At 41.1% G+C, this 576716-nt stretch overlaps 9 protein-coding genes across 32 annotated transcripts in view; 4 read left to right on the plus strand and 5 right to left on the minus strand.

Annotated features, from left to right (window-relative positions):
• Positions 1 to 51012: 51012 nt before the first annotated feature.
• rapgef1a (Rap guanine nucleotide exchange factor (GEF) 1a) lies at positions 51013 to 235154 on the plus strand. 3 transcript variants are annotated; one of them, XM_067969799.1, is made up of 27 exons: positions 51013 to 51299; positions 102184 to 102326; positions 105473 to 105651; positions 123128 to 123275; positions 125815 to 125903; positions 127804 to 127956; positions 131049 to 131181; positions 136768 to 136954; positions 139089 to 139607; positions 160093 to 160295; positions 166189 to 166368; positions 175315 to 175569; positions 181363 to 181455; positions 183653 to 183676; positions 183971 to 184065; positions 186947 to 187055; positions 201411 to 201486; positions 202120 to 202204; positions 203052 to 203144; positions 207426 to 207611; positions 208039 to 208123; positions 208749 to 208843; positions 211489 to 211567; positions 213118 to 213219; positions 222640 to 222737; positions 227434 to 227562; positions 228142 to 235154. In XM_067969799.1, the coding sequence occupies exons 1-27, from the start codon at positions 51275 to 51277 to the stop codon at positions 228290 to 228292; spliced, it is 3714 nt and encodes a 1237-aa protein (XP_067825900.1). In that variant the 5' UTR covers positions 51013 to 51274; the 3' UTR covers positions 228293 to 235154. The 3 variants fall into 3 exon arrangements, with proteins under 3 accessions (XP_067825900.1, XP_067825898.1, XP_067825899.1); XM_067969797.1 differs by lacking the exons at positions 166189 to 166368; positions 175315 to 175569; XM_067969798.1 differs by lacking the exons at positions 166189 to 166368; positions 175315 to 175569; positions 181363 to 181455; positions 183653 to 183676 and having other exon boundaries at positions 51014 to 51299.
• A 2562-nt stretch (positions 235155 to 237716) lies between these two features.
• Positions 237717 to 305739, minus strand: nup188 (nucleoporin 188). Of its 4 annotated transcripts, none has more exons than XM_067969794.1 (46): positions 305672 to 305739; positions 301444 to 301498; positions 300721 to 300794; positions 300046 to 300130; positions 299465 to 299545; positions 299312 to 299356; positions 298064 to 298156; positions 297521 to 297640; positions 296737 to 296948; positions 295293 to 295407; positions 294146 to 294346; positions 291574 to 291663; positions 290122 to 290187; positions 288181 to 288300; positions 287754 to 287880; positions 286681 to 286836; positions 285428 to 285554; positions 284925 to 285012; positions 283474 to 283550; positions 281959 to 282073; positions 279758 to 279878; positions 274855 to 274921; positions 274615 to 274740; positions 270916 to 271049; positions 269601 to 269707; positions 267848 to 267937; positions 267536 to 267652; positions 267245 to 267414; positions 265001 to 265070; positions 264466 to 264533; positions 263681 to 263740; positions 263107 to 263302; positions 260195 to 260272; positions 259901 to 259986; positions 259303 to 259448; positions 254759 to 254946; positions 254451 to 254651; positions 252981 to 253073; positions 251636 to 251794; positions 250780 to 250917; positions 250097 to 250171; positions 247724 to 247933; positions 246560 to 246691; positions 245195 to 245268; positions 241457 to 241586; positions 237717 to 239891 (listed from the first exon to the last, which is right to left on the minus strand). In XM_067969794.1, the coding sequence occupies exons 1-46, from the start codon at positions 305698 to 305700 to the stop codon at positions 239712 to 239714; spliced, it is 5292 nt and encodes a 1763-aa protein (XP_067825895.1). In that variant the 5' UTR covers positions 305701 to 305739; the 3' UTR covers positions 237717 to 239711. The 4 variants fall into 4 exon arrangements, with proteins under 4 accessions (XP_067825895.1, XP_067825894.1, XP_067825897.1 ...); XM_067969793.1 differs by having other exon boundaries at positions 288181 to 288303; XM_067969796.1 differs by lacking the exon at positions 263681 to 263740.
• Positions 305740 to 305802: 63 nt separating this feature from the next.
• Positions 305803 to 325829, plus strand: dolk (dolichol kinase). The gene is made up of 2 exons (XM_067969800.1): positions 305803 to 305831; positions 319290 to 325829. The coding sequence occupies exon 2, from the start codon at positions 319458 to 319460 to the stop codon at positions 321027 to 321029; it is 1572 nt and encodes a 523-aa protein (XP_067825901.1). The 5' UTR covers positions 305803 to 305831; positions 319290 to 319457; the 3' UTR covers positions 321030 to 325829.
• An 842-nt stretch (positions 325830 to 326671) lies between these two features.
• phyhd1 (phytanoyl-CoA dioxygenase domain containing 1) lies at positions 326672 to 340595 on the minus strand. Of its 2 annotated transcripts, none has more exons than XM_067969801.1 (11): positions 340333 to 340590; positions 338754 to 338912; positions 337736 to 337811; positions 336335 to 336382; positions 335505 to 335560; positions 333137 to 333199; positions 330936 to 330957; positions 330298 to 330426; positions 329691 to 329807; positions 328458 to 328584; positions 326672 to 326891 (listed from the first exon to the last, which is right to left on the minus strand). In XM_067969801.1, the coding sequence occupies exons 1-11, from the start codon at positions 340357 to 340359 to the stop codon at positions 326846 to 326848; spliced, it is 870 nt and encodes a 289-aa protein (XP_067825902.1). In that variant the 5' UTR covers positions 340360 to 340590; the 3' UTR covers positions 326672 to 326845. The 2 variants fall into 2 exon arrangements, 1 of the variants encoding a protein (XP_067825902.1); XR_010958141.1 differs by lacking the exon at positions 326672 to 326891 and adding an exon at positions 329001 to 329195 and having other exon boundaries at positions 328496 to 328584; positions 340333 to 340595.
• A 4702-nt stretch (positions 340596 to 345297) lies between these two features.
• Positions 345298 to 347782, minus strand: LOC137300429 (volume-regulated anion channel subunit LRRC8D-like). The gene has a single exon (XM_067969496.1). It carries the CDS (start codon positions 347780 to 347782, stop codon positions 345368 to 345370), a length of 2415 nt encoding a protein of 804 aa, XP_067825597.1. The 3' UTR covers positions 345298 to 345367.
• Positions 347783 to 354328: 6546 nt separating this feature from the next.
• LOC137300343 (volume-regulated anion channel subunit LRRC8D-like) lies at positions 354329 to 356934 on the minus strand. The gene has a single exon (XM_067969427.1). It carries the CDS (start codon positions 356932 to 356934, stop codon positions 354526 to 354528), a length of 2409 nt encoding a protein of 802 aa, XP_067825528.1. The 3' UTR covers positions 354329 to 354525.
• An 11766-nt stretch (positions 356935 to 368700) lies between these two features.
• Positions 368701 to 471906, minus strand: LOC137300622 (volume-regulated anion channel subunit LRRC8A). 9 transcript variants are annotated; one of them, XM_067969805.1, is made up of 8 exons: positions 471770 to 471906; positions 458283 to 458705; positions 447779 to 448042; positions 447077 to 447297; positions 440702 to 440767; positions 399162 to 399285; positions 374794 to 376972; positions 368701 to 373343 (listed from the first exon to the last, which is right to left on the minus strand). In XM_067969805.1, exons 7-8 carry the CDS (start codon positions 376963 to 376965, stop codon positions 373068 to 373070), a joined length of 2448 nt encoding a protein of 815 aa, XP_067825906.1. In that variant the 5' UTR covers positions 376966 to 376972; positions 399162 to 399285; positions 440702 to 440767; positions 447077 to 447297; positions 447779 to 448042; positions 458283 to 458705; positions 471770 to 471906; the 3' UTR covers positions 368701 to 373067. The 9 variants fall into 9 exon arrangements, with proteins under 9 accessions (XP_067825906.1, XP_067825907.1, XP_067825905.1 ...); XM_067969806.1 differs by lacking the exon at positions 471770 to 471906 and adding an exon at positions 471448 to 471521; XM_067969804.1 differs by lacking the exons at positions 440702 to 440767; positions 447077 to 447297; positions 447779 to 448042; positions 458283 to 458705; positions 471770 to 471906 and adding exons at positions 392725 to 392869; positions 405362 to 405403; positions 407685 to 407774.
• On the plus strand, positions 407884 to 438898 carry LOC137300626 (kynurenine--oxoglutarate transaminase 1-like). 8 transcript variants are annotated; one of them, XM_067969817.1, is made up of 14 exons: positions 407884 to 408284; positions 415380 to 415530; positions 421134 to 421192; positions 421779 to 421920; positions 423257 to 423406; positions 424628 to 424714; positions 425975 to 426100; positions 428784 to 428904; positions 430817 to 430893; positions 431603 to 431692; positions 434567 to 434753; positions 435258 to 435334; positions 435965 to 436051; positions 437417 to 438898. In XM_067969817.1, the coding sequence occupies exons 2-14, from the start codon at positions 415423 to 415425 to the stop codon at positions 437495 to 437497; spliced, it is 1392 nt and encodes a 463-aa protein (XP_067825918.1). In that variant the 5' UTR covers positions 407884 to 408284; positions 415380 to 415422; the 3' UTR covers positions 437498 to 438898. The 8 variants fall into 8 exon arrangements, with proteins under 8 accessions (XP_067825918.1, XP_067825917.1, XP_067825919.1 ...); XM_067969816.1 differs by having other exon boundaries at positions 415383 to 415530; XM_067969818.1 differs by having other exon boundaries at positions 415431 to 415530.
• LOC137300625 (transforming growth factor beta receptor type 3-like) overlaps positions 471325 to 576716 on the plus strand; it is a 109023-nt gene continuing 3631 nt past the window's right edge. The window contains exons 1-13 of one of the 3 annotated variants that reach the window (XM_067969812.1): positions 471325 to 471597; positions 471897 to 472258; positions 474374 to 474603; positions 504875 to 505047; positions 517916 to 518029; positions 534451 to 534598; positions 538220 to 538338; positions 539528 to 539665; positions 540706 to 540747; positions 545137 to 545280; positions 555240 to 555509; positions 559216 to 559282; positions 573802 to 573843. In XM_067969812.1, the coding sequence (XP_067825913.1) occupies positions 474546 to 474603; positions 504875 to 505047; positions 517916 to 518029; positions 534451 to 534598; positions 538220 to 538338; positions 539528 to 539665; positions 540706 to 540747; positions 545137 to 545280; positions 555240 to 555509; positions 559216 to 559282; positions 573802 to 573843 (1315 nt within the window). In that variant the 5' untranslated portion in view covers positions 471325 to 471597; positions 471897 to 472258; positions 474374 to 474545. The remainder of the gene's footprint in view (positions 471598 to 471896; positions 472259 to 474373; positions 474604 to 504874; positions 505048 to 517915; positions 518030 to 534450; positions 534599 to 538219; positions 538339 to 539527; positions 539666 to 540705; positions 540748 to 545136; positions 545281 to 555239; positions 555510 to 559215; positions 559283 to 573801; positions 573844 to 576716) is intronic. The other 2 variants (XM_067969813.1, XM_067969814.1) reach the window with 2 other exon arrangements.

The following is a 576716-nucleotide window of genomic DNA, read 5'->3' on the forward strand; positions in this document are numbered from 1 at the left end:
CCCCCAAGCTCACTCTAGCCCAGGACCTCAACTGCCGTCCCATTGCCTAACTTGGCAGAGACCAGAGTGGGGGCGGGTGGGAAGGTAAAAATTGTAAAAATGTAAAACCCAACTCCAACCCACCATCTCTGGTTTTAATGGAGGTGGGTCGAGGGGCGGGCGACCATTCCACTCTAAGGAGGCAGGTCAGTCTGTAAAATCTTTTATGGAGGCTGCGTGCCTCCATTTTAACAGCATTTTTATTTTTAACTCCTGGTGGCCAGGATTCCCGGGCCATCTGATTCACACCATGTAAGAGGAGGCAAGAAATCCCAGATCAACAGGTAAGTGCCTTTATTGCACTGCTTGTGGGTCTGAAGGAGTAGGAGTGCTTCCGCACCTGGCCCAACAAGGTTACCAAGCTGACCCCCACCCTTGTGTCTAACCCCCCCCCTCCCAATCTCTGACCTCCCCCCCCCCCCGCCCCCCTCCACGAGCTCCGACCCCCTCCACGAGCTCCGACCCCCCTCCACGATCGGCTGACCCCTCCGATGATCGACACCCCCCCCCCCCCCCCACCAAGACAGCCGACCCCAATGACTGACCTTCCTCCCCCCCGATGACTGGTCCCAAGACTCTGTGTCAGACTCAACCGCTGGCAACCACTCTCCAGCTGCTCTCCCATCTGACTGACAGCCAGCCCGTCAATCTGGCTGGCTGTCGCGCGGGAAACCTACAGAAAAAACTTGAAAGATGTCCTTACGTTAAAATTGTAAGGACGTCCGGGAAAGCCATACTTCCGGGTTCCCCGTCCTGAAACCGCCCCCGCACCCACTCTCTTCATGGCCCGAGTAAATATCAGGGCCCGGGTATCAAACCTGAACATTATGGTATGGCTTGGTGCTATACCAGGCAGTACCTTTAATCATTGGGCTATATGGGTAATTCTCAACCAGTACTTATAAATGAAGATTACTGGTGGTGCAGTAGACATATAGCACTGGTGATGCAGGCTTATTCCTCAATGTTGTTCTTGTGTTTCTTGTCTCAGCTGTCCAGAGCTAACAAGCAGGGTCCAGGTGAACTCCACCTCCAGCTCCCACAGGTGAAGGAGAGGTTCATCCCCAAGCCCCCTCTCTCTCTCCTAGCACCTGGCTCAAGAGCTATGATTGATAGAGCCTAAGAGCAGGTCATCACATCCGGCAGCTAGTGATGTGTGATCTTTGACAGACTAGCGAAATCTGATTTAAACAATGACAGTAGGACAATGGGGCGAAAGGTGAATTTAGTACTAATGTCAGAAAGTTTTTCTTTGCACAGAGTGATCAACATTTTGAAAGGATTTCCAGGTAGATTGGTGGAGACAAAAAACATGGAATCATTTAAGAAACAATTGTGATGAAGGCATTTGCCTCCCTTTTCCTACTCAGGTGCCCCAGCTGCTCTGTAAAGCACCTTGGGATATTGCATTGCGTGAATGATGTTAAAGTGTAAGTTGTTGTTGCTTTGTTGGGGATGGATGAGCTGAATGGCCAGACACACAAAATTACATAGAATTTACTGCACAGAAACAGGCCATTTGGCCCAATTGGTCTATGCTGGTGTTTATGCTCCACAGGAGCCTCCTCCCACCCTGATCATCTAACCCTATCAACATATCCTTCTATTTTTTCCTGCCTTGTGTACTTATCTAGCTTCCCCAACACATTTGTATCTATCTTTTGATAACCAAAAAATTACAATAATAATAATAGAAATGTGAGGAAATGCAGGTTTCTTTATCTGCAGCATTAAATGACTAAATCTGGAAAATCTTATTCAGTAGGTGCTTTTCATAAACTATTTTACAGGTTTCTTTATTGGACTCTTGATCGGGACGCTGATGGACACACCACGGGGAGATTGTTCCACAGGACGTGAGTTTACAGGATTCTTTCATTTGTTGGAAAAAGAAAATTCAAAAATGTGCAACTAGTGTACCCTCTCTACTTTTTGACGGATCTCTTTTATTTCATGTCATGAAGGTAACTAACCATCATGACCAAAGGTAAAAGACAAATGGCTATTCAGTCAGCTCTTGCTATATCCCACTATTTGAGGGGCAGTCTGGTCATCTGCGTAAAGAATTTTCTCCCAACCTCTTCTCACTCTCTCAGAAATAATTTTAAATTGATGAGCCGTTGTCACTGACCACCGCCCCCCCCCCCCCACCAAAACAGGACTGTGACTTGGTGTGTGACTTGCACTTATATAGCACCTTTAACATAGAAAAACATCCCAAGGCGCTTCACAAAGGTGTAAGAAAAGAAAATGGACCCCAAGCCAAAAAAGGGAATTTTAAGAGGGATGCTCAAAAGTTTGGTCAAAGAGGTGGGTTTAAGTTTTTCACATCTCTTCCCCGTCCATTATACATAAACATTCGACAGTAAACACACCACTTATCCTCCATCCTAATTACATTTCTTTTGGAGTACTCTCTTAATTTTACTTCTTTCTGGGATCCCCTTTTATTTTTACTTTTCTCAGTTGCTCCCCCCCCACTCCACTCTTAGCTTTACTTCTCTCAGGTGCTTCCCTGTTAATTTCACTTGTCAGGTACCTCCTTTTAAATTTCTCTCCCCCCCCCCCCCCTCCCCTGTTTAATTTTTCCACTCCCTTTTTAAGTTGCCCGGTCTCCATTGATACCTCGCATCATTCTGAGGATTCTGGAGAGTGGAGCCCTCCTCTGACAAACTTCTGCACTTTTTTTTTAACTTTAAAAAAAAACTTTAGATATGGACTGCTCCCAATTGCGTCTGTCACCCACCTTTAATCTTTTGCTGCTTTCTCGTTCTGTAAGGTCTGTGTGCCTCAATGCGGTTGGATTAAAGATCACTTCTCTAGAGACGCAGCCGTGCTAGTTGACTGGAAGTAAGCTGATCTGTCCAAAATGAAGTAATTCATTCCAGTCTATTAGAGATTGCTAGGATTCATCTTCATTAATGTGTATTTTTTTTCAGATATAGAGGTATATTTTCCAATTGGCAACAGTCAGGTGTGCATACCTCACCTGCTCTTACTACACTCCTCCATGTTCTATTTTTATTTTAAACAGATTAGCACCTGCCTAAAAATAACACACGGAGGAATATACTGCATGCAAGTTAAGCATTTGTACTGAACTTTGCCAATTGGAAATATACCCAATAGTATCAACTTTACTCTGCTGGTGCTTTTTAGCATGTACCATAATACACAGTATATGGAAATGCACACCATTATTACACCATTTGTTTTCCATTAAGGTACAGTGTGAATGGAAGTCTACATTGTGTTTGGGAGTGAGTAAAAGATTAACGGGGTGCAATTTCATCAAAGTTCATCTTCAGAGGGTTCTGTCTCCCACTGAAACAGTTAATTGTCAACAGGGATTTCAAACTCCCAGGATGTGTCCCTACATTGAAATGCACTTCTCGCAAGAATCTTTTCTCTTCAAGTGCAAACGAACAGTCCTTGACCAATGCAGTGACCTGCTAAACCATTTTTAACATCAATCTATAACTTAAGATGAGAGCTGTGCTAAAATTGGAATGATTGGTCAATCGAAGGAAAAGCTTTTATGCGAGGTAGGGGCCTGGAGTGCTGCATGCTCCATTGGGAAGATCAGAAAGTGTTCATTCACATGAATTGAAGAAAAGGAACTAGTGCAAAAGCAGGTAACAGTCAGCCTAATGCAATGTGGATTTCTGAGGCACAGCAAGTAATTGGTTGCCCAAAAATATGAAGCAATACATTTTGGAAGTAAGAGTAGAGAAAAGAAATACACCTTAAATGGTAACATTTTATATTGAGTAGAGGGATCTTGGGGTACAGATACACAGATCATTAAAGGTGGTAGCACAAGTAAATAAGGCCATAAAAATGGCAAATGGAATCCTTCTGGGGGCATAGAATACAATAGGAAAGAGGTAATGTTGAATTTGTACGATATTATTTGAGTTGCAGTTGGAGTATTCTGTACAGTTTTGGTCATGCCATTATAGGAATGTTATAAAAGCAATGGAAAAGGTGTAGCATTGATTCACTGAGGTATTGTCAGGGATGAGGGATTATGGTTATGAACAGACTTAAGAAGTTAAGGCTTTTTTCCATGAGACTGAGAAGGTTAAGAGGTGACCTGATAGAGGTCATCAAGGTTTGAAGGGTTATGATAAGGTGAATAGCGATAGGTTGTTTCCACTGGTCAATGAGATGTTAACAAGGGGACAGAAATTTAAGATAATCACAAAAAAACATTAGGGGGGAAGTTAGGAAAAAAGTCTTTACACAGAGGATGGTTAGAACGTGGAATTCTTGGAAACAAAATATTATTGAAGCAGGCCCTATTTCAAAAGGGAATTAAATAGTTGCTTATATAGAGGAATATTAAAGGGTATGGGGACTGAGCAGAATAGTAGGGTGATATTAGATAGCTCATGGAGAAAACCACTGGTGCAGACTTGATTGGCCGCATGGCCTGTTTCTGTGCTATAAGATTTTATGATTCAATGAAAATGAATGTCTTCATTGGTTGAGAACCATTGTAAATATCACCAGCAATGCACAATGTCAGTGCACTTTAGATCTTTTCACCTGCTGCTGGGATCTCAGGAGAACTACAGACAGCAATAAAAAAACCTTGGAAATTTTAATAAGAATAAATATGCATACCTTAAGACTGAGCGGTACAGTGGGTTCAGATCTCAATCCTTTCAGTTTTGGAGCATGTGTTCTGATCCAGCTCATGCAAAAAAAATGGAGGTGTGTCACTATGTGACAGCAGTAAATGGTCAAGTCAAATTCTTTGGTCAGACTCCAGAATTTTTCAATTAGATGTTAAGTCCATCAAACAAAGTTGATGCTAATTCAACAATTCACTCAGGGACTATTCAGATGAATAATGGGAAAATTGTAGCACACAGTGAGGGTGAGGGAAGAGTGTTATCAAAGGTCAGATAACCTTTAGACTGAACTATGGCCTCCCAACTTCAGTTCATCTAAATATTTGTTGCCTGTATCCTTTCCCGCACCAATTCTTGTTCACCCAACACCCCTGACCTTGCTGACCTGGATCTTGGTCTCTCAATGCCTTAAATTTAAAATTCTTATCCTCATGTTTAAACCCCTTCATCGCCATCGCCCTCCTTATCTCTATAACCTTCTCCAACCCTACAATCCCCACCTCCCACCAAACACACTGGGGTAGAAATTGGTATACGATGCATGTGTTTTCTGGATGTAAAGCAGGTGCAAAAAATACAAATTTAGCAGTGGGACTGCCTGCGCCCAATCTGCACAGGTGTTGGTTCCACTGCTAAATACGTGGGCCCCTTTTTTTTTTAAAACAGGGGTTAGGCCCCTTAAACATGTAAATTTATGGCCCAACGCCAAGGAACCTATCCAGAAATTAGTTGGTGATGAGCAGGGCTGGCATTGGGTCTGACCAGCGCAGGATTCTTCAGCCCCTCGAGGCTGTTCTGCCATTCAATTCGATCGTGACTGATCTGTACCTCAACGCTTTTTACCCGCCTTTGCTCTATATCCTTTGATACCCTTACCTAGCAAAAGGCGACCAGCTCGCACTGCGTATGCTGATGAAGCCTGACGACCAATTTCCTTTGATCCTCGGGCCTCACGGTTTGGGTGCACGCTTGTCACACAGTGCCAAGTCTGGCCCAGATCAAAATATACAGCTCTGTTTCTCTAACTGGCATCTGTGCATCCCCCCTTCCTTCGCCACACTATTGGCAGCCATGCCTTCGGCCATCCAGTCCCCTCTATCTGCCTCTGCTCCTTTAGACCCTCTTTTAAACCTACCTCCTTGACCGAGCCCCTCCTAATACTTCCTTGGTTGGCTCAGCATTCATTTTTTTTGATTGTACCTCCATGAAACGCCCAGGGACATTTTCCTAAGTTAAAGACGCTATATAAATGCAATTTGTTAATTGCACTGTATTACCCAGACTAATGCACGGAAAGTGTAATATCGCCCTCAATCCCTAAAGGATAGAAACAAAGAGCGAAAATGTTCCATTCGCCTGTCTTTGGTAAGTAATTGCACACAATAAGTTAATAAATAAATCGTTGGAAAATAAGAGTCTAAATGGGGTAGAGAAGCAAAGGGATCTAAGAGTACAGATCCACAAATCATTAAAATAGCAACACAGGTTGACAAAGTCATAAAAAGTGCAAACAAGACACTGGGGTTCATTTCTAGAGGAATAGAATTCAAAAGCAGAGAAGTTATGTTAAACTTATATAGAACCTTGGTTAGATGAGCACTGTTCACAGTTCTGGTCTTCATATTACAAAAAGGATATAGGAGCACTGGAGATGGTGCAAAAAAGATTTACAAGGATGATACCTGAACTAAGAGGGTACAACGATCAGGAAAGATAGAACAGGCTGGGGCTCGTTTCTTGAGAAAAGAGAAGGCTGAGAGGTGATCTGATAGAGGTCTTTTAAAATTATGAAGGGGTTCAATGGGGTAGACTTAGAGAAAATGTTTCCACTTATGGGGGATATAAGATAGTCACTTATGAATCTAATAAGGAGAGTGATGAGAATGGAGTAGTTGAGGCCAATAGCATAGATGCATTTAAGGGGAAGTTAGATAAGTACATGAGGGAGAAAGGAATAGAAGGATATGTTGATAGGATGAGGTGAAGTAAGGTGGGAAGAAGCTCCTGTGGAGCCTAAACACCTGTTGGGCCGAATGGTCTGTTTCTGTGCTGTAAAATTCTAAGTAATTCTATATAAAAATCCAGATTAATTGTAACTCTGTCAAGTGATCAACTTTCAAATGAGATATTAAACCCAGGCCCTGTATAACTGTTCAGGTCGACGTAAAAGACCCCATGGCACTTTTTTGGTTGTTCTCCCAGAGTCCTGGCAAACATTCATCCTTCAAACATCAAACTCATTACAAATTAAGTGATCCTTCATCTCAGCTGTTTGTGGGATCTTGCTATGCGCACATTGGCTGCCATGTTTGCCTGCAAAACGACAGTGACGACACCTCAAAAGTAATTTATTAACCGTGAAACGATTTGGGACATAACAAGGACGTGAAAAGCCCCAGATAATTACAATTTCTTTTTCCTTTCTTTGAGTGGCCCCTACTTCAGTTGTAATTAAATACTTGATTCCAACGTGATCTGTCTTCTATTAAACTTACCAGCTTCTGAATTAATTCAACCAAATAACCATGAAATCTACTTATTACTTTCTATTTGTCCACGTCCAATGTCAATGACATTTGAAATCCAAGCATAAAACCAGCACGTAGCTTCGCAATACAATCAGAACTTTATTTATACCACTAGGACAGCATGACTGGAATCAAACGACACTCGGCGCAATATCGGGAGAACGGCTGCTATTTGGGAAAAGTAATTTAGTTTTCTTATTAAAAGGAGCAGCAGATCTTTGCCATTCATTATAAATTAAGAGCCGTTCGTGCTTGAGGTTGTGCCCCAGTGCTGACTCGGAACGTCAGCGCTGTGGTGAAACATCACAGCACAGCAAAATCACAATATTAAAATCGTGATCAAAAGAAGGTTGTAAAATATCACTAAAAAAGTGCACTGTTCAAATGTTAAAATCCAGAACCTGTTGCATACTGCCTGACATCAGAATTCAGACACCTTGTTAGCTGAAATGTTTTTAGAAATCTGACTTCTTTTAATGTTTATTTAACCCATTTGCACCACTCCTGTACTTTGTGTATTTGGCTTGTTGCATAGCATGGATTTAAAAATCATGCTTGAAGGTAGTGTAGGGGGACAATGCACTGCTGCTTCGAAGGGATGGCCCACTGAGGATGAGGATACAGCTTCATGCCTGCCATTTCGCAAATGGGGGAAGAATTGATCTGGTCTCTGTGTGTAGCAACATTAGAAGCAGGTTCTTTTTGAATGCATTTATAATGTCACTGCACATGGTGACCAGGGCAGTTCTTCCCCTGCAGTGTGTTCCCAGTCTCAATTGTCCCATTAGTAGAAGAGGCATGTGGAGGTGAGGCACTTACACAGGGAGAGAGTGTGGACTCCTCCATGCAGCTGGATCAAAAGCGGCACAGGCAAAGCATGCCCGCCCTCTGACATGGGGGAATAAAAGTTAGAAGGAAATCTCTTTAGCTTTAACATCCTTGTCTGTCCAATCCTTTGTTTCTTTTCATGGTGTGGAATATGTCTGTTTAATTGATGATCACTGATAGCATTGGAGAGAGAAGTTTACTGGTGGGAGTTACTGAGTATGACAGTGTCAGCACATCTTCTTCAAATGACAAAATCCCCAAAGCACCTTCGATTAATGACTGTCTACTGATTTTAATTCAGCTCCCTCACAGTATCAGGTAGAGCAATGACTCTAGATCATTGATACCATTGACAGTCACTGCCTAAACAAAATATTGCAAAAGATGAATAGTTAAGCATACAAGCAATTATAATTTTTGTTTTTTGAAACTGATTTTAAAATGATGGGGAAACTCCCTCTTTAGGTATCCATAGGTATCATTCTCGTAAGCTAGGAATTTCCGTAAATGCGAGCATTTGGACCACCTTCAGAAGTCTGGGGGTACCCTACAGTTTAAGAAATTGGCTGAGTGAATTGAGTTCATGTTTATTGAAGAGGCTGAAGATCCTGTCACAGTTGTCCAGTGTACAGATAAACTCTCAAAGCACAAACAGCATCATCGGAATTGGAACTTATGGTGTTCTGTTTTCTCCCATTTGCTTTGTTTTGTTTTATGACAGATGCACCACATGTGATCAACGTGTGGAATGTAATGCTGTGTTGGAGGAGGGAGAATACCTTCCAAATAGAAGACAAAATCAAAGAAAGACTTGCATTTAAATAATGCCTTGTCATTCCTCTCAAGCTACTTTTACTTTGCCAGTTCCTAGCGCATGGGTCTCTTGAAGCTGGCAACGACCCCAATGTAAGTCTGGCTTTGCTAAGACCAACCGCCAGGAAGACCTATTTTTTTTTTACAAGCACTCCTCTAAGGCCAAAGTAAAAGCAGCTTTAGAATCATCTCGAAGTGCTCGACCTGCAATGAATCACGTTGAAATGTAGTGATAGTTGTCAAGTAGGAGAATCCGAAGAAAGACCATCTTCTTAAATTATTTTATGGTCTCCTCCTCCCTAGTGTGCAGGTTCTTTTATTTAAAGAAATGCAAATCTCTTCAATTCAAGGTCTGTTTTCCCCTTCACCTAACTAAATTTATCCCGCAACATCCACACTATTGTCAAGGGCTACTCTTTTATGATGACTGAATTCTGTTTTTCTTTCATGGGATTAGCGTATCTTGATTGTATTCTGCAATTCCATCCATTTTTCTGATGAGAACAGCAAATCAGTGGCTTGCCTATCCTCGGTCTGAAGAGTGGGAGAGATTGAAGCCACAACATCTCCTGAGGTACCATCAGTGAACAACCTGTCCACTGGCGCCACTTATAAATAATGCAGATCACCCCTCCCTGACTCTTTTCTCTATTATTTCCCCTCCTTGCATCCTCCCTTTGCTGCCATGTCTTGTGGGTGTGTGGATAATACCACTATTTGCTCAGGCACTGGGCTTACCCACTCTTCTTCACAATGGACACTGTTTATCAACCACCCAGAAGGCAGGTTGAATTTCTCATCTGAAAGTTGATGTCATGCCAGGAGGAGAGGAAACAGACCAGGGTTGTGTACAAGTGATCTTAGTGGTGATCAAATGTACAACCTCTCAATCTGGAGGCAAGAACACTGCCAACTGTGACAGCAAGGCAGGGAGGGAGCATAGCTCCTACTGTATAGATTTAAGAACAAAAAAGGTTGAGAATACAGAAGGAAAAAGATATATATTAAGAAGTTATTTTCTGTACAAATCTTAAATGCTTGCCTTGCTGTATTTATGGATGCAGCTCAGATGTGTTGTCTTTCTCTGAGGGTTAATAATGTAAATCACATTGATCTGCCCTCCTGTCAGCTCTGCACTGATTTCCCATCGTCTCACAAATATTGCACCTGTTAATCCATGGAGTCCCTTTCTGGAGCCAGAAAAGCAGAGGTCATTTCTAACAATATGGTAATCAGCGGCTAATCGATTGCTGCTTAATCAGCTGATCGATACGACCTGCTGGCATGTGTGGCACTGAGCCCAGACACCACCAGGGAGAAACATGTTGAGAAATGCTCAGCAAATTGATACCGAGCACGCTGCTGACATCCATCTACTTCTGACATATTTACTGTATAAATGAATAGTTAAATATCGGGTGCTGAGTAAAAGCAAAGTCTCACAAGGGTGATTTACTTCCCTTACTTCTAAGGCTATGTGCTTGGAATGACTAAAAATGCATGTTCTGTGCTAAGAAACTGGTTTCAAGCACATCTCCATGACAAGATCAAACTGAATCCTGATAAACCATTTTGCCGTTTGATTTTCTGCCTGGTTTAGGATTTCTATAAACTGCTGTTAATAAAATGACCCTTTTACAACACACTTGATCCCTACAGAAACTTGTTCTGGTAGAGGTCCCCCAGTGGAGAAATCATTCCTTTCATTACACTTTTATTTCCATTTCATTACTGTGACTGTTTCTCATTACTCTGATCAAGAGATCTATGGTCATTTACTTGCACCACCTGCATTGCCATATTTTTCTTGTTAAAATTGTGGGTAAATTGTCACCACTAAATCCAGTTCCTTTCTAAAGTCTACACCCTATGACGCTGGGGGGGGAGCGGGGTGGGCTTTACCACTATCCGCCCGGCAGAAACCAGGTGGGTAGGCAATGAAAATGCCCAGGTTACTTAGCCGCCTGAAAGCTGCCCCGATTCCGATTTTAACGGACATTTGAGGACAAGTGGTGAAGCCACCAGCCCAAAGCTAGCAAGGTCTTAATTCACATATACTAATCGGGGATCTGATGACATCACCGGTCCTGACAGCGATTCTAATGCTGCAGCAATCTTCTGGGCTATCACAGTCTCCGGGGTGATCTGCATTTCATGAGAAACCTGCAGTGTGTTGCAGATTGGGGAACTGGACTCCTCCCACCCATCCATCATCTCAACCATAAGTGTGGAAATCACTTCCACTGTCTGCACATGCAATCGATGCTCCCGAATCATTGTTCTTCCAAAGACTGCGCCCCCCTGAGATCTGGGTCCCTAGGCTCCTCAGCTGAGAGTGGACGCTTCTCCCTCTATTCCACTCCATGCCCTCATTCTCACGTGCTCAGTGACTCACCTGGTGACGAGCCTTCTGACTGTCTATTTCCTCCCGAGCGAGTGCCTCTTTGCTGATGGGTGTGCAGCTAAGATGCCAGAGTGGAGTTGATGAGGACATGGCAACAACAATGGATCTGGAAGTACCCACATCGGAGTGGCTGGCCTCTTTCTCTAAGGTATCCCCATATGATGTGAAAGACAAAAGAGCTGTGCACAGAGACATTTGTCCTTGAAGAAATAGTAGATGAATGTAAGATCATTCCAATATTTTGAGAAAGCAAATAAAGCTGAACCTGCATACGATGAACCTTGTCTTGCCAGCTTGCCTCCAACCTTGCCCTCTCCTACAGGTTCTCCTGTACATTTGCCTGTTAAGTCTAGTGCCTCCTCTTCTTGCAGGCTCAGGCTTCTCAGTGATAGTGGTCCTCCCCGGTTGTCCTTCTGTGGTTCTGATCATATGTCATTTTTTTTTCTCCTTTGGATGGAGAGAATGAAAATGTCACAGGCCTGAGAGTTTGATGGTGATGCCTCATATGAGGTCATGCATACTAACATCATAAAAGGTGAAGGTGCCTTGTCCCTTTAAATGAAGTGTCCTTGACGACTAGCAGAAGCCCTCATGGCGGGCAAAGTCAGTTGAGAGAGTGTTTTTGAGTAAAGAAGGTGCCTAAGTGTTTGAAGAGTTGACCTTTGCAGTACTGAGTTTCCCTGATTCCCAGGTGCTGAGGGCATTACAATATGATAGATACGGAGATGAGTGACTTCTGTAAAATCAGATGGGGTGTAATACGGGCGTCCAACTCTAAGCTACCCCATTCCAGCCAGGTGGGTTAGGTTAAAATGACCCCTTTAGTCTTCTTTCATACTTCCTTTTAGCCTTCCTAATCTTTTATTTTGCTTCCATTCTATAAACCTTTTTATATTTCATATAGTTTTCTTCTGTATTATGCAGGCTATATTTATCATATGTCTCTTTTTTTAAATCTCACTTTTGCTCTCACCTCTTTATTTATCCATTGCCCCCTTCTCCCCCCCCCCCCCCTTATTGATGCACTCCCCTTACTCCTACTCAGAATATATTTAACCTGTACCTTCTCAATCATATTTAGACTCCCACTGCTGGTCCCTCATTTCTTAACTTAATCCAATTTAACAAAAACAAAATAAAATCAATTTCCATTGTGTCAATAGAGTTCCAATAACTATCTGGAACACTTCACAGGGTGAGGACTTCATGATGAAATTATTAGGCCATAGAATTACTTCATTAAAAAAAAGTGGGGTGCAGACAGGATTTAAAAGAGACTTTACCAGAATTACAGTTCAATCAATAAGAAGCAAGAGACAACTTCAAAGAGAATACCATATCTGTCGGAGTTTAATATCACATTGAGACCACCTGAGAAATCACAGTGCACTCCTGAATTGATTCATCAATCAGATTTCACGCAGACTGAAACCATGGTTTTCAGCCCCTGCTATAAATTCTGCTCAATTACTGATTCCATTCCCCCTACTCAACCACTTACTCAGGCTGAACCAGACCATTCAAAACTTTAGAATCCTGTCTGACCCTAAGCTGCGCTTCAAACCTCACATCCTATCTATCACCAAGACTACCTATCTCAACCTGTGCAAAGTTGCCCATCTCCAGCACCACCACATCCCTCCCCATCTGTTGCTGAAACCCTTACCCATCATTTTGTCACTTCTAGACTCGATTACTCCAATGTCCTTCCTGCTGGCCTCCCATCCTCTACCCTTCACAAAGTCCAACTTGCCCACAACGCGGCCACCATAACCTGTCCAGCAATAAGTCCTGCTCACCTATCACTCCCATCTTTGTTGACCTACATTGGCTCCCTGCCCCCACAACATATTAAACTTCTCACCGTCATTTTCAAATCCCTCCACAGTCTTGCCCCATCCTATCTCTGCACCCTCCCCCTGCCTGAACTCCATTCCTGCACCCTTCGGTCCTCTGACTCTGGTCTTTTTGCATTCCACTGCCTTCACTATTGGTAGTGAAGCCTTCAGCTACTTTGGCCCCACTCTTTGGAATTCCTTGCCTAAATCCATTTACCTCTACATTTCTCTTGCCACAATTTAGATTGACAATTGAACCTGGTCTGTTTGGGCCATCTGCTCAATGAATCAATACATTCAAGAGGCAGAGAGCCTAGTTAGCACCCTTGACTGAAGAGCTGCTAAGTCTCAGCTGAGGACAAAAGGGAGATTTGCTAAGAGTGATCAATTCCTCTTGTCTGTTCATTTGGCTTCACAATACACATCACACCATGTTGACCTATCCCCAGTTAAGTTGTGAAGCAAGGATAAGTGACAAATCCCAGCTGAACACATAGGATATTGACCGACTAATATGGAATCTGTATCGTCACAGCCCATCCACCCCAGTAACAGCTCCCAGTGCAAGGCACAAGAGCAACTGTTGCCTCCATTGTAAAATAATTCTGGGAAACTTTCAATTTTCATCAATGACATTGAAATATTCAGTGCACAAATTGACAATGGCAACCTAAGCATTAAAAAAACAAATGGCTTTTATATATAGGAGCATTAAATAGAAAAGCAAGGAGGCGGTGATGAATTTGTACAAGACATTGGTTAGCATGCAGTTGGAGCTTCATGTGCAGATTTGGGCATCCGATTATAGAAAGGATATTCGAGCCATTGAATCGATGCAACATAAAATCATAGAAAGTCCAGCACGGAAGGAGACAATGGTGCAAAGTGTCTGTGCTAGCTCTTCAACTTGTCTAACCCTGTTTTCTTGCTTTTTCTGAATATCCTTTTCTATTCCATTTGAAATAGTCAGCATGAGTGTGGAAGTGCCTGAGACCATGATTGTGTGAGTGGGAGACTTATCGATGAAGCTGTGTTTACATAATATGACAGGATGTTTAAAAGGGTGCAACATGGGCAGATTAAGTGCTTAGAGTTAAGAGATTTTATTGAGGAGTAATTTGCTATATTTAAGTGAGAGTTATAATTAGATGGAAGTTCTTCTGATGCAATTACATGTCTGGATCTTCTAGAATCATAGAAATCACAGAATGGTTACAGCATGGAAGGAGGCCATTCGGCCCACCGAGTCCGTGCCAGCTCTCTGCAAGAGCAATCCAGCTAGTCCCACTGCCCCCCCCCCACCGACCATCCCCGTACCCCTACAAATTTTTTCCCTTCAAGCACTTATCCAATTCCCTTTTGAAAGCCACGATTGAATCTGCCACCACCACCCTCTCAGGCAGGGCATTCCAGATCCTGTGTAAAAAAGTTTTTCCTCACGTCACCTTTGGTTCTTTTGCCAATTATCTAAATCTATGTCCTCTGGTTATTGACCCATCCGCCAATGGGAACAGTTTCTCTCTATCCATTCTGTCTAGACGCTTCATGATTTTGAATACCTCTATCAAATTTCCCCTCAACCTTCTCTGCTCTAAGGAGAACAACCCCAGCTTCTCCAATCTATCCATGTAAGTGAAGTCCCTCATCCCTGGAATCATTCTAGTAAATCTTTTCTGCACCCTCTCTAAGGCCTTCACATCTTTTCTGAAGTGCGGTGCTCAGAACCAGACACAATACTCCAGTTGTGGCCGAACCAGTGTTTTATAAAAGTTCATCATAACCTTCTTGCTTTTGTACTCTATGCCTCTATTTATAAAGCCCAGGATCCGGTTCTTTCTCAACCTGCCCTGCCACCTTCAACAATTAGTGCACAGATCTCTCTGTTCCTGCACCCCTTTTAGAATTGCACCCTTTAGTTTATATTGTCTCTCCTCGTTCTTCTTACCAAAATGTATCACTTCACACTTTTCTGCATTAAATTTCATCTGCCACGTGTCTGCCCATTCCACTGGTCTGTCTATGTCCTTTTGAAGTCTATCACTATCCTCCTCACTGTTCATTACCCTTCCAAGTTTCGTGTCATCTGCAAATTTTGAAATTGTGCCCTGTACACCCAAGTCCAAGACATTAATATATATCAAGAAAAGCAATGGTCCCAGTACCGACCCCTGGGGAACACCACTGTACACCTCCCTCCAGTCCGAAAAACAACCGTTCACTACAACTCTCTGTTTCCTGTTACTTAGCCAGTTTCGTATCCACGCTGCCACTGCCCCTTTTATTCCATGGGCTTCAACTTTGATGACAAGCCTATTATGCGGCACTTTATCGAACGCCTTTTGGAAGTCCATATACACCACATCAACCGCATTGCCCTCAACAAAAAACTCAACCAAGTCAGTTAAACACTATTTACCTTTAACAAATCCGTACTGGCTTTCCTTAATTAATCCACACTTGTCCAAGTGACTGTTAATCTTGTCCCGGATGATCGTTTCTAAATGTTTCCCCACTACTGAGGTTAAACTGACTGGCCTATAGTTGCTGGGTTTATCCTTACACCCTTTTTTGAACAAGGATGTAACATTTGCAATTCTCCAATCCTCTGGCACCACCCCCGTATCTAAGGACGATTGGAAGATTATGGCCAGTACCTCTGCAATTTCCACCCTTACTTCCCTCAGCAACCTAGGAAGCATCCTATCTGGACCAGGTGACTTATCTACTTCAAGCACAGCTAGCCTTTCTAGTACCTCCTCTTTATCAATTTTTAGCCCATCCAGTATCTCAACTATTTCCTCTTTTACTGTGACTTTGGCAGCATCTTCTTCCTTGTTAAAGACTGATGCAAAGTATTCATTTAGCCATGCCCTCTGCCTCCTAGTGTAGATCTCCTTTTTGGTCCCTAATTGGTCCCACCCTTCCTCTTACTATCAGTTTACTATTTATATGCCTAGAGAAGACTTTTGGATTCCCTTTTATGTTAGCCGCCAGTCTTTTCTCATATTCTCCCTTTGCCCCTCTTATTTCCTTTTTCGCTTCCCCTCTTAATTTTCTATATTCAGCCTGGTTCTCACTTGTATTATCAACCTGACATCTGTCATACGCCCCTTTTTTCTGCTTCATCTTACTCTCTATCTCTTTTGTCATCCAGGGAGCACCGGCTTTAGTTGTCCTACCTTTCTCCCTCATGGGAATGTACCTAGACTGTATCCGAACCATCTCCTCTTTAAATTGTTAAATTACAGTTTTGCCTGCCAATCTTTGATTCCAATTTACCCGGGCCAGATCCGTTCTCATCCCACTGAAATTGGCCCTCCTCCAATTGAATATTTTTACTTCAGAGTGGTCCTTGTCCTTTTCCATAGCTAATCTAAATCATATGATACTATGATCGCTCTTCCCTAAATGTTCTCCCACTGACACTTGCTCCACTTGGCCCACCTCATTCCCCAGAACCAGATCCAGCAATGCCTCCTTCCTCGTTGGTCTAGAAATGTACTTTAGATAATGGGAGTGGTTTCGTATGGGTGCAGGTAACTTACAGCACTTCACCCAACCGTTTATCATTTGTGAGCCTTCATGAGTGTTGGCAGAGAGAACATGAGAGCTGTGTCTGGTCCTGTCCTCACCTGCATCCACATACACACACTTCCAATAGGGGTCATTGTAGCAGTCAGAAGTGGGTAACCCTGGCCGATTTCCCCCTTCACTAACCCAGGGGCACTGTGACCAATTGTAGCATACTACCGCTGAGCTGCCTAAGGCCTGCCAACTCAACATAGACTGGGGATTTGGCACCTTCCTGGCTTCCGTTTGGCTCAGGGATGGAGACTTTAGCTTTGAGTCATTTAGTGAACTCTTCACTTACATGTTCATCAGTTATTTAGTGGAATATTAAATAAGGAGTGCTTATCTGCCTGCTACACAGAAATAAGTGCAGAGCTCTGCCTGCCATTCTGTTATTGGCTGGAGTGTGATCCATTCTGATGTTGGGGGAGGGTTGACGGTGAGAGAAGAATGGATGAGTTGAGGAGAAAGGAGGGGTGAGGTGTGACACACTGCCCCTTGTCTGTTCATGGAGTGGTACTGACTGTGGTTGTGAAAAAATCCTCACGACAGAAGTCTCTAATTTGTTATAACCCACAAGGGACTGCAAACGCATTTTTAAAAAGTAGCAGTGGGAAAGGATTATGTTAATAGGAGCACTTGCAGCAGTCTGAAGATTCGCCTTAACAACTAGAAGTAGAATCAGCATTATTCACTTTAGATATTTTCAATTCTTTAAACCTTGACAGCCAATGACTTCACAGCGCACCAGGAGAAAACAGATGAGTTTGTTACTTGAATGAGTACTATGTTAATCCATTCTGTAGCTGAATATTACTGAATGTAACTAAACAGCAAGTAGGAAATTTCATTTCCAAACTGGGAACAGGCACTATGTTTTAGTCAGTCTAGTTTCAACTTCATCTATTTCACAAAGATTACATTAAAATCATGCGTGGCTTCCACTGTTTGCTTGGTTGTCAAATCCAACATGTTAGTAATCTTTATTCCTTTACTACAATGCAGTCTCTCATGGGTCCGGCTGAAAATTATTAAGTAATATTGTTCTACTGTGTGAATCTGGAGTAAGACTATTAGTCATTTATTTCCAGGATTGGCTCTTGTCCAGCATTCGATAATGGCAGGAGCAGTACATATTGCAAACAAACGTTTAGACACCTCAGCTACTGTACTGAGGTGTACCAGTATTTGTTTGTGGAATAACAACTTGCATATATATAGCACCCTTAACATAGAAAAATGTCCCAAGCGTTTCACAGAGACATGAAGAAAATGGACATTGAGCCAAAGGAGAGATAAGGAGGAGTGACCAAAAGCTTGGTTAAAGGAGTGAGTTTTAAGGAGGGTCTTAAAGGAGGACAGAAAGGTGGAGAGGTGGAAGTGTTTAAGGAGAGAATTCCAAAAAATGGGGTATATGTGCTGCCCTCAATGGTGGGACAAAGGGAGGGGGTGCACAGGAGGCTGAAGTCAGAGGAACAGAGGGCTCCTTGCTGCAGTTCGATGGGCACAGCTCATCATCTGGTACCTCACTTAAGTGATCATTATTCATGCAGAAGTCTTGATAGTGAATGGTGGAGGCTAAACAACAGTGGGAAGCATTGTAGTTAAGTTCGATCCTAACCTCACCTGATGTCCGTACACACACGCACACTCCTAGCAGAGATTGCGGGATGGTCGTCAGTACAGGAATGCTGATTGTTTATCTTCCTCTCCCTAACTTGAGGGAGCTGAGGCCAACTGCAGCATCCCTACTGCCACCTGCGTTGAGATCAGCTAACCAAACCCAGAAATTTCACAGCCTGTATGGCTCACTGAGCCATCGAGGGAACTCTTAATACAGGTTTTCTAAATTGTGTCTATTAAGATGAAAGGGCAGACACAACGCTTGAGTGTTTGACTCTGAAATAGGGAAACAGTGTTCAAATCCCAATCTGGAGTAACGATTACTTTGAGGTTAGCCCAGGAGATACCCTTTACCAGTGTTTGCTTGGTGGTCTGGGGGAGGGACAGTAATCCAGGCTGGAAAAGGGAAAGTGTATCACATTACTGTTTGAGCACAGCTTCAGGCAAGGTCAGCCAAGTAGTAGCCATGACTGTGTCTATAGAGACATTTGTGGGCTCGATCATCCCACCTCGCAGCAACGGTGAAGAATGGAATGGATTGATGGAGCAGTGGATAAAAATAGGAGTATAACCAGTTTACAGTGTAACCTAGTCATTGCCATGCTGTAATATAGAAGAACAATATGTTTTCTGTCACTTGAATATAACGTTCTATACTTATGGTCTGGAGATAATTTTTTCTCTCTGATTTTCTCCCTTTCCTCTCCTGAAACTGCTGACTCATGCTGGCACAGACAACCATTCAGTAAATTCTCCAAGTAACTATACTTTGTGTATGAGCCTAAACAGTAAGATGCAGGCTACTAACCATCATACACAGGTCCCATCCTGTCCTCACCCAACATCGTTGTGTATATTTTAGCGAGGGTCACTGAATAATGGTCAGGAGCAGAAATCCTGATGAATGTCCGCACTCCCTAGCTTGCGGATATTTAGGCCAATTGTACTACTCCAGCTGAAATCAGCCCAGACCCGGGAATGAACCTGGGATCTTCCCTCAAGGTTTGTGATAGCCATAGACAACAACATGGGCTCAAATTAACATGGGATATCAGCTTAGTCAGTATGGTTTGATGCCACATCACATGATATATTTACCCCCAAGCTATTGAAGAGTTCCATGGGGGTTCCCCAATCTCCTGCTGTGACTTTGGTATAAGATTGGCAGAAACCCTGAAGGAATGATGTAAAATAGTAATTTATGCTGTTCTCCGGGATGTTACAGCAGGTGATCAGGAGAACCCCCACGGAAATTCCAAGTGCATGCAGACGCGCTCAGGTATGTGTTCTGCCATGTGAGCACCATGTCCATACTTTGACAATTGTATTGGTCTGAGTTTTACAAGCTCCATTTATACTTTCAGTCCATCAAGGTCAAACTCTGTTCGGCTCAGCATGACCCAAATTGAATGCAATTGTCCCCAGCGGTTTATACCAAGGGCTTCTTGTACAAAGTTTGTTTGTGTTCCGGAAGGTATTAAGTTACCTGTCTGTTCCATGTGCCAAGTTTGATTCACAGCTGAAAACAGCAAGAGGTTCATTCGAGACACACTGGACGTGACCAATCTGATTCTCCTGCTTTGCAGCCCAAGGCAAATTCAAGGGGTGGAAATGCAATTGCTTACTCCTAACCCCAATTAAGACCATTTACTGCCATCCTAATGCAAATTAATAGCATTTGACTTTATATTATGTGTACTCAGTAAATGTGTGTGTGGACCCAAGGTAAGAATCCATAGTGGACTAGTGGTATGTTTTTGCTCGGGTGGTCTCACAGATTTAAGATTGTTCTCAATGAAAATATCCCAAATTTCAAAAGATTTTTTTCAAGCTGGAAAATTGAGCAACAAGTGTTATGCCTAAATCTGCATATCTGCAAATATGTGTTGTAGCTCACAATTTTTAGTACTAAGTTTAAAAAAAATGTTAGATTGAACATAATTTCATTGACAAAGGAAAGCTCATAATCAGCAATTTTAATATCCCTAACTTTTTGGTGAAGTGGTAGAGAATGACTGGGGAGGAGGATGAGTGATTCACAGCTCCAAGAATCATAATCGGAGCCACCGATTGAGGACAGCTGATTGTCAAATTGCAATCTTATTGCAAGAGATGCTGGGATTTTTAACCAGTGTTTTGGGGCCATAACTCTGACTGTTTTTAATGAAAACGGTAAATCAGTGTTTACACCAGCACCCCCACCCAACAGAGATCAGATGCTCCCCTTCAACCACTAGGGATCAGATGACCTCCTGCTGGCTGTCACCAAGTAGGTAATGCACAGACAGCAGATATTTGCTTGCTGGGCTATGAAAATTGATGTTGCACCTTCACACCCATCCTGTTATTTAAATGAACAGTCCAACCAAACCCAAAAGTATCCAAATTGGGCAAAGCTGGGTTCCTCGTGAATTAACCCAAAATGGCTCGGTTTGGGTTGCTCCCGATTGAATTCAGCTGGGCTCACATCACTGGCTTCAAGGCAGTTTCCAGTGCACCTTTGGTTTGTTATAATGCAGATGGTATTTGGTTCCCTCTAGTGACTTTGACAATTTAGCGCACCCAGCAGTATTGCTGTATTATACTTATTATGTGTTTTTTGGCCTGACTCTTGTGAATCAGTGAAGAATTATTCAGAATTTGAAATTATGCGTCCCCATAGACTGCCATAGAAAACAATTCCTGCTAAAATTAGATTAACGTAAATCTATTCTTGTTGATAGCATCATTTAGCCTGTGGAGGGGAGATTGTCCACTAATAATACGGCACTGGTGCTCTAAAGGCACAACTCAAGTGTCTGCAGGTTCTTTTTATAAAAACTCATCAGATCACCATGGTATCTCCTTCATTATCCCACTTCCCAATCTAATTTAACCACAAATTGAAGTGAACTACAATACACTGTGAATGCACAAAAGAAAAAGTTTTACCTTGGTCAGTTCCCAGCAGAAAATGCTCTGTGCCTGGATAGAAATGTACCTCCAACATGCACTTATGTGGATTATCAGATAACAGTAAGGCATTATCTGGCAGTGTATACCTGAAATGGAGTTTTGAAATTGGGAAGTGTGACTCTCACTAATGTTCATGTTTGTATTAGTTGATGAAATGATTTCTCAAACTGTCAGTGAATTCTGTCTGTGTAGATGGTCAGGTACTTCTCTATCCTGAGGTCGAGATTCAATGACAGATGTATGCGGACAGAAATGCAGCAATATTTAGTGTGGTATTGGCTCCCTTAATTCTGTCATCGTACATAACTGGTTTAAAAACTCAACTTCACTCAGAAATTATGTCCCAGCTGAAGTTGATACATTGTTGCAACTTGTTTGGTTGGTTGAGGGAGGAGCCAAGCCACTCAATTCAAATACTAGCATGCTGTATTGTTTGTTCAGATATGTTTCTGATTGCCAGTTTCTTTTTCAATGTAATCATTATTTAAATTCGCAAAACTCCCGTTGCTATTTCAAAGGGGTCAGCCTACCTGCTTTCATATCCTTCAATTTGATCTGAAGCTTTTAAAGACAGCATGTCTGCAAAGTGAGTTATTTAAGGCAGATAACTCCCAAAGTTGATGATAAACAGTAAAAATAATCACCACATAAGAAAATTGATCACAGTATAGTTTTAGTACAAGAGTTCCAAACTATTTGTTGTTTTCTACTAATTGAGGAGCTAGCTAAGTTTAAATATGTTTTGTTTTTGCTACTGTTCACTTATCCTATTACTGCTTAATAAATTTGTCTGGCAGTTAAAGTCCAAAGCAATGTCCAGTTGGTGTTACTTTGCTGCCGAATCCCATGAAGGCATAGGAATCCAAAAAGGGGGTTTCCTGCTTGTTATCACAGACACACCACTATATTTTGCCTAGATATCAGGGCAAGTGATCTCGATGATGTAAGGAGTGAGGGCTCACTTGCAAGAGTAGTCTGAAACACAGAAACCAAAAATAACTAAGTGGGGATTTTATCTTCCTCCACCTGGTGGAAATGGGGCAGTAGAGAGGGTCGATTCCCGCTGCTCCACCATTTTAACTCAAGCCTTCCGCTGAATCAGGCGGAAGCCTCATTAATCTGTGCCAATTGAAGTTTTATAAGACCCTGTTGCAATTTTGAGGGCCTACTGGGTGGAGCTTGTGGGTTCGCTCAGTAAAACCTGGCAATCAAGAGGAAGACGCCCCAAAAAGGTAAGTCTAAAATTATTTTTGTAGAGCCAGGAGGAGCAGTAGTACTCGGGGTTCCACAAGAATAATTTGGGCCGCTGATGCCCCGGGTTCCCTCCCCTCCGGATCTACCTTCCTGACGGCCAAGTCGGCTTCTGAACCACCTGATGTTGTACCGGCCCAGAGGGGTAAATTGCAGCAGGATACCCAATCAGGGCAGGCAGGGAGGGAATTTCTTTTGATGGACGATTCTGCCGGAGCCCACAAACTGCCTGTTAAATGATAAGGTGAGCACCTTTCAGATTGATCTTCCAGCCCTCTGGGGGCATGTTAATGAGGCTGCGCCCTCAAAATGGACCAGGCTGATGCAGCAACATTAATATCTTACTCCATATTTTAATTTTGTTATGGTTAAGGTACCAATACTGTAAACATGAAAAATGACCAGCAAGCATTCTACACAAGTATTTCAGCTGCATTAGTATTTATTATTCTTTTTATGATGAATCTTTGTGCTTAACAAAGTGAGATATGCCAGTACTGGAAGTGCACTTTTAGCACCCGGTGGCAAAGTCAAAGATCAAAGCTGTGCCTGAACTTCAATCTCCGAGACCCTTAATGAATTGAGGTGAATTTTTCCATTTCCTAAACCAGCCATTCTTTGTTCTCTCTGATTGAGATTAATTTGTGGATTTTTTTTTTTGCTGTGGATCCACACAGACTGCCCAGGCTTAATTCACATAGGACCCTTACACCAGGAGAGAAAAGAGACTATGGCCAGGCTTTTGACTAGGAGCCAGGAAGGGGGCGGCGGGGGTCAAATCACAGACGGGAAACCCTGAAGTAGGGGTTCCCGGACATCCTTACGATTTTGACGTAAGGAGTCTTTTTTAGTCGGTTTGCTGTCCGACAGGCCGGCTTGATTGACGGGTTGGCCTCAGTCGGACGGGAACGGAGCAAGGAAGAGGATGTGAAAAGGTAAGTCTTCAGGTAAGTCTTAGATTGTATGGATGAGGGGAGGGCATGGGGGGGCATGGGGGCACCGATGGGCATGGGGGCACCTGGGGGCATCGATGGGCATGGGGGTCACGGTGGGGGGGGGAGTTAGCCATCGGTGGGGGGGAGGTTAGTCATCGGAGGTCAGTCATTGAGGGGGGCAAAATAAGGGGTCAGTCACCAAGGGGGGGGTTGGAATCGGGAGTCATCGCGGTGGTCCACGATTGTTGGTGGGGGTCCACGATCGTTGGGGTGGGGGGTTTGTGATCGCTGGGGGGTCAGCGATCGCTTGGGGGGGATCGGAGACCGTTGTGGGGGGTCGCGATCGTTGTGGGGTCGCTGCAGGTAGGCCTATTGGTCCTGGGGGAAGCACGCCTGCTCCTATGGGCCCACAAGCTGTCCTATAAACTTGCAGTTTCGGGCCTTCTCATCTTCTCTCGTGGCGTGAAGGAGAAGGCCCGGGAATCTTGACCCTCAGGGGTTGCAATCGCAAACCCTGATCAAGTGGAGGCCTGCAGCCTCCTTGAAAGATTTTAGTGACCAACCCGCCTCCTGGGAGCAGGTTGGTCGCCCACCCCTTGTCCTGCCCCGGTGAAAACTGGAGAGGGGCAGCTTGGGGGTGGGTCTGAAATTGTTACACCTTTCATTGCTCCCCTGCCCCCAACCCACCTGCTTTTCACTGTTAAAATCCTGCCCTATCTGTCTGGTCTAGGTTTGAATCCAAGTCCCATAGGTGAAAGGACCTTCTTCTGACCTAGGAACCATTGTCCCATACTGCTGTTTTTATATTCCATTAATCTCATCAAACTGTTTTTCTTTAGAGATCTCGCGCACACAGTGACATTGGCAAAGCTCTCAAAGGGCATTGCCTTCTGGCCCCGTTTGGTGTGAAATGGTGCCTGGCATTAGGAGAATCTGAAGATTGATGAGAGTGAGGTCTCCTGATTACTTATCACATTCCCTTCGAGACCTAATGAAGAAAGGCAGACCGCAGTGAGGTGGAAAAGCCTCAGATGAAAAATTTATCAGAACTGTAATTACAACCAAAAGAGATTTTAAAACATTCCCTTCTATTTTTTAATCAGCGACAATTAGTTTTGCTCTTCGGTCAGTAATTGCTGAAGCACTGTCCTCTCGGAGCAGATTTTACTGGAGTGCAAACACTGGTAAGCTTTTTTGGTAGTTATTGCTAGACCATGTTGCAGTATTTGGCTGCATCACAAGTATAACACTATAGCACTGTGCAATGCATTGGAAATTATACAGTACCTTGTAAGCTAGAGTTATGTATCCTAACTCAAAGGTTTTTGATTCATATACTTGCTGTTAGTGAAGAAAATATATATAAATTCAGCTGCCGGGATGGTTGAAGTTAGTGGCAGCTGAAAAGGTTAGGTAGTAAATCTCTCTTATTGCACAAAAGCAAGCAGTAGAATGTGGCTCAGAGTGGTAGATCCTGTTATATTTTTATCATTCAAATACAGTACACACCTCTAAAGCATACAGTGGATTTACCGCAACAGTGATTATACAGAATATGCACAATTGTCTATTCCATTCTCTTCCATTGACTCTCCTTTGTGGTCTACCTCAGTTGGATTGTTGTTACCTAATTATTCTTATAAATATCCCAATGCAGCCAAAATTGCTTCAGAAACAGATTGTCTTACCCTGGCACAGTCTCCTTTTGAGTACTGAGGTTCCATGTTTAACCACCCTCCCTTTCCTAATTTACATATTGCACCTTGGAGATCATGGCCTAGAAATTCGGCCATGCAGACAGCATGACGGGCAGAAAGTGCACGCGCATTACGAGCCGGAAGTGAGCTACCCACCATATTGGTATAGGCACTTCTTGCAGGACCTGATTTCAATTTTGGTACGTCCCAGCGCATTCCTTGCCACGTGCTGAACTCGTCCAGCAACACGTTGCGCTAACCGGCAGGGAGGACCACTACGGTTCTGATCACAGTGGAGAATATCTGGAGGGTAAATGCACTCCTTATCTGCAGGCAAAAACCCAAGACAGAAAAATGGATAGGGTGGGGGCAGGGAGGAACTCAATTAAAAAAAAAGGAGTCAGAACTGAAAGTGTTGAGAGCACTTTGCCATTAAATAAAGAATGCTAAGCTTGTCATATTTAGCAGCTGGGTCGAGCAGAGCTATCTAATTGCTTTGGTAGTATTCTGTCAATAAAATGGAGATGCTGACCTTGTCATACATCCTGTGACTGGGTACAGAAACACTACCCTAGACTTATCCTTTCAAGTAAATCTCATTACACGGCATTACATCTTTAATTATATCCCAATTTAAATAATCACCACAGAGCTGTACTTCTCAGCATATAAACTTGACAAGCAAAGTTAAAAATTCAGCAAAAACAAATCCTGAGATGCAGGAGGAATGTCAATGTTATGCTTGTGATTAAACAGAAAGATTCAACAGAGTATCTTAACATAAAGCTTACATGTGAATTTTTTTTTTCTCCAGTGCTAGTCAAGGTCTGTATAAATAATACATATATGTGTCTCGGACTGGCTTGTGCCTCAGGCTGTTTTACATTTCCAGATAATTTGTCTGCAATCTCTGGGAAGGAAGAAATGGAGCTCATTAATTTTTACTAATCTGCATTCTTCCTCTTTAATAATGTATTGATTACTCTGGTTTTTAAATTCCCTTGTTAGCAGTGTGGGGAGAGAGGGAATTGCATTTGATGGACGATTCTGCCAGAGCCCACAAACTGCCTATTAAATGATGAGGTGAGCACCTTTCAGATTGACCTTCCAGCAGCTGGGTTGCATGTTGGGTTAGGTCATAAGAATCAACACTTCCTCCCTCACCCCCATAATCATACACATATGCATCATTGGTGAGTACCCCCATTCATCAGTCAATCATTGTTGAATCACCTCAGTTCATGGTAGCTTAATGCTATGCCTGCCCCGGCCATGTATTAATAATTTCTGGGTGCCCCTGCATCTGTATGTGCAAGTTGATTACTACTGAATATCCCCATGCGTTAGGTGATCATTAGCTAAGTGCATCCCTGGGTTAGTTCATTATTGCCGTGAGCAACTATGCATTAATTTATCTGTACTATGGGCAGCCCTGTATTAATTTGTCCATGCAATGGATTACCATGCTTTAATTTCTCCATGCTGTAGGCAGCCATGCATTAGTTCATCACCATCCATTGACTGCTCCAGTACATTACCTAATCACACTGAACTGCTACCTTCCCCCACCTTGCATCAGCTTATAATTCATCACTGACGACATTATCACCAGCAGGCACAGTTCTTCTTAAATGTCCGATTCCACTGAATTTGAACTAGATTGTTAAAGCAGTGCAACAGGAGATCTTCAATGAATCTGGCCCACACCATATATAACTTCTTGAAGTTTTAAGTCGGTGCACAAATGGAAGCATGTCTTCTTCCCCAACACTGTCATTACTCACTTTGGTGATTTTGAATCTTTATCCATATATAGAATAAGGTCTTTAAATTAGAATCAGTCACTAAGAAGTACATTCTTATCAGATACAAAGTAAAAGAATTTTTAAAATCTAATCTCACAAACCATTCCCACTGACCTTGTTCAACTTGGAATCTTCACATAAACACACTTGAAGGAATCGACTCCAGCACATGGTAAATATGGCTGGTACCAACACTTAGCCCATTAGCCATTACTGCTGACATCACAAACATCAGCTCTTTATGTCCACTTCACAACTTTATGCGCCTAAATTCCAGCAGGAGCCGGACCCATGAACCTAGCCCCTGTGGTTCAGCTTTTAATGTGGCATGGACACTAGGTGCAACAGCTGCTGGAAGAGGAAAACTTGTTGCACTTCCAAGGAGAGAGAAATTCTTGCAGCTGCCTTTCTGTAGGGAGACCTCCAGTTTGTTACATCACAGAATGGTACGACCTGGGGTCAGGGAGAATTCCTTAGCGTCCGAACCTCTTATAAAGAGGAAAAAAGCATTTAGTGGGGGATGGTGAGATGGTAAGAAACAGTTTTTTAAATTCCATATTCTTTCTTCCACTCCCACTCACAGCCACTCCCACTAAGATCCATGACTGCTGACCCCTCCAGTTGTAGTCTTGGATGCAGACTGTATGTGACTGCTGTCAATATTGCTCCACAGTTGAATAAGAATCAAGTACCTGTTAGCTATTCCTGCTGCTGAGTTGCTCCACCAGGCAGGCTTTTCAGAATGGAAAGTCCACATGTTCTTCTTTTGCTGCCGGGAGATATCTTCATTAAAATCAGTCCAATTTCAAAGGCTAATATTTCGAAGATGTGTCAGTGACATCCAGTCGAAATTTTGGTTTTGGTCTGTTTATCACAGATTTTCTTGATTAAGATTTTTTTCCACTCTAGTAATTAGAATGGAACTTCTTGGTATACGTAGGAGTTTTCAGGCAGTTTAAGCTCCTGGATCAGTCCGCTATGAAAATTCAGCTGAAATGCCACTATGCCACCACAAAGGTGAGTTTGCGCTGGAGCAGACAACATGTATGTACAACTTATAAAACTGCTGAAATGTCATATAGGAACTTTTCAAGGGAACAGTGCCCCTTTAAGTGGCAGATATTTTTAAAGTGGCTTTTAAGTGCATTGCCTGGCATATACAAGTCGTAATTGTAACTTTCAGAATGTTGAGAATACTTTTGATAGAACTCAAAATCCTACACTGACATTTCACCAAACATCAGCAAAGCTTTCTGAACCCTCTAAAAGCTTTACTGCCGTGCAGTGAAATTCTTGTAATAAAGTTCTATAGCCCAGCTGGAGAGTGCATTATTGTATAAGGTTTGGAGTTCAGCTTGTACTTGGTAAAGTAGCAGTTGGAAGCATTATGTGGTGCTTTATACAAGTTAGTCTTTATTCACATTGTCACAAAAGCTGGGCTTCCCCATTGTGCCATCTCATGCTGACATTAAAAGCTCCTTCAGACATTCAGCTCTCTCCCTCTCCTGAACCAAAGTCAAAAATATTAATAAATAATCAAATTGATCCAATGGTTTGTTATTTATTGGACCTATAAATAGATTCATATCCAGAGGAGCAATTCAGCTGAAACAGCTGGTACTGAATCCTGTTTAGTACAGTAATAGTCTACAACCTTGAGGAACAAAGACTCCAAGTGCCTGCACATCAGCTTCTCTCACCTTTATACAACCTTTTTGACCTGCTCTACGCTTTGTATGTCATCCTGTAATTTTTTTTTCTTTAACCCTTACTATGTTGATGTGCCCCCTCTGATTTTACAATCCTTGACGTCCACTTCACCTGACTAATTTACTCTCCAACTGATCCTACCTGCATCCTAAGTCAGATTCCTAATTGTCAAATATTCTCTCCTTTCCTTATTTTGTATTCATTGGAAATTTTGGTCAGGTTATGACAGTTAGTGTGTAGATTTCATCAGGTTGAAAGAAAAACAGGAGATGGATTTGGCAAAGTTAACACTCAGAGAAGAGATGGATTCCCAAAGGTTTGGATTATGAGAACACAAAAGCTAGAGCCCTATTGTCCTCGCTTCTCAAGATTTTCTTATAACACACTCCCAGTGGCGCACACTCTCTGTTGTCTTTGTTCTCTAATCTGAAGGTACTGGGTGGCACAGACACTACAACACTGTTGACCCCTGGGTGAAAATACAGTCTAGAGAAACTTTCTCCTCGGTGATGGCTATTAAAGTTTCTTCAAAGTTTTTCTTTGAGGTGACACAAGCTTTAGCAGTAGCAATCAATTGCACAATAGACACGAGCCAGCAGCATAATGCAGCCCTAAAAGTTGGGCAGAAATTCTGCTCTCATTCAATTACACCCTGGAGCGTCTGCTGGCACATAAACAATATTAATGTACATATTCATGTGGTTCATTCCTGCTGATTACAAGGGAAGGAAAGAGAGAATGACTGAGAATCTAATTTTGCAAGCTTCATTTTCTACAGGGGAAAAGTTGTGCAGCTTTCTAACTTTGCTGTTGCGTCTGTGACTCTAGTAATCTGCTTTGATCTCTCTGCCCTGCCTCCTCCCTCCCTGCTTTCAGATTCCTCCCAAAAAACATTCCTTCCAATCCAGCTGTCAGACCACCTGTATGAACTTGGTGTTTCCTGTTTTCCCTTTCTTCACATGCTCGGTGTCCACTGTTTCCCACCACACTACAAAGATGTCTTTTTTCACACGAGGAGCGCTATAGGAATAAATGGCTGCTGATGTTGAGGATTTAAGTGTCACAAGTGTGCCTCACAAGACAGCACAAAATTGTCTATAATTTGATACAAAGTTGGCAAACTCACTCAGAAAGGGCATAAAAGATGGCATGTGTGGGAAATGGAAAAATCCATCTTGCAGCGGGTGCTTTCAAGTTAGGATTAAGGCGCATATTAGAAAAAGAAAAAGGTCCTTTATTCTTTGTCTGACCATGCTTCATCTGACGTGAGTGTACTTGATGTTGGCAATGAGTGCAAAAAGTAAAGGGTTCAATCCCCCAGTACTGATATGTCTCAGCTAATTGAGAACAATATTCATCAAAAATTTGAATTTTATGAAAGTACCAAAACTATCTGTCCTCGGGGGAATAAAGACATGCAGCCCCAACTATGAAAAATTTATCACAAGTACCAATTCTCCGTGGCAACTACCAGTATTTGCAAAACAAACGATTTCTACAATTTGTCCTTTGGAAGGGAAAATCTTGCTAAAAATTAATTTCCATCTCGTTTGTATATTACTTTCTAGTTTCTATTTCTATACTTCAGTGTCAACTTTCTTTTCACTGCAGTGCCTCTCCTGCCTTCCCCCCCAATATTCTCCCCTCTACAGCTGTATGAGCTGTGGCTCAGAGTTAGCTCTCTCGCCTCTGAGTCAAAAGGTTGTGGGTTCAAACCTCACTCCGAGACATAAGCACATAATTTAGGCTGACATTTCAGTGCAGTACTGAGGGAGTGCTGCACTGTTAGAGGTGCCATCTTTCGGATGAGATATTAAACTGAGGTTCTGTCTGCCCCCTCAGATGGACGTAAAAGATCCCATGGCACTGTTCAAAGAAGAGCAGGGGAGTTCTCCCAGTATCCTGGCCAATATTTATCCCTCAACCCACATCACTAAAACAGATTATCTGGTCATTATCACACTGCTGTTTGTGGGATCTTGCTGTGTGCAAATTGGCTACTGCGTTTCCTACATTACAACAATGACTACATTTCAAAAGTACTTCATTGGCTGTAAAGTGCTTTGGGACATCCTGAGGTCATGAAAGGCGCTATGTAAATGCAAGTTCTTTAATTTCCTCTCCTAAACGATGTAACTTATACTGGAACATAAGGTTCTACATGCACTGGCAGTCATCTGATACATTACCCAAGTAGCCCGTCTTCATTTATGAGTAGCAGTAGGTTATATTCGACAGAGCTCATTCATTACCTGATGTCAACTATGAGCATTCTCGAGCAGGAGTCACTGGATAGCATCTAGGTGTAAGACCTCTGGGTGATTTTTTTCCCCCCCTTCCCTAATTCAGAAACATTGTACCTGCCGCTGTCTTGGTTGAGATCAGCAAATTCAATTCAAATCAAACCTGGGAACTACCTGATCTGTGTGCCTCAGGACAGCTCCAGATGGGACACTTACCCTTTAAACAAGGAGGCAAACAATGTCAATTTCTAAAGGAAGATACGAGTAGGAACTACCTCCAAATGCCAGTACCACGTTTTCCTCAGTTTTGGAAGAAGTCAGAGAAAGTGAGAAAGGTCATTTCAATTAAAAGAATTGTATATACTGAACAAATTGATGTATGGTAGCGCTACTTAAGAATGTATTTTGAATTAAAATGTAAATGCCAAGGCAAACATTGCACCATGGTAAATGTCAAAACACAGCCAGCATTAACCACATCAGGCTTCTGAACTCTGCAGTCAACTGTTCTCCTGCACCCAGTTTCTTTGAATCGGTACCTTTGCTTAATGGAAACAACCTGGTGAATAATATAATTCCACAGGGCGTCCTTATTAACAGATTTAAGCTACCAAAAGCTTGCTTAATCTGCAATGTGAGACTTTTTAGCAACAGCACTTCTTGCAAAAGCTAGTTTAATGAATGCATAATTCAGCTCACTGGCAGAGAAGTGTTAGCTGTAATCTGCTGGACTGGACTTCATCAATTCTCATTTTTTTTATTGTGAAGCCCAGGTGAAGGGCCAAGGTTCACTGTGTCGGAGATCACGAGGTTGAAAAGAGGAGGGAAGACACTGTAAGTCACGAAGGATTGATTAGATTACACCAAGTTTCAATTTAAATTCCTGCAGAAAGATTGTAAGAGGACTGGAGAGGTGAGGTTTGAGAATGTGTGTGTGACCAGAAGTGGTTTTAAAAAGATATTAAAGAAAAAAATAAGAAAAAAATTAAAATATCCCAGAGGAATGTTTTTCTTTTATTCGTTCATGGGATGTGGGCGCCGCTGGTGAGGCCGGCATTTATTGCCCATCCCTAATTGCCCTTGAGAAGGTGGTGGTGAGCCACCGCCTTGAACCGCTGCAGTGCATGTGGTGAAGGTTCTCCCACAGTGCTGTTAGGAAGGGAGTTCCAGGATTTTGACCCAGTGATGATGAAGGAACGGAGATATATTTCCAAGTCGGGATGGTGTGTGACTTGGAGGGGAACATGCAGGTGGTGTTGTTCCCATGTGCCTGCTGCTCTTGTCCTTCTAGGTGGTAGAGGTCGCGGGTTTGGAAGGTGCTGTCGAAGAAGCCTTGGCGAGTTGCTGCAATGCATCCTGTGGGTGGTACACACTGCAGCCACAGTGCGCCAGTGATGGATGGGGTGCCAATCAAGCAGGCTGCTTTGTCCTGGATGGTGTCGAGCGTCTTGAGTGTTGTTGGAGCTGCACTCATCCAGGCAAGTGGAGAGTATTCCATCACACTCCTGACTTGTGCCTTGTAGATGGTGGAAAGGCTTTGCGGAGTCAGGAGGTGAGTCACTCGCCGCAGAGTACCCAGCCTCTGACCTGCTCTTGTAGCCACAGTATTTATATGGCTGGTCCAGTTAAGTTTCTGGTCAATGGTGACCCCCAGGATGTTGATGGTGGGGGATTTGGCGATGGTAATGCTGTTGAATGTCAAGGGGAGGTGGTTAGACTCTCTCTTGTTGGAGATGGTCATTACCTGGCACTTGTCTGGCGCGAATGTTACTTGCCACTTGTCTCTATGATGGATGAAATTTACTGGAAGAGATTGCTGCTTCTAATACCTGGAGTGAACTTAATTCCTTGCCCTTTTTGAAATATTATCACCGGTGATGCAAACATTGAGTTCAGCCCAGATATTCTATGTAAATCACTGGCATTGCTAAAGATCCCTGGAATCACCCTGACACTGAAGTCTGGGTCCTACATTTCTCTTTTTACGTGTCTTCCCTCAGGTCAGGAGTGACTTTACTGCAAAACCTGGACAATTTGTTCCCTCCAACTATTGTCCAGGAACAGCTTTGTGAAAAATAGTGTCAGATGTGGCACTGAAGGAGCAATAAGATGATGCACTTTTACCTGAAACTCAGAAAAGTATCTGTTACTGCACCAATCATATTTCCATTACCTACATGCAGTGTCTATCCCTTCTCTGTAACTGAGGTCACCAAACTAGTACCAGTCTGTGTCAAATCGAAGAGCATCTTCACTTGTGGGCTCACTGCATGAAGACTCTCTGTACTGTTATCAGTCATCAAGAAATGAAATCTGACTTTTAATGGTATGAATTCCAACCCAGAACCTATCAATAATCTTAGGAATAACATGACTCAAGTTTTGCCCTTGAGTTTACGACGGCTCCTGGATTGGTTAGATGAGAGTCTTGCAATCACTTCTGGCTATCAATTAGTCTATAGAGGTGAGTTTATGGGGTTCCACAACCTGACACAGATCCTGCCTAGATGGAAGCGTGGATTAGAGATACAGCTATAAGACTCTAGGGCCTATTCTGTCACCTGTGCTCTCATCCAGCAAGGCTCCACACTGGGAAGTAAGCCATACAGAATTGCCCCTTCTATGTAATGCCAAATATTTCAAAACATAGTTGGGGCAGGGGAGTGGCCTGTAAGGGTATAACATTGGGATAAATAAATCATATTAGTTGGATTTGCAAAATTTGTAAAAGATGGATTTGGTTACATTTTTCTGAGGTGCAGAAATGTAATTACACTTCTCATGAAGCTATATGAGTCAGAACAAGCAGAGAGGGGACTTTATTATGATTGAAAATGGAACAGTGTTAATGCTGGTATTTTGACTCAATTTTGCTGGTAAGTTTCACTAGCTTCACTGTCATGTCTCCTGGGGATTTCCCGACAGCACTTCTACAGCAGTGTAACTCCAGAATGTTGAGTAATGTCAGTGACTGGAGGATTTCTTGAGTCAGTTCACTGGTGTGTCACCAAGGTTCACACCTAGGATACACGCTGTGGCTTCAGGGTGAATCGGTTTGTGACCTTCTGCATAATCATACTTCAGTCCAACCTGTTACTACAAAGTTAATCATCTGTTTAAATTTGTTCGGCTTGTACTTAATACATATTCAATCTTCATTATTATAGCCTTGTAGAAAACAGTGAAATACTATGACCTATCAATTGTTTTTCCTTTTGAAGTTTGACCTCTGATACAAGATCTAATGAAGCATCTCACAGGATCAGAGGAAAAACCTTTCCCTGCCCCCCCCCCCCCTTCAATTTTCTCTCCTCCCCACAATGTGTTGACTTCATGCTAGGATATGGCTCCTGAGGCACCGGTCAGCCTCTGGCACTTTATCCAGATAGCCATGTTTTATGTGTGGATCTAGACAGGGATTGTTGGTGAGCAATCTGAACACACGGGTAGGTGGGAGGGGTGCAGCACACCCAGGCCCGATCTAGTTAAGAGCTGCTGCATTCCTCAGTCCCCACCCACTTATTCCCATAGGGCTCCCTGTGCACTTGGGAAATGCACAGGAGTATGTTGAAATTACTTAAACTAGATGACCCCGGCAAATTTGTCAGGTTCAGGGAGTTGCTCCAGTTGTTCTGGAGTGCACAGATGTGCTGCGATCACTGCCACATTTTCCCCCGCAATTGCCAAAGCACCCCGATAATGTCATGGGTACATTTGTTGATAGACGACTGTGATGTGTCTGTAGGCACTGTTCTAGGAACAGGTGTAGGCCATTTAGCCCCTCTAGCCTGTTCCGCCATTCAATGAGATCATGGCTGATCTGTGACCTAACTCCATATACTAAACTGAATCCTGGAGATCTGATAGCCAGGACTGAGCAGTATGCTTGATCGGTACCTATGCCACTGGTCTCAATATCCACCCCCTCAACCACCGTCGCACTGTGACTGCAGTGTGTACTATCTGCAGAATGCAGTGACGAATTTCCCCAAGCTCTGTTGTTATCACCAAGAAGGAGATGAGCAGTAATAGAACGGAAACACCATCACCTCCATGATCTTTTCCAAGCCATAGTGGACATATATCGCCGTTCCTGCGTCATCGCTGGCTCAGTATCCTAGATTTCCCCACCCAACAGCATTGCAGAAGCATCATCACCACAAGGAATGCAATGGTTCAAGGAGAAGACCCCTCTACTTTTTCAGGGCAACTAGGGACAGGCAATAAATGTGGCCTTGAAAGTGTCACCCACAGCCCTAGACAAATTGAAAAAAAAAATTTGTGGCCTGATGGTGGACAAGCTCTAATCTTTCCACCAACATAATTCAATGTCGTGTCATCACATGGAAGGCATACACCAACAGTGAGGAAATAGGCATTGTCTGGATTTTAGTCCAGGCAGCCCTTCTTATAAAGCTCCTATGTAGAAGTGATGTAGCACCAAGTTATACCTTCTAAAAGGACAGGAGTGTCACTTTGCCCCTCCTCAGTGCAGGCTGGGAATGTTTTAAAGAACTGGTAATGATTCAGTGGCTGTAAAATAGGGGATACTGGAGATGTCATGAAGACTGTGATTAATTGTACATAAATCATTTTTGTGTGGTAGGGCAGCAGTATGTGACAGGTGCCAGGATTCAGTTTAGAACAGTGCCGACAGACACACACAATTGTCTATCAACAAATGCAGCAATATGGAGAGCAAGGGCATTGACTGAGCAGCCCCGGGTCGAGATGCAGTCTTCACATCTGGACTCCTACAATGGTGATGGGAGATCAGACTATGGTCAAGCCACCTCAAGGTAACGTGACACATCTGGTGCTGAAAGGCAGTCTCCCAGAGCAGTTAACAACTGCCATCAGATAAGTGGAAACATCCATTTGCTTTTACTTTGTAGAGGAAGTTATAAAAATGGATTTGTTGCTAAGAACTAAATATAGCTGGAATATTCTGTGCATTAAACAGAAGCTGTTTGCAGCTCAGAGTTTTCCTTTGAGCGTAAACAATACTCCTGAGACTTGGTGTCAGCCATTTCCTTCCAAGAGCTGACCTTCGCTGGCCTTAAAAGCATTCCTGTGACAGGCCTCACAGCGCTCTACACATCTGAGTATTATATACTGAATAATTGATTGTTGGAGGTGCATGTGGACACAAGCTGCCTTTGTGCACATATTATAAATGAAATATCAGTGAAGGGCATATACTCCTAGTAACATGCAATGTGTTATAATATACATAATGGGGGTTGTTATTCCCTCGTAACATCCAATGTGTTATAAAATAGAGGTCGCCATTCTTTTGATTAACTTAAATGGACAGAAAATTGACCATGCACACCTCCCTGCCCGATTTCCTTCTATGTGATCCACCCAAGTCATGTACATCTCAGTGCAAAACATGAAATTCTGCCCTGGCATCTGCTATTCTCCTGTAATATACAGTGTGTTATAATATATACAGTGTCTGCTATTCTCCTGTAATACACAGTGTGATATAATATACATAGTGTCTGCTATTCCCCTGTAACATACAGTGTGCTTTAATATTTACAATGTCTGCTATTCCCCTGTAATACACGGGGTGTTATAATATACAGTGTCTGCTATTCCCCTGTAATATACAGTGTACAGTGTGTTATAATATGGGTTGTAATATACATGGGGCAAAATTTGACCTCTGCGCCCATTTTTTAAGTGGAAAACAGGAGTGCAGAAGTCCAATTTAGGGGACCAATCTCCTGCGCTTGAGAAATCCAACTTGTGCCCAAAACGGGCAGAAAGCCAGTGCAGTGATTGCTCCGCGCGTCGGTCATTGCAGGTCTAATGCTCAAGCCGAATTTGGCATCAAGCCTCATTTGAATGGAAGTCGCAAGCTACAGGCACCAAACGAGCATCCTGATGCAGCTTGCCAGTCGGGTGCTGACGAATTCCAGCGGGCAGTGCTGGCGTGGCGCAAGCTCCACCCATTTGACTCTGAACTTTGCATCAGGGTCAACCCCGATTTTCATAGTAAAACAGCCTTACACCTGTTTCAGGCGGGCGAGCTGCTTGTACATTTGTAGGACTGCTTGAATATGATATCAGATGGGCCTTGGGCATCAATGTGGGGGGAGCCTGAGGTGTTGTGTCCCCTCCCCCCCAATATCCAACTCCTGGCCGTCCATTTTTCAGGTGCAAAAACGGACAGCCGTGAGTTGAATTTCTCCTCCATAGAATCTGCTATACTCATACAAACTACAGTGTATTATAATGTACACAGGGACAAGACTCCTCCCAGTGGCTGCCTGGTGGTACTGGAACTTAACTCCTTCAACTTAACTACAGTGCCCCCACTTCCTCTTAGGGATGATACACCTGTGAATTCGATTTACCATATTCTCAGCTCACCTTCTCTTATGAATGGAAACATTGCCATGCCAGCTGCATATTGATTCTGGGGAAAATGTCATCCTAAAACTAATATTTAAAAAGAAGTAACAAAATTCAGCCACTATATATATCCTAAATATACAGAATGCAGCAAAAAAGATAGAATTGGATGTAGATTGCAGCTTCTCACACAACAAGTTACTTTATCACACATAATGGATATGCTGGGGAGGCACCACAGGGCATTCTTTTTACACACAACAGTCTCTCACTGTCACAAACAAGATAAAAGAACACTTAATCTGTTTTTCTTTACACTGTTGGTTGAAGAGAGAAGTTGGCTGTGATACCAGGAGAACTCCCTGCTCTTTCTTAAACATTACTGGAACATGATGTGGAGATGCCGGTGATGGACTGGGGTTGACAATTGTAACCAATTTTACAACACCAAGTTATAGTCCAGCAATTTTATTTTAAATTCACAAGCTTTCGGAGGCTACCTCCTTCCTCAGGTGAACGATGTGTCCACATCGTTCACCTGAGGAAGGAGGTAGCCTCCGAAAGCTTGTGAATTTAAAATAAAATTGCTGGACTATAACTTGGTGTTGTAAAATTGGTTACAATTACTGGAACAGGCAGACAGAGTCCCTGTGTAATGCCTCAACAACAACAACAACTTGCATTTATATAGCACCTTTAACGTAGTAAAATGTTCCAAGGTGCTTCACAGGAGCGTTATCAAACAAAATTTGACACAGAGCCACATAGGAAATATTAGGACAGGTGACCGAAAGCTTGGTCAAAGAGGTGGGTTTTAAGGAGTGTCTTAAAGGAGGGGCGAGGTAGAGAGGAGGAGGGATTTAGGGAGTGGATTCCAGAGCTAAGGGCCTAGGCAGCTGAAGACTTGGCCACCAATGATGGAGCAATTAAAATTGGGGATGTGCAAGAGGCCAGAATTGGAGGAGCATAGAGATCTTGGAGGGTTGCAGGGCTGGAGGAGGTTACAGAGGTAGGGAGGGGTGAGGCCATGGAGGGATTTGAAAACAAGGGATTTTAAAATTGAGGCGTGGTCGGACTGGGATCCAACGTAGGTCAGCGGGCACAGGGGTGATGGGTGAACGGGACTTGGTGCGAATTAGGATACAGGCAGCAGAGTTTTGAATGATCTCAGGTTTATGGAGCCTCAGCTGAAGGAAGGTACTTCTGACAATACCGCACTCTCGAGCACTGCACTGCAGTGTTAGCCTAGATTACATGCTCGAACTCCTGGTATGGGGCTCCAACCGGCAATCTTCTGATTCAAAGGCGAGAGAGTTACCAACCCAATCAAACACTTAATCAGCTGTTAAAATTTTAGTACCATCCGAATGTTTCAATCTTAGAATTTTAAGTAAAGAATAATTCTTGATGCTGTGTTCAATTAAACATTCCTACTGAAACTGTGGTACAGTTCTTCTCTCACCCCCATTTGTCCCTTGATGATGCTGGCTCTTTCTAGTGTATGGTTATTGGCACCAGCCACAGTCTGGTACCTCATCGAAATAGCATTGTATGTGTGAATCTAGACTGTGAGTGCTGGCAGGCTATTTGACTGTGCAGGCATCTCTGCTAATCCTGATCACCTCATCACCTGCTGTCTATACAGGCGGAACTTTCAACATTGGTGGGGTGTAAAACGGCCGCTAGGGGATCTGCTGCCAGTTATATACCCCGTCCAATTTTCCTTTTCATTTGGTTGTACAACAGGTGACCAATCCGCTACCACCCATTTTACACCCCCACTAAAGTTGAAAGTTCCACACTACATGTGCACTTTCCAGCAAGGGGTCACTGATTAGCGATCAGGATTGGGAACCCTGGCCGATTTCCATCTTCCTAGACTAGAGATCCTGAGGCCAACTATAGTGCCCTTAATGCCTCTTGAGCTGAAATTAGCTAACTCTGTACAGATTGGGGATCAAACCTCGGACCACCCTAGTCAGTATAATGAAGTCCTGCACCATGTAGTGTGTTTACCCACTGAGTCAATGGAATGTAATTTTGTTCATAAATTTGTTACTGAGTTTGCAAAAGATAATCTGACCTAAATAATTCAAAAGTGTGGGGCATAACAAATAAGAGTACATATATGTAATTATTTATTCATTGATTTCCTGTGACATTGAAAATGGAGGGGTGGGAGTGGAGTGGGGGTGGGGGCGGTGGGGATGTCAAGACCAAGTTTAATATTCAAGTGAATAGTTGGGCTGCGGCATTTAGATGATATTCAGCCTCTAATTTCCAGTCATACATTTTATCCTCATGTTTATAATTCCATTATAAATTCCTATGTCCACATTTATAATGGAAACTGCCTATGTAAACTTGTCATGCTATAATTACACCCTCCTACCAGCAAGTTATAATGGAAAAGCTGATAGGAAGTGTGTGCAGCTGTAATATTTTTAATGTATTTTAGATATAAACTAAAAAAAATCTTTGAATTAACCACATGGGCCACCAAAGAAGGAAATTGTGCTGTCTCATGTTTTTGCAAAATTTAAAGAAAAACAATTTGGAGTAAACTGCATCTAAAGATCCTCACTATTACACTCACTAACATACACTAAAAACCTACAATCTCTACCACTGACCCTGAGGCAGCAGATCAAAGCATCAATATTATACTGCAGCCTGGCAACCATCTGACAATTTACATCAATCAGCAAAATGAGCCAACCTCCTGCTTTACACACAGCCACTTGATGATGGATTTTTTGTATGATTCTCCAGTGAGGATTTCCAAGTCCAGACTTTTTCAGATGAGGGAGTTTCCCCACTAGGATTTCTCAATAAATGCTGCAGATTGTCCCAGTAGATATCCAAGGCTTCTTTTGATAGACCTCTAAGATTCTCAAGCTGGCTTGCTCGGATATTTGATATTGCAGGATATGGACCTAACATATGTGGAAGCTTCCTATCTACTCTGTCTAAAGTAATTCACCATTAGAAAGATCACACCAGTGATTCAGTATGCAATTATCCTTTACCTCACAAAATTACAATGAAAGGTTGTGTAATTTTGTGAGCTGAAGGAAAGTTTCATGAGAGTTTACTATTTGGGGGTAAAAGTAAAATATTGCAACATTTCTTTTTGCATGTTTCTTTCGGGTGAATTTTTGTGGTCGCTAATGGGAAGGAAGGGAAGGAATAAGTTCCCATTTTTGCCAGTTGGTGTCAGCAACGAACTGTCCTTTCTCATTAATATCATGAGCCAGTTACAGATTATAAAGTTTCTACTGTGCTGCAACAATGTGCTCTCAAGAGGTGGGAAGGGAAACAGCACAAGCTACCACTGAACCAGTACTGATAATGCAAGGGATCCCAGCTTTCTGCCAGTGAAGCTGAGCAACCAGCAGCTACATGGTGCGTGAGAGTGGCCCAGGATGACCCACCCATCAGTTTTCACTTACATCTGTGGAGAAGTACTATATCTCTACTCTGCACCTCCCATAATAATATCACCAATTTTGGGTCATGCCATGTTAGCTACAACTCATATCTTAGTACTGAATGGCAACAAACATCGTCATATCAATAGGCTGCCTTACTGGACCACTTTAAACTACTGTGATTTCTAAAACAAAAGTTTTTCAAACTTGCTTTTATATCCTTTAACTCCATAGTTGAGTGAATCGTGAGTTAGAATTTATAACCTAAAATACATTTGGTGATAAATAGTCTATAAACAGCAAAACATTCAAATATTTATGACTTAATATTTGCACAATTTTGGCAGAGGTAATGATGTAAAATTCAGAAAGCAAATGTAATATTTATCTATTGAGAAACTGTTTCCAGTAGCAGAAGGGTCAGTAATCAAAGGACACAGATTTAAAGTGATTGGCAAAAGAACCAGAGGCCACATGAGGAAACTTTTTTTTAATGCAGAGAGTTATGATGATCTGGAATGCACTGCCTGGAAGGGTGGGTGAAGCAGATTCAATAATAACTTTCAAAAGGGAATTGGATAAATACTTGAAGGGAAAAAATTTACAGGGCAATCAGGAAAGAGCAGGGGATTGGGACTAATTGGATAGTTCTTTCAAAGAGCCAGCACAGGCACAATGGGCCGAATGGCCTCCTTCAGTGCAGTAACATACTATGATTTAAAAGCTTGCCTGTTGAGAGTGCTTATCCAAAATTCGGGTATGTACTGCCCATGATTTTCCTTCCACGTTGCAGTCATTCAGGAGTGAGGAATAGTAAGAGCAACAAAACTTAAATATTCCAGAAAATAAAATATTTGAATGTTCTGAAAGTACAACTAAAAAAACTGTTTAATTAAAAAAAAATCTTTTTTCTAAAAATAGAATTAACTTCTTGTTACAATTCAGATTACTTCCCAAGACTTTTTTCCACATGTTAAATGCAAAAGTCAAGCTCTTGCTCTAAAATGAACCGAAATGTAATCTTATGTGTGTGGCAATTGAAATAATAGGCCGCAGAGGAACACAAGCTTTCCCAGAAACAGTCACAGAAAACACTTTGAAACTTGTTACAATACCGACAAGCTATAAATTCCTAATAATACATAAACGTATCCGTGATACCTCGAGTTTAATGGTCTGAAATAGGATGGATGGGTCTATCAGACTTGTATTTTCAATTTAAAAAAATTATACTTTTCATCACAATCTTTGATATTGCAGAACATTTGAAGACTCGCAGCTCAGAGCATAGGCATTGATATCAAGTACTCACTCACTCCTAATGTCACAACCCTTTTGAATTGAAATAGTCTGTGTTTTATCTGTAGAATTATTCCTGTATCTATGCCTCTGCTGACTTTTCAAACATTCCTCTAAGGGAAAATAGCCTTGAGTCAGCTCCAGGCATTCAAGGTGGATCAATATACATTTCTTTTGTAAAATCTGCTCTAACTTGATCTCAGGACAATACAGATGGAGCCCCATCAGGTAGAATGATGGAGAGCATGCAGGAAATTAAGAGCAGGTTTGACCAATTCTTTCCCATTCATTTCTCTGGCAGAAGTTCCTTATAACTTTTTTCTTCCTGTTTTTCTCCCTCCCTCAAAGCTCTGACTCATAGCGGGGTGCAGTCCTTGGGCACTGCCAGGGACTGATAGCTCACCCAAGTCGCCATTCTTTATGTGTAAGCGAGTGCGGGGTGCTCACAGACAAGCCCAATCCTGTCTTCCTCACACGCCTGTGCTTTCCAACTGGATAGGAAACAAAGAATGTGAACCCTGGGGTATTGATTCCAGTTGTAGCATCCCTACTACTACCCCAGCTAACAGCACAAACTAGTGATAAGTTTTTCTTAAGCTGCCCATACACACCAATGACTTTTTATGCCCCTTGAGAAACATTATCCCTCTGAGTTCTCAGTCATTATTGAATGTCGACTGCAGATCTCGTTTGTTTGCTGTATTTCCTTGATGCCTTTCTTGTACTTTTTCTCATTTGCCCAAAAGAATGAAAATACATCAACAAAAGTATGAAAGAAGGAAATTATGATATATTGCCTGCTTCCCTCCCTGATTTCCTGTTTCGGGGGAAGGGGGAGGGCCTCCATGTAGTTGAACACCCATGTTACCTTCATTAGCAACAGGAGCAGGAGTCGGCCAGCCGGCCCCTCGAGCCTGCTCCGCCATTCAATAAGATCATGGCTGATCTTCGACCTCAACTCCACTTTACCGCCCAATCCCCATATCCCTTGATTCCCTTAGAGTCCAAAAATCTATCAATCTCAGCCTTGAATATACTCAATGACTGAGCATCCACAGCCCTTTGGGGTAGAGAATTCCAAAGATTCACAACCCTCTTGAGTGAAGAAATTTCTCCTCATCTCAGTCCTAAATGGCTTACCCCTTATCCTGAGACTATGCCCCTAGTTCTAGACTCTCCAGCTAGGGGAAACAGCCTCTCAGTATCTACCCTGTCAAACCCTCTCAGAATCTTATATATTTCAACAAGATCACCTCTCATTCTTTTAAACTCCAGAGAGTATAGGCCCATTCTACTCAATCTCTCCTCATAGGACAACCCTCTCATCCCAGGAATCAATCTGGTGAACCTTTGTTGCACCACCTCTAAGGCAACTATATCCTTCCTTAGGTAAGGAGACCATAACTGTATACAGTGCTCCAGGTGTGGTCTCTCCAAAGCCCTGTACAGTTGCAGCAAGACTTCTTTACTCTTGTACTCCAACCCCCTTGTAATAAAGGCCAACATACTATTTGCCTTCCTAATTGCTTGCTATATCTGCATGTTAACTTCCTGTGTTTTGTGGACAAGGACACCCAAATCCCTCTGAACACCAACATTTAATAGTTTCTCACACCGTTTAAAAATATTCTGTTTTTCTATTCTTCCCACCAAAGTGAATAACCTCACATTTCTCCACATTATACTCCATCTAATAACTTCTCGCCCACTCACTTAACCTGTCTATATCACTTTGCAGACTCTTTGGGCTCGATTTTCGCACCCCTGAGCGGGTGCGTTCGTGATGAGGGGCTGCAAAAATCGGGGATTCCCGGGGCGGGTCCGGAGCCCGACTCTAACCTGCCCACTTCCGGGTTCCCCAGTGACGTGCTGACATGCGAGCGCAGCCCCCGCATGTGGGACTGGATGCCACTTAAGGTAATTATTTAGGTACTCCAGGTCGTTTACAGACCTGATTAACATGATATTTTGGAAGGGGTGGGATTTTCCAAACAACTGAGACTGTTTCAGATACTGGGGGAAACACTCCCAGTTGAAATGGACGTGTTGCAGCCATCAGCCTGTAGCAGCTGCAAAGGTCCATTTGTCAGGTTGGGGGGGAGACCCTCACTCATTGCAGGAGGCCAGTCTGTCACTTTGGACAAAGTTTGGCCTCCACCACCCTCCTCCTAACAATAAAATTCAACTTGCACACTTACCTCGGTGTCCAGACACATTTACCTACCTTGCGGACCCCCTCAAATGTACATCTTCCGGATGGGGGCCGCCGTAGCTGCAGTCATGACCTCCTCGGAGGACGAACAGCATCACCAGCCACGCCGTCCACCTCTGACATGTGGAGCCCCACAACACAGTGCTGTGACACATCCACTTGCACAGCAGGAGGGAGGGCAACGGCAGAGAGAGATGCGTGGCAGAAGGCACTACTCTCGCCACAGGGCCTACAGACCGAGGCTCAGCTTCCTGGACCTCTCTGAGCAGCAGTGCACACGGAGGCTCAGAGTCACTCGATATGTAGTCGTGGACATCTGCAGCCTCCTTCGTGCCGAGCTGCTCCTGGCTGGCCCGAGCACCATCTTCTTACCTGTCGCTGTGAAAGTCACCACTGCCCTCAACAACTTCTCCTCCGCATCCTTCCAGGGTGCGACCGGGGACATTGCGACGTCTCTCAGTCGTCTGCACAAAAGAGTCCTGCAAATACACCTACACCCACTCTGCAATGATATAATGGGTGGCATCAGTTGTTGGTCTTCATAGTGATCCTCAGGAAAGGGCATTATTGCACAAACCAGACAAGATTCACAAAGACGTGGCAGTAGTGGTGACAATATGATATGTTATGTGAGTTGATCATAAATTAAATATAAGTAAAAAAAAAACATGACAAACCCTCAAACACCCTTGTGCATCCCCTTCATGCTCATGAAACGTTTGCCTTATGCTTCCTACTGCACATATGTGATGCATGCTCTGTGGCTGCAGCACAGGTAGTGGCAGGTTGAGTGAGGCTGACCGTGAAAGAGATGCATGAGAGGGTGAGTATGAGATAGAGCCATGAGATTGTATGAGGATTGGGTTGAGTGGTAGTGGTGGGATGAGTACTGGCGAGGTGAGTAAGTGCAGGTAAGATGAGGATGAGCTTTGAGTGGGTGTGAGGAGTGATGTGATAGAGTAGTGTTGACAGTGCAGAAGGAGATGTGGGGTGGGGGCGGTGATGTGGCAGACGGAGTGTAGGGGAATGAGTAAGTGTACTCACTTCGGCTGACCTACTTAGGTCATTAAAGCGCCTCCTGCACTGTATGCAGGTGTGTGATACGTTGGTGGTGCAGGTGACCTCCTCTGCCACCTTGAGCCAGGCCTTCTTGGTGGCAGAGGCAGGCCACTTCTTCCTGCCCGCTGGGGGGAAGATCTCTGACCTCCCCCTCCTCCTCACTCCATCCAATAAGACCTGGAGTTAAACCTGGGAGCAGCCTTCCCACTGGGCTGCTCCATGCTGTAATTTTGCCTATTTTCTGCAGCATCAGTCAGTGGAGGACTGCTCCTTTAAATAGGGCTCCTCCAGCTGACAGCCTATGCTGCGTATGCGCAGTCCGCCCGCTGCGCAGCTTTCCAGCGCGGAAGCAAAGGTAAGTAGCTTCAATCAGCCTGCGTTTGCGGGCGGAGCACCCCGATTTCACTGGGCGCGTTACCCACGCACCCAGTCGACCCCCCGCTGCCCTCCTAATATCGGGCCCTTTGTGTCCTCCTCACAGCTTACTTTCCCACCTAGCTTTGTATCATCGGCAAACTTGGATATATTACACTCAATCCCTTCATCTAAGTCATTAATATAGATTGTAAATAGCTAAAGCCTCAGTACTGATCCTTGTGGCACCCCACTAGTTACAAACTGCCAACCTGAAAATGACCCATTTATCCCTACTCTCTGTTTTCTGTCCATTAACCAATCCTCTGTCCGTGCTAATAAATTGCCCCCAACCCCATGAGCCCTTGTGTAACAAACCTTTGTATGGCACCTTATCGAATGCCTTTTGAAAATTGAAATATACTGCATCCACTGGTTCCCCTTTATCTACCCTGCTAGTTACATCCTCAAAAAAACAGATTTGTCAAACACGATTTCCCTTTCATAAAACCATGTTGACTCTATCTAATCATATTATGATTTTCTAAGTGCCCTGTTACCACGTCCTTAATAATGGATTCCAGCATTTTCCCGCCAACTGTTGTCAGGCTAACTGGCCTGTAGTTCCTTGTTTTCTCTCTTCCTCCTTTCTTGAATAGCGGTGTTACATTTGCTACCTTCCAATCCACTAGGACCGTTCTAGAATCTAGGGAATTTTGGAAGATCACAACCAATGCATCCACTATCTCTACAGCCACCTCATTTAGAACCTAGGTTGTAGGCCATCAGATCCAAGGGATTTGTCTGCTTTTAGTCCCATTAATTTCTCTAGTACTTTTTCTTTACTAATATTAATTACTTTAGGTTCCTCACTCTCATTAGACCCTTGGTTCCCCATTAATTCTGGTATGTTTTTTGTGTCTTCTACTGTGAAGATAGATAAACAAATATTTTGTAACGTCTCTGCCATGTCCTGATTCCCCATTATAATTTCTCCTGTCTCAGCCTGTAAGGGACCCACATTTACTTTCGCTACTCTCTTCCTTTTTACATACTTGTAGGAGCTCTTACAATCTGTTTTTATATTTCTTGCTAGGTTACTCTTATATTCTATCTTCTCCCTCTATATCAATTTTTTGGTCATCCTTTGCTGGTTTCTAAAACTCTCCCAACCTCAGGCTTACTACTCTTCTCGGCAACATAATAAGCCTCTGCTTTTAAACTAATACTATCCTTAACTTCTTTAGTTAACCACGGATGGATCACTTTCCCGTTGAGTTTTTATTTATCGATGGAATGTATATGTTTGCCATTGCTTATCTACTGTCATATCTTTTAATCTAATTTCCCAATCTACTTTAGCCAACTCACCCCTCATACCTATGTAGTTGGCTTTGTTTAAGTTTAAGACTAATTTCGGACTTAAGTACGTCACTCTCGAACTCACTGTGAAATTCTATCATATTATGATCACTCTTCCCCAGAAGATCTCTTACTATGAGATTACACAAGACAAGATTAGCCTGTTCCCTGGTTGGTTCCACGATGTAGGAAACTGTCTCAAATGCATTCCATGAACCCATCCTCCAAGCTACTTTTGCCAATTTGATTTGCCCAGTCTATATGAAGATTAAAGTTCCCCCCCCCCCAATTATTGCATTACCTTTCTTACAAGTTCCTCTTATTTCTTGATTAATACTCTGTATTACTACTACTGTAACTACTGTTAGGCGGTCTATAAACTACTCCCACCAATGTTTTTTGTCCCTTGTCATTTCTTATCTCCACCCATACTGATTTTGCTTCATCCTTTATTATCAGAGCCACCCCACCCCACCGCCCCACCCCCACCGCCCTTTTCTATTTTGTCTGTCTTTTCAAAATGTTAAGTACCCTGGTATATTTAGTTCCCAACCTTGGTCACCTTGCAACCACATTTCAGTAATGGTTGCTAGATCAAACCCATTTATCTCTATTTGTGCCATTAATTCGTCCATGTTGTTACAAATGCTTCATGCATTCAGATAAAGCACCTTTAGTTTTAACTTATTACTATTTTTCCCTGATTTGACCTTATTCACTGATGCGCTATTACTGTTAAACTCTCTGTCCCTTCCTGTCACACTCTGCTTATCTTTACCCAAATTGTTACACTGCTCTTTGGCCTTGACTTTTCTCTTTAGATTTATAAATTTCCCCTCACCTGATCTGGCTGGTCTCCACCAACTCCCACATGCTGCAGTTATGACACAATACCTCCACTGCCATCTCTGTCTCACCTTGTTTTATATATTTAATTAATTAAAGTTTTTATTCGCTCAATGTTTTTACTTTTATTAACGAATTAGTTTATCTAGTTTAAGTTATTGATTTAATAAAATAATAGTTATAGTTTCCCAACTCTTAGTTTAACCCACTGTCCTAACTTAGAGAGCAAAAATGGTAATACTCACCAACCAATCACCTACCTGCTGTCCTGTGTCATGATTCCTTGATTATTTTCCTTGTCTCTCCGCTTTCCTTTATATCCCGGCCACTGGGGATTCCCGGCTGCTGGGGGGTATTCCCATGCTTTCTCTCCACTCTCCTTTATATCCCGGCCATTGAGAGGGATTTCCTTTATCAGAACCTCAATTAAAGGATTCTTTATGGAACTGCTAAGTTTCTGGACTCTCATTATTTCATTTTAGAGCAATTTAAATATTGTGTAAATCAGTTATTTATTGCTGGTTACTCTTTTTTTTTTCTTTTGCATAATTATATTGCTTGTAAATAAAATCAACTATTGGTTTAGCCTGAACATAGTTTGACAGAATTGTCTTTTCTGGCTTTCAGGGAAGACAGGAGACCATGATAGGCAGCCATCGTCACTTAGGTGTGCGATACGATGGAAAAGGGTCATTGTCTGTCCTGTGGCATTCTACTCCCTCACATCAGTCACAAAGTTGTTAGTTTCAGTTCATAGGAAATTCCTGTTTGCTGTGAACATGAAGTAAATGAGTTGGGAGAAAACCCAAATTATAGCGAGTTGTAATGACCTGGACTGCACTGCCGGAAAGGTGGTGGAAGCAGGTTCAATAGTAACTTTCAAAAAGGAATTGGATAAATCCTTGAAGGGAAAAATTTACAGGTCTATGGGGAAAGAGCAGGGGAATGGGACTAATCTTTCAAAGAGCTGGCACAGGCATGATGGGCCAAATGGCCTCATCCTGCGCTGTACCTACTATGATACTATTATAGCATTGGGGATCCTGGATTCTTTGTTGCAATGTGAAAAAAGCAAGTTTTAGTGCATCTACAATCCTTTCATTGAAAATGATGGAACAGCAAAACTGGGCATTGCTCCAGGCAGTACATGTTCCCCGTCTCTTATCCTAAAATAAACCTTCTTTACAAAGTAAATGATCAGGATCTGATCATGGTGTCCTTTTGATGACCTCCCACTCATGCTGTCTTACTAGAAGCTGCAATGTGTACTATCTGAAGAAGCCACTGAACCAAGTTAATCCCCATCTGCTCTGCAATAGCAGCAACACAGTGGTCTGTGGTCTGTGTTTGGTCTCCCACTCGTACAGTTATGCGAGCGTGGGCTGGTTTAACAATGAGATGATTACCAGCAATGAGGATTTTTTAGTCATGTGAAGTATTGGTATCAATAAACAAGTAAAAAATAAAATTTCACTCTTTCCTCCATTTTGGTCTTCCAGTGTCATGTCCCATCGACAGGTGAAAGGAGAGGCAGAGTTCTCCTTCAAAAACCTCGTCTAATGGCTGATGAGCATGATGTATAAGATGCACCTCTACTCCTTTGGCCCTTGAACAGTTGATCAGTATAAGTTGCTGTTCTGCTTCCCAGATATCTGAATAGCTATTAGTGCATATTTAGCAACTAAGTAGAATTTGAAAAATAAATCAGAGCTGCTTAAGATTTGCGCTCAAGTTGGGACCTCTTACGATTGCAGGAATCATAGATGCCTTTAGCCAGCACTGATCCTCACTATTGAAACCAAAATTCATCATACAATCTCCTACACTAACTCATTCTTTCCTAAGACCTCAAAATGTGGAATTCTGACCAAATCTGATTTACCCTGTCTTTTCTTTTATTCTTTTAAAAGGTAGTGGTACCTGAACTATGGACTTTGGCCATTCACTTTGGTTTCTCAATTATAAAACTACTCTAAAAATTTTCCACCAGTCCAGTTCCTACCTAGAAACTTTTTAACTTTTATTTTTTTAAATGATAATGTAAGCCAAGAGCTGTCTGTCCTGTCAACATTTTTACATTCAGATTAAAATTTAACCAGAATCTGGATGCCAAATCTATGTATCTGTACTTGAATGCATGTACTGAAAATGATGTGGAGATGCCGGTGATGGACTGGGGTTGACAATTGTAAACAATTTTACAACACCAAGTTATAGTCCAACAAATTTATTTTAAATTCCACAAGCTTTCGGAGGCTTCCTCCTTCGTCAGGTGAGCACTTTGCATCCAAAGTGCTTTATTAGTTTTCCACACCGTTCACCTGACGAAGGAGGAAGCCTCCGAAAGCTTGTGGAATTTAAAATAAATTTGTTGGACTATAACTTGGTGTTGTAAAATTGTTTACAATTGTACTGAAAATGGTATGGAGCCAGCAGTACAACTTGGGTGCCTTGCCCCGATGCTACTGAGCAGATACCAAACTCTAACCTGTGGTATACCTGCACTGGATTTGGGAATGGAGACAACAGGTGCAACTGTCTGTAAGTCCTGGTGATTTTTTTTTGTGTGAGTTTCATTTACTGTGTTGTAATTCTCAATTATAATACTTTATTTCTTGTGTTGGTGTATTTGTTAAGATTGATTTGAGAATATCTAGTTGTCGTTTTTTTGGAGAAGCTGCTTGCATCCAAAGTGCTTTATTAGTTTTACTCTACTCGTGTTTTTCTCTACCTCTTTCACCAAGACTTTGTCACCTGTCCTCGTATCTCCTTCTCCACCTTCCAATTCTGACGAAAGGTCTTTGACGTGAAATGTTAACTCTGTTTCTTTCTCCACAGATGCTGCCTGACTTGCTGAGCTTCTCCAGCATTTTCTGTTTTTATTTCTAATATCTCCTTATGTGGCTGGGTGTCAGATTTTCCTTGATAATGCTCCAGCGAAGCGCCTTGGGACGTTTTACTACGTTAAAGATGCTACATAAATGCAAATTGCTGTTGCTGTGCATTCTCATTATTGCTCGTTTTACATCAGATTTCCCATATTTCATGTTTTTAAAAAAGCTATTGTAATAAAGACTGCGCCCCGAGGTTAATTTAGTCAAAAAAAAATTCGGCCTTGAGAGGGCGCATTGAGGGTGTGGGGGACCCGCGGTAATTCTACCCTCCTACAGCAAGGTGGCGGTTTTTTCAGTTGAAACGCGCGCTTTGGCAGGGACGGGCTCATCCTTCGGTCGGGGTTTTTTTTTAAAAGTCCTTCTCTGTCGGTCCCCTCCTCCGGCTGGTAGAGAGACGGGCGAAGGATTTGTTGAGAGAGAGAGACAGACACACACATACAGATAGCCTGACACAGATAGACAGGCACTCACCTCAGAGAGGCGCAGCGAGCGTAACGGCCGAATCGGGGCATCATGGGGACCGAGTGACCAGGATTTCTGTACACCAGAGGACCGCGGGCTGGAGTCGGGAAATGTCCGGGAAGCTGGAGAAACAAGGTGGGTGAATTAATGCCGCGGAAGGAGAGTTGATTGGGAGGGGTGTGAAGGTCATGAAGCCACGAGTCAAAGGCTGGGCTACCCCCCTCCCCGCAGGAAAGTCCGAGGCTTTTGAAGATGAGTAGGCCACGGCGAGGCGTGTTTCTTTTCTCTCCAGTGCAGTTCTTTTCTCCTCTGGTTCATTCGAGTTATTTATTTTTGGAATTATTTATAAGTGGAAAATGCAATGAACTATATTTCTACTCGTTTATTTTGTAGTGTTTCCCTTTTTCAATCTTTAAAGAGCAAGCCAACAAAAAAAATTCACATGGAAAAGTCGGGTGGTAACTAACGGGAACGTGCTGTTCATTTTGAAAGAAACTGTGAGGGAGTAGTTCGAGTCATTCAGCTTACATTTATTTCATTTGGGCTGCGTTCAGTATTTTTTTCACGCCCCCTGCCTGACAGTGTGGTCCGGTGAACCCGAGCTATCACCAGGAGGCGCTGGAGAGCAGATGGTTGGGGTTTGTGACTCCCCCTGGCTCTTCACCTTTATGTTCCCTGTGGGTAAATAGTTGGTCTTGCCACCCTGCAGACAGCACTGCTGAGATTAGGATTCTGCTGTATGGGGAACTGGATCCAAACTTTCATCCCGAGACTTTGTGGCACTGTACTTGTGTATTGATACATTGGGGTCCTGTGCTATTTGTACACTACCATATACACATTTGAACTACTGCCATGCTACTTTCTGTGTGGGAAGAGTGAAGAGCCAGTGACCTTTGATTCAGTGTGAGGTCAGTGACCCTTGTTTCAGTTGAATTCTTCACCTGATTGAATAATAGAATGATACTGCACAGAAGGAGGCCATTTGGCCCATCATGATTGTGTCATTTGTTTTGCATCTTATTCCTTCATAAATCAATATGTCAACTGAAAAGATACTTAAAGCAAGCTGTATTTACTTGGGTGGGGGAGGAAAGAGAAGGGAATACAGCTGCTTTGGGGAAAAACATTCTCAATAGAGTGGACTTTAAGTATCTACTGTCACAAACCAAATTAGGAGTTTGGATGCTACATATTTGAGCATATGCTGTAAACCAGTATTGCATCAAAGTTGCTGCTGCTCTAAGTGGTTACAGGATAGGTACGCCAGTATCAGGATGTGCATCAGTATAATATTTCTCCCTTGTTTCAGTGGATGAGTGGAAGATTTAAGAATTGCATGTTCCATGTCTTGTGCAGTTAAGCTATGTTTCAAATAATGGTTTGAGTACTGAGCAATGTTATGATTATATTGATCTTCTACAGTGCAGTCTATTTGTAATGTTCCAGAAATAGATAGCTAAGGTCAGGTAGTTCAGATTTTACATAAGGTTTTGCATCATTATTTGAGTTAAATTGAGGGCTTCTATAATCAAGTGGTTTGGAAAATGTGGTATCTGAGACTACTGAAGATCAGATAGCTGGAACTGTAGTGTGACCAACCCATTTTCATACTGTCAAAACGTTCCATTAAAGTGAATGTAACAACTTAAAAAAAAATAAGACCATGTCCCAGAACTGATTTATATTGGAATGTAGAACTGATTTCAATCCATGACCATGTTGTGTTATATTGGTGGGGGGGGGTCGTTTAAAATACATACAGATTTCATCTTCTGACTTCCTAAAAATGAAAGCAGTATTTCTATTGTTTTGATGGACCGATTCTCTAAATTGGCTGTGTAATTGAGATTTTTTTATTGTGTATGAGAATGTTTCAGATTCTTCACTTCCAGTGAGAGTTGGTGTATTTTGCTTTCCTGGGTTTTAAATGGCCTGTGTTGAAATCCAGTAAGTGAACAAAAGCTGCAGCCTTCTGTCTGTTTGAATTTGTTTACTGTAATGCATTGATTTATTTTCATTCTTGTTGTCTTGTCGTAAAATTGTGCATTGCAGTCTTAAATAGAAGACACACCCCATCTAAACATGGAAATAAAATTTACCCAAGCATAAAGGGAGCATTTAAAATGGAGCTCCTTTTTATTTTTGTTTTCTTGTATTTTTTGGTTGGGGGGGGGGGGTGGTGGGAAGAGAAGTATTGAATTTGGCTTCAAAATTTGATAATTAGTACACTTTTTTATAAAAAGAGAAAATTTAAATGTCTGCAGCCTGGTGTAGAATAGTCATGTATTATTTTGGCTGCTGATTTTTTAAAGAAAGTCAGGTTTTTGGTATGAAAGGAAATGTAGCAGCATAGTTAAAGTTGTCTGGCAAACAGATAGCAAAGGGTTAGGGTAAATGTGTTTTTCAGAATGGAGAAGGCTTGAAAGTTGTGTACCCCAGGGGTCAGTGCTGGCTGGCTTTTGTTCTTAGTACTTGTAGATTATTTGGATTTGGGCATAGTGAGCGCAATCTTAAAATTTGCTGATGATCTACAAGTGGGGAAGGGGTTGGCAAACAGTATTGAGCATCGTAAAAGATTTCAAGAAGACAGACGGTTAACAGAATGGGCATTAATGCATTTTAATTTGGATAAATGGGAGGTAAAACAAGGAATGGAAGTATACACTCGATGAAATGATGCTAAAGGATGTGGATGAACAGAGACATAGTGGTCCAAATACATTATTTCCTAAAAGTGTGTGTGCGGGTAGATAAAACCATTAATTAAAAATGTCAACACCCTATTGGGTTTATAAATAAGGGCTTAGAGTATATTTGTAAAGAATTAATGATCAATGTGTACAGTTAAAGTACTGTGAGCATTTTTGGGTAGCTCATTATAGAAAGGACATTAAAGCTGTGAAGAACGTACAGCATAGATTCACCATGATTATGCTAGGGATGGGAAAGTTATGAGAAGAGATTTGAGATCCTGGATCTATTTCCACTGGCGCAGAGAAGGCAAAGAGGAGATTTAATAGAAGTTTTGATAGTGAATAGTGAAAGACTATTTCCACTGGTTGGGGAGTTAGTGGTGAGGGTTCATTAATTTAAAATTGTCATTAGAGTGTGAGGAGAGAGGACAAATTTATTATAGTAGAGCATTGTTTCAGCAGAGAATGCTTTGCCAACGGGAGTGGTTGAAGCAGAGACCATTGTTCTTTTAAGGGAAAATTGGATACATTTTTGGAGCAGAGGACGATACAGGGCTATGGGAAGAAGGTGGGGCAGTGGGATTAGTTTTGGTTTGCTCTAGTAAAGAGCTGGCACAGATGTAATGGGCTGAATGACCACCTTCTGTGCTGTAAGGTTCTATATAGGCAACCAACAAGGTGGCATTATGCTCTGACTGTTCCCTGAATTTATTTCCTCTTAACACAGAATGCCCAACTGTGCCATAATCTTGAAATGCATAATTTACTTCTGATTCAAGTGTAACATTTCATTGCAAACTAGGTTTGTTTGGGGATTCAAGTGAACTTTGCTGAAGAGCTCCTTGCTATCAGGGTGAGTGTGCAGACATTAATAGTTGGTTGATTACTGAATTTGTGAAAAATTACTCAAACTGGCGAGCAGTCTGAGAACTTGTGTTGAAGGTTTCTTCTGGAAATGAACTACCCAACCCATAAAATGCACCACCTTTTAGAATCTGACAGCCAGGACCTCAGGGTAGATGGAAAGTGGCTTGAACATTGACTGAAAAATTTCAAACTGCAGTAATTTTGTTCCTTGGTGTATTTTGAAATTTACAGTGATGTAGCTCAAAACCTGTCTGTCCCTTTTGATTGTTGTCCATTGTGTATATCCATTCTCAACCCCTGGTTCTGCACTTTGAGATTTGATCACAAGTCATATAGCTGTAAATACACTAACAGAAACATTTTGATATTTTTGGTTTTATACTGCAGATGTTTCTGCAATGCAGCACAGCTCCTTAGCCTCTGAATTTTTATAATGTATTCATAATTTGTTCCAAGTTACCTGAGTGATCTGTTTTAATTGGACTTAGATTGATAGAATTGTAATATTGGCATATTTAAAGAAAATTTAAATTCCCACTAATCTGCCAGCAGCCTGCAGCTGTGCATTCCTATTCGCATGGAACCTGATAGAGTTTCCCCAGGCAGTGGGCTGAACAGAGGTTGTTATAGGCTCGCTGTCGTGTCTGTCACGCCAGCTGCCCTCTTAAGAAGTGGAACCAGATGAACTAAACCTATACCCTCTGGAGGGTGTGTTATACACCATATATAAATATGGTATATAGTTCCTTTAAACCTTTGGATATGAAATGGCTCCAATAATGAGACTGCTGCAGATTTATGCTGAGCAAGAAGCCGGCAGTATGGGAATAGAACCATAGATGTTTACAGCTCAGAAGAAAGATGTTTGGCTCATCGTGTCTTTGTTAGAGCAACCCAAAACTATCCTGTTGCCCTGATTTTTCTCCATAGCCCTGCATCTTTTTGCTTCAAATGTACGGTCTGAGACTGTTGTGCATTTTCAAGGATATTTTTTTCTGACTTGGTTGTAACACTTTAAACAGTTGTATCCTTAGTAGTTGATATGTTTTTAACTGAGTAATTTTTAAGATACAGTGGTGAAATGGTATTGTACCATAATAGACAACTTCGAAGGAATAAATGTCTGGTTAATCTGAGCCATGAATTTCAGCTCTTAAAATAGTAGTTGCATCTTTTTGACTGACTGTTTTCTTGTTCTTCAGGTTAGGGGCTAATCTAAGGTGGGAATGCCTTCTTTGACTTTAGATTTGTCTTGTGCTTCAGTTTTACTGCAGAAATGGGTGCCTGGTTGTAAAAAAGTGTGAGGGGACACTAAGCTATACTGCTGCACTCACACAACTGCCAAATTGGGAGAAAAATAGAATTCTGGCAAGTGGTTGTGAAATTTTTAATGTGACAATAGAGCTAGCCAAAAAGGCATGCCAGCAGACTGTCGAAGAACCAACCTACTTTGTAAGTAGATTATCCATTGTTTGAGTGGTAGATGTGTGTGCATAAATTTGACCCAGATGCTATCATGTTCTTCTGCAAACATCCGACTGTTACATTTCAGTGCCTGCTTTCTTGATTCACGTGAAACTTTTAGGTTGTGGTGGGCTAGGCAGGTGGATCTCACTGGGTAATGTGTCTGTCACTCAGGGGTCCTGTGACTCACAATGCTGTCTGACCTGTGTAAGTTGCTCACTGAGTAGACAAGAGAATTCAGATTAGAATCATAGAATCATAGAAGTTTACAACATGGAAACAGGCCCTTCGGCCCAACATGTCCATGTCGCCCAGTTTATACCACTAAGCTAGTCCCAGTTGCCTGCACTTGGCCCATATCCCTCTATACCCATCTTACCCATGTAACTGTCCAAATGCTTTTTAAAAGACAAAATTGTACCCGCCTCTACTACTGCCTCTGGCAGCTCGTTCCAGACACTCACCACCCTTTGAGTGAAAAAATTGCCCCTCTGGACCCTTTTGTATCTCTCCCCTCTCACCTTAAATCTATGCCCCCTCGTTATAGACTCCCCTACCTTTGGGAAAAGATTTTGACTATCTACCTTATCTATGCCCCTCATTATTTTATAGACTTCTAAAAGATCACCCCTAAACCTCCTACTCTCCAGGGAAAAAAGTCTGTCTATCCAACCTCTCCCTATAAGTCAAACCATCAAGTCCCGGGAGCACCCTAGTAAATCTTTTCTGCACTCTTTCTAGTTTAATAATATCCTTTCTATAATAGGGTGACCAGAACTGTACGCAGTATTCCAAGTGTGGCCTTACTAATGTCTTGTACAACTTCAACAAGACATCCCAACTCCTGTGTTCAATGTTCTGACCAATGAAACCAAGCATGCCGAATGCCTTCTTCACCACCCTATCCACCTGTGACTCCACTTTCAAGGAGCTATGAACCTGTACTCCTGGATATCTTTGTTCTATAACTCTCCCCAATGCCCTACCATTAACGGAGTAGGTCCTGGCCCGATTCGATCTACCAAAATGCATCACCTCACATTTATCTAAATTAAACTCCATCTGCCATTCATCGGCCCACTGGCCCAATTTATCAAGATCCCGTTGCAATCCTGGATAGCCACCTTCACTGTCCACAATGCCACCAATCTTGGTGTCATCTGCAAACTTACTAACCATGCCTCCTAAATTCTCATCCAAATCATTAATATAAATAACAAATAACAGCGGACCCAGCACCGATCCCTGAGGCACACCGCTGGTCACAGGCCTCCAATTTGAAAAACAACCCTCTACAACCACCCTCTGTCTTCTGTCGTCAATCCAATTTTGTATCCAATTGGCTACCTCACCTTGGATCCCGTGAGATTTAACCTTATGTAACAACCTACCATGCGGTACCTTGTCAAAGGCTTTGCTAAAGTCCATGTAGACCACGTCTACTGCACAGCCCTCATCTATCTTCTTGGTTACCCCTTCAAAAAACTCAATCAAATTTGTGAGACATGATTTTCCTCTCACAAAACCGTGCTGACTGTTCCTAATCAGTCCCTGCCTCTCCAAATGCCTGTAGATCCTGTCTCTCAGAATAGTCAGAAAGTTCTGTGATGGTACATTAATTTACTGTGGAGACCCAGTTTGCATCTAGAACTCAGTTTAGAAATTGTGCGGTATATGTGCAACGTCTTGGGAAATCATGCTGAACTCATTTAAAACTTCATTTCATGTCACCATTGATCATTTACATTTAGCAGTTAATTGCCAAAAGTTTCCCCCATCCGCATTCAAAGTCAGCAAGTTACTTTGAATCTCTTCCAGTGTTCCTTTATAATAGAGATTGACTAGTACTTAACTTTACTTCTCTGGTCTAATGTACTCTTTTTATGTAACCACCAGTGCAGTTGATCCAAAACTGGTATCTTTGAAGTCTGTTCAAAATTAGCAATCTGTGGAGGGCATAGAATTGCTGAATTGATTTTGCAATTGACCTAATGACATTCCTTCCCAGCAGTGGTCCAAGTCCCATTACTACTTCACAATTTAAATGTTAATTCTCCTATTCTCTCCTGTTTGTTTGGTATATGATGCTCTTCAGTTAGTCGTCAGAATCAGCTGAAAAATTTAAGTTAACAAGGCCACAATTGTTTCTGTTCCTGTCACTTTTCTGCAGTCATTTTCCAGCTAAATTTTGCCCCATAGTTGCCAAAATCTTCATGAGTTTACTCGTTTCCTTTTAGCGTTGTCAGAATTTCCACATCTTTATATAACTCAGAATTTCCACTTTATTAAACTCTCTGAACTTCCCAATTTGTACCTTGTGTTTCAGAATGTCATCTGCATCCTAATTTCCCACCACCTTGCTGTTTAATTGCTCTTCTCTTCAGCACAGGATTGCCATACTGGTCCAGATCCAAATGTCAGTTTTAATGCTGGCAAGGACTGATGGGGAATGCCTCTAAATGTCTCACTGTTTAGTAAAATATAGGAGTTTTCAACAGAAGAACTTGTTTCTTGGTAAAATTATTGTTGTTTCTTTCGGCTGTTCTTGCCTGATTGGGGGGTGGGGGGGGGGGAATTGGTTGTTGATTGAGATTGCTGTTGACTGATGTGTTTGAGGTGTAGCTACAATGCTGTAATCCAGACTGTTACCTTCTGACAATCATTACTTCAGCATCTTGTGTCACAGCTCTTTACCTCACACAATCTAGATATGGGGATACTGTTTATGAATTATACAACTCCAAAATACAGTATAAAAATGAAGTTGCTCAGATGTTTTGACGGTTCCAACATCTTCCTTACATCTTTCCCATTTTATTTCACTTTTGCATCTCTTTAGGTTCTTGTCTCTTTTCTGGCCTCCCCTCAATCTGCCTGGGCCCAATATAACTTTTTTTAAAAAAAAGTCCCACCTGCATGCCTCAGTGTATAAAGCTGCCATGTTGTGTGACACTGAACTATGTAGATCAGTTGCTTTCATTATCTATTGTCAAAGCAAGGAAATACAAACTAGGGTTTTTGCTTCAGGTAACTATCCTGTGACCCCCTACTTGGAAGTACAGTATATGAACGTGTGGATGTCAGGTGAAGACTGGATCAGGGTTGGCTGTAATAGCCTCCAAGGTCAATTCTTTCCTGTTGACACATACTTCCCTGCCCACTTGTGAGGGTAGCCTGCCATGATGAGGTGCTGGGAGGCTACTTCTGCCCATGGAACCAAACTCCAGCACGAATAAGACCACTTGTAACTAGATTCATTGACTATATAATTGAAGTTGTGTGATGCATAGTGCAGGAGGTGTCGAGCTTGCTGAGCAAAAGATTGTGGTTTTGTCTTTAGGCTGCCTGTCGCTGGAATCTGCCTACAGTCAGAAGCATGAGTTCAGTTGATTTAGGAGAAGGATATAGTGCAGCACAGAACATGCTTCCTCAGGGGATTGATGGTGACATACCTAGCTTGCTACACTTTAATTGTTGATCCTTTTCAGCTAAAATCTGAAGCAGTTTTGAGCGTCCTACCCCCCCCTGGTTAGAGGAGCTTGTGAAGATCAGTCTTCAAGAAGGGAAAACATTTTTCAAACATTAAAATTAAGTTCACTGTATCTTAGGGTATAAGCAAATGGGAGGCAAAAATGGTCAATATTAGTGTACTGCTTATATGTTTTTCCATTCCCCTCTGAAGGCAATGATTTTTGCTGGGGTATGGTTCAGTGGTTCAAGATAGTTTTTTGGTACCTCACCCAAGTAACCATTTATCATGTATGAGCCTGGACAGCGAGTACCAACAAGCTGTTGAACTGTGTGGTTGTTCTGGCTCAAGTTCGATCCTTCCTTGGCCTATGTTTGCATGTGTACTTCCAGCAAAAGTCACAGTATAATGATCAGGAAAAGGATTGCTGCCCAGTTTTCCTCATTCTTATCCCAGGGACACCTAGACCAATTTTAGTTCTGTTCTTTGAAACCTTTCTAGTGCCTCTTTTTTCAAAAATGCACGGATCAAAACTCAACACGGTTCTCTAAATATGGTCTTGCCAGTGCTTTTTGTAGTGTTGACGTTACTCTCTTGGACCTATAAACGGGACTATTGATGTACATGCTGTCCTTGGCAGTTACTTTGAAAATTCCCTTAGCAGAGTTGAAGAGTTAAATTCGTGGGTATTTCTTGGCCAAAAATAGATTCTGTTGCAATGCCGACTTGCTGAGCTGGAATGAGGGTTAGTCCTCTAACTGTAAAGACAGAAACATGTAAAATACTTCTGCAAATTGGAGATTGGTGGCTAAGTGCAATGGGAATTTTTTTCTAAATTGGGAAACCTGGGTGAAGGGCTAAGGCCCATAGTGCAGGACACAATCAAATGAAAAGAGTAGGAGACAAGACTGTGTAAATCAGAAGTATTGATTAGGTAGTGCCAGGAATGGATTTCTAAAGCCTGTAGATAGTATGAGGAAAACTGACAGAGGTAAGGAATTGCATAATTTTGAGATCCCGGCAGAGAATCAGTTTGAATTAGAAACAGTACGATGAGACTTGATTTTAACATGGCAGGGAGGAGGTGTATGTAGGATAGTTTATTTGGGGTTTAGGCGGTGTAAAAGGGGAAAGTTCAGAGGAGCATGGAAGCTTTGATGAGAGACTGTTCAGAAGTGAGAGAGTGATCACCTGTCAGATGACCAGCTATTTCTTGTATCCTGTCCAAGAGTGTGAGAGAAATGTCAGCTACAAGTGCCTTTGCCTGCCCAATTCCTAGCGAGAGCCAGGGGTTGAACAGAGACTCTGTTAATTTACACTGGCTCACAGGAACATAGCCTGTGCTGTCACATGATCATCTCGTCTTCAGGAGGTAGAAGAATATATATCACTGCAGTTTTAGCTATAAACGAGACCGATTTATTCAATGTTAAAACAAGTAAATGAACAGTACTCTTTATATAAAGGTATTGTGAGATTCTGCTATTTCTACCAATCAACTGGTCAACTTAAAAAAAATTTGATTGCAATTGCCGTATTTAAGTTTCCTAACTTTTTATCGTCTGTTATGATGATTAGCATGTTAAGTGTAAAGATATCAATGGTTTTATATATCATGGTATCCTTTTATCCTCTTATTGACATTCCTGTTGGTGTTTGAGACCAGTGTTATTAGATTGTTCCTTAATTCCATTTATAAACACAAATTTGGAAAATATCTTTTGTGATTGACTAGTTGTATGTGAGCCTGAATGTCCTATCTACGGCAGCATGAATTATTTGTTCAATGTTCCAACCATCTAGTTGGAACATTGAACAAATTCCTGTTTGTTTTTTTGTTGAATGTGTATTCGGGGGTTCTGCAGGTGACACCTCTCTGTCTGAACACGGTGATTGCCTTGGCAACGGGCAGTTGCAGGGGCATTCTGTAAACACCATGTATTGTTCTATATGTATAAATGCGTAGGCTTCGAGGAGCTCCTGAACATTTACCTGAGGAAGGAGGAAGCCTCCGAAAGCTTGTGAATTTAAAATAAAATTGCTGGACTATAACTTGGTGTTGTAAAATTGTTTACAATTGTCAACCCCAGTCCATCACCGGCATCTCCACATCATGCCAACCATCTAGGAAAGAGGGGAGTGTTTAATAGCTGCATTGTGTGAAATTTTTCCTTTCTTTAACAGTAAAAATATGCTATTAATGTTTTGCTTTGAACTTTAATTCCTGCTGTATTGCTTGCAAGTAGCGTGAAAGTATTGTACTGACATGCATGGTACAGTGAACAAGTAGCCTGAAGACATAAAACTAGCTTAACTGGGTGGTGCATTGAATGAAGTGTTGCTTTGTAGAACAATCTAGAAAAAGTGCATCAAGTTACTCTCTCTTTTTGTGAAGATAACATATTGTCATGATTTTCTGATGCATTAAGCCATGCATTTGGAGGTTTTTTTTTCAGGTGCAATTTGCTACAAAAGTTACTGGTCTTAAAAGTGCTCTAATGTTGTGATTAAAAATGGGTCTTCCCAGCCACTAGCCTTAGTGAATGCTGCAAGTTTACTTTAGGGATGCTGTTCGCTGAGAACCCCCCACCCCCATTGTGTTGGAAGCCAGTAATTCCATCTTAATTTGAAATATTTTGGATATAAATTAAATGGATATCATCCTTTGGTTCTTCGGCTGTAGCTCACATGTGACTGTTAGTTGTGAATTATGGGGCTGTCCGTAGGCTTCCCACATTTCATTGTGTATCCTTTATCCACTTGCCTTAGGAACTGTATTGTGTGCTAGTTCGTCTTTATCAATGACTTTTAAGATTGCCTGTGAAGTGCCTTGGGATGTTTTACTACTTCCACCTCCGTAATGTAGCATGTCTCCGCCTCTACCTCAGCTCATTTGCTGAAACCCTCATCCATGCCTTTGTTACCTCTAAACCTGACTATTCCAATGCTCTCTTGGCCGGCCTCCCATCTTCCACCCTCCATAAACTTGAGCTCATCCAAAACTCTGCTGCCCGTATCCTAACTCGTACCAAGTCCCATTCACCCATCACCCCTGTGCTCGCTGACCTACATTGGCTCCCGATACAGGAACGTCTCAATTTTAAAATTCTCAACGTTTTCAAATTTATCCAGGGCCTCACCCCTTCCTATCTCTGTAACCTCCAGCCCTACAATCCTCTGAGATCTCTGCACTCCTCCAATTCTTGCCTCTTGTGCATCTCCAATTTTAATCGTTCCAACATTGGTGGCCGTGCCTTCAGCTGCCTAGGCCCTAAGCTCTAGAATTCCCTCCCTAAACCTCTCCGCCTCTCTACCTCTTTCTCCTCCTTTAAGATAGTCCTTAAAACCTACCTCCTTTGACCAAGCTTTTGTGTCACCTGTCCTAATACCTCCTGTCAAATTTTGTTTGAAAAGTGTGTGGGGGGGGGGGGGTAGCCCTGATAAAAGCGGTAGTGAGAAAGGATCTTAGCTTAGAAAATCAGGACGTAGAATCCTGATGGGTGGAGCTAAGAAATAACAAGGGGCAGAAAATACTGGTGGGAGTAGTTTACAGGCCCCCTAACAGTAGTTACAATGTTGGACAGAGTATAATTCAGGAAATTAGAGGAGCATGTACCAGGGGTAATGCAATAATCGTAGGGGACTTCAATCTTCATATAGACTCGGCAAACCAAATTGGCAAAAGTAGTTTGGAGGGTGAGTTCATGGAATGCATTCAAGTCAGTTTCCTAGAACAATATGTCAATGAACCAACTAGGGAACAGGCTATTTTAGATTTTAGAATTGTGTAATGAGACAGGGTTAATTAGTAATCTTATAGTTAAAGATTGTCTTGGGCAGAGTGATCATAATATGATAGAATTTCATATTGAGTTTGAGAGTGATGTAGTTAAGGCCAAAAACTAGGGTCTTAAATTTAAACAAAGCTAATTATGTAGGTATGAGGGATGAGTTAGCTAAGGTAGATTGGGAAATTAGATTAAAAGATATGATGGTAGATAAGCAATGGTGAACATTTAAAGACATAATTCATAATTCTCAACGAATATACATTCCCTTGAGGAATAAAAGCTCCATGGGAAAAGTGATCCAACCGTGGCTAACTAGAGAAGTTAGGATAGTATTAGATTAGAAGAGGCGGCGTACAATGTTACCAAAGAGAGTAGTAAGCCTGAGGATTGGGAGCGTTTTAGAAATCAACAAAGGATGACCAGTGAATTGATAAAGTGGGAGAAAATTGAATGAGAGTAAACTAGCACGAAATATAAAAACAGATTGTTAGAGCTTTTACAAGTATGTAAAAAGGAAGAGATTCGTGAAAGTAAACGTGGGTCCCTTAGAGGCAGAGACAGGAAAAGTTATAATGGGGAATAAGGAAATGGCAGAGATGTTAAACAAATATTTTGTATCTGTCGTCACAGTAGAAGGCACAAAAAACATACTGGATGTAGTGGGTAACCAAGGGTCTAATAAGAGGGATGAACTTAAAATAATTTAAAATTAGTAAAGAAAAAGTACTGGAGAAATTGATGGGACTAAAAACTGACAAATCCCCTGGACTTGATGGCCTGCATACTAGGGTTTTAAAAGAGGTGGCTGCAGAGATAGTGGATGCATTGGTTTTGATCTTCCAGCATTCCCTAGATTCTAGAACGGTCCCCGTGGATTGGAAAGTAGCAAATGTAACCCCGCTAATAAAGAAAGAAAGGAGAGAGAAAACAGGGAACAATAGCCAGTTAGCCTGACATTAGTAGGGAAAATGCTAGAACCTATTATGAAGGACGTAGTAACAGGGCACTTAGAACATCATCATATGATTAGGCCAGGTCAACATGGTTTTATGAAAGAGAAATTGTGCTTGACAAATCATTTAGTTTTTTGAGGGTGTAGCTAGCAGAGTAGATAAGGGGGAACCAGTGGATGTAGCATATTTGGATTTTCAAAAGACATTTGATAAGGTGTTACACACGTTTAGGGATCACGGGATTGGGGGTAATATATTAGCATGGATTGGTTAGTGGACAGAAAACAGAGAGTAGGGATGAATGGGTCATTTTTGGGTTGGCAGTTTGTAACTAGTGGGGTGCCATAAGGGTCAGTGCTTGGGCCTCAGCTGTTTACAATATATTATATCAATGACTTAAATGAAGGGACCGAGTGTAATGTATCCAAGTTTGCCGACAATACAAAGCTAGGTGGGAAAGTAAGTGAGAGGAGGACGCAAAGAGTCTGCAAAGGGATGTAGACAGGTTAAGTGAGTGAGCGAGAAGGTGGCAGATGGAGTATAATGTGGGGAAATGTGAAATTATCCACTTCGGAAGGAAGAATAGAAAAGCAGAATATTTTTTTAAAAGGTGAGACACTAAGAAATGGTTGGTATTCAGACGGATTTGGGTGTCCTCGTACACAAATTACAGAAAGCTAACAGGCAGGTAGAGCAAGCAGTTAAGGCAAATGGTATGTTGCCCTTTATTGCAAGGAGATTGAAGTATAAGAGTAAGGAAGCCGTGCTGCAATTATATAGGGCTCTGGTGAGACCACACTTGGAGTACTGTGTATAGTTTTGGTCTCCTTACCTAAGGAAGGACATACTTGCCTTAGAGACGGTGCAACGAAGGTTCACTAGATTGATTCCTGGGATGAGAGGGTTGTCCTATGAGGAGAGATTGAGCAGAATGGGCCTATATTCTCTGGAGTTTAGAAGAATGAGAGGTAATCTCATTGAAACGTATAAAATTCTCAGAGGGCTTGACCGGGTAGATGCTGAGAGGCTGTTTCCCCTGGTCGGAGAGTCTAGAACTATGGGTCATAGTTTCAAGATAAGGGGTTGGCCATTTAGGAACGAGATGAGGAAAAAATTCTTCACTGAGGGTTGTGAATCTTTAGAATTCTCTAGCCCAGGGGGCTGTGGATGCTCAGTTGTTGAGTATATTCAAGACTGAGATTGATAGATTTTTGGACACTAAGGGAATCAAGGGATATGGGGATAGGGCGGGAAAGTGGATTTGAGGTAGAAGTTCAGCCATTATCTTATTGAATGGCGGAGCAGGCTCGAGGGGCTCTATGGCTTACTCCTGCTTCTATTTCTTTTTATATTCTAAAAGCGCTATATAAACGCTGGTTGTTATGGACTGCAAGACAAAAGAACCCGCACAATGTTTTGATTGAGTTCTGACACTACATTAATCAAAGTACTAACATTAACGGATTAAAGATCGCACTTTGTAGAAATATATTTCTTTACAAATTGAAGCAGACTACTTGGAGCTGTTGTAATCACACGGGGAGTAATGTAAAGCTCACCCGACTGGAAAGTGCAAATACCAGATCCCTGGTTCTGTTGATGAATCTCCAACAAGCAAAGCAACACTGAATAATAACACTTCCTTTAGGATTATTGCACTCTGAATTCATGCTATTTTAATAGCTTCAGTGTATTTACTTCATTGTCAAATTGTTCTTCTCAACTGTTAGCTGAAGTAGGTGGAATTTAATTGCCTTTTACTGGTTGTTGCATGGTTGCCATCATTTATATGTTGTGATATGCAAATATTTTCTAAAGTTCAATTTCTAAAATTGGATATTGTAGAATTAAAAGTGTGGCAGCACACATTTCACTAAATACACTGGATACGGCTACAGCAAAACAATGAAGAGTTATGCATTCCAGTTGTGCTAGATAATAAAACCCTCACATTTGAACTTTAATCATCTCGGGTCTCATTTTTCTGGATCCAATTATGCCATATGTTGGGCTGGAATAGAATGGCCAAATTATTGAAGATGTTGTATATCATTGTAACTAATTCATTTTTCCAGCATATACACTTAAAATCTTCTATACTGTTGATCATAAAATTCTTTTCGAACTGTTATAAAAAAATATCACCAATAAAGTAACAATTTTTAAATTCTGATATGTTCATAACATACGGTTTAGGCTTTCCTGCCAGAATTCTGTTTATTTTTCTAGATTTGCCTCTTCTATACCATTTTTATGCACACAATTTTAAAATTAAAAACCTGGAGTATTCCTTTAAGAAATGTTGTATCAATGTCTGCTGGATAACAACTAAATTAATTTTGTTTTGAACTGCTTGAAGAGCTTTGAGTGTAATCTTTACACAGTCAGACTCTCGCAGATAAACAGATAAGCATTTGCAGTGCTCAGAATAGGAACATTGACTTGGGTGGGAGGATCCGCTTCGATTCTGTCTTGTATATAAAATGCAGAAATTGCATTGCACTGCGGTACTCCAGGTTTTTCAATAATATTTTTCATTCCATACAATTTGTATGTATTAATTACTAGCTACTTCATGAAATGTTTGCCATACAGTTGGTTGAGAGTTGCAAGATAGCAATATAGTAAATGACTTTGAATAGTATACTGAAACATGAGTGGTGCTATTGTAGTTTACGGACATAACCTGAACCAGAGATGTTGGTGTCTTTACTTCCCTCTTGTCTTTTCACATTGTAGCATTCTGTTTTTACTTGTGGAAGCTGTACATCGGGAGATGTTTCACTATGATGTGAATACATAGTGAAGCTTTGTGTTCTTTTAGGCGATTGAGTGAATTTTTCTCAATTCAATTCCTCAGAACTTAGTCTTTAGATGGGAAGTGGGTGGTGCTGAATTAAACTGTTTCCTCATTTACATCCTGTGACATTGCTGAGCAGCCCAAGGTCAGACCACTAGGATTGCCTGGTTTTCACTCCATTAGCTAAATAAGAAAGTAAGACTTATAATTATATAGAGCCTTTCATGACCTCAGGACATCCCTAAGCACTTTACAGCCAATGGAGTACTTTTGAAGTCTTGTAGAAAATGTGGCAACCAATATGCGCACAGTAAGCTCCCACAAACAGCAATGGGTTAATGAAAAGCTCCCCTGTTTTTCGAATAGCGCCATTGGGATCTTTTACGTCCACCTTAGAGGGCAGACGGGGCCTCAGTTTCACGGCTCATCTGAAAGATAGCAATTCCTCAGTACTATATGTAAGTGTCAGCCTGGATTATGCGCACAAGTGTCTCGAGTGGGACAAACCCATAACCCATTCTGACTCCGTGGCGATAAGTAATTCCCTGCACAGCCATTCTTAATGGAGACCCTTCTCCCTCTTGTATGCTGATTTTAGATCTTGCAGGAGGATGATACAGCATCTACTGCTACTACCTATTACTTAGTAGCTTTGGAATGACTGGAGGTGGATGAAGCAACATGATTACGTAGGAATAGTATACACTGAGGCCAGACAATTTGCTTTGTAAAAATGATCTTCGTCATTGAGCTTTGCAAGCAAAGGAGAAGTATTCAGACTGTCTGAGCGCAAATCAGTAATGCATATTGTGTATAAAATGTAAGGTTTGAAGGGTTAATTGCAGAAGTGATTGTGTTTAGCAGTGAACTAGGATATTCTTGACACTTGGATCTAAACACATTCCCCGTGCTCTTGATTACAGGTGGAAGACCAGTTGGTCACAGCTCTTGGTGTTTAGTGTCACTTGCTAACTCTTTGTTGTGCCACACTCCCAATCAATGTTGCACTTGAGGGTCACCCTTGAATACTGCAACATGGTTTGATTGGATAGGAATCTCTGTTTTCCCCTCCTGATTTCAATAGCAGGATCCCTAACTGATTTATTGTAAACAATTTTACAACACCAAGTTATAGTCCAACAATTTTATTTTTAATCCCACAAGCTTTCGGAGGCTTCCTCCTTCGTCAGGTGAACGGTGTGGAATTCACCTGACGAAGGAGGAAACCTCCGAAAGCTTGTGGGATTAAAAATAAAATTGTTGGACTATAACTTGGTGTTGTAAAATTGTTTACAATTGTCAACCCCAGTCCATCACCGGCATCTCCACATCATGATTTATTTTACTCTAGGTTAGATACATTAAGACCAAATGCAAGTCTCTAGCTGCTGTCTCGGCTAAGATCAGCTGAATTGACACATGCCTGGGTTTTAAAATCCCGAAGATTGTAGGAGATGGAAAGATTGAGAGACCTTGTGGCAAAGAATAAATTAGAGTAGGAGACAATATGATGTCTTGATTTGGCATTTGGAGTTAGGCATATTGGTAATACTGGATATTAACATTCATACTTGGCAAAAATATAAAAAATACTTGCCCCCTTTCATCTTCTGTATTTATTTGAAGAGGACGAGTTGGCCGTCTCCTCTGTAGAATCCAGAATTACCTTTCCATCCTGTTTGCTGTGTTGTCAATTTAAAGGCAAATTAGTTTCTAGAACTGTTCTTCTGTTTGAGACACATACCATCAAAATTTGAATACAGGTATGGTTTCTACCTACAACATGTATCGGTAGTTGTGAAGTTGGTTCTTCAGGTTAACATGGGTGCTCTGGAGCCTCCATTCAGAAAGGAACATGGTGGATTTTGCTCCTGAAAGGAATGTGTAAGACAGGTTATGGCTTAGGAGAAAGCTATTTACATTGATTTTTATAAGGTTTTTGTCCTGTCTTCAATGAAAAGTTAAGTTTGTGATGTATAAAATCTGGCCAAACAGTTCTCCTTCACTGTTCAGAACTGCTAGGCATTCAATGAGAGGACTTCTTCAGACTCGTGTGCAAGATTCAGGGCCAAGTTGTGAGGTGGATTTGTAACAAAAAGGTAACAGCTTCAGGCAGGGAGTGCTCCAGCCTACACTTGACCTGTTGCTGAGTATCCTGGAGGGAGAGTCTTTTGGTGGGCGTGTTCCTATGTCTCTTTTCCAAAGCTCCTCACAAGAATCTGGATTAAGCAGTTGGCAATGAGCATGTATGGTACACTGCACTGCCTCTAAAACAGGAAGGTAACTGGCACGACGTAGGCCTCACAGAAGGCAGATGTCTGTTGTATAATGCTAATAAGGGAACTCCGAGACTGGACAACAGCCAGAGGAAGGTGTTACCTGGAAGCCACGTATGAGAATACATGCTCATCTATCCAGAACTTGGTGCTGACCATGTTTGGGTTGCAAAGAGGGATGTGCTGCTGAAGTTCCACGCCTCCACCATTTGATGGGATATAGTGTTGTGGCAATGCTCTCACATTTTATGATGAGTTGTGCTACACATGCCACTAGAGAGGAACTCCAGGTACCTATCATCCAATTAGCAAGGACTTAAATCTATGCTGTCAATTGTTTAATGAGCAACTAAGAATTCCTCTGGGGTGGGGAGGTAAATCGATTCTTCTTGCATTTGAAGTAGCAGGGCCGCAGTACTCCAGGATATTGTTGATGAGTGATCAGCCAACCTCCCTCACTATGGAGCCTGGAAGGGTAGATTTGTGAAGGGGGGCTGAGATTCTTCCCAAAAGGCTCCAGATAAAGCTGGTATCCAATCCCAAATAGGTAGAGTGGTCCTAGTTTGGCAGTCCTCTGGAAGCTTACCTGTACTCTATACTAGTAATTTGTGTGGTTTTAGATGCTTAGCAGTATCCTGTGCACTTGTGGGATTCCATAATCTTTTTCTGTCTGGATTTAGGTAAGTGAGGTGTCCCAGTGTGGAGAGTGTGAAATCTATCACGCAAACAAAATTCTGCAGGTGTAGATTTCTCAGTAGTTTGGTACGGAGACTATTAACCAAGGTGATAGCTTTCCACTCCTGTCAGAGGTGTGTGCTCAGTTTTGAATCTGGTAAATCAGTAGTGATGAGGTGATGCTAAGCTTTGGTTTTAAAAGCTTGAAGGTTATAGAAGGAAAAGACAACTGAGGGAAGTAACTTGTCTCACAGTTTTGAGGTTGTGGAAAGCAAGTTGGAGATTGGAATGATTTCAACACAGTGGGGATGTAGTGAAGAAGAATAGCATGTCAGATGGCATTTTAGAGCTGGGAAGGAATGAGAGAGGAAAACTCATAGAAGCATTCATTGTGGGCTTGATAAAATGGAGAACTGATTTCTGCATTTTTACCCCCAAATTACTAGCAGGTGCGAAAGAGCTTGCATCTATAATTTAATGGTAAAAGGCAGATGTGCAAGTATGAAATGGCCTCATGACATTGCAGTTTTTTGTTTGATAGATATAATTTTGTAATCTTTTCTATAAACAAATTGATCAGTGAAAGGGTCACCAGCTGCCTGATGGATTTGAAGCAGTGTCTTCAGGGGTCAGGAACAGTAATTAAGACTCGTGTCCCGGCTACCCTGCGCACCTAGACCTAATGAGTCTTAAATTGAATATCGTTTTCCCTATAGAGATCATCATTGATCACCGGTTGAAACTGACGGTTGTTTGCCCAAATGTGTTGACAATTTGTAGTTGAAGCACTTGCTTACTTTGAGAAACAGAACAATGAATCAGAGTTTTGCATTTTTTTAACACAACAGATTTTGTATTTATAAAAGTACAAAAATTGATTTTAGAATTTGCTCTATTTCCTTGCTTACACAAGCTGTAATGTTAGAACCTATTTTTCTTAATATCTGTACTAGTGTTTACTAGGACTCTGCTATTCAGTTTGAGTAGAAACATTTCTGTGGTCCATAAACCTGTGATTTTCTTTTCATTAAAAGCTTGGTGGTGTTGGAATGTTTTGGAAATGATTGCCATGCTTGAGTATTAGATTCTAGGATAGTGCCAAAATACATTTGATCTGGAGGATATGATGAAATATATGCAGGGTTTTTATTGATATCGTCATCAGCTTTTAATAAAATGAGCATTCAAGGTTTTTAAACCAAGTACTGTATTATTTCTGTAATTCTATTTAGCATAGTTTTCTCTTTTTTTAACAATTTACTGAACTGGTGGGGTTGTCTTTCTTCCCCCCCCCCCCCCCCCTCCCTCCCCCTTATACTTCCATGGCAGGCAGGCTTATTTTTTTGTTCCTGGTTAAATGCTCATGATATACAAAAAATATAATTTTGATTTTTTTTTTATTTGCTTAAGAACAGTAAAGGCCATTTATTTTAATTTTATTCCACTCGTGTGGTCTGAGAAATGAAGCTTTGTTGCAGATGGTTCCTCTCCATCTCGGCACTCTCCCTAGATCTTAAACATCAGTGGGGTCAAATCCCTCTGTCCCATTAGTGCACTTATGATTGCAGACTTTAACCTGTTTTAAAATAAAAATGCATTGGATTAGTTAATGTCTGTTTTAAAATAGCAGAGTCAGGAATTTATATGAATTCATTAGTGAGTGCGCCAGAAATAGCGCACAGAGGGAATTAACTGCTCTTGTTTTTAATACTATTTCCCCTCTTAATGCAAAAATAAAACTCAAGCTTGATGTTGAGTGTGGAGTTCCACTTTTGGGTTTGCCTGTTATCAGGACTGCACTAATTGTGCAAATGTTCAATTCAAGTCATTGGAATTACTAAGTTATCTCTAGAATAAATTTCAAAGATTAATTCAGCATTAGTAATATCTGGCGCGTGTAGTTGAAGTTACCTAGATAATGGCTTAGGGTTCTTGTTAACTTGTAATTCATTACGCTTGTTGCTGTTGTAGCCACCCTTCATTTGCTGCTATTTAGCAGCTAACCTCTTTTGTCACTTTTGAAGATGCCGCCTGCAAGAATGCAGAGACGTTGTTTTATTTCTGTCTTTACTTATTTGTCTTTCTATTTCCTCTTCAAAATAATTCTGTAACCAGTGGTGTATCATGGTCCGTCTCTGTCTGTCTCTCGTGCGCTCTCTCTTTCTATGAGCCTTGTCAAGACACCTATGGGATTAAATATATTACATTTTATTATAACAGCACAGCATGTAGTGTATACTGAACAACTCCATTCATGTTCCTAGAGCATATTTTTTCTGTAAACTACCACTCCCTGTTGCTCACATAGAGGAAGTACAGACTAAATAATGTAGAAGTGTGAAATTGGACTTGTAAAGTTCCATTAGATTGAAAATATTAAAAAAAACACTTGTATCCAATAGACTGTCATGAAAGAAATACTGTTTTAATAATTATCCCAGTCCTTAGAAACCTTGCTAACAGCTGGGTGTGCTGCCAATAGTGTGTTTTCCTGGTTCTGGGGTGTGGGTTACTCCTTTTTTGGCTCCCAGGACAATGTTGCAATTCTTATTAATTTGAAAGGTGTTGCTTCTGGATCGAGCTGAATCAGTCTGGACAGAAACAGACTTGAAATGGTGGGTATACTGTACAAAATTATACATTTTTAATGGATATTAACTGATCTTCCATGCCATTAGACTGGGGTCTGGAGCATTGTTGTGATGTTGGACTGTCAATCTGAGTCGATCAAGAGGATGAATTTAGATGTAAGTAGCCTTTATCACCCGATTATCATCTGTTGCATTTAGAAAATATAAACATTCTAATTATGAACAAAGACAGACTCCTCATCTTAATTTGAGTTGAATTTTGGGAACTCTAATTATTATCTGTGCTTACAAAATATAATTTTTAGGCAGTTTCCATTATAAATCTTGACATTTATAATGGAAATATAAAAATAAGAACAGAATGTATGACTTTAAAATGGGTACTGAATTACATCTGCATTCCCTGGTCCCATTATACCTCAGCTTCTAACTGTTCCTCACCTGAAAACTACACTTGGTTTTGACTCTGTCTGCAATGCCACGGGAGATTGGCTAGTATATAAAATAAAGCCCATTAATTTGTAGTTTCCACAGAATAATGGTCAGAATGTGGAATTCAATTACCAAAGCACCCACAATCCCAGAACAGCATTTAAGAAAAGTGTTATTTGACTTAATCAGTCACTGTAAACAGTGGTCCTAATGCTCTGTAATAATGCCTGTCTCCACCCCTGCCTCAGCCCATCAGCAGCTGAAACCCTCATCCATGCCTTTGTTACTTCTAGACTCGAATATTCCAATGCTTTCTTGGCTGGCCTCCCACCTCCCACCCTCCATAAGTTTCAGCTCAACCAAAACTCTGCCTGTATCCTAACGCGCACCAAGTTCCGTTCACCTATCACCCCTGTGCTCGCTGACCTATATTGGCTCCCGGTCCAGCAATGCCTCAGATTTAAATTTCTGATCCTTGTGTTCAAATCCCCCCATGGACTCACCCCTCCTTATCTCTGTGACCTCCTCCAGCCCTACAACCCTCTGTGATCTCTGCGCTCCTCCAATTCAGGTCTCTTGTGCATCCCTGTGCTTTCAGCTACCTAAGCCCTATATTCTGGAATTCCCGCCTTAAAACTCCCTGCGTCTCTACCTCTCTCTCCTCCTTTAAGACACTCTTTAAAATCTACCTCTTTGACCAAGCTTTTGGTCACCTGTCCTGATATCTCTGTGGCTAAATATCAATGATGTGGAGATGCCGTTTTGGTTATGCTCCTTTGAAGTGCCTTGGGATGTTTATTACGTTAAAGGCACTATATAAATGTAAGTTGTTATACCCTATATGGTATGAATACCCCTATTATTATAAAGCAGCGAATCTTCCGCCTCACTGTGAACAATGCCATAGGACTTTTAGTAGTTATCTGGGCTCTACCGTATTTACACTAGCCAGATTCCTAAATTCATGTTCAACATTTTAGCTGCTGATGTGACCTAGTTTTTCTCTTTCTATGATTGAAAATGTTTGTCTCGGCCCACAATAGTCGATAAACCTGAAACTTCAATTTTCTGTCGGTTGAACAGTGACAAAGTTAACCTGGGAATACAACATATACTTCCCAAAGTAATATTTTTTCAAATCCTACCTCATGTAGTATCTAAGAACATATTACTGTGGTTTTCAGTTGGTCCCCATAGACTTATTGATCAGTAAAACTGGACTACAAAGTGTAGAATATCTGCTGGTTCACATTTGTGAACTCAGTTTTGGGATCTTGTTTACTGTTTGCACTAGATGTTATGCAATGTTGTTATTAGAGTTTCACTAAACTTAAAATTGTGTGTGTGAAATTTTCATGCTATGTCCGTTTGGGTGTGAAAAACGCCCAGCTTACAGTTACAGATTTTCTTTTTCCAAACTACGGTTTTGAGATGTAACACTACAATTTTGTATTGTACTTACAGCTCTGCTACCATTAGAAATTGGAGAAATTTGAGTTGATGAATTAATAGTATGACACTGAAGAACTAGCTTAAATGCAGTTTTTCATTTGGTGTATTGGGAGCAATACGCTAAATAAGCCTAGCGACAGCATTGAGTACACTGGTAACCTTTTGGATTAAAATCTGCCAGAGATGGATCACTTGCCAGTTTGTTGCCAACACTACTTTAATCTGAAACATGTTTGATTTAATCTAGTAGGAAAGCATTTCCACAGAATTCAATGAGTTCCAAATCTAACAATAGCCAAATCTACATCTTTCCCCACTCTGTATTGGGGTCACTTTCTCAACACATTTACAATCTGATTCGGGTTCTTAAGGGGAACTCTGAAGGGACCCTGTGACAGAGTTGCTTGGTTATTTTTAGTGGACACTTGCATACTGAGAAACTCATAATTGCTTCATGAAGTGATGTCTTGGTTTGGAAGGATTTTGTGCTTGATTCGGGAAGTGAATTGAAATGCTGCATTGAAATTTTGTAGTTTGTGGTATGTATGATTTTAGTATTATGTAGACCCTATAGCTTATCAGCCCAGCCATTAGAATTTTTTATTTTGATCAGATCTAAAAACAAACTACAAAAGACACTATAGCAAATGGTTCAGTAATCATGCAGATTAATGTTGACTCTGTCATCTGTGCCTTTTTGCATTTGCAGTAATTACTGCTCTCCAGGCTGTTAGGACTGCTTCTGCTGTCAGTGCACTTGCCTTGGGCGTCACCAACTGTTTATTCTTTGTAGTGACTTATAATTTAGTCTTTAAAACTATGGTACAAGATCTTGCAGCGATGAAGGTTGGCATTAAAAGCCTTTTCTTAATATTAGCTTTGGATTTTCCCAGTCATAATTGGAATGTAGGAATGCTAGTTATGAATCTATTTAGGGCACCGTTAACATTTCTTTTAGTTCTTTGTTTTGTACCTTAGCGGCTATTCCCACTTCCTCCATTGCGGAGTACTTACAGTATTAGTGACAACTGTAAGTAGTAAGAAGTGCTTATTTCAGCCTTGTGGTGACAAGTATCTGATTTCTTTGTTCTGCTTTATTTCACTTTTTGAATTATCTATCCCTAAAAGCAGCTAAGCACCATGATTTATGAACTAGTAACTCATTGGTTTTAATTGGACCAGCTCCAGCTCCTAGTGAGGCTTGTTAAGCTGATGCCATGTGAAAGTCCCTATTGGACTAATGATGTTAGTGTCTCTGCTTTTTGAAGGCAGAAAGAGTTGCCACATCTGGACGACTTCTGCTTCCTTATTTCTGCTCCTGAAAGATGGTGTATTGATGCAGTGAACCATCTGAAGAGCTCTTTCAATGCCATGTTTTTAAAATGTTTGAGTTGTTAAAGAAAAGGATTTATGTTGTATTTATATAACATCTTTTATGCCCTCAGGGCATCCTAAAGCACTTCAGAGCCAATGAAGTACTTTTGAAGTGTGGTCACTGATGTAATTTAGGCAAAAGCAGCAGCAATTTGTGCTCAGCCAGGTCCTACAAACAACAGTGAGAATAAATTACCAGATAACTTGTTTTAGTGTTGTTTGAGAGATAAATGTTGGCCAGGATGCTGGGAGAACTTTCTCGTTCTTTGATTAGTGCCATGGGATCGTTTACATCTACCAGAGAGGGCAGATAGGACCTCTGTTTTAACATATCTGAAAAACAGCAGTGCAGCTATCCCTCAATATTACAATGAAGTGTCAGGCTAGAAGATCTGCTCAAGTCTCTGGAGTGCGACTTGAACGCGTGACCCTCTGACACAGAGACGACACTACTACCACCGAGCCAAGGCTAGCGAGAATTTTGGTGAATTTTGTGCATATTATTGAAATGAGTAAATGAGAACATGGGCATTTACTTAATTGAAAAGGTTATTGAATCTAGCAGTGCAGGGAAGCTGAGTTAACATGCACAGATAATGCAGAAGCATCCATGGGTTAATGACTATTTCTGTTGCTGTTTCAGCTCCATTCCACTGTTGATTTGGTGACTCCTACACACATTTAACCCAGTGATGTCATCAGCACTCAATATTTAAACAAATTGATAAACATTTTGTTGTGGCCTGTCTGTCTTAATTCTTTAAGTATTATTTTTAAAATGGGTCCTGATGGTGCCATTCTCTCTAAATTTGTGGTTCAGATCTATAATTGCACTGGATAATGTATATATTTTTCAAAAAAAATTTATAATTCTCAATTTTTGTTTATATTTTAGTTTATTGAATCCCATAAGTCTGAATAAGGTGCTAAATTAGTTATAATTTGAGAGTCCGAATATGCACACCATTGAATCCATCAGGCCTTACTAAAAGGGGAGAAAGAAGGATGTGAAATCAGACTTTTAAAAATTTGTTCATGGGATGTGGGCGTCGCTGTCAAGGCCAGCATTTATTGCCCATCCCTAATTGCCCTTGAGAAGGTGGTGGTGAGCTGCCTTCATGAACCGCTGCAGTCCGTGTGGTGAAGGTATTCCCACAGTGCTGTTAGGTAGGGAGTTCCAGGATTTTGACCCAGCGACGATGAAGGAACGGCGATATATTTCCAAGTCGGGTTGTTGTGAAACTTGGAGGGGAACGTGCAGGTGGTGTTGTTCCCATGTGCCTGCTGCTCTTGTCCTAGGTGGTAGAGGTCGTGGGTTTGGGAGGTGCTGTCGAAGAACCCTTGGCTGCAGTGCATCTTGAAGATGGTACACACTAGCCACGGTGCGCCGGTGGTGAAGGGAGTGAATGTTTAGGGTGGTGGATGGGGTACCAGTTAAGCAGGCTGCTTTGTCCTGGATGATGTCGAGCTTCTTGAGTGTTGTTGGAGCTGCACTCATCCAGGCAAGTGGAGAGTATTCCATCTCACTCCTGACTTGTGCCTTGTGGATGTTGGAAAGGCTTTGGGGAGTCAGGAGGTGAGTCACTCATCGCAGAATACCCAGCCTCTGACCTGCTCTTATAGCCACAGTATTTATGTGGCTGGTCCATTTTAAGTTTCTGGACAAGCCATTAACTTGGCATTAAGTTAACAGCTTGTGGAAAATTACATGCTACTACGCACTTGTGTAATCAGCATTGAGTCATTTATATTCCTCAATAAGCCAGTGTCCATATATTGCATTTGTAGAGAATTGAAGCATCTACAGGTCTAATGCAAGGGCAAACGTTTGAATACCTGTAAATGTCGATCAATATTGCAGTTGTTAAAATTGTACTGAATAAATGCTACACCTTAATGGTAAGCATGACATTAGTTGTGTTGATTTTTCAACATATTGTAGTCATGGCTGTTAGTTTAATTAATAATTTAATTTTTTTTTGATCTGCAGCTTTTTGTTTAATGAAAATTTTACACGTGCTTTAGATTGAACTACAAAAAGAAACAACGCGCAGATGTAGTTCTTTTGGTCTCTGCTATGAGGGGTTCACTTGTTAAAACTATATCAGAATTAAATTGATCCTCATTGGTGAGGTATCTGAGTGTGTATACTGCTTTCCATGTGTAATTGTAATGAAACAAAGTGCAACACCTCTAAATAAATTGTAGCCAAACTATAAAAGGCAAATTATGGGAGGGGATAAGAATGAACATTTCAGGACTACAATCATCACTGTTTTTGTTTCTAAGGAGTGACAGTACTGTTCACCCATAGTGATTTCAGGTGCTTGCATTCAGTAGTAGAGCTTCATTGAACATGATCTGTTACCCAGGCAATACTGGCTCTTCTAATTTGGTATTAAATTGGCCGTCTCACTCAGGCTATAAGAATGGTTGTAGAAAGTGGGAAAACTGGCATTGTAGGGGGTTGTACTTTTTTAAATTAACGAACATTGGGACAGTAGGCAAAGATTTATGCTGTACCCACCTAAGCTACGGCTGAACTGCTGGTGTTTGATTTTGATGTGCCAGAAAGTGTTTTATTTCCACTAGCATATCTAACACCAGAATTTCCCCTCATTTGTTTTAAAGTTATCAACTTGAGGCAGTTTAGCCAATTCAGGTTCAGCCAAAGCCACATTGTACTATAATTTGATGAGTGTTGGTGGGGGGGTGGGGGGGAGCAGGAGAATGGGGTGAGGCAGCCTTTTTAAAAGTAGATTTTATTATTATAACTTATTTTTCTCATTTTATATGGTGCTCCCTTTCCTGATCCATACTATTACTCATTGCAAAAATCTATGATTTGTATAAAGCTCAAACACATACAAGGTTTTATAAAGACTGAATTTGAGCATTGAGTTTTCTTGTGGTTTTTCAGCATTGCTTTTGCTGGTCTGGGGAGGTTAAACCTGCCATCACATTGCAATATGTAACATCTTTTCACTCAAAACTGAGTCCTAGTTTTAAGATTACGCACTTTCAGCCCAACCCAGGCTTTGTGATCTCCTCCAAATTTTCAGGACTAGCTTATTGACTAGTTAATTGAAGTGTAATGAGTAGGGTGTCCAGAATTATGAAAGGCATGGGTGGGAGAGCACATCAGTGTCCATCTATCAGCTTAAACTTGGCTGCTCTTGTTGGATGTATGTTGGCCCTTTACAGGATTTAAAGAGAGAACAAATTTGCATTTATATAGTGGCTTTCACAACCTCAGGACGTCCCAAAACATTTCACAGCCAATGAAGTATTTTTGAAGTATAGTCACTGTTGTAGGGAAAAGCAGCAGCCTGTTTACGCACAGCAAGATCACACAAACAGCAGTGAGGTAAGTGAACGAATAATCTGTTTGTGATGTTGGTTGAGGGATAAATACTGGACAGGACAAAGGAGAACTCCCCTGTTCTGCTTGGAATGGAATCCTTACCTGTGAGAGCAGACGAGGACTTGGTTTAATGTTTCATCTGAAAGACGGTACCTCCAACGGTGCAGCCCTCTCTGAATACTGCACTAAACTGTCAACCTAGATTATGTGCTCAAGTCTCTGGAGTGGGGTTTGAACTGGAACCATCTGACAGAATTGAGAGTGCTACCACTGAGCCAAGAATGATACTTAAACATATATGATGAGCTAATGGGTACTTCAATTTTAGCTCATGATCTAAAGTTCCTAATCTTCCAATACTGGCATTTTGGTGGAATGACGTTGGTTTTTGGAAGGATCCATGAATTGCATCCTAATGGGATGCAGCATTTGCCCTTAGTGGATATTCCAGTAGGTAAAGGATATTATGGATTGCTTCCTTCTGCCCTCTTACCTGGAAATCTGAAACAAAGCATGAGCTGTGTGTGTTGTCCATATAAACATCTGCAAGCAGTGATTGCTTTCAGGATAGTAAAATACACTGAAATTTTCAAGTAAATGGGTGAGGCTTTCCTGAAAATGTTTAAAAATCATTCCACTAGGTTAGTAGCCACAGTGTTGAGCAGTGCTGTGTATTTTTTTTCTTCCTTCATCCCTCTTCCAGTGAAAGCGGTGACTCATGCTGGGGCGAAGTTGCCATACTCTGAGCCTAGACAGTAAATGCTATTGGAATATTTGCCTGGGCGGAGAACCATCACAACCAAGTTTGGGCCTGCCATTACTTCAAGTCTGTAGGAACTTTCAGCAAGACGCCTTGGATTGTATTTTTTTTGTATGCTGCTTAGCCTGGGGGCACTGAGGCTACAGCCATCTAAATGAGATTGGCTAATCCAGCAATGATGAAACCTGCAAGCTTTATCACCTGTAAGGCTTAGTTCCATTTTGTTACATTTTGCCCACTTGAGCCAACAGGCGCTACTTTGTCTGGTTTTAAATGTAACCTTGTTAGCAGGATAGCAGTAAATATACTTTTAAACAAAGAGCAAAAAAATGTAGATGCTCGATCAAATGAAAGCAGAAAATACTGGAAATGTTTAGGTCAGTCAGCAACTGTAGAGAGATGAGTTTATGTTTTAGATTAGACCCTTCGTCAGAGCTAGAAGACATTACAGATGAACAGCATTTAAAAAGGAACAGAATATGCACTCGTATGAGTAGAAATAGAATTACCTGTGAAGTGCTTAAGTGGAAAACAGGAGATGAATACATGGCCAAAATGATAAGACAATAGGAAGCATAATGAAAGAAATTGAAGATATTTACAAGACAGAGAATGTGTGTCTAGCTGAGATGCTGGCTGGTAAGATGGTAGCAATGTAGAATAGGCTATAGTGGCGCAAAAGCCTGGGAGAAGAAAAAAGCAGGTCATTGCCGAGGATGCCAGCTCGGTGTCCCCACTCAAGTTCCTTCCCACAACAACCAGCGCTTCCTGCTGAACATTAGAACAGAAGGAGGCCTTTCAGCCCCTTGAGCCTGTTCCGCCATTCAACAAGGCTGATCTGCACCTCAACTTCATTTACCCTCCCCCACTCCATATCCTTTGATACCAATACCCCAACAAAAATCCATCGATCTTGGTCTTCAAAATTTCAATTGACCCAGCAGCTGCAGCCCTTTAGGGGAGCGAGTTCCAGATTTCCACTAGTCTTTGTACAGTAGTGAGACTCAGCAGTCTCCATGCCGTGCACCTTTGTCCGCTGAGAGGAGGTCTTCAGTGCGTCTTCGTAAATCCCCACGTTGAGGTGCACAAAATTGACTGGAGTGACTTGCCATGCAGTTTAATTTTCTTCCCTATGGTGAGGCACCAGGCTTTAGCTCAGTGTTTTCTTCCAAGGACCTAGTGAGGATTGAAAAAATAATCTCGTCAAGAGTTGTGGTGTAAGCTTGCAAACTGTTGCTCCATGATACAATGAAGGTTATTTTCAACCTTGCCACCTGGGCGGTAACCTGGTGGAGCGAATAGTGTTCCCCTTTTAGAACCTGCCCTTTCGATGGAACAAAAACCAGAAAGGTAATATAAGGGGTGGACCATCCGCTCCTCCAGGTTACAGCCCAGGCAGCAAAGTTTAAAAATTACCCCCAATGTGCCATGGAATAACAGTTAGCAATGATTCTTGACGAGACTATTTTTCCACCCCTCACATGGTCAGTGTAGGAAAACAACGAGCTAAAGCCTGGTGTTGGAGCTCCGTTGTGCTATGCGGCATTGTGCTGTCCATGGAAGGAGAATGGAGACTTGTGCTCATGGTGAGTCATTCTATTTTTATTATTACCAATGTCTTTTGAGATCAGTAAAGTGAAAGTATTTGTTACTCCTAAATTGGTACTGTAATCAGAATCATTGCAAAAGTGCAGTCACAAAGTGACCAATTTATTCCACAACGATTGTATTGCAGAATGAATCATTGTCCAGAATATTTCTCTTAGGAAAACACTACAAGCAATGAAAAACCTGTTATAAATGCCACTTTATGCTTACTACATTCCTGTTGCCAGCCAAAAATATAATAGCAGTGGGGACCTACTGTATTTTGGTTAACCCTTCTAAAAGTGATTTTTCTTGATGGCTTTTTAAATTAACATGCTTAGTCTTGTGGGAAAACTTCCAAAGCTCAATGTTGTGAATTGAATTGAGTTCTGCAAGTAACCACATTTGTTTCTTTTCATTTTCTAGATAAACTTCACATATATTTACAGTGCAGAAATGCCACTGTAGTGCTTAGTTAAAACTGTGTAGTAAATGCGTCAGCCTAGACAGATTAAACTTGAATATCTGGTTTTGTTTTGTTAAATGTAGTAAAATATTAATGCATGGCCTCTGTACATTTTGTGTTTACAACCAAAACATGCCACTGCCGGAAGATGTGTGATGAGAACATAAGAAATAGGAGCAGGATAAGGCCATACGGCCCCTCGAGCCTGCTCTGCCATTCAATAAGATCATGGCTGATTTTCGACCTCAACTCCACTTTCCCGCCCAATCCCCATCTCCCTTGATTCCCCTAGAGTATTGTAATGTGACCGTATAGACTCTTGAAATGAAAATCAAACCGTTATGGTGTCTGTTTAAATTTGTGATGGGGGGGAAAGGGAAAACTTTGCAGTGTGCATTTGCTTTAAAAATAAGAACATAAGAAATAGGAGCAGGAGCAGGCTTATATGGTCCCTCGAGCCTGCTCCGCCATTCAATAAGATCATGGCTGATCTCCAACCTCATCTCCACTTTCCTGCCCGATCCCCATATTCCTTGATTCCCTTCGGGTCCAAAAATCTATCTATCCCAGCCTTAAACATATTCAGCGACTCAGCAAACACAGCCCTCTAGGTTAGAGAATTCCTTAGATTCACAACCCTCTGAGTGAAGAAATTCCTCCTCATCTCATTGTTAAACAGCCAACCCCTTATCCTGAGATTATGCCCTCAAGTTCTAGACTCTCCAGCCAAGGGAAACAACCTCTAAGCGTCTACCCTGTCAAGCCCCCTAATATAATATGCATTTCTCTGCTAGTTACGGGTGTTTTGGTCTTGCAGTAATTTTTTCCTTGCTCTGACTATTGATATTTTTCTGGTGTGATTATTGGTTTCAGGATTTCTTGTGTGTTATGATCTGGTTCTGAGCCCAGCACAGACCCCTACGGAACACTACTCACCCTTTTTTTTTAGGCCAGAGAACTTCTTTTTACCCCTTTCCATTAAAAGCCAGTCTGACTTAGAATCTTAGAATGTTACAACATAGAAACAGGCCACTTAGCCCATCAGGTATGTGGAAGTGTTTTTCTCCCCATATGAGCCATGTTGTCTAATCCCTCTCCTTCCTGTTTCAAGTAACTATCTAATTCCCTTTTAAAATAATTTATCTATTCTGGTTCAACAACAATTTATTGCAAAGAATTCAAAATTCTAATCACCCTCTGCAGAGGAATTGTTTTTCTATATTTACTGGTTCTTTTATTTACCCTTTATTATCATGTATAATGTTTTAAAACTGCTGGTTAGAGGTGGCCCCCTGCCCTGTTCCAATGGCACAATGAATGAGGACATTCGGTTATGGACAGCAGTTCTTACTCACTATGTCAATGGAAGAAAACTTCATTATGCACCATTCTGTGTCCGAGAAAATAGATAGATGACTTGCCATGCTAATGCACCCTGTTCAGAGGTGTGTGAGCTAGGGTTGCCAATTCTTGTTGGACATATTCCTGGAGGTTTCATCACATGACCACTTGCCTTCAACCACCCGGCAGTCGAACAGCTTTTATTCCCCATCTCCAATATTTTTTATAACAGAGGTGTTCAAAGAAAGGGGGGGGGGGGGGGGCGAACACACAATTGTTCTCCCGAGTTGCTCGCAGCAATGTCCAGGAGATTTATCTTTAATTCCCGGTGACTCGAGGACAATCCTGAAGGGTTGGCAACCCGACATGAGGGTGACGGTCCCAGCTCTATTCAGGTTGATAAAGTTCACTGCCAGAACTGGTCCAATGTCTCATGAATCTGAGATCTTCCCTCCTACACATACCTCTAGCTACATGTTTCTGGCTGTTCCTTTACTCTCTGATCTGCGCACTGGTAGCAATCCTGAGATTACTATTTTTTGAGATCCTCCTTTTTAATTTGTCTTGTAGCTCCTGGAAGTCTCTTCTGCAGAACATGAATTATATTCTTTATTGGTGCTGACATGAACCATCATTTTTGGCTGATTTGATTGATTTCCCCCCCCACACCACCATCCCTTTTTAAGAACTTCTGCACCTGCTTTGTTATGTCTCTTACTCTGGCACCTAGAAGCAACGCACTGTTTACAATTAACGAAGCACCTGCCTATTCCCCTCACTGTCAGATCTCTCAGTATTACTGTGTACATGCACCAACTCTTCCACCCCCTTGGGTAACCTCTTGCTCCATGATGTGGTGGCATTTGCCTACGTAACAACAGTGACTACACTTCAGAAATAAATCATTATGAAACACTTTGGGATGTTGTGAGGTCATATAAATGCAAGTTCTCTTTTATTTCTTTCGTGAATTCCCTTTTCCTTCCCTGGGAATGCTAAAGTTGCAGTTGTATTTCGGACTCTGAAACTAGAAGTTTGTTTAAATTTGACTGTCAAAACATTTGAAAAGTCAGTTGGTTCAAGGTAATCAAAGATAAGTTTTTAACCCTTGTAACATAACGTATGCTAAATTCCTGCATGGCAAAATATCTACTAGTACAAAACTATTAAAATTGCCAAATTTGGGATTTCTTGGATTTTTTTTGTGTCTAATTGGAATGTCGGCTGTCCATCAGATGACTATCTGAATTATTTCAATTTCCGTCCAGTTTCTGGTAAGCAGGTAGGGTGCTCTAATTGCATTTTGTAACTGTTGGGTATTGCAGTGTGGTTATGCTATGCAATACTTGGAGCTGGTGGAAATCTACTTAAATGTGCTGTATATTCAAGTTACTTGACAGTTCATAACATTCTAAAATAATTGCCTAGTTCGTCCGATTAGTATGCGATCGTAAAATGCAGTATGACTGTTTTTGCATCGATTTTCAGAAACTGATCATCTGATGTAGTCAGCAGTTCCTGACTGCTAGGGCCATTTGAAGGCAGCAAAGAAGTTTGATTTTGTCAATAAGGTTCACTGGTTGCAAACCAGTAGAAGTGCAAAGAAGCACAAATGATTCAGTTTTGCCGTTTATTGTTTATTTATTGCACTTGCTGGAGGGGGAGGTTTATCCATTTTATTGGTACAGTTCACTGACTTACAGGGTGTTTGGAGGAAGGAGCGTCTCAGTTCTACCAACAAGGTGTAAAATTTACTTCAATAAATTGGAATATATATGCTGATGTGTGAAACTCCCAAACACTTTCTTGTTTACTCATTCTTGAGTTGCACTTCATGTTTAACACTGCAGCAATGCAACAGAGTAAAATATGTCCCAAACTTCCATCCGTACTTCCTCAAGAAGAAAATTAAGTAAATTTATTCAAAATAGAAAAGAGTCATTATGAAAAATCCCATGGATGATGGTCAAGGAAACTCTTGAGTTGATAGTAAGTCCTCGATCTATTGCCCATAGACTAAAACCTGAGTCTTCCTTAAAGCACCCTTTTAAACCGCAGACTGTTACTGACAGTCGGGCTCAATGCCTCCGTCACAATACTGCATCAGAAATGAGCTACTTTCTATGGATTGTTTCATAATGTTCACAGTTTTGGTTTCAGTTAGTTATTCTTTAGTCAGCAAGTGAGCACTAAATAGTAATACTGTAAATTTGTGCTAATTTATCTAAATCTACTTCATATTAATGCCCCATAATGTGTTGAGTAGGTGTCTTGTTGAGTTTTAGCATTACAAACAGAAAGTTGGCATTGTCAGGGCCAGCTGTTTACTCCTAGTTCCTCTCATTGGGCAAGCTTTGCCTATTCCTGGATGAATTATTAAAGCAAATACTTTGCAATGAGGGAAAGACCAGAAAAGGTGTCTTTATATTGGTGGTGTGTCATTAGCAGACATGCGGTATTCTTGCCTCCAGCGCACTAATCAGTATAAGGGAAGTGAATTCTGCACCGTGTTTGGAGAGCGGCTGTCAGAAGTGCCTGAAAACACGATGGCACTTTGTAAGTATAAAAAGGGGAAATGGAGCTTAAAGTTTCTACTTTGCAGTTTCCCCTGCATCCCTGTATCAATCTATAAAAGCCTAAATGCTACCCAGACTGACAGAGGTAGTGCTCTTGTCAGTTAGTTTGGTCAGGCTGCTGTGTTGGTAGTGAAGAATGTTATTGGGTAATGTCCTCTGCTTAGTTCTTCCTGGATGTGGGGTATTTATTACGCACTATTACAATAAAGATTCAGAGCTCCAATGTGCTGAATGGTGCCAAAACATAAATATAGTTATGCTGAACAATTAATTTGCAAAGTGTTAGTCATTTATTTGCTTGTATTCAATTCACTGTTGCATTTCACAAATGGTGCAAATCTTCAAACTTATGGCATTTAAAGCAGCCTATACAGTAGAAGTGTAAATTCTTTTACCATTTATTGAAAGTAAGGTATGCTGTTAGAAGTATGGTATGTTGCTAAACTTTCTTTATCAATTAACTTCCTTTGCCTGTGGTTTTGGTACATTTGGTGTTGGGGCCTGATGTACACCTTTCAGATGAAAGACTGAACCACAAGGAAAGATTGCTGTCACTTCCCTCGTTGCTTCTTAAATTTCTTACACGAAGAGTCATACGAGTTTGCATCAGAAACTGTGGCCTAAGCACTTCCTTTGCCCACCCCCACACGATTTTCCCCTCACCCCTCCAAAGTAAAATGCTTGCTATTTCTGTTGTCAGTGCTCTAAATGCTGTCCTTCTGAGATAAAAGGTAGTTGTCTGACTATAGGTTTTATGTTTTTCTGATGGTTTTTTTTGCAACTTTTAACTCTTTGAAGGCCACAATTGAACTAATTAGACTATAACATGACTACAATTTTTGATTTATTACAGGATTTCTGTGAATTTTCTCTTCTGTTATATAGATCTCAGTAGGGCAGTTTTGAAAAACTAAAAGGTTATCATTGTAGCTTGCTTTTGCCTGAGCCTCGCTGTCCAAGAAATGTCTGGGTTTAAAAAAAATCATTCATTCAAACTGAAGACTGGGATCCAGATCTGCATCTGCTTCAGAATGAGGAATTGAGATTGAGTAAATTGTATGACAGCAAGAAAGCTCTACCACAGAAGTAATTACAGCCATTGCAAAGCACAGCAAGAGAGTGCCAGTATCAATGGTTAAATGGTGACCTAATTTCTTTTGCTGCTACTCTTTGCAGTGGGGATACAAATCTTGGGATTACTAGCTGAAGTGAAACTAGATTGTTCTGCTTCAGTAGCCCTGTAAAGGCTGGCAGACTGCATTGTGACCATCTCAGAAAACTGCTTATAAGGGGCAGTGTAAACACAACCCCATTTAAAAATTCAAAATGACCTTCCTCTGTGGATCTTTTATGTTACTGTTTCAGTTTAATTGCTAACCTTGGTTTGATTTGTTTCTTGAGATGTATTTTTAAATTACCTCAGTGATGCAGTCTGCTTCATTTAAGCATTGGTGTTTAAAGAGGATATGTCATCATACGGGAAAATCTTGCAAGACTGTAACTTGCATGCTTGGGGGTGAATATAGAGACAGCAAATTTTCAGGGTGTATTAGAATTTAGTATAATTTGATGAAATTCAAGACGGCTACCAATGACCCTTTATTCTTTGAAATTGACTATCAGCAATCTTAAAAATGCTATGCCTTTTCCTGCTATCATCATCATCTAACCTGGATGCTTGCAGTGCAGTGAAGCTACCATCACTTTTTCCTTCACCACAGGTGCAATGCTTTTGTTCCAAGAGATATTCTGCTTAGTGGCCTGCTTGAGAGAAGTCAATTACCCCAACCACAGCAGACTTAATTACATATTTGATTGTCCTTGGTCTTGTATAAGAACATGGCAACGGGGCCATCCAGCCCCTCGAGCCCGTTCCACTATTCAATTAGGTCACGGCTTTTTTTTATTCGTTCATGGGACATGGACGTCGCTGGCAAGCCCAGCATTTATTGCCCATCCCTAATTGACCTTGAGAAGGTGGTGGTGAGCCACCTTCTTGAACCACTGCAGTCCGTGTGGTAAAGGTTCTCCCACAATGCTGGTAGGGAGTTCCAGGATTTTGACCCAGCGACGATGAAGGAACGGCGATATATTTTCAAGTCGGGATGGTGCGTGACTTGGAGGGGAACGTGCAGGTGGTGTTGTTCCCATGTGCCTGCTGCTCTTGACTTTCTAGGTGGTAGAGGTCGCGGGTTTGGGAGTTGCTGTCGAAGAAGCCTGGGCAAGTTGCTGCAGTGCATCCTGAAGATGGTACACACTGTAGCCACGGTGCGCCGGTGGTGAAGGGAGTGAATTTAAGGTGGCGGATGGGGTACCAATCAAGCGGGCTGCTTTGTCCTGACCTGTACCTCAACTCTACTTTTATCCATATCCTACTCTTCCACCCAGCGGAGGGCTAATTTTGCCAACCTTCTTCCCGTCTCACTCATCCCTCCCACTGCTTAACCCGTTGGACTTTGTCAGCGGATCAACAATCTCTCTTTTCCCCCCCACCCCCCCCCATCCCCTTATCTCTCTCCAGAATATCTGTTCACTTGTGAACAAGGCCCTTGCCATCCGTGGCCTTCTTGTGGATGAGTGCGTCGACATCATGGCTTTGATGGAAACTTGGGATAACACCTTCCCTCTTACTGAAGTCTCCCCACCTAGCAGTACCTTCCACCACCCAGCCCAAACCGTGGCGGTGTGACCCTGATCACTGAATCTCACCTTGGTCTGTCCCCCTATTCCTCTGGCACCTTCTTTTCCTTTGTGCACCTCATTTTGTTCCAAGCCTCTTGCCTTGCCCTTAAAATGCACTTTCTCTACAGCACACCCAAGTCTCATGCCAAGTTTCTCACCGAGATATCCTAACTCCTTTCCTACCTCAACCCCTGCACAGAGCAACTTCTCATTCTTAATGATTTCAACTTCCATCTCAACTCACCTTGCCTTCTCTCCTGAGGTCACTGCCCTCCTGTTCTCCCTTTAACCTCTCCCTCCATGTAAAGTCTCCTACCCATATTCACAACCACTCCCTCGACTGTGTCATCTCACATGGCCTCTCTATTCCCACCATCCCAATCATAGACAAGGCCATCTCTGATCATTCCCTTGTATCCCTCACCATTCACATCCCCACTGTCTAGTCTTTGGCCCTCCATTCTCCACAATACTTCTGCAGCTATTGATCTGCTCAATCATACCCTCGCCTCCACCTTTTGATGCCAGTATCCCCAGTAAAACCCTTATTCTCTCCCCACCCTAGTCGTTCCCCTTGGCACGGCCCCCATCTTTTCTCCCTTAAGTCCAAGGAACGCAGATTTGACTGTTTATTTGAACGTTCGCTCGTCACCCTGTGCTGGCCGATCTACTGTTGGTTAGGTAATTTAAAATTCTCATCCTTGTGTTCAAATCCCTCCATGGCCTCACCCCTCCCTAACATCCTCCAGCTCTACAACCCTCTGGGAACTCTGCACTCCTCCAACTCTGACTTCTTCTGCATCGTTGGCTGTGCCTTCAGCCATCAAGACCCTAAGCTCTGGAAGTCCCTCTCTAAACCACTAGGCACCTCCACATCTCTCTCTTCCTTTAAGACACTCCTTAAAACCTACCTCTTTGACCAAGCTTTTGGTCACCTGTCCTAATGTATCTTTCTTTGACGCGGTGTCAATTTTTGTCTTAAAACTTCCCAAGGTGCTTCAATGGAAAGTAATACTACATTAAAGGTGTTATATAAATCCAAGTTATTATCCCTCGATACTCTTACCTAACAAAAATTTATTGAATTCTGTCATGAAAATTTTAATTGCCCCAACATCCACAGCCTTTTGGGGAAGAATTCCAGCTTTCCACAACCCTTTATGCTTCCTGATTTCACTCTTAAATGGCCTAACTCTAATTTGAAGATTATGCCCCCTTGTTCTGGATTCCCCCACCTGGAGCTGGTGCAACTAATTACTGGGCCACCCACTAATATGGGTTTTGTTATTTGTTATCTTGCTTAACAGAGAATGAGGTTTGGTTTCTATGTACATCTGCAGTCAGACACAAATGAATGCCTATTGGCTCTGGTATATTAGTGTGGATTACTCATGATGTTGGCTGTGTGCCACAGTCCCTGAGGGCACAGAAATGAGCTCCACTGATTAGATCCGAGTCAAGTTAGTATGGTTGCAGGCTGGCTGATCAACTGATTGTATCAGGTTGCTTCCTTCCCTTCAGATTGTTAGCGCAATAGAATGAATAACAGTGATGACTGGTCTGTTTTTTGATGGAACTGCTGCTTGATACATGGAGCATTCATTTTATTTTTTATCTTGCCCTTTTCAAGTCTCCTCTTAATAGGAACCATCACATGCTGAGTGCGCAAGCAGGTATCTTGCCCCTTGGTGACTTGCTGTCTAATTTTGTTTTTATCACCTATTTTCATGGCCCAGCTGAGATGGACAACCTGCAGGTGTAACTCTGGATCCAGCCTCTTCCTGGTACGGCAACGCAGAGCACTAATGTGCCTTGCACCTGATAATGCAACTATTAAATAGGCAAGATGTTGGTTCTAAATTTTAGTTCTTCCTTGTTTGTGTTCTTCAACTCTTCTGTTTTGGGTTCTTCATTCTATTTTGCCACTTTTTTGTTTGTTTCGTTGCTTCTGCATGGTATTTATTTAATGTTGCATATAATTTGCAGCTTTAAAATGTATAATTGTAAACAATTTTACAACACCAAGTTATAGTCCAGCAATTTTATTTTAAATTCACAAGCTTTCGGAGGCTTCCTCCTTCGTCAGGTGAACGATGTGACGATGTGACATTTTCACATCGTTCACCTGACGAAGGAGGAAGCCTCCGAAAGCTTGTGAATTTAAAATAAAATTGCTGGACTATAACTTGGTGTTGTAAAATTGTTTACAATTGTCAACCCCAGTCCATCACCGGCATCTCCACATTAAAATGTATAGACAGTAAAACTATGACGATGTTCAAAATTAAGAAGGGTTTTGATAAGAGTAAATAAGGAGAGAAACTGTTTCAACTGGCAGGAGTGTTGTAACGAAAGGGCACAGATTTAAGATAATTGGCAAAAGAATCAGAGGGGAGATGAGAATTTTTTTTCCCACAGCCAATCATGATCTGGAATGCAATGCCTGAAAGGGTGGTGGAAGCAGATTCAATAGTAACTTTCAAAAGTGAATTGTATATATCCTTGAAAAGTGAAAAATTGCAGGGCTATGAGGAAAGTGCAGGGGAGTGGGATTAATTGGATAACTCTTTCAAAGAGCTGGCACATGGACAGTGGGCTGATTGGCCTCTTTCTGTGCTGTATGGTTCTATGATTCTAAGACTTGAGGTCTGTTGTATTTTTGGTTAAATAATATTTAATGGGCTCAGTGATTGCCTTTGAGTCAATTACGTCAATGAAGTTTGACCTGACTCAGTGGCAGAAATTACCGAACTACTATATAATTAAAATAATGTATGCTGTAGCCCCAGTGTCAGGAAATTGACTTTTTGCTACTACAGTCTGAAAGCACAGTGTTATTATATTTGGTAATGCATATCAATTTAATGCAATAGTCATTTCTATTCATGTAACTATTTTCTACTCTACTGGATGTAGTAATGTTATCCAGCTGGAGTGACTTCAGGAATTTTCATACTGACTGTTCACCAAAAATGTTGATTTCCCCATCTCAACCTTGAGGCTGCAGGTAAGCACAAGCAGCTTCTTTACCAGGTGAGAGACTAGTGGAGTTTTGGGAGCAGGTTACTTTTGTCCTCCCTCTTGTTTTTGGGGTGTGAGGGAGACCTAATTGGGAAAGGGAGAAAACTTCGGGGGAACACTAAGATTTTGAACCCCACCCCATTAATGCAACTTGCTACCTATCCCCACCTTTATACATGTTCAGTTTGGAAAGAGGAATTGAAAGTGGGTAAAGTCTTACTTAGCTGAAACTGATGCCCTATTTTTGCTGCCGCTCATACAGAAATTGGTCACTTCACATCTTAATGGCGAGACCTAAATTGATGAGGTCTTAGTCGCTTCATAAATGGTTGCTTCTGCTCAAGGGTTTGGGTACTAAATTACCTGCCTGACTTAAGCTTTCGATTTTCTGGTAGAAAAGTTGCATTGAGCATTCTTATTAGCTTAATACAAATCGCCTTTTTGGATTAAATAACTCCATGCTATTCTTTACCACGTACTGTGCTTCAGATACAATTTCTTGATGCATGTGAATTGCTGCTAAAGGACTGGAGGTCAAGGGATGTGCAGTCAGTCCACAGAGACAGAGATCCTGCACATTAATTCCAATAATAAATTACTTTTGAAAGTCACGAACTGAAGTTTGGAAGTATTGTACATCCAGACTTTGGAAGTAATGTACTTCCAGACTTCAGTTGTCTTAAGTTCTGGAAGGATTGATATTGAGTCCTGGCTAATCTGCAAGTTGGTTCTGTTCTCACGGTAAATTAAAAAAGCATTTTTCTCATGTAGGTGCAGGAATGAATCTTAATACTTCAGAGGCAATGTGTTGTAAATTTGAAAGAAAAACTGTAAATTGTTCCACAGCCAGGTGTAGAATTTCTAAGACTTGAAAGGGTTACATTTCATTAACGTATTTGCCATTATTGACTGAAAGAAACTTGAATTTACAATAACATTTTTAAAAAAAATTTGTGGGGTGACTACTGAATATTAATCAACTGAATTTTGAAGATTAAAATTGATATCTGGAGCTTCAAAAAGCTGTTGCAACAGGTGAATGAACTACCACTGCTTCCTTTTTTATAAAGCTTTGAGTAGCAAAAATGGCAATCTATTCCCAAATTAACTGTGACATTTTACAATGATTTTAAAGTTTTAGTATTCCAACAGCAAACCGTTTTTGTTACTTATATACAGAAGTAACAATTTCACGCTGATCTTTACTGGCTGTATATGTTTGCAATCGTTAGCAACACAGTCCTATAGATAGCGGACAAGATCTGCTTACAAATGAATGTAACAAATTTTACAACACCAAGTTATAGTCCAGCAATTTTATTTTAAATTCACAAGCTTTCGGAGATTTTCTCCTTCCTCAGGTAAATGTTTCAAGATCTCCTTGAAGCCTACGCATTTATACATAATTGAATAATACATGGTGTTTACAGACTGCCCCTGCAACTGCCCGTTGCCAAGGCAATCACCGTGTTCAGACAGAGAGGTGTCAGCTGCAGAACCCCCGAATACACATTCAACAAAAAAACAAACAGGGAAAAAAAACAGAGAAAAAAAAACACAGAGAGAGGCAGAAACATCCGGAAGGCAGAGAGAGCCAGCAAATGACCCATTATATTAAAAACAGATAACATTTGTTCGCTGGTGGGGTAACGTGTAGCGTGACATGAACCCAAGATCCCGGTTGAGGCCGTCCTCATGGGTGCGGAACTTGGCTATCAATTTCTGCTCGACGATTTTGCGTTGTCGTGTGTCTCGAAGGCCGCCTTGGAGTACGCTTACCCGAAGGTCGGTGGATGAATGTCCATGACTGCTGAAGTGTTCCCCGACTGGGAGGGAACCCTCCTGTTTGGCGATTGTTGCGCGGTGTCCGTTCATCCGTTGTCGCAGCGTCTGCATGGTCTCGCCAATGTACCATGCTCTGGGGCATCCTTTCCTGCAACGTATGAGGTAGACAACGTTGGCCGAGTCACAGGAGTATGAACCATGCACCTGGTGGGTGGTGTCATCTCGTGTGATGGTGGTATCTGTGTCGATGATCTGGCATGTCTTGCAGAGGTTACCGTGGCAGGGTTGTGTGGCGTCGTGGACGCTGTTCTCTTGAAAGCTGGGTAGTTTGCTGCGAACGATGGTCTGTTTGAGGTTGGGTGGCTGTTTAAAGGCGAGTAGTGGAGGTGTGGGGATGGCCATAGCGAGGTGTTTGTCCTCATTGATGACATGTTGAAGGCTGCGGAGAACATGGCGTAGTTTCTCCGCTCCGGGGAAGTACTGGACGACAAAGGGTACTCTGTTGGTTGCGTCCCGTGTTAGTCTCCTGAGGAGGTCTATGCGATTTTTTGCTGTGGCCCGTCGGAACTGTCGATCGATGAGTCGAGCGTCATATCCCGTTCTTACTAGGGCGTCTTTCAGCGTCTGTAGGTGTCCATCGCGTTCCTCCTCGTCTGAGCAGACCCTGTGTATTCGCAGGGCCTGTCCATAGGGGATGGCCTCTTTGACGTGGTTAGGGTGGAAGCTGGAAAAGTGGAGCATCGTGAGGTTGTCCGTGGGCTTGCGGTAGAGTGAGGTGCTGAGGTGCCCGTCTTTGATGGAGATTCGTGTGTCCAAGAAAGAAACTGATTCTGAGGAGTAGTCCATGGTGAGCTTGATGGTGGGATGGAACTTGTTGATGTTATCGTGTAGTCTCTTTAGTGATTCCTTGCCGTGGGTCCATAGAAAGAAAATGTCGTCGATGTATCTGGTGTATAGTGTTGGTTGGAGGTCTTGTGCAGTGAAGAAGTCCTGCTCGAACTTGTGCATGAAAATGTTGGCGTATTGGGGTGCGAATTTGGTCCCCATGGCTGTTCCGTGTGTTTGGGTAAAGAACTGGTTATCGAAGGTGAAGACATTGTGATCCAGGATGAAGCGGATGAGTTGTAGGATGGCTTCCGGAGAATGAATGCTTTCAGATCTCATTAAAAATGTAATTATGTTGGTGCAAAATGTTACCTTAGTTCTTAAATCTAATATGCAGAGTGTCCCTCTTTAAGCATTACCTACTGTAACCATAGTGGTAATTTAATCTCTAGTGAAATGATGCTACCGTGGTAAATAAAGATTATATCCTATTTGAAGCAATGGAGGATATAAAAGAAAGTAAAGCATTTATGATGTGCGATACAAAATATGTTGTGACTTTTGAAATCCCTGCCAAGCATTCAGAAGTTAATGCAAAAAAACTATTTCACATTTTTTCCACCAAATAAACAGTAATGATCTGCTAGAGACAATTAAAAAAAAAAAATCTGTTCACGGGGGAAAAAATAGCTCCCTTGGGCGCATGGGCAGGTAAAAACTTGTTGAAAAATAACTTGCAGCCTACCTAAAGGAGGAATGTACCACAGTCGTGTGCAGTCTTAAGGAAGTCCATTGCGTATTGTATGCTGTGGTTCTTTCAAAATATTCACATTTTCCCATGATAGCTGTGAAACTGATACTTTTACTGTGATTTTATTAGACTGGAGTATTCCAGAAGTTAATTATGGCCAAAACAATTTTTTAAAGCTTGGAAATAGCAATAAGGTGGCTCGTTTGAGCACCTACCCACAGTTATGAGAAGTAGGTGATTTTCTCTCCTGTTGCTGAATTGCTGTCTGCACTAAGTTAAGATCGGCTTTTAGCTATGTGGGGACCTATCAGCAGTGGAACAGCACAGTGATAAAAGGTCAAGGATTGCTTTTATTTAATGAGGAAGGTAAATTTTGAGGGATAATGAATCCTGGGGTCTTTCTGTGCCTGTAGGCAGTTGATTTAAAGTTGCTTTGGTAGAGACCTGGGAACAGGTTACCCCTCTGCCAAAGTGTAAGTGAAGCAGGGGATATTAGGGAACCCAGAAGAAAACACGGTTTTGTACTTCGAAATAATTTTGGAAACAAAATTTCAGTACTCCCTAAACTACTTAGACCAGATAACCCTTTGTGAAGCTGTTGGTGTTTATTTTTAAAATCTACAGAACAATAAACTTTATAATGTCATACATTTCTGAATTTTGTTCCTGTTTTTTCTTCTACCAAGTTCTAGTTTTGAAACCTACATCGTTTAAGGTGATATCTCTCTTTATCCAACTTGCATCCCGTTTGTAGAAAAGTAATAAAACTGGGCTGGCCCACTTGTAATCAAGCTTCCATGAGACAAGGAGAAAGCAGCAGTCATCCAGATTTCCTGGTTCTCTCTTTCCCACACTCCCAGCCTGCTCTTCTGTTCCTGTTTATCCGAAGCAGGGTGGCCTCCTACCCTTTGACAGAGCCACTACTTTGGCAGAATTATCCAATTTTTGTGAAAGATCTTCCTTTTAGGCATAGTATTATTTTAAATACCACATTGCTTACCCCTTTCCCTATAGACTTGTATTTTGACCTCTCTCTGGATTTCTTGCAATTTTGGTGTGTGGCATTGTATTTGGGTTAACCATATTGACTCTTCATATGGTCAGTTGGGTGAACAATTCATATGGGGGAGGAAAGCAGATTTCTGAACTGTGTTTTGGCTGCCATATTGGAGGTTACTTTGTGGCTGTTAATCTGAATTGAAGGGAAGTTGCATTATACACTATGCACGCAATTAAGTCACCAGCTGTGTCAGTGCTCTTCATGCAACCCGGGCTCCATTATCTTCTGTACCATTACATTCAATTCAGGCTTATTTGCCAAATGTGGGAGTCAAACTGTCTGAGAGTAAAGATTAGCTGGAGCTAAATCCAGGAATGTTTGGATACATTTGCAATGTGCTGCATTAGGTGAAAATACTGCATTATTGTAAAATAATTTTTCTTAAAGCCAACTTGCTTCTTACCATTAAGTGTCATCTATGCTCTTTACTTGTTGATCTTTTGTAATGCTCAGTAAAAGAAATGATGCATAAAGTTCCTAACAATTGTGTTTCAGTACACTGTGACATTTTGGACAGTCTTTGAGAATACATGGCCTAATACAGAATTGAGTCTCAATAGATAGCTTTCTTGAATGTTTGGTCACTGTAGATGGAAGGGAGACAGGTTTCATTTTCATGTACAAGGATCTCAATGTCCTGCAGTACTTGTGTCAGCTATGATGGTGACAAATGGCTACTACTGTAGTTTACTATAGGAAGGATGGTTTTGCATCTTGTGATCTTTTTGATAGAAGTGCTGTAGTTAGTTTTTGTGGCATGCTAGCTAGGTTGTTTGTGTTAACCAGACCACAGACAGACTATTTGTGTTGCAATTGTTGATTCACTGCAGCTGTCGTGTGATACTCTGAGTATGACATGACTAGCTAGCCATGCAGTTCCTGTTAACTGTGATAGTGCAGAAAGATAATCGAGAAGGGGATCTGTGTTGCATTTTTCTGTTCAGTTAGATGGCCTTACCAAACAAGCTATCTGTGCCCTTGATAACTGGCAGTTTAGGTAAGGATATAGACTGACAATGGTGCAGTGCTAGTTTGACCACTCCTGTGGAATATGCGAAGGGTGATGAAACTGCTTCACAGTGCTCCAGTTAAATGTGATGCTGCTGATCTGTTGCTGAGATTTGACTGCAGATGGAAGAAGACCAGGCACTGTTCATTTTTGTGGTTTCTGTGATATGCAGTAGAGCTGCTTGAGTGCCTTTTATAGCTGATGTGTAACTTTGACTCAGCAACAGGATTTGTATTTTGCATGCTTCACCCTCAAGTTGTGTTACTTGGGACAGACTCTGCCACGAATCTAAATGACAGCTGCCTCTGTGTTGGTGATAATTCATGTGTGTCAATAACTTGATACAAAGATTGAATTACGCTATTATGATTTTTGGTAGGCTAACATCAGTGGAAACATTGTATCATCCTGTTAGTTATTATCTATCCCGTTAGATATAAAATAAAAACAGAATTCATCAGGTACAGGCGGCATTTGTGGAGAGAAAGAGTTAACATTTCAGGCCGATGACCTTTCATCAGAAAGAAAATTTAAAATATATTTTTGTTTTGTCAGTTTTGCATTTGCTTTCAGAAAGCTAATTTGGGTCAGCAGACTTGAAAACAAAATTGTAAGAAAAAGCAGCTAATGTTTCTTTGGAGTCAGAAGCCAAACATGACTCTGTTGCAGCAGAAAGTGACATGAATTTTAGTGTCTTCATTATTGATGCTGGCCAACGCTTCAGAGCCACTAGGAAATTTTGTCACTGCCCTGTTTGTATGTGATGTGGAGATGCCGGTGATGGACTGGGGTTGACAAATGCAAGGAATCTTACAACACCAGGTTATAGTCCAACTGTTTTATTTGAAAATCACAAGCTTTCTGAGGCTTTCTCCTTCGTCAGGTGAGTGTGGGATTCGGATTCCATGGAAGGTTACCGCATTTATAGTCCGAGAACAATACCTGGTGATTACAGATAATCTTTCCAACTGCCCGTTGTCAAGGCAATCAAAGTGTTCAGACAGAGAGATGTTACCTACAGGACCACCGAATACACAAATGGCCAGAACAAAAAGACAGACGAGAGAGAGAGAGAGAGAGAGAGAGAGAGAAACATCCGAAAGGAAGAGAAAGAGAGAGAATGATCAGTTGTATTAAAAACAGATAACTTTTTTTTGCTGGTGGGGTTACGTGTAGCGTGACACGAACCCAAGATCCCGGTTGAGGCCGTCCTCATGGGTGCGGAACTTGGCTATCAATTTCTGCTCGACGATTTTGTGTCGTTGTGTGTCTCGAAGGCCGCCTTGGAGAATGCTTACCCGAAGATCGGTGGCTGAATGTCCTTGACTGCTGAAGTGTCCCTCGACTGGGAGGGAACCCTCCTGTCTGGCGATTGTTGCGCGGTGTCCGTTCATCCGTTGTCGCAGTGTCTGCATGGTCTCGCCAATGTACCATGCTCCGGGGCATCCTTTCCTGCAACGTATGAGGTAGACAACGTTGGCCGAGTCACAGGAGTATGAACCATGTACCTGGTGGGTGGTGTCCTCTCGTGTGATGGTGGTATCTGTGTGATGATCTGGCATGTCTTGCAGAGGTTGCCGTGGCAGGGTTGTGTGGTGTCATGGACGCTGTTCTCCTGAAAGCTGGGTAATTTGCTGCGAACGATGGTCTGTTTGAGGTTGGGTGGCTGTTTGAAGGAGAGTAGTGGAGGAGTGGGGATGGCCTTAGCGAGGTGTTAGTCGTCATCGATGACATGTTGAAGGCTGCGGAGAACATGGCGTAGTTTCTCCGCTCCGGGGAAGTACTGGACGACGAAGGGTACTCTGTTGGTTGCGTCCCGTGTTAGTCTTCTAAGGAGGTCTATGCGATTTTTCGCTGTGGCCCGTTGGAACTGTCGATCGACGAGTCGAGCGTCATATCCCGTTCTTACGAGGGCGTCTTTCAGCATCTGTAGGTGTCCATTGCGTTCCTCCTTGTCTGAGCAGATCCTGTGTATTCGCAGGGCCTGTCCATATGGGGATGGCCTCTTTGACGTGGTTAGGGTGGGAGCTGGAAAAGTGGAGCATCGTGAGGTTGTCCGTGGGCTTGCGGTAGAGTGAGGTGCTGAGGTGCCCGTCTTTGATGGAGATTCGTGTGTCCAAGAAAGAAACTGATTCTGAGGAGTAGTCCATGGTGAGCTTGATGGTGGGATGGAACTTGTTGATGTTATCGTGTAGTCTCTTCAGTGATTCTTCGCCATGGGTCCATAGGAAGAAAATGTCGTCGATGTATCTGGTGTATAGCGTTGGTTGGAGGTCCTGTGCAGTGAAGAAGTCCTGCTCGAACTTGTGCATGAAAATGTTGGCATATTGGGGTGCGAATTTGGTCCCCATGGCTGTTCCGTGTGTTTGGGTAAAGAACTGGTTATCGAAGGTGAAGACATTGTGATCCAGGATGAAGCGGATGAGTTGTAGGATGGCGTCTGGGGATTGGCTGTTGTTGGTGTTGAGTACTGATGCTGTTGCAGCGATGCCGTCATCGTGGGGGATACTGGTGTAGAGTGCCGAGACGTCCATCGTGGTGAGAAGTGTTCCTGGTTCAACTGGTCTGTGGGTGCTAAGTTTTTGTAGGAAGTCTGTAGTGTCGCGACAGAAGCTGGGGGTTCCCTGTACAATGGGTTTCAGGATGCCCTCGAAGTATCCAGAGAGGGTCTCTCACAGGGTTCCGTTGCCTGATACGATAGGACGTCCGGGTGTGTTGGCTTTGTGTATCTTTGGGAGGCAGTAGAAGTCTCCCACGCGGGGAGTACGTGGGATGAGAGCGCGTAGGATGCTTTGAAGGTCTGGATCGAAGGTCTTGATCAGTTTGTTGAGCTGGTGGGTGTGTTCCTTGGTCGGATCTGCGGGTAACCGTCTGTAGTGTTCCTGGTTGTCCAGTTGTCGGCATGCTTCTTTGCAATAGTCCGTTCTGTTCTGTATGACGATGGCTCCTCCTTTGTCCGCTGGTTTGATGACGATGTTGCGGTTGGTCTTGAGAGCGTCGATGGCGTTGCGTTGTGCTCGGGTGACATTCTGGACTGTCTTGAGTGCGGCTGATGAATCTGGCATTGACTTATCTCCTGACAGCTTGAGCATACATGTCAAGCTTAGGGCAGCGACCCTCCGGAGTCCAGTTTGACTCTTTCTTCTTCGGTTGCTGTACCGCGGATCCCTCTGTCTGCTGTTCCGGATCGTTGATTGTCTCATTGGGTTCATTGCCGAGGTGCCCAAACCCAGCTTCACAAGTTGCCTTGCTTGTGTAATAGTGCAATATTCTATCCCTGAACAAACATCAACCCTTAAGTTAAAACTTTGCTGATGACCGTAGAGCAAACTTTAAAACAAACCTAACACTGCTACCAGAATTTTTGAGTCATTTAGTATTAATTCTGTGCTTTGTTATTTAGAATTGAATGCTGTTTAATGTCCAACCAGGTCCCTCTTTGAATAACTCCTTATCTAGCTGCATCCTTTAGACTTTGAGAAGCTTCAGCATAGTTATAAAATTATTCAATATGTATAATCTGTTTCGCTGCATAACCTTTGTGTATCCCTGATACAGCTTAAATGACTTCAAGGTAACTGGTGCAGACACCAAGTAATTTTGCAGCATAAAATGCGATCCACATATTTAGATTAGTTTCAAGCCCAGTTTTATGTTCTTACCTCACAAGACTTTGTTATTAAAATAAAACATTCTTGTAACAGAAGGCCAATAAATATCCTGTTTATTCATCTGTGTTTTGTTGTATTTGGCTTGACCATTAAAAGTAATCTGAATCTTACCCTGGTAGCTTGGGCAGTTGCATTCACTACTTTTGATGTTTTGAGACTGCTTGGTAGAAGAAAACATCATGTACTAAAGTGCTGACAACACTTGGAGAAAAAAGTAACGTCCAGCTTATATTGTTAAAGTATTGTCTCTATCTAACTAATTGTGTAGTGACGTTGATGGTGTTGGATAGTTCAGCACAGACATTCAATGTACTGATGTCCAAAACAAAATTTTCCGTTTTTATTCTCACTAAAGCTTTGGCCCTCATGCTTTACTTATTCTCTCCTGCAGCCTTCATATCACTTGCAGGCACAAGATGTACTTAAATTTATATATTATATTGAAACCTCCTGCACTGTTTTGCCCCATGAATTGTTTTTGGTTTGTAGGTAATTATGGCAGCCATTCTGCCACAAATGGGTATGGGATAAATGACCGTCAAAGGATTTTTGGTTAGTATTGGTTGAGGGAGAAATTTTGGCTATAACACTAAAAGAACTCCTTCTCCTCTTCAAATAATGCTGAGTTTTTCAACATCCATCAAAACAAACAGGAGGGACCTCAGTTTAATGCCCCATCTGAAAGACTGCACCTCTAATATTCTAGCACACCTGCAGTTCTGTACTGGAATATCAGTCTAGGTTATAAATTGGAGAACTGGCCTAGAAGCAAAAGGGTTACCAACTGAGTCTAGATGTCCTCTTTGTGTTATACTAAACTCTCCCAGTCACGTTTGTTGCACCTGAAACTTATTGTTGAAAATTACCTTCTTCATAACTGTTCATGGGTTACTGCACCAATGCAGTCTCTACTTTTGAGAATTGTTTGGAACACTGAACTGAATTGGACATCAAATTGTGCTTGCCAGTTGAATCTATAACATGTATTAAGTAGACTAGAGCTTTCTTGGCTTCCTCCTGAATGACCTGATAGCTTAACTTGGCAAAGCAAAATTGTCAGCTTCCCCTTACTGTGATGATCTAGCCCCATGGCATTGAACCATAGAACCTGGAAGTATATGCTTAATTTTACTGTTATCATAGAGCTGTAGTTATAAGATGTGTTTTCTTCCGTTTAATCATGTTTTAAACTTGGGTAGAAGTCACCTTAAAAATGAATTGTATTTTATGTTTTGTCAGTATGGTGGTACTTGTTTACCATTTGCTCCTTCACTCTTCTAGATTCCCAACGTTCCCACCTGACTTCGTTCACCATGAAGTTGATGGACAAATTTCATTCGCCAAAAATAAAACGAACTCCATCAAAAAAGGGAAAACCAGTGGAAATAGTTATTAAGGCGAGCACAGAAAAACCTCCAAACAAGGTTGGTTCCTCATTCTATGCCTTGTGCACAGAAAGTGTAATGTCAAAAACTTTTTGTTTACGTCTTAAATTTTGACTTCTTTCCAGTTGCAAGATATACAAATTAAAGATAAGAAAACATTTTCATTTTTCTTCACATTCTGTGATACAGTTCAAAGTCATCAAATTGTGTATATTTTTCAGAAATAATTGTGCTTTTAAGTGTGTTCTAAGTTGGTCTAGTAACTTTCCTCTACTGTGGCTCCATGTTTAATAATAGTCTTGTTACTAATTTTCTCCTTCTCTAATTCAAACTTTGCCATTTTATTTAGTCAGCAGCCAGGCATTTCCTGTTTCTGATGGACTTGACTGCAACAACATTCAGTGTCTTTGGCAAGATTGCTTTTCATTATGCAAGAGCGTTTGATTATCATAGCAGAACTGATATGAAGTAAAGGCTAGCCAAGACTACAAGTCAGCTAATTGAAGTCCAAAGATAAGGATCTTTTGCCATTCTATTAATCAAGGAATTTGATTCCCAATATTGGCAGCTCTTATCTTGATGAGCACAGAAGCATGACCAAAAGTGTTATTTTTTGTAAAAAAAATGCTGAGGGGAGGAAAAACTGCATCAGAAAAAATTAAAATGTTATTTGAAAAAAGGAGAAATTACTAATTTTTGGGGTCAAAAAGTCTGTCAGTGACCTGTCATGTTATCCAACTAGAAAAGATCCACTTTGCTCATGCATCAGTGGGTCTTTTTCGTAAGCAGCTGATTATCTTCTAGCAGCAGTTATTCTGGATACCAGTCCTGATAGTCCCCCCCATTTAAAAAGTTCAATACTGGTCAGGTCTTGTGGTTTCCTTTAATTAGTGTCCCCACCAATGCAATGTCAAAATTTTCACTTTGAAGCAATTTACGATGGCAGACCACTTTTTATATTGCCAGTTGTTTTGGCTGTGTAGCGTTTTCCACTTGGGACTTTGCAGCAGTGTCAAATTTTGATCTGGATCTAGTCTTCTCCTTAAATACTATTTTATTGAAGGTATGTGGATCCAGATACTGTTTTCCCGATGCACATCAGTTGAGGAATTTAGATTATCTGAAGACAGTATTGGGGGTTTTGAGGAAGGTAAGCTACAGTACTGTCATGAAGATGGCTGCTGGATAACTTAATTGTGGCTGCAGCAGAGAAGGTGTCCAGGTACCAGGAGTCAGCTTGGATATGTTATTTCCGAGGTTCCTGCAATCAGAAGTGCAAATTAATCATCTTCAAGCTGTGTGATCAGAAGACCACATCCGAGCGCTGTTCCTGATGTCTTTATTAGTTGCTGTTCTCTGCTGTCTCGTGCAGATGGACAGAACTTATGCATATTTCTTCATGCAGATAGGTGAAGCTCTCCAGGATCTGCCTGCAGCTGGCACAACCCTGTCTGGTTGGTTTCAGCAATGGCTTAGGCAAACTATGTAGCTTTAGCACTGCCTTCTGCAGTTCATTTGACTGCTTTATGGGGCTTAACATCAGCCTTGACTGCATCACTGATCTGTGCAACCCAGTCTAGGTGTGGTATTGGAACTGCTCCAAAAAAACAGTGCTCACTGGCAAACTCTTCTATATGGACTAGATTACCAGAAATAGTTGCATAAATATCTGAGGTCACTCTTGTACTTTTCCTGTTTTTAATCTTATGCCCGATGACTTACTCTCCTGTGAATCCCCATGGTGGTATCTTCTACTTTGTCTTATGACATTTACATAGTGGTTCTTTAGGAAGGCATTCGTGGCCAACTAAATTTCTTAATCTTCATCAGAGACTTAGTGAATGGCATCAAAAGTTTCATTCTTCATTGATTTTGTTTCTTTCTAACTAATGTACAAAATAAATCTGTTGAAGCATCCTGCGTGTCAATGCAGTCTCACTCTTTTTGTATCCTGCTTTCACTGGTTTATTGTACCAGTTCCACTCCTTCTGGTCTATTAAATCTATTGATATTGGTTTACTCTATAAATGTTAATTGTAAGCCCAAACATGTATTACATAAAATTAATTCAGTTCTACAGGCAACCTGAGGTGTACTTGAAGATGCATGGGCTTTTAATTAAGGCATACAGGGGCCAGGCTAAGTTGTAAATTAAGTGAATAAATGCAGCCAAGATAAATCTGTGCATAAGTGATTATTGCACAATCAAAATAACACAGTAATTGTCTACTTGTGTAGAAGACCTCAGTACAGTCGTCCTGTCGCCACCTCCAGAGGTTTCAAAATGCTCACTTAAACCTCGCAAAAATATTTATTTAATTTATCTTCCTCTCGTCAACTTTACAACTAGATGTTGGGTTTTAACAAACTGCCAAAACCCCACTTTTAACGTGCTTTGGTAAATTCATTTCTATTCCTGCCAGTTCTAACTCATTGCAGTGCTGCTGCAACTGTATTGTAACTTGTATTCATAAGGTGGCATTAACATTTTATACAAATAATTCATTATGCTCTGTTTTTATAGCTTCAGCAAGCAATTTGATAGGTTTCTTAATTCAGAAGTTAATTTTATATTACAGCATTACATATAACAATTTGAAAATTGTAAATATAGGATTTCTTTTTACATTTTTTGATCCCTTTGAGTTTTTAAATTTCAGAGATTAGGTTATTGTGGCATTTAATAATAGGGGATTCAACTTTAATGTGCTAGTGATAATTGTAGTGGATCTTTTATTCCAGATTACTTGTTGACCGTTTGTCTTTGAAAACAAACCTTGGATTCACGATCAGTAAAATTGTCAGTCATTTAATGTCAGAATAACCTAATTTCTGAAATATAAAAAAACTTAAAGGGACCAAAAATGTAAAGAAAATCCTACAGATTGTTTTTAGGTTTTTTGGCAGCACATTGCATTTGTTTCAAATTCTAGTATTTGATTGCTTTGATGTAGTAATGCCAGCAGAGGTGAGCTCTGTGAAAAGACAACTCTTTTATGCAAAAACAATTGAATTTTTCACTCCTTACTTTGTCATTTTTTGTATTGCGCTTTATATTAAAATCTTATGTGAGTTAAATACTCACACATGGATTGCTCGTGACTATTTTGTGCCCGTTACTTTCATAAGTGCTAGCTGTTTCTGGATTACGCACAACTGCCTTTCTTTTAATTTGTTTTTTGTAGACTTTAAACCGGCTGGAGGAGCAGGAAAAGGAAGTGGTGAGTGCGCTGCGGTATTTTAAAACCATTGTGGATAAAATGGTGATTGACAAAAAGGTCCTCGAGATGTTGCCAGGATCAGCCAGTAAAGTCCTGGAGGCCATCTTGCCGTTAGTACAAGTGGACCCACGCATTCAACAGAGGTGAGTGAGTAACATTCTGTGGCTCCAAGAATTCCGATGGGTGCTCAGAAGTTAATCAGTGGTGAAACGCAAGCTTAGCTGATGTGACTTTTTGCACGTTTCATTCTAAAAGATAAATACATAACTGATCAAGTGTGGAATTCAATTCTATTGTGCAGAGCTGATGCAGACAACATCATGTCAATGATGCAAGTTTGTTTGTTTGTTTGTGCATTGATTGTTGAGCGTTTGCGTGATTCCACTCCTACCTGTCTCAATGCAGCCACTGTATTTCCAGCAGTGGCTTTTCCTCCCACCCTGCGCAGTCACCTCTTGTGTACCCCAATGTTCTATCCTTGCGCCCCCCCCCCCCCCCCCCCACTTCCTCATTTATATTTTGCCTCTTCAATTATGTCCTCCAAAAAGATAAGTCCTTTCAGCCAATTTAGCTTATCCTTCCAGAAATACCTGCAATCCCCTCCACTATAGGAATCCTAGAAGTTTAACTTAGAAACCAGCCGTTTAGTCCAACAGTCCAGTCAGTGTTCACTCTCCACACGAGCACAGTCCTAATTACATTTAGCTGCCTTGCTCCCATGTCCCTTTATCCCCTTTTCTTTCTTTCACCTTCCAATCTAATCTTGAATGTTGACATAGTTTCTGCCTGGACCACTAACCCTGAAGTGAATTCCACAGCCTCACAACTCTGTGTGAAGAGGTTTCTTTTGCTCTGTTCTAAATCTCTTGCATTTAATCTTGTACCTGTAATATTGCTCATTTTGCTCTCAACCACTTCAGGATCCACATTCTTTCTGATAGGCTTATCTTTAGTAAAGACCAATGCAAAGTACTTATTAAATACCTCTTTTTGATCGGCATCTACAAATTGACAATCTTTCCGTCTCCGGGGTTCCACTTATTTTTCAAATTCTCTGTTTACTGGTATACTTGTCATGGTGATTTATCATATCACCGTTACTGCATCCAATTGCTTCTTGGGAAAGACTCCAGTTTTTACATCCACTACCAGAAAGGCATGGTGTTAGTTTCTACATGTATTCTGACAACATCCAGCTGTGTATCTCCGCCACTTCCCTTGATTTCACAATGACTGTGTGCTGTTAGACTGCCTACCTGATATCAAGTTGTGGATGAGCTGGCTTTACTCCAACTGCACATTGAGAAGATTGAAGCCATTGATTATGGCCCCCACCAAAAGCTGTGTCCATGCCACTGATTCCATTTCCATCCCTGACTGCCCATTCAGACTGTACTAGACTATGCATATCCTGAGTGTCCTGCTTAACCTACAGCTGAGCTTAAAATCTAATTGTGATTTTGTTAATGGAGGGTGTGAGTGTGCGCTTTAAATACCACATATGATCCTCGCACTTGATTGCCAAACTCAATGGTTCTTACTTGGCTCAAATCCGATTGTGTGCGTCATTGCTTCCATTCTTAGAAAAAAGCTTACCTAGTGTAGAAAGTTGGTTTAAGTGGCCGTTGAATGCTTCATCCCATTTCTGCCAAGTAATGGGCACATTTTAAGCGCATGCAATGCTTTACCAGATATCGGCAAGAAGGACTAGATTCACATGTTCTACACCTATCTAAGCAACTTTCTTTGGGAAAGTCTTGTGTGCGTAGTCTGCATCTTTTCCCAGATCTCACTGTTTAACATTTAAAAATATTGAGTCTGCACGCACATGCTGTCAACTTTTTTTCCCCATTCTAAATTCTGTACCCACATTTGAAATGGAAACTACCTATGTAAACTTGTCATGGTTTAATTGCACCTCCCAGGTGAAGGTGCTGCAGTGTCACCACTGGCAGGAGAGTGTAATTACAGTGAGACAATTTTACACAGTCAGTTTCAATTGTAAGTGTGGATACAGGAATTTATAATGGAAATATAAAAATAAGGACAGAATATTTGACTTTAAAATGGGGATTGAATTACGTCTGCGTGGCCTGCACATCTTAGTGGCCTGCTTGACCCAGAACTGAGCTTCGAATTCCATATCCTAGCCCATGACCAAGACTGTTTGCTTCCACCACTGCCCCAACCTCACTCCCTCCTGAGCCAAAACCTTTATCACTGACCTCCAACCCCCTTCATCTACAGACAATGCTTGGTCTTGGCTCTGTGAAATGCTACAGGAGATCCCTTTTAATGTAATAAAAACTATGTCTGTGTGCATTTCCTGTCAGCGTTTCCATTATAAATTCCTGTGTTCTCATTTATAATGGCACCTGCGTCTGTAAACTTGTCATGTATAATTACACCCTCCCACGCTGTAGCACCACTACTTTGTATCTCCTAGTTCTTTCGCTTGTACTGTAGAGAAACTCTTGTATAGCAACCAGCTTTAAGATTTGCTATTTAAAGATAATATAAAATTAAAGTATTATGTAATAAGGACAGAATGTATGTTTTTAAAATGGGAACCAAATTATGTTTACATGCCCTGGTCCACTTATTACTTGCCCTCTAACCTTGCTTCACTTAAAGACTATAATTGGTCTTGACTCCCCATGTACAACACCACAGGAAATTAACTAGTTATTAAAGATATGTGTAGCCTGAATTTTTCTGAAGGCATTTTTTATTACTTTTTCCCACTGTGGTCACTTTGTGCCATTGCAGCTTCAAGGATGGTAACTGACCCGTTCCCAGCCTCCTGCTAGTGCTACAGTAATTATTGGCTGTTTTGGGGAAGAGAAAAGCCTTGTGGAAACTTTCCCCCAATTCTCATTTAATTTTCTTTATGTTCCTCCCTGTGGGGAAGTGTTGTTTGTCACTCCTCAGCACCTCCCTGCAAAGGCGCCATTGAGATTGGGAAACTTGATTTGTGGTTAAATTTATAACATTTAGTGCCAACTCTCCATTGCATTGAACCATTAAGTTTCCCTGTACTCTGCCTTTTTTAGGAAGAGGACATAGTATAAAATTGTACTTTTGCACTGATATTCTAATCATATCTGTTGTAGATATTTATTTTTAAAAAAAAAGCTTAGGAAGGATTACTGCCAATTTCAATGTAGCTGCAGAGAGTTGCCCCTTATTACATTGTAGGTGCTCAGTGTTTGCTGTACTAACTTGGTTTTAGCATCTTTCTCCACTTTATCCTCACACTTGTCCTTAGTTGGTCAGAAACTATTTTTATAGGATCTAACTCCATTCCTGCAAAGTAGTTCATCTCACTTTTAACCTAGCAGTTTTCAAGCTTTTCTATGAGGGAGCCCCTGTGAATAGTAACACATCCCTGAGAACCCCATATCTTAACTTATGAAAGACTATGTTTACCACCTAAAGGAAAAACATGCTTTCACTGCAGACTTTTTTTTTATTAGTACACAGCAGCTGAAATAGTAAGACAACAGATACAGAAATGTAGAGAAATCTGATGACCTTGCGGAGCTTCGGGGATCCCCAATGGAACCACTGATTTAGGGAGCCTAATTTGAAAAGCTGTGTTTTAGTCCAGGCTTATGCATAAGGTGATTTTTGCATTGTACATTCTTTGCAGCCTTGCTACCTAATGCCAATTTTTTGTTGACAGGCAGAGATTAATTTTGTGTCGTTCCAGTGTTGTGTAAAAGTTTGATTAGCACTTAAGCAGAACAGTATTTGGCACATAAATGAGGGCAGCCTGCTTTCCACAGCACAAACTATTAATCATGGTATCATGCCCAACCAACGAGTTGTATATTTCACATGTGAGAGCACATCTTGTTCTGTTAAGAATAGACTTGACAACAACCTTGTATGCCTGGCAACATCGGATGTAACAAAAAAAGAAACTAATTGGCATTTATTGTAACTTGAGTTGGATAAATAAAATCCAGATGGCAGAAAGCACTCTTGGATTGATTTAGATATCAGGATATTTTGAGGTGCGGAATATAATCAACAGGGATGTCATATTGTGGTGTGGTAATTGTTTAAGGATGTTGCCTTTCAAGGTCAGTAAGACCATTGTGACTTTTCCTAATTACTTTTGAGAGCAGCAAAGAAATTTCAAAATAAAAAGCACTTTCAGGGTTAGAAATACAGTTCGCTTTCAGTTAGACTTTTCATGGTTTATAATGACCACGTGTAGCTTCTGATATCCTACAGTCTTTCCACTTTGTAGACTAAGCATTTTATATTAAAGCCTTTATACTTTAGATCTCTGCATGGTTTCCACTAAAAGTGGTACAGCAATGGACCTGTGCCATTTGTTCAGCGAGTCGAGCCAAAGCTTACTCGAACATAGGATGTTGATGTATAAGGTGCACTCCTTACTAAAACTTGTTTTAGAGCAAAATTTTACGGCAGGGATGGTGCCACTGTTTGAACACACTTTCATTTCTAGGAACAGGGCTCCCATCCAGTGTAGACTGTTGGAATGATAGTCTCCTTAATCGGCTGCCTGTAAGGATCATGAGTGTAACAAGTTTACGCAGTTTCAGCCTTTTGAGGTGAAATCAAACTGTATGATGTTAATGTGTTAAAATGTTTGTATAAAATTCCTCTGGCTGCTATTTTAACAAGATGCCAACCTGTATTTTGAGTTGAAATGGCATGATGCGATAGAAACATTATAAATGTTATTGTCTTTTTACACTAATATCACACAGTTTGGTTTCACCTCACCAGTCCCTTGTGGACACGAATGTAAATCTACCCATAATTGGGCACTAATGTGCATTTTTTTTATTCGTTCATGGGATGTGGGCATCGCTGGTGAGGCTGGCATTTATTGCCCATCCCTAATTACCCTTGAGAAGGTGGTGGTGAACCGCCTTCTTGAACCGCTGCAGTCCGTGTGGTGACTGTTCTCCCACAGTGCTGTTAGAAAGGGAGTTCCAGGAATTTGACCCAGCGACGATGAAGGAACGGCTATATATTTCCAAGTCGAGGTGGTGTGTGACTTGGAGGGGAACGTGCAGGTGGTGTTCCCATGTGCCTGCTGCTCTTGTCCTTCTAGGTGGTAGAGGTCGTGGGTTTGGGAGGAGCTGTCGAAGAAGCCTTGGCGAGTTGCTGCAGTGCATCCTGTGGATGATACACACTGCAGCCACTGTGCGCCAGTGGTGAAGGGAGTGAATGTTTAGGGTGATGGATGGGGTGCCAATCAAGCGGGCTGCTTTGTCCTGGATGGTGTCGAGCTTCTTGAGTGTTGTTGGAGCTGCACTCATCCAAGCAAGTGGAGAGTATTCCATCACACTCCTGACTTGTGCCATGTAGATGGTGGAAAGGCTTTGGGGAGTCAGGAGGTGAGTCACTCGCCGCAGAATACCCAGCCTCTGACCTGCTCTCGTAGCCACAGTATTTATATTGCTGGTCCAGTTAAGTTTCTGGTCAATGGTGACCCCCAGGATGTTGATGGTGGGGGATTTGGCAATGGTAATACCGTTGAATGTCAAGGGGAGGTGGTTAGACTCTCTCTTGTTGGAGATGGTCATTGCCTGGCACTTATCTGGCATGAATGTTACTTGCCACTTATGAGCCGAAGCCTGGACGTTGTCCAGGTCTTGCTGCATGCGGGCTCGGACTGCTTCATTATTTGAGGGGTTGCGAATGGAACTGAATACTGTGCAATCATCAGCGAACATTCCCATTTCTGACCTAATGATGGAGGGAAGGTCATTGATGAAGCAGCTGAAGATGGTTGGGCCTAGGACACTGCCCTGAGGAGCTCCTGCAGCAATGCCCTGGGTCTGAGATGATTGGCTTCCAACAACCACTACCATCTTCCTTTGTGCTAGGTATGACTCCAGCCACGAGAAAGTTTTCCCCCTGATTCCCATTGACTTCAATTTTACGAGGTCTCCTTGGTGCCACACTCAGTCAAATGCTGCCTTAATGTCAAGGGCAGTCACTCTCACCTCACCCCTGGAATTCAGCTCTTTTGTCCATGTTTGGACCAAGGCTGTCATGAGGTCTGGAGCCGAGTGGTCCTGGCAGAACCCAAACCCAGCATCGGTGAGCAGGTTATTGGTGAGTAAGTGCTGCTTGATAACACTGTCGATGACACCTTCCATCACTTTGCTGATGATTGAGAGTAGACTGGTGGGGCGGTCATTGGCCGGATTGGATTTGTCCTGCTTTTTGTGGACAGGACATACCTGGGCAATTTTCCACATTGTCGGGTAGATGCCAGTGTTGTAGCTGTACTGGAACAGCTTGGCTAGAGATGCAGCTAGTTCTGGAGCACAAGTCTTCAGCACTACAGCTGGGATGTTGTCGGGGCCCATAGCCTTTGCTGTATCCCGTGCACTCAGCCGTTTCTTGATATCACGTGGAGTGAATCGAATTGGCTGAAGACTGGCTTCTGTGATGGTGGGGATATCGGGAGGAGGCAGAGATGGATCATCCACTTGGCACTTCTGGCTGAAGATGGTTGCAAACACTTCAGCCTTGTCTTTTGCACTCACGTGCTGGACTCCGCCATTATTGAGGATGGGGATGTTTGCAGAGCCTCCTCCTCCCGTTAGTTGTTTAATTGTCCACCACCATTCACGAGTGGATGTGGCAGGACTGCAGAGCTTTGATCTGATCCGTTGGTTGTGGAATCGCTTAGCTCTGTCTATAGCATGTTGCTTCCGCTGTTTAGCATGCATGTAGTCCTGAGTTGTAGCTTCACCAGGTTGGCACCTCATTTTTAGGTATGCCTGGTGCTGCTCCTGGCATGCTCTTCTACACTCCTCATTGAACCAGGGTTGATCCCCTGGCTTATTGGTAATGGTAGTGAGGAATATGCCAGGCCATGAGGTTACAGATTGTGCTGGAATACAATTCTGCTGCTGCTGATGGCCCACAGTGCCTCATGGATGCCCGGTTTTGAGCTGCTAGATCTGTTCTGAATCTATCCCATTTAGCATGGTGGTATTGCCACACAGCACGTTGGATGGTGTCCTCAGTGCGACGACGGGACTTTATCTCCACGAGGACTGTGCGGTGGTCACTCCGACCAATACTGTCATGGACGGATGCATTTGCGACAGGTAGATTGTTGAGGACGAGGTCAAGTAAGTTTTTCCCACGTGTTGGTCCACTTACCACCTGCCGCAGACCCAGTCTGGCAGCTATGTCCTTCAGGACTCGGCCAGCTCGGTCAGTAGTGGTGCTACCGAGCCACTCTTGGTGATGGACATTGAAGTTCCCCACCCAGAGTACATTTTGTGCCCTTGCTACCCCCAGTGCTTCCTCCAAGTGGTGCTCAACATGGAGGAGGACTGATTCATCAGCTGAGGGAGGACGGTACGTGGTAATCAGCAGGAGGTTTCCTTGCCCATGTTTGACCTGATGCCATGAGATTTCATGGGGTCCAGAGTCAATGTTGAGGACTCCCAGGGCCACTCCCTCCTGACTGTATATCACTGTACCGCCACCTCTGGTTGGTCTGTCCTGCAGGTGGGACAGGACATACCCAGGGATGGTGATGGAAGAATCTGGGACATTGGCTGAAAGGTATGATTCTGTGAGTATTGCTTGACTGGTCTGTGGGACAGCTGTCCCAATTTTGGCATAAGTCCCCAGATGTTAGTGAGGAGGACTTTGCAGGGTCGACTGGGCTTGGTTTGCCGTTGTCGTGTCCGGTGCCTTGTGGTCCGTCCGGTTTTATTCTTATGATTTCTTTTAGCGAGATTTTACAACTGAGTGGCTTGCTAGGCCATTTCAGAGGGCAATTAAGAATCAACCACATTGCTGTGGGTCTGGAGTCACATATAGGCCAGACCGGGTAAGGACGGCAGGTTTCCTTCCCTAAAGGGCATTAGTGAACCAGATGGGTTTTTTACGACAATCCGGTAGTTTCATGGCCACCATTACTGATACTGGTATTTTAATTGCAGATTTAAAAAATTTAATTAAATTAATTAATTGAATTTAAATTCCCCAGCTGCCGTGGTGGGATTTGAATTCAATTAATTAATTTAATTAATTAAATTTTAAAAATCTGCAATTAAAATACCAGTACACAAGAGGTGACTGCGCAGGGTGGGAGGAAAAGCCACTGCTGGAAATACAGTGGCTGCATTGAGACAGGTAGGAGTGGAATCATGCAAACGCTCAACAATCAGCCACATTGCTGTGGGTCTGGAGTCACATATAGGCCAGACCGGGTAAGGACAGCAGGTTTCCTTCCCTAAAGGGCATTAGTGAACCAGATGGGTTTTTTACAACAATCCGGTAGTTTCATGGCCACCATTACTGATGCTGGTATTTTAATTGCAGATTTTTAAAATTAAATTAAATTAATTAATTGAATTTAAATTCCCCAGCTGCCGTGGCGGGATTTGAATTCATGACTCCAGATTTTTAGTCCAGGCCTCTGGATTACTAGTCCAGTAACATAACCACTATGCTACCGTACCCTATTAATATAATACCTTCACTTGGTACAGCTGTTGTGGGAAATTGGTCTGTCCAATATATAACCGTGTTCTGAGATTTGAATGAAGGTTCATTGTTGTGAGTTAGAGAGGTTACTGTGTCCCTGATCCATGTATTTAGACAGTGTTTAATGCTGGAATTGGGTTCAAAGTATTTTTCCCAGCACAAGTGTGCCTTGAGCACAGAAAATCCTCTTGCATAGGATCCATGCACCTTTATGCCCCTGACATGCTCCTGTGTATCAATAATCATTAATTTTCCTATCTAATGTGCTGGGTAATAGTAAGAATGCAGCTCTGGCCAAGATTACTATTCTATTATTGAATAATGTAAATTGGTGACGTGGCACATGCAGTCTCTCACACCTGGCTGGAGGAACTTATTCAGCAAGTTTTGGATTGATCCTGTGAGTAAGATGATTCGTCTAGTTTTCTCAAATTGTCAGAAGCTGGTACTATCTGAATCGCCAACTGGTCAGTTTTCAAACCTGCATTTGTTTGGGCATCAGGTGAGGACAGGCTTGGGGTTTGTAATCATTCTTTAAAGAGTCAATATCTTCAGAAGAGTGGAGAAAATTGACAAATTGGGATGGGTAGAAAGAGGGAAGACTGAGAACAAAAGTCATTTTAAAAAAAATGAAAATGATCCTGTGTTGTGTAGGATTAATGAGACTGTTGCCTGACTCCTGAGTAGGCAAGTTACTATAATATCAGTGTTTGTTTCAGCATGTGAACTGAAAACTTAAAAATGGTGGGACAGAGCTTATGGCAGTATAAGGTTTACAATTTACAAAGCAATCAAGGCAGTATCTTGAACAAAAAGTAAAATACTGCAAATGCTGGAAATCAGAAACAGAGCCAACATTCAGTAGGTCAGGCAGTCTCTTTGGAGAGAGCAGTCAAGTTAACATTTCAGGTATGGACCCTTTGTCCGAACCTTTGTTTTTGTAAATGAATTAGATGGGAGGTTCTTGGACCTCCCTTTTTCCTTTGAATGATTGTGGTCTTGTAGTTGAAGTGGAATAAGCACACTTTGAAAGTATGATAGTTTTAGTCAGTGCACAGATTGAAGATTAAATGATTATCGTAGTGATGTCTTTTCATTTGACAGTTACATTTCAGTGTCCTTTATAAGATGAGCATTGGAAGATTAGCTCTCAGGTGTTCACTATAACGGTGTTGCTCTATTCAGTTACATAAGTAAATAAGGTTATCGGGATATTTTTCACTATACCTGTTTATTTTTATGATCTAAGGACAGGTTGCACAAACTTGGATTGTATTCCCTTGAGTTTAGAAGGTTGAGGGGTGATCAAATTGAGGACTTCAAAATGGTAAAGGGATTTGATGCGGTAGATAGAGAGAAACTATTTCCTCTGGTGAGGCAATCCAGAACCGGGGAGCATAATCTTAACATTAGAACTAGGCCGTTTAGGAGTGAAATTAGGAAGCACTTTTTCCATACAAAGGGTAGTGGAAATATGGAACACTCTTTCCTGAAAAAAGCGGTGGCTGCTGGGTCAATTGAAATTTTCAAGACTGAGTGATATATTTTTGTTGGGTAAGCATATCAAGGAATATGGAGCAAAGGCAGGTAAATGAAGCTGAGGTACAGATCAGCCATGATTTAACAGCATGGCGGAACTGGCTCGAGGGCTGAATGACATACTCATCATGTTCCTATGATCAAGATTGCTGTAAACCAGTTCCACTGAGGAAGACAGAAATTATTATAATTTCTGACCTTTGGTATAACATTAAAAGTGGAAGTTTTTTTATTCATTCATAGGGTGTGGGCATTGCTGGCAAGGCCAGCATTTATTGCCCTTGAGAAGGTGGTGGTGAGCCACCTTGTTGAACCACTGCCGTCCATGTGGTGAAGGTACTCCCACAGTGCTGTTAGGCAGGGAGTTCCAGGATTTTAACCCAGCGACAACGAAGGAAGGGCGATACATTTCCAAGTCAGGATGGTGTGTGACTTGGAGGAGAACGTGCAGGTGGTGGCGCTTCCATGCGCCTGCTGCTCTTGTCCTTCTAGGTGGTAGAGGTGGCGGGGTTGGGAGGTGCTGAAGAAGCCTTGGTGTGTTGCTGCAGTGCATCTTGTAGATGGTACGCACTGCAGCCACGGTGTGCCGGTGGTGGAAGGAGTGAATGTTTAAGATGGTAGATGGGTTGCCAATCAAGCGGGCTGCTTTGCCCAGGATGGTGTCGAGCTTCTTGAGTGTTGTTGGTGTTGCACTCATTCAGGCAAGTGGAGAGTATTCCATCACGCTCCTGACTTGTGCCTTGTAGATGGTGGAAAGGCTTTGGGGAGTCAGAAGGTGAGTCATTCGCCGCAGAATACCCAGCCTCTGCTCTGCTCTTGTCGCCACAGTATTTATGTGGCTGGTCCAGTTAAGTTTCTGGTCAATGGTGAACCCCAGGATGTTGATGAAACATAGAAACTCGGAGCAGGAGTAGGCCATTCGACCCTTCGAGCCTGCTCCGCCATTCAATATGATCATGGCTGATCCTCTATCTCAATACCATATTCACGCTCTCCCCATACCCCTGGATGCCTTTTGTGTCTAGAAATCTATCTAGCTCCTTCTTAAATATATTCAATGACTTGGCCACCACAGCCTTCTTTGGTAGAGAATTCCACAGGTTCACCACCCTCTGAGTGAAGAAATTTCTCCTCATCTCAGTCCTAAATGTCCTACCCTGTATCCTGAGACTGTGACCCCTCGTTTTGGACCCCCCCAGCCAGGGGAAACCTCCTCCCTGCATCCAGTCTGTCTAGCCCTGTCAGAGTTTTATGTTTCAATCAAATGGCGGGGGATTCGGCGATGGTAATGCCGTTGAATGTCAAGGGGAGGTGGTTAGACTCTCTCTTGTTGGAGATGGTCATTGCCTGGCACTTGTCTGGCGCGAATGTTACTTGCCACTTATCAGCCCAAGCCTGGATGTCCAGGTCTTGCTGCATGCGGGCAAGGACTGCTTCATTATCTGAGGGGTTGCAAATGGAACTGAACACTGCAATCGTCAGCGACCATCCCCATTTCTGACCTTATGATGGAGGGAAGGTCGTTGATGAAGCAGCTGAAGGTGGTTGGACCTAGGACACTGCCCTGAGGAACTCCTGCAGTGATGTCCTGGGGCTGAGTTGATTGGCCTCCAACAACCACTGCCATCTTCCCTTTTTTGTGCTAGATATGACTCCAGCCAGTGGAGAGTTTTCCCCCTGATTCCCATTGACTTCAATTTTACTACGGCTCCTTGGTGCCACACTTGATGTCAAGGGCAGTCACTCTCACCTCACCTCTGGAATTCAGCTCTTTTGTCCATGTTTGGACCAAGGCTGAAATGAGGTCTGGAGCCAAGTGGTCCTGATGGAACCCAAACTGAGCATCGGTGAGCAGATTATTGGTGAGTAAGTGTCGCTTGATGGCACTGTCGACGACACCTTCCATCACTTTGCTGATGATTGAGAGTAGACCGATGGGGCGGTAATTGGCCGGATTGGATTTGTCCTTTTTGTGGACAGGACATACCTGGGCAATTTTCCACTTTGTCGAGTAGATGCCAGTGTTGCAGCTGTACTGGAACAGCTTGGCTACAGGCGCAGCTAGTTCTGGAGCACAAGTCTTCAGCAGTACAGCCGGGATGTTGTTGGCGCCCGTAGCCTTAGCTGTATCCATTGCACTCAGCCGTTTCTTGATATCACGTGGAGTGAATCGAATTGGTTGAAGACTGGCTTCTGTGATGGTGGGGATCTTGGGAGGAGGCCGAGATGGATTATTGACTCGGCACTTCTGGCTGAAGATGGTTGCAAAAGCTTTAATCTTGTCTTTTGCATTCACGTGCTGGACTCTACTATCATTGACGATGGGGATGTTCACGGAGCCTCCTCCTTCCGTTAGTTGTTTAATTGTCTACCATCATTCACAACTGGATGTGGCAGGACTGCAGAGCTTTGATCTGATCCGTTGGTTGCGGGATCGCTTAGCTCTGTCTATAGCATGTTGCTTCCGCTGTTTAGCATGCATGTAATCCTATGTTGTAGCTTCACCAGGTTGGCACCTCATTTTTAGGTACGCCTGGTGCTGCTCCTGGCATGCTCTTCTACACTCATTGAACCAGGGTTGATCCCCTGGCTTGTTGGTAATTGTAGAGTGAGGGATATGCCGGGCCATGAGGTTACAGATTATGGTGGAATTCAATTCTGCTGCTGCTGATGGCCCACAGCGCCTCATGGATGCCCAGTTTTGAGCTGCTAGATCTGTTCTGAATCTATCCCATTCAGCACGGTGGTAGTGCCACACAACACGATGGACAGTGTCCTCAGTGTGAATATGGGACTTCGTCTCCACAAGGACTGTGCGGTTTTCACTCCTACCAATACTGTCATGGACAGATGCATCTATGACAAGTAGGTTGGTGAGGACGAGATCAAGTAGCTTTTTCCCTCGTGTTGGTTCTCACACTGCTTGCCGCATGCCCAGTCTGGCATCTGTGTCCTTCAGGACGCGGCCAGCTCGGACAGTAATGGTGCTATAAATGACCCCGCTTCCCAGATTCTTAAACAGAACCAGCACCTTTCACTTTACAATCTAAACCATGGGGCACACGTAGTTGCTTATTGAATGAGTTGATACAAGTAGAGTAAACCAGCCTCACTTTTGAGCACTCCGCTGTTGTATTAGTAACGTAACATGTACCGACGGGTGGTTCAGAAGTGCTGCAGGTATGGCTTTTCGCTGTGGCCAATTTGCAAAGAAAGAGGATGACCTAGTATAAAGTTGTTTCAGATCCCAGTAGATTACAAGTGAGTACATCTTTGGGAATTGGGGATTGGACCATGGCTCATTTCAACCAATATTTGTATCTATACGTTTCTACGAAAAGACTTTTATGAATAGATGCTCTTGAAATTTGATTATTTACAATTTTTCACCTTACCTGAATTGTCACTTGTCCAATAATGTGACATCACAAACATAGAACCTGTAAGAATATAAAGTAAGTTTTTAAAAAAAAAAGTTGGCTTGAGCTCGTTATATAATTTTTCAGTTTTCCAGTTTCAAGATCAAGCTTGACTGTCATATACCAGAACATAGGTATATAAAGGAAAATATTTTAATATATAGTTGAAGTATGCTGTCATCAGTATAGAATCACGTTCAAGAGGTTAATGCGTCAAGATTCAAGAGACTAGGGAAATCAGATCCTAATCCCAGGGAAGAGCCATAGGAGATTGTGGAACTCCATTCAACTCGAGGTGCGATATGACTGAGTTGTGGGGAGCTCTCGTACTCCCACAGAAAGGCATATGGATTTTGGTAGCCATTCCTTCTTTATGCTACAGGTGCATTAGAATTTGTTTGGCAACTTCTTAAACCTGCACCCACCTTTTTTTATTTTGAATTTTTATAAACAACGGCTACAATTTTCTATTTCTATTTAAGTTGGTGAGCTTTTTTATTAATGAATTTTTGCATGTTGTTTTGGTGTCTTTGGGACATGCTAAGAAAGTGATGAGCTCTTGGATTCAGGAGGAGACAAAATCAGAGGGTTGTACAACATCATTAATTGGTGATCTTGGTTTTGGGTTACTATCTGGAAGTGTTATGGAGATTTTAAAAAAGGGGAAAAATAATTTTGATTTTTTTTTTGATTATGCCGTGTCTTTAAACAACCTGTGCTGTTCTCTGTGCATAGCTTTTTATACAGGTTCCAAATACTTTATTTAATATCCTGTTTTATACTTATCTGTCTTAATGGAGTCATTACACCTCGAACAGTTTCTCCTTTTTATTTCCACAGTCATTTTCTCTGTGCCACTTGGTGCCAGCCTTGACTGGTACCCTGATATCATCAGCACAGGATGCACGGGGTTACCTTCCATATGTCTGCTGACAATGTCCAACTTTACCTTTTCACCACTACCGTCGACTCCAAGTCCATCGCTATACTTTCCAATTGCTTGACTGATACTGAGTTCTGAAAGAGTATTTTCTTCACCTCCAATGAAGGCCATCCTTTTCTGCTCCTACTACAACCTTGTGCCTCTGGCTATAAATTCATCAAGCTTCCTGGCAGCCCGACAAAGCGTGGTGCAAATCTGGAAAAAACTCCCCCAAAAGTCTAGGTCAATTGAAAATTTCAAAACTGAGATGATAGATTTTTGTTAGGCAAGGGTATTATAGATTACGGAACCAAGGCAGATAGATGGAGTTGAGATACAAATCAACCATGATCTAATTGAATAGTGGAACAGGCTCGAAGGGCTGAATGGCCTACTTCTGTTCCTACGTTCTTATTGGGCTGAACTTGGAGTGCACAACCACAACGTTCTTTTTGAGCCTGAATTGAGCTCTTTTAGCCCAGACCCAGTTCATTGCAAGACCACGTTCTTCCACATATGCATTATTGCTCACATGCCATTACCTCTTCCCTCTCTGCTGTCAAAACCCTAATCCATGCCTTTATCACCTTGAGGATGAATATTTTTTCTTGCGGACCCCACCACTTCTACTGTTTTCAAAATTCAGAAAATCTTATGTCCTCTCCGACAGTAAATCCTAAACCTGCATTAGCCTGTTGTTCCCAAGCTGCACTTTTTCTCCGTGCTTCAGTGATTTGGCTTCAAGATTCTCTTGCTGCTACTTGCTCTGTCTTCATCGGTCATCTTTTTGGTGCCTTTCGTCTCTTCCTCCCCTACCTTTTTTTTCCCCCCAGTTTCTTCCTTTCTTGCCTGGCCAATGGCAGCTGTGCCTTCAGCCATATTGACCCTAAGCTCTGGAATTCCCTCCCCAAACCTTTCTGCATCTCCACCTCTCCTCCTTCCTTAAAATCTACATCTTTGACCAAGTTTTTAGTCACCTCTTCTAATATCTACTCCTTTAGCTCGGTGTCAATTTTTGTCTGATTAAGCTCCTGTGAAGCACCCTGGGATGTTTTACTATGTTAAAGGTGCTACATAAATGCTGTTGTTCACCTAGCTGCCTGTAAAGTGTATTGAAAAGTTAATTCTACTTGAACATTGTATTAATGCAAGTTGGTGCCTGCCTACGTTACTATACCTCAACTCAAACTGTTTTCTGGACTTTATATTGAATAACATTTGTGATTGCTGTTTGTCCATATTTGATATTTATACAAAAGTGACTGAAACAAATCTTCAATTTTTATACTGGGCTAATGTTATATATGTTTACACTGTTAACTTCTTTATAAAATTGCAAGCATAAATGGGTAATTATCAAAGGTAACAGCGCTACAAATAAGGCATCTGGTTATTCACTTTTGGTTTATGGAGAGTTGATTTTGTAAACATACTGCATAGTACTGTTTTTCAAAGCAGAGAAAAGGCTCTTGGAGCTTGGCTTTGTCCATTTTTCAATGGACAGGTGCAAACTACAAATGAAAACAGAGCAATGCTGATGATCAGTAACTCTAGCTTTAACCCTCATTGCTGGAAAATGAAATTCATATGCAACTTTTAAACAACAAAAATGTGCATTCCTGTTAAGTTTTGAGCTATGAACCCACACACTTGAAAGTTCTTTGTTCTATTTGTGATGAGATCATGTTTAAAGTATGCAGAGGGGACTGGATTGTGGAGTCTTTGAACACTGTCCTTTCACTAATGGAATCAGTGTTCAAAGAACACATTATTAGGTCAGTATAGGGAGTTTTATTCTCCACATAATCCATGGTATACTTGATTTGGTTGTACTTGATACTGACAGTGGGCATAGTGATAAATGTACCATTCTCCACCATCTTCAACCTTCATTTAAATAAACCAAATAACAGTTAATAAATGCACTGAAGTATGCTCTGTTATACTAATTACAGGACAATAATCAACAGGAACAAAGTGGTGGTGCATTTGTGGTAGGCTGTTACATTTGACTTTTTTTGGTGGAAAGCTATCCCATTCAGGATTTTCTAATTAACATTGGTTCTTGTAAGGCTGGAGATGTCTGAGACTGTTGCTGTGTTTGAATAGGTAATTGTTAGCTATATTTGAAGCATAAAAGTTTAGCTGTACTTAAATTAGCTAGTAGTGTAGATCTACATAGTGTATCATTAATAAGCGATATTGAATAGGAAATACAGCTGTACAGAAAATATACTTTTTAAAATTAATTAGCAGTTATATGCATTCATGTAACTTTCATCATGTAAAAGAGTAAGCTTTTTACACGGGGAAGAGGTGGGCATCGAGGAAGAGATAAAGGAATTTCGAAGGTGGAAGAGATGTTTTTGCATGCTTTTTAAGGCAAAAAGATGGCAAGCTAAATCATTTTGGGAGAGAGCAGGGGCATAATAGCTAAATGATCGGCATGGGAGAAGCTATAAGAAATGGAGGCTATGAGCTGGGACATATGGGTGAAGAGGATTTCCCAGTTAGGGTGGGGTGAGGCCATAGAGGAATTTTAAAATAAAGATACAAGATCTTGAAATTGATTAAATGGGGCACATGGAGTCAGTTTAGCTGGTTGAGGATAGAGTTGTGTGCAGGGTTTTGTGGAGCAGAGGACGTGGGCTGTACTGGATTAGCTGAAGGGTGGAGGAAGGAAAGCATTCGATAAATGAATCCACCCAGGTGATGAATGGGTAGAATTAACGCAAAGTGTATCCAATGTACAGCTGTTTTCTCCAATTTAATGTCCATATTTTTAGGGTAGCTTAAATGCAAACCTGCTATTTCATGCTTTTGTATTAAAAGGGAAAATATCTTAACACTTTCCTGAAGGTGTTCGGTTTAAATTTCTCTACAGGTGGCTATCGGTGAAGGGCTTACAGACTGGTAATCTGCTAGTTGGAAATGCACATCAGGCCAGTCAGCATCTGTGGAGAGAACAGATGAGTTCATGTTTCTGGTGTACAGCCCTTTACCAGAACCACTTCTGATGAAGGATGACATGACTGAAACATTAACTTATCTATTCTCTCCACAGATGCTGACTGACCTGATATGTATTTCCAGCATTTTCTGGTTTTGTTTGATTTCCAGCACTTGCAGGTTTTTTGCTTTTTATTCTGCCAGCTGGGTTCTGTTGGATCACCTGGGATTGGAACTTCACTGTAAAATAGATGCAGCATTACTCTTTTTTTTCTTTTTCAGCTCAGCCATCACATCCTGCTTAAATCAGGTATATCAGAGCCTGGCCAATCTGATTCGCTGGTCTGATCGGGTGATGCTAGAAGGTGTGAATCTAGATGACAAGGAAATGGTCATGGCGATGATTAAGGCAGTGCTTGATGGAGTGAAGGTATGTAAAAAATCTGAGCAGCTAAACTTGTGTGTTTACAACATCACCTTTCACTGAGGCGGATAGAAGAAAGAGTCATCACTTTTATTTTTGTCTGCCATTTTTTGAATTTCCATGCCACAAAACATTTCTACCAGAATATTCCCAGGCTTCCAAATGTACACATGGTTACTTTCATTCCCCACTTTCCTATTTCCCTGTGGAGAAGCACCTGATCTTAGATTGGCAGCTCCCACAACACCAGAACTGAGATTGAGTTCACTGCATGAATTGTTGGTGGGAACCCTTTCATTTTCATTTCTTTCGTAGGAAAGGTTTGTGATCTCTATTTTGTTCTTTTCATGAACATTAAGCAATAAGATTTCACTCTACCCAATTTATGCTGTTTCATTCCGAGTTGTTGGATGTGCTCTCTTTTTGAAAATTGAATGGAATGTAATCAACAAAGTGAACTGACTAAACCTTGAAGACAACAATGGAAAGGTGAGCTTCAGCGTGAATTTCATCCCACTGGAGACTCTTTTAGTATTAGCAAATGCTATGGTACTTTAAAATCTGTGTATGTTAATTTGCGTTCCAGTTTGAGTACATACTGACTGATTTGAGTTCTAATAATGTTTTAACAAAATGCTACTGGTAGCAAGAAGTTTTAAAAATGGTGTTTGTTGGTAGGAACCAGAATTTGCTGCTTCTATGACAACTGGCAACAATTTGTTCCCTGTGGAGAAATTTGTAATTGCACATCCTGGTAAACCTGTATGATAAATTCTTCTGTTGGATAAAACCAAGACCACGGTTCACCTCAACAGTTAGAAGTTTTGGAAGATGACAATTTAAAGCTTTAGCAACGGATATTGTGCACTTTAGGAATTGGTTTTATTTTAAAAGTACAGTCCATCTTTGCTATTGCAGATAGATTGAAATAGAACTCAAAACAAATGATCCCCAGACCTGCATGGAGGGAGGTACCATTTTCTTCCCAGATGTGCCTGGCTCCGATACCACAAGATGAAAGATAACTGGTCCCTAACCAGTAGTCATCTTATAAGCAAGACATCACAATACCTATGAGCGCCATAGCAATGTTGAACCTCAGTTTGCTTTTGTAGTTATTAACCGTTGATGTAACATTCCATTCAGTGCGTTCAACTGGGTGGAACATTTCTATAAAATTTCTATTTTTATAATGTCACCACAGCTGAGCTAACTTACGATACATTTAAAGGAAGTGGTGTCATTCGGTAACTGTTACTGGTGGAACTTTGATTTGTCATGCGTGCTTTTTGGAAAATTCTGATCAGTTAAATATTTTCTTAGCTCCTGAAGTGATAGTTGCTGCTGAAGATAACCTGCAACAAAAGGGCATGAGGACCAGGTTAAAGGCCAGCTCCTCACTCATCTTTCACATTTTGACTGTTTTACAGATTCCTGATTTTCTGTTACCTGCTGCAGTTTTATTTTACACTTGTCCCATCAGCTTTCATATCCAGTCTGTTTAATTCAACTTTAATTGTCTATGCGCTAAACATTTTATCATCCTGATTTTAGAGTTGAATTCAATAAATTCCCATCTTTGGAATTCTCTACCCCAGAAGGCTGTGGAGGCTCAGTCATTGAGTACATTCAAAACAGAGATCGATAGATTTCTAGTTATTAAAGGCATCAAGGGATATGGGGATAGTGCGGGAAAATGGCATTGAGGTAGAAGATCAGCCATAATCTTGTTGAATGGCGGAACAGGTTCGAGGGGCCGGATGGCCGACTCCTCGTGTTTCTTATGTTCTTAAATTCCCCCTCTACCCCCAATGAATTTGAAAATTAGACTTAAATCTGATTAAAACCTGGAAATGTCCATTTGCAAACTGTAGTTCTGGTGTGGATGATTTCCTATTTGGAGCAGGGAGCACTTTGTGTCTCCATACTGACATAGTGCCCCTTCAGTCATCTGTGCCACACACATGTGGCTGAATAAAGTTCTATGGGGGAGGAGGCACTAAAAATGCAGCAAATGATGGCCATCAGTTTCTTTTAGCATTCTACTTTGTGAAGACTGTTGTAAGTATTTATGATGATTAAGGTATTGCTGTAAATGGTGCTGGGGAATTTTGATTTGTTTGATCAAAATTTTGTAGAGTATAATTTGGAATTACACTAGGTAGAATAATGTGGCAAGATGCAAAGGAAGAAAACCCATTGGTCAAGTTTGGGGTTGACATGGTCCCTACACTTGGTGTGCTCATTCCTTCCAGTGTTAGAATTGTGGCACTTTGTCTTCAGCAGAAAAGCTATATTAGAGTACTGACTCTAGCATGTTGTGCAAGTCTTGATTTTGTGTGTTGAGTTTCATGTGCAAGTTTCCACCAAGTGTAACAGCCAAATGAACCTTTTGGTCTTTGAGTTCAGTACATTAGCCAGCCTTCTACTGATGTGGATCCTCTGAGTATCTTGATTTTTATGTACCTTGAAGATGTATAATGTTCTAAAAGTTACTATATTAGGTAATCAATTGTACTATGGTCTGCTTGCTGCTTCTGTGTAGGAGCTTGTGAAACTGACAATAGAGAAACAGGAACAGCCATCCCCTACCTCTCCTGTGAAACCCAGCCAGCCAGCATCTAAAACTGACAGGTAAGAATTATTTCCCTGTATAAACAATACAAACCAGATAAGTAACAGACCAAATCCTCACTTGACCTGTAGTTTAAATCAGAAAATTAGTGTCAGTGCTGAGAAGTGCAAGAAGCTTGAATTAAATGCTCTTTTTTTTTCCTTACACCTCAGTGAAGCACTATGGGATATTTTTCTATAAAGATGCTACATAAATGCAAGTTGCTATTCTTACAATAGAAATGTTTTTCAAAAATACTTTGCAATGTCACTCTGCTTTAGAAGTATGCTAAAGATAATGGAACATGCCGAGAATGCTGATCTTCCTTGTTACAAATGTAAAATCAAAGGTATTTTTGATCTTTTCAAGATGCATTTTTTTCCTTGAATTCTGCAGAAATATTTTCTGTAGATTTCTAATTTTATTTTATTCTCCTTCCCCACGCATGCTACACAGCCTACAAACCTGCCATCTGTTATCTGCCTTTCGTTTAAGCAAGAACAGATTAGGGTGGTTCACCAGTAATTTTCCATCCCTGTACTGAAAGGCTTGGCCTCTAGCCAGGACTTTGCAAGATTGGAATAGGGAATTGGTCAGATGAGGAGTTATGGGTGAAAGCACTGTCCTACCAATTTGTGCTTTGGCACACTGCAAGGGTAATAATGTGGGTCATTCCATTATCTCTATAATCGTCTAGCTGTAGGGAAATGCACAAATTCCAAGAAACCACCTTCACATTATTGTGAGTATAAACCAATCAATTGAGGCAAGTTTGATCTTGGTGCAGAAATGCTTGCCCCTTGATCAAATTAATGTATATGTACATTTCTGTGGTCTTGCAAAATTTGCTATCTGTATTCTATAGCAGTGCATCAAATTATTTTCCAGATTGTTTTTTACTGTTTGGCTCAAAAGCTCCTCCCCCTGTTCATTCTTTCTTGCTTTCTTCTCTTCTGCCCCTTTCTCTTTATGCCTTCCTGTCTTCCTCCTCTTTTTCCCTTCCTACTTTCTCTTTCCTTAATGTGTAGAAATTTGTCTCTTTACCTATTGTCTGCCATGACTCCAATAATTATACAGCCCCACAATCATGTAAAACTGATAGTTATTGATTTACATTTTTTTTAAAAATTATTCTTGGCACATGGGCTACACTGGCAAGACAGTACAGTCCCCACCATTTATAGCAGGTGCGTTCATGCAAACGTGATTTGCCCGCTATATGCGATGGCTGGTAATGGAAAAAAAGTATTTGAAACAAACTTTTATAAAGAGGGACTGTGTGAGTGCTGGAATCACCCAGCTTTGGGACAACTCATCTAAATTGTTCCTGATTGTCAGGTCAAGAGAGAGCCACAAATTTAGACCAGCAAAAAAACCCCAGCATTTCTGTTTCTGCCCAGGACACTTAAGATGCTATAACCGGCAACTTTGAAATTGACAATGCAAATGGATAATGGCTATTACTTTTTGGCCAATGCAAGTGACTGCCCATTTTAAATGTGGATGTTTTAAGTGGTGGGGACTGTATTGGCAATCTAGTTGTCCTGAGTTGTCACATTTAGGCAACACCAGGTATGGGTGGCAAGTTTTCTGCCCTGAAGGACATTATTGGGTTTTACAGTCATTTTCTGGTGCTAGCCTGCAAATTATCAGATTTATTGAATTCAGTTTTAAAATGCCATGGGATTTGAACTCTTAAACTCATCGTAGTGCTGATCATATTAACTTGTGAGATCGTGCTCCAGGTAGCACTAGATTAGGTTATGTTCTAAAACCTTTACTGGCCTCAAATTGCCTTGAGATGCATTGTTTTTTTAAAAAAAAAGTTTGCTTTGTCTGTTATCAGTCTTATAGTCACTGCCAACAAAGTTTGCACAGACCTCTATCTAATTATTTTGATCTGGGGCTCTACTCTTGCAGTGCAACAGAGCTTCCACTGACTGACCGGGAGAAGGAGATTCTGACTAAAACTACTCCAATGACAAGATCACTGGAGATACTTCCAGACTCTGTGGAGGGGGAATGCGCGCCACCAAAACCACCACTCCCTGGTATTCGTATTATGGAACACAGGTAATGGATTAAATGGGTAATCCCACCTAATAGGGGGCTTGGGGGGGGGAGGAGCTAAATACGATTAAAATCACTAAGGAATTGGTACTCAGTAAAATAATGGGACTCAAGGCGGATAAATCCCCTGGACCTGATGGCTTACATCCGAGGGTCTTGAGGAAAGTGGCAGTAAGAATTGTGGATGCTTTGGTAATAATTTTCCAAAATTCTCTGGACTCGGCAAAGGTCCCGGCAGATTGGAAAACTGCTAACGTAACACCCTTATTTAAAAAGGGTATTAGGCAGAAGGCTGGAAATTATAGACCAATTAGCCTAACATCTGTGGTGGGTAAAATTTTGGAATCTATTATTAAGGAGACAGTAGCGGAACATTTGGATAAACATAATTTAATAGGACAAAGTCAGCATGGCTTTACGAAGGGGAAGTCATGTCTGACAAATTTGCTTGAGTTCTTTGAGGACATAACGTGCAGGGTGGATAAAGGGGAACCAGTGGACGTAGTGTATTTAGACTTCCAGAAGGCATTCGACAAGGTGCCGCATAAAAGATTATTGCTCAAGATAAAGAATCACTGGATTGGGGGTAATATTCTGGCATGGGTGGAGGATTGGTTATCTAACAGGAAGCAGAGAGTTGGGATAAACGGTTCATTCTCGGACTGGTAACGAGTAGCCAGTGGTGTTCCGCAGGGGTCGGTGCTGGGTCCCCAACTATTTACAATCTATATTAACGATTTGGAGGAGGGGACCAAGTGTAACGTATCAAAGTTTGCAGATGATACAAAGATGGGAGGGAAAATGGAGAGTGAGGAGGACATAAAAAACCTACAGGGGGATATAGACAGGCTGGGTGAGTGGGCGGAGATTTGGCAGATGCAATACAATATTGGAAAATGTGAGGTTATGCACTTTGGCAGGAAAAATCAGAGAGCAAGTTATTATCTTAAAGGCAAGAAACTGGAAAGTACTGCAGTACAAAGGGATCTGGGGGTCCTAGTGCAAGAAGATCAAAAAGTTAGTATGCAGGTGCAGCAGGTGATCAAGAAGGCCAACGGAATGTTGGCTTTTATTGCTCGGGGAACAGAATATAAAAACAGGGAGGTATTGCTGCAGTTATATAAGGTATTGGTGAGACCGCACCTGGAATACTGCATACAGTTTTGGTCTCCATACTTAAGAAAAGACATACTTGCTCTCGAGGCAGTACAAAGAAGGTTCACTCGGTTAATCCCGGGGATGAGGGGGCGGACATATGAGGAGAGGTTGAGTAGATTGGGACTTTACTCATTGGAGTTCAGAAGAATGAGAGGCGATCTTATTGAAACATATAAGCTTGTGAAGGGGCTTGATCGGGTGGATGCGGTAAGGATGTTCCCAAGGATGGGTGAAACTCGAACTAGGGGGCATAATCTTAGAATAAGGGGCTGCTCTTTCAAAACTGAGATGAGGAGAAACTTCTTCACTCAGAGGGTAGTAGATCTGTGGAATTTGCTGCCCCAGGAAGCTGTGGAAGCGACATCATTAAATAAATTTAAAACAGAAATAGACAGTTTCCTCGAAGTAAAGGGAATTAGGGGTTACGGGGAGCGGGCAGGAAATTGGACGTGAATTTAGATTTGAGGTTAGGATCAGATCAGCCATGATCTTATTGAATGGCGGAGCAGGCTTGAGGGGCCGATTGGCCTACTCCTGCTCCTATTTCTTATGTTCTAATACTTTGTATGATTATTCCCTCAATGAAAAGCTAATCCTTAAAGGTGAAGGGTGTCTAAGTGAGCAGTGTCTTAAATGGATGAAGAATATCCTCATACTGTTCATCAGAAATGGCTGCTTCTGTACCAGATTGTATTAGTATTGTACTAATATATCTCTTTTGGCATTGCCCACGGTAAATTGGAGGATATGTTGTTTTAGAACAAAGGGACCATTATACAATGTAACACGCAAGGTATTGTATAGAGGTGAGAGGAGTGTTTATGTCTTGATGATCCTTTCCTAATAAATGTAAAGTGGCTACCTTGGGCAAATCTATCTGCAGCTTAGGTGTTTAACCTCCCTGTCTCTTTAGGGTCACAAAGTATATTCCCTGTGGGGAAGTGCTTTAATTAGACCTATACTAGGGTCAGTTAGAAACTAATTTCCATTGCTCAGGAAAGTTGGTCTCTAGCTAGACAACTGCTTGGAGGTGCTAGATTATCAAAGTAATCAGGAATGACCTAGCTTTCTCTTTTTCTATTTACTTTTAAGATTGTTCAGTTGTGATATGTTTTATGAATATATTTTGAGCCAGGCACCCATCAGATGCTGGACTTTTAATATTTGGCTCACTAAATTGCAAACAGTGGTACGTCCTGAGGAAACTAATATTGAAAATAATTCACCATTATTTTGAACATGCGCTAGGTTGACTAGCCTTGAACTAATCTTGCTGAAATTATTATTATTAAAAAAAATTGTGTGTAATTACTGGTAGCATGGTGTAGGTCACTGAATCAGATAACAGCCTTGTTGCTGTTAAAGAAAATATGTTTGGTTCACATTAAGAAACTTGGATTTTGATAGAAACGTGGAACTCAGGGTAGGCTGATGGATTGAAGCTGTGTCCCATCTTTATTATGTCTTTATTATTATGTATATACGTACTGTCCATTGTTGTATGTTTCAGCTTGCATCTCATGCCGCAGGTTGGGAAGTGATACTAGTAGCTGGTAATTGTGCATGCCTGTTTGTGGAAGTGGTCAGTACATCATCTGCAGGGATCCAATTTCTCACGCCACTTTCAAGGCTCCTTTCTGTATACTGTATTCTGTCTGTCAGCTGCTCAGTCCTGATGGCTTTTTTTTGGTATGTTGATCAGTGGTATTCAAAGAAGGCTAACAGACTCCTATTTGCACTTTGTTTTTTTTTAAAAAGCTGATACTTTGTAGTTCATACATTGGGGTTAAAATTTTGTTACCAAGAGAGAGGTGTCGTACTAGGATGTTTCTATTTTCAGTTGAACATTTTATTTACTGCCCTATTGTTAAATCTGCAAGAATTTGCTTGAAATACAGACTATTACAGTTTTAATCTCTACATTCTTTGCCCTACAGCAGTGGTATTCCTCCAATCTTGCCACCTCTACCACCCAAGAAGAGGCAGTCTGCACCCTCCCCAACCAGAGTGGCAGTGGTACCTCCCATGAGTCGAGCTGCTAGTGGTTCTAGTTTACCTAATACCAAACAGGTATGGAAAGTCTTTATGGTTTGGGTGGGGGGAATAAACCAAATGGGATAAATACATTGACTAAATTGCACAGTTGCTGAACAAGCCTCAGTGCATTACCAGTTGATGGATATATCTAACCCATAGCAAATGTGTGTTGGATATGGGCAGAGTCACAAGTGCATTATGATATCTGATTGTCCTGTTGAACCAATATCATGTCCAATGGGTTCCCAACCTGTGCTATTTATAGGATGGGTAGAAATAGAAGTAGAAATTAGAATCATAGAACGGTTACAGCATAGAAGGAGGCTATTCGGCCCAGCAAGCCTGTGCCAGCTTTTTGTAAGAGCAATCCAGTTAGTCTCATTCCCCTGCTCTTTCTCTCTTTCTTTCCCCCCCGCCCCCGTAGCCCTACAAATTTTTTCCCTTCAGGTATTTATCCAATTCCTTTTTGAAAGCCACAATTGAATCTGCTTCCACCACCCTTTTCAGGCAGCGCATTCCAGATCATAATTACTCACTGCATTAAAAGTTTTACCTCATGTCGCCTTTGTTTCTTTTGCCAATCACCTTTAAATCTGTGTCCTCTGGCTTTCGATCCTTCTGCCCATGGGAACAGTTTCTCTTCATTTACTTTATCTAATCCCATCATCATTTTGAACACGTCTGTCAAATCTCCTCTTAACCTTCTCTGCTCTAAGGAAAACAACCCCCGCTTCTCCAGTCTATCCCTCATCCCTGAAACCATTCTAGTAAATCTTTTCTGCACCCTCTCTAAGGCCTTCACGCCCTTCTTAAAGTGTGGTGCCCAGAATTGGACACAGCAGTCCAGCTGTGGCTGAACCAGTGCTTTATAAAGGTTCAACTTAACCTCCGAGCTTTTGTACTCTATGCCTCTCTTTATAAAGTCTAGGATCCCTTTTGCTTTTTTAACTGCTTTCTCAATCTGTCCTGACACCTTCGAAGATTTGTGCACATATACCCCCAGGTCTCTCTGTTCCTACACCCCCTTTGAATTGTACCATTTAGTTTATATTGCCCCTCCTCATTCTTCCTGCCAAAATGTATCACTTCACACTTCTTTGCGTTAAATTTCATATGCCATGTGTCCGCCCATTCTGCCAGCCTGTCTATGTCCTCTTGAAGTCTATTACTATCCTCCTTACTGTTTACTACACTTCCAAGTTTTGTCATCTGCAAACTTTGAAATTATGCCCTGTACACCCAAGTCCAGGTCGTTAATATATATCAAAAAAAGGCAGTGGTCCCGGTACTGACCCGTGGGGAACACCACTGTATACCTTCCTCCAGTCTGAAAAACAACCGTTCACCACTACACTCTGTTTCCTGTCACTTAGCCAATTCCGTATCCATGCTGCCACTACTGCCCCCTTTATTCCATGGGCTTCAATTTTGCAGACAAGTCGACTATGTGGCACTTTATCAAACGCTTTTTGGAAGTCCATACACACAACACCAAACGCATTGCCCTCATCAAAAAAACTCAGTCAAGTTAGTTAAACACTATTTGCCTTTAACAAATCTCTGCTGGCTTTCCTTTATTAATCCACACTTGTCCAACTGACTATTAATTTTGTCCTGGATCGTTTTATCGTTTCTAAAAGCTTCCCCACTATCGAGGTTGAACTGACTGACCTGTAGTTGCCGGGTTTTTTCTTGCACCCTTTTTTGAACAAGGGTGTAACATTTGCAATTCTCCAGTTCTCTGGCACCACCTCCATAATCTAAGGATGATTGGAAGATTATGGCTGGCACCTCTGCAATTTCCACCCTTACTTCCCTCAGCAACCTAGGATGCATTCTTTCTAGACTGGGTGACTTATCTAGTTTATCAGTTTTTAGCCCATCCAGTATCTCAACTACCTCTTCACTTACTGTGACTTCGGGAGCATCTTCTTCCTGGGTAAAGACAGATGCAAAATACTCATTTAGTACCTCAGCCATGCCCTCTGCCTCCATGTGTAGATCTCCTTTTTGATCCCTAATCAGCCCCACCCCTCCTCTTACTACCTGTTTACTATGCCAATAGAAGAGTTTTGGATTCCCTTTTATGTTAGCTGCCAGTGTATTCTCACACTCTCTTTGCCCCTGTTATTTTCTTTTTCACTTCTCTTCTGTACTTTCTATATTCATCCTAGTTCTCAATTGTATTATCAACCTGACATCTGTCATATGCTCCCTTTTTCTGTTTCATCTTACTCTTTCGTCATCCAGGGAGCTCTGGCTTTGGTTGCCCTACCTTTCCCCCTTGTGGGAATATACCTAGATGGTACCTAAACCATCTCCTCTTCAAAGGCCGCCCCTTGTTCGATTACAGTTTTGCCTGCCGATCTTTGATTCCAGTTTACCCGGGCCAGATCCATTCTCATCCCACTGAAATTGGCCCTCTTCCAATTAAATATTTTTATTCTAGATTGCTCCTTGTGCTTTTCCATAACTAATCTAAACCTTATGATACTTTGATCACTGTTCCCTAAATGTTCCCCCACTGACACTTGCTCCACTTGGCCCACTTCATTCCACAGAACTAGACCCAGCAATGCCTCCTTCCTTGTTGGGCTGCAAACATACTGATCAAGAAAGTTCCCCTGAACACACTTAAGAAATTCCTCCCCCTCTTTGCCCTTTACACTATTATTATCCCAGTCTATATTAGGATAGTTCAAGTCTCCCATTATCACTACTCTATACTTCTTGCACCTCTCTGTAATTTTCCTGCAAATTTGCTCCTGTATATCCTTCCCATTAGTTGGTGGCCTATAGAATACACTCAGTAGTGTAATGGCACCTCTATTGTTTCTTAACTCTAACCAAATAGATTCTGTCTTTGACCCCTCAAGGACATTCTCTCTCTCCAGCACGGCAATATTCTCCTTAATTAATACTGCCACCCTCCTCTCTTTTTCCTCTCTATCTTTCCTGAACACCTTATATCCAGGAATATTTTGTATCCAATCCTGCCCTTTTTTGAGCCAGGTCTCTGTTATTGCCACCGCATCATATTCCCATGTGGCTGTTTGTGCCTGCAGCTCACTAACCTTATTTACCACACTTCGTGTGTTTACACACATGCACTCTAAACCTATATTAGACTTTCTCGTATTCCCGCTCAGTCTGATCCCACCTAATACTGTACTATTTGTTACTCTAGTGCTATCTGTCTCTCCCAATCCTTTGTGCACCTTGTTTCTCCTTTCTATTGCTACATCCTGGTACCCATTACCCTGCCAAATTAGATTAAACCCTCCTCCACAGCACTAGTGAACCTCCCCGCAAGGACATTGGTCCCAGGTCTGTTGAGGTGCAACCTGTCCGTCTTGAACAGGTCCCTCCTGCCCCAGAACTGATCCCAAGAATCTGAAGCCCTCCCTCTTACACCATGCCTCTAGCCGCTCATTACCCTGCCTTATCTTCCTACTTCTGGAGTGGCACTGGGAGTAATCCAGAGATTGCTACCTTTCGATGTCCTGCATTTTCATTTCCTCCCTAGCTCCTGAAACTCTGACTGCAGGACCTCATCCCTTTCCTTTCCGATGTCGTTGGTATCCACATGGACCATGCCTTCCGGCTGTTCCCTTTCCCCCCGCAGAATGTTTTGCACCCTTTTATTTCGGATCTCTCGGAGCTCCTCCTTTCTGTTCACTGTCTTTCCCCCTCTATACCTAATTCCCGCTCTCACCAAATTCTCAAGTTCCCACTCGGTTCACGATCCATTGCATTCGCAATGCGCTCTGTGCTTCAGCAGATAACAACCTACTTTATATACCTTTTGAGAATAGAATTTGTAAGGAACTGTTGACAAGATGAGCTTCTCCTTTTGATGTTGGTGAAGCCATGTATAGCGATAAAGGACACTAAGTGCATTTGCCATGGCCAAGATTATGATGAGTGTTTCAATCATTTAAACTTCCTATCTCTAATATATCCATTATGCCACTCTATTTCTGAAGGAATTTTTATTTTAAACACTGGGTGGAGGAAATCTTCAGTTTTAAAAATTACTTTTGTGGACATTCAAGAAAATTATAATTCATTAAAATATTTCATGAGTTTTTCTGGTGCTGAGCAAAGCATCTGGTAGTGTAAAATATTCTTCGTTTACTGGATATTTTACTTTGATCACTAACTTGTAATTGATATTGTTTCCTACCATGATATCCTATCTAGCCCACGTTAGAGCTCATAGAGCAGGTTAGTAGGCTGAAGTACTGTGGCATAGAGCAGCAAGACTCTAGTCTGAAACAGCAATGCTACATGTCGTGGAGACATCGCACATTGAAATAATGCTTTATCTTAAAAGGATAAACTTTTGGGAGAGCATGCTTTCAATCATCTTGTGATGAATCCATATAGGTTTCTTTCAACAAAAGCATAAAATTCTGGAATTATACAGCAGATCACACAGCATCTGAGAGAGGAAAGGTAGGTTAACTCTTTGTTAGGTTGTAAACATATTTGAGGGGTTTGGGTGATGTCCTAAACCATAAGAGAAACATTTCAGCAGTTTACTTGAGTCTTCTATATTTTTAAATTATGTTGTACCAAGCATTTGTTTTTTGTAACGTGGTACAACTGAGGGGAATAGACCACTTTACTGAAAATACTGGCCAGTTAATATATAGCACAACTGGGTCCATCATAATCTTTGATTAGGCCATAGTTTGAGTCTGTGAAATTTTGGGTCCTCATTCTAGAAAAGATATTAAACCCATGGAGGGGATACAGCATAGGTTCACCAGGACGATGCCCTGAATGGGAAGCTATAATCAGGTGGAGAGGCTTGAGATATAGAATTATTTTCCACTGAAGCAGAGAAGGCTGAGAGAAGATTTAAATTATGAAAAGTTTTGATAGGGAACTAATATTTCCTCTGGTTGGGGAGTCAGTGATGTGGGGCCATTGATTTAAAATTATTACCGAATGGGGGCGAGAGATTAGAAGAAATCTCTTCACAATGGAGAGTTATTGGAGCATGAAATGCTTTGTCACAGACAGTGGTTGAGTCAAGAGACAATTACAGCTTTTAAGGGAGCCAGGATAGACAAGTTGGGCTGAATGGTGGCCCTCTGTGCTGCAAATTTTTATTGTTTTAACTTGATAATAGGAAACCGATCCCAATAAGGGTCTGTCCTTATAACAGTATGGGAAAGCTGAAAAATTAGATGAACAGCTGTAATCACTGAACAATTATAGCGTTGCTGTAAAAGCTTGCCTCTGGTTCTGTCATAAAGACTTGTTAATAAACTTTTGTTAATATCATTTGGCACAGTAGGTGCACCACGTTCTCAGTCATGTCAAGCTATGAGGAGTACATCTTTTCTAATTAATAAAAATAAGGCATTATAGGATAAAGAAAATTTTAATTCATTCACTGGGGTCACATTTTAAGCTGTTCTCTTGTAATGTAATAATATCGGAATTCTTTAACTGCATTACAGGTTTGTTAATTTTTCCCTTATAGCCTATGTGAATTTTTGCAGATTCATTTGAGAGCAAATTGTTTCTCTTGCATCGCAGTATCTCTGTACAACATCAAAGTGATCATGATATTAAAAAAAAAATTACTTTTTCATGTATATTTAGGACCTTGACGGTTTGGATTGCTATCTGCAAAGGCGGCTGTCTGGTGGCAGTCACTCCTATGGTGGGGAATCACCAAGGGTATCTCCCTGTAACAGTATGGGAAAGCTGAGCAAATCAGATGAACAGCTGTCCTCACTGGACAATGATAGTGGGCAGTGCTCGCAGAACACGAGCTGTGAAACACTTGGTAAGAAAATATTTTTTTGAAAAATCACTACTAAATTGAAAATTTTTTTGTTGCAGCATTGCTCATTTTCTCATCCGTTTACCTTTTTAATATATATTTTCTCCTATTTAAAAGGCATGATTCTTGCTCTTTTGGTCCCCTACACCATGCACCGGTCCCCTACACCATGCACCAATCCCCAGTCACCTGACTTGTTTATGGGTCGCTGGCATAGTTGCTTTTGAGCTGACTGCTTAGAGGTATGTTGAAAGGAGTTCAGGACAGGTCTCATTTCTCTTCCCCCACCACCCCCTCTTGGAGAAATGCTTAAGTGGTGGGTGTCACACAAATTCAAAGTTGGCTATGTTAATCAGAGGCATGTATCGACATGGTACCACTCCATTGTCAGAGCATGTGGAGTCAGGGGGTGAGTAGCAGAACGGATAGCAAGCTGGCTACAAAACAGAGTAGGGGTTAAAGGTATTTACTCAGATTGGCGGATGGTGGGAAGTGGTGTTCCACAGGGATCAGTGCTCGGATCACTGTTCACCATTTACAAACGATTTGGACTTGCGGGAAACAGGAATACAATTTCAAAATTTGCGGATGACACCAAATTGGGGGGTATATTTAATAATGAGGAAGACTACGACAAAATACGAGAAGACATTGATAAACTTGCAGAATGAGTGCATAAATGGCAAATGAATTTCAACGTAGATGAGTGTGAGGTGGTGCATTTTGGTGGGAGAAATAAGGAGTTCACATACTCCTTGGAAAAAAAGAATCTAAGTGGGATAGAGGAGCAAAGGGATTTAGGGGTACAGATTCACAAATCATTAAAAGTAGCAACGCAGGTTAACAAAGCCATAAAAAATGCAAAGTACTGGGGTTCATTTCTACAGGAATAGAATTCAAAAGCAGAGAAGTTGCATTAAACCTGTACAGAACCGTGGTTAGACCACAGTTGGCATACTGTGCACAGTTCTGGGCTCCATATTACAAAAAGGATATAGAGGCACTGGGGAAAATGCAAAAATGATTTACAGGAATTAGACACAACTGAGAGATTATAACTATCAGGAAAGACTGAACAGACTGGGGCTCTTTTCGCTAGAAAAGAGAAGGCTGAGAGTTGACCTGATAGAGGCCTTTAAAATTATGAAGGGGTTTAATAGGGTAGACGTAAAGATGTTTCCACTTGTGGGGGAGTCCAAAACTAGGGGTCATAAATATAAGATTATTCACTAATACATCCAATAAGGAATTCAGGAGAAACTTCTTTACCCAAAGAGTGGTTAGAATGTGGAACTTGCTACCACATGGAATCGTTGAGGCGAATAGCATAGATGCATTTACGGAGAAGCAAGATAAGTACCATGAGGGAGAAAGGAATAGAAGGCTATGTTGATGGGGTTAGATGAAGTAGGGTGGGAGGAGTCTCATGTGGAGCGTAAAAACTGGCATAGACCAGTTGGGCCGATTGGCCTATTGTTGTGCTGTAAATTCTACATAAAATACATTGGTGTCACTCACTGGTGTGTCAACTAGTACCTTGCAAAATAAGCATAGAGGTGCTACAAAAGATGATGGGAATACTATAAAAATTAACACATTCACCTCTGAATAGCAATTGAGACTTTCAAATACTTGTTTGAAAATAGTCTGTTGATTGGGACTTGTTGGTGGGTGTTGATCCATTTTTGGTCAACAAGTAGGCACTGTTGAAGTGTGATTAGCAATGTCTGCATTTTCCCCATCTTGAGTTAAGATGCCTATTTTCTTCCAAGAACAACCAAACCATTTCCAAGCCTCCGAAAGCTTGTGAATTTAAAATAAAATTGCTGGACTATAACTTGGTGTTGTAAAATTGTTTACAATTGTCAACCCCACTCCATCACCGGCATCTCCACATCATTTCCAAATGAGACAAACAAGTTAAAATGAGAGGAACTTTGGGATTTGAGGGAGTAACCAATGCTGGAAATCAGGGATTCTCCTGCTTAAATTACCAAAAAACTTTCTGTTTTTAATTAAAGTTGCTGCTGAATCAGTTATTTACTCCCAAGTAATTACTGCTACCAAGTTAAAGATACCCGTGTGGTTGGCCGCATCTCACTCCTGTCGATTGATTTTTGGCTTTTCTCCCTCGCAGATATTCCAGAAAGCTATGATCCCGACTATGACTTCCTGCATCAGGACCTTTCAACTGTCGACCAGATTCCTCAGCACCTTTCAGGCATGTTAAGCCCACTGCCAGAGTCAGCAGTAGAGTCCAGTTCACCTCTTCCTGGACAGACATTTACTTCACAGTTTTGTACTTCACAAGCAGTGCCCGACTGGCGGCAGGTGTCACAGACTGGTGTTCCACCTATGCAAATGCCACCAGCATTACCAGAGAAGAAACGTCGGAGTGCTGTGTCAACTGTTTCATCAGATAGTTCAGGATGCAGGGTCTCGTACGAGAGATTTCCATCGCAATACGATAATATCTCAGAGGAGGAAATGCAGAATTCTGCTGTACCAGCGGTTCCGTTCCCTCCATTTGCTGTAGTGTCACCAAGGCAGCAAGGAATTCCATCGATACCAGTTGGATTCCAGGACATTGATGTTTCAGAATTGGCAGGAGTACCAGAGAAACCACCTCCACTCCCAGAGAAAAAGAGCAGGCACAGTGAGTATTCACCTTAGCAACCATATAAAAGATGTGTGTGATATTATTTGTTTTTTTGTTAAATTATAAAATTCTATAAAGATACTCTATTATTACCACCACCATTGACTTATGTGTAAACTAGTGTTAAAAAGCTCAAAATGCTATTTCCAAATACGAGCCACATTTGGAATGATAGTCTATAATTGTATTGCTGGGTGTTTTTCACAGTCAAAGTGCATAGGGTATGAAAAGTTCAACCTAGCATTATGCTTTACTGAAATCTTGGTGATAAAACTGAATGTAAATACTTTATCACTGAATAGGAGTATTGTAATGCAGTAAAATTCTTCCCGTCAGCTTGAATTATTACAGCCTGCCTTGGCAAAGCAGCAGCATCCTGTATTTAAAGATCCCAGTCACATGACTGCTAGTAAATTGCCACAATAACTACAGTTGGCTGCAGCAGTGAAAATGTTGATGCAATTGAAGATGACATTCAACAGGGAAACTGAAGATCAAAATAAAAATCTCGAAGTTTGTATATATAAAATACGCCTTGGGAGTGTATTCAAAGGTATAACCACTCCAAGCCTGATTTTATAAACCACTGATGCTTAGTTGTCACAGATTGTTATCTGGATCTCAAATATCAGAGTGCATTACAACGTTACAACGTTGCAACGTATCTATTTTCTGCACAATTTATTCATTGTTTTCCTTTGTAAAAGGAGTCTGTATGTTTAACAAAAGCAGCTCGACTATCTGGTCGTCTTCCCTTTTCTTGCAGCGGAACAGAAAAGTCGCTGATTCCCAAAATAAATCTGTAGAGCTTGTTCTGTTGGATTTTTAAAAAAATATGAGGCCATGTAATGAGCCAAATGATCAGTGTTTTTCTTTTGGATTGGTGGAGTATCTTTTATAATTCCTACATGAGTTAGGGAGGGAATTAGAGAGGCAGGGGTTTGGTCGCTGCTTTGCCTTTCTAACCCAATTCACTTAAGTCCAAGAAATATACAGTATGAAAGATTACTTCCATTGTGGTCATTTTTAAATACAAGCACGCTTCAATTTAATTACAATAATGTGCAGAGCAGTACAGGTTTGTCTTTGGAGGCCGAGAATCGGAACATAAATAGGGATTATAGGGCAAAGAGAATGTGTTTAAAATGTTGCATTTTTAAAATTATGTTTTAATTGTTTTAGTTCTCGAGTTAATACTATAATAGATACTGCTGACATTGGAGTTGCCTTATTAGTGTAATACTAGTCCTTCAGCAATACGATGTGAGAACTGAAAGCTGCAAACTCATCCAATCCTGGAAAATAGGCATTTATCTGGCAGACTAGAGTTTTTAGAAAGACTAGAATAATTTGCAACAGTTTGATTTTAATAGAACTGTTATGATTATGAAACCCAAGATTTCAAACCATGTGCAGTGCTGAGGCAGATCTGTTGTCAAGGATGAAATTAGTGCTAAATCGTAGTACGAGGTACATAACGTGCTCTTAAAATGTTGAGTAACCTCTGCTGTTCTGTGGCAAAATGCTCAAATGTAGTTTTTGCTGCTTATTACTGCAGTTACAGTTTTTTTTTAAATTGCATAATGGTACACAACAGGCCACTTTACAAAGCAGTTACAAATCCATTGTACATATCAAAATGTTGCTTGGTCGCATTGTTACCTCTAACGGTCACGGACTTGAGCACTTTATCTATGCATGGTCAGCGTTGCTGCCTTTTGGATGAGTTGTTAATATGTAGCCCGATCTGTTCTGGTGGTTCCCATAGCACTGTTTGAAAAAGAGCAGTGAGTTCTCCTCCTGGTGTCCTGGCCAATTTTGCTCCCTCAGCCAGCACCACCAAATATTGATTGGTCATTCATCTCATTTCTTATTTGTGGGACCTTGTATGCAGATTGGCTGCTGTTTTTGGCTACGTAACTGACTGCACTTCAAAAGTAATCATTGGTTGTGAAGCACTTGAGACATCAATGTGATTAAGTGCATTGTAAATACAATTGCTTTCCAGTCAAACTTGAACTTACTGTATGAAATTCTGATGCAAGAAACTTAGGGCAACCTTTTGTCCCTTTCATTCCTCTACTTTTTATGACTTGGGTCACCCTGTGCCACACACCAATGGTAGTAAATTGGATAGCCAGGTGGTGAAGGATAGAACACTAGAGCCTGGTCTTCACTTGCTTCCAAGCCTTATTCGCAGAGATCCACATTACCCACTCGACACCCGAGATAAGCTCTCATAAATGAATACAAGAGAGTCCCCAATTGATATGCACCACCTGAATACAATTAATGCTAATTGATATAAATCATATGGATACAATTAACACCAATCACCAGCCAAAAAGGGCTTCTCCCAGGCCTCTTGGTGGTCTGAAATCACCGCTGGGGGTTTGAGAGAAATGACTTGGAGTAAAGTCTACCTTTTGTGCAGACATGTCCAGCCTTTTGTGACTTAGTGCATGAAAAATCATTGGCATATATAAATGTCCTATTGCTGGAGGTCCTGGGGTTTGAGGTGCTCCAATCCTGCTGTCTCAATTGCTACCTTTTAAAAATGCAATTTTCATACACTGGCACCTCATTTTCTTGTAACATTGTTCAGCACATCAGGAGCTGATGCCACTGGAATGGGTTTTATGCAGATAGCTATAACCCAGAAGGTATCAAGATTTGCTAAAGCTTGCAACCTTTAAAACATGATCATCTTGGGTGCCATCCTTTGCGATTCCTGGCAAGTTTACTTATGAACTGCAGCCAACGGCATAGCATCCATGTATTGGGACCAGTTGTCACTTGCATGGATCCTAATGCAATGTAAAAGCAACTTCAGCTTGCAACTGGGAATTCAGGTGGATTCCTCACACTATCATAGTAAGGAAGGCCAAGATTGATCTAATTTGATGGTGGTTCATGAATGTTTCTCTGAGAAGACCACATCCTAATAATGTGATACTGTGCTAGTTACACTTTATCCTATTGCCTTTTATTCATGTGGTAAACTGAAAATGACCATAACCATTCCTGTGTAGACAGATTATTTCTGGTGCTAATTTATTCTTGAGTTAATCCTATTATGTGCAAAACTAGTGATGAACACAATTTACCCTTCCGACTCTATATGTATACATAACACAATTCTCCTTACTGTTTGTTTCATGACTTGCATGTAGTTACAAATGTATTGTAAGTTAGCTATAATCTTCCCATGGCATCGGACAAGGAACTGTGCTGTACAACCATCTAGTCTTTTGTCAATTTCTTGACAGCAAATGACAAATCAATTTGTCCAGTTCAATATAAATAATAATGGCAGAATAAATGTAACTAGTCTACTGTTATACCTAAATTAAGGCTAATTTGTGAAAAAATAATTAAATGACTTTGATTTGACATTAACTTTTCACGGCATGATATTTTGATCCCTTGATAACGTCTTAGTTGCCACTTGGCCATTATGAATTTTAGTAAATGATTTCAGGATAATTCCTTTTTTTTTCCCATTTAAACCAATACTTATGAAAGCAGAGTGAAGTATTTATGTTGAAAGCAGTGAATGTGACACTTTTGCTCCAAAGATTTCAGTAATTTACATTTGTGCACTAACTCTTCCAGTAAATAGGGAAATAGGTGATCATAAATCAAGTTTGTATGAAGGTGAAACATGAGTAGTTCCATGATGGTGCTTAGTGGTGTAGCATTAAGCTACTGACAAGGAGGCCCCAGATTCGATTCCTAGCCTCTGCTGAATTGATACCAGTTGTGGTCTCGCAATTTGCCTCTGTGGCCATTGGTTGGGGAGAGGAAAACTCAGCCATGGTTCTCATTCCTGGTTGCTTTCCAGTGACCCCTGTTGGAGAAGGCACATATGCAGATGTCTAGTGAGATTAGCAACTAACCCAAGCTTGGGTAATATATTTCAAGTTAGGAGAGTAAGAGTAATACTTTATTTATTTATGTAAGAGAAGTAATAGCTCCTTTGTATTTGAAAGCTGATTACGAAGCAGCAATGAAAAAGTGTGAGAAGCTGTATAAGCTGGAAAAATGGGGGAAGAACCATTAAGAGGAAAATGGTTGATTAATATCAGTCACTGGAAAATTGCTTACTTCATTGAGTGAATTCCATTTTGGGGCTGAGGGAGAAGAGAAAAGTAACACCAGCTGGAGTTGAATCCCTGCCAGCCAGCAATGAAGTAGTAATAATCAAGGATGTGGAGAATTTATTGGTCCAGTTTGTGTCGAGCTCGTAACTGGAGGATGGCAATGTGATGGTTAGTGACTCGGAAATGCGATTCAGTGAAATAAACTCCATATCGATACATTCTGTTGTGTGAAAAAACAGAACATGATGGTGATCCTTTTCCTTCTGTGTTCCATGCTAAAATTACCTCAGCAAAGCAATTTAAGAATGGCTTCACAGATTATTGCCAGATTCTATGGATGAGCTTAATTGAGACTCAAATCTTTTGCTTTGTGTTTTACCTGATGAACCAGTTTTTACATGATGTTTTCAAGGATCACCAGTAAATTGAGTATGTGAGGAAATGAATCCACAATTGGGAAGATGCTGTTTCAAGGTAGTTTAGGTGAGCATAGTGTGCTCTGACCAGAGAAATTAAGTAGGGAAACTAATGGATGTGTTTACTTACAAAGCATTGTTTTGTCATTCAGATTACTTTGATGAAGTACATTGCATTTATTAGACAGTGTTTCTTCAATTAAATTTTATAATCTTTGGGTAAATCCAAAGTTATCTTCATTTTGATACAGAAATCCTGCAGTCCTAAATGGACTAAATACCAAATGAAAGATCTGCTCGTATATATATCGCCTTTAATGTAGTAAAATGACTCAAGGCGCTTCACAGGAGCAAAATCAGTCAAAAATTGATACCGAGCCAAAGAAGGAGACATTAGAACAGGTGATCAAACACTTGGTCCAGGCGGTAGGTTTTAAGCAACATCTTAAGGAGGAGAGAGAGATATATCTATAATCCACATTTCAGTTTTTAGCACTAGTTACAGGTTTATACTAATGAGTTAACTGGCATTACTGACCAGAGGTGGAGAGCATAATATAAAGAGGTGTCTGAAGATAGACTTGACCACACAGCAGAGGATGTGAACTCTGGCATGAAGTCTGTTTCTGAGTAATGATGTCACCTCTCGATGGTTTACCCAGTAAAGCAGAATAAAACCACAACTGCAGCACATTTCATTCCCCACCAAAGCCGGAACTTTTCAGTTCTCAGGAGCTTAGCTGGTGGGTTATGGAATATAATATGCTTTGGATTCTGCAAATTATACTAGAAAAGGATTACATGTGGTAGTTGGATTTGCTTTAGAAAGTCGACATTTACGTGATGTGGTGTTTTCCATTATTGATCTTGCCGTTCTCACGGTTGTAAGGTTAATTAACTGGACAGTCACTTAAATTTAAAAGATAAATTACTGATCAATTTAGACTATTTAATAGAGGATACATTATATAGGATATAATTTATATTTCACAGATGACCTAGTAAACTCCTGACTAATGAAGCCATGAGCGAGCTTTGATCAGCATCACAAATGGGATTTAAAATCCTATCTCAAAGCCTACGCACTGTGTTCGATTCATCTTGTACGTTAAAATTTGCATGAAAAAAAAGGATTTTTTTTTTAATGGTTTAACAGTGCACTATATGTCTTTGTGGATTGGCTTTAATGCAGCTGAAAGCAATGCAACTACTAATCTGTTGTGGGAGGTGGGTATAAAATGTTTATACTGTAAACGATCTCTTTAAAAACAAAAAAATTCAATAACTGGGATATCATTCAGTCTCCAGTAAATATGAAGAATGTGTAGTCTGACAATTATTTTCACAAGATAGACAAACAACAACTTTCATTTATATACCACCTTTAACATAGAAGAAGTGTACCAAATGCTTCACAAAAGTATAATCAGACTAAAATGGATGCTGAGGCAAAGGAGAAGATATCAGGAGGAGTGACTAAGAGCTTAGTCAAAGAAGCAGGTTTTAAGGAGAGTCAAAAGAGATGGAGGTGGAGAGGCAGATTACTTAGAGGGGGAATTTCAGAATGTAGGGTCCAGATGGCTGAAAGCATGGCCGCCAGTGGTAGAGCAAAGGGAGAGACCGGAGTTAAAGGATTGCTGAGTTCTCGGAGGATTATAGCGCTGGACATAGTTACAGATAGGATGGGACCAAGCCAACAAGAGATTAAGCACTAAGGTGAGTGTTTTAAATTTGAGGTGTTGGCGGACCAGTCCCTCATGTAGGTCAGCAAGCACAGAAGTGAGCAGGACTTGGTGCAGGATAGGATACGGGCAGCACAGTTTTGGACGAGGTGATGTTTAGAGAGTGTGGAGGATGGGATGCTGGCCAGGAGAGCATTGGAGTAGTCATCTGGAGGTGATTAAAGGCATGGATGAGGTTTCAGCAGCATATGAACTAAGGCAAGGGCAGAGGCGGGTGATGATATGGGGGTGAATGTAGGTGGTCTTCGTGATAGGAACATAGGAACAGGAGTAGGCCATTCAGCCCCTCGTGCCTGCTCCGCCATTTGATAAGATCATGGCTGATCTGTGATCTAGCTCCATATACCTGCCTTTGGCCCATATCCCTTAATCGCTTTGGTTGCCAAAAAGCTATCTATCTCAGATTTAAATTTAGCAGTTGAGCTAGTATCAATTGCCGTTTGCGGAAGAGAGTTTCAAACTTCTACCACCCTTTATGTGTAGAAATGTTTTCTAGTCTGGCTCTAATTTTTAGACTGTGCCTCCTGCTTCTAGAATCCCCAACCAGTGGAAATAGTTTCTCTCTATCCACCCTATCTGTTCCCCTTAATATTTTATAAACTTTGATCAGATCACCCCTTAATCTTCTAAACTCCAGAGAATACAACCCCAATTTGTGTAATCTGTCCTCGTAACTTAATCCTTGAAGTCACGGAGCGGCTGCAAGCCATTCTGGAGGGGGAGGGTGAACAGCCAGTGGTTGTGCTCCATATTGGTACCAACGACATAGGTAAAAAAAGGGATGAGGTCCTGCAAGGCGAATTTAAGGAGTTAGGAGATAAATTAAAAAGCAGGACTTCGAAGGTAGTGATCTCAGGATTACTACCGGTGCCACGTGCTCGTGAGTATAGGAACAGGAGAATAGACAGGATGAATGCGTGGCTGCAGGGATGGTGTAGGAGGGAGGGATTTAGATTCCTGGGACATTGAGACCGGTTCTGGGGAAGGTGGGACCTATACAAGTGTGACTGGTTACACCCGAGCAGGACCGGGACCAATGTCCTTGCGGGGGTGTTTGCTAGTGCTGTTGGGGAAGGTTTAAACTAGAGTGGCAGGGGGATGGGAACCTGAGCGGGGAGTCAGAAGGGAATAAAATTGAGAGCAGCAAGAGAGGGGAAGACCCAGGGGAAATCTACAATACAAATAGTACAAACAGTTGTTCAAGAACAAGTGAAAGGGAAAAGCGTAGAGCAGCGGAAAGAAAGTGTACTTTAGGCACGACAGAAAAAATAAAAACTAGAAGGCGTAAGGCGATTAACCCAGCATCAAAGCTGTGGCAGGGGGTTGGGAACCTGAGCAGGGAGACAGAGGAAAGCGTGTCAGGAAGGGACAGAAGGTATGGAGTAAAAGGTAAAGTGTTAAAAAAGGAAAAAGCAGGAACTAAGTGTCACAAAACATATTTGAAAGTTCTTTATCTGAATGCACGTAGCATTCGTAACAAAATGGACGAGTTAACGGCACAAATAACTACGTATGGGTATTATCTTGTGGCCATTACAGAAACAAGGCTGCAGGGTGACAACGACTGGGAATTAAATATGCCAGGGTATTTAACAATCAGGAAGGAAGGGGAGGTGGGGTGGCTATGTTAATAAAGGAAGGAATCACTGTAATACAGAGAAATTATATTGGGACAAAAGATCAGGATAATGAAACAGTTTGGGTAGAGATGAGGAATAATAAGGGGAAAAAAACACTAGTGGGCGTAGTATACAGGCCTCCTAATAGTTGCAACTCTGCTGGAAGAAGTATTAATCAGGAAATAGTCGGGGCATGTAATAAGTCACACACCATCCCGACTTGGAAATATATCGCCGTTCCTTCATTGTCGCTGGGTCAAAATCCTGGAACTCCCTTCCTAACAGCACTGTGGGAGAACAGTCACCACACGGACTGCAGCGGTTCAAGAAGGCGGCTCACCACCACCTTCTCGAGGGCAATTAGGGATGGGCAGTAAATGCTGGCCTCGCCAGCGACGCCCACATCCTGTGAACAAATAAAAAAAAAATAAGGGAACAGCTATAATTATGGGGGATTTTAACTATCATATTAACTGGACAAATCAAATTGGGCAGGGCAGCCTTGAGGAAGAGTTATTGACTATTGGGGATGGATTTCTTGAGCAGTATGTAACTGATCCTACAAGGGGGCAAGCAACCTTGGACCTGGTCCTGTGCAATGAGCCAGGATTAATTAATTAATGTCCTAGTTAAGGATCCCCTTGGAATGAGTGACCATAACATGGTTACATTCCATATCCAATTAGAGGGTGAGAAGGTTGGTTCTCAAACAAGCGTACTGAGCTTGAATAAAGGAGACTATGATGGTATGAGAGCGGAATTGATCAAAGTGGACTGGGAAAATAGATTAAAGGGTAAGACGGTACATGAGCAGTGGTGTTCATTGAAGGAGTTATTTTACAACTTTCAAAAAAAAATATTCCACTGAGGAAAAAAGGGTGTAAAAGAAATGACAGCCATCCGTGGCTAAGTAAAGAAATTAAGGATAGTATCCGACTAAAAACAAGGACATATAAGGTAGCCAAACTTAGTGGGAGGATAGAAGATTGGGAAGTCTTCAAAAGACAGCAAAAAGTAACGAAAGGATTGATTAAGAAAGGGAAGATAGATAATGAAAATAAATTAGCAAAAAATATAAAAACAGATAGCAAGAGTTTCTATAGTTATATAAAAAGAAAAAGGGTGGCTAAGGCAAACGTAGGTCCCTTAGAGGATGAGACCGGGAAATTAATGGTGAGAAACATGGAGATGGCAAAAATGCTGAACAAATATTTTGTTTCAGTCTTTACGGTAGAGGACACTAAGAATATCCCAACACTGGACAAACAGGGGGCTTTAGGGGGGGTGGAGCTAAATACGATTAAAATCACTAAGGAATTGGTACTCAGTAAAATAATGGGACTCAAGGCGGATAAATCCCCTGGACCTGATTACTTACATCCGAGGGTCTTGAGGGAAGTGGCAGTAGGAATTGTGGATGCTTTGGTAATAATTTTCCAAAATTCTCTGGACTCGGCAAAGGTCCCGGCAGATTGGAAAACTGCTAACGTAACACCCTTATTTAAAAAGGGTATTAAGCAGAAGGCTGGAAATTATAGACCAATTAGCCTAACATCTGTGGTGGGTAAAATTTTGGAATCTATTATTAAGGAGACAGTAGCGGAACATTTGGATAAACATAATTTAATAGGACAAAGTCAGCATGGCTTTACGAAGGGGAAGTCATGTCTGACAAATTTGCTTGAGTTCTTTGAGGACATAACGTGCAGGGTGGATAAAGGGGAACCAGTGGACGTAGTGTATTTAGACTTCCAGAAGGCATTCGACAAGGTGCCACATAAAAGATTATTGCTCAAGATAAAGAATCACTGGATTGGGGGTAATATTCTGGCATGGGTGGAGGATTGGTTATCTAACAGGAAGCAGAGAGTTGGGATAAACGGTTCATTCTCGGACTGGCAACGAGTAGCCAGTGGTGTTCCGCAGGGGTCGGTGCTGGGTCCCCAACTCTTTACAATCTATATTAACGATTTGGAGGAGGGGACCAAGTGTAACGTATCAAAGTTTGCAGATGATACAAAGATGGGAGGGAAAGTGGAGAGTGAGGAGGACATAAAAAACCTACAGGGGGATATAGACAGGCTGGGTGAGTGGGTGGAGATTTGGCAGATGCAATACAATATTGGAAAATGTGAGGTTATGCACTTTGGCAGGAAAAATCAGAGAGCAAGTTATTATCTTAATGGCGAGAAACTGGAAAGTACTGCAGTACAAAGGGATCTGGGGGTCCTCGTGCAAGAAGATCAAAAAGTTAGTATGCAGGTGCAGCAGGTGATCAAGAAGGCCAACGGAATGTTGGCTTTTATTGCTCGGGGAACAGAATATAAAAACAGGGAGGTATTGCTGCAGTTATATAAGGTATTGGTGAGACCGCACCTGGAATACTGCATACAGTTTTGGTCTCCATACTTAAGAAAAGACATACTTGCTCTCGAGGCAGTACAAAGAAGGTTCACTCGGTTAATCCCGGGGATGAGGGGGCGGACATATGAGGAGAGGTTGAGTAGATTGGGACTTTACTCATTGGAGTTCAGAAGAATGAGAGGCGATCTTATTGAAACATATAAGCTTGTGAAGGGGCTTGATCGGGTGGATGCGGTAAGGATGTTCCCAAGGATGGGTGAAACTCGAACTAGGGGGCATAATCTTAGAATAAGGGGCTGCTCTTTCAAAACTGAGATGAGGAGAAACTTCTTCACTCAGAGGGTAGTAGATCTGTGGAATTTGCTGCCCCAGGAAGCTGTGGAAGCGACATCATTAAATAAATTTAAAACAGAAATAGACAGTTTCCTCGAAGTAAAGGGAATTAGGGGTTACAGGGAGCGGGCAGGAAATTGGACATGAATTTAGATTTGAGGTTAGGATCAGATCAGCCATGATCTTATTGAATGGCGGAGCAGGCTCGAGGGGCCGATTGGCCTACTCCTGCTCCTATTTCTTATGTTCTTATGTAAGTCCGGGTATCATTCTAGTAAACCTACGCTGCACTCCCTCCAAGGCCAATATGCCCTTCCGATGGTGCGGTGCCCAGAACTGCTCACAGTGCTCCAGGTGCGGTCTAACCAGGGTTTTGTATAGCTGCAGCATAACTTCTGCCCCCTTGTACTCCAGTCCTCCAGATATAAAGGCCAGCATTCCATTGGCCTTATTGATTATTTTCTGCATCTGTTCATGATCTATGTACCTGAACCCCTAAGTCCCTTTGGACATCCATTGTTTTTAACTTTTTACCATTTAGAAAGTACCCTGTTCTATCCTTTTTTGATCCAAAGTGGATGACCTCACATTTGTCTACATTGAATTCCATCTGCCACAGTTTTGCCCATTCACCTAATCTATCAATATCCCTTTGTAATTTTATGTTTTCATCTACACTGCTTACAATGCCACTAATCTTTGTGTCATCGGCAAACTTAGATATGAGACTTTCCATGCCTTCATCTAAGTCGTTAATAAATATTGTGAATAATTGAGGCCCCAAGACAGATCCCTGCGGGACTCCACGAGTCACATTCTGCCAATGTGAATACTCACCCATTATCCCTACTCTCTGTCGCTTTTCGCTCAACCAATTTCCTAACCAAGTCCGTACTTTTCCCTCGATTCCATGGGCTTCTAACTTAGCTAACAGTCTCTTATGTGGGACATTATCAAATGCCTTCTGGAAGTCCAAATAAATAACATCCATTGACATTCCCCTATCCACTACTTTAGTCACCCCTTCAAAAAATTCAATCAGTTTTGTCGGGCACGACCTACCTTTCACAAATCCATGCTGGCTCTCCCTGATTAACTGAAAATTCTCGAGGTGTTCAGTCACCCTATCCTTAATTATAGACTCCAGCAATTTCCCCACAACAGATGTTAGGCTAACTGGTCTATAATTCCCCAGTTTCCCTCTCTCTCCTTTCTTAAAAAGCGGAGTGACATGTGCAATTTTCCAATCTAGAGGGACAGTTCCTAAATCTAGAGAACTTTGAAAGATTATAGTTAGGGCATCTGCAAATGTGCTCACCTACTTCCTTTAAAACCCTGGGACGGAAACCATCTGGTCCTGGGGATTTGTCACTCTTTAGTGCTATTATTTTCTTCATTACTGTTGCTTTACTTATGTTAATTTTATCGTGTCCCTGTCCCCGATTCAATATTAGTTTTCTTGGGATTTCCAGCATGCTAGCCCCTTTTTCTACTGTAAATACTGATGCAAAGTAATTATTCAACATGTCCACCATTTCCCCATTGTCAATGACAATATCCCCACTTTCAGTTTTTAAAGGGGCCAACACTGCTCCTGACCACCCCCTTTTTCCTAATATAACTTTAAAAGTTCTTCGTATTGGTTTTGATAGCCCTTGCAAGTTTCTTTTCATACTCTTTTTGTAGCTCTTACTATCTGTTTTGTGACCCTTTGTTGATCTTTGTATCTTTCCCATTCGCCAGGATCTGTGCCATTTTTTGCCTTTTCATATGCCCTTTCCTTTTGTCTTGTACTGTCCCTTACCTCTTTAGTTGTCCATGGCTGGTTTTTTTTGGCAAGTAGAGTTCTTGCCCCTCGGGTATAAACCGGTTCTGTATCTCGTTAAATGTTTCTTTAAACATTTCCCACTGATCATCAGTCGTTTTACCCATGAACAGATTTGCCCAGTTTACTGTGGACAGTCTCTGTCTCATCCCATTGAAGTCGGCCGTACCCAAGTCTGGAATCTTAGCAGCTGATTCACTTTTTTCCCTTTCAAACACTACATTGAACTCGATCGTGTTATGATCGCTATTGGATACATGTTCACGCACAGTTAAGCTGTTAACTAAATCTGGTTCATTACTAAATCTAGTATGGCTTGCCCCTTGTTGCCTCTAGGACATACTGCTGTAGAAAACTATCCCGGAAACACTCAAGAAATTTACTACCTTTCTGACAGTTGCTAGTCTGCTTTCCCCAATCTATGTGAAGGTTAAAGTCCCCCATTAAGACCACTATGCCTTTGTCATATGCTGGTCAAATCTCTGCATTTATACAATCTAGCACTTCAGAGCTGCTGCCAGGAGTCCTATACACAACTCCCACTATAGTCTTAGATCCTTTCCTATTTCTCAATTCAACCCATAAGGTCTCTGTTGGCTGCTTACCTCTCGTTATATCCTCCTTTATCATTGAATTGATTTCATCTCCAATCACTGAGGCTACTCCTCCCCCTCTTCAATTTTCCCTATCTCTCCTGTAGTCCTTATAACCCGGTATATTTAGTTCCCAATCCTGACCATCCTGCAGCCATGTCTCAGTAATAGCTATCATGTCATACCCTCCAATTTAAATTTGAACCTGTAGTTTATTTAATTTATTCCTTATACTCTGTGCATTTGTATATAGAACTCTTAGTTGGGCCACACACCCTAGCCTGACCTTCAGCTTTGATGCTGGGTTAATCGCCTTACGCCTTCTAGTTTTCACTTTATCTGTAGTGTCTAAAGTACACTTTCTTTCCGCTGCTCTACACTTTTCCCTTTCGCTTGTTCGTGAACAACTGTTTGTACTATTTGTATTGTAAATTTCCCCTGGGTCTTCCCCTCTCTTGCTGCTCTCAACTTTACTCCCTTCTGACTCCCCGCTAAGGTTCCCATCCCCCTACCACTCTAGTTTAAACCTTCCCCAACAGCACTAGCAAACACCCCCGCGAGGACATTGGTCCCGGTCCTGCTCGGGTGTAACCCGTCTCGCTTGTACAGGTCCCACCTTCCCCAGAACCAGTCCTAATGTCCCAGGAACCTAAATCCCTCCCTCCTACACCATCCCTGCAGCCACGCATTCATCCTGTCTATTCTCCTGTTCCTATACTCACTAGCAAGTGGCACTGGTAGTAATCCTGAGATCACTACCTTTGAGGTCCTGCTTTTTAATTTATCTCCTAACTCCTTAAATTCACCTTGCAGGACCTCATCCCTTTTTTTACCTATGTCGTTGGTACCAATATGGACCACGACTACTGGCTGTTCACCCTCCCCCTCCAGAATGCCCTGCAGCCGTTCCGTGACATCCTTGACCCTAGCACCAGGGAGGTAACATATAAACGCCTATCTGTTCCCCTTACAATTGAATCCCCTATCACTATCGCCCTGCCACTCTTCCTCCCCTCCTGTGCAGCAGAGCCACCCGTGGTGCCACGAACTTGGCTCTTGCTGCTTTCCCCTGATAAGCCATCTCCCCCAATAGTATCCAAAGCAGAATATCTGTTTGAGAGGGAGATGGCCCCAGGGGACTCCTGTTCTACCTGCCTAGTCCTTTACTCTGCCTGGCGGTCACCCATTTCCTTTCTGCCTGCGTAATCTTTACCTGCGGTGTGACCACCTCGGTGAACGTGCTATCCACGATAGTCTCAGCATCACGGATGCTCCACAGTGAATCCACCCGCAGCTCCAGCTCCGAAATGCGGTTTGCCAGTAGCTGCAGCTGGATACACTTCCTGCGCACGTGGTCACCAGGGACACTGTTAGTGTCCATGACTTCCCTCATAATGCAGGAGGAGCGTATCACGGGTACGAGCTCTGCTGCCATGACTTGCCTTAGATTTACCTTGCGTTCACCTCTCAGACTCTCCTCCCGCTCTCGGTGTCTCCTTTTATACTGTGCTCACCTCTTGGACTCACCTGTGACGTCGCGCTGTAGTTGTCTCTTGTTGCAGGTCTGCTGCTGCTTCTATCCCCACTTTCAGTCTTCTGCTGCTCAGGTCCGCCGCCGCTCTGCGGGAAAAAGTTAGGAAGAGCAAGGCAAAGCAGCACCTCCTTCCCCCACTTCACTGAACTCCCACACTCACCAAACTCTGAGGTGATCACTCTGTGCTCCGCTGCACTCCGTGATGGCGAGGATATGGGGTCAGAAGCTCAGCTTGGTCAAACAGGACACAGAAGTTGCACCACTTTTTAGTAGTAGTACTCGCTGATCTGTTAGCCATAAATGATTGTTCTAACCATTATGAGGAGGATGAGTACTCATTTCTGGTGGAATTCTGCTCCCACCCCAAACTCGTTGATTGTCCCCTTAGCATTGTAAGTTGAATGCATGCTCAGTGCCTCGCTTCCTGCCCTCTAGAGGAATTGCTGATGCATGTCAAGGTTGCCAACAGACTTGTCAATTGCTGGCCCAGTATCCTTGCAGCGCTCAGCTGTGTTTGTGAATAATATCCGTTTTACCCTTGCATCCATTAATTTTCCAACATACAAAAGTAACAATGATTCTAGTCACAGTCGTAGAATGGGTAGCTTAATCAAACCTTTAGTGTGGATGTGAGGGGCTTTTGGGGGTAGTGTGGGAAATTTGTACTGTAACATATATACTGTATTTTAGATACAAGAACTTGCATTTCCATTGTACTCATGTGCAAAAAAAAATCTTAATCACTGCTCTGTAAAGTGCCCCATCAAGTGGGTGCTGTTGGAGGGGGATGAGCAAAAGCATGGCTGAAGAGGAGGAGGGGGTTTTAAAGAGTTCGTAACCATCTTCAGTCAGTGCTGGGTAGAAGGTCCTTCTCGGCCTCCTCCTGCTGTGGCTACTAGAGCAGGTCTGGGTATTCTGTGGTGAACGACTCATCTCCTGACTCTCCAAAACCCCTCCATCACTTACAAGGCGCAAGTCTGGAGTGTGATGGAATCCTGTCCATGCCTGGATGGGTGCAGCTGCATCAACACTCAAGAAGCTCGACACCATCCAGGACAAAGCAGTCCGCTTGATCGGCAGCCCGTCCACCACCTTAGACATCCTTTTCCTCCACCACCGGTGCATCATGGCAGTAGTGTGTACTATCTAAAGGATGCATTGCAGCAACTCACCAAGGATTCTTCAATAGCACCTCCCAAACCTGCGACCTAGAAGGACAAGGGCAGCAGGTGCATGGAACACCATCACTTCCAAGTTCCCCTCCAAGTCACATGCCATCTCGACTTGGCCATGTGCATTCCTTCATCGTTGCTGGGTCAAAGCCCTGGAACTCCTTTCTAACAGCACTGTGGGAATCCCAACAGCACTGTGGGAATCCCTTCACCACATGGACTGCAGCAGTTCAAGAAGAAGGCTCACCACCACCTTCTCGAGGGCAACTAGGGATGAGCAAAAAAGATTTTGTAATCCAAGTTTTAAATTGTAGTCTGGGTTAAAGTTCTCCTGGATTATACAGTTTTGATTTAAAATGAGTGTTAAAATTGATATAAAATGAATGCATGGTGTTCTTTCATACTCAACATTAGTCTAAATCTCATTGCATATCAGTAACAGGAAGATACAACCACTGATAAAAGATCAAAAATGTATACTGGATATTTTAGGCTGAGAGAGTAGAAGTCATTGGCAGTACAATAATTCGAACCCTTATTAATATGCTTTATTTCATAATTAGTTTTCCTATACCGCAAGTGGACAAGTATTAAAGTGCAAACATGCTGTAAGTGTGGCAGCTTTTATATGAAAAAAGGTTTAGGATTCATATCTAGGATCTATTTACCGTACTGGTATACTAGGAATTTTAATTAGTTTTACTTTTCCCCCTCTTCAAAAAAAATAAATTCAAAACGCAACACGTTCCTTGCTTTTAAGGTACTACTGGTAACATTCACTACTTAGGGCTATAAAGGCCAATGTTCACCAGTTGATGGATGTGAAACAAGTTACAAGTGCTGTCATCGTCTTTACTGGTTTCCCCCCAGGCTACTGGAGAATGCCATGCAGTTGTTGGATAAAGATTCAATCGTTATGAAATTGGTGTGCCAGTCATCTCTTTGCCCACCTGCTAATATACTGAAAAGCATTTTTACCCTAGTGTGTAATTGCAAAACCAAAAAAGTAAGCATATATGCAGTATATACATGTACGTGTGTCTTGATAATTTCATTTTTTTAAAAAAAAGGTTCTTTCTCCCCATATCTCTACTTGTAATATAATAGACAGCAGTATTGCAGATGGAATGTTGATCTGCGTTTGGAATTCGGAAACAGCTGCTCTCATTTTTCCAGTCATCACCGAAGGCACTTTGTCAATGAACATCTGTTCTAAATAAGATTATACGGAGAATTTGATTATCTTCACTTAATGGTATATGCAACAGCTTGAAGCTTTGTCTTTATTTACAATGAAACATTGCTGTCGTTTTACACAGGAACTGAATAGGATGTGATGTAGACACCATCTGTACAGAACTAAAATGATATAAATGTGGTTAATTGCAAAATCATGTATACATTCCTATTGAATGAATACTTGTCCCAGAACACCGCCTCTTCCTGTATAATAGCTGGAGAGGAAGAAAGACTATTTGTGAGAAATTTATTGCTGTGTTGTGCAGCCACAGTGTGCTTCAAAAATGTTCAGTAAAGCTACAGTATGACATATAAGCAGGATGTTAGTCCTTTTATGATCTAGTAGACTCTCTCTGTAATCCTGTCTTTGGGAGGCATACAAAAAGCCATAGTGAGTTTTATCTGGTTCCTGTATTAATGAGGAAGCCAGACTAGGTCCAGTCTTTAAATTTGTGGCTGGGGAGTGTCATGTAGGTCAGAAATGTGAAAGCCACATTTTGGTGTGGACAGGTGAACTGATCACTTATCCCGCTCATGGCTAGAAAGATGATGGCAGGGCAAATGAGGGAAACCAATCTCATGAGGTGATACTCCGTGCCTCGACAGCAGCAAAACCACATAATTTACAATGCTACTGCCACCAACGGCAGTTACGTAAGACATCTGTCATTTATTGGTTTGGAAAGCTATGAGAAGAGAGAACCCTAAAGGTCAAAGCCAGATAACATCATCTCTGCACTATTTAAAATTTATTGAATGTTTTTCTCTATCAGGGATGCTCAGTAATTCTTTGGGGTGCAATATATTACAGCATACACTGGTTGGAATTGTGATCCTCAACAGGTAATGGGACAGGACTGAACCTGCAATTTCCCCATGCTATACGTTCATGAGTTAAATCATTCCACTATGCGGAGCTGCTTAGTGCACATACCCACAAGAGGGGAAAATAGTTATTGGACTGGTCCAGTACTAATAAATAGTTCTGTTTTAATCGAGCACTTTTACTTGCTGTTTTGAAGCTCGGATAACACTGCTTCCTAATAACATTCCCTAGCCTTTCTTTGTTGCAGAGCAAGAAAAAGGAAAGGGACTTTATGTAATATCAGTTCAGTCGAAACATGGTAACTAAGAAGATTGCAAATGGAGACCCAAAAAGCATAGAGCAACAAGTTTGCTAAGGCCCACAGATGAAAGGAAACAGGCTGCAAATGGCCCCAACTGCAAAGTGAAGCACAAGTCATTGGAAGTAAATAATAAGTTCTAAAATATTATATAAAATTAATTGCATATTGCACGTATTATGATAAACTACAGTGACCTTAATTATTAGACTGATGCATAGTAGCCTCTGGTATAAACTTTGCTTATAATTCCCTCAGTTATAGGGAATCCATGTGAGCCACCATCTATGCAATGCAACTCTCCTATAATGCATAAAGCAGAATACTGCCGATGCTGGGAATCTGAAAAAAAAATGAAAAAGCTGTAAATACTCAGCAGGTCACGCAGCATTTGTAGAGAAAAAGAACTTCAGGATTAAGGAAGGGTCTTAGACCTGAAATGTCGACTGACTGCTGTTTCTTCAAAGTTGCTGCCTGACCTTCTGAGTATTTCCTCCTATTATGCACTTTTTCAAATAGTTTCCTAAAGTTCCAGTAAGGCATCTAGTACAGTTCTTGCTTATTGGTTTCTGGGTAATTAGAAAGACTTGCATGGTTGCTGAACAGCTGTGCAACCTTAAGATAAATAAATTTCAAGGGCTGGATAATCCAACGATCCTTAAAGAAATAACGGTGGAAATTACAGAATTGGTGCCACAAATCTTCAAGAAATCACTGAATATTGGAGAGGTGCCTGGGGACTGAAGAGAGACTGATGTTACTCCGATTTTTAAAAAAGGTAGCAAAAGTGACCCAGGAAGCTACAGACTTCAGTTTGCTGTCCATTGTGGATAAAGTTATGGAAACCCTTATTAAAGATAAGATCATGCGTATCTGGATGGAAATGATCATAAAAGATAGACAATATGGGTTCATGAAGGGGCGGTCTTGTCAATAGAGTGTGACAAAGGAGCTTGATCAGGGTAAGGCAGTGAATGTGGTGCACTTGGGTTTCAGTAAGGCCCTTAATACCTTTCCTCTGGAAAGGCTGGTATTGAAAATAAAGAAAGCGGGGATCAGTGGAAATATTTTACAATGGTTATGTAATTGGCTGACCAATAAAATCCAGAGGATGTTGATATAGCGATTTGTCATCAGCCTGTGGGGATGTTACCAGTGGGTCCCCCAGTGGTCTGTTTTGGGATCTCTTTTGTTTAATATCTTCATAAATAATCTGCTGATAAGAGTCACAAGCACAATGGCTAAATTTGCAGATGATACAAAGCTAATGCAGGTGGTAGACTCCAAAGCTGAACAGGATACGCTACAGGAGGATTTGAATATACTTGGGAATTGGGCAGACAGGTGTCAGATGAAATTCAATGTAGAGAAATGCAAAGTACATGGGAACAAAAAAAATCAAGGAAGGGACTACTATTACTTAAATGGAAAGAAAATAATGTGCGTGGAAAATGAGAGATCTGGAGTGGTTGACGATAAATTGAAGCTATCGCAACAATGCTCGGTGGCTGTGAGTAAAGCAAATCAGATGGGATGTATTAAAAGGTCATTATTGAGCCGAAATAGTTGGCAGTCCTGCCATTTTATAAATCGCTGTTGCGTCCATACTTGGAATACTGTACCACTCTGTCTGCCTCAATATAGAAGGAAATTGCAGGTATTGGAAGGATACAGGAGAGCAACAAGAATGGGGAGGGGAGGGAGGGATTGGATTAGATTATGAAGAGTGATTATGTAAATTGGGTATGTCCTGACTGGAATAGAGAAGGTTGAGATTGCTGTTTTTAGGATTCTAAAGGGACTAGATAATGTAGATCATGACTAGCTGTTTCACCTTCTGACTCAGTTGAGAGCCCTACATTGCAACAGTGACTACACTTTAGAAGTACTTTATTGGCTGTAAAGCGCTTTGGGTAAAAGTTGCTAAGTTCAGTAATCAACTATTTATGCTTTCTTCAGATGCTGACAGTCTTGCTGTGTATTACAAGGACTTTCTATTATTTATCGTTCCTATCCAACCTCCCAAAAATTAGCAGGTGTTCTTTCCCATACTTAGTTTTAAAAGCAAAAGAAAATTGAAGGGAGGGTACTTTATGTTCAGTCAAGAAGGTGCATACACAATTTATTCCCCGGTCTTTGATTTAATAGCAGTTGGGATTTCTCCACCTACCCCTCCCTTTCTTTCCTGCTCTCTCTACCTCCCCACTTCCTCCACTATCTTGTAGCTGTAGGATGTTTTCTCAATGTGGAAACCCTTACCTAGGAGCCTAAGCAATTAATCTCAATGATCTCCACCTTTACACTGTCTAACTGCTATGCTGTGGAGTTCCCATTACCACTGGTGATTAGGATATATCCATCTTAATACAACTTGCTGATTGTTTCTTTTCTTCTTTTCCTCCCTCCCCAAATTTTTAGTTCTTGCGTACATGCAGTTTGTGGAGGATTACTCTGAGCCACAGCCTCACGTTTTTTACCAGACACCACAGAATGAGCATATTTATGAGCAGCGAAACAAACGGCTTCAGGAAGTCTATGGATTCAATGACTCCTTCAGCAGCACTGATTCATCTCTCGAGATTCTGCCTCCTCCAGCTCTCCCACCCAAACAAAGGCAGCTGGTGAGTTTGGCTTTATTATCTTTGCCAGGGATGCATAAAAGTCTGGATGTATCAGGGTTCAGTTACAAGGTTTATAAACCTGAGATTCAGGGGTGGGGGGGGACGAAGGAGTGTAACTGATGGGAAGGAATCACTTCAGCGGATTACAGCTAATATACGTTTTTGCATTTTAAGAAGCTTGGCATTGCTTTTGTCCTCCACCCTAGAGTGTCTCAAATTTCTTGATGGTAATTCTATGATTATTGGATAGAAAGGATTTAAATGTACACCTTACTAAATGTACTTTTTAATTGCTAATGGATTTTGTTTTGCACAGTCATTTTTTGTACCAGTTTAATTTCTCTTAAAATGGATTGTATATTCAATGAATTATTTGGTTAATCCCATGTTCAGACATGTTAAAATAGAAAAAGCAGTTGACCACTAGAGTTGTAACTTTTTTTCATTTAAATGTACAATTGGTGTTTCACTTTTTAAAAATAGCATAACTTTATTACTTTTGACAAGCTGTGCTATGTGTAATTTAAAATACTGTGATCAGTTCTAGACTTTGTCTCTCATTCAGTTCCAAGCTAGGTCCTTCCAGGCCTTTCTGTGGTATCTATGTGGTATCTCTTGCTTTTCATTAAGGCTTGAGGTTGTGTTTGATATGCATTGCTTATATTTTTCTGATCACTATATTTATATTTTTTTGGGGTGGAGGACGAGTGGCTGGGCAAAAGGAAATTATTTCCAGGCAAGAAGAGAAATCAATCTATTTTTTGAGCTTATTTTGGTCAGTTAGGTGCAGAACCTGGAATTTCTGGGTAAACGGTTGATTGCAGTACATTGCAGCCTTTGGTGAATGAGATCGTTGTTTAATAGTTTGGCTCTCTTTCTCCACATACTGGGCCCTGTTCATAATGGGGCAAATTTTGTTTAAACAAGTGAGCCAGTGGTTCGAAGCCTCAAATTCTAAAGACTCTTATCATTTTTGATCTATTCAGCTTTCATAGTTCATTAATGTCATACTCCTTCTAATTTTCATTGCTCATTTTGTAGCTGTGAGATTGCAGGATGCTACGGATGGTGGGCAAGATGATGCTCAGTACTGTTGAATTTAATTTTGCTGCATGGACCACAATGATGTAATATCTGTTATATACTTGTTGAAGATAAAACAAATCAGTTTAGGGTTTGGGAAAGAAGGTGCAAAGGAAAGCTTGAATTCATTTAAGCCACCATATGCTTACACCTAAATAAATGTATTCCTTTTGCATTACTTGTTAAATTTTAGATTGTTTGTTTATGAAGGGTCTTCCTTGTAATTTTTATTTCCTACTTAGAGAGACATAAGACTGCATTTCTTGTGATTTATAATACAACTCCCAGCTAGTCAGAATCATATCTGAGCACTTGAATTTTTAAAAAATTAAGTAATAAGCAGTAGGTAAATCTGTGACCACCTTCCATTTGAGAAGAAACAACTGATACAGACATCAGCTATCCAAGAGTTTTGAAAATATGCTGTTGGGTATGAAGTATTTATGCCCTGCTTATATTTTTATTTTCAATATCTATGGATATAAAATACTTTTAGCAATCTACTTTGATACATTTTTTTTCCTTCCCTGGTTTTGTATACACAGTGGAGTCATTTTTTTGCACTGTTTGCTAGACTTTTTCAATGTATTCATTGGTCTCAATCTCCATAACAGTCAAGAGAAATGATGCCCATTGGGCCACATTATGTGCAGTTACTTATGATGATGTGCATATGTATATCGTGGTAAAACATTGGATTCAAACCATCGGAGGATAATCCCAAAATTGTGATTTTTGATGCTATCAAAGCAATACTGCAAGTTTATACCAGTATTGCAGCTCTTGTAATTTTGTGCTGTTGTTGTTAATAAGACACTAGACATGGTCCAGACTTAAGAGTTGAGTTGATGGTTGAGGTTTGCAAGATCAAGTATTTCACATCTGAAGTACTTGAGGATGGAGAAGACGACTTAGGATGGAGAAAACTAATTCTGGGATGAGTTCTGCCTTACGTAAAAGCATTTGTTAATCAATCATTGAGTGGTATTGGTAGCTGTCCTCCTTTGTTGGTTAATGAAGCCACTAAAAGGCATGGAATATAAGAGCAAGGAGGTTATGCTAGAACTGTATAAAACACTAGTTAGGCCACAGCTAGAGTACTGTGTACAGTTCTGGTCTCCACATTACAGGAAAGATATGATTGTACGAGAGGGTACAGAGGAGATTTACAAGGATGTTGCCAGGACTGGAGAATTTTAGCGATGAGGAAAGGTTGGATAGGCTGGGTTTTGGAACAGAAGAGGCTATGGGAGATTTAATTGAGGTGTATAAAATTGTGAGGGACCTAGATAGAGTAGCTAGGAAGGACCCATTTCCCTTAAGAGGTTAATAACCAGGGGGCATAGATTTAAAGTAATTGGTAGAAGGATTAGAGGGTAGTTGAGATTTTTTCACCCATAGGGTGGTAATGATGTGGAACTCACTGCCTGAAAGGGTAGTAGAGGCAGAAACCCTCTTCGCATTTAAAAAGTACTTGGATGTGCACTTGACGTGTCATAACCTACAAGGCTACGGACCAAGAGCTGGAAAGTGGGGTTAGGCTGGATAGCTCTTTTTCGGCTGTCGCTGTCACAGACACGATGGGCCGAATGACCACCTTCTGTGCCGTAAATTTCTATGATTCTATGAAAAGGATTAAATTTAGATTGTGAATGGTACTTCATTACAGTAACGTACAATGTTTCTCATTACCTGATTATATGCCACAAGGGAGCATTTGAATCCAACAGCATAGTTTGAAGTGAGAATGTAAATGGGTAGGGAACAGATTATTTTTGGGATGGTTAGTCCGATCAGTTTCCTTTGCACCTTCAGGGACAAACATTGTTGATTTTGTGGTGGGATTTTTGACTTTCTTGAAAAGTTGCCATTTTTTGTAATTTGCAAACTTAGAATTGATTTTTAATTGCTGCTTAGAGTAGAAGTGGCTAGTGGTAATTCTTTTGGCAGGTCTAACATTTTCTCATGTATTTTGCAATGCATTCTTATCTTCCATCTTTTAATCACTTTCCATTTAGAAGCTGCCTGTTGTATTTACTGTACCAAGGGTTAAGCTACTGGCTGTAAATTTGGATTTTTAAAAATCCTTTGAATAGAAGGTTTTACAGAGAAACTTAAAATTATGATCCTGTATTCAACTATAATGCTGTGGTTCACCTTTGAGCCAAACAGTGCATTTTTTTGCACTGTCTGTCCAGCAATTTAGATTCTTCAGAAAACCGGACAATCAAGTCTAGATTTGACAGTTTGGAAAAACAGCACTGTACATGTATTGACAGAGCAGTCCACACTTGTGCTGAGCACAGATATTTAAATGCATTGAATCTGCTGTAGTAAATGGACCATATTTTTGAAATAGTGTAGTTATTGAAATCATATATGGGGAAGCGACCAGACTCTCTGTCGACCCAAGCATGTTTGCATGATATTAACTGACAAGCTCCACCAAATGCCAATGTTGGAGACTGTCCAGTGAGTTTGGAGCGCAGAGCAATTCTGGCCAAGCACTTGAGTTTAAAGTTTTTTTTAACCATGAAAGTAAATACTTTTTTTAAAAAAAACTTCTCATTTTCTGTTTTTTTTTGTTTAAAATTTCACCTGTAAAACATTCTTTAGAGAGAATTTTTGATCATGTACTTGTTTAGTTTCACCCAGATTTCTTTTTTTCTGTCAAGCCAGGTGTCTTGACATGCATAGAAACCTGTGCACCATCCAAACCAAAGTACTGAAAAATCCAGAGTTTCTGATATGGAGTTCACACTCTTAGGAAGACGTTAGCAAGTGCCAAGGCCTAGGGACCTCCAAGAGACACATAGTACTGCTTGAGTTTAACCAGCTTACCTGCACAGATCATTGGTAAGCTTCCAGCTGTATGTCCAGCCAGGATTATCCTATTCATTAGGATATTGGTTTAGTTATTTCTAGTTAAGTGGGAAGACTCCTAGCCCTAGTGGTAGGTCTATCCCTCTAGCTCCCATAAAAGAAACATGCATTGGCTAGTCAGTCATTAACAGTGCTCTTGAGTGCTGCAGACCTTCCTGGCACAGGGATGAGGGAGTTCAGTTATGTGAAGAGACTAGAGAATCTGTGATTGTTCTCAGAGCAGAGAATGTTATGGAGAGATTTAATAGAAGTCTTCAAAATTCTATGGGGTTTTGATACAGTAAATAAAGATAAACTGTGTCTAGTGGCAGGTGGGTCGGTACCCAGAGGACTCTGATTTAAGATAATTCACAAAAGAACCAGAGGAGAATTTTTTTTAATGCAGTGAGTTATGATGATCTGGAATTCACTGTCTGAAAGGGTGGCAGAAACAGATTCAATAGTAACTCAAAAGGGAATTGGAATAGAAAAGGAAAAATTCACGGATATGGGGAAAGAGCAGGGGAGCAGGACTAATTGGGTAGCTCTTTCAAAGAGTGGGCACAGGCACAATGGGCTGAATGGCCGCCTTCTGTGCTGTAAGATTCTGTGATTCTTATCAGATTACTGAGTCTGCTAAGTAAGGTTGACTAAGTTCAAATTTGTCGTCATCAGGCGTTTCATCTGGGAACCAATTCAACACAAGGAAAGAGCTCACTAACCCCTCCCTCCCTTCTGCAGTACCACCATTTATGCTCCGCCAAGGTTGATTAGATAGATTTCACTGTGCACTGTGAAATACCACACAGCTGTAGCTGATCATCATTGCAGCTTATCACTCAAAAATGAAACCGTTGAAATTGGCAGCTCTATCAGGGATCCAGCATAGACACAGTAAGTCCAGTGACCATTGTAGGATTGCAGAAAATTATCAGTAATGCAGATATTATTTTACAGTTTACACAACTTATTTTCAAAGCAAGATACCATATGTTTTTGTTTTGAGTGTCTGGGCACTGAAAAATATTCTGAATTGATGTGGCGGTTTTTGATCTATTTCATGTTTGGTTTTGAGCCCATTGCAGTCTCTCCAAATGTGATCTTGCATTCAGATGAATAAACAATGAATTCCTGATCTCTGTGGAACAACCTGGAGGAGGTGCTAAGAGGAGGCACTTCTCTAAAGAAACTGACTGTCTAGTGCAGCGAATAGTATCAACAGAAATTTGGGAGCAGTTATTTTTTTAAATTTGGGAATGACGTGTGCTGGTGGGGGTGACTGAAAGAAATTAAACAAATGTGCTTGCTATCAAAATCCATGCTTTTGGGTTTCTTCACAAAACGTTGCACCACCTACCTTCCTTGGTTGAAAAAAAAACAAATGTTTAAGTGTTATATAAAGGAAAGAAAGACTGCATGATACAGGATTGCAGGGACCTCCACCAGTAGTGTTTCTACCCCAGTTAGGTTGCCCATGGTCTGTGGAGGATAATTTGAAGAATCCAGCACTTAAAAGTGAGTAATTTGCCTTTTCTGATTAGCATTATTTGTGTGAACAGTTATACTCCTAGAATGAAATGTTCAACATGGTAAAGTATGCTGTGTAGATGAAGCCATTTATAAAAACTGTTATTTCAACTGAAGCTCTGTCCTTGAAAAGATGTCAAAGATGACTCAGTAAAATTTAGCTTGGAATAAATTCCACATGAAATACTGCAGCCAAACATCTACTGAGCACTACCTGTGGCATTCGGTAGAACCACTGCAATTATAATCCTTTTAATTAATCTGTATAGTTGTGTAAACATTTCAACCTTGACAATTGACTTTTTGTAACACAAAATATCTTATCCTCCAAGTTGTAGTTTGTTCCCTTTGCTATTGACCGTTTCTGTTTCTATCTTTGTATGTGTGTATGTCTCTCTCTCTCCACTGATGTTCCAAGCAGGCATCCTATGCAGCTGCTGCCTCATCTTCCTACTCCTCCTCCTTCTCTTCCTCCTCTTCTTTCTATCTTCAGCAGTCGAAGGTGTTTGTCCTGCCTGAGGACGCCAATACTGCTGCCAGTATCAGCATGTCCGTCTCCAATTCCTTCCTGAGTCGTCACAACTCCTTATCCTCATCTTCGGTGAGTGTGTTGACTGTAGCTTGTGTCTTGTGATCTTCTGTGTGAGCATTCTTCCATGTACCTCAACTAATCATAAAGGAGAGGTCAGACTGGACTGTAATAGTTGGGGTTCAAAAAAAACACTGCATTATCGTTAGTTTGAGAATCGCATGTTGTCTGTTCATTTGGGGTGATGTAACTTGTGATCAAGAATTTTCATTTGCACTCACTGAATTAGAGTTGGCAGCCAGAACTGTAGGAGGAGTTTGCACCAGCTTACTAACCAAAGTTATCGTTACATTGGATGGTCATACAGATAACTCTAGTTCTTCGTTGAGGTTGAGTGCCTTTTTAAAAAAAAAATGCTGGATTTTTTGTGTGCTAGCAACTGAAAGTTCAAGTTACCAAAGGGACTGAACAGAGGCTCATATAAAATTACAGATGCACAGACTCCCAATTTTATAACGTTACATCTGTTAAGCAAAATCCAGCGCACTGATTTTAAATATGGTTTTTATAAGACAGTCATTGAGAAGAGCCATGTTGGGTCAAAAACAGTCTACTTTTCTTACAATGTTTAAAAAATGAAATAGGCCATTGAGTGTATGTACGAATCAAGATTCAGATTAGACTCTTCACCAACTCAGCATGAACCAGCGATTGAATTTGGGACATCAGTTTATTTAAATAATTCTGTATTACGCCACCACCATTTATGCACTGGGTCATTAGGGGAGCAGATCTGAATTCTAAGAAATATTTCCTAGTAACTGGTATATTTCAGATGTCTTCAGTAAAACCAGTGGAATAAGTAATTACAATAAAAAATTCTTCAGTAACTTTTTCTAAAAGGTTTTAGCAAGGGAGGAAATTCTAATGTCAAAAATTCCAAATACCAGTGTTACTGAAGCAACAGGCATCAGGAGGATTCTTGCACAGTTCATGGTGTCATGGCTCATGGGAATGGGTAACATATGTGGAGTTGGAGAGATAATTGACGACATGCTTTATTTGTGTGATTCATGCTCTGCTTTCGCCCCAGCAAGTGACTGCATTCAAAACATTCCAGTGCCGTTCCAGGCATGTCAGGCAGGCGGCTGAAGACTGGTCATTTTGTTTTTTGGATTGGGATCAGCATGATGTCATGCTGTAGTGGGGATAGGCATTAGATCACAGCAAATTAATTTCTAGTTTCTTGATTTGATCTGGAATATTAATGAAGTGGTAGGTTTTTAAAAACTTTTTTCTTTAAAATATTTATTTACCTCTCCTAACTAAAAGACCATTGATTTGTTTGTATTTTTTTAGTAATTGTGATACCTGTACTTGTTTATCCTAATATTTTGCAAAGTTGGAAGTGGTTACAAATGAATGCACTTTCCAAAAAAAATGCAGTGAACCTAGAAATTACACTTCCTATAATTTGTTACATATGTGAACTTGTTTACATATCCATTTTAAGACTTTCATTTTTAAAAGTGGAATTGTGCACTAGTATTAAATGATGATGTCTGGCATCACTGTAGAGAAATGGCCAATTGAGGAGCTGCTTGACATGACCATATTTAGCGTACAGTTGTAAATTTTACTATCTTTTTCATGTCCTGTTCTAGTATTTTTAAAGGTAGTATTTTTGGACTGTTATATCTTGAAGTCCTGCTCCTGCCCCAACAATCTAATACGTGTGTTCTCCTTCTTCTGCCACCCTCCCTGAAAAAAACAGTTCCCCTTCACTACTGTGCAATACTGTGATACTTCAAACCACAAGTGATGAATTGCTAACAGCTCTCGTTCAGCGCTGTTTATGAACTAAAATGCTAAGTATTTGAAGATGTTGCAGATTAACTCCTCCAATAGTTTCTCCCAGCTCAAATTAGAAACTTGCATGTGGGGAGTTGCAGGGGAAACTCTGTGTCCTATTTCCTTCACAAAAGAAAATATTAGTGCACCATGGAGCTGTGCCAATTGGGAATCTTCAAATAGTCACGGGGAGTCAGAGCTGCCTTGGTTAAACGGCGATGATTTATTCTGATATGTAGAGTTGCTTTATTTTTTGGATTATTGCAGTAATATTTTAACCAGTAATATTAATGTGCTGACTGGGCTATAAAACGTATCTTGTTTAGGTAGGATAAGTAGTACATGAGAAACCAAAAATTAATTTGTCTCGCTATTAGTCACAGACCACACTTGCCAAGAACAGATAGTAGTACAGCCTGTTGTATTTAAGTTGTTACCTGATGCTGACTGATTATTTTAAGATAACTAGTTTAAGAGCCTAGATTTTCTGCCATTTTGTGTTCATTTCTGTTAAGTGAGCACCCTTAGTTCTAAATCCCTAGTATTCTGTCATAATTGTGCATTCAATAATCAGTCTAGATCATACATAAATAAATTCATATATTATAAAATGCCTCTTTCTGAACATTTGTAAATTGGAGCATGCATTCAATTCTTTCTGCACAACTATATTGGGAGAATAGTTTAACCTAAAGTTACGATTTTACTTATTTTCACAATATTTGTAAAAAGATTTATTGTCATGCAGCTTTCTTTTTAGAAGTGCACAAATACAAAAGCTTAATTTCTTAAACAATTATTGCAGAATACTTTGAGGGGAGAAGTATACAGAAGGAGGAAGGCTGCATAGTGAAGGAGATGGAGCTGTCAAACAGCTAAATTACAAGGAGACTTTTTTGAAGATAGTGAGAGCAAATGAAGTGATTTCGGGAGAGAATTTCAGAGGGGAGAGGCAAAGTGACTTACCGCAGAGGGCGTGGTGAACTAGTAGTAACCCAGAATCGGGGGAATGGGTGGTCCACTTAGGGACATATAAATGGAGAAGATCTCACAGGGTGGGGCAAGGCAGAAGAAGAATTTGATGGCTATTATGAAGATCTTGAAATTGATTCACTGGGCACAGGAAACCTCTGGAGCTTGGCAAGGGTCAGGGTGATGGCCATGCAGGACACTGTGTGGGAGAAAATAAAAGCGTTGGAGTTTGGGATTAGCTGAAGATTGTGAAAAGAAGGAGGCGGGGTGGCCTGCATTGGAGAAATCAATCCTGGACATGAAAGCATGCATTTCAGGGCAGTCGGAGAGATAAAATGTTCCATAGGAGGAAGAAGGTGGTCTTGATCCAACTGGACTGATGATTTGGTAAAGTATAGCAATAGTCTTGAAGTTGACAGCGGTGGCAGTGAAGTTACATTGGTATCATCTCCGCACATGGGGAAATCTGACTCAGTGCGTGCGGTTAATGTCACCAAGGGATAACATCTAACGGGTGAATAGGAAGCGATCGGAGATGTACAACATGAGGAACCATAGTCATAATCACAGATGATGTCTCTGATCAGGAGAGTTTGTGCTGTGGGTGTGGTGGAAATTGGATTGTAGGCACTCAAGCAGGGAGTGGTGAGAGAGGTGAGCAAGACTAGTTGGCTACAGTGTCTTCAAAGGCATGGGAGAAAAAAAGGCAAGCATTGAGGAACAGAAAAGTTCACAATCAAACTTAAAAGAAAGCATTCAGATGGTTTCATTTTATAAACTATAATGCACACACAAAACAGTTTAAAAATAAAAATATATTGCATTAGGCAGTCATTTTTCTCTCTAAGGTACCATTTTGGTAGTTTCTGCAGAGTGACCAACTACTGTTGGAATTTTGCACTGTATTCTGAAGATACTATTGCAGACCAAATTCAGGGCAGGTGGAGGAAAGTCTATAAACAGGCTAAAAACTGAACATTGAAACTGAAAGAGTAGCTGTGGTTTGTTTGCAGTGTAAGTTTTACGTAGTCTACAGTACAGAAGCAGACCAGACCATTCAGCCCAACAGGTCTATGTTTATGTTTCACACGAGCCTCCTCCCACCCCTCTTCATTTAACCCTATCAGCATACCCTTCTAGTTTTACATTGAAACTACAGCACAGAAACATGCCATTCGGCCCAACTGATCTATGTTTATGTCTCCCACGAGCCTTCTCCCTACTTCATCTAACCCAATCAGCATACCCTTCTATACCCTCATGTGCTTATCTAGCATCTCCTTAAACGCATCTATGCTGTTTGCCTCAACTACTCCTTGTGGTAGCTCGTTCCACATTCTTACCACTCTTTGGGTAAAGATGTTTCTCCTGAATTCCCTATTGGATTTATTAGCGTCTATTTTATATTTATGACCTCCAGTTTTGGACTCCTCATAAGTGGAAATATTTTCTTTATTTTACCATATCATTATCTTAAAGATCTCTATCAGGTCACCCCTCAGCTTTTTTTTTCTAGAGAAAAGAGCTCCAGCCTGTTCAGCCATTCCTGATAAGGATATCCTCTCAGTTCTGGTATCAGTGAGGGGATACCTGAGCCCAATTCATTTTTTAGCAAGTGAGGGGATTTAAACGTGTATCATAGGGGTAATGGTTCTGGTGCTGTTTGGGATTAGTAATTCAGAGTAATGAATATCCTTTGCTATTTTCAAATTATACATACTTCCTGTTAAATAACATTTGGAATAAAATTGCAGTGCAAGCAATGGCATTGATTTTCATCTTTTCTAATTTGACACTCAATGTGTAACACTTTAGTTTTTTGTGAAGTATGAGGATGAGTTTTGAATTGGAAATTTTAAATATTTAAATCATGAAAATGATATGCTAGTTTTAAAAAAAACACAAAATAAGACTGGAGATATATTGGAGCTGCTGAATTTTGAATAATCCGGTGTTCTCCAGATCAAGTTGTAAACTTATGGGGTGTTTTCTTTTTTAAAAAAATAGTACATCACCATTGCTGGAAGAAGTTGTTTGGTGGGTTTTGGTCCCTATGGACCATATTGAGAAATTCTTAATTTCCCCCCCCCCCACCTCCTCATTTGGGGGAGGCTCCCACCTTTGTGTAAGCCTGCATTATAAGAGATCAAGAGCTTCAGATACTTGAAGAATCAGTGACGTTCACAGCAGCATCATGACCTGACATTTGCATCGAAGTGTCATGATGTAATTTTTCCAGCCAGTCTGGATTCAGTAGCTACAGTCAACATTAATTGGCACTCCATAACCTCCTGGAACACCTGCTGTATGCTGGTTTCAGACCATATTTGGGCAGTTCATGGCAATGAGGTTGGAATGTAGTTATGTCTAATGCTGTGCAAGTTCTCAATAGGAAGTTTCACTTGGGCAGTATTTGCCATCATTCTTAAGCTAATTGCATAGACCTTTAATTCAATTGTTACTATTCATCGATATGAAAGATTTCTGCTCTCTCAAATTGTTTTTTAATAGTATCTAATGTTCACTGTTTTAAAATTGTGCCAGTAATTAGGCACCCTTCTAAACCTATCCTTCCCCAAAAAAAACTTTCATATTCATTTGCACATTATGGTTGGTAAGTTTCATCCAGCGGAGACATTATGTTCCAATGATGTCACTTTGTTGCTGTGCAGTCTTTTAACTCGGGGTAGCGACACCATCTTGAGAACCAAGATAGGTAAATCAAGCAGATATAAATACATTGGATTTTTTCCCAATACACTTCTGGATTATCCAGTCCAGTAGTGTTTCATTATGACAAATTTCACTTGAGTCTATTAGTAAGTTACTGCAGCATGAATTGGTAACTCCTTTGTTATGAATGTTATGTGGATAAATAAATGGAGCTCCAACTTCAGATTTATTATGCACAGACGTGTACTGTAGCACTCCCAATCTGTGGCATTATAAAGCTTTGACTCCTTATGAGATGCTCCATTCAATAGTCATATTTAATTTCTGTGGCTGAAGAAATTCCTAATCTACATAAATATAATTTTCTTTATCGGCAATGGAATATTTATTTTGCAAGCTGTAATAGTTACTTGGTACCCAATTAAAAATGCTTCGCTGTCCACAAGCTATGAAACAGTAGACAAATGCACAGTTAAGACATTTGTATGAGCTATGCCAAAGAACTGATGAAGTATTTTTGATATTTGGGGCCCCAGTGTAACCCAAATCTATGTAAATACTATCTTAAATGGTAGACAAAACAATTGCATCTACAGACGCACATCATTAGAAAATTATTCATGTAGTGTGGAAAAAATGACCAAGTACATTCTCTGCCAGTTAAACAATGTAAATACAATAAAAGTGTCATGCAATTGGACAGGCTTTTCTGTTTCACTTTACAGATTTCAGCATTTCTCTCTTGGTTGTCCTACAGATCAGTTGTGCCATTTTTAATATATGAATGCAGTGAGGTCCGAGAACAAATTGCTGCTAGATTTTAGATTGTCTGTGTCCCGAGTGTGGCGTTAATGGTAGCTCTAGAGTAGTTCAGGGCCTCACTGTCACCCTCTGTTTTCTTCACCAATTTTCTATTCTTACTGGCTTATAGATGCCAGCCACCAGCTGCCTTCTGGTATCTCTCCCAAGTGGCCATTATTTGAGTGTGCCTCAACCATGTTAGTAGGCTGTTTGACCATGGGGACATCACGGCTCAGCCTGACCCTGCCCAATTATTTTCCTGCCCAAACGCAGGGCTGCTGAACCCAATTCTAGTGCACCTGCTGTCATACCAGGCGACATTAGCTAACTGCACAGACCAAGGGTCAAATATGGGACAAACTTGGTCTGTACAGCTTAGCTATGCACTGAATAAACTAAGTTTTTAAATTCCGTTCATCCTCTGACATCGACGAAGGCAGCCAAAATATCATCTCATTTTCTGCTGTGAGTTCTTTGATGTCTGATGAGACCGAGTATGTTGTGGCATTTCACTATGTAGTTCCCACCATCTTAGTATAATCTAAGCTGGGACAGCATCAGAAGCAGGTGCCTTCCCATTTGAGTCCAACCGGATGGCTTTTTCAGTCTCTGAGATAGTTCCTTTGCAAGGATATCATTGATGGCTCGCTGAGGCAGCTGATTTCTTATTTAGAAGGTTTTGGAAATGTTCAGATCATCTTTTCAGGATCTGATTTTTGTCTGAGGAGTGGTTTCATCAGTGCTCATAACGACTTAAGAGTCTTATAAAAGTTCATGTCATTCTGGTCAGCATTGGACTGCAATTCATCAGTCTTTTTGTTTCAGCAGGTGTCTCACACGTAACCATTACTTCGGTCTGGATTTGTTTATGAATGTTATCATGAGCATGCTTCGACTTGTTTGTTGACTTGTCCTTTATACATGATGAGTGCAGGCAGTGTTTCTCATCAAGTAGCCTTTTTATTTCATCAAACAGGTCCTGGTGTTTAAGGATAGTTGGGTCCAAAGCTTCTAAAGCTGAATTGTGGACTGCATCTGTGAGGCAGTTCCAGTCAGTTTCAGTGTCACCAGAAGCTGTATTTACAGTGATAAAATGGTTTTGAATAGCTGTGTAGAGTTCTTATCTTGAGCAAACAGACTTGAGTTTGCTCACATTTAACAGAGTGCTTTTTTGCCCTAGGGCCTCCAAGAGGGTTTAATGTGAATGATTGAGTTTTGGGCGAATAAGGCAATGGTCTGCCCAACATTCAGCACCTCATTGCTTTGGTGATCTTGACATCGTCATTTGTCCTTTTTACTGACTAAGTTGTAATCAATCAAATGCCAGTGAATAAACTCATTAAACTATCAGGAAAGCACCAAGCTGCCTGTTCATCCAGTGGGAATGTGACCAGTGGTGCGAGAATAAACATAAATTTAAAATAATCCAAAAGGTTCAAGTGGTTAGAGATATTGCATAGTTCATTATTTTCTGAAATTCTGCATGAGTAAGCACTACTAGACAGTGGTACCCATCGCCCACACCCCCCCCCCCCCACAAAAGTTGCAGATGAGACCCCCATCCTCTGAGTTAATTTTGGCCCACCCCTCCTACGCCCCCCCTCCCCAGCCCACAAGTGTCTATAGAACTAAATTAACATATATATATTATACTTAAGACAATTATTATGCTAAGCTTTTATATTCCTAATAGCAGCAAAAGCAGATTAACAAGATACATGCCGATCAGCAAATTTGTCAATGCAAAAACTTAATATAATTTCAGTTTGTGATTGATTCTAAAATATCATTTTCACTGAAATTCAATCTGTTGCTTTCTATATCCTGAAGTTGCACTCTATTGGTGATAATAATTTGATTGAAATGCCAATCATACTTTTGTATCCAAAAACTAAAAATTTGTGCGGGGAAAGTTGTCATATTTGGGACACACAATTTCAAGCTAAGTAAAAGGAAACTATTATTAGAACTAGCTAGTTGTCTTCCCCCTACTTATTCTCTGGTTGGTCTGTCAATCATTGCTATCTGCTTCCTTATCAGCCTGCATTGATTCTTCGTGGAACCAAATAAGATCATAGATATCTTCTCGAGACTGACCAGAAACACTGCTGTCACAGCTACAGCTAGATGTTGCCGCTTGTTCAATAATATTGGTAGAGCTTAAAGTAGTGTTAATAGGACTGTGACTGTTACAATTTTCATTGGGTAAATCCTACTGTAAAACTGACAATGGTACGACAATTTGAGAGTTCGGCAAATCTGGATGCCTGTACTTTTTCCGTAGATCATTATCTATGGTTTCTGAGTTTGAAAGGCATTTCTAGATTGTTTCTGTCAAAAAACTAAGAGATTATCATTTTACAATTTTGTGTAAATATAGCAAGCACTTATATTTGACTAATGTTTTTTTGTCTTGAACTGACCATGGTTACTTTGCAACACTTTAAGGCTTTCTCACTGGCTTGAAACTAAACCAGCAGGCTTGCCTCGCGACTGCTCTGCTTAAACTTATGCTCTAAACAAACAGCACAGTCTAAATTTGTCGCTGTTGAATGGGAAAATGCTGCTCATTGTATCTCTCATAAATTGATTGTACAGGAGAAATAAAAGTAGTCAAAGACTTTGTACATGATGGGGGAGGGGGAAATGCTCTTTAAAGGAAATTGCTTTTAAGCGACTTACTATACTGTGGGATTGTCTGATTTTTCTCTCTCTCCTCAGTTCAAGTCGGTTTTTAGGTCCTATTCGCAGGATTTTGTTCCTCACCATCACACCTTTGCATCTCCTTCTCTCTGCACTATCTCCTCCCACTTTCCAGCTGTGCACCAATCGAGGAGCTCCGATCTAACTTTACCGGGCTCGGCTGGCATAGTGAAAGCTACGGAACTGCTGGACTGCTCTCATGACAATGCAAAGCCCGTACCTGTCTGCCTCCTTCCTGAATCTGCTTTTCCCACCTCTCTCCAAACTTCTTCGGTGAGAACTGCTTATGATTGCTTTAGTGCTTTTCAAATCCAACACTATATATATATATATATATATATAAACTCTCCTAAAACTGTTATTGGGGTAGGGAAATTCAGTTGATATCTTTAAATTTATTCCCCCACTTCCAACCAAATAAGCTTGCTTTAAATGTACAATGTGAGTTTGTATGCCATCTGTTCAAATGAAACCTTCTACTCCAGATAGAAAAGTAAGTTTTTTTTTAAAAAAGGGATGTTTGTCAACATGTCACTCAGCTCTTAAAAGGAAATGGTCTACTGGTAAGAAAAAGTACAACTTCAGTGCTGATAATTTGTATTTTTAATTTTTTTAAAATGTTTATCAAGTTCCATACTGTGGAAACACTTGAGGAATCCCATCAGGTGAAGTACAACCCAGACTCAGCCAAGTTCATTCTGTTCATCACATTTGTGCTTTAACCCTGAACCATGGAGAACCCCCACTTTCTACACCTGCCATTCTTGGGTTCTAAAATTTTTAAATTGCCCAATTATGGTGTAGGCCCACACCCATGAGGAACTGCACTTGAGTTCCAAACATGGAGAGACTTGCCTTATATCATTTGGGGGAGGGGTTAAGAATAAATATAATGAAGGGGCAAAATAGTTTAAAATTGTAAGCTTAAAGGTGTATAAAGAGATATTGTAGAGAGAGATTAAGGAGAAGAGTAACGAGAGAAAGAAAGGAAAAGGATACCGAGGAATATGAATGTGTCACGGTTGCAATGTTTATATGTGCAAAATATTAGAAATAAAGACAAGGTACTAACGGCACCAATTAGAATGGAGGATGACATTGTAGCCTTAACAGTTGGTGCGAGACTGGGAATTAAATAGTCCTGGTTATAAAACTCCAGGTTGGCAGGGTATGGTAGGAGTTTGCCCCAGGGATCTGTGTTGAGACCTCTTGTTTTCCATTTATATAAATGATTCAGATATGAGTACAAGAGGAATGATATTTAAGTTTTCTGATATCACATTTGAGGCATGACATACTATGAGTAAGAAACCCAACTGGTTCACCAATGTCCTTTAGGGAAAGAAACCTGTTATCCTTGGTCTCGTCCATATGTGACTCCAGCCCTACACTAGCATGGTTGACTCTCAATTGCCCTCTAAAGTGGCCTCGCAAGCCGCCTTGTTGTATCAAACCACTACTATGGATGAACAATCAATGTTAGCCTTTCCAGCGACGCCCACATCCTGAGTGAATTAAAACTGCAGGAGATTGGAGGAGGACATGGAGAGGTTAGTGAAGTAGGAAGACATGTGGCAGATGTAGTTCAGTGCAGAGAAATATGAAGTGGGAAAAGAATTTTGAAAGCAATTGTACCCTTAAAAGGTAAGATTCTTGAGAGTGGAGGAACAGATAATTAGGACTGCAGAAGCATAGATCTTTAAAAATGGCAGTGCAGGTAGAAGAGGCTGTAAAAGCAAATGGGATTCTGGGTTTTATATGTATATGTGTATACACACTTATTTTTTGTATATTTACATGTATGTATATAAGTGTATAATTAATATATTTTATTTTTTAATATATTATATATAAAAATAAGCAAAGAAATAATTGTGAATTTGTACAAGCCATTGGTTAGACCACAGTTGGAGTATTGTGTGTCGTTCTGGCCAATTCATTTTTATAGGAAGAATATATATGGGAGCCATGGAATGGATATCGCCAAGGTTTGCTATAATGATACTAGGAGTTATGAGATTATAGTTATGAAGAAAGATTCAAATTGGGGCCTTTCTCAGTTTAACAATGAAGGTGAAGGATTTAATCGGGGTTTTCAAAATTGCAAAAGGTTTTGAGGATAAACAGTGGAAATATAGTTTCCACTGTTTGGGGGAATCAGTAACATGGGCACATCGGCTATAGTTTGAGTAGAACAACAAAAGGGGAAGTTAAATTTTTTTTCACACAGGGTTATTAGAGCATAGAATGCTTTGCTGCAAGTGGCTATAGAGACATTGACTAATGTCAAGTTAAAAGTGACCTGGATAAATATTTGAAAAGGATACAGGGAAATGGGATTTAAATGGATAGCTCCAGTTGAAGGGGGTAACACCAGCATGAACCTGATGGACAAAATGGCCTCCTCCTGTACTATAATTTCTGTGATTCTATAACTTGTCACTGGAGGAAACTTTTGTCCCATCAGTTTGGGCTGGCTTTGAATCCAGATCTTAAAGGTGAAAGGACACTGCACCAGCCACTACTTTTCTCCGCCCAGCCCCTGTTTGTTTCCAGCTCCTATCTTTTCAATGAGAGATTGTATTACCAGTCATGCTGATTTGAACCTGGTCTGTAAATGGTGATAGGAGCCCTGTTTTTTCACATTTTTTGTTGAAATCTTCACTCCATTATAATGAAAGCCTTTGTCTTGGCCTGAATGCAAACTGTAAAGCTAATGGTAACAGCTTTTTTTTTCCAAGAAAAACTTAAAATGTTTAACAATTATAAACTCTTTTGGACTACAGTCCATTAAGTTATTTTTGTGCTAAAAGAAAATCAATTTATTAAATAATTTGAATTAAGCAATTTTGAATTAAGATGAATAAACTGTATACTAATGCCAAACATTCAGTAAAATATTGAGCTTAATGCTGCCTATTTCTGGGAAATTGTTAGTTAGGTGTTGGTAGCAAAGCCACCAGGAAGAAGTAGTTTTTCACTTGATACAGCTGGTGTTCAACCAACTTTTCATATTTAAAACATACTGTTTGGGAAGTGCTTGGCAGTGTTCTGTTCTGTAGTTACATTTCTAATACTAGAAGAGAGACAAAGATCCTGTTTGTCCTTTCCTTGCATTGAAATTTTCACCAGTCAGAGGGTGAGTAAAGCTCTGCACATGCACATGATTTTCCCAATTTCAGAGTGGTACACCTGGACCGTATAACTCCAGCTAACCACTTATGTTGCTCAAAAATGATGGTTCTTGGATCAGTGTAACTAGGTATTTAACATAGATGAACATTAGGGCATTATTTTGTTAATTGACTTTCAGCCATTAATTTTTTTCAAAAGAAGCTTTTAGATATTTGTCAGCAATAATCTTCTATGAGCAGGGTTTGATTTTTATTTCAGATTATTGAGCTAGTTGGCTATGTTTTTCATGCACCTACTGCCGGGTTAAGTTGTAGTGTGTATGTAGATTGGAGTGAGCATCGAATCGCAGAAAGGTGTCCTTTTTAAGGAAAGTTCATTAAATATTCAGGAAAATCAATGTTGGGGTATATAATTCAAGAATAAATCTTTGCTGTACAAAGAAACTATTTGAGTTGTAGATATAAATGCAAGGATATCACTCCAGAAGTTCTCTGCCCCTTTCAAAAAATAAAGATAAACCACTGCTCAAATATTGCCTCAACCAGATGAACTCCCAAATATACTACAAGTGGCTACAGGCTATTAACCTGAGGTTTGTTAAATTTTTTAAATTTGCAAACCTGGATATTTATGGAACTCTGTAGCAAGCTTACTTTTTCCCATTTCTAAGAATGTTATCCATAGTCTTCCTGATTTTGATTTGTTTTTTGTGGGTTTGATGTTTATTTTTAGCTTTTTATTTGGTTTCACCAAATTCATTGTGTTTTAATTTGATCAAAGTAGCTGTCAAGTGGCATGCAGGAAAGGAATTGCAGGCATGCTGAATCTCATGGTCGCAAGTTGGTGGGTACAATCATGCAGGCGGGAATTTTAAAATCAGACTGAGTTAATGGAGAGTACTTGGTGTGAATATTTTTGGTTTTTTAATATTCAATATAGATTCCTTGTCATTTTGATGGATTTTTATCGGTTAAACCTGGGAATGTTTTATCGGTTAGAGGGAATCCTAATTATTCAGTTTCGCTTAAGTCGCACACTTTCTAGAACCGTAAATATTTGTCTTTGCCTTTGTTTCACATCTGTTCATTGCACACGACTGGCTATTCACCCACCGATCGTTTACTGATCTCTAATTCTGTGGAAACAATTATATTTACCTGTTGCCTGAAGCCCTGCGTGCAGTAGCAGACTTCTATAAATAGGTTTGTTTTTCTTCAAACGTGCAGTCCAACACCGCTCAGTGCTGATCCACATTATAGGCTAATATATTCCATCTTGTGACCCATTATATCATAGGATTCTTTATTAGAATTTTTGTTGAGTTCATCCATATACCACTATATAATTTCTATATAGGTTAATATTCTAGATTGATTTTTAAGACTATATATATATACTTTGCACAAAGTATGTAGAACAAGAATTTAACCTTTGCTGAAGTATAGCAGTGTGCAAAGATAACACTTCTGCAAGGCTGTGGTCGGCTAAAGAAACAACAAAATGGTGGCAATTGGATTGAGACTAATTTTGTGGACGGGTGAAAATAATCTGGTGCAAGAATTTTAACCCAGACATATTGTAAACAATTTTACAACACCAAGTTATAGTCCAGCAATTTTATTTTAAATTCACAAGCTTTCGGAGATTTTCTCCTTCCTCAGGCAAATGTTTCAAGATCTCGAAGATCACATCAACCCAGACATAGGCAGCTATGCCTCACAGACTGCTTCAGATACATGTGTGTGTGAAGTAAAAACTTTATTTCTATAATAATGTTGATGGGATAGCTTTTTTGATGGCTACTGGTTATTGTCTTTTGTTAATCATGCCATCTAGCGACTCGAGGCCTTAATTTTGAGGCCCGTTGCCGAGGTTCAGCTCTCTACACACTGTAATACTTAATTCACTGAGTTCACTTTCAGTAGCAAAGTGTTTCTTATGGGTGATTTACATTTTGATGCATGTGTGATATTTACATCATGAAAGAAAGCAAGTGTTTTTTTTACTCCATACTCATTGAAAGGAATGAAAGACTTTCAAAATACTGTACTCAAGTCTGTGATGTGTTACAAAGGTGCTGTAAATAATTGAAAATTAATTTATTGGTTGATTATCAAAAGGTATTTTTCCCCCAACTTGTTCAAATTCACAACTCATTTTTGGAGATGGATTTCGTGAGAAATGTACTACAAATCAGCAAGACTTCTAACAAAAAAAACACACGAACATATCAAAGATACCAAATATCTTGCCAATATTTGGTATCTTTGATATGTTTGTGTTGAAACTTCAAACTTTGATGTCCATGAGGCTTTCGTCACTTGGTTTAACCTTTTTTGTTAAATAATTGATGTGGGGAAAAAAACTGCAAATGCTGGCAATCTGATGAAACAGAAAATGTTAGGAATACATAGCAGGTTCATCAGAACCTGAAAACGGTAGGTTAACATTTTGGGTGGACACCATTCAACAGAACTCGAATTACAGGCACTTGAGAATGAATCCAGTTTTCATGGTCTCATAGCAAGGCACCTCATTGAGTGTAGGCCAACTGCGAGCTGGGGTGAGGGAAAAATTATGTTATTAGCGTGTCTCTGTTGCAAACTTATCGGCTTTGCATAGACTGTCATTGGCAGGTGCATTTGCAAAGGCCATCGCTTGGGCTGTCTTGCCCTCCCAAGTGAAGAAAACTGCACGTCACTGAATCCATGATAAATACGTGGGTGGATGGAAAAATAAACTGCAGTAGAGTATTTCAAATGACCTTGAGAATAAATAGTAAGAAGTGAGTAAACATGAGCGATTGGGCTCAAGATCCAAGTTTGCGTAATGGCACTTGTCTGTGTATTAATTATGGTCTTGAGTTTGGAAACCATTATGCACAGAAACAGGAGTGAGTATCTTGAGACCTTATGGTCTTGTCTCCTCTAGAGCGAGAGCAATAGTGAGGATGCTGGTGAGGGTGAATACGTCAATCTGTATTCGTCCAACCAAACCAATGGAGACCTCTCTCACCCAGAAGCAGTAAGTAGCTTCAGAAGCATGTGAGTCATTGCTGCTTGGCTGTCGAGGAAAGCATGCTGGAAATGGTCTTTTGTTGTGGTGCTCATATCATTGTGCTGTGAAACTCATCATTAATAAAATTAACACCCCAACCAACCAACCACCCGCCCACCCAGTATTCTTTTGTTGCCCTGCTTTGATGGTAAAATATCACATGACAAATTTTTGACATTGAAGTTGTCTGGCAAGTACAATATAGCTGGTAGGTCTGAGATTCCATTATGATCGGGAAGTGTTCCTCTTTTTTGCCAAAGAAAATTTAGCTTAATTGGGAATTTCTACCATTAACAGTTGACATTGAAACACAATATGGGCCAATTTCTATTTGATAGGTAAGATTTTATGAAATATCTAGTGTAGTTCCCCTTTTAAGTTTACTTGCACCTACAAGGCACTACCATGTCCTGCAGTAGTTTACAAAACCTAAAGCATTATTGCAACTTCCAGTTCTAAGCATGCAGCGCACTGTCAAACTTCAATACACAACCAAGCTAGGATGTCACAGCTTCACCCAACTAGATACTTGCAGGCATAACAAATATTTCAGTGGGCATACAGCAGCCATGATAGCATAGCACTGTCTCAACATCTAGCTTGGTATTGCTGAATCCAGTTTTGTATTTGAGTTGCACACAGGTGAAGGGTGACACTTTGTCTATTCCTTCACCTGCAGTGCAATGCCCCAGTCAAACTGGAGCAGCAAGCATACTATTACTACATTAGTACCCAACATCTCTCTGTACAGGAAAGTCATCTATCATACTGCATCACTTAAGACATTTACAGCAGAGAATAAATCACTTTCTCCCAGTGCAGGGAACCATGGGACATTAATTTCTGCAGTTGATTCAGCTGTGTGTACAGAATGCTGAATTGCTTCTTGGTATTCCAGTCATTGATCAAACATGTAGTTGAGAAGTCTGTGGTTGTTGGGCTTGGTGGTGTAGCTTTGAAGCTTCTTATAAAACATGTGCCTTTAACATGCTTCATACTGCTACATATATAACTGCTTGCATGGAGAATGGCTTTTGGCCATTGGACTGCTTTCTCTCACATGGCTGCAGTAATGAAAATGGATTGATTGGCTTTCTACTCCAGCCTTTCTGCATGAGAATATATTGAGAAAAATATAGGGCTTTCAAGAATAGTAAAAATGTGTAACTAATTACTGATTGGTTATACCAAATGGATAATCAGTTGTAAACATTTTTCTCCTGATGTACATGTAAATATTACCAATTATACCCATTATTTCTTCTGTACTGTGCATTACATTAATCTTAAAAGATATACTCCTCATACTTGTACAGATTGGAGACCAAACTATTACCCAGTTAATTTGGGTTGATAATTGATTGGGGTGACCTGGGTCTATTGTTCTAACTATGAAAGCCCTATGGCAAACTAATCAATTTTAATTCCTTTGCCTAATGGAAATAAAATAGGTCCTAATTGACCACCCTGCTAGAATAGTGGATAAAATGCTCACTTTACAGTTTGAGGGTACAGTTCCAGTTCCAGTCCCAGTTTGGAGAATTTGCCACAGTTCCAGCTATCAAATTTAAGTGTCTGGCAATACTGGGTCTAAAATTTGCTGCCACAAAGGTTAAGTGAGTATTATTTAGCAATTATTTTATTATGCCCAGCAATTAGGGGCTACTCCTACACTAACTTTTTAAAACTATTTTCGGTACTAAATATCTCTTGCCACTCAAAATATGTGCTAGTGCTGACTCTAACATTTTCCAAAAGTGATTTTCTGCAGATTTCTGATTGATTGATTTTTTTTTTAAGGTACAGAGCCATAGAATAGTCACCAATTTAGCAAATTCATACAGATTACAAACATGTTACCTATTTAGTGATGAAAATCTATTGGCTGGTTGACTTTGAGTACCGAAGGAGGATCTTGACAGCGACTGTACCAAGGTCACAGTATTTTTCTTTTATTCACTCTTAAGCCAAGGAGTTCTATGGTTCTATACATTTCTCTAGTTTGTAATATTCAGTATTGGATATTTGCAGAATGTCATTTTTTTCGTTATCATAAAGCAGTCATCTGATATTTAGTACTTAAAGGGTTCATATTTCCTGGGAAGGAGAAACCCAGTGTTAGATAGTCATCGACCATTTTTATTCTTTCTTTCTGGCTATTCAGGAAATACCGATGTGTGCTGACACTGTAAGTGATTCCATCTTTAACTTTTGGCTTAAGTTACAATAGTACAATTGTACCCAGCAACTTTTAACATGTTTTTGGACAATATGATCATCAATAGTAGTGCAATGACAATACTTAGGAAAGGCTGTAATTATTGTGGGCTCTCTATTTATCTATGTATTGAAAAATTACAATAGCTGTACCGATTGGGATTCGGCATCCTAGTTCAATCAGACGTGTGCTGATTGTTAGCTAAGTTTAATTCTTAGCATGCATTTTTTTTTACATTGTTTAACATAATTTGTTTCCCTCCAGGAGCCTGTAGGGTCTCCGAATGAACAAGAGATCCTTCACAATGACTCTCCGAAATCAACAACTAATGAAAAGGAAAATCAAGATAGAGATGACAGGTGGGATTGTAGACAAAAACCTACACCACTCTCTCTTAATTAAAAAAACCCACCTTTATACCAAATTTCTCCTGGGTTATATTAATCCACATTTGACCATGTGCTATCATTTTTCACTAATGTATATACAATGTTTTTTGTAATACTGTAATTGCTGTGTATAAAGAATTTTTATTTGATTTTTATTATGAATGAAAATGTGCTTTCATTAAGTTTAGGATTTGTTCAGATACAAACTACATAAAAAAGACAATTGGAATCTGCTTCATAGCCCTTCTAAAGCTACAAAACCTTTCCTATAAATTTCCTGCAGCTACTAAAACAGTGCAAAGTAAGCACATTGGCTTTAAGGTTCAGGGCAACAAGGAAGTTGACTGGTATTATTTCTGTGCAAAATAGACTACATTAAACAAAGACAGTAGTTAAAAGTAGAAAAACAAAATCCCAAGGGGCTTCATACAAGGATAAAAATGGACACTGCATAAATGGGAGAGTTGGGAGATGTGACCAAAAATGTGGTAAAATAAGTAGATTTTGAGAAGGTGTTTAATGGTAAGGAGAGAGAAAATGAGATGGAGAGATTTAGGGAGAGTGTTTTGGAGAGCAGGGGTTAGACAGCTAAAAGCTCTGCCCCTCAGCGGGAGAGAGAGGGAGAGGATGTGCAGGAGGCCAGAGTTAGAGGAGTAATGGGCTAGGATGGATTATGAGGGTGGGAAAGGTTAAAGAGGTGGACAAGGCCATGGAAGGATTTGTAGGTGAGGATTTTAAATTAATATATTGGGGGATAAGCAGTTAATATAAGTGGGCATGGATTGGAGTGATGTGTGAGTGATACTTGGTGCAGGAGAAGGAGGCTTGCAGACTACTTTTGGGTCTAGTTACAGTTTATGGAGGACGGAGCTTGGGAGACTGGTTGGGAGGAGGAAGGGGTTGGGGGAGGCGAGGGTGTTTGAAAAATCTAGTCTGGAGGTGACAGTAGCACAGATTAGGATTTCAGCTGCAGTGGGAGTACGGTAGGGGTCAAAGGCAACAGTTGAAGTAAGCAGTCTTGCTAATGTCATTTTGCAACTCAGCTCCAGATCAAGGTTACATACTGTCTGATGCAACCTGAACAAGCAGTCTGAGCAGGAGATGGAGTCGGCAGCAAAGATAGAGGCTTTGATGGAATCCAACTATGATAACTTCAGTCTCCCCAGTGTTCAGTTGGAGGAAATTCTGGATCAACCACAACTTGATGTCAGACAGGTAGTCGGTGATAATTGTGGAGTGAGGTAGAGCGGAGTGTCAACAGCATAAAATGGAAATAGTTTGTGAATGATGTTGCTGAGGGCTAACCTGTAGATGGAGGCTGAGGCTGGATCCTTGGGGTATACTGTAGGTGATCATGTGGGCAGGAGCAAAAACCTTTACTTGACTTGCACTGGCTGCATTCAGACAGGTAGGAAGGGAGCCACACAAGAGAAGTGTAATGGAGATGGACCCAGGAAAAGAGCTGGTAGAGGTGGATATTGTGATTGTCTGCATTGAACACTGCAGAATGGACAAGGAGGGGATAATGTGTCACAGCCATAGGAGTTCTGATTGGTGACTTTGACCACAGCTGTCTTGGTGCTGTTGATTCGATAGAAATCAAACCGAAGGAATTGAAACAGGGAGTTGTAAGAGAGTTGGGCATAGAGTTGGGAGGCAAAGACCCGATCAAGGATCTTGAAGAGGTAAAGGAAGTTTGAAATGGACTGGTAGTTAGTGCAGCCAGGAGTCGAAGATAAAGCTTTTTGAGGGGCGAGGGGTTGTTTGTTTTGAAGGGCACGGACACGATGTCTGAACAGTGGGAACCATTACAGGGAAAGATACTTGAGTAGTTTGGAGTTGGGAAGGGAGGGAATCAAGGGAACAGGGGGCTGTGTCTCATGGAAGAGTTTAACTTGGAGAGGGAGATATGTAAAAACCTTGGCGATAAGGAGCTGCGGTAGCGGTTAGCAATGGATCAGGAACAGAGGTGGAGGGAGGAGGAGTTGCCAGCTGAAGTCGTCGTCCCAATACTGTAGACAAAAAAGTCTTAAGTTCCTCACACTTGGTGTTAGAGGTGAGGGTGGAGGAGACAGGAGGGGGTTGGAGACGCCAATTCTTCATTGGGAAGAGGAGTCAGGGATTATCCTCCCCGGAGGATGATCCTAGAAAATAGGAAGTTTTGGCCATGGAGAAAAGAGCACAATACCAGTTGATGCAATCAACCCGATCTGGTGATGGACCAGTCAGATGCCAGGTGTGCTTGAGCCTAGGCTCCTCAGACTTAAATTTACGAAATATGTCCAGGGGAAACAAAGTAAAGATACCTGAAAATGAATAGAAGGATAAAAATAAAAGAATAGCTGAAAATCCTCTAGCTTGGCATCACTACAGTTCAGAAATATAGGAGAATCCACTCGAATTAAACTTGAGCAGAAAGCTATGATTTGGGAAGATGGTAAATTGGATGACATTTAGGATACAGTTTTCAAAAATGTGGAATGAAACCATAGTATTAGCCCACTCTTCCTTTGTTGCAAATGAAAACTTACAGACCTAGAGCAGTTGATTCTTTAGTTACAGTCTACCCTGTGCATTAATTGGGAGCAATACTTAGCTGATTGTTTTCACCCGCAAAATAGTTTTAAAAAAATATTGCTCACTGGAATTATTTGAAAAAGGCATATAGTTGGAAAATACCAAAAATTCAACGATGTTCAAAGCTCAGTTTTCTTCAGAGCAGTTTTCTCACTTCGTATATTATTTTTATGTATGATATGGGCAGTTTCCACACTCGTATTTCTGGGCTGCATGAACTCATTGTGTTTAATATACCTGTTGTTCATTTCCGTACTGTCTGTCTTTTCCCTAGGCGAGCAGACACCCAGAACTCGCCAGATTTGGGTGAAAATGATGAAATGGATGAGTTGTCACTCATAGATCACGAAGAGATTGTGGCTAGGCTAACACTCAAACAGGAGGTAATGTATCCTTCCGCACAGAATGTGTATAGACTGATGCGCTGGTTGTGGACTAATTTGTTGACTTCTAATCTTTCATTCTTTTACTGCTGCATTATCAGCTGAGCAATATTTACCTGCAAAGGAATTGATCCCTTGCTTCCTGTGCAATAGCAACACCATCATCTGTTGCCAGGTTAAAAGCCAGTACTCGATCTGGTGTTAATGTGAAAACAACAAACGTAGCAATTTGCAAAGATGATATTTCCCAGTTGCCTGATGTCTCTTTTGTGGTACTGTATCGCGTACCGTGTGTGGAACTCTCTAGCTTCTAAATCACTGATTCTTTAAACCATAACATCTGAATTGTTCAAAGGACACTGTACCAAAATGTCCATTTTCGCTATTATAATTCTGGGAGTTAATATATAGTTAGAATTTCAAGATTAGGGATGCCGTTATAATATACAACAGCAACTTGCATTTATATAGCACCTTTAATGTAGTGAAATGCCCCAATGTGCTTCACAGGAGTGTCATCAGACAAAATTTGTCACTGAGCCACATAAGGAGATATTAGGACAACTGACCAAAAACTTGATCAGAGGTAGGTTTTATGGAGCATCTTAAAGGAGGAGAGAGAGGTAGAGAGCGGTGAGGTTTAGGGAGGGAATTCCAGAGCTTAGGGCCTAGACAGCTGAAGGCACGGCTGCCAGTGGTGGAGTGAAAGAAATTGGGCATGCGCAGAAGGCCAGAATTGGAGCAACACAGAGTTCTCGGAGGGTTGTAGGGCTGGAGGAGATTAGATATACAGGGAGGGGTGACCTAGATCTATACCTGTGGTTTACAAGTTCACTATATCTATTAAGTGCAATTACATACTGTACCTGCACCAGCACTAGGCTGCCATTTATATCTGTGCTGTCTAAGTATTCTGTTCACAGGTGGCATTTAGAGGTTTGATTTGCAGGTTGGCTGATAATTAAATCTGTCAGCCTCCACAATGGTGAATTTTTATGTTGCTGTTGCTGGCTCTGCCATCATTTGTTGTATCTTGTAGCAGCTGACTGCTGCTCAGAGGTGAAAAAACACGCTCTTCCCTGTCGGTGTGTTTTGTGCTTTGATAAAAGAACTGCATCTTATTATCAAGGTGATAATTGGGGCATTGGCTATCTTGTCCTGGTTGAAGACGATCACACTGTTGTATAGAAAGTGTTTTATGGGATTCTGACTTTATATAAATTAAGGTGAAGGATAATTTGAGGGTATAATTACTTTTAGTTCAAATATTTTCACCTCTTGAAATATGTCTGGTTGTATAAGTTTCTTTTGCTAAAGTGGGTGGTACAATGAGCTTTCACCTCTTGGGCATGGATTCATATCCAGCACAGCCTGATGGAACGAACGTATCATCTCTGCCGGCTCTAAGAAATGAGTTTACGCGTGAACCCATAGTTGAGAACTATCAGCAAGATTGGCAGTGTTCCCTCTCTTTTCTCCCCTCCCCCCCCCCCCCCCCCCCCCACCCTCTCGGGCCAAGAAACCATAAGCTGGTGTTGGGAGTGGAAAACCTTATCTCACAGCAGTGGGGTGCTCTTCGGAAATTGAGACTAAAGCACACTTTGGTGCCAGTACCAAAGAGCTTTATGCTGTAGCTGGCTGTGCTATAACCTAGGCAAGAAACATATTTTTCCACACAAGTATTGCGTTCCCCAGCACTGATATCCTTCACCTTAATGAGAAAAAAGTCACATTCAAAAACACAAAACATTTTTTTTTTAAAAACTGTTCACATAGATACTGCCAGTATCTACCGAAACTGGTAACAAAATTGCTAACCCTGATAACATTTGCTAAATTTACAAACTAATGTTAATTCTTGATTTCTGCAGTCTTTAGTGTAGTGATTTGATGTGTGTGGTTTGGGTCTATAGGGGTAATACATTCCCTATATTAAAAAAAAAATGATAATTTTAAACTGCACTTCAGTTCGACTTCAAAGGAACTGCATGAGGAATACTTACAAGGTATCGGTTTGTGAAGAAATCTGCTGGGTAGGAAATATCCTACACTTTATTTTGGCCTTAAGGAGACTTACTATTTCAGGTCTCCCTTCTATCAGGGAGCCCCTCAGCAGCTAACTTGCAGACAGGTCAGGCACAGCTTTATGGAGAACCCCAGAAATTGGAATGGAGGCCTGAAAACTGGTAAAAGCACTGAGTGGGCATTTCTGTTTCATTGTTATGGGCTAGGCACCTCTGGTGTCTAGTCTGGTTTGGATGCAAAGCCATAGGATTCTGTACAGAGTTGGCAGCAAGTGGGCCTGTAACTTGACTCAGTGGAGTGCTCCCTGATGCCACAGTTAGCTGAAATGTTGGGCTCTATTTTAGCACCCGCTGGCGGGGGGGCTCCGAAAATCGGAGAATCCCGGCGCGGTACCGGAGCCCGCCCCGAACCCGCGCACTTCCGGGTTCCCAGCTGACGCGCCAGCATCCGCGCGTAGCCCCCGCTGGTGGGAATCTCGCAGGCAATTAAAGCCAGCGGGGTTCCACTTGAAGGTATTTATGTAGGTATTTCAGGTCATTAACTGACCTGATTAAAGGATTATGTGGGATTTTAGAGCAAACTGGGACTGTTTCCCACACTGGGGGAAACACTCCCAGGTCAAATGGACGTGTTGCAGCTGTCAGCCTGTGGCAGCTGCAAAGGTCCATTTGACAGGTGGGGTGGGGGGAGACCCTCACCCATTGCAGGAGGCCACTCTGTCACTTGGGACAAAGTTTGGCCTCCACCACCCTCCTCCTGACAGTCAAAGTCACCAACCTGCACACTTACCCCGGGGTCCGGAGACATGTACCTACCTTGCGGACCCCCTCAGATGTACATCTTGCGGATGGGGGCCGCCGTAGCTGCAGTCATGACCTCCTCGGAGGGCGAACAGCATCACCAGCCTCGCCGTCCACCTCTGACACGTGGAGCTCCACAACAGAGTGCTGTGACCCATCCACCTGTACAGCAGGAGGGAGGGCTACTGCAGAGAGAGATGCGTCGCAGAGGGCACTACCCTCGCCACAGGGTCCACAGACCGAGGCTCAGCTTCCTGGACACCTCTAAGCAGCAGTGCGCACGGAGGCTCAGAGTCACTCGACATGAAGTCGTGGACATCTGCAGCCTCTTTCATGCCGAGCTGCTCCTGGCTGACCCGAGCACCATCTTCTTAACTGTCGCTGTCAAAGTGACCACTGCCCTCAACAACTTTTCCTCCGCATCCTTCCAGGGTGCAACCGGGGACATTGCCGATGTCTCTCAGTCGTCTGCGCAAAAGAGCCCTGCAAATACACCTACACCCACTCTGCAGTGACACAATGGGTGGCATCAGTTGTGGGTCCTCATAGTGATCCTCAGGATAGGGCATTATTGCACAAACCAGACAGGATTCGCGAAGGCATGGCAGTAGTGGTGCCAATGCAATATGTAATGTGAGTTGGTCAGAAATTCAATATAAGTAACACCCATGACAAACCCTCAGACACCCTTGTGCATCCCCTTCATGCTCACAACACGTTTGCCTTACACGGCCTACTGCACATATGTGATGCATGCCCTGTGGCTGCAGCACAGGTAGTGGCAGGTTGAGTGACGCTGGCCGTGAAAGAGATGCACGAGAGGGTGAGTATGAGAGAGAGCCATGAGATTGTATGAGGATTGGGTTGAGTGGTAGTGGCGGGATGAGTACTGGCGAGGTGAGTAGGTGCAGGTAAGATGAAGATGAGGTTTGAGTGGGTATGAGGGGTGATGTGACAGAGTTGTGTTGACAGTGCTGAAGGAGATGTGAGGTGGGGGCAGTGATGTGGCATGTAGGGGAAAGACTACATGTACTCACTTTGGCTGACCTACTGAGGTCGTTGGAGCGCCTCCTGCACTGTATGCAGGTGGGCGATATGTTGGTTGCGCTGGTGACCTCCTCTGCCACCTCGAGCCAGGCCTTCCTGGTGGCGGAGGCAGGCCGCTTCCTCCCGCACGCCGGGAGGAAGATCTCTGTCCTCCCCCTCCTCCTCACCCCATGTATTGATACCTGGAGTGAGGCATCATTAAACTGGGAGCAGCCTTCCCCCTGGGCTGCTCCATGCTGTAATTTTTGCTATTTGTTGCAGCATCTGTCAGTGGAGGACTGCCCCTTTAAATAGAGCGCCTCCAGCTGACAGATCTCACTGCGCATGCGCAGCCCGCCTGACGCGCAGATCAGCAGTGGGGAACCCGGAGGGGCAGGTAAGTGGATCCAATTAGTGGATTGGATCCTACAATCGTGCGGGAAACTGACTAATTTCACCGGGCGGGTTACCCATGCGCCCGATAGCCCCCCCGCCGAGAACCCTCAGCCCTGATAACATTGGGCCCGTTAAGTCTCAATGATGCTGAATTATAAAAGAGATATCTTCAACCAAATCAAGTATTACATTATATAGAGTGTACTGGCTCCTGTTTTCTGCCCCCCCTAGCCTCCCAATCATGGTTTCCTCCTTGAGCGTCCTGTCTTTCTTTCCTGGAACTGAGGGCGCTAATGAAACATAAGTGACACTGAATCGTGACTAACTTGGCAAGAGATATGCTTGATTCAAGGCTTCCATGTCATTGAAGCAAATTGGAGTGGTACATTCACATTATATGCTTGGATCTAGGATTTAAATATAGTCGAAGTATATGCCTTACCTAGTACACTACAAATTTGTGCTTGTATCAGACTCAAATGGGAAAACAGTGGGACCCATTTAAATAAATAACCTAGTTCCTAACACAACTTATTTATTCAAGTGAGCTATTCTACAAACTGAGTATCCAATTTTCCCCATTGCTTCTGTTGCAATGCTGTCTCAATCTAGCAGAGTAGTTTGCCCCAGTGTTGACTATTCTGTGCCCATCATTGCCAAGTTGGGTGGCTATTTGGGTAGAGCACGGGTTTCAGTAGAGTAGTTGAGTTGCAATCAATGGGAACATCACAACCTGTCTTTTCTCTTTACGGATACTGACTGATCTGTGCATTTCCAACATTTTCTGTTTTATTCTCGAGCCTTTAGAGTGGACTTTTACAAATTGCCCAAGAGCAGACATAGATGATGCCCTTTTTCTTTGCTTTCAGTAAGAAAGAGCCACTGCTCTGTACCCTCCCCATGAAGATTTAAATCTGATCAGAAAATACCTATGTAGAGAACTGAAGTCTAAACAGACTATCAGCCCTCTCAATTTAATTGAAGTTCAAAATATTGCATCTCATAGACAAACTGTTATAGAGCTGCATAGATGATTTATACCATGTGTGGTGTATATATTGAGATTTTTCACATTTCCATATGTGCCAGAGCAGATTTTATATGTGAAGCATAAACAAAACAATATGAGAGGGGATCATGTCTCTATTCATGGCATTAGTTACAGTTAGCATACTAGTCCCTCAACATTCCCAGAGCATTTGATAGTTCTCACATCCTGGCATTAACATGAAACTGGCTGCTTGTGGTGCATCTGAGGTGTTGAATAGGTTATATTACTTCCTCAGAGGATGCAAACAGGAGGTCATGATAAATGGATGTTCATTGCCTTATTGCAACATCAACACACGGGATTTCATGGGGAAATGTGCTTGACGCCACTCTTTTCGTCGAGGACCCAGTGTATGTCATCAAAAGCATTTTTGATAAATGTTGATATTTCACATCAGTCTCTAGTTCGCTTCAAAACAATTATACAAAATTAGTTTAAATGTGGAGTTGCAAGATTCATCCATTATAAGGTCATGCCTTTTTTGTTTTAACATAGAAACGAACGATTGAAATGCTTCACTTGGTTAAATTGGTTAGTGCTTTAAATGTGCATTAAATTTGTTTACTCTTCATTCAGTCGTGGCATTTAACCAATTAAAATGATCTATTTTCAAAGTTGAAGTTGTGCACCTGGGGTAAATCATGTGGGGGATCTGCTCACAGTTTTTGTGTATATACAGAATGAATGCAAGTTTATCATTAACTACAGGAAATCTATTACTTTCAGTCTCCTTTCTGCCCCCCAAAAAATTACGGTAACAAGAAGTACCCTAGTGTGGGCTAGTTCTTGTATAGTGTAAAATAAGGATAACCAAACTAAATGCAGCCTGAATCTCAAAAATTGAATTGGCTGCAGCCAATTGTTGCCTCAGCTTCAGAAGCATGATGCTAATATTCAGAACAGATGCAGTTGTGGCCAGGACTCAGCGGGCCATGAATTGCATTACTGATTGTGCAGGAGGAGGCCGTGCCTCTTTATCTAAGGATTGATTTTGATTTTTGACAGCAAAGCCCCTGGTAACCAGCAGCTGTCAAAAACAATCACGCAATTCATCGCTTCTTGGAGCATGTGTGCCCCTTGGGGGGGTGGGGGCCCAGTGGAATGGCAGCACTGGAATCTGCATATAATCATTTTGGATGTAAAGGTGAAGTGAGGAACTTGGCAGTTTGGTGGAATGTTCCTTACATTGAAACAAAAAATAGATTGCAGTTTTACTGATCTTACTGAATTAGAAGTCAGGTTTATGGGTTTAAGTTTCTATTGAAATATACAGCTTTTGATTATTTACGATGGGTGTAGTGGAGGATGCTTCCTTGTTCATTTAACTTTTAGAATAATTAAATGGACTAATTAAGTATGAACTGATAAATGGGACAATATAATTTTACAACATAAATAGGGCATGATTGATTTTTATTTCTTTTCCAGGAATGGGGCAGGGGCTAAGTGCATTTCTGGTCCTCAAAAATGTACTATTCAGAAGTGGGAATGAGAGGCAAAAAAAAATTTTAGTCTTTCACATGGAATTTGTCGGGTTAGCTTGTCAGGTACCTCATTTGCTGCTTCCCACATTTTAACCCATGTTCTATTACAAATTTTCACTCTCTGCTGGTATTGCATGCCAATTGTTTCCAGATGCACCATGTTCATAAATACTCATCCATCAATGGGTACTTGACGGAGTCTGATTCTATCAGTGTTTCATACTGGTATGCATTGCCAGAAAAATTAGAAATTTTAAACTTTTCCAAATACAGTCACCTCACATTATGTACCATGAGCAGTAAAGATTGATTAAATATCAGTCATTTTGAATGCATCTTGAACTTCCTTCCATAATTTTAATTTCATGGGTATGAAGAACTTGGATCCAGGAAAATTCTTCAGCAGGGCACAGGATTTGAGGACTAGGAGATATTGTTTAAAATAAAGGGTGTCAAAAGAAAATAGGAAATTTGTTAGTTAATAGCAATAATTTTAATCTTTGGCTGCTTCCACTCCTCCATTCTTCTTTACCAATTGATCTTCCAGCTTAACTACTTATACTTTCCTACTAACTTCATTATAATCTTTCTCATTCACCACTCCACCCCCCAAACCATATAATCCATTCAGTTGGTACACACTGAAACGTTTTGTAGTTAGTCTTGGTTTCTCCTCCCTATTCCTAACACCCCCCATCCTATCAAGTTGTCCAGATCTGTAGGCAACGATCACATTGACCTCCAGGTAATTGAAGCTTCTTTTTGTGCTAGGGTGAAACTAGCAATGAAATAAATAATTTTAGAACCCTTTACTGTCCAAGCAATATTCCACAAGTACCATGTGCATTCAAGTTCTAATTTTTATGTATCTAGTACCCAGTGTAGTATCGTCCCAGCCCTCTATATAAAAAAATAATGATCGATGCTCCTGTGTGAAATAAATTCATTTCTTTGAACATCCAAGAGACTGCAGCTTCTTTATCTTTTATCCATTACAACACATTCCCAAATAAGCGAGATCTTTCCAAATCAGGTAGCCTCATACCACCTCTTTCGTTTTAATTTTTCAGTTCCTACTTGTGGCTGCCTTCTCTTCCTGATTAAAATTTTAATCTTTTGTAATGAACCCTTACAAGAAGTCGGGGGGCTCTCTACTCAAATAATACATTCTGGGGTTCTGTGTAGTGCCTTTCATATAACTGCCCCAAGGTGCTTCACACATGGGAGAGCGATTGTCGCAAAGTTGTAGAAGAGATGACCAAAAGAATGGTCAGAAAGGTTTAAAGGTGGGAGAGAAGTAGTAGAGTAAGGAGGTTTAGAAAAAGAGCTCCAGAAAGTAGGGTAGAGATTGCTAAAGGGTTTGCCGCAAATAGAGGAATGGAGGGAAATGGATGGGGGGACACACAAGAGGCCCGTTTCAGAGGATTGAAGGATACATACTAGGATGCAGTGCTGGTGGCAGTGTGTGTATCAAGAATTATTTTTAATGAGGGCAAGGATTTTAAATTCATTGCATTGAGGGACAGGCAGCCAATGGACTTGGTGCAGGACAATATGTTCATGACAGTTTTGTACATGTTGGAGTTCATGTAGGATGGATCTCAGGAGGTCATTGGAGAAGTCAAGACTTGAGGTAAAAGAAAAAGCACGGAGAAGGGTTTCAAGAGAATGTGGTGAGGTTGGGGGACAGTGAGGAGCAATAATGCAGAGGTCGAATTAAGCAATCTTGATGGATATAGTATGGGTTTTGAAACAAGTTCAGGGTCAAACTGAACACTATGTACCATCTGGTTCAGCCTGGCCGAGCAGCTGAGGAAGGGGATGGAATTGGGAACAAGGAAGTAGAATTTTTGGTGGGGGAAAATATGGTGGCTTTGATTTTCAGTTGGAGAAAATTCTGGCTTATCGACAACTTGATGTTAGAGAAACCTTGTGATGAATCTAGCGTGCGGGTAGAGAGGTAGAGCTGGGTGTCATCAGTGTACGTATGGAAAGTGGCCCCATGCCTACAGACAATGTCTCAGGGCCAGAATGAACAGGAGGGATCTAAGGACAGGGTACTTTGGTAGTGAACCAGGAATGGGAAGACAAGCCATTGCTGAAGATATGATGGAAACTTTGGGTCAGGTTTGAGTGGCAGGACAACTCTACAAGAGACAGGCGGTGGGGTAGCTGACTGGTATTTTCATAATATTTTCTCTTCTACATTCAATGACTTCATCGTGTTCTTTCTCCTCCTAGTTTGTTTTGAATGTTGTGGCTGCTCAGGGCTGATTTCAAGTTTTATCATGTTAAAAGTATTTCGTATCAATTTCATAACAAATCTGTAATATACTATAGGACCAGCTGTATATGCTACAAACCTTCCAGATCACTCTTTTTATTACATTTATATGCTACCTCTATTGTACAATGGTAAAAGCAGTCAAAAATGAACTTGATTTTTATTCAATATTGTAAACAATAACCTATACCTGCCAGTGAGTTAATGGAAGTAATTCAATCTCTGGGTTTTGTTGACCTTCATAAATCCATTACAGTTTGACATTGAAACTGCTCAATTTAACTGTCTTGCACATAAAATGTAGGGTGACACTGTGGAGCAGGAAAAAAATAACAGGATCAAGAGGGCAGCCCCAAAGAAAATCTGCTGGAGATAGTCGTGATTGCAGTAAGCAAACAATATAAAATCAGGAGAATGTTTTGATGATTGTAATTTTAGTGGTGTCAGAATGAGGGTCATTGCTTATATATAAAAACATATTTTCCAAATATTGAATGTTGGGAGGATATCAATTCTAACTCAGTCCAGTGTTATTCACATGTTCTGCTGATTTGTTGCCCTTGTATTTAAAAAAAAATAACTGTGGTGATGAATAACTGGTGCCCAGTAACTGCATAATATCCAGAGATCTCTTTTATGTAAGAGCAGAGTGGGATAAAGTACCTGTTCTCTCTCCAGTCAATTTTGGAACATCACTGACGAAATTGCATTTATCCGTATCATTTTTCTGTTCCTGTTTTAGAAGAGTAGTCCCTTTTTTTTTACACTTTGCATCAGTACTCTGTCTCTGTAGGCAAGTTGGGCTCTATTGTATGATGTAAAGACTGAGAGTGCAAATGTCCAGGACTAGCTCCCTGTATGTATGTATGAATATATATATGCATATGCAATCCAGGTCTTCAACAAGCTAATTGCACCATTCTCTCTCACTACCTTTTCTAAAGTACATTGTTTCTCCCTGTAAACTGGTTACTGTGTGGGCCCACCATTCTGCATAGGCACAGACTGGCTGTGATATTTTGCCACTGTGTGCTTGCGTGAAGTATATTATGCCGTCACCACAAAGAGAATAATGGTTTGTGTGCACAATGGTGCCATGTGATGTCACCACATGGCCTTGCTGCTGCCAGGGTGGTGCATTTACTGGCCTCATGAGGACTGGCAGTAGTCAGGAAGGTCCAGTGAAAAAATGGATCTTGGACGTGGTCTTCTTTCAAAAAAATTTTTTTTAAAGATCCAGCCTCCAGCTGTGTACTGTGGGAGCCAGGAGCCAAAGACCAGTATAAAAGCAACAGTTTAGACATCCTTTAACCAGACTGTTTCACCATTTTAGTTAAAGTTTCTTGTGATGGAAATGCATCTGTTGTGTTTGTTGTGAAAATGAAAAATTAACTTGAGAACAAACTCAGGAAACTCGCCATAATAGTAAAACGCACCTTAGTTTATTTAGTGTAATTGCACAATCATTGCATCTACTGTCTAGCAATTTAATGTTTTTCTTACTTTGATAGATATTGCTTCAAATACAGAAACACTGACAGTTTAGTTTGACGGGAAAGATCCACTGGTGGGGTTATTGGCACTAACCTCCTGCTGGGAGTGTCGAGCATTTCACTGCTTGCATTGTCATTATGAACATTTTGAGACTACTTAATGCTTTAGTTGAAATGTTCACTGCAGAGATCAGTTCCTCTGGGACTATGGGTAAACGTAATTAAATTTTAACCACAAAGGCATATATTTTGAAGTGATTTTAACTACATACAAGATTAAAATTCAATTGGAAACTTGCCGAATGATTTGAATTTACACAGACACATATAAAATGGTTGGAGCTGTAGTTCTTAGGGTCTTGTAATCATTTCAGCCATCTAGAATTTCACTTTGAAACTGGAGTTGCAGATCTCCAGCATTTAGAAATATATGCCCTGTCACACATGCAGATTAAATGATTGAAAAATCAAGATGCAATTGTTCAAACCTTTTTTTTTTTAGCTTCCCCTGAATATGACAGTCTCTTTGTATCATCAAAATGTAATTGCTTTCCCACGTCCCTTCCCCAGCATCCTAATCACCTGAACGTCCTCCTTAAACAACAGCTCACATTTTCATGCTTAAGTTAAATAATCCACAGGTTGAAGACTAAAATCTTCTTCTAAATTTAATTTAGGCTCAAAATTTGTGCTTTGTCTTGTTCAGTGCCTTCCTGTTCTCTGTGCACATCTTCCTTGGGCTTTCTTCCCACCATATCCTATTTTCTTTTTGATCCTTTGGTACATTTCTCTGAATTGATACAAAAGCAGTTATGTTGTTCCCAAGCCTCTTGCAGTCCTACTCTGAGCTGGCCATGGGGAAGTGTATAAGTGCAACACTGATTAATTGATTGTAAATGCGTTTACTGTGTACCACAAATGTACTGTGGTACAATGCTGACATTTTGCAGCCAGATTACTTGTGTTCCTGTAAATCAGAACTTCTTACTGCAAACTACCTGCTACACTGCACCAACATAAGCTATTTCATAAGATTTAACACTGAATCCTATTTATCACTGCCATATTCCATTTATCCTCAAACCATGGGTAGTCCTAATTAATTTCTATGCAATCGTCAAATAAATTGAAGAATCAGCAGCTAGAATAATCGAATAGTTAGTACTTCACTGAGGCATAGTTTCTCACTTTCACAGTTGAGTGAGGGATTCCATTGCTTAATAAAATAAAAATGTAGTTTATTCCATAGTTCTTTCTACCAATTTGCTGCTGTGCTCGTATCAGCCACTACATGCTCGGGAAAATGATACATTAACCAAATCACAATAACGAAATATAGTGAAGCACAATATTCGTCAGTTTAAATATGTACTGGTCAATTCCCCATGGAGTGGCACATGGGAAATCAAGACTATGTGTAATTGTCAGGTGAAGTGGTTAAATGGCTAGGGTGCAGATTTAATTCAGTCTCCATTTTAGTTATTTTAAATTGTCCTTATTTTTTAGATTTCCAGTATTATAAATTCCTATGCCCACATTTATAGAAACTGCCTAGGTAAATTTGTCACACGATATTTGTATCCTCTGTAACACAGTGAACGTAAGACCTTATAATGGAGAAGGTGACACGGCATACAGATGCAAGATTTTTTATATAGATAAAATATAGAAATGTTATCTATCTATATTAAAGTTCAACCAAATTTTTTTGTAAAGGAATTTGAACCGTACGATAATTGAAGGGGAAAAAAGAAACACATGGGTAGGAAAAAAAAATCTTTTGGTCTATTTTTTTTTCTGTTCTTTTTCCTATTTGATCTTTCCTGTTTTCCATTCTTCACCCTCCCCTCATCTGCCTGCCCCAGGCACTGTGCTTTCTGTTTAATTGGGTCTCCACTATTTTCTTTCACAACAGGCAGCAGCTGAAATTGAGGGCCTGTTTAATACATTCATGACTGCTTTGCCTATTAGTTATTGTTTGAGACTTACAGCACCAGTGTAGAATGCCACGAAGGATATATTTTGAAAAACCAAAAGGTGATTTGGGAGAAAGAACTTACATTCATATGATGTCGTACCAATGTCCCAGTGCACTTCATATACAATAGATCACTTTCTGGAGTGCAGTAACTTTTATATAGTTATGTTATGACTTGGAAGTGGGGTAAGAAAATCCTTTTGTCCCTTGCATTATTAGGGATTAATCGAAAACTGAGAGTAACCAACAACATGTCTTGTTAAAGTAGTAATTCCTTTGAGTAGCCAAAAGTGAGTGTGGCTGTCTACCAGGAAATTTGTAGAGTTCTCCAGATGAAGAGACTTGGGGAATCCCAGTTTCTATCCCATGACCTGTTTGAAAGTATTCCCAGAGTATGTATATAATTGCAGATTTGTCTCAAGTTACTGCTAGTTAAAGGCTTAGTGACAAGGGATGCTATTAAGTATGAAGAATGTTGATATAATGTAAACTTTTATGTGAATATTGTTTGAATCCTCTGGACTCAAATTGGTTGGGCTACTCTATTCGGGTTCCTGTCGGGTTTGCGACTTATCGAGGTGGATTTTAACCATATTGTATACTATGCAAAACTTTCAGTATAATTGCTGTATCGCAGTATCTGAAATACTTGGTTTTGAACTGCTGACTTTAATTTCCATAGACACTGGAAGCCCTCTTTCTCCCCTGAACCCAGTCCCTACTTCCAGGAGAAACTATCAGGAAATGGGTTCCCTTGTTTGCAAATGTTTCATACTGAGTTCACAAAAAGCAACAGATCTTTGCGGGGAGGGGGGGGGGGGAAGATTCATTCTTCCCTCCCCGTTCCACCCTCCACTTTTGAAACATCTATTTAAATGGCACCTAAGGTGGGATAACTGATGCATGATGTATTTCACAAACTGTTGAGAGGTTTGAGCATATTCTGCTAACCACAGAGCCAGCCATGTGTGATTAGTTAGGTATGTACTTTTGTGAGCTTTTGAATGTTCATATTTCAGTGATTCCATACTCCTGTAATTCAATGTACTTGAGTATATCAATGGTTAATTTAAATGGTCTACCCTTTTTTGTGCTAAGAGGAAATACAATGAATACAATTATTTTTGCATGTTTAATACATTACTTTTGTGTGTGTGCATGTGTATATAATCACTAAACATTCATTGCTGAGGATTAACTACATATTTACAAGCAGTTTTTCTACAGAACAAGGAAACTTGTGGGGATTCCTTTTGCATGATTCTAAAGTCCATATCCTGGAGATTCCTGTTTTTCTCATGCCCTCTAATCCACTATCAACGTGCTCAGGTGCTGACAGGAATTGTACACTCAGGAGTGAATTTGATGCATTGCTTAATTTCTACAGCTCCATGTTGCTAATTGATTTTAATTCATTTAGAGTACAAACTGAATACTGCAACGGTTCATTGCCTGCTATTTGCTTGGGTCCATCAGATTTCAGATTATTCTACTTTCTATTATCTGACCCACCAAAAAAAAAATTCCTTTGCCTCAACCAATGGCATTATTAACACTGAAGTGGAGAAGTCAGATCAGGTTAATTCTAAAATCTTTGTATAATTGGTAATATATTGCACTCAGTCCATAAAGTTGATTTTCAGTATTCCAGTTACAAGTATAATGGACTGAGAAAAGAGGCAGATTTTATCATTTGAACAGTCTTCAAATATTATCAATGCTGATCTCTGATATTTATTGATGCATTTTATTAAATTGAGGTTTCTTTTTTCTTACGTATATATTTTTGAGTTTTTCTTTTGAACTTTTGCATTATAGGGAGAGGATGGCCCAGAAGTGCGGGGAGGCTCTGTAGATATTCTCATAGTACATGCAACTGAAACGGATCGTAAAGGTAAGAGCTTCACAAATATGCACTACTGCAGTGACTTCTGAAGGATTGAGTTCATTTTAGTTTTTTGGATCCATTTTCCTTGTGTAGGAATCAGAATTAATTAATTTGTGCTCTTTTAAGTTGGAATGTTGGAACATTCTACATTTTGGACATTGAAGCTCTCCACTTTCAGCACAAATTAGTTGAAGTCTTTAATTGCCTAATTAATAAAATAATTCATTTTTAATGTTGCATGACATTCTTTGATATGAGCCAGAGTTGGGCTGCTTAAGGTCACAAGTATTTATTTTTCACAGTCCTTGCTTCCTGCTGTGTACTCGTGCTATGTTTACTCAAGTTACTCATTGCATATTTTGAAACATAACCTTTTTTGAGGTCCACAATGTGGCTGTGGTGCTGGTTGTTAAAGTCAGGGTTTGATTATTGGAGCAGTGACTAAACCAGACAAAGCAAGTCAAAACAAATTCTGTAAAGTTAGCAGCATACTTTGGTTAAAGGAGCATGCTTTGTGTTTGTCTTTTTTATCAGTTCTAACATTGAGGAACACTATAGACAGCATTTCTGAGTTTGTTCAATCTGCTGGACAGTTTGTTTTATTCATAATTCCACTCGCTTGTCTGTCTTGCCCTCTAGATCTGGTCCTTTACTGTGAGGCATTCCTGACCACTTACCGGACATTCATTCCACCTGAGGAGATCATCAAGAAACTGCACTATCGATATCCTTTACTGATTTTGCAGGATTGCCAGCAATAGCTTGGCACGAAAGGACAGATCAATTTGACACATTAGTGATGTGCACATAGGGACAACGTTAGAATGGAGAATCCAGTGTGTAAGCTTGTACCTCTAATTATTTTTGTTGATTTCTGTTCCTCCAACCTCCCTCACTCCCCCAATCTTTTCAACAGCTTTTGTACAGCACATGGGCCCCTTGGATCGGGAAGGCCTTTTCAACCATAGTGCTGTTCCATCCTTGGGCAACTGGGGCAGTCACTGCATTGACAAGCAGCCACATCATTAGCCTGATTTTTCCTAATCATCTGCCTTTTTTTCTTGAAGAATAACTAATGATTTGGAGTGCTGGGCAATTGTGAGATTTCAGTTCCTATCCACAGTGAACACAAACATCTCAATGGCTGTGCTGCCAGATGACCAATTTTGTCCATTTTGCGTGCACTTGAAAGTTTAGATTGTAGATATTAGGCATTTTTTAAGCATGAGGAAGAGGTTGAGTTTTGCATTATATGGAAGATGAAAAATTACAGGAGCCTCGTGGATCTGGTTGGGACAGTTTGAATCCCAACATTAAGAATGGTTCAATTAGCTTAACCATCATTGAGAGGTTTATAGCTCACCCACTAGATGCTGGACCACATGGCATTGAAATCTTTTTGATTCAGCTGAGGCAGCATGGTCATGACCATCTCTTCCCTGTGGGCTTAAATGTGCTGTTGGCTCCTTTGTAGTGTGGAAAGTGTTGTTAAAAAAAAATCGGTTGGCCACAAATTTTTAATTATATAACAGTTAACATTTTAAAGTTTTTTTTTCTTAACTAATGACCACTTATGAGAAGTTTTGCCACTGTCCAGACACTTTCAAAAAACGAGTGAGCAAGAATACATTCTTCGTACTGGTGCGTGTGGTGGATGAACTCTGGTGAGTAATATTGACAAGTGACTACATATGAAGACTGCAAGCTTCCCCACAGCATGGTTAAGAAAATGCGTAAGTCCCAAAGTATAGCATGCCCCCATGTGTTTTAATAATCGACTGTAAGATAAGTTGCATTTAAAATGGGGGACCAAAAGTACTTTTTCCACTAGACTTGGTTTATTTCTACAACAATTCATTATGAAGGATGTTATGCATCTGTAACAGTAAGCTCTGTCATCACACTAAATTTCCTCCATACCAAAAATTCACAAGACTCCCAGGAGAAATTAGCACTTGATGCGCCACCTCTAAATAGATGAGGGCTGTGCAGTAGACGTGGTCTACATGGACTTCAGCAAAGCCTTTGACAAGGTACCGCATGGTAGGTTGTTACATAAGGTTAAATCTCACGGGATCCAAGGTGAGGTAGCCAATTGGATACAAAATTGGCTTGACGACAGAAGACAGAGGGTGATTGTAGAGGGTTGTTTTTCAAACTGGATGCCTGTGTCCAGCGGTGTGCCTCAGGGATCGGTGCTGGGTCCGCTGTTGTTTGTTATTTATATTAATGATTTGGATGAGAATTTAGGAGGCATGGTTAGTAAGTTTGCAGATGACACCAAGATTGGTGGCATTGTGGACAGTGAAGGTGGTTATCCAGGATTGCAACGGGATCTTGATAAATTGGGCCAGTGGGCCGATGAATGGCAGATGGAGTTTAATTTAGATAAATGTGAGGTGATGCATTTTGGTAGATCGAATCGGGCCAGGACTTACTCCGTTAATGATAGGGCGTTGGGAAGAGTTATAGAACAAAGATATCCAGGAGTACAGGTTCATAGCTCCTTGAAAGTGGAGTCACAGGTGGATAGGGTGGTGAAGAAGGCATTCGGCATGCTTGGTTTCATTGGTCAGAACATTGAATGCAGGAGTTGGGATGTCTTGTTGAAGTTGTACAGGGCATTGGTGAGGCCACACTTGGAGTACTGTGTACAGTTCTGGTCACCCTATTATAGAAAGGATATTATTAAACTAGAAAGAGTGCAGAAAAGATTTACTAGGATGCTACCGGGACTTGATGGTTTGACTTATAGGGAGAGGTTGGATAGACTGAGACTTTTTTCCCTGGAGAGTAGGAGGTTAAGGGGTGATCTTATAGAAGTCTATAAAATAATGAGGGGCATAGATAAGGTAGATAGTCAAAATCTTTTCCCAAAGGTAGGGGAGTCTATAACGAGGGGGCATAGATTTAAGGTGAGAGGGGAGAGATACAAAAGGGTCCAGAGGGGCAATTTTTTCACTCAAAGGGTGGTGAGTGTCTGGAACGAGCTGCCAGAGGCAGTAGTAGAGGCGGGTACAATTTTTGTCTTTTAAAAAGCATTTGGACAGTTACATGGGTAAGATGGGTATAGAGGGATATGGGCCAAGTGCAGGCAATTGGGACTAGCTTAGTGGTATAAACTGGGCAACATGGACATGTTGGGCCGAAGGGCCTGTTTCCATGTTGTAACTTCTATGATTCTATAAATAACGTGAACACTTATTTGCAACCACACCCCCCGCCCCCCCCCCCACAATTTTTTTACCAGAACTTACTTGCATTGCTGCTACCTTTTGTGGATGGGTTTAAAGTGATAAACCTGTCCAACTATTTCCTGTACGTCATGGGAACAAAGGAATGTACAGGAGTGAAAAATATCAGGCAAAACCCAAAATTCACCAAGTATCAAGCTGTATCCTATCCAATTGAGCTTTCAGTAGTTTCTTTCTTCCTGCCCCCCACCCCCCCCACCCCCGATCCCTTTAAAAAAAAATTATTTAGCTCCCTCTTGAATTTGCTGACACTATCCACTGTAACCATTTCCCTATGCAACCTGTGCTATACATTCATCACTCTCAGTGTGAAGCAGTAGAATCTGAAGTGTCTGTCCACCCTCCCTCTTCTGAGCTTGCCCCTGGTTACAAAGTTTGCGATTATAGCAAACGTTTTTTTTATTGTCGGGATGTGGGCAAGGCTGCAATTGTTGCCTATCCCTAGGTTCCCTGAGGAGGAGTTGGTGGTGGGCTGCCACCTTCAACCACTACAATGCTTGTGCTGGTGCTCCCACAATGGTGTTGGGTTGGGAAATACAGGATTTTGACTCTGACTATGAAGGTGAGTTATGTCCAAGTCAGAATAGTGTGTGAGATGAGGGGGAAAGTGATGGTGTTTTCATGAATTTATTAGGGTTCACTGTACCTACACTGGAATAAAGGTGGCTCAGGGTAGCTCTTATTAAAGTTTTCAGGATTAGAAGAGGTATAAGCTTGTAGCCGCTTCACCGATCCCTCTTTAATTACCCTTCTCCAGTCCTCTTAAAAGCTAGGATGTCCCCATTGTAGTACGGTGATCAGAAGCGTACATAGTACTTCAGGTGAGGTTGAACCAGTACTCTAAGCATGCTCTATATTGCTCCTGGGACTTGAGAGCCATATATCCGGCTGTATACGCTGAGATTTTTGCTTGCCACCACTACTGCTGTTGCATAAAGCACTGATTGTTTTAATGCACTGTTCACCATTGCCCCCAAATCTCTCTTGTATCCTGTAGTTTATTACATTTTATTTTATATTCCCACTGCTTATTCCCAAGTCTCATTGTCTTGCATTTGTTCACTGTAAATACATTTGTCATTTGTCAGCCTAATCGATCCAGAAAACTTTGTATTTGGTCCACTTGCTCCATGTTATTTGCAGCTTCCCAAATTTTGGCAATTTTAGAATATTTTGTGAGCTCACCTATTTCTGGGTTTTGACAGGTTTTTTAAAAATAGCTTTAATTTATTACTGTAAAAGTTTTTTAATTATATGAAAATGAAGACAATTGAGCTTTGATATGAGAAAGCTGTTCTGATATCAGAGAATCTAGAATTATCTCTGTAACTTGTTACAACACTTTAGTAGGATTTTAAAATGTACAGAGTAGCAATAAATAAGTGCTGCGGCATCTGAATTGGTGCCAAATGATAAGCAACTAGTTTGCTCACGAGCTCCACCACTTAAATTGGCTGGTTACACACCGTCGGAACAGATTGCTGCCTTCTCTTAGCAGGGTGGTCGGTGCCTTATGAACCTTACACAAATGAACAAGAAACTTCAAAGAGAGGGCAACATTAGTGCGCTTTGGACCTCCAAAGCACTTCATCACAAAGTGGTAGTTCCACCCATCCCTCCCCCCACATTCTGAAATGTGCACGATTTCATACTTGACAATTAATGTCACCAGCTCCACTTGCAACTTTGCATTAATGGATTAAATGTATTGAGTGCTGTTTTATTGGATTTTTTGAATGAATTATGTAAGAGCAATCAAACAGGCCTCTAGCATCTCTGGTGGTTCCAATTGTAATACCGTGGGCCATATTGATTAGCACAGAACTGGATCCTGTTTCTGAATGAATAACTTTAACCTTTCTGTATGCTGAATGTCTTTACAGTTTTCAAAGCATACCTACTTTGCAGAATACATTTACCAAAAAGTGCAATTTGTAGAATTTGGGAAATGTGTAGATGCTAGTTCAGAGAATAATTTTGCATGACTTGAAGGATTTCTCATTTTCAATATAAAAATTGAAGCTTCTGTTCTCTCACCAATAGTGCAAGGAGGATTAGTTGTGTGAGGATCGGACCATTAAGTAGCCCCAGATGAGCTATAATGAGGTCTGTAATTCAGATCTATAATTCAAACCTTTTGAGTTTATCAAAACGATAGTAAAATTTACTGTTTGACTGTTATCTGGGAAACTAGTTCAGGGAATGGTGAGACAATCGAGCATAAACCTAATCACAATTGCCTTGGCATTTACGTTTGTGGCATTAAATGACAGTGATCATCTCGATTTAATAGCTATATTAAGGGAGTTCATATGATTGGCAACTAGTGATATTGTACTCTGTAAATTTGGTATGCCAATATCTAATTTAAAAGTATCCCAGTGATCTTGGTTTTTTTATACATTCCCATTAATTTTTTCATGTGCATTTTTCAGAAGTCTGCTTTCTAACTATGTTGAAGCATAGCAAATATTCAAGAACTGCGAGGCTAGGGCGGGGAAGTGGGACTAGTTGGATTGCTCTTGCACAGAGCTGGCACGGACTCGATGGGCCGAATGGCCTCCTTCCGTGCTGAAACCTTTCTATGATTCTGACTGCAAAATGAACGTTGTCCTTCTGACTGCTCTTGTCTTTACGCTGTACGTGATGAATGTCATCTGATCAATTCCTTTTTGGTGTGTCCTTTTCCAGTTTGGTGGAACTATCGGATGACATCCTGAAGTTGCTGATGGAACTCGTGTTCCGTTTAGTGTGCAGTGGTGAGCTGAGTCTGGCCCGGGTTCTACGGAAGAATATTCTGGATAAGGTAGATCAGAAGAAAACTGTGAAATACGCTAGTTTGATGAAGCCGTTGGCTGCACGAGGGGTAGCAGCAAGGTAGGAATTGTATGATACTTTAAAATATATGCTCCGAGTTTCATGCTGTTCTCTGGGTTATACAGAAGAGTGTTGTAAATGTGTCAATATTGAGAACAGAAATGAGGAATAAGTACCTGCACCTGTGAAGCAAGCTGCGGTGTAACATGCCCAGTGTATACAGAAATGTGGGGAGACGATATGTTTGAAAAGAGTTCCAAGAAAAAAGCTGCCAATAAATGAGGTTACAGGCCTCCTCAAAGCATATTTGTAAGTTACTGGAATAGCTGTTTAGAAAAACTAAAATAAGCAGATGGAAATGGGCGGTCTCAATTACATTCTTGGTTGGGGGGGTGGAAGAAGAGACATGTTGAATGAAAACAGAATCCACTCTGTCCGTGTGATTTCCTATAACCCACAGGTTAATGTCTTTGTATTTTCCCTGCAGGCCTGGAACCCTTCACGACTTTCACAGTCATGAGATTGCAGAGCAGCTGACACTGTTGGATGCCGAGCTGTTCTACAAAATAGAGGTAATGATCCGAAGGGGAATATTTGGATGGGTCTGTGTTCTGTGACAATCTAACAGATTTGTACATTTTCATGCTTTGCGTTGACATGAGATTAGCTGTCAAATAAAGCGCAGCACTGTTCTATTTATCTGAACAGTTGAAGAAACAGCAAGCCGGTTTCAGATAATTTGAAGTCAAAGGGTTCAATTGAGTAGAAGAATAAGATCAGATCAGCAGAAGTGAGCCGTAATAGACACCTGCATTATCAGACAACTGAGCAACAAGCAGAAGTTTCTGCTTTTGAGATTTATTGTACAAACAATTGCCCAGTGAAGATTGTTGATACTGTGGTATGGTCCTGGTTTGTAGAGAGAGGGTATAATGTTGGAGGCAAGACTATGTCTGAACATTTCCAGTAGGAGACTCTCATAAATGAAATGTAGGACAACTTTTTGTTCTCTTCTTTCCCTCCCCCCAAATCAGTTAACATCGGTGATGTAAAAATAAATATTCCATTGATGGTTCCTTTGTGCCACATTTTTGAAAGCAAGAGTACATCATGGTCCTGATCTAATAATATGCTGCCAGACTAGCAAATCTTTTGGCTGCCTTCATCTCACTTTTCTATCACTTCTCTTAATGACAGATCCCTGAGGTTTTACTCTGGGCCAAAGAACAGAATGAAGAGAAGAGTCCAAACCTAACGCAGTTTACAGAGCACTTCAACAACATGTCCTATTGGTGAGGAGGAGGCAATATTTCTCAGTTCTTTCAGCCTCTGACCAGTCTGAACCAAAGTTGTGGTTTTCTAGAAGGCAACTCTGTGATGGCTTTGTTGCACCTTTTTATAGTGTGATCATTTCCTGTGACCTGTCTCCTTAGAGCTAGTCTCACTTTAGTGCAATCCAGAAAATTATCTTGTGGTACGTTGTCATACACGTGATATGTATGTTACCATGTAAACTTTAAATACTCAGATGTGTTACACTTAAACGAGTGCCTTTTGTGGGATTGAAGCAGCATCAGAGGTGGCTCTTTATGTACAGTGGCTGATGACAACTTTCACAATTTATTTGATTGAAGCCACACTACTTCCATGATTAACTTGTAGTAGCATTTGATGCCAGAAGTGGTAGGAGAGATTAAATAATAAAATCCAAAGGGGATTTAGAAGATAGCCAGATTCAAGAGGCCGCTCACTTAACATGGAGAATTTAAAATGTTTGTAATCATCCCCATGAAAATTTAAATTATTTTCACCAATCTCATCCTCTTACAAAATGCAAAATTGGTAATCATGTAGTATGTTTGTGAACTTTGTGACTTTGTAAAAATTCAACAAGTCTACCTCGCTCTGAAATTGTGCATCCTTCTCCTTCCTCACTGTTTTCAAATTATTGTGCATTCAACTGGGAATTGAATTTTGTAGTGTTAACATTTCACACTGGAACAAAAACAAAACCTTTTAGCTACACTGTGTCCTAAGTAGGCTTAATGCAACTACCCTAGATACATCCTTTGAGCTATACCGTATTTCTCCAGCCAACCCATGGTGACAGGATCTCGCCACGCTGCTACTTACCTTGTACCCCTGCGCAGCAAGATCCCAAAATCTGCATTAGTGCAAAGATTGTAGACCTCACATCTTATTTTGGCAAATGGAGTAAGTGATACTGGAGACCTAGATAAACGTTAACTGAAGATTCAGGAGGACTTGAACTGGTTAGTAAATTGAGCAGATAGATGTCAGATAAAAATTAATATGGAGAAATGATAAGTGATGCATTTCAGGAAGATGAACGGGGAGCAATATACTCTAAATGGTAAAATTTTTAACAAGAAAGGGAACAGAGACACGTTGTGGTGGGGCGGGGGGGGGTTTCAAATACAAAAATCTTAGTGAGAGGACAAGTTGACAGATGTTTTTAAAAAATAAACGCCTTGGGATCTTAGATTTTATAATTAGGGTGTAGAATACAAAAGTAAAGAAGTATTGCTGAACCTATACAAATCATCAGTTAGGTTGCAGATTGAATATTTGGGCACCTTACTTTGGCAAGATTGTTAAGGCCATAGAAAAGGTACAGAACAGACTTACTAGAGAGTGTTTAGAGTCTAGCTAAACTGCCACTCTTATCACTGCAACAGAACAGATTAAGAGGGGACCTGGTAGAGGTGTTCAAAATTAAGTTTTGAACAGGTAAATTTGGAAAACTATTTCCAGTGGTCATTGAGTCTGTATTTCGAGGCATAAATTTCAGATCTTCACCAAAAGCATGAAGGGATGGCTTTGGAGTATGTGTTTTAATGCAGAGGATTGTTATGACATGGAGTGACCTACCCGAAACAGGACAGAAAGCAGAATCCATAATATTTTAATAAATTGGTGAATATTTGAAAAAGAAACATTTGAAAGGATATGGGGAAAGTTGCATGATAAAGGGACTTTAAGAGAGCTGACATGGGCACAGTCAGCCAAATGGTTTCTCTTGTGCTTTAAAATGTTATGATTCTGTAAATCATGAGTCCTGAATGTGGGGAGGGTGGGGATGAAGAGAAAAGAGAGGGCCCACATAAACTGAATAGACCATACACATACATAAGTAATAAATGAAAGGAGCTTAGGGTGATTGACCTGCAATGCTTTCACTCCTCCTTTCTGGGAGGAAATGCCTGACATTCAGATCATGCCTTCCCATCGCGGCATGTATGGGATCAAGAACTCACATGCTGCCCACTCCATGGCACAGTTCATTAGGAGTGTCACATTGCCCACCATACCTAATCTTTCTCTTCTCCCCTCAGTTTTATTCTGAAGATGCTGACTTGTTGGACTATAGTTCCACAGATGTTAGCTGCTGTGTAGTGCCTTGATCAGGTGGCCCTTCACCATGTGTGAGCCCAAACATTGAATATCAAGAAGGCTATGTGCCCACAGAGGACATTGCAGCTGAGCCTGATCTGTCTTCACTTGATGTCAATACACAGGCATTTTCCAGTAAGGGAAAAGCTGTTTTTCCTCTCTTTCTCCCCTCTTTCCACCCCCCCCCACCCCCAAAATTATCCCAGGGGCATTGAGGTCAATCTTGGTGCATTGGCAGTTGAGATCAGCTAACTAAGCACACCACCAGTGATCAGGTCTGGGACCTTGTGCTCTGTATAGCTCAGCACCACACTACATGATGCAGTTGCCCAAGGAGCTATGTCAACTATTTTTTTAAAAATTAGTCCAAAAATGTTTTCGTCAAAAAGACTTTCACTGCAGTGATAATTCCCCCCCCCCCCCCCACACGCTTTTTTTGCAACTTTGTTAAAAGCTGATGGTTGCTCTATCCTGAATTACGATATTGTATTTTCATTTGTTAAATCCTATTGATCTCTCTCAGGGTACGGTCGATAATTATTCAACAGGAAAAAGCACAAGATCGAGAACGGCTGCTCCTAAAGTTCATCAAAATTATGAAGGTTTGTAAACTGGTACATGGTTTGAGCTACATTCATTGTAACATCCCACTGCTGTCAAGATCATTAATACTGAGAGTTGCAGGACTCTTTATAAACGAATGTGACTTAATCTGCATATACTGGAATATCTTGCAACTTGGGTGGTGATGTGTGGCTGCTCAAGAACTAAACTAAAACATAGTGCAATTTTATACATGTGAAATACCTGTTTGTAGGAGGGACTGTGTGTATTTCAGAATATAAATTTATTTTAATTATGCATGTTGACTTTTCATTATTACTTTGAGAAGTAAATAATACTTCAAGTGCAAGTTTCCAGCCAGGTGAAGAGCATGGTATGAATCAGGCTGTTTTTTTTCAATTAATCACTCACAATTGTGTTTAATGCGAAATGCACCATCAGTAAGTTTTCATAAACTGCTGTGCAGTGGTACAGCACATTGCAGCTTTAACATGAATGGGCAAGAAGGTGGCAGACGGAGTATAAAGTGGGGAAATGTGAGGTTATTCACTTGGAAGGAAGAATAGAAAAACAGAATATTTTTTAAATGGTGAGAAACTATTAAATGTTGGTGTTCAGAGGGAATTGGGTGTCCATGTACATGAAACACAAAGTTAGCATACAGGTACAGCAAGCAATTAGGAAGGCAAATGGAATGTTGGCCTTGCAAGGGGGTTAGAGTACAAGAGTAAGGAAGTCTTGCTACAATTGTACAGAACTTTGGTAAGACCACACCTGGAGTACTGTGTACAGTTTTGGTCTCGTTACCTAAAGAAGGACATACTTGCCTTAGAGACGGTGCAACGAAGGTTCACTAGATTGATTCCTGGGATGAGAGGGTTGTCCTATGAGGAGAGATTGAGTAGAATGGGCCTATATTCTCTGGAGTTTAGAAGAATGAGAGGTGATCTCATTGAAACATATAAGATCCTGAGCGGGCTTGACAGGGTAGCTGCTAAGAGGCTGTTTCCCCTGCCTGAAGAGTCTAGAACTAGGGGGCATAGTCTCAGGATAAGAGGTCAGCCATTTAGGACTGAGATGAAGAGGAATTTCTTCACTCAGGGTTGCGAATCTTTGGAATTCTCTACCCCAGAGGGCTGTGGATGCTCAGTGGTTGAGTATATTCAAGACTGAGATCAATAGATTTTTGGACACTAAGGGAATCAAGGGATATGGGGATCGGGCAGGAAAGTAGAGTTGAGGTTGAAGATCAGCTGTGATTTTATTGAATGGCTGAGCAGGCCCGAGGGGCCATATAGCCTACTCCTGCTCTTATTTCTTATGTTTTTAACATGCTGTGCCACTGAGCAACCAGACATAGGTCATACTCACGGTTCCCTACATGCTGATAGGTACAGAGCAGACACTGTTGTGGAATTTCTCATGGCCAATTATAATGCAGCATCAGTAGAAGCTTCTTGCATTGAAGGAGAAGAAATTATTCCCATGAAAAGAAAAATCTAGATGTCACAGAAATATCCATTTAGCTATGTAACTCTGAAATCCTTGCAACATGTGCTGAAATTTAAACATTTTTTTTCCTTTTTAGCACTTACGCAAACTGAATAATTTTAATTCATACCTGGCTATATTGTCTGCATTAGACTCGGCACCCATCCGTAGGCTGGAATGGCAGAAGCAGACTTCAGAGGTAAGGCCCTTCCTGTCTCTTCAGGCCTTTTTGTGCTTGATTCAATTTAGCAAATGAGTATGTGACAAAATGTTCAGGCTTCAATCCTTGCAATGACAGACGCTAATCCATAAATTTGAGCAAAGTACCCTCAGGGCAGCAATAAGCTATATTTAGGTTTATGCTGTCATCCCAATTTTATGTGGCTGCTGCAGCATCATGTCTGTATGACATTTCATGAATGCATACTTCCATGTATATTTCAATCAAGAAACTAAATTTAATAAAGGGAAGCTTTGGAAATGAATTGATTGAATAGATTACTAATTGTAGAGTCCCACTGGATAGCTGATAATGGAGACGTCAGTTTGATGAAATAAGGGATGCTTTTTACCCCAGAGTTGGGGTTGATGTACATGATCAGGATATGGTAACGGCACTTGACTAGTGTCCATCCCATAATACATATCAGCTGAGAGTGGTTGATATGGTCACTGATTGCAAAGAGGGGAAAAAATGTTCTGTTCTTCAGCACTGCCACCCTTCAACTTGAACACAGAACTCCCTGGAAGATAAATTGAACCATTGCAGATTATTCAACAGCAAGAATTAAACCTAACCATGGAGCAGCCAGAGCTCTGTAATAGCAAAAGCATTTTCAGTAAATGCAGTGTGCTGATTTTAAAAGGTTACTCCTAGTATGCCAACTTAGTTTGGCACAAATATATCTGCAGGGTTACATCTGCTTCTGTTGTCACAGTTGTATGCAGCTTAAAATACATGCAAATTACACAGTAATGTTTTTCAGCTCTTGAGTTTAGTTTCCTTTACTGAACTGTGTCTAACACCCTGTCTCAATCTCAGTCATGTGCTGCTTTTCACCACCACCAAAATAACACTTTTGAAGTTGGAAAGAAGCCATGAATGCTGGAAATCAGGAATAAAAATAAAGTGTAGGATATACACAGCAGATCATTCTCAATTTGAAAGAGAAAGAAAAGTTATCAGTTCTGGTGGGGCTCGCTGTGATATTTCTTGATTTTTAAGTCTGTGACCAGAAAATTGTAAACATTTCTCAGAAAATTCATGCCCACAGGATCCTGTTTTAACGGATCACAACTCCCAAGTTTCCACTTTTCTGTCTTGCAATGGGCAAAATGGATTCAATTTTTAAAAAGATATGAATATGTTTTTAAAAATAAGAGTTTTCTGGGCTATGCCAGTTGTAAAAATGTAATCCTTAAGATTTGAGGAGAAGTCTGTGGCTGTGGGTTTTCCTTGGAATTCACAAATCTCCACCAAATTTTAAATCCTCTTTCTCAATCAAACTTGCTTGTTAATGATGCTCTTATGTGGGTTCGAAGTGGCATCAAAACCACTTCCACTTGGGTCAAAATGGTGTCCAATTGCCCAGTCCAGTCAGCTCAGTTTCCTTGCTTTGAATTAAATTGAACTTGGAGAGAGAGGAGGAGGCCGCCAATGAGATAGTAAATGAAAAAGATAATGAAACAGTGTTAGGAAAAAATAAGATTGGTACCAAGTTGAAGACTAAGGAAAAGGACTGAAGACATTTATAGCAGAATAGATAAATTCTACAGGATAAGTTTCAAGAAATACATTGACCTGTGACTTGTTACCATGGAAGGGAGGCATTCTCAACAAGCACATCCCTTGCTCCTGAAGACCTAGATTAAGCAACTGGTGACAAGTAAGTCTGGTAGACAGCATAGATTTGGAACCTAGAACATCAAAGCGCTTGGTGGTACATGTCCTGTGTAGATCCTTTCACCATGCTGAAAGCAGATGCCCGCCACGTAGCTGACAAAACTGAGGCCTGGCATGGCAGCTGCTAGACAGTGTTGTCTGAACGCCAGTTATGAGACCATATGCTTACGGGCCAAAAAGTCTGAGCCAACCATGATCGGATTGCAGAGATGCAAGGCAGCTGTTGCTAAACCACTGCACCTACAACTGGTGAAAGCATAGTTTTGTGAGGAATGGGCAAACTGATGTCAGCAGGATAGCGGCAATGCACTCGTTCTAAGGTAAGCTGAATTGCTCATTAAGGCGACTGAGTGTTCCTTGTATCTGCTGTTTGCCTAGCAACACTGTCTAGGAGCTGCCATGCTAACCCTTTGTTTGTCAATTGTCTAATAAGCAATTAACGATTCTCATGGGGGGAGCGGTAAAGATAAGTGGGGTATCTGTTGTCTCACTGGCTCCAGGATAACACACCTGCTAAAGGAAGATTAGGATTGAATCAACTCTCCATTGTGGACTCAACAATCTGATACCTGAGCCAGGCAGATGTAGAATGGCATAGAAATTACAATATGGAAAAAGCCTAACCGATCTTTGGTGTTTATCCTTCATATAAGGTATAGTCCTAATACCATGTGCTCTCTCTTTATTCCCTTTTTCTTCCACCACCTATTTAATTTATTCCGAACTGTTGACATGGTCTCTGCTTCACTCACTAGCTCTGCTAGTGCAATCCACAGCCTCACAACCCTCCATGTAAAATCACAAGTTTCTCCTGTGCTCTGTCCTGGATCTCTTACATTTAATCTTATATCTATGATCCCTTGTCCCAGGCCCCTCAACCACTGGAAACAGTCTGTTTCTATCTACTATGTCCCTTCATAATTTTAAACATCAATCATCCTTAATCTCCTCTGTTCTAAAGAAAACAGTCTCAATTTGTCTGTTGTACTCCAAGCCACTGTTGTATCCAACCAGCCTGGCTAATAAATGGGACCTGGCAGATAGACCTGTAACCGGGGGCTGAGATTCTTCCCACTCCCACAAACCAGTGCTCTAACGCGTAGGGTAGTTCTAACTGGATAAGCTTATCAGTATTCTGTGCTGGTAAGATGTGTGGTTTTAGCAGGTTAACCGTAGCACCACTCCTGCAAACTTGATGAGGGTGGGGGGGGTGGGGAATAGAGTCAGTGAGCCTTGGCTTTTGCCACCTGTAGCTCTCTGGACCCAGGTAAGTGGAATGTGTCCCTACAGAGAGTGTGAGAACTCACTCCATAATTGATTTCTCAGTCACTTGGTTTGGAGACTCTTGAGCAGGTTTTTGCATCTGTCAGGCACCCACCTTACCAAAACAAATGGAAACTGCACTAATAGAAGCATGTACCAGAAAGACCGCACTGGGAGAGGTTTTAAAAAAAAAAGAAAGCCAAAGTGGAAGAACCCTTAGAATACAACAAAGAAAATTATAATGAGCACACAAGGAAAAACATCCAGATGGATTAAAAGTAGGGAGTACAAGAAAAGATACAAAATGAATGAGATAAAACAAAAATAGAAATAAAATGAATAATATGTTAAGCATTAATTCTGTTTAAATCCAGTTTAAGTAGAAATCTCCAGCTTTACCATAAGACTGAACAAATATAGTAAAACCCCTTAATTTGGGATTCACATGTTGTGTTTTCCTTCCTTTGGTCTCATCAGACCACACGGCCTGAAGAGGAGAGCAGGTTACCTGTTCCAAGGCCTGCACCTCTGCCTCTCTTACTGCACTGTGGTAATTTGGGGGTTTTAAGAATACATAGGAACCGCTAGACGAAAATAGACCAAGGCCCATCGAGTTCGCCTTCTACCATCTTGGTAGTCACATGATACAACAATCGTGGAGTTGTTGACTAATCATAGCAATCAGTCTCTATCAATGAGTCTACAACAGACCCAGATATAATGCGAGGAAAACCCCTAGTGGTGGAGAACTTTGGGAACCACAGGTCCAGTCATCTGTTCCTCCCAAGCATGCTGCACTTACCATATGTCATGTCTCAAATTACTCATATACTGTATCACAAAATATTATTTTCTGAAAGAAATCTATCTAATTTGAATTAATCGACTATCTGCTTCCACCTTCTCCTTAGGGAGCCTGTACCACAGATTTACCTCACTGAACTAATGTTTCTGCAGATTAGTTTTGAATTTAACCCCCCTTCAAGCACAGGCCATGTCCCCTGGCTCTGCTGTTCTAGACAAGGTAATACTGTTCATCATGGTCTACATTATCTAGTCCCTTTAGAATCCCAAGATCAGCAATCATATCATCTCTCAACCTTCTCCTTTCCAGTGAGAACATGCCCAATTTGCATAATCGCTCCTCACAATCCAATTCCTCCATCCCCTCAATCATTCTGGTTGCTCTCTTAGAATCATAGAAGTTTACAACATGGAAACAAGCCCTTCGGCCCAACATGTCCATGTCGCCCAGTTTATACCACTAAGCTAGTCCCAATTGCCTGCACTTGGCCCATATCCCTCCATACCCATCTTACCCATGTAACTGTCCAAATGCTTTTTAAAAGACAAAATTGTACCCGCCTCTACTACTGCCTCTGGCAGCTCGTTCCAGACACTCACCACCCTTTGAGTGAAAAAATTGCCCCTCTGGACCCTTTTGTATCTCTCCCCTCTCACCTTAAATCTATGTCCCCTCGTTATAGACTCCCCTACCTTTGGGAAAAGATTTTGACTATCTACCTTATCTATGCCCCTCATTATTTTATAGACTTCTATAGGATCACCCCTTAACCTCCTACTCTCCAGGGAAAAAAGTCTGTCTATCCAACCTCTCCCTATAAGTCAAACCATCAAGTCCCGGTAGCACCCTAGTAAATCTTTTCTGCACTCTTTCTAGTTTAATAATATCCTTTCTATAATAGGGTGACCAGAACTGTACACAGTACTCCAAGTGTGGCCTCACCAATGCCCTGTACAACTTCAACAAGACATCCCAACTCCTGTATTCAATATTCTGACCAATGAAACCAAGCATGCTGAATGCCTTCTTCACCACCCTATCCACCTGTGACTCCACTTTCAAGGAGCTATGAACCTGTACTCCTAGATCTCTTTGTTCTATAACTCTCCCCAACGCCCTACCATTAACGGAGTAGGTCCTGGCCCGATTCGATCTACTAAAATGCATCACCTCACATTTATCTAAATTAAACTCCATCTGCCATTCATCGGCCCACTGGCCCAATTTATCAAGATCCCGTTGCAATCCTAGATAACCTTCTTCACTGTCCACAATGCCACCAATCTTGGTGTCATCTGCAAACTTACTAACCATGCCTCCTAAATTCTCATCCAAATCATTAATATAAATAACAAATAACAGCGGACCCAGCACCGATCCCTGAGGCACACCGCTGGTCACAGGCCTCCAGTTTGAAAAACAACCCTCTACAACCACCCTCTGTCTTCTGTCGTCAATCCAATTTTGTATCCAATTGGCTACCTCACCTTGGATCCCGTGAGATCTAACCTTATGTAACAACCTACCATGCGGTACCTTGTCAAAGGCTTTGCTAAAGTCCATGTAGACCACGTCTACTGCACAGCCCTCATCTATCTTCTTGGTTACCCCTTCAAAAAACTCAATCAAATTCGTGAGACATGATTTTCCCCTCTCAAAACCATGCTGACTGTTCCTCATCAGTCCCTGCCTCTCCAAATGCCTGTAGATCCTGTCTCTCAGAATACCCTCTAACAACTTACCCACTACAGATGTCAGGCTCACCGGTCTGTAGTTCCCAGGCTTTTCCCTGCCGCCCTTCTTAAACAAAGGCACAACATTTGCTACCCTCCAATCTTCAGGCACCTCACCTGTAGCGGTGGATGATTCAAATATCTCTGCTAGGGGACCCGCAATTTCCTCCCTAACCTCCCATAACATCCTGGGATACATTTCATCAGGTCCTGGAGATTTATCTACCTTGATGCGCGTTAAGACTTCCAGCACCTCCCTCTCTGTAATATGTACACTCCTCAAGACAACACTATTTATTTCCCCAAGTTCCCTAACATCCATGCCTTTCTCAACCGTAAATACCGATGTGAAATATTCATTTAGGATCTCACCCGTCTCTTGTGGTTCCGCACATAGATGACCTTGTTGATCCTTAAGAGGCCCTACTCTGTCCCTAGTTACTCTTTTGCCCTTTATGTATTTGTAGAAGCTCTTTGGATTCTCCTTTGCCTTATCTGCCAAAGCAATCTCATGTCCCCTTTTTGCCCTCCTGATTTCTCTCTCAACTCTACTCCGGCAATCTCTATACTCTTCAAGGGATCCACTTGATCCCAGCTGTCTATGCATGTCATATGCCTCCTTCTTTTTGACTAGGGCCTCAATCTCCCGAGTCATCCAAGGTTCCCTACTTCTACCAGCCTTGCCCTTCATTTTATAAGGAATGTGCTTACCCTGAACCCTGGTTAACACACTTTTGAAAGCCTCCCACTTACCAGACGTCCCTTTGCCTGCCAACAGACTCTCCCAATCAACTTCTGAAAGTTCCTGTCTAATACCATCAAAATTGGCCTTTCCCCAATTTAGAATTTTAACTTTTGGGCCAGACCTATCATTCTCCATAGCTATCTTAAAACTAATGGAATTATGATCACTGGTCCCAAAGTGATCCCTCACTAACACTTCTGTCACCTGCCCTTCCTTATTTCCCAAGAGGAGGTCAAGTTTTGCCCCCTCTCTAGTCGGGCCATCCACATACTGAATGAGAAATTCCTCCTGAATACACTCAACAAATTTCTCTCCATCCAAGCCATGCTATGGCTGTCCCAGTCAATGTTGGGAAAGTTAAATTCCCCTACTATTACCACCCTATTTTTCTTGCAGCTGTCTGTAATCTCCTTACATATTTGCTCCTCAATTTCCCGTTGACTATTTGGGGGTCAGTGGTACAATCCTATCAAAGTGATCTCTCCTTTCTTATTTTTCAGTTCTACCCATATAGACTCAGTGGGCGAACCCTCGGATATATCCCCTCTCACTACTGCCATGATGTTCTCCGTAATCAAGAAGGCAACTCCCCCTCCTCTCTTACCTCCTGCTCTATCTTTCCTATAGCATCTGTACCCTGGAACATTGAGCTGCCAGTCTTGCCCCTCCCTTAGCCATGTTTCAGTAATAGCTATAACATCCCAGTCACATGTACCCATCCATGCCCTGAGTTCATCTGCCTTGCCCATCAGACTTCTTGCATTGAAATAAATGCAGTTTAATCTAGACTTCCCTTGGTCTTTGCCCTGCTTTCTCAGACCATCTGTCCGGTCAAGTTTTGTACACTCTCCCTTACTGCCTTTTGTTTCTGTCACCACTTTACTTCCCACTGACTTCCTGCATTGGTTCCCATCCCCCTGCCACATTAGTTTAAACCCTCCCCAACAGCACTAGCAAACACTCCCCCTAGGACATTGGTTCCAGTCCTGCCCAGATGCAGACCGTCCAATTTGTACTGGTCCCACTCCCCCAGAACCGGTTCCAATGGCCCAGGAATTTGAATCCCTCCCTCTTGCACCATCTCTCAAGCCACGTATTCATCCTAGCTATCCTGTCATTCCTACTCTGACTAGCCCGTGGCACTGGTAGCAATCCTGAGATTACTACCTTTGAGGTCCTACTTTTTAGTTTAACTCCTAACTCCCTAAATTCAGCTTGTAGGATCCCGTTTTTTACCTATATCGTTGGTACCTATATGCACCACGACAACTGGCTGTTCACCCTCCCCCTCCAGAATGTCCTGCAGCCGCTCCGAGACATCCCTGACCCTTGCACCAGGGAGGCAACATTACATCCTGGAGTCTTGGTTGCGTCCGCAGAAACGCCTGTCTATTCCCCTTACTATCGAGTCCCCTATCACTATAGCTCTGCCACTCTTTTTCCTGCCCTCCTGTGCAGCAGAGCCAGCCACGGTGCCATGAACCTGGCCGCTGTCACCTTCCCCTGGTGAGCCATCTCCCCCAACAGTATCCAAAACGGTATACCTGTTTGAGAGGGGGATGGCCACAGGGGACCCCTGCACTACCTGCCTGCACCTCTTACTCTGCCTGGTGGTCACCCATTCACTTCCTGCCTGTACACCCTTTACCTGCGGTGTGACCAACTCGCTAAACATGCTATCCACGAGTTTCTCCGCATCGCGGATGCTCCACAGTGAATCCACCCGCAACTCCAGCTCCGAGATACGATCGGTCAGTAGCTGCAGGTGGACACACTTCCTGCACACGTGGTCGGCAGGGACACTGGTAGTGTCCATGACTTCCCACATCTTGCAGCAGGGGCATATCACGGTTGCGAGGTCTGCTGCCATGACTTGCTTTAGCTTAGTTACCCCTTTTAAATTACGTTGAAATTAGAAAATGTTAACTATACCAGGGACCGAGGTTCACTAAAAAAAAACACTACCCGCTATAAAACCTGCAGACCTTCCCTTTCTTACTTTACTTACAGTAAAATGGTAGAAATACTCACCTGAACCTACTCACCAATCAGCTGCCTCCCCTGTGCCGCGTCACTTTCTGACTGGTGACGTCACCCCGAACTCTGCTGCTGGTCTCAGAGTCTCGCTTTCTCCGCACTGTTTATATCCCCGCTCTGGTCTCGCTCTTTCCCGCCGCTCACCGACTGAACTCCCGCTTTCTCCGCGCTGTTTATATCCCCGCTCTGGTCTCGCTCTTTCCCGCCGCTCACCGACTGAACTCCCGCTTTCTCCGCGCTGTTTATATCCCCGCTCTGGTCTCGCTCTTTCCTGCCGCTCACCGACTGAACTCCCGCTCTCTCCGCGCTGTTTATATCCCCGCTCTGGTCTCGCTCTTTCCTGCCGCTCACCGACTGAACTCCCGCTTTCTCCGCGCTGTTTATATCCCCGCTCTGGTCTCGCTCTTTCCCGCCGCTCACCGACTGAACTCCCGCTCTCTCCGCGCTGTTTATATCCCCGCTCTGGTCTCGCTCTTTCCCGCCGCTCACCGACTGAACTCCCGCTTTCTCTGCGCTGTTTATATCCCCGCTCTGGTCTCGCTCTTTCCCAACGTTCACCGACTGAACTCCCGCTCTCTCCGCGCTGTTTATATCCCCGCTCTGGTCTCGCTCTTCTGTATCCTTTCAATAGCTTTCAATACCCTTTTTTGTAATCAATATTTTGTTGTTTGGATTTTATTTGTAACACTGAAAACTGTTATTAGCTACTTCTCGCTTTTTCCTCTTTTGATAAAATATGTGCCCTGAATCCTCCCTAAAATGAATGGGTTTCTGCAGGGAGATAAAATAGATAATGCTACTCCTGACTTGTTAAATTCCCAGGTAAACTTTAGACACCAGTATCTTCATATCAGAAGTCGTCACAGTTTTTGCTAGCTCACTTACAATATTGAACATTTTCAGTACTATGCTGATTATTGCAACATTGTTCAATTTTTGACCATATTTTGATACAACATAATATTCCTTTCAAAATTATTTCTACCCTACAATGAAGCAAGTCATGTCTCCCTATCCAAAGTGCCATAAATTAGAGGATAGCTAAGGGGTATGAAAGCCTTGAGCACTTCAACTGGATGCTGCAGGCACATGACTGGTATTGTTTGACAAACTAACTTTCACTTTGTTTTCAGGGTCTGGCTGAGTACTGTACACTCATTGATAGCTCCTCTTCGTTCCGAGCATATCGAGCTGCTTTGGCAGAGGTGGAACCACCCTGTATACCATATCTGTAAGTATTGGAATGGCTTGCTTAATTCATCTGTGTTCTGAAGGAGGAATGCAGTCTTAAAACTAAAATACGTTGTTCCTCACGGTGAGTCGGAATTTGCTGGGTCAAAAGTTGACCGTAGTATATAGCAACTGAAAGTCTTGGGCACAATTGCTGCTCATCCCTGGAAAATCTGCCAACAGAAACTGATGTGCCATTTGGGAATAAAATAATTAGAGACAAGGAGCACTAGCCAAAACAGTATTGTTAGTACTTCAATCAGGCAGCAGGTGCTGGTAAGTGTAGTGGCTCCTCTTTTGATTTTGTAATCTGGTTGCCGCTAGGCATGTGGCGGATAATGCAACATGGTTAGCACTGACCAATCAGAAACCCCATTGATTCAATCGTTCTTAGACACATTTATATATAATCTTGCACAATAGTGCACACGTTCTGTACTTGGAGGAAGTTGCACTTACTTCTCTCTCTCACTAATTGCCATGCTTTAAACATACTTATACTTAACTCAGTCTTTCCAATTACATATCCAAGCTAGATTGTGGATGTTTCCACGCCACTCACCTGAGACTGCTGTTTCTCTCCAACTGTGTCTCCTCACCACTCATGCAGTTCTGACCTCTTCACAAAGCCCCAAGGTGGCCTTTTCCTTCTCCCTTCATCCTGCTCCTCTTCGAATAGTGTCATGGGATCTTTTACATCTACCTGAGAGGGCAGATAGGGCCTCAGTTTAACCCTCTCATCCAAAAGAAGGTACCTCCAACAATGCAGCACTCCCTCAGTACTACACTGATGAAGTGACAGCTTAGATTACGTGCTCGAGTCTCTGGAGTGGGACTTGAACCCATAACCACCTGATTCAGGCAAGAGTGCTACCACTGAGCCAAGGCCACCACCTTATAAAATAATACATAGATTACATAGAAATTACAGCACAGAAACAGGCCATTCGGCCCAACTGGTCTATGCCAGTGTTTATGCTCCGCATGAGCCTCCTCCAACCCTACTTCATCTAACCCTATCAGCGTATTCTTCTATTCCTCTTTGTACATCGTGCTTGGAAATATATCGCCGTTCCTTCATCGTCGTTGGGTCAAAATCCTGGAACTCCCTTCCTAACAGCACTGTGGGAGAACCGTCACCACACGGACTGCAGCGGTTCAAGAAGGCGGCTCACCACCTTCTCGAGGGCAATTAGGGATGGGCAATAAATGCCGGCTTCACCAGCGACGCCCACATCCCATGAACGAATTTTTTAAAAATGGAGCAACACTCCTGTCATTATAGAACAGCATATCATCTGACAAATGATAACCAACATCATGGGATAACCATATTCAAAATCTTGTATTTTATGCACTCCCTGTCAACTTTTTTCATTATACATTTCTATGTCCACATTTATAATGGAAACTGCAGGAGAGAATAATTAGTGTTTCAAGTTTACATAGGCTGTTTCCGTCATAAATATGGATGTAGGAATTTAAAATGGAAATATAAAAATAAGGATTTGTGTTTTACATTTATTAGAGTTTTTTGAGGATGTAACTAGCAGGATAGATAATGGGGAATCAGTGGATGTAGTATATTTGGATTTTCAAAAGGCATTTGAAAAGGTGCCAAGTAAGAGGTTGTTACATAAGATTAGGGCTCATGGGATTGGGATAATATATTAGCATGGATAAAGGATTGGTTAACGGACAGAAAACAGTAGGGATAAACGGGTTATTTTCAGGTTGGCAGGCTGGGGGGTGTGCTTGAGTTCTTCGAGGATATAACGTATAGGGTGGATAAAGGGGAACCAGTGGACGTAGTGTATTTAGACTTCCAGAAGGCATTCGACAAGGTGCCACATAAAAGATTATTACTTAAGATAAAAAATCACGGGATTGGGGGTAATATTCTGGCATGGGTGGAGGATTGGTTATCAAACAGGAAGCAGAGAGTTGGGATAAATGGTTCATTTTCGGACTGGCAACCAGTAACCAGTGGTGTTCCACAGGGGTCGGTGCTGGGTCCCCAACTCTTTACAATCTATATTAACGATTTGGAGGAGGGGACCGAGTGCAACATATCAAAATTTGCAGATGATACAAAGATGGGAGGGAAAGTAGAGAGTGAGGAGGACATAAAAAACCTGCAAGGGGATATAGACAGGCTGGGTGAGTGGGCGGAGATTTGGCAGATGCAATATAATATTGGAAAATGTGAGGTTATGCACTTTGGCAGGAAAAATCAGAGAGCAAGTTATTTTCTTAATGGCGAGAGACTGGAAAGTACTGCAGTACAAAGGGATCTGGGGGTCCTAGTGCAAGAAAATCAAAAAGTTGGTATGCAGGTGCAGCAGGTGATCAAGAAAGCCAACGGAATGTTGGCTTTTATTGCTAGGGGGATAGAATATAAAAACAAGGAGGTATTGCTGCAGTTATATAAGGTATTGGTGAGACCGCACCTGGAATACTGCATACAGTTTTGGTCTCCATACTTAAGAAAAGACATACTTGCTCTCGAGGCAGTACAAAGAAGGTTCACTCGGTTAATCCCGGGGATGAGGGGGCGGACATATGAGGAGAGGTTGAGTAGATTGGGACTCTACTCATTGGAGTTCAGAAGAATGAGAGGCGATCTTATTGAAACATATAAGATTGTGAAGGGGCTTGATCGGGTGGATGCAGTAAGGATGTTCCCAAAGATGGGTGAAACTAGAACTAGGGGGCATAATCTTAGAATAAGGGGCTGCTCTTTCAAAACTGAGATGAGGAGAAACTTCTTCACTCAGAGGGTGGTAGGTCTGTGGAATTTGCTGCCCCAGGAAGCTGTGGAAGCTACATCATTAGATAAATTTAAAACAGAAATAGACAGTTTCCTAGAAGTAAAGGGAATTAGGGGTTATGGGGAGCGGGCAGGAAATTGGACATGAAGCTGAGTTCGGATCGGTCAATGCCCTGTGGGTGGCGGAGAGGGCCCAGGGGCTATGTGGCCGGGTCCTGCTCCGACTTCTTGTGTTCTTTAGATTTGTGGTTGGGATCAGATCAGCCATGATCTTATTGAATGGCGGAGCAGGCTCGAGGGGCCGATTGGCCTACTCCTGCTCCAATTTCTTATGTTCTTATGTTCTTATGTTGTGGGGTGCTGCAGGGGTCAGTGCTTGGGCCTCAGCTATTTACAATCTATATTAATGATTTAGATGAAGGGACCGAATGTAATGTATCCAAAGCTAGGTGGGAAATTAAGCTGTGAGGAGGACACAGAGTCTGCGAAGGGATATAGACAGGTTAAGTGAGTGGGCAAGAATGTGGCAGATGGAGTATAATGTGGGGAAATGTGAGGTTATTCACTTTTGTAGGAAGAATAGAAAAACAGAATATTTTTTTAAATGGTGAGAAACTATTAAATGTTGGTGTCCAGAGGGATTTGGGTGTCCTTGTACACGAAACTCAAAGATAGCATGCAAGTACAGCAAGCAAGTAGGAAGGCAAATGGTATGTTGGCCTTTATTGCAAGGGGGTTGGAGAACGAGAGTAAGGAAGTCTTTCTACAGGGCTTTGGTGAGACCTCACCTGGAGTACTGTGTACAGTTTTGGTCTCCTTATCTAAGGAAGGATATACTTGCCTTAGAGGTGGTGCAATGAAGGTTCACTAGATTGATTCCTGGGATGAGAGGGTTGTCCTATGAGGAGAGGTTGAGTAGAATGGGCCTAAAAGTTCTAGAGTTTAGAAGAATGAGAGGTGATCTCATTGAAACATACAAGATTCTGAGGGGGCTTGACAGGGTAGATGCTGAGAGGTTGTTTCCCCTGGTTGGACAGTCTAGAACTACGGGACATAGTCTTAGGATAAGGGCTCGGCCATGTAAGACTGAGATGAGGAGGAATTTCTTCACTCGGAGGGTTGTGAATCTTTGGAATTCTCTACCCCAGAGTCCTGTGGATGTTGAGTCGTTGATATATACAAGGGTGAGATAGATAATTTTTTGGACACTAAGGGAATCAAGGGACATGGGGATCAGGCGGGAAAGTGGAGTTGAGATCGAAGATCAGCCATGTTCTTGTTGAGGGCAGTGCAGGTTCGAGGGGCCGTATAGCCTACTTCCTCCTATTTCTTATGTTCTTATGTATGACTGTAAAATGGGGACTTAATTAGGTCGGTCTGCCTGCCCTCGTCAAACAGTTATCCTCTGCCCTATAACCCTGCTTCACCTGAAGACTATACTTGACCTCGACTCCCTGTGTGCACCATCACTGGAGGTTAACACGTCTTTGTGTGTATCTATAAATATGCATCTTAGAATGATTGACTCACTGGGTTTCTGTTGGCTTTCTGATTGGTCAGTGCTAACCATGAGATCATGTGTTTAGCAGCAACCACTTAATACCATTGACCAGCAAGATGGAATTAAAATTGCATCTTGCCTCAAGGTAACTTTTTTCTTAGTATGAACAGAAAGTAGTAACCAATCTCAAGTTGGTGGGGATTAACTTGATCAAAATTTATTATCCTTGTGATAATCCAGGTTTGTAATGAGTTGCAGAATGTTTTGAGACTTGGCAAAACATGGAATTACACCAATGTCATCAGCAAACATACTGTAAACTGTACCAGGAATTTATTTCATGTTCTGTTTCTTAGCCTGAAGTCACATTCTGTGCAGGTAGCTTGCAGAAAACATTTGATCTTTACCCCTCTTCTATTTCTAAAGGGGCCTCATTCTACAGGATTTGACCTTTGTGCACCTTGGCAACCCAGATCTAATTGATGGAAAAATCAACTTTTCTAAACGATGGCAGCAGTTTAATATCTTGGACAGTATGCGACGCTTCCAGCAAGTGTAAGTATTCATGAGCCCTAGGAATACTGAATTTCCATAAAATTTTACTTCACTCTGAAGAGATGTATAGATATGAAGCAAACTGGTGATCTTGGATCCACACTACTAGCTACATAACCATTGCTGGTTTAGATCCACTGTTGCCAAGGTAGCTTAATGCAATTTTTGGAATTTGACCTTTTTTTTATAAAAGAAAAGAGCTAATTGAATTTTTTTTTATGTACTGGGATTCCCGAAAGGCCAGGAAAACTGCCTTCTCCAAGTGCTCTATCAAGCTGAATTTTTAACTGGTTACTGGGAGATATATAGCAGGCTGGAGTGACTTCCCTTCCCTTCCTAAGGATAAGATGATTTAGTTGCATTCCAGAATCTCCCTGACTGCATAGCTAAGATAAAGATCTTGACGTGTAGCATTGCATGTGTGAGCCCACATGTGATTTCTCTTTGTAGGGCATCAGAAAGGCACTACTCTTGTCCATCAAAAAGACTTTCCTTTTCCCTCTCTTTGCCCCCTTCTGCGTGGGTAACACAATTGAGATTTTAACAGTGAAAATAACTTTTTTTTGTTTCTTTTTTCAGTCATTATGAACTAAAGCGCATCGATGACATTGTTTCATTCTTCAATGATTTCGGTGACCACCTTGCAGAGGAAGCGCTGTGGGAACTGTCATTAAAAATCAAACCACGCAACATTCAGCGACGGAAAACAGAGCGTGAAGAGAAAACCTAGGATTCAACCATGAAGGCAAAACCTTAGATGGCAGCTAACGAACCCCATTAAGTGACTTGCTTTACTTAAACTGAGCTGCAGAAGCCAGTTCATGCCAAGGTGCTTCACCTTCGGAGCTTTGTTTTTAAACAAGAGCGCAGAACAGGTGGCACCACTCTAGGGAAACGTTCCGAGTTTTACGCCATTGCCTGCATTCAATTTCCTTTCCTACCATCCGTGCCAAGCTGTTTTAAGTGTCCTACGTTGGACCCATTCACACAGCTCACTTTAACTGGCAGACCTGATGTGGTCTGCAGATAGACTCCTTTGGAGACTGTTTTGACATTGTTAGGTACAAAGGTACGACAGTTCACTCACTGGTAGTGGACTTCTGTTTATAGAATAACAAATAGCGGTACTAGCAATTGCACAGGAAACCTTAAAATATAATTCTGTACTGTAGGAGAAAGACTGGCTTGTTGTAAATACTAGATTACTAGTTTGATGTGATGTATTGGATTTTTTTTTTGTTGCATGAGTATGACTGAATGCCAGTATTTGAGGATTTATTGGGGGAAAAACAAACTAATTGTATATAAGAGACTGTGAGAGAAGTGTTTTAGCCAGGCTGATATTGAAAGGGCTGGGATGACTCATAACGATTGTTCAGTGTCATCAATTAGCAGATTCTCAAGGCACAGTACATGCGGTTGTACATTTTGTGCATGGACTCTGCGTTGTGGGATTTGAAAATGTTAAGCAGAGTGTTTTTTAAGGACTGTCTCTTTTTTTGTTTACTGTCGAGAATTGAGCTGCAGTTGAAGATTTTCAATAATGGGAACAGCTTCTGTGGTTGTGTCTGGAGGTTTCCGTACATAGCAAGTCTACAAAGCAGTAGGGTTGTCTACTGAGTTTGACTGTTCAACCCATCAAGTGGTTAGTGAATTCACCTCTATTTGCCAGCATTTTAACTCGTGGAAAATAGATGCTGGATATAGTACTGCCCTTGCTGCTTTAGGTTGTTAGGCACATATCCAGGTTATTAATGTTGTCTAGGTCTGCACATCCAGAAAGAGAATTTGATACCATGTTTGATTAGTTGACAACAATCATTTGTTCAACCTGAAAAGAAATGTTTCCACTGCACATCAGAGGTTTCCTTCTTGCGTTTTGAGGAATGAAAAGTGACCCTCAATAATGCAGCACGTGAGCCCAGGTAAGCAAATATACACTTGCACATACATAAAACCCCAAAATGCAGAAGTCCATGTTGGTTGCTTTCAATGTCACCATGCTGACTCTAAATTATTGTATAGGTTTAAGCAGTTGGCATTATTAGTTTTAACCCTTTCACCAGCACAGACTTACAATTGTGCTGAAACACAATATAGTTAATAAAGATGTGTGGATGTTCTGAAATATATTAATGTCAAATGTGTTAATATTCTTGGTTTTCCTAGAGAGAGGTGTTTTAATTTGGCCTCTATCAAAATCATCATTCAGCTCCATTTTCACTGCAGTCCCTGTTCTCCAGCAGATGATCTAGTTTGCAAGATGGAGCAAGCCATGGGTATATTTGATGAATGAGTTAAATGAGTGTGGTATGAACATGAGAACCTGTGTTTAAAATATCTGGTCCTTAAATGGCACAAACTTTATTTCAGTTATCATCACTATTATCTCACTCTTGTGCATTATTTGAGAAATTTTAAATTTAGCATAATGAATATGATTGATTTCATGAGATTTTCAGTCAAATAATGGATTATAAAAAAATCATAGAATTTGATCCAAGAAGAATTTTTTTACATCAACACTAACCTGGTGAAGGGGTTAAATCCAGTCTGTGAACTTCAGATTCTTCTAGTCTTGGTCTACATTTGCTGTTTCGTCTACATTAACTTTAGACTCATGCAGGGCCTGTCCTCACTACTCGGAGGATGATGCAAGCAATAGCAGTTTGGTTGCACGAGCACCACTAACCTGTTCAGAATTGGGAAAGCATGTTGTGGAAGGAAGTAACGTTTTTGGAATTGAGACACATCCATAGAGTGATGTGATGACAACTAGTGTCCCTTTTTTCTCTGCTTTAACTGAAAAAGATCACCTGTATGTGAGCTGTACTTCAAGTGCTGGCTCAAATGATCTCCTTCCACTCTACGTGCTCACATGCAACAGGCTAAAATGGACAGAGTAAGCAAGTTTGACCTTGATTTGAATTAATTCTGAATACAGGGCTTGGTTTCTTTACTAAAAGATGGCATGCTAATTTGTTTGATTATGGTCATGTTTTAAAATCAGTCATGGTGGATCAAAAGGTTGGTCATGGTAACTGGTGCATGGATAAAAGCTGACGCTTTCCCACTGAGTGGTCAAAAGGGGCATTGTCCTCTGTTAATGTTAGTGGAAAAAGTTAGCATGAGTGTAAATCAAGGTGTCCAAAGTAGCCATATTTTGGCCTCCATCAGTTATAGTTTTAATTTGAGCTAGCAGGGGTAACTTTATATTGTTTTGTTACAGGCTATCAAAATAAGACATTGGGATAGTTTTATGGATTACTGTCTTTGCTAAATCATTAGATGGGACAAAATTCCATTTCTAGGAAAAGTATTTCACAATTACCAGATCATTGATGGTGTGCACCCCGTAATGTTAGAAAAACACATTGTGACTGACATAATATGGGCATCAATTACATTTTGGGTAAGATTTCCCATTAGACTGTAAGTTTCTTTATACTCAACAGAATAACCTATCTGTGCTGAAACTTATATCTAGGCATTTGAAGTCTGAATTCAAACAATTGGTGAGATTTCCAGAAACCAGATTTGGTTTTCTGATTTAGATAACTTAGATTTGAAATATCCAGCTTACTGGCTTTGTGTTTCCTGGCCTGCAGATTAAAGCGATAGTATAAAGTGGAGAATTGGTTTCTTTTAGGTCCGCAGAGCATCCTTGAGCCTAAAAGAAATTCTATGGACCAGACCAGCAGGATTTGGAAGTTTAGTGTTTCACTGGGCTTTCTATTGAAGTTCTCATTGTAGATCATGTGTGGAAAATTGTGTATAATTCTTTTGAGATGGTCACCATGAAAAGTAGCAGCTGTAGCGAACAGCAAATTTGTGATCAATCCCCAAATACTTAGTTATCAGTGGCTAGTGTGAAGTCAGAATTAGAGAACATTGCATCAGATAATATCCATCTGTCTTGTACCACATTTCTGACCATCATGTACTTGGTGTCATTATAATCATCATCATGCTCAAAAGTCTGCCTAAGGCAGGTTCTGGCTCAATTCTCCTTTCTCCAAACCTCTCTGTCTTGTACTTCTCTCTTCAATTCTCCATGATCTCCCATTTTTCAGGCAGTCGAGAAGCATCCTTCTTTTCCTCCCTCATGGTCTTTTTACTTTCATCTTCACTAATCTTTAATTCTCTTTTTCAGTTGTCTAGGCAATATCCTATTCCTTCTATTAAGTGCAACTTTTCGATTGTAATCCTGCCTTTCACCACCTTGTCACATCTGCCATCTTCAATTCATTATGCTTCCCAGATTTAAAGTCTCACCTGATCCAACTGTTCCCCATTTATTAAAATGCTCACTTTCACCTGCTTTCCTAGAAACTTTAATGTCATTGGTCTTACCCACATTGATTTACATTTCCTAATCCATCGCTGCAGCATTCAGACTATTTACTAACTGTAGTCCGTTCACAGTACTTGCTACCAAGGCTTAGTCATCAATAAATCGAATAGCTTTCACGAGCTGACCTTAACTTTCATTCCTGCTATAATGGAGGATAAAATTGATTTCATTCACACTGTGATGATCTAATCACTGTATTTGACAAACTGTTTGGTATAATAGAATTCACATCCTTGCCATTGGAGTTTGGTCATTTTAAGATTGGCATTAGTTACTTACCAACCGGATTTCCCCCATTGTCTACCAATATATCTGTTCATCTAGTGGTCCACTCAGAAATGGTCTTAACCTTTGCCCTAAAGATTCTTCCAGCCTCAGTCATGGATCCCCTGGACAACAGTAGGATAGAATGAGAGTGTATTTTCTCATATGGTATTATCAACATTCCACGTTGTTAACACCGATGAACCAGGTATAAAACTGCAGGACTCTAGACCCCTTTATACTGTGCCTCTTTGTTGAGTTATGGGATCCCAGCTGGTACCCTCCCAAATCGTCAGAGTTTTGATTTCCCACGAGCTGTGCACGTGTGCACCATTTTAATCTAGGGCCCTTGTTGATGTTTGACTGTCCCAACAGTGAGAATTCACATTAGTGAAAACTTCACACCAGTAAATCACTTTATAGTATTTACTGCTTGATACATTGTGAAATTATTTTAATCTTGTGTGTCCATACCATTAACAAAATGTGATGCTGCATGTTTGTGCCTCTAGTCTTTGATGAACAAGATAAATCTTTCAAGTTAAAATAGAAATGCACCATTTCCAATCTTGTGCCCTATATTGGATACTCCCTTGCTCTGGTGTTTCATTTCTAAAATGGTGCATCAACTCAAATCTGACTTGGTTAGGAACATCCTTGAATTCAGACCCATGACTTTATTGAGCCCTATTACTATTTTTCCCAATCCCTGCCACCCATTTTGGGCAGAGTGCAGGGTTGTCTTGGACCCATTGTTTTAGGAGTGTCATCAGTGTTGCACTCTGATCAGAGCAAAAAGTGCTTCATTTAGCAACCTTTGAACTAATGAAGCGCTCCTGTTGAGTGGAGTTCAAATGATAGCTAAGATAGAGGTTTGAATTCTGCTTCTCCACTCTCTGAATAACCAAACAACAAATTTCATCAGCTTTCTTTTTAATTTCTTCAAATTCTCTTCTGTCCAGCCAGGTAAAAGTATTTCCTATGGAAAATGATGCAGAAATGGTATTGTGGTTTTCTGAATTAAAGGGACAGTAGGTTTCTCAGACTGTGAGTTCTGTCAAGTTGCATGGACATGTGGAGTTTTTTTTAAACCACAATATTTTATCTAGTACAGTGGTTAAAATGTATTGTATTTCTGTTTCTCCCCCCACCCCATCTTTGAGCAGCCTCCAATATCAGGACAGTATATGATCCAGATTGTTCTGTATCTTGTGAATTGTGCTTGTGACCAGATGGGCGATATTTATTTATTCATTGTAGTGGAGAACTGATGCAATTCTATTCCAACTGTATTTTCAATTGACCACTAGCCCTTAAACAAGTCTGAAATTTACCATAATAAATAAGACCCTTTACCAGACCGATAAGAATTGCCGAGCTATTTGTTATCTAAATGTTGAGGCCTGTAAGAGTTCTTCCCAAGAACAGAATGATAACTTGTTGCACAGAAGCAAATATATATTGTAAACTCCAGTTGAATGGAATATCTCTTTAGCAGACAGACTTGTGTTCTTAATAGGGATTAGCTTGCTGAGACTGATCATGGTTATTATAAAATTCACACAACTAAATTTGGTACCATTTTTTAAAATCAGCATAATCAGTTGATTTTTTGACTTTGAGTTTGGGCTTTGGCCTATAGATAGAAGTCATCAACTAATAATCTCAAGGTGAAATTTCACAGCTGAACAACTGAAGTGCCTTTTAGAGAAGAGGTAAACTGGTGTGGACCATCTTGCTTGCCTTGAGTTATGTGTTCATTTGGCAGTAATGGAGTAACATTGGAGATAGCAATTGTGATTTTTATGTGTTGCTGACCTGGCAAGATTTTAAAAAATGGAAGAGCAGAGTGCAAATTGTTGAAGAAAGTAGGGCTGCACGATAGAGATGTGGAGAATACTTCTATTTTAAAATAGGATGTGACAGTAAATTGGATCAGACAAAATAAAATTGGGCTTTCAATTTGGAAAATGTTTTACTATAACACAGTGGATGCTTAATCTGATTCTCAACAGCCTAGAAACATGTTGACTTAACTTTATTCTCTTTGTGTTAAGATATTTGAACCAATTTGAATAGCACACTTTTGAGTTTTCTTTTTGTTGGCAAAATAGTATCTTTTCAAAAAATACAGCATCCTTTGTATATACTTTAACATTTAATATAAAAAGTAACCCCTGCAGAGCCATTTCCTGATTTTAAAAAGGAGAGCACAGGGCATTTCCACATACAGGGCCACCCACTGAGACCTTACCAAAGCACCTTACTTTATGATTTGTGGTGTGGGACTTGCACCAGCTACAGGCTGTCACACAGTAGGTCACTTTAAATATTCTCTGCAGTTATAAAATAGTCTGTATTCCACTTAAAAGAATGTGTGTAATTAGAAAGCTTATGCCATGGCACCTATTAATAACCAGCTGACTTTGGGGACTAAAGTAAATGATTTATTCAAAGCAGATAGTTGAATCAAATGCCAAAATAATATCTCTCATACCATTCATTAATGATTTTTGTGTTTTTATATTTGGTGGATATGACCACAGACTGATGGCTACTTAGTTAAATTAAACTAGATTGGTTAACTTATGCAAATAATACAAGTCATCAAAATGAGTTTTCTGGAGTCTGATTGAGGCAGAGATGGGTCTAAACTCAATCATATTGTTGTCTTCTTGTTGAACTGTTGTGTTGTACTAATTGCTCAAAAATTTATAAAATTAGTGGTTTTACCCTGGATGCTTTTAGAAGTTGTCATAAGTGCCCTAACTTTTTGAAGAAATTCTCCCGGAGCCACGGCCACAGCCTAACACTGCCGATATCGGCCTCATCTTTGCTTGAGTATTACTTGTATATTATAAATGTCATGTTCCTGCAACCATTTCAAATGTGTAACTTTTTTTAAAAATAAAGGCTAACTTTCATGTTTACAGTGCATGCAGCAGACTGCAGATTAAAGAGACAATCAAATTCAGTGGGAACCTGGTGCCTCTTCATTTCACAGAAGTGCAGAGTTGTGTCTTGAAAAAAAAATCAGAATTGATACTGTTGCTACTAATTTTCACTTGGGTCAGGCTGCTTAGGCATTTGGCACAGATTTTCTGCTGGCTTGTAGCCAAACTCAAATCTAGTTATACCCCCTTGTAATTTATTCTTCCTGTGGTCTGGGTATGAAAGACAGTGTGTTGAGTATAGGCTAAATTTTCTCTGGCACTGTTTAAAAATTGCACAATCCCACATCTATTAGTGTAAACACCATTTTAATTAATAGAATGCAAAATGAGCCATGCTTTTGGGCCATTTTAGGCTACAATCTTTATAATATAATTTAAATTAATGTCCTCAAGCTGTTTAAAACTCCTTTCTAGATTACCAAAGCAGTACTATATACTTTACAAAAGTCATAGTCTGCTTCTGTATATTATAACAAATTTTCAGTAGGAACAGTACTATAGAGTGGGACATTGAAGCAAAAGACACTTGCTTCCTTTTTGATAATGATTCAACTTCAACCAAATGTAGGATTAGATTTTTACTGTAAATAGCATTCCAACAATTGTATTTAAAAAGATGCATTGCTTATATAGCTGTTTCAACTTTAATAAAATTATTTTTAGCCATATATAATGTACTTAATAATGTCAGTATCACCATAAAATTCAACAAAGTACTGCCCTACCCATTTCTAATTAAGTACATCAAATAATTGAAAACCTTAAAATCACTTTAAATGAAGGTTTTTACAATAGTCACCATTTTTCTTAAGTAACTACTTTAGTAACAGTTGCAAACTAGTTGTCACTTCTTCCTGTGATAAAGACTAAAAAAAATTATCGTGCCACTTAGCAGTAGAGTGCTCCTACAGCAATCACAGATCAAAAATATAATGCCAAAGGTGGAAAGTAAAAGTAACTGATTTTGTCAAGGAAAATGGATATATATTAAAATTAAAGCACTCTGGTAGACATGTAAACTCTGATGCAATAACTCAAAGCACAGATTCCTATTAAATAAACATGTTTATCTGCAACATTTTATTCAGAAATATTCAACTCTAACAAGAATTCACACATTAGTATAAAGTGTAAAACTTTAAACTGGAATGAAAAAGACTTGTAGAAAAAAAAGGGATGGGAGGAGGATTTGCCCAAATACACACACACATGCTAAATCTTAGTATTTAACTATGGTAGCTGTGAAACCTAGGCACTTAGGTATTAAGGACTGAGTTCAGTACACAGGTACAAACCCTTTCTATTCAAGAGACACTTGCTTTATAAAATTAATTAGTTTAAAAGGTGTTAAATTATCTCTCTCAATATTAAAAACAAAAAACATTCTGGAATAAGGGCATTATGTAGAAAATATTTACAAACTGGATGAATTATGTGCATTTATCCAAATGTCTGTGATACTCTGCTCTCCAGTACTGACAAATAGCATGACTTTTGAGAACAATTCATTAACATTTTTTTAAAAAGACAATTTATTGACAGTATATTTTGGGGTTTTTTTTTAATTAAAAAGAACTCAATTCAAACCTAAGAGCTGATCAGACACCAGTTCAACTCTTATGCTACTTCTTCTATCCAGCAGTCTTTTCACTATAGTTCCAAACTTTACTATTTCTTAGGATAGTAATTTACCCTGCATGAAGTCTTTTTTATAAAAAGGAAAATGTCACCATAAAATAATTGAAGAAAGGCAAAACTGGAAAATATCTTTAGTTATATCTGGATAGTTACTCAAACTTTTCCATCAGCTACTGCTCTTTGACTAATTACCTTAACTTTCAAACCTTTGAGGACTATATTGATGTACTGTAAAAATATGTGCATGTTTTATCAGGAATATACTTAAAACAAGCACCAAATTCATTTTGTCTGATTTTTTTTTCAAAAGACCATAAATACATGATATTAAATCCCAACACTATGTTGAAATGTGCTTTGGAATATAATTTTAGGAAAATTCCATAGAACGTTCGTTTCTTCGGAAGTCCTTCACTCCTCAAATGAAATGGTAGCTCTACAATTAAAATATTACTATAGTCTTATGAGGTGGCACAAGCTTTAATCTCAGTCTCAACTGACCTACACTTGAGATTGGGGCAGTGAGAAGAAGCAAGCATTTTTTCAAGTCTCCTACTACTAAGGAACAATATTATCAATAAAGATGTCCACCAAAAGCAACTGTTCAACACTTCTAAGGCAAGAAGGCAGTGAGTATGTGGGGGGCAGAAGAGAAAGTGAGGATTTTTTTTTGACATGTATGATAAGTCAGAGAAACTAAGACAAGTAAAACTGAATTCAAGTATTGGTGCACACTAAGGAAAATTAGGCAGTAAATTTACTTTCCTCAGTACAAGAAACAAGTCTATTAATTAAATCTGAATGGAATCCTGAAAAACAGCTGATCTGGCAAGAGCACAGGCAGTGACAGTTAAAATGTAGTGGAGTTACTTTTTTGAGTTTACTGCAGTTGCATGAGTTCTATGGAACAATGGTCCTTAATGGTTTGGATCTCAGATCAGGAGTCACACCACAAGATTTTCAGTTTATTCCTCAGCTTTATCACAAAAAGAACATATGTACAATGGTTTGAAATAAACAACAATAGCCCCACAGGAGCACAATAGGTTACAAATAATAAAAGGCAGTTTCATAGAAAGACTAAGGCAAGTCTTTCAATCAAGTTGCCTGTTGTCTATTACAACAATCATTGGACCAGTTATTGAATAAGTCACTCTTTTTTCATGACAGGATTCCAGAATTTTCACTGATGTTTAGGGGAGTGCATTCCTCGTTTCTAATTAGACTCACTGGTTTAGTGATTGGAAAAGTCAAAGTCTGTCCTTATTACCTGGGAATTTTACCAGTGTTTTGGGGATCATATTCTGTGATTGTTTCCTATTTTTCTGTGAAGCAATAAATCAGTGGCCTTAATCATGATTTTATTGTACTTTTTCCATTATCCTCAATTATTCATTGAAACTGATTTTTAAAAAATGAGCACGGTGTCTTGCTGTCTCAGAAAACCCCCACAACCACACTATCCATTAAAGGCAACAGGATATCAGAAGTTTTGGTGAAGCTGGAAGCCCAGGCTGAACACTTGTGTTGTCATATCTTAGCCTCAGCAACAATGTTAAAACATAGCCCACATTGCAAAGTCAGTAAAGGTTTTTTAAATTCTTAGTTAGTACTCAAAGGTAACGCTGTATACCTTTAGGAAACACAGGTATATTTTCCTCAGTTTGCTAAATTTTAGTGAAGAAGTGATCATCACTATAAAGCTGTGGTCCGCACTTTATGCTCACTTTAGAGCCAAGAGGAAAATATGGCCCACTGTTGCTTCTGACCCCAGTTTAGACACCAGCCTCTGACAAAACAGTCATACGGCCAGCACCAATTATTGCAAAATCCCTTAAATACAATGAGGACACCTATGTAACTAATCAAAGGTAAACATTCAATAAAATGCTTCTGCTGACTCTCCTGCAAAGACGTTTTAAAACTCACCTTTTATTTTCTTCTGGTAAGAATTAGATTATTTTACCTTTTTTGAACCTCAGGTCTTATTACTTAAGTGACTAAAATTGCTTTGCCCAAACATGCTTCAATAGCTCTCCTGTACTTGTTTTCATTACTTTTTCTTTGTTCAGGTAGCTCCTCTGGTCGGTCTAAAAATGCCCAGTAATGATAAACATTAACTACACACAGGACGAGGCAGCTGCAAATACACATCCAAGATTCTTTGGTACGTTCTGCAAGAAATGCCCACCATCAAAGGATGAATATGTGGTATATAAAGTAATAAATAGCTGTAAAAAAAAATTTATAAACAGTCACTGCACTCCTAACCAATCCGGAATGCGGTTTCATTAAAGCAGAAAACAGTATCAACAGGGATGCTTGGAACACACAAACTCAACCAGAGAGCGCTTTGTTTCCACGGTAACTTTCACTGGCAAACATTCAGCATGAAGAGCATGTTTTAAATTTTTAATAAAACAGGATTTAAAGAAGATTTATAAAAATGTTATCGTGGCACATGGAGCCACTTAACTTTATTCAGAATGCCTTTTCTTGACACCCTCCTATTCATTAACTCCTTCCAGTTCGTCAACACAGGAGAAAGTCTCAAAAAGACTTCTCGACGCAGAGGTGGCTCTCTGTACTGTCATAAAACTAACAGATGCTACTATACAATTCTTCAATTGTTTAGGAACAGCTGGTATTTATTCTAATAAGCTGCCATGATTATATTCTGTAACTTAATTCTATCCTTTAGTTTTGAGACAAGAATGGCACACTTCAAAATGGTTACCTAAAAAGCAGTGTTTTCAATAACAACTTCAATTAAAGTTGCCAACCATTCACTGATCCACCCACCATCCCATTTTGACATCCGTATTCACATTACCGTTGGTCAGTAAAAAGTGGGCTGACACTGAAAATTGTTGCAAATGAAGTTATATATAGTCCAGAGCTGGAAAGCATTAAAGTTTAACATTATCGTTGCTCCTTTTTTATCTCTGGATCTGTCGAACAAAGGCCTGGACCAGCTGGATTAAGGGCTCCTGGCCCTCAGGACACAACTTGGATATGGAGCAGGTGGATTTGCTCTGAGGAGACAGCAGTAAGGCTCCAGCAGGGGAACATGGTGCTCCACGACGAGAATAGCGGGAAATGCTAGACAGAACCGTGCTCTGAAACAGTAAAAAAAAATGACAAAAAAGATTTAATGAATCTTAGTCATATGATCTATACTTTCTGCTGTAGGGCTGCTCATTTCTTTTTAATTTTCTAGTTTGAAACATTAAGGTCCAGAGAATAAACAAGCATGTTGTGCATAGGTGCTTTACTGTCTCATTTCTAGTTATGCTTCATTACTGGTGCAGTATCCCAGTTTCTGTCCTTACTCCAGGATCACCACTTAATATTTGACTATAAACTGGTTGTAACTTATGTACCATAAAATACTGTTTCTAAGTCCCCCTGTTATTGTGTGGTTGCTTTTTGGCAAAAAGCTTTATAAGGCACCTCCATATGTTTTAAGGGTACAAACGCAAATATAAAGGACTGCACTGTACTCCAGAGTTTACAATACAGTGGAACGTTACTTATCTGATCACCACTTAACCAAACCAGCAGAACCTTCCAGTACACATATATAATTATTTCCTAATACCAGTTTCCATACTGAATAGAACTGATTAATACAAAACACTAAAATTAACAATGATCAGGTATCTGAATTATTCACCTGAACGGGGTGTTTGCTGAACTGTTTTGGATAATGGCATCCCAAGTGCTTTAGTGTCCTCTACAGTACAAAGAGGTTACTGCAGCCTATAATTTCTCATTTGCATTGGGCAGTATGACTTTAATCCAATATTTTCTGCAAATCGTGATAAAATAAATAAAATAAAGCAAGTGGCCAACCACACACCAGAGGAATTTTCAACCCATAGTTTGGATAATCACAGTTCTGATCTGAGAATAAGCCGAACGTTTCAGTGGAACATTCCAACTCACTCCAACTATGTTACGCAGTCTGGGATCCAAGCATAACAATTTTTAGCAAAATGATTGCTTACTAGGATTGAACTATACCACTGCGTTAGGACTTTAAAAGAACACAGAAGACAGCGGAGGGAGAAAAAAAGATGAATAAAAGAAACAAGACAGTGTGAAAAAGGATAACAATTGGAGACAAACAAAGGCTCAGGAATAAAAAAAACTCAGGAAATACAAGGAAAAGGAAATTCTACAAATGGAGAGTAACAAAGTAAATAAACAGAACAGGTTGTCTGAACAATACAAGAAGCAACCTTAAATTCTATTCTATACTACATGGTATATTTTCCTCCTCTGAATTTTTGTTAGTGCTGGGAAAAAGTCAAGAGAATATAACACATGGATCTTGTTTTATACTTGCACCCACTTTTTTGCTAACATTAATAAATGGAAGAAATAATACCAAAATGGGGAAGATCTGTTCACTACAGTGAAATTGTAAACGTATGCCTGAAGAATGTTTTTACAATTTTTCCCCAAAGTACAAACATTCTGGATCACTGATGTTAGACAATTTCTGAAGTTATTTTCCTATAGACGCCAACTCTTTGCAGGAAATGTTCAAATGAGGAAACTACAACAGTTAAATATTAAGCAAGTCACATTCTGTGGACGGCACCTAATTGATACATAGTATAACTTATGATTACTAAACACTAAGTGCAGTGGTTCATGTGTAAAACGGAGAAGTTACCAGCTCGGAACTCAGCTCCTGCTTCATCCTCTGCTTGTCACGTGAGTGAACAGATGGGTCCTTCAGATACCGGACCGCTTGCGAAATCAGCACATAGAAACAGTTTTCCATCGTGAACATCAGAAGGGACCTTCAAAACAAGAGGGTATCACTAACCTTATTAGGGAAGGGAGAAATGGAACTTAAATTTATTTAGGCTACCTTTAAACTCATGAAACTCAACCTCTGAAGTTTCTGTTTGCTAGTGGATCTCCGCATTGCTCATGGCAGAAAGAAAATTGGTCGAAATTTTGTAAAAGATGTGATCAGACACAGTGAAGTAGACTGCCAGTGTTTTTGTTTATTTCTTAGGAAATTTGAACCAACCCCATATGTTAATATTGAAAAGAAAAGAACTTGCATTTATATAGCACCTCTCAACCTCAGGCTTCACAGCCTAATGAAGTACTTTGGAGGTTTAGTCACTGCTGTAATGTAGGGAAGCGTGGCAGCCAATATGCACACAGCAAGAAGACAAATGACCAGTTAATCGATTTTGGACGATGTTGGATCAGTGATGACCAAGATACCAGGAGAACTCGCCGCTCTTGTTCAAATAGTGCCACAGAACTTTTACCCGAGAGGGCAGACAGGACCTCAGTTTAACATCTCATCCGAAAGACGACACCTCAGACAGTGCAACACTCCCTTGGTACTACACTGAAGCATTAGCCTAGATTATGTGCTCAAGTCTCTGGGGTGGGGATTCAATCCACAACCTTCTGACTCAGAGGCAAGAGTTCTATCACTGAGCTAAGGCTGACACCACCATAAGTCACATCCCTAAAAATCTTCAAAGTTACTGATACTTTGTTTTTGGCACAATTTGGGTGGTGAGGTGATTTTTAATGAAAATTAAAAACCCTGCAAGTGCAGGCTATTACAGTTTAAGTACATTACTGATACTTAAAATTTTGAGCAAATACAAACCTTGTAGCAAACCAAAGCACAGCTGGTGTAGATTAAATTACCCTCTCCGATCATAAAATTCTGGCTCTTTGACAAGTATTTTAAACTATACCACACGTGTGGTCTGGGAACTGCAGAGAATATTTTAACAAATCTCCAGACTCATCATCATGGAAACAAATCCATTCTATTTTACTCATGGTATAAATGACATAGGCCTTAGTCAGTAATGAGATACGATAAAAGTCTCTCCAGTTGTGATAAGGGATATAACTGACTCACTGCTTTGTCAATAACAGGTTATGCAGTTAGCCTCACGCACCAAAATATTTATCATCTCTAATTCCTGGCCACAACAGACACTTTATATCTTTAGGTATTTTAGGTATTTGTTTCTCTTGGGCATAGAATGTGCTGATTTCCCCCCGCCCCTCTTGTTATTACAGTGGTGTGTTTATAAAAAGGAACCAACATACTCTCTCAGAACAAAAGGCAGACCCCATACTAGAAGGCAGGATGCTGTGAGGAGACGTGCTTACACTTGGGAATGGGCCTTAACCACCAGACCTGTGCCAAATAGAATCAGTGGATAACCACATTGTTTACTACAGTCCATGACACACAAAATTGGAACAATGCACACATTAGTATCCCTTGTGACATGTTAACCTGAAAAAAGATAAGCTCCAATTAGTGTTAAATAAAAAGGAACCATCTGAGCATCTAAAACTATTCACGCTTAAGATTATCTAAATAAATTGCTGGGTACTGTAGTACAGTGTATGGTTATGGGATGGGACTAGCAACCCAGAAGTCAAGAGCTCAAATCCTACAGTGCAAGATGTGAAACTGAATTCAATAAATGTAGCAAATCATGGTTAGCACCAGAAAAAAATCACCACGACTGCCGGATCCAGTAAAAAAAAATTCAACTAGTTCACTATGTTATTTAGCGAAGAGAAACTCTCACCGCCTATCCCGTCTGGCCTACATGTGACTCTAATCCACACTATGTGGTTGACTTTTAATGCCATCTGAAGTGACCTAGCAAGCCACTCAGTTGTACACAACTAGGATGAGCAGTAAGTGCAGCTTTGCCAGCACAGCCTGAGAACAAATTTTACAAAATTTGTTTCAAAGCATCCAGGCTAACATTTTACAAGATATACAACCATTTTAAATACCTGTATTTCAGACAGTGGTCAATTCATTCAGTTACAATAACAAAGTTTCTGAAATTACCAGAAAAGGATGTGCCTTGTGTCACTACAAAAACTGGAGAGGTGGAGTTTCTTCTTCAGTGCCTGATCGCAAGAGCTTGGTAGGATGTAAGCGTTTCATATTTGGGCATAAGATTTACACAATTTCCTCACATTATGTCCTACCAAACTCCTATGCACAGGTGCTGGAGAGAAAATACCCTTTTGTCATTCCATAGATCTACCACTGCAAGCCACAACATATACAACAGTTTCACAACATAGTGTACAGTGCTAGCAATGATGCTATAGAGATGAATAAATATAGCAGCAAAACAGATTTGTTCCTCCAATGTTTCAGAAGCTATTTGGGTGAAAGGGTGAAATTTGTGCAAGCTAATTTTGCATCGCTAAGCAAGGTGGAGGATATACAGCTGGACGGTGTTTACAATAGCCTCAGCAATTTAATAACTAAAGACACATTCTCCAGAACAGGCAAAATATTGTGGCATCTGGCTCCTCTGATGGGAAATCCATTGAGTGGTATGACACTCAGCTTTGTACATCAGGAGGTTCCAGGTTCTGTGCTCAGGTAGCTGATCTCAGTTGGGCATCAGTTAGCTTTAGCACCCTCAGGATGGAGGCAATGGAGAATTAATTAGCCTGGCTTCCCATTCCTGCTCTCTATGCAGTGACCTGTTGCTAGAAGTGCAAATAAGGGGAGAATGTATTTGGCCTTAGCCATATTAGCCTCCATAGTCAAATAACCTACCAACACTCACTAGATTCAATGTGAAGAATGGCCACTTGGGTGAGGTACCACAAAGCGACCAACTCTGTAACCACACCCAATAACGAATGACAGACTTCAAGAACATAATTGGAGGGTGGGGGGGGGGGCAAAAAAAGAAAGCTGTGAATCAAGTACACCAGGTCCACGTTTCTCAACCTCTGATTTTGCATTAGAAATTGATACAGCCCACTGCAGGAGAGTTGATTGGACCAGGAGGAGGCTCAAATTACCATATGATGAAATTGTTTGTGTGTCAGTGTCTGGTATATTTCTGATGCTTTGCAGAGAGGTAGAATTTTACTGTAGCAAGTATTCATTTGATATTACCTGTCTCATTGACAAATGAACTTGACAATTTTTTCTTTTAATAAATATAACAATTTCTATTTCTTGATGGTCAACTACACTTGAGCCATTTATCAATTTAAACCAGGGCTTCACTGGAGACACAAGCATCCAACGGGAAATTATTCCAATATTCTAGATCTGCAGCAAGCATCCCAACCGAAAAGGATTGTACAAAGGCAGCTGTAATTAGGCTGGACCTATGCTTGGGGCCTGATTTATATACTGCATGTTTAAGATTTCACAAAGCATGGCGACATTAATCCAATGTTTGATTTAGTTTAAGTTCCCAAATAGGCTTAATTAACTAAGTTTGTTTTTCTGATAGTTTATCACTCAAACAAACAACTCTCATGCTGGTAAGATACGGCAGCTGGCAGTGAACTATTTTACTGTGAGATTTTGCTGCTTGAAGCTAAAATCGGAAAGAGAGCCCACTCTCTTTAAACTTACTTTAATGACTTTGTCTCCTCAGATGAAGTTAGTGGTCCCATATTCAACGACAAAGGTTCCTTCTTCTTATCGATCTAGAGAGAATGAAACATATCCAAGTAAAGATAAGACGCAAAAATATAGGTTGTATTTTAGATTGCCGTGTCAGAAGCAGGCCATGAAGATGATGGAGGTGAATATTCTGTACTTGTACTGTAGTCCTGTACTCCTCGAGGGGGTAGAGCTCTACTTATGCTGACTGCCTTCTGGTATCTCAGCTGATCATTCTTCACACGGGCGTCTGAACAGGTTATTCAATAATGAATGGCATCACAACTGAGCTGTTCCTGAACTCACTCGAGGTCCACACACACTTGCCAGCAGAGGTCACTTGATAACCAGCAGCAGGAACCTTGACAGATTTTTCCCCTCCCTATCTTAGGGGCTTGGAGACCAATTGAAGCCCCTAAGATTTTGACTTCTTAAAGATTCTATTATAGAAAAAAAAATGTAGCACTTACATACCAGAGTTATCTCTTTAACACGAGAAATTAATTGTTGTTGTACATACTCTCAGTATAATGAGAAACAAAAGTGTCAATGTAAAAAACTGCCAAGGGAAGAAGTTGAGCTTTCCCTAAAACTCATTATGTTTTTTATTGCGACTGCTCGTGTTTTGACACATGAAGGATTATGCAACCTATTAATCTGCCAGTTATTCTGCACATAATATCCTACATGGATGTGGAAGAAATTTTAATAAGGTGCATTGAGGGATAGTTTATGATTAGTGGGACATGCTCCCACACAGGTTCAGTCAAACCTCTTTTGTGCAGTTATATTGATAATAGTCAAAACTCAATCTTTTAAATTGAAACTAGCACATCTTCCATGCGTGTTCAATCCCCAGACTGTGCTGAGTTACTAGATCTAGGCAGGGGGTAGCAATGCTGGCATTACAATTCGGCTCAATGTCTGCAGTAAGCCTTGCTGAAAAAGTGAATGCCTGGTAAGGATATCTGGTAACCCCATCAGTCAAATAGTTTATTGACAGCCACAGCGAAGGTTCACACATGAAAAATGATCATTTGGATGATGTACTGGAAGGTTGCCAGTAGTTGTGGAACTGTACTCCAGCATGCGTCAACTGCTTTGATAATGTAGAAAATTAGATACAGTGAAGGCAGTAAGGCTTCATTACTTCTTGAGAAAGCAGCTGGAAACCTCAAGGTATTGTGGCAGGATGAGAAAAGTAACAACCCACAGAAGCAATTTTAGTAACCCTGAAAAACTGAATTATAGCATATCTGTGGTCTAAAATTTCAGCCATCACTACGGTATCATTGTATGTGCCATATTAAACGTCAAGACACAATAGCCTCTTACCTCTCCCTGCATATTAAGGGCGACATTCACTGTTGCTAGCAGAGTACCAAATGATGGAGCAACATCAGAATCAAATGCTGGAGTGGTAAAGCTCAGGACGAAGAGCATATCATATTCGGCCAGATCCAGCGACTGTGGGAATAAAATTAATTAATTCATAACAATGGTGGGGGGGGGGGGGGGGGTGTCCATTAACTACCTTCAGTACATGTGTTGGCGTCCTGTCACTCAGTAGAAGGTGAGATTCCAGCCGTATGATTTTCCTTAGCCCATAAAATGTCCACCATGTATGCTCCATCTAATAGGTGAGCCAAGAACTAGCAAACTACATAAGTAGATTAAGTGAATTCAAATCTCAGTCACAACTGATATTCACAGTTTCCTAACAAGGGAGCCTGCGTATCTTGACCAGGCTTTTGGGGAAGGCAAGGAAAACTATATGGAACATGGTCTTTCCCACATAGAACACACTTTTGAGCTATCAAGTCAAATGAGTAACAAAGATCACATATGTGTGAGTGTAACTTTGAAAAGAAAATAACAAAAATAAGTTACTTTGAAGAGCGATTTTTTTTTTCAAAATAGAGGCACTGTTGCTTTAAATTGCTGGGTCTCATCAAACAACTGGGTTAAACTCAAGATGAATGGGTCCCGATTCTTCCTCAAGTTAGATGTACTGATTTAAATACAGTTCAACATTGAAAGTCTGCCTCTGCTGGGAGTGAACATTGTGCGGATTAGTGATTTGACTGGAGCAACAATTGTCACATTAAACAAAACAAGATCACTTCTTCGATTCTATGTTATATGTATTTTTATTTTACCTCAAAAGAAAAATACACATACTGTACACTCAAAATTAGAAAACAGTAGGGTCAATATCATGGTATGCGCAGAGATTAGCCAGCATTAGGAAGGCAGGAGAATTAAGGTGTCTATATATAAGGCCCTGCACTTCTCTTGGGGTGGGGGGGAACGGGAGGGGTCAGATTGCTGGTCTGTTCAGAGTACCAGCTTTCAGTTGTGCGGTGTCGGACTATGCACTGAGAATCTCAGTACCCAAGAACATCCCTAAATATCTTAAACTAACCACATTCATATTTAATAATATTAACTGTACTGTGTTTGTTTCATACTAAGAATACATAAGAAACGTTTATTTACCTGGTCCAGCAGTATCTGGCAGAGATCAGGGGTAAAGTGTCGAACAGCAGCCAATGTCTTACTCAGAATCCTGAGCAGACTGGACTGCACTTTCAGCAGTGCACGCTGTTCCACTTCCTCTTTTTCTGTGCTTTGTTGCTTTGTTGGTGTCTGAGTAGGTTTTGGTTGCCGAGGAAGAATTGCAGATGGAAGTGTGTCTCCATTCTTCACCTGTGGGATATTAGGTGCAATTATTGTACGTTTTCTCTTATAGGATTTGCCTCATCGCCAAATATGGTTTTCTGTATAGTGAGAACTACAAATACCAATAGTCAACACTCTGTAACCAACTGCCAATGGGCTTGATTCAATCTCTGAGTTCCTGCTCCGAGATGGAATTTAAACTTTGCTTTTTCTTTAACAAAAAAGAGTAACTGGAAAAACAGTTTTGAAAGGAGGCAGCTAAATGGCAACATTGTGGAGGTATTCAAAATAGTAAACAGGACAAAAAGTAAATTTGAACCACCACTTCAAGCTAAACTGTGTGCATTTTTACACTGCTACTGACTGCAAACGTGAGTCTCCTGTCAGCTGCAGTGCATAGTGTAAACCAGCCCATCTTCCACTTTCCAAAAAGTCCACTAAAATGTAGGTCTTCATCAGGATAAGAAAGCCAGTTTTAGTAAACAAATTTTATTTTCTATCTGATCTTGGTATAGAGAGAATATCTAGATCCCTATAGAGGAGATTGTCCAAATTTAAAAATAGGACAGTGGTGCACAGACATCGTTCTCTTAAAACTGGATGCAATGCAAGTATTAAAATACCACATGATAGTAAACAAGGGGTCACAGGCTCATACTCGCTAACGGCAAATTTAAGACGGATCAGGAAACTGCACTTTACACAGTGGAATGGTCTTTCACATGGGGTAGTGGAGACAAATACCCTATGATTTAAGCAAGTTATATGCTGTGATGAGGAGAACGTAGACTTTTTCTGTGTGAATAAGTTTAGAAAAGCCAAATGGGTCCTCATCACCTGAATCTATCATGCTCTTGTAAGTCATACCCACAATAGTAGTTCTTTTGGTGGGAGCAGCAAATGAAAGAGAAAAAAAAATGGTCTTCTTGAACTGCTCAGCACTCATAACAACTTAGCTAAGGGCCAACAAAATTCATTTAACTGATGTAGGAGGATCAGAGGGTGGGGCAGCCCTGGAAATTAGACTCAAAAAAAATCCTGGCTTTGAGACAGAACTGTACTGCTTGCACTAATGGGCAGTGCTTTTCCATTCAACTAATTGCCTGCGTGCTCAAGATGAGGGGCAGCACTGCTTCGGAATAGAACATTTCCACTCCAATTCTACTGATGTCTATTTTTCCCCAGACATGTATGGCAAAGATTAAATGGAAAGTTATATTTTCACCCTGGAGAATCTATCTTATCCTGATGAGTGCTCCTGCTTGACATTTTCTTTTCGATTGAAATTAACAAGTACACGTCAACGGTTGAGTTGCTGATTTCTGCACATCGATGTCAGAATTGAGACTGCTCAAACTAATTTTCTTTATTCAGCAACTGTCAGTTCATCATCACTGCGCATCTGACTATAGGTGACTGGATTAAACACATGCTACAAAGACAAAAACATCTATTCCACTACTATTTCAACTTCTTTCCTCTATGGCAACTTCCTTTCTGCTAGAAAAGATGAACTCTTATATATCAATTAAAAATTCCAGAAATTTCCACTATTTATCTCCAGCTAACTTTCTCCCTTCCCACCTCTCCTCTCCGGAACGCACCAACTCCCTCACTGACTTTCATTAGCAGTTACCCTTTGGCCATTATGTGTATGCTTCGATGGTGAGTGCCCAGTGTGGAAGACGTCACAACCAAACCTGACCCTATCCTTAAGCTGACGTCCCCACATACCTCCGGTAGGGGCTGCTGTACATCAAAAGCAGGAACCTGGCACTCTAATTCAGCCCAGACCAGGAATAAAACCTGGACCCTCTTGGCTTGTGTGGCTCAGAGACAGAAAGTTAACCTCTGAGCTACAGGGACAATCTAAAGGATTTTCTTTTCTATTTTAATCAGCTGCTTTTTAAATCTGATCCATTGGGAAAAAGTTAACAAGCAGATTGCTAGCAGAGTGGTTATGTCATTTCATTCACAAACCCCAAGGCCAAAGGTTCAAGTGCCAACACAAAGCCTTTACTCAAAAAGCACAATTCACATAGTACAGTAACAATTTACTGCTGAGGTTTTTAAAAATGTGTTTTGTCTTAAGTACCATTGATCACACATTTTGAAACGCTTGCTTTAAATGTTTGGCAGTGCACATATTCATAATCAAAACCCAATTAAAAGAAGAAATTATATGCTGACCTGTAGATAGTGCTGAAGCACTTTGGGGCTGTGAAGCAGAAAAGTGCATGTCTGGCATAGGTAACAGAGGTTCACCTGTAATACACAGAAAAAGTGGTTAACCACAGCAATAACAAATACTTCCCCCACAAATCTAACTTTTTTGGATCTACGGATTTGTGCAGTTCAGTTCTGGTTTGCCATCAATCCACATCCTGCTGAATCAACAGGAACTGAATACAATTAGCACCAACAAAAACCAAGGTAACAACCTGAAGATTTAAAAAGCAGGTCTTAATATAATAACACCCTATTTATGATATCACCAACCTGCTGCACAACACCATATATTTCCACTCTGCACTCTCCACAAAGTTACAATTTGAAAGTTTAAAGCTGGGTGGTTTTTGATGACCGAATTTGATAAATGCACAGCCCAGAACTGAACTAAGCCTTACACATCAGAAAGGTCATAGGTTTTATCCCTAGTCTGTGCTGAGGTTGCAACAGGAGCATCAAAATTGGCCTCAGTTGTCCTGGACTATGGATGAGGATAAAGAGTAGTCAGGATTCTTGTTCCTGATTACATTTGATTAGCATAACTAAAACAGTACAATGAGAGGATTTCAGTTTTAAATGATTCTATTAGAAGAAAAAGTGACCTCTCAAGTTCAAGATTACAACTTTTCTGAGCTAAAGCATACCTGCACATCTCTAAGGAGCTGCGGCAAGTGAAACCGCCACTCTTTGATGAAGTTGGAGAGTTGAAGAATGAACCCAACTGTGTGATCAACTTCATCAAGGCAAGCCAAGCTCTGCACCTTCCGAACGGCATCCAAACACTATGGAAGAAGGACCAAAGATAATGTTAAGTGCATCAGTACATCTGACAACAAAATCGATATACTGTGTTTAACAAGTCCTTCTCTTCATTTAAAAATAACCTAAAACCATCTAAAAACAAAAATCAATGATCTCCTTCAGTTGTGATGGTAAGAAGGTTAAACAACTGGATTTTTCCAAGATGACTTTCATACCAACCCAGGATTAACAAGCAGAAAGCAACCTGTGGTGAGACAACATAGGTATACCACTGAGGCCATGATATACTTCTACAAAGTGCACCATCTAGTGGCCTGGATGACATCCACCAAATCTCATTTCAACTATAGCAAGTGGATTTGAATAACTAGCAGTTATGAGTGGATGGATCCACAGTTACAATGCCAGAGCATTGGATTCTTAACTGGCATTTGTAATCGAGCCTCAACTGGACCAACTGAATGAAAAGGCACAGAATCATCAAACCACTTTATCAGTGATGTGCTTCAGACATTCACAGCTTTCAAGCAAGTTATGGGTCTTCAGCGAATGGGCTCCGGGGATTACCACCTCCATAAAATATATTCCATTTCAAGATAATGCTGAACAGTATTGTTGAAACAAATGTAGAATTTTCATTTATACACTTTCAAAAAAAGGGATCATTTGCTTCAAAGAAACTCTACAAGTTCCACATAGCTTAGATTTAAAAAAATCATCAAAAATCATTGTCCCCACCTGCAGTATCCGCTCCTGATGGACCCCAACAAAGTCTAAGGCTTCTGTGAGAAAGTTGTAGCGTAGTGATTTTAAAAGTCTTTCCATCAGCGACATGGTGAGCCTATAAATACCTGGCCAGGAGGGGGCATCCAGAGATTTCCGTGAGGATCCCAAAGTCTTAATTATAGAAAAGATAAATAAAAACAATGGCGAGGCATTAAGCAGTATTCATTGGTTCATCCAAAACATCAGACAAGCATTCTATACATTTTCAGGCTGTTTCAAGTAATTGAATGAAAGACAGGTTGCTTAAAAATGTTAACTAATAGGAAAATTAATAAGCCATATTGCTTAAGTGTACCACAGATCCATAGGCATTATGGGTCTGTGGTACAACTATAAAAATACTTGATCCAGTTATGCAGAAGACTTGATACTGCAATAATGAAAACATGTAAAGATACAATATTTTTATGAGCTGTGCAATATATGTATTGATTGAAAATCACGTTGCTCTTCCCGGTTACGTGTATGTTTCAGCATCTTCATATCGTGCTGAAAAGTACAAGTTCTGAATATAATTTTGTAACAGCTAGATGGAATTAAAGGATTTCTTCACCCCAAAAGCACTGAGAGACAATCAATCACATCACTTGTGGGGGATGGAGAAGACGACACAAAAAGTCTCAAGCTCAGAAAATAGGAGGATAAGTCGGATTTAAAATTGTGAAATATAACATTCTTTTAGAAATTAATTTGTGTCTGTTGCAATTTACAATTAGCACACAGTACATTAAAACGCAGCAGGAACATGATTAACAAAATAAGAGTGTATAATTGGGATGTATGAAGAACATTATGGACAGCAAACATGCTTTATAGATACTATAAGAACACTAAGTATGGACGTGGAATAAGAAACTATCATTCAGCCTATCAAAGCTGCTCCATCCACAGAGGACATACAATCTAACCCACCTATCTAATCTCCACAATTCAATCCTGACTGGCTGCTCTCCACAGACAACAGCCACCCTCCCCAAAGTCCCAGACGAACAGGAACCATCATATCCCGTGTGAAGTATTTGATCTTTTTTATATATACTTATCCCTAATATCCTCCTCCTTGATAACACTTTAGCATGTTTGCATCTTACCTGCTTGCCCAAAGTGACTCAATGGATAAGCCCACAAAACTGGATACAATTTCAAAAACACCAAGTTCAATTTAAAACAAGACTTTGTGAGATGCACACAGGGGTACGCACTTCACGTGTGAAGTATTCACCCTACACTATGATCCACTTTGATCACTATAGAACAACTCCCATCATTCCTTCTACTGCACTTCAGTCCCTGTTACCTGGGCAGTTCCATTGGTGCTGAGCTGGTAAACGCTTAGGAGTGGCAGACAAATGCTTGGTAGGATACCCGCTCCCGCCACAGCAGCTGCTCCCTGAAAGTACAAAATAAGAGAAAAATGTCGACTTAACAGCAAGCACAATTTCTACAAAATCATAACCACTATAACAGTATTTAATGGATTACTGACTCAGTTTATGTACATCATTGACATAACATGTGGGAGGAGGCTCGTGTGGAGCAATAAACACCAGCATGGACAAGTTGGGCCGCATGGCCGGTTTCTGTGGTGTAAATATTATGTAATAACATACACACACTGCACAGTATTACACCACTGCATCACGATTGAGAGCCACACATAAGCCATGCTCATAGCAAGGCACCTATAACAGATAAGGCATATTATAGGCTCAGTGAAAAAAAATTTTGGAAATGATGAGTTCAGAGTTCACTGTCTTTTAAAATCTGTTATAATGCCAATCTACTGTACAAATATTTAGAAACTATAAATACTCCCCATTTTTACATATGATGTATATTAAATGTAATTTGATAGCACTGGAACAATGGATTTCTATAGAGGTAATGTATTAATTTTTATCTGCACAGCCTTCGACACTGCAGCTTTCCTCTACACAGTCTGATCTGCTCAACCTAATTTTACATTAAAAAGAGAAAAAGTAAACTTATTGAAATCAAAGCCACTGTCGTTACCAACATGAGGGACCAGCACACACTGACATCCCTCACAATTATCAACAGACAGATGTGGATTAGAGTAAAGACCTCAACCCACTTTTGGCAAAGTCACATGTGGATTACAATTGTTCTAGAATTCAGAAAAGGATGTAAAAATAATGTGGTACAGTATAGTGAGAATACAGTTTAGCAACAAAACAGTTGCTGGTTGCATCGGATGACAACTTCTATTCAAATGTGAAAGACCATCAAACTCCACTCAAGCCAGAGGCACTAATGTGTTACTTGTCTTTCACATTTAAAGAGCCACAGGTTTCACCATCACCAGTGAGATACTCAATTCTGTCGCTATTCACTCTATACCTTCTTCATATTGTGTAGGTGCAATTGTAAGTGAGATCAATAGGAGCTGATAGATTTTGCCACAAGCATGGGCCACTAGTTGAACAAACACCTAATCCAGCTAGGTTTCCAGGTGTGCTCGTGTCTCTCAAGTTAACTGATTTTTGATGTAATTACCTACTAATGGCTGACCTACTCCCAGGCCAATAGAAGCATGAGAGCAACCTGGAGACATTTGGTTCTTCCCATTTAATTCCCTATATTACAACAGTGACTACACTTCAAAGGTACTTCATTAGATGTGAAGTGCTTTGAGTCGTCTGGAAAGGGGCCATATAAATGCAGGTTCTTTCTTTAATTTACATTATACTTCTGGAAAACAATAAAAAGACCCTCAAAACTACTAGGATTAAGAAACACTGCTTACCTGCTGAGTTCTGGCCAGCACTAAAAGCAAGTGTAGAGATGCCTCTGCAAAATGTAGATTCTGTTTGACTCGAAGACTAAGCTCCAAGGTGCTAAGCATTGCAGGAAGGACTGGAACCTTCCGAGTGATCAAAAATAAGTGGTCGCCAGACTCATCCATTTCACAAAGTTCTTTGGCCAGATGGAGAGCCAGCACACATACCTGGAGACAGAAAGACTTATTATACCAGAGACCATAAACTTAAGAGGTTATAGTTAGATCAGCCTTCTCGCAGATGTATAAGTAAACAATAATTTTTCTCCTCCTACCCCATCTTTCTGGTCCTTGTGCTGTGACCTTGGTGCACAATCTGTCTCCATACTATCCTTGTCATCAGATGAACCAGCATCTCCTGCTGTCAGTGCATGATGTGTTTGGTCCAACAGAACAATTGCTTCATCATGTATGGTCTCACACACAGTCAGGAGCATTTGGGAATACTGGGGGAAGTCACAAACTAAACAATAAAAAAATTTAAAAATTATGCTCTGTACAATGGTAGATAGCTGTAAGTGAATTACAAGCAGTAATTTAACTGAATTTATTTATTTATTTATTCGTTCATGGGATGTGGGCATCGCTGGCGAGGCCGGCATTTATTGCCCATCCCTAATTGCCCTTGAGAAGGTGGTGGTGAGCCCCCTTCTTGAACCGCTGCAGTCAGTGTAGTGAAGGTTCTCCCACAGTACTGTTAGGAAGGGAGTTCCAGGATTTTGACCCAGCAACGATGAAGGAACGGTGATATATTTCCAAGACGGGATGGTGTGTGACTTGGAGGGGAACGTGCAGGTGGTGTTGTTCCCATGTACCTGCTGCACTTATCCTTCTAGATGGTAGAGGTCGCGGGTTTGGGAGGTGCTGTCGAAGAAGCCTTGGCAGGTTGCTGCAGTGCATCCTGTGGATGGTACACACTTCAGCCACTGTGCGCAGGTGGTGAAGGGAGTGAATGTTTAGGGTGGTGGATGGGGTGCCAATCAAGCAGGCTGCTTTGTCCTGGATGGTGTCGAGCTTCTTGAGTGTTGTTGGAGCTACACTCATCCAGGCAAGTGGAGAGTATTCCATCACACTCTGACTTGTGCCTTGTAGATGGTGGAAAGGCTTTGGGGAGTCAGGAGGTGAGTCACTCGCCGCAGAATACCCAGCCTCTGGCCTGCTCTTGTAGCCACAGTATTTATATGGCTAGTCCAGTTAAGTTTCTGGTCAATGGTGACCCCCAGGATGTTGATGGTGGGGGATTCGGCGATGGTAATGCCGTTGAATGTCAAGGGGAAGTGGCTAGACTCTCTCTTGTTGGAGATGGTCATTGCCTGGCACTTTTCTGGCACGAATGTTACTTGCCACTTATGAGCCCAAGCCTGAATGTGGTCCAGGTCTTGCTGCATGCGGGCTCGGAGTGCTTCGTTATCTGAGGGGTTGCGAATGGAACTGAACACTGTGCAATCATCAGCGAACATCCCCATTTCTGACCTTATGATGGAGGGAAGGTCATTGATGAAGCAGCTGAAGATGGTTGGGCCTAGGACACTGCCTAAATAATATAATTTATAAAATGCCATAAATCAGAAGTGTACAAAGCTCAGGCAATTTATTCTATATCTAAACTCAGATTTCTGAATCTGCCCTGAACCACCGAATTAATTCACATTGAATCATACAATTTTCCACGCACACATATTCACATATAACACATAAAAAATACTTGTTTCCAGCACACCCATCATACCTCAAAATGACATACCTGTCACATTTGAAAATGTCACATATGTAAAGTGTTATGTCACATTTGCACCTGGCTCATATTCATAAAGCAGCAACAAATCACAACTGAACAGGCAAGGAACCTACCAATGAACAAGTCTTAAAGTTCAGAGTAACAGCAATTAGGCTCTGAACTTAGGATGTGCCTCTTTACAACACTTCCCCACATTAGTTTAGCAGGTCGAGCAGATTCCTGCTCTGGTTTAGTCCGAATTTTAGATTTCCTGACGGCAACTCCTTTACTGCTATGTATGCTATGTGTATATTGCTCCCTCATTATAAAATATTATATCCTCTGACACTGTAAGTAATGTCACAGATCAGCTAATGCATTCTACTTTTAAGTAATATAATTCAATGCATGTTATCAATTACAAATATAAGCTATTAATAATCACCATAAGATAAAATAAGGCCATTGTTTGAAATAAATTATGGAGTAATTGACTATATAGCACATTACAGTAAGTGACCATTTTTTCATTCTGATGCAGATCATATTTCTCCATTTTTCAAGAACAGAATTGTTGCAACTGTCAGCAAATTACATGCAAGTAAAAAGGCCCTAGTTTTTGGATTTGCTTCTAGCCTAGTCATCACTGCCCTTAATTCATTCTACCTTCTGAAGCAGTTGTAGATCTTTACTTTAACATTATCCCTCATTTGCCCCCTACACTAGCTGACCTGAAGAGTTTAGTGAGTTGGCTGTCTGCTGATTTAGAATGTTTTTCTAATCTTTTTTCTCCTGATTTCCCTCCTCCAAGTCTCCTCATACCTTACACTATATCCCTATTGACAGGATGGGCAGCCAATACCTCTCAATGCTGCTCATCCATTATCAAATGAATAAGTGTGGAGTACATCGACTCTCTCCAGTATTCTTGGCTGGCATCTTTAAAACTGCCTGCTTTTAAAACTCACTGGATTTTTGCTATGGACCCAAGCAGCCAAGGCTGCTAAAATAAATTCAATTAGGACCATTAACTGTCAGAGAGGAGAAATTATGAGTTGCATGAAGTATTAAAACCCAGGTTCCTGAAAAGAAAGTCAGTCAATAATCATAACCGTGCCTACACGGTAAGGCCATTATGCTTTCTCCTCTGCAAGCTCCTACAGATGTCCTTCTGTTGTTCCTGGCCCATGTAGCTCTCCCCACACACAGTTCCACCATCTCAGCTTTGGCTTTACATGTGTATGGTCCTATTCCAGCTGGGGTCCATTCCATTATCTCCTAAGGGTGCTGATCTTTAGCCACTGGGCACATACCCATTATTGCCCATGGCAATCATCACCCATAACTGTTTTTACCCATGATGTGGAGATGCCGGTGATGGACTGGGGTTGACAATTGTAAACAATTTTACAACACCAAGTTATAGTCCAGCAATTTTATTTTAAATTCACAAGCTTTCGGAGACTTCCTCCTTCCTCAGGTAAATGTTTCAGGAGCTCCTTGAAGCCTACGCATTTATACATATAGAACAATACATGGTGTTTACAGACTGCCCCTGCAACTGCCCGTTGCCAAGGCAATCACCGTGTTCAGACAGAGAGGTGTCACCTGCAGAACCCCCGAATACACATTCAACAAAAAAACAAACAGGGAAAAAAAAGAGAAAAAAAAAGAGAGAGGCAGAAACATCCGGAAGGCAGAGAGAGCCAGCAAATGACCCATTATATTAAAAACAGATAACATTTGTTCGCTGGTGGGGTAACGTGTAGCGTGACATGAACCCAAGATCCCGGTTGAGGCCGTCCTCATGGGTGCACCCTAACCACGTCAAAGAGGCCATCCCCTATGGACAGGCCCTGCGAATACACAGGGTCTGCTCAGACGAGGAGGAACGCGATGGACACCTACAGACGCTGAAAGACGCCCTAGTAAGAACGGGATATGACGCTCGACTCATCGATCGACAGTTCCGACGGGCCACAGCAAAAAATCGCATAGACCTCCTCAGGAGACTAACACGGGACGCAACCAACAGAGTACCCTTTGTCGTCCAGTACTTCCCCGGAGCGGAGAAACTACGCCATGTTCTCCGCAGCCTTCAACATGTCATCAATGAGGACAAACACCTCGCTATGGCCATCCCCACACCTCCACTACTCGCCTTTAAACAGCCACCCAACCTCAAACAGACCATCGTTCGCAGCAAATTACCTAGCTTTCAAGAGAACAGCGTCCACGACGCCACACAACCCTGCCACGGTAACCTCTGCAAGACATGCCAGATCATCGACACAGATACCACCATCACACGAGAGGACACCACCCACCAGGTGCATGGTTCATACTCCTGTGACTCGGCCAACGTTGTCTACCTCATACGTTGCAGGAAAGGATGCCCCAGAGCATGGTACATTGGCGAGACCATGCAGACGCTGCGACAACGGATGAACGGACACCGCGCAACAATCGCCAAACAGGAGGGTTCCCTCCCAGTCGGGGAACACTTCAGCAGTCATGGACATTCATCCACCGACCTTCGGGTAAGCGTACTCCAAGGCGGCCTTCGAGACACACGACAACGCAAAATCGTCGAGCAGAAATTGATAGCCAAGTTCCGCACCCATGAGGACGGCCTCAACCGGGATCTTGGGTTCATGTCACGCTACACGTTACCCCACCAGCGAACAAATGTTATCTGTTTTTAATATAATGGGTCAGTTGCTGGCTCTCTCTGCCTTCCGGATGTTTCTGCCTCTCTCTGTTTTTTTTTCTCTGTTTTTTTTCCCTGTTTGTTTTTTTGTTGAATGTGTATTCGGGGGTTCTGCAGGTGACACCTCTCTGTCTGAACACGGTGATTGCCTTGGCAACGGGCAGTTGCAGGGGCAGTCTGTAAACACCATGTATTGTTCTATATGTATAAATGCGTAGGCTTCAAGGAGATCCTGAAACATTTACCTGAGGAAGGAGGAAGTCTCCGAAAGCTTGTGAATTTAAAATAAAATTGCTGGACTATAACTTGGTGTTGTAAAATTGTTTACAATTGTTTTTACCCAAAGCAGGGTCCAATCTCTGGAAGAAAATCATTTAAAAAGAACGTCTTACCTTGTAGATGTTTGATCTGAAGAGTAGTTATTATAGCTGAAAATATTTTCGCCTTTGTCTTCTCCATGAAATATTGGTTACTCTGTGACAGGCTCTCTAGAATTTGGTCCAGGGGGTCCAGGATTTTAGACACATGAACAATGATGCTGAGAATGAAAAAAAAAAAATCAGTATTCTATGCAACAAAATCAGCTGTGCCACTACTTCAATATAGGGCATATGTTTGTAATATGCACATTTCCTTAAAAAAAAATTAGCAGCAGCAAATCCAGGGCAACATCCAGAGGTGTATTGCCTCAGGTATGCTCTTGGATTTGTAATTAGAAAGAATTTTGCCCTTTCCTTGACTGAGTGTATTTGATATACATTCTACATTGTATTTTTACCTCAATTTTAACCCTTTTAAGGAGTAGCAGTATACAATAAAATAAGACTAAGAGCACAATTTTGTAAATGTTATAACAGAAACCCACAATGTAATTTGAAAGATGCAAAAGATATTCAGTATTCAAATGGGTCAGTGATAAAATTCCAAAACAGACTACCCTTTATCTTCAGGTGTGTACACACTGGGATGTTCAATCTCCTTGTCTCCTACCTTTTCCATTGTTTCAACAGGATTAGAAGTAGTGTTGCCAGCATTGATCCCATTCGCAGACAGGGAGCAGATGAAGGAACCAACAGCTACAAAAAAAGACATAATTTTAAGGTGGGAGTCCAGCATAAAGGTTGGATAGGCAACTGACTTGCACACTTCCAACAAATACCACCCTAAAATTGCTCACCAGGAAATGTGCAAGAGGGGCTCCAATGTGCCGGACATCTGCTGAAATCTCAGCAGCACAGACTTAGGGCAGTGAATAGGATTCCAATTATAAGAAAAAAAACTCACCAAAAGTTTGGTCCCCTCTAGAACATCATGTAGTAACTGCAGTCGTATTGAACAATCACCTAGATGCATCACCTCCGCCTGGGGAATAATAGGTAAGAATAAAGCTCAATTATATGGCTACGTGCATGCTACCTTATAAAACATTTCATTGTACCTGCTCATTCGTCTCGATATTAACCCTCCCTCCCATGGCAGACTGGAGGTGGCCGGGGGGGGGGGGGGGGGGGGGGGAGTGGGAGTTGAAAATTTTAAAATGGGGAACACGACCCCAACCCGCTGTGTAAGCGCCAGCTGCCATTTTTATGGCGGCATATAGCGTGCCGTGTGAGTGTCACACCTTGGAGAGACAGGGCACCTCATTAACATATTTAAATAAGTCTCCTACCGTGCAATTGGGAGCCTGATTTAAATGCAACAGTTGCCAGCTGGGTCTCCCAAGGCTCAGCAAACCCGGCAGTAAAAGGAAAGTGGAAGCTGCTGATTCAAGAAGGCAAGTGCCTTTTACAGCACTCTTTGCGGGCCAGGAGGAGCAGGAGTGCTCCCCTTGGTCCCTCAAGGAAGCCTTCGGCCTCCTCTCTACCCCACCCCTGCTGCGATCGACGACCTCCCCGCGACCAGCCCCACTCTCTCGCTCGCCGCACTCTTTTCACCCCCCATCCCCAACCAAGCCCCGATCTCTCACTCCCTCCCTCCCGAATGCCAGGGACCGTCCCTAAGGGACCCCAGTTGCGGCCTCCTACCACTGGTTTTCTCGTCTGGCAGCCGGCCAGCCTGTCAATTTGGCCAGCTGCCAGACGGGAAATGGAACAAAAAAATTATAATGAGCTCCTGTTGTTAAATTCAGCAGGACCTCCGCGTCCCTGGCCTTGCCAGGTTTTTCCCATGCTACTGCACATCCTCCCCATAAGTATTGGGGCCGTTATGTCAATTCAAGCAAAGTCTGATCTAACTTTACACTGAAAATGGGACGGTTTAGTCAATATCGCTAGGACATATTGCATGCATTTATATACTGGAGCACATGGGTACAGTCGTGTAGTGGTTTTACTAATGAACTAGCAACCCAGAGATGCAGGGTTCAATGGCAACTTGGTAATATTTCACCATGGTAAATTGTGAAATTGAATTCAATAAATCTGGTCATTTGTAGGCTAGCACCATAAAATGACCATGAATGTCACGTGATTGTTGTAAAAATCCAACTTGTTCACTAATGTCTTTCAGGGAAGGGAACCCGACCCCCCCTCCCGCCCCACCCCCCCCCATCTGTACATGTATTCCCCAGTCCCACATTGATTCAGGGCAATAAATGCTGCCTTGCCAGTTTCGCCCACATCCCAAGAAAAATTTTAAAAGTCAGCTGTACATCAAGGACTATCCACAACTATTACTTTTTCATTAAGTACTCCTTTGTTGCAGCCAAACCCACCATTACTTTGGTTCAGTTGGCAGCACTCTGCTTCAGAGTCATAGGGTTGTGGGTTCAAGTTCCACTCCAGGATTTGAGCAGCTAATCTAGGTGCAGTAGGGGGAATGCTGCATTGTCTGATGTGCTATCTTTCAGATGAAACGTTAAAGTGAGGCCCTGCTTGCCTGTTCAGGCGGACATTAAAGATTTTCTGGACTATTTACAGACAACGAGGGAGTTCTCCTGTTGTCCTAACATTCATCCCTTAATTATACCACCAAAAACAGATTCAATGGTCATTTGTAGGACCTTGCTGTGTGCAAATTGGTTACCACATTGCCTATATAACCATGAATGCAATTCAGAAGTAAGTGATTGCGAAACGCTTTGATACATTTAGGTGATGAAGTGCTATAAAAATGCAAGTTCTTTTTTTCATATAAAATGAGACACAAGGGCTTTTTAGTCTCCGCTACAGGCACACTTACACAGACAGGAGCATTACAGCACTGAGTCCTTCCAGGTCAAAATTCAACTTATTGCAGCTCATCATCATAAACAGGATTGACAATTTTTTTCTTTAATTTTGATGCATATTATATTGTCCTAATGCCGTTTTGTTATACTTTATCAGATACCACTGTAACCTCGGCAGATAGGCTACAACACCACCATTTTCATAATACAGGTGGCAATATTTCAAATAAAGCTGGAAAATTTGGGAAAAAGCACAGATTCTGAAAAATTGCGATCAGTTAGATTTAACCAGATTATCATAGAAATTTATGGCACAGGAGGAAGCCATTTGACCAATCGTGTCTGTGGCAGCCGAAAAAGAGCTATCCAGCCTAATCCCACTTTCTAGCTCTTGGTCCGTAGCCTTGTAGGTTACGGCACTTCAAGTGCACATCCAAGCACCTTTTAAATGCAATGATGGTTTTTGCCTCTACCACCCATTCAGACAGTGAATTCCAGACCCCTACCACCCTCTGGATGAAAAAAAATTTCCTCAGTTCCCCTCTAATCCTTCTACCAATCACTTTAAATCTATGTCTCCTGATTATTGACCCCTCAGCTAAGGGAAATAGGTGCTTCCTATCCACTTTATCTAGGCCCCTCATAATTTTATACACCTCAATTAAATCTCCCCTCAGTTCCAAAGGAAACAACCCCAGCCTATCCAATCTTTCCTCAAAACTAAAATTCTCCAGACCTGGCAACATCCTCGTAAATATCCTCTGTACCCTCTCTAGTGCAATCACATCTTTCCTGTAATGTGACGACCAGAACTGTACCAAGTACTCTAGCTGTGGCCTAACTAGTGTTTTATACAGTTCAACCTAACCTCCTTGCTCTTACATTCTTATATTGCCAAGATGCATCACTTCATTAACATCCATCACTGAAATAGCTACTGAAGCTACATCTGAACCCAAGTGTCTTTGGAAGTTAACCTTCCTAAAAGATGTTAGTACTCAGAAAGCCAATGATATTTTATTCTTACGTAGCTGGTAGCCAGAACGAGAAGCATTCTCCACGCAGAGATCACCATATGGAACTCTAGAACTGTGGAGACCCCCTCTGCTTCTGTCTCCGCCATGTGGGCGACAAGAGATTTGATATATTCAGACCAATATTCGTACCGCTTCTTATCAAAGAACGTCTTCAGTGTGCACTTTAAGGACTGGTCCAGAGAACCCCTGACAGACAAAATCACATGAATCATAAAGACTATCCAGGATTAGTCATCATTTCTTAATTCACGTTTGGCTCCGTTCAACTCAGAGGACTGGACCAATATTTTTGCACAGTTGTAACATAATGTAGTAAGATATGCCAATCAATAGAAAAATAATCAAACGACTTTTGACTGAGTTGGCATTGCGAACCCAGTACAAACACCTGACGTGATTGTGATAATTATCAAGGATGGGAATTTCTTTTTTAAAAAAATCACATTTCTTTATTGTACAAAATAAATCAAGAATAAATCTGTAGCTGCACAGATAAGGAAAACAAAAAGAAGATCCTCTTCCTCATTCAGCTCACCCATTTAAAAAAACAGAATAAACATTCACCCGAAATAATGATGTCCTTCCCTTAACACAGAAGGTGCAAGCATCTCGGGGAAGCTACGACTGCAATGGGAAAAAGAAAATCTTATAAATGTGTAAATCCATAAACCAAAATTCCTATAAGATCAGGTTTATATAGACATGCACAATTTTAATCAGCTGCAAATTGGGGGATAAATTTTCAAATACTTGAACGGATGAAGGATTTAAAAATTGCAGTTACTATTTTTACATTAGGTCATCCAATATATTAAAATTAATAGCAATTGACTTGCACATTATAGGAACATAGATCATATGCATAATTAAAATAATTTTTACCTTTGCCCAAAATTCACCTTATTTTTGATCAAAGGTTGCAAGTAGACTTCCAACACTGGTCATCAGTCCCCACAACTTCGTTCCAATCTAACCAAAGATTAATCCTATCGGTTGAATCTTATTTTTTTACTTCCCAGACATTCCAACAATTGACTTGAACAAAATAAACTGAACTAGTACAGACCACAGTGAAGCAGTATGATGCTGCTGTAGTCTAACAGTCTAGTGAAGTAGTTTCTGTGTCCCTAACGCAGAAGTGGGCATGGTATTCAATTTGCAAAGGGAATATCAGCCAGACATGCTTCCAGGCTTCAATTCCCTTAAGCCAGTGGAATATGTCAGTCATGGGTGTTTCAGTATCAAGATGAGATACCTGTAATTGTTATTGTAGAAATAGCTTGTTACTTTATAAATAACACTGCTGTACAAAGAAACTGCTGCTGCTTCTGAATCAGTAAGAGTTGTACCTGACAACGTAGTAAATTTCCAGGCAGATGATCTTCAGGGTGAAGGCACAGGTTTCCAGGACGTTCTTCTATAGAGGAAAAATTAACATTAATTATGGCAAAACCCATTAAAAGTACAGAATATAATGTGAACTATAAAGTACTCACAAATATTAATTTATTTTAAGGTATTGTGATGATGTTTACTAGCACTGAAGGTTTTGGAGGGGGGTGGATAGAAAGACTGGTCATTATTTTGGCAGAAGGAGGTGAGATCCTAGCAGGCTGGCCAGAAGATTTCAAAATCATTTTCATCACACGGAAAGCATGCCCACTTCCAACATGGACAATGTCTTTGTGGTATGTCGATAAACACAATTAGGAAGCTATAACAATAACCTTTCCAGCAGTTTTAATGGTTGAGGAATTTGCAGCCAGAGCTTCCCCTCGAAGTGCAGAATGCTGAAGACCTCAATAGAGGCAAGAGGCACACTTTGAGGAAGGAAAGGGGAGACAACTAAAATTTTGATTTTTAAAAAGTTTATAAAAGTCATACCTCTGTAATGTCAGAGGGTGCTGGCAGTTCTCCAAAAAGCACAGATGTCAAATTCTCCCAGAATCGATCCCTGAAAAATAAAATTCATTAAGACTACAAACTGTTGTGTCCAAAGAAAAATCTATCATCTTTCCGCAATAATGTTTTTATAATAGATTTTCTAACTCAGCCCATTCACCAGTGTAGGTTGAGTTTCAGTATTTTAAGGAACTCCTATCCTGCTGTTTGCCTTGGTTAAAAAAACAATAAAATTCTTTGGTTTCTTTAAGTAGCCTTAACAGCCAACAAGTTTTCGAACAGGATAAAAATTAAGTGGCTATGTGCTGATCTAATCTGCCTACGGAGTCACCAACAATGAAGGGAACCTCCAATTCAGTTACAGCAGCTTAGCACTCATCTGAATTTAGCAGCCACTTGCTTCTCTTCTCTCCCACCACAGATTTTTGCAATGTGACTTGTCTGGTTCCCACAATATGTAGTGATCTCAATGCTACTTCCAAACCATTGCTTTAGAATTTAGGTGAGCAGAGATGTTGAATATGGACTGAGCAGCCATTAAAAAAACTTTCCTTTCAGTCCACTGATTTTTCTTTTGTGCCCGTTGATGGCACATCTTTAATTTCAACCGAGTCAAATAAAACCGAAATTATTTCCAATTACTTTTATCCTTCAGCACAGTTACTCACTTCCCTGTATTGCAGGATATATGGAACAATCCTTGTTCTAATCCTATTCAGGTCCTCTCCCTAACTTCTTCCTCCATTCCATTGATGACTGTGTTGGTGGTGTTTCCTGCTTTTGTTGATCTTGAGAATTTATTTAACTATGCTTCCAATGCTCACCCATCCCTCACATGTGGTCCACCTCTTAATTCCCTGCCCTTCCTGATAATCTCTCTTGCCTTCTCTGGCAATGGGCTTTCCATAGACATCTACTCCCAAGTCCAGAACCCCCCCCAAAACTACCTGGATTTTGCTGCTTCCCACCCCAATTCCTTTAAAAACTCCATCCCTTTCTCAGTCCTCATTGCAACTCTTCTGATGACAGCATTTTCTCCATCAAAGCTTTTGAAATGTCCTAATCAACTAACATTCCCTCTCAACAGTGGTCAACAGGACCCCGGACCACATCCGCTCCTTTTCCCATGCCTCTATTTTCACCCCTCCCTCTTTTCCTCACAATAACGTCTCACCTTCTACCCTACGAATCTCTATAATTGCCAGACTATCTTCCAGCATTTGAATCACCCACAACATGATCCCAACACCAAATTCCCACATTACAATAGTGACTACACTTCAAAAGTACTTCTTTGGCTGTAAAGCGCCGTGGGACGTCCTGAGGTCGTGAAAGGTGCAACATAAGTGCAAGTCCTGCTTTTTTTCCTTTTAAATACTTATTCCTCTTCCCTCTCCACTTTGGGAAGGGATTGTTCTCTCTCTGATATCATTGTTCATTCTTTCACCACCCCAACATCTAGCTACCCTTCCCCTGGCACTTTTCCATGCAACCGTAGCAGATGCAACATCTGTTCAATTCACTTCTTCCTACACCCTTGCAAAGACCCCAAGCATTCCTTCCACGAGACAGGAATTTACGTGTACGTCCTCCAATTTAGTATAGCGCACTGCATTCACTGAAGGCGGGGTCAGAAGAATTTCATTATCTGTCAGCTGGGGTTTTGCATCACAAGAGATGGTGCATTACACCCACAGGGAAGTCGTTCCCATCAGTAGTACTTGTAGAATTACCTTCCTTCCAATTTGTTTTAAAATAGTTTGCATAGGAATCTAATTCATCATGTCCTTCAAAGGCAACAATCTGACTAATTGTGGCGCTATAAACACACCACCCACCAATGATCATGGAGTAGATTAGGTCCATTTGTAGTGGAGCCTGGACAATCCTGCTTTCCTCACTTAGAGAGGCTACCACAGTGTAACTGATGATACAAAATCTATTACAGTAAAACATCCCTCTTGCTTCTGACAGGAGCTCAGTTGTAGCTAGCTATATAGTTAGACTGCAAATCTCAATTACTACATAATTAAACTGCATCACAATCCAACAGCTGTCTCATCAGTGCAACTAATTTTGTACACTATCTGCACTGCGGGCCTTCTTAAATGTATTTTTTTTAAAACAGACCAAAAGCAACTGCTGGTGGGGACAAAAATATAAATTTAGGACTACAAATAAAAGCAAAAACACTTTAATATAATCACTAAAAGAAAATGGACCTACTTGGTTCGCAAAACGGTCATGGCACTGTCCCTGCGATCCTGCCACAGTGCGTGCAAAAAAGCAATGGCAGCACGATGGATGAGAGGGGGACACCAGTACTTCCCTAGCTGCTTGGAGTCAATGAATTCCAGTACAACCTGCAGACAGCTCCATTCCCCCAGGATAAACTCCTGAGGATACATGCCACAGGACAGACTATTAGTTTAAAATTAAATTCGGTCAATATGACATTCAGCTTTTAGCTGCACTGTGTGAGGAGTGCCCTCCACAAACAAGTTAGTTTTTTCTCACCTTTGACCCAACTGCACCGTCTTTCACTTCGAGGTTGAGGAAGAGCTCAATCAAGCCAGGCTGCGTTTCCACAGCAACAGTTAAAAACTCCAGGATCATCACCTTAATCCGCATATCCTGAATCACAGAAAACATAATTTGTTATTTAACTTTTTTAACAGCACCTGGAGGAACTCATTTGCTTACATAGTTCTAGTTTTATGCTTCCCTTCAGAGTGCTGATTGTGACAAATGCATTATACGTTTGCTTTTATGTGAGTCAGTAGCATAGTGCATTAGCATTTTCATTTTGTGAAATAAGAGAATAGGCACCTCTGTCTTGCTCTGCAGTCTATTAAGAAATGCATCACGAATTGCAGCAGCATCACTCCCAAGGCAGGCATACACTGACATTGGGGCCACCTGGAAAAGTATAAAAGGGAAAGTTTCAATGTATGTATCTATACCCTTTCTTTACTGTACTTTTATTAACTTACTGGTCCCCCACAAATGATGTCTTCTCACCATCTGCTCTCCTTCAGCTGGGAATGTAGGATATTTAGTCCAGAACCTTTCACAACTATTACCTATTTCATCAGGCTTGTAAAGGACAATATCAAATACATCTACCTTCTTTGGTGCTACACCTTGAGAACTCCTCCATGGATTTCACTGTTTATTTTTAAGGAGTCATCCATAATTTTTAACATTTTTATAAGCATTCTATTTGGGAGGTGAATATATAATGTTCTATGTACACTACACAAATACACTATAGTACATGTATATAAGTGATATACATAGGTATGGTAAGAATAAAAACTTTTTATACTTTTGAAAAAGATAAAAACGATAGTTAACAGAATATTGGAGATTTTAGATCTCTATCACAATATCTTCTCAAATAATATCAAGCTTACACCAATAAGTCAAAGTTATCAACTTTAACCAAATTCATATTCCATTTATAGTGGGAGGGGGAAGTTGACAATCTCAAAATCTAACCTCTCTATGCCATGATAAACAAGTTTCAGATCAGCAACAGCCCAGGAGTGGGTCTCATGCCAACATCTACTCAAACACACTGCTGCTATAGACTGACAGAGGGATTGCGACCAGAGTCCCCATACTGGCATTAAGCAGTCTCCCACCTTCTATCTCATCTATCCCCCCATTCATTCCTTCAATCCTCTCTTATTGTCTGACTATAGTTACCAACCGTTTGAAAACAGAATAATGAAGACTGGAGAGTAATTCTGAGGCATTATTCTTATCAAGGCGTTCAGATGTGACAAATCTCAACAACAAAATTTGAGCAATTCGAAACAGCCGTCTGTACCCCGCTCCCTCCACCTCTAGTCCCCCAGATCTCAATCCAGGGCCTGGTCGCAGCCCCACCAGACAACCTGACTCACCACAACCGGAGCCTGGCTGTAGATCTGGCCCAAACAGGTGTACACAAATCCGACATACAATTTCAAATCAGCACTAAAGGACCTCGCTAGTGTAAAACAGGATAACTCAGCTAATCTGTCTCTGCAGATTCAATTGTTGAATTTGGGTTACGGCATGTGTCTCAGCAAAATAAGATAGAAACATTACTATGGTCTATCACACTAGTGTATTACAATGTCCCCAAATAACATTTTTCTTGGGTTACAAAAATGTAATTACATTTTGTAAGACAAAGTGCTTAAGGACTGTGAAACATAAGTAGTCAAAGTTAAGGCACCCTCAGGATCAGTTAACGTCCCTCACACTGAACGGCAGAAACCTATTTTCCCCCCTCTCCTTTGTTCTACCAGTTGTCTCTCAGTACCTTGCTCAAGTAGCCATTTTTGATAAGTGAGCCTAGATACTATGTGTAGCAGGCTTTCTACCACACGCTGAGCCCAATTCTGTCCTTACCCATAGGCATACTTCCAGCACTGTTTGCTGGACAGCAATCAGGAGTGAGAACTTTAGTCAATTTTCCCCTCCCAACCCCAGGAGTCCTGAGGTCATTAGTCGTGCTTCTACTGAGATCAGCTACCTCAGTAGACCAGAGTTCGAACTTGGGAGCTGTAAACTTTAAAACATAACCTACCATTGCAAGTCTCTTCAGTAGCTGGATAGCAAGGCGTGGCAGTGCAGGGTCGTGCCTGTGGTAGATATACTTTGCCAAAACTGCTATCAAATTATTACCGTGGGTACCTGTAATTGTAAACATGAATGTAAAACAAAATTAAAAGCCAAAAGACAAAACCAACTGTAATATTAATCTAGCTACAAGGACTGAGTTACAAATACCATATTGGTACTTCCCGAGATTACACAACGATTACAGCAAGAGGTTCACTATTTGTGACATTCAGTGGTGATTGGGTGGGAGGAAAGAGCAAGCAAGTTTTGATCAGCCACTAGAGACCAATTCCGCTCCCATCAACGTTGTGGGGAATCATACTTCTGAAAAATCCTTTTGTTCCACCTCACACCCTCGCAGTCTACCACTGTTGTCCATTCCTTTGAGCCGACTTCTTTTGTGGAGTCCATTACATAAAGAGTTTTTACAAGATTATCTACCATGCAGCCTTTACCATCAATGTCTTCGATCTCTGGGTTTATTGCCCCTTTTTTTTCCAAAATATGACTTAATCTTTGGTTTCTAATCTGTCACCCCACCCAATAGTTTAAGGGACATTAGTTTTCAAACTTTAGTCTGTGTCCACTTCCAAAAGCAGTGTTACTCAGCCAACTGGAAAGATGGAATGGAACAACACATTACTATCAATGCCACACTGTGATCATCTAGCAGAATGCACAATTTAATACAAACTGAATTGTGCTAGTTTATCACTCCACAAAGCAGGGGACAACATTCCATGGAGGGAGGGGGGTAGGATTGATGGAACTCAAAGTCAGTGATAGGAACCTATTAGACGCAACATTCCTGTTAGCTGCTTATTCCATTAACCACTTGATGAAGCTTTTAGAAATGGAGCAATTCCTGCAATCTGGTTAATGCATGCTCCTAATAAGTATTTAAAATTATATTTGTCTGAATAGTTTTCCCAAACCCTATCAAACTATGCTCAATAATCTCAACAGATTCAAAAGTGGTTTGCCCATTTCAACACAGAATGACCATCAACAGAAGGAATATCAGCAGTTGCAAGATATGAATTTCATCTTTTTCTTCTGGTTTGCAATTTGTTAATTTCAGTCCTTCAGTCAACCCAAAATATGTCACTTAGTCCCTCCCTGAAATTATTACTTCAGCAATTGATATCTACTGTGCAGCAATGGGATACTAAGAACAGGTTAAAAAAAAAATCACTGCATAACATTAGCAGCAGTAACAATTCCATTCTATTCCAAAATGTTATTTCTGATTATTCATTGCTTCCATGATTATTACATACCATGTTGTGTCAGGGCCTGCTCCAATGGCGAGACCACTTCTGATGATGGCTTCAGTTTGATGACATTGTTAGTTATAGAAAATGCTAGTTTGATTGTTTGAGTGAGGGTTTGACCTGATCCTTCAGAACCACTGCTGCATTTACAGTTTTGGCAGTTGTTTGGGAGTGGGAGGAAAAAGAGCAGAAAGTTAGATAACAATTATATTTTTAAATTGTCAAAACATGCAGATATATAAATACTTAATATTAGGGAAGAGGGAAAGTTTCATATTTGCAATATTCTTTAAAGGGCACTTGTTAGTAATCGTAATACTTATTACTTTAATTTTATTCTCTTTTATTCCCATTTATCTATATGTCGTAGTCTTTTACTGCAATGCAGCAGTTTTCAGCAGCAAGGTCAAAATACTTTGGCTATGCAATGTTGCAGTTCAAACGGATTCTATTTTTCCTTAAAATGCAATCATTTTCACTGCATTTAATGTTATACCTTTAGCTCCCTATAACTTTGCATCAAAGTCATTTCTAAATATTTTTCTAACCTACCAAGATTTTAATACTCCAACATTAACTGGTAAATACCATACTACCACTGTACTAAACTGCAGCAGAATGTAAGAGCAGTCTATTGTTTTGATACTTAATTGAGTCAAAGACATTGTAGAACTGTCAGTGGAAAAGTAGTGGGCAAGAAAAAATTCATTTCACTCAAGATTTGAAAATCCTAAATGACATCTACAAATGAAACAAATGCAATTGTGAGGTCACAGAACTATTTCTCTTTTTGTCAAAAAAAGTTATTCAAGGCCTTACAGAGGGTATGGAAGAGATTTAATAGAATGGTACAAGGGACGAAAGACTTCAGTTACGTGAAGAGACTAGAGAAGCTAGGGTGGTTCTCCTCAGGGCAGAGATGGAGAAGGGGAGATTTGATAGAGGTATTCAAAATCACGAAGGGTTTTGATAGAGTAAATCAGAAGAAACTGTTTCCAGTGGCAGAAGGGTCGGTAACCAGAGGACACAGATTTAAGGTAATTGGCAAAAGAACCAGAGGCGACACGAAGAAAAATAAAATTTATGCAGCGAGTTATGATGATCAGGAATGCACCACCTGAAAGAGTGGTGGAAGCAAATTCAGTAATAACGTTCAAAGGGGAATTGGATAAATACTTGAAGTGGGAAAGAGCATGGGAGTGGGACTAATTAGATAGCTCTTTTAAAGAGCCGGCACAGGCACTATGGGCCGAATGGCCTCCTTCTGCACTGTATCATTCTATGAAATCTATTGACTCTTAAGATCTCATGAAATAAACAAAAAGAATAACTGACCGATTACAGAGCAGCTTCCAGTTGCTGTGAAAAACTTTCTAACTCATCCCAAAGGGCTCGTGAGCTAAATGCCTTTCACAATAGACTGGGATGGCCAGCAAGTTAGAATGCTATTCAGTCACAATTTGAATTTGATTCCAGTCCAAAACGACAGGATACACATTATCATAGGAATACTAGAAAATCCAGAAGAAGAAAAGGCCAATTGGCTCATCAAGCCCACTCCATCCAGAGTCTGTGTACGATTATTCTATCATCATGGGCTTAATCTCCCATATCACTAATTGATTCCTTACTTTAGGGAATACTGATTTTTTTCAGGGAAGGCAGGGGGAAAGAAATTAGTGTTATTCATATCACTTCAACCTTCAATTCTCAAGATATATCAATCCAGCTTCGTTAAAGGGGTCAACTGACTTGAATGAACTGCCTCCTCTAGGTGTTTGTTCAACACATCCACTATCCTGGGGGAGAAAAAATCTCTTTGCATTGTTCGAGGCTTGCAAACTTTTCCAATGCCCATTGTCCAAATAGCTTACTTACTTCAAACTTCATTCACAACAATTTGCATTTATATAGCACCTTTAACATAGGAAAAAGGCCCAAGGAGCTTCACAGGAGTGTAGTAAGACAAAAACTGACACTGAGCCAAAGAAGCAGATATTGGAACAGGTAACTAAAAACTTGGTCAAAGAGGCAAGTTTGAAGGAAAGTCTTAAAGGAGGAGAAAGAGGGGGAGAGTCGGAGAGATTTAGGGAGAGAATTGTTGATTGAATTGTTGAAGCCGACTATTAGCAACCTCGACACCCTATCTGACCCCAAGCTGAGCTTCCCACCCCATGTCCTCTCTAGCATAATGACTACCTATTTCCCCCTCTGGAACATCGCTTGCCTCCACCTCTGCCTCAGCCCATCTGCTACTGAAACCGTCGTCCATGCTTTTGTCACCGATACCAGTGCTGGCGTGGCCACCAGCCTCCCCACCCTTCATCTAAACTTTAGCTCAACAAAAACTCTGCTGCCCGAATCCTAACTTGCACCAAGTGCCCCTCATCCATCAGCCCTGTGTTTGCTGACCTACAGTGGCTCCAATTTAAAATTTGCATCGTGTTCAAATCCCTTCAAGAATTCACCCCTCCCTATCTCTAACCTCCTCCAGCTCTACGAGAACTCTGAGTACCTCCATCTCTGGCCTCTTATGCACCCCAACACCCTTCGCCCCACCATTTGTGCATTTGCCTTCAATCATCTAGGCCATATGCTCTAGAATTCCTTTCCGAATCCTCTCTGCTTCTCCACTTCTCCCTGCTCCTTAAAACCTACCTCTCTGGCCAAGATTTTAATCATTTCCCCTAATATTTCCTTTATTTAGCTCGGTGCCAATTTTTGCCTGATTATGCTCCTGTGAAATACCTTGGAATGTTTCTACCTTAAAGATGCTATTAAATGCAAGTTGTCATTGTTAATGATGAACAATACTTCAATTTCCTCGCAGGTATTCATTTCCTTTCTTTTCAGTTTGTTTGTTCACCCTTTCCCTTGCTTGATTTAAATCCTTCATATCTACCTCTTGGTGAAGCCCATCCCAAAACTTCTCCCAATGCCCTAGGAACCTGAAGGTCTCCCTTTTACACCATCGGTTTAGCCATGTTTTGACATATCTAACCAGTACCTCCCTAATTAATCCAGCACACGGCACTGGGAGTAATCCCAAGATTCTCTTTCCTTGGTCGACAATAAGACTCCCAGGTGAAATGAGTTTGGGTACTCTCAATGCGGTTAGTTCCTAGTGAGCATGAGCCCATAGCTCAAAAATGTCTACCATTCAGCACTAAAATCCTGTAACCTCCCTCAGTGAAGCAACAAAGAGCTGCGAAAAACAGAACTGTCAAACTGAACATCAGCACCTACTTTTCTAAGATGTAATTGCTGCTGAGGAAAAAAAAAGAGAAAAGGTTTTGCTTTGCATCAAACGTGTACTATATAAGACCTGTGAGTATCTGAGACCGATAATGATTGGGAAAGGTGAAGAAATGATCTGACACCAGTGCTTGATATGCCATACATTGATCACCAGACAAGAAGCAAAAAAAAATCTAAATAATTGCCCATTTTTAGCAGATTATAATTTGAGTTTTACCAAGTGTTATAGCTTTTATATGTTCCAATTAAATGCCACCCTTCACACGTAATCTATCAATAAATCTTTTACAATGTTTTGTAAATACAGGTATTTTATGTTGTGCATCATTTATAAAGCTTTCTAGTGACATCAGTCAGTAGAACCTCTGTACTGCTGAAAGTGCAAAGGGTTGACTGAAGTTGATATAAACAATATCTTGCCTAACTAAATGCTGTATTACAACTTACCTGCTGGGCTGTGCTGCCATTAACGTATCAATGGTGTCCACTCCAATAGCCATAATATTTATGATGGCCTGCCCTGCTTCTGTGTTTGCCAAACAATGTGTGCACAAAGACTGAAGACTGGGTGAGCTAGTAAATGGAGGAAAGAAAAATGTTAAGTTTTTTGTAAGAAAAAAATCATCCCTCTCATTAGCCCTCCCCAAAAATAAATTCAGGCTGCAAACATACATCCTTGCACCATACCTGCATTGTGATTCCTCCGCAGGGTTCAGATTCAGGATGGCATAAATAAGTTCAAGAATCAGGCAACCTATGATGTTGATGGAAGAACATGAAATTGCAAATGGTTTAAAATTACATCATACAAAAGAGAATTGGCTGTTGATGCCTCCATATATATTGCTCATTTTACCTAAAAGAAAATTTTTTAAAAATAGGAGGGACCAAAATTGTTTCTTTCACAATTTCTTGATACTTAACCAGGGTGACTGCGAAACATGGTAATATCACTGAGTTGGACCTATCTGTTAGGTGACATTATTTTAAATCAACAGTACTCAAGATACAATCTGGGAGCCACTTATGGCCCACTTCACTTCAATTGCAGCCTTCAGAAGAAAGAACTGCTGCTCCTTGTGATGGGTGCATCATGTCATGAAATTTCTGTATTATATCTTTTACAAATTTTGTAACTAGTCCAACTATGGCAAATTCAAATTGAACTTTTGTTAACTGCTTTCTGAAAGGAATACTTTTGTCTATGTTGTGTGGGTGTGTATGATAGTTGAGCCAATATAAAATATTGTCGAAATCATTATACACTAATTGCACCGAACCTGCCTCCCTCCGATTGCGAAAAATTAGAGGCATGCAATAATTTGCAGACACATAGGGCTCGATTTTAGGATTGTGTTTCCGGCGGGTTCCCAGCGGGGTGGCCCCGAAAATCCCGATCTCCGGTCACGTGACCGGATCGCGACGAAATCCCGGCCACTTCCGGGTACCGCGCTGACGTGCGGGGCTGCGCGCGCAAGCCCCGCTGGTGGGAATCCCGCAGGCAATTAAAGCCAGCGGGGTTCCACTTGAGAGTACTTACCTTGCTCGTTGTGGTCAGTTAATGAGCTGAAGCAGCTGTCAAAAGAGGAAGTGTGGGATTTTCGGTTCAAGGCAGTGAGTTTCCCACACTGGGGGAAACAGTCTCCCTCCAACCAGGCATGTTGCAGCCAGAAGCCTGTGGCAGGTGCCAAGGTGCGCTCCACGGGGGAGAGCCCTCACCCACGCAGGAGGCCACCGCGTCACATAGGGCAACCCCTGCCCTCCACCACCCCCTGCCAAGCCAGAGGACAGACCGACACGAAAGCGCAGCCCCAGTCCGAGGAACCACACACCTACCCTGCACAACCACTCAGACCAACACCTGCCAGTTGGGTGGTGTGTGGAGACCCTCGGAGGACGAAGAGCATGACCAGCACCAGCAGCCTCGCAGTCCACGCCGTCCGCCGCAGAGACGTGGATCCCCCCAACACGGTGTTGTTGCACGCCCACCTGCACAGCAGGAGGGAGGGCTACCGCAGAGAGAGACGCGTCGCAGAGGGCACTACCCTCGCCACAGGGTCCACAGACCGAGGCGCAGCTCCCCGGACCTCTCCGAGCAGCAGTGCACAGGGAGGCGCAGATTCGCTCGACATGTAGTCGTGGAGATCTGCAGCCTCTTTCATGCCGAGCTGCTCCTGGCTGGCCCCAGCACCAACTGCTTACCTGTCGCTGGCAAAGTCACCACTGCCCTCCACACCTTCTCCTCCGCATCCTTCCAGGGTGCAGCCGGCTACACCGCCGATGTCTCTCAGTCGTCTGCGCGGACGAGCCCTGCAAATACACCTGCACCTACTCTGCAGTAACACGATGGGTGGCATCAGTGGTGGGTCCTCATAGTGATACCCAGGAGCGGGCATTATTGGACACAACGGACAGGATTCGCGGAGACATGGCAGTGGTGGTGTCAATATAATGTGTGCTGTTTGTTGCTCTGAAATTCAATATGGGTAACACCCATGACAAACCCTCAGACACCCTTGTGCACCCCCTTCATGCTGACGAGACGTTTGCCTTACGCTGCCTACTGCACATATGTGATGCATGCCCTGTGGCTGCAGCACAGGTGGTGGCAGGTTGAGTGAGGCTGGCCGTGAGGGAGATGCACGAGAGGGTGAGTATGGGATGGAGCAATGAGATTGTATGAGGAGTGGGTTGCGTGTTAGTGGCAGGGTGAGTACTGGCGAGGTGAGTAGGTTGAGGTAAGATGAGGATGGGGTGTGAGTGGGTATGAAGGGTGATGTGACAGAATAGTGTTGGCGGTGCCGAAGGAGATGTGGGGTGGGGGCAGTGTTGTGGCAGACGGAGTGTAGGGGAAAGACTTCGTGTTCTCACTGCGGCTGACCTACTGCGGTCATTGCAGCGCCTCCTGCACTGTATGCAGGTGGGCGATATGTTGGTGGCGCAGGTGACCCCCTCTGCCACCTCGAGCCAGGCCTTCTTGGTGGCAGAGGCAGACCGCTTCCTCCCGCCCGCCGGGGGGAAGATCTGTGTCCTCCCCCTCCTCCTCACCCCATCTGATGATACCTGGGGTGAGGCATCATTAAACTGGGAGCAGCCTTCCCCCTGGGCTGCTCCATGCTGCAATTTGTCCCATTGGTTGCAGCATCTGTCAGTGGAGGACTGCCCCTTTAACTAGAGAGCCTCCAGCTGACAGATCGTACTGCGCACGCGCAGCCCGACCGACGCGCAGGCCAGCGCCGTGGACCCCGGAGGAGCAGGTAATTGATTCCTATTAGTGGGTTGCCTGCTACGATCGCGTGGGCAACCCACTAATTTCGCCGAGCGTGTTGACCACGCTCCCGGAGGACCACCCGCTGGGAACCCGCAGGCCTGCTAAATTCGGGCCCATAATATTTAACAAAAGGGGGTGCCATGCCAGAGGGCCGGGGGGTGGGGTGTGGTGGGGGGAGAGGCGTTGTCTATGTTCACACTGGCCATAGAATTAATATATACCAGTTGGTTCAGAAAGAATTTGGAATGTCCTCAGACACTTGCCTTTTGTGAAAAGATCTGCTTTATATCTGAAGTGTAAAAAGCTGTGTGGAGATGTGCATTTAGTATTTGACTGCTAGCTGTCTGATACTCAGTACAACTTTTATTACAACCTTTCATCTGGCAGGACATGATGGTGAGACAGAACCTCATGGGAATAAGGCATGCGCTTACCAAAAAAATCTCAAATGACCCAGTTTAAAGAGTTTGAAAAGGGACTTGGAAACTAAAAGCTTTATTTTCTAGAATAGGAATAAACTGTGTTTAAGTCTAATATTGTTCTGCTGTTTTCACATTGTTAGCTTGTGTCCATTTGTAGCTTAAGCCTGAACTAAATGATTTGACAGTGCAGTAATTTTCCAATTAGTGAAGGTATCAGGCGGGTATGGCAAATATCCAGTCTTCCAGTGCATACCCCAGTGATACAAGGATATACAGTTAAGCCTGAAACTATTTACTCCCATCCACTGCAGGTTATAAATTGTAAGTTTCGGATCACAGAGTTCTATATGGAACCTGCAATCTGATGAAAACACAAAGTGTTGGGAAAGGGCATAATAGTACTTATGCCTGAACCTAGTTTCATAGCCCACCAGGATGTTGCCAAACTGAATTGCACCATTATCTCTTTCTCTTGCTCTCTAAGGAGAGAAAGCAAAATAAATGTCTTTAGGAAGCAAGGCTATCCCAGCATCCATTGAGCAAATGAAAATGCTCGACTCAAACTAATGGACTTTCAGTTTTAATAGAACTATCATTCTTGTAGTTTTTTCCCCCCTATTTATGTTGGAAAGTGCCTGAACTTCAATCAGCAACTTGAAATCAGGAGCTAAGCATGTGGTAAATTTGGGCTGAGACCATTATTCCATAGTGCAACATATTGCAACATTGTTGAGAATAGTCCTGATTAAAAAGTTAGTGAATAATTGATTTGGATAATGTCATAACAAATGTGTTTCTACTCTGCGCACTGAAAAGGTCTCCTAGCAATGCAAGAACTATTTGTTGCTGCAGACAATTATCAAAATGTATTGTGTGTCCAATAGACTAATAAAATAATTAATTTGGTGCCAATGGGGCTGGTAGGGGAAACACCCTTTGTGAAGGCTGGAGAAATGAAAATTCATCAGCTTGACTGACAGATGCAGTTCTCTAAAGGGCTTTTCCATACAGGATTCAGAAAACATGGAATTGTGTAATTACCACACAGGTGCAGCAACATGCTGCATCAACAGCTAAACTTATTAGTGTACACTTGGAAGTTTGTATCAAATTAAACATGATGGTGAATTTAGGTTTTAAAATGGTTATAAATACAACTTACATACATACCCGTTACCTAAACCATACTATTAAGCACAGCTGTTTGCTGTGAGCAAGTCAACCAAAATCTAAACAACCCAAGTTACATACATTTCCAGGACCTTGCAAACTTGGACTTTACTCCCTGAAATAATTATTTTAAGTACTAAGATAATAAACTATTGTATCGAATAATGCATGCTACATAGTGCTACTCGAGCATTAACACATACTCACCCCCTTCAATGTGCCAGTAGATTCAATTAAATAGGTAAGTAATATCAGCTTTGCTCAAAAAGCAGCACGCTCATTCTGGAGTCAGAAACCCTACTCCAGAACTTGACAGCATATTCTATATGTTGACACTCCAATAAACTACCAAAGAGGTGCATGTTGTCAGAGTTGCCATCTATCAGATGAGATATTAAACCAAGGCTTCATCTGCCTGTTCTGCTAGCTCAGGTGGATATTGAAGCTCTCATGTCATTATTTTCAGGGAGTTCTTCCAGCGCCCTGACCAACATTCCTCCCTCATCCACCACCACCAGAAACAGATCAACCATCATTACTGTTAATGGGAGCTTGCTGTGTACAAATAGCACAGCATTTACTCACATAACAGCAATAACTGTACAATGTAATTCCTTGTATATGAAGCGCTTTAGTGAGTTTCTGAGAAACATGATAAGGTGCTTCATAATTCCTCCGTCCCTAATTAGAGAACGGGTTTATATGATGATAGTGCAGGAATCCTTACCAATTTCCTCTCGTATCCCATAGATGTTGTAGCGCCATTTATGGTAGGTTGGCAGCATTTCTTTCAAAACAAAGACCACGCAAGGCATAAGACCTCGACTCTGGGTGCTTCCCAGCTGTCCCTGTTGAAATGCACAAAAACTCAAAGATCAGGCTCTTTCTCTTGATCACAATAGTGAGTGTAGAGCACATACTAATTGGATTATCTTAATCTAAGTATATCTGTGGTACAAAGAACGATAGAAAGAAAATAAGCCAGGACCTGGAAGAGGCCACCCTATGAAGCCCATCCCATAATTTTATCACACATATACTTTTCCTATTCACCAGAATCCCTATATATATATATATATATATATATATATATATTAATTAATTATACTAAAAATGTACAATCCATAATTGTTTGGTCATGAAGAATGGATTGTACTGCACTATACAGGAGTAGTTCCAGCAGTGCCATAATTTTGCTGTGCTTTTTTACAACATCAGCCACTTCTGTAATTTTAAAGCATTTATACATCACCCAACCCTCTACTTGCTACAAGCCTGTGTTTTGAAATTTTGCTTCAAATACATGTAATAGCATGCTGCTGGGCAAACAGTGAACCCTTATTGCACTGAAAATAGTACAGGATATCACCATGTAGTCCTGATCTCTGAAATTCGTGAAAAATAACATATGGCTCAGATTAAAAATGATTAATTCAGTTTATTGTAAGAAGGATTATGAAAAAGAATAAATCAGCAGATGTAAATAGCAGAATGATGAATCTCACCCTTATTTTTAAAATTGCTTTTTGATACCAAAATTGCAGGTCCTTGATGAAATTCCTATGTAAGTGCACACAGTCATGCCTCACCACAGCAACCTAAACATGCAATGGAACTGCATGAACTAAGTCAAAAGTCTAGCTATAGAATTGTGAATCAAGATAGATTGCAAAGATAAATGGGCAACCTCGTAGATATCTGATTCAAGCAATTCGCCACATCCAGGATAAAATGAAACTGTGAGGCTCTTTCTAGCTGAATTCAATGGTGGGACCGCGTTATAAGTAACTTTGGCCATTTCCAAACAGACAGCAGGCACTGTTTCAATTTTTAACTTTTCAAAGACTTGGAACAATTACAAATGTAATCGACAATCTATGGCCAACTGACAGCCCAGTGATCCATATTAATTGATCCCATCATTTTGGTGTACTTTGCCTATTAACTCTCGTTAAGTAATAAAAATACTGCATTTCTGTCCCAAGCAATCATATACATCTGACAGGAAACTACAAATTAACCCATCCATTGATCTATTAAGTATCCATAGCTTGATCAACAGAGTTCCATAATTACTGAAGCAATCAAAAGTTTTTATAATCAGGAGAAAATAGCTGGTGCAACTTTGCACTGTGATGGCTTCAGATAGAGTGGCATGTATTCGTACATACACAGAAAAAAAATCCCTTCTAGCTACCAGTTTACAGAAACCAATTTAAATTTGTTCATTTTGACCTACCTAAAATTTTATACAAAAAGATGTAATGTTCAAATCTCATTAAAACTAGGACAGATCTCATTCCTTCACAGGTCTTCAATATTTTCATTATTCAATACAGGAAGACCCAACACATAAGGCACAACAAGCAACTACTTTATGCATGACTGCGTGTACACACTGCCTTCTGAATTAAGTGTGCATTTTTGGTAACTTCACATACATTTTTTCATTATCCAAGTAAAGAGAGCAACAAACAATACAGTAATGGTGATGTAATACAAAAGCTTGTGCTATCAGATTACATACAACCATCTAGTTATTTGGTCCAATATCAGCGGTTTATTTTGCAACAACTACCACTCAGTTTTGTTTTGGTTGTTTTTTTAGCCCTCAATTTTCTCCTCCTCTCCTGAGGGTTCTAACACATGGTAGACTCAACTATTGGATTTAGGTTCAAAGGAAAATAAAGCTAGAAGGTAGTTGCTGCAAAATAAACCACTGAATGATGTTGAGCCAAAAATAAAAACTCTCTGTCTGAGCTGGACTGACACCAAGGGTAAGGAGGCAATGGTGAAAATGTTCCAACACACTGCACCATTAACTTTAGTTTTCTTTATAGCTCATCAATACAGGCTTTCATAGATTATTTAATTTCCAACGGGAAGAGCTGAACAATTTAAACACATGCATTTAAGGAGCAGCTTTACCTTGACAAGCGTTGTAACCAGTCGGAGAAAAGCCATTGTGACACTGTACTCGCCCTGTGGTCTCTCAATACTCAACAGCAGGTTACCATAACTACCAGCCTGCATTCCTTCAGCCCTGCAAGGGGAAAAAAAGTTGATTGTTGTGTGTCCATTTCCCCCATCAATACTACAATAATATTCAACTCAGAGAGGCAATCTTTTTCAGAAATAATTTACAGAGAAAGCTGCAATGTTAATGGGCAACTCCTTAGAAAGAATCACCGCCATTCTCCATACCCTCAATGAGTGTAAAATCTCCCACTTCTCCCCTCCAGGACAGTAAAAGACAAAACAATGAAGGACATCAAAATTTTAAAAAAGCCCACAGGATGGGTAGGGGAAGGACGGGGGCATTTAAGAAGCAGGACTACAGAAACAGAAGAGAGAGCAAAATTTGGCACAAATCTTCAATGCCAGCATGTAGTCTACACCCATACTACAATAAATCTTCAACAAAAATAAAACAAAGATAAGCTTCGCATCATAACCTATCATCTTTCAGACACCTGGAAGCAAATTTGTTCGGACCCCTCTCAAAATCATCTAAGAACATAAGAAATAGGAGCAGGAGTAGGCCAATCGGCCCCTCGAGCCTGCTCCGCCATTCAATAAGATCATGGCTGATCTGATCCTAACCTCAAATCTAAATTCATGTCCAATTTCCTGCCCGCTCCCCGTAACCCCAAATTCCCTTTACTTCTAGGAAACTGTCTATTTCTGTTTTAAATTTATTTAATGATGTAGCTTCCACAGCTTCCTGGGGCAGCAAATTCCACAGACCTACTACCCTCTGAGTGAAGAGGGTACCCTCTGGGTGAAAGTCTACAGAAGTAGCTAAGTAGGAAAGCTCCAAGAGAACAATCATAGTAAAATGAAGAGCTTTCCAGCTACCCTTATTTCTGGAGAAGTTTCTCCATTCACATGTATAGTATTCATTTGCAGTGCTTTAAGAAATCTAACTTATATGCACCTCTAATACTGTCTATACTCTATAACACAAACATTCTTTTTCTCCATGGCATTCTATGATAGTATGCAGGAGACAACTATCATACATTATTAACATTCCTTTAATTGCAAATCCTTGCACCAAGTTTGATCTCGCTCATTTTTGTAATTTGGTATAGGAAATATGACTAAAAGTGTGTGCACACAAAGTAGACCAGATATGACATGGAATTATATAAAGATTTTTTTTAAATATTTGATACATACTGGAGCTATCTATACATTTCCCCCAGTCAGCAGTAATCTTCAATTTAAATCTGACTTTTCAAGAGTGAGCAAGGTTGACACACAAAGGCAGTAATGTTCACAAGAGACAAGGAAGGAAAGTAAGAGAAGGAAGAGTGATAATGGAATAAAAAATTTAGAAAATAGAACACACTTTAATCAGTAATTAGCCATAAGTAATCAGTCAAATTTGTTAATATCCTACATTTCACTTTGTAATGGAATTAATTTATAATCCAATACCTGATGGACTGAGCAATCCCAGTGACTTGTGTCACAGAGTAAGGCAAGAAGCCTGTGTGCTGGAGATCTGCCCACACCTAAGTACAGAAAAAAAGTTAATGTAGTTCATTTCTCTTAGGTATACAATAAATGCCATGCAAAATTCTACATTTAACCAAAGAGTGCACTCAAATAAACAGAAGGAAAATGTTTTAAGACTGCATTACAGCTTAAATAACATTTTTTTTACAATCTGAGCTAAGTCACTAGTTTGCACTAAAAAAAACCTACACATTAATGCTTTAAGTAAATCTCATTAGAAATTACTCTCTTCCATTGTGCAATACCAGACTCAAATATGATTTTGTTGTGGTTATGTGTTAAATCCAGCTAATTGGTATCGATGGACTGTCCTCAGGCTACAAATTGTTATCCCATTTTACTTTTGGTAATGTATTTAAAATTTGTCTACTTTCTTCCTGCAAAAATTATGTGGTAAAAGCAAGGTATATCTGCAGATTCTTTTGTTCTTGCTGGATTCTGAAGGCTGCTCAAACAAAACAGCTCTGTGAATGTGCGGCTCATATTGCACTTGAAATTCCCTATCTGAGGGATACGGTTCAAGACAATATTCTGGTACCACGTGCCATGAGAGGGCTCAACTGTTATCAGTTTTCAACACTTGGCTCATTTTCATTCTGAGAGGCTGCTCTAACTGTTGGAATAGCATTAGCGAGCGCTCTGATGAACATGTAGGTAATAAATTATAGTTGTCTTGCACTCAAACATTAGTCCAATTCATTGTATTTTGTAATCCTGTCTGATTATGTACTTAAATTTGATTAATTATTTTAGCCTGTTGAATCTCTGGTCCATATGTTAATATTTTCTGTTTATCTAAAGCACATGTGAAAGCGTAGCAAGAGGATATACATAATCCAGTGGCCGAACTGTAGTTGGGATAATTGTTAATCCCTAGGTCCACACACTCTGCAGTGGCCAGAAAGTGAAAAGACACAGATTTCAGATCAGGAGGGACATGGTCAGCTTTGGAAACTGTTAGGTCGTGGAATGAGGAAACAGTGCAAAAGAACCAAAACTTTAACCCAGGAAATGAGCTCACACCCACAGTTCCTCACATGGCGAGTTGCTAATCTCACCTGTGGTATCAAGAGGAGGTTGCCAAGCAGAGGCTTCCCCACAGAGAGGACAGGAGAAGAGGAGGGAAAAAAGAAAAAGAGCGAGTCAAGCTCCGCTGCATCCATGCCCTTTCTAGCAGCTGGCTTAAGAGTGGAACTGCAGAGGGTTGGGAACAGTTAGCCTGCCCACACTCAGCCAGTAGAAGATGTATGGCGGAGGGAGACCTAAAAAGATGGGAGAAAGTAAACATTTTTTGGCTTGCACATGACTGTAAGAATGTACTCTACCACAAAGTTGTTGCTCCAACATTGATTATTCCCATCATGCCTTACCTTGGCTGGCATCCGTGTGGCCAGAACAGTTAAGGTATTTACACAGGAAGCAATCACTTCCATTGGAGGATTCATCACTGAAGCAAGCCTGCAGCAAGCACAGAAACTATTAGCACCAAAAAAATACATACTTTATATTACAGATCTAGACATTGAAATTACCAACTAACTTACCTAGCACTGGAGAACATAAATATATGTGTAAGTGCTATGTGAACAATTCCATTGCTAAGCCAGATAATATGAAGATCTTTTGTAAAATGGGGATCTTGACCCACAGGCAAAGGTGTTCTTAGCTGAAATGTACAATACCCCAAATTTTCAGTTACCAAGACTGAAGCAATTTTGCAGTCATTTTTGGTCTCAATTCCCAAATTTTGATTATGTTGATGCAACATTATGGCTGTACGGTTTCAATTTTACAGACAAATGCACATAAATACCAGCGGAAAAGTATAGCGTTCTTGGCTTCATAAAAATATATTTTTTTGAAAAGTTCTTACCTTTGAATTAACATGTACAGACGTGAAGTGATTGGCAACAGACAATCCGTAATAGACCAATCTGTGCTGATTATTTTGTGTACCAGATCAATGATAGGTTTGACCTTCTGGCAGTGATGAAGAACATCTGGTACAAAAGACAAAACTATACATAAAATCTGTCAAAGCACATCTGTAGGATTTTACCATTTAACGACTAATGTAATGTTTCTGTTAACAAAATGAAATGTCTGGTGCCAAGTGATTCTATAAACAAAATTAACAATTTGTTTGGTATTGAAATAAGTTAGTGTAGCTGGTCTCTGATCCTAAATTCTTATGTTATGCAAGGCATTTATTAAGCATGTCTTCAAAGACAAGAAAAATTTTATATGTGAGTTGATATCAGGTGAGTTGCAGTGTCAGTCCAACTGTCCCAATCAGGACAATCAGTTACATAAACCAGCAGCAGAATTGTTGAAATATTGATTAAGACATATTCTGTTGCTAAAATCACAGCTGTTTCATGTGAAAATACCTTCCAAATTATATTCTGAAGACTTTTTAAATTTGCTCTGAACATTACTCCTGATAATTTGAAGTTGTTTTTGCACTAAAAGATTTGAAGTATCCAATCATTTTAATTATGTAAATACCACAGGAAATTGGGCACTTAATGCTTTTAAAAAAAGGAATTATCAGAAAATTTGAATTAAGCAATTTTGAATTAAGAGCAGACTGTACACAATGACAACAACTTGCATTTTATATAGCGCCATTAATGTAGTAAAACGTCCCAAGGCACTTCACAGGAGTGTTATCAAACAAAATTTGACATCGAGCGACATAAGGAGATATTAGGACAAGTGAACAAAAGCTTGGTCAAAGAGGTAGGTTTTAAGGAGCATCTTAAAGGAGGAGTGAGAGGTAGAAAGGCGGAGAGGTTTAGGGAGGGAATTCCAGAGCTTAGGGCCTAAGCAGCTGAAGGCACGGCTGTCAACAGTGGAGCAATTAAAATCGGGGATGCGTAAGAGGCCAGAATTGGAGGAGTGCAGAGGTCTCGGAGGGTAGTAGGGCTGGAGGAGGTTACAGTGAGGCCTATAATAAACAGGCAGAAATTTTAAGTTATATTTTGACTTACCAAAATTTTAATTGAAGTTTTTGCTAATTTTGCATACAGACAATCACAATATACAACCACATACACATGGTATAGGGTATAATAGCAATGAGTTGTTATAGGTCTCACACAGAACAACTGGTACCCAACTAACCTGCTGTTGAAACCACATGCAGCAGCATCTCAATCTCACAAGTGAAAACTGTCCAAGAGCTGTACGAGTAACCCCAACGTACAAGGTAACCCTGTCCTGTAGGTACTACTTGTCCATATGTACCCTGCGGCATGCGAATATTTGCCTGACCAGATCCTATGATTAGATAAAATAATGCAATACATTTAATGATGTTTCTTTTTTAAATAACTGTTTATAAGGATTAAATTGCATGTTTTGAGAATATATTCCAATTTACATCTATTTCAACTCTACTTTGATGCCTAATGTCAGCTCATCAATAATAACAGTTTTGCTGTTGCACCAACTCTTCTTCCTTGTATCTTTTATACTATGAATCTACATTCTAGATCCATTATTATTACTAGATTAGAAAAGATTATACAAACAGTCCAACATATCATTGCATAAATGTATTAACGTAGTGCAGCACTGCATTGTAGACACTGCCATCATTAGTTTATGAGCTCAGGTTACTAGGAAGGCACCGAGTGAAAAAAAGGCTCCTGTCAAAGAGATGAGAAAACTAGGGGTGGGAAGAAAAGATGATCATTCACCACTCGGAAATTTCAGGTTTCAGTGAAACTGCACTATTTCTGCTTTCTCTCTGCGTCACACATCATTCCCTAGCTAAGTAACCTCCTTCCACTTAAGCTCATGAGCAGTGCAGGATTGACCTCTTCCGACCCCCTCCCCAAGATGCCCCCTCCTCCTTGAAGGTGCTGTATTAGCTGATCTTACAAGTTCTTCTCTCGATTCCAATTCAACACATCAATTATGCAACAGAAATATTCTTCAAAACGGTGAAATTAAAAATGCCTTGCATGTTTGCTATTGTGACTTTTAAGAGGGTTAACAGACCTGGAAGAATCAAGATACACAAGAGTGCAATGCCACAGCGTATAGTCAGAAATTTAGTTACATCATATCTCTTTATACTCTTGCAAACTACAAATCTTGAAGTAAAGAATCACACATTTTAATAAATAAAAGTGCAGGATTCGTACACAGCTCCTATACTTTGTGCAAGATTAACTGGAACTTTTTCTTACCAAGAGGATAAAGCAGCTTTGGGGTTTGCCTCCTCCACCGGGTTTCATCCTCATGTGAAAGTACATCATGTGGTTTGTGCTTGTATAGCTCCGTATAACATGTCATTTCGTCCAAAAAGCTGTAAACCTTCAAAAAGAAAGCAAAATGTCAACAACTGAACACAAACACGCCTACACCAACTAAAGAGAAAATATGGATTTGTGATTAATATTCTAAGTCAATTAAAACTATACATAATGTAACCAAGAATTTTGCTTCATTTAGTCCTATTTCATTTATATTGCAGTCAATAATACCGTGCAATTTTGAACATTCCCGAACTGTATTACAACTATCTGTTATATTTAAAAAGAGCATTGTATCCCAGTAGGAATCTTGCTTCTTGGATTTTCTCTTCTTAAGATAGTTTAGGTAGCTTACTCATACCTTTTTCGCAGTGCATTTGTCCGATATAAGCGCAGATAGTAGCTGTAGCAGTGGTGCCATAGACTGCGGGAACGTTCCACAATTGTTGGCCAACAAAATAGCAAGGCCTGCTGTGGGCTCCTTCTTAAAAAAAGAGAAACACACACAAAAGGGAATCAGAATTTACATTAAATGTTATACAGGTAAAAAACTAATTTCAAAACCAAGCTGACATACTTCAATATTTTAATCCTTACTAAAGAAGAAAATACCACTAAAAAATAGAAATCCTAGGCTTCTACCATTATTCTTTATTTATGCTCATAGCAAGCAATGTTAGTTCCAAAGGCAGCTGTATTCCTTCTATGAACTGAAAACATATACACCTTGTGCATAGAGTAAAAGGGATAGGGTACCATAAGACTAACAATTATTCTTTTCTCAAGTAGCACTCCAAAAAGATATACAGGATGTCCACTATACTCTCAATTGCTTCGATAATCAGAAAAACATTATACTGGCAGACCACAGGAAGAAAGGAACACAGGAATTGCTAGTCAAAAAATAAAGTCCAAAATCGATCTATTTCACCTGCTACCAACCTGGTAGTCACATGATACAACAAGAATGGAATTGCTGACTAATCACTGCAGTCAATCCACTGCCTCAAAGCCCCCAATAATTTTGACTTGCTCTGTTCTGTATCCTCTCATTAGCTGCATTATCCAATTTGTACTGCTGCAACCAGAACTGTATACAGTATTCTAACTGTGGTCGCACCAACGAGTTATAAAGTGGAAGGATTACATCACTATTTTGGCTCAATGACCTTATAATACATCCCAACATCTGATTTGCTTTAGTCACTGCCATTGATGCGATAGCTTAAATTTATTGTCATTCAGGACCCTAGCTCTCTCTCATTTTCCATGCACATTATTTTTTTCCATTTGAGTAATAGTCCCTTCCTGGATTTTTTGTCCCCATGTGAAGCACTTTGCATTTCTCTACATTGAATTTCATCTGACACCTGTCTGCTCCATTCCCAAGTATATTCACATCCTCCTGTAGCTTACCCTGTTCAGCTTTGGAGTCTACCACCTTTTTTGGCTTTGTATTATCTGCATATTTAGCCACTGTGCTTGTGACTTCTAGCTGCAGATCATTTATGAAGATAGTAAACAAGAGGTCCCAAAACAGATCCATGTGGTAACATACTTAGAGACTGATGATAATCCTTGTACCACCACCTTCTGGGTTCTATTGGTCAACTAGTTACGTATCCATTGTAAACTATTTCCACTGATTCCCACTTTCTTTATTATCAGTACAAGCCTTTCCAGACCATCTATGTCAGGCTAAACTACAAATGTATTTATTGTAAGATGTACATTTATACAAAAACAAAATAAAGCAGTTGTAGAGCAATACAGTACTTTATTTTCACTGACACTTTAAACCATTTTCAGAGACCAAAAAAAAAAGTTTTTCAAACTTTTTAGAACCCTTTTACTCAGACTTGGATGACAGTAATATGGGAACTTAGCTTCATGGAGTTGTGTCCCACTGCTATGTCGTGGGGCTAAATGATTGAAATAAGTTAACTGAAGACACAACAAAAGGCTGTAGAAAATACACCCAACATCTCAGACCAACAGCACACCTTTCGCAGTAGGCAAATGGTGTTTTTTTAAAAAAAGAAAAAACAACTCTTTCTCAACAGGCCAGTGATCATTAATAATTATTTCCATCACCCAGTGAATGGGAAGTGGAAAAAAAACTTCTTTCACCATCTGTGGAATTGGTAATTACATCCGGCACGCCAAGATAACTTTAACAGCACCCTCAGCTGACAGAAACTTGCAATCATGAATTCATTTATTTTTTGATCCCATTGGAAAACAATAATAATGTAAGTACCTTCTTGGCAATCTTTAGGTAAACATAATCTGATGTACTCACAGTAGCCCAAAACAGTTCAGCCAGATTAGGAGCTGCAAACACCTCACAAGCTACATTAATCAAGTGCTGGAAGAGAAGAAACATTGGATCAAATCAGTCTACTTCTGAAAAGTACAGAAAGCATATATAGTAGCTCAGTATCAAAACATACCAAGGTCATATCAAAATACATCTACCATGAATGAATACAATAAAAATGGAAAATTATGCCAGTTTCTGATCATGCCCAAGCTATCAGGAACAAACAGGGAAGAAAAGGCCTGATAACAAGTCACCATCTACTGCAGCAGCAATACTGAAATGGGATAGCTTCTGTTTCCTTAAGAAAGGACATGTGTGAAACAGTTTTACCATTAATGAGGAACAATACTATACAGGAGGGGACTTTAGTTAGTTTAAATTATTTTAAAAAAAATAATTTCTGCTAAGGGAATCTTAAAATGAATCTTGGCAAAATTTTGAAACTTGGTAGAGAGTCACTTCAGTAATGTCAGTGACAAAAAAAATGTTTGCAAATAAATTTAAGTGTTGAAAGGACAGCCACCTGCTCAATTTTGAATTCCACACTGGCAGAGCCACAGCAGAATGGTATAGCATGTTGGAGTACACAGAGTGGTGAGGCACAGGTTTGATCCCTGCAAGGCTGAGCTCCTCATCCTGGCCATGACTGAATAGGTGTCAGGTGCACCTGTGGGATGGGATAAAAGTCAAAGTAACAATCCCCCAGAGGGCACTCTTGAGCACTTCCTGAATATTAGTTAAGAATGGCACTGGCTGAGACCTGATTGCAGGTAATGATTCAGCCCTGGTTGTGTAATGACTTGGAAAACAAGGAAGATGGGTAAAGAAGAGAAAACAAAGAGAGATAACTTTCAATTTTTAAAAAAAATCAGTATTGGCTTGATATGTACTGGCGTCTGTGGTCATAAGTTTATTTATAGATTAATCACCGGCAATTTTCTTTTCTTATGGCTAAAAATGCAGTACAATTAACGGTTTGCACCAAACCAGCAAGCCCTGCCAATTCTACATTGGAGTCATATAAATACAATTTTTTTGTTATAGTTTTTTAACAAAACTGATTTATAGGCAAATCCTTCTCCTTTAATAATTATAAATCATAGACTTGCAACAATCAAGCAATGGAAAACGTATCTGTGCACTATGACATCTAACATTCAATAGGGTTACTACATGTTAGTTGATCTCCCTTGACGTTGCACATAGGGAGTGAACATGAAGTGTAGTGTTCAGGTGAAGCGGGGTTGGAATGCAAAAGGTAACTGGGCCAGGTGCAATTCAATCCCAATTTTAAAGTTGTACATTGTGTCCTTATTTTTATATAATAATTGATTTATATTTCTGATAACATTTTTATGGTCAGGGGTTTCTCAACTAGTAGGTTTTCACTGTTATATACTAAACAGTCAATACAAATGTCATATTTTGTACCTGTTCATCTCCCAAAGTTTCTTCTTCAAAAGATGTTAAGACAAATGAGAGGAGTCCATAGATGCACATTCGAGCAGTACTGGCTGTACACTGAAACACACATACACAATGCCATCACTGTATTTTTAAAGTAATCTGAAGTAGAAGTAAAATATTCTGCTGTCCAGGAGGTAAAAAGCAGACTAGTATAAAGAAAATAACACCAGTTTTGTTCAGTTCTTAAAATTTGCCCAGTGTAAAACTTTAAAGAAAAACATTAAAATTACATATGCAAACACTATCTCTCACTGCTGGACAACCATTATCTTTGCCCCACAAAAAATAACCTGCTGCATGGTACTTGTTAACTATCTATTTAACAGTACCATTTTTTTCCCCAACTAAGAGCATAACCATTTTTAGGTACAGAAAAAGACTCATTTGCCCCAACAAACCTTTGTCACTGATCTCAGCCCTACCGATCCCTCTTTTCACTATATTCAGAAACACATTTATATTATCTGTGTTCCTCCAATTCTGGCCTCTTGCGCATCCCAATTTCCTTCGCCCCACTATTGGCGGCCATGCCTTCAGCTGTCTAGGCCCTTAACTCTGGAGTTCCCTCCCTAAATCACTCCACCTATCTCTCTTCCTTTAAGATGCTCCGTAAAAGCTACCTCTTTGACCAAGCATGCCCTAATATCTCATGTGGCTCGGTGTTAAATTTTGTCTGATTACGCTCCTGTGAAACACCTTCAGACGTTTTACTACGTTAAAAGGCACTATATAAATGCAAGTTGTTGCTGTTGTATTTGCTTCAACGGTTTTCCGTGGTAACTTATTCCACAAGTATATCACATTAGAACCTCATCCTGCTTAACTAATCTGGGCAGGACCTGCTCTGTGCAGTAGGGTAAAACTTCAGTAGCTCCAGTTACATTAGGGACACATTGCTAGTATTTTCTGAAGGCCTCCCAGACCCCTGACTCCCCCTTCTGCAGACAAGATACAGGTTATATTTTCTGTAATATTTATTAGCTCCACTAATGACTGTTTCAATTTTGCAGGGTTGTTCCCTCATTGGTGGATTTAGAATTTAATCAGCAATGAGGGGCAATACTGAAAACAGATCCACTAACCATGCTAATTCAGTCAAGCCCAATGATATTACCAAAGTAAAATATATCACAACAAACACAAATAACAATGACTGCTGAAAGGGAGAAGTCAATGGAGCTAGAAGACCTTTAGAAAATAAGTGTTTCAGTAGGCAAGAGTTCTGTTCGGTGAGGTCCTACTACATCATTTTGTGAAAAAAGTTCAATTATTTCTCCTAATTTCCTTACTTTTAAAGCTTACATTCTCTGGTATTTGAACCTTTCGTCAAGGTGTAGTATTTTCCCAGATAATTTTTTTCAAAGCTTTTCCTAATATTGGAAAATTCAATTAAAATTACACTACAAAGAACACGGATCAAGACTACTCCAGTGGGTCTGGCTCATTCATAAACTAGAGATGGCAACAATTCAGTCACAATTGTGAATATCTGTAGTTCTTTGTATCTGCCATATCTAACTTTTTTTTAAAATTCGTTCATGGGATGTGGGCGTCACTGGCAAGGCCAGCATTTATTGCCCATCCCTAATTGTCCTCGAGAAGGTGGTGGTGAGCGCCTTCTTGAACTGCTGCAGTCCATGTGGTGAAGGTTCTCCCACAGTGCTGTTAGGTAGGGACTTCCAGGAATTTGACCCAGCGACGATGAAGGAATGGCAATATATTTCCAAGTCGAAACAGTGTGTGACTTGGAGGGGAACATGCAGGTGGTGTTGTTCCCACGTGCCTGCTGCCCATGTCCTTCTAGGTGGTAGAGGTCGCGGGTTTGGGAGGTGCTGTCGAAGAAGCCAGTGGATGGTGAAGGGAGTGAATGTTTAGGGTGGTGGACGAGGTGCCAATCAAGCAGGTTGCTTTGTCTTGGACAGTGTCAAGCTTCTTGAGTGTTGTTAGAGCTGCACTCATCCAGGCAAGTGGGGAATATTCCATCACACTCCTGACTTGTGCCTTGTAAATGGTGGAAAGGCTTTGGGGAGGTCAGGGGTGAGTCACTCGTCGCAGAATACCCAGCCTCTGACCTGCTCTTGTAGCCACAGTATTTATGTGGCTGGTCCAGTTAAGTTTCTGGTCAATGGTGATTCCCAGGATGTTGGAGTTTGGGACTGATGGTTGCCATACAGTATCTGTCCCATGGGCAGATAGGCTTTTGCAATACCATTCCCTCCGCTACAGGGATGCTGTTTCCTTTCCTCTTCAGCTCTCTTGAATCTCCTGTTTTTGCTTTGTCTTTCTCATTCGTCATTCTTGTCTACAGATTGGCACTGCAATATCACTTGCTACAGGCTACATCCCACGTCTGCATGGTTGAGATGGGAATGATGCCAAACTGATTCTTCCTTAGTTGAATGACATAAGGCAGGTGGCAATTGAATCTACATAAACCTTAGAACATAATCCTCTAAACCAGCCATTTCAATTTTAAACAGTGCTCATGCAAGCTCTGTTAAACAATGATATCGTACTACCTTCCCACACTACTCACATTGTTTCCTCCACTACCAAGTGCCTTAAGCATCCGTGTCATGTACTGGAATGCATTCTGCTGAATAGCAGTGCTCCCCAACCGCCTAATTACGTGACTTGATTCATCCAGGCTCAAAGTATGGCGCAGCAGAGCCCAAGACAGCAGCACTGGAGAATGGTGTGGTATGTCCCCTAATGTCAACAGCAGCTTGTCCATCTCCTGTAAGAAACAAAATAAATTTAATAGAAAATTTGTACCACGCTAATTATAGATAATGGATTAAAAAGTCCTTCTGTAAACATGACATGAGTATCACAGAACTCAAAATAACAGCAAAATACTGAATTTTGTTGGCTGATGTCAGATGCAATCCAACAGCATATAAAAGAATCTGGTCAATATAAAACAAATCAAAACCAGTCAGTTGCTAACGAGTTTTCATTCATTGTAAAATCCGGGGCACTCACTACTGAATGTTTTGAAAGATGTAAAAGGCAATCACATTTCTATCATGTAACATCTCCAATTATAACAGGAAGAAAAAAAGAAACAGAGAAACACACAAAACCTCAATGTTTTCTATTTCAGAACAAGCGAAAAGGCAATGGATTTGTATAACGCTTGTGAAATCCTCAATTGCTATCCAGAGGATTTCCACGTAGATCCCACATAAAGCTCTCAACCACCGTGGTCAATAAGAAAATCTTGCATTTTTAAAACTATTTTTTTAAATTGTTAAATTGACTGAACTAGATTAGAATTGAGAGGTGTAGTGGAAAACCTAATTGACAATTTCAGGATTAGAGCAAAATACTACCGTTGTAAAAGGTTTTTAAAAATACCCAAAATATCCTATTCAGACGTACTCTCACGATGACAAAGAAAAAATACTGTGATGCATGAAATCAACAACAGGCACTTGCACTACAGAAACCCAGTTGTACTACTCAATTGTTTGAGTGAAAGTGATAAGGCTCACAAATTCCACGGTTTCAAAATGTTAACCTACAGTCTGTAAGCAGTCACAGCATCAAACAATGCTATGATGTCCTCCTGAATTAAATTAGCCATGCTGACAACTACAGAGAATCGCTGTTCTACTCTATTCCCCTCCCATTACACTGGACCCAACATACAGCATTTCAGTCATAAAGGGAATGTTTACCTGGCAAACCTCCCGAGTGTTCGCAAACTGATGTTGCTCTACTCGCTCCTCTAGAGCACATTTATGTAGGAAATCGATGTCCATTCCTTCTACCAGGATCAATGTGCTGAAATACCTAAAGAGAAAGGTCAGAGCTCAAACGCCTGAGTGCCATAGGAAAATGGATAGCCGATCTACATGATAAGAATGCACACATATAATCAGACACAAGCCTTTACTGTAATGTCTAAACTCTTCAAATCTCCCAGAGTTAAAAATGCTAGAGGCGCAAAGAGTAACAAATACCCAAAAAGGTGAACTGGTGCTGATTTAACCATTATTCATAACCCTTTACACATTTATGATTTTTTTTTTTGCTTACCTGTTCTCCTCCCCTTCTGAAGGCATCGACATCTTGCAAGGGTGTGGTAACATAGACACCAATCACTTCGCTATTCATGTGTGACGTGGACAGTGTGTTAGCACATTATTGTTCCACACAAAGTCCATCACAGCTGAGCCCAATCCTGTCCCCACCAGATGTTCACACATGCGGCTTCCTGACCTCTGCTGGAAGTGGACAATTGTCTCCTTAACCCAGGGGATGTAGTGCACATACCACCAACCCAGCTGAAATCAGCACAAGCTGGGCATTACAATTTTTGGGCACTCGCCAGGTATTTCTCATGTACTCGGTGCAAAGGACCACTCCCATATGCAAGCCCTTGCATCCTATAAACCAAAGTGTGACCTTAAATGCACAATACCTGCTAATGTAGCATTACCTCACTGAAACTGAAACATGTCCCCCTAGTCCTCAGATAATAGAATAATCACCGCTCTAAGTCTGGAGCTTAGACTATAATCTACAAATCATATTTATTGAAAATAAAAATTAAACAACAGTAAAAGATTAACAGATTATATTAATGACAACATTCAAACTACAACTTCTCAGTTCACAAAATAATAAAAGACGCAATGTTTCAAGCAACTTCACTATTTGTATGAAACCAGAATTCAACCTATGATTAAGGCAGAAATGACTGGAAAAGGCTGCGCATACATACGCAAATATACCATAAACTCATACTTGGACAGTGCCATTTTGCATTGCAGCAGCAGAAGCAACAAAGATTCTAATGTCTCTGAAAAGGTGGAAGGGGGAGGTTGTCAGAATAAATTGCAGCACAAGTGGAACATAACCCAAAGTGTTAATTATAATTTCAGAACATTATAAGTACCAGTGCAGAATGTAACATATTCAGTAAGTGATGAAATTTACATCTATTATTTTTCAACAGCTTGTCACTGGATGTTTCAAAATCTATCCACATAATACTACTACTACATTGTAAGATCACAAAATATTTCAACTGAAAATTTTCTTCAAAAAAATCTAACCACCTCAAAGACTACTTTAACCATTTGTACATCAATCTTTGTATCTCCAGCACACACTCACCCAATACGATCAACTAGCCCATCCATGCTTTCATCAATAAGATGTCTGTTTGTTTGTCTTGCTCCAAATCCTTGCTCTTTAAATATCCGTGCAAAAGCCAGGAGATCTTCCGGTCCCATCTCAAAATAGGCATAATATAAGAAGATAATCTCCAAAATAAGGGCCTGCTCCCTCAGGCACTGTACAAACCAACGAGACACCTGACGCTCTGTCTACAGAAAACAGTGAAAGTAGATAATGTAACATGGTCAATTCTACTTTGAGTGAGCCCTGGTCAGAGACTGTTTTCTCGAACAGGAGACTGAATAATGGAAGATCCTTCGGCACAGGTTGCCTTTGAAGATTTTTGAAATTTTATACATTAAAGTAACTTGTGCAGGCTGAAGCTAAAAAGGACTATCCCTATAAAAGACAGAGAATTTCTAAGTATACATAATTAAGCCAAAATACTTAGTTTGGAGAAATGGTTCCACAGTACTGGCTACAATCTGTACATCTCCATTAAATAAACTATTCACTGATTCACAGATGAACAACTGAGGTACATCTGGTCTCACTGAATTTCAAAGGATGGGAAGACAATCAGCAGAACCAGTGTGGCCCCATAGAAACACTTCCTGTCAGCTGATCACAGCTGATGGCCATGCAAAAACCCAGACTATGATGCTTCTGCCTTCCAATGTGGTGGGAGAAGTAAAGCAACAGGAAACAATAGTTTGGAAGAGGACGAGGTAAACAATATAAAAGGAACCTAAACAAATACAAAATCAGGGAATTTACTTACCATAAGATTCCCATGAGTTTCCCAAGTTGGAGCTTCAGTTCTGAACAATTCTTCAAACTGTTTCCGATATTTCACGACCAGTTCCTTCTCCAACTTGTCCACACATTTTGAATACTCTCCCTATAGAATGAATCAATCAATTTCATTTAAATATTTGTAATTTCTAGGTAAAATTATATGCCACACTAACATGTTATATTGTATTGTTACACGTGCAATGTCAATGTACAGTATATATGTGCTTAGAGTACCAAGATTCCTTTTTCTTCAAATAGCATTCCTTTATATCCATTAATAGCTCATCAGCTGTCACAATTAACATATAGCCCAATTTTAACCTTGCACACAGAGAAAATCAATGAAAAGTATGTACTACTTTACTATATACTGACCAGAAGTACAGCATATAGAATGTAGTTCAACTCTTAAAATATGTCCATCTAATCAGTAGTAGGTACTACAACATTTCCCAAAAATCTTTCTATTTAGCAGTGCAGTTTAAAATTCACCTGAATAGTTCATTTCTGCATTAATTCAACTCACCCTGTAAGGGTGTCGTTCATCCTGAAAGTACGTGAGTAGGTATAGAACACAACGTAGCGTGTAGAGTCTTTCTTCATAGTAGTATTCTGCAATCTAAGGACAGGAGGACACCAAGAAATATATAATTTATTTCAAGAAAAACACTCTCAAAATGAAAAAATTAGTGGCAAGAATTATCAGCCAATTTCAAGCTCTAATTTCACCTTCCACCAGCTCAAATTCATTGAAAGACTAAATGATACAAGCCACGCATTTCATTTTGTAATCGGAGGACAGCAGGCAAGGCAAAAATGGCCAATTTTTCCACATGGTCATGACAGGTGGTTCTGCTTTCCTAAGCCTGGTAGCTCAGCTTTCATAATGCTGACCCCACCATGAACGAACAAAAGTCAATCTGTCTGTAGCAGACAGATTAAAATGTTGACAATCAAGGAAATTAAAACAACAACCCTCTTAAGTGTTTATTAGAAAATACACCCTCACAGCTAAAGAATATTATGTCAAAAAAATCACTAATAAAAATAAGTATTTTCCTAGCGTCTCCCAGTTTCTTAGCTGAAGGAAAATTATAAAACTATTATTTAATTGTTTATTTCAAAAGATGATTGTGAATCAGACCACTGTGGCCAAACACTGCTTTCACATTCATTTCCAGATTGTTGTATGACACTGGGTACCATCTCACCCACTTCAGTACTTAAATCAGGAAAGACAGCAAGTGCTCTGATGTCATCCCACATCAGAGTGCTCCGGAATGAGAGCAGGATGCAGTACTACTCAGAAAACTCCCAAATTGTGAGTCAAGCATTTGTGAATTCAACGGTAAAAAAAAAAATCACACAAACAAGTAGGTGTTAAATTCATTTTTTGACATAAGGAACTGCACATACTAGGCAAAAACTCATGACTTATGAGCCTGAAGCATATTCCTTTAAATGCTTTGATTTTTAAAAAAATCTTTCAAAGATATTAAGCTCTCCCATACAAGTAGCTCCTGCGGGCAAATTGCGCAATGAAAGCTGTCGGGAGACATGAATCTTTGACCTGGAAGCAACTGCCCCTCTGATTTCCCTGCCCCTTGTGTGCAGTCACAACTTCCATTCAGCATCTCCCCGTAGCAGCATAACTGAGATTGGGAACTCAGCAGGGGGGGACAGGGAGAGCAAATCTGCATTCTCCATTACCACAGCCCTGCACACTGGCTGTGGATATATGCTGTACTTTTTATTCTTAAACATAACCACTTACCTTCAGCTGCAGGGCCTGGCTCTGTCTCTCATCCTGCAACACTACCTGGAAAGAACAAAAGAAACAAATGAAGCAGCTTCACAATAATATATCCATCTGTCAACACCCCAATAAGAACATTATACTGGAAATTCAAGGCCGGAAGAACCACACCTTTATTGAGTCCTTTGTGCCCCTGTAATCCTCTTGAAGATACGACTGCAATATTTGAACACTCTGCTGTTCATCCAAACTCTGTCCAAGAACAATAAACTTATCAGAACAAATGAATGATATTGCAATAAACAAGCTGTGCATTTTTCATACATTTTTACAAATAGATGCTGTGATAAATCAAACACAATGAAATTTAATTTCAAGACTGTTAGTTCAAAATGGAATATGATAGAAACTAATCTAAATGTATTGACTCAAATGGTCTGCTTTATAATATGCGACAAAAAAAAGTTAGGGATGAGAAAATATATTTGAACCATCAATAGTCATCCTTTTAATAAAGAAACAGATAGACCAAATGGTCTTCATTTTTACTGTCAGATTTTAGGCCATTTTGTGCTATGAGCTTCCAACCATTTAAAACTGGGTTAAGGCAGCCCTAAACTCTTTTCATGTTGGACCATTACACCTGGCAGAGAGATTTCCATCCCTTCGAGGTCAGATTCCAACACAGGTCCCAAAGATGAGACTTCATGCTAATTCACTGTGACACCTAAGACAGTAATAGTAGTACACACCAAGAATTTGCTGATTCGTAGCCCAAGTTCCTTCAGCGGTGCTACCACTTCCTTATCAGCCTTTAGCTTCTCTCCAGAGGATGCACTGTAAGAGAAACAACCTGCATTCACCCGAGTTTTAACTCCATCAGTTACCTTAGTCAGTGTCTGGAGATGATCAGCTTCTTAACTCCATTAGCCACAAAAACAGGAAGCTATCTTGCCCTGAATAGCAATAGCTAGGGCTATTTATTAATTTTCACAAATAAATCAAAAATATTCTCAGCTTACGAACATATCCACTGGGGTCATTTACACCCACTGACAGTATTCATCCATTGAGTTAATTTACACCCAACAATGGCTACTTCATAGGTTTTATATTATATCCAACCAACAATACCTACCCATTTGAGCAATTCATATCCATTGACAAAACCTATCTGCTTATACATCCTCTGTGATCACTCATTTTCACACACTAATGCAAATTAGTCGTCTACTTACACGTACTGTACAACCCATCCCCACTCTCAAAGATGTACCTCAAACTATAGGGAAAATAAATCTGGTCAGTCTTACAACAAAAAAAAGTCATTCATATTACCTAACTATGAATATAAATCTCACAATGTTCTGAGCATTTATTTACTTAAGGTACACAGTTTCCCAACTAGTGTTGATATACAGCATTACCTGGGGGGTTTGTAGTAAGACAGTCCAGCCAGTAACCGCTCACAATGTCGGTCCAACTCAGCTTCAATCTGAACCTGAAACAAAATAGCGCACACATTTTAAATTTGATTTTATAATTCATTCTCTTTGCATTTTCCACCTATCACAGATTGATGTTTCCTTCCATCCCCCCATTGTGATTTTATTAGGGATTTCTTAAATAATATTGTATCATTCCTGTTTTCCTTATGTTATTTTCTTTCCTATTCAAGTCCCCCATATACCACAACAACCTACCCCCAGCCTTTTGCTGATGCTGTTCTGTAGCAGAAGGCTGGGTGCAGGTTCTGTAACTGTACACAACCCATCCCCACAGCCATGTAGCCTCCTGGAAGAGGCAAAAAGAGAAAAAACCCAGTGCCAATAAGGGAATAAATACTCTGTAAAATTCCTCTCTTTGAATAACCCAGCAGAGGTGTGCAAATTATGTAGAGAGCTGTTGCCATAAACCAAGTAAAATATCAACGTTTATAACACCAAATCATACTCATTGTGTGTCTTTTGAAAATTGTTTTAACCCACTGCCACTGGTGCAGCAACTAAAAGGATTATTCACACCATTGATAAGTCATATTGTGTTGCCTCTACTGACAACTGTGGGCAAATATCAATCCTTCAAGAACTCCAAGAGAAGTTAAGCAACCAACTTCAAATCAGGTAACAGTTTGACTGAGTTGAACTTACAGTTTCTCTTAGCGCTGACCTCCCCAGTAAAATCGTCCACAGCTCTCGACTGCTCCTGTGAACAAATTAATACTCCTTACACAAATGCCAGCATACAAACATTATTAATTCATCATGCTGTATGCTAAGAACAGACATCCATACAATGTAAATCAAAATTAAAACCAAGCCTAAATCTTACCTGAAAAATTACTCACTCAATCACCAGGGAAACACAGTGTCTCGGCTTTACCAGCAACTTAGTGCTGAAATATGAGCATTATTACGTTGTGAACTTATGCCCACTGTGAACTGGAGTTGACATTGCCTCCCAAATTAATTTCATATAGGACCCTTATACAAATCAGAGAGGAGATTTTCATCCCCATAGTCTGAACTGGATTCAAGCATTAAGCTAAAAGGTAAAAGGGACAGTGTTATATTCCGTTGCTCCCGTTCCTTTACTTTTCTACAAAGTTCATGTGACAAAGAAGAATGACCAGATGACCTGTTTTGGGCTGTTGGTTGAGCGGGTAATGTTGACCATGTCACTTTGGAAACTCCCTCTCCTCTTCAAGTAGTGCCATCGACTCTTTTATATCTACCTGACAGGTAGCTGGCACCTCAGTTTAATGTCTCATCGAAAAGGCGGCATCTCCGAACAATGCCGCTCTCCCTTATTGAGAGTTCCAGGTTTCAGAATAATTTTACAGAAGTGGCTCCAGAAGCTTCTGCAATTTGGAATCCCAAGAAAGGCTTGGAAAAATATATTTTTTTAATTTGCTTTTAATAAGCACTATGAAATAATAGGAATCTTCAACACATTGAGTGAAATACCAATAAAACAGTACGCCTATCAGCATGGCTCAGTTGATAGCATTCTCATCTAAGTTAGAAGGTTATAGTTTCAAGCTCTATGATGGTCTTGAGCACATAACCTAAGCTAACACTTCAGTGCTGTACTGAGGGAGAGCTGCCGTCTTTTCGATGAGACATTAAACTGAGGTGTCAGCTGCCTGTCAGGTAGATGTAAAAGAGCCGATGGTATTATTTGAAAAAGGAAAGGGAGTTCCCCAAAGTGACTTGGTCAACATTACCCGCTCAACCAACAGCCCAAAACAGATCATCTGGTCATTCTTCTTTGTCACATGAACTTTGCACTCATCAAGGTGAACGATACTGGTCCTTGGAGACCATATCTGCCCCCTTTCTGTCACGCACACTCCAGATTAAACATGGATTAAACATTCTAATATTCTCCTAACAAAGAACAAACCTTAACCTCACTACTGTACCTAACCTAATACACATGACATTTCCGATTTGCTCTTCCATATTCATTCTTTTCAATAATTTTATCCTTGTTACCACATTTATTCCATTCACATTTTATGTCTGTCAAATGCAAATATTTGTCACTACCTCCAGAAAAGTGATATGATCAAAATCACCCCCTTCCCTGCAATATGACCAATCTTACATGTGACAATTGAGTATTTTTGATAACAACATCACGTTGTGAAAGCCAGTTATGCTATTTGCTGCACATTGGCATTGTTTTGCTGATAAACCAAAAGGAGAGACTCTCATTGTATTTAAAACATCTCACCCACATAAATCATTTGCTAAAAATAAATACACTGTAACCTCATTTATCCTGCTCAAACTGTTCTATCACAGCAAAACCAGAGCATGTCAGAACATTCATTAACTCATTCAACTAAAGCAGAGTTTTACCTACTTGATTTTTTTTAAAACAAGAGCTTAACCACTGTAAGGAATTCATATGTGTCATTACTAGTTTAATTCTGCTGCCATCCAACTCCCAATTTTAATAAATCTTTTCCAATACAAAAAGGCAGAGACAAAAAATCATCTGACTTTGTAACTCAGTGTTGGAACATAGGAGCCTATTCTATACTCCCTGCACAAGGACTGTTGAGAAAATTTAAAGGGATGCAGCCACTTAATAGTAAGCAGTCCCAGAGGAGGAACAAAAATTCTTCCAGTCTCTAGAAAATAACTGAAAGGCTGAAAATAGTTTTTAAATGTCAACCTTTCCAAACACTGTACTGGGCAGGTGGGGGCAGGGGGGAAGAGGAAATAAGTGACAGGCCAAAAATAATAGATTTTAAACCCAAAGTCACAGTACAAAAGGGGAGTCTGTGGGCAAGTGGCAGAATAACACAACCCTTTGTTTGATGGCTGACGAAGTGAAGTTGCTGCTTCATGATGTTGTCGTGAGGAGGATTTGTCTGTTTTGTTGACATTCCAGGGCACCCGCTCCAAAAGACAACAGTGCACCATGCCTGGCAGGAAGTGGTGGCAAGATCCAACACTGTGTTCAGTATCTGCAGGACCTGGGAACAGATGCTGGAGAGGACAGCATATTTTAAAGGAACCTGGCAAGAAGCTTGTATACTTAAAAGTACCATGTACCAAGCTGGTGGCACAAAACTGCATGCAGAAAATGCTGCCCATCAACAACTTGCATTTATATAACACTTTAACATAGGAAAACATCCCACAGGAGGGTGATAAGACAAAAATTGACACCAAGCCAAAGAAGGAGATAATAGGACAGGTAATTGAAAGCTTCAAAGGCGCAAGTTTTGTGCGTCTTAAAGGAGAGAGGCAGAAAGACAGAGAGGTTTTGGGAGGTAGCACGTCTACACTACTTCATTTTGCAAGTCAAAATTATCTCATAAATAAATGGATTGTCCTCCTGTATAATTTTCAAGATGGCAGCCCAGATGGTTCAGTGAATGTCCAATGCAGATATTTTTTAAAAAACAGTACCAGTCATCTCACGACAGAGAAAGGAAGAAAAACCATAGGAATCCCAAAATAAAAAAATAGAAAATGCAAAAAGCATACAATGCTCAGCATCTGAAAGAAGAAAAAAATATGCTAATGTTTCAGGAAGAATTCTCCACTGATTCTGAAGAAAGTTTCCATTGAAAACATTAACCTGTCTTTTCTCTTTCAGATCCTGGCTGTGTATTTTGAACATTGATACATAAATAGTCAATCATCAAGTATTTGAAAGAAATTCTGGATTCAACATCCAATAGTTAACAAGTTTGTTCCACATTTCACTGGCCATATAAATTGTAAACAATTTTACAACACCAAGTTATAGTCCAGCAATTTTATTTTAAATTCACAAGCTTTTGGAGGCTTCCTCCTTCCTCAGGTGAACAACCGTTCACCTGAGGAAGGAGGAAGCCTCCAAAAGCTTGTGAATTTAAAATAAAATTGCTGGACTATAACTTGGTGTTGTAAAATTGTTTACAATTGTCAACCCCAGTCCATCACCGGCATCTCCACATCATATAAATTGTGTTATACTCACATGGGCTGCACACTGCAGAATGCATCCAGTTGCAACATCATAATAGCTTTGTACTAACAGTGCTAGCTTGTGATACTTTTCTCACTGGAAGGGGTGGGGGGGGGGGGGTTTAAAAAAGTCTATTATAACCTGAAAAGCACAGCCAATAAAAATAAAATACTTAATAACTCCCATGAATGTGCAATTTTTATTTCCACTCAAAAGACTGAGCACAGCAACCGGTCAGTCTCACTAATAACACTGTAATGAAAATTGAATTTAACTGGGAGACATTCAACATCCTTCTGTTCATAACATACATAAGGTCCAAGAGATGTAAATAAGACTAACTAAAACTCACTTTTGGAGATCTGTTAACACATCTGACTGCTGGCTTGGTCATGTACCATTTACATTACTGGGACTATATGTATGAATGACGGATCTAAGACCTTCTTGGCACAGAGGATATCAGGTACTAGTTCGACACTGTGGGTCCCAGGCGTTCTTTTCAGACCATTGAGTGACAGGAGGGAGGGGAAGAAAGAACAGTTTCCTGTCAGATGCCTATGAAATTATGTTCCTTTACAAAAATGCCTTAAAGCCGAGATTTGGAATGACTTATTTGGAAAATAAACAGAAATAAAACCCTAAAATTATTCCCAAAAGGACAAAAGCCCATTTTTAAAAAAAACTGCAATTATCTGTCAGACTCATTGAGAGTTTGAATGTAAACTCGTGTCCGACGCGCTCTCACCATTTAATTTATCAACTGTAAACCCCCTGAACTCCTTACAACCCCTTCTCACTGGCCTCTGGCTCGCCGTTTATCTAGGATAAAGTTTCTTTATTCCGCAAAGCCCCTTGGCTTTGACTCAAATGTGTTTTTTTTGAAAAAAAGTTTGTTTTTTTTACCTCACACACAACCCCGCTGCCGCCGCCATTGCCGACCCTCCTCACGTGACCACACAGGCCACTCGTCACGTGACTGTCAAACCGACTTCACTTCGTCTGGCCCGTGTCACGTGATTGTCGTTTCACTATGGCCGCCCCCCTAGAAGGTGACAGATGTGTGGTAAGAGATTTTTTTTTTAATGGATTTTTTTTTGGACATTTATTTACTATTTTGTTTTACTGATCGAATATTAAAATGGGAATGTTCCTCTCTATGATCATTTTCATTTTCACAGTGTCTGCAAGCGAATGAGGGTTTTTATATCAATGGATTTTTGCTAATCAGCACCCCTCCCTATTATTCCTGTTCATTAAAATCAATGCTACTGTAGAGCACTTCAGACTGCCACTATTTTTCTGCCACTTGCTGCTGCTAACATTATTATTTAGTAGACCGCTGAGCTGACCGTTTTTGCTTCGACCCACCTTTTTTGAATTGCAACGGGAGGATTAGGGTGTGTACTACAGGGTAGCTGCAAATGAATTAACATTACGACAAGGAAAGGTTTATTGTGATTGGCACACTATAAATGTTCCTACCAGTGGTTTGATATTTCTGACTGTCACAACGATTATGTCAATTAAAATTTGTACTGTATTTTTGATTCAACGCTTCAATTTGCTTTTTTTTTGCTTGTTTGGACATTTTGTACTGGGCATGTGCAATCCGTTTCCTGAGCCCTGCTATGTATACGCGTCCAGTGGTTTGTTGTCAGCCCAACACAGTAGCAAACCTCACGAGTCTCACTCATTTGGAGTAAAATTCCCTCATTTTAGTTCTTAAAAATAAATACAGTTCTGTGTCTTTGAATTGGCATACAATCAGTTTCACTTTTTTTATTCGTTCATGGGATGTGGGCGTCGCTGACGAGGCCAGCATTTATTGCCCATCCCTAATTGCCCTTGAGGAGGTGGTGGTGAGCCGCCTTCTTGAACCGCTGCAGTCCATGTGGTGAAGGTTCTCCCACAGTGCTGTTAGGGAGTTCCAGGATTTTGACCCAGCGACAATGAAGGAACAACAATATATTTCCAAGTCGGGATGTTGTGTGACTTGGAGGGGAACGTGTTGGTGGTGTTGTTCCCATATGCCTGCTGCCCTTGTCCTTCTAGGTGGTAGAGGTCACGGGTTTGGCAGGTGCTGTCGAAGAAGCCTTGGCGAGTTGCTGCAGTGTATCCTGTGGATGGTACACACTGCAGCCACAGTGCGCTGGTGGTGAAGGGAGTGAATGTTTAGGGTGGTGGATGGGGTGCCAATCAAGCGGGCTGCTTTGTCCTGCGTGGTGTCGAACTTCTTGAGTGTTGTTGGAGCTGCACTCATCCAGGCAAGTGGAGAGTATTCCATCACACTCCTGACTTGTGCCTTGTAGATGGTGGAAAGGCTTTGGGTAGTCAGGAGGTGAGTCACTCGCTGCAGAATACCCAGCCTCTGACCTGTTCTTGTAGCCACAGTATATATATGGCTGGTCCAGTTAAGTTTCTGGTCAATGGTGACCCCCAGGATGTTGATGGCGGGGGATTCGGCGATGGTAATGCCGTTGAATGTCAAGGGGAGGTGGTTAGACTCTCTCTTGTTGGAGATGGTCATTGTCTGGCGCGGATGTTACTTGCCACTTATCAGTCCAAGCCTGGATGTTGTCCAGGTCATGCTGCATGCGGGCATGGACTGCTTCATTATCTGAGGGGTTGCGAATGGAACTGAACATTGTGCAATCATCAGCGAACATCCCTATTTATGACCTTATGATGGAGGGAAGGTCATTGATGAAGCAGCTGAAGATGGTTGGGCCTAGGACACTGCCCTGAGGAACTCCAGCAGCATTGACCTGGGGCTGAGATGATTGGCCTCCAACAACCACTACCATCTTCCTTTGTGCTAGGTATGACTCCAGCCACTGGAGAGTTTTCCCCCTGATTCCCATTGACTTCAATTTTACAAGGGCTCCTTGGTGCCACACTTGATAAAATGCTGCCTTGATGTCAAGGGCAGTCACTCTCGCCTCACCTCTGGAATTCAGCTCTTTTGTCCATGTTTGGACCAAGGCTGTAATGAGGTCTGGAGCCGAGTGGTCCTGGCGGAACCCAAACTGAGCGTAGGTGAGCAGGTTATTGGTGAGTAAGTGCTGCTTGATAGCACTGTCAACGACACCTTCAATCACTTTGCTGATGATTGAGAGTAGACTGATGGGGCGGTAATTGGCCAGATTGGATTTGTCCGGCTTTTTGTGGACAGGACATACCTAGGCAATTTTCCACATTGTCGGGTAGATGCCAGTGTTGTAGCTGTACTGGAACCGTTCGGCTAGAGGCGCAGCGAGTTCTGGAGCACAAGTCTTCAGCACTACAGCCGGGATGTTGTCGGGGCCCATAGCCTTTGCTGCATCCAGTGCACTTAGCTGTTTCTTTATATCACGTGGAGTAAATCGAATTGGCTGAAGACTGGCTTCTGTGATGGTGGGGATATCGGGAGGAGGCTGAGATGGATCATCCACTCTTCTGGCTGAAGATGGTTGCAAACGCTTCAGCCATGTCTTTTGCACTCACTTGCTGGACTCCGCCATCATTGAGGATGGGGATGTTTACAGATCCTCCTCCTTCCGTTAGTTGTTTAATTGTCCACTTCCATTCACGACTGCATGTGGCAGGACTGCAGAGCTTTGATCTGATCCGTTGGTTGTGGAATCGCTTAGCCCTGTCTGTAGCATGTTGCTTCCGCTGTTTAGCATGCATGTAGTCCTGAGTTGTAGCTTCACCAGGTTGGCACCTCATTTTTAGGTACGCCTGGTGCTGCTCCTGGCATGCTCTTCTACACTCCTCATTGAACCAGTGTTGATCCCCTGGCATGTTGGTAATGGTAGAGTGAGGAATATGCCAGGCCATGAGGTTACAGATTGTGCTGGAATACAATTCTGCTGCTGCTGATGGCCCACAGCGCCTCATGGATGCCCAGTATTGAGCTGCTAGATCTGTTCTGAATCTATCCCATTTAGCACGGTGGTAGTGCCACACAACATGTTGGATGGTGTCCTCAGTGTGAAGATGGGACTTTGTCTCCACAAGGACTGTGCGGTGGCCACTCCTACCAATACGGTCATGGACAGATGCATCTGCGACAGGTAGATTGGTGAGGATGAGGTCAAGTAAGTTTTTCCCTCGTGTTGGTTCGCCCACCACCTGCCGCAGGCCCAGTCTGGCAGCTATGTCCTTCAGGACTCGGCCAGCTCGGTCAGTAGTGGTGCTACCGAGCCACTCTTGGTGATGGATATTGAAGTCCCCCACCCAGAGTACATTCTGTACCCTTGCTACCCTCAGTGCTTCCTCCAAGAGGAGGACTGATTCATCAGCTGAGGGAGGACGGTAGGTGGTAATCAGCAGGAGGTTTCCTTGCCCGTGTTTGACCTGATGCCATGAGATTTCACGGGGTCCAGGGTCAATGTTGAGGACTTCCAGGGGCCACTCCCTCCTGACTGTATATCGCTGTACCACCACCTCTGGTCGGTCTGTCCTGCCGGTGGGACAGGACATACCCAGGGATCGTGATGGAAGAGTCTGGGACGTTGGCTGAAAGGTACGATTCTGTGAGTATGGCTATGTCAGGCTGTTGCTTGACTAGTCTGTAGGACAGTTCTCCCAATTTTGGCACAAGTCCCCAGATGTTAGTGAGGAGGACTTTGCAGGGTCGACTGGGCTTGGTTTGCCTTTGGCGTGTCCGATGCCGGGTGGTCCGTCCGGTTTTATTCTTATGACTTTTTTTTAGTGAGATTGTACAACTGAGTGGCTTGCTAGGCCATTTCAGAGGGCAATTAAGAATCAACCACATTGCTGTGGGTCTGGAGTCACATGTAGGCCAGACCAGGGAGGATGGCAGGTTTCCTTCCCTAAAGGACATTAGTGAACCAGATGAGTTTTTACGACAATCCTGTAGTTTCATGGCCACTATTACTGATACTAGTTCTCTTCATTCCAGATTTTTATTTGATTGAATTTAAATTCCCCAGCTGCCGTGGTGGGACTTTGGATTATTAGTCCAGGCCTCTGGATTACTAGTCCAGTAACATAACCACTATGCTACCGTACCCACACTGTACCTTTGATCATAAGTAGGGAATATTATAATCAGATTTTAGATTTCCATCGATAAATTGCTGGATTTTTTGGATGATGAATCAGTTCACAAAAAAATGTCCTCCCAAATTTGAGATAAAAGCCCTGAAATTTCCATTTGTTTTCTCACCAAAAATCAGGTCCAGAGATGCAAGTGCATCACAACCATGATGTCAGCACACACTTTGTATGCTGTGCATGCCATGCTGACAACACAGATGTGATGCATCCACATCTCTGGGCTTAATGTTTGGAAGGAAAAGAAACAGATGCTGTGCAATTTGTATTTTTATGAAGGGACCGGGATCTTCTTTTGTACTATATTCTTAATACCGCTGCAATTGTCAGTCTTATTTCTTGTTACGTATGGAGCAAGGACAGCACTGACAGTCACCACATTGAAAACCTCAGTCTTCCAGGGACTATCAATCAAGAGCTTGAGCACAGAGGTTGGTAATGACAGAGAGTGAACCTCTAACACGTTAATTGCTAACAGAGTGAGGACTTCAACTGGGAATTTGGTGAGTGTGAGAATTAGGTGCAGAGGGGGAAGGAGGTGCTAAGCAATTTAAACCAAGGGACTATAAACTATCTGTCCACTTTTAAAACTTCAATAAAAATACATAACATTTTTTAAAAGACTAACTAATTACTAATTATTTTGAAATCAAGCCAAATCCATTTACTAAATATAATTAAGATCTCAAGTGATTCTGTTAGTCCTAGAAATAAACTTCTGATTAAATAAATAAAAACTGGAGATGGCAGTACAGGCTGTGTGTCGGGACTGTAATATGTGGGAGTTTGTGGACAGCGAGACTGTCCCAGATTGCCACATCTGCAGTAAATGTCTCTAGCTTGAAACACTCGGCTCAGAGTCTTTGAGCTGGAGTGCAAGCTAGAGACACTGACACATAAGGGAGGGGGAGGTAGAGAAGGAGATCCTGCAGACACTGGTCCCATCCAACAGGTACGAGATACTTGATACCTGTGAGGATAAGGATGAAGGCTGAATGGAGGATGCCCAGAAAGCTAACCATGGCACCGTGGAGCATGAGGTAGTCCAGGATGGGGTGTGGGGGGGAGGATCAAAATAGAAAGGTTGTAGTCATAGGGGATTCTATAATCAGGGGGATAGATAGCGTCCACTGAAGTCATGACCAAGAGTCCAGGAGGGTGTGTTGCTTACCTGGTGCAAGGGTAAAGGACAAATGGAGAGGAAGTTGGAAAGGGAAGGGGGAGGATCCAGTTCTCGTGATCCAGGTCGGCACCAATGACATAAGGAAGAACAAGGAGGAGGTCCTGCTAAGGGAATATCAGAAGCTAGGAACTAAATTAAAAAGCAGGACCTCATGAGCGGTAATCTCAGGTTTACTACCTGAACCATGTGCTAATTGGCATAGGGATAGGCAGATCAGAAAGGTGAATGCTTAGCTGGAAGAGTGGTGTGGGAAGGAGAGGTTCCATTTCATGGGACACTGACACCAGTACCAGTACCAGTACTAGGACAGGAAGGAGCTGTACGGCTGGGACGGGCTCCACCTGAACCAGAATGGGACCGGAATCCTAGTGGAGAGGATAAATAGGGCGGTGCATAAGGCTTTAAACTAGCAAGATGCGGGGAGGGATCTGGTAGCAATAACAATAGCTTAAGGATAAAAGAAACAGGAGGTGAGTGTAAAGGTCAGACCAGAATAAGGAATAACGATACCATGAACAGTCAAGGACTAAATATAGTTATAAAACAGAAGTATAAAAGCACCGTTAAAAATAAAGTAAAAGGAACAACTATTCAAGATGAATTAAACTGCCTGTACAGCAATGTACACAGCATCCAAAATAAAACGGGAGAACTGAGGAACCATGTGTAGTAGGAATAACTGAAACATGGCTACATAAAGGACAGGACTGACAACTAAATATTGCAAGTTAGAACATAATGAGAAAGTATGGGGAAGGAAGATGGAGGGGTGGAGTTGCTGTTTTAATTAGAGATAACAATGGCAGTAGAAAAAAGGGACATAACTGACAGAAGGATAGAAACAGAATCCATATGGATTGAACTAAAAGATAAGGGATCAATCACACTAATAGGGGTATACTACAGACCGCCTAATAGTGGAAAGGAGGCGGAGGAAGAAATATGTAAGCAAATTTGTGAAATAAGTAAAGAACATAGAATAATAATCATGGGAGATTTTAACTATCCCCAAATAAACTGGCAAGAATAGGTAGGTAAAGGGGTACAGGGAATTGAGTTTTTACAATGTGTGCAGGACTCCCTTCTTACCCAGTATGTAAAAAGCCCAACAAGAGAGAAAGCACTGCTGGATCTAGTAATGGGAAATGAACCAGAACAGATAAGAGAAGGAAGCAGAGGGAAACATCTGGGCAGTAGCGATCACAACATAATAATGTTCAAGATAAAGATTGAGAAGGACATAAGTAAGACAAAGACCAAAGTAATAAAATGGAATAAAGCTGATTTTTAAGGGGATGAGAATGGAACTAGGGAAAATAAACTGGAAACATTTACTAATAAAGAAATAGAACAGCAGTGGGAAACATTTAAAATGGTGATTAATAGAGTCCAAGAAAAATATACCCTACTAAAAAGCAAGAACAAACTACCCAGTAATGATATACCATGGAAGAATAAAGAAATAAGACAAAAATTGAAACTGAAGAAAAAGGCATACACTAAGTACATAGACAACAAAGGAGAGGATGACAAAAGGGAATACGAAAAGGTTAGGAAAGCAATCAAAAAATCAATTAGGAAGGCAAAGAGAAACTAAGAAATTAAATTATTAAAGAATATAAAAAGAAATAGTGAAGTATTCTATAGACACATAAATAACAAAAGAAAAATCAGGGTAGGAATAGGTCCACTAAGAGATACACACGATAAACTCACAAGTAATGACAGCGAAATGGCAGGAATATTAAATAATTACTTTGCCTCAGTATTTACCAGGGAGACTAACACGGTGGGCTTGACATTAGAAGAAGAGATCAAAAAGGATATAAAGATATTTAAGATAGAAAGGGAGGAGATAATTGATAAACTAATCAAACTTAGAGAGAATAAAACCCCTGGTCCGGATGGATTGCATTCATGCCTATTAAAAGAAGTTAGGGAAGAGATAGCAGAGGCACTGTTACATATATATAATAATTCATCAGAAAAGGGAATTGTGCCAGAGGACTGGCGGACAGCTAATGTGATATTTAAAAAGGGAGATCGAACCAGTCCAGGGAACTATAGACCAATTAGCTTAACGTCAGTGGTAGGAAAGATAATTGAATCCTTACTCAAAGATATAATAGAAAAACATCTAGAAACCGAAAATATAATAAAGAATAGTCAGCACGGATTTCAAAAGGGAAATTCATGCTTGACCAACCTTATTGAATTCTTTGAAGAAGTAACAGGTAGACAAGGGTAATGCAGTAGATGTAATATATTTGGATTTTCAAAAGGCCTTTGATATTGTAGACTCGTGACTAAGGTCATAGCATGTGGCGTAAGGGGACAAGTAGAAGAATGGATAGCAATCTGGGTACAAAACAGAAAACAGAGTAGGGATTAAAGGTAATTACTCAGACTGGCAAAAGGTGGGAAGTGGTGTTCCACAAGGATCAGTGCTGGGACCACTGTTGTTCAACATTTACATAAACGATTTGGACTCTGGAATCGGAAGTACAATTTCAAAATTTGTAGATGACACCAAATTGGAGGTCTGCGACAAAATACAGGAAAGCATTAATAAACTAGCAGCCTGGGCATGTAATTGGCAAATGAATTTCAATATAGATAAGTGTGAGGTATTACATTTTGGTAGGAAGAATAAGGGGGCCACATACTGCTTGGATAACAGGAGTCTAAATGGAGCAGAGGAGCATTGGGATCTGGGGGCACAGATACACAGATCACTAAAAGTAGCGACACAGGTTAATACGGCCATAAAAAAAAGCACCAAGCACTGGGGTTCATTTCTAGAGGGATAGAATTGAAAAGCAGAGAAATTAAGTTAAACTGGCATAGAACCTTGGTTAGACAACACTTTGAGTACTATGAACAGTTTTGGTCTCCATATTATAAAAAGGAGATAGAGGCACTGGATAAAGTGCAAAAAAGATTTACTAGGATGATACCAGAACTGAGAGGTTATACCTATCAGGAAGGGTTGAGTAGGCTGGGGCTCTTTTCTCTAGAAAAGAGAAGACTGAGGGGTGACTTGATAGAGGCCTTTAAGATGATAAAAGGGTTTGATAGGGTAAACATAGAGATGTTTCCACTTGCGGGGGAGACCAGAATTAGGGGCCATAAATATAAGATAGTCACTAATAAAGCCAATAGGGAATTCAGGAGAAACCTCTTTACCCAGAGAGTGGTTAGAATATGGAACTCGCTACCACTAGGAGTAGTTGAGGCGACTAGCATAGATACATTTAAGGGGAATCTAGATAAACACAAGAGACAGAAAGGAATAGAAGGATATGCTGATATGGTTAGATGAAGGAGGGAGGGAGGAGGCTCATGTGGAGCATAAACCGGCATGGACCTATTGGGCCGAATGGCCTGTTTCTGTGCTGTACGTTCTGTGTAATTTTATGTAATGTCTGGTTATGGTCACACCTCGTTTATTAAAAGCAAAATTGCAACATTCTCTTGCATATTCTCCAGTAGTTTTTAGCATACACTATCATAGTAGCAGGTAAGTGGCTGGAGGCATAGCAATAAACATTGGTTCGTCAATTTCACTATTAGTTTTTATGGGGTTAAGTCAGCGTTGGCTCAATAGTAGCACTCTTACCTCTGAGTCAGAAAATTGTGGGTTCAAGTCCCCCTGCAGAGACTTGAGCACAAAATCTAGGCTGACCAGTGCAGTCCTGGGGGAATGCTACACTGTTGGAAGTGCCGTGTTTCAGAAGAGACGTTAAGCCCTCTCAGGTGAACGTAAAAGATTCCATGGTACTATTCAAAGAAGAGCAGGCAACTTCTCCCCGGTGTACTGGCCAATATTTATCCCTCAGCCGTCACTAAAACAGATTACCTGGTCATTATCTCATTGCTGTTTGTGGGACCTTGCTGTGTGCAAATTGGCTGCTGTGCTTCCCTACATTACAACAGCGACTACACTTCAAAAGCATTATATTGACTGTAAAGTGCTTTGGGACGTCCTGAGGACATGAAAGGCGCTATATAAATGCACGTTATTTCTTTCACTCTTCAAGTGATGGTCTGATGGTGAGTCCTATAAAAGTATTATCTGTAAACTATGTAAATAATTGTGATTTCTCATTTAGCTTGACTGCACCTTTTTAAGTCCCTTGTTTTCTTGGGTTTTAGTGATGTTCAAAATAAAAATTGCTTTTTACTGACTTTCTCCAAATTTGCCTGGGTTTTTTGGAGTCCAAGGTTCCCTCACTGATTTTCTCTTTTTTTATATTAAAAATAAATCCTGAAAACCTGGGTTTTTAAATTGGAAATAAAAACTGACTTTAATGACCCTTAATTATAAGTTTCATTCATAATAGATCCCTAATCTTGAGAATTAAGCAATAGTCCTGATAAGTCTCGCTCACTTCCAGTGAGAGGAACTATTTTGTGAAAAAGAATTAACTCTTTATCCATACGTACAAAAAGAAATCAGCTATCTCATTTCAATAGGTTTGCAATCTATCACAATTACTTTCTAAGAAAACCAAACTCCCTGCTTCCCTATTGCCAATTAAATGTCCTGCCATTCATCCAGTCCCTCTACACCTCCATCCCCCACTAGGATGGCCTGCACGCCCTCCGCTTCTCCCTCGAACAGAGGCCCATCCAGTCCCCATCCAACACCACCCTTCTCCGCCTGGCTGAACTTGTTCTTGCGTTGAACAAATTCTCCTTTGACTGCACTCACTTCCTCCAAATAAAAGGTGTCGCCATGAGAACCCGTATGGGTCCCATCTATGCCTGCCTTTTTGTGGGATACATGGAACGTTCCTTGTTCCAGTACTACTCAGGTCACCTCCCTCACCTTTTTTTCCGGTACATTGATGGCTGGATCGATGACGCTACCTCCTCTCGCCCCGAACTGGAAAATTTCATCAACTCTTCTTCCAATTTCCACCCTTCCCTCACCTTCACATGGTCCATCTCCAACTCTTCCCTTCCCTTCCTTGACTTCTCTATCTTCATTGCTGGGGATAGGCTGTCAACCAATATCTATTATAAGCCCACCGACTCCCACAGCTACCTTGATTACAATACCTCCCACCTCACTTCCTGTAAGGACTCTGTTCCCTTCTCCCAGTTTCTCCGTCTCCGTCGCACCTGTTCTGACGATGCTACCTTCCACATCAGTGCTTCCCTTATGTCTTCCTTTTTCCTCAACCTAGGATTCCCCTCCACTGTAGTTAACTGCTCTCAACCATGTCCATCCTATTTCTCGCACTTCTGCCCTGACCCCTTTCCCTCCCTCCCAGAACCATGATAAGGTCCCCTTTGTCCTCACCTTCCACCCCACCTGCCTCCACATTTAATGTATCATCCTCCACCATTTCCACCACCACCAGCTATCCCACCACCAAGTACATCTTCTCTTCCCCTCCCCGCCCCCCCTTTCAGCGTTCTGAAGGGACTGCTCCCTCTGCAACACCCTGGTCCACTCTTCCAACACCCGCTCTCCTCCCCATGGCACCTTCCCGTGCGAGCGCAGGAGATGCAACACCTGCCCTTTCACCTTCTCCCTTTCCACTGTCCAGGGCCTCAAACACTTCTTCCAGGTGAAAGAGCGATTTATTTGTACTTCTTTCAATTTAGTATACTGTATTCGCTGCTCATAATGCGGTTTTCTCTACATTGGGGAGACCAAATGCAGATTGGGTGATCGCTTTGCTGAACACCTCTGCTCAATCCGCAAGCGTGACCCTGACCTGCCGGTCGCTTGCCATTTTAATTCCCCTTCCCACTCCCACTCTGACCCCTCTGCCCTCGGCCTCTTACACTGTTCTGAGGAAGCTCGTGGAACAGCACTTCATCTTTCGATTAGGCACTTTACAGTCTTCCAGACTCCAACATTGATTTCAATGACTTCAGATCATAACCACTGCTCCCATTTTTTCGGACAGCAAGTGGTGGTAATGGTTCTGATATTGCCATTTACAAGTCCTCTAGACCTATCTTTTATTTCCTGTCCCATTACCATCCTGCCTGCCTTGCACCATCATTCCTTTTATCATTTAATCACTCCTGCCCTCCACCCTATCAGAGACCTTCCCTTTTGTTCTCTCCTCCCCTTCCTTCCCCCACCCCTTTCCCTGACTCTGTACTTGCTTAAAAACTGTTTAATCTTCGACTTCTTCCAGTTCTGACGAAGGATCATTGACCTGAAACGTTAACTCTGTTCCTTTCTCCACAGATGCTGCCTGTCTTGCTGAGTATTTCCAGCATTTTCTGTTTTTATTTCAGATTTCCAGCATCCACATTATTTTGCTTTTGATTCATTCATATAATTTGGCTATTTACAATATATACTTTAAACTAAAAATTATAACACATACCTTACCAGCAGTGATATGAAACAAAAGCATAAATCATATGTTAGTTGTCTATGGATGATGGAGGGAGGGCTAAGGACACAAGTAGCACTATAATAATGATGCATAAATAAAACATAGACATGAAAAAATATCCTCAGGAAACAGAAAAAAAAGACAGCCCAGGAAAGCACTGAATAAAATGCCCAAAATCACAAGGTGCTGAAAGCCTTACAACAATTCTAAATTTATTAGGCAATTTTCAGCCAGTGAAGAGAGACTTTCAGTATCACATATTTAAACTGGTTAAAAAGCCTTATGGAATGTTGGCCTTTACCTCAAGCGGGCTGATTTACAAAGGAGTGGAAGTTATGTTACAGCTGCACAGAGCTCTGGTTAGACCCCATCAGGAGTACTGCATTCATTTCTGGGCACCACACCTCAGGAAGGAGACATTGGCCTTGGAAGGGGTGCAGCACAGATTCACCAGAATGATACCGGGGCTAAAAGTGTTAAATTATGAGGACAGGTTTTATAGACTGGGCTTGTATTCCCTTGAATATAGAACACTAAGAGGTGATCTAATTGAGGTGTTGAAGATGATCAAAGGAGTTGATAGGGTAGATAGAGAGAAACTATTTCCTCTGGTGGAGGAGTCCAGAACAAGGGGGCACAACCTTAAAATTCGAGCTAGGCTGTTATGGGGTGATGTCAGAAAGCATTTATTTACACAAAGGGCAGTGGAAATCTGGAATTCTCTTCCCCCGAAAAGCTGTTGAGGCTAGGTCAATTGAAAATTTCAAAACTAAGATTGATAGATTTTTGTTAGGCAAGGGTTACGGATTGAAGGTGGTGGATGGAGTTAAGATACAGATCAGCCATGATCTAATTGAACGGTGGAACAGGCTTAAGGGCTGAATGGCCTACTTATGTTCCTATGTTTAGGTAGAGAATACAAAACACAGTGTACAATCGATTTTTGTATTCATTTTATTGATGGCAGAAGTTGTATATTGCGTCTGCTGGAGTGACAGATACCACCATTAGCCTGTCCTGTTTGGTATTGTAATACATGTTGTCCAGGAAATTACATCAGGCAGCTAGCTGGTGCATAGAACAAGCAGCTGGAGTGTGGAACAAACAGCTGGAGCCTGTTCAGCCCAGCTGCCTAACAAGTGGTAGGTTTTTTTTATTTAGCAAAATAGTAATATTGGTAGTAAGATAATATTAGTGATTCTGCATCGGACCACCAACTGTTTTAAGCAGTTTCTGCATTTATTTTATTTATCTTTAACTGGAAATGAATTGGCTGTAGTTCACTCTGCACCATGTATTATAATCTGATGACATATCCAAGCTGTATTTGATTTTTTTTCTGCCAGTTTATCACTGAAATAATGGAGTGTTGAAAAAAAATATTCTGTTACTAATTGCCAGATGGGTATCGAGTCACTTAATAATGAGAATATATGTATTTTATCAAGGTTCTGCTTCTTGGAAGTTTTTCCAGAGACTATGTTGTACAAAGTGGATTCTGTTTATTCCATTACTATAAGATTCTCTTCAAAGCATAACCTGGGAAGAACACTAAAAATACTACATTATTTGAAAATCACACATTATTTGAGAATTTTTTTGTTTGTTGGGAAAATAAAGTGACCTGAGCAGGAAATCCATAAGCACTGCGGGCTGAACTTCAGACTGCACTGTGCTTACCTGCTAACTTCCCCAGTATGAAGTGAGCTCTAATTAAAGACAAATGTCTGCAAACTTGCTGAGTCTAACAATTTGTTAAATTTCACTCATTTATGTGACTTACCTATGCTGTTACCATGCTCCTTTGACCGATGCACAGATAGATGAAAAAGCCTCTCTACAACATTTGACACATTGTCTTATAATCTAACTGTAACTAACGTGGCCTACATTACAATCTCTGTTCCAGGTCTGACAGTGAGTTAGATCTACCCGGTTGCAAAAGGTGGAAGAAAGTCCGATCAGACAGAAGAAAAATTTAACAATCATTTCTGGCAGTTGGAATGAAACCGCACTTTCCTGGATTCTTGAGTAATTAAAACGTTCTCGGGACTGTACGTCAGAAGAGTCTGCAAACATGTTGAAAAATCCTGTCTTTGTGGAGTCTTTCATTGTTTTCATCATTGTGCTGTCTGTCCACGCTGTGATCTGGAACAAGTTTTCTTGGTGCATACTTGCCTTGGCAGTTCAGGCTTATTATGTCCAGCACAAGTGGGACCGGTTGCTAAAGTCCGGCAATGCAGTTTTTCAATACAGACGGGCTTTTAGCAGTGGACTGCTGCCAGCTAGCGTGGTTTTGCCTCTGCTAGGGATTGTGTTAAAGGAGCGGTGGGAAATGGTCGGAAACGCGCACTTTGAGCGGTTCTGCATTGTGTGTTCGGCTGCAGGTATGGCCATAGCTCTGTTTGTCTCGTTACTGGCTTTGGGCCTCACAAAGCCACTTCCCACTAATACCAGCATTGTATATGGTTTCGCAGCCAGTGCCATAATTTACACCCTTAAGCACTCTCTTTCTGTTTCCGAGGTCATCGAAATCCTGGAGGTGCTATTGATTTTCGTCTATCTTTCTCTCATTGTCCTTTATATTATGCCCCGGAGCTTCACCCCAGGAGAAGTTATGTTGTTCTTGACAGGTTTGAGCATAGTCACTAACCAGCTCATCAAACGCTCTTTGACTTTCGGAGATGGCAGATTTGATCCGCTTGCATCGTTCCTCTTGGTGGCTGTAGTTGGGACAGCCCTTTTGGGACTAGTTTTCACTATTTTTTACTGTTTTATGGACTCTGAAACCTGGGTTTCATCATTGATTTTCCATGTGATGGCAATAGTTTTTGGATTGGGAATCATGGTACCATGGTTCTACCGACTGACCAGGAAGGATCTTTTTGGTTGGCTTGTCAACTTCCTCACCAACACAAGAACCAGGATCTACCTAATAAACTACTGGATCGCACTGGCACTTCTTGCGTCAGTCATTGTCTTTCACCAAAGCACTAAGCAATCATCTGGATCTAAACCATACAAAGCTTCCACTGTTATGCGAAAAAGCTTTCATATCATTATAGTGGCAACCTATGTCCCAGGACTCATCTATGATCGTCAGTTACTCTACATTGCCGCAGTAGTTTGTTTTGCTGCATTTGTAGTTTTGGAATATATAAGACATTTTAGGATTAAACCGCTTGGAATGAAATTGAGACAAATGCTGACCCTGTTTCTTGATGACCGTGATAGCGGTCCATTGATCCTGACACATATTTACCTGCTGCTAGGCCTGACCCTGCCAGTATGGCTGTTCCCCGGAGTGTTTGTCCCCAAAAGTTCTTTTCCAGGAGAGGTAGCACTGGCGCCCTATGCTGGAGTCCTGGCTGTGGGGATTGGCGATGCCATGGCCTCTGCTTTTGGCAGCACAATGGGGGAAGTTAGATGGCCTGGAACTAAGAAGACCTTTGAAGGAACAGCTACCTCTGTCTTTGCCCAGATCATTGCTGTTGCTTTGATTCTGATCTTTGATAAAACAGTGAGTCTGAATGGCAGCTACATCTGGATTGTGGGATCCATTGGTATAGTCTCCCTGCTAGAAGCTTACACCGATCAAATAGACAATCTTCTTTTGCCTTTGTATCTTTTCGTTATGCTGATGGTCTGAATGAGATTGTTGGAGATACACTGACATTGCAGTGAATGTGCTGTTTTTGCTGGTACAAGGGCAGTATCCCTTTTGTTGAAATTCAACAAAAATCATACAAATACCACCAGAAGAAAGAAATTATAATATTTTGTATCTAACTTAATTAGCTTATTTTAATTTATTCTTAGGTGATCCCAGCAACTAATACCTAACTGATAAATTATTAGTTCAAGGCAATGTTAGCAAAAATACAAAAGAAAGCGTCAAGGCTTCCCCAATGGTTTGGTTGATGAATTAATTCCCCAATGTGAAATTAAGCCATACGCACTAGGCAGGTCCCTGGTTTATTCCCTGGCCTGTGCTGAATTAACTAGTCTCAACCTGGGCGAGGGAGGTGGATAAAAATAAATCAGCCAGGGTTCCCACTCCTGATAGGCAGAATCTATAAAGAAAGGAAGATGTTCACATTTCAGGCACAGCCCTTCATCCGAACTGATGAATGAAGAACTATGCCTGAAATATCAGATTGACAATTGAGCAGACTACTGGTGCCTTTCACATGTGGCTTAACACAAGTCATCACTTTGAAGAGAGAAAATTTTTTGAGTGGTACTTTTAAGTTTGGTAAAAAAAATAAAACAAAATAAAATCATGTGCTCCTACCATCGAAGCAATCATGTCAATCTTTATATTTCTGATGCTTGATTGACCAAAAAAGTGACCTCCGTGTCAATTTTTTACCCAATCAAAACCCACTGGTTCACTAATGTCTTTTAGGGAAGGAAACCTGCTATCCTTACCTGGTCTGGCCTATATGTAAGTAAAGTCCCACACCAACATGGCCTAGCAAGCCACTCAGTTGTATAGAACTGCTACCAGTGGTTCAAGAAGGTGGTGCTAGGCCTTCTTACCACCTTCTCAGGGTTGCCAGTGATGCCCACATTCTGTGAATGAATGTAAAAACAATTCATTATATTACTTCAATATGCATTTGAAATGCCATACCCTACAAGGCTACGGACCAAGCGCTGGAAAGTGGGATTAGGCTGGGTAGCTCTTTTTTGACAGTCACAGACACGATGGGCCAAATGGCCTCCTTCTGTGCCGTAAATTTTTCTATGTTTCTATATTTTGAAAAAAAATAAAATGCTGCAGATGCTGGAAATCTGAGACAAAAACCAAAAATGCTGGTCAAGCAAAATCTGTAAAGAAAGGAAAAGGGTTAACGTTTCAGGTGTAACTCTTCGTCAGAGGTGTTCTGATAAAGGGTTACACCTGAAGGTTAACTGTTTACCTTTCTTTACAAATGCTGCCTGACTTGCTGAGTCTTCCCAGAATTTTCTGTTTTTGTTTCAGAATTCCAGCATCTGCAGTATTTTGTTTTTTGTTCCCATTCGTGATCATTGTCCAGTGACTCCTGCTGCTGGAAAGGTCTCGTGGACTTTGGGTGAGGACAGGTTTGGGCTCAATAATAATGCTTTCTCTTTTCTGTTCCCCCCCCCCCCCTTCTCCCCCATTATCAAATAAATGGCTGATGCTTGCTGTCCAGGTTCACACAAAATAATTGGACATTTAAGCAAGGCAATTGACAAAAGAACCAGAGGGGAGGTGGAGAATATTTTTTATGCAGTGAATTGTTATGATCTGGAATGCGCTGCATGAAAGGGTGGCAGAAGCAGATTCAATAGTAACTTTCAAGAGAAATTTGGATATTTACTTGAAAGGGGAAAACATGCAGGACTATGGGGAAAAAGCAGGGGATGGGGACTAATTGGAAAGCTCTTCCAATGAGCCAATACAGGCAGGATGGGCTGAATGGCCTTCTTCTGTACTATGAGATTCTATGAGGTACTGGAGGACACTGTCAGAACCATATTCTAACACAAATCAACACTTTCAGAGGAGGAGGCGAGAGGAGAAATTAAGGATTTTGTTTTTAAAAAGAGCAAGTGTTGACTAAAGAACAATATTTTAATTGTCCTCTGACCCAGCAGATCTAATGATATGAGTGGTTTGGATTTCCATTGGTGGAAATCAGGTGTATAGACCACACCTCAAAACAGGGTTCATAAGATCTGCAAACCTGGGCATGTGACTTATGCACTGATGGGATTTGAGATTTTCCTGAGTGTAAAATCATGGCTGAAATCTGTACACTGCATTTTACAATATGTATAATGAATATTAGTTGTGATATGCCCCTTAATAATGCCACGACAGTCAGGAGTTGGTACAAAGGGAAGTGGCATGATTGTTGCCAGAGTAACCAGTAATAGTGCAGAACTATATTCACAAAGTATAAATAGTATTATATATTATGTTAATACTGAGTAAACATCAGTAAACATGAACAAATTGTAATGTGTCACTGGGGGAGGAAATACTGAAGAGGGCAGGAAATCCCCATAGTAGGGGGGAGGGATTCAGGAGGGGGAAGAATGAATAAGTCACTCAAACTAGGCCAATCTATTCACCTTACAGGAACTGCTCCAGAAAATCAGAGGCAGATACCTGGGAGTCAGTTACCTGTCATTCAGCAGTGATTGGTGTCTGGTCCTAATATCTCCTTCTTTGGCTTGGTGTAAATTTTTGTCTGATTATGCTCTTGTGAAGCACCTTGGTTACTTTTCCAATGTTAAAGGTGCTATATAAATGCATGTTGTTGTTGGTGCAGGGAGCACAAAGAACAGAGACAGATAACATCCCCCCCCCCCACACACACACACACAGTTTACAAATGGTCGAGTCATTAAAGAAAAAAATCACAACTATATCACATTCTGTACCAATTTTTTTTAAAACTTCGTATTTTTTTCTTGCTGAGTGGGATATGTGTCACATTCCAGATTTCACTGAGGTGGATGTCACGTTTTCTGATTTGGAGGTAGTTACACCAGATCCACACCTGAGAAAAGTTAATCTCTTTGATGAAGGAGAAAAAGTCACTACCTCATAATAATTGACTGGTGGACGTTTAAGAAACATTTTTTTGGGGGGTGGAATATTGCTACTTAGGTAGGTCATGAGTTTCACGACTAGGGCTGTGCTGATCAACTATCGGTTTAAACTGTTGCTATTCACCTTATCTTCAAAATAAGTAACCCATTGTAATATTAAAAAAGCCTCATTTTGTTTCTGGGTTCGGGTAGTACAATAAGCTAGGGTTCCTGGTTCTAGTTGCTATCCAGTAACGTCAGCTGAGAGACATCGGAGTGTAGACATAAGGTAGGATCAAGCTTGGCTATGACATGTCCTGTGGTGAAATAGCATGCCAACACTCACTGACCAAGCTTGCGAATGAAGAATAACCACCTGGGCCATACACTGGATGGATGTCAGACATGCGGACCTGGAAGAGTGACTGCCTGCAGAGGAGGCGTCAGGGTACCAAATACGTTTATATCAAAGTTTCTCCCTACAGTTAGTGTTCCAGACTCATAGTTAATTCCAAAAGAATTAAGCACAATTTATAGAATGCATCAAGAGGGATACTGTCTCTTATTGCTTCAGTTTGCTAAAAGACTGGTCACTCTGATGCTGAATTGATAAATTCAGCACCGTTCCAGCCCAAGCTGAGATACTTTATCAATACAAGTTAAATACTTCCCACAGTTAGATTATTTTTTCTTTTATTTGATTAATGCACTTCACTATAAAATGATTGTTGGTTTGAAGAAATTTACTGAGGATTTCTTGATCATGAACTTTTGATAAGATGCATGTACAACTGTTTATAATGGAATGGAGTTAAGAAACAAGATTTCACAGGGCTACAATGTACAAGTCATGTATAATAAATCTATATATAATCATCACTAACTGCAATCACTCAATACAAGCTTTTTTAAACCCTTAAGATGATGAGTAAAAGATAACTTCATGTAGTTTGCATGGCATCCAATGGCTAGTATAGTTACGTCAAACAGCTAACCCTTTGAGTACTGTTTTTTTTTTCCAACTTTGCACTGATAATGGATTAGTTTTCACTTGGCTACTGTCTCTAGTTACTACTTTTATTGGTCCTTGATTTTTTTTTTTAAAAACAGTCTCATATCCCTGCTGGCCTATTCAGGTATCATCTCTGCTTCTTCTCCCCTCTCTTCCCCTCACCTTCACTCATCATTACCAAAGAAAATACCAGAAAATCCCTCTGTATATCCCGCACTTCACTCACACTCTGCAGCACATATCTTTGTCTGCACTCGTACAGCCAATAGCTCTCACATATCACCATCTGATCACTTCCATTGTTATCCAGAGGAAACTGGATGCCTGGAACCATCCCTCAGGAGCCGTTGGCATGAGACGGGGAGAAGTAGTAGGAAAAGATAAAAGGAAGCAGAGGTGAAACAGGAGAAATTCAATGAAAGAAATGTACTCATAATTCCCACGCATACGGGTGTCTAAATGTTCCAGTGTAAGGGATTCATAATTTTAGCACCTTCATTCAGTGCAAACCCCCTCTTAATGGCCCACGCCAAGTAAAGCAGTTAATCAAACTTCCGGAACTCATCACTCCTATTCCCACGCTAGCTAACTGAGCATTCCTCCACAGATGTAAGATATTAAATGTCTTAGTTATATCTATAGTACAGATTGTGGTATAATTCATGTATAAGCCTCTTAAACAACCCCCCCCCCTTTATCCATACCTGATTTCCAATATTCTATCACTGATTTAGGTGCACTTCATTGATGTATAGACTACCTTGCATGATAAGCTTTCGTTGTATTGTAGTGAGTATGGAAAGTTTGCACTGTATTCACTGGAAGTGTAATGTCACAATTTTGAGAATAAATTGGAACTTATTGATCATTCAGGTGGGTTTAATTGTTTTATCATTCCATTTTATAAAAATATCTTCTCTTTCCTTCGCAACTTCCACACCGAGAGGGCCAGCAAGCCTCTGCCAGTGGCGTAAACAAGTTCCCCAAAACTTGACTGATTACAAAGAACATTTGAGTATCTGAGCCAAGGGCCTCCAAGTGAGATTCACAGCTTATCTCAATTTCTCGCAGGTTTACTACAGCATACTGAAATAATTGTCAACTTCAAAAGTCCTTTTATTAAAGGTTGCGTGTTACATATTTCCATCACAACATATAAAAGTCACATTATTTTAAGAATTTAAAATCTTAAAAGAACAAATGGAGTGCAGCTTTATTAAAATAATCAAAAACTGAAGCCAATGCAAATGACAAGTGTGTTTAATATCAGCTTGTCTTTCCTTTAAAGCCAAAGAAGGAAACAGAAAGAATGGCAGAAGGAGATAAGCAGAAAGACAGTTAGAGAGATACAATTTATTTTACTTTAATCTGTGAGCATTGCCACAGGAGAATAACCAGTTAATCATAGCTCCTTGGAAATTTTGAAATGGCCCCAACAGGGAAATTTCCTCTAATTACACTCCAACATCTTAGGTATATGACACTAAATCAAAAGCAAAATACTGCGGATGCAGGAAATCTGAAATAAAAACAGAAAATGCTGGAGAAGCTCAGCAAGTCAGGCAGCATCTGTGGAGAAAGAAACAGAGTTAACGTTTTAGGTCGAAGACCTTTTAGAACTGGAATATGTTAAAGGTCTGATGAACGGTCTTCGACCTGAAACATTAACTCTGTTTCTTTCTCCACAGATGCTGCCTGACTTGCTGAGCTTCTCCAGCACTTTTTGTTTTTATTCCATAGGTATACTAAATTGTTCCTGTTCCAAAATGAATCCAATTAAAAATATTGCATTTTCCAGCTAAGGACACCAGATGGCATTTCACCTCACTACTTAATGTGTTCTTATTTACACATCAGTGTAAGATGTATGGCTAAAAGAAAGAATTTTAAGTGTACAGAAGTGGGAATGGTAGTTCTGGAGTTGGCTGCAACCTGGAAATGAAAAGAGAAAAAGAATATTGAGCACATTCATCTAAACAACAATCCAAGATCCTGCTTTATTCAGCCACACACAGTCAGTCTCACTACATCGGCAGTAAGAGAAAAGTCATTAATGAGAAAAGACCATTTGGCCCATGACGCTCATCCCTCCAGTACCCTACAACTCCTCCTTTAGCATCTAACTGCATTTTGAACATCCCCGATGCTTTTGCCTCTACCATCTCGCATGGCAGATTATTCCAAACAGTTATCGCTGAGAAGTTCTACACTGGTTTCTCCCTAGTTCTGTACATTTCACACATTCTGGATACTTGCTTTAAATACACTTTCACTAATTTGAATTTATGTTCTCTCGTCTGACTTTCCTAATTGAATTTAAAGTAATATTCAGGGACTTCAAAATTACACAGTTAATTGGATATGAACACGTAACAATTTTGTCTGAAATTTCTCCCTCAAGCTATTTTAACGGAGAGTTAATCGATTTATTTTAAATAGATTAATACAGTACCTCCATTAAAACAGCAGAGGGGGGAGTCGGACGGATATGTTAAATATTCATACATTAGTGTCCCAGAAAGTAATTTCAAGCCCTGGGTTTATATTTATACCATTTAATATTTGGATTGGAGGATGCTGTATCGGAATTAGCCAGCCTCAAGTGAGACTAGAAATTAGAATGTATTTTTCTCTCCATCAATTAAAATAAAAGGGCTAGACAAATATCTGGAAATGAAAGAAAATAATGGTGATCAGACAGAGCTCTTTAAATGCTGATGATGCAAACTCAGCTCCTGGACTTCCCCATAGTAGTGGTGGCACAGAAAGTAATAAACTTAGCCACTGCTAGCCTGACTGACCTGAAGCCGTCCCATTTCTTCAATACTAGACTAGTTATGTGGTGATATCGTAACTCTCCATCAAAATGAGGTCGGGGGTGTACTTTGACATTCACTGAATGAGTTATTCTACCTCAGCCAGGGCACTAGATGGCGCTCTGCACCGCAACATAGTCTCCAGTTTGAGCAAAAATCATCTTGACTATTATACATGCACCTTTCATCAGCTGGTAACAGACCCATAATACAGTTAACTGGTGGGATTGACAGCTCACGATAATACCACCTTTTCGGTCAAAGGAAGAAATAATTCCGCAGGGAACAGCAGGCCGCTACATTAAAAGCATGATGTGGAGATGCCGGTGATGGACTGGGGTGGCCAAATGTAAGGAGTCGCACAACACCAGGTTATAGTCCAACAGCTGTTGGACTATAACCTGGTGTTGTGCAACTCCTTACATTAAAAGCAATAAAACATCCAAGTTTATTTTTGTTGTGCAAGGGTATTAAGGGTTATGGAACCAAGACAGGTAGATGGAATTAAAATACAGATCAGCCATGACCTAACTGAATGGCGGAACAGGCTCAAGGCGCTGAATGGCCTACTCCTGTTCCTATGTTCCTAAGTTAAAATAACCAAACCAGCACTGAGATTTTGTAGATACTACAGTTTCATATACACACATGCAGACAGTGAAGTACTAATTCAAATCCTTACCAGTTCTCCTCACTCCATTGAGTATTCCGGGATTCCATCAAGTGGAAAGTGTAGGCATGTCGAGATTTATCAGACGTGTTTAAAGCACTTTTGTGCACAACTTCTCCATGAATGAGGACAAGCCCCCCTGCGTACAGCAAATCATCATGTCTTATTTTACACTCACACAAAGATCTTAATAACTTATTCAAATTAACACTCAGGTTAACCTCAATTTACATTCATTAATTTCTGCATTTATATTGCAGCACTTTTAATATAAATAAAATAGCTGCCTCCAGTGGCACTGAGACCCAGTTCCCACCCCCCCGAATGTAAATGAGGCAAATTCAAAGCACCAGCAATGCTCACACATGACGGAACTGTCAGGTAATTTTAGGATGTAAAATACTAATGGAAGCTCAATGTTAAGTAAAATGACACAACACATCATTCACATCAGGCAGACTGAAGGCTCAGCTACAACTGGAATCCACAGCTTATGGGGGCATAAATCATTTACCTTCTTCCTTACTTTTAACCGCCACCTGACAAAATACTCACCAGGCCTTCCTTGAGGGCGATGCTGAAACTGCTTTTAACCAGTTCTGAGGTAGTGCTGAAGTGCAATGGGCCCCGATGCCAATTTATGTTTTGCTTCCTTCCTTCCAAAGAAGGGACTGGCCTAGTCTTGCTGCTTCCCCTCTGATTTCCCTCCATCCACAGTGCAGGCAATCACAGGAGTCAGCCCATTTCCTGCTATAGAATGGAGCATCAGATTACAGCTCCAGCACCCTGCCCAAGTGCAAATATTCTGAAGTAATTCATTTTAGACAGGGCCACTGATTTACAATGACTGATTAAAGTCAAATCTATTTCTCCTGCAAAAGAATCCAAAATTTTTAAACCAGTGTTTTGGAGATCACATTCTGTAATTCCTTTTGCTTGTCTGTGAAAACCAAAAACCAGTGCCCCTGACTACAGACCAAATAATATAAAGAGTAACAGAGGCCTGGTGGTGAATTCAATGCAGTAATTTAATCTCATGGTTCTGCTGATGTTCACAAGTATTTCTGACATCTTCAGAGGCACTCAACTGCATTACTTGTAATCTGTTCCTATCCACCAATATTCTATATTTACAGTTTGCATCAGTAACTCTGACCAGCATGCTACAATATATTGATACTATATAATACAAAACACTGCAGTCAACTTTCATTACCAGCCCAGTCTAATAAAAATGATATCTACCTTTCTTAACTGGAACAGGGATGAATTCATCAGCCGGATAATCACGTTCCTTTCCGATAAATTTGGTCAGCGGATACTCTCCTTTTGGGGTGCGTAACATCCTTCGTGTAATACCAGCTGTCAGACAGAAAAAAGGTTACTTAACAAAGCACTGTATAATGGGCATGAACAGACTTTGAAAATCTAAGACAATGAACAGACTTTATACAATGTCTTAGATTTTCAATCAGTAATTACACACGTTTTTGTATCATATTTTGAGAATTTTCCAATTTTTTCTCTACTTCCTTTATGCTGTCCTGTGCCACGCAGTTTCCTCAGCTGAGGAAGCAAGCAGGCAGCCTACTCCCAGGCCTCTGTCAGTGCCACTGGCTAGAAGAACCATAGAATGGCTCGTGGTGACTATCTTTCAAAATCTTGCCACTCTGCCCATAGAATCACCTCCATCCAGCACTTCGCCACAGCAGCACGGCTGAGATTGGAAACTTCATAACTAATAGACAATGTCAAGGTCTAATGGTTTCAATAAGACAGCTCCCTTAAAATAGCATCAGTGTACTATTAATTACACGGGAGACCTCAGGTTCAAGGGAGTCAAGATTCCTACCTGTGTGGGAGCCGGGAATGAACCAAAGGCAGCCATTCTCCTCAGTTGCATCCTCCAGCGCAATCCAAAAACCTATAAGGGAGCTGAGAGGTTCCGTATATAGGAAGGTGGCATCCTGATGAGGGTTCACTGGAAACAGCAAGAACAAGATTGAGTGGAGATTAACCAAGGATGAATCTACTGGACTGAAATCAGGTCATCAATTCAAGGCCATGTTTCCCGTGTTTAAACCTTCTCTATTAAAACCTATACAAACACACACTATCACTTCCTCACTGAGTGGTGGCAAAACCATCACACTACGCCAACACCACTCTGAATCTCCCCTTCCACTGTTTAAAAAAAAAGTCAGAGGGATAAAAGTAACAGAGCTAGTAATGAGATTATTAGTAAACAGAGATTAATTATTAAAAAGAAATTAGTCCCAGTTCTTGTGGTGCATTTGGGCCTCGGGCAAAATGCAGTTAATTGAGTTCTCAGAAATGAGGCTGGTTAAGAAGATCCCAAGATAAGGTTTTGTTAATCAGTTGCCAAAAATGTGTTTCCCCTTTATCATCATCCAGTTTCATTTACAGAGCAAACAGAAGGCCATTCAAGTGACAGGTCTGTTGTGTAGAAGGAGGGAAGTTTGGTCATACCTTCACCACCAATCCTTGGTTGCTGAAGAAAAAACACAGTAACATGTTGTTAGCACTTTGTACAACCCTACACTGCAGCAAATTACTCAATAAAATAACACCACCCTCAAAGTATCCTTCGACAGATTATTCAGGGCAATTAGTACACGGTAGTTAACATGGGATTGAACTGATGAAATTCAATCATGTGCCTTATGATTCTCAACATTTCTATGACAGGTACATGGTCATAAAATTCAACGGCCCGGAATTTGCTCATAAAATAACGGTGAGGCCAACAGCTCGCCGGCTGAGTCACCATTGGAATGAATGGACCAGCGTAAAGTTGCTGGTAACAAACTAATCAACACAGAAAAAGATACACATAGTTTTTGTTAGGTCTAAGCTAACTTTTAACAGAGTGGTAAGTCTTAATGACTGTCAAACAACCTCAATGGCACTGAAAATTAACTTTTAAAAATGTGGAGTCTCATTTTTTCTGATTTTAATTGTTGGATTTTTTTTAAAAATTATATTTTGTTTACTTTTTCTTTGTTTCTTTTATCTCTGTCTTATAATTAAATATTTCTTACCCTCTATTTCGCTTTCTCTAACTGATTTTACATTGAATTTACTGTTCTAGTTTGCACTTCCTGGTTCTGACTCAGCGTGGTTTGCCTAGTATGCTTCAATCTGATTGATTAAGGGGACACACAGTTCCTTGCCCCGCTCACACAGCTCACAAAAGCCCGGGAGAGGACGCTGCACTTTTTTCAGCTCCCCATTGCAGCAGGTTGGTGCCCAGAAGCCCGTGCATAGTTTGTGGGTAAGTTTAAATCTAATAGCGGCGGGCACCATTTGTTTGCCGCTCAGTGCAAATTCCGGGCCATTATATCATCAAATGGGCTGGTGTCTTCATTAGTGTACCCCATGTTTGACCAGAAGACGAAGCCAGCATGTCTAAGATTGTTACAAAATTATTGGTTGAATCAGCATTAAATGTTGGAAGGGGTTAGCTAGAAATGTTTAGACTCCAAAACATTTATTGCTCCGCACCCGAGCTGCTACTGCTAAATTAAGAGACTAACTGACATCAACAAAACATTAAAGAGGCAATTTATTCAAAAGCAATTGCCCTATAACCCATAAACCATTTGGCTTCTCCTATCTCATCCACCCAGAACAAACCTATAGTTCCCCCCAACATAGCAGCAACTATTTCTTAAATGATTCCATGTTTTTGCCTCTACTATCCTACTAGGAAGTCCATTTCACCAGTCGAGCACGCTGTGTGAAGAGCTTCCTGCAGGAGATACGTAAATACTTATTATTGTCTCAGGCACCATCTTTTAAGCTTCAGAAGTGAGTGTAGATATTTTACATAAAACTCCCTGTCATGTAACATCATGACATTCCAGTCCAATCACTTCATGAATGAGGAGTGGGACTCGCAGTCCCACCATTCCCATTCATAATGTCATATCTAGGAAGAATTATTTTTCTCTACCAATTTTATACCCACCTCTCCTGAAACTGTTGAATTCCTGCTAAGGAATGGTTCAACCAGCATTGGGTGCCGTCCAGTAACTGACCCAAGTGGCCATTCTTCACATATGAGTCATGAAAGTGAGTGCCGGCAGGGTATTTGACTGTGGGGGGCATCACAGCTGAGCCTGACCCTGTCCTCATCTGATGTCTATAGGCACACTACCAACTGCGGTCAAGTGTATAGCTATCAGAAGTAGGAATTAAAGCTGATTTTCTTCTCCATAACCCAGGAAAACTGATGCCAATTGTAGTGACCCCATTATCACTCTGGTTGAGATTAACAAACTCAGGGGTAGAAATTAGTCCTTCCTGGTTTGTTTGACTCAGCTACTCACTATATAAGCTTGCTGAACCATTGGGGGAGCCATCAAGGGACATTCTATGCAAAAGGTCTACTCCCAGGCTGCCTCTAACGCACAGCTCCAACCCATAAAACACCGGCAAAACAGAACAGACATCACCCTTTTACTACATTTAAGGAAGGCAAGATAATATTGCATACCTTTTACTTTAAAAACCGCACTGAAAATAAAATTAAACATAGTACAATGGAAATAATAGACTGAAAGATGCATCGATATCAAAGGTTTTGCTCCAGGATTTGTTTTATCTTTCAGCTTCCAGACATACCAAATCTCTGATTATTTCTCGGCTTTCACAATCTCCTCACATACCTTGAAGATGTACATGCTCTGCACAATGACAGGTTCCTGTAGATCCAACTTCCGGGCCACTTCCTGTCACACACAGATATAAACTTATTTCACAATTGAAATATATTTTCTCCCCTTTGGGTCTCCCATATCTGTATCATTCCCTGAGCAAAGAGAGCAGCCAAGCAACCTGCTCTCAAACCTCTGCTTAAGCTGCTCTCAAGTAGCTCACAAGAGGTGAGAGCAACAGGGATTCTTTCTGTTAGTTTTCCCTTCTCTCTTCTGGAGGAGCACATGGATTTAAATCAACACAACCAAGGCACAAGGAAGACATTCAAACCATGAGACTGATCACCAGCATCAGAGAAAAATCTTAGTCATTTTAGTTCTTAAAAGGAGGTAACTTAGAGGGTACCTTGCACAGCCATACACAATAGTAACAGATATAGAAAAGATAAATCTGGAAAATTAAGTTAAACTGACAACAGGACAAGGGGCACAGGTTCAAACTGGCAAGGCCAGGAAGTTACTCACACAAAGAATGATCGACCCATGGAATGAAGTACAGGTGGGTAGTGGAGGAAAAAAACATGGAAACATTTACGTGTTGGAGGGTCTGATGGGGGTCACTATAAGTACTTTTTAAAATGGATCACCTAGGATGGACTAAATGACCACCTCATCCATATCTATTTTGTGGATGCCTGTTCTGATGGCACAGCTTAAATCAAGGATGCATCGCGTAGATAACCACAAGCCCAAACTTGGGTCCTAATGCTAATTGCACTCCCTACAGAAACAGCATTAAAAGATGCAGAAAATTTATCAGTATATCAAAGACATGCACAATCAGAGGGTCAGGGCTGAGTGTCAATGCTGTAATTACAGTCAGAGGACCAGGGCTGAGTCTCAGTGCTGTAAATACAGTCAGAGGACCAGGGCCGAGTCTCAGTGCTGTATTTACAGTCAGAGGACCAGGGCTGAATGTCAGTGCTGTATTTACAGTCAGAGGACCAGGGCTGAATGTCAGTGCTGTAATTACAGTCAGAGGACCAGGGCTGAGTCTCAGAGCTGTAAATACAGTCAGAGGATCAGAGCTGAGTCTCAGAGCTGTAAATACAGTCAGAGGACCAGGGCCGAGTGTCAGTGCTGTAATTACAGTCAGAGGACCAGGGCCGAATGTCAGTGCTGTATTTACAGTCAGAGGACCAGGGCTGAATGTCAGTGCTGTAATTACAGTCAGAGGATCAGAGCTGAGTCTCAGTGCTGTAAATACAGTCAGAGGATCAGAGCTGAGTCTCAGTGCTGTAAATACAGTCAGAGGATCAGAGCTGAGTCTCAGTGCTGTAAATACAGTCAGAGGACCAGGGCTGAGTCTCAGTGCTGTAAATACAGTCAGAGGACCAGGGCTGAGTCTCAGTGCTGTAAATACAGTCAGAGGATCAGAGCTGAGTCTCAGTGCTGTAAATACAGTCAGAGGACCAGGGCTGAGTCTCAGTGCTGTAAATACAGTCAGAGGACCAGGGCTGAGTCTCAGTGCTGTAAATACAGTCAGAGGACCAGGGCTAAGGGCCAGTGCTGCAATTACAACAACTACCACAGATGAGTAGTTTCAGCAAGGGACTTTAATGCAGTTTGAGTGTGAAAAATGGATTTCCGACAGTGTAGTTACAGCATAGATCTGGCTCTTGCCAATTGGCAATAGAAGGCTGTTGGTGCCAGATTCAGAAAAATCCGCCGTCTATTTAGTTCAGAATCTGCCTGGAAGGGGCTGCTTTTCTTTTAAATTATTGAGAAACCTAGTGAAGGGCCTGGGCCAATAAGGTTTTACACACACGGAAAAAAGAAACAAGCCACCAACACGTTTATGAGGTGATTCCTTTTGGGTGTTTTTTTTCCACACATTTCCTGACTCCTTGCAGTTCAACAGGTGCCCATCACCTTCTGGCATCACCAGCCGAGCCTCCATGCTGACTTCCACCTGCAGTCACTGGACACCAGTCGCTTTTGTCCTTCCTGGAAACTGCTTGTATGTGGACATTGTGTGAGGACAGGATTAGGTTTGGTTGTGTTACAATCCATACACCCCTCCCACCCCACAGCCCCCCTTCTAACGCCACTATGTAAACTGATATTGCTTGGATGAGGTACTTGAAAGAAAACTGTTGGTGGGGGAAGAAAAAGTGTTGTTAAAACTGGATTTAACAAAATTTTTTTTTTATTTCTGTTTAGTGCTCAGCCAATATAAAATGGCAGAAACCATTTCAGTCTGATGTAGTGTGAGAACCTTTATCAGGCATCACTGCTACACCCGCTGGAATAAGTTCCTGTATTCCAGTAGTTGCAGCGACACTCAGTTACATTGATAGTAAACTTAAGAAAGACCCACCTGCACTTTGGGTGAACACGTGAGATTTTTGAATATAGGCTCCAAGGCATGAAGAGCTGTGGAGAAGAAAGAGTCACGTTAAAAAGTGAGTGTCTGTGTGAGAGAGATATCCTGTTTGAAGTGAGACATTAGAATGAGCGCCTAGTGGGACTCACTTGGAGCGCAGTCTGAGCCTCATTGCCCCATCAATCATATTTTTTAACATTACAGCACAGAGTCTCAGCTGCCATAAGGTCCTACATGATGCTTAATTTTTTTTGATCTTCCTATAAAGCAGAGAGACTTACCAGAATGATAAAAGGTATGGGAGTGTGTATATCGGGGGGGGGGGGGGGGGGGGGGGGGGGAGGGGGAATTTAAACTATCTGATATTTCTAACTGGCCTCTAAGACATATGTTGAAAATAAAGAACTCAAATTTATACCACAAAAAGACTCTATTGCTCTGTGTTGGGTTATTTGATCTCAGTTTGATGTCAGGGGGGATATTTCAATTAGTCTCAGTTCTCCTGGGTTAAAGAGTGGAAAAACACCCTAGCATTCCCTCCCCGATCACTTAAAGATGAACAGAAAGCCCAGCAAATTGGAAAAAAACCAGCCTGATGTGAGCAGACAGGAAGGCTTTGCAATCCATTGAATGGTCCCATCTCCTTTATGAGCATTTTGTTGATATTTGGAATCTAATAATCTCACTAAAGTTTTCAGTGAATGTCGCTGGTTCCCTCGGTAGCACGTTTCCAGCATGTGCTTGCGTTGCTTCGCTCACAATAAAATAATGCGCTTTTTTTGAGTCATTCTATACATTTCCAAGTAGTGTAAAACAGACCTTACCGTGTCCAATTTTATTTAAGGATTCCTGCTTTGGTACAAGGAAGTCACCTGAAGAGTAAAATGAGAATGAGCAGTGTCCTGATCTGCACTGGCTGAGTAAGACATCTTTCTAATTCATCTAAGGCTTTTAGACTTCCCAGTTGCTCAGTTGGTAAAGATGATTCCCAGTGAGTAGCTAGGCCACACAGAAGGTCCCAGGTTTGATCCTTACCTATGCTGTTGCCTGGGCAGTAGTAAGGGCTCCACAAATGGCCTTCATGCCCCTTGGTTAGGGAGAGAGGAAAAAAAAAAATCAGCAAAGTCCCCACTCATGATCACTTTCCAGTGACTCCTGTTGGGCAGTGAATGTACATGGACATTAAGTGAAAAGATGATTGAGATCCACTGTAATCCCTTGTCCATGCTGACATTCACTGTCAAAGCTCACCCATGAAGAATAACCATGTGAGCAAGGTACTGGAGGACAGCCAGTGCCCATGGAACAATACCCCAACAGTAGTCAGTGATTTCAGAAGAGGAAAGGAAAAGATTTACAGGGAAATAAAGAACAGGTGCTTGTTCTGGCATGTTGGAGGTCCAATGCACTGCACAACAGAGTAAACTGACATGAGTTAGCAGCTATGATCCCTTACTTGCTGGGGTCCTGATCTTGGTAACTTCCTGAGATACCATGACTAAGTGGAGACCATGGGAAGAGAGAGCGAAAGAGCCACCACTCACACTGCCCTCTGTCACCTTCAAGCTAATGGTTATAGGATGGCATGGTGGGGCAAGGAGGAAGTCAACCAACTCCTCACCTGCAAAGACTTAAAAATGGGGAGAAAATACCTCTTAAAAAAGAGGCAGTTTCACCATGAAATAATCACACGTAGTATATAAGAATGAGCGAATCTGCATTTATCTAGCGCTTTTCACCACTTTAGGATGTCCCAAAAGACTTAAAATCCAATGACGTGTAGTCACTGTTGTAGGCAAATGCAGCAGCTGGTTTGCGCAGAGCAAGATCCCATAAACAGCAATGAGATAAATGATCAGATAATCTGCTTTAGTGGTGTTGGTTGAGGGATAAATATTGACCAGGACACTGGGAGAACTCCCCTGCAGATTACTAGTTTGATGTCCATTAATAGAATCTCAGGACATAAACTTCCTAGAGTCCTGGCCAACATTGTTCCCTCAGCCAATATCACTTACAGCAGATTAACAGGCCATGCGTTTCATTGCTGTTTGTGGGCTGTTGCTGGTGCAAAATGGCTAACTTGTTTGCCTACATAATAACAGTCACTGCACTTCATAAAACAATTCATTGTGTGAAGCGCTTTGATGTGATAATAAGGTACCATATAAATGCAAATATTTTTATTATTAATGAACCTGAATACAGGTCACATTCTCCTTTACCTTTGCTATCAAACACTCCTTTTTCAAAGAAGAATCGAATTTTGTCCCCACTTGTCAGGAAGTAGTCAGCGCTTCCCTAAAAAAAGGAGTTGTAACAATTAACAGCAAGTGCTCTACAAAACAGAACTTGTTATGAAGCAGAGATCTATTATCCAACCTGCAACACACTCACTCACCTGCATCTTTTGAGGCCAGTCAGCAATGCATTAAGACAAAGAAAAAATATATAATTCATTTCAATCTTTATTGGCCATGAAATGTCAGGAGAATTGGACTATCACATCACATGTATTAATTTGTGAAAAGTAAATGAAAATAGATAGTAGGAAGAACTTCTTTACTTAAAGACTGAAACATTTGGAATAATCTGCCAGGGTAGGATTGTTGTGATGAAAACATTTGGGACTTTCAAAGTGCAGCTGGATGTTATAAGGGGAGAGTCAGTGCACTAGAGAGAAGGGCTTCAATTGTCTGAATGCTATTTTCTCATCCTTCAGTTTTTTATGGTCTTAAAAACAGCAAAACAATTTGGCATTTACTCTTGATTAAGATCATTTTTCTCCAGATCAACACTTTTTTGGGTCATTTATTTCTCTTCATTTCCACTCCTGTACCACATACATTCCCTGACAGAAAGAGGTGACGTGGAGTCATGTCCCAGATTCTATCAATCTTGCTCTCTTAACTGTAAGGGGGGCAAGCCAGAAGTTATCTCAATTGGGGAGGGCAAAGTTGGCAATACAAGATGTAGGGAAGCCAAAAAAAGAAAGAAGATAAAACTCCCCCCCAAAAAAGGTACTAAACAACACAAGTACATAAGCAAGAAGCCATTTTCAGCTTTGCCCATAAGTTGGATGGGTCAATCTGAGGCAAGTTACCATTCCTTTTTTAATTGATAATTTTAACTAATTAAAATAACTCATCTGTAATTATAGCACTGGCATACACACACTGCCACAGTGATCACTGTCACACATACAGCAATACCCAATTCTCTCACACATACCCAAACACCAACCTGTAATTTATGCTGCTCCTCTTCGTGAGTCGAGAATTCAGTATGAAGGTGTTGGGGAACGTCCATCTCATCAATAATGTTTGACATCCGTGCTCTCAAGGAGTCACACTCCTCAGCTGTGAAAAAACCTTCAATTGCAACAAAGCCATCTTTCCTAAACTGGAGATGGGAAGAAAGCATGTTTTAACAGGCAAATTAGATCAGAACTTGCTCATTAACTTATTTACCCAAAGAAATAATTGTCAGTTTGGCTTAGTAGTAACCCTCTCACCCCGAGTCAGAAGGTCACAGGTTCAAACCTCACTGTAGGACTTCAGTACTTAATCCTGCCTGTAGCTCAGTGCAGTACCGAGGGAGCACTGCATTATCAGGTGTCATCTTTCAGATGAGACATTAAACTGAGGTCTCATCTGTGTGTTTGGGCAAATTAAAAGATGCTGTGACATTATTCAAAGAGCAGGGGAGTTCTCCTGGTTTTCCAACTAATATTTATCCCTCAACGAACAGATTATTTGGTAATTATCTCATTTGCTGATTGTGCAACCTTGCAGTGGCAAAATTGGCTGCTGCATTTCCCTACATAACAGCAGTGACTACATTACAAAAGTAATTAACTGGCTGTGAAGTGCTTTGGGATGTCCTGAAGATGTGAAAGGCGTTCCATAAGTGCACGTTTTTCCTTTCTTTCTTTAATCTGCCAGAAAGTAGTACAGGCAAAAATAGTGATATTCAAAATGAGGTTGCATATTACTATATTAGTTAGGGTGCCAGGGGGAATGCTTACACATTTCAGTGAAGCTGGTGTTAGGGGCACTACAATTAGCTTCAGCACCCCTGGGTTTCAGGGGTGGGGATCATCCAAGGTTCCTGCTCCAGCTTGTTATACAATATTCCCTGTTGAGATGGCTAATACAGACAGGACTGGCCTCAGCTTTGATGCCCAATGTGTTTGAATAGCCTGCCAAGACCCACTGGAACGATATCCCAGTGTGTGTTAATGTCTTCAGGAGCAGAGAGGAAAAATAAACTTTAAAAATATAGGGAGTTGCACAACACCAGGTTATAGTCCAACAGCTTTATTTGAAATCACAAGCTTTCGGAGCTTTGATCCTTCCTCACCTGACTTGTGATTTCAAATAAAACTGTTGGACTATAACCTGGTGTTGTAAGATTCCTTACAGATAGGGTTAGATGAAGTAGGGAGGGAGGAGGCGCGTGTGAAGCATAAACGCGGGCACGTTGGGCCAAATGGCCTGTTTCTGTGCTGTAGTTTCGATGTAACTCCATGTTTGACAAATTACTCTCCCAATCGGTTAGAAGAAACGGACAAGTTTCACCAAAGATATTGCCTCTACTTCCACCGATTACTGCAGTACAATTGAGGCCTCTATGCGATACAGGCGGGTATAATGTGGATTCCCGCTCCCCTCCCCTCCCCACCCCACCCCACAAGTTGTGTATCCAATATTTACACATTAGGTGCTAACAATGTAACATTGTAAAGAGATGGTAACAGAATCTTCCGGGAGACGTTCTAAAAGTTGCAGAATCAACTCTGTAGTTTGCGAGTGTCACTCACCGCCGTGCCGAGTTCAGCAGCGTCCATCGTGTTATTTTAAGTGTTCCCCGTCTACAAACATACGAAAATATCCGATGGGAAAAGACCAGTTGCCCAATCTTGCCTGTCACATAAAAGTCGTCATGCCTATGGACACGAGTCAGACACTCCACCAGCTGCCGTGGCCGGTTAACGAGTGGATTAACTGGTTAATGGGATTAGCAAAGTACACTACACTGCACCCGGAGCTTTTAGGTTTTGCTTTAGGGGGTCAAAGGTGAGTGTGTAAAAAATAAATAAACTACCAGCAATGCGCATGCGCTAGTCCCTGGCCCCCTAAATAAACATTTTCACAATTGCAGCGGTTCCCGAAACAAATATTTTAACTGGAGTCAGATTCACCATCTGACCTAAAAGCAAAATCATCAAAGGTAGAGTAAACGGGCAGTTTCGAAATGATTAACCACTAAATGAAGCTAATCCTTTACAGATGTCAGACAAGGGGCCTCTCTTGGAGACGTTAATCAGTTTTTTCAGATGCTGACAGGCGTGCTGTGTACTTCTTGCAATGGTTCCATCTGTGTTTCTGTGGGTGCATTCACACGCCAGCTTCACATTCCCAGTGTACTGCTTTCCATTGCCGCAATTGGTGTGTCAACAAAGCAACAATTGTAAACAATTTTACAACACCAAGTTATAGTCCAGCAATTTTATTTTAAATTCACAAGCTTTCGGAGATTTTCTCCTTCCTCAGGCAAAAGGAGAAAATCTCCGAAAGCTTGTGAATTTAAAATAAAATTGCTGGACTATAACTTGGTGTTGTAAAATTGTTTACAATTGTCAACCCCAGTCCATCACCGGCATCTCCACAACAAAGCAACAGGCAAGGCAGGCAAAAATGGAAACTTAAGTAGAACTCTGAGCATTTTGTTGTTCCTTCTGGGAATAAAGTGGGAAATATTTTTAGTTCATATAAATTTAACTGTCATGTGTGCAGTTGTGAAGTCATTGTACACATGTCAACAGTCTCCACGGCGATTTAAACCCAGAAAGTAAGACTGGGTTTTAGAGGAGCAATATAAATCACTTCTCCAAACATAAAGTCTCTCTCGGTTCACTTGTTGCAGTATGAATGCACCCTGTGATCCATTGGTTTTGCTTTCTCTGTGATGATTAATTTTCCTTGTAAACAAAGTTAGGCACTTTCTGTGTTTACCTACCGACATAGAATCATAGAAGTTTACAACATGGAAACAGGCCCTTCGGCCCAACATGTCCATGTCGCCCAGTTTATACCACTAAGCTAGTCCCAGTTGCCTGCACTTGGCCCATATCCCTCTATACCCATCTTACCCATGTAACTGTCCAAATGCTTTTTAAAAGACAAAATTGTACCCGCCTCTACTACTGCCTCTGGCAGCTCGTTCCAGACACTCACCACCCTTTGAGTGAAAAAATTGCCCCTCTGGACCCTTTTGTATCTCTCCCCTCTCACCTTAAATCTATGCCCCCTCGTTATAGACTCCCCTACCGTTGGGAAAAGATTTTGACTACCTTATCTATGCCCCTCATTATTTTATAGACTTCTAAAAGATCACCCCTAAACCTCCTACTCTCCAGGGAAAAAAGTCTCAGTCTATCCAACCTCTCCCTAGAAGTCAAACCATCAAGTCCCGGTAGCATCCTAGTAAATCTTTTCTGCACTCTTTCTAGTTTAATAATATCCTTTCTATAATAGGGTGACCAGAACTGTACACAGTATTTCAAGTGTGGCCTAACTAATGTCTTGTACAACTTCAACAAGACATCCCAACTCCTGTATTCAATGTTCTGACCAATGAAACCAAGCATGCTGAATGCCATCTTCACCACCCTATCCACCTGTGACTCCACTTTCAAGGAGCTATGAACCTGTACTCCTAGATCTCTTTGTTCTATAACTCTCCCCAACGCCCTACCATTAACGGAGTAGGTCCTGGCCCGATTCGATCTACCAAAATGCATCACCTCACATTTATCTAAATTAAACTCCATCTGCCATTCATCGGCCCACTGGCCCAATTTATCAAGATCCCGTTGCAATCCTGGATAACCTTCTTCACTGTCCACAATGCCACCAATCTTGGTGTCATCTGCAAACTTACTAACCATGCCTCCTAAATTCTCATCCAAATCATTAATATAAATAACAAATAACAGCGGACCCAGCACCGATCCCTGAGGCACACTGCTGGTCACAGGCCTCCAATTTGAAAAACAACCCTCTACAACCACCCTCTGTCTTCTGTCGTCAATCCAATTTTGTATCCAATTGGCTACCTCACCTTGGATCCCATGAGATCTAACCTTATGTAACAACCTACCATGCGGTACCTTGTCAAAGGCTTTGCTAAAGTCCATGTAGACCACGTCTACTGCACAGCCCTCATCTATCTTCTTGGTTACCCCTTCAAAAAACTCAATCAAATTTGTGAGACATGATTTTCCTCACACAAAACCATGCTGACTGTTCCTAATCAGTCCCTGCCTCTCCAAATGCCCGTAGATCCTGTCTCTCAGAATACCCTCTAACAACTTACCCACTACAGATGTCAGGCTCACCGGTCTGTAGTTCCCAGGCTTTTCCCTGCCGCCCTTCTTAAACAAAGGCACAACATTTGCTACCCTCCAATCTTCAGGCACCTCACCTGTAGCGGTGGATGATTCAAATATCTCTGCTAGGGGACCCGCAGTTTCCTCCCTAACCTCCCATAACGTCCTGGGATACATTTCATCAGGTCCCGGAGATTTATCTACCTTGATGTGCGTTAAGACCTCCAGCACCTCCCTCTCTGTAATATGTACACTCCTCAAGACATCACTATTTATTTCCCCAAGTTCCCTAACATCCATGCCTTTCTCAACCGTAAATACCGATGCGAAATATTCATTTAGGATCTCACCCACCTCTTGTGGTTCCGCACATAGATGACCTTGTTGATCCTTACGAGGCCCTACTCTCTCCCTAGTTACTCTTTTGCCCTTTATGTATTTGTAGAAGCTCTTTGGATTCACCTTTGCCTTATCTGCCAAAGCAATCTCATGTCCCCTTTTTGCCCTCCTGATTTCTCTCTTAACTCTACTCCGGCAATCACTATACTCTTCAAGGGATCCACTTGATCCCAGCTGCCTATGCATGTCATATGCCTCCTTCTTCTTTCTGACTAGGGCCTCAATCTCCCGAGTCATCCAAGGTTCCCTACTTCTACCAGCCTTGCCCTTCACTTTATAAGGAATGTGCTTACCCTGAACCCTGGTTAACACACTTTTGAAAGCCTCCCACTTACCAGACGTCCCTTTGCCTGCCAACAGACTCTCCCAATCAACTTCTGAAAGTTCCTGTCTAATACCATCAAAATTGGCCTTTCCCCAATTTAGAATTTTAACTTTTGGGCCAGACCTATCATTCTCCATAGCTATCTTAAAACTAATGGAATTATGATCACTGGTCCCAAAGTGATCCCTCACTAACACTTCTGTCACCTGCCCTTCCTTATTTCCCAAGAGGAGGTCAAGTTTTGCCCCCTCTCTAGTCGGGCCATCCACATACTGAATGAGAAATTCCTCCTGAATACACTCAACAAATTTCTCTCCATCCAAGCCCCTAATGCTATGGCTGTCCCAGTCAATGTTGGGAAAGTTAAAGTCCCCTACAATTAATCTGTCTGTGGATCAGTGAAACCTGAAAACGTAAACACTTGCAACATTTTCTCCCCTTGTTTAAATATTCATTTAGGGCCAGATCTTAAACTAGTGTTTGATGTCAGACTATCAGTAGGAAATTAGAGCAGATCAGCAATGTGTGAGACTTGATTGTTGATTTACACTGATGTCAGGGTGGCAGTAAATTGTACAATTGACCAATTGGAAAGTGCATACATGAAGACAAAGGGCGAGAACAGAATAGGGGCTGGCTGCTTCATCAATGATCTTCCTTCTGTCACAAGCAGGAGTGGCTTTTGCTGATGATTTCAGTGTTCAGTTCCATTCGCAACTCCTCCAGTAATGAAATAGCCCATCCCAGCCTATAGCAGGAGTTGGATAGCAGTCAGGATTGGGCTGACAAGTGGTAGGTAATATTTGTGCCACATAAGGGCCAATATAAATCTCAAATAAGAAAAAGCCCACCCTTCACCCCCTGACCTTCAATGGCACCACCATCGCCGAGTCCCTCACATCTTGGAGGACTTCTCAGAGACTTAACTGCAGCAGCCATATCAATCCCATAGCTACAAGAGCAGGATAAAAGGCTGAGTACTCTGAGACAAATAGCACGCCTTCTGACTCCTCGAAGCCTCTGCAGGCTCAGGTCAGGAGTGTGATGGAATACACACCACTCACCTTGGTGGATTCAGCCACAACAACACTGAATAAGCTCAACATCATCTAGGCAGTTCATTTGATTGACATCCCAGAATCCATCCCCTCCATCATCAGGGGACTATGGGTACAGTATATATGATCTACAAAATGCACTGCAGCAACTCGTTAAACTCACTTCAACAGCATCTCCCAGCTCTATGCTCTTGATTACCTAGAAGGACAAGAGCAGCAATGTTGTGGGATTGCCATCAACTTCAGGTTCCCCTCAGAGTCGCACACCATCCTAACTTAAACATACGCAATTGTTCTTTCATTGTTGCTGGGTCAATATCCTGAAATTCTCTACACAACGCTAAAGATTACAGTGGTTGAAGGCATTGGCCCACCACCACCTTCTCAGGATAACTAGGGATGGGCAATAAATTTGGCCTTCTCAGAGTTGATCATATCCCAAGAACAATGTTTTTTTTTTAAAGTGCTGGAGTGGGGCTTGTGACAAGGAATAGCTCTTAAAATGTAATAATTCTAGGCAGTATGAGAGGTTTACGTCATTGTTTTATTCAAAATCTGATAGCCATAAAATGTAATATGATAGGTGGATTTAGTTCAAATCAATTGACTTTTTTTCTTACATCAAGTATTTTTTTTCATGACTTACTTGGAACTAAACTACTGATGTCTGATGGTTCTCATTCTAACTGCCACCCATCTTTTCTCTTATTTCTAATGGAAGTGACTCAAAAACATATTGTTCCACCACAAGTCCACCAAGTTTCAGCATAGTGCATTGTCCTATTTCCACTGGGAGCTTTTCTAAGTGGTTTCCTTGAAGTTCCAACTGAGTTAGTTGGCTGAGCTTTGAGACCTTCCCACTGAGGGATGAGATTAAGTTATTGCTTAGCTTCAGAGTCATGAGCTTGGTACATTTGAAAAGCTGATCTGGTAGAGTTTCTATTTTATTGTGACGCAAATCCAGAAAATACAGGTTTTTGAGGTTCCCAATATCAGTTGGAATTGTGGAAATATTGTTGTTGTGTATATCTAAGTAATGCAGTTTCTCAACGCTGAAAAGGACTTTTGGTAAAGTCTCAATCTGGTTGTTTGACAAGTAAAGATACTCAAGCTTCTTGATTAAATTAATAGTTGGAGGGATGGATTTGATCATGTTGAACCAGAACTTCAAACAGGACAACTTTTCCAGATATTGCAAGTTGATCATTTCTTCAATTTTGGTAAGATTGTTACCTTTAAGGTCTAAGACTTGAAGTTTGGACAAGGCATAAATGACATTTGGGATTTTATCCAACTCACAGTTGTGCAGTTCAAGTTGGGTCAGATTGGCCATTTTCTTTAAGATACTCAGGCTCAAGAGCTTAGTCTTATCATTGTGAATGCAAAGCTTGAGCAGGTGGAATGCAACGTCGAAGATGCTGGAGGGTATTTTGGAAAGACTCGTTTTTAGGTAAAGGACTTTCAGAGAGCGAAGTCCCTTCATGGATTCCAGTTCCAATGCTTTTCTTTCAATAGCTAGCTTTCCAGTGAGGTACAGCTCTTTGAGCTGGATCAGTTTGTAGATCCATTCAGGGATTTCATCACGATTCACATATTTAACTCCCACTTTCTTCAGTTGGTTTCTCAGCCACATCAAAGCTGATGGTGTAACTTCAGTCACACAATGTGAGAGCCAGACTTCTTCCAACTGGTTAAGTTGGATTATTTTGTTGGATATTTTAACATTACTACAAAGTTCCAGTTTTAAGACCTGTAGCTCAGTAACATCATAGACTGACTCAGGAATTCCTGATAGCATGAAGAGGTACAACTCATACTGGTCCTTCTTATTTTTTGTTAGATGTTGCTTCACCTTCTCCATAGTCCAATCGTTATTCAAACTTAACAATTTTAACTTTTGTTCACTCACCTCTGAAAGGAAAACTGCAAGACGTTTGCAATACAGAGCGTCATACTGATCAATCAAATGCAACATGAAAGCAAAGTCATTCGTTACATCAGGGATATCACTGAATTGGTTTTCTCCTCGTTTCTCAAAGGAGTATTTCTTCAGAGGTTTTTTGAAAACCCAAAGTAGTGTGTGGATACAGAGTATCCAATAGATAATCACTAAACTCAGGTACAGCAGGGCCATTTTCCCGATGAAACGAGCAGTGCTATAAGTGCAATTGAAAGTCTTGTAAAAAACCAATGATATCGCATTAGGTTCACATAAATTTTCAAAGTCAACATCATAAACATGGGCTGGAAAGTAACAAATAATAATTATGCAATGTATAGTTTTGAACAATGTTTGGCCAGCATATAATTTATAGATTGTATCTTTCTCTTCAACATGGAGTCTGAATTTCCTTACTTTCTCAAACAAAGCTTTGGCTTGCTCTGCGTCCTTCTTGTCCAGGGATGAGCCAGATCCTTGTGCGTTTGAGTGGATGCGTGTGGGAATTTTAATGGTTGATGTAGTAGTTGTAATACTGATATTGTCAGCGCCATTGTCAGAGGCCTTATTTGGTTTTAGGGCTTCTTCCAGTTCATTGGCATCTACACAGACTGCTGTAGATAGGGCTTTGGATGTCCATGGTGACTGAAAACAATTCTGAAGGATGTCAAGAAATTGTTGCAATTTGGAGCTTGTTTTAGGATATGTGAAATAGAAGTTACTGCAGATAATCAGGACAACTGTATGGAATAAAATTAGGTAAGAAAAGAACCTGGTAAACCAGGGAATTTGACTATAGCACATTTGATTGATGTAATGGTACTGCCAATTGTATAACTTTGTAACTTTCCCTTGGCTAATAGGAGGAAATGGATCTGGATTACTTTGTACTCGTGGATTGGCATTGACATCAGATATTGTTGGAGTATTTTGCAGGGTTGAACTTATCTCATGTGACCTTCCTTTGGTTTTACCAACATTATTGATCTGTGGCAAACAGAAAGTCTCATCCATGTAAAGCTGTATGCTGCAACCAAAGATAGCTAGCAACAACATGATAACAGTCAGATAATCCATGAAAGTATCCCACCAAGGTTTGAAGATCCGGAAGGCAGGTTGCTTACTTTCTAAACTTGAAAAATCAACGACTGAAAACATACCTGAAATAAATGCAAAAATTTGAAGTGATATTTGAAACATACATTTTGTAGACACTTGAGATATTAGTTCTCTACATTACAACATTTGGGTTTGGGTAATTCCAGGCACGTGCATGCCATATAGGGGTACCCACAAAAGGCTGCAAAGTAGAAGAAGGACTGAGGGCATTGTTGACAAAACACTGAAGCTAGGACAGGTCACTTTTTTTTATTCATTCATGGGATGTGGGCATCACTGGCAAGGCCAGCATTTATTGCCCAACCCTAATTGCCCTTGAGAAGGTGGTGGTGAACCGCCTTCTTGAACTATTGCAGTCCCTTTGGTAAAGGTACTCCCACAGCTGTTAGGTAGGGAGTTCCAGGATTTTGACCCAGCGACGGTGAAGGAATGGCAATATATTTCCATGTCAGGATGGTGTGTGACTCGGAGGCGGACGTGCAGGTGGTGGTGTTCCCATGCACCTGCTGCCCTTGTAAAACTAGAAACATTATACTTACCTCATACAAGGCCTTAATACAGCCTGATCTAGAACACTGTCCAGTTTGTCCCCCCCCCCCCCCCCCCCAAATGTTGTTGGCCCTAGAGAAGGTCTGGATCACAGCCACAAGAATGAAAACTAGTCTTAGAACTCTTAGCTATCGGGATAGGCTCTGGGAACTAGGGCTTTTGTCATTGGAGAAACATAGACTTCGAGGTAATATAATTTATTTTCAAAACGATGAAGGGAATAGGTTCCGTTTGGGTGGATAGGTAATTTGAGTTTGATAGGAATGGGAGAACTAGGGGCCATCAGTATAAAATACAAAACATGGAATCAAGTTAGATGCCATGAAGTATTTCTTTTCACAGAGAGTTATTGACCTGTGGAATGGATGACCAAAACATGTAGTAAGTACGGATTCACTGCAATCCTTCAAAGGGGAGCTGGACGAATTCTTTAGAGTTGAGGACATCTCAAGTTATAGAGGCAGGGACCACAGGCCAAGTGTTACTGTTTTCCACAAGGCCCTCATAGTGCATTCTAACATACTGTAAATAGAGTCCCAATAAATGAGGGATAGTTGACCTACCCATAGCCGAGCTGGCCACTAAAAAATGTGCAGGGCACTGTCTAATTTCTCCGTAGGGAGAAACTGACCTTTGCTCAACACCTACCCACAGTAGTGTAGTTAAGATCCAAAGCACAGCAGTGTTAGTGAATCAGAACTGCATCATACCAGTCCTTGCCATTGGTGTTGGTGTTGTTGTAACTTATACTTTTAAAATTAATTTTCAAAGGAATTGTAAGGAAAGGATTAATTAATCTGGCTTGAAGTCTCTTTATGTTGTAGTAATATTAACTTTTAGCTTTTGCCTGTTAAGTGAATTTCTGTTAGAAGGATGAAAATGTACTCAAAAGACAGGTTTGCTTTATTTTGGATAATTGTGCGTTTAGCAATGTTCCTGGCTCGGCATCTGTCTTCCTTAGAACTTTTTTACATTAAAAGCACTATATAATGTAAGTTGTTTTTGTTGTGCCCACTGTGGAACTGACCTTTACATATTTAAAGGCCCTAGATACAATCCCTGGTCTGTGCTGTGTTAGCTGATCTCAGTGAGGGTAATGGTAAGGATTGGTCTCAGAGTGCCCGAGCTAACAAGGGGAGAAAGGACCCAGGGTTACGGCTCCTTATGACTTTTCATGATTCTTGCCGAAAGTGCATGTGTAGACATTGGGGTGAGAACTCGACAGAGTCAGCTGTGATGCCATGAATAGAAGAATGAGATGGATGTAAAAGCACATACACAGTCAGGCTACAGTAAATGATCACACACCAAACAGTACAAAGTATTTACTAGCTACCTGTAGAGGTCAACAAATCAGGAATACAGAATGGGAATATTTTTCAAAGGTAGAGACAAATTGGTAGAAAAATAATTAGGTAGAAAACAAATATTTGTACTTACTCAAGACAGGACTTTGGACTGAACTAAATCTGAATAGATAGCTTTTCCAGTAAACATCAACATTTGTCTTTTACAAATCATAAAGATAATAATATGTTAATTTAAGATAGCAAAATTAATAATACATGTTCAAACGGTTTCATAACTTTCGACTGACATCCACCTGAGAAATATTGATAAAGTTCTAACAAATGGTTGGGTTTAGAATTTTTCTATTGATGAAGTTGAATTTGGAATTTTTGATTGTCTTCAATATTCTAATTCTTCTAGATCCATTTAAACTCCTGACATCGCACAAATTGAAAGGTATGGCCTCTCCTGGAGCTGGGCTGTCATCCATTAAGTACATGAATATCTTGAGTTTAACACATACCCGTCATGCTCCAGATATCAGACTTCAAAGTGTCACATTTTGTTATATATATAAAGCAACCTTAAAAAAGAGAAAGAGAGACAGCCATTTCATGATGGGTTCTTCTGACCTGAAGCAAGAAATTTACAAGCAATTATAATTGCCTTCATGAGTTCACAAGCAGCTACAATCATGTGGATTTGCTTATTTAGACCACTGCTCCACAGGGAGTTTCTGATCAGTAGCGATCAGTGGTCTCAAAAGGACAGGCTGGATGAACATGATAACATTGCTACACACCCAGACTACCTGGGAACAATGCCATAGCAGACCTTCTATGACTTTCATAAAATACCACAGGCTTTTAAAGTATTTATTTGAAATTCAACTATTTCTAGCTGAAAAGCAGATATGAGAAAGTTACGAACTGCCATTTGTTAAACAATTTCAGGCATAAAGATTTGCTGATCAGGCTCCCCAATGGATAAATATCCCATTAGGTGTACTACTGAGCCACTGAAACAAGGAAGGCCCCAGGTCTAATCCTGAGCCCTTGTTGCTTTAATCAAATCTAGTCAGGGCAGCACTAGGGGAGGTAATACAATTGAACTCAGTTCCCTGAGGATGTAGAAGAAAAAAAATTGTTTCAAATCTGAAATATGTGCTTATTTTACCCACTGTGCAGTTAGCTGGATTGGCTCTCCCTCTTGGTTGCCTGGAAGAGCAGAACAAGAAAACACATTACAATGCTTCTAAAAATACACTCCTTGAAACATAGCTACACATGGCAAGAGATTGCTGTGTGTAACACTGAATTGCTGCAATGTGGGTCCATGTTTGATGGAATGAATGACAGTAAATAAGGAGATATGCAATAAATAGCAAAAGATACTAGACATGAATTAGCCAGGGGCCTTCAAATCCAGCCTTTCTCCCCACCCCTCTATTGACTCCACACCCACAATCCTGATGGCTTTCTCCTCATAAGGAGTCAAGGGTCACAGCTCCTGTAGCCTGCTCCTACAAGTAGATATGAAAGGGACAGATGTAAAAAAGAGGATTGTGAAATGAATGATAACAAAGTGCCCAGGACAACATCCACCTGAGTGTGTAAAGATACAGCTGCAAGGAACCTTATGCTGCCATAGTACTTGCTGCTTGATTGACCTAGTTAATGGCCAACATGGAGATGACAGTGATATGTCAACAGGGCCTAGTGAACCGAAAGACCATGATTATGCCTATGCATTTACAGAGATCAGGGATTGCCAAAGTGCTCTGGTTTTTCTCTCTTTGATGCTGTTCCAAGTTTATGAGGAGCAATAACCATGTTGGCAAAACAACCAATTAAGATATTATCACATGCATGCTCATTTACCTTGAGAAACTTTGCGTCAGCCAAAAAATGTCTTCCTCTCCCCCTCCAAGGTTTGGACTAAAGATGAGGCAGCAATGACACACTCTGTCAGCCCCATTCATACTGCTCTGCCTGTACTCTTTAATGCTGGGTGGTCCTCTCCTCCAAATTGGACCACCTTTCACTTCAGGACTTCCTGTACTCCAGTGCTTGATCACTGAATGACATCACTCTGTGCCCAGACATTTTTGGTTGCTTCTTTAAGAGCTGCTGGGGCCAGGAATCCTGCCCTAGAACCTCAACATGTCCCCAGCACCTCACACCAAGATCTTTTTGTTGCTCAACCTCTTTCAGTATTGTTCCCTGCAAATGATACGTGTATTCTGTGTTGTTCCTATCAGCACGCATAACACTACATTTATCTAAATTAAATGCCATTTGCCAATGTGTAGCCCACTCCCCAAGCACATCTAAATCTTTTTGATTGCACTCCTCTACCCACTACTCATTTCCCCTCCTAGATTGGTATCATCTGCAAGTTTGACCACTATGCCTTGAATTTCTGATACTATGAGCAGCTTGAGTTTTAAAAGCTGTTGATTGTAAAAGGAAGAGAAGACTGAGGGGAATAAAAAGTTCCACAGTTTTTAGGACCTGAGAAAGGATGAGTTAGAATTGGTCCAATAAGTCTAGATTTGATCACCATGCGCATGCAGGGAGGAGGAAGCGAGTGCAGAATGGCGTACCTGGAGCTTAGGAGAAAAAAAAGAATATTCACAGGGGCAATGACCACAGTAACATCAGTAAAATGGAGGAGGACAAGAAAACTGGGTTGGAGAGAGGAAATAATCAGGTGAAGAAACTTTTTCTTATATCTTGAAAAGGCCAGGATCACACATCAAGAATGGCAATTGAGCAGACTACTGGAGGACTGCTGGTGTCTTTCACATGTGCCTCAGCACAAGTCATCATTTTGAAGAGAGAAAATTTGTTGAATGGTACTTTTCAGTTTGGTAAAACAAAAAGAAAATGTGCGCCCACCATCGATGCAATCATGTCAATCTTTATATTTCTGATGCATGATTGGCTGAAAAGGTGACATCGGTGTCTGTTCTTTACCCAATCGGAGGCCATATTTTGCAAAACATAAAATGCTGCAGATGCTGGAAATCTGAGACAAAAAATGAATATGCAGGTAACACTCAGCAGGTCGGGCAACATCTGTAAAGAAAGGAAAAGTTTCAGGTTTGTTCAGGTTTATCACTTCATCAGAAGTGCTCTGACGAAGGATTATTCCTTCCTTTACAAATGCTGGCTGACCTGCTGAGTGTTTCCAGCATTTTTGGTTTTCGCCACATTTTGCAAAGCGGATTCTCACTTCCAATATGGACTGCAAGACTCCTGAGTTGGAAGAAAACAGGTAGTCAGCGTATTTAAATTTAAAAATATTTTGGGGAAAAACATAACATAAAAATTAGAGTAGGGCTTGTTAGAAATAGAATAAAGTAAAATTGAGCCCATAGGAGTAAAGAGAAGACAGTAAACTGAAATAAAGTGTTTAATTTTTATAAAAAATTACTCAATATTTTTATTCTACTCCTGACATCTGGTTAGCGTTTGTTCCAACGTTACAGTGCTTGAGTTGAATTTTTTTTGAAGCCAACCAACGAGCTGCATCACCATATCTGCTCCATCATCAAGTCTGCCTATTTCCACCTCCGTAGCATCACCTGTCTCTGCCCCTGCCTCAGCTCATCCGCTGCTGAAACCTGCATCCATGCCTTTGTTACCCACAGACTTGACTATTCCAATGCTCTCCTGGCCGGCCTCCTACCTTCCACCCTCCATAAACTTGAGCTGATCCAAAACTCTGCCGCCCGTATCCTGACTTCCACCAAGTCCTGTTCACCCATTACCTCTGTGCTCACTGACCTACATTGGCTCCCAGTCCGGCAATGCCTCGATTTTAAAATTCTCATCCTTGTTTTTAAATTCCTCCATGGCTTCGCCCCTCCCTATCTCTGTAACCTCCTCCAGCCCTACAATCCTCCAAGATCTCTGCGCTCCTCCAATTCTCGCCTCTTGTGCATCCCCGATTTTAATTGCCTCACCATTGGCGGCCATGCCTTCAGCTGCCGAGGTCCTAAGCTCTGGAATTCCCTCCCTAAACCTCTCTGACTCTCTACCTCTCTCTCCTCCTATAAGATGCTCCTTGGCCAAGTTTTTGGTCACTTGTCCTAATAGTTCCTTATGTGGCTCGGTGTCAAATTTTGTTTGATAATGCTCCTGTGCAGCACCTTTGGATGTTTTACTATGTTAAAGGCACTTAAACAAATACAATAACCCTAATAAAATAAGAAAAGACTAAATATATATGCAAGTTGTTGTTGTTCATCTGCCCCAAGTTTATGAGTGCATTATTACTGCCAAAGACCAACAGCTGTAGTACTGTTCAAGCTAGGGAGTACCTTATTTATAATGCCCTTTAAGAGTGAGGTTAGAACCTGAGTCCAGAGTTATACTGCAACTGCAGCATCACTGCAAAGCAGATATCACTTTGCAGTAACACTAAACATCTTAGTGTTAATATAAAAAATCTGAAATGTGTGGTTAAAGATGGCTGATTATATACAAATTATATCTCAAAACAAGACAAAATATTTATTCTTTTCTTATTTTATTAGGGTTATTGTATTTGTTTAAGTGTGACTGTTCATTATAACCTAAAACATAACAGGTTGAATTTTGCTTCAGATTTTCAACACTGGCTAATCAATTAATCTCAGTTTGTACATTTGATTCTGTTAGGATATATACTCTTTTTTATTAGTTCCTTTTTAATATGCAGAAAAGGCAAACACTTGAGTATTTTATCATTTGTTGCTTGACAAGGGACAGCCACTGGCCAATATGTTCTGTTAACACATGATATTGTGGAGTAATCTTTAATCCTTAGCTCAGTTTGATCGCATGCTGAGACATTGCCAGAATATGTAGTTGTTGGTTTGGTTAAGGGGTTAGACATTTGTTTTCTCTTTTTGGGTCAATAGCAAAAGAATCTTTGGTTTGATCACATTCCATATTTTATACAAGGTGGTCCAGTTCAGGAAGTGACATCTTGTTGGGAATTATTAGTCTGATCTCTGGAGGAGCCTCAAGGTTAGCAGTCATATTAATTCTGATTTCTAAAGGAAGTGTCTCAAACAAATATTCATCCAATACCAGACCACTTTGTTTCAGTTTGCTACATTGTGCTACCTCTATTGGAAGTTCTTCCAACTTATTTCCTTTGAGTTCTAGTTTTGAAAGTAGGCTACACTGCTGGATCTTCCCACTAAGGGATGAGATTAAGTTATTGTTTAGCTTCAGAGTCTTGAGCTTCTTACAGAGGAACAGCTCATCTGGTAGAGTTTCCAATTTATTGGAACTCAAATCTAGGAACTTCAGGTTTTTGAGGAATCTAATGGCTGGAGGAATCTCAGTTAGACGATTATTGCTTATGTCTAAATGATGCAGCTTCTGAATAGTAAACAAAGTATTTGGCAATGTTTCAATCTGATTGTTTGATGCATTAAAACGTTCAAGGTTGCCGATGAAATTAATGGTATCTGGAATGGATTGGATTCTGTTAAAACTGAGATTGAAGGAGGATAGTCGGCGCAGACGTAGCAAGCCTTCAATTTCGTCAATCGTGGTAAGCTCGTTGCCCTGGAGGTTCAACTCTTGCAGATTGGAGAGGCTAAAAATGCCCTGTGGAATCTTCTCCAGATCACAGCTTTGTAAATCAAGACGGGCCAAATTGACCATACTTCCCAAATTGTGGAGCATAGCGAGCTTGTTTTTATTATTGAGAATAGACAGCTCAACCAAATGGGGTGCAACGTACAGCACATTGAAAGGGATTTTCGAGAGGTTACTGTTGATATGAAGGACTTTCAAATAACGAAGTTCTTTTAAGAATTCCAGTTCCAACACTGATTTTTCACCATTGATGTTCCCAATCAGGTAGAGCTCTCTCAACCTGGTCAGTTTACTGATCCATTCGGGCACTTCATCGTGATTTGAAAATGTGACCGTCAGTGAGTTCAACTGGCTGCCTAAGAAGAATAAAGCGGCTGGTTTAATGGTGACCATACAGTTTACGATCGAGAGTTCTAGCAGATGGACAAGTTGGGTTACCTTGGTGTTTATGTTAATATCACTGCAAAGTTCCATCTTTAAGACCTGTATCTCAGTAACATCGTAGACCGCTTCAGGAATTCCTGATAATAGCAAAAGGTGCAGTTCTAACTGGTCCTTCTGATTTCTGATCAACTGTTGCCTCACCTTATCCGCAGTCCAGTCGCTATTCAAACTTAACATCTTCAACTTTTTCTCACTTGCCTCGGACAGGAAGATACAAAAACGTTTGCAGTACAAGGGGTCGTACTGATCGATCAGATGTAACAAGAAAGCAAAATCATTCTTTACGTTGGGAATGTCGCTGAACAGGCTTTCTCGTTTTTCGAAAGAGTATTGCTTCAGTGGTTTGCGGAAGACCCATATGATGGTGTGGAAGCAAAGCAATACATAGATAGCCACTAAAGCCAGGTAGAGCAGAAGCAGCCTCCTGAGCAAAAAGGCAACACTGAAAGTGCAAATAAAAACCCCATAACCAATCACCGACTCTGTGCCGGGTCGACATATAATGTCAAATGCGACCGCTTCAACGTATAACGCAAAATAACTTAAAATCGTTATACACTGCAGGGTTTTTAAAATGAGTTGCCCAACGTAGAGTTTATATATCGTGTCCTCTTTCTCCACATGGACCCTGAATTTCCTTACTTTCTCAAACAAAGCTTTGGCTCGCTCTCCATCCTTCTTGTCCAGTAGCTGGTAATGTCTTTGTATAACTGGATTATTCCGTGTGATGGGTTTAGTCAATGTATCGCTGATACCGGCGACAATCGGCTTAAGTGTGGCGGCTATGCTTTTGTGCCTTTCTGGTATTTTGACGTTCATTTTACTGCTGTTCTCAGTGACTGCCAGAGAGAGGACATCGGTTGTCCAAGGTGACTCGAAACACTTCTCTAAGATGAAGATCAAATGTTCTATTTTTGAGCTTGTTTTGGGATACTTGAACCAGAAGTTGCTACAAATCATTAACGCGACTGTATGGAGTAAAATAAAATAGCAGAAATATTTTGGAAACCAAGGTACTGCATAGAAGTAGCATGCCTGGTTGACATAGCGGTACTGCTGATGGTCCAAGTTTGCCCTCCCGTCACCTACTGCATATACAGCATCGAGGTGTGAGAATCTAATGAAGTCTGGATGAATTAATCTACCACGAATGTCAGTTACATTAGGATCCGCAATGGCGTGTCTCATGGTATAGTTGGCTTTAGTATGTATCCGGCTGTTATCAACAAATTCATCCAGAATTGGTAAACAAACAGTCTTATCCTTGTATATCTGTATGGTGCCTCCAAACACAGCGATCATCAACATGGTTATAGCCAAATAATCCATGAAAGCGTCCCACCAGGGTTTGAAGATCCGGAAGGATGGCGGGGCTTTGCTCATTGACGAAATATCTTCGAAGGACAACATCCCTAAATACAGAAGAGGAGTACTATTATTCTTAGGAATCGTTCTCAAATACAGAGAGGAAGATTCCCCAAAATGTATGGAGTGGACGAAATGTCATAAACAACAATGAAATGGAGAAATTAGAACCTTGTTACCCCAATATCTAAAATAAGCGTTTTTACGGGAAGCTAAGGGTTACTATCCCCAAGTTGTGAATGTTGACTGGAAAGCCGTCTTGCACATGGGCTACTGCATCTAAAACTACTACAGAGAAAAAGTACCAAATCAAAATGCCATTTATTGTGGGGTAGCCAAGATGATAGGAGCATGAGATACTAATATCCACCCTAGTGCCCTTGTTTGGAAATGGGACAACGTCATTCATTTATCCTTAAAAGAAACAAATCTGGGTCCAAATATTTCTAATAGTTCTCATATGATCTGTTGAGCAGTAGGCAGAAAAATTGGCCAGACTTGCTGCTGTGGTGACTCCTATTATTAAATGTATGTATGTAGACAGGATAGAACTTGGCTGTGATGCTCCCCTTGTTAAAATGGCTTGCTAACGCTCACTGTTTCAGTTCAGATTTGAAGAATACCCACTGGGGTGATGCTGTCTGCCTCCATAAAGCTGTACCCTAGCTTGAATTAACATCTTCAAGAGAGGAGAGGAAGGGGTGAAGAATATTGGGGAAAATAACAGTCCGATTATCTAGGAATCAGATTTAATGTTCTCTAAACTAGCAGTTGTGCTTTGGAAAAACTATTAGAGGTAAACATTACAAGACAAGACAGTAGGTTGCACCATCATTGCTGAACTCCCCATTACATAGATCCTTAAAAATAACATTTTTGGCAGGGCTATTTAATTAATTATGTTTTATACATTGATTATTTTAGAATTCTTCATCTCTGTCCTTTGTAGGTTCTTCCACCTGTCAGAAGACCATACATCATTACCTGACCAAAAGGATTCCCAGATGAAAAGCAAAACACTGCGGATGTTGGAAATCCGACTCTGACGAAAGGTCTTCGACCTGAAATGTTAACTCTGTTTCTTTCTCCACAGATGCTGCCTGACTTGCTGAGTATTTCCAGGATTTTGTGTTTTTATTTTGGATTCCCAGATGATTTGTTTTTTGCACCCTGTTAATGTTGATCGTGAACTAGCTATTAAAAATTCAGCAGGAATTGCAAAATTATTTTCTTCATGTACCTTTCTGTCAATCATGTGACCATTATTTTGCATTACAATAATCTTTTGTAATCTCTAATCCCTGTCATTTCAGCACTTCAATTTGAAATTATTAGCACTTTGTTCCCATTTTTCCCTTCAATCTCCTTCCCTGAATGTGGTGGCTCATACTGTGGTATATTTCCACAAGTGCTTTTTCCCTCAGTATGTTACCCAAATAACTATCTTTCATCTGTGAATCTAGGCACTGTGTGTCACAAGGTTGTTTGCCATTTGAGGGAGGCTTGATATGGTTTTCACTTGTTGCACACATACACAGAGTTTCCAGCAAGAGTAACTGGACAGTGATCGGGAGTAGGAATGCTGACTGAATGGTTTCCTCCCAAACCCAGAGATACCAGGGACCAATTGACACCAAACTGTCATATCGGCCAAGATCAATTGACTCAACATAATTGGCAGTTCAAAATAATTGGCCATTCAATAGCAGCACTCACAGTGATAGAATGTTCTGACATTATTTATTACATTTTACAACTAGTTACACTTCAGTTTTTCCATTTCTCATCTGATGAAGTAGCCTCCATAGTGTTAATCCACTAAAAGGGTGGTGAGTGTCTGGAACGAGCTGCCAGAGGCAGTAGTAGAGGCGGGTACAATTTTGTCTTTTAAAAAGCATTTGGACAGTTACATGGGTAAGTTGGGTATGGAGGGATATGGGCCAAGTGCAGGCAATTGGGACTAGCTTAGTGGTATAAACTGGGCGACATGGACATGTTGGGCCGAAGGGCCTGTTTCCATGTTGTAAACTTCTATGATTCTAAAAACAATTCATTTTATAGTGAAACCTATCAGAAGTGACTGAAACTATTTATTAAATAAAAATCCTTTGTAGATTTTGAATTGGTAAAAATGTAAACATTTCACATCTATTATCAATAATGATGACAAATAAAGAGGGAAACATGTAAGATTAATAGCCTCACCCACTGATGAAAATTCTTATCTCAGTACGTGGGTTCATAAATTGATGAGCAGACAGATAAAGTCTAAACACTAAAACAGAAACATTAATTAAAAAAACAAATATTTATCAGTACATTAATTCTAGTCTGAGGCATAATTTACCTTCTTGTGCCTGTCTCTATTTCAATTTTAAAAACTTTTCTGTTCTTGCCTGAAGGCTGACTCTTCCAGGAGTAAAATTCTATGGGTGTCTGCAGCCTTTTAGTACCTCACCCATGTGATCATTCTCAACAGTGAATGTTGGCAGGCTATTAGACTATGACAGCATCACATCTGATCCTTTTGTCCAACATCCAAGTCTGGCCGACTTTGATCCTGTTTAAGAAAAACAAAAGCTGGAAGTTGATTTGTGTCAGACTTTATTTTTTACTGCTGTAAGATACTTTTGACCTCTACTTTTCTGTGCCTGCGACTCACGTCCTCTTCCTTTTCCTCCCCACACGCTTGTAAAGTGTCCTTCTATGTGAGGGCTCTATAATAATACAAGTTGCTGTTATTACTTACTGTATTGAAGAACTGAATGGGGTCTAAAGGTCTCTAAAGAACAATGTCAGTGATCAGAGAAAGCTCAATAGGTTCTAAGACTTAAATGTGTTTAGAATGTCTTTTATGATGTTAACCAGAATTCTGAATGTTGCAGTGTTCTTTCCTCCTTCTCTGGCTTTTGATAAGGGTTCTAGCCTGTCTCAAGTTATTGTCTCTTCCCAATTATTCCTGACCTGCCTGGACCAACACAAATTGTGACCAAGATGACAGTTGGAAGAAAGACTTGCTTTCCAGTCTCCAACCTTAGCGCTATTAGCCAGCCATTAAGAGATCGACAGCCTACTAATGTCTCTCCCTCTCTCCCATGCGAAGTGCCTAACCTCCACAGCAGTGTAGCTGACCATTAGGAACTTGATGGTGAACCCCCACCCACCACTGCATGGTACCATCCTACCTTCACCATTCCTACAACTCTATATTCACAGAAACCAATAACAAATTATAATAGCAACATGGTCTTACTCCTTCATTCCAAAGAATAGCCTAACTTATCAATGAGGTAAAATTACAGGGACAATGTTCTTTTAAAACAACCACTTCCATCTTTTCTCCCATTGCAGAATTGTCGTTTTGCATTAGAATAGTAACACAACATTACAATTGAATCTGAAAGATATAGTTAATTTTCCACAATTTTCTCCTCTGCTTTTTTGAAGACTTTGACTCAGGTTGGGGTACAATTCCATGAGTGCCAGCTGCCTTCCACTATCTCACCCAAATGTCCATTCTTCATGTGTGAGCCTAGATGGTATCAGCAATCTATTTAATTATGATGGGTGTCAATGTTGTCTGATTCTGGCTTAAACTGATGGTCACACACTTTAAATTTCCCAACAGGGGTCACTGGGGAATAACCAGGAGCAGAAACCCTGGTTAATTTTTCCCCTCCCTGGTTCAGTGACTTTGAAGCCAATTGTAGTACCCCCGCAGCACTGTCTTGGCTGAGATCAGCTAACTCAGCACAGACTAGTGATTGAACCAGGGACCTCCTTATTCTGTATGTTTGATTGCACACCAGGTGATGTACGCACATCTACTGGGGGAAGAGGAAGACTGAGCCAACACCAATGAGCAGCACTGAAGTTAGTATATTCATGCTCAGTGAAGACCCAAGGAGACTTCTTGTCACCTATATAATAATGCATTTCCACAAATCCAGCAGCTCTGAATTGAGGTAGGTTCAAGTGTCTGTATGCACCTCTGTAACATTCGGGATGTTCAGAAAGAGGCTGGATGCTGTCATAGGAGAATCAGGACCATAAAGAGATGAGCGTCAATGGGCTTATCCTTGACCTTTCAATGTTCTGTGCAGGCATGGTACCAGGCATGCTTACTAGTGGAAAAATTTTACAGATCATAGGGTGGAACAGCCCTTGTTTCTGTCCTGGATACCAATTTTGGCCACTCCATCATTTGTCCTTTTTTTTTGTTAGTTGGGTGGGGGGGGGGGGGGGGGAGTCATTTCTGCATTATATTTCTTATCATTGCTTTCTGACCCTTTGACCCCAGTCCTTTTGAATTCTAGGGCCCACTTTGGGACACTCATTATCCCCAGGTAGCTTATTGGCTTTGCAGATCAGCTGAAAAAGCTCACTATTGTACTTTTAACAATTTTGACATAAATTGTATTATTCTGAGTGGTTAACTTGCCTGAGTAATAAAAAGTCAAAAATAAAAAAAAATGATAGGCACATTCATGACTTAATTGATAGGACACATTGGGTTAGACACTAGTCTTTTATCTCTGGAATCTAGGTTCAAATCCAGCCCATGTTTGTGGGATGAAAGTTTTCTTTGGCTGCTGGCTGTTTGGGGTAGACTCAATACAGTTCCTAGTAGGCATAGGCCTACAGCTGCAAACTGCCCTTAATTCAGCATTAATTAGCAATGTCACTCAGACTGACTTAAGGATGGTTGGAGTGGGAAATGGAAAAATGTCACAATGGTGCAGTGGAGGGTGAGATATTGACAACTAGGGAGAGAGTAGAGGGAGCTTTACATCTCTGTGAAATGCCGCCAACAAATTGGTAAAGTAGTCATGGGAAGTGTAAACATTGAGCCAAGAGTACACTCATGTTTTTATCTCAAGGAACAAAAGGAAACATCCAGTCTTAATAAATAGCATCAAAACATTTAATACTTAAGTGACCTATTGACTTCTATGTTAGGCTCTAACCTATAAGAACAATTTAAATTGGCATCCTCAGTTGACATTTATAGTCAGTCACTCTCTAGGTTTTGTCTGGGCTGTTTGTGGCAAGGGAGAATAATGAGACATGGAAGGACCCTTTCTCACAATGGTCAAGTAGGCTTCTTCATGGGTCAGCCAAGGACGATGTTCATGGACATCTTTAGTATCATAATAGGTACGGCACAGGAGGAGGCCATTCAGCCCATCATGCCTGTGCTGGCTCTTTGAAAGAGCTATCCTATTAGTCCCATTCCCCTGCTTTTTCCCCATAGCCCTGTAAATCTTTCCCCATAGCCCTGTAAATCTTTCCCCCACAAATATTTATCTAATTTCCTTTTGAAAGTTACTGTTGAATCTGCTTCCACCACCCCTTCAGGCAGTGCATTCCAGATCATTACAACTTGCTGTGTAAAAAAATGTTTCCTCATGTCACCCCTGGCTCTTCTGCTGATCATCTTAAATCTGTGTCCTCTGGTTATCGATCCTTCTGCCACTGGAAACAGTTTCTCCTTACTCACTCTTTCAAAACCGTTTATGATCTTGAACACTTCTATCAAATCTCTCCTTAACCTTCTCTGTTCTAAGGCAAACAACCCCAGCTTCTCCAGTCTCTCCACATAACTGAAATTCCTCATCCCTGGTACAATTCTAGTAAATCTCTTCTGCATCCTCTCTAGGGCCTTGACATCCTTCCTAAAGTGTGGAGTCCAGAATTGAACACAATACTCCAGCTGAAGCCTAACCAGTGTTTTATAAAGGTTTAGCATAACTTCCTTGCTTCTGTACTCTATGCCTGCCTCTATTAATAAAGCCAAGGATCCCATATGGTTATCCAACAGCCTTCTCAACTGCCACCTTCAAAGATTTGTGTATATGCACCCCCCAGGTCTCTTATTCCTACGCCCCCATTAAAATTGTACCATTTAGTTTATATTGCCTCTCCTCGTTCTTCCTACCAAAATGCATCACTTCACACTTCTCTGTGTTAAATTTCATCTGCCATGTGTCTGCCTATTTCACCAGTCTGTTTACATCCGCCTGAAGTCCGTTGCTATCCTCCACATTGTTTACTACATTTACAAGTTTCATGTCATCTGCAAACTTTGAAATTATACTGTCTATACCCAAGTCCAGGTCATTAATATATATTAAGAAGAGCAGTGGTCCTAATACTAACTCATGGGGAACACCACTGTAAACTTCCCTCCAGTCTAAAAAACAACCGTTCACCACTACTCTCTGCTTTCTGTCCCCTAGCCAATTTTGTATCCACACAACCATTGTCCCTTAAATCCAATGGGCTTTAATTTTGCAAACAAGTTTATTATGTGATTCTTTATCAAATGTCTTTTGAAACTCCATATACACATCAACTGCACTACTCATATCAACCCTCTCTGTTACTTCATCAAAGAACTCAATCAGGTTAGTCAAACACGATTTTTCTTTAACAAATCCATGCTGACTTTCATTTATTAGCCCATACCTTTCCAAGTGCCAATTAATTTTGTCCCAGATTATTGTCTCTAAAAGTTTCCCCACCACCAATGTTAGGCTGACTGGCCTGTAATTGCCGGGTTTACCCCTCTCCCCTTTTTTGCAATCCTCCAGTCCTCCGATCTGGAGCTTTCTGTCCTGAGATCCAAGGAGAATAGTGTGGGTAGGAGGTGGAAGGAAAAGAAAGAATTGATGAAGGAAGGGATCGTAGAAGGATAAACAAATACTAAAAACTATCTAATTACTATCACCCTGTCAAGACAGAGTTAATTCTCCAGGTCAATAAGGTTTTGAAATTGTGACTTTGAGATTCCTTAAAATAACACAAAAACAAAATGGAACACACGACTTAAAAGTCACAATAAACACTTACACTTTTTGCTTCAGGTACAATAGAATCATTTTTAATATAAAAATGTGTCTTCAGCAGTTAAAACAAGTTCAAACAAAAGAGATACAGTCAGGTAGTTTAACACCATTTGGAATGATTGATCTTCTTAAAATCTGGTTTGGGCAGCATTATGTTATCAGAATACTCATGGAACTGGATCAAATCTTTTTTCCCCTTTAATTCTTTGATGACAGTCTCCTTGATGAGGTCAGAACTTGAGGCAGCAATGTTCCTATACAAATGCAAGTACCGTCTACATTATGCATTGTGAAAGACTTTCCACTTGTTAGCAAATTGGTAACAAACCTGGAACCTTCTTGAGATGGTTAGCTCAGTTCCACCTTGAGCAGCGTACTTAACAATTATGCCTAACTTTTCTTTAAAATCACAAAAGACACCAGTTTCTTTAAGGACAGTATTGTTAGGGTCCTAGTATTTACCAAACTAACCTCCAATGAAACCTCTTGTCTGTGGTAGTACTGTACTAATTCTTCAACTGTTGCTATTTAATCCAATTTCCTTGCCCTTTCCCCATATCTAATTATATTCTGACGAAAGGTCATCGACCTGAAACGTTAAATCTGTTTCTTTCTCCACAGATGCTGCCTGACTTGCTGAGTATTTCCAGCATTTTCTGTTTTTATTCCAATTATATTCTTCCTTTTCTAATAACCCTCGGTATGAAAATAATCTTCTGAAGATCATTGTTACCAATTTGTCAACAAGTGGAAACAATCTTTCACAATGCACCCTCTCAAAACCCTCCATAATCTTGAAAAATTATGTAACTTAAATGGAAGTTGAGGAGAGAGAAAAAACACTATGTGGTGACTTAAGTTTCTGGAAATGTTTTATAAAGTTCAGACATCAAGACTTACACAAAGTAATTTGTGATGTCGCTATTCAGGACTTAAAGCTGCCATTATATGTTTATAGGATACTGCTTCATCTTAAAGTGGAGGATGCGAACTGGGAAGTAGGGAGAAAGTTGCAGAAAGAGGGTGCAGCGAGGGATTTGTAGATTAGGACGAGGGTTTTGAAATCCATGTGTTGGGGGATGAGGAGTCAGCAATGGCAGAAGTAATAGGTGGGCAGAATTTAGTCTGGGATAGAATCCAGGCAGTGGAGTTCTGGATGAGTTGGGAGTTAATGCAGATTGAACCTCAGGGGACTGTTACACAAAAGAATTGTAGAAATCAAGCCTGGAGGTGGTAATGGTTCAAATGAGGGTTTCAGTCATGGAATGGTGAGTTAGGGGAGACAAGTGATATCAATAATAAGCCACCTATACACACTTTGCTATATATCATAATTGTGGATAAAACTGAAAGATTTCTGCAATTATAGTAACATATGCATCCACTTCAGAAAGACCAGTGTCAAAAATTACAATTATTTCACATGTATTTTTGAGATGACAGTGGCAGAATTTTGCCTTTAGTCTTCACAGTTATGGCCAAGTCATTCTGTAATGTTAAGGCTGTGCTATGTAATCAGTAGCACAATTAGTAAACTGGATTAGATACATTACCATGGAATGTTGCCTAGTTCAAATCAAAGAAACTAGTCTGAGCACCCAGCACCATTCATAAAAGGTAAGAAGAAAGCTCCTGGGGAACTCTTTAAAAAAAATGCTGGAAATAAACAGCACGTCTATTAACATCTGGAAAGAGAAACATATTAGCATTCTGGGTAGAGACCTTTCATCTGTAGGACCGCAGATTATTGCACACGAACACAAAAGCTACAAACTTCAAACATTCTTGTTCTTTTAAAAATGAGCAGCAATATTTATGTACAAGGTGTTTTAGGCACAAATAAGATTAGGGCAATTCCAAATTGCCACGATCTCAAAGGCAGATGAGATAGCTGTAATCCTTGATTCTTGAATATCTACTTAATCAGTTACAAAAGACTAAATTAAATACACACGTACTCACACAAGTTAAATGACTGTTCAGCTTATCCACTATCAAGAAGTCTTGTCCTTTTATTTAACACTGATCTTTTACTTCTTTAGCTTTCTCCCATCTCCACTTGTTTGTTTCCAATTTGGCTCCCCGATTAAAAAGAATAACTTGCATTTCTATAGTGCTCCTCAGAAACAGGAAACTGTCTCAAAGTGCTTTATATTGAAGGAAAAAAGTTTTACTTTCACTAACCTGCAAAGTCAGAGAAGTAAAAACTGAACAACAATCAAAATTATACAACTTGAAATTCATCTAATCATTTTGAGGGGAAAATGTGACAGTTTGTTTCAGTGATTTCCAGGAGGGTTAAAAAGGTTTAAAATGCTACATATTTTCACACACTTGCATGTAAAGACAACAGCCACGACACTTTTCTTATTGCCTTTGATTCTGTTACTATTTAAATAGTGGAATTTGTTTTCATGGATTTTTGTAACAGTATATTCATCATTTGAATTTTAATAATTAGTCTGTCAGGATTTACCTTTAAAATCAATCCCTTAGATTCACAATTTTAAAAACTGCCTAGATGTTAACAATGGTAAATTGGGACCCTGATGGCTCAGTGGCATTACCCAGTGAGCAGCTGAACCATACAGATCAGGATGGTTGTCGATTCAATTCCAGGCCAGTGCTAAGTTAGCTGATCTCAGCCAAAATGGCAGAATGGGTGTTACAGTTAGCCTCAGAACCTGGGAGTTACAGAGGCAAAAATCAGTTGGAGTACGGCTCCTGATTCCTGTTGGAAGTGCCAGTTTGTGGATGCCAGGTAAGGAAAGAACCAGGCTTGGCTGTAATACCCTCTGTGGTTGAATTGCCTGCAGATGCTCACTTTCAAGGATCACGCATAAATGCTAGGATTTTGACCTAGGCCCGCAACCTCTACCAAGAAAGACAAGTGCACCAAACCATGGGTACACCATCACTTCCAAGCTCTCCTCCAAGCCATACATGATCTGGATTTGGGCATATATTGCCTTTCCTTCATCGTTGCTGGGCCAAAATCCTGGAATTCCCTACCCAAAACCATTGTCTGAGCACCCTCAGGACAAGGATTGCAGCATTCAAGGTTGTGACACACCAGTGCCTTCTCAGGGTAACTAGGAATGGGTAATAAATGTGGCCTTACCAGCATTTCTACATCCAGAGAACAATTTTTTTTAAAATGGCTACCTAGACATTGTACCAGAGGGTGGCTGCACCATTGTGGAATCAAACGCCAGCAAGGAGTGGTCATGAGGGAAGAAAGTTGGGAAGTAAAGGAAGAAAATCAGTTTAAAACTCGACCTATACATCCCTTTCATATTACTGCAAATTTGGTTCTCTTCTCCTACCAAATGAGGTGCTGTATGGATCACTTCTGGCCACAATTTAAATTTTAAAAAATGATACATTCTGTTCTAATTTGGACACCAGCCATACCTCAAATGTAACATTTGTTTTTGTTGCTAGCTTTCCCGCTTGCTGAAGTAGAACTTGCAGTACCTCAGCCATGCGGCCATTTTTCACGTGAGCCTGAACGGCAAGTACGGTGAGAGCTATTTGCTTGTGGGAGAGGGGCAACCAGCCAAGTCCAAGCCTGTCCTCACCCAACTTCCACACACATTCATTTTCCTGCTGGAATCACATGATACTGACCAGGAGCAGGGAACCTTGGCTGACATTTCCCCTCCCTAGTCCAGGGAGAGACCAAATGCAGTATGTATACTGCCAGTCTGGCTGAGATCAGCTAATTTAGCATGGACTGGAAATCAAAGCTGGGTGTTCAGTTAAAGAAAAAAAATCTAGAGTTCTAATTTTCCCACTTAAAAGCCCTGCAATTTCTATCTAAATTACTCCACGGTATTCCTGCTGGCCTTGCTATGACTACAACTTAAGATAAATTATTTGATAAAATATATTAGTGAGAATAACATGCAGATTTTAGAAAAAAAATCATTTATGGGAGAAAAGAGGGAGGAGGGACAACTGTGTCCCATTAACATGCTGTTGCCAAGTTAGAACTGAGAAATTACAGGATTTTAATTCGTACACCAGTAATTTTCAACAAGAGACCACAGTGGAAGTACCATTTTTGGTTAATCATTTTTCCTATCTCAAGCCGCAACTATTGTAACTCTTCACTATTTAGTATATAATTTCATCATAATCTCAGTTTGTGTAGCAACACAAAGTCAAAATTTAACTCAACCAACTTGTCAAGTGAAATATAGGAGACTATGCTTCATATCGCCAGTGTATGAGTGCAGCTTTCTATTTTTTCCCACATTCTTGCCTGTTTTTAAAATGATTTTCCCCAACCCGCTCAATCCACGCCAATTTCTAGAGACTGTGCAGTAAGCTCAGTCTCTACGTCCAACCTGGCCCCACTCTCATTCGGGTCCGGACTCAATCCTGTGGTCAACCAAAAATACCTGTAGATCAGCTGATCGATCACCAAAATGATCTTGCCACCAGGAGCTGATTCCATTACAGCATGGAATGCCAGGTCAGAGTCTGGGGCCAGGTGCTGTTTCTTGTATTGAAAAGCTGTTTTTTAAAAAAATCACAATCAATCACTAGTAAAGAGAAAAATGTAACAGCCTGGATCAATTAGTAGCACTCTGGCCTCTGAGTCAGAAGTTGTGGACTTGAGCACATAATCTAGTTGACACTGTTCAGGTTGACAGAAAAGATCTCATGGCATTATTGGAAAAACAGGGAGTTCTCCCAGTGATCTGGCCAACATTTCTCCCTCCCAACAAATAAAATAGAAGTCCGAGCAGCCACAATGTGCAGTAATGTGTATCAAATACTGAGGTAAATGGTGTGTTGAGAGACATTAGAGGAAGCATCATGAGATCACAGACAGATTTCAGTGAAAATCAGATTTACATGTAATGATTTATGTATAATTTTATATAAAGTCAATGGAAAGGAAAATAAAGCTGGGTGTACAATGGATGGCCGATCCGCTGTCACCTGTTTCACGCCCCCGCCGAAGTTGAAAGTTCCTCCCATTGTCTGGACATTCATTCATTTACTGTTTGTATCCTTGCTGTGTACAAATTGGCTTCTGTATTGGCCCCACTTTACTTCAAAAGTAATTCCAGTGGTTGCAAAGCTCCTTTGAACATCTTAAGGCACTACATAAATGCAAGCTCTTTATTTAAAGAGGGAATTATTTGTAAAATGGTGTCTAGAATCTCAGCCTATTAAATGTAGATCGATGATTTCTTTTTCCAGGTATTTTCGGCTGTAAAGTGGGGTGGGGAAGGAGGAGCAGGGGAGTCATCTTAATCACGTTACCTGATACGTGAGTATATGTGGCAGACAAGCAGTAACACCAGCAAATAAGATATTAGAAGTCAGAGCAGCACCAATGTGCAGTAATATGTATCAAACACTAAGGTAAATGGTGAGTTTGAATACACTAGAGGGAGAATCATGAGATTAGAGAGATTTCAGGAAAACAAAAACAAAAATCACATTTACATCTAATATTATACAATTATATAATTGACACTTATATAAACAACTATATGTAAATCTATGTATATTTGTAATATTTATATCTATTCTGATATTACGTATTTTGTACATTCTTGATGGTTATTCATTCTATTTCAATGGCGACGGACAGGTGACTAACACAAATGTATTTGTAAGGAGGGTAGGTGGGGGGGGCACAGAAATTTATCTTTTCAATTATTCTTAATTTTAAATTTATGAATAACACACAGAAGACCCACTCATTTATTTAAAAAAATATAAACTCAATGCACAATTTCTTAAGATTTTGGCCTGGAAGCCTATTAGCCGTCACAAAGTTATTTCAGTGTTAAGTAATAACCCTTTTATTGATCATCTTGTTTTCCATATTCAATATATAAAGGTCACTGGCTGCTTGTTTTTAAGCATATGCTTCTACATGTAGGAATGTCACAATAAGATTTTTTTTCTGTCTCTTTATATCTGTACAATGCCCATTTGGTTTATTCCAACAGTAGAGGTGATCCGTTGATTGTGACTTTTGAATGCTGAACAACTTTAGGCACCCAATTGTGATGGGAAATCAGTTTTGCCATTATAGAAACTTAAGTCTCTTGTTATAAGAGAGAGACAGACAGACAGACAGAGACAAACAGAAAGGTAGAAAGAAAGAGGAAAGGCAGTGTTGAAGCACATGCAAGTAATCAATCACTTCAGTTACCAAAGCAGCATCACGGTCCGAGTAAAACACACACAATAATTACAATACTGCAGAATATGAATAATCTTGTAATTTATTCCTAGCAATTCAACTTATGTAGGTAAAAATGCCAGATTTTACCATTCTGACGAGGCAAATTCAAAAAAGATGGGTTTATTATTGAGATATCTCACGACATCCCAACTGAAATGCTGACCATTGGAAAACACTGCAGCTTTAAAATAGGGCTGTTAGACATGAAATTAACAACATTTCTAATTACATTTTAAAGAGGAATAAAATTAAATGTAGGTTTTCAACATGGAGACTGTGAATAAAGCCTATTTCACAGCATTAGATAATACTTTCTACTGCTTTGATTAAATGTGTAAGCAAACCAGCGTATTTACAGTCACTTACACATTTAATAAGTCAAAGAGTCAAAATAACAAACCTGAGAAAAGTGTTGCTACTAGTTTAGGGCATATTCACCCCTGAGGACTGCAGAAGTCCTAGCATCAATTACAATTGAAAAATAATGAAATCTTATACAGAATCCAACTTATGTATGAAGCCAGCCAGTCCCATTAAAAGCATACTGCAATAACTATTTCATTCTTAGTGAGTAATTGGGGATCATTGCAACATTTCCAGTAATTTGAGCATTAACAAAAATTGAAGCTTAGCACATACATTTGCTCTGGAAAACATTAGAAGAGGTTCACAACAAGCAACAATGACCCTGGAAGAATACCCTTTCTCCCCCCTTCCCCCAAAATGGGGGATGTTAGTGCTGGGGGACAGAACACTTTATATTTCTGGGGCACCCAGTGTCAGTATCAAGCTCTCTTAGGTTAGGCATAGCTTGATGCACAGTAAAGATCCCTCTACTCTGCCCCATCAATGCACTTCAGCTCCACCCTCAGTAGAACACTGCTACTGCAACAGTTGTGAATTTTTTTCCAAACCATGCCTATCTGTGTGACATTGCCAATTAAAAGCAGTTTTGTATTGTAAGCCCATGCCCACTAGGAACTGCCCAAGTAGCTAGCAGACAAAAGACACTTTGGTCCCACCCGTCTGGGCTGGATTTAAACCCAGGTACCATAGGTGACAGGCTTGTGTCTCACCCAAGGCCACCCAGCTCTTCAAATACCATTTTGTCCCAAATTATGGTAGACTAAAACACTTAAAATCCTGTGGATTATCAATGGTTGAAGTACCAACCAGCATAGTACTGACTAGTCACAATGAATTGGAAAGAAGAAAAAAGATAACTTGTGAATGCTTGCAGCAGAAACAGAAAATGCTAGAATAGCACATATGGCCAATCAGCATTTAAAAGACGAAGAGAGGTTTATGTGGGTCCCACCCAAACTCTAACCTATCTTTTTCTCCCAGGTGCTGACTGGCCTACTGCATATTTCCTTAAGAAAAAAAATGGTTCTTTGTTCCCTATATGCCGTTGCTGTCTCTCCTTGCTTCTCAATACCTCTTCCACCCTCTTCTCACTATTATTTTCATCTTTTGTTGAACTTTTTCAAATTGCCTATTTGTTCTTTCTCTCATTTCATTGTTCTGTTTCAGGTGGGTTGAGGGCAGAGAGTAGGGAGGTGCAAGCTATACAGCAAGAAAACCAACAAAACACTGGTACGATCAGGTGTCTGATCTAAACAAATATATAATAGCAAGACCAGGACATTTAAAACACAGAAGCTGGTTTAGAAGAGACAACATAACTTTAGCCTAGGATGAAATGCTGGTAAGAAGCCAGATTAGCAGAGGCAATTCCCATGAGTAAACAGCCACAGTGCAGCATGCAGGTTCATTATCAACAAGACTAAATTAGAATAGTTAATCACTGGAAAGTGTACAGAACATGATACACGAAAGGTACAGTACACTATGATGAGGGGAATATTTTATACAGAAAAGTATTTTTAAATGAATATTTAAGTGAATTTTTCCAAACCAATTCCCCACACTCCCCAAGTGCTAGGGTGCAATGCTCTGGATACCGTGTCCAAATACCCATTCTTTTTATGTGAACCTAGACAGTGACAACAGGATATATGATAACACAGGCATCTTAACCAAACCCGATTCCGTCTTTAACCGAGGTTCACACGGTTGTATTTCCAACTGGGGTCACTGGACAGTAACCGGGAGCATGTCTATACTTAATCTACATTACTACAGAGTTATTTTTGAAGAACAGTTGCAGATGTAATGGAAAGTAGGTTTTGTTCTTAGGAACTACATTTTTTAAAATGAAACATGTGCCCCGAACAACTTAATTAAATTGAAACATTAAAAAAAAACTATCCTTTAGTCTTTAACAGTTTTATAAAAAACCTATTCCATCGATCCCCAAATCTCAATACCCACTCCTCTCAGTTTACTGCCTACATCTGTAAAATAGGCCTCCATGGAAATTCCCCTCCCTCTTCTTAACTGTTTTGACAACATGACTCAGGAGTATTGTGTCGTGTTTTGCTCTATTTGAAGGGGCATGGTGGAAAGGATGTGAAATAGTGAGTTCAGCTCAATCATCGTGCTAAACAAAAAATCAGCTTGATGAAAAACTAGAATTTTTTTGGCTTAAGACGGTCAAAAGAGCATCATTTCAAAAAAATATCACCGGTTGTTTCATGCAAGGAATGTATTGCCTGCTCAGGGCAGATACAGTACCGGTCCCTAATACAGTATCAGCTAAATAAATAACAAGGCATTGGCAATATCAGTCTGTTGACATGTCATGGCTATGAATGTATTAGCTTTTTTGTGATTCATTAAAGCAGAAGTATTAATTGTGTTTAGATATTTAAACCAGCTATTTCTTTAAGTGATTCTTTTAGTTACTGGCAGGCATTCCATTCTGTCTATCGCTCTGTTCCCCGTGGAGAGCACCAGTCCCAGGAACAGAAAATCAGACACTTTTCAGTTATACAAACAACAGAACAGGAGATCTGCTCATCATTCCAGCACAGCAGGCTACAAAATCTGCTGAAAACTTGGCAAGATAGATTTTTTTTTTCCTTTTTCCCTTACAATATAAATAAAATTCAGGCTTGTTCCTTGTCTGCTCGCCACAGTTGCTCCTTGACCTCAGATGGGAGTGTATTGAAGAGATCATCCTCTACTACGAGACCACTTCGCTTGAGTAGCCGGCATTCTCCGAGCTCCACAGGGAGGCACTCTAGTCTGTTTCCACGAAGCTCCAGCTGTGTCAAGCTCGTCAGCTCGCCGACTCGTGACGGCAGTGATAGCAGGCAGTTATTCCCTAGGTTTAGGGTCCGGAGCTTACGACATTGGAAGAGTTCAGGTGGCAGGGTTTCAATCTGCAAGGTGGGAGGGGGGCAAAGAAGGGGAACAAAACGTCAAATACTTTAATTGATGTACTTGTTGGACCGAAGTAGCATTCATGAAGCATGTTAAAAAAAATACTTGTTTATTCAGAGAATATCAAAGATTTTTTGTAAACTCTCCAAGTTTTATCTTATATTTTATCTCATATTATACAATATTAGAAATTTGGAGGAAGTAATTTTCACATAGGCTGTAATACAGAAGACACACAATTAAACTTCAAAAGGATTAAAAAGCATTATTAAGGGCCTTCCAGCAAATCACTTGCAAATTAGTCTACTTTTGTCTTCACGAACTGTATGCATGCACAGATACATGTGCACAAAATGAATACAGTGGAAAGTAGTATTTTTATTAGGTCCATTTGGACAGCACACATCTCCACAACCTCAAGCACTGCTTCACTGCAAGCTCATCATTGGTGGGATTTGCACTGAGTAACTTGGGAGATTTGTTTACAAAAATAAAAAGCTGAGAGAAATATATTTTGGAAGTAGTTACTTCTAAGCCTCATTTTACTTTTAGAAAGATTAGTGGGTAGTTTCGGCCTTTATTTTATCTTTCTACTGGCAAGAGTGGAATAGGGCTAGCATGTACCTGTTTTCTAAACCTCCCACAATAACTCGCTTTCTGGGAAGGTTTAATGTGATATATCGAAACATTAATTAAATCAGTTTGAGAATCAAAAATAATGTAAGCAGTAAAAAAAAATGTTTTAAATCGACTTTAAACTCTGCATGGGCAAAAACATGTCACAGCTGCATATTAAAAAGGCTTCTACCTTTGTAAAAGTAAAGGCAAAGCCTAACTGATGTGATTACTGGCGTAACTGCTACTTGCAATAATCTAGCAAAGATCTGGCAGCAGCTGCTTCAAGGAATGAGCAACTGTCATGCTCAACAGCTGAGGAGAGGCCTTAAAAGCCTCAACGTTCTGCAATTAGAGCAAATTTGGACTAATTCAGTTCAGGCTTGCAAAAAAAAGGTAATTGGGGAAAAAAACAGGGAAACTGAAAGGTTAAAATGTTAATCAAAAGCAAAATACTGCGGACCATATAAAGTACTTATGTCAGGTGTCCCTATAGGTACAAAACTAGAGCTCAGGGCTCCAGAGATCAAATCCCAGTCATTACACAACAGGTTGTACTCGGGCTTCCCTTATAGTTTAACAGTCTCAACCTAGTGGAGGGAGGGAATACATAGCATACATCTTTATGAGGTAAGCAAACAGTAATATTAATGAAGTCCACAGGGCCTCTATCCGTGCTGTATAACTCTATGACTAGATGTTTAGATGTTAGACTGTCCTACCCTGCTGATTAAAAGATAGCATGAATGATGGGCAGGAGAAGGCAAAATAGATGTAAATGTAGAATGAATACTGCACATATATTAATCATTATAGTCGAATGCGCACACTCACCCTGTTTGCAGTAACAGCGAAATACTGCAAATTCTGAAGGAATCCAATGTCTTGTGGTATGGAGGTTAGGTTATTGTGACTCAAATCTAAGTACCGCAACTTGCGGCAATAGAAGAGCTGAGCGGGAATCTTTTCAATTTTGTTCCGGTTCAGGTAGAGCCTTTCCAAGTTGGTCAAAGTGCCAATCTGAATGGGGATATAGGCAATGTGGTTATACCACAGCTTAAGGCAGACTAGGCGCCGTAGGTGCTGGAAGCTGATGATTTCCTCGATTGTCTTCAAGTTGTTGTCCTTGAGATCGATCTCCTGCAAATTATGGAGACTAAAGATTGAGTGTGGGATTCGTTCCAAGTCACAACGAATCAACTCCAATTCTGTCAGATTAACCATCTTCTTTAGACTATTGAGGACCATAAGCTTGGTGCCCTCATTGTTGATAGACAATTTCTGCAGATGGACTCCAACATCCGTGACTACCTGTGGCAACTTAGTTAGGTTGCTCTTCAACCTTAAAACTTTGAGGCATTTGAGTTCCCGCAAGCCATCAATCACAATGTAGCGATTGTTCTCTGCACTCAGATTCCCAGTTAGGTGAAGCTCTTCAAGGTTCTTCAAGCTGTAGATCCACAGAGGAATCTCTTTGATGTCTGTAAACTTAATATGTAGTGACTTCAGGTGTTCTCGTAAGAAGGCAAGAGCTGGTGCCTCAATCTTTGCTGGTGTGTGATACAACCAGAGTTCTTTGAGGTTGGTAAGTTGGGCAATGATCGGAGGAATGGTGACATCCAGGATCATCTCCAGTTTGAGCACTTCTAGCTCAGTCAGGTCAAAGATGGTGTCTGGGATTCCACTCAGCATGAAAAGGTGGAGTTCCAGTTTGTCCTGAGAGTTTTTCATGATCCTCTGCCGGAGTTTCTCCAGGGTCCATTCATTATTCAGATTGAGCTGGCGTAATTTGTTCTCACTGACCTCAGATAGAAAGACAGCAAAACGCTTAGAGTACAACGGATCGTACTGATCAATCAGGTGCAACATGAAAGCAAAATCATTCTTGACATCGGGAATGTCACTGTAGCTGCTCTCTTCCCGAATGGACTCGAATGAATACTTTTTCAGAGAACGCCGTAGCATCCACCAGAGTGTGTACATGCAGATGAGTCCATAGACAATCACTAAACTAATGTAAAAGGATGCAAGGATCTTGAACAGTGTAGCTAATGGATGAGCGCACTGATACACACGGTATCCTGTGAGGTTCTGAATGTCCACTATACAGGACACATCAAATTTTATATCGTCAACATAATAAAGTGAATAACTAATAATAAGAGCAAATTTGATTACTTTGATAATAGTCTGTCTCATGTAGAGTTGGTAAACTATATCCCCTTCTTCTACATGGGTGCGGAATTTCTTTACTTTTTCAAACAGGGCTTTAGCTTGCTCTCCCTCCTTCTTATCCAGTACACCTGTTTCCGAGCGATCAACTATTCCCTGTTCGATGCGAGATTTTGTTCTTTGCAGCATAGGTACGCTGGCCTCCACGTCCTCACTCACTGAGGAGGATTTCTTCACCATTGAGCCATTCATTTTAACAAATGACTGTTTTGGGTCGCTCTCCTCCACCACAGTTTCAGATAGCGCCCGTGTTGTCCATGGTGAGTCAAAACATTTCAGAAGGATGGATACAAAGTGTTCCAGCTTTGAGCTGGTCCGAGGATATTTGAACCAGAAATTGCTACACACTAAGAACACCAGTGTGTGCAGAAGTACAAGGTATGGGAAGTATTTTGCAAACCAGTGAAGTTTATTCTCATAGCATACTGCATCCACATAGTTGTACTGGTGCCGGTCCAAGTCATACTGGATACCCGTGGGTTCACTGGAAAATGGGGGAAGGACTGAAGATGGTGGGAGGGATGTATTTGGGTATGCAGTGGTTGGGGGCTCTGTGGGTTGTGGCTGTACAGGTTCAACACACGTATTGTTGATAACCCACTTGCAGGGTAAACAAATCATTTTGTCCTGTGTGACTTGCAATGTGCCACCAAACACTGCTATCATAAGCATTACGATGGAGATGTAGTCCGTAAACACGTCCCACCATGGCTTCAAGATGCGGTAAGCAGGCTGGGTGTCAGCAAAATATCGTAGTTCTGTTACCGGAATCATCACGCACCTGGAAATTAACAGAGAAATAAGTCACGGCGGATAACATGCACCTAAGATAGCGTTCTCACTAGGATCACAGTAAAGGATAATGGTGGGCACCTTAAATTTTTGCACTGCATGCACTCAGCAACACAATTATAGATTTTACCTTCCAAACTTGGCTTACGTCTGTCTGGAGAGACTATTCTTAACTATATAGGGTGAAGTACTAATGACTACAGGTCTGTCACAGGTGGTGGTGCTAGTGGGAGCAAATTGAGATGATGAATTAAGATCATATAAGTAGAATATCAAACATTAATGAATATAGTGTATCTCTGAGGCTTGCTCATGATAGGTTGGAGATATGTCATTTTATAAAGACAGGAGCATCATGCCAGGTAATGCACAATGTATTATTCTCAGGAGCAGTGTGTAATTTACATGTTCATTTATGGCAGGGGGTGTCCACCCTTTTGGCGCAGAGGTTGGACCAGAACCATGTGCCACAATAAGCGGGTAACCCACATGTTTTTGAGTCAGGCACAATCATGATTAAGTATCAGGTCCAACACAATCACCTTTTTCAATAAAACATTTCCACGTTAATTGGAGCATGACTCACAAGCATTTAAATAAAATACTTCCAAAAATCATAGGATTTGTAGTTGTTGGCAACACAGTGTGCAGTGCTCCCCATTGATACTCATTAAAAAGAAACATACGCCCAAATGTAAAAAGAAATCACCCATTCATTAAAAAAAAATCAAACACTCTTAAACAGGAATTCAAACCACATAGATAAAATTTCAAATTCCAGGCAAAATTGCCACCCTGGGCTTTGTTTCTCCTTTTGCTGGCTGGTGCTCGTTGTGTTCTATATCCCAGATTCAGCTGACAAAATCTACTTCCCAACATAGTCTGGTCTTCTTTGCCGCTGTCAGCTGTCGTCCATCAACTGCTCTGGATTGTTCCAGTGCAGCCCACTTCCACTGCCATCTCTTATCTCTACCGATATCTGCTCCCCGAAGCGATGAAAAGCTTTTTGAACCCTTGTGGCCAAACAATAAAGGCTGTCCCTTGATTAGGCTAAATCTATCATTGAAGAAGCAGGTGTTGCCAATCCTCCAGGGTCAGGAAATCAAAAAGCTGAAGCCAGCAGCGGAAGACACTTATGAGCACCAGCATGCAAAGAGAAACCAACCCGAACAGGGCTTCGAGGAATGGTAATAGGAGCTTGGCTGTGTCTTGGGCACACTATCTTTAAGGCCTTCTTGGGTCAATTGGAGCTAATTCTAGGTTGGTCTTCAGTTTAAGGACAGGTTAAACCAGCTTTTTAAAATTAAAAAGAAAAACAATGTGGCTCCTAACGTCAATTTGAAGGCAAAAAGGTTTCTCTGCATATTGGAAATTATTAGCTCCACCCCACTCCAAGTGTCACACATAAAGAAGTATGACAGATACATCTGAATAATTAGGGTAGAGTTTCCGTGAGGCTTCTCCAATCTCGGAGAAATGCATAAATAGGCATTTCTGCTGATCTTCCACCAAAGTTACTGCGGGAGATCTGGAGAATCCCCATGGAAATTATACCTAATATATATCTTTACACAAGTGTGAACTTCCTGTCTGCCACATTTTAAACATCAGATATTGTCTGATGCAAAATTTCTGAACCATACTTAAAAATGATAAAAGGAACAAGGGCAGTGATTTACATTTGCAGAAAAACTCTCCAGAAAGAAAGCGATAATGTCTGCAGGCTCATAATTGACCTTCACACAAACAAGGTGACTAATCTTTGAATGAACTTACACAGTGTTTAGTCATCAATATGCTTCATAGCCTTAAGGGGACACACACAGTAGCACTATAATAAATTGCACGTTACATGGTATATTGGCGCATCCTCTGAATTTCCATCAGCAGAAAATATTTAAAAATATATAAAACATAATGAAGGGAATTCATTTCAGGATTTTTTTTCGACCAAGAGTTCAAAATTTGCAAGCACCTTCCAAATTGAAAACTTCCCGTACAAAATAGCAATTAACCTCTGACTTACAGCATGTAAACTTTGCAACTTGATGGGACACTACTAGTCTATCCATTATATATTAAAAACATATGTTTGTCATTTACCCACCCTTTTTAAAGTCTACCTACCGCCTTCACACCCCCCCCTCCCCAAAGAGTGAGCATGCACCTGCCCCTTAGCTCTCTACTAATGTTGCTTTGTAAATATGCATTAAATGCCTTGGCGCAGAGACTCTCAAACCTTTTTCTTGAGCACCCCTCCCCCTTCGGAGAATCATGCCCCATGCGCACCCCATTCTTTAAAAAAAAAAGTGGGGGTGAAATTAGTCTTAGTCAGTAGTGCGAAAAGGGCATTAACAAACTGGCTAGAAAATGAGGTGCGATGTATAACGGGCTGCTGATTTGCTATGAGCTCGTTTCGCACTACTGGTGAAAACCAATTTCATCCCCGTATTTTTGCATAGAACAAGAGGGTTATATTTTCTCAGCTAATATAACATATTGCTTAAGGCAGAAAGTAACAAATAGTACAGTACCAGTAGTATGCAACGGAGTAAACTTGAACATAAAAGAACACTTGATGACTCACCCTTGTCTTAGCGAGTACGATGAGCCTGTTTGCTAGCGCACAATTTGTGGAATCTCTGTATAATTTTGGAGAGTTTCAAACTCAAATCAGTCTCCACATTCAAGCTGTTTCTATACTTGTTTTTTTATGTAAATAAGTGAAGAAAAACCCACTTCACATAGATACGTTGAGGCAAAGTGGACATGAATTTCAAGGGATTTTTAGGACAACTCAGAGAACTCTTTTTGCATTGAGAGCTGTAACTGATCAAGAGGCATGACGTTGAAATTGTCTCTCAAAACAGAATCACCAACAACGTCGATCAAATTCTCTTTTAGACTCACTGCACTCATGGCCTTTGCTACGAAGTCTTCTGAAAATGAATTTCAAAGCCAGGTGAAATCCTGCAATTCATTTACCTCTCTTCCAGGAAAATATTTGTTGAATTTTGTGCAAAGTTGAGGCAAATGCTCCAGAATTACATCTTGAACTTCTAGGACCGACATTTCGCAGTCCATAATAACAGAAGATAATGTTGGGAACACAGCAGTTACATTGTCTTACAACACATAGCTACTCCATAGCAAATGTTTTTGGCAAGGCTTTGTACTTTTCTGTGCACAATGCCAATGTTACAACTCTTACCTTGCAAAGAAACACTGAGTTCATTGAGCCTGTTAAATATGTCGCTCAAATAGCCCAGTAAAACCAGGAAGAGCTGGTCTAGAGGGTGATGGTGAAATGGTGATTCAGAGTCAATCAAAAATATGCGGCTCTCCTCCCCGAGTTCGCAGGTTCTTGCGAAAACTTTATCACAAGACAGCCATTGACCTTCTTTGATTACCTTCATCTGTCCTTTCAGTTGGAAGAGCTTTTGTTTGAAAAAATCTTGTGGTTTACCTTTTAGGGCAGGATGTTTGGTCTCCAAGTGGTGTTTTAGTTTGCTTGGTTTCATGCTATCCTGAGCAAGAACTTCAGCACAAACAACAAATTACGGTTGACAATTCTCGCCAGACCAGTAAATGTGAATCCCAAGCCCAAGTATGGAAGACCATAATTCCTTTTTAACCTGGCTCAACTTGTTACTTACACTGGATCAACATCCACAACATTACATTTCAAAAAACACTCCGTTCTTTCACGAACACCAAACGTCACAGTCACGTTCGCTATATAGCATGTTGCAGAGTAACATCATGTACAAAACCAACAATAAGTCCTGTGAGCAGCACAAAATTTAGAAGCACCAATATATGGAAAGCTCTGTACTGTGCACCAGAAGCAGCTCTGATGGGTCCAACTCTCGCTTCTAGAAACCTGTGGGAATTTAGACATCTTGGTGCTGAGATTGCCCTATACGAGTCTGCCCGGTATATACTTTTTCTCTGCATTTAAACTTAAATTTGCTCAGTTTCTTTAAAATTTAAGGAAATTCGTCCTCTGGTTATGAGAGGTTGCATCGGTGGCTCCTCTTCTCGGCCAGCCTGTCCTCCTCACTCCAGCTTGCCTCACTCGATAACCTTATCGTGCCCCCCAGATTGGGAAGTTCTGCTTTGGGCAGTCTACCTGCCCATTTACCCTTCTGCCCTGTGGGGTTGCCCACCAGATCACCCATTTGGGATTATGAACATAATGAACAAGAAAATCAATGTGCACCTTGTGTGGCAAAGTGCACTGATGTGTTAAAGGTGCTGTGCAAGTGCAAGCGGTTAGCACCTGCTATTCCATATGGCTGCCTCTATCTTTTAATACAATTAATCTCTACGATTCCCTCTGATTGTTTTTTTAAAACAGCGTTTTCTCTCACCCCCTCCCTAGGTTGAGCTTATTATTCCCAAGAGAGCTGGGATAGGATCCAGTTATGAGATCAAGAGGTCAGCAGGCCTAGCAACAAGAGGAGAGCCTGATTAGCATCTATGAATAAAAATGAGTCATATAAACACTACGAGGAAGAAATACAAATTTACAAGCCTCCACGTCCTACAAAAAACACAGTTGTTTATAAAGCCATTCAATATGAATTAAAACTACTTTGGGTCCAGGCTTTTCTTTTTGAACATTAACCCTCTACCTAGCCTTAGAGTAAACATAAGTTTACTGCACAATATCTTATCTTGAATAGCAATACCAATCTTAAGCACAGGTAGATAACTCGTGCTATGCCTTTAGTAGGATTATGGCAATTTGGGACAAAGCTGGTGTCTGGATCACCTGAAGCTGTTTGGATGGTTCACAGCTTGTTTACTGCCCATGAATGCTGACCTGTCTCACTGCATTGACGAGCAGCGCGCAAGTGCAGATCACCAAAACAACGCAAAGACATCATATTCAATACCAACAATAAGTCCTGTGAGCAGTACAAAATTTAGAGGCACCAATATATGAAAAGCTCTGTCTGATGTACTTCCAGTTACATCTGTTTATATTTAATAATAACTCAGATCCAGAGAAACTGTAGGCTTTACAGTCCAATCAAGTACCTATGTTAATAGGCAAATAATTTTACTTTTGAAGTAATAATCAGATCAGAGGGCCTCCTACTTAAAAATGGTTGGAGCGATCTTCGTACACACTTCACCTTCCTCATTCAGATAGTTCTTTCGCTGTTTGATGTACTTTTATCTTCTCCCAGGTGAACTTGCCCTGTACATCTTGCACTATGTCTTGTGCCAATGCTATCATCAACTACAACCAACTTGAACATTCAATAAAAACTCTCCATCACACAGCTCCAGGTTTCTCTTTTGGTCTAATCAGATAATGGATAGACATACCAGTAGTCACATAGCAGTGTTAAAAAAGGTGTATAGGGAGAGGGTCTGTACCTAGGCAGGGATCTGTGGTGAATCTCCACAGAGAAAAAGAGACATCGACTGGCTGGTTAACTACTATATTCTGTAAGTGTGGTTGCTCTATTACAGCATGTGTATACATGTCTCTGACTGCAGCCTCTGTTCTTCCAACTCTGGTCTACAGTGCATCGCTCCTTCCCTCCACTCTACCATCAGTAGCAGAACCTTCAGCCAACTAGCTCCCACATTCTAGAACTCTCTGCCTAAACCCCTTTGCTTGCTAATTTTACCCAACTTAAAATCTCTCCTTAAACTTGACAGCTTTTGGTCACCTCCCACTCCTACTCCTTATTTTGAAATCAGAGTGTATGCAAAACAGTTAGGAGAGAGAAAGACTTAAACTTGAAACTACAATGATTCAGGTTAGAATAGCCCAGCATAGGAGAGGGGGACAACCTCCAAGACCAGACCAGCCAAGGAGCAGCTAATTGTCCTGTTAGGGAGAAATAAACTTTAATGTAGCCTAATATTTGTCCAATGGAGAAACTGAAAACAAAAGTTATGTACACTTAAAAATTTAAAAACACTTTAAAATACTTTAAGTAGTTGATCCTTTAACAGTATAAAATGGTGGATAAGTAATGCATTACTTTAAATGATTCGATATTGTGAATTAAATACTTGTACTCTGCTCCTCAGTCTTTAATACTACACCAAATCCTCCTTGTACATAACCCAAATGGACATAAGGGTTCAAGTCCAAACTTGTTTCCAGCAACATAGTCAACTTCTTACATGCGCGGCTTGATGCACTACATACTCCACTGTCATTTTTAAATTGAGAATTATTTTTTGCGCCCCTCTTTCGCCATTCTCATGTCACACAGCATTCTTTGACCGAGGTTGACAGGCAACCTACCCCCAAGCTTCTGTTAATCCTGCTTCTGTCACCAACTACTGGTAGCTCTACCTCACCACCACCTCCATCAACCCCTCCACTATTTCTAATTAGTCACATTGCTTGTCCGACATTCATTACTGGACGAGCAAAAATTTCCTCCAACTGAATATTGGCAAGACTGAAGCCATTGCCTTCAGTCCCCACCACAAACTCCGTTCCCTAGCCACTGACTCCATCCCTCTCCCTGGCCGCTGTCTGAGGCCGAACCGGACCTTTCATAACCTTGGCGTCTTATTTGACCCTGAGATGAGCTTCCGACCACATAGCCACTCCATCATCAAAGACCGCCTATTTCCATCTCCGTAACATTGCCCATCTCTGCCCCTGCCTCAGCTAATCTGCTGCTGAAACCCTCATTCATGCCAATGTTACTTCTAGACTTGACTATTCCAATGCTCTCCTGGCCAGCCTCCCATCTTCCATCCTCCATAAATTTGAGCTCATTGAAAACTCTCTGTAACCTCCTCCAGCCCTCTGAGATCCCTGCGCTCCTCCAATTCTGGCCTCTTGCGCATCTCCAATTTTAATCGCTCCACCATTGGCAGGTGTGCCTTCAGCAGCCAAGGCCTTACGATCTGGAATACCCTCCCTAAATCTCTCCGCCTGTCTCTCCTCCTTTAACACGCTCCTTAAAACCTAACTCTTTGACCAAGCTTTTGGTCACTTGTTCTAATATCTCCTTATGCGGCTCAGTGTCAAATTTTGCTTGATGACACTCCTGAGAAGTGCCTTGGGACGTTTTACTACGTTAAAGGCACTATATTAATGCAAGTTGTTGTTGTTGTACTGGGAAGTCAACTAGGGCAGCCAAGAATCACTCTCAGGAGTACTGTGACTTCCCTCAACCAAGAGAGGTCAGTTTGACTCGTTTGGTGGAAGTTTGCACCCGAGTCAGAAGGTTATGATATTCCACATCCAGTTTTGAGTACATAATCTAGGCTGACACTCTAGTGAAGTACTGAGGGGGTGCTGCATTGTCAGAGATGCCATTCTTTGGATGAGACATTAAAGCAAATTCCTGTAGTTTATGTGGATGTTAAAAGATTCCATGGTACTATTTGAAGAAAAGAACGGAATTCTCCTGATGTTCTAGCCAATATTCCTTCCTAGCCCAACATCATCAAAACATATTAACTGGTCATTCATCTGTGTTTTTTGGAATCTTACTATGCAAATTGGCTGCTGCAATTGCCTACATTCCAACAGTCACTCCACTTAAAAAGTAATTCATTGTATGTGAAGCACTTTGGGGTGTCTTGGCAGAAGTCTTAAGATGCCAAAATACAAGTCTTTCTTTCATGTTTTACTTTCTTTCCTTTGCTTGCCTTTTCAAGACCATGGGGAATTGTGGGTTTATCACGCCACAATGAAACACATGAAGCTACCTGAAGTGGCCACACCATAGCTTAAGATATTAAAGATACTGTTCCAAAAAAATAGTTTCAAGTGGCAGGAGGAATTCCAGGATGTAGCAATAGAATTTGGTAATGAGGTCATGCCCTTATGAATATTTTAATTTAATCTGAATATTAGAGTGCAACTTACACAGGTGTTTGACCTAGTGACTGAATTGCACAGAAATTAGAAATCCACAACAAGGTACATTCTGACTATAACATGGATATTAAAGGGGGATTTGTCAGTCCAGTGGATCAGACATAGGCCTTTCACCTCTGAGACCTGTGTTCAAATCCAGTCCTGGCTGATGGGATGAAAATCTCCTGTCTGCAAGGGTCCCATGTGAAAGCAATCCTAAGCGGTCTCAGCCCACAGCACAACACAGTTCAGTGTTAATTAGCAATGTTACTCACGAAGACGACAACTGGGGTGGGAAGTGGAAAAATGGAGGACAGAAATCAATTTGAACGAACAGTGTGCACTTAAAAACAATTTACTTTTAAATGCTTTAAACAAAATAATAGGAAAGATGTTTTCTTTTCAGTCTGGCAAATTGCTCTGACATTTCAGTATCTATTTAGTGGGCTCCAAGTACGTTCAAAACACACCCATTCTCCTGAGAGAAACAAGGAATAAATCACACAGCTGGCGAGAATGATAACAAAAGTCTCCTCTCTCTCACACGGCACTGATCTCCTGGAGTCTGGAATAAGTTCAAACGCGAGCTGTTTGAAACAATGGATTTCTGTAAATGCATTCAGTTCAATTTACCAGAAGGTTTTATGAGAGCAACTGAAAAGACCGTCAGATTCTTTTTTCAAAGTGAAAGACAATCCTAAGATCAACATTTTCCCATGATTGAGGTACAGCATGGCCTCATTTACAATACTGTACACTTGTATTTGTAGCTGGTTTGAGAAAAAAAACAGTCCCAATGTCGATGGTGCTGAGATTTTATTCTAACAATAAATGGAAGAAAAACAAACACCATCTCTTTGCATATTTGTACCCATGAAGCTAGATTAGTATAAATATCTGATAGACACCTCGTGCCTATTTTTTGTACTGTGAAGACAAACTGCACATGAAATTATCACCCTGCCGTAGAATCCAGCACACAAAGAGTTCGGGGGCGCCAATAGAAATGCAATACCAGATTTTACAAGTGCCTCCCATACACTCGTGTATGTGGATCTGGAGATTGTTCTCAGGCAATATACACAGTAAAGCAATCCTAACAATATAATAAATTAAGATATATAAATATGTTCACAATGTTAAAAAGTTCGAGAAATTGCACTCTACCAACTTATTTCTTCTCTACACAGCACCTTCCTATTATCAACATCCAGCGCTCTATAACAGACCTGCCCAATAAACAATTGCACACCAAATAAAACCTGAAGTGGTTGAAAAAAAAACTTGTATTTTTAAAAGATTCTTCAACAATCTCCAATTTACATTTGAAAGCCACAAAGTTTATCATGAAATTCTAAGATTACACAGCAACATTCAAAGACAAAAAGACAGAAATAAGCCTTGCTGTGCAAGTTTACCCAAAATAGACACTAAAAGTCAAAACCAAACTAATGGCTAAAGGTACGACTGAGTAGTCCCTTCAGGAGACTTCAACATGAATTACACTATTATATAATGCACCTTTAAATTTGGCCACACAAAGCCACGATAACAGTTGCTGAGATGGATAAGCTTGTTTATTTGTGAGGTTCGAAGCTCTTACAACAATTCTTCTGCTAATTCAATCTTGCTTCAGCTGCCAAGATTTCACTTCAATAAACTGAGCCAGATTTTCCCACACAGAACATTCAACGTGACCAGTAAAGGCTCAGTGTCCAACCAACAACATGTTATTGTGTACTGTTACACAGCCCTTGACTCACCGCATGGAAATAGATACACTAACCCCCGCCCCCCCCCCACCCCCACCCCCACCCCAGTCCACCACTATTATGGTACCCATCATACTCAGTTGCAGCTGAAGAAGAGGTGCATATTGTAATTTCAAGGCTTGCAACACAGCTGGGGAGATGCAATAATGTTTAGAAATACCTACCACCTGCATATCAATACTGTACAAATGACTAAATTACATAACCATAAAAAGAATTTCAGGAAGAAAATACTTTGTCATAACCTTTTGAAAATATTTAATATTCCATCTGAAACTCGATCATATTCAAGGTTTAAAAAAAATAGAAGCTTTTATTATAGAACTAACCCTCCTTACTCAAAAATAACTGAGAAAAATACTGTGGGAACATGATAGAGAAAAAAACAGACTGTGTTAGCGCCTCAACAGCAGCTAGTATTGATGCAGGCGCTTTATTCTTAACCACTTCTCTATTCCTACAGATGTCGCAGACTTTCACACAACTCAAGAACATTTTTGGAGCTGATCTCTTTCTGCTTACCACAGCTCATCTTTTAGAAACTGTGACGCAAATGTAAGTTTAAATATGATTTTTTTTAAAGGCAATGGTTATTTTTAGAAACAAAAAATTGTGCGAATGCAGCTGTCAGACATTTTATATCAACAATAGCGTATGGCCCCAAAACCTGGAGTGCTGCACTCAGCTACAGTAACAGGTTAAACATTAAGTGCAGTTCACAGTCCAGCTCCAATCTGTGAGCCTAGATCAAATGTCCCTGTCCCAGCGTACTGCATGTATATATTAAAATTGCTGAGCAGACACAAACAGTCCCTCATTAAACTTAAGGAATGTGGTCCTCTCCTGAAGAATGCAATAGTTCACATTTCAATTGGCTAGTTAAACATTTAAAAAAAATATTTTAGGGTTATTCATTAATCTTCCTCTCCCCTCCCTGACAAGCATTTTCTCTACTTCTGGTCTCTCTGAACCATGCATTTCCTGCAGCTGGCATCTAACTGGCTCCCACATCTTTGTAACCCCACAGCTGTCAGAGAACATGACAGTGATCCATGATTGACTCTCTACAATTTTCACTTCCTCTCTTTAGCCACATGGCCTCCACTCAATGCCTCCCACACCAGAGCTACTGAGATTGGGAATTCAGTTTTGCATCTTACCACTCTGTGCCCTTCATCTCCCTTGACTCAAAAGGAGATGGTGTTAAAGTCATTTTAAGTTGAATATTTATAAACAGCAGACTATATAATTTGAAATATTTAAACAGATGAAACAGATTTAGATTTTTTAAAATAATGATATGCATTTCAAAAGAACTATATTATAGCCCTTTCCTCCCACCCCCACTGAGTGCTGATTTCAGAATTGTACACAGCAAGCAACTGCAGCTCCATCAAGGAACAAAATTCAAAGCTGGCAAACCACTGCTAGAGGGAAAGCCATTCTAGGAAGAACAAGCACATTTTATTATTCAGGGAATCACTGCTATTATAGTTAATTGTGAAGACATAACTCAATACATATAATCAATTCTGGATTCTGCTTGCCGAGTCACCTAATAGTACATGAAACCACTGCACACAATTTCCCGATGAATCTGGGCATCCATTTGTAAATGTTCAAGAGTATCAATATACTTTGAGATGGTGGTGGCATCCCACAGACACCCACTGCTGTAATGTTAACTCTGAGCCATTTAGTAAATGAAAGCCTGAGCACGAACTAGCTGCATGAATAGATGTTTTCTGGGTTTGTGGGAGAGAGGGGGTTCGTAAATGTTTATCCAGCAAGAAGCTGAGCCACACAAAGATGGTCAGGCTAGTGAGGCAGAGACCATTGCATTCTTTATGGGAAAACTGTATAAATATTTGAAGCAGAGGAAGATACGGGGCTATGGGGAGAGAGTGCCAGTGGGATTAGTTTTGGATTGCTCTAATAAAGAGTCGGCACAGATGTGATGGGCCTCCTCCTATGCTGTAAACTTCTAGGGTTCTAAATGAAGGATGACATCTTCAACAACGTATCAGTTAAGTTGTACTGCACTAGTGTTAGCTTAAATCATGCACTCAAGTCTTGGTATGGGGCATGAACTCCAACTTTCTGTCCCAGAGGTGACCGGGCCATTAACCAAGTCGAAGCTTTTTAAAAAATCTTTCTGCATTCAACTTGACTGATTGCTAATGCACTATAAAGGATAATTTAGCACACAGAACAGCCGCACACCATTACATTGAGGAACCACTTTTTTTTATGGCTAGACTATTTAACAACATAAGAAAGCATGAAATGAGAAAACACTATTCAGCCTTTGAAAGCTATTCCCTTGGCAGACCACAACTATTTGCCCAATAAAAACTCTACACTTTACCCAATCCATGTAATCACTTGGGGGGGGGGGGGGGGGGGGGGGAAACAAACCACTGTTAAAGCCTCCACAAAAATTAAGTTGGTGACATTTCTCTCCTGGATATCAATCCAAAGACGCAACCCACATTATTCGAATTGCGTTTCACAGATGACATAATTATAGTCCTGCGATTTATTGTTCTGCATTTTCTACAGGGCACAGAAATCATCATGTTTGCAGACAATTTGATCATCTAGTCCTATAAAGTACGTATCCTTACATAACCTTTATTTCTGTACTACTGCCCTTCAGTTTTCCCATCACAGTCTATATTTAAATAACTGGTTTGCATCTACACTATTCACACCTCGTCATCATTTTAAAGATCTGGGTCGTGTTACCTCTAACCAGCTTTTCATAAATGAAAAACAGCCTAGTCTCTTCATAACTAGGGCTCTGATCAGAAATCATTCCCACCACTTTTCTCTGAACATTCTCCATGCATCAGTGTTCTATTAATAAAAATAGAAAACACTCCCAATGTTAGCCTGTCTTTTCTCTTTACAGACGCTGATGGGCCAGCTGTGCACTTACACCATTTTCTGTCATTGTTTCAAATTTTCAGCATGCCCAATTTTTTTTAAAATTTTTAGCATTTTTTTTTAAAGGTAAGTTACCTAACATTTCACACAATATTCTAACTGATGCCTTACCAGTAAACTACGGCAGGTCATAATAGTCTGTTAATTAATAATGAAATGATCTTTGGATGCAGCCCAGTACTTGATTAGCCATATTTATAGCAGCTTCACACTAATCGGAGACTTTACAATGCATGGTCTGTATTATATTTGGATCTTTTTCCACCTTTGCTAATGGACACCTATTCACTGCGTACCCAAGTTTTGTGTTCCCTGTTTCAATATACACTACCTTACATTTATCAACATTAAAATCTGGAATTCCTCAGGCTATCCATTTATTCAAATCTCCTTAGAACTAAGAACCTGTCTATGTATAGTCTACTCTTCAATTCAAAGTCACTTCATTTGAATTATCTGTTAATTCAATTTTTTTAAGCATTAAATTCCCACTTTGCTGTGTTATTTACTTTGTTTAACTCAATATTATTGGATAGTTCATATTTGTAGTGTAAAACACAACTTTGAAGGAGTAGATTTTATTTCCTAGATTCTAACAGATTAAATAAAGACAAGCACAGAAAATAAAGTTCATCGATAAAAATTCCCATATCTTTATGGGAAAAATAAATTTGGCTAGTAATGACTGTTACCTCAAAAATGAGCATATAAATTATTTTAAGTTGTATTTTTCACTAATTTAGTAACAGTCTGGAAATTTTTGCTGAACCTTATGGTCATTACTTAGCAGCTGAGTTTCTCTTTGCTCCTTGGACGACAATTATCAATGCACCTGAACAAAATGTGACTAACTTTTATCCCCTGGAAGCTTCTGTGCTACAACGGTGCTAGTTCAAATATTTGGGTGCTCTATAGATATTTCCTCTTATTGCCACTCTGATTGATATCTACGATTTTATTTTTTCCTTGCTGTCCAATTATGCTGGTTTTGAGTTCTGCAGCAGAAAACTGCTGTGTGACCATGTCTTACGCATGTCGGAGTTAACATGTGGTTCTCTAACTGAAATTACAGTGCTATGATTGGTTGTTGAAATGAATTTCAGCGTGGGCCAAATCACTCAGGTTCTAATGAAAATACTGGGACTGCAGTAGTCACTGAGGTGGCAAAGGTGGTCAAACTGAACTCAAGGTACAAAAGAATAGGGTGAATTTGTTCTATTGAGCAGGTACAGCGTGTTATTTTGTCAGAAAAATACTCATTAATTGGGAATGTTTAAACTTATGTAAGTTTACACTGGATAGAACAGAAGTAAGCAAATGCATTACCTAGTGTGGTACTGACCCATACAAAGCTGAAAGGATGCAGGCTCAGTCGAGGAATAGTGGGGACATTATGGCCAGCCTCATTACCTCTGGGCTGAGGGGAAGGGCTAAGGTCTCCTGCTCTTGATCAGTTACCCAGCACAATTTCATATGTAGATCGAATGACCAGTGTGATAAAATTAGCAATTCTTGCTGCTATTGATCTCACACCAGAAACACATATGCACAATTTAAAACATTACATAAAGCTCATGATTGCAGTTGTGGGCAACTGGTGATATAAATGAAAAAGATATGGAAACTATCTTAGAGGGAGTGAATATGACTACTTTTGATGATTTAGTTTTAAAGGATTATCTTCTAGAAACTATTCAAGATTATATTCTTAGTAGCAGTATTAATAATATTGCTTGATTTCTTCTTTGAAGGAAGGTAGGGGGAAGAAACATCATGGCCCTAAAGTAGGGAATCAAAGGTTGAATGGGATGGAAGTCCATACAAGGGCTCTGAAAGGAGTGGGCTTGATAGGCTGAATGTTTTTTTCTCACTATGGATTTTCTTATTGGATGACTTACGAGTATAGTAACCAGGAAACCACGACCCTAAATCAAATGGCTGAGTGAGCTGAGCATTATGCAATCTCATTAGCACCATGGATCTGGCAAGCCTACAGGAAGCCAGATGCCTCACACCAGCTGACTAGCAAGTGATTCACTAAATCAGTTGATTGGCTGACACTTAAGATTCCATAGCCCAAAAGATCACAGAAAGATGACTAAGGATATATAACATGAGATACAAAACAAGTGACTTCTGGTCCAAGAGGGAGGTCAGGTGTGCAAATGGGAAGACTGATCGCTGCTAGAAGAGCTGAACATATACGAGGTGGATCAGAGATTTGTCTTGTTTCAAATCTTGAAAGACTGTATTTTTAATACTTCTTTATGGAAGTTTGGTAGCCTGCCAGCTTGAAGCCACTTTAATTTGTGCACCCAGACAAGCAGCTTGTCTGCGGAGTACCAAAATACATATTAACTGTCTCGTGGTGATGCCACTTCAAAGGCAGATGAGTCATTTCAGTCTAATTGGACTGCTTAACAAGTATTAGATGCAGAATTCAGCCAGGTTTTAGAAAGAAAGTTAATATTGATCACCAGGCCACTACTTGGTTACATGGCCTTTACAATTTTCCCATCAGAGGTTCTTGGCCATGATCTGAAATGATGTTGCTTGCCAAGCCATTGGCGAAAGTTATCATTCCCTGCCCTAATCTCTGAAATTCCCTCCCTATGCCTCGCCACCTTTCTCTCCTTCTTTAAGGTGCTCCTTAAAACCTACCTCTTTGACCAAGCTTTTGGTCACCTTTCCTAAGATCTCATGTGGCTTGGTGTTAAATTTTGTCTGATAACACTCCTGTGAAGCACCTTGTGATGTTTTATTATGTTAAAGGTGCTATAATATTGCAAGTTGTTATCGTTATGAGTTGCTTTGTTTCACAAATGTAAACATATCAGGAAAACCTGTCAGGCAGTTTCTGTGCGCCTTTGAAACCTATTATTTAGGAAAATTGGAATGTACAGGACCATAAAAGACCATTTTAGTCCATCTGGCTGGTCCCAGACTTCAAAACAGAATACACTGTTCTCTACGCATATCCCTCAATTAATTTTCTCACCAGTCAATTCCAAACACCACCCTCTGTATGAAATAGTTATATCTGATTTGTCCATTCATCTACCCTCTTCTGAGCTTCCTCCTATACCCACTTGTCGTCATTCTTGAGACCATCGTAAACAGTTTCTTTGGGTTCATGTTGTTGATAACGGTAAAGATCTTAAATACCTCAAAAAGGTCCCTTCTCAGTCTTATCTTCTCTACTATAAAGAAATGTAGCTTCTGTAGTCTCTCCTCGTAGCTCAGATGTCTTATGGCAGGTATCAGACAGATGGCCCATTGCCGCACCTTTTCCAGTGCCTTTTTGTTCTTCCTGTAATACGACAACCAAAACTGCACATAATACTCCAGATGGGAATAAACCAACGCCTTGTATAGGCTCAGTATCAAATCTTACGATTTGTGTTCTATTCTATGTGCTTATTCAATGCAAGATAATATTTGCCTCATGCCGATGCTTTCAGTGACCCTTCCACCGGTTCCCCAAATCATCTTCCTGTGCTGTATCCTATATACCAGCACCATATAGCTTATACTTTTTAATGCTTATTTTCTATCCCTATTCTCATAATTTTGCACTTGTCAAGTGAATTTCATTTGCCATATTTCAGCCCAATTATCTAAACTATCTAGATATCTCTGCACCTGATCAGTCTGCTCTTCGTTGTTTGAAACATCTGCCCCACCTTGGTGTCATTGGAAAATGTTGACACTTTTGTCTTTGTCCCCAATTCCAAATCCTAATTGTGAAAAAGATCTGCAGATACTCCATCGCCTAGCCCTTTATCCTATCCACTTCCCTGGATGCCTGCTCAAGTTTAACCTGACTACGTGCAACTTCAGTGTCCTGCTCGACCCTAACTGAGCTTCTAATCCCACAACCATTCCATCATCAAGATTACCTACTTCCACCTCCAAAACATTGCCTATTCCAGCCCCTTCCTCAACCCCACTGCCGCTGAAACTCTCATCTACTCCAGACTCGACTCTTCCAATGCCCTCTTGAGCTCCAAGTATATTAGCTCCCAACTCATTTAGAACTCCGCCACCCACATCCTATCCTGCAGTATTTACATCAATCACCATAAATGTGCAGCAAATGGAAAGCCAAGTGCTATAGGGTATAGTTTGACATTGGCACGCCTACATCTGGTTTATGATGATCTGCTTACAGAAGGTGGCCACATTCACGACATTTCAGTGCAAAGGGTGTGTCTTTGGCCAAAGGGAACCTAGACTGTCAATTTTGAATGGTTAAACAAAAGGTAGGATTCATAAGGTCATTGGAGTATGATGCAATATTAGGGAACTATTTGAATACAAATATACAGATAGCCTGAGCCAGGCTGGAAATCCAAACCAAGTTGATGCAGAATCAGTATATCTGTCCACAGTGGATGCTATGATTTATGCAAATACACGGGCTTCCCATCCTGAACCAGGTCAGTGGGCTATAGTGTCTGGAGGCAGGCGAACCACTGTTGAGCAACAGGGAAATGTAGAGAGTCATCCCCACCCCCAAAAAAAAATCACTTCACACGCAACTGTCCAGAGAAGCCTGAGAAACATGAGCTGAGTGAAACTGGTAGAGACATGGCACATTGATACTGCATTAGAGATTGTGCTAAGACTAGCAGAAAGCACTGATCCTGAAGTGCAAGCTGAACCAACAGGGTAATTGTATTACAAGGAAAGGTTCAGTTCAACAAAGATGCACAAAGCAACATTGACTAGTCAAAAGCTCACCTCATCCAGCCTTATGTCTCTTAACAATGGATCTGCCCAAGCCGACTGACATCACGTTACATTAATTTACTGCAGGAAGCATCCTCAGGCATTAGACATTATGACAACAAACTTGAACGCAATCATAGAATCATATAGAATCATAGAAGTTACAACATGGAAACAGGCCCTTCGGCCCAACATGTCCATGTCGCCCAGTTTATACCACTAAGCTAGTCCCAATTTCCTGCACTTGGCCCATATCCCTCTATACCCATCTTACCCATGTAACTGTCCAAATGCTTTTTAAAAGACAAAATTGTACCCCCCTCTACTACTGCCTCTGGCAGCTCGTTCCAGACACTCACCACCCTTTGAGTGAAAAAATTGCCCCTCTGGACCCTCACCCCTTAAATCTATGCCCCCTCGTTATAGACTCCCCTACCTTTGGGAAAAGATTTTGACTATCTACCTTATCTATGCCCCTCATTATTTTATAGACTTCTATAAGATCACCCCTTAACCTCCTACTCTCCAGGGAAAAAAGTCCCAGTCTGTCTAACCTCTCCCTATAAGTCAAACCATCAAGTCCCGGTAGCATCCTAGTAAATCTTTTCTGCACTCTTTCTAGTTTAATAATATCCTTTCTATAATAGGGTGACCAGAACTGTACACAGTACTCCAAGTGTGGCCTCACCAATGCCCTGTACAACTTCAACAAGACATCCCAACTCCTGCATTCAATGTTCTGACCAATGAAACCAAGCATGCCGAATGCCTTCTTCACCACCCTATCCACCTGTGACTCCACTTTCAAGGAGCTATGAACCTGTACTCCTAGATCTCTTTGTTCTATAACTCTCCCCAACGCCCTACCATTAACGGAGTAGGTCCTGGCCCGATTCGATCTACCAAAATGCATCACCTCACATTTATCTAAATTAAACTCCATCTGCCATTTATCGGCCCACTGGCCCAATTTATCAAGATCCCGTTGCAATCCTGGATAACCTTCTTCACTGTCCACAATGCCACCAATCTTGGTGTCATCTGCAAACTTACTAACCATGCCTCCTAAATTCTCATCCAAATCATTAATATAAATAACAAATAACAGCAGACCCAGCACCGATCCCTGAGGCACACCGCTGGACACAGGCATCCAGTTTGAAAAACAACCCTCTACAACCACCCTCTGTCTTCTGTCGTCAAGCCAATTTTGTATCCAATTGGCTACCTCACCTTGGATCCCATGAGATTTAACCTTATGTAACAACCTACCATGCGGTACCTTGTCAAAGGCTTTGCTGAAGTCCATGTAGACCACGTCTACTGCACAGCCCTCATCTATCTTCTTGGTTACCCCTTCAAAAAACTCAATCAAATTCGTGAGACATGATTTTCCTCTCACAAAACCATGCTGACTGTTCCTAATTAGTCCCTGCCTCTCCAAATGCCTGTAGATCCTGTCCCTCAGAATACCCTCGAACAACTTACCCACTACAGATGTCAGGCTCACCGGTCTGTAGTTCCCAGGCTTTTCCCTGCCGCCCTTCTTAAACAAAGGCACAACATTTGCTACCCTCCAATCTTCAGGCACCTCACTTTTGCGGTGGATGATTCAAATATCTCTGCTAGGGGACCCGCAATTTCCTCCCTAACCTCCCATAACGTCTTGGGATACATTTCATACAATCAATAGCATAACCCTGACTGACCCTGCATCCTTGTCTGCAAGTCTTACTGAGCTGAGTTGAATCGTCCAATCTAGTAAAAGGTTGAGTATTTGTGGTATTGGCAGCAAAAGGGCCTGCCTCAAGAAACGCATCACATCAGAGTGCTTCTTCCTTCAGGGTTCCTACATGTACTTGTGGGCTCCCATGCTTGGTCAATATGATAATCGGCTGCAAAATCACAACAACTGGCATTTATATAGCACCTTTAACGTAGAAGAATGTCCCAAGGTACTTCACAAAAGTGTAAGGAAAAGAAACGGAGGCCGAGCTAAAGTAGGAGATATTAGGAGGGGTGACCAAAAGTTTGGTCAAAGATGTGGGTTATAAGAAAGGTCATGAAGGAGTAGAGGGAGGCATAGGTTTAGGCAGGGAATTCCAGAGCATGAAGCCTAGGTGGCTGAAGGTACAGCTGTCAATGACAGGGCTTAGGAAGAAGGGATGCACGAGAGGCCCCAGTCAAAGGAATGGAAAGATTGGGGGTATGGGTTGTAGTGCTAGAGAGTGATTACTCTGCTTTCCTGGTTAAAAAAAGTGTGCTGGTTTTTATCAACAACTTCTTTGGTAATTTAATAAATAGTTATCAAATGGGTTTAACAACATGTAGCTTTTACTGTACATTGGTGTGAAATGACCAAAATGCAAAGGAAATTAAACAATGAGGCCAAGAATGTGATATTCACTGACCAACCAAGCTTAGTACTCATAAACCAAATAACTACATAGAAGTATAGCGATAACCAAACAGCCAAGTTAACAAGCAAAATATACAATTCTGATATAAACAATGTCCTGTAATGGTGAAGGTCACTTACAAGATCAGTTGTAAGAACAGAATATATATATATATATATATATATATATATATAAAAATACATTAACAGTACAAGCTTATTTCCAAACTGTAAATTTACATCTTCTGCTCTGGTAATACTGCAATCACCATAACAGAAATGTATAGAACTGCAAAAGACCACTGCGGTCCATCTGGCCAGTCCAAGTGTACAATAACATGACAGCCAAGCCACTCTCACTCAGTCCTCAGCTCTATCTCCCATTGCTCCTGACCAAATATAGAAAGATAAAATTGTATTTAAATTAAAAAATTATGCTGAGGCTGGTGTTATATAACATGTGGGTGGCGTTATGAGCCTGAAACATTGAATAAAATGAAAATTTTTAGAATGCTAATTGACCTTATTGAGAAAAGACAGCCATAAAATGATCTGATGGGTAGAAAATATGCCTTGAAATCTGAAAGTCCTAATGGAATTTGGTTCAACACACTTAGCTAAAAGAGCTCAATACAGATCAGAACTCATCCTTTTGTTGAAGTTTTTCAATAGTCCGACCTTCATACCAATTTCAACCTTGTTCAGTATTACTGTGATACTTGCCCAATTAGAGGGAGAGGTAATCAGTTCTCAGGTTTCCGCTGTTGACTCCCTCTTGAACTAGCTCTCAAGTGTTGTGGAAGAAATACACCGACAGACTAGCTGTTCAATTTTTCTTCCTTCCACTGCAGGACAGTGTCTTACACCTATCGTAGATAGTAAGAAAAAGCTACTGCATCTGGAAAACCAACATGTTACAAGTCCATGGTTTGCTGCACCGCTGCATTACTGGGTCACCCAAATCTAACAGTATTGTCTATCCATGACATCTTTCCATTTATAGTAGAATGAATGTCATAAATCCAAATCAATTAGGGACATTATCTCAGTTCAGGTTTAAAATTGCAGATACACATATACAAACTAGTGAATAAGCTCACTATGACTTTTCCAGATATCACTTGCAACACTTGTACTGACAATGTAGTTATTTGCAATTTACATCTAAATGTGGCTAATTTACCTTATTAAGAAAAAAACAGCCCAACAAATGTTCTGGGGAGCAGACAGTGTGGCTTGAAAACGAAGATCCTATATGAAGTTTGATTCTTTAACACAGCTGAAGACGGCGATCATTTCTTTGCAGGATTCGAATTAACGCTGCAACTTCAATCAATTGCGCCTGTACTTTTCGCCCCACAACTTAGTATCTTTTTTTGTACTCCCTCAGCCTACAACATGTGCAATGAGTCAAGTCCGACTATTGGTGTCTGCAGCTCCAGTGTTCTAAGATACATTTACACAAAGCAGCACACAAAAGACAGTGGAAGAACAGAACTCAGCTGACTTCATGCACCATTCAAACTGTGGTTTAGGATTTCCTCTAAACTGCTTGGCTGCCTCTTATTTTCATCATAAGCAGTCATTGTTCTTGTCTTGTTCAGAGGAACTTTTATTAAAGTCCCACTTGTTTCCCATTAACCTGCAAGGAAAGCAATGTTATAAGAACACCCTGCTTAACAGAGGATTTTTCTCTCGGAAAAATTGAAGTTCTCATAGCAGAATTTCATTATTTCTAAGTTCCAATTTTGATCCTTACATAGTCAATTAGGGTTTAGGGTTTATCATAGAATCATAGAAATTTACGGCACTGAAGGAAGCCATTTGGCCCATCGTGTCTGTGCCGGCCGAAAGAGAGCAATGCAGCCTAATCCCACTTTCCAGCACTTGGTCCGTAGCCTTGTAGGTTATGGCACTTCAAGTGCATGTCCAAGTACTTTTTAAATGCGATGTGGGTTTCTGCCTCTACCACCCTTTCAAGCAGTGAGTTCCAGACTCCTACCACCCTCTGCATGAAAAAATTTCTCCTCAGCTCCCCTCTAATCCTTCTACCAATTACTTTAAACCCCCTGGTTATTGACCTCTCTGCTAAGGGAAATAGGCCCTTCCTATCCACTCTATCTTGGCCTCTCATAATTTTATACACCTCAATTAAATCTCCCCTCACCCTCCTCTGTTCCAAGAAAACAACCCCAGCCTATCCAATCTTTCCTCATGGCTAAAATTCTCCAGTCCTGGCAACATCCTCATAAATCTTCTCTGTACCTTCTCTAGCGCAATCACATCTTTCCTGTAATGTGGTGACCAGATCTGTAAGCAGTACTCAAGCTGTGGCCTAACTAGTGTTTTACACAGTTCTAGCTGTAGTTACTGCTAGTTTAATTACAGATGAGGCTGTTTATATGTTTTCCACCATTTTTAACCTTTTTTCATATTCTGTCCAGTGTAGTATTTTCACCTTTGTCTCACTCACCGTGTTGCTGGTTGTTATCTGTACTCAGATGCTCTGTGTGTCAGGCAGACAGCCCTCTGTGTTCGATCCCCACCAACTCTGGGCACCTTGTACTCTCTCAACGCCATAGGAGCAGTTGCTGGCACTGAAATTTTAGAGACAGAATGAATCAGAAAGCTAAGTGGCTTAACGGTGAAGACAGCAAAGTATTTGGTAAAAGTTTATCTGATCTGTGGGACTCCATAGAAGCCTGTACTCTAGTTATCAGCAACTCTCCCCACTCCACCATTGTGTTCCTTATCCATATTCATTAAGAATGGTTGAAAGTAAGTCCTGCAAAGATTGTTTTTAAAAATGCAATCCTAGAACAATGCAAACTGCAAACCATTCTAAAATACAGTTTAGCTACTACTGGAATTCATCCCCATGTACACGACAGAGCTGGTGTGATACTATATAAACAGAACACAGTGAAAGCTGCCCCTATACTGTAATACCCAGCAAGGTATCTCTGCTTCCTGGCCATCTCAGAATTTATATCAGAAAAATGATTTCTACTTGGGGGAAAGGGAACCCGAAAAAGACAAATGTCAGGATCATACCGCTTAACAGCTTACACTTGATATACAGAGAAGTTTCTGCACCAGTTTCTTTCTGATATCTTCCATTTGAAATGCACAAAGATGTTTTATTGCACATGTCAAACTGACACTTTGGTCTCTCATAACTTCTTATTTATAATATGTAACTAGATTATAAATACCAATGTATAAGTCACACCATTCTAAAATTTTTAAGTTGAACAGCAAACTATCATTTGCAATGGCACAATCGCCACATCCTCCAGTTCGTAAGTCATAAAGTGTGAAGATGCATCTTACCCCCTGGATTTACTGGTAAGTGAAAGTGGTGATGTCCATAAACTGATGGGTTATATGAGCTTTTGTCCTGGATATTTATTCTGATAGTTTAAGAACACAAAAATATAGGAATGAAAAATGGGCCACTCAGTTCATCCATGTTGTTCCATTTTACAGGTATTAATCAAGTTCATTGAAAGTCAGACAATTAAATGGGTCAGCAACAGATTATGCAAATAAGGTGGTGAGGGAAAAAAAAAGTGTTGCCGATTTTCAACTTAAATCTACAAAACCCGATAATCCACCCCATCCAAAAAAAAATTAAATTGATGCATGTAATAATTGATAACATGCATTCTTACAATAAACTTTCATTCTGGTGTGGAAGATCTGCAAAATAAAAGCCAAATCAGCAGAACTCAACTCAGAAACAGAAGTCAAGTTCCAAACCCTGACTCTGCACCATGGCCCCCCCAGAAAATGGAAAGGCAAAAATCTCATGGAAACTCACAATTTAGCACTGTTCCAATGGCTCGAGTTAAAATCTCAGTCTCCGAGCTAAAAGACCAGAAAGGTTCCAGGTTCAGTCCCTAGTCTGTGTTAAGTTAGCTCTCAGCTAGAGCAGCATTAGGGGCACTGAAATTGGTCACAGCACCCCAGGGATAAGGAGGAGAAAATCCACTTGTTATTGCTGCACGTCTAGTAAGAGTCGCCGTGCAACAGGTGAGGACAGGATCTGGCTTTGTTGTGATGGCCTCCAACAATCACCGTCAAGATTTACACACAAATAACAGCTACATGGGCGAGATACCAGAACACAATTGCTGCCTGTGGAATTGTACCCCAATGTGCAAATCAACCCTTTCAGGAGAGGAGGGATAGGGAGAAAATGAAAAAAAGAGCCATTTATGGAAGTAACTGCATTTAATTACCATAAAGCCACAGTGCACCCCTGAATAGTTCTGCAACACTGCAAAGCACAGCATAAGATAATCAGGTATGAGGAAGGTCATTTGGCCTAACTTAATCCATCCAGAAAGACCCTGAAGTCCCAGCAATTTTCCATTCCCTTAACTATATTGTATACTTCTATAAGGCTCTCTGTCAAGTACCTCCTTTCCAGGATGAAATGCCTAAGTTTGTCCCGTCTTTCCTTAAAACTCAAGACCTTTGACACTAGGGATTAGCCTTGTGGCTCTTCTCTGTACTGTCTCCAGTGCTAGAATGTCTTTCTTATGTCTGAGTGACCAGAACTGGACGCAGTACTCGAGGTGTGGTCTGCCCAGAGCACTATACAGTTTCACCACAACATCCTCTGACCATATTCACAGTTTTGGTTGCATAGTTCAACATTCTATTGGCTTTGGTGGTAAAAGCTTCAATATAAAAACTGATTGATCTGCAGCAACTTCCACTGCAGAATAGTGAAGTAACCATTCCAGGAGAGCAATGAGAGAGAGAGCGCAGTCATTTTACTAGAAGTTGTTTAATCCTCTTAATTTAATAATTAGCAGTTTCCAACATTATACAATTAAGAGGGAGGATCACTCTCCGCCCTCTGGCAAGAGCTATGGTCCTCAAGACAGCTCACCTCACTACCAGCCAATTTTTGGCCAGTTTCCCACCACTGGCCCATACCTTGCTGTTATTAGCAAAACATTAGCCTAGATTTTCCAATCAGCATTATTTTAATGCTAGTGGTAGCCCATTTAAAATGAAAGGGGTAGTCGACATTAAAATACTAACAATGGGAAAACCTACACTACAATCAACTAATCACTATCTGCTGAAGGGGAGGGGGTGCAGTAGAGGCAAGTGGAATCTCCTTGGGGGTTGAGATGGCTCCAACACGACACTCCTGCCAATGAAATACTGGAATGGGAGTCCACCAATTCTACTTGGCAATTTGATAAAAGAGCTAGGCAGGTCTGCAGTACTCAAGTGCACCACTGATTAAACAGCCAGCCTGACTCATTCATGGAACCTGGAAGGGTACACCTGTCCTTGAGGTTCGTCTTCTTCCCACTCGGCTCCTGGATATCTTGCAAGCTAGCGGCCTGACAGGCAGGGTAGCTCTGGCTGCATAAGCAGTAGCAACCTTACATGTGCTCTGCGCAGGAAAGCTGGTTAAACTCCAGCAGTATCCCTGCACATACTCAAGGGTGTCCAAGACTCAGATCTTACCAACCAAACTCTCTGGGATTGGATAATTGGGATGCACTTCATATCAGAAAGCAGACCTCATAACTGTGTGGATTTCTCAGTAGCTTGGTTTGAAACTGTTATGTAGGTACTGTTTTTCTGCATATGTCAAGACATCTGGCTGACCAAAAAAAAAATTAAATAATCCCCGCTCTGCGGAAGAATAGCCAACAAGTGGTAGGGAATCCAATACACAACACTGCAGCTGCACCATTCTTATGCTGGTACCTTGTCAGTAAGGTTTATGATCAACTTCATTCTGTTTACACACACTGTGTGTAATGTCAGGGATGCATTTACAATCAGAGGCTGGGCTCTCAATCTTAGAAACATTGACTTTCAGTTGTATGGATAATTTCTAGATCTTGAAGGGAATGAGAAATGGGGATAAATTACGTTGCAAGATTGGCAAACAATGGAGTTAACAATTAGACTTTTAAAAAATCCTAAATCTACAATAGAATTTCAAATTAAATAAATGTTATCACAAAAGATTAAATACAGAAGTACACATCTGTAAAGCTAGTACTTATATTACTCCAGTTTTTCATAACAGTCTAAGATTACATTAGGGCAGGAAGAGATCAGAACTTCATAGACCCCTTCATTTTGAAAATGGACATCCTGCAATAAGAATTTGTTTTTGGGACGGAGTGGGTCAGGGATGCATTATTACACTGTGGCACTTCTCAACCCTCCTGCCCTTCTCACCATCAACCCTTGAGGAAAACAAAAGTACTTATTCCAAGTTGCACGCTATGTGTATCTGTAGAACCCTTTGTTGCATGTTATACTTGTCCCTCCTTCTAGGCTGTTTGCCGATTTATATTACTACATTTGAAAATTATTTACATTTGGTGCCAGTAATTCATGTGCTTGGCAAGTTCATACAATTTTACATCAGCAGAATTACAAATGGACTTACAAAACTGAAAACAAAAACAGAAAAAAATCAGAGGGGAAAAAAAGTATTGCAGTTTTAAATTGGCAGTACTCGTTTATTTTTTTTTAAAAGCCATTAAAGAGAGCCCAACTTAAACTTTGCTCTATGATTTTTCAGCTTTTCAATCCATCTTATTACCTTATTATCTTTTATGGGTTTAACGAAGGAGTTCTTTTCAAGTAGTTCTCCCTTCCCACATCCTCATTTTAAGCTACATTCCCTTGCCCCTCTTCTCCCTCCATAGGTACAACCAAGTTGGTGAGCTGCTCCCAAGCCCCTGCCATTTTTAAGTTGCCTTCTGGGCCGACTCTCACTCTTCCTCAGAATTGCTCCTTTTCATGGGGTAAATGCTCCACCATAAGGATGTAGCTGAAACTGGGGACTCAACACATGGGGAACTATAGCCATGAACCAGCATCCTATCACTCCGGGATACACTTCATTGCTGCTCTGGTAGCATCCATTGCGGCATGCTGTGTTGGATTATATTGTTAAAAGGAAAACTGCTGCTTTTGACTCAGCAGTGCGCTTCATTGGTCTATTAGCTCATTATTCCACGGAGCAGGAGGATACAGATTCGCTCTCACCACTCCTCACACGACGAACTCTACACTTGTGCTAAGCTGTTGTTAAAAGGGAAAGGGCATGTTGCACCAGTCAATTCGCATAGGCCTCCTCCTCGGAGCAGCAACCGTTTGCAGGGTATCAAAAGCAGATTAACCGCCTGCTCTCTGTTGCTACAATGGTGTAGACTGAAGGGACCACGAATGCACAGAGAGAAAAGTAACATCAGGTAAAACTAAAATCAAAATTGTTTATGAACAATCCAGAAAAGTTTTTCAGCAAGTCAAAATCATTAAAAAAAACTTACTGCTAAATTTAATATAATTAAGAACTGTAAACAAAGAAAAAGAACAGGATGGATAGTTGCTACGCCTCAAATGCTTTTAGACCTTGGCTCCCAAGTTTGTCGTCAGATTCAATACAACACACACCTTCTTAGAACAATTGCATGCACAAATCTTGGCAATGGACTGCAATACAATAGGAAGAGTCTAGCAAGCTGATGAGAAGTTTTCAACGGAATTTCCTTTCATATCAGACAGTCGGCTCCAATCTCTACAATTTCTTCAGTGTCTTAATCCCAATACACAGCTAGATTTTGCCTTTCAATGTAGAACCAGAACATTTTTAAAGTTTGTCTGTGAACCTTGCCTTGAACTTATTGTTCTTGGATCTCTTGCGCAATATAGGCACAGTGGCTTCCAAGATGTCTGCAGCCACATCCAAATGGAAAGTTTAGATGAGTTTAAAAATATTTTGCTTTTATAAAAATGTGTTGACCATATATAGTCATGAAAAATACAATATTGATATGCCAGAGCCCTCAGTAGGATTATTTAGCAAATTGGTTCCCATACACAAAAGGAAAAAAAATCACATTTAAGCTAAGATGATTCTTATGTGATGCTCTTCATTCGTCACCTCAAATTGCTGTAACTAGTAACAGACTCTAACTGGTAGTACTTCACCCTACCTCAAAATACACTCCCTTGACACAATGTAATCTCTGAAGGACAAAAGTCTATAACCTAAGTGCACAACTTTGTGCTTTCCTTAATTCAAGTGGACGTATTGTGGAACCGCCATTGCTTGCTGTCATTTTCACAGGAAAAAGCTATGCCAGAGATATTGAGTAACTGCCCAACTTCCTTTTGTTATTTGTATTTCATCTTTTTTGGTGCATGAAAATGCAAAATGTTTCTTTTATTGTTGTATTATCCTCATGTCCGTGCCTATGGTATTGCTCTACCATATGACCAAGACCAAAATGTGAAGAATCCCAATTATTGCACATTTCCATTATCCACCAATCACTGCAGATGACATAGGTCCTACTGTGGCAGGAAAATTTCCCAACCACCATTTTGCTTTACTACGATTGCAACATTACACAGCACCTTTTTCCCCCATTTGTATATCCACTGATAAAGAGCACACAATAATTAAAATATGCTGCAAACATCGTATATGGGTCCACAACAGCAATAACTGCAACAAGAAAAGCTCATCAGCATTTCAAAGCAGAAAAACAATCACACAGTAAGCGGAGTGGCTTCAGTGGCCACAGGGACTAATGACAGGTGGGAGGCACAGCAAGGTTATCATTACTACTGCAAGGTTAGGGTGCAACAAGAGTATGAAAATGGACTTACCCTTTTCAGTTTCTGTATTTATTTGTAAAGGACTTTAATTTCCTTTAAATAAAAATACAAAAGTGTGAAAAATTGACAACACTTAATTTTCTCTAAGACTATCACATTGCTTTTTGACAAATAACAGTGAATCAAAAATGCCATGACCTAGTAATTCAAGTTATAGCTTGAGGACTCCCAAGTTTGAACCCAGCCTCCAGATGAGTGAATTTGCCTGCACTACAACCCCATGCCAGACAACAGTCAATGACCACAAGCCAGCCAACTACAACCAACATCCCAGAGCCAGTCCACTGTCATCAATGCCCTGGTCACCAGACTATAAACACTGGCTCCCCAGCTGTCAGCTCATGATCATGAGCTCCTTCAATTCTCAGTTGAGTTACTAGATAGCTTCTTGATGATGAATTATCTGCCAACATGGAGATGAACATTCCAGCCTTGCTAAAGACGCTCTTGTCTGTGGAGACGTTCACAGCCCAGCCTAGCCCATCCACGTTCCAGTTCAAGAAATAAAGTGTGCTGGTGGGTAATAGCAATGGAGGATGGCAACCCATCGCTGAATGACAGACTGACTTGGAATTAACTGGAAGATTGATTGATCATGCGAGCAAATATAATTGAGCTTGATCTTGTACTCACCACATGTCCATAGGCACAAGCATTTACAACGGGGGTTGTTGGACAGCAATGAGCAGTGGGAACCCTGGCCATTTTCTACTCCCTAGCCGGGGATATTGAAAAGTAACACGTACACTGCCATCTAACTGTGACTAAGTAACTCAGTACAGACTATGGGATCACCACATCAGATAGTACGGTTACCTACTGTGTCTTTCTGTTGCCAGACTTTAAACTTTCCAAATTCTGAACAACTACCATCTCTGAGTACATGATAATTTGACTAAAATAATAAAAGTACAATAATTATCAGCTTGTAAAAACCTAATGAATTCAGATTCCCATTTCAGATGCCCCAACCATGACAGACTCAACGCCATCCCACAGACATTGATACCCACACACTAGCCTCTAATTTCCACAATCCTATGCCAGCCCAAAGTCATCAACAACCCAGAGCCTGCCAACTACAACCAATACCTCAAATCCAGTCCACAGTCACCAATGCCCTGGTCACAGACTACAGACACGGACTCCCCAGCTTCACCTCATGAACATCAGCTCCTTGGTTGTTAGTCGAATAAGCAAAGTCCCAGCTGCTGGCTATCGATGACTCAGCTAACAGTCCGCTGCCACTAGAGACCCAGTTGCAGTCCAGTGCCTCCTGCAGCACCACCTGCCAGCCCACCACCACAGGTGGGACCAGCTGCCAGCCCACAGCCACCAGAGCCCCAGTTGACAGCCTGCTGCCAATGGCGGTCCCGCCCCTGCCAGCCCGCCGCTGCCAGCGATGGTCCCGCCCCTGCCAGCCCGCCGCTGCCAGCGATGGTCCCGCCCCTGCCAGCCCGCCGCTGCCAGCGATGGACCCGCCCCTGCCAGCCCGCCGCTGCCAGCGATGGACCCGCCCCTGCCAGCCCGCCGCTGCCAGCGATGGACCCGCCCCTGCCAGCCCGCCGCCGCGGGGGCAGTCCCGCCCCTGCCAGCCCGCCGCCGCGGGGGCAGTCCCGCCCCTGCCAGCCCGCCGCCGCGGGGGCAGTCCCGCCCCTGCCAGCCCGCCGCCGCGGGGGCAGTCCCGCCCCTGCCAGCCCGCCGCCGCGGGGGCAGTCCCGCCCCTGCCAGCCCGCCGCCGCGGGGGCAGTCCCGCCCCTGCCAGCCCGCCGCCGCGGGGGCAGTCCCGCCCCTGCCAGCCCGCCGCCGCGGGGGCAGTCCCGCCCCTGCCAGCCCGCCGCCGCGGGGGCAGTCCCGCCCCTGCCAGCCCGCCGCCGCGGGGGCAGTCCCGCCCCTGCCAGCCCGCCGCCGCGGGGGCAGTCCCGCCCCTGCCAGCCCGCCGCCGCGGGGGCAGTCCCGCCCCTGCCAGCCCGCCGCCGCGGGGGCAGTCCCGCCCCTGCCAGCCCGCCGCCGCGGGGGCAGTCCCGCCCCTGCCAGCCCGCCGCCGCGGGGGCAGTCCCGCCCCTGCCAGCCCGCCGCCGCGGGGGCAGTCCCGCCCCTGCCAGCCCGCCGCCGCGGGGGCAGTCCCGCCCCTGCCAGCCCACCGCCACGGGGGCAGTCCCGCCCCTGCCAGCCCAATGCCACCAGAGCCCCAGCCAAGGAGCGAGGTGTAAAACCCAAGTTAGTGCCGGTAACACTGGCCGCTCAGAGAGAGCAGGTTATGAAGCTGATCATTGACTGAAACACACATAGACACCGCACAGTCCAAGCTCACCTCCCGGGCACCAGCAGCCGGCCCCACACTCCCTCCCCGGGACGGCCCTGGGCTTCTTTACTTGTTAGCTCCTTTCTTGGGGGTTTTTTTTTTGTGTTTTTTTTTCCCCCCCGCCCCCAAACAAACACATTTCCCCCCCCACCCCGCCGGAAGTGGCGCCACACGCAGGCCGGAAAACGCGCAACGTTTCCCTCCCGGCTCCGAATTTGCGTGCAACTTTGACAGAATGGAAAAATTTTGCGCCGATACTTGGACAAAGTAAATAAATAAAGTCGGACCGATAAGCCAGTTTACCAAATGAAAAAATACCTGAACGTTCAAGAAACCGGCAGAGCCGACGCCATATTTTCGTCTTTGGATGAAACGGTGCTCCTCCTGTCAGGGTCCGGCGTGGCGCGCGGGGCGGCAAAGGATCCGCCCCGTTTGTTTATCCCACCGGTGGAGGGCCCGCCCTTGAAAGCGGCGTCACACTGCGGCTTCCCACCGAGTTAACCACGGCTGGTCCTGGAGTGTGAGTAAGTGAGGAATAAATCGCAAGAAAACGCTGGAAAATACTCAAGCGGCTGAAAGACAAGTGGACGGCTTGAAGGGCGACGCTGGGTGAGAAGATTCTCGATGCCAGACCCAGTGTTATGTCCACAGTTTGGTTTCTTTTCAAGGTTTTGCCCTAAGTGTCTTGACTTTTACATTTTATTTTTCGATTGCTGAGGTTGGAAGTTATATCACTCGCAACAGGGGAGACCAGAGGAGTAACATTTGTGATCAGGTTACAAAAAAAGCCCATTCAAACATCCATCGTGCTTGAGCTGCGTTGATTGATTAACATTTTTAATCAATCCTTTAATTTAAGGAGGTCATTCACGCAACTATTGTAGCGTTGGTGAGAAGTGGTTTTGCTTCGCACCAATTGCTGCAGTTGTAGTCTAAATGCAATCCGAATTCAAAGTTGGGCACTGACCTCACACCCAAGCAAAGCCGAGTTAGACTCCCTGGAATAGAGGGTGAGAAGGTTGGTTCTCAAACAAGCGTACTGAGCTTGAATAAAGGAGACTATGATGGTATGAGGGCGGAATTGATTAAAGTGGACTGGGAAAATAGATTAAGGGGTAAGACGGTACATGAGCAGTGGTGTTCATTTAAGGAGTTATTTTACAACTTTCAAAACAAATATATTCCACTGAGGAAAAAAGGGTGTAAAAGAAATGACAGCCATCCGTGGCTAAGTAAAGAAATTAAGGATAATATCCGACTAAAAACAAGGACATCTATGGTAGCCAAACTTAGTGGGAGGATAGAAGATTGGGAAGTCTTCAAAAGACAGCAAAAAGTAACTAAAGGATTGATTTAAGAAAGGGAAGATAGATTATGAAAATAAATTAGCAAAAAATATAAAAACAGATAGCAAGAGTTTCTATCATTATATAAAAAGAAAAAGGGTGGCTAAGGCAAACGTAGGTCCCTTAGAGAATGAGACCGGGAAATGAATGGTGGGAAACATGGAAATGGCAAAAATGCTGAACAAATATTTTGTTTCAGTCTTTACGGTAGAGGACACTAAGAATATCCCAACACTGGACAAAGAGGGGGCTCTGGGGGGGAGGAGCTAAATACGATTAAAATCACTAAGGAATTGGTACTTAGTAAATTAATGGGACTCAAGGCGGATAAATCCCCTGGACCTGATGGCTTACACCCTAGGGTCTTGAGGGAAGAGGCAGTGGGGATTGTGGATGCTTTGGTAATAATTTTCCAAAATTCTCTGGACTCGGCAAAGGTCCCGGCAGATTGGAAAACTGCTAATGTAACACCCTTATTTAAAAAGCCATGATGTGGAGATGCCGGTGATGGACTGGGGTGGACAAATGTAAGGAATCTTACAACACCAGGTTATAGTCCAACAGTTTTATTTTAAAATCACAAGCTTTCGGAGATTATCCCCTTCGTCAGGTGAATGAGTGAAAGGTTCTCAAATCGCATATCTTATATTAGGCTGGGACACCATCACACCAATCAAAAGGTGTCATTGGTGTTCAAACAGGCCAGTCACGGAGAACAGTACGTCCCAGGACACTGAATATACATTGTGTCAATTACACAGACAGAGAGAAAGAGACCCAAATGACAGAGAGAGTATTAAAAACAGATAACTTTTTTTTCCCCTTTTGCTGGTGGAGTTACGTGTAGCGTGACATGAACCCAAGATCCCGGTTGAGGCCGTCCTCATGGGTGTGGAACTTGGCTATCAACTTCTGCTCGACGATTTTGCGTTGTCGTGTGTCTCGAAGGCCGCCTTGGAGAACGCTTACCCGAAGATCGGTGGCTGAATGTCCTTGACTGCTAAAGTGTTCCCCGACTGGGAGGGAACCCTCCTGTCTGGTGATTGTTGCGCGGTGTCCGTTCATCCGTTGTCGCAGTGTCTGCATGGTCTCGCCAACGTACCATGCTCCGGGGCATCCTTTCCTGCAACGTATGAGGTAGACAACGTTGGCCGAGTCACAGGGGTATGAACCATGTACCTGGTGGGTGGTGTCCTCTCGTGTGATGGTGGTATCCGTGTCGATGATCTGGCATGTCTTGCAGAGGTTGCCGTGGCAGGGTTGTGTGGTGGCGTGGACGCTGTTCTCCTGAAAGCTGGGTAATTTGCTGTGAACGATGGTCTGTTTGAGGTTGGGTGGCTGTTTGAAGGCGAGTAGTGGAGGCGTGGGGATGGCCTTAGCGAGGTGTTCGTTGTCATCGATGACACGTTGAAGGCTGCGGAGAACATGGTGTAGTTTCTCCGCTCCGGGGAAGTACTGGACGACGAAGGGTACTCTGTTGGTTGCGTCCCGTGTTTGTCTTCTGAGGAGGTCTACGCGATTCTTCGCTGTGGCCCGTCGGAACTGTCAATCGACAAGTCGAGCGTCATATCCCGTTCTTAACAGGGCGTCTTTCAGCGTCTGTAGGTGTCCATCGCGTTCCTCCTCGTCTGAGCAGATCCTGTGTATTCGTAGGGCCTGTCCATAGGGGATGGCCTCTTTGACGTGGTTGGGTTGGAAGCTGGAAAATTGGAGCATCGTGAGGTTGTCCGTGGGCTTGTGGTAGAGTGAGGTGCTGAGGTGCCAGTCTTTGATGGAGATTTGTGTGTCCAAGAAAGAAACCGATTCTGAGGAGTAGTCCATGGTGAGTTTGATGGTGGGATGGAACTTGTTGATGTTATCGTGTAGTCTCTTCAGTGATTCTTCGCCGTGGGTCCATAGGAAGAAAATGTCGTCGATGTATCTGGTGTATAGCGTTGGTTGGAGGTCCTGTGCAGTGAAGAAGTTGTGCTCGAACTTGTGCATGAAAATGTTGGCGTATTGGGGTGCGAATTTGGTCCCTATGGCTGTTCTGTGTGTTTGGGTAAAGAACTGGTTATCGAAGGTGAAGACATTGTGATCCAGGATGAAGCGGATGAGTTGTAGGATGGCGTCTGGAGATTGGACCAGTTCCTGGACCAGTTGAACCAGGAACACTTCTCACCACGATGGACGTCTCGGCACTCTACACCAGTATCCCCCACGACGATGGCATCCCTGCAACAGCCTCCGTACTCAACACCAACAACAGCCAATCTCCAGACGCCATCCTACAACTCATCTGCTTCATCCTGGATCACAATGTCTTCACCTTCGATAACCAGTTCTTTACCCAAACACACAGAACAGCCATAGGGACCAAATTCGCACCCCAATACGCCAACATTTTCATGCACAAGTTCGAGCACAACTTCTTCACTGCACAGGACCTCCAACCAACGCTATACACCAGATACATCGACGACATTTTCTTCCTATGGACCCACGGCGAAGAATCACTGAAGAGACTACACGATAACATCAACAAGTTCCATCCCACCATCAAACTCACCATGGACTACTCCTCAGAATCGGTTTCTTTCTTGGACACACAAATCTCCATCAAAGACGGGCACCTCAGCACCTCACTCTACCGCAAGCCCACGGACAACCTCACGATGCTCCACTTTTCCAGCTTCCACTCCAACCACGTCAAAGAGGCCATCCCCTATGGAGAGGCCCTGCGAATACACAGGATCTGCTCAGACGAGGAGGAACGCGATGGACACCTACAGACGCTGAAAGACGCCCTCGTAAGAATGGGATATGACGCTCGACTTGTCCGTTTTTAATTCTCTCTCTCTCTCTTTCTTTCTCTCTCTCTCTCACTGCCATTTGGGTCTCTTTCTCTCTGTCTGTGTAATTGACACAATGTATATTCAGTGTACTGGGACGTACTGTTCTCCGTGACTGGCCTGTTTGAACACCAACGACACCTTTTTGATTGGTGTGATGGTGTCCCAGCCTTATAAGATATGCGATTTGAGAACCTTTCACTCATTCACCTGACGAAGGGGATAATCTCCGAAAGCTTGTGATTTTAAAATAAAATTGTTGGACTATAACCTGGTGTTGTCAGATTCCTTACATTTATTTAAAAAGGTTCGTAGACAGAAGGCTGGAAATTATAGACTAGTTAGCCTAACATCTGTGGTGGGTAAAATTTTGGAGTCTATTATTAAGGAGACAGTAGCAGAACATTTGGACAAACATAATTTAATAGGACAAAGTCAGCATGGGTTTACGAAGGGGAAGTCATGTCTGACAAATTTGCTTGAGTTCTTTGAGGACATAACGTACAGGGTGGATAAAGGGGAACCAGTGGACGTAGTGTATTTAGACTTCCAGAAGGCATTCGACAAGGTGCCACGTAAAAGATTATTGCTCAAGATAAAGAATCACTGGATTGGGGGTAATATTCTGGCATAGGTGGAGGATTGGTTATCTAACAGGAAGCAGAGAGTTGGGATAAATGGTTCATTCTCGGATTGGCAACCAGTGGCCAGTGGTGTTCCGCAGGGGTCGGTGCTGGGTCCCCAACTCTTTACAATCTATATTAACGATTTGGAGGAGGGGCCGAGTGCAACATGTCGAAGTTTGCAGATGATACAAAGATGGGAGGGAAAGTAGAGAGTGAGGAGGACATAAAAAACCTGCAGGGGGATATAGACAGGCTGGGTGAGTGGGCGGAGATTTGGCAGATGCAATACAATATTGGAAAATGTGAGGTTATGCACTTTGGCAGGAAAAACCAGAGAGCAAGTTATTTTCTTGATGGCAAGAGACTGGAAAGTACTGCAGTACAAAGGGATCTGGGGGTCCTAGTGCAAGAAAATCAAAAAGTTAGTATGCAGGTGCAGCAGGTGATCAAGAAGGCCAACGGAATGTTGGCGTTTATCGCTAGGGGGATAGAATATAAAAACGGAGGTATTGCTGCAGTTATATAAGGTATTGGTGAGACCGCACCTGGAATACTGCATACAGTTTTGGTCTCCATACTTAAGAAAAGACATACTTGCTCTCGAGGCAGTACAAAGAAGGTTCACGCGGTTAATCCCAGGGATGAGGGGGCGGACATATGAGGAGAGGTTGAGTAGATTGGGACTCTACTCATTGGAGTTCGGAAGAATGAGAGGCGATCTTATTGAAACATATAAGCTTGTGAAGGGGCTTGATCGGGTGGATGCGGTGAGGATGTTCCAAAGGTTGGGTGAAACTAGAACTAGGGGGCATAATCTTAGAATAAGGGGCTGCTCCTTCAAAACTGAGATGAGGGGAAACTTCTTCATTCAGAGGGTGGTAGGTCTGTGGAATTTGCTGCCCCAGGAAGCTGTGGAAGCTACATCATTGAATAAATTCAAAGCAGAAATAGACAGTTTCCTAGAAGTGAAGGGAATTAGGGGTTACGGGGAGCGGGCAGGAAAGTGGACATGAATTTAGATTTGAGGTTAGGATCAGATCAGCCATGATCTTATTAAATGGCGGAACAGGCTCGAAGGGCCGATTGGCCTACTCCTGCTCCTGTTTCTTATGTTCTTATGAATAGGTAGTCCTGTTTTTCTTCAACTTCAAAGGCATTTTGGACCTGGACGCGTGACTTACATGCCCATAGATTTGGCATCGACGTGAACTGTACTGATTTGCACTGCTGCTAAATTTGTAATGCAAAAATGCATTGTGCAAAAAAAAATTTGAATGATTTCATACTTGAAATGAGTAACATTTCATCAAACATGAACCAAGAGCAGATTTATTTCTAATAAAGCACTTCAATGCACAAATATAAATTTAGAAATATATACATTCATTTGCAGATGCGTTTACAAAAAGCACATGCGTAGCTTTTCATAAACTTACTATTTGTAGGATAGCATTTTACAGAGTCATTCAGTTCCAGTATATGAAAGAGAATCAATATAAACATGAGAGTTTAGACAAAGAAATCCTGCTGAAGACAGTAACACCTGAGTTTTTATTTTCCCTAATTGAAGGAAGATGATGTAGTATCAGTAGGAAGGCATATAAAAGAAGTGCAATTAAATTAAGACACAGTTGCCAATGGTGAGAAGAAGGGAGTGGGGGTTGCATGAGGCCAGAGTTGGAGGAATGCAGAGTTCCCGAAGGGCTGTAGGAGATTACAGAGATTGGGGACGAGGCCGTGAAGGGATTTAGACATGAGGATGAGAATTTTCAATTGGAGGCGTTGCGAGACCGGGAGTCAATATAGGTCAGCTAGCACACGGGTGATGGGCAAGCGGGACTTGGTGCGGGTTAGGAGACGGGCAGTAGAGTTTTGGATGAGCTGAAATTTATGCAGGGTTGAGGATGGGTGGCCAGCCAGTAAAACATTGTCATCTCCAGAGCTGACTATTCCAAAGTTGACTATTCCAAAGGCATGGATGAGGGTTTCAGCAAACGATGGGCTCAGCCAGAGGCAGAGATGGGCAGTGATATGGAGGTGTAAGTAAGCGGCCTTTGTGATGGAGAGGATATGGGGTCAGAAGCTCAACTCGGTCAAATAGGACGCTGAAGGTGCAAACAGCTTCAGCCTTTGACAGTAGATAAAGGGGAGTAAGGAGGGTGGAATCAGTGGCGAGGGAACATTTTGTGGGGTGGGGAGAGGCAAGAAGACGATGGCTATTTCTTCCTGAAGAATAATGATTTACTCACCAGTTTTCTCTCAACATTTCCTGAAGGCGTTCTCCCTTTTCTGGAGTATAGTTTAACGAGCATCAGATGCCCTGTTGTACCTTATCCGAGTGGCCATTATTCGTGCATGAAGCTTAACTGTGAGTGCTGACAGTGTGGGGGGCACTCACTTAAAAGCTGTCTTTTGATAGCTATTAAACTATTCCAGAGATATTCAGTATTATGCAAAATAATTGGCTAGAAATTTAGGGAGGCTCTTTTTGCTAAATAAAATGAAAAGTATTGTAATTAATTCCCTGCTATTTACCATTATTGTAAAACCACATTTATCTAAAAATATTTCTATGACAACAACAACTTGCATTTATATAGTGCCTTTAATGTAGTAAAACATCCCAAGGTGCTTCATAGGTGTGTTATCAGACAAAATTTGGAAGATATAATATATATATATATATATATATATATATATACACACTGCTGTTCAGTATATACTTAACCCAAATCTATGCAAAGTTATGAAAATCACTGTTTCAGAGCATGTTGTAACAGAAACATTGTACCAAGATTCATATTTTGTGTTATTGTTCATGGTATATTAAAAGGGAAGTGTTTTCTGCTGAATATATCAATAATTATAAGGCTATTCAGTATTTCATACTTTCATTTTTAGCAGATGATGGTCAGAAGATCGAGTGGATTTTAACAGTCTTTATATGTACAGGTTCCTAGTTACAGAGGAGATAGCTGATATGCTTAGGAGACCAACCCAAACAATCATTAGAAATAACAGCTTGATCAACAATATTTTGCACATGAAAAAGGTGAATAGTTTTCTTTCTGCAATTACTTAGCTATGAAAAGTCGAGTAGCAGTAAAGGAAGGAAGATGTCTCTAGAAATGTCTTGAAGTGTTTCATGTATAAGTGAGGTGACTAATGTAGGAAAACACGGCAGCCATTTTGCACACAGCAGCATCCCATATCCAAAGGATGACATCCTTGATGATGAAGCATTCCTTCAGTAGTGCAGTGCATTGAGTCTAAATTATGTACGCAACTTCTAGAGTTGGGCTTTGCCTTCTAAGTGCTGTATTGAAAACTTATATGACTGTTCAGAAATTGTTTGTATTATCTTTGCTCAAAAAATATTCAAGTTAAAGGCTACCTTTGGGGAAAAAAAGGAGTATTTTAAGTGTTAATTCAGTGATCAGCATTCCAGACAGAAATAAAAAAAACACAATACTGGAAATACTCAGGAGGTCAGTTAGCATCTGTAAAGAGAAAAGCCAGGTTATGATGTTTTGGGTGCGTATCCTTCGTCAGACAGGGTATGATGTTTTGGGTGTGTACCCTTCAGTCTGATAACAACTGTACTGATCAGGCTGATTGATGAGTTGTTTGAGGTCATTCATGATAACAGTCATTTCTGCCAGTCTGATCAGTAGAAGAGAAGAGGAGGAACCACTGTTGATAGTGAAGATTGAGGACACTGAAAATCATGATTTTTCATCAGAGGAGAATTCAGAGATGAGAAGTTCAGTTTTGTTTGACAAAGTTGAAAAGTTCTAGAGCGTTAAGGTTAGTGGAGTGGTAGAGACAATTGATGAATTTAGTGATGAGTGGTTGAAGTCAGGTGACTCAAGAAAGCCAAAGTGTACAGCAGGGATATTAGAGCAAATGTAAGCATGATACCTTCTGCAAGGTTAGAATGGCATAGAGTAACAAGAACTAGCATTTATATTGTGCCTTTAGTGAAGAAAAATGACCCAAGGCACATCAGGGTGAAGTGTGCATTGTTCCCTGTTGTCAGCCAAAAATTCCCTGGCAGACTACTTCCATTCCCCTTTTTGCCAGGTGATGCTCCCTGTTTCTTAGCTTTACCTGGCTTTGTAATGCCCACTACCCATTCTCCTCCACTTTTCATTTCATTATATCTTCATTGCTAGCTCACTGATGCTTTTTCTGACTAGGTGCCAGCTTGGCTCAATGGTAGCACTCTCGCATCAGAGTCAAAAGGTTTCTGGTTCAAGCCTCACTGCATAACTTGAGCACACTATCTAGGCTGACACTTCATTGTAATACTGAGAGAGTGCTGCATTGTCAGAGGTGCCATCTTTTCGATGAGACATTAAACTGAGATCCCATCTGCCAATTCAGGTGGATGTAAAATACCCTATGGCACTAGTCAGAAAAAAGCAGGGTCCTGGCCAACATTTATCCCTCAATCAACACCACCAGAACAGATTAACCAATTACTTGTCTCATTGCTGTTTATGGGACGTTTCTTGTGCAAATTGGCTACAGTGATTGTCTACATAACAATAGTGACAGTGATGTGGCGATGCCGGTGATGGACTGGGGTGGACAAATGTAAGGAATCTTACAAAACCAGGTTATAGTCCAACAGTTTTATTTGAAAATCACAAGCTTTCGGAGGCTTTCTCCTTAGTCAGGTGAGTGTGGGATTCCACGAAAGGTACCGCATATATAGTCAGAGAACAATGCCTGGTGATATACAGGTAATCTTTCCAACTGCCTGTTGTCAAAGCAATCAAAGGAGTCGAATAGTGTTCAGACAGAGAGACATCACATACAGGACTACTGAATATACAAACTGTCAGAACCCAAAGACAGACAGACAGACAGACAGAATGATCAGTTGTATTAAAAACAGATAACTTTTTTTCGCTGGTGGGGTTATGTGTAGCGTGACATGAACCCAAGATCCCGGTTGAGGCCGTCCTCATGGGTGCGGAACTTGGCTATCAATTTCTGCTCGACGATTTTGCGTTGTCATGTGTCTCGAAGGCTGCCTTGGAGAACGCTTACCCGAAGATCGGTGGCTGAATGTCCTCGACTGCTGAAGTGTTCCCCGACTGGGAGGGAACCCTCCCGTCTGGCGATTGTTGCGCGGTGTCCGTTCATCCGTTGTCGCAGTGTCTCTCCAATGTACCATGCTCCGGGGCATCCTTTCCTGCAACGTATGAGGTAGACAACGTTGGCCGAGTCACAGGAGTATGAACCATGTACCTGGTGGGTGGTGTCCTTTCGTGTGATGGTGGTATCTGTGTCGATGATCTGGCATGTCTTGCAGAGGTTGTGTGGACGCTGTTCTCCTGAAAGCTGGGTAATTTGCTGCGAACGATGGTCTGTTTGAGATTGGGTGGCTGTTTGAAAGCGAGTAGTGGAGGCGTGGGGATGGCCTTAGCGAGGTGTTCGTAGTCATCGATGACGTTGAAGGCTGCAGAGAACATGGTGTAGTTTCTCCGCTCCGGGGAAGTACTGGACAACGAAGGGTACTCTGTTGGTTGCAGCCCGTGTTTGTCTTCTGAGGTGGTCTATGCGATTTTTCGCTGTGGCCCGTCAGAACTGTCGATCGACGAGTCGAGCACCATATCCCGTTCTTACAAGGGCGTCTTTCAGCGTCAGTTGGTGTCCATTGCGTTCCTCCTCATCTAAGCAGATTCTGTGTATTCGCAGGGCCTGTCCATAGGGGATGGCCTGTTTGACGTGGTTAGGGTGGAAGCTGGAAAAGTGGAGCATCGTGAGGTTGTCCGTGGGCTTGCGGTAGAGTGAGGTGCTGAGGTGTCCGTCTTTGATGGAGATTCGTGTGTCCAAGAAAGAAACCGATTCTGAGGAGTAGTACATGGTGAGTTTGATGGTGGGATGGAACTTGTTGATGTTATTGTGTAGTCTCTTCAGTGATTCTTTGCCGTGGGTCCATAGGAAGAAAATGTCATCGATGTATCTGGTGTATAGCGTTGGTTGGAGGTCCTGTGCAGTGAAGAAGTCGTGCTCGAACTTGTGCATGAAAATGTTGGCGTATTGGGGTGCGAATTTGGTCCCCATGGCTGTTCCGTGTGTTTGGGTAAAGAACTGGTTATCGAAGGTGAAGACATTGTGATCCAGGATGAAGCGGATGAGTTGTAGGATGGCGTCTGGAGATTGGCTGTTATTGGTGTTGAGTACTGAGGCTGTTGCAGCGATGCCGTCATCGTGGGGGATACTGGTGTAGAGTGCCGAGACGTCCATCATGGTGAGAAGTGTTCCTGGTTCAACTGGTCCGTGGGTGCTGAGTTTTTGTAGGAAGTCTGTAGTGTCGCGACAGAAGCTGGGGGTTTCCTGTACGATGGGTTTCAGGATGCTCTCGACGTATCCAGAGAGGTTCTCACACAGGGTTCCGTTGCCTGATACGATAGGACGTCCGGGTGTGTTGGCTTTGTGTATCTTTGGGAGGCAGTAGAAGTCTCCCACGCGGGGAGTACGTGGGATGAGAGCACGTAGGATGCTTTGAAGGTCTGGGTCGAAGGTCTTGATCAGTTTGTTGAGCTTGGTGGGTGTGTTCTTTGGTCGGATCTGCGGGTAACCGTCTGTAGTGTTCCTGGTTGTCCAGTTGTCGGTATGCTTCTTTGCAATAGTCCGTTCTGTTCTGTATGACGATGGCTCCTCCTTTGTCCGCTGGTTTGATGACGATGTTGCGGTTGGTCTTGAGAACGTCGATTGCGTTGTGCTCGAGTGACATTCTGGACTGTCTTGTGAGTGCGGCTGATGAATCTGGCATTGACGCATCTCCTGACCATGAAGAAACCGAAGAAGAGTCAAACTGGACTCCTCTGGAGGGTCGCTGCCCTAAGCTTGACATGTATGCTCAAGCTGTCAGGAGATGCGTCAACGCCAGATTCATCAGCCGCACTCAAGACAGTCCAGAATGTCACCCGAGCACAACGCAATGCCATCGACACAGGCTGCGGAGAAACTACGCCATGTTCTCCGCAGCCTTCAACGTCATCGATGATGACGAACACCTCGCTAATGCCATCCCCACGCCTCCACTACTCGCCTTCAAACAGCCACCCAACCTCAAACAGACCATCGTTCACAGCAAATCACCCAGCTTTCAGGAGAACAGCGTCCACGACACCACACAACCCTGCCACGGCAACCTCTGCAAGACATGCCGGATCATCGACACGGATACCACCATCACACGAGAGGACACCACCCACCAGGTAAATGGTTCATACTCCTGTGACTCGGCCAACGTTGTCTACTTCATACGTTGCAGGAAAGTATGCCCCGGAGCATGGTACATTGGCGAGACCATGCAGACACTGCGACAACGGATGAACGGACACCGCGCAACAATCGCCAGACAGGAGGGTTCCCTCCCAGTCAGGGAACACTTCAGCAGTCAAGGACGTTCAGCCACCGATCTTCGTGTAAGCGTTCTCCAAGGCGGCCTTCGAGACACACGACAACGCAAAATCGTCGAGCAGAAATTGATAGCCAAGTTCCGCACCCCTGACTGGGAGGGAACCCTCCTGTCTGGCGATTGTTGCGCGGTGTCCGTTCATCCGTTGTCGCAGTGTCTGCATGGTCTCGCCAATGTACCATGCTCCGGGGCATCCTTTCCTGCAACGTATGAGGTAGACAACGTTGGCCGAGTCACAGGAGTGGTGGGTGGTGTCCTCTCGTGTGATGGTGGTATCTGTGTCGATGATCTGGCATGTCTTGCAGAGGTTGCTGTGGCAGGGTTGTGTGGTGTCGTGGACGCTGTTCTCCTGAAAGCTGGGGAATTTGCTGCGATCGATGGTCTGTTTGAGGTTGGGTGGCTGTTTGAAGGCGAGTAGTGGAGGCGTGGGGATGACCTTACCGAGGCCTCAACCGGGATCTTGGGTTCATGTCACGCTACACGTAACCCCACCAGCGAAAAAAGTTGATCTGTTTTTAATACAACTGATCATTCTGTCTGTCTGTCTTTGGGTTCTGACCGTTTGTATGTTCAGTAGTCCTGTATGTAATGTCTCTCTGTCTGAACACTATTCGACTCCTTTGATTGCTTTGACAACAGGCAGTTGGAAAGATTACCTGTATATCACCAGGCATTGTTCTCTGACTATATATGCGGTACCTTTCGTGGAATCCCACACTCACCTGACTAAGGAGAAAGCCTCCGAAAGCTTGTGATTTTCAAATAAAACTGTTGGACTATAACCTGGTGTTGTAAGATTCGTTACAATAGTGACAGTGACTATGCTTCAAAAGTAATTAATTAGCTGTGAAATGCTTTCGGGCATCCTAAGGAAATGAAAGGTACTGTACAAATATAAGTTCTTACTGACATTGTGAGCTTGCTAAGGATGGCCCTAGGTTTGTTACCCTTTTCATATCCTTTTTATATCAGATATTCTGGAATTTATAATCATTTATTCTAACTAATGTGTGGATTATAGTGCCACTAGCTCAGCAGAATGTTGCCTAGTTCTGCTGTCTTCTGCAATTCCATTGACAGTGTAGTGTTGCAAATATATCACCAATTCTTCTGTGTGTTGTTTAGTTGTGATTTGGTGCTGTTTATTATTTAATTGCTTGCTTTTGATATATTTGACTATTGTAAGTAAAATCTGGTCTCTATGCATTTTGCAGGAAAAGATGTCCCATCAGATACATTCTCGGAGAATTGAAGGACTAGACAACAATATTTGGTAAATTGATGTCTAGCTTACAGGGCTAATTTTCTGACTAGAAACTGGCATCGAGGAAGCTTGCCTGCTGCCAGATTTCAGTGGATGGAATATCATGGAGCAACACGCCTGCCACTTTACGATATTTGCTGGCAGTGGCAAAATTCCTCACACCGTGTGTGTACTCAAAAGAAAAAAATTATAATGCAAGGGTGACTCAGTGTTCTTTTTATAGCTTTAGGGCTGCTTTAAATTTGTTTATTGTTTTAGAATTTTTAAAAAACTTAGTATGTTTCAAAACAGTACATCTAAGGACAAATAGAGTGTACCAGAGAGGGTGCTGCAACTCAGTTGGCCTTTGGGGGGGGAGTTGCAAAATGGAGGTGATCATGTTGTCCAATTTTATGGGAGAGAAAAATCTGAGGTTGGGTTTACCTGGACCACACTTGTACCTGTTAGCAGTCAGTTATAAAGCAGAATTACTGGAGATGTTTGTTACCGAGTGACCTGCTCCCCTCACAGCAGGTAGTTGTGCTGAGTACTAGGGAGAGAGGTGTGAAAGCAGGTAAAAAGATTTCTGATTTGTGTTTCTTTCCAATGGTTTCAGGATAGAATTTACAAAGCTTGCTGCTGACTATTCAGTTGTCAACCTGGGACAGGGATTTCCTGACTTCTCACCTCCGAATTTTGTAAAAGAAGCTTTCACGAGGGCTATAAACAGTGACCTGAACCAGTATACCAGGGCGTTTGTGAGTATTTATCTCTGATAATGCAGCAAAGCTCGGGATCACTCAGTGCACTGGAGCCACATATTGAACTAACCTTGAAGGGCAGCTTTATAGTGCGTCGATAAATGGACCATATAAACTTAAAGCAGTGCTCCACTGGAAAGCTTGTAGCTGACACCCTGCTCAATGTTCATCTTAAGAACACAAAATGATCGGGTAATGGAATACTAGACATCAGGTTTAACAATCCACTGACTTTTTCATTGAGCTAAGTAATAACTAAAAATCTTAAATTGCTGTGCAGTCCTTCTTAAACCTCTTCTGCCTCTCCATCTCCCATTCCTTCTTTAAGACCCTTGTTAAAACCCACCTCTTCGACCAAGCTTTTGGTCACTGCTTCAAATCTCTCCTTTGGCCCGGTATCCATTTTTCCCCTTGCGCCTCTGTGAAGTGCCTTGGAACGTTTTTCTGCTATGTTATCAGGAGGAGTGATGTGCTCAAGAACCAGTGTCTCAGATCTACCTTAAAGCAATTCCAACTGCTTATTTTTGCCTTTTTAGACATTTTTTTTCCTCTCTCTTTCCCTGTATTTAACTCTGGTTCTGGCAATATGTCAGAATAGGTGGGCTGTGAATTCGTGCCCACAGGTATGTGGAGCAGCAGATCTCCTGAGGACTGCAAGTAAAAGTGAGGTAGTCAGTAAGTGGTCCCTGGGCCATATTATAAATGTCACTGGTTTACAATCTGGTAAGGGGATTACAATGAGATACGTTGGTGTTTATGGTACTGGGCTAGCAACCCCAGAGAGCATAAGTTCAACACCCAGCAGGCAGTTGTGAAATTAGTAATTTGTGAGCTCGAACAAGAATAAATGACCATGAAAGCTGGATTGTCATAAAACCTCTAATTCACTAATGTCTTTCAAGGAAGAGCATCTGCCACCCAGACTGGCCTACACAAAATGTGATTGACTTAGTCCCCTCTAAAGTAGCTTAGCCAGTTGTAAAATTCAAGGCAACTAAGGATGAGCAATAAATATGGTTTTGCCAGTAATGCCTATATCCTGAACAAATTTGGCTCTGATTTTAACCAATGAGACTATGGCCAGATGGATTTTGTGTGCAAAAAACACATGTACATAAACTAAAATATATACTTTTTTCTAATAATTACTTTACACAAATGATAGTATTAATTTTTTCCAACATTATATTTTTTAAGGATTTACTAACCAATGAGTTATTTTCATAAAGTAATGGTCATTTCTGGTGTAGCCTAGCTTAACTAATGTTGGGCCCTTCAGTTGTATTTCCATCATGCTGCATACATTGTTCTCTCTTTCTTTACCCCCTTTCAGGGTCACCCCCCACTAGTGAAGATCCTGGCAAAGTTCTTTGGGAAATTATTGGGACAAGACATTGATCCATTCAGCGAGGTGCTAGTGACGGTTGGGGCGTATGAGGCCCTGTTCTGTTTCTTCCAGGCACTGATTGATGATGAAGATGAAGTAGGTGGAAATTGTTGATGTAGAGTAGTTGGTATTAATTTTTATAGAAATTTTCATTGCTGTTGATCCTTTTTTAAACTGACACTCCAAGCTTTTAAATTAACCAAATTAAAGTTTTCTAATTATTGGATTGTACTTGAGCCAAATTTAGTTTATTATCTATACATGGGTTTAATGAAGGCTGCTATTAATTAGCCCAAAAATGTTTTTTGGTTTCCTGTAAACATTGCATACTGTGTGGTCTGCATGCACAATGCATTTTTCTTTTATAAATCAAGTATCTTTGTTTTAAACCAGTGCTGATGATATCATGGGGAGCCCTGCTGAGAAGAGCATATGGAGCCTGACTCTGTGAGAATATAAAAGCATCTTTAGTTTTCTATCAGTTCAATCTGGTCTCCTTCCGTTGGCTGCAATTCACAGTTTAAACAAGCCCAGTTCCCTTATCAGAAGCGACAAATATAAAAGCACCATAGATTATTATCGGTAGATGTACAGACACACACAGCTGCAGCTTCCCATTTTAATTCACTTAGTTGGTTCAATATCTCCTCAAATTTTGAGGATTTTTCTCAAAGAACCTTCTTTCTATATGGTGGGATTTTGTGGTGTTTGCACAACTAGTAAAGCAGCTCACTTCTGAGTTCCAACATCTCTAATAGTTGGTCAGGTTTATCTGTGGAAAATTAACTTGCATTTTGGATAATAAATGAACAGAAGCCATTACCTTCTCGTAACACTTAGCTCCAACAGTATAGCTTCACTACAATTAATTGCTTGTTCATTTTACACCATAGACTATTTTGTTCAGCTTATTAGATAGTTTTTACAATCTATTTTCAGTCCTATATTTTGTAATAATCTTTAACTAGGAATTGCTAATATAAAAAAGCAGAGCTGAATGACCCAATGCAGAAAAAAGAAACATTCTCACAACACCACAGGCAACGAGTAAAAATGAACGACCAAAACAACCTCCATTGAAAAGCATTTCTCTCCAGCTTCTTCAACGGCTCAGTTAGTAAAATGAGAGTGTAATTCAGCTATACAGACCAGAAGCTACCAGATTCGATTCCTAGTCTGTCTGAGTGAGCTGATCTCAACATCAGCTGGGTGGCAGTAGCAGTGCCACAATTAGCTTCAGTGCCCTGGGTTAGGGAGGGGAAAAATCAGCCAGGATTCCCAGTCTTGATTCAAACCAGTTTCTCTGTTCCAATACAGGTGATTATTATTGAGCCTTACTTTGACTGTTATGAACCTATGGTGCGAATGGCAGGCGGCCGGCCAGTGTTTATACTGCTGCATCCCGTGAGTTTCTGCAGCCAATTCGAGCTGGTACCAACTGATATCGTATTTAATTAATAGAATGATAGTACAATTCATGCCTCATCTAATATGTTTATGTTTTGTAAATCATGTATAATATTCTCCACTCACTGAAGGAGCACTCAACAGACTCTGAAGAATCCTGAACAATGTATAATTAAAATTTAAAAAGTATAGAACATTCTAATTCAAAAATCCTCCACGTGCAAGTGTTTTCCTGTTACAAGCCAGGAATGAATGCCAAAGCTGATCCTGTACACTAGTGAGGACATGACACAAGCGGCTGATCCAGCGTTGCTGTTCTCAAAGTGCTATGTTTGATGTAAAATAAGGAGCTTGGATCTTTAGATAAGATGAGATCCTGCCGTTCTGCAATTCAGGGACAGACATAAACACTCCCATGGTAACCAATGATTCTTACCCGTAGCACCAACTGATCATACACTGCCAACTTTGTTAGGGAATGGATCAGGCTATTGTAAACACCAGATTTAGGGATTTAACTAGCGAGCTAGTTTCTCTGAATTTTTTAGGTTGCCTTTGCCAAAGGCTACGTTCAACTCAGACTCTGCACTAATAGTTGAAATAGCAGCAAAAGGCCTGTGACAGGTGACTGCTGCTCATCCTTTGAGCCTACAATATATGCTGCAGCATAAGAACAGCAAATTTCAAAAATATTCTTGTTGCAGTAGTTTTCAGATTGTCCATGGCCAACTCAATTGTCATTAACTTATAGTTTCTCATTTCTGGCTCAACCTCAGACATCAATCTTCTGCACATTTTAGCTGTTTAGCATTGGTAATCACAGGTGCACCTGCTGCATGAAATGGTTCTAGACCCTGCAAATAAGCTTGAGGGCACTCTTGTATTATCTTGAATACATTCTCCTCAGAACTGAACTCTTAGGCAATGTCATTCTTCTCTTATTCCTAAGTATTCTTGAGATTATCTGCAAGTCACCACACAGTTTTGAATTTAGTGTCTGAAAGACCATTTAGGACTTCTGCTATTATTGCCGTAGATATCATAAATTATATCCTTGAGCAGGAATGTCATTTTTTACTACAGTATACTCATTTGTCTTTGCATAACTTCTGTAAAACCCTTTTCCGAGCAGCACCAAAAGCAGATGCAGGAGTTAAGTACTGAATTGTGCAGATAAGATGTGGGGATTCCTGTTTGGGCAATGCAGAAATACCCTCTACAGGTTACAAGTTAAAAGATTACCTATTGTTCTTTCAGAAACCAGTATCTGGAAGGTTGATGACCAGTGCTGACTGGGTATTGGATCCTGCTGAACTAGCAAATAAATTCAGCAAACATACTAAAGCAATCGTCATCAATACTCCAAACAACCCTCTTGGCAAGGTAAGAGTGAAGAGGAATTGTGCAGTTGCAGGCCGTCTTATGAGAGCTGCTGGTGATTAAGGTGCTTATTCTACGTTTTTTTTGTTGTGGATTCAAGTCCTAATCCGAGAATAAGCCTGCTTCCTACTTGGAGTTGTTTAGATCTTCATTAGAGTACTATCAGAATCCTTAAGGATAGAATATCTCACTCATTAGACCAATGTCAGATGTCGACATCTATTTGATGGACAGTTGACATTCTACGGTGTTTGAATTGGAAAGCCTGTTAATATAAATCATTGTGGTGTAATAATTGATGATCTACTAAATGCCATACTGTTTAAACATTTAGTACATATATACTGTTACTTCATTCTCCTGTGGCACGGCACACAGAGAGGCAAGACCAAGTGCAGGGTTAGAGGATGGGGGATAATTGGACAAAGAAGGGGAGGGAAAGGAAACAGGTAGGGGAGGCTGAGTTGCTGCCTGATTCACGCGGCAAAGTTTACCAGATGCTGCTTGGAAGGATCCAGTTGCAAAGATATTGGCCGTTGTGATATTGATTGATACAGACATTGCTTTTCTTCTGGTGGAAGTGGGCTGCAGGTCTTCAGAAAGCAGTTGACATATCTCCCCAGTTGTCTCCAGGGGGGTGTACAGTCTCCTGAGGCAGTTATGTACCGAGAAATCTAAGTAAGACCATCTTGGTCTGTAAACTCTTGAGTGGGTATCTACATGTAGGAAACAAGCATCTTCTGTGATACCTCAGTTTCACTTCGTCTTATCTAGCCAATTTCCTCATTCTCACCCTCTTCAAAACATAGAAATAGAGGGATTCTCAGTGAGAAATCCAGTTCCACAGTCCAAAACTGTAATTTCTGCCAACCTGACTAAATAGGGCAGAAAAAGTGCTAACAGAACCTCGAGAGTACCAACCAGCTAAAATCAATTTGCAGACAAATTGCAATTAACCTTTACCTCCCACAAACAAAATGTCCTTCTCAACGCAGTATTCACCTTGGGGGCACTGCTGTGCTACTCATACTGCCATTTATATAGTGGCGGTTTTACTTGGGGTTGGGTTTGGGCTGGAAGTTGGGGAAATGCAGCAGTAGCATCGACCGTGCCTAACTGATTCCATTTTAAATATGGCGGTGCAGGCTTCTAGCAGACATTAAAGGAGAACGGTGTATTTTGGGGAGGAAAATTTCTGTGCAATTCTTTGGAGCAGATTTGAGGTGGTGGGCCCTCCTGCCCCACTTTATTCAGCTTAGTCCTCCAAACCTGCTTGAAAATTGCCGGTACTTCAAAGGAAAATCCAGGCCATAAACTCTCAGTATAAAATAACTATTTTGTTAGCAGCTTGGGTGTTACTGCAATTAGCTGAAACTTTAACAAAACCTCTATCATAGCACCACCTACAGGCGTAACAGGGACATTCGACATAAGAGTTTTCAGTGCATTTTGAAATGGAATGTTGTGATCCACCTACCATTTTTAATATATAATAGATGCTACAGTCACTTTACAAAACATCAGAGATCTGTATTGGTAATTTATATAGATTATACAGAATTTATATACCTTCCTCGTCTCCATTTTGACTCCTTGAATCCAATATTGGACTCTCAAAAATTGAAATGGGAGTTTGAATGGATATTTGGTTTCAGAATCCTAGTGAACAATGCTTCACATGGGCAGACTGTGTGTTTACAATTTACCTACAATTCAGTGACCATTACAGACCTGGTTAAATTTAATGACCTTTAGACTGTCTTTACAACTTGCCTACAATTCATGACCACAATGGTGAATTAATATATTATGGAACAGTTTCCTTAAATTGGAATGAGTTGTATTGTTAAAATAAACCTCCTCCATATCTGTTTCCTAACACCAGAATTAATCTACGTTAACAATTTAATTTGGTTGTTATCAGTGTGAGACAGACAACCAGACTGGTTTTCAGATGAAGGCTCACTAGCTAAAGAGTTCCCATCTGCCTGTTCCAGTGGTTCAGGTGGATATTAAGGACTAGCTCCTTGGCACTAGTTGAAGAAAAGCAGAGTTCTCCTGCCATCCTGACCAACATTCGTCCCTCAATGAGCATTACCAAAAAGTAGATTAAATAGTCATTCATCTCATTGCTGTTCGTGGCACCTTGTGAGGAAAATAGCTGCAGCATTTGACTACTTAACACAAGACATTTCAACAATAAGTAATTATGTAAAGCGCTTTGGGATGTTCCTGAGCTATGATGAGGTGTTCTACAAATGCAAATTCTTCTCAATAGTTCAGTGACATGGTGTACTCATTGCCTGTGTCTTTTTGTCACAAAATGCGATACTGACCAAAAAAACCAAATTTTAGGAAAATGAAGGCTGCAGGTTGTGTTCAGACATTTTTTGCTTGTAGTTGGCCAAACAATCGTATCCACTTTAGCCAGACATGCTCAGAATGAGGATTAAATGACGAGTGGAAACAAAAATGTTCTGGCATGCTACTGACATTCCTCTCTAATGAGTAAAAGGAAATGGAGTCAGTTCTGTGACCTGACTGGAAAGGGGAGCCACAAGAAGGAAGAAAGAAAAAATAATCTAGCAGGACAGAGTACAAAGAAAGAAAGAAGGAAGTTTAGGTTGGTTTCCATCTACTTCAAACATATTACTGAACAGTTGCTCTTTGTTTTACCCCAACTTAGGTTTTCAAACGTGAAGAGTTGCAGGTGATTGCAGATCTCTGTGTGAAACACAATGTGGTGTGTATTAGTGATGAGGTGTACGAGTGGCTGGTGTATGATGCTAATGAGCATGTGCGAATTGGTAAGAAAGCATCATCTGTAGAATCTTAGCCAAATATGTATAAACACCAGTAGTTCTAGAATGAGAGAACCTGATTTTAACATCAGGTTTACTTATAATCTCTCATTTCCATGTTACTTCAAGCTTAAGAGTTCAAAGCAGTGTTATCCACTGTCGACCCATAATCGCACAAGAGGAGTATAATGAGAGGTCATCAGATTTCATTCCTCTTGTGTGGATGTTCTGTTCACACTAGACTTTTCTGTGACCAGCTGAAAACTGAAAAGTATCACCCGACTCCTCCATCCAAAAACCTACTTTCCTTCTTTCTGTTAGTGCCAACTACCATCTTATCTCCAACCTCCCCTTCCTCTCGTCCTTGAACGTGTTTTTGTCTTCCTGTCCGAAGCCTAGATTTCCCATAAATCCTTATTTGAATCTGGCTTCTGTCCTCCTCACAGTACTGAGATGATATAAATCATGAACAACATCCTCCGTGACTGTGACCAAGATGCTTTATTCATTCTCTTCCTCATCAACCTCTCCACAACGTTTGACACGGTTGACCACACAATCCTCCTCCAACACCTCTCCTCCGTCGCCCGAGTCAGTGGGATCGCCCTCATATGGTTCTATTCCTACCTATTCAAACAGAGCCAGAGCATCTCCAACGAAAGCTCTTTCCTTCCCTAAAGTGTCACCTCCAGAGTCCCCTTAGGATCCATCCTTAGCCCCCTCCTCCTCCTCAGCTATATGCTTCCCCTTAGCAACATGATTCTCATACACAGGGCTAGCTTAGGCTGATGATACCCAGCTCTATCTTTCCACTACCTCTCCGAATCAACTGCCTATGTGCTGTCAGACTGCTTGTCTGACATCCAGTCTTGGATAACTACTTTCAGCTCAACATTGGGAAGATTGAAGCCCATTATCTTTGCTCCTGCCACATACACCACTCTTTTGCCACTGATTCCAATCCCGTCCCTGTTTAAGCTGAACCGGACTGTTGGCAACCTCGGCATCCTGGTTGACCCTGAGCTGAGTTTCAGAACCCATATCCTTTCCATCACTTAGATGCTTACTTCCACCTCCATAACATCGCCCGCTTCTGCCCCTACCATACCCCATCCACTGTTGAAAACCTTACAGATAGCAGCATCATCTCCAGGCTCAGCTACTTTCCTTGCTGGCCTCCCATCCTCCACCCTTCATAAATTCCAACTTGTCAAATACTCTGCTACACGTATCCTGTTCCATACTAAGTCCCGATTATCTGTCACCCCCTTTCCTGGCTGATCTATATTGGCTCCTGATCTCCCAGTCTCTTCATTTTAAAATCCTCATCTTTAAATCCCTCCTTACCTCTCCCTTTATCTGTAATCTTGCCCAGCTCTACATTTCATCCTGAACATTCCACACCTCTGACTCTGGCCTTCTTCACATCTCTCCCTTCCTTTGCCCCATCATTGGTGGAAGAGCCTTCAGTCACCAGGGTCCTATTCTCTGGAATTCCCTCCCTCTCACCCCCTTTAAAAACCTCATCTAAACCTATCTTTTTGACCAGGCTTTCAGTCACCACTCCTAATCTCTTTTAATAAATAATTTATATAGTAGTTTGATGCAATTATTATCTCTGTGAGTGAGTAGTAGCAGATTTACCACTAATTGGCTTGTGGTAAAAATGTTACTACCCATACTCTTGGGTAGTATTGCTTGTGAGGTTCAACTCTGGGCACAGAGCCTTGCTAACAGCAATCACGATTTGGAAAATCAGGACTACACAGTTGTAGCCCTAGTTCCACCATCTCACTCCCTGCTAATGAGGCTCCTCACCAGAGTGGAGACTCGCAAAAATTACCCCCTTAGTGTCTCTTCCCTCCTCCCATACACACATACACCTCTGATTTGCTACTGTTTGTGTTCCTATTCCTAGCCAGCCTGCCAGGGATGTGGGAGCGGACAATCACTGTTGGAAGTGCAGGAAAAACCTTCAGTGCTACAGGATGGAAGGTGAGCCGGAGAAGGTTGTCAGAGAAATTGAATAATGCAATAACTAACTTTAGTGCTAATTCATCATAGTGCAATTCACTTATATTGTATATAATGTCTGGGCAACTGCTTACAACAGACAAAATCTTCAATCCCTAACTAAACAATAGTAAATCTATTCTGATGAAATCAGTTCTGAAAAAGGGTCATTGACCTGAAATGTTAACTCTGTTTCTTTCTCCACAGATATTTCCAGCATTTTCTGTTTTTATTAATAGTAAATATATTCTTTAGAATGAATGCTAATGCACTTTTAACCAGAGAACTAGCACCTATTGTAAGCAATTAGTTTGGTTTGAGATTTGGAATCAACTATCAACTCTTTTCTGATGCTTTCTGTTACTTTGGCTGAACTGGCTTGAGCTATACCAAACTGGACCAGTTGAGCTGGAGTTGCAGCAGGATTTGGGATCAGCTGCAATGTGATGGGATAATCCTGGTGCAATAAAGTTGATCCCGAATCCCAGTATGTCAAACTATCTGATCCAGTGCACTGCTGTTCAGCTACAGTAGTTAGAAACATCAGAAGAGAGTTAACATAAAATTAAACTTCAATACTGGGAACATTGGCTGTTGTTGTGTTGTTGCACCCAACCACATTACAACTGGATATTCTGCATATTTTCTGGTTACAGATGTTGAGATGTTCTATCTAACTGGCTTATTATAGGTTGGCTGGGCAATTGGACCTAAGGACATCATCAAGCACTTACAGACTGTCCATCAGAACTCAAACTACCATTGCGCCACTGGAGCACAGGTGAGAAGTACCAAAAGGATTGCTTTTCACATGTATGTATAATGGTGAATGTTTTTGGTTTTCTACCCATCGAGGTGAGGAATGATATGCCGTGTAGTAGAGAGCTTGCCCTGCATTGTCCTAATAATGCACCTGAGGTTCTCATTCAGAAGGGTTGTCTCCCCCTCCCCCTCTCCCCAACTAGTACAGCATTGGTGAGACATTTCTATAGCTCCACTGTCAAAGAACATAAGAAATAGGAGCAGGAGTAGGCCATACAGCCCCTTGAGCCTGCTCCACCATTCAAATCAGATCGTGGCTGATCTTCAACCTCAACTCCACTTTCCTGCTCAATCCCCATATTGTTTGATTCCCCAAGAGTCCAAAAATCTATCTATCTCAGCCTTGAATATACTCAACAATTCAGCATCCACAGCCCTCCAGGGTAGAGAATTCCAAAGATTCACAACCCTCAGTGAAGAAATGCCTCCTCATCTCAGTCTAAAATGGCCGACTCCTTATCCTGCGACTTTGCCCTCTAGTTCTCGACTCTCCAGCCAGAGGAAACAACCTCTCAGCATCTACCCTGTCAAGCCCCCTCAGAATCTTATATGTTTCAATAAGATCACCTCTCATTCTTCTAAACTCCAGAGAGTATAGGTCCATTGTACTCAACCTCGCCTCATAGGACAACCCTCTCATCCCAGGAATTAATCTAGTGAACCTTCGTTGCACCGTCTCTAAGGCAAGTATATCCTTCCTTAGATAAGAAGACTAAAGCTGTACGCAGTACTCCAGGTGAGGTCTCACCAAAGCCCCGTAAAACTGTAGTAAGACTTCCTTTTGTACTCCAACCCCCTTGCAATAAATGCCAACATGCCACTTGCTTTCCTAATTGCCTGCTGTACCTGCATGCTAACTTCTTGTGTTTCTTGTGCCAGGACACCCAAGTCTCTCTGGACATCAACATTCAATAGTTTCTCACCATTTAAAAAATGTTCTGTTTTTCTGTTCTTCCTACCAAAGTGAATAACCTTACATTTCCCCACATTATACTCCATCTGCCACCTTCTTGCCCACTCATTTAACCTGTCTATATCCCTTTGCAGACTCTGCATCCTTCTCACTGCTTACTTTCCCACATAGTTTTGTATCGTCAGCAAACTTAGATACATTATACTCAGTCCCTTCATCCAAGTCATTAATATAGATTGTAAATAGCTGAGGCCCAAGCACCGATCCTTGCGGTACTCCACTAGTTACGGTCTGCTAACCTGAAAATGACGCATTGATCCCTAATCTCTCTTTTCTGTCCGTTAACCAATCCTCTGTCATTGCTAATATGTTAGCCCCAACCCCATGAGCCCTTATCTTGCGTAACAACGTTTTATGTGGCACCTTATCGAATGCCTTTTGAAAATCCAAGTATACCACATCCACTGGTTCTCCTTTATCTACCCTGCTAGTTATATTCTCAAAACACTCTAATAAATTTGTCAAACTCAATTTCCCTTTTATAAAACCATGTTGACTCTGTGTAATCATATTATGATGTTCTAAGTGCCGTTACCACTTCCTTAATAATGGATTCCAGCATTTTCCCGACGACTGATGTCAGGCTAACTGGCCTGTAGTTCCCTGTTTTCTTTTTCCCTCCTTTTGTGCTTTGTCTGCTTTGTGACTTCTCTGGCCCATGTTGCTAAATTCAGAACAAACTTAAACATATTCTTTGCTGGATTATTTTAGTCAGCCAGGAGTCTTGAGGTGTGAAAATCCAACAACAGGCTTATGAGTCTCTAAAGCAGGCTACTGAGAAATTCACACATGCGGAGCTTCCGTTTGCCTGATGTGCAGTGGAAAACCTCTGCCTGTAAGGATACACCCCACTTACCTAAACCCAAGGTATTCAGCCAGCATGTGCCACACTAAGTCCCACTTGCCAACATCTCCCATCTTCATCGATCTACACAGGCTTCCTGTCCCCTACCCATTGGATTTAAAATCCTTGTCTTCAACTTCAAATCCCTCAGCAGCCCCGTCCTACTCTCTGCAATCTCCTATATCCTTACCTCTCCCATACCCTCCAACTGTCTGATTCTAGCCTTCTGTGCATCCTCCCCCTACCTCTGTTCAACCATTGATGGCAGAGCCACCAGCCACCTCAATACCTTTCTCTGGAACTCCCTCCCTGAAGTTTTCCACCTCTTCTCTCCCCCCTCCATTTTAAAAACCTTTTGAAAACCAAACTTTTAGTCACCTCTCCTAATTCTCCCACCTCGACTTGGCATCTATAACTTAATTTCTTTTATATATTTATTTTTCAGCCCCCCCCCCCCCCCCCCGCAAAAAAAAATTGCTTTGGAATGTTTTCCATGCTAAAGGTGCTACATAAATGGAAATTGCAGTTAGGTGCAGGTTGACAAGAGCTAATGAACTCAATTGTGAGTAAGCATACGCTGGAATTTAATCAGCTAAAACCACACACCACTGGTAAATTTGTCCAGTTAAGACCACCTTACCCACAAGAACATTGAGTTGCAGAATTATATGTAGGCAAGTGAGAACAATCCCAGCCCCCAGTGTCAGGTCTACCCTTCCGGTATCATCAATGAGCCATACTGGCTGGTCAGTCACCGACAGCTCCCTCGAGTACTGTGGACCTTCTGGCTGAGGTATCGGGTTACTGAATTTACCACAGATTAGTTCCAATCATCCATTGGCAGGTGTATCATCTTGGACCCAACTTGATCCCAAAGAGACTCGAGTTACCTTCCTCCCTACCTCCCCCCAAGGAGGTTAGTCATCATTTGGAAATGGCTTTTGAATCTAAAATGTTACACAGTTAAACTTCATTGAAGTAGACTGCACTTCTTAAAAAAAGTTTTCTGTTCTCAGCAAGCAGTAGCAGAGGGATTTGTGAAAGAATTTGGACGTCTGGGAGCGCCGGAGAGTTATTTCATCAGCTTACGTCAGGAGCTGCAATTGAAACGTGATCGGCTTGCTGCCTGCCTCACTTCTGTGGGGTTAACGCCAGTTATACCAGAGGGTGGTTATTTCTTGATCGCGGACGTCTCAGCTGTCAGTGAGTAACAGGTTTCTTTATCACAGGGAAAGTACAAATCATATAAGCAGACTGATGGGATTTGCTGTTTTCTATGATACTCTAATCTCTAATGTCTGGGCAGAGTGCAATATGGAGCAAGTGTAGCTGTTGTTCCAGAAGCCACGTATCAAATACAATTTTAGGTAGAAAAAGGGAGCAAAAATACATGGTCTCCATTTGGTTTTGATAAGTTTTGTTTCTGAACGAGACATCCCGTTATTTTTAAGTTATCATTCTCCCTATACCATGCACTGTACGTGGCCAAGAGTATGGTGATCTGTTCCATTGCTGTCATAAACCTGGCTGCTAAGATGCACATGAATCATCTCCTTTCTCTCTTCACCTCATCCTGTGGAGAATGTCTGTCCTCCACTGGTGTTATTTTGAGTTATACACTATACATTAACACAATAAAATGGACTTGGAAAGGATTATATTTTGTGAAGTGGCTGACTTTCTTGTTTTTTACCTTTTTCCTATCAGAAGTTGACCTGCCAGACTCCACCGAAACTGAGCAGCCATTTGATTACAAGTTTGTGAAGTGGCTCGTAACCAATAAGGTGGGTAGCTGTGAAATGAGAGAGTTAACTGTGTAAAATTGAGGACAGCTGACCAGAATTTGTTGTAGTTCACTACTTCTCCTGAATGTGAACAACCTGTTGTGACAGTCTTTTTCCCATGTCTGTATTGTAGTCAGAGATTCTGTTAGGACAACACACCTATAGAATCTTTTGGTGAAACTTTATGCACTGCGGTCTGAATTGGTTCAAATGTCTGGCTCATGCAGGTTACCCATCTCTCATGCACTTATCATCAGCTACGTTGTACGGTATAAACCAGGGTAGTTCATATTTTCATTAAAATCCAGCCCCCACTGTAAAGCTGGTCAGTAGAAGCTGTGGAGCCGAAAGTGACATAACCTCTGTATATTTCCTTCCTGTGTATTTTGGCTTCCCTTGGATTCTCTGTGATCACATGACTGAGATTATGAACTCTATAATGGTGGGAAAGACACAGGAGTATCCTTTATAGACATTTGGTGCACAAAGTTAACCTTTAATAGCCACTTCTAGCAGCAGGAGCTGCTGGCTATGGAGAGGGGTGGGGGTGGAATCTTACTACATTAATTGTTCGGCAAATAAAATCCATGTTCTGACTCTACTATTGCTTTTATTTGCTTTTATCCACAGGGCTTGGCCACGATTCCAGTGTCTGCTTTCTACTCTCAAGATAATAAAAAGAGCTTTGAAAACTTCATACGGCTTTGTTTTGTTAAGGTGAATGTTGTAGGGATTATGAAGTTCCTAGGGATATTGAGGCATAACGGTATTTATTTCTGCAAAAAAATGGAGGCAGTGCAATATAGAGGTTAGACAACTCTTGCATGCTGCAATTTACAATGGGTGTATATGTAAGTCTTGCATGCTGTAATATATAATGGGAGGCCCATATCTTTTGGCTTTGTGAAAAGTCAGAATTCTACCCCGACTTCAAATTTTTCTTTCTACTCTCATCTGCTCCCCACCCACGTCATTCAAGCTGCTTGGGCAATATGCAGACCTGTGCTACAAGTTACATAATATTGACTTTTTTTTCCCTCTTTCCTGTATTAGAGTCAGGAAGTATCTACGCTCCACTGAGAGACAACCGTACAACTCCAGTGTCCCAAGCTAAGATCAGAGAATTGCTCAGTCTTGGCTTAGAGGTAGCATACTCATCTTTGAGTCAGAAGATCATGTGTTCAAGCCCTACTCCAGATACTTGAGCACATAATTTAGGCTGACACTTGAGTGCAGTACTGAGGGTGTGCTACAGTGTTGTAGGTGCTGTCTTTCAGATGAGACGTTAAACAGAAGACCCAGCTGCCCTCTCAGTTGGACATAAAACATCCTATGGCACCATCTGAAGAAAAGCAGAGTTCTAGTGTCCTGGCCAACATTTATCCTTCAACCAACATTATTAAAAAAAGATTATCTGGTCATTTATCTCAGTGCTGTTTGTGGGATCTTGCTATGTGCAAATTGGCTGCTATCTTTCCTACATTACAACAGTGACTACACTTCAAAACTACTTCATTGGCTGTGAAGCGTTTTGGGGCATCTTGCAATCATGAAAGCTGCTATATAAATGCAAGTTCTGTCTTACGGCAAATTTGCATTTCTTCCCAACTTGTGTCTTTTAATTACTTTTGTGTGACTGTCTTTTTTTTCTTGCCTATGCATACTCTTGTTGGGAAATGGTGCTGGTTTCCTAGCTACATTCAATGGCAGGAACACTCCCAAATCCAGTTACAGAATGCCCTCTCTCCAATTCAGATTTCGTTTCAGGCACAACCTCAGAAGACCAGCCCCTACTTCATAACAGCTTGATTTTTCCAGTTCCTATGCTACCATAGTGCCCATTTATGCTGAATTTGGGGGTACCTCCATACTGTTAGGTCTTGGGGGATGCAAGCCCGTGTTGAGAACAAATTTATTTCACTTTGGTCGTATAGCAGTGAGAAAGCCTTTTAATCTACCTACTCAGATGGCATTTGAACCTAGGTACAGACATACAAGAATGTTTTGGGAGGAGTGGGCAAATTTAAGGAAATGTAATACATAAAAGCTGTTTAAACCATTTCCCTGTGTTAAATTCTCTAGGAGGACTCAACACTAAGGAAGGCTGAACAGATCCTGCAAGAGTGGAAGACTGAAGCTGATCCAGTGATTGCTCCAACATAGTTAATTTATTATTTTCTAATTCAGTAATTGGCCATTTTCAATTCATATAGTTGTCCTATTTGTAATATGAAATCTTTAAATCCACAAATAAATACTTAGCGATAATGTCATAAGAAGAAAAAAATGGCCATGGATGCTGCTTAAGATAGTCCTTTCTATCCATGTTTTGAAGCATGAAGTGGTCAGAAGCCCTTAAGCCCTCACTCAAGGGGTTTCTGATCTCAACTGTACCAACAATAAGGAGGCTGGATGCTTCTCCATAGGAAAGGAGGGTAAAATCAAAGGATGAGTTACCCCTTCCCCCATTCCCAGTCATTTTTAACTCATCCCAGCAGCCAACTCAAACAATATTGACAGAGGAGTGGATTGCCTCAGCTGGGGAATGATGCAGGAACTGGCAAGATCTCGAGCAAAGAGAGGTAGTGGAATGCAAAGGGCCAAGGCCGTATGGGGTTTAACCACAATGACATAAGTACTGAAATTTTCGTATTTATTTGACTATATTTTGAATGTAAATTAGATTAAATAGGAGTAGGCCATTTAGCCCCGAGTCTGTTCCGCCATTCAGTGAGATCGTGGCTGATTTCTGACCTAACTCCATATCCCTTAATACCGTTGGTTAACAAAAACCTATCAATCTCAGATTTAAAATTAACAATTGAGCTAGCATCAACGCTGTTTGTGGAAGAGAGTTCCAAACTTCCAACACCCTTTGCATGTAGAAGTGTTTCCTAACTTCACTCCTGAAAGTCCTGGCTCTAATCTTTAGGCTATGTCCCCTAGTCCTAGACTCCACAACCAGCGGAAGTAGTTTCTCTCTATCTATCCTATCAGTTCCCCTTAATAACATGAAAACTTCGATCAAATCACCCCTTAATCTTCTAAATTCCAGAGAATACATCCCTAGTTTGTGTAATCCTCTTAATTTAACCCTTGGAGTCCAGGTATCATTCTAGTAAATCTGCACTGCAGTCCCTCCAAGGCCAGTATATCCTTCCTACGGTGCGGTGCCCAGAACTGAACACAGTACTCCAGGTATGATCTAACCAAGGCTTTGCATAGCTGTACCATAATTTCGGGTTGATAGGTTAATGAACTGGTTATATAAGTGGTGTGATTAGCTGTTATTTGGCTGTGTTTTTCCTGCAGCAGTTGGACTAATGTGTAGATTAAGACTAAACTAAGATTTACTTAATGCTGCAGTTGTCAATGGTCAGAATGCTAAGTGTGTGCAACCTGTAAGACTACTACCATGATCACCTAGATAGTTTGTTCTGGCAGCAAACTCACGACTGTAAATGATGGATTTTATTTCTCCCAGTCTGTATTATTAACTTAAATTCAACTGTGTTCTAATGTCAGCATATGAACTTGAATAAAAATCTAACTTTCATCTTTCAACATTGTGTGTAATTAAAAACATTTTTTTTTGTTTTAGTACATCTGCTGTGGCATTGTTCATGAATTGGGCCTCTGACCAGCTGATGCTTATCCCTGTGAGACATCTCATAGCTGGGGCTGAGGCAGTGTCTAGGTGATTCTGTCTCTTTGAGCAGGAGGCTGTAGCTGATGTTTAGGCAGGTGGGGGCAGTTGTATCTCACTTTTTGTAGAGTAGTAGATCAGAAAAAGAGTTTTTTTTTGATGGAATGCAAATGTTTCTTGTAGAGCGCGACTGGTGGGATAAACAATTAGAAAGTAGAGAAACTCAAACATAACCAATGAGAAAAGAAAATTCCAGCCATGCCCTCTGCCTTCACAAGATGATCTTTTGGTCCCTAATCGACCCCACCCTTCCTTTGACTATCTTTTTACTATTTATTTGTTTATAAAAGACCTTAGTGTTCCCTTTTATATGTTATCTGCTAATCTATTCTCATACAATCTCTTTGCCCCCCTTATTTCCTTCTTCAGTTCTCCTCTGCACTTTCTGTATTCAGCTTGGTTCTCTACTGCATTATGAACCTGACATTTATCACAAGCCTCCTTTTTCTGTTTCATTTTAATCTCTATTCCTTTAGGCATCCAGGGAGCTCTAGCTTTGGATGCCCTTCCTTTCCCCCTCATGGGAATGTGTCTAGTCTGTAACCGAACTGTCTCATCTTTGAAGACCTCAGATTGTTCATTTAATGTTTTAATTGCCAATTTTTGATTACAATCCACTAAAGCCACATCCCTTTTCAACTCATTGAAATTAGCTCTCCTCCAGTTGAATATTTTTGTGTTTGGTTGTTCCTTGTCCTTTTCCATAACTACTCTAAACCTAATGATATTGTGATCCCAAATGCTCTCCCACTGAAACATGCTCCACTTCATTCCCCAGAACTAGACCCAGCACTGCTTCCTTTCTCATTGGGCTGGAAACATATTGATTAAGAAAGTTCTCTTGTACACATTTCAGGAATTTCTCCCCTTCTTTGCCCTTTACACAGTTATTTTCCCAGTCTATATTAGGATAATTGAAGTCCCCTATTATCACTATTCTATTGTTCTTGCATCTTTCTGAAATTTGTCTGCAGATTTGCACCTCTATCTCCTTCACACTATTTGGTGGCCTATTGTATACGCCCAGCAGCGTAACATCTCCTCTTCTGTTCCTTAACTCTACCCAAATAGATTCTGTCTTTGAACCCTCAAGTACATCATCCCTTCCCAGGGCTGTAACAGTATATTTGATCAATACTGCCACACCCCTTTTAATCCTTCCCTATTTTTCCTGAATACATTGTAGCCAGGAATATTAAGTTCCCATTCCTCCCCTTGTTTGAGCCAGGTCTTTGTTATTACCACTATATCATAATCCCACGTGGCAACTTGTATCTGCAGTTCACCAACCTTATTTATCATGCCCTGTTCATTTATGCACATGCACTCCAAACCCACTTTAGTCTGCCTTGTATTTCTCCCCTATCTGATCTCTCCTAGTTCTGAATTACTCTTTATTCTACTGCTGTTTGTCTCTCCCAGTCGTTGGTGTACTCTGTTTCTTCTCTTTGGTGCTTCATCCTGGTTCACCTCCCCCTACCAAATTAGTTTAAACCCTCCCCCTATGAAGTATAGTATTGCCGATTCTTGATCCATGCTTGGAGGTACTCATTGAGATATCGTAGCCATCCTTGAATGGGTAAATTGTAAACCCAACACCTACAAAAAGCAGGCTTTTTTTGGACATTAACACAACTGAAATTCTAAGATTCAGAACTCACAGACAAGAAGCAAGTTGCTCCATGGAAGGTGAAGTGCAACAGCTGTACTCTTCTGTAGCCTGCTTTCTGAAAATATAAAAGGCCAGGATCAGGATTACAGGGAATGTTAAAAAATTACATCTCTTACCTGAGGAAAGTGAAGCTGCAAAATCTCAATATTAATAGATCAAAAGCAAAATACTGCAGATGCTGGAAATCTGAAATAAAAACAGAAAATGCTAGAAATACTCAGCAAGTCAAGCAGCATCTGTGGAGAAAGAAACAGAGTTAACGTTTCAGGTCAAAGACCTTTTGTCAGAACTGGAAGAAGCTTAAAAACTGTTAAAGATTTAACAAGTACACAGGCAGGGAAAGGTGGGGGGGGGGGGTGGAGGAAGGGGAAGAGAGGAAAGAACAAAAGGGAAGGTCTGTGATACGGTGGAAAGCAGAGGGCAGGAGTGACTCAATGATTAAAGGGATGATGGTAATGGGACAAGTAAAGAAACAAAAGATGGGTATAGAGGAGCTGTAAATGGCAACAGCAGAACCATTATCAGCACCTGCTGTCTGAAAAAAATGGGAGCAGTGGTTATGATCTGAACTTATTGAAATCGGTGTTGAGTCCAGAAGATTGTAAAGTGCCTAACCAAAAGATGAGGTGCTGTTCCTTGAGCTTCTGTTGAGCTTCATTGGAACAGTGTAGGAGGCCGAGGTCAGAGTGGGAATGGGATGGAGAATTAAAATGGCAAGTGACTGGTAGCTCGGTTACGCTTGTGGACTGAACTCCCAATCTGCGTTTGGACTCCCCAATAGATAACGGAGTAAAATATAAGATTAAGACTGACTAACAAGCAGAACCTAATAAAGATGCACAGCAGATAGTCAACATCTGCGGCAAGAATAAAAAGTAACATCCTTCATCAGACCTGAAATAAGATGAACAAGCATTTTAATAGAATCAGAACAAAGGAGAGTGGATAAAAAAATGTAAGGAATGACCTGTAATCTGCTTAAAAGAGAAACAGAAAAAATGTGAAGATCATCTCAGTCATCGTAACAATTTTGTATTTTTCTTCTCCCCTGCCTCATCTATCTGCTTGTGACATGAGCATCATGTGGATTTAGAAAATCACAAACAGAACATAAAACAATAATAGTGAACCACAGCAAGGCATTACAGGAGCGCAATGAACTTTAGCTTCATATTGCTGCAGATGCAAGTTTGAGTCTCAGAATGGATGCATGCTTCATTCTGTATGGTCAATAGTACATTAAAATTCTGGACATTTTACAAGAATAAGCACACTCATGAGACTTCTGTGGGACTCATTAAAAATACAGAAGTAGAACACAATTACAACTAGATTTTGGTGGTTCAATTTTCAGCACAAAACCACAATCCAGTGACAGAAATCCAGTGCTGCACAGAGTACAAAACTGAACTGGTCTGTGCATTTAGTATTTGTACCAAACAGGTACCAGTATAGCTGTAAAAAGATTCATCTTCTATATAATCATAATAGATTGGGACTATGTCTGAGCTTTTACAAACCAGATTCACGACAGTCTGTTGTTGCTGATGTTTTGGAAAGAAGGACTTCCTCAGTTACTTGTTTATACTCACACAGCATCTTTGAGTTACACACGAAAATAAGCATTACAGTAATAGACAAAGGAATGTCATTACAATGCATCTTCCCCTAATATCACAGTAACTAATTTCTAGCCAATTATTTTTCATTTAACTACTGGTGACTGAGTAAAATTCTATTTTGTAATAGTGTATTTTTCCTGTATGTAATTTTTTTTAAAACTCCTTCACTAAATTGTGTCTGGTTTATAAGAATAGTTTGGTGAAATATTTTTTCACGCAGTGGAATATGGTACTAAAATTGACAACTAATCTACCCTCCAGCAGTCTCTCTGTGAAGAGTGATTGAAGGGTATGATTATTTCATTTACTGAATATTTTTAATGTGTGTTTTTCATGTTTATTGTGCTCATTTAAAGGTGACGGAATTTAGTGCTGAGGAATTAAAAGTTTAAACTTTTGACACCCAGTCTCGGCATCAAACACTCCTAAGTTAGGTATAACATGGACCAGATGAAGAGTTAAACTCCAACTAGTTTGCCATAACAACAAGTCTTAATCCTTACTGCATTGGTGTGACATTCTCCATACCAGCCATCCTTATGGTCTCTTGTGATTGCCAATTTAGTGGCCTCTATGGTAAATACTGAACAGTTTGGTTTGTGGACTCACACCCATTAGAAACTTGGCTGAGAATGGCCCAAGCTTATTTCACATAGTATTCTTGTACCCAATAAAAAAAGATTTTAATTTGTCTGGATTGAAATCTAGGTTCTGGGGGAGAAATTGCACTATTCCCAGGCCTATTTTGCCATTTTCAAAAAAATAAATTAAAAAGGCAGCCTATCCTGCTCAACCCATTGTTCAGAGCATACCCCATTTAGACCCGTTGTCACCTTTCTTCTGTCAGTGAGGAAATGCTCACAAAGTAATACTCTGTCGTTCAATATATTTTCTCATTTTATTATCACCTCCCCCGATATCATAAGCTGATTGTGGCAAAGGGGAGAACTGTGATATACAACAGGGTTCTGCTCATGCAGCTTTAGGTGGAGGATGAAGGTATTCAAAAGCATTCTCGGTTGATGCCATTTTTATTTCTGGTTTCCCTCTCCTTAGGCAAATCATTATTTCCCCTCTGATCACCTAAGCAAATTGGTATTGACATTTTGACTTAAGAAAAAGAAAGCTTGCTGCTCAAAATAAATATCCTAAAACAACACATCATAAAGATAAAGACTGGATTGCAACAGAGTAAATACTTTAGCCACCTGCTAAGTGACATGAGTCTGTACAGTCTCAACCCAAATCCTAGAGAATGGATGATGCAGATCACTGCACAAAACTGCACACATTTTTCCATAAATTATTCCTAAACTAATAATTTCACTGAGAGGCAGTACACTGAGTTCTGCTCATCTGAGGTTAGGGAATATAAGCTTAGAAATGACTGCTGACGATGTTTGGGACAAATAGCTGACATATCACATAACATTCCTTTGTCTGAGGTTTAAGCGTGGGTGTTAATCCATTTGAAATAGATCGGTTCATGCTCGTGTTAAAATAGCAGACATAGGAATGTCAGACGTACGCAAGTCTGTTAAAATCACCAACAGTAATCTCTGGGCTATTGTCAAATGCCTTCTGGAAGTCCATAGAGACAACATCCATAGGCACTCCCCTATCCACCATGCTGGTGACCTCCTCAAAAAATTCAATTAGATTAGTCAAACATGACCTAGCCTTCATAAATAGTCACTTGTCAAACATAGGTTCAAATGCATAGGAATTAGTGTTACAACTATAATTAACACAGGGAGAAAACTCTTGAATTACACCATATACTATGTCAAAACTAATTTCTGTTAATCTCTATCCAGTCAATAAAGAAAGAACTTACATTTGTATAGCTACTTTCAAAACCTCAGGATACTCCAAAGTACTTCACAGCCAATGAAGTATTTTTGAAGTCGTGGTTGTAATGCAGAGAAATACTCATTTTGTTCACTTAATAGTACTTCTTTTTAAAAAAAAGATATACTGTTGCTAATCTTCTGCACAATTTTGTAACAGCTTTAAATTGTAATGGAATACTGTCTGAATTGTCATGTTTCATAAAGGTGTTGTTTGCAACTCTTTGTAACTTGGTAGATTGTTAAAGGAATGGAGGATCTGTAACAGGTTTCTTTGGGTAATTTGGGCTGTTAAACTGTGGCATTTCCCACAGACTTTAGAGCTTGCCAAATCAACATTGTCTGTAATGGGGGAAAAGCACAAGCTCACTATCACTTTAAGATGTTTTGACATCAGTTTCATGCAGCATAACAGGTGTGCCCGAGCAATTGCTGTTAGCTTGTTTTTACACAGAACCAAAGAGCCTTGGAGGGGTTGACACTGATATGGCTATACATCAAACAAAGGATTGCAGGATGGAATCCTGACATATGGAGGACTTCAACTGTTACCAAACAGAAGCCTTGCCCAGTCACAGCCTTTCCCAATATCCACATATGCACACTTCCAGAAAGGATTATTGGATAGCAATTACGAGCAGGAACCCTAGTCAATTTTTCCCTTCCCTATCCCTAGGCACAGAGGCCTTTTGCCACCCTGGCTGAGATCAGGTGATTCAGCACACACCCAATATCAAACATGGGACCTTTCCTAGTCTAAATCGCTCAGCTACACACTACTTTATCTAATTGAGCTATCGAGGAGTTAAGCATTCAGCCTTTCAAAGGCGATATATGGAAAATTGTTAATGAGGAAATTGATACATGCAACCACACGAGGGCTACAACCTGCTAACAAGCTTGACGCAGAAAAGTTATTGTGCAGCAAGTACAATAGTTATTCAAAACACAATGACTCTCCATCTCTTTCACACACAAAAATATATCTATAACACTAGCAGATCTCCCACGACAATGCTGGTGGTGAGTTGGAGGAAATAGGAGTGTGTATACCATGTAGGGATAACGTCAGGGTTACTGATTTACAGTGACTGAACAAGTCAAATTCCATTTCTATTAAATGGCATTCTGGGATTTTTATTAGCGCTTAGGATCAACTTCCCCAACTGTCCATTATTCTGTATAAACTATAAATGTGTGGCCTTTATTTTTTTTAATTAATTCTCAGGATGTGGGCAACGCAGGCAAGGCTGACATTTATTGCCCATCCCTAGTTGCCCTGAGAAGACGGTGGTGGGCCTTCTTCTTGAGTCCGTGTGGTGAAGATGCTCCCACAATTCATTTAGGTAGCAAGTTCCAGGGTTTTGACCCAGCGACTATGAAGAAATGGCGATATATGCCCAGGTCAGGATGGCATGTGACTTGGGTGTGAGGGTATTCCTATGCACTTGCTGCCCTTGTCCTTCTAGGTGGGGGAGGTCTTGGGTTTGAGAGATGCTGCCGAAGAATCATTGGCAAGTTGCTGCAGTACATCCTGTAGATAGTACACACTGCAGCCACGGTACTCCGCTGGTGGAGGGGGTGGGTGTGTAGGCTAGCGATCAAGCAGACAGCTTTGTTCTGGATGGTGTCGAGCTCCTTGAGCTGGCATGTGGGGAGCAGCTAGGTGGAAGTGCGCAGGATCAGGGTGGATCCTATTGCATGGGGCTGATAAAAAAATTTCAGCTCCTGGCATTGGAACTCCAGGTCACAACACAGAAGGCTGTGGATTTGTGACCCTGACCTGAGTAAAGCTTTTGAAATTTGTCCTCCAGCACTTTCTCGTTAATAAACGTTAATTAAAATTCCACAGAAGCAGAAAGGTTCTGCATTCCACCAAATGTTCCATTCCGATTTACTTATTGTACTTGAAAAATATCAATTTCAAACTTTATTTTCTTAACCCACAGTATATGTGTCTATGTTGTTGCTTTGGGACCTGTAGCAGTGCAGGTATTCCATATTTCCACACAAGAACAAAAACTTTCATGGCCTGTTTTCAGTGGCTAAAGTATTGTAATGTAGCAACAATGAGAAAAAATAAATTTATTACTAGGTAAAAGCAACGATCTTGTTAAACTCACGTGGTTAAAATGACATTTAGCTAATCTATTGTTGCAATTCTCATTTTACAGATACCACAGGCGCCGCTTTCTCTTCACATTCTCATGAACTGTTAGTCAGCTTTTCCTAAAAGCGAACCTACGTTTATAGCTATTCACCATGTCTTGCTTCAGATCAGTGAACCAATTGGCATGGACGTTGGATAAGAAGGATAGTCTTATCCAATGTCCATGCCAATTGGTTCACTGATCTGAAGCAAGACATGGTGACTTGCTATTAATGTAGGTTCGCTTTTAGGAAAAGCTGACCAACGTAGTTCATGAGAATGTGAAGAGAAAGCGGTGCCTCTGTCAAGCAACAAGGACCAACAGTGAAGGAATGCTGAAGAAGTAGGTAAAGAATGAAGTGGTAACTACAAACAATACTGGCTATAAAATTGTACAATTGTATGTTTTATCTGCAACTACTTAGCCCAACAAAACACTTCACCGTGGCCTTTCATAGGAATCAGAAAAACAACAATCATTCAAAATTGAAATAATAATAATTTTCATGAAACTTTTTGTGGAAAGCCATCTGAAGTTGATGGTATAGGCTGCACTCTATTGTAAGTAGCTGACATGGTATCTGTAGAATTACTTTCCCTTTCAGTGTGGTGTGTACTTTGAGCACTAAACAAATGTGTGACACATCAAAAAAGAATATTGACTTTTCAAGCTTAAAAAGACCCTGACATTTTTGCCTTCAATAGATTTGGATCAATTGAAATTGATCTTGAGGAATAATTACCAGTGATGTTTCTTTCCGAATGTGGATAATCAGTTGTCAGAACGAGAGGCTGGTGCTGCATCACTAAAGCCTCCAGGCACTTATGTTCAGATAGGTTTCCATGAATTTGCAGAGTAGACATTGTGAAGTGGTCGTTCTCTTACTGTTGAGATTGGTTCTGAATACCGTTCTCACTGTTTTTCTGTCTAGCCGGGATAAGAACAGTGCACTTATTGCATCTCCTAGATATACAAAGAGAAAAGGATAGACAAAAAATTAGCAGTTAAAAGGATAAAGCTATGGAGACAGTTCTACTAGTGATACTACTGATTGCCTTAGGGTCACAGTCACAAGCAGGTAAGTCCATGTTAAATGCCAACAGTTCTTATTGACAATTGACACACAGATTAAAATTTTATTTTTTTCAGGACTAAGCACATCCTGAGGCAATTTTCCAAATTCTCGTGGTAGCAAAATGTTAATGGGAGAAACCAGGAAAGATGTTTACTGTGACCAAAATTTAAATAGCATGGTGGAAGCTTTAATTAGAGACAGAGTCTCCATAAGGCACATTGTATAACACAGAAAAAGCAGCTAAAATATACTTGTTTACATTTAGCGGTAAAAAGAAAAACATTAAACATTGTAAATTTGAATGCTCAACTTCTAATATTATGTCCCCTTATTCTGGATTCCCCAATCCTGTGAATTCCTTTCACTTACCTGGAGGGCCTCTTGGTCCTTTCCATCAGCTGCCAACCTGCTTCAGCCAGGCAGAAAATCCACGGTGGCTCCATTTAAAATGTCAATGGGGTCCTATTGACGTCATAAATCCCCGATTAGCATTTGTGCATGAGACTCCCGCCTGAGTCCAGCAGGCACTTCATACACAGCTAAAACCAGCTGCGTTAAAATTGGAAATCAATGGGAATAGAGCAAGGAAATGTAGCCACTCCATTTTAACTGCTTGACCTCTTTGTTCCCGCCCTGTGGGGAGAGTTAAGAGATCTTTTACAAATGTTCAAAATTATGACAGGTTTTGATTAGATAAATAGGGAAAATTCTATTACCAGAGCTTAGTGAGTTAATAACTAGAGGCCATACATATAAAATCACCAAAAGCAGGGAGAGGTTAGGAGAATTTTTAGGCCTGTAACTCCCTACCAGAAACCGTGGTGATAGCAGAATCCAGAATAGCTTTTAAAATGGAAATGGATAAATATTTGAAGAAGAAAAATTCAAAAGGCTATGGGACTAAATGGATAGCTATTTGAGAGAGGCATCAAAGGCGTGATGAATCAAATGGCCTCCTTCTGTGCTGTAAAATTCTACAATCAACTGAACTAAGTTTACTTTTGAACCATATGAACTTAGCAGAAAAATGCTTAGGGAGAAACTTGCCATTTTAAACCTAACCACTGCTTCTTGATTTATCTATTCTTCTTTCCAGGTGATGTCCTATATTATGGGCTTTTGCCCCTTTTACAGGTATCTCGACTAACAAAAATATCTTTAGACTTAGCAACTTGCCCAACCAAGGTTCCCTGATATTGTAATCAGTACATATCACTTAAACAAAAAGCCTTAAATTTTCCTCCTCAGTGGGTGCCATTTTGTAAAATAAAAGGTTTAGCCTTGGCCAACTGATGGGAATAACAATGTTAACTTTGGCACATTATCACGCCACCACAAAGGGTGGAATAGTGTAATGAGAGTGAATCTAGCTGACACTATTGTAACAGCTTTTTGTTTGACAGGCTTATTGCATACACCTGAAACTGAAGTTGAGAAAGAAATTAGCCCTGAGTTTAAAAACCCTGATATTCCAGGTGGTTATGACCATGCTGAAAGTATTAACAGTTGTGAAGGAAAGGACATGCAAAATCTTTGGGAAGGTCCAAAAAGGGATAACTGCATAATCTTTAAAAGGAATGTATTTGCTTACTTGAAAAAAAATCATTGAATTGACTTTTACTGAACAGATTCACATGACGAATATTATAACTGGCTAATTAAAAATGAAGTAATACACCAATGTGATTTGCACAGTAATTAACAAATGTGGTCAAACAATTTATTAGCAACTTGATCCTTTAGAGCAGAAGATGGTGTGGGCATGTTGGAACTTCTACAAGCTGTGGCGCAGAGTGATAAGACGGGTTTGTGTCCACGATATCTTGTAGTGAGAGTTTCTGATCTCATCCATCCAGTCATCACTTTGATTTTGACTTTGTGTTGATCTAACTTCAAGCCTTCTGTGCTCTGGTTTATACAGTACGGGAGGGTACATTTCACTAAACAGCTTTATGTTATGAATGGTCCAGATGGAACCTTTATTGGAACTCTCCCTCTAATTCCCTTCCTTGTCCCCATGCTAGCTGACACTGTGAATGGGTCTCTCTCAAGACTGCACGCCCCCCTTTCAAACTTGCTGTCATTACTCCCCACCCCCACCCCCCAAAAAAACACACCCTTGTCCATCTTTCCTTGCTAATTATTGTCCCATTTCCAATCGCCCTTTCCTCTCCAGGTTCTTTGAATATATCACCTCCCATAGCTCCCTGTTTAAATCCCTCCAATCTGGTTTCTGCCCCTCCCATAACTCCAAATGTCCCTAAACAAAGTTATGAATGACATTTTCTGTTACTGTGACCATGGTGCATTATTCCTCTTCAACCTCTCTGCAGTCTTCAACACGTCAACCACACCATCCTCCTGCAATGTCTCTCCTCCATCATCCCAACTCTGGGACTGCCCTCATTTGGTTCCACCTATCCAATCGTAGCCAGAGCATCTCTAATAATGGCCTCTTTTCCCACCCCTACACTCAAATGGTTCATTCTGGGCCCCCTTCTCTTCCTCATTAACATGCTGCCTCTTGGCAACACCATCTGCAGACATGGATCATAGGGACAGAAGTAGGCCATTCAGCCCCTTGAGCATGTAGCACCATTCAATTAGATCATGGCTGATCTGTATCTTAACTCCATTTACCCGCCTTGCCTAACAAAAATCTATCAATCTCAGTTTTGAAATTTTCAATTGATCTAGCCTCAACAGCTTTTTGGGGAGAGACAGTTCCAGATTTCTACTACCCTTTGTGTGAAGAAGTGCTTCCTGACTTCACCCCCGAGTGGCCTAGTCCTAATTTTAAGGTTATGTCCCCTTGTTCTGGGCTCCCCCAGATCAGTTTCCACATATATGCCAATGACACCCAGCTCTAAATCTCCAACATCTCTCTCAACCCCTCCACAGGCTCTGCCATCGATCTGCTTGTCCGACATTCAGTCTTGGATGAGTCTTACCTTCATCCAATAAAATATATTGGGAAGACTGAATCCATAGCCTTTGGCCCTTGCCACAAACTCTGCTCCCTTGTCACTGAGTCCATCTCACTCTCTGGCCATTCTCTCAAATTGCAGCAAACTGTTCCGTGTTCTGATTGACTCTGCTGAGTTTCTGACTCTATATTACTCCATTACAAAATACTGCTTTACTTCCATTTCTATAACATCACCCACCTCCACCTTATCCACCATTGAAAGCCTTATAGACATCTTTATCACCTCTTGACTCGATTACTCCAGTCTCTCCTTGTCAGCCTCCAATTTTCACCCGCCACAAACTCCAGCTCATCAAAAATTTTGTTGCTTGTATTCTATCTCCCACCAGGTCTTGCTCACCCATTACTCCTTCCTTCACTGACCTACATTGTGTCCTGGTCCAACCGTGAATTAAATTTTAATTTGTGTTCTTGTTTCAATTCCCCATGGTCTTGCCTTCTGCTAACTCTGTAACCTCCTTCAATCCAACCGCCCCCCTTCTGCTGATCTCCATTCCTCTAATTCCGGCTTCTTGTATATCCACTTTTGTCCCATTATTGGTGGCTGTGTCTTCAGCCACTTAGATCCCACTCTCTAGAATTCTTTCTGCCTCTCCACCTCCCTCTCCTTTTTTAAAACTCTCCTTAAAGCCCACCTCTTCAACCAAGCTTTTGGTCACTCCTGCTAATCTCTTATTTGGTCTGGTGCAGGGATCATTCCCTCGCACCAGCAGGCTGGCACTATGCAATTTCTACCCTGAAGTGTCTTGTCCAGCATGACAAACATCAAAACAAATCACATGTTTAAGCATCAGAACTTAAATGTATACCCAAAAGACTGTCAAGCAAGTGCCTTAATCATATTGCTACAGCTACAATCAAAGTTGAGTAGTCCATGAGGTGAATTGCAAACTACCACCCTATCTCCAACCTCCCTTTCTTCTCCAAAGTCCTTAAGCGCATTGTCGCCTCCCAAATCCATGCCCATCTTTCCCACAACTCCATGTTTGAACCTCTCCATTCAGGTTTCTGCCCCTGCCACCACACTGGAATGACCCTAATCAAAGTCACAAATGACATCCTCTGCGACCGTAGTGCACTATCCCTCCTTATCCTTCTTGACCTCTTTGCAGCCTTTGACACAGTTCACACCATCTCCTCCAACGCCTCTCCTTCGTTGTCCAGCTGAGTGGGACTGCCCTTGCCTGGTTCCACTCTTACCCATCCAATGGTCTGTTTCTATGCTATGTAATTCTATGTAATCTCCTGCGTGACTTCTCTTCCCACCCCTGCACCGTTACCTCTGGAATCCCCCAAGGAACTATCCTTGGCCCCCTCCTATTTCTCATCTACATGCTGCCGCTTGGCGACATCATCCAAAGACATGACATCAAATTCCACAAGCAGACAACACCACCTCTCTCGACCTCCACACAGCCTCTGTATTGCCTGACACCCAGTCCTGAGTGAGCTGCAATTTCCTCCTATTAACCATTGGCAAGACTAAAGACACTGTCTTCGGTCTCTGTCACAAGCTCTGTTATCTCGCCACCATTACCATCTCACTCCTATTTGACCCTAAGATGAGCTTCCAACCTCATATCCTCTCCATCACAAAGACTGCTTACTTTCACCTCCGTAACATCGCCCATCTCTGCCCATGCCTCAGCTTATCTGCTGAAACCATGCTTTTGCTACTTCCAGACTCGACTATTCCAATGCTTTCCTGGTCAGCCTCCCATCTTCCACCCTTCATAAACTTGAGCTCATCCAAAACTCTGCTGCCCATACCTTAGCCTGCACCAAGTCCCACTCACCCATCACCCTTGTGCTCGCTGATCTACATTGGCTCCTGGTCCACCAACGCCTTGATTTTACAATCATGTTCAAATCCCTCGATGGCCTCACCCCCCACTATCTCTGTAACCTCCTCCAGCCCTACAACCCCCCAAGAACTCTGCGCTCCTCCAGCTCCGGCGTCTTGTACATCCCTCTCTTCCTTCGTCCCATCATTGGCAGCCGTGCCCTCAGCCGTCTAGGCCCTAAGCTCCTGAATTCCTTCCCTAAACCTCTCCACCTTTCCATCTCTCTCCTTCTTAGAAACCTACCTCTTTAACCAAGCTTTTAGTCCCTCATCCTAATATATCCTTCTTTGGCCCGGTGTCAATTATTATCTGATTATGTTCCTGTGAAGCCCCTTGGGATGCTTTTCTACGTTAAACGTGCTATCTAAATGCAAGTTGTTGTGGAATATTCAAAGGGAAGGCAACTTGTGTACTTGCTTATCTATGTATTTTATTTGTTCCATTATGTTTAGGTAATTGTACAGACTGAATATGGACCTGTGAAGGGGTATGTTGAGACAGTTGATACCAAGACTGTTAATGTTTTCAAAGGGATTCCGTTTGCTGCACCTCCGGATGATTTCAGAAACCTAAGCCACACAAAAAATGGACCAGTAGGACTAGATACAAATACTCAATAATAAATGAAAATCTATGTTTTGATCAGACAGAAAAGTCAGACACCTGTGTGTATTTTAACACAAGTGCAAGTATTTTTTCTTGATGTTTGCATAAGGCAATCTCCCTCAGGATTAAACAAACACTTAAGAAAGGAAGGGGGGGGGGGGGTGGCAGTATTGATTAAGGAGAATATTGCAGTGCTGGAGAGTGAGGATGTCCTGGAAGGGTCAAGGACAGAATCTATTTGGTTAGAGTTAAGAAATAAAAGAGGTGCCATTACACTACTGGGTGTATTCTATATGCCACCTACTAGTGGAAAGGATATAGAGGAGCAAATTTGCAGGGAAATTACAGAGAGGTGCAAAAGCTTTCGAGTAGTGATAACTGGGGACTTCAACTATCCTAATATAGACTGGGAAAACAATAATAATAAGGGGCACAGAGGGGGAGGAAGTTTTGAAATGTGTTCAGAATAACTTTCTTAACCAGTACGTTTCCGGCCCAACGAGGAAGGAGGCATTTCTGGACTTGGTTCTAGGGAATGAGGTGGTCCAAATGGAGCAAGTGTCAGTGGGGGAGCATTTAGGGAGCAGTGATCATAGTATCAAAAGGATTAGAATAGCTATGGAAAAGGACATGGACCACTCTAAAGTAAAAATACTCAATTGGAGGACCACCAATTTCAATGGGATGGGAACAGAACTGGCCTGGGTAAATTGGAATCAAAGATTGGCAGGCAAAATTGTAATTGATCAATGGGTGGCCTTTAAGAAGGACATGGTTCGGGTACAGTCTAGGCATATTCCTACGAGGCAGAAAGGTAGGGCAACTAAAGCCAGAGCTCCCTGGATGACAAAAGAGATAGTGAGTAAGTTGAAACTGAAAAAAGAGGCGTATGACAGATGTCAGGTTGATAACACAAGTGAGAACCAGGCAGAATATAGAAAGTTCAGAGAGGAAGTGAAAAAGGAAATAAGAGGGGCAAAGAGAGAATATGAGAATAGACTGGCGGCCAACATAAAAGGGAATCCGAAAGTCTTCTACAGGCATGTAAACAGTAAACAGGTAGTTAGAGGAGGGGTGGGGCCGATTAGGTACCATAAAGGAGATCTTCTCATGGATGCAGATAGTATGACCAAGGTACTAAATGAGTACTTTGCATCTGCCTTTACCAAGGAAGAAGATGCTGCCAGAGTCTCAGTAAATGAAGATATAGTTGAGAGACTGGATGGGCTAAAAATTGATAAAGAAGAGGTCCTTGAAAGGCTAGCTGTACTTAAAGTAGATAAGTCACCAGGTCCGGATGGGATGCATTCTAGGTTACTGAGGGAAGTAAGGGTGGAAATTGCTGAGGTACTGGCCATAATTTTCCAAACATACAGGGGTGGTGCCAGAGGACTGGAGAATTGCAAATGTTACACCCTTCTTCAAAAAAGGCTGTAAGGATAAACCCAGCAACTATAGGCCAGTCAGTTTAACCTCAATGGTGGGGAAACTTTTAGAAACTATGATCCGGGACAGAATTAACAGTCACTTGGACGAGGGTGGATTGATTAGGGAAAGCCAGCACGGATTTGTTAAGTTTAAATCATGTTTAACTAACCCGATAGAGTTTTTTGATGAGGTAACAGAGAGGGTAGATGAGGGCAATGCAGTTGACGTGATGTATATGGACTTTCAAAAGGCGTTTGATAAAGTGCCGCGCGGTAGGCTTAGCATCAAGATTGCAGCCCATGGAATAAAGGGGGCAGTAGCAGTAGAATTGGCAAAGGGACAGGAAACAGAGAGTAGTGGTGAACGGTTGTTTTTCAGACTGGAGGGAGGTGTACAATGGTGTTCCCCAGGTCAGTGCTGGGATCACTGCTTTTCTTGATATATATTAATGACATGGACTTGGTTGTACAGGTATAAATTTCAAAATTTGCAGATGACTCAAAACTTGGAAGGGTAGTAAACAGTTAGGAGGATAGTGATAGACATCAAGAGGACATTGTCAGGTTGGTGGCATGGGCGGACACGTGGCAGATGAAATTTAATGCAGAAAAATGCGAAGTGATACATTTCGGTAGGAAGAACGAGGAGAGGCAATATAAACTAGAGGGCACAACTCTAAAAGGGGTACGGGAACAGAGAGATCTGGGGGTATATGTGCACAAATCATTGAAGGTGGCAGGGCAGGTTGAGCAAGTTTCCGCCGCACTTTTGGTGAAGTTTTGGCAGCGGAGCGGGAGCATCTCCAAGGAAATCTCTGGTAATAATTGTTGTTATGTAGGAAAATGCTAAATTAGTATCCTACACTGAATTAAGGACAATGGAGATACATAACCAAAGTATGGGCAAGTGCTTGTGCCACTAGGGGTGCACCAGGCATCTGCCAGAGGGGCTGGCTGGGAATCCTGGTGAAGAATGCTGGGCCCCCACCCAGGTAAAATGACTGACATTTGCTCATTGGCCATCTTTATTAGGGGGCCCAAAAATACTTTTAAAATTTTACCAATCTTCAGGGGTCCAGGCTACGACCCAGGCTTGAATCCCCAGGTGGGCCCCACTTTGGTCAGATGGCAGGCCGATAAGCCTGCTCTCACTTGGCATATTGGCCTGCCACTCGTCCGCCAAGCCAGGGACAAGAAAACTCTTGGCCTATGAGTCCCTTCCCCAGCTATGCCTCTCTATGCTGCTGTCCCGGTTGGGCGGGATTGCGCCAGAAAGACCGCAGATTTATAGCCCCATGGATCTAATGAAAGAAGCCACAGAATATAGAAATCACCTTTCTGTAATTATTGGCCAGGGTTTTTCGCATCTGCACTCACCAGTCTTTGACTTTTCAGTCCACTAAAATGAATGTGTGGGGTCGGGGGGTGGGGGTGCGGATATGCGAGCATATCCACTGTCAGGCAGTGCATTCCAGATCATAACCACTTGCTGCATAAAAAAGTTTTTCCTCATATCGTCTTTGGTTCTTTTGCCAATCACCTTAAATCTGTGTCCTCTGGTTCTCGACCCTTCCGCCAATGGGAAGAGGCTCTCTCTATCTACTCTGTCTAGACCTTTCATGATTTTGTACACCTCTATCAAATCTCCTCTCAACCTTCTCTGCTCTAAGGAGAACAACCCCAGCTTCTCCAGTCTAGCCACGTAACTGAGGTCCCTCATCCCTGGAACCATTCTAGTAAATCTTTTCTGCACACTCTCTAAGGCCTTCACATCTTTCCTAAAGCGCAGTGCCCAGAATTGGACACAATACTCCAGTTCTCCAGTTGTGGCCGAACCTGTATTTTATAAAGGTTCATCATAACCTCCTTGCTTTTGTACTCTATGCCTCTATTTATAAAGCCCAGGATCCCGTATGCTTTTTTAACCGCTTTCACAACCTGCCACAACACCTTCAACGACCTGTGCACATATACTCCCAGGATTCTCTGTTCCTGCACCCCCTTTAGAATTGTATCCTTTAGTTTATATTTTCTCTCCTCATTCTTCCTATCAAAATGTATCCTACCAAATGGATCAAGTGACCAAGAGTCACCACATAGATGAGGAAGAGGAGGAGGTTCAGGATGGATTCCAGAGGTGATGGTGCAGAACTGGGAAGAGATGGCATTACTAGAGGTGATCTGGCTACGATCGGATAGGTAAGAGTAGAACCAAATGAGGGCGGTCCCGTGGAACTACACAACAGGACAGGTGTTGGTGGAAGTTGGTGTAGTTGACTGCTTCAAAGGCTATAGAAACGTTAGGGAAACCAAGGAGGAATAATGTACCAGTCACAGGAAATATGTTCATGGCTTTGGTTAGGGCTGTTTCAGAGATGTGGGAAGGACAGAGCCAGAAAGTGGTCAAGATTTGGTACTTCCCCACAGCGTAGTAAATTAAAATCTATGGACAGGTCTACTGGACCATTCTTGCAGACCAAGTAATGCACCACCACTGGTCAATATTCCATTGTTCCAATGTGACATGACTAAGTAAGATAGTGGCTACCAGTTGCAGAAAAAGAAAATGAGCTAGCAATTAGCAGTCTCATGATGTTTTTAGATGATAATTCAATATTGATCAGATTAATCTGAGAGTATATACATGAATGTATTGCTTGTGGTAGGTCATTAGTAACATCTTCACATATATGTACTATCCTGTTTATTTTTTGTTGCAGTGGTTTTATGAACAGTAGTTTTACGACTGTTCACATAATACTAATGTAGATCTGATGTGGTCAAATACTATAAGAGAAATTTACTCCTCGCAGAGAACTGTACTTGAAGGGTAGGCGGGTTGGAGATAGATCTACAATACTAAGTCACCTAATTCTCCAAACTGTGCTTCCTGCGAGTGTGGCTCCCTGCTGGATTCAAGATTGATGAATTCACCCTCATGAAATGCAAAAGATTGTTAATAAATTGTATTCTTATAGAATTTACCATATTGCAAAGATTGCTTCATTTTTAAAAAAATTATATAACCTCAATAGGAATATAAGTATTTTTAGCAACTGGAAAAGGCCATATAGCCTGATAAGCTTGTCCCTTTTTTTTTGAGAAAGATCTCTAATAGTCTCTTGAAACAAGCTATATGATTTGATTCAATTGTTTTCTGAAGAAGATTATTCTACAAGTCTGTTTACCTTTTGTATATAAAAAGAGTTCTGATTTCCCGTTTTACTTCCAACTTCCTAATTTTACACTATTGCCCCCTGGTATTTGATCCCTTTATCATAATGAACAATTTGCCTGGATCAACTTTGTTAAAATCCCTATTGTATTCACTCCAGCAGGCAGTGCAATTATATTAGTACATTTCAAATCATGCTGCAGTAGGCTTAATTTCAAATCAAAAAGCAAAATACTGCAGATGCTGGAAATCTGAAATAAAAATAGAAAATGCTGGAAACATTCAGCTCGGTTTTGACGACAGGTCATTGACCTGAAACATTAACCCTTCCTTCCTCTCTCTACAGATGCTGCCTGACTTCCTGGGTGTTTTTCACTATTTTCTGTTTTTATTTCATTTCAAATCACATGGTCCAATCACAGGTACCTGTTATCTAATGGTGTTTGCCGTGACACACACTCCCAGCAACAACGAAGTGCCCAAAAACTATATAATGGCAAAACACATCTCTGGGTTCAGATAACATTGATATACTACTTGAGTTGTGTTTTCAACATTCAATATGCCAACTGAACTCCTCTGTCGTTTTCCTGCCTTGTAGTGCACAGCAACCTAATTACTACTCTGAATAGATTTAAAGTTGTGCACCTTTTATTTGTAGAATACTTTAATAAAATCTAAGCCTGCTGCAATGCCTCTGCCCAACTTGGCTCTTGAGAAGGTGCCTAGGAATTGCTTGAGTGGCTTGCTCTACGATGTTCTATTTCTCATTTTAGTTGGAAACTCGCATGTTCTGTATTGCGATTAGGAACCATGAGTGTGAACTTCACACCTTTGTTCTCGTGATGTGAGCGATTCTGGCAAGGTCACAATCATTGCCCATCCCTAGTTTCCTTCAGACGATGCTGGTAGGCCTTCTCCTTGAACCACTGCAGTCCTTGTGGTGATGGTGCTCCCATAATGGTGTTAAATATGGAACTTAGAGATGATGGTGTTCTGGCAACATTGCTGCTCTTGTCCTTCTCAGTGATAGAGGTTGCAGGGGAGGGATGAGCTGTCAATCTAACCTTGGTGAGTTGTTGCGATGAATTCTGTGGATTGTACATACTGCAGCTACAGTGCGCTTGAGATGAAAAGGATGGATACCGAGTCCAGTGGCAGAGGCAAGCAAACTGCTTTGTTCTGGATGGTGTTGAACGTTTTGAGTGTAGGAGATGATTACATTGGTCACCAGAAGAGCTGAGGTAGGATAGGACTGTGAAAAAATGAAGCCTGTTAATCTGGTTTTAGATTGGTGGAAATTCCTTTATTTCAGTCATAAGAAGCTAAATTTTCCTCACCAGCATGATTGCCAGCATAGGTGTGACAGGATGGCTTTCTGCCCACCTGTCATAGTTGGTGCTGACCATAGCGAACTTTCCAGGTCAGGTTAATTAACATAATTTCTGCCTGTACCACAGAGAGTGTGGGGAGGAGATGGGAAATGGCTACTGCTGTAGGAAGGGCTAGACAGTATTGCAGAACATCAACCAGTTGCAACCTCCACTGAAGAATCAGTAAGGAAGCTATGGGGAAATGTACATCCTTCTTGTCTCTTGGGATCAGATGTGCAACGTTTGGAAGCTGATCTTTTTCCCAATTTAATCTGACGCTGAGTAATAACAGGACTAGAGAGGCAGAGAGAGTTTCACTGTGATGAAGCAGAAGAGCACATCTGTAGCGCATTCCAGATCATAACTACTTGCTAGCTCACAAACACTTACTGTCGAGGTGCACACACAAGAATGGCTGTCCTGTGATACCTCAGTTGAGTCAGCATCCTCAGGACAGAAGGGCAGAAAATTTGGAGGGAAAAAAAATATGAAAGGGTAAAAAAAAATTAGAGAGAACAGAAATTCAGAACTAAAACCAAGAAAACCCAAGTGAAACAGACTTTTAATATTAAACATTTTACCCAATTGCTGTTTCTGGTAATTTTTTGTTCCCTCTCTGCCGAGAGTTGTTTGTTTAGCCAACTGTAACAGTTCCATATTTAGCTGAACAAAAAGCTATTTTTGGCCAAGGAATAAAGGCCAAATGTGATTAGCCAATTTTGTTCAAATTGATACAATGCAAAAAACATTCTGTAGTTTGGAAAGTTTGTTACATTGCATTTCTTTTTAATAGTACAGTAGAAAACTGCAGTATTGCGCAGCATTGTGCAAAATCAGGAATAATTACTTGATCTTCCTTGACCAAAGAAATTCAATATTTACATAATTCTGTAATTGCCATTATTCCCACTGATGAAACTGAAGCACACCATTCCCTTAAATACTCTGCATTGTGAGTAATTAGCTTCATTGTTCACAAATTTTTCCTTCTTTCACCATTCATAAGGCCTTGCTTCAAATTGCAGCTTTAGTTCACTTTCTTCTGTTGTTGACGGTACTCTTATCTGCTGAGTAATCAAACTAGAAAAAAAATGGTCTGACCATTTATTGGATCTTTTCTTCTTTTTGCTTCACACCACCTTGTGCACCAAGGCTGGAAATGGGAACTTGGCAAGTAGGAACTAAATCTGTATCACATTATTCCACATCACCATACTATGCCACTGCAACTAAGTGCTTTCATTTCATGAGGCACTGCACGTAGCCTAGCTAAGCACTGATAAAACTCATCCCAACGATGGCAAGTGGATTTAACTGCAAGAGAGTGTGTGGGGAGAGGGGGACATCTCAGATATAGGAGCGGGGGAGACCTCGGAGAGGGAGACATCGGAGCAGGGGGGTGCAGATGACATCGTTTGAAAGGTAGGTTTATTGATTTTGTTACATTGTGAAATGTTATTTTGTTTCTAATCAGTGTGACCACTAAGTGGAGCTATGTGATAATGCAGGAGAAAAAATGCACTGATTCTGCTCTTTTCCTGTAACAATCTTGGTGCTCATCAACCCAATATAGACCAGAAATGGTTGAGGTTATGGAGTGTTGTATACTGTTGTAAAATACATAAATGCAAGTAGCATATGGTGAATACAGAGACAAAATGTGATTTAAAACAAAACCAGCAGCCTTATAACATGCAAGAAATGTGCTCCATAACATACTGTGTTCATAGAAGCAAACCTACTTATATCTCCTGAACACTGTAGGTTCATGTAGGTTTGAGTAGTTAATAGTAGTTAATAAACTTTTGAGAGACAAGGGTGAGGATTTTTGACCTGTTTTCATCCATTTTCAGGCAGTTTCTAGGAAATCAGGTGTGGGAAATAAGTTGGGGTGCCTTTCCACCAGCTTCCTGGCCACTGAGATCTAAGGTGCTGAACACACCTTCCCAGTATATTCAAATTAAACATTATTGGTAAAAATTTGTCATCTGACATATTTTCAATCAATCGCTTAGCAAAGATGGCACCTGGGATGCTGTTGTGTTCCTGGTGCTCAAATTGATCAAACTGTGAAAATATTTTTGATAAAGTTTTTTTCACCATGACCAACTACATCAACCATGCCATGCTATGGCAAGTACTGCAGCAAGTTCCCACCCCCCACCCAAGATGGACAACCCAGTTGGGTTTATATACCCCTGGGAGACCACTACAATTATTGTAATTAATTTGACCACAGAAGATCTACCAGGATCAGGAAGGAGTGAAACAGATGGACACAAAGCCTGCATGACCAACAACATTGGTTCACTATCACTCAACCATGGTTCGTTCTATCTCAACAGACAGCTGCTAATACTGTTCCTGTTACTTTTCTCAAGCAGTTTTCCATGAGGCACCAAATAAACCACACCTGCATTGTCACCCCATCTACTTCCTTAGCTACTTGCATGAGCTCCCTTTTATAAATCCATGATGACTCTTGCCAATTAGTTTACTTCTGCCTAAATGTTCAAGCAACTCATTATTAGTAGGGGAAAGAATTTAAAAAAAAACAAAATCCCAAAGAGACAGAAACAGATATTGAGAGAAAATAGTTATTCTTTACAATGGGCCATTTGTTTTGCAATCCCATCTGGTTTGGTTGAAGAATTGTTGACTCTCTGCTCCTGAAATTTCCCTCTTCAAATCTACCAGGCAGATGTTGATGGTGGGGGATTCGGTGATGGTAATGCCGTTGAATGTCAAGGGGAGGTGGTTTGACTCTCTCTTGTTGGAGATGGTTATTGCCTGGCAGTTGTCTGGCGCGAATGTTACTTGCCATTTATCAGCCCAAGCCTTGATGTTGTCCAGGTCCTGCTGCATGCGGGCACGGGCTGCTTCATTATCTGAGGAGTTGTGAATGGAACTGAACACTGTGCAATCATCAGCAAACATCCCCATTTCTGACCTTATGATGGAGGGAAGGTCATTGATGAAGCAGCTGAAGATGGTTGGGCCTAGGACACTGCCCTGAGGAACTCCTGGGGCTGAGATGATTGGCCTCTAACAACCACTACCATCTTCCATTGCGCGAGGTATGACTCCAGCCACTGGAGAGTTTTCCCCCTGATTCCCATTGACTTCAATTTTACAAGGGCTCTTTGGTGCCACTCTCGGTCAAATGCTGCCTTGACGTCAAGGGCAGTCACTCTCGCCTCACCTCTGGAATTCAGCTCTTTTGTCCATGTTTGAACCAAGGCTGTAATGAGGTCTGGAGCCGAGTGGTCCTGGCGGAACCCAAACTGAGCATCGGTGAGCAGGTTATTGGTGTCTAAGTGCCGCTTGCTAGCACTGTCGGTGACACCTTCCATAACTTTGCTGATGATTGAGTGTAGACTGATAGGGCGGTAATTGACCAGATTGGATTTGTCCTGCTTTTTGTGGACAAGGCATACCTGGGCAATTTTCCACATTGTCAGGTAGATGCCAGTGTTGTAGCTGTACTGGAACAGTTTGGTTAGAGGCGCGGCTAGTTCTGGAGCACAAGTCTTCAGCACTGCAGCTGGGATGTTGTCAGGGCCCATAGCCTTTGTTGTATCCAGTGCAGTCAGCCGTTTCTTGATATCACGTGGAGTGAATCGAATTGGCTGAAGACTAGCTTCTGTGATGGTGGGGATACTGGGAGGAGGCTGAGATGGATCATCCACTCGGCACTTCTGGCTGAAGATGGTTGCAAACGCTTCAGCCTTCTCTTCTGCACTCACGTGCTGGACTCTGCCATCATTTAGGTTGGGGATGTTTACAGAGCCTCCACCTCTTCCCGTTAGTTGTTTAATTGTCCACCACCATTCATGACAGGATGTGGCAGGACTGCGGAGCTTTGATCTGATCTGTTGGTTATGGAATCGCTTAGTTCTGTCTATAGCATGCTGCTTCCGCTGTTTAGCATGCACGTAGTCCTGTGTTGTAGCTTCACCAGGTTGGCACCTCATTTTTAGGTATGCCTGGTGCTGCTCCTGGCATGCTCTTCTACACTCCTCATTGAACCAGGGTAGATCCCCTGGCTTGTTGGTAATGGTAGAGTGAGGAATATGCTGGGCCATGAGGTTACAGATTGTGCTTGAATACAATTCTGCTATTGCTGATGGCCCACAGCGCCTCATGGATGCCCAGTTTTGAGCTGGTAGATCTGTTCTGAATCGATCCCATTTAGCACGGTGGTAGTGCCACACAACATGTTGGATGGCGTCCTCAGTGTGAAGATGGAACTTCGTCTCCACAAGGACTGTGCGGTGGTCACTCCTACCAATACTGTCATGGACAGATGCATCTGCGACAGGTAGATTGGTGAGGACGAGGTCAAGTAGGTTTTTCTCTCGTGTTGGTTCACTCACCACCTGCCGCAGGCCCAGTCTGGTAGCTATGTCCTTCAGGACTTGGCCAGCTTCAGTCAGTAGTGGTGCTACTGAGCCACTCTTGGTAATGGACATTGAAGTCCCCTACCCAGAGTATATTCTGTGCCCTTGCTACCCTCAGTGCTTCCTCCAAGTGGTGCTCAACATGGAGGAGGACTGATTCATCAGCTGAGGGAGGGCGGTAAGTGGCAATCAGTAGGAGGTTTCCTTGACCTGATGTCATGAGATTTCATGGGGTCCAGAGTCAATTATTCAATTAGCCCTTTTCTTTAAAACATTACGGGCTTCAGGATTGGCTAGCTGGGCAAGGTGTTGGAGGATGGCAGAAGAAAAAAAGAACTAGTATTTATTTGGCACCTTTTTACATCCCCAGGACATCCCAAAGTGTTTCACAGCCAGCAAAATACTTTTGAAATGTAGAGAAACACTGCAACCAGTTTGTACAAAGTCCCACAATGAAACAGATGAGCAAATAATCTATTTTAGTACCGTTGGTTGAGGGATAAATGTTGGCCAGGACACTTTCCCTGCTATTCTTTGAGTAGTGCCATGGCATCTTTTATGTCCACCTGAAAGGGCAGACAGGGTTTTAGTTTAACATCTTATCTGAAAGATGGCACCTCCCACAGTGCAGCACTTCATCAGTAATGCATTGAAGCATCACCTATATTATGTCCTCAAGTCTGGGGGTGGGGCTGACACCAAATATCTTTGGAACTGTATCCAACCACAAATTTGAAAGATACTTGGTGTCAGCCTTGGCTCAGTAGTAGCACTCTCATCTCTAAATTAGAGGGTTATGGGTTTAAGACCCGCCCCAACGATAAGCACCTAATCTAGGCTGAATGGAGTACTCATGAAATGAGGTAGAAAATTGGAGGAAAAAAGTGATTGTTGACTAATCTAAAGTACCTCAGCTTTCTAATTCCATCCCCATGTTCACAAGGATACAAATGCTTCCTTTCATCTGTTTACCAAAGCGATATCACCTCAGCAACCGTAGCTTCCTTTACTATATTCTTCTTCCACCAGCAACTGTACCAGAATTACTCCTCCAACACATCAACTAGCTTATGACTTGTGCTCAGAGTCCAAAACATTTGAAGTAGGTCAGGTCTGTGTCTAGATGCTACCAATCCCACCCATTCATCCCAAGAGTGTGGATAGTACGCCATTATGAAGTTATAAAATTATCCTTTGGAGGCACCTGTTAGTTTTAGAGAAGAACCATTTCCCCAGTGCCACTCCCTCTCCAGGTTCAGTCTTGGGACATGGTTAAAAATTAATATGTTCACTTGTGAGCATTATGTGAATAAGGAGTTAAAATTTAGGTGAGTCAATCACAAAGCAAAAAAAAGGTTGACAACTGAGACAAAGGAAATATTTTATATTTGGTGCTGTGTCCGGCAAAATAATATTATAGTTTCTGGATTAATTCAGGCAGAAAATAAACTGACACCATTGGCTCCTTTCTTCTCAAGTACGTTACCGCCCTTTGTACACTTCTAATACCTTGCCCTTTATGTCACTGTGACTCCAAACAGATTTTCCAGTGATATACTTCAGTCTCGTCTGCTTCCTATTTCCAAGGTTGTTTGGCTGCATGTCCCTATCAGTTGATCTCATACTTTCCTGTGTTTTTTTTAAAAGGTCTATGAGTCTGCACTTTAAACGTCATCACTGTCCTGCCTTCTGGATGTCTTAGATGTAAGCTTGTTCACAATTTTCAACATTTTTTGCAATAATACAAATATTGTGATTTTTCTTGACTTTTTCCATGTTACGCAGTGTGTGACTTTGTATACCAACATGCCATAATTTGTTATATATAAGACATTGTTTCACACTGAGAAACAGCCTGAATCCCCGACATGTAGTACAATGAAAAACTTTTAGTTGGGAGTGCGTGCATTTTGCACAAGTGTGCATCACCTGAAACATTAAAATACTTTGAGATTTTTATATATTCCTCTCACCTTTTTAGGTTCCCTGCAGACACACTGGTCTGGATTTTCTGCTGCTGGCTGTCCACTGCTATGGCATAAATCAGGCTGCCATTAGCGGAAAATGGGCCTGAGTTCCATCCTGCCAAAACTCTGTATACTATGTGACTGATATAGTTTCTGGGGAGCAGAGGTAAAGGTGCTTCGTTTAAATATTAATTTGGGGCCATGTAAGCCCTGAATGTTACATCTTCAGAAGCACCCAATGACAGGCTGTCATGCTTTCAGTGACATTGAATGATAGAAAGCATGCCGGGGTGCTTAACAGCTAGGGTACCCTAATTGGCTGCACCTGCAAGATGCCACCTACCATATCTGCAAGTCATGGCACTTCTACCTAGCAATGGCCAGATGCACAGCTGTGCCACCCGCTGCAAAGACATCTGCAGTTATCATGCATCATAGGGCTGGCATGTCAAATGACCATAACGGTCAGCTGTGGCCCGAAACTTGGCTCCTTGCAGGCTTTCTGCGATATTAACTAAGGGGATGGTGGCATGGAGTGGCACAGAGGTCAATGGCGAGGATGATAGTCCTCATGTAGCACCACCTCCACTTCGGCAGCCATCAAGCAGAGGGTTGGATACTGAACTGCTTATCACATGCCTCACCTTGAATTTATTTTCCCTTCATTTCTGCCTATCTCTTGGTCCCTGATCTTTCATCCAAGCAAGGGCTGCTAAAGGGTTGGGATGCTTCTTAGACTCTTCAGAGGCTTTCAGTACTTTTGTCACTCTTTTGTAATACTCTCCTTTAATTGTCCCCACCCCTTTAAATTTCACTTACATATGCAATTTTCTGCTCCCATTACTAGTATGCTCTCTACACCTACGCAATTCTGCACCTGAAGTTAACAGCAAAATAAATATTGCTACCGGAGACATAAGCAGCTATACCTTTTTGGTCTCAGCCCACTGATACAGGCCACTGGTGTAGCTTGTCTGCATATAGTGCTTCTCCAACCGAGTTTGCTCATGTACAGTTGCTCTGGTCCTGTGGAATCACTGCACCACATTGTAAATGGGGCAGTTTTCAAAGCACCAGGACCTCCAGACATATTCTAGAACTGCTTATTGAAGTAGTTTTAAAATATGTCATAGCATTTCCTGATTTTTCAACTTTACCTATGGGGTGTATTCTCTAGAGTTTAAGGTTATGGGGTGATCTGATCGAAGTTTATAAGATATTAAGGGGAACAGATAGGGTGGATAGAGAGAAACTATTTCGCTGGTTGGGGATTCTAGGAGTAGGGGGCACAGTCTAAAAATTAGAGCCAGACCTTTCAGGAGCGAGATTAGAAAACATTTCTACACACAGGGTGGTAGAAGTTTGGAACTCTCTTCCGCAAACGGCAATTGATACTAGCTCAATTGCTAAATTTAAAGCTGAGATAAATAGCTTTTTGGCAACCAAAGGTATTAAGGGATATGGGCCAAAGGCAGGTATATGGAGTTAGATCACAGATCAGCCATGATCTTATCAAATGGCGGAGCAGGCACGAGGGGCTGAATGGCCTACTCATGTTCCTATGTTCCTATGCTCATGCATACTATTTATCCTTTTGTCTTCATCACCCTCATGCCATATCCCTTCAGTCTCAAGTGTCCCAAGACCCTCTTCCATCCTTCATCCTCAGGTGTCCAATCATCCTGGTGCCGTATATTCCCTTCCCCCTCATGCTAATCACCCTTAGTCTCTCACAACTATCACTCTTGCAGCATATTCCCAGGTGTTCTGTCACCCTCTTTGAACATATTCCAATCATCATATATATTTTTCATCTTCCACCATTTGCTCTTCACCCTCTCAAGCTACATTCCTTTCATATGCATCCTATTATCTTCTCTCAACATACTCCCTTCATCATCATCCATCCTTTAGCTTTCACTCTATCGCATCATCTTCCCATGTTCTGTCACTCTATTGTGTCATATTTCCTACATTCTTACATGTCCCATCAAAAATAACATACATTTACATAGTGTTTATATAACAGAACATGTCAGAGCACTTAACAAAAAGGAGAGATGGACCCTGAGCAGGAAGTGAAGAAAAGGGGGAGGGGGGGGGAAAGGAGGAGGAGAGAGACGAACGCATGCTCAAAGAAATAGTTTTTAAAGAGGCTTTTGAAGGAGAAAGAAAGATAGCAAAGTGAATTTGGAAAACTCCAAAAGGTAGTGCTGTAATGGCTGAGGAGGAGTATTTTGAATTAATTTGCTGAGGCTTTATGCACGAGTGGATTTGGGGCACAGAGTTCTGGATTAGCTTGTAAAGGGTGAAGGTGGGAGACCAGCAAGGACAGCATTTCAGAAATCAATTTTTAATGTGAAGGCAGCATGGCTGAGGGTTTCAGCAGTGGTGGGAATGAGGCCAAAACCAGGCGATCTTGGTATTGGACTAAATGTGGGGTATGAAGATCAGTTTAGGGTCAAACAGAACATTAAGGCTTTGCATCTCTGGATTCTTTGACCAGGGCTATTATGTGACCAGATATCGCACTAGAGGTACTCAAGCAATGTAGCAGCATATGGTGATGTGGCAACAGTACCTCTTTGGAGTGAATGACCTTGGAGAAAAATTGCAGGTTAAAGATTGCAAGTTGACTAACTTGATTGAGTTCTTTGATGAAGTAACAGAGAAGGTTGATGGGGGTAGTTTGGTTGATGTGTATATGGACTTCCAAAAGGCATTTGATAAAGTACCACATAATAGACTTGTTAGTAAAATTAAAGCCCGTGGAATTAAAGGGACAGTGGCAGCGTGGATACAAAATTGGCTAAGTGACAGAAAGCAGAGAGTAGTGGTGGACTGTTGTTTTTCAGACTGGAGGGAAGTATACAGTGGTGTTTCCTCAGTGGTCGGTATTAGGGCCACTGCTTTTTTTGATATATATTAATGACCTGGACTTGGTATATAGGGTATAATTTCAAAGTTTGCAGATGGCACGAAATTCAGAAATGTAGTAAACAATGTGGAGGATAGTAACAGACTTCAGGAGGACATAGTCAGACTGGTGAAATGGGCAGACACATGGCAGATGAAATTTAATGCAGAGAAGTGTGGAGTGATACATTTTGGTAGAAAGAATGAGCAGAGGCAATATAAACTAAATGGTACAATTTTAAAGGGAGTGCAGGAACAGAGAGACCTGGGGGTGTATGAACACAAATCTGTGACCGTGGCAGGACAAGTTGAAAATGCTGTTAAAAAAGCATATGGGATTCTTGGCTTTATTAATAGAGGCATAGAGCACAAAAGCAAGGATGTTATGCTAAACCTTTATAAAACACTGGTTAGGCCTCAGCTGGAGTATTGTGTTCAATTCTGGGCACCACACTTTAGGAAGGATGTCAAGGCCTTAGAGAGGGTGCAGAAGAGATTTACCAGAATGGTACTAGGGTTGAGGGACTTCAATTATGTGGAGAGACTGGAGAAGCTGGGGTTGTTCGCCTTATAGCAGATCTGATAGGTGTTCAAAATCATGAATGGCTTTGATAGAGTATATAAGGAAAAACTTTCCATTAGCAGAAGGGTCAGTAACCAGAGGACACTGATTTAAGGTGATTGGCAAAAGAACCAGAGGTGACATGAGGAAACATTTTTTTTAAACATGGTGAGTTGTAATGATGTGGAATGCACTGCCTGAAAAGGTGGTGGAAACAGATTCAATAGTATTTTTCAAAAGGGAATTTGATAAGTACTTGAAGGGAAAAAATTACAAGGTTATGTGGAAAAGAGCAGGGGAGTGGGACTAATTGGATAACTCTTTCAAAGGGCCGGCACAGGCAGGATGGGTTGAATGGCCTCCTTCTGTGCTGCACCATACTATGATACTAAGATAGGGCAGTAGTTTGTGACATTAAAGAGGCCAAGAATTGGCTTTTTAAGGAGGTGGTGATGGCAGTTTTGAAAAAAGATGGTAACGCCTGAAGATAGGGAGTGGTAAACAAGCACTTGGCTAAGAAACGGAAGTTGGATAGTCAGTATTTGGCTTGAAGGAGCAGGCGGTAGGCTTCATCAAGGAAATGAGGCTGGTGAGGGTGGATTGGGAAAAGCTGCAAATGGTAGAGGTTGGATTTTCAGAGAGCGGCTAAGAGTAACGGTGGGGCAATGAAAAGACAAGAGGCAAATAAAAACAGAAAATGCTGGAAATACTCAGTAAGTCTGGCAGCATCTGTAGAGAAAGAAACAGAGTTAACATTTCAGGTCGAAGACCTTTCATCAGAACTGGAAAACGTTAAAGTTAACAGTTTTAAGCAAGTTCTATTCCCCCCCTTTCCCTGGCTCTGTACTTGCTTAAAAACTATTAACTCTTTAATGTCTTCCAGTTCTGACAAAAGGTCTTTGACCCGAAATGTTAACTCTGTTCCTTTCTCCACAGATGCTGCCTGTCTTGCTGAGTATTTCCAGCATTTTCTGTTTTTATTTCAGATTTCCAGCATCCACAGTATTTTGCTTTTGAAGAGAGAGAGGCAGCTGAGTGGTCACAATTCTAGGAACATAGAAATCCATAAGTCCCTCACATCTAATATTGGAGATGGTGAAGGATTATGCTTGTTTCCAAAATGATCCTGGAGTAATGGGAGGATTTGGCTAGAGAGAGGGAAAGCTGGGGGTACTGCTTGAGATGTTCAGGCCAGGCCAGTGGTATGCTACTTGCACTCACATTTATGGCATGTGGACTTGAGTCCATAAAGTTGGCTATTGTACTGGTGAAAGATAGAGGTGGGGGCAGAAGACCTTTTAGAATCTGGTGCGGCAATGGTATTGAAAATGGAGGCACAATTGAGGTTCCAACATTAGTGCGAGTGGTGGGCAACAGGCGAGGGAGTTACAAATGGTGCTAGTATCCTTCATCGTCAAGACGTCCCAATCATTTACCTTCAATCTTCACATATCCCATCACAATATTCTGCCATTTTCTGTCTATCGTCACACGCATCCCGTCACCATCTTCTGCCGTATTCTCTTCATCCTCCTGCAGTCTATTACCCTCTCCCAATTCTTGCCTATTAACACTCTAGTGAGGTGAAAGTTTGGGAAGTATTTCTTTACACAGAGAATTTTTAGAGCATTCAACAATTTGATAGAGGGGTTTTGATCGAGTAAATAGGGAGAAACTGTTTCCACTGGCAGGAGGGTTGGTAACCAGAGGACACAGGTTTAAGGTAATCGGCAAAAGAACAGAAGGGAGATGTGGAGAATTTTTTAAAAATTTAAACACTGAGTCGTTATGATCTGGAATGCACTGCCTGAAAGGATGGTAGAAGAATACAGTTGGAAATTTCAAACAGGAATTGAATAAATATTTACATAGAATGTACAGCACAGAAACAGGCCATTCAGCCCAACAGATCCATGCCGATGTTTATGCTCCACATGATCCTCCTCCCACCCATCTTCATCTAACCCCATCGACATAGCCTTCTATTCCTTTTCCCCCCACATATTTATCTAGCTTCCCCTTAAATGCATCTATGCTAGTCGCCTCAACTACTCTTTGTGGTAGCGAATTCCACATTCTAACCACTCTCTAGGTAAAGAAGTTTCTCCTAAATTCCCTATTGGATTTATTAGTGACTATCTTATACTTATGGCCCCTAGTTCTGGTCTCCCCCCTGCCCCCGCCAAGTGAAAACATCTTCCCTATGTCTGTCCTATCAAACCTTTTCATAATCTTAAAGACCTCTATCAAGTCACCCCTCAGTCTTCTCTTTTCTAGAGAAAAGAGCCCCAGCCTGTTCAATCTTACCTGATAGGTATCATTCTAGTGATTTTTTTTCACCTTCTCCAGTGCCTCTATATCCTTTTTGTAATTATGGAGACCAGAACTGTGCACAGTACTCCTAGTGTGATCTAACCAAGGTTCTAAGCAAGTTTAACATAATTTCCCTGCTTTTCAATTTTATCCCTCCGGAAACCAACCCCAGGGGGAGAACAAAATTGGAATGCTTTGGGGAAAGAGCAGGGGAGTGGGACTAATTGGATATGCTCCTTCATCAAAGAGCCGGCAGGGGCACGATGGACCAAATGGCCTCCTTCTGTGCTATAACATTCTATACTGCCTTCACCCTCACGCGCTCCTAACGGTCGTCACCCTGCACCGCGCCTAATAGTCCCCACGCGACGCCTCTCCAATCGGATTTCCCGGCGCCGGCTGGAGACTTTTTCTTCTTCTAAGAGACCGAGACAAGAAGGTGAAGGAGAAAAACAAGTTTACTCACAGTACATGAAGACACGGAACAGGAAAATCCCGTCCGACAGAAAACATTCCCGAGAGCCAATACCGCCATTTCCGACCGTTATTTTTTTTTGGGGGGGGGGGTGAGGAAATAAAAAAATAAATTGGGAAATTCAGAACTTCCTAATTGGAGGTAAGAAAAGTCCTCTTTGTAGCTGTTTTCACTACAGTAGTCGAATGTGTCAGTTACCGCTGAAAAGTTTTTTTAAATTGTTTTATTTTGTAGGAACGCTTTACAAAGTTTTTTTAAAAAAAACTCGGGAAATAACGACGCAATTGACGAATATTTATGATTAATCACGTACCTGACATGGGTCTTCTCAAAATTGTGATTATTACGGTTTTGTTCATTTAAAAAAAAATAATTAAATGCGTTTATTAAATGGCATATTTGACGGAAAAATTATGTAGGTTTTATTTGTTCCCCCCCAGTTTTTGACACGAATATGAATTACGTTTTCCTGTTACTGGACAAACGGTGGCGTCATTCAATCGCATCCACTCATTCCGCCTTATCTTGATGCCGATTGGCGAATTAGTTCTGCCGGGGCGGGGCCAAAGGGCTAATATTTACGTCTCATTCGATATTTCGGCTGTCAGTCAGTTGGACGGGCAGAACGCACGGCAAGTTCCACATTTGCTTAGCGAGAGGGAAAAAAAGTTTTACCAACAAAGTTACAGAGGGATCAAAAAAATCGAGTTAAAGGGCTAACTAACCCTCAGTCTTCGCACGCAAGACGGGAACAACATCGGAAAAAAAGAGGCTCTGTCAACTACCTAAATTGTACTTACAGGTAACAGATTCACGCTTGGCTGCTGGGCAGAAGTTTGTAGAAACTTTGATGTCGAGTAATACTTTTAAAAAATGCTTTGATTAGAGTTCACTAATATGTATTATAGATTTGTAAAAAGAGATTTGGAGAACTTCTACGATTAAAACTATTCGACAGTTCCCAGCCCTCGAAAAAGGTTTTGAGTAAGTGATCCAGATTGCGATATACCGTTGTAAACAATTTTACAACACCAAGTTATAGTCCAGCAATTTTATTTTAAATTCTGAGGAATATTTACCTGAGGAAGGAGGAAGTCTCCGAAAGCTTGTGAATTTAAAATAAAATTGCTGGACTATAACTTGGTGTTGTAAAATTGTTTACAATTGTCAACCCCAGTCCATCACCGGCATCTCCACATCGCGATATACCGTGTTAGTTAGAAATGGACAGTATAAAATCATATCGGTACTAACATGGGATTTGACTACGGTATGGTTCTGTGTTTATTTGGGTAGCGTGCTCAATACAATAATACAGATCACACAGATACGCATTTGTAAAAAAAATCAGATTTTTGGTCAGAATATTTGTCAAAATATTCGCCAACCGGGATCCTGACTAAAGGGAACAGACAGATCGTGGTAAACACTTGAAGTAACAATCTCTACCATAGTGAATTTCATTCTGTTGGTAATAGCGCTCTTGCGCTTTCTGTGTGAGCTCTTTTTGTTTAAGTGAGTTGAACTTTTGTGAAATAATCGTGGAAGGAGCCACAGAAGAATCTGTACTGAATTTAACGCGAAGTTCACTTGCTGTCGGATGAATGCATGTATCGGTAACGCTTAATTGTAACCTATCAAATGTTAGACACGTGCTTTAGGTAACTGTAATATTATGATCTGTTTAACTTAAGGAAGGTAATGTATTCGAGTTAGGGGTAGATTTCCGTATTTGGTTGGAAAACTCATTGAAATGTGCATGTGTGTTCTGCAGTCTGTATGAATAATAATTTTAAAAATTCATCAAAGCACTTGACCATTAATGCGGTTTATTTAGAATGGGCCATTTCACCCTTTTAATTGTACCACAACCTTCTCCAATAAGGATATCATTTTGCTGCAGTTGGTGGAGCTCTTGCCCATGATTCAGAAAGTTGTGGGTTCAAACCACACCATGACTTGTTCGCATAATCTAAGATGACACAAAGAGTGTTGCATTGTCGAAGTGTCCTCCCTTCCGATAATAGGTTAAACCCCATTTGTCTGTTTCAGTGGCACAAAAGATCCCATGGCACCCTTGAAAGAAGAGCAGGGTGTTCTCTTGGTCTTCTGGCCAACTAATGCCACCAAAAATAGATTAACAGTTCATTCAAATTTTGTTCGTGGGATAATCACTTCATTGAATGTGAAATGTGAAGAGAGACGCAAGTTTTTCTTCCAACAGTTTTCTCGAATATGTTCATCCATTGTTTATAATCCTTGCATCTAGAAAAGTGTTCTTTACACTCTGTTACTTTTCCAGGGAATAAAATTTATAGAAGAAATTGTTTTGGGTCCCTGAGACTGAGTTTCTAATTCCATTGTGTAATGACACATTGAGTAGTTAAGCGGTTGACTTTCGTGCACATATCCGGCATATAAGTATTTATACAAAGCTATAACACAATGTTAGAAAATGATCCCAGACTCATTAATAAAAGCAAAAGAAACAAAATATTGTGGCTACTAGTCACCCGTATGCTTATAATGTTGGAATTCTAGGATGGAAAAACTAACTAGCTCATGGCCTTAAGCTTGATTTGAGGTTTAAAATACATTATTTGAAAGATACATATTCAACAAAATGGGAAAAATAACAAACTATACTCTGAATACCCCTCCTAATCTACTTCCTAAAAAGGTAGATCTAAATCAGAAAATGCTGAAGAAGCTTTATTTCAGATCTCCAGCATCTGCAGTATTTTGCTTTTGATTTAGATCTAAATCAGAATGATTTTGTAAAGTTTGACTGCTGAACTCTCCTGGAGACACAGTTAATGTACACTAATGGTTGTTGTAGGGTCCAGTTAAGAAAGATGAAAAGGACAAAGCATTTTATTTTTTGTGACAGTTAATTGTATTTTTATTTTTCTGATAGATTTCTAATAAGTCTCGAGGCTGGATTTGTGGAGTAAGGTCTTCAGCCATTTCGAGATTTCTCCTAAACTCAATTCACAACAAATTTTTCTTTCACTGGGAGAAGAGCAGCTTCTGGCGTATCGACTCCTAGATACAGGATAGAAGAACCATTCCTTAGGAAAAATAAAACCATGGAGACAATTCTATCGGTAATCATATTAGCTGCTTTAGGATCACAGATTCAAGCAGGTAAATTAATATTAAATATTTATATCACTAACTGAGTAAATACATAAAACAGACATTAAGTACGAAATTTCAAGAATGTTTTGAAGACAGTCTTTTCTTCAATTTTCTGGTTAAGCAATCTGAGGTTGGGAGAATTTTTATGTCAAAATATGGTTAAACTTCAAATGTGTGGATATAATAAATTGATCATCCATGAAATGATTTGTTTGTTAGTCTGTTTTTTGTTATATTTTCAGTGTGGTTATAGTGAGAGCACCCTTCCTAATTCAAAATATAATATAGTTCAAGAGATTATTAGTTTTCTGTAACAATTTTTTACATCTACTGCATAACTCATGGCATTACAGCATAATATTTTCCAAATCTTAACATGGAGGAAGGTTGTAACATTAACAATTAACTTGTCCTTACCCTGCACATACTTCAGGCAGGCAGCCATTCCTTGGCTCAATGGGTACCGCTCTCACCTCTGAGTCAGATGGTCATGGGCTTAAGCCCCAATCTAGAAACTCGAGACAAAGGCTGTACTTCAGTGCATTACTGAGGGAGTACAGTACTGTCAGAAGTGTCGTCTTTCAGATGAGATATTAAACCGAGGCCCCGGCTGCCCTCTCAGGCGGACATAAAAGATCCCATGAAGAAGAACAGGGGAGTTCTGCTGGTGTCCTGGCCAACATATATCCCTCAAACATCATCTAAAACAGAATGCTGTTTGTGGGACCTTGCTGTGTGCAAATTGACTGCCGAGTTTCCTACATTACATTACTGACTACACTGCAAAAGTACATTATTGGCTGGGACGCATGAGGTCGTGAAAGATAATATATAAATGCAAGTTCATTCTTTTTCCATGCTGCTGATACTTGTAACCAACATGAAAAAATTTTCCCATTATCGTTGCAGCTTCTAATGAGTCCCACTAACAATCTACTGAAGTAGATTTTGGAACATTTTTATTTAAAATTGTTTTGTTTTAGTTGCTGGTTTTCTCTTTATTCCAATCTGTTTTGTCACTACATGCAGATTGACAACCTTTATGAACTTCACTTAAGTACTGAAAATAATTGTTTAAAGAAGATTTGTAAACGCTTCTTTTAAATCTGTTTCAGTATTTTAGTTCAGTATATATTCCTTTATAAAATACATTTGCTATGTTATATTAATTCATATAAACAGATTTTTAGCCAAGAAGAAAGCTTGGGAAATGATGCTGTAATTCCGAGAGCACAAACACAATTTACAGTTCCCTACATTGTGGCAATGTTTACATTTCAAAAGTACTTCATTGGCTGTAATGTGCTTTGGGACATCATGAGATCGTGAAATGCACTATAGAAATGCAACTTCTTTCTTTACCCTGGATTGTTTTCATTTATTTTGAAGGAGTAAGTAATCACAATTAAAACTTCTATTGAACTGATGGCTGTTCCTAGATATAAATGACAAAAAAATTAAAAGATGCAAATGTTGGAAAGCTAATAAAATAGTGGTCAGGAGATCTTCTAGTATCTGAAAAGAGAAGAAAATAGGTCAAACCTTCTAGCTGTAGACTCTTGGTCAGAAATAAAAGGTTGTAAAAGATAAATCAGTATTCCAGAATTACTGGTAGACTCTGGTGGCCCAACTCAGGGTGAATGGGAGGATATGATAGAAGTATTGAGAGACAGTGAAGTAAATAATAGTTGTAAAGTGTTTGTTGATTACTTGGCTCAAATTTCCTCAGAAATCAGGATAAGTGGATAGTCATCAATTATTTTTTGATTGGTTCAAATTTCCCAATGGAAAATCCTGTTAGATCTTTTGCGGTATCAACAGATTTGAAGTATGAAGGACTAACAAAATATATATAATTATGTACTTTTTTTTAATATCACACATGAAAATGTGTGCTGGTTTACTAATTAGTATAAAATTAGCAGAAGACAGGTGACCAATAGTAATATTCAGGTGACAACTGATCCTCAAAAACCGAAGTAGTCAAGAAAGCAATAAATGTCTAACCTCAAATTACTATAGAAATATAACGGTTCCAATGCCATCAAACTTAAATTTCTCAAATATACCTGAATATCATGTAATATGTGTTTTAAACAAAGTACATAGTGGAAATTGTTTTATTTAAAAAATACACCATCATAGGGTCTCCAACAATCACTAACATGAATCTCAATGTCATTTGGTAAGTATTTTCTGGTTTAGCATCTACATTTTTGGGCAATGCTAGATTTATTGCCCGTGCCTCGTTGCCTTGAGAATATGGTGGGCCTTATTCATGAACCGCTTTTTCAGGCTAGCTAGATCATTAAGAGTCATATGTTAGTCAGTGGTGGCACATTCCTTTCTCTGAAGAACATTAGTGAAGTTGTTGGGTTTTTTACAACAATCTGGCAGCCTTCTTGGTCATTCTTTCTAATGCCAGCCCACAAATTACCAGATTTATTGAATTCGTTATTTTGTTTCGTAACTTGCTATGATGGCATTTGAGCTCACAACCTCTCGGTTGCCAATCAATATCATAACCACCACACTACCATGCCTTGTCCCATTGTGTATTCTCTAATTTTATATGTTTTACACTACACAGTCATAGGAATCTTGCAAGAAACAGGCTGATATTAATGATCTTATAATATTATCTGTAAAAGTTTTAAAGAGTTAAGTTGTTCAAAAAGTAAGGAATGGGCCAGGCTGCATGTGCTGAAGCTAACAGACTTCCACAGGATGCGGCAACTAGCCACTGTCAATGGATTGAATATCTGTCATACATCCTGCAAAACCATAAATCAGTTGACAATTCAGAACCAATACAATTTTTAAAAGTTACCATTTTTTTAATTAAGAGTTTAAAAAAATCATAACTGTCACTTTAGGAAATGGGCTACCCTGTTGGCTTACCAAATTCATCCCGTGAGTGGCTGAATCATACAACCCTGGAAAGATCTCGCGTTTTGATCCCCGGTCTGTACTAAGTTAGCTGATCTCAGCCAGGATGCAGTAGGAGCACTACAAGTGGCTTTAGCATCCTTGGCTTTTAGCTCTCTGTCCAGTGACCCCAGCTGGAAGTGCACATGTATAGGCATTGGGTGAGGACAAGATTAGGCTTGGCTGATGCCACCTGTAATTGAATAACCCTTTGGCACTCTGTCACTTTGGTGAGGTATCTGAGGAAGAACCCAGTGCCTGTTGAACTGAACCACATCAAGGAGTCGAGGCCTTAAGGGGAGAAGGGGGAGGGGAGAATATTTGTGAGAAAAGGAAATTTTAAAAAATCATGTGACTTGCCAGAAAGTAGTACAGGTAACTTCAATTTACTTTGCATTCTTAGTGTAAAGGTAGGGGTGAACAAACATTCTTGTAAGTATCTTATAAAGTATATAGTAATTAACAGCTGGTGTACCAATGAAAAGATCTATTTAAAAGGAACATTTGAGATGAAAATTATTCAGTATTCATTCTATAGTGTTTGGTTAAAAGGAGCAAATGGTTAAAATATTTTTTTCCTTTCGTGGGCTATTTCTCTTAAAATGTTTTTATTGAATTAGGGAGGAGAAAACATTGCAATTTGTAAATTTATTACTATGAGAATGTTTGTGTGCAAGTATGAAAAATAGTTTGTGTCCTGTTGTTGGTCAGGATTCTAGTTAAGTGAAATTTTAACATTTGCTTAATTTATCAATCATGAATTCCTTCTGTATGCCATAATAAAAATGATTTGGCTTAATTAATTTCACTATAGATGGGATCTGGCAGTCGTTTAGCCTTTCAGCTGATTCTTAGGGGAGCTTACCCTTATTCAGCAGTTGTAATATCACAGCCAAGTAACACATGCTAAAGACAAATGAAGATAAGAATCTTTCTGTGTAGCCAGCTGGGAGACATTTTGGTGCTGCTTGTTGCCAGCCAGTCTCGCCTTGTTTTTTGAGTTTCATATTTACATATCATGTTGTGGTTCACACCCTTGTGTCTTGTTTAATGCCACAGTCAGCACTGCCCATTTATCAGATAGCTGTTTAATACTGGTGTAGAATCACTTTCCTGTAAGTTTAAAACATGCCGCGCTTAGTCGTTTTTATTCCTTTTAATCAGATTTGGAAGCATTCTTGGATTTTGTTCATAAGTTCCAGTTTACTCAAACCCACCTTTTTATTTAACTGAATTAAAATAGAATCTTGGGGGTAGATATTGGTAAGCGTTGCACCTGTTTTTCAGACATAAAATGGCAAAATGCTTACCAATTTAACAGTGGCACGGCTTGCACCCAATCTGTGCTGGCATTGGTTTCACTGCCAAATTCATGGGGCCCATTTTTTAGGCATCCTGGGTGGACACCTAAAACAGGTGTGATGCCCCTTGAATATGTAAATTAGGGGCCTAACGCTTGTTAAGGGATCCTTTCACAAATTGGTCACCTCATGAGTGGGGCAGGCATTGGGCAGCTGCAGTTGAAGCTCAAGGACCAATTTCTATCTAACCTCTGGCCTCTTACTTCAGGTGCGTGATGCTTCCACAGCACCAAGTCTGGGCCCATGGGCAAGCCTAGAGTAAATTCTACCCCATAGAATTTTATAGCACAGAAGAAGACCACTTGACCCATCATGCCTGTGCCAGCTCTCTGAAAGAGCTGTCCACTTAGTCCCATTGCTTTGCCCTTCATATCCTTTTAATTTTTTCTTTCTTCAAATATTTATCCATTTCACTTCTGTGTATTGGAAGTTTATAGTAATAAAGAAAACTTCTAATAAAGTTAAGAAGAAAAAAGAATGTATTTAACACTTCATGTCTACAGGACATCCCAAAGCAACAATAAATAATTTTTAAATGTAGTCACAATAACAACTTGCATTTATATAAAACCTTTAAAACAGAAAAATGTTCTAAGGTGCAATGTAGCAAACATGGTAGCCATGTTTGCACAGCAAGTCCCACAACAGTTAAACAAAAAACTACAGATGCCAGAAATCGATCGTGGGAAACAAAAACAGAAAATGCTTGAGACATTCAGCAGGTCAGTCAGCATCTGTTTATACCTGAAACATTAACTTATCTGATCTCTTCACAGATACTGACTGACCTGCTGAATATTTCCAGCACTTTCTTTTTGTTTCCTGCAAAAGTTAATCTAATTTGGTCGTATTGGTTGAGCTGTGACTGTGTGAGGGTGTTGATGTTGGGGACTCCACCACTCTTCTTGATGTTCACCCTGGTGTTATTGTCAGTCTTGTCCTGCAGAAAGAGAGGGTGAGTGTTACTGAGTATCTGTTGTGGAGGTGTGTAGGGCTTGTCTATATAGTGCATATGGCGTGAGGTGGAGAATAAGCAAGATGGAATGAGAATGGGGCGATGATGAATGTAACGGGAATTATGTGCAATGTGCAACTGGTAGCATGTGAGAAGAGAATGGTGCTAGTATGTGGTGTGAAGAGAGCAAAGGAAGAGGTGTGTTTGGAATGAGAAAAGTGTGGCAGTATGTGAATGTGTTTCTATGCTGAAGAATGTGATGGAGAGGAGGGAATTGTTGAGAGGGATTGACAAAAGTGTTGAGAGAGCTGGAAAGGTGAAGAGCTGTACTCACCCTTTGTGAGGTCATTGAATCTCTTTTTGCATTGAACCCAGGTGCTGTGGGTGATGCTGGTGTCACTGACCCTTTCTGACACCTCTGCTTCATTCTGTCCTTGGAGATGTCCTTACGGGTTTTGGCATTCAGCTGCTCCCTCCTTGCCCTCACTTCATCCACTAGGACCTCTAGGGAGGCATTTGAAAAGCGGGGAGTAGCCCTTCGACTCACCTGTGTACTCAAAAAGTCTTCTACAGTTGTACAACTAATATTGCAGGCCGGAGATGCACCCTTGCTTTTTAAGAGGTGTATGCCCGCTTTAAGAAGGCCTCATGAGTTGTGCCAGAAATTGCACGCGTCATGAGTGCGGGCTGCCTGATTTTGCAATGCAATCGAGACAGTAGCCAGTCAATCTTATAAAATGAGGCCTGGGAGTTAAAATTGACCAGGTCTCACGTCAAAAACATCATGGGGGCTTGCCACCCACCCTGGCCCCGCATGCTCGTTTCCCACTCTGGGTTAAAATCAGGGCTTACCAGCCACAATTTTAACTCCCGGGTTTTGGGAGGCATGTGAGACATTTGTTGCAGGCAGGCGAGGCCTCATAAATATTCAAAACTTGGGGTCCAAAGATGTCATTCAGACCCTAGAGTAGATTTTAACGTATAGTCCCACGTTCAGTGCCTGGTGCTGGCCTTGCCAGCGAAGCCTGATGCCACGTGGGAGCAGGCCCAGATGAGGCACGTTACATCTAATTTTTTGGTTTCCTTGTGGGCCAGGAGGAGCAGTAGTGCTTCTTGGGGCCCCACAAGAAAACCTTAGGCTTGTACTGAGCTTCCCATCTCGCCCAATTGTGATTCCTTTTGGACCCCCGCCCCCCACCCCCACCTTTTCCAACACACTTACCTGATTGCTGGGGACCGTTTGCTGCCAGATTCGGGCAGGAGTCAGTCCACTAATATCGTAATGAGGCCTGGTGGTTAAAATGGTTCAGGCCACACAATGGCAAGTTTGACGAGCCTGTTGTTCGCCCTGCTGGTCCCATGTTTGCCTCTTGTCGCAGGTTAAAATTGGGGCTATAAAGAGCGTGGGAGACAAACAGAGGAGAGATGAACAGAGGGAACGAGGGGCACAGATTGAGAAAGTTACAGAGAGAGTGAGAAGAATAAGAGACGAACGAAGAGATCGAACGAGGGCTATGAGAGAAAATGTCTAAGAAGTATACAGAAAGAGTGGAAGACAAACAATAGAGAGGCAGCCAGAAAAGATGATCGTGGAAGACCTTCAGAGGAAGAGAGTTTTCTTCATTTTATCTGAGTAATGCCACAGATCTTGTTTTTAATATTTTCGTTTGAGCATCCTTAAGAGATAGAAACATTTTGTTAGGAATTGTAAATCATTTAGTGAATGAACTTTAAAGCTCTACATAGACTACTTTTAGAAAACAATATTAGAACTAACTGCCAAAACAACTTTAGGAATATTTATGAGCATATGGGGACAAAAAAGCAAAACCATTTAATAGTTTTGATAATATAAAATTTAAAAAAATATATTTTCAGTCCCATCTGATTGTAAATTCAACTGATCATGTCTGCTTTGTCCATGTGGAAGAAAATCTAAGTTTGTATTGAGGACACAATATAATTGCCAAAAAAAAACTTGCTGGGTAGAAAGAAATAAGAATTGAGCAGATTTCCTCTTCTCTCTTAAATTGTAACCAGCAACTACCATACTTGGTTATTATCCATGTTCAGCCGAAATGGTTTGTTTTTCATTTTGAATAAGACTTACTCCAGGGAGGTCTCCTAAAAGCAACTAGTAAACATTCGGCAAAATTCTTCACGCCCCATTAAATTCCTTGGAAAAAACACTAATCCCAGAAGAATATATTTAGTTTGAGGAAATGTGCTGCAAATTCCCAGAGTAAGACTGCAGTCAGATTGTCCAACAAGCACCTGTTTTATGTACTATACTGTACATCATGTTGTGAGATTAGGCACTTGGGATAATGCAAAGATTTTTGAGATGATATGTTCCTTGGAGAGGCATATATAATGTGGAATTTTTGATGTTCACCATCGTCATTATTTCTTTGCACATAGCAAATTTTTTTTGGCAGGATAAGAATACTTTTTATTTTGTTTGATTTTTCATATATTTACGGGAGTGTGGCTTTCAATCATTCATGTAAAGAAGCAAAAATTGACTAGTTACAGTGAAGTACTATTAAAATAGTGCTCATCTGGTAGCCTGGAATTGTCTAGAAAGATTATTAACAGCAACAACTTGCATTTGTATGGCATCTTTAATGTAGGAAAAAAAATCTCAAGGCACTTCACAGAGGCAAAAGGAAAAAATGAATGCCAAACCAAAGAGGGAGATATTAGGAGGGTGACCAAAAGCTTGGTCGGAGAGGTGGGTTTTAAGAAGAGTCTTAAAGGAGGAGAGAGTGGTGGAAAGGTGGAGGTGTTTAGGGATGGAATTTCAGAGCATGGAGCTTAGACAGTCACCAATGGTGGGGCTTTTGGGGACTCCGGAGGTAACCGTGCGGGAACGGAAGTTATTGCTGGAGATGTTCTGGGTACGATCAGGTAGGTAAGAGTGCAACCAAGTGAGAGCAACCCCACTGAGCTGGACAATGGAGAAGAGGCGTTAGGGGAGGATGGTGTGGTCATGTTCGAGATTGCAGCAGGGTCAAGGAAGACGAGGAGGGATAATGTACCATGGTCACAATCACAGACATGAAATTTGCGACTTTGGTTAGGGTCATTGTGGTTCTGGGGCAGGGGTGGAAACCTGATTGCAGAGATTCAGACAGGGAGTTGTGGGAAAGATGGACACTGATTTGGGAGGTGACCACACGTTGAAGAACTTTTGGAGAGGAAAGGAAGATTGGAGAGAGGGTGGTAGTTTGCAAGGACAGAGTAGTCAAGGGTGAGTTTTTTTTGAGGAGGGTGTTTGATGATGGTGGACAGGAAAAAGGAGGGAGACATTACCTGAGGAGATGTAACCATTTACAACGTCAGCTAACACGGGGCCCAGAAAGGCAATTTGGGTAATTAGTTTAGTGGGACTGGGTCAAGGGAGCAGGAGGTAGGTCTGGTGGAAGAGAAGAGCTCAGAGAGAACGAGAGGAGATGGGAGAGAAATTAGAGAGAGACACGGGTTCAGGGCTAGGGCAGAGGACTGGTTTGGCTTGGTGGGAAAGGAGAAAGAGAGGAGATGGATGGCTAAACCAGATCTGTGCCAGATACGGTCAAGTCTGCGTCCCTTGGACTGGAAGGAGCAAAGAGCAACCAGCATGGTAGAGTAAAACTTTTGCTGGGGACAAGGGCATCAAAGGTAGAAGTATCGTGGTAATTGGAAGGCCAAAGGCTAGGCAGTTGGGAGTTTGAAAGTGCAGATGTAAATGACTTGGGGGAGAATTATTTTTCCAAAGACTAATGCAAAAGGAAGTGGCAACAATAAATTGAAACATCAGTCAAACTTCTATCTCTATTAGACACTCAGGATTCTTCTATCTTTAGCACTTGGAGCAATTCGGTGGCTTATTTACACCAAATGAAAAATTACAATTGTTTAGTTCAGAATTTACAAAGAGCTGAGTGCAGTTCCATATACCTATTTCATTCCATAATATTCTAACAGTGTAAGTTTACAGGGGATTTTTTTTTGATGTTTCTCATAAGATAGAAAAGTGCCAGATTTTGAAAATTGCATGTATGCAGTATTTTTAAAAAATTGATTGAGAGATGGTTTCAATATAATGCTCCTGCATCTCAATATTCTGAAAAGAAATAATAAAAAAACACCTGGGAGGAGGTATATATAGTTTTAATCTGCTTTTAGCAGTACTGAATTTTGAGATGCCTCCAGATGAGAATCCGTAACTGGTCTAAATACCAATCTGTGAGGTGTTCTCTAGAGTTGCTCACTGATGGACTTTGTAGAGATGGAAGATATGCATTGGCAGGTTTTTACTGAGAGGTATGGGGAAGGTGAAAGTTTTAAACTGAGTAGCTCAGATTTTCTACTTCTGTGTTCCCAACCTGTAATTTTCCACCAATCCATCTTAATGGACAGAAAATTGTGGCTGGTGAGCACAAAAGTGGAAAATCCTGGCCAAAAAGATAATAGCGTGCATTTTCCACTGAAGTTTTCTAGATTTTCAGGCACAAATCGGGCAAACCTGAGCAGAAAATTGGATTACATCGGATCTCCCCCAATATTGCATGCACTTGCATTTCCGTGAGACAAAATGGCAGGGGTAGTAAGATCCTGCCTGAAATAGCAGAAGTTTCATTGTAATATTAAAATCGAGCGGTGGGGGGTATGGGGGATGATTATTTTATCCTACATGTAACTTCCCAATGCTTACGTGTATAGGCCGTTGAATGATCTCCGTTGCTAAATCTAATGGGAGCCCAGAGCTGCTAGGGGATCAGTTACATATGTAAGTTCATTTAAAAGGTGTAGTAAAAAGGTTCCGTGGAGAATTTTCAAGCCACTTCTACAGCACTTTTCTTAATTTTTATTTGTTCTTTTTTCCTGCTGCCAGGAGCCTATTGTGACAATGGGTCTGCTGGTTTTTTTTCTTATTAGTCCCATTAGTATAACAACAACAACAACGTGCATTTATATGACGCCTTTAACATAGTAAAACATCCCAAGACGTTTCACAGGAGCGATTATCAAACAGAATTTGACATCGAGCCACATAAGGAAGTATTAGGACTGATGACCAAAAGCTTGGTCAAAGTGGCAGATTTTAAGATGTGTCTTAAAAGAGGAGAGAGAGGTAGAAAGGTGGAGAGATTTAGGGATGGAGTTTCGGAGCTTAGGGCCTAGGCAGATGAAGGCATGGCCGCCAGTGGTGGAGCGAAGAAAATTGGGATGCACAAGAGGCCAGAATTGGAGGAGCGCAGAGATCTCGCAGGATTCTAGGGCTGGAGGGATTTGAATACAAGGATGAGAATTTTAAAATCGAGGTGTTGTTGGATTGGGAGTCAATGTAGGTCAGCGAGCACAGGGGTGATGGGATGAAATTTTGCTACAGCTATACAAAGCCCTGGTTACACTGCACCTGGAGCACTGTGTACAGTTCAGGACACCGCACCTTAGAAAGGATATATTGGCCTAGGAGGCAGTGCAGTGCAGATTAACCAGAATTTTACCAGGGCTCCAAGGATAATAATTTAATCAGGAGAGATTACATAAACTAGGCTTGTATTCCCTGGGATATAAAAGGTTAAGGGGTGATTTAATTGAGGTTTTTAGGATTTTGAAAGGAATTTTCCACTGGTGGGGGATTCTAGGACGGGCCAGGCCATTCAGGAGAGAAGTTAGGAAACACTTCTTGACACAAATGATGGTAGAAGTGTGGAACTTTCTCCCACAAAAAGGGATATGGAGCCAAGGCAGGTCGATGGAGTTGGGATACAGATCAGCCATGATCTCATTGAATGGCGGAACAGGCTCGAGGGGCTGAATGGCCTACTCCTGTTCCTATGATGGGTGAACAGGACTTGGTGTGAGTTAGAATATGGGCAGCAGAGTTTTGGATGAGCTCAAGTTTACAGAGGGCACAAGGAGGGAGGCCGGCCAGGAGAGCATTGGAAGAGTCGAGTCTAGAGTCTAAAGGCATGGATGAAGGTTCCAGCAGCAGGAGAACTGAGGCAGGGGCAGAGACTGGTAATCTTATGGAGATGGAAGTGGGCGTACTTGGTGTTTGAGAAGATATGGGGTCGGAAGCTCAGCTTAGGGTCACATTGTTCGCAACCTTGGCGTCCTGTGAGAGGGATGGAGTCGTTAGCTAGGGAACGGAGTTTATGGTGGAGACCGAAGACGAAGGCTTTGGTCTTCCCAATAGTTAATTGGAAGAAATTTCTGCTCATCCAATACTGGATGTTAGACAAGCAGCATGATAAATCAGAGATAGTGAAGGGGTCAAGAGTGATGGTAGTGAGGAAGAGCTGGATGTCGACAGTGTACATGTGGAACCTGACGTGTTTTCGGATGATGTCGCTGAGGGGCAGCATGTAGATGAGAAATAGGAGGGGGCCAAGGATAGATCCTAGAGGAAATTCAGCTGTAACGGTGTATGAGCGGGAAGAGAAGCCATTGCAGGTTATTCTCTGGCTACGACTGGATAAATACATGCCATTATGCACCATTGCATATGTTTAACTATTATAACATAAAACAGTTAAGGACATATGACCAGAAAAATACAAGAAAAATGTTAAGACTGTGGTGAAAATTAGTTAAAAACTGAAAAAAAACTATATATAATGATCAGCTGGCTTAGTTGATAGCACTATTACCTGTGACTAAGACTACCACAGGACTTGAGCACATAACCTAGACTGACATTTCAGTGAGTGCTGAGGGAATGCTGCATTCTTGGAGGCGATGTCCTTTGGATGAGCTGCAAAACTGAGGCCTTATCTACCTTTTCCAGTGACTCACACAGATGTTAAAGATTTATGGAACTATTTGTAGAAGAGCAGGAAATTCTCCAGGTGTTCTGATTAACATACCTCCCTCAACCAACACCACCAGAAACAGGCTGACAGCTTATTCATCTCATTGCTGCTTATGGGATCTTTCTATATACAAAATGACTGCTAGATTTGCCTCTATAACAATAGTAATTTTGAAGCATTTTGAGACATTTCAAAGAAATTAGATAAAGCTGTCTTTCTATCCATTCATCCTTAAGCCTTTGAATGCAGGACTTCTCCTTGTTCCTGAAAGATAGGCATCTATGCTTAGACTGAATAAGGCTGGGGAAGGAAAGTGAAGACTGATGACTGGAGGAAGGGTGAAACTTGACATAGGTATAGAATTTGCAAGTTGGGGGCAGTTTAAAAATACAAATGCAGTATTCTGCGTTTCTGAATAGGAATTTAAAATTTTAGCTTTCTAAAATTAATATTTGGATTCAGTGCACATGTCGGAGTGACTGTACAATGCTTTAGAGGGCTAAGCTAGAGCAGGACAGGAAGGGATGGATATGGCCTTCTGTTTGCCTCTGATAAGAGCTTGTTTATATTAAAGGCATTGCTAAATATTCAGGGTTGATAGTTTGTACACTTGAGGAAGTGGAGGACAATAGGTGTGTACGAAAGACGACTGCAGAGGTTAGTCCTTGGATTGAAAGATTTTATTCAATTGTTGAGCCCTTGGGTTTTGTAGCCTTTACAGAGACAGCAATATTTATATATAGGCCTTCTGTCTGTTACACCTTTTGGTAGTTTGCCTATGGAACTGTTATGTAATTATTTTACTGAACATAGTTATCAAGGTAGAATACTTTAAATAGAGCTGCTTTATTCATAATTACATCAAATACATTGAAATATACACAGGACTGCTCAAAGGCTCAATTTAAGAATGGATGTAACAGATCTGGGATTTTCATTTCAGAGTTTCATAGGACCTCCACTACCATTTTAGAACAAACTATTGTGGAAAATGTAAGATAAGACCCAGGTGAAGTAGAAGGGGACCGCAACAGGAACTTAAAAGCTGCAGTAGTTCCATATAATTGGATTTAATGATGGGGAAGCGGGAATGGGAAGGCTGCATTTGTACATTTCTTGTGCTAATCCCAGAGGGAAAAAGAAGGAACAAAATTATGCTACTTGGTCCAACATCTCTGCATTTCCATTATCTCCATTCACAATCTATTTCTCTCCTCCTCCTCTTTCTATGTCACTTGTTTTATTTCTCCACTTCTGTCTGTGGCAACCCCCTTGCCCCATACTTCTGAGCCTCTGTTGCTGCCTGCTTCATTTGTAGCATCTCTTTTCTCCCCCTACTCAATGCTGCTAAGATCTCCTCTGACAGTTCCATATGTCTAAGATTTGCCTCTTTTAGAAGCTAATAAACCCAAGTTTCTTCAGTCATTCCTTTTAACTCAGTCCTTTGTTCCAAAGGATGAGTCTTATGACTGATCTTTGAATTGCTTTCTGGGCTTGAATGTTTCCCTTACCGTCTCAGTGACCTGAACTGGACACGGCATTTGAGTTTGTGGTCTAACAAGAACACCAAACAGTTTGAACTTGACTTCTTTCAATGTGGACTACTATTTTGGCTGTATCGTTTATCATTCTGTTTGCTTTATTGATTTCTGCTGCTTTGTGATTGGACATGGAGTACTGAGTCTACTAAAACCTTTTGATCTCTTTCAACTTCATCCATTTTAATTAGTAGACTTTGATTTCATTTGCATAATTTCTTTGCACTGCATTCAATTTGGGATTTTAAAAATGTAATATTAGAAATTATGATAAGCAGTGATGGAGTTAGAGGAAGAATATAAATGCAAGAATAACAGGAATAATATAAATATTAACTTTTTTTTCTAATTTTGCCCATAATCAATGCCATAAGAGATTGATTAATAATGTACCATACTTTGTAGTAAATCTATTTTACAAAATTGTGCATATAGATGTTGTTTATTTTGTCACATGATGATATCAATTTATGCTGTTGTTATGTACCAGTACTCTTTTTAGACCAGTTGGTAACACTGAGTTATACTCTCTGGCAACATAGGACCATGTATATGTGCATTTGAACAGATATACACAACTCCACTCACCAGAATTGGCGTGTCAGTGAAATTTTTAATGTTATTAAAGAGGTACTATCCTGTCCACTCTTTATTAACATAAAAAATGTTAGTGCAGTTTGCTACCATCTGTGATCATTTTAAACTTTTAAAGTAAAATTTGAAAAGTTGGCTTTGCACTGGTTGCAATTGTAAAGTAGCTGGTGTTAATCCCAGGCAGTGAGGTCACTTTCTTGACACGGTCTCGTACTGCTTGCCAAAGTTCAGCTTGTATTCGTGAATAGCCTCAAACTAGAGTTATTTTGTGTTTCATGCAACCATTAGAGCAGAAACTAGTATTAAATGCCTTCAACTTATTTAACACATACCCTATTTGAACATAATATAATCGGATCAAAACTTACTGATTTTTAAAATTAATTCTTTCCCTGTTAAGTACTGTGGTGTTTAATACATCTTTTGGAATGAAAGATTATTTACCAGTAAGCTGTGGAAAATAATGACTGACTAGGGATAGCTGATTTCTGTGTTCTGCAGCATTTACAGTCCATTTAACACATTAATTGAGTCACCACTATTTGAAGACCACACAGCAGGACTGAAGTATGCTAGCAGCCATTTAAGTGAATTTTACTGTGTTTAACTTTCAAACAAGTGTTGCACTTTGTTCTACAAAATAGCCTTTTGCTCCAAAAGCAGCTTGATATATACAGGTAGTAATGGCTATAAGACAGTTGCTTTGTACAGAATTAGAGACATCCAGTTTTCTACTGTGATACCACTGAAAATTGCAGTACCTAAATCCGGATGTTAACTTCATTTGTTAGGAATGCGACATTAAAGGAAATAACATTATGTAACAGTCACTTTAATTACTTTGTAATTATCAGTTTTACTTTCATTGTGAAGATATCTATTTTTATTTTTAAAAATCCTTAAGCTTTAAATATTTGTAATCGCTGAAGGTTTCTTAGCAAGATCTTTTTGAAGATTTAAATACTCAGATCAGGTCTACTTAATTTTGCATAAATGATGTTAATAGAATGTGAATTTATTACAGATGAACCAGATTTAGTTATGTTGGAAGTGGAAATCGGAACATCTTTTTAGTAGCTTTAAAAAATATTGGTGACCAAATACACAATGCCATTGTCACTTGGCTAAATCTATTTATCTGAAGGTAGTTTACAAGAGCAGCCCATTATTTATAGAGCAACACTGAGGGAATTTTGGGTACATTGAGGGTCCATTTTTTGTGATGGAATATTAACACTAAAGGGGTGATTTTAACTCTGCCTGTTCGGGCAGTTAAAATCGCTTGTGGGACTCACCTGCCGACGTTCCACAACAATCCCGCAGACTACGATTTTAACTTGCTCTTCAGAGTAGACGTTCGGGACATCTGGTTCTTCTTTAAATATGCAGATCAGGCTCCGATACTGTCAACGGGGCCCGACTGCTATTTTAACCATGAGCCTGAGGGGAGAAACCATTGTGGCTTTCCCCCCCCCAAATCCACCTAATGGGAAGAAAAGTCAGGATCAGAAAATGCCCAAAAAGCTAAGTCTTTTTACTTTCCTTGAGGGGCCAGAAGGAGCAGGAGTGATCCTCCAGGCCCCACAAGGAAGGATTAGGCCCCCCCTACCCCGGGCTTTCTCCTCCCTCCAGTTGTGAGGCCTTCCTGAAACTGCCTTCCAGCGACTTACTTAAGTGCCGAGGGCCGCTTACTTGGTCCTCGCCGTTAGCTCCTGCTGCCTGACATTGCGCTCCTGCCCACTAGCCAGCTGCCGCTTCCCGGCGGTTTTGGGCAGGAAACTGACTGGGTGAATGCGGATGAAGCCTGGGAATTAAAATCTCCCAGATCTCATGCTACTGAGGTCAGTTGATCAGCTTGATATTATTGTTATAGGATCTTTGGCATCCACCAGGCGAAGCACAGATGGTCTTAGTTTAATATTTCAGCCAAAGTACAGCGCAGGACCATTCTGCTCTGGTGTCAGTGTTATTAGCTGAAGTACCCCAACAATAGCTTGAATTGTTTTCCTTTGAACAGCTGTTGAAATCTGGTAAAATCCCTGGATTAAAAAAATTGAAGAGAATAAACTGAGAATTTGGTGGGAAAAGTTAATCTGAAAAGACATATGAGCCTGGAAATTGCTGTTGGTATAATGGCTTTTACACTGGCTGCAATTGTGCAGTTGGGGGTTGCAATTTTGTAAATCACTGAACTTGCATAATAATCGCTTGCTGAGTGCAATACTTGAAATTACTGCATGACTTGCTATTGGGTGGTGTGTGCCTTCTTGCACAGAAATCTGCTTATGACTGCTATTTAAGGGGAAGTCAAAAATATTGCTGTTTGCACATACTGCAATGCATTGTACTACACTCATTTGTTTCAAATGGGTATTAAAATGCCAGCCTGATTCATGCACATCAGGAACTAAAACTCAACAGCAGTACTATTAATTTTCCAGCCAGTTGGATCATTCCAGGAGGGGACTGGTAAATTCAGTGTCACATGGTCGCTATAGGAATTCTGTTCATTCAATTTTTCCAGCTGTGCAAGAGCTTCATTTTAATACTTTAATAACCCCTTAATGAATGAAAAATGGAAGCTCATGTGATTTACCATTGTTTTTGACTGGATTGTACTATATGCTCAATCGGTCTATGTAGAGTGGGATAAAGAGAAGTTCTGTGCATAAAGAAGCTGTTGATGGGACAGAGGCATTTTTAGTGATTTTTTTTCTTTTCAGTGGCGTTTAAAGTTCTTTTTAAATGGTTCTTGTTTTTCTATGCGTTTTTTGTTTTTCCTGTTTTTTTTCTTTGGTTTGTTTTGCTTTTGCTGCATATCTTTTGCATCAGAACATGTTGAGAATTTTTGTGTGGAACAAACCAACCAAATATATTCTGTGAAATCCCTTGGAAGCCCATTGTAGTTGAGGCATTTTCATGAGTTCAGCAGAATAGAAAACTGTTGAACCAACACAGTCCCATGCTAGTTGGCAAGACAGTTTAAAATTAATGATGGTAGTTGCTTTTAAAGTGCTCCGATTGCATTATTTCATGACTGAAGGTACAAGATCAAAGAAGGCATACCAGGGAGGCAAACAGCCATCAGAGTTGGACTGTCTGCCTTCACTATAATGCCACTAATCAGATTTGCAAGCCCAGGCACATTTACCTGCGAAGACTGAGGACAACTTGCTTTGCAGGCTCTGATTCAGTATAGGATCAATTGCACAGCTAAAGGACATCTGTAACCAGCTTTCAACATAAGGACAGCATTGCCAGTGGCAGGCAATGTGTGCCAGCACTGATACTGCAGATGATTTCTATGCTAACCTATTGTGAAATCCCCGGGATGTCCATTGTAATTGAAGCAACACTTCAGATGTACAGATCAAGGACCATCTTACAGAATAGCCCGCCATGATCTCCAAAATCGCTGTTGTCTATTGCATGCTCCGTAGCTTTGCTGTACAAAGAGGTATAATCATGGAGGATGAGGCCAACCCAAAATCAAGGCCAGAGCACGACACAGACACTGTTCAAGAGAATGTAGCTTCAGAAACACCGTGCAGCCAGGCATACATTAAAGATTAACTGTGTAAGTGCCTGAGCTACCCCTTCAAGGACCCCTTCTGTCCACCATGAGAAAGTGGCTCAGAGCACCTTCTGGAACATTATCCTCTCCACTAACATTAATGTGGAGATGCCGGTGATGGACTGGGGTTGACAAATGTAAGGAATCTTACAACACCAGGTTATAGTCCAACTGTTTTATTTGAAAATCACAAGCAACATTAATGATGAGCATTTGGGGTACAACTATGTTAATTTTCTCAGTCAGAAAGATACTCCTTGGATATTTACCAGAATGGTACCAGGGATGAGGGTCTTCAGTTATGTGGAGAGACTTGAGAAGCTGGGATTGTTCTCCATAGAACCATAGAAGAGATACAGCACAGAAGGGGGGCATTTGGCCCATTGTGTCTGCGCCGGCCCGAGGAACAACCAGGTGCCCATTCTAATCCCACCTTCCAGCACCCAGTCCGTAGCCCTGCAGCTTACAGCACTTTAGGCGCAGGTCCAGGTACTTTTTAAAAGAGTTGAGGGTCCCTGCCTCTACCACCAATTCGGGCAGCGAACCCACCACCCTCTGGGTAAAAAAGGTTTTCCTCATGTCCCCTATAATCCTTCCGTCAGTCAGCTTAAGTCTATGTCCTCTAGTTCTTGAACTCTCCACTAGGGGAAACAGGTACTCCCTGTCTACTCTATCTGGGCCCCTCATAATTTTGTACACCTCAATCAAGTCTTCCCTCAGCCTCCAAGGAAAACAATCCCAGCCTATCCAATCTCCTCGTAGCTGCAATTTTCAAGCCCTGGCAATATTCTTGTAAATCTTCTCTGCACTCTCTCCAGAGCAATTACGTCCTTCCTGTAATGTGGTGACCAGAACTACGTCCAATACTCCAGCTGTGGCCTTACCAGCATTTTATACAGTTCCATCATTACATCCCTGCTTTTGTATTCTCTACCTTGGCTAATTACGGAAAGCATTCTGTATGCCTTCTTCACAACCTTATCTACCTGTACTGCCACCTTCAGGGAAATGTGCACATGCACTCCAAGGTCTCTCACTTCCTCTATCTTTCTCAATATATTCCCATTTACTGCGTATTCCCTTTTACTGTTTGCCCTCCCTAAGTGCATTACCTCTCACTTCTCCGGGTTGAACTCCATTTGCCACTTTTCTGCCCACTCCACCAACCCATTGATATCTTCTTGGAGTCTACAGCTATCCTCTTCACTATCAACTACATGGCCAATTTTTGTGTCGTCTTCAAATTTGCCAATCATGTCCCCTACATTCAAGTCTAAATCATTAATATATACCACAAACATCAAGGGACCCAACACTGAGCCCTGTGGTACACCACTGGAAACTGATTTCCATTAGCAAAGACATCCGTCGACTTTTACCCTTTGTTTCCTGTTATTGAGCCAATTTTGGATCCAATTCGCCACACTTCCCTGTATCCCATGGGCTTTTATCTTTCTGACCAGTCTGCCATGTGGGACCTTGTCAAGTGCCTTACTAAAATCCATGTAGACAACATCCACTGCACTACCCATATCAATCCTCCTTGTCACTTTCTCAAAGAATTCAATCAGATTTGTAAGGCATGACCTTCCCTGAACAAATCCATGCTGACTATCCCTGATTAAACCATGCCTTTCCAAGTGACAGTTTATCCTATCTCTCAGTATTGATTCTAATGGTTTGCCCACCACCGAGGTAAGACTGACCGGCCTACAATTGTTCGGCCTTTCCCTCATACCCTTTTTAAACAATGGTACTACGTTCGCAGTCTTCCAGTCCTCCGGTACCTCCCCTGTATCCAGTGAGGATTGGAAAATGATCCTCAGAGCATCCACTATTACCTCCCTGGCTTCCTTCAATAGCCTAGGAAACAATCCATCCGGCCCTGGTGACTTATCAACTTTCAAGGATTCCAGTCCCTCTGGTACTTCCTCTCTCGTAATGTTTACCTTATCCAATATGTCACACCTCTCCTCTTTAACTGCTACGTCCGGATCATCCCTTTCCTTTGTGAATACGGAGACAAAATATTCATTTAAAACCCTACTCACATCCTCTGCTTCTACACACAAGTTCCCCTTATCATCCGTGATGAGTTCCATCTTTTCCTTAGCTATCTTCTTGTTCTTAATGTACTGATAAAACATCTTTGGGTTTTCTTTAATCTTACTAGCTAATATTTTTTCATGCCCTCTCTTTGCTTTCCTTATTTCCTTTTTTACGTCATCCCTGTACTTTCTATACTCTAGGCTTTCTGCAGTATTTAGTTTTCTGTGACAGTCATAAGCTTTCTTTTTCTGCTTTATCTTGCCCCGTATACTTCTAGACAACCAGGGGGCTCTAAATTTGGCAGTGCCACCCTTTTTCTTTGAGGGGACGTGTCTGCATTGTACCTGTAGAATTTCACTTTTTAATGCCTCCCACTGGCTTGCCACTGATTTCTCCTCAAGTAGTTGTGTCCTGTCCACTTCTGCCAAATCACCTCTTGGTTCTGTAAAATTTGCCTTCCCCCAATTTAAAACGTTTACTCCTGATTTAACTCTGTCCTTTTCCATAATAATGCTAAAACTAACTGAATTGTGGTCACTATCACTAATATGGTCACCCACTTGCCCATCTTCATTTCCCAGGACTAAATCTAGAATTGCATTCCCTCTTGTTGGGCTTGTCATGTACTGGCTAAAAAAGTTCTCCTGGACATTGATCAAGAATTTTGTGCCCTCTGTGCTCCTCACACTGTTTGAATCCTAGTTGATGTTAGGGTAGTTGAAGTCCCCTACTATTGTTGCCCTCTTATTTTTGCACTCAGAAATTTGCCTACATATTTGTTCTTCTATCTCCCTTTCGCTATTCGGGGGTCTATAGTACACTCCTAGTAGTGTGATTGCCCCTTTTTTATTTCTTAGCTCAACCCATATGGCCTCGATTGATGATCCATTTAGCATAACATCCCTTCTCACAACTGTAATTGATTCTTTAACCAATAATGCTACCTCCCCCCCCTCCCCCCCCCCCCCCCCCCGTCCTTTTTTATCACCCACTCTATCCTGCCTGAAAACTCTAGATCCAGGGATATTGAGCTGCCAATTATCCCCCTCTTTAAGCCAGGTTTCCGTTATAGCAATGATATCATGCTGCCATGTGTCTATCTGTGCCCTTAGCTCATCTGCTTTATTTGTAATACTCCTTGCATTGAAGTATATACCCTTTAACCCCGTCAAATTCCTGTGCTGAACACTATTTAACCTTTGCTGCTTTTGCCTTTCTGAGTCGCTAACTACGTCACTAACTGCTTTTCTACTTCCCGTTTCCTGGTCTGAATTTGTCCTATCTGTACCTGTCCTTTGGTTCCCATCCCCCTGCCATACTACTTTAAACCCTCCCCAACAGAACTCGCGAGGATATTGGTCCTTGTTCTGCTTCGGTGCAACATGTCTAGCTTGTACAGATCCCGCCTTTCCCAGAATCAGTCCCAATGCCTCAGGAATTTAAACCCCTCCCTCCTACACCATCTCTCAAGCCACGCATTCATCTAGTCTGTTCTCCTATTTCTGCTCTTGCTAGCACGTGGCACTGGGAGTAATCCTGAGATTACTACCTTAGAGGTCCTCCTTTTTAATTTATTTCCTAAATTCCCTATAATCTGCTTGCAGGACCTCATCCTTTTTCTTTACTGATGTCGTTGGTACTTAGAGTAGAGAAGGTTAAGGAAAGATTTAACAGATATTCAAAATTATGAGGGGTTTTGATGGAGTAAATAAGGAGAAACTGTTTTCATAGGCAGGAGGATATGGATTTAAGATAATTGTCAAAAAGCCAGGAGGGGATGAGGAGAATCTTTTTTATGCAGTGAGTTGTTATGATCTGGAATGCATTGCCTGAAAGGGTGATGGAAGCAGATTCAACAGTAACTTTCAAAAGAGAATTGGATATATACTTTAAAAGAAAAAATTTGCAGGGCGATGGGGAAAGAGCAGGGGAGTGGGCATTGGATAGCTCTTTCAAAGGCACAGGTACAATGGACTGAATGGCCTCCTTCTGTGTTGTATCATTCTGAAGTTCAAACTCAGCAGATTAATAAATTTGTTGCACTATGTGTGAGTGATGGTCTTTTTCCTGTGGTCCTTCCCCTTGTGTTTCCCTTCTAACCTCTAAGTGCAATTTCTTTTAAGTGATGGGTTAAGGTGGTGAATAGCTGCTGAATTTCAGTGGGAACTGCTTGGGATTCAGATGGCCCTGTATCTCCTTGCACTGCTTCATGAGATGCCCCTGCAGCTGCTATTGCTGGCTGGCCTTGCCACTTTCTGGCACATCTACAGTCATGTGTGCAGTGGGGCTGGATGGGTCTGATGTAGCATCACACTGAGACACAACAGCTTCATCTATATCTACTCCAGCCATGTCCCTGCTCCCGGGTGCACTCTCAGCATGTACACCAATCTGCTTGCAAGTAGCAGTGAGTTCTGTGAAATCCTGCTTCAATGTTCTCTCCATCCGATTCCCCCAGTGTTTTGAAGCCAAATAAAAGAACCTCTTGTAGATTGCAGCCTAAGGCAGTTTGAGCATTCACAAGAACTATTCCTACTGGCCTTACGAAGCCATTTGTCTGCAGTCCCTGCCACAAACTCCATTCCCAAGCCACCAACTCCATCCCTCTCACTGGCCACTGTCTGAGGCTGAACCAGACCATATTCGACCCTGAGCTGAGCTTCCGACTCTGTATCTGCTCCATCACCAAGAGTGCCTACTTCCACCTCCGTAACATCGCCCGTCTCCGCCCCACCTCAGCTTATCTGCTGCTGAAACCCTAATCCATGACTTTGTTACCTCTAGACTGAGCTATTTCAATGCTCTCCCACCTTGCACCCTCCGGAAACTTGAGCTTATCCAAAATTCCACTGCCCATATTCTAATTTGCACCAAGTCCCTTTCACCCATCATCGCTGATCTACACTGGCTCCCGGTCCGGCAATGCCTCGACTTTAAAATTCTCATACTTGTTTCTAAATCTCTCCATGGCCTGGTCCCTCCCCATCTCTGTAATCTCCTCCAGCCCTACAACTCTCTGAGATCTCTGCGCTTCTCCAATTCTGGCCTCTTGCACATTCCCGATTTTCATCTCTGCACCGTTGGTGGCCATGCCTTCGGCTGCCTAGGCCCTAAGCTCTGGAATTCCCTCCCTAAACTTCTCCGCCTCTTTACCTCGCCACCTTTAAGACGCTCCTTAAAATCTACCTCTTTGACCTAGCTTTTGGTCACCTATCCTAATATCTCAGTGTCAAATTTTATTTGATAATGCTTCTGTGAAGCGCTTTGGGATGTTTTACTACGTTAAAGGTGCTATATAAATGCAGGTTGCTGTTGTTGTGCAACTGGGGGCTCCACTACTGATGTCTTTGGAGTTGCCATGTCCTCCATGAAAGACTGTCTCTAGGACTGCACAGATGAAGCTAGTGGACTCCTCCATACTCCAAGCCAGACCTTGCTCTTTGGGTTTTTAAATAGACTGCTCAGTAGATGATCCTGCTCAGACAGCAGTCTCCTTTCATGTGCAGGCCCTGTGAGGTCTGAAGCCCTATTCACTGCAGCTGAAGAAGCAATTTGGCTGGCCCTCTGACCAAGAGGTTCCTACTCCTCCTCTCCACCACAACTTGCTTCTCCTCACCTGTGCACCTGCTGCTATCTCCTCATTCTGTTTTGAGGTCAATATGGAACAAAACCTACTGCTGCTAATTACCAACCCATGTGATTGTAAAATAATGATTTTCTCTACGCACATTCTGAAACCCAGCTCTTGCAACTTCCTTTCAATCATTTTGGTTCCAGATAACATGAATCCTGCTGTCACTGGAATGATGCTATCTTCTTGGCACTTGCTGTACCAATCTCTGCATCATCATCATCATAGTACATAAACAGGAAATGAGTAAAACAAAACAGAAAGAGTATGGTAGTAGGAGACATGCACTTTCCTATGAAATGATTCATGTTAATGGTACAAGATTAAAATGCTGCACTATCGAGCAGCAATGCTGAGCATCCAAAATGTACGTTGTTAATTGTTTATACCCTTATGCACGCCAGTGTAAGTCAAAATCATCCTCGAGGCAACTGCCAGTTAAAATTGGCATTTCCGGGAGCCCACACACAAAGGACTGTTCACTGTAATGCTGAATGTTCCTTTTTATCTTGCACCTGAAACTAAATGTTGTTAGAAACTGAAAGCCCCTCACCAATTTCTATTTCTGATTCTTGCATTTATTCATAGTTATCTAAAAATACTTAGAAGAAAATTTCTATGAAGTGAATACTTTTCCCCTCAGGTTAACATAATACCAGCGATTGCAGTACAAGGTAATAACATACTCAAGAGATGTCATTAAACCACAGATGTGAAGGTTGAACGGTTTAAATGTTGTCTGAACCCCAAGAGTGCGTTAGTCTTGAACACATTTCCAGATGTTTCCCTGGAGCCCTACAGTAGGAAAGCCCAAAAGTTCTGTTCCCGGTGTGACATGATAGTAACATGGCACTATGCAATTGAGCAACTTTATAACTGTTTCCAGTTATGGCTAGGTACCACACCTGAGCTGGAGATGCTCTTTTCTAAAATTTCTGGGGAGGGAGGTGAATTTGCCTTCATTCTCCATCCTTCATCTCTGCTCCACTCCCCCCTTGGCTGCCCATGCCATTCCACCTCTTGACATTCTCGTCTATTGCTTCTTCCTACCCTCCTGCCCCAAACACTGATGTCTCTCCCTGCTCCCCCATTGCTGGCCCACCTTGAAAAAAATCCCCATCACTGCTTTACTGAGCAGCACCCCATGATCCCCTTCACTGCTCCGCAGGCATCCTCCTCCCAGTACTCCCATATCTAGCAATTCACCTCACCATGTTTACACATCCCACCACCAGCATCCCAGTGTTTTCACACACCAAGACCACTCTCCCATGAACTAGCCCTTCCTTACATTGCTACTACACCCTGAGATCTACTTACACTCCGAAACACCCCTCCCACTCCTACTCCTACCTGTCCTTGGTACCTCCTTCCCAGTATCCCAAATTCCAGGAACTGCCTTCAGTGCTCTCAGATCCCACAAATCTCCTTTCCATTTTTTGACCCTCCACTCCCCCATGACACCCCTCCCAATTCTCCAAGACCCTCAGCTCTCCTGTACTACCAGGACCCCATCACCAGTACTCCCAGATACCACAACCACCCTCTCCGCAGTGCCATAAGTCAGCACACCTAACCCACTACTGCCACATCCCAACATACCACTACCACTACTTCCTTGGAAACACCCCTTTTTAAGCTCCACAGACCATAAAATCTTCCAAGCCTCCTGTCCCCAATTTTTATATATTTGATTTTTATCTTTCCTTACTATGTTTTCGCTCACCATTCTCCATCATAATTGCCCTAACCCCTTTCTTTCTGTTTGAACCTCATTCTACTAACATCTTCTGTGCTCTGCATTCACCAGCACTTGATTCTCTGGAATCCCTCAAACTGACTTCTAACACTTTCCAATATTTACCCATCACCCAATTTTTACCACCCATTCACCGCCACAACAAAGACTTAAAGAAAATAATTCTCAGGAGAACAGGGATAGGTAATGAGCTCAGCTTAAAGCTGCTCAGAGTAGCCAAAAGGATATTGGAGAAGTCTTGGCAATAGAAAAATCTTTTTCTTTAGCTATGTTAGGAGTCAGAGTTTCATTAGAGACTGCTTAGGGCTATTGAAGCATTCCTCAGGACCGGTTCAGGTGGACTCTCAGAATATGGGAGAGCTTCTAAATGGCCACTTTGCATCTTCACTCTAGACGAGGAAGCTCAGTTACCAATAATGAAATGTACAGTTAACTCAAAGGTGGATATGTCAAAGTGGATGCAGATATAGTCCTGGATAAAATAATGGGGTCTCAAAATAGATTAAGCTGCTGGTCCTGACAGCATTCACCCAAGGTTGACAGATATGTGATCAGTGAGCCCCTTGCTCATATATTCAACAGCTCTCTAGGGTCTGGGATTGTTCCCATGGAGTAATGGAGTACCAATATTTAAAAAGGACAGTAAGTCAGAGCTGGGAAATTACAGGCCGAATTGCTTGACTTTGCTTATAGGCAAGTTGCTAGAAGGTATCATTAGCTATTCTGTATGACTACCTTGACAGAGAAGGGGTTATTAGAGACTCTTGGCATGGCTTCTGGAAAAGAAGTTCATGTCTTACGAACCTACGTTAGTGGACATAGGCAGCCCGGTTGACATTGTATACTTGGATTTTCAAAAAGCTTTTGATAAAGTACCACATAATGAGAAAGAATCTTGTAGGATTGGTGAGCATATCTTGAGTTGGATAAGGAATTGGTAGTATTCTTGTAGGAGAAGGTTGTTATTATTGGCTAAAGTTCTGAGTGGGGACCGGTTACTAGTGCGTATCTGCAGGGTTCAAAGTTAGGGCTGTTGCTCTTCAAAATATTTCATTAATAATCTGATGTTGGGGAAACTGTCCGCAAGTTTGCAGATGATACAAAGATTTGTGCGGGTGTTAGGGCCTTGTATGAGAAAAATAGATTACTTGCAGATCTATGATGGGTAATGGGCCCGCGTTTGGCAGATGTAATTTTAAATATAGGCACCACCTTCTAACCACGCTTAAAACAGAGCCAGCCACCACACCCTCTGCCCCCCCAATCACAAGCTCGTTTCCCCCCACCCCCAATCGCTGCCACTACCATTCCGGTCCCGACCCCTACACTCCCTCTCAGCCAACGCTACCCTCCCTCCAGGGCAGTCCCCTGTCAGGACCTACTTGAGAGCTGTTGCTGGTGGCCTCTTCTCTGAGTCCTCTTCTCCGGTGAGCTGCCTGGGGATGCCCATCAGGTGTCCGCAGCTCACCGGTTCGATCATAAGGCCTGAGGCCCAATATTACATGTGCCTTGGGCTTATCCATTCAGGCACGGGAATTGTTCCCTGCGTGCTCTAATTCCTAGGCCCATGACTTTATAACTTCCAATAGTGTAGATGTTAAATATTTGCTGTAGAAATTCCTAATTTTTGCTTTTCAGCAAAAAAATTTAATTTTAGTACTGTGGATCTTCCAGTAGCATGGTGACTGTGCTTTAGTCAAATAGGAACACTGAATGCAACTGAATGAAACCTTTTTGTTTGGAAACCATTCCCAGTCTACTAGAAAATAGGGCTGGGCTTCCTGAGGAAGGACCGTGGTTATTTGTTACCTAGATATTTATTGATGTTTCCAACAGGAAGTTGTACAGAAAGACAATACATCAGAATTACTCGTTTCGCACTTGGTAATTCACACGAGAGAGATATCGAGAACTCGATTTTAACTCCCTTTCCCCCCCCCACTGGGTGGGAAATAGTGAGGGGTTAAAATGGGCCGAGTGTACTTACTGGCCCCAAGTTGCACTGTTCCCGTTCCGTGGCATTTTAATAGTATTCAGTTTCTTCAGGGACAAAGACCTTGCTGCAGATGGGCACAAGCCTCATGAATATTATTTAAATCGGGGTCCTATGATACAAATAGGACCCACTGTAATTTTAACTTGCAGAACACTGAATTCCCACCCATTGGCTCGCCCAGTAGACAAAAAAAATGACTAATCGCTCTTGTGCAAGCCCTTAGTGCCTGGCTTGTGTGTTTGTGCCAGGTGACTCACCATGTGCAGATCCCACCTTTAACCTAGTCTCTAAAGACCACGTGGTGTCGTGGTGAGCTGGTGCTTGCGAGAGTCTGATCAAGTGATGGTTCATCTTCAGGAACACTGCATTCCTCTTCCTCCACTGGCTGTGGGACGTCGACATTCTAAGCAGTTGAAATGAAGCAAAAGAGCCAAGAGTTAGTCTGTGGTGTGAGGGAGAGCAGAGAGAAAGACGTGGATGTTGAAAACATCTGCAGCTTGTCCTGCAGAGTGTGTGGGGTGAGGGAGAAGTCAGAAGAGACCAAGGGGATTAGGTATAAAGAAACCGTGTGCTGCGTTGTCTCCAGTGTTGCCAATGGCTATGGCCTCCACTCTGCCTCTTCCCTTTATAACCAGGACGTTCTCCAAGGGAGGAGAGGGTGTACTGACTGGCTGTTCATCCTCCTGTTGCCTGCTGTTACGTGCGACTTTCTCCTGCACGAAAAAGTGGTGTGTTAGTGAGGGTCTTGTAAGAAGTTTAGAGAATGTAGCTGTCATGGTGTAATTACTGACAGTGTATGAGAGTTGTGGTTAAGTGAAGATTGCAATAGTGGTGAATGTGTGAGCATGAGGAGAATGATGTTTGGTGAAGTGTGGTGCAGTGATTGCAGGACAGTGCATGGTAGTGGGGGATGGCAGTGTTAAGAGTGATGTGAGTGTTGTAATTAATGAGACCGTGAGTGGTACAGCTGTACTGAGAAAATATTTTAGCAGTGTTCTTACCTTTACAACTCTCGTTAGATCATTGATTATTTTTCCTGCATTGCAGCCTTGTTCTTGGGGCAGTGCTCCTGGCATTAACGTCCTGGCATTGGGTCTCTTCCCACTGCCCCCTGAGTAGATGCCTGGAGGGCTTCCTGCCGCCTGAGGGAAAAAGGATGTTCCTCCTCCTCTCCACTGCTTGCACTAAGGTCTCCAGTGCAGTATCAGAGAACTTTGGTGCCCGCTTGCTCCTTCCTTCACAGCCATTTCTTCTAGAACTTGTAGTAATTTTTGAAGCCAGAATGCACCGCCCCTTTATGCAGCTCATTTCAATTGATGAAGATGTTGTCTGTCAGAGCTCACTCTTTGCAACTTCAAAGATGTGGCTATGCTCTCAGTCCTCTACAGGATTATAATTAAAATTGTACCAGAAGAATTGATAGTATTTCACCCAGCCTTCATGTTTATGCCAATTCACAACTGAATCTACTGTTACATTTTGGCATCCTATATTGATCTAAAAGTGTATAAAATATCAAAAATAAAGCTTTCCTTGTCACTATGGAACTCTCTCTCAGATGCTTTTATTACTTGGAACTCTAGGGTAGATTTTCTTTTGCCTGCTCCAAAATAGCACCTGAAAAATTAGTGCAACAGTGATGGAGAATGGCTGCAAATCCTCTTTCCCTGTTCTGCGCCTGAATAGTGCTGCCAAATTTCCTTTTCTGGTGTCTGCAACTGACTGTGCCCAACTCCCTCCAAGGCAGACTGTAGCAGCACCCAGACTTCTGCATGAAACATTGAATAACATACGGAACCATGAAATAAACATGAAGACCACACTCATGTAATGTACAGCTTTTGGCCAACCACCAGAATTAATTTTTCATGGTATCTGCCTTCATTACACTGCCCCTCATGTAATGGTAACTTAAACATAAGTGCATTTTTGGGATCAGTACAAAGGGAAAACTGCAAATGCTGGAAATCTGAAATTTTTTTTAAAAAGTGCTAAAAGACACAGCAGGTCAATCAATGTAAAGAGAAAAGACGAGCAATGATTTTTTGGGTGTGTACCCATCATCAGTTTCTTAGGATCACTATTAGTCAGGACATGCTAGCTCTGAAATTCTGCCTCAAACGGCTGGAAAATTGGGAATAACACAAATTGGGCGTGCTGACCTCCTTGTCTGATTTTCCAATCTGCATTTTGGTTGGGCAAAACTCCATGCTGGGTAGGGAATTTTGCCATTTCTTTTATGTAAACCCAGTTTTTAAAAAAATGTCTATCTTCTACATTCTCACTGCCATTATTTTTGGCTCCACATGAGCATTATCTTGAGATTCCCAGTTGAATGGTACATTCGAGTTCCTTTACATAGTGACAATGCAGAATTCTATACAGTGCAGGTCACCCACATGTTTAGGTAAAACCTGCAATTGTATCAACCAAACTGCAAAATAATTTGCTGTCATATGCTATTTGCAGGCTGGATTATACCAACTAAAATAGACTATGAACTGCAATCTTGTGATAGTGCTGAAAATGTAGTTGGTGGAAATGAGTGCAACCTACAAGTAGGCTAATTTGTTTGTTTCCTAATTGTTTTTTATTGTATAAATCTTAGAAAGAACTTTACAGGAAGTCATGTGTTCACTGTATAGAAAAAAGGACTACTAATTTTATCTGTACCCACCTTAATATTCATTGTTTATTGAATTTGATGTCATGCTTGCTTTAATTTTACGTAACGCTGTAATCTCTGCAACCACAAGTGATATTTTGCGCATTCTTATTGAGATAAGATGATGTACTTATATAAATTTTTAAACTGGAAACTGCATTCTGCTGGATCTTTTGATGATCGCAGATGGTTGGAGGGAAAAAAAATTCAATTCTTAAATGATAAGCCATAATATGAAGTTATCAAAGTTGATATAATGCTATCATTTTGATCTGACAAATATAGATTGTACATTATTCCATCTTGTTGATATTTTATGTGAATTTTGAATTGTTATTAATTTTCAGTTTCCCATCCTGAGTTAACTCTTCCTCCCATATTATATTTTGTATTAAATAAAATATTACTGTTTTGTGTTTGATAGGTCCTGTGGCAACCAATGAATGTAAAGTTGGAAAGGTTGGAATAAACCATCCTGTCACCTCGCAGCTTAAGCAACTGCATGTTTTACAAGGCTGCGTGTGCATTGGCAACTCTACAGCAAAAGAAATTGTTTATGTCGTCAATTTGATCATTCCTTCCATTGGCTTCCCTATGGTAATTTTAACAAATTTAAGCATTTATATTAAACTTCTCTTGGATTGTTCTCCTATATTGCATGTTGAGAATTTAAACCAAGGTAAAGTGACATGTCATTTAAAATGAACAGTATAAATAAGATACAGTACTGCAGGCCTGTGATTTATGTCAGTGTCATTCAGTCCTTAATATATGTTATGTAATGAATAATTCATTGTTGGTCTGCAACACACTTGTATTCTCCTATTGGAGGGAATTTTAATGAAGGGTTGGGTGGGGGGTTAAAATTGCAAAAATCTGAAACCCGACCCTAATCTGCTGTGAACACGCCTACTTCTGGTTTAACTGAGGCGGGTTTGGGTGCGACCAAGTAACCCGCTCTGGAGAGGTGGATCAGTGATTATAACACGTTAATGAGGGTTCTTTCATGAGATTTTGGCAGCGATTTGAAATTAATGCCTCCTGTATGGGTTTCCTGGCTCTGGAAACTTGACAGTAAAACGGAGGTGAGATTGAGGAGCACTATGTGGGATGGTTAAAGGTCAGATGTGCCGATATGGATAAAGGCTCAACGCTCACTGCTGCTTTCTCAGTTCCCTCTGGGAAACGATTTGGTGAGAGTACTTGTGACGGACTTATTTATACAATTTGGAGGTGCTCGCACAGAGAATACAGAATGGGTGGCGCCATGGCTGCTTTAGATTCGGACGAGGAAGATATTAAGCATCCACAGCAGCATGGTCGTGCTGTGGTGGGAGCTGCTGGACAACAGAGAGGGGAGCTACGGAGGGTCGAGTTCACAGGAGGTACTACCCACCTAACAGGGTGTACAGACAGAGGCTCAGCTTCCTTGACCCCTTAGAAAAGCAGTGGTTTCTGGAGGCTGAGATTGTCACATCGGGTGGTCGCAGACATCTGCAGCCTGCTAGAAGAAGACCTGCTCCCTGCTGGACCTGGTGGCCACGTGTTACCAGTGGCTGTGAAAGTCACCACCGCCCTCAATCTTTTTGCCTCTGGTTCCTTCCAGGGTGCTACAGGAGAAATATTGAGTGTCTCCCCGTCATCTGCACATAAATGCATAAGGCTGGTGACTGATGGATTGATTGCCTGGACTGGGAGTTATGTTTGTTTTCCCTTGTGATGACAATAGCCAGAATGAGTGGCCACTTGGATTTGCGTCTCTGGTGGCTTTCCACAGGTGTAGGGTGCCATCGATTGCACACACTTGGCAATCCGAGCACCACCAAATCAACCAGGCGCATTCGTCAACCGCAAGGGATTTCATTCCATCAAAGCTGGTGTGCTATCACAAGAAAAGGTTTGATGATGTGGAGATGCCGGTGATGGACTGGGGTTGACAATTGTAAACAATTTTACAACACCAAGTTATAGTCCAGCAATTTTATTTTAAATTCACAAGCTTTCGGAGGCTACCTCCTTCGTCAGGTGAACGATTCACATCGTTCACCTGACGAAGGAGGTAGCCTCCGAAAGCTTGTGAATTTAAAATAAAATTGCTGGACTATAACTTGGTGTTGTAAAATTGTTTACAAGAAAAGGTTTGTGCAGGTCTGAGCCAGATTCCTTGGGAGCTGCCATGATATTTTCATACTGTGGCAGTCCAGCATCCCTGACCAGTTCGTAGCTGGAAGCACTCTTAAAAGGTGGCTGCTAGGCAAAAAAGGATACCCCTTTCAAACCTAGCTGATGATATCTCTGAAGAACCCCACCAATGAACCCCATATGGCAGCCATATCACACCAGATGTGTCATCGAGCAAGCCATCAGCATGCTCAAGATGCGCTTCAGGTGCCTGGCCAGGTCTGGAGGTGCCCTTCAGCACTCACCAGCGAGGGTCTCTAGGATAACCGTCGTGTGCTGCGTTCTGCACAACATAACGCTGCAGTGAGGACTAGAGGTGGAGGAGGAACAAGTCACTCATTACTCTTCATCTGATGAGAATTCCAATGGAGACTAGGAGGAAGAGGAAGATGAAGATGGGGCTCTCAACGCCAGACCAGCCACTCACATTTCTGCTCGGGATTCCAGGGAAGCCCTAACCCAAAAGTTCAGTTAGTCATTCACACTGGACCAAAATAACGATCGCATCCCCTGCCCCCTCCCCCCCCCCCCCCCCCCCACCGCGCCCCTCCCATTGACACAAACCAGTCCTGTAAGCTACCATCCACCCATTGCGCATGCACCAATTGGTCCCCGTCAATTCTGTCTTCACGTTCATCACCAAGCAGCTGAAAATGCGAGTCACCACTTGGCCCGCAAGAATGGCGAACACGGGAGAGTGGTGCAAATTAATAAACGTTATAGGAGTTATTAAATAAATGAAGCTTAATAACATAACATAACACAATAACATCCATGTGCATATCTTTGGTGAACCACAAAGCTTTTCTTTTCCTTTGCCTACCACACGTATATGGTGCAACCCCAATGGCTTCAGCAGAGGTAGAGGCTGGCTGCTTAGATCCCTGCTCTGACCATTGAGATGCTCTTGGCCAACAGCCTCTGAGTGGTGGAGCCCGTGAGGCCCCGCCAAAGACTGCTCCACCTGCACCTGTGCAGGAGCAGACTCAGCCATCGGGAGAGGAAGCAGCATGACGGGTACTGGTTGAGGGGAGGGCAACGGGTGAGACGTGGGAGCACCTTATGAGTGGAGTTCCCACTTCCATGTCCCCTTTCGTCATCATCCCTCTCCTGGGCCAGTGGCACATCACTCCTACCTCTCCATGGGGGAGCAGCGTGATGCAGATCAGTGTCGTGTTGTAAGGCCATGGCTAAGGTAACTGTCATCCTGTTAAGGTGGCAGACATGTTGGCATCCAAAGTCTGAACAGCTGTGGTCAGGGCCTGCATGGACTTATTAGATTGCCGCGATTGAAGTTCCATGGAGGAGGCCACTCTGTCCATGGAAGAAGACGTTATCGCAATGGCCTGCAATCCACAAATGCTTGAGCTATACTCCTCCATCTTCTCTGCTATTGTGGACAGTGTGCGTGGCACGATTGCCAGTACCTCGCAAATTTGGTGCTGTCCCTCTATGATTATCCTTTTCATTGATGCCCCCTGGGGTTCAGCATCTATGTCCAGCTGAGCAGAACTTGGAGAAGAGTACGCCCTCCAACATGGACTCTGCACAGCTGTCCCTACCACCACTCTCTCCTCATGCTCACTTGTGAACTGTGACTCATCAGATGAAAACCCACCTAACTGAGGACGCACCGAAGTGCTCATACCTGTGCTGATCACTGGTAAGCACGTGTCCTGTGACGGTGCACCCTCAGAAGGAATCAGCTCCTCTGAGGAAATGTCGTCTGGAAGGGCTATGGGCTGCTGTTCTTAGCATGATGGCATTGGAGGAGAGAAGAGAGGGATGTGAGTTAGTAATGGCAATGTAAAAATGTTGCTACTTAACATAATTAAGGTGATCATATTTCATCGGTGCTGAAATCAAGTCAACATGATTGAGTCTTGTATTAGATGTGGATCGGAGATATTTAATGCTGTCACCATGCAGCAGTGAAGTACCATTCTCTCCATCTCTGATGGTCAGGGATGCAGGTATGCCACTGATCTCCATGCCTCTTCCTCTGCAGACGTCAGCTGCACAATCTGTGGAGGGCCATCTACGGTCCTCTCCCTCTCCCTTGTATTTTGTGCTCTCTTCTGCAAGGGGGAAAGACAGATCTATGAGTGTGTGTAAGGCATGTGTTCACCCGATGGAAGCAGCGCTTTTGGTGAGGGTGGCTACCATGAAGATGCATTAAGAGTGCCACTGGCATGCATTTGAGGACATGTGTTTAGAATTGGGTGAGCTGACTGAGGTGGCATCACATTGCATAAGGATTGGGGTGAGTGGCATTGGTGGATGGATAAATGGAGACATGAGGAAGTGCATAGAAATTGAACAATGGGTGCTCTTGAAACTTAAATGGCTTTGAGGAGTGATGTGATGGAGTACGCTTGACAAGACAGGGTGGGTGGGGAAGCTGGAGGTGGGTGCACTAAAGGATGTAGGTGAATCTGCAACTGTACTCACCTTTCCTGATCTGGTTAGGTCATTAAACCACTTCCTGCTCTGGATCCAGGTACAGGGCACTATACTCCTGCTGCTGACCTCCTCAACCACTCTAACCACGCCTTCTTGGTGACAGCATCAGGTTTCTTCTTGTCGTTGCTTGGGAATATTACCTCCTTCCTGCACCCAGCAGTACATCAAATGATGTGTCATTGAAGCACTGACTTTGACCGCCCAGACTCTATGTTCGAATTTTTTCGTCTCTGTAGAAATGCTCCCAACTCCTTCACATTCCATCTTTGCATTGTCCTTTAAATAGTCGAGTTGAGATTGCGTCATGTGGGTGCGCATCATGCCCGCTCGCGCACATTGGAGATATGAAACCGGAAGTAGAATGATAATGAGTTATCCATGTTGAAATCAGACACTCCCACGCGTCCAAACATCTTCCGGGTTTCACGCCCGCTATTGCACCACCACCACCCGCCCCCCCCCCCCAGCTCAGAAGCCACCTCAGGGTTTTAATTGGGCCCATTGCGTACGTAATTTTTTTTTTAGAAAAAGCATATTTAGAAAAAAGTCACAAAATGTAAGAACGAGAAAAGCACTTTCATTCCATCCAGTTCCATTAGCCAAGCCTTGTTTCAAGACCTGATTTATTATTTTCCTATTCCAAATCCAAGTGAGAAAACTTTGATGACAAAGGAAGTTTGAAATTCCAAGTTAATAATGATAGTAATTAAGCATGCAGTTTTACTGCCACTTTCGCATAGATCTAAAATGATTTTGGGTACATATTGATGAAAAATTGGTGTTATAACTCAGCTTCGGATCCTGATCTGATTCCCAGGTACACTAGAGCCTCACTCCAGTTTGAGTTTTCTCCAACTGTAGTAAAAATGAAGCCCAGTGTGAAGCCACATTTTAAAAGTGCTGAGGTGCGTACATTAGATATTTTCTGGGAACTTTATAAACCTATTTTCGATGGTTCTAGAATTTTAGAAGAAAGCAGGCTATACCACTTAACATTAAAAATTAGCTATGTGACCTGCAGCATGACATGGTAAACATTATAATTCTGATCTGCTGGCTGTGCATTGCATTCTACAGATACTGTTTTGAGACTTGTAAACAATTTTACAACACCAAGTTATAGTCCAGCAATTTTATTTTCAATTCACAAGCTTTCGGAGGCTTCCTCCTTCCTCAGGTAAACATTTACCTGAGGAAGGAGGAAGCCTCCGAAAGCTTGTGAATTTAAAATAAAATTGCTGGACTATAACTTGGTGTTGTAAAATTGTTTACAATTGTCAACCCCAGTCCATCACCGGCATCTCCACATCATGTTTTGAGACTGGTAGCTTTAGTTTAACTGTAGCCTAATTTAAATATAGGATCATAGAAATATACGGCTCAGAAGGAGGCCATTTGGCCCATCGTGTCTGAGCCAGCAAATATATGTACATTAATCTCTCGCATTTATAACACATTTTGTGCAGCTGCATCAAGTTCATGTTATTTCTACACTACATAGAAATAAAGAAGATCTCATTCATACTTTGTAAGGGTAAATTTGTCAATTCTGCAATTTCAGTGGGGAGCCACACCCTTAGGGAACACTGGTCAGAGAATTGACACTACACAGTTATAGCCCTAACTCCAACCTGTGCTTGCATTAAATGTGTCTGCCCACTGAAGCACAGGATCAATGAAATTAGCTACAACAGTCTAGATCATTTTTAAAATCAGAAATGCTTTGTTTCATTTTGGTTGCCATAGATAATTTTCTAATGAGAAAGATGCATGAAAGCTATATTATTATTCGCATTATATTGTATAAACAGATCTGGTAGACAAATCATAAAATATACAGAAGCAGTGCTGATGTCCTATGTCTGGCAAGCACACAGCTGGCAGAGTGCCTTACATAGCATGGAGCTGTCTCTATTAAAATGGAATCGAAGAATTACGGGAAACCAGTTTACATAAGCACAGTGCATGAAAGCAAAAGAAAAAAAAAATGTTCAAACAGAAAACAATTATATCTACAAGAAACATAAGCAAAAATAGAAACTTGCCCAATATTTTAATTGTTTTGTATATGCTCATTTTAATGACCCAGTTGTACATGTGATTTGATCAAAAGAGAACGCCTTCAGATAAAAATTGTACAACAGTTCCAAAAACTGAAATGAATAGCTTTAGGTTTATTGCTTTATTGTAGACTAGTAGCTGACATAAAATTTCCAAGTAACAAGATTATAAAAATAATTCTTTACAGGAAACATTTGAAAAAGCCAATAAATCATATGTAAAGCAAGAGGCATTCTATTTTTAAAAAGTGATCTCATTAAATGAATGATGGATGGTAGAAAAGGTTAACTGGAAAATTACCCATCATTGTAGTTTTCTGGCCTTCTTTGAAGGAGGATTTTCTACACATGTACGAGTTGGTGTATCCAGTTGCACATATATTACACCAGTTTATTTGGATTCAGTTGAAACCAGACGGAACTATAAAAATTTAGATAGTGAAATATGTTATAGAGAAAACTGATTTGGACAGGGGGTGTAGAAAGTTTGTAGGCTAGTTGATATGAAACTCAGAGATTGCTTTTAGAAAGGAATCAGGACTTTGCTTCAAAATTTGTATCAAAAAGGAACTGATGGCAATGCAGCTTTATGTTTAATTGGCTGCCAAAAAGGCTGTCTTCCAGGCAAAACATTTCATATCATAGGAAGCTTTTGGCTCAAAAGGTGAATAGGTAATTTTATTTTTTAAAAAACAAGCAAGACTAGTTCTGTTTCTTCTGTATCATTGGCAGTTGGTCAGAACAGAACATCTTGAACAACTAGTGTGTTTTGAATTTTGAATGTTGCCCTGGCCAACATTCATCGCTGAACCAGCACCATCACAATAGATTAACTGGTCATTCATCTCCTTGCTGTTTATAGGACCTTGCTGTGTGCGAATTTCCTATTGCATGTGCTTTCAACAGTGACTATACTCAAAAGTAATTTTATTGATTGTGAAGTGCTTTGAGGTTTCTTGAGGACAGGAAAGGAACTATATACTTTTCAGTGTAAAATTTTTCACTGTTGGATAATTTATTTATCTTTTTTCAATTACCAATTCTTCCTTGCTTCAGCTCTTTCTTCTGCCCAAACTTGGATTGGATTGCAACCTGTAACTGATATCGTTAAATTTATTACTATTATATGCAGATTGTGGAGAATTGAGGCAGAAGATATAGAACAAAAAGGTATTGCACATGATTGTGATGTCAAACCTGAAGGCAATAGCATGATGTAGCTGATATGTAGTAATAGTTTTTTTAAAAGAACATAATTTAAGAACCCCCACTCATGGCCAAACCTGCAACTACAGCAATATTTTGTTGGAAATATGGACATCACCTCATAAGTGACAAATTAAATATTTATCTTTAGTATGGAGGAAGGCCTCTTAATAGATTTGCTGTATGCTGCAAATTTTGAATTGTGACAATATTTAAAACAGATTTTTTATTTAAATCACTATTTAAAAATGTGTGTAGCTGCAGCACATATTTAACTAACTTAATGTGAATTCAGTCAGGTCTGGGCATAGTTTGGTATTAACCTCCAAGAACTGGAAATCCTACATGAGATTAATAGACCACTTTTTCAATATTGCTGATGCTTACAGTTCAAGCCACTAATGATCAAAACAAATAAGTAAACTAGTCCATGTTCGCATAGATTGTCTAGTTAATTTTTATTCCAAGAAATTTTATCAAAACTCATTTTAAAAGAAGGGAAGCAACAGCTGGTGTAAATGTTCCATATTAGGATTTTGCAAAATATTGTATTATATAATGGAAACCTTGAGAGCTGTAAAGGAAATCCACTACTAGGCCAGGTAGGTAGACTGCAATGGTCTTTTCCAGTCCTGTATGTTCCTATGTTCCTACTCTGGAGGGTTCAACAATACTTTAAAACAGATATTGCTGCAGTTAAGATAAACCACTCTGTTTTAAATCCAGCAATCTGTAAAACTTTAGAGGCCTATATTTGTAATTATTCCCCAATAACGCAGCCTCCCAAGTAGTTGTATTCTGGCTTGGTCCTGGATTCAATTGAAGCAATAATGCTAAATGAGAGTATCTGTTCTGCTAGTACTAGGCATTGGTTGTATTATCAACTGTAAATTGGAATGTCCCAGAAATTGAGAGTGTCTTGGTTTACACTTGACAGTATAAAAGGGACATTAGGCCGATTATATTCGTAATTGTTACAAAACTAAACCATATCAAGTAATTAAAAATGACATGAAGGTAGATATATATACAAGTTCTTTCTTCCCTCCCATTCCCAGTGCAGCATGGGAAGCACTCGACAGATGCTGCAAAGTCCAACTTCACACTATTTTACAAGGATGGACAATTTAAACAATTTATGCAAGTTCCTGGCCCAGCGTGTGGCGGCTGGCTTTAGCAAATCGGACAACGTTACTTTGTCGTTGTCACTGGCTATGCAAGATCCATGCGCCTGGAGCTAGTGGCACAACCATGGATTTTGCATAATATAAAAAGCAGCTATATTGTACTGTAGCTACTGTAAACATATATCACAATGAGTTCTTCCAGAAGATGTGATAATATCTGACAGCAATTTAGCACTTGTACAATATAGCTCTTAATTAACATTTCATTATCCACTGTATTGCTGGCAAAATCAGATAGAGTTGCAAGATTAGTTGGTGCTACATCAGCTGATCTGCCAGTTCACCACTCCATGTACCCATCTACAAAATTCAGTATGCTATGTTTAATACACTTTAGCATGGCTGTGCCTCTTTCAGAAGAATGATGATATACTTGCCTCCCAATATATCCTGTTTAAATTTCTACCTGGCTCTTACTTTCCATCAGGCAGTAGCCAGCAGTGGAATTTAATGTCTGCAGTGGTACACGAAACCCACACAAAAGTGGGTTTCTGTCGCAACCAGAATAAGATAAATTGGACAGTTTATATTTCAGCTGACAGCACTTACCAAGAAGATAACTGTATAGAATCATAGAAAGGTTACAGCAGGGAAGGAGGCCATTCGGCCCATCGAGTCCGCACCGGCTCAATTCAAGAGCAATCCAGCTAGTCCCACGCCCCCACCCTTTCCCCATAGCCCTGCAAATTTTTTCCTTTCAAGTACTTACCCAGTTCCCTTTTGAAGGCCATGATTGAATCTTCCTCCACCACCCCTTCGGGCAATGCATTCCAGATCCTAACCACTCACTGTGTTTAAAAAAAAAAAGTTTTTCCGCATGTCATCTTTGGTTCTTTTGCCAATCACCTTAAATCGATGCCCTCTGGTTCTTGACTCTTCCGTCAATGGGAACAGTTTCTCTCTATCTACTCTGTCCAGACCCTTCATGATTTTGAATACCTCTATCAAATCTTCTTGCAACCATCTCTGCTCCAAGGAGAACAATCCCAGCTTCTCCAGTCTATCCACATAACTAAAGTCCCTCATCCCTGGAATCCTGAAGAGCGGTGCCCAGAACTGGACACAATACTCCAGTTGTGGCCGAACCAGTGTTTTATAAAGGTTCATCATGGCTTCCATTCATTTGTACTCTATGCCTCTATTTATAAAGCCCAGGATCTCGTATGCTTTTTTAAATGCTTTCTCAACCTGCCCTGCCACCTCCAACAATTTGTGCACGTATAACCCCAGATCTCTCAGTTCCTGTACCCCTTTTAGAGTTGTGCCCTCTAGTTTATATTGCCTCCTTTCGTTCTTCCTACTGAAATGTATCACTTCGCATTTTTCTGCGTTAAATTTCATCAGCCATGTGTCCACCCATGCCACCAGCCTGTCTATATCCTCGTGAAGTCTATCACTATCCTCCTCACTGTTTACTACCCTTCCAAGTTTTGTGTCTTCTGCAAATTTTGAAATTGCGCCCTGTTCACCCAAGTCCAAGTCATTAATATATGTCAAGAAAAGCAGTGGTCCCAGCACTGACCCTGGGGATCACCACTGAACACCTTCCTCCAGTCTGAAAAACAACCATTCACCATTACTCTTTGTTTCCTGTCCCTCAGCCAATTCTGTATCCATGCTGCTACTGCCCCTTTATTCCATGGGTCGCAATCTTGATGATAAGCCTACCGTGCAGCACTTTATCAAACGTCTTATGTTTGAACGCTGATTAAATAAATTCAGTTATATTTAAAATGGCTCAACACCTTGTTATATTAAATAGCCAAATGCATATTTGCTGTCAGGTGCTGTTTTATAATGTGAAAGTGTCTTTTGCTGTTATAAATGAATAGTATATAAAGGATCAAAATATCATTATCCCATTAAAACCAATGGAACCTTATTAATTTTTGTAGGAGAAACATGGAGGAGAAAGAAACTAGCAAATTACAATAATAAACTCTTGCATTGCTTACTGATCTTGCTAGCAGGAGAATGAAATGTTAATGAAGAGATTAACTTTACTCATTTAAAATCTGATACACTGTATTACTTTTGCTGTTCGATATTGTCGCATATGTTTCTGGAAGTGCTTGTTGAAGTTTTCTATGTCTGTGGGAGCTACAGTACAATTAAACCAACTCCCAATTTATTTTCACGTACTCAAAATGTTTTGGGTAAATGGGGTTTAATTGTATGCATTGGGAATTTTTCTGTCATGCGAGATCTATAAAATTAGCAACTTGAATATTTCTAATTCTGAATACACTAATCTCCCATGATGTATTATTACCCTACAAACAGAGAATTTCTATTAAAGCAAGTTCATTGTTTTTCTAGTTTTGTGCACACTGTATAGGAGCATATACTTCAAACACATCTAATCACAATAATTACTGTTTTTGTTTAAAAGCACGGCAGAAGCTGTTAAGAAATTTGTGAACCCAGATGCTGTTCTTTCAAGTGAAGGCGCCAGTAGTTGGAGTCCTAACAAAGGAAAAGATGAGGAAAAACATAAATTGAAAAAAGACATACTGGTAGAAATTATTGTCAGCAATGTTATTGCTATTTTAAATATAGTTGAATTTATTTAAACAGGTTAATGTCTCTGTTAAACTAAAGGCGAGAATAATTTATTATGTACACATTAAGCTTTTGTACAATATTATCAGCAACAGCAATTTCATAACAGCTGTTCAAAACTATGATTTGATTTGGATCATAACCAGTCCGACTTTCACCCAGGCAAACGGATCAAAAATTATTTGTTGCACTGACACAAGAGAGATTAATGCCCTTCCAGTTTGGAAATCAAAAATAACCCCTTAATATAGATTTCATACAGTGTGTACAAGCACCTATTATGCTTTCCATAATTTGTTGTCTATTGCGTATAGCTAATGGGATATTATAATATAGTTCACCTTTAGCCATTTGAAAAAGGTCAGCACTGAAGTGATCATTTAAATAACCAATTTAGACTTTTCCATGACTCCTTCCTTTTCCTGTGTTTGCAGGAGCACTCGCATCCACCTGCACATTGTGGGAAATGTCACTCATTTCAGCAGCTGCCTTATAACAAAGCACTGCTGCTCAGTCTTACGCTGCTCTGCCTCACCAGTTTTTGATTACTGATTGCAAACAGGGAGTAGTTTCTATTTTAATACATACAAATTGCAAACTTATGGATAATTGTTTTAAAACAGTAATATTTCCTCTTTCAATATGATTTGACTGTTCTATGCATCAGGTTATATTATTAGAAACAAAGGTTATAAGTTGTATGCAGTCATTTTTTGGAGATGAATAAATCATGGGCCAACCTAGGTTGATTAAACTGACAAATTTCTTAATTTCTCAGTGTGTCTTATCCACCACATCATAGTTACATTGTAGTTTATCATAGTCTGGTAACTGCTGTCCTTATTAAATTGAATCTCTGTATATATTCTGATGCTCTCTATTTAGTCCTATTTAACAGAATTGTTACAAGTGAGCTTTAAATTATTCCTGGTTTCATATTATATTTATAGACATTCAAAAGTGTTTGTGTATAAAGTTCATAGATATTTTTCTCTAGAACTTATTGGATATCATTTACTGCATGTATGAAGTTAAAGAAAAGTTATTTTACTAAACTGTAATTATAAATCAGTGATCGTTTAGTAATAGTATTTTTCTTGAACGTTAGACATAGAAGAAAATATATCTCAGTAGCTGAGTGTCCCAATTGGGAAAATGCAAATGGAACATTCCATGCATTATATGTAATAAAAGAAAACTGCTAAGTAAATACATTAAAGTGTGAAACTGGTTAGTATTTCCATTCATCGTCAAATTTGATGATTCACATGAATTACCAACACGTGCAACCTACTGAGTTTTCTGTGACAAAAAACATTGGTATAAAGCTGGGGCTGGGGCTTTGTAGAACATAGAAGTAGGAGACTATGTGGTGGTACTGCCCATCTCTAAGGTCATGATGAGATTTTGTGTGTGTGTTAAGTACATGTTTTCCCTAGACCTAGTGAATCTATGCCTACGTCTTATGGTACGTGGATGATGCATATCATTAAAAGAATAACAAAGATGTTAAAAGGGATAATTTTTTTTCCTGTGAAGTTTAAGTTCATTACTTTCAATTTAGAAATAGGAGATTTTATCCTGCAGTACAAAATAGCAACTACATTTGGGTCAACTCTAAGCATGCTGAATGTGAATTTCCACTTGTTTTATTGAGGTGCCCACCACTAAGTTTTATTTTCATTAAGTCTAAAATGAAAATATATCCGTTATCCCAATTGCACAGATCGCTCATACTTGGGGATACTGTGGTGTTTCAATGTTATACAGATCATTAACCATTTGTTATTTGGTCCTTACTTCCAGATTTATTTGAATGTGCAGCCTATTGGCGTCAATCGGACATTGGTTCTCATTCTGAACAGCAACAGTGAATTAGTTTGGGATGTGAGTGCTATCAACATCCCACTTAAAGTCTATGTAAGTATTATATAGTTACCAATTTATATATAAAGTTGGTTACTATAATGACACTTATTTATATCAGCAATAAAAAGTTTAATTTTTTACTGTGCGATAATTTCACAGATGTATTTTTAACTGCAAACAGTGCATGGTAATTAAACAAAAGCCCTATTGGTTAAAAAGTAAATTTTCTCAGAAATAGACCAATTCTTTTATAGATTAATGTGAACACTCATGATTTTACAGTCTTGAAATCAGTCCCTTGTAGCAGATCTTTTTAATAATTTGTATACTATTTCATTTTTATATGGGGTTTCCTTATCTCTTTTTAGTCAGTTTCTGTGCCAGCAGAGACTGTTATTGTGCATAGTGTCTGTCAGTATCCTCCATAGGAATGATAGATCTAGTGCTGCCAATCAGGAATCTTGCCTGTCAGCAGTGCATGTCAGATATTTGGGCATGTGCTGCATCATTTTCTGACCAATTTTAAATGAGTACTCAGAAAAGCATATGTAGCAGGTGCCCAAATTTCCTTTATCAACTACTGGCTGATGAAGCAGCGAGGACTTGTAAAATTACCTCTCATATCCTTGATGCATAATGACATTTAGATAAGGGAAATATTTTTTGTGTCTTAATTCCTAGATTTATCATGGAATAACTTATAATTTATTATTAAACTGCGCAGTTGGTGAGAAGCTGTGGAAGGATATCTGTGCTTTGATTTGCTTTGTAGTTAACATTAATATCTTGATTATTGTAATGACAATTAATAGATGGAAATTATGTTGGTGCAAGTCCAAATCCTTGATTTACGTACCCAGTGCACAAATCTCTGGGCCTGGACCATTAATTTTATAAAATTACCCCAATAAGCACAAATAAAAACGAGTTTTCAGGGGCTACATGTGGATTTGGACACCCCTGCACCAGAGGGACAAGCTTGAAGGACTGAATGACCTTTCCTCATTAGTGACTTTTTTTCTTGTGTTCTTGCTGCTCATTTACATACATGATACTTCTAATAATGGTGAAAATGTACTCATATGATTGATTCATTTAGCATTTGATATTTTTCATATTGCACTCAGTTCTTTAATCTCTTTGTACCTGCAAATGTTACACCCCTGTTCAAAAAAAGGGAGAGGGATAAACCTGGTTACTACAGGTCAGTCAGTCTAACGTCAATGATGCGAAAACTCCTAGAGACTCCTACAAAATTAATTCTCACTTGGAGAAGCATGGGTTAATAAGGAACAGCCAGCATTTGTTAAAGGCAATTCATGTCTGAGTAACCTGATTGAGTTCTTTGATAAAGTAACAGAGAGGGTAGTGCAATAGATGTATATATGGACTTTCAAAAGGCATTTGATAAAGTACCACATAACAGATTTATTCGGAAAATAGAAGCACATAGGATTAAAGGGACAGTGGTGAGCGGGTACGTAATTGGCTAAGGGATAGGAGGCAGAGAGTAATGGTGAACGGATGTTTTTCTGACTGGAGAGAAGTATGCAGTGGAGTGCTCCAGGGGTTGGTATTAGGACCATTGCTTTTCTTGTTATATATAAATGACCTGGACTTGGGTATAAGGAGTACGATTTTGAAGTTTGAGGATGATACAAAACTTGGCAACATAGTAAATAGTGAGGAGAATGGTAGCAGACTTCAGGAGGACATAGACAGGCTAGTGAAATGGGCAGACACATGGCAGATGCAATTTAATGTGGATAATGTGAAGTGATGCACTTTGGGAGCAAAAGCATGGAGAGGCAGTATAATCTAAATGGTACTATTTTGAGGGGGTGCAAGAGCAGAGAGACCTAGGGGTGCATATTCACAAATCTTTGAAGGTGGCAGGGCAAGTTGATAAGGTGGGTTAAGAAAGCATATGGGGTACTTAGCTTTGTAAATAGGGGCATTGAATACACAAACAAGGAAGTCATGCTAAACTGTTAAAAATTACTGGTTAGGCCTCAGCTGGCGTATTGTGTACAATTTTGGGCATCACACTTTTTAGGAAGGATATTAATGTCTTGGACAGGGTACAGAGGAGGTTTACCAGGATGATACCAGGGATGAGGGACTTCAGTTATGAGAGATTGAAGAAGCTGGGATTGTTCTCCATAGAGCAGAGAAGATTAAGGGAAGACCTAATAGAGGTATTCAAAATTATGAAGGGTTTTGATAGAGCAAGTAGGAGAAACTGTTTCCTCTGGCAAGTCAGTCAGTGACCAGATGTCATAGATTTAAAATAATTGACAAAAGAACTAGTGGATAAATGAGGAGAAATTTTTATCACACAGATGGTTGTTAAGATCTGGAACATGCTACCTGAAAGGTTGATGGAAGCAGATTCCATTGGAACTTTCAAAAGGTGATTGGACATGTGCTTTTAGAGGACTAATTTGCAGGGCTATGGGGAGAAAGCTGGGGTGTGGGACTAAATTGGACAGCTCTTTCAAAGAGCCGGCATAGGCATGACAGGGCGAATGGCCTCCTTCTGTGTTGTAAGATGCTATGACCAGTGGAGACTGGGCTAAAACAACATTTATTTTGGAGTGATGGATCAAAAGAAAGGGAATACAGATGTACAGTTTTCTAGAGTGATGTCAAGTGTAAAGAGGAAGAGCTATGAGAAAAGATTAGCAAAGTTTAAACTCTGCAGTCTAGAGAAAAGTTGGCTGAGCAGAGGCCTCAACAATATACAATACTGAATGGCATAGATGAGGTAAATTCAGAATATTACTTCAGAGCAAGAGGATTAATTTCATAAGCAGTAACCAAATTTAATTTAGATGTTAGGAAAAATGTCTTTTAAATGACAATAAAATGAAGTAGTGAAGTTAGCCCAATGGGGGAATTCAAAATGTAGTTGTGTTCTGGGTTTTGGGGATGACGGGGCCAGTGCCTACAACTGTGGATGATGTGCCCCAAACCTTCTGTAGTCAATCCTCTGGCTTGTGTGGTATAATCCAGAGATGGCAGTGTGCAATATCAAGCCACAGATGGCAGATTTTACTGCAGATGAGAGTTATATTCTAATTAACTTTACTTTAAACAAACATTTGTGACAGCAGGCATTTATCTGAGGATTTACAAAACTTGGTAGTAGCATTCCCAGCTCTTGAGTCAGAAGGTGAGGGGTTCAAACCCCACTCCAGACAGCCCTGGCAAGTGGAGACTAGAATATGGTCTTTAAACACTGTGGATGACATCCAGCAGGATGCTTGCGAGTGGATGGAGTGATCTCTGGCTCACTGGTAGTATTCCCCTGCTGAGTCAGAAGGATTAGGTTTGGGCCCCACTCCAGACAGCCCCTGTAAGTAGAGACAGGATTGTCGGCTTTGAATACTGGAGTGACGTCCAGCGGGAGTACTTGCGCCCAATGGGTGCAGGTGCCCGCCCCCCCACCATCGTAAAGGATAGGTGGGGCTTTTTAGTCTTGGTTGCAGCCCACTTAGGAGAAGGTACTCCGAAGATTAGAAACTGTGATGAAGGTAATGGGAACAACCAGCTACTCCTCCCTTGTAAATGGCTCAAGAATCTCATATGTGAGACATGGGATAGGACCTGCCTCAACATCCAGCCCAATATATTTTCCAACTACATGCAATGGCACATCCTGGGAGAAATGAGCACTGCTATTTTGGACAAAACATAACAAATCACATTTTCTTTAAAGATCTTTCTGCTCTGCAGAACTCTTAAGAGTTGCTGTGCAGTAGGTTCTTCAGGCATATTGTAACAGTGATTCTGCTGCTTCTCTCATTACATAAACATTCTCTGCATGATCTGATTTTAAAAAATACATGAAACGTTAGCTAGAAGAAAAATATCATTAATACACATTAATTGCAAGAAAAGTTTATACACCAAACATTAGCTAAACTATAAATACATTCACACTAAACATAGGTGGAAAATATAAATCTGGAATAAAAACACATTACAATTTTTCTCCTTAAGTTCCTTTAAGTTTGGATTTTAACTAGCTTCCCTTTAATGTCTTATAATCACAAATCTCATTGCCTGATTGCTGAATGCCTGTTACTGCTCAAAATGAGTGGGAGCGAAATACATGGGCGTACAGCCCAAAGGAAAGTAGGCCAGGATGTGAGTTCAGCAGGGACCGGGGGCCGTAGCACCACAGGCTAATTTCCCGATCCCTACTTACCCAATACCATCAACAGTATCAATATTGTTGGGCAGAAAATCTTCAAAAATGTACTCTATCTTAGTACAACAACAAAACAATCATTTGCATTTATATCGCGCCTTTAACATAGTAAAATGTCCCAAGGCGCTTCACAGAAGCGTTATCAAACCAAATTTGACACCAAACCACATAAGGAAATATTAGGACAGGTGAAAGAAGTAGGTTTTATGGAGCATCTTAAAGGAGGAGAGAGAGTCAGAGAGGTTTAGGGAAGGAATTCCAGAGCTTAGAGCCTAGGCAGCTGAAGGCATGGTCACCAGAGGTGGAGCGATTAAAAGCGGGGATGCGCAAGAGGCCAGAATTGGAGGAGCGCAGAGATCTCAGTGTTGTCGGGCTGGAGGAGATTACAGAGATAGGGAGAGGTGAGTCTATGGAGGGATGTGAAAACATGGATGAGAATTTTAAAATCGAGGCATTCCCAGACTGGGAACCAAAGTAGGTCAGCGAGCACAGGGGGTGATGAGTGAACGGGACTTGGTGCGAGTTAAGATACGGGCAGCAGAGTTTTGAATGAGCTCAAGTTTATAGAAGATGGAAGATGGGCGGCTGGCCAGGAGAGCATTGGAAGAGTCAAGTCTAGTACATTTTTAAAGTATCATTATGAGAGGAAGTTAATGAAGAAAAACAATTTATTTTAGTTCTTTTTTGCAGTTTTCACTCATTATTAGTTTGTCTTTTTCATGACTGTTCACTTCATCAGGTGGAAAGTCAGTGAATAAGACACACACTTTAGTACCATTCTTGTTAACCTGCCAAGGAGATTGATATAAGATGAAAAGGTTAAAATGCCCTTTTGATAAAGTGCCACGTAATAGACTTGTTAGCAAAATTGATGCCCATAGGACTAAAGGGGCAGTGCCAGCGTGGATACAAAATTGGCTAAGAGATAGAAAGTGGAGAGTAGTTGTGGGCGGTTGTTTTTCAGACTGGAGGGAAGTATACAGTGGTGCCCCCCAGGGGTCAGTATTAGGACCCCATATATTAGTTGAAATATGGCTGTCACGATATATATGGAAGTTGACCCATGTCAGCATCTGATGTCACTGAAGGTAACATGTAGGTAACTGAAGGGGAGAGGTCCTATGATAGATTTTTTTTTTGTTCCTCTAGCCTGGTTCGACCTCTGTTGTCCCTTGAAGAATGATAGACTGCTGCTCCAATTTCTGCCCCTTCAGCAGGGCAAGTGCTTCTGTTCTGCCACAATAGACATGGCCACCCATCCCAAATATTTAAATAACCCTGTCCCAGGATTGGGGATAGGGTCAATGGCAGAAGTCCCTTTCCTTCCTGTCTGCCTGTCTTCCACCTTCTTCTCATTCATTCATTCGCACTCTCTTTTTCTCTTTTTTTTACTCTCTCTCACTCTCTCCCTCAGTCTCTCACTGCAATAGCAAGGGAGGATATTCATCATCTGGAGGGCATTGGGTCATTTTGGGTGCAGCTGGATCATGGAGTTAATCCTTAGTACATGATCTAGGCCTGTGGGGCAATGGTAGAGGAACCAGGAACCAGGAACTTCTCTCTGTCCTCTCCTGCCTCACTCATGCTTTCCTTTTCTGGCAGATAAGAAGGGACCTTACAGAGGTACTTAAGATACTAAGCAGAAAAGCAAAAATAAATCTGAAACGCTATTTTAGTTTAAATCTCGACTGCAAGGTGAGTTAAAAGGCAAGTTAATGACAATTGTCAGGAGAAACTTCTTCATGCAAAGTATGATCAATACCTGCAATGGCCTTCCAGTTAGGGTAGTGGAGGCAAAAATTCTGGAATCATTCGCAAGATAGTTAGATGATACATGAAGGAGACTACAGGTCTCTACGGAAGGAGAAGCTGGAAGAAACCAGTCTTGGTAACAGATCGGGTATGGGGAAGGAAGCTTAACTCAGAGTTTTGTTGCATACACAAATTATTTTTGCTGGCAACTCTGCTATTTTTGTATTTTGGGGATTTTTGCTGCCATTGCTTTCCTTCGGTATTCTTGATTGCTACAGCCATTTAAATGGCATTGTACAAAGTGGATGTTCCTTCTTGGTTTCTGAATGTTTCAGATAAGGATGGTGAGTTCATGAGGGGCAACTAACTAGAGGTGCAAAAACACATGAGCTATTCTGTCTACAACCATCAGAAACTGGGCACATATTTACAGTACAGGAGTAGGCCATTCAGCCTCTCGAGCCTGTTCCGCCATTCAACTAGATCATGACTGATCTGTATCTTAACTCCGTCTACCCTAGGGGTCATAGTCTCAAGATAAGGGGTCGGCCATTTATGACTGAGATGAGGAAAAATTTCTTCACTCAGAAGGTGGTGAATCTTTTGAATTCTCTACCCCAGAGGGCTGTGGATTCTCAGTCATTGACTATATTCAAGACTGAGATCGATGGATATTTGGACACTAACGGAATCAAGGAGTATGGGGATAGGGCGGGAAAGTGAAGTTGAGGTAGAAGATCAGCTGTGATCTTATTGAATGATGGAGCAGACTCGAGGGGCCTAATGGCCTACTCCTGCTCCTATTTCTTAAGTTTTTATGTTCCTGCCTAGGTTCCGTAACTCTTAATACCATTGCCTAACAAAATTCTATCAATCTCAGTTTTGAAATTTTCAATTGACCTAGCCTCAACAACTTTTTGAGGGCAAGAGTTCCAGATTTCCAATACCCTTTGTGTGAAGAAGTGTTTCCTAATATCATCCCTGAATGGCCTTGCTCTAATTTTAAGATTATGCACCCTTGTTCTGAAATCCCCCACCAGTGGAAATAGTTTCTCTCTACCCACCCCATCAACTTCTTTAATCATCTTAAACACCTCAATTAGATTACATCTTAATCTTCTATACTCAAGGAATACAAGCCTAGTCTATGCAATCTGACCTCATAATTTAGCCCTTTTAGCCCCTGTATCATTCTGGTGAATCTGCGCTGTATGAGGGAGGTACCAGTAAGTGTTAACAGAGAGGACGATTTGATGGTTATTGAGAGATGAAACGTAAGGAGTGTGGGAATATTGATGAATGGGGAGGTCTAGTTGAAGTTAGTGGAAGCGCTGTTCAATGAGCTGATTCCATAGAGCCCTGGCAGAAAGGACTGTCTATGTTGCAGTCTCTCTTCCTTCTCCTCTTCCTCATGCTCCTCCTCCTAAGCTTGTCTCCTGGCAGCTGGTGGCAAGGGCTGGTCCCTCATGATGGCCATGTTGTGTTGCATGCAGTACACTACCACAAATCTGGATACCCATTCAGCTGTGTACTGCAGGGCTCCTCCTGAACAGCCCAGGCAGCGGAAGTGTTGTTTGAGTATGCTGACTGTCTACTCTATGATGTTCCTTGTGGCAGCATAGCTCTCATTGTACTCCTGCTGTGTATGCCTGTATGGGTGCCTAACTGGAGTTATGAGCCATGCCAGGAGGAGATAACCCGTGTCCCCAATAGCTAGCCTATAACTTGGAATGCTGGTTGGAATATCAGAGGCATAGAGGACTGCCACAGAATGAAGAAGTCATGACTACTGGCAGGATAGCGGGCACAGACCTGCATGATGCACTGCCTGTGGCTGCACATTGAGTGAATAGAATCCCTTTCTATTGATGAAGATTGTAGAGTTCTCATGGGGTGCAATCAAGGCAATGTGAGTGCAGTCAATGGTACTCTGCACATGGGGAAGCCTGCCATGCCTGCAAAACCTCGTCCTCTCTCCTCTTGCTTCTCTCTGGCAATTAGGAAGGAGATGTAGGTATTTCTCTTGGTATAGAGAGCCTCAGTGACCTCCCTGATACAGCGGTGCACTGTGAACTGGGCGATGTTACTAATATTTCCTGTTGCAGCCTGAAATGAGTGCTTCGCATAGGAGATTAAAGCATCAGTCAACTTGACAGCTAAAGGCAATGCTGTTCTTGCCCTGCTTTGAGGCTGCAGCTGTGGTTGTATCATCTAACATATCTCAGTGACAGCCTCCTTGGTGAAGTTGAGGCAGGAGAAGTGTTCCTTGAAGACCCTTTGCGAATATGGTCTCCTGCTGAGTGCCATGATCCTGTTCCCCCTCTCCCTCCCTCTTCTGGCAGTTTGTTCTGCTCTGTGGGATCTCCCTTCATGCTCCCAGTCATGTTCTATTCCAAGAGGTGACCCTACCAGACCACCTATGTCTGGTTGCAATTACTTTGTGCAGTAGATAAGAGCCACAGAACTGCAAGAGCAGCCAGACCTCTCCCTGTAGATTAGTGAAACTTTCAACAGCCCTAGAACTCATCCAAAAAAGCATGTAACTCAAGCAGCAACCAGAAATAATAAACCAGCATGATCCCTTTAAATAGTGCTGGCGGGGGGTGTCCTTCATACCATTTAGCATTATGTTCTGCTGAGCAAGGTAAGGACAGGGTGTTCGTTTTACTTTGGACTTCCAAACTGGCAGCAGGGGTTTCAAATCAGCATTGCACACTGATTCACTTCATTATCTCCCTGTTCTCCCTGTTGCCAGCGGTCGGTAGGTGCGCGCCGCGCTAACTGCTATACCAAGATGGCGCGCTGCGCACTTCCCATTGGACCTGCATTTTGGACGCCATATTGGGACCTTATATGGCTGTGTAGCGCCTGAAAAACAGGCTCTATGTGGCCCAATTTAACCCCCGATGAGTTTGATGAGAAGAGGGGGAGGATAAAACAGAAAATGTGGACTGTGCAAAAGGAAAAAAGAACTTGCTATTATAAAATGCTGTACATGTCCTCACGATGTCTCGAAGGACAGTGCAGAGATAGCATAAGGCTGGGTGTGTGGCTGGGAGTCATGTGGGATGTTGTGGCAGAGCAGCCAGGCCAGTTGCTTGCCATGCGTATTGAAGCTTGCAATGTATGGAATTCGAACCATGGGGAAATGGTGGGGTTGGGACACTGTTCAAGATCTGGTGGGAACAGGGACATTGAAGGTGAGACAATTGAGGAGATAGAAGCACTAATGTTGTGGAGAGTGGTGGGCCAAAGGGGAAGGTTTGAGGGATTTAGGACCACTTTCCAGGAAGGTGCCTGTAGGGACCAAGGTACAGACATTTTTTAAATTCACTCTTGAGACATGGGCATCGCTGGCAAGGCCAACATTTATTGCCCATTGCTAGTGTGCCCTGAGAAGGTGGTGGGCCTTGAACTGCTACAGTGGAGTGGCTTGCTAGGCCTGTTCAGAGGGCAGTTAAGAGTCAACCATGTTGGTGTAGGACTGGAGTCACATATAGACCAGACCAGGTAAAGACAGCAGGTTTCCTTCCCTAAAGAACATTAGTGAACCAGTTTGGTTTTTACTACAATTTGACACTTTTATACAGATGCCAGATTATTATTTCCAGTTTTTTAAAAAAAGGACTTCAAATTCTCTTGGGATTTGAACACACATTCTCTGGATTATTAGTCCACACCTCTGGTTACTGGTGCAGTAACATAGCCACTACATTATCATACCCCATATTTGCACTCCTGAAAAAATTGGAATCAAACGAACCTCTTTTGTGTGTTTTTTTTTTAAAAACTGCTTGCTTTATTATATCATCACATATTTTCCTTCTGTTTTATCCTGCTGCTGGCAGCATTCCTGGTCTATGGAATCTCATTGTTTATAACTGACGCTGTTTTTTTGTGTGTGGATTACTGTACAGGAAGGAGTCTGAGCAGCAGGGTGAGTGGCAGTGTCTGTGATCTGAGTGACAGGCAGCTTTCCAAAGTTTCTAGCGTAAGTGGTTTGCTGTGAAATAAGGATCATAATGAAGAACAAAAATCCTGGTGTGATATTAAAAAATGAATACCACAAATCTACATTTTGCTTTGTATTCCTGCTGTATAACAAAAAGTTATTAAAATAGATAATATCTTTAGTATTTTGGGAATTTTAAGTAGAAAACCATGAAGTAGTTGGTTTAAGAATATTGTAATAGCCTTTATTTGTAATTTTATTTTCAAGATGTTTGTTGCATTTAGCCAGAAAGATGTTTGTGATGAGCTTTGACATTTCTCTGACCATTACAGGGATACTTTGCAGCAGTAGACCTGCCCTCAAGAATTTCTTAACTAACAGTATTCAGTTGTCAGAAGGCCATTTTGGCCTTTTTTAATATTAGTAAGCTTTTGGAATTGAGTAGGTAACTTTGTCAGGTGAAGAATGGAAGGAATGAGTGTGATTATAGTTTAAATATAACCAAAAGTAAATTTGGCATTCTTATATTAACATATTAAAGTGTTGGGGTGGCAAAATAAACATTTTGGCTAAGTACTTGTTGGGAAAGGTGTAGAGGCTGGCAACTATTAAAATAAACACAGTAATGTTTCTGTTAAAATGATACAGAGGAACATTAAATGGAGCGAGCCTTTGGCTTAGTAGTAGTATTCCCGCCTCTGAAATGGTGCTCCAGACACTCCCGGCGAGTGGAGACCAAAGCTCAGGGTTGACATCCAGCGGGATACTGGCATCCGGTGGGTTTTGGTGGCCACCCCTCATCATATAGGTTTTGGGGGAAACAGAACACCGTACCACCTATCTGGTATGAAAGTTGGCTACGGCCTTGAAAGGAGTGTTCACGTCAGGGTCTATCAGACTGTTAGTCAGTCTGCAAATCCTTCTACTACTTCACTCTGTTCTCCAAGGGAAGATTGTGAAGTTATGAAAACAGCCAACAGTCATTTGTAGATTTAACAGCAGTGGCTAATGTAAAATATCCAACATATCAGCTAATAATGCAAAACTTTGGTTTTGGTTGCAGCACAAAGTCCTTTCATTTCTCACCTGGTGAAGGGATTTAATCTAATTCCAAAAGTTTATTAATAAATTATTAATAAAATGAGAGGTTATTGACAACATAGCAATCTGTAACTCATTTATGAGTTTAAAAAGGATTCTAGTGATGCTACTGGTCATCAAAAGTCAATCTCTACTTTTCCCACCCAGATCTTAAAAATTTTTCAGCTGCGTTTGACTTTACACAGGGGCTTTGCTCTATATTTCAAACAGGACAACAACAACATGCATTTATGTACAACTAGCACATCTCCTCAGTTTTATACATTTTGAAGATTTATTGTCTGTTAAAATTAATTTTGCAACTTTAACTGAGTTAGTCTGTGGTAAAATACCTAATTCCATAAGGACCATCTGTAATCTAGATCTTTTTCACAAGACCACAGATCATAATTTTCTTTCTTCTTCCTGCCTTGCCAAAAATATACGATGAAAACGGTATTGCTTATTTTAATCTGTATAAAACTGTGTACATGGCACATTAGCTCCTTCCCAGTGTAATCTTTGAACCTCTATGAGAACGATGAAAATTACAGACAGTCTCTTATGCAATGCTACATATAGTATTTTAAATAAATACAAAAGTTAAGTAGTCAAGCTGAACAGAGTGCTTAAAATAGAACATTTTTCTTTGTTACATTGATTAGCAAGTCAGATATTTTTTGTTTAGATTGATATGGTGTAACTACAATATATTTTGAAAATAATGGCAATTTAGTCAGCAACTCTAGAGACTGTGTGTGTCAGAAGCAGTCACCTTAATAACCCTTACAGTAATTCTGTTGTCATGGCCTTGGGCCACCAAAGGGCCTTTGAAAGGTTAGACTCTGAGCTACTGACGCACAAAAGTTAAAAAGGTCTTGCTTCCTGTCCTACTCGAAGGAAGTTTAGGAAGAAGCTTGGCTCCAAAGTGTTCAGCTGAGACTTGAGGGGGTTGTTATGAAAATAAACACTTTTTTTTCTAATTGTATCCAAGAATAAATAGTCTGTTAGTCACTGAAAGGCAGTCCTCTTAATATGTCTGCATATGAATGGTCTACAGTGGGGAATAGCATCTCAAGGGTCAGCTTACTCTGCCTGTTTTATGTTCTAGTCGTACTCCCAAATAACAGCTGTAATTCCTTCACTATTGACAGCGAATAATTATGGTTGTTTTAGAAGACCAAGTTATGACATCATCCTGTTTTAAGAGGCGTACCAGATTTTAAGGTAGTACTATTGCCTAACATCCACAGGGTGGCTAATTTTATTTAAATTTAACAGATAGCTGATTTTTTTCCTTCTGTGTGTATGTGCGAATGTAGCTTTACAACTTTTTTGAAACATATATTCTAGTTACCTATAATATATGCAAAACAATTTACACTAGCAGATCGTGTGTAAGTGAACTTCTGTATCTTCTCAAGATTAAGATAAAATTAAATTGAAAGTAAATTGAATCATGGTCATAGTAGTCATATTAATGAATAGTACAAATATAAAGAAAATGCTAGAAATCTAAAACAGAAAATTCTGGAAATACACATATTTCTTTAAACATGAATCAAATATTATCCAGGCATGACTTTAAGTCCTATTTCTTCCCCTCTCCTCACCCCCACCCCCCCCCCCCCCCCCCACCACCACACACACATATTTGACTTTCAGTTTTCAGTTAGGTTGTGAGATTAATTAACATCATCTTAATTTGGAAAGCCACAGGAGATATGCTAGTCTATAATTATTTTACGTGTGGATAATTGGAATGTATGCTTTTTAAAAAAAAAGTTGTAAAGTTACATTTGCACATACGTAGAGGGAAAAATTCTTTTAACCACTATCTTTTCATAATGGAGGTGTAAACATAACAGGAAGATTGCCTATGATCACTATTTCTAATGAAATCATAAATGTGTTATTTTAGAATAATTTTATTATAAATAGTGAACATAGGAAATCTTCCTGCTTTGTTTATAATGTTGCTAACTTAATGACCAGACGAAATCTCCCCCATAAGTATTGTGGCTCATAGAAAGGTCCCTGCTTTAGAAACATTGAAAATAGGAGCAAGAGTAGGCCATTCGGCCCTTCGGGCCTGCTCCACCATTCAAAATGATCATGGCTGATCGTCTAACTCAGTACCCTGTTCCTGCTTTTTCCCCATATCCCTTGATCCCTTTAGCATTAAGAAATATATCTATCTCCTTCTTAAATACATCTCATGACTTGGCCTCCACTGCCTTCTATGGTAGAGAATCCCACAGGTTCACCACCCTCTGAGTGAAGAAATTTCTCCTCATCTCAGTTCTAAATGGCATTCCCCGTATCCTGAGACTGTGACCCCTGGTTCTGGACTCCCCAGCCATCAGGAACTTCCTCCCTGCATCTAGCTCAATTGCTAAATTTAAATGTGAGATAGATAGCTTTTTGGCAACCAAAGGTATTAAGGGATATGGGCCAAAGGCAGGTATATGGAGCTAGATCACAGATCAGCCATGATCTTATCAAATGACGGAGCAGGCACGAGGGGCTGAATGGCCCACTCCTGTTCCTATGTTCCTAGTCTGTCTAGTCCTGTTAGAATTTTATATGTTTCGATGAGATCACTTCTCATTCTTCTAAAGTCTAGAGAATATAGGCCTAGTCGACCCAATCTCTCCTCATACGTCAGTCCTGCCTTCCCAGGAATCAGTCTGGTAAACCTTCGTTGCACTCCCTCCATGGTAAGGACATCCTTCCTCAGATAAGGAGACCAAAACTGCACACAATACTCCAGATGTGGTCTCACCAAGGCCCTGTATAACTGCAGAAAGACATCCCTGCTCCTGTACTCAAATCCTCTTGCAATGAAGGCCAACATACCATTCGCCTTCCTAACTGCTTGCTGCACCTGAATGTTCGCTTTCAGCGATTGGTGTACAAGGACACCCAGGTCTCATTGCACCTCCCCTTTTCCCAATGTATCACCATTCAGATAATAATCTGCCTTTCTATTTTTACAACCAAAGTGGATAACCTCACATTTATCCACATTATACTGCATCTGCCATGTTCTTGCCCACTTACCCAACTTGTCTAAATCACATTGGAGCCTCTTTGCATCCTCCTCACAGCTCACATTCCACCCTAGCTTTGTGTCATGTGCAAACTTGGAAATGTTACATTTAGTTCCCTCATCCAAATCATTGATATATATTGTGAATAGCTGGGGCCCAAGCACTGATCCCAGCAGTACCCCACTAGTCACTGCCTGCCACCCGGAAAAAGACCCGTTAATTCCTATTCTCTGTTTCCTGTCTGTCAACCAATTCTCAATCCATGCCAGTATATTCCCCCCAATCCCATGTGCTTTAATTTTGCACACTAACCTCTTGTGTGGGACCTTGTCAAAAGCCTTCTGAAAATCCAAATACACCACATCCACTGGTTCTCCCCTATCTATTCTACTAGTTACATCCTCAAAAAACTCCAGTAGATTTGTTAAGCATGATTTCCCTTTCATAAACCTATGCTGACTTTGTCCAATCCCGTTAATGCCCTCCAAGTGTTCTGTTATCACATCTTTTATAATAGTCTCTAGCATTTTCTCCACTACTGATGTTAGGCTAACTGGTCTGTAATTCCCTGTTTTTTCTCTCCCTTTTTTAAATAGTGGGGTTACATTTGCCACCCTCCAATCTGTAGGAACTGTTCCAGAGTCTATAGAATTTTGGAAGATGATCACCAATGCATCCACTATTTCCAGGGCCACTTCCTTTAGTACTCTGGGATGTAGATTATCAGGCCCTGGGGATTTGTCAGCCTTTAGCCCCATTAATTCCCCTAGCACTTTTTTTTACTAATACTGGTTTCCTTCAGTTCCTCCCTCTCACTAGACCCTTAGTTCCCTAACATTTCTGGGAGGTTATTTGTGTCCTCCTTTGTGAAGACAGAACCAAAGTATGTGTTTAATTGTTCTGCCATTTCTTTGTTCCCCATTATAATTTCCCCCATTTCTGACTGTAAGGGACCTACATTTGTCTTCACTAATCTTTTTCTCTTGACATATTTATAGAAGCTTTTACAGTCAGTTTTTAAGTTCCCTGCTAGTTTACTCTCATACTCTTTTTTTTCCCCCTCTTAATCAATCTCTTTGTTCTCCTTTGCTGAATTCTGAACTGCTCCCAATCCTCAGACTTGCTGCTTTGTCTGGCAATTTTATATGCCTCCTGTTTGGATCTAATACTATCCCTAATTTATTTTGTAAGACACGGTTGAGCAACCTTTCCTGTTTTATTTTTGCGCCAGACAGGAATAAATGCTACTTAATGTATTTGTGAAATATATGAACTATTCCAACATTCTTAATTAAGTCAGCTTAAAAAGAAGTATTATTATGTACATAGTAACAGAAGTAGTCTATTCAGCCCCTTGAGCCTCTTCTGCCATTCACTGAGATCATGGTAGATCTGTACCCACCTTGGCTCCATATCCCTTAATACCCTTGGCTAGCAAAAATCTATCAATCCCAAAATTAAAATTATTAATTGAGCTAGCATCTACTACTTTTTGTGGTAGAGAGTTCCACATTTCTACCACCCTTTGTGTATGAAGAAGTGTTTCCCAACTTCTTTCCTGAGTGGCCTGGCTCTGATTTTAAGGTTATGGCCCCTTGTCCTAGACTCCCCCACCAGCAGAAAAAAATCCTCTCTATCTACCCTATCAATTCCTCTCAAAATCCTAAAAACCTGAATCAAATCACCCCTTAACCTTCTATATTCCAGGGAATACAAGCCTAGTTTGTGTAATCTCTTCTCATAATTTAATCCATGGAGTCCTGGTAATATTCTGGTGAATCTGCACTGCACTCCTTCCAAGCCCAATATATCCTTTCTAAGGGGCAGTCCCCAGAACTGTACTCCAGATGTGATCTAACCAGGGCTTTGTATAGCTGTAGCAAAACTTCCTCCTCTTTATATTGAGAGGGCTATAATATAAAGGCTAACATTCCATTAACCTTTTTGATTATTTTTTTGTACCAGACTACTACATTTTAGTGATCTTTGTACATGGATCTCATAATTTTTTTAGACCTCCACTGTTCCTAGCTTTTCATTATTTTTAAAAAAATCACTGGATCTATCCTTTTTTGATCCAAAATGAATGACTTCACACTTACCTACGTTGAAATCCATCTGCCACAGTTTTGCTCACTCACTTAATCTATCAATGTCTCTTTGTAATTTTATGCTCCCGTCTACACTACTTACTATGCCATCTATCTCTGTGTCATCGGCAAACTTGGATATATGGCTCTCAATTGTGTTATCTACGTCATTAATAAATATAGTGAATAGTTGAGGCCCCAGCACAGATACTTGTGGGACACCACTAGGCACTTCCTTCCTTCCAATGTAAAACTGTTATCAATAAGAAAGATTGTAACTAAGTGTTCTATAGTAGTCATTCTAATTGTCAAAGTTCCTTGTTTTGCAGCATTCTAACAATTCCCATGTGATAAATAACACAGCAATATTGCCGAAGTCTTCACCTAATCAGGAACAATTGAAACTAGTCGGGGAAAATTGCACTACCCTTGCTGAGCTTGGAAATGCTGAAAGAATAACAATAAAATTGAAAGCCGGTAAGTGTTTAGAGAGATTTTAACAAGTTTGTGCAATTTCTCTTCTGAGCCAATTCTGCACTCCCAGAGGGGAATTGTGCACTCAAGGATATCAGGTTGGAGAATCGGGGCTACAGTGTCGTAGTCCCATCTCCGTGGCACTCCCTGCAAGCATGGTTGCACTGCTGGGAGTATGGGAATGAGAAATCAGCCCATAGGCTTTTCTTTTTTAAAAAAAAAAGCACCTAGCTATTGGGTAAGTATTTATCACCCAATGAAATAGAGCTTGGTACCTCAGTTTTGTCCCTTTACGGCAAACTGTAGCAAAAACAAAGACCACAAATATAAATCAAGCACAGTACCTTGGCCGACTTTCTTGGGCTGTGACTCTTAAAATAAACTAAAATATAAAAGGGTTGAGGTCCTAAGGACAGAGTATCAAGAGCTAGGGAGGAAACTAAAGAGCAATTCCTCAAAGGTGATAATCTCTGGATTACTCTAGTGTCACCTACTAGTGAATATCGGAACAGCAAGATAAAGCAGGTTAATGTGTGGCTGGAGAAATGGTGCAGCAGGGAGGGCTTGAGATTCCTGGGCATTGGGACTAGTTCTGGAGCACCTGAACAGGGCTGGGACCATTGTCCTTGCGGGGACTAGTGCTGTGGGGGAGGGTTTAAACTAATTTGGCAGGGGGGAGGGGGAACCAGGTTGAAGCATCGTAGAGGAGAAACAAGGTGCATAGAGGCTGGGAGACAAACAGTATTAGAATAAAGAGTGGTCCAGAAATAAGAGGGATCAGACTGGAGCAATGCTAAGCAGGTTACGGCTGATTTGGAGTGCATATGTGTAAATGCATGGAGCGTGACGAATGAGGTTGGTGAGTTGCAGGCCCAAGTTGCCACATGGGGTTATGATACAGTGGCAGTAACAGAAACCTAGCTCAAACAAGGACAGGAATGGGAACTTAATATTCCTGGTTACAATGTATTCAGGAGGAATAGAGAAAGGAAAAAAAGAGGGGGTTGGTGGCAATATTGATCAAAAATACTATGATAGCCCTGGGAAGGGATAATGTGTTCGAGGGTTCTAAGACAGAATCTATTTGGTTAGAGTTAAGAAGCAGAACAGCAGCTGTTACGCTGCTGGCTGTATACTATAGACCACCAAATACTGGGAAGGAGATCGAGGAGCAAATTTGCAAGCAAATTTCAGAAAGATGTAAAAACAATAGAGTAGTGATAATGGGTGACTTCAATTATCCTAATATAGACGGGGAAAAAATGTGTAAACGGCAAGGAGGGGGAGGAATTCCTGAAATCTGTACAGGAGAACTTTCTTGATCATTATGTTTCCAGCCCAAGAAGGAAGGAAACAGTGCTGGATCTAGTTCTGGGGAATGAATTGGGACAAGTGGAGCATGTTTCATTGGGGGACCATTTGGGAAACAGTGATCACAATATCATTAGGTTTAGAGTAGTTATGGAAAAGGACAAGGAACAATCAAAGGTGAAGATATTCAACTGGAAGACAGCTAATTTCAGGGAGTTGAAAGGGGATCTGGCCCAGGTGGAACGGAAAGAAAGCACATAAATACTGTGGCTACAAGAGCAGGTCGGAGGCTGGGTATTCTACGGCAAGTGACTCCCCTCCTGACTCCCCAAAGCCTTTCCACCATCTACAAGGCACAAGTCAGGAACGTTATGGAATACTCTCCACTTGCCTGGATGAGTGCAGTTCCAACAACACTCAAGAAGCTCGACACCATCCAGGACAAAGCAGCCTGCTCGATTGGCACTCCATCCACCACCCTAAACATTCACTCCCTTCACCACCGGCGGACTGTGGCTGCAAAGTGTACCATCCACAGGATGCACTGCAGCAACTTGCCAAGGCTTCTTCGACAACACCTCCCAAACCCGCTACCTCTACCACCTAGAAGGACAAGGGCAGCAGGCACGTGGGAACAACACCACCTGCATCTTCCCCTCCAAGTCACACACCATCCCGACTTGAAATATATCACCGTTCCTTCATCGTCACTGGGTCAAAACCCTGGAACTCCCTAACAGCATTGTGGGAGAACCTTCACCGACTGCAGCGGTTCAAGGCGGTGGCTCACCACCACCTTCTCAAGGGCAATTAGGGAAGGGCAATAAATGCTGGCCTCGCCAGTGACACCTACATTCCATGAACGAATAAAAAAAAACCTGCTAGCTTCCTTGGCAGTTAGGAGGGATGTAAGTAAAAAGAATGAGAAAATAAATCTGGTCATCTAAAAATGTAGGCACAGGAATTTTCTTTTGATTTATAAAAGAGAAATTTCTCTGTGAGCTGAATATTTATTCATAGTGTATCTTATATATAAGAAAAAATATTAAATTTTTTGTTGAAAATTTTCTGCTATAAAGTGTTTTGGGATGTCCTGAGGTTGTGAAAGGCACTATAGAAAAGAGAAGACTGAGGGGTCACCTAATAGAGGTCTTCAAAATTATGAAGGGGCTTGATAGGGTAGACGTGGAGAAGATGTTTCCACTTGTGGGGGAGTCCAAAACTATGGGTCATAAAATATAAGATAGTCACTAATAAATCCAATAAAGAATTCAGGAGAAACTTCTTTGGTTGGAATGTGGAACTTGCTAACACATGGAGTATTGAGGCGAATAGCATAGATGTATTTAAGGGGAAGTACATGAGGGAGGAAGAAATAGAAGGCTATGCTGATAGGGCTAGATGAAGTAGGGTGGGAGGAGGATCGTGTGGAGCATAAACACCGGCGTAGACCAGTTGAGCCGAATGGCCTGTTTCAGTGCTGTAAATTCTATGTATTGAGCAAATAGAATTTTGCAATTATAATATGGTGACATATGATTTTGCCATATGTTAACTTAAAAAAATTCACTCAAAATTTGTGGCACAGGTAGTAAGCTTATGGTGGATAGAAATGCATGCCATATGCAAAAGATTTACTATAGATATGTATGTATGTAATTACATATTTCTGAAAAAATCAAGAAAAACTTTCAATGATCTATATAAAAAAATCTTATTTACAAAAATAGTTTATTTCACCTTCAAATCTTGGGTGAGGGCCTCCACAAATATGCATTTAGTTTAATGTATCATTTAACACCTCTGCACAGTAGGAATTGCCCATTTGTTGGTCTTTACCTTCCAACTTGTTGGTTTTGTTTTACTTGAAAAATAGAAATTAATTTTACATTTAACATAAATCCAAAATTTGTTGTTGAAACGCAACATTTTTTAAAAAATCAGTGCAGGGGAAAGAAATACAATATTGGGTATAGCATGGGTCAGATGCAAAGTAATACTCCTAATTTGTACCAACAATGAAGGACAGTTTTGTGCTGTGAAACCATAGTCTGGAACTGGGTTAAGATTGTTTCACATTAATTTGCCTTGGCACCCTTCCAGTTATATAAAGAGAGAATACTGTCAATCCATAAGAATACATTTTACCTCATTATGTGTTATTTTCTCCACTCTTATCTGGAAATGAAGTGGTTAGATAATAAGTGGATGGCATGAAGTTCAGCAGTTGTGGCGGGGGGGGAAAGGTGAATGTGGACATTTTTTAGAAACAATATGGTTGATTATGAACTATTTATCTGTGTTTCACAACAGATGATGCCCACACTTCCACAGTTGCTGCCACATCGCAATCAGGGTCTCCAGTCAAATATGTTAAGTCTGTTCACTGTGGAGAATCAGAGATGGAAATCACTGTTAGTAAATTTGGGAAGGTAACTATCAATTATACTGCTCTTGAAACAAGGAGGGGAATTTGAATTCCGCCCAAGACAGACGCAAAGTCATTGGAACCTTGGTTTCAGGCCTCATTTGAATGCTGCTGGTGAGCTGCAGGCACCAAACGGGTGCTCCACTGCAGCTCGCTAATAATTGGCCGGCTCCCACACTGAGCAGGGGCCGGCAGCAGGCCATGGTAATTCTGCTCCTCCTGGCCCCTCAAAAATTCTTCCAAAAAAAAATTATGGGCCTTTCCTTCAGTGACCACCTGCAGTCCCTTTAAGGGCCACTGGTGCGGCCGCTCACCGCCTGGTATAAATGGGCAGAGCGTGCACAGCACACACACTGCCAATTTGTACCTGAATATTGCAAATGAAGTCTTACAACTGGCGTAGGACCCTAAATTGCATATTTAAGCAGCCTTCTATCTGATGCGGGCGGGCGGGCTGCTCAGCCATTTACAGACCTGCCTGGAAATTGCATCAGTTGTTTTTTGTATCAGGTATTGATCATATCCCATCTGGAAAATGTTTGCAGTTCTGTTCACCTAATCATGAGAAGATACTGCTCTTGAGAAAGTAAAGAGATGAGCAGTGAGATGATACTGGATATCATGAGGAAAGATTAAAGTGTAGATTAGCTTGTTTTCTTTAAAAAAGTGAACTACTCCAAGATTTCAATATTGTGGCTAGTTAACATTAAAGTCAAAACTGGAATATGTTTAGATACAGCCATTGTTACCTTTTCACACCAAAGGCTGGAAGGTACAGTCAGTAGCTCTTGCTTCCCTAAAGTAGGGTATTCCACTCATTGGGTGTGGGTTGCAAAGCACAGATACCACACAGTGAGGTTTGAAGGCTTAGTACAATGTGATCTGAACCAACTCATGATCAAATTAGAAATCTTGAGCTACTAAAATTATAATCAAACTCAAGAGTAAAGTGCAAATTTAACTGCAACCAAGTTGTTTTTGTTAGCTTGCGTTCAGCTTTTTTTTTTGATTACACAAATGTGATATTTTCAAAAAAAAACTGAACTAAGTTTGTCTAGTTTCAGCCCAATACAGTGTTTCTTACTCCTACCACACAGTTTCTGTTCATTAAGTTCACTCATCCTAGGCTTATGTATTAATGTTTGAGTTAAGTTTATCTTTTCACTTTTTTTCTGCTCTTTTTCTTTTCACAGAGCTCAATTCAGCAAATCACATTACTGGATGACAACTGCAAAGGAAGCAGTAATGAAACTCACTTCTACCTAAAATACTTGCCTTACACAGAATGTAAAACTACAGAAAGCAAAGATGGTCAGAGCTACGAGAACAAAGTATGAGTAGTCCCTCTTAAACATTTTTCCCAAGAAAAGTTAATATTACTAGCATAATTTTATCAGAATATAACTACAATAAAACTAATTGAATGAGTTATCAGCATAAATCAGTGTATTAAAGGAAAATTGTGTTCATTTGATTCAAATAATGTTAAATGTTACAAAGTGAAATAATTTGTACACTTTATAGTGATTCTTATACCATATTTTATGCTTTAAAAGTACGTACAGGGACACCTGGAAAAAAAATCTATGTAGAGCAGCTGGGGTAATGTGAAAATCTCAAGTGAATCAGGAGGGCAGTTTCGAAACAGTACTGAAGCATGACCCAGCATCTTCACAAGAGGACAAAGAAAACAGAAAATTGGGGAGAAAAAACTGTAAAATAAATGAATTAGGGCATAATTTAAGCACATTCCTAGAAGCTAATGATGGTCACTTAGTTAATGTGTTTGGAATCTGGCTGGATGCCATTTGTTTCCTTTTTAAAAGTGTGCTTCTTGGCCAGATAGAAAATATGCAACAATTAATGTTGGCTAGTGCAGTTTGTGAGGGTCTTGCATCTAGTACCAATGGATCACATCCCTTTCCAAGGAGAACTGTTCTGTCACATTCTGTGCTGGGAAGAGTGGAAAATCAGCCGGGAATCTCACTCCTTATCACGATTCAGCAACCCCTGCTGCAAAATTTGCATGAAGCAACATTGGTTGAGGACAGAAACCGGCTTGGTTTTGATCCCCTTTTCCCCACTCCCATGATCAAATGGTTTGCTGACAATCTGTCTATACCCATGAATAAATAATAATCACATGGGCAAGGTAATAGAGGGTTGTTGATGACTTTTGAACAGTACTACAGCATGTTGGTGTCTTCAGAAGAGGGTGAAAGATTAGGGGGTGGGAAAGGAACTGTTGTTAAAGTAAAATACATAAGCAGAATATATGTCAAATTCCACCAGACTTAATACTTGTTTTTACTTAAAACTATCAGTGTACACTTAAAAAATCAACTCTAACAAAATATCCCTTCCTATACAGCTAAAGGTGAAGTTGTACAATGGAACTGAAATAATTCATGATGTAAGTAATCTTCTTTTCAGTGCACATTACTGATGCAAACAGGTTTTGTTTGCACACAGAGCAAGTTTATAAATTTGAAAAGTGTAGAGAATGGAACTAGGGAAGGTACACTGGAAAAAAAATTGTCAGACAAGACAGCAGTGGAAAATATTTAAAATGGTGATCAAAAGAGTTCAGGAGAAATATATTCCTGTTTAATAAAAAAAAGAACTAGCAAATAATGAAACACCATGGATGAATAAAGAGATAAGGGTAAAATTGAAACTAAAGAAAAAGGCATACTCTAAGTACATAGACCGTAAAGGAGAGGATGACAAAAGGGAATACAAATAGGTTAGAAAAGAAGTCAAAAGAACAATTAGGAAGGCAAAGAGAAACTACGAAATTAAATCACCAAGGAATATAAAAAGAAATAGTAATATATTCTACAGACACATAAATAACAAAAGAAAAATCAGGATAGGGATAGGGCCACTAAGGGATGCATAAGATAAACTCACAGGTAATGACAGCATAATGGCAGAAATATTGAACTTTGCCTCAGTATTTACCAGGGAGACTAACAAGGTGGGCTTGACATTAGAAGAAGAGATCAAAAAAGATTTAAAGACATTTAAGATAGAAAGGAGGAAGATAATAAACTAATCAAACTTAGGGAGACTAAAACCCCTGGGTCCGGATAGATTGCATCCGAGCATGTCAAAATAAGTTAGAGAAGAGATAGCGGAGGCACTATTACATATATATAAAAAATCATTAGAGAAGGGAATAGTGCCACTGGACTGGCGAACAGCTATGTTATTCCTATATTTAAAAAGGGAGCTAGAACAAGTCCAGGGAACTATAGATCAGTTAGCTTAATGTTGGTGATAGGAAAGATAAGGGAATCTTTACTCAAAGATGAAAAGAAAAACATCTAGAAAATGAAAATATAATAAAAAATAGTCAGCACGGATTTCAGAAGGGAAAGTCATGCTTGACCAACTTTATTGAATTCTTTGAAGGAATAACAAAGAGGAGACGAGGGTAATGCAGTAGGTGTAATATATCTGGATTTTTAAAAGTTCCCTGATAAGTTATCGCATTGTAGACTCATGACAAAGGTCAGAGCATGTGGCGTCGGGACAGGTAGCAGAATGGATAGCAAGCTGGCCAGAAAACAGAGAGTAGGGGCTAAGGGTAGCTACTTAGACTGGCAAAAGGTGAGAAGTGGTGTTCCACAGGGTTCGGTGCAGGGACCACTGTTGTTCACCATTTACATAAACGATTTGGACTCAGGAATCTGAAGTAGAATTTCAATATTTGCAGATGACACCAAATTGGAGGGTGTAGCTATTACAAAGAAAGAATGCGTCAAAATGCAAGAAGACATTAATAAACTTGCAGAATGGGTGTGTAATTGGCAAATGAATTTCAATATAGATAAGTGTGAGGTGGTGCATTTTGGTAGGAAGAAAATGAAGGCCACATACTGCTTGGAAATTTAAGAATCTAAATGGGGTAGAGCAGCAAAAGGATCTCTGGGAACAGATACACAAAAGTGTGATGCAGGTTAATAAGGCTATAAAAAAGGCAAACCAAGCACTGGGATTCATTTCTAGAGGAATAGAATCAAAAAGCAGGGAAGTTATGCTAAATTTGTATAGAACCTTGGTAAGACCACACTTGGAGTACTGTGCACAGTTCTAATCTCCATATTATAAAAGGGATAAAGAGACATTGGAGAAGGTGCAAAAAGGATTCAGAAGGATGATACCAGAATGGAGAGGATATACTTATAAGGAAAGGTTAAACATGCTGGGGCTCTTTTTTTCTAGAAAAGAGAAGGCTGAGGGGCGACCTGAAAGAGGTATTTAAGATAATGACAGAGTTTGGTAGGGTAGACGTAGAGAAAATGTTTCCAAAACTAGAGGTCATAAATATGAGATAGTCACTGATAAATCCAGTAAGGAATTCAGGTGAAACCTTTTTACCCAAAGAGTGGTAAGAATGTGGAACGCGCTACCACGAGGAGTGGTTGAGGCAAATAGCATAGCTGCATTTAAAGGAAAGCTAGATAAGCACACCAGGGAGAAAGGAACAGAAGGGTATGCTGATAGGGTTAGATGAAGTAGGAAGGGAGAAGGCTCGGGTGGAACATAAACACCAGCTTGGACCAGTTGGGCTGAATGGTCTGTTTCTGTGCTGTAGACTTTATGTAGCATTGGAGGAGCATAAGCCCAGTGGTCGGCGAGCCAACTCAAGTGCTCGTTCAGATGCTAAGGCCTAGAGCTTGAGATATTTAAGCATCAATATTTTATCTGAACATCTAAAAAGGCTAAGCAGCCTGAAAAGTTTGTTGGTGACTATGGAGAAGTCAAATATCTGCATCTGTGCAGTGCTGCATGACTGCCTAAGTGAGCTGCAGGTCACCATGTGTACAAGATGACCACTCCAAGAAGCAGTGGAGTGGGTCCCCCCCATTGACCAAGGTCCAAAGTACAGGCATAGTTTCACTAACACATGGTCTGGCTGGGGCTACAAAGACCTTGGGCACTAATATATAGCAATCTGTCTTGCTGGGGAACTGATTAACACAGCCAAAATGCAGGGCTTCAATGATTTCATAGCTGCCCACTAGTCTGTTCCCACACAGATTGCTAGACATACAGAAAAAGTGCCAAGTTGCCGGGGAATGGCGGGAGTTTGAATGGATTATGGAATTGTCTTTCAACTCAATGCCACATTGGTACACTCAGCTGCCCTATTCAAATGACTGTAATATGCCAGATAGTGTTGAGGACCAGGATGCCACTTCACCACACATTTGATGCTAGCAGTTGCACTGACTACTGATATTGGACCACATGCATCCCAAGAGGTGCACATTGACAGCCAACAGGCAGCACTCTATTTCCTCCTCCTCCTCACACAGTTAGGAAGTAGGAGATACACATCATACACTTTTAATAAGGGAAGTACCAGGGTAAGAAATAAGTAGGAGAAATTGGGTTAATTGCGATTCAAGTGGAGCTAAACTTCACCCCCTCCCTATTATTGCTAAATACCATATATCTACATTTTTTTATTTGTTCTCTAGTTGTGGGTGACATTTATAGAGATTGTTTTTACTACCGAGTGGTTTGCTCGGCCACATCAGAGGAGCATTGAGTCAGCCATGTAGCGTGGGACTGGAGTCATGTGTAGGACATTAGTGAACTAGTGGGTTTTTGCAACTTTTGTGGTAATTTTTCTGGTGCCAGCTCACAAATTACCAGATTTATGAAATTCAGTTAAACAACTTACCATAATGGGATTTGAATACACAACTTCTGGGGTGCTGGTTCCATATTTCCATTAAACTACCATACCCATAGTAACTCCAACAAGTACAATCTTGCTCTATATCCTCAGCTTTAAAAATGGTAAGGGATAAATATTGACTGCAAAGGGAAAGGAAAATAAATATATAATAAATGCTGCTACTTTACAGTTTTCATACAATAATGGACAGAGTCATGCAAATTGCTTCTCAAAGCACTGATAGAAATTCCAGAATACAATGAAATAAAACAGAATTTTACTTAGCAGTCTTCATTAATGGCCGTGATGTTATGCCCTACATGGCATAAATGCCCCTATTCTAAAACATTTTATCATCCAACTCGCTGTGAACAACACCATGGGAGATCTGCTAAATAAGGAACTATCACCTGCCAGGTCTTTATGTAAAGTGACTTTGTGGTTTTTGAACTCCTTGACTTTTTGGCACTCTGAATATCACAATACTACCTAAGATGTCAGCCTTGGCTCAGTAGTGGCACTCTTTCCTCTGAGTCAGAAGGTCATGGGTTCAAGCCCCACTTCAGAGACTTGACTGCATAATCTAGAATGACACTTCAGTGCAGTACGCCCTTAGTGCTGCATTATCAGAGGTGCCATCTTTTGGATGATTTGTTAAACTGAGGTCCTGTCTGCTCAGAGGTGGACATGAAAGATCTCATGGCATATTTGAAGAAGAAAAGGGGAGTTCTCCTGGTGTCCTGGCCAATATTTATCCGTCAACCAACATCCCTAAAATATATTGTCTGGTCATTTATCTCATTGCTGTATGTGGGATCTTGCTGTGTTCAAATTGGCTGCAGCATTTCCCTACATTACAACAATGACTACACTTGAGGAAAAAAGTTTTTAATTCACTGCAGAGCACTTTGGGATGTCCTAAGGTCATGAAAAGGGCAAGTGTTTTCTTCTTTTCAATGAATTTATCTCTTTGCTCATCTGTTTTTAAAATGCCTGGCACAATGTTTTATTCATAATTTTAATTGGAATGAAGCTTCCCTTTAGCAATGAGATTCTATTCATTGTGATTTATGATTTTATTTTCTCCTGTTTTTCTTTCTCAATCAGGTGCTTTGTCCACGTGTGCGAACACTTTGTGATATCTTTAAGCTAAACATTGCTGGAGAGAAAGGTTATATTAGAATCCTTGAGCTTCCTGACTTTAAAAAGCCATCCTCAAAGGTTTACAACAACACAGCTGTCTATGGAGAGGTACAACAGTATTTTACTTCAGTTTTTAACCAGCTTTGTCTAACTTTTATGTGTTTGAACTCTTGCTATTATGCTTATCTTTCTTTTACTCCCTCACCTACAGAAATCTTCATAAAATATGTGCAGTTGACTCCTGTTAAATGATTTGCTATATTTTATTCATCTATCTGAAATTCAGAATCTGTGTAACACTTACCTATTATAAAATTACTTTAACTATAGTGAAATAGTTTTGACTAGACTGTTCAATTTTTTTAGCGTGTACGTTTAGGTAGATTGTGGAGGTAATGGGACTATTCAAAGAAGAGTAGGGGAGTTTTCCCAGTCTCCTGGCCAACATTTATCCCTAGACCAACACCAGTAAAAAAAAATATTACCTGGGTCATTAATTTCATTGCTGTTTGTGGGACCTTGCTGTATGCATATTAGCTGCTGCATTTGCCTACATTACAACAGTGACTACTTTTCAAAGTACTTAATTGGCTCTGAAGCACTTTAGGACATCCTGAGGACAATAAAAACGTGGTATGAAAATGCAAGTTCTTTCTTCCTTTTCTTTAATAGAAGTTGTATGGTTTAAACAATTTGAACTACAAATCTTGCAAATGTGTAATCTGATTTAAAAAGTTTCACTTAAAGGGGCATCCACCTAGGGCTGTTGGTAAACACATAATAGTCTTGTTATCCATGCAAAATGTAATTGTGTTGTTACTCTTCACACTACTGCTTGCTGCCTTATGCTGATATATTAATGCATATGACACCATAACAATGCTACAATACCGTAACTGTAGGCTTTTGAGGTAAAGTCTTAATAGCAGAGCATTATAGCTTACTTCCTGCATGAAATGTTATGCTGCCCCCACTAACCTCAATCTCCAATGCCTGGTACAATTTCCTCATGCAGAGGACAAACCTGTGGCAAATCCTACCCAGGTACACAGTAAAAGGGGAGACTGTTTAAGATAAATAAGTCATTAATCATGACCTTTGTGTGACGAAAGCAGGGTGGAAAAGCTTTTATCTTTGGATATTATTCACATCCAAATTTTGGATATAGAATAAAATGTCAAAACACCTTCTCAGCTGAAGTTTGAAAATCAGAGTGAGTATTTTAAAGCAGTTTTATCTGTGCATTACAGCAGTCATAAATGACTTTTTGTCTCCCTTTTCCAGACTGTTGGAATATTTTCTAAGTATTATCTCTCTTTTGTGCTCCAGTTCCAGCATGTTGCTGGATAAGTTCAGATTAACAATACTGTTTAGTGAATGCATTGAGAGAAACATGTTTGACACCTGATATCTCCTTGATCACAAGATAGCTATGAATGAGAAAAACCATTCGGCCCACATTAGTTCATCCATGCAAAAGCACCCGACAGTCCCCCCATTACTGCATCTGGTTGTTTCTGAAATGGATCCAGGGTTTTCATTTCCATCACTCTGTCCAGAAGTTCATTCAAAGTGTTGATCACTCTCTGCGTGACATCAGTACAAAAGTTACCTTTTACTGGTTTGAACTTATGACCCCATGTCTTGTTTCTAAAATGTAATTTAAGGTAATATTTCAGATTTATCTTTTCTGTACCATTTACTATCTTGTATACCTCTATAAGGTCACCTCTCAGATGTCTCCTTTCCAGGCTGAAAAGCCTGAGTGTCTCCAGTCTTTCCTCAAATATTAGACCCCTGACACCAGGGATTGTGGCTCTTCTCTATCTCCATTGTGTCTTGGTAGCCAAAACTGGATGCAGCACTAAACTTGCGGTCTGATCAGAACACTCTACAGTTTGATTATGACTTCCTCTGACTTGTATTCAACTGTTCATAGAATCATAGAAAATTTACAGCACAGAAGGAGGCCATTGAGCCCATCTTGTCCGCGCCGGCCGAAAATGAACTATCCAGCCTAATTCCACTTTCCAGCACTTGGTCCGTAGCCTTTTAGGTTGTGGCACTTCGTGTATTTCCAAGTACTTTTTAAATGTGAGGAGAGTTTCTGCCTCTACCACCCTTTCAGGCAGTGAGTTCCAGACCCCCACCACCCTCTGGGTGAAAAGATTTTTCCTCAGCTCCCCTCTAATCCTTCTACCAATCACTAAATCTATGCCCCCTGGTTATTGCCCTCTTTGCTAAGGGAAATAGGTCCTTCCTATCCACTCTGTCTAGGCCCTTCATAATTTTGTACACCTCAATTAAATCACCTCTCAGCCTCCTCTGTTCCAAAGAAAACAATCTTTCCTCATGGCTAAAATTCTCCAGTCATGGCAACATCCTCATAAATCTCCTCTGTACCCACTCTAGTGCAATCACATTGTTCCTGTAATGTGGTGACCAGAACTGTACGCAGTACTCTAGCTATGGCCTAACTAGTGTTTTATACAGTTCAAGTATAACCTACCTGCTCTTATATTCTGTGCTTCGGCTAATAAAAGAAAGTATCCCGTATGCCATCTTAATCACCTTATCTACCTGTCCTGCTACCTTCAGAGATCTGTGGACATACACTCCAAGTTCCCTCACTTCCTCCACACCTCTCAGTATCCTCCCATTTATTGTGTATTCCCTTGCCTTGTTTGCCCTCCCCAAATGCATTACCTCACACTTCTCCGGATTGAATTCCATTTGCCACTTTTCTGTCCACCTGACTGGTCCATTGATATCTTCCTACAGTCTACAGCTTTCCTCCTCACTATCAACCACACGGCCAATTTTTGTATCATCTGCAAACTTCTTAATCATGCCCCCTACATTTAAGTCCAAATCATTAATATATACCACAAAACGCAAGGGACCTTGTACTGAGCCCTGTGGAACGCCACTGGAAACAGCCTTCCAATCACAAAAACACCCATCGACCATTCCCTTTGCTTCCTGCTACTGAGCCAATTTTGGATCCAACTTGCCATTTTCCCTTGGATCCCATGGGCTTGTACTTTTTTGACCAGTCTGCCATGTGGGACCTTGTCAAAAACCTTGCCAAAATCCATGTAGACTACATTAAACGCACTACCCACATCGACCCTTGTTACCTCCTCAAAAATTAATTAAGTTAGTCAGACACAACCTTCCCTTGACAAACCCATGTTGACTGTCCTTGATTAATCCGTGCCTTTCTAAATGACGGTTTATCCTGTCCCTCAGAATTGATTCCAATAATTTGCCCACCACCGAGGTTAGACTGACTGACCTGTAATTACTCGGTCTATATCTCTCTCCCTTTTGAAACAATGGTACAACGTTAGCAGTCCTCCAATCCTCCGGCACCACGTCTCTGCTATTTTCTCCCTTGCTTCTTTTAACAGCCTGGGATACATTTCATCCAGGCCTGGGTGATTAATCTACTTTCAAAGATGCTAATCCCCTTAATACTTCCTCTCTCACTATGTTTATCCCATCCAATATTTTACACTCCTCCTCCTTAACTACAATGTCTGCATCGTCCTTCTCTTTTGTGAAGACAGATGCAAAGTATTCGTTAAGAACCATATAGACATCTTCCGCCTCCACACATAAGTTACCTTTTTGATCTCTAATAGGCCGTACTCTTCCCTTAGTTATCCTCTTGCTCTTAATGTATTTATAAAACAACTTTGGGTTTTCCTTGATTTTACTTGCCAATATTTTTTCATGCCATCTCTTTGCTTTCCTAAATTCCTTTTTAATTTCACCCCGCACTTTCTATACTCCTCTAGGTTTTCTGTAGTATTGAGCTCTCGGTGTCTGACATAAGTTTTCCTTTTTTACCTTATCTTACCCTGTATGCTTCTTTACATCCAGGGGGCTCTAGATTTGGCAGTCCCACCCTTTTTCTTTGTGGGAACATGTTTACTCTGAACCCCTTGAATCTCCCCCTTGAATGCCTCCCACTGGTCTGACATTGATTTACCTTCAAGTAGCTGTTTCCAGTCCATTTTTGCTAAATCACTTCTCAGCTTAGTAAAATTGGCCTTTCCCCAATTTAGAACTTTTACTCCTGTTCTATCTTTGTCCTTTTCCATAACTATGCTAAATCTAAGGAGTCGCACAACACCAGGTTATAGTCCAACAGCTTTATTTGAAATCACAAGCTTTCGAAGCTTTGCTCCTTCATCAGTTGTGAAAGCTTGTGATTTCAAATAAAGCTGTTGGACTATAACCTGGTGTTGTGCGACTCCTTACATTTGTCCACCCCAGCCCATCACCGGCATCTCCACATTATGCTAAATCTAACTGAGTTATGATCACTACCACCAAAATGCTCTCTCACTGATACTCCTTCCACCTGCCCAGCTTTATTTCCTAAAACTAAATCCAGAACTGCCCCCCTCTCGTTGGGCTTGCCACGTACTGGCTAAAAAAAGTTCTCCTGAATGCAATTTAAGAATTTTGTGCCCTCTATACCCTTCACACTGTTTGTATCCCAGTTAATATTAGGGTAGTTGAACATTCTGTAGTTCAACATTCTATTGGCTTTGTTGATTGCTGTATTGCATTGGTTGGACATGTTTAGCGTAGAGTCTACAAAGACTCCGAGGTCTTCTTCCACTACATTCATAGATATTTCATACCATTCATGCAGTACGTAAATTGCTTATTTTTCCATCCTATGTGCAGCACATTGCACTTGTCTGCATTAAATTTCATTTGCCATTTATCTGCTCTCATATTTATTTTGTCCAACTCACTGTAATTTTTAAGCTGCTTCCTCTGATTCTACTGCCCCTTCCAGTTTGGTATCATCAGCAAATTTGACCAGTTTGATTTGAGTTTGAATCTAGTCATTTATATAAACGAAAAGCAGAAGTGGCTCCAACACCAAGCCGCTGGTGCATCAGACTCAGTACTTCCCCCACCCAACCTAACTCCATGAACAAGTACTCATTGCTTTCTACCTTTCCACCAGCTTCTTATCCATTCCTAAGGTTTACCCTGAATATCTAATATTTTAAGTTTGTCCAATAGTCTTTAATGAGGAACTTTGCCAAATGCCTTTTGGAAGTCTAGATGCCCTAAATGGTATTACTTTCCATAGTCCACTTGCAATATCCCTTCCTTAAAGAAATCAAGGTTAGTTAGGCATGATATTCCCCTAATGAATCCATTTTGGCGACTATTTACAAGGTTATTATTACGCATATACTTCTCAATTTCACTCCTGATCATCGATTCCTTACTTCAAACAGAATGGAGGTAAGACTGATGGGCCTGTAATTGTAAAGGGCAGTTTTATCCTCTTGAATATGGGCACTACTTTGACCTGATTCCAATGTATTGGTACCCCCTCCAATGTCCACTGATTCTCTCTTAATGGTTGTCAGTGGTTTACAAATCTTCTCCCTAGTCATGTTCAGCATTATGGAATAAATACCATCTATCCCCAGTGACTCAATTATTTTCAGCCATATTAGCCTGTTCAGGACTTCCATGTTATTTATATAGAAGTCATTAATTTTACTTTGATTAACTGTATTTTGGGGGGGATTATTGTTCATATCATCCCCTGTAAATACTTGGAGGAAATAAGCATTCATAATATTAACTATCCTGTACTCATCCTCGGTTTTGGTTCCGTTTGCATCTTTTATGGCTTTCACCTCTTCTCTGACTGCCCTATTACTGTTGTAGTATGGAAAGAATTTTTTTAAATTACGTTTAGCCTCTGCTTCTATGCTTATTCCTAGATTCCTCTTTGCCCCTCTGACGACCCTTTTAACTTGTTGCTGCATTTTCTTATATTCCTCCCAGTGACCCCCTTCCCCTTTCTTTATGTAGGATTTGTAAATCCTGGTTTGCCTTGTTCCCTTAAATTTATCTACTTCGTAGCTGAACTGACTAACTTTACACCAGTTAAGTGCCTATTTAGATGATGACTGGGTCATTCAGCAGCATTATCAAAGGTGCTTTTTGATTGGCGTCTCAGTTGTGCATTTGTATTTTTACTCTTTATATCAATTTTGTTTGTTAGTCTATTTTGAGGCGTGTTTGTTTGGTCTGAGCTCATTTATTTTTGTTATGTTTTTATCCTTCACTTTCAGTATACCTTTAAAGATATTCCACTTGTCTACTTGTGTACCCATTCACAGCAAGAATGAAAAAACTTGTATTTATATAGCACCTTTCACATCCTCAGGACACTCCAAAGTACTTCACAGCTAACAGCTTACTTTGAAGTTTAGTCATTGGTTATGTAACCAGCAGCCAATTTGTGCGTAGCAAAGTCCCACAATCAGCAATGAGATAAATGACCACTTGATCGGTTTTGATAGTGTTGGTTGAGAGATAAATGATGGCTAGGGTACCAGAAGAACACCCCTGCTCTTTTTGATTTTTTTTTAATATTCATTCGTGGGATGTGGGTGTCGCTGGCAAGGCCAGCATTTATTGCCCATCCCTAATTGCCCTTGAGCAGGTGGTGGTGAGCCGCCACCTTGAATTTCTGCAGTCCGTGTGGTGAAGGTACTCCCACAATGCTGTTAGGTAGGGAGTTCCAGGATTTTGACCCAGCGATGATAAAGGAACGGCGATATATTTCCAAGTCAGGATGGTGTGTGACTTGGAGGGTAACATGCAGGTGGTGGTGTTCCCATGCGTCTGCTGCCTGTGTCCTTCTGGGTGGTAGAGGTCGCGAGTTTGGGAGATGCTGTCGAAGAAGCCTTGGCGAGTTGCTGCAGTGCTTCTTGTAGATGGCACACACTACAAGATTCGGCGATGGTAATGCCGTTGAATGTCAAAGGGAGGTGGATAGACTCTCTCTGGTTGGAGATGGTCATTGCCTGGCACTTGTCTGGCACGAACGTTACTTGCCACTTATCAGCCCAAGCCTGGATGTTGTCCAGGTCTTGCTGCATGCGGGCATGGACTGCTTCATTACCTGAGGACTTGCGAATACAACTGAACACTGTGCAATCATCAGCGAACGTCCCCACTCCTGACCTTATGATGGAGGGAAGGTCGGTGATGAAGCAGTTGAAGATGGTTGGACCTAGGACATTGCCCTGAGGAACTCCTGCAGCAATGCCCTGGGGCTGAGATGATTGGCCTCCAACAACCACTACCATCTTCCTTTATGCTAGGTATGACTTCAGCCACTGGAGAGTTTCCCCCCCTGTTTCCCAGTGACTTCAATTTTACTGGGGCTTCTTGATGCCACACTCAGTCAAATGCTGCGTTGATGTCAAGGGCAGTCACTCTCACCTCACCTCTGGAATTCAGCTGTTTTGTCCATGTTTGGACCAAGGCTGTAATGAGTTCTGGAGTCGAGGGTGCTGGCAGAACCCAAACTGAGCATCAGTGAGTAAGTGCCGCTTGATAGCACTGTCGACGACACCTTCCATCACTTTGCTGATGATTGAGAGTAGACTAATGGGGCGGTAATTGGCCAGGTTGGATTTGTCCTGCTAGGACATACCTGGGCAATTTTCCACTTTGTCGAGTAGATGCCAATGTTGTAGCTATACTGGAACAGCTTGGCTAGAGGCGCGGCTAGTTCTGGAGCACAAATCTTCAGCACTACAGCTGGGATGTTGTCGGGGCCCATAGCCTTTGCTGTATCCAGTGCATTCAGTCATTTCTTGATACCATGTGGAGTGAATCGAATTGGCTGAAGACTGACTTCTGTGATGGTGGGGATCTCGGGAGGAGGCCAAGATGGATGATCCACTCTGCACTTCTTTGCTGAAGACAGTTGCAAATGCTTTAGCCTTGTCTTTTGCACTCACGTGCTGGGCTTTGCTATCATTGAGGATGGGGATGTTCATTGTTTAACTGTCCACCACCATTCATGACTGGATGTGGCAGAATTGCAGAGCTTTGATCTGATCCATTGGTTGTGGGATCGCTTAGCTCTGTGTATAGTATGCTGCTTCCGCTGTTTAGCATGCATGTAGTCCTGAGTTGTAGCTTCACCAGGTTGGCACCTCATTTTTAGGTACGCCTGGTGCTGCTCCTGGCATGTTTTTCTACGCTGCTCATTGAACCAGGGTTGATCCCCTGGCCTGTTGGTAGAGTGAGGGATATGCCAGGCCATGAGGTTACAGATTGTGGTGGAATATAATTCTGCTGCTGATGGCCCACAGCGCCTCATGGATGCCCAGTTTTGAGCTGCTAGATCTGTTAGCATTTAGCATGGTGTCCTCAGTGTGAATACGGGACTTCATCTTCACGAGGACTGTGCGGTGGTCACTCCTACCAATGCTGTCATGGACAGATGCATCTACAACAGGTAGATTGTTGAGGACGAGGTCATGTAGGTTTTTCCCTTGTGTTGGTTCTCTCATCACCTGCCACAGGCCCAGTCTGGCAGCTATGTCCTTCAGGACTCAGCCAGCTCAGTCAGTAATGGTGCTACCAAGGTGATGGACATTGAAGTCCCCCACCCAGAGTACATTCTGTGCCCTTGCTACCCTCAGTGCTTCCTCCAAATGGTGCTCAACATGGAGGAGTACTGATTCATCAGCTGAGGGAGTGCGACTAGGAGATTTCCTTGCCCGTGTTTGACCTGATGCCATGAGACTTCATGGGGTCCGGAGTCAATATTGAGGATTCCCTGGGCCACTCCTTCCTGACTGTATACCACTGTGCCGCCACCTCTTGATGTCTGGGATGTTGGCTGATAGATATGATTCTTACTGATACTAGCTTTTTATTCCAGATTTTTATTTAATTAACTGAATTTAAATTCCCCAGCTGCCATGGTAGGTTTTGAACTCCTGTCTCTGGATTATTAATCCAGGCCTCTGAATTACTAGTCCAGTAACATAACCACTATGCTACCGCAGCCGTCTCAATTGGCTTCTCAGTTGTGCATTAGTTGTAATATATGTAATCGCCAAGAAAACATAGTGAGTAAACATGTGTATTCCCATATGTGCACTCAAAGAGAAGGAAAAAATAACCTGATTTAATGCATGCTCAGTGAAATAAGAGTAAGTTAACCCTTTGAAGTACATTATAGCCTTATTACTTGCTCTCAACCATCCATAATTTTATGTATGTATAACCAGAGTTTTATAATATTTAAGATTTGTTCTGGAATTTAACTGTGTGGCAATATGTGAATGAAGAATATATTAAGGAAATACAGTTCAATAAATAATCAGATTTTTTTTATAGTTATTTGATTAGGTTAGTCATAAGCAAAGTTCAAATCTGAAGTTCAAACACAACCTTTTTGGAAAACAATTATATAGTGTTGAACTGATTAATTTAAATTATTCATTTTTTTATGGCTCCATCCTTTTTTTTGGATCCTCGCCTCCATTCTTTCCTAGATATTTAACTCTATCCCATTCTCCTCCAACCAAAGGACCCCTTACAGCTTCCAATACCACAGCTGCTTGTGACTCGTCTGGCTGAAGATGAGATTTGTGTGGCATTTCTTTGGAAAGATGGTTGTGGGATGATTCACAATGAATCAACTGAGAACTGATGAAATTGGTTGCTCATATTTGCAGTGCCTCAGAACATCAGTCTTCATTTGTATTCTATCACAATTCCCTTCCTGTGTATCCTCTTTTTACTCTTGTGTTTGCAGAGAATTAAATGGCCAACTTTATTGATATGTTTTCCAAAATACTAATACAAACTGTTAACTGATTTTTAGTGATGATGTGGAGATGCCGGTGATGGACTGGGGTTGACAATTGTAAACAATTTTACAACACCAAGTTATAGTCCAACGAATTTATTTTAAATTCCACAAGCTTTCGGAGGCTTCCTCCTTCCTCAGGTGAACGGTGTGCCCATTCACCTGAGGAAGGAGGAAGCCTCCGAAAGCTTGTGGAATTTAAAATAAATTCGTTGGACTATAACTTGGTGTTGTAAAATTGTTTACAACTGATTTTTAGTGAAATTGAACTTTGCCTAAACCTAGAAAAGGAAATATTACAACATGATGCCCTATTTTGTTTAACAATGAAGACATGCTATTTCTTAATGTTATGCTGCACAGCTTTGATTGATATTTCATATTTTTACAGATTTTATTTAGTTGGATAGGAACAATGATGTTTTCAAAAATGAAACTTCAAGACTGCTCTCTCACCCCAAGGTTTACAGTCAATACAAGAAATAAAGGTGTCATCCTTCCTAACATCTCAGTGACCCTTACTGATCCAGCGCCACATAAAACTAAGTGTGGTCAAATAGAAATATTTCACAACCGTTTCCAGTTTATGTTCCGTAACTTATGGAGCCCAGTTGTTGAGGATGTAGACATGGCATGCAGTTTAGAAGGATGCATTAATTTGGTAAGTTACTGTTCCACAATGTAACAATATTAATGGTTTACATAAATATTTTAATGATCAACACTTTGCCAGTATTTAAATATTTAAGATGAAGGTTCCCCACCAAAGCTGTGACATTTCTTTTCTCTTTATAGATACAGACTGCTGTGTATTTCCAACATTTCTCATTTAATTTCATAATTCCAACATTTGCAGAATTTTCTCTTTATTTTTAAATATTTACTTGATCTTCCATGGCATTGTTCGTGGAAAAAGGAAAAAAGAAAACTCTGTGTAATTAGTAAATGTATTAGGCGTGGAATTGGCAAATGCACTTCAATATAAAGTGTGAGGTGGTGCATTTTGGTAGGAAGAATAAGGAGGCCACATACAGCTTGGATAATAAGAGTCTAAATGGGGTAGAGGAGCAAAGGATCTAGGGGTACGGATACACAAATCACTAAAAGTAGCGATGCAGGTTAATAAGGCCATAAAAAAGGCAAACCAAGCACTGGGGTTCATTTCTAGAGGGATATAATTGAAAAGCAGAGAAGTTATGTTAAACTTGTATAGAACCTGTGGTTAGACCACATTTGGTGTACTGTGCACAGTTATCGTCTCCATATTATAAAAAGAATATAGTGGCACCGGAAAAGATGCAAAAAAGATTCACAAAGATGATACCAGTACTGAGAGGATATACGTATCAGGAAAGGCCGAACAGGTTGGAGCTCTTTTCTCCAGAAAAGAGAAGGCTGAGGGTTGACCTGATAGAGGTCTTTATGATTATGAAAGTGTTTGATAAGGTAGACATAGAGAAAATGTTTCTATTTATAGGGGTAGTCCAAAACTAGAGGTCATAAATATAAGTTAGTCACTAATAAATCCAATAGGGAATTCAGGAGAAACTTCTTTATCCAAAGAGTGATAAGAATGTGGAACGCACTATCACAAGGAGCAGTTGAGGCAAATAGCATAGATGCATTTAAGGGGAAGCTAGATAAGCATACGAGGGAGAAAGGAATAGAAGGATATGCTGGTAGGGTTAGATGAAGAGGGGTGGGAGGAGATTCTTGTGAACCATAAACACTGGCATAAACCAGTTGGGCCGAATGGCCAGTTTCTGTGCTGTAGATTCTATGTAACTCTGCCTGTCTCTTAACTGCATCATGACTTACCTCCCATTCTACTTTCTGTCTTTCTTCCATTCTTTCTGTCTCCGATGTATTGTGTGGCTCTCAAAGGATTTCTCTCTGTTCTATATCTTCGACTCTTTCTCACTCCCTTTCTGTAAGTTGGTTGTTCCCTGTCTCTTTACCTGTCTTTATGTCCTCCAGTCTCTCTATGGCCTTGTACAGATTATCTCCTTTTCTCTGTATGTATGCTACTCTATGTAACACTTCATTTAAGTCAAATTCTAAATCTAATCTTTGTCCTGATGTCTCCTTTGCTGAATCACTTCAAGGAAGTTTTTAACACCAAACAGTTTAAAAGCAAGTCATCATCTCTTACCAGTTGCAACAAGAGAGAAATTCTGGGCCTGGACCTGTGTCTGGGGTCAGAAATCTCAGGCCAGAAAGGAGGGAGTATGGGGCTCAGGAGAGAATGGGAAGGCTAGACCTAGGGTTGTAAATGGAGCTACTGGATGGGTAATTAGAGTCTGAAAGTACTTGGTGGGAGTGCCTAGGATTACTTGATAATGAGAAAGGGTGCCTGGGAGTACTGGGTAGAGGTGGGAAGTGTCTTAGCTTAATCAGGGGGAGGGATTGGGATCTGGAAACATTTAGAGCCTGTGAGCACTCAGTGGTTGTGGGGCCTGAGAGCAATTGGGCCCTGTGTCTGGGAATGCAGGCTGACTAGGGAGTGAAAGGAAAGCAAAGGGGGTCAGGGAGAGATAGAGCAGGTGGCCTGAATTTGAGAGCATATTGTGGATCAAGCAAAGAGCACAGGGTGGCCAACTGGTTAGCAGAGAGGAGATGAAGGTAGGGGAGGAGAGACCACAGACAGGAATAACTGAATACATTAAATGACTGACCCCAGTCCATTCAAATATAGATTTTGCAATGTTGTAATCCCTTAATTAAACAATCAATGGAGAGAATAAAACAGATAAATATCAATGACAGAGGGTTGGGAAATTTAAGTAAATAAAAATTCAACTGAGCCTCTAGGAACATAATTAAATAAATATCAACAGTAGGACTGGAAAGGCTCTGTGGAGCAGAGACACCTCTAGTACGGCGGAGTCAGCAGTTTTAAAATGGAGAAATCGTGTATGGTCACAGGACTGATGAGGTGTAAAATTGTGTAGACAGGACAAAGTAGACATTATTTATGATTCTGAACATGATAATGTTAAACAAATGCAAAATATATTTTGTGATCAAACTCTACAAGTTAACAATTTATTTATCCATATAAACCATTAAATCATTATAAACAAATAGATACAGTCAGTGTAGAAACATGTCCACTCTGGGAAAAAATTCAATGTGAATTGGCACATATGAAAGAATATACACTCTAGTATATTGCCGTTTAAAATTTCATAATTTTTAAATTTATCAGAGAAAGGAAATTTAAGCTGGAGTATTAGCTACAATGCTCCCAACTAGGATAAACATGTTCAAATCACAGTTTTGATTGATATTTCTACATGAGCTCCCATACCCCCCGGGGGTAAATTTGGGATCTGATTTGGCCCATCTGGGGGAAAGAGGCAATCTGAATGGGGGAGGTACTGATCAACAGACATGTTTATGGGCTGGTGCATCTTACCTCTTTCAACTGAGTAGGATAGTTTTTATACAGCAGGATAACTTGTAGGGAAGCAAATAGCGGAAAGAAGCAGGGCCAAGGAATCAGTTCCTGTGAGGTTTATCAGAAAGAACCATTCACAGCAACACTGGAGGCATCTATAACCTTAGACTGTGGTAGTGTTGCACTGCAATTCTACCCTCCCCACCAGTTTTGCAAAATCAACTTGGGTGCCTTGAAGGGAGTGCATCCAAATATTGGTGCAACTCAGAAATTATAGGTGATACTGTTTGGTCCAAATTTTGCTAATATCTTTCCATTTTTGCTAGTGGTGTCACAGCATTATGCCACCAATTTATTTTACTTAAGTAAAGTAATATATGACATTTCTTGAAAGAAACCTTGAGATGAGTGTTCTGAAAAGAACATAAGAAATAGGAGCAGGAGTAGGCCATACAACCCCTCGAGCCTGCTTCGCCATTCAATAAGATCATGGCTGATCTTTGGTCTCAACTCTACTTTCCTGCCCGATCTCCATATCCCTTGAGTCCAAAAATCTATCTATCTCAGTCCTGAACATATTCAACGACTCAGCATCCACAAGAAAAATAACTGGAATGTTTGGAAAAACAAAATAAAAACACCAGGTGTAATGGTGGCAAAGTTTCTGTGCTTTGTGAATCTATTCTTCCAGCTACTGTAGAAAATGAGAACTTCTGTGGAGCAGAACACATATAATATCAAATGTTGTTTCTTGAATGTTGCTTGTCAATATTATGCAAAAGACAATAACATTGTAAATTTGCAGTCTAGTACACTGAGAGGATTTTAGTGCAGAACCAGAATTACTAGTGCATGTAAGGTAAACCCCAGGATCTCCTGTCTTCTTGGGGCTATAAACTTGGATTGCATCACTATCACTATATGAGTTACATCAAAATAATATAGTTTGATCTGTTGTTATTCCTAGACTTGCTTTCATGTGGGAAGGGTAACTAAAGCATTGAAAATCGACAACAGTAGTCCTCAACAACCTGGTAAGTTCAGCTTTCCGATGAAGCACATTAACCACTTGGTTATGAAAGTTTTTAAGTGTTTATTATTGAACTGTTAATTTTATAATGTATTTTTTATTATTGTGGTTTTCAGAATTTTTACTTTGAATAATATCATTACTTGTTTTAATTTATGTAAAGAAAGATAAAGAAGTGAAGACAAAACATGAAACACAAAAAGTCATCATACAGGTGCAGCAGGTAATCCGGAAGGCAAACGGAATATTGGTCTTTATTTCTAGGGGGATGGAGTATAAAAGCATGGACGTCATGCTACAACCGTACAGGGTGCTGGTGAGACCACACCTGGAATACTGCGTACAGTTTTGGTTATTTAAGGAAGGATATACTTGCATTAGAGGCAGTTCAGAGAAGGTTCACTAGGTTGATTCCGGGTATGTCTGGATTGTCTTATGAGGAAAGATTGAACAGGTTGGGTCTATACTCATTGGAGTTTAGGAGAATGAGAGGAGATCTTATTGAAACATATAAGATTCTGAGGGGACTCGATAGGTTAGATGCTGAGAGGATGTTACCCCTCATGGGGGAATTCTAAAACTAGTGGGCATACTCTCAGAATAAGGGGTCGCCTGTTTAAGACGGAAATGAGGAGGAATTTCTTCTCCCAGATGGTCGTGAATCTTTGGAATTCTTTACCCCAAAAAGCTGTTGAGGCTGAGTCATTGAATACATTCAAGGCTGAGTTAGACAAATTTTTGATCAGCAAGGGAGTCGAAGGATATGGGGAAAGGGCGGAAAAGTGGAGTTGAGGTAAAAATCAGATCAGCCATGATCTCGTTAAATGGCGGAACAGGCTCGAAGGGCCAAATGGCCTACTCCTGCTCCTATCTCTTATGGTCTAAATAGAAAGGAGAGGATGAAGGCACTAAAGGACAGAGAGTGGCACAATGGGTTAAACTGTTATTCTTTCACTTCTTTGATTTGGCCAGTCTGATCTGATGGGGAAAATCTCTTCTCTCTTTAGACTTACAGGATCTAAATGAAATAAGTTTAGAACAGTTTTGGCCTAGTTCTTATTGGGCACAACTCCACAAAACAAAACCGGACAGAATCTGGGACTCAAAAAGGGAATTTAGAAATGCCACACGCGCAGTGGGGGTCCTCTTCTAAAACGACATTAAGGTACACTGGGGGGAGATTTATTTTATTTGCTATGTGTAACAAACCCATTTATAAAAAATGGATTTATGATTTTTGTTACACTTAGCGCTTAGGGGAAACTTACCCCATAGTTGGAGTGGTATAGAGAGCTTTACTTTGGATGTAGTCATGGTAGGATTGACCTACTGTCAAAGGTAAAGCAGCCTTCAAGTTTCTTCTTCAGGTCACACTTGTTGTGTTTTAAAGAAAAATACATAGTACAATGCTGACTCCAGCCGCACTTTGATGAGCACAAAGTTCATATCCCCTTTTTCGATGTAAATTTATCAAAAGTAGAGAACTGTGCTGAGTGGTTTTAATATAGTGGTGATAGCAACATACTCTTTTTCTACTAAATTGGGTTTCTGCCTGTCTTTTCTTTCATTCTGTTCTTCCTTCATATCAATTATCTTCTCTGCTCATCTTCCAACCCAATACATTATTTTACTGATTATTCTAAAAGCTATTCAGATCCTTTCAGATTGCTTGTTTTCAATGCTCACAACAACTGCTGATTGGTTTCCTAGAATATATAAATTTGCAATTAGTAAACACAGTTTTTTAAAGACTTTTTTCAATTCTATCAATCACAGTAGGAGGTAGCACTAGAAGGTGCCAGAGTGATATCTGATTAGAACATAAGAATTTTCAGGAATGGAAAAAAACAATGAGACCAAATAAATCCATTCTCTGCTGATAGATCAAACCCCATTACCCATCTTCTCTGCGTTTCCCTCAATCTATTTGCCCCTTGAAATGTATCTAATTGTCTCTTGAACTCATTTATATTGTCCACTTAACAGGCTTTCTCTGGTAACTTATTCCTCAGGTAACTTATTCCTCAAGCTTATTACCCTTCCACCTTCACAAGTGCCATCTGACCTCTTACTCCAGACATTCTAATTTTTAACTGGTGTCCCCTGCTTTTTGAATCCTTCACCATTATGAAAAATTTGCTTGGACCAGTGTTATCAATTCCCTTCATAACCTTGAAAACGTCTATTACTTTACCTCCAAGTCTTCTCTTTTCCAAAGAAAACAAACTAAACTTCCTTAACCTTTAATTTAATTTAATTCTTGATGCCTGGAATCATTTTCAATGTTCATTGCTCTACTTTCCCAAGGGCAAAAATATCCTTCCTGTGATTAGGTGACCAGATCTGCATGCAGTAACTGAAACCTTAAAATTTTGCTACTTTAAATGGAAAATTACACAGGGCTTCGCCTATGTAGGTAAAAGATACTGCCCAGTGTAGCACTAAGCCTGGATACCAAAAGGCGCCGGATTCAAATCTTGGTCTTTGTTGAATTAGCCTATCTCAGCCACGACAGTAGATGGGGCATAGTACAATTAGCCTCAGCACTCCTGAGCTAAGGAGGGGAAAAACCAATCAGTGTTCTTCCTCTTAATCACTATCCAGAAACTTCTGTCAGATAGTGCATAACTGTGGATGCTGGGTGGACAAATTGGACTCATGTGGTCTCCAAGTGAATAGTCTGCTGACACACTATATAGGTTCATACATCAAGAATAATACCTTTGGTCAGGAATCAATAAGAGTCAGGGGAGGCTAAATTCCCTCACCAGCAGCAGCCCTCAGGTAAGTCCTGGGAGTGTGGGTAGGAGAAAGGGAGGGGGTCTGAGCTGAGCCAGCAACGGCCCAAATTGTGCTGTGGATCCGGGAGAAGCACTCCTGTTCCTAGTGGCTGAACATCAAGGTAAGCGTAAAAAAAAAACTTGCATCTTTGGTGGCAGCAAGGACCGCTGGCTATAGACCAGGTAATGCTGAGCGGAACTCCGGGCAGATGAATTTCATGGATGGGTCCTGTAACCCACGCAGGTCCCTCATTTCCATTTTGAAGTGAAACCTGTGCTTGTTTCAGGTGGTCGCCAGAATGGCCTAAAAAAGGCCTTGACGAATTTAGCAGTGGTCTGGGCAAATCGGGCCTGGGCCTTCACAATGCTAAATTTGTCATCATTTTGTCCATTTTATACCTGTAAAACAGGCACAGCTATGTTGAATTAAGACCCCAGTGTCCTCAGGAGAGATGGGGAGAAAAATAGGATGGGGAAGGGTAAATAAAACAAGAGGCTTTCACAATTTTGTCATGAAGTAGATAGAACCACACAGGTAAAAGCAAAGCTTAGTCTGGTCTTGTCTGTTCAAGCTAAGCAATTTTGCATTTGCTGATTTATTTGGTTCAGATCACACCAGTGTTGTTGTTATTACGCAATGATTTGTTTTGGTGTTGATCTTTAAGATGGTTCTGGAGCTGCTGGATTAGAAAGAGTTAAATCTGTTGCAATGTTTGGAATGGCCTGTCCTGGTTTTTGTCCCTGTAAAGCTGTAAACGAGCGGTCTGAAATTTGGCAGCCGACTTCATATTCTCTGACAACTTGCACCTCTGAGGTCCTTCCGTTCCAGTTCTTTTCCTGGTAATTACAGTTACCATGGTGAAGAACTTGAAGGTCACATCTGGTCAGGGTGGGATTGCCCTTAGGAAGGAGTGGAAAGTGACCTTGTCGGCAAGATACCAAACATTTGGAATATATGATGAAGGGGATTTGTTTGTATCTTGCATGTGGACAGAAGCCTATAAAAACAAAGACATTAACCCTAATATGACAAGAGCAAGAAGAACTAAGATTAGTGCTTTCATAATATATATGACTTTTAGAGCATAAATGTTCTGTTGTTTTGGTTCTGAATGAAAAATGTACACAGGCCTTTCCAGTTTGGCATTTCTTAAGCCTCCCTTCCAGCAGCTCTCTGATACCTCACCAACAAGCTATCCTTCTTTGGTGTAATATTTCAACTTTGTCCTCTGTTGGGGAGCCTTGACTAGCAGTAGTGTATGTCGGAAATTCAACTGGTCAGATTGCAAAGTCAAAAAAATTATCCCTCGTGTGTACCTAGACAGTGAATGTTGGCAGGTTATTCAACTGTGTAGGGTATCACAGTTGCCTTGATCCTGTCCTCATCCGAGGCTTACATAAGTGCACTCTAAAGCATTGGATAGTAATCGGAAGCCGGAATTCCGCCCCCCCCCCCATCCCTTGCTGAGATTAGCCAATTTAGCAGTCCAGTAATCTTCGTGGTCTAATTGACACAATACCACATTAGATGGTACAATTGTTTACTAACCCAATGGGTAGCTTCTCAGTGCTGCATATTCTGTTTTACAGAATTTTCTGAAATAGTTGCCTGCTTTTTCTACAATGAGTGAAAATTTCATATTTACTACCATTTAAGAATTCAATAAAAAGCAGCATTAACACAAAGCAAAATCCTCTTCTAAGAACATAAGAACATAAGAAATAGGAGCAGGAGTAGGCCAATCGGCCCTTCGAGCCTGCTCCGCCATTTAATAAGATCATGGCTGATCTGATCCTAACCTCAAATCTAAATTCATGTCCAATTTTCATTCTCTTGTTGAATGAAAACACAAAGATCCTTATCTATGTATCTACATATCAATATGTAAAGCTCCAATTTGATTAATTCTCCTTCCATTAAGAGTTATTTTTCAAATTTCTTCTGAATATTTGTCTGAAAATTTGAAGACATCACAAGATGGGTTCAGCCCACTTGATCTTATTCTAACAGTACCTAGCTGTTTCTTAAGAGTCCAATGTCCTCGCCTCAACCATTATTCTTGGTGACTGCTACAAGCTATTGAGCACCTTCTGTGTAAATAAATACTACCTGATCTTCATTCTAAATTTGCTGTTCACAATCCTGAACCTGTGCTGCCTTGTCCTGCTGCTCTAGCATATCTGAAAGTATTGTTTTGGGTTTATTTTCTCTATCGTGAATAAACAAATTTAATTTTCAGAGTGCTCTGCCAAGTATTCCGAGTAACATTCTGATGCGTTTTGGAGAAATTCAGCTTGTACCCCACTGTGGTTTTTGATCAGTAGGCATGCTATTCCTCCTTCCCACAGTGAATAAAATAATATTGCTGTTGCTGACTTGTTCTCTGCGGGGTCTGGCTTTCCACAAAATTTAGCATTCTAGAAAGAGAAAAAAAAAATGTGAATCACAGTTTTGTAAACTTGCTCAACACAGGCTATAAAAGAAAGCAAATCCCTTCATTGGTGAAAAATTCAGTGTTGCAAGTTAGCCTTTATTGCAAGGGGGTTGGAGTATAAGAGTAAGGAGGTCTTTCTGCAATTATATAGGGCTCTGGAGAGACCACTACCTGGAGTACTGTATACAGTTTTGGTCTCCTTACCTAAAGAAGGATATACTTGCCTTAGAGAGAGTGCAACAAAGGTTCACTAGATTTATTCCTGGGATGAGCAGGTTGTCCTATGAGGAGAGAGTGAGTAGAATGAATCTATATTCTCTGGAGTTCAGAAGAATGAGAGGTGATCTCATTGAAACGTATAAAATTCTTAGAGGGCTTGACAGGGTAGATGCTAAGAGGCTGTTTCCCCTGGCTTGGAGAGTCTAGAACTAGGGGTCAAGATAAGGGGTTGGCCATTCAGGACCGATTTGAGGAAAAATTTCTTCACTCGGAGAGTTGTGAATCTTTGGTAATTCGCTACCCCAGAGGGCTGCGGATGCTCAGTCATTGAGTATATTCAAGACTGAGATTGATAGATTTTTGGACACTAAGGGAATCAAGGGATATGGGGATAGGGCGGGAAAGTGGAGTTGAGGTAGAAGATCAGCTGTGATCTTATTGAATGGCTCAAGGGGCCATCTGGCCTACCCCTGCTCCTATTTCTTATGTTCTCTCCAAATACAGCAGCATATGGCTGAACCGCTTGGTAGGAAATTCTGTTGATGAATTAATGATTAATGTTTACCATTGTTAAATAAGCCAAGCTGTACACAGTCTTTATGCTACAAATTTAAACGCAGTCATTTTTTTTTACTTGGTTTCTTATGTACAAATCTAACTCGTGCCGGTTTTGAGTGTGAAATGGGTAGCGCCCAATGGCATCAGCAAGAGCCGCAAGCAAAATTGGAGTGCGTACCTCATTTGATTATTATTAGCAAACTGCAGCAATATTCACATTTATTGTCAGGTCACTGATTGTGGTGGGGGAGTGGAAGTGGGTAGAATCAGACATTAGTGATGCCATTTAAAGGCAGCCTGCATTTCTTAAAGGAGAGGTGCATTTTGGCTGTTAGCTGAATTACACTTCAGCACTTGAAATGGCAAGCGGAGGTGTTGCAGGAAGGGCTGCCCAATTTTCAAACACTGCTCTGGAGGTGTTAGTGGAGGAGGTGACCAAGAAGAGTGAACTGCTCTTTCCAGCCGACAGGAGAAGAGTGCCAAGGCAAGTTACCCGGTACCAAAGCACAGAAGTGGCAGAGCAGGTGAATGCACAGAGCCTAGTGCCCAGAACCTGGCTGCATTGTCACAAGAAATTCAATGATCTGACCAGAGTAGCTTAGGTAAGACTCCTACTCACTTCTTTCACACGCTCCTTAGGCCTGCACCACTTGTAGCTCCAGCACTCAGAAGCCTTCCCACCCCCTGCTTCCCTTTGCTGTCCTCCAACCGCAGCAGCAAACTTCACTGAACCTCCATCTGCTGCTACTTTCACATTTCAAACCTGCTACTGTCCTCACAATTACTTCCCTTACTTCTCCACACCTGTGCTATCTTTCACTCAACAGCAACTCTATTCTACCCTGACAAGCACATTGTCACAACTTTTCACTAGGCCACACACTAACGCACTTCCTTTCTTCTTGCAGGACAAGCTGGCACACAACAGTAGAGAAGAAGGCCACCGTCCATCTACATTCTCTCTTCATTTGAAGAGGCGGTGATGGAGATGGAGGGAGGCGCTTTGGGAGCGTAGTGACTGGCGAGGCTGGAAGATATGCTTCGCAGGGTGTCTGGCCATCTTTCTCTCTTTTTCTGTCCTCGCCTAAATCTCTCCCTAGATGCACTCTACATGACAAAGTGGTGCTACTTTGAGCTATCACTCATCTGCCTCTGCTTACCCTCGCCACTAACTGCTAACTCTTGTCCCTCTCTTCCCTTTCCGGATCTAGCCGACGTAGAGGGCCCATTTGGAGCAGAGGAATAGGAAGACAGTCTTCTTGAAGAAACACCATTACTCAGCCTTACTCTTGCAGACACCAACTCAGAAACTGGCATCACATGTCAGTTAGAGGGTTCAGCACTGGGGGATTTACCCAGCACAAGTGCGCAGGAGCAGGGTTAGGGGGATAGGATGGCCCAGGAACTAGCTTGCCGGAGGGTGAGCTCATATCCTAGCCCTGTTGCATACCAAGACGAATCTGGAGAGTCTTTCAGGGCTATACTGAAGACCTCCAGATCTAGTCAGGCAGCGGAACCTCTATTTAAGAATGCCAATAGTTTGCTCAATCAGAGCTCTGGTTGAGGTGTGGCTTTGATTGTAGCGCTTCGCAGTGTCTGTGCTAACAGGAGTCATGAAGCAGCTGGTCAGGGGATACCCCTCGTCCCCAAGCATCCAGCCTGACACTTAATAGTCTGGGTGGAAGAGATGTGGGATTGAGGACTGGCACAGAATAACGGCATCTGACTACTGCCAGGAAAGCCGGCACAAACCTGCATGATCCATTGCCTGTCATCACACACCAGCTGGACATTCAAGGAGTGGAAGTCCCCCCCGGTAGATGCCAGGTTCTTGATAAGGAGCATACAAGCCTATGTGGTGTAGTCAATTATGCCGCGCACCTGTGGGAAACTTGCAATTCTGGCAAAGTCCAGAGCTCTTTCTTTCTGTTTTACTCCATTGGGAAGGTGATCATTTGTTTGTGGCTTAGCGAAGAGGGCACTTGTGACCTGCCTAATGCAGCAATGGACTACAAATTGACTTATGTTGCTTATGCCACCTGTTGCAGCCTGGAATGACCCTGATGTGCAGAAATTCAGGGCCACCGTGCACTTTACAGTACAGGCAGTAGGGTGCATGCCCTGATGCTGCAACAGGGGACATAGCTCTGTCACAGCCTCCCTGGTGAAGCGGAGCTGCCGGTCATAATGTTGCTCAGTTAAGTTGAGGTACAATGCTCTGTTCCTTAACTCCTGCACACTTTGCTATCTTCTGCCAGCAGCTGCAGGTCTCTGCCGGAGGATCCCTTTAAATAACACTGCTGCAGAGTGCTTCTCAACTGTTAGTGCCAAGAATTACTAGGCGGACATAAGAATGAGCGAAAGAGGTCAACAGGCGAAGCACCCTTGTTATAATATTTAAATGAGGCTCCCGCTGCATTCAGGTGGCCATCTGGGACGACTAAAAGGCGCCCGATCCATTATGGCGGCTGGCGCACCTCTGGAGGAGATCAGGCGCAGGAGATTGCGACCTGAAATTTATCCCCATATTATTTATTTATCACTTAAAAAAAAACAGGCAAAGCAATGTTGAATTTCTCCCCCTAGGTCTGTAGGGTAGCTGGTCATGAATTCTAAAACATTACATGTATATAGTACATTAAATATCTTCACAACTAATTTTAGATCAGTGCAGACTGTTTCTGGCAATAAGCATAGGTCAGATATACATCAGCTCAATGAAAAATCTCTCAAACAAAATTCTGACCTTGGTAGAAAATTACTTATTATGAAGGATGATCGAGCTATTTCTTCGTGCTCAGATCGTGGATTAGTGACGCAACGGTGCCTTATTCAGTTGCATGAATTCTATCTGTTTTCAAATAAATTACCAAGTCCAGCATCTGTAAAAGAAGGGGGAGGGTAAGTCAGATAATGAAGCAGTCCATGCCCGCATGCAGCAAGACCTGGACAACATCCACGCTTGGGCTGATAATTCGCACCAGACAAGTGCCAGGCAATGACCATCTCCAACAAGAGAGAGTCTAACCACGTCCCCTCGACATTCAACAGCATTACCATTGCTGAATCCCCCACCGTCAACATCCTGGGGGGTCACCATTGACCAGAAACTAAACTGGACCAGCCACAAATACTGTGGCTACGAGAGCAGGTCAGAGGCTGGCTATTCTGTGACGAGTGACTCTCCTCCTGACTCCCCAAAGCCTTTCCATCATCTACAAGGCACAAGTCAGGAGTATAATGGAATACTCTCCACTTGCCTCTAACAACACTCAAGAAGCTCAACACCATCCAGGACAAAGCAGCCCACTTGATTGGCACCCCATCCACCACCTTAAACATTCACTCCCTCCGCCACCAGTGCACTGTGGCTGTAGTATGTACCATCTATAAGATGCACTGCAGCAACTAGCCAAGGCTTCTTCAACAGCACTTCCCAAACTCCTGACCTTTACCACCTAGAAGGACAAGGGCAACAGGCGCATGGGAACAACACCACCTGCTCATTCCCCTCCAAGTCACACACCATCCTGACTTGGAAATATATCGCCGTTCCTTCATCATCGCTGGGTCAAAATCCTGGAACTCCCTACCTAACAGCACTGTGGGAAAACCTTCACCACACGGACTGCAGCAGTTCAAGAAGGCGGCTCACCGCCATCTTCTCAAGGGCAATTAGGGATGGGCAATAAATGCTGGCCTTGTCAGCGATGCCCATATCCCATGAATGAATAAAAAAAAGTCTGATGCTGACCCTTTTTAGATGAAGTTTGTAACATCAAATATCCTGTTGTCAAGCTTATTGATCAGCTTTCCTGCATTAATTACTGGTCTGCTGGAAATATGATAATGGAAGATTTATTTAATACTGTATTTAGTAATCAGGATGATTAATTTGAAAAATCCATGGAACAAGTTAACTTTCATAATTTAACAAATGGGTGTTTGTGGATATAAGGTATAGATAAATCATGAACACTAGTTGGTAACCTAAGTGAGATATATTTGTACCAGATATAATTTGTTAAATTTTCTGTCTTTGTACGTACACCAGTTGTTGAGGAAATTGTCAGAATTAATTATTTCTAGATCTGTCAGCAAAAACTCAGATTCTGCAACTAATTGACAAAACATTAACCTGATAAAATTTCAATCAAAGAAACCAGCTTCTTATGTGTATATAGGGCTGGTATTTAGCTTGTCGTACTGACTCTCATTGCAGTGGATCAATATTAATAGTCAACCTTGCAACTTTTATCATCCCTAGCCAGAGAAGGGTGAGTATTAATGAGAAGCTCTCAAAATGTACAAAAATGGGGTTAAAAATAAATGGTTGATATCTACTTTAATTTTTCAAACTTCCACAAGCGCACATATATATTTATATTTGCAAACCCCAACTTGACCTTGAGTTGGTGACTTTCTCTCCAAATCATTTGTGTAGCTATAAAAGTGCTGACAAATACATCTAAAGATACTGTACATAACATACTTGGAAAAAAAATGTTTGTACAAGGGATTGGTGTTGAACTGTTTATAGTTATGAAGTTATTGTGTCAGGCAGACCCGAAATCTGATCTTCCTTCCTGTTTTACAATATTCTGTATCTTTCCTATGGCAGCTTTTCCTTCCCTCTCTGCAGCTGTGCATGAGCTGAGCCTTTCCTAGACTCTTGTTTCCTGTTTCTGTTTGCCCAGCTCCCAAGATACCACAGACCAAAAAAAAAATCTACAATGAATTACAAGATGGGCCTTGAAACTCATTACAACTATTTGCATCCTATTCTAAAGTTACAATAGAACATTTTTTTAAAAATATGAGACTGAGGTGAAGTAGGCCATTCAATTCGAAGCCAATTAAAGTCAAAAAGGGAATCTGCGCTTTCTGAAATAGTGTAATTTAAAAAAATATTGTGGGGTAGATTTTGGTCTGGGCCCAAGGACCGATAATATTGGTCCTCAGGCCTCACCAGCGTACTTGGTGTGGACTGTTGGCACTAGTCACGCCTCCACAGGCAGCTCACATGAGTGAAGACATCAATGTCGCGCCTCATTGGTGAGACAAGCGGCCTTCAGGTAAATCCCAGAAGGAGGGAGTTGGAACAGGGGATGATCACGACTCCTATGAAGTTGGGGGAGCACTCCGGTTCCACAGGAACGTTTTTTAAAAAAAATTTCACCTACCTGTTGTTGCCGACCACAGGGGCTGCTAAAGAATCCTCGCTGACAAATTCCTTGATGGGGTCCTTCAACAGGCATAAGGCCCCTAATTTAAATATTTATGGGTCCTAAGGCCAGGGAGGATGCCTTTTTTTTTAAAAAAAGGGCCCCACAAATTTAGCAGCGGGACCAACACCTGTGCAAATTGGACGCAGGCTGTCCCACTGCTAAGTTGATATTTAGTGCCTGAGAAACAGGTGCATCGCGTACCAGTTTCTACCCCAATGTGTTGAGTCACACAGTTAGAATCATTTTCTTTCATAGTTGAAATGTCATGAAAGCATCAATATTTAGTTTTTATGCCGTTCAGGAGCGCTCCAAAATGTTTAGTTCTCGTGTTTTCTTGTGCTTTATTCAAATATTTTTCTCCTGCTCAGTATCAAAGACCACTTCTGTAAGCGAACTCTTGGGAACCCTTTTTACTGTAATAGATTACTTAGATTATATAGAGCCTGCAGTACAGAAACAGGCCATTCGGCCCAACAGGTCTATGCTGGTGTTTATGCTCCACGCGAGCCTCCTCCCACCCTTCATCTAATCTTCTGAATTGACACTAACCTTTTTGTGTTCTCATAGCCTTCGAATAGCAGAACAATAAACACGTTATCAGACCATGTGAATTAGGCTATAAACTATGAATTGGGTTTATATTTAAAGTAAAGGCTAAACAACAGCAGTCAATGCAGCAGAATTCACTTGATTACAAAATTTTTAACTTATGCTTCCTTGGATATACAAAAAGTAAGGAAGAACTTTGCCTGTGATACTTTGCTAACTCTCATTATTAATAATAATAATAAACCTGGATGAGCACCCGCAACTTAAAACTTAAAAATGAGAGTTTGTCTAATTACCACTCTACACTCCATCTCCACACAGAATGCAGTACAATGGTACAAGAACAGCTGATAAACTGCAGCAAGGCTGAACGAGATATACTTTCCATCTCCTTTGAACTACAACAAGGAATGAAGGAAATTGAATATGTATCTTTCACAATTGCTTAAGGCTGTCAAACAACCACAAGATTTAAAACTCAGATAATGCCAATAGCCCATTTGCCAAAACTGCTGGCTCAACAACTTACCATGAGCAAGTTATATTCTAACATCTTCTCATCGACTGAACAATTATATTAATTGACCATTTTCAGAATAAGCAGCAGGTTAACAAGGTTGAAATTATACCCGTTAGTGTACTAAAGAGCACAGTTTCATCATAGCCAGTTTGGCACCAGGAGTGAATACTTTGGCTTTATGAAACATGCAGTCCCAAAGATTAATTATTTTCAAGAGAATCTACTTTAGCCATGGAAATACCATTAACAAAAGAAATGTAATACACCTGTCCAGATGTTTCTTCCAATTCCTCTCACCATTTTTTCTCCATGAATTTCCTCTTTCCATTTAATCCAGTTGTGGTGCAACTACATGAGCACCACACTCTTGGTGCGGTTATTTATGTGTGAGCCTCATCAGTGATTGTTGGCAGGCCGTTTGCCCATGGGGACAGCACAGCCAAGCTCAATGATGTCCTTGCTATCATCTGCACACGTGCAATTCTAGCATGGATTACTGAATAGTTATTAAGAGTGGGAACTTACTGTATTTTCTCTTCTGTTCCGATGTTCTCCTGGCCGGTCTCCCATCTTCCACAAACTTGAGCTCATCTAAAACTCTGCTGCCTGTATGCTAACGCACCAAGTTCTGTGCTTGCTAACCTACATGGGTTCCCGGTCCACCAATGTCTTGATTTTAAAATTCTCATCCTCATGTTCAAATCCCTCCTTGACCTCACCCCGTCCTATCTTTGTAACTTCCTCCAGTCCTACAACCCTCCGAAAACGAAAACTCTGCGTTCCTCCAACTCTGGCCTCATGTGCATCCCTCACTTCCTTCGGCCCAACATTGGCAGCTGTGCCTTCAGCCTTCTAGGCCCTAAGAACAGGAATTCCCTCCCTAAAGCTCTCTGCCACTCCATATCTCAGAATTCCAACAATCCAGTCAGCTTTACACGTACTTGTTTGTATCTCTGCAAGTACTGTTTGTAAGTTCCCGTCAATCACTGAGAGGAACCACTTTGATCTTTTGAGCAACAAACACTGATTGTTCTACAACTGCATATGGAACAAAGTAATTCAAAATGCCTGACATCGTGCATAACAGCTTCTACTTGAATGAAAACTGGGAGTGTTAGTGACATTTTGTACTCTCAGCTCAAACCATACATGAAAAAGCGTGAGCTATACAATCAGTTTCAGAAATAAATCCTTGAAGCAAATAAAGGATGTGATCAGCCTGTTTTGTGGCTTAAGTGGAAGGTTAAGCACAGACTAGAGTTATCCTTACATCAAAAGCAGTAGTTTGTTGGATTTCTCTAGTCAAAGCTGCATTTAAATGTGGGTAGATTGTATGTGCAGCTTCAGTGTCCATATTATGTGGGAAGTGCATAGTACGTTCTTTTAAGTTTTAATTTTGGTCCCCAGTGGTAGACTCTTCTCCCCTTAAATTAAAGTGTGGTGTAATGCCACAGAGAACCAGATCTTAACTGTGTCAACACTTAAGCGGTTTTGCAGAGATATAAACAGACTGTAAAGTAAGAAACACCACCTATGTAGCAATACTAGATTGTAGAGTACAGGCTCTCTGCATCCGTGCAATATTTTCAGTTGTGTACAGATTGACTCCACCTTTTGAAATCTTTTGATTTCTACCTCGTGGCTAGGAAATACTCTCAGTCAGGAAAAAGTAAGTCTGGAAAATTATTTTAAATTGAAAGAGTAGAACAAGGCACACAGTCCTAAATTTGCCTTTTACAAGTTTAAATCTGATACCAGGACAATTTTCTTCATACAAAGATCAATACATGGAATTGACTTCTGGATAAAGTAGTGGAGGCAAAAACCTAGTAATCTTTTAAGAAACAGTTATATGCTGCAATGAAGGGATTTTAGATGCATTCTGGACTGAAGAGCCAAGATGGGCTGAATGGCCTTCCTCATCTGTAATTATCTTGTGGTGCAATTGCTAACATTTTAAACCTGACTAACAGAAAACAGTTCACATTCATCCAAACTGCATATGGTGACAGCAGTAGTTAGACCATGTGATCACTTGTTTTAAAACATTTTGCCTGGTCTATAAGATCAAACTAGAAATATCAGTACTATTAAGATCTTCAGAATTAGTAACTGATTTTTAAACTTTATGTACAAACAAAATTATAATGACAAGTACAACAAACTAATAATATACTTAGAAAGGCTTGCAAGGGGTTGTTAAATTAATCAATTATTTCATTTTTATCTTCTAGATTGTCCCAAATCCCTAGACCCCACAAGCTGCAGGCCAGAAGGTTAGTACCTTCGTTGGGCTGTTAAACCGGAGTTGAAAAGTTTCTCATATAGTGAATGGTAGATTGGTTTATTATAGAAAAAGTAAAATCTTTTAAAGTCAAGAAGTCAAGTGGAGGAAAAGGATGCTTGAGAAAATACAGCTTCAACTCTTACACGTATGCAAGTTCCTAAAATACAATATTTGCTCTTTTAAATCAGCTGGACCAATATATTTCATGCAGCACACTGTTTATGAAGTATTTGCATACCAATCTTTTTGCCATTCGATTCCCAATGAAAATGGTATCTTGTCTGTTTATCTATATATCTATTTGTATATATCTATAATATAAAAGCTTTACAGCTAGAACACATTTTCTGTCCTTCACACTTCAAGGATCACCCTAAATTTTCTGTGTCATGTTTCAAAGGAAATATAAAAGAACAAAAGATCTCTGCAGGAAAGCTGGAGCCAGGATGTCTGCAGCTTCTTCACTGACATCTGTATGAACCCAATGCTTACTTAACATGAATTACAACAAGACAACACGATTATTTTAGCAGAAGAATAATGCATTGCATTTTATGCGGTATAATTTCTCTCTTTCTAAAATAGCACATCCTCTGACTTGCTGTGAGCAGTGTCATGGGAGATTTCCAAGTTTTATAAAAATGTTACAACTATGCACATTCCGTGTGTGCCGTCACCCTTCAGCTGCCTTACTTCTTGACTTGCTAAAATTAAAAAAAACAACAAATTCCAACTTTCTAATTGAGGACTGAAGCAATCAAATCACTCAAAATCTTCTTTCAAAAATCTTTTGTTCACCACTTTTCTTTCTCACAAACTCAAATATGCAGGAATCAAAATAAAGATTCTTGTATTATAAAAAGTTAAAAATTACATATTCCACACTAATATGCTTAACCCTAACTATACAATTTTTTTTCTTGTTTTCAATATATTCATTAACTTTTTCTTCATAGGCCTCAGCCTCTCTAAAATGTCTGGGATTATAGTTGGTCCCTACATTCAAACTAAGAGCATGCCTACCCTTCCTTTAATTGAGTGATTGTCCTCTCCAGCCTCCCAAAATTAGGTCGGCACATATTTCGCCTTACCCGTTTTCCACCCCAGCGTGCCCGTGTGGCCATTCACAGTCTCTTTCCTTCCCCCCCCCCCCCCCCCACCCATCCCCCTTTTATAATGAGAAACACGTACATCTCATTCCCTTCTACAAGCAGGAAGAGCGAGCATGACGTTTTGCACGGATTGCAGGCTTCCCCATGGTGCAGAGTGCCATTGACACATTGCCTTGCATGCTTTTCATCTGAACTCTGCCATATTCATCAACAGAAAGGGATTCCACTCCCTCAATGTGCAGCTGGTGTGCGACCATAGGCAGTGCATCATGCAGGTGAATGCCCGGTTTCCCGGCAGCAGTCATGATTCTTTCATTCTGCAGCAGTCTTCCGTATTTGAACCAGCATAGCAAGTCAAAGGCTGGCTACTAGGCGACAAGGGTTATCTCCTCACAACATGGCTCATAACTCTGGTCAGGAACCGCGCACACCTGCACAGCAGGCCTACAATGAGAGCCATGCTGCCATAAGGAACATTATAGAACAGACCATTGGCATCCTCAAACAACGCTTCCGCTGCCTGGACCGCTCTGGAGGAGCCCTGCGGTACTCAGTTGAGCGGGTATTGAGATTTGTGGTAGTATGCTGCATGCTGCACAACTTGGCCATTATGAGGGTTATGAGGGAACAGCCCTTGCCACCACCTATCAGCTGAGGAGCAGGAGCACGAAGAGGAAGTGCAAAAAGAAGGGGTCTACATGATCAGATTATTCATGAGCGATACCAGTAACCTCAACTCCATGTCCCCATTCACCAACAGTCCCACGCTCCTTACCTTTCCTCTCACTGACCACCACATCATCCTCTTTCTGACAACACAGATTGGTTCCTCCCCCAAAATAAAAACCAACATCAAATCCAAATTTACCAAATCAATCACTAAATAATACATACAAAACTAAATGAATCACCCATGTGCATTCTCTTAGTGCCTATCTTCTGTGTGCCTTTACCATTAATTTTGGTTACTGCTAACCTTGACCTGACCCTGGAGATTTTTTGGCCACACCTGTTACTACACTTACGCTAGCACCTGTTTCTGGACATGGAGATGTCAGAGTAGACCTTCACAAGGTGGACCGTCACAGAGTTATGCCATCAGTTGCACAATAACCTGTACATAACATCTGGATCCGGGAAGGCTGTTCCCATGGAAATAAAGGTTACTGTAGCATGAAGTTTCATTTTACTGCCTCCTTCTAAACCACCCCAGGAAACATCTGCCGTATCAGACAGTGTGTAGTGCATACATTTTAGGGAAGTGACGACTACTATGTTTGCATGGGGAAACATCTTCATTCCTTTGCCCATGGAAAGGAGGCACCAGCACAGCTATAATCAGGTGGCATGATCCCCTCAAGTACAAAGAATTGCACATGGTACCCATATGGGCATCAGGGCTCTTCATTATCGACCCTGTGGCCTTCATGAAGCGAAAGAGTTTGCACTCAATGTTCAGGTGGTATCTGACCACAGAAACATAATTCTGCACATTGGTAGCTGTTATCCAAGAAGCAGCTGTGATGTCTTTATTGAAACACTAGGTGGGTGGCTCTTAGAACAAACAGCCAGCAATAAAACAAATAGCAAGAAAGAAAAGGGAACAAATGAAATTATTCAAAATATTTTTTGAAAATACAGTTGGCTGAGGTAATGCTTCTTTTAAAATAGCTAATACCTGTAATGCCAATACTGAAATAATTCTTAAATTCCCATATTTTAAAGAAAAATGTTCTCGCTAATATGGATA

The sequence above is a fragment of the Heptranchias perlo genome, chromosome 31 (assembly GCF_035084215.1).
Source record: "Heptranchias perlo isolate sHepPer1 chromosome 31, sHepPer1.hap1, whole genome shotgun sequence".
Lineage (NCBI taxonomy): Eukaryota > Metazoa > Chordata > Chondrichthyes > Hexanchiformes > Hexanchidae > Heptranchias > Heptranchias perlo.

Bases quoted from the DNA above. Each gene is read 5' to 3' on its own strand.
- LOC137300429 (XM_067969496.1), bottom strand. From the start codon at position 347,782: ATGTTTTCAGTCGTTGATTTTTCAAGTTTAGAAAGTAAGCAACCTGCC.
- nup188 (XM_067969793.1), bottom strand. From the start codon at position 305,700: ATGGCGGCGGCAGCGGGGTTGTGTGTGAG. The intron at 283,551-284,924 runs GTAAGGCATGAT...TTCTGTACTTAG, and splicing joins CCACACGGATGCCAGCCAAG to GTGTGGGCAGATCTCCAGCA. The intron at 267,415-267,535 runs GTGAGAAAAAAC...ATGTATCCTCAG, and splicing joins ACGGTGCAGTTGGGTCAAAG to GAGTTTATCCTGGGGGAATG.
- rapgef1a (XM_067969799.1), top strand. From the start codon at position 51,275: ATGTCCGGGAAGCTGGAGAAACAAG. The intron at 208,124-208,748 runs GTAATGATCCGA...TCTTAATGACAG, and splicing joins AGCTGTTCTACAAAATAGAG to ATCCCTGAGGTTTTACTCTG. The intron at 211,568-213,117 runs GTTTGTAAACTG...TTTCCTTTTTAG, and splicing joins AGTTCATCAAAATTATGAAG to CACTTACGCAAACTGAATAA.
- LOC137300343 (XM_067969427.1), bottom strand. From the start codon at position 356,934: ATGTTGATGATCGCTGTGTTTGGAGGCACCATACAGATATACAAGGAT.
- phyhd1 (XM_067969801.1), bottom strand. From the start codon at position 340,359: ATGGACGCTGCTGAACTCGGCACGGCG. The intron at 335,561-336,334 runs GTAAGGTCTGTT...TCTTCTCCACAG, and splicing joins CTTAAATAAAATTGGACACG to CTCTTCATGCCTTGGAGCCT. The intron at 330,958-333,136 runs GTATGTGAGGAG...TTTTTTCTTCAG, and splicing joins AGAGCATGTACATCTTCAAG to CAACCAAGGATTGGTGGTGA.
- LOC137300626 (XM_067969817.1), top strand. From the start codon at position 415,423: ATGTACAGGTTCCTAGTTACAGAGGAGATAGCTGATATGCTTAGGAGA. The intron at 421,921-423,256 runs GTGAGTATTTAT...ACCCCCTTTCAG, and splicing joins ACCAGTATACCAGGGCGTTT to GGTCACCCCCCACTAGTGAA. The intron at 435,335-435,964 runs GTGGGTAGCTGT...TTTTATCCACAG, and splicing joins AGTGGCTCGTAACCAATAAG to GGCTTGGCCACGATTCCAGT.
- LOC137300622 (XM_067969805.1), bottom strand. From the start codon at position 376,965: ATGATTCCGGTAACAGAACTACGATATTTTGCTGACACCCAGCCTGCT. The intron at 373,344-374,793 runs GTGAGTGTGCGC...CCCACCTTGCAG, and splicing joins TCGCTGTTACTGCAAACAGG to ATTGAAACCCTGCCACCTGA.
- dolk (XM_067969800.1), top strand. From the start codon at position 319,458: ATGTTGAAAAATCCTGTCTTTGTGGAGTCTTTCATTGTTTTCATCATT.